This window comes from Malaclemys terrapin, chromosome 2, assembly GCF_027887155.1.
Source record: "Malaclemys terrapin pileata isolate rMalTer1 chromosome 2, rMalTer1.hap1, whole genome shotgun sequence".
Lineage (NCBI taxonomy): Eukaryota > Metazoa > Chordata > Testudines > Emydidae > Malaclemys > Malaclemys terrapin.
Window position 1 is genome coordinate 63,545,961 of NC_071506.1, and position 576,716 is coordinate 64,122,676.

At 42.1% G+C, this 576,716-nt stretch overlaps 3 protein-coding genes across 21 annotated transcripts; 2 read left to right on the forward strand and 1 right to left on the reverse strand.

Moving 5' to 3' along the window:
* Nucleotides 1–210: 210 nt before the first annotated feature.
* On the forward strand, nucleotides 211–201,583 carry ASPH (aspartate beta-hydroxylase). 8 transcript variants are annotated; one of them, XM_054017214.1, is made up of 29 exons: nucleotides 211–387; nucleotides 38,827–38,976; nucleotides 39,493–39,537; nucleotides 41,113–41,181; nucleotides 69,041–69,130; nucleotides 73,372–73,446; nucleotides 73,944–74,177; nucleotides 74,866–74,934; nucleotides 83,710–83,766; nucleotides 85,870–85,914; nucleotides 90,738–90,776; nucleotides 93,924–93,965; nucleotides 97,794–97,826; nucleotides 99,898–99,942; nucleotides 100,062–100,103; nucleotides 101,075–101,125; nucleotides 101,884–101,928; nucleotides 118,020–118,058; nucleotides 136,303–136,385; nucleotides 146,765–146,851; nucleotides 151,349–151,499; nucleotides 157,481–157,617; nucleotides 171,357–171,455; nucleotides 173,178–173,267; nucleotides 178,322–178,459; nucleotides 185,957–186,092; nucleotides 186,955–187,046; nucleotides 190,830–190,963; nucleotides 200,721–201,583. In XM_054017214.1, the coding sequence occupies exons 1-29, from the start codon at nucleotides 324–326 to the stop codon at nucleotides 200,869–200,871; spliced, it is 2,532 nt and encodes an 843-aa protein (XP_053873189.1). In that variant the 5' UTR covers nucleotides 211–323; the 3' UTR covers nucleotides 200,872–201,583. The 8 variants fall into 8 exon arrangements, with proteins under 8 accessions (XP_053873189.1, XP_053873190.1, XP_053873191.1 ...); XM_054017215.1 differs by having other exon boundaries at nucleotides 99,904–99,942; XM_054017218.1 differs by lacking the exon at nucleotides 211–387 and adding an exon at nucleotides 34,011–34,242.
* A 3,193-nt stretch (nucleotides 201,584–204,776) lies between these two features.
* On the reverse strand, nucleotides 204,777–321,387 carry CLVS1 (clavesin 1). Of its 2 annotated transcripts, XM_054017222.1 has the most exons (6): nucleotides 321,190–321,387; nucleotides 310,666–311,290; nucleotides 270,271–270,445; nucleotides 223,078–223,188; nucleotides 221,223–221,458; nucleotides 204,777–206,051 (listed from the first exon to the last, which is right to left on the reverse strand). In XM_054017222.1, exons 2-6 carry the CDS (start codon nucleotides 311,052–311,054, stop codon nucleotides 205,964–205,966), a joined length of 999 nt encoding a protein of 332 aa, XP_053873197.1. In that variant the 5' UTR covers nucleotides 311,055–311,290; nucleotides 321,190–321,387; the 3' UTR covers nucleotides 204,777–205,963. The 2 variants fall into 2 exon arrangements, with proteins under 2 accessions (XP_053873197.1, XP_053873198.1); XM_054017223.1 differs by lacking the exon at nucleotides 223,078–223,188.
* Nucleotides 212,825–361,391, forward strand: LOC128831105 (uncharacterized). 11 transcript variants are annotated; one of them, XR_008443748.1, is made up of 8 exons: nucleotides 212,825–213,034; nucleotides 246,658–246,737; nucleotides 247,664–247,811; nucleotides 262,930–263,004; nucleotides 283,456–283,584; nucleotides 284,017–284,174; nucleotides 329,414–329,495; nucleotides 361,013–361,391. XR_008443748.1 is itself a non-coding variant. In XM_054017224.1 (6 exons), the coding sequence occupies exons 1-6, from the start codon at nucleotides 212,883–212,885 to the stop codon at nucleotides 361,065–361,067; spliced, it is 639 nt and encodes a 212-aa protein (XP_053873199.1). In that variant the 5' UTR covers nucleotides 212,825–212,882; the 3' UTR covers nucleotides 361,068–361,391. The 11 variants fall into 11 exon arrangements, 2 of the variants coding, with proteins under 2 accessions (XP_053873199.1, XP_053873200.1); XR_008443747.1 differs by lacking the exon at nucleotides 329,414–329,495; XR_008443749.1 differs by lacking the exons at nucleotides 329,414–329,495; nucleotides 361,013–361,391 and adding an exon at nucleotides 292,636–292,658.
* Nucleotides 361,392–576,716: the final 215,325 nt, after the last annotated feature.

Below are 576,716 nucleotides of genomic sequence, written 5' to 3' on the forward strand. Positions count from 1 at the left end.
CCCACTGGGTCGGGAGCTGAATCCTCGCGAGAGCGCTCGCTCCATGTTGCCACGTTCCAAGCGGCCGGTTTTGGGGAGGGGAGGGGAGAAAAGCGCAACGTGTCCCGCCCAGTCCTCGTGTCTACACCAATAAGACACAAGTGATGCCCCACCCATGCCGAGGAGAGCACTAGGATTGGCGGAGGTGGCTGTCAGTCGGTATCCGGGGCGCGTCCTGTGGCTGCAGCTGCTACACACGCAGGGTCAGGCAGCAGCCAGTGCTGTATCCTCGCTCAGGCCCTGGGAGCCCGCTCCTCCCCCTCCATCCCCTGACAGACGGTGACATGGCTCCGCGCAGGAACCCCTCCAAAGGCGCCGGCAGCAGCCCCAGCCAGGGGGCCAGGAGAGGTCAGTGCTGCCCGCGAGCGGAGCTGGGGCAGGCCCGGCCCACCAGGTGCCCCACTCCTGCGCAGGGGCTGGGATCGTGCAACAAGCTGGGGCGGAGCCGGCGGGGCGCGCCGGGCAAGGGGGTGGCGGGGCCCGTCGAGCCAGTCGGCTGCCAGTTCCGCGCGGGGTGTCTGTAGGGGAGACGCTTTGCAGCAGTCTCGGCCCCTTGTTTCCGGGGGGACGGGTGTCCCGGGCCCGGGTGCCCCGCGGGAGGGGGCCGCCTGCTGCATTTCGAAGTTGCCGCGTTCTTGAGTTTGTGGCTCCCGTGGCTGGGCGCAGGGCGCGCCTCGCCGCACACCGGGCTCCTGCGGGGCTCCCTGCGGGGCAGGAGGTGAAGGCGGGGCAGTGGGTGCAGGGAAGCGCCCGGCAGCGGGTGTGTATCTGCCTCCCTCTAGCTGCCTGGTCACCTTCAGCCTCCTCCTTGTGTTTACGTGTCAGCTCAGCTCTTGGAGGGCGGGGAGGTAGGAACAGATGGTTTAAATCTGTTACTCAAATTTCATTTATTCCCCTTTTTTGCTAGAGTTGAAATGGAGGAGAAGCTTAGAGTCTGGCTGAGCAAACAGAGAGATTCTAAGTTACAGAGGATTAATAATGAGTAGAGCTAGATGTATCCCTAGGTGTGCTTAGGCCAGTAACTATAAACTTGGCTGCCAAAGAGAGGCTTGTAAATCCATGTGTGACTTAAATTCCCCTATAAAAAAAACAGTCTGATTTTTAAAAAGGTGCTGAGCATTGCAGTTACTGGAAAATATGTCAGTTTGGCACCTTTTTAAAATCAGACTGCTTTTAGTCAGCTGTCCAGATTTGGATTTGAGATTTGGATTTGAAGCAACCACCTTTGAAAACTCATTATTAATATGTAGGTTTCTTACTTAAATGTAAATGCAGTATGAAAAATGCAGATATAAAGGCAGACTTATTTTCAGAGAGTAAAACATATGAACAACTTGAAACTGGGTCAACGAACCTAATCATAGAAGTAAATTAATAAATGTTTACAGTAAACTGTAACACAAAGCTGATCTCAATGGATGGAAAGTACTTGTCAGGAGAAAGTACATGAACTCCTTTCTGGCAGTTGTATAACTGTACAGATTGTAAGGGTCTGATCTCTTTAGCTTTACAGTGAACAAGTTTTCTGCCTGTACATTGTTAGCTCTCTGGAATTTTAATTTCTCAGTTTCATTTAACATCACTGGCACAGATGTGATGTGGACCATGCATTTCATGTATGTGATATCACACATGTGCATAGTACTAGTAGAGCTCACAGTGCGCATCCCATATAGAATCTTGAATGCTACAGAGAACTCCAACATAGATAATACTTAATATTTCAAATTAAACAAAGCAAAACCTCTTGATCAGAGTTTGAAAAATCCATTTACCCATGATGAGTAAGAACCTTTCCCAGGAATGTACAGTGCCGATGAGAAGCAAAATCGGAAAGTAACTAAAATATTTCTCTGATGGATTATATCTACAAAGAGACAACCTATCCTAAATCCTCAATTACTGAGGGGCAATCTACACTCATTCCTATAGTTGCTTTCAACAACCAACTTTCTCTATAACTTTTAATGAGTGATGTACCTGAGTATTCAGATTCCAATATCTAAACTGTATCATCAAATTTACTTCAATTTGGGTTATTGCAGATTATGTACTATATGTATTTTAAGAGTTTTTTTCAACAAACTTTGTATTTGTGGATCATCTAAGCACTGTACCCAGATGTACAAACACTCTTTTCGCAACCTGTGTATTATATAATTTTAACATTAGCTTTAACAACATTTTTGACCTCTGCAAAATCTGTCCTTTTATTTTAAAAAGGTCTGGCCTCTTTGCTTGCACAGGGAACCTTCCAGTTGTGAACAGTGTAAACAGAAGCGGGACTGCCTAAATGAGCAGTACAATCCCAAGATGAAGCAGAGTAAATGATTGGGGAGGAAGGATAGCTCAGTGGTTGGTGCATTGGCCTGCTAAACGCAGTGTTGTGAGTTTAATCCTTGAGGAGGCCATTTAGGAATCTGGGGCAAAAATCTGTCTGGGGATTGGTCCTACTTTGAGCAGGGGGTTGGATTAAATGACCTCCTGAGGTCCCTTCCAGCCCTGATATTCTATATGACCAAAGTATTGTCATTTACAGCGTTCTGATTAGGAGTAGTCAAAAGTGACAAGTCTCAGGTCAGTTTCTTGCTGCTGCTTGAAAAAACCAAGAAGTAGCAGAGGCAGGCACTGGACAATAGCTGCTCAACAGGAATGAACGTGGAGACTCCTTACATTGCATTAGCAACTAGGTCTCTTTGGAGACAGAGTGAGAGAAAGCTCCTCACTCCAGCTCCCAGAAAAGAGAGGTGTGAAGTGGTGCGGAAATAAAGTTGTCATTTGCAACATGAGGGTATGAAAGATAGAGCCCTCTGGTTTGGGGCAACCCCTGGGAGAGATTCCAGCTATCCTTCCTTTTCTCAGCAGCTAATGGAGGAAGACTTGGCTTCCTACCTAGCATTGCCCATGGACAGTGGGGCCAATGAAGTCAGTAGGAACTGCAAGTACTGTTGAACATCAGGACATTTATTTAGGAACTTATGTTTAGGTACAAAGGTCTGACTGACCATTTGGCATTAGTCTCACAAGTAGATGAAATCTGAAACAGTCTGAGTTCCTGAAATTGTTAAACAGAAGTTGAAATTGGTATAGACTTTGAAATTTAAACCACAATTTAAAATTGACTTTAAATAGCATGTGCTTTTAAGACTACAAATAAAACTCTACCCATTTTATTCATTTTACCGTTCTGAAAATTCAGATGTTAAAGTATCTTTTAACGTAGTTGTAATGCGTTAGTTTTTTCTTTCATAAATATTTACAATTTGAGTTGCCTACAATTGTTGGTGGTGATCTTGCTGAAAAGTGACACTTAGGTTAGCATGGGTGCAAGTTTCTATGTAATTCAGTGCATTGGGGTGAAGTCAGGGCAGACCTTACCCCAAGCAGTTTTGGGGCTTAATCTCTCCTGGAACAGAATGGAGCAGCTTTTACTATCTTAAAACAAACAAAACAGTGTCTTATTTCCCACTACTAACTAATCGTCATTGCCAGGGGACCCATTGAGAAATGCATGCCTTTTGAAGAGGGACAAGGTGTATTTCCAAGTTTTACGTATAGGGTGTTGATTCATGATTTAAATCTAGCTATTTAACATTTGTATAAAGCATCATTGTGCATGATGCTTTAAGAAGAGAGACAGTGACTGCCCTGAGGAACTTAAATGAAGTTTGAGAAGCAATATAGCAGGGGTGGCCAGATTTACTGACCTTCTGAGCCGCATACAACAATCTTCAGAAGTTGGAGAGCAGGGGTGCACCTGCGGAAGTGTCTGGGCTTCAGCCCTGCTCCTGCTGAAGTCCTGAGCCCTGGCTGGAGCCCTGAGACCCCCCTTCTCCGCTGGGCAGAAGCCCCTACTCCACCACCCTGCTGCAAGGCAGATGTCCCAAGCTCCCCGCTGCCCCCAGTCTGGTGGATGGAGAATGGGGAGGGGCATGAGAGGCTCTGCAAGCTGCACTTCAATGGTAAAAGAGTCACGTGTGGCTTGTGAGCCACAGTTTGGCCATCCCTGCAATATAGTTACATGGTATGGGCAGAGGATAGGAAACAAGGAGGGGATGAAGAGGCTTATATAAATTAATCTGAGGTTGATTTGTTTTACGAGGGATTCATTAAGTGAGTTTCTTTGTCTGTACATTTTGGAATTGCCATAGGGGTCATTACTGACTGCTTCAGATCTTACTATGAAGTAACTGAATGCTATGTTTCTTACACTGAGAAATTACAGTGGCTTTCCCCCAAATTTTTGAAATTGAAAGTTGGTACAAACATATGCTGGTAGTATTCCATACAAACTTTCACTAGAGCAAGACTTAATTTTGCTCTTAATAGCTGATAGACTTTGTACTCTGTTATATATTTAAATACAGCCAGTAACTTAGTGAATAAAACAAAATGTTGTCTTAGATATGTAACTGATAACTTCAAATTGTTTTGGGCTCGCTAACTTCTACATTGTGAAACTGAATAGAAGTCTAACTCAACATTAATAGTAGTATGACACTATCCCTATAGATATTATCAAGTCACATTGTATATGTAAGTCAATTAGAAAGCTTTGACCTTGAAATGGAAAGGAAGACATACTGTAGTTATTCTTTTTTATTAAGAATGATGTTTGCCATGTCCAAAAGAAAATGCCACTTGTTATAAAAACTTTTGTATTAGCGATGCACTTCAGTAGTGAAATGCATTAGATATAGAAGATTTGCTGTAAAGGTTAGCATTTTCATTATGTCAGAATATACGTATTGAGGGTTTGTGGTACATATACTAGGCCTGCTGTATCTCAGAGCAGAAAAATTATAGTGTCTATTTTTGAGTAGCCTGTTAGATATTTTATTTAAAAAAAAAAAAATCTTTATCAAACATTTGCAGCTTTCCCTGAATTATAACTGTTGTCTTACTTATCAGAACAATATTCCATTTATTCCAGTATCCTGTGTGTGACAGTGGCTTTAGGAAAAAGGTTCAAGAACCTCCCTAATGGCCAGTTACATATAACCTGGGAAGTATCTTTCTAACCCATGTCAGTTGGTGGCTGGCTTAAACCCTTCACATTTCAGTGTATATATGCCTTATAAAACTTTGTTTAGTATGTGTCTACAGTAGAGCCCAGACTCCCCAATGAGAGATTGGTGCTCTATTTTTCTATGCACTGCGCGCACACACAACAAAAGACAGTGTCTGCACCAAGTTACTTACAATTTAAGTATATTAGATAAGATCAGGGATATCCTGTTGCAAAAGTTCTGGGGGTTGCTGTTTGTGAGGAGGTTAATGGGTGGTTCCATCTTGGAGGAGGGTGAGGGGGTAGCATTTCAGTCCTGTCCTGGAGAATGTGTAGGTGGGGGTGGGAGGAGGGTGGGAGGCAGTGGTGGACAGGAGAGTGTCTTTCAATGATGGCTGGCCCAGGGCAGGGATTTGGGCCCGGTTAACTCTGTACTCAGCTCTTTTCTAGGCTGTGGCTGCTTCCTGCCCATCTGGGGGCAGAGGGGATGACGTTGACAGTGTGGTGATTAGGATCCCCTTTCCCCTACAGGCCTGGAGGAGACACTTGAGCATCTGCTGGCAAGGAGTTATGAAAAGTTTTGGGGTGGCCAACTCTAGGGGTGGGGGAAGCTACTCCCCTTTCTCATTGCAAATGATGCTCTTGGACAAGAGAGACCTATTTATTTGTGTGTGGATGTTCAATCATCTGCCTTTCAATAGTCCTCTGAAGATCAGAGGAGGATTCTCCAGTTACTTTGGAGTAGTGGAGTGATTAGTTTTGTCCTCTCTCTCTTTCTCTAGGACCCTGCAAAGTTCTTTTAAAGGCAAAATTGGGTCCAGCAGGAGACCTTTATCTTCTCTTTAATTTTATCTCTTATTGCAGAACTACAACCTGTATGTAGTATGTAAACTGTTGCTGAAGCAAGGCTCTGTACCAAATGACTGGAAGGTAGCTAATGTAACTCTGACTTAAAAAGGGCTCCAGAGGTGATCCTGGCTATTAGAGGTTGGTGAGCCTAATTTCAGTACCAGGCAACCTGGTATAAACTGTAGTAAAGAACAGAATTATCAGACACGCAGAGAAACACAATATGTTGCGGAAGAGTGAACATGGCTTTGGTAAAGGAAAGTCATGCCTCCCCAATCAATTAGAATTCTTTGAGGGTGTCAACAAATGTGGACAAGGGTGATCCAGTTGATATAGTGTACTTGGACTTTTAGAAAGCCTCTACAAGATTCCTCACCAAACACTCTTAAGGAAACTAAGTAGTCAAGGGATAACAGGGGTCCTGTCGTGGATCAATAACTGGTTAAAAGGGAGGAAACAAAGGGTAGGAGGAATAAAAGTTCAATTTTCACAATGGATAGAGGTAAACAGCAGGGTCTCACAAGCATCTGTTCTGAGACCTGTGGGTTCAACATATTCATTAATGATCTGGAAAAGGGAGTGAACAGTGAAGTGGCAAAGTTTGCAGGTGATACAAAATTATTTAAGGTACAGTTACAGAGGGATCTCACAAAAGTGAGTGACTGGGCAACTAAATGAGAGGTGAAATTCAATGTTGATAAATGCAAAGTAATGTACATTGGGAAAATAATCCCAGCTACGCATACATAATGATGGGGTCTGAATTAGCTGTTACTACTCAAGAAAGAGATCTTGGAGTCACTGTGTATAATCTTTTGAAAACTTCATCTCAGTGTGCAGCAGTGGTCAAAAATGCTAGCAGACTCTTAAGAACTATTAAGAAAGGGATAGAAAATGAGACAGAAAATATCATCATCCCACTATGCAAATCTATGGTATGCCCACACCTCGAATAGTGTGTACGGGTCTGGTTGCCTCATCTCAGAAAGGACAAGGTTCAGAGAAAGGAAATGAAACAAAGATGACCAGTGGTATGGTATGGCTCCCATAGGAGGAGAGACTTAAAAAGATTAGGCCTGTTCGCCTTAGACAAGAGATGACTAAGGGATGATATAATAGAGGTCTATAAAATCATGAATGTTGCCAAAAAAGTGAATAGACACTTGTTTACCCTTTCCCACAATACAAATACCAGGGGTCACCAAGTGAAATTAAAAGAAGGGTTAATACAAACATGAGGAAGTACTTTTTCACACTATGCACAATTAACCTGTGGAACTTGTTGTCTTGGGATGTTGTCATAGATAAAACTATAACTGGGTTTTTAAAAAAACAAACTAGATAAATTCATGGATAATAGGTTCATCAATGGCTATTACTCAAGATTGTCAGGAACCATCCTAAACCTCTGACTGCTGAAAGCTGGGATGGGAAGAGGAGTAGATCACTCTAACTGCCCTGATCTGTGCACTTCCCTGAAGCTCATACAGGCCACTATCAAAGGCCGGATATTGGGTTTAGATGGGCCATTTGTCTTACCCAGTATGGCAGTTCTTATGTTCTCACTGTCCTCCTGTATTTTTCTGAGGTCTCCATGCTTCTCTCTATCTCAAATACTGTGATTTATCAACTCGGTTATTACTCTCATCCTCCTAATTTACCATAATCCCTCTTCATTTCCTCCTTATCAATTGCTCTCCTCTTCTCTTTCCTATCTGCATTCATGCTTATCTTGAAGAAATCCTGATCTATACATTTTTTTTGTGCTGTTTTAACTATTTTGGTTAGGGTATTATTGCATGTCTCTTTTAACCAAACAATATTAAATCAATACAACTTTTTGTGTGGCTGCAGTTATACCAGTATAAAGGTGCCTTGTACTGGTACAGCTTTCCCCCCTAAATTTTTGGGACTAAGCTATCCTAAGAGAAGCACCTTCATACTATACTCCTGGGGGAATTCTGCTCCACTGTGTGCATGCATAATTAACGAGCTGCACATTTTTAATTTTTTTTTGCGCAGAAAAAAGCTTCTGCTTGAAAGTTGCAGCAGTTCTGCCTTCTGCCCACCAGAGGGCACTGTGATGATAGAACAGAGTAGCAGCTTCCGGCCAGGTAGAGAAGAGAGAGAGCCTGCCTTGTTCACAGCGCCTGTTGGGCCAGGTCAGGAGACGGGGGCTATGGGGAGACAGACAGCATGGGGCTCCTGGGGGGTCAGCTAGGGGCTCATACAGGCTACTGGGGGAGGAAAGACTGAGGCAGGAGCTGAATGGGAGTGGAAGTGCAGCGCCACATATGCACAGGAGAGTGGCTGAGTGGGGGCACAGACACATGGGGACGGGGGGGGGGTGCAGGGCCACATGGGGTGGAGGAGAGTGGGTGTCTGTGTGAGCATCTGTGTGGGGGTGGAGGGACACATAGGGACCGGGGGTTCAAGGACACGTGAGGTTGCAGGGATACATGGGGACAGGGGCAGATGTGCCTGATTAATGGGAGAGGCTAGGGGTCAGCCAGGGTTTGCATGGGGGATTACATACTTTTCCCACCCATGTTCAACAACCCTCCAAGTTCTAGGCTCCTTCCCTTTTCCTCAGCTCCTCCGTTACCCCCATCTCTCTAAGCCTTTGCACTGCTTCTGAGGGGTGTGGGAAATACGGTTCTTTATTGTAGTTTAAATAAATTATTACTCAGAGTTCTGCATTATATGCCTAGTAAGGAATCTATTTGTCAAAAAACATCTCCTGAATCTTTTTGGTTGTCTGTATTGTTACAGACAGAATACTGACAGGTATTTTGAAATAAATTACCAAAAATAATTGAAACTGGTGTGATTATATTGTGTTTTGATAAATAAAATACGCAGATTTTTGCAGAATTTTTAATTTTTTGGCACAGAATTCCTCCAGGAGTAATACTAGTTTAGCTGCATCCATATTAGTATGATGTACTACCTTAATTATATCTATTTGAAACTGGCAATAAAGTGGTACAAAACTGTGCAAACAAGTCCGGTTTCTCTCTGCCTCAATTCCCTTCCCTGTTTTCTCCAAGGTCTTCAAAGAAGCTGAATTTTTCCAGTGCCTTTGACTTGCTCTTCCGTCAAACTTCTTGTCCTCTCCTCCAGTGCTTTGTGCGGGTCTGCCCCTGCCTACATCTTATCTGGCTTAGCCCCTTGATCTCAGTTGTGCTCTGCTCACCCTTTTCCTCTCATTTCCTCCTCCTAATCTCATCTAAATGCTCTTTCATTCTGCTCCCTGCTTCTGGAATGGCATCCTCCTTTTCTTTAAGCATCCTCATTCGTTCCTCCTTGAAATCCCTCCTGACGCCTGCTTTGTTGGCTTACTTTATATCACTGACTTAAACTCCTATACTGCATCGCCTCTTCTTTCCCTATTTTGATCCCTCTACACTTTCCTTTGTCGACTTTAAATTGTAAATTCTGGCAGGAAGGGATATTTTTTTTTAAGAACTCTGTAAAGTTAGTGCTATGTAAGTGTTTGGGACTTTAGATCAGTCCAAACACTTATTAGCAATGTGCCTCACCCTATTTCTAAATGTTGATGTGCCAGAATTAATTGTACTATTAAATTAAATCAGTTCTTTAATTTCACTTTTAGGTCAAGATGAAATCTCTGCTTCACAATTTCCAGTAGCAGTTATTCCAAAATATGCAGATCTTATTTTGCTTTCTTAGCACTTTTTAGATAGATGTTACATGACCATGACAGAATACTTACTATTTGTACTTCACTAGTTGAACTAATCAGGCCTTTCCATGATACCAAACTGCATTATGGGAGTTTTGAAACATCGATTTTAAATTCTGCAAATTCTTGAGAGTGAAGAGATGGATACTGGATTAACAAGCTACTAGCTGGGCCTCTGATCAAATTGCCACTTAATGTGGGCCTCTAGCTATATTTTTAACACTACTAATTGATCAAAATACTTGGGTTTGGTGCAGGTAACCTTAAACTACCAAATATGCTTTTCGATTTTCAACATTGCCTTTCTAAACCAATTCATCCAAAAAGATAGATTGTAATTCGTCTGGCTGATGCTGACATGTTCTGCCTGGTTCTGAAAGTCAGTGACTTAGACATTACTAGCCACTGGTAAAGCAATGTGATTTGTGGAGCAGCTTGTCGCAGTGATAAAGGTCTGATTGTTTCTGCTACCTATACTCCAGTGTATGCCTTTTAGCGTTTGAGGACTTCTGTACAAAAATTTTAAAGCAGAAAGCAAAATAATAAAACTCCTCACATAACAGGCCTCTCTATGGACTCACCATGGATGGCTGGGCTGGCTTCATGTCGTTCTTTGGGGTTAATTTTTAATCAAATTTACAGTTCAAGATCAAATTTACAGAGGACACCAGAAGTGGAGGGTGATCAAACTATACTGCAAAATAGCCAGAACAGTTTAGAGCAGAAACTGCTCCTCATCATCCTGCAGGTTAGTGACTGCAGTGTCACCACACATCCATGACCTGTAGGCTTTATTATTTAACGCATTCTACTTCAGAATAAACTTGATGTTTTTTCTTGCTTTCTTTTCCTTCCTTTTTTTTAAGCAGCTAGTCAGATTTGCAGATCCAGAGTACATTACCACCACAATGTTTGCTTCTCTTCTTTGGCTTCTTGTATATGGTATCAGATTCCATATTTCAGACCTCATCTTTGAATCCATGAGACTGTTCCAGGTTATTGAAGAGCCAGTCAGAGGCTCTCTCTCAAACTGCTGCCTGGGTCACCTGTGACCAATTGGAAAAAAATGAACTGTCAACCTAAAGTGTGGAATTTGTGTGTGTAAGAGATGGAGCTTTCTCAGCAACTAGCCCATGACTGGAACTCTCACCTGAAAGATATTGAAATAACCATGAACTTCTGTGCCTTCAGAACAAAGTGTAGTCTAACTTCCCCCAGTAACTGCACCAAAACCAGATATTAAAAAACAAAACTCCCTATGAAATGGAGAAGAGAGAGAGTGCAGTGATGGGTGTGGTGTAAGAATGTAGAACTAATAAATGTAGAGGATCCACAAACAGCTATGAAATTGGGAAGTAACCAAGCAGCTGTACCCATTGTATTAAAGTTTTTCTCCTTAATACTGTCCTTCCTGTACTCCTTTTCTACTCTTGCAGTTAATGGGCTAATTAGCTCCACCAGCCCAGGCTGATCTAGTAATTAGTCATTTCTTCCCTCAGGCCCTCTCTGAGGGAACTAATTGGATTTACAGTGATCAGAGTGCTGGTTCAGTTGCTTGTTCTCAGCACTCTGTCACAGTCGGACTGGATTTGCCCAAGCTCTAGATATTCCATAGACAGATCCTTTCAATTGAGGATTTATTTATGCTCAAGTAAATGTGTTAGTCTCTAAGGTGCCACAAGTACTCCTCGTTCTTTTTGCTGATACAGACTAACATGGCTACAACTCTGAAACCTATCAACTGAGAATGCTTTGTCCCCAACTCTCATACTTCATCATGGTCTTTGTCTGAATTGTTCCAGAGGAGCACAACTATTTTGGCAGGTCATAAATAGAAATTCTATCCTTCATATAGCTTCTGTTTGATCCATTATTATTTTATTATTTCAGTACTTAAACAACTCAGGCAGGAACGTTGCCAGCCACCTACAAAATAGTTCCTTTCATCCCTTAATCATTCTGATAAACATACTCTCAGCGCTTTCCAAAAACCACATCCAATAATTGCTTGGTAGATTAGGACCCAAGGCCTCTAATTACAATTTGAAACTGACTGAGAGCCAGCAGAGGGACTTGAGCATGATTCTTGAGTTCTCTTGGAAGCCTAGATCACTGGCTCTCAATTTTTCCAGACAACTCTACTCCTTTCAGAAGTCTGATTTGTCTTGGGTACCCCAAGTTACACCTCACTTAAAAACTACTTACAAAATGAGACCCACAAATACACAAGTGTCACAGCAAACGATTACTGAAAAATTGCTTACTTTCTCATTTATATCATATAATAAAATCAATTGGAATATAAATATTGTACTTAAATTTTAGTGTATATAGAACAGTGTAAACAAGTCAATATCTGTATGAAATTTTAGTTTGTACTGACTTCGCTAGAGCTTTTTATGTAGGCTGTTGTAAAACTAGGCAAATGCTAGATGAGTTGATGTACCCCTGGGGGTACACATGCCACTGGCCTAGATTATGGAGGAGTTGGGCAACCATATTTGGAACCTTTGCATTGTCTTCACATTTTAGCTTCAGACACAAGTGAATTACAGCGTGAAGAGGACATGTGCATGGATCAGTATGGTTTGCTTCTCATCTAGGGGGAAAGAGTGAAGTTTCCTAGTGACCTGGAGATAAAGTTCTTTTTAAACACTGATGATACCTGGTTATCTAAGCTTAGTGTGGAGTTTCAAAGGATCCTGAGTAGAGCTGTACAAATACATGATTTTTTGATTCACAGGCAATTCTGAACATTTTTAAAGAAGTTGTTTTGTGTTGACCTAAAATTATTTTTTTGATGTTTTTGTGAATCTAAGTAAGAAAAATATTGTTTCAAGCACTTTTTAACACTTTTTTTTTAATTGAAGGGCATTTCTAAATGAACCATTTTGATTCAGAATGGACACTTTTAAAATGAAGTATTTAAGTTTCTTTGGCATTTTTAGTGCTCCTGTCAAGGCTGCTTCCCCACTCTGAACTTTAGGGTACAAACGTGGGGGCCTGCATGAAAACTTCTAAGCTTAACTACCAGCTTAGATCTGGTCCGCTGCCACCACTCCCAAATGTGCTAATTCCCTTCCCTGGGTAGCCTTGAGAGACTCTTCACCAATTCCCTGGTGAATACAGATCCAACCCCCTTGGATCTAAAAACAAGGAGAAATCAATCAGGTTCTTAAAAAGAAGGCTTTTAATTAAAGAAAAAGGTAAAAATCATCTCTGTAAAATCAGGATGGAAACTAACTTTATAGGGTAATCAAACTTAAAGAGCCCAGAGGACCCCCCTTTAGCCTTAGGTTCAAAGTTACAGCAAACAGAGATAAACACTCTAGCAAAAAGGTACATTTACAAGGTGAGAAAACAAAGATAAAAACTAACACGCCTTGCCTGGCTGTTTACTTACAAGTTGGAAATACGAGAGACTTGTTCAGAAAGATTTGGAGAGCCTGGATTGAGCTCTGGTCCCTCTCAGTCCCAAGAGCAAACAACCCCCAAAACAAAGAGCACAAACAAAAGCCTTCCCCCCACCAAGATTTGACAGTATCTTGTCCCCTTATTGGTCCTTTGGGTCAGATGTCAGCCAGGTTACCTGAGCTTCTTAACCCTTTACAGGGAAAAGGATTTTGGAGTCTCTGTCCAGGAGGGATTTTGTAGTACTGTACACAGGACAGCTGTTACCCTTCCCTTTATAGTTATGACAGCTCCAAACACGACCCCCGCCATCTCCCCTAAAAAAGTGAAACTGACACATTTGCTCTGCCTTCTGTGATGTCTCAAAGTTCTTCAAAGCATTTTTATTGGCCAATAAGCATTACTTTGGTCTTTCCAGGGGTTCAACTTACCCCAGGTACTCTTCAGTCAGGTGTAATTTTTTTAGGCATTCTGACGTGTTGTTAGTGGTAACAGAATAACTTTCATAAATCTCCTGTTAAGTCTCTTACCCAGAATAGACTCTAGGGAGCATCAGGAAATGAAGCCCATTTCTCCGCCTGGTACTTTAACTGATGAGCAGGGAGTTGGTCTGAAGATTCTGCTGAAGGTGCTGCTGTCACAGACTAGCCGATCTCCTGCTGGGAAGCTCTTCTGCCCCGTTACTAGTAAAGCAACTCAAGTCACTTTCAGTCACGAAGTAGAGGGTTTGGTGGTAGTTATTTAATTATTTCAAAGTGCATAAGTTATACTGCCATACTAATATCTCTCTGAAAGACTAGTTTTCGATACGAGAATGATATGGGGGCAGGATGGGAGGAAATACAGAAAATATAGAGGTAAAACCTAAGGGGGAAAAGGGGTTAACTAGGCATATAACTTTCCATTATCTTTTTTTCCTAAAAATCCATTTGGTCCTATCTTAAGTAATATCACGCATGAAACTACTAATATCCAACTTTGTGGCACTGTACCAAATTCAGTTTGAGGCCAGACTTAATAAACTCTAGCTTGTGCACTTTAAAAATGAGCCAGTTTTTTTATTACTTGGCTTACTGTAATGAAAATGAAGGAAATTGTCCTGATTTTTCTAGAGCAGCAGTTCTCAAACTATGGGTCGTGACACTCAAATGGGTCACGACCCCATTTTAATGGGGTTGCTAGGGCTGTCTTAAACTTGTTGGGGTCTGGGGCTGAAGCCTGAGCCGCACCACACTCGAGGGCTTCAGCCCTGAGCGGCAGGGCTCAGGTTACAGGCCCCCTGCCTGGGGCTGAAGCCCTTGGTATTTGGTTTTGGCCTCCTGGCCCAGAGTAGTGGGGCTTGGGTTAAGTGGTGGGACTCGGGCAGGGTCAGGCTTCAGTCCCCCCTCCTGGGGTTGTGTAGGAATTTTTGTTGTCAGAAGGGGGTTGCCGTGAAATGAAGTTTGAGAACCCCTGTTCTAGAGCAAAATTTTTTATACTCCAAATGCTGCTGTTTCAAGTCCAAGTCCTTTTTACAAGGATGAGTTTTAATGGTGTGTGTGGAGAAGAATTAATGTAGATACTTTTAGATGATTGGTTTAAAAATTCTCAGGTTTGTTGAATGTAAGAGCTTGTCTACAAGGTGAAGTAGCTATTGCACAATAAGTACTTTGCATTAGCTCCATGTGTGGACACTTATTCAGTACTGGGATACTAGTGCAGAATAGAATAATAGAATATCAGGGTTGGAAGGGACCTCAGGAGGTCATCTAGCTCAAAGCAGGACCAATTCCCAACTAAATCATCCCAGACAGGGCTCTGTCAAGCCTGACCTTAACCTCTGAGGAAGGAGATTCCACCTCCCTAGGTAACCCATTGCAGTGCTTCACCACCCTCCTAGTGAAAAAGGTTTTTCTAATATTCAACCTAAACCTCCCCCACTGCAACTTAAGACCATTACTCCTTGTTCTGTCATCAGGTATCACTGAGAACAGTCTAGATCCATCCTCTTTGGAACCCCCTTTCAGGTAGTTGGAAGCAGCTATCAAATCCCCCCTCATTCTTCTCTTCTGCAGACTAAACAATCCCAGTTCCCTCAGCCTCTCCTCATAAGTCATGTGCTCCAGCCCCCTAATCATTTTTGTTGCCCTCCGCTGGATTTTTTCCAATTTTTCCACATCCTTCTTGTAGTGTGGGGCCCAAAACTGGACACAGTACTCCAGATGAGGCCTCACCAATGTCAAATAGAGGGGAATGATCACATCTCTCGATCTGCTGGCAATGCTCCTACTTATACAGCCCAAAATGCTGTTAGCCTTCTTGGCAGCAAGGGCATACTGACTCATATCCAGCTTCTCGTCCACTGTACCCCTTTTCTGCAGAACTGCTGCCTAGCCATTCGGTCCCTAGTCTGTAACAGTGAATTGGATTCTTCCGTCCTAGGTACAGTAGGGTTACCATTCGTCCGGATTTACCCGGACATGTCCTCCTTTTCGTGCTAAAAATAGCGTCCGGGGGGAATTTGTAAAGCACTCACAATGTCCGGGATTTCCCCCCTCCCCCGGCAGAGCGAGCGGCTGGGAGGGCTGCAGGGAAGTCCCGGGCTGGACTCGGGAGCAGCTGTAGAGGAGCCGGATCCGCCCTGCATTCTGAGCCAGGGGCAGCTCTCCCCTGCAACCCGGTCCGGCAGCACTGTGCAGGGCCAGGGACCGGGTTTTGTTGTGCAGGGCCAGGGACCGGGTTTTGGTGTCCGGCTCGGCTCGCACAGAGCCCAACACCCTGTTCTGAGCAGCAGGGTAAGGGGGGGCAGGCGAAGGGGCAGGGAGGTTCTGGAGGGGGCAGTCAAGAAACGGGGGGGGGCTTTTTGGGGGGGAGTGGAGAAAGTTTTGGGCAGTCAGGATACAGTCCTGGGGGGCAGTTGGGGGGGGTCTTAGGAGGGGGCAGTTAGGGGACAAGGAGTCTTAGGTAGGGGGTGGGGTTCTGGAGGGCAGTTAGGAGCAGGGGGTCCCAGGAGGGGGCAGTCAGGGGACAAGGAGCGGAATGGGGGGCTGGGAGTTCTGGGGGGGAGCTGTCGGGGCAGGAGTGGGGAGAGGGATCAGAGCAGTCAGGGGACAGGGAGCAGAGGGGTTTAGATGGGTTGGGAGTTCTGGGGGGGCTGTCAGGGGGCAGGAGTGGGGAGAGGGATCAGAGCAGTCAGGGGACAGGGAGCAGAGGGGTTTAGATGGGTTGGGAGTTCTGGGGGGGGCTGTCAGGGGGCAGGGGTGGGGAGAGGGATCGGAGCAGTCAGGGGACAGGGAGCAGAGGGGTTTAGATGGGTTGGGAGTTCTGGGGGGGGCTGTCAGGGGGTGGAGAGTGGTTGGATGGGGCTTGGGAGTCCCAGGGGTCTGTCTGGGGGTGGGGGTGTGGATAAGGGTTGGGGCAGTCAGGGGACAAGAGGCAGGGAGGCTTAGATAGGGAGTGGAGTCCTGGGGGGCAGTTAGGGACAGGGGTCCCAGGAGGGGGCAGTCAGGGGACAAGGAACGGGGGGAGGGTTGGGGGTTCTGGGGGGGCGGGAAGTGGGAGGGGCAGGGTGGGGGCGGGGCTAGGGCAGGACGGGGGCGGGGCCAGGACGGGGGCGGGGCTAGGGCGGGGCTCCTCCCGTCCTCTTTTTTGCTTGCTGAAATATGGTAACCCTAAGGTACAGGACTCTGCACTTGTCCTTGTTGAACCTCATCAGGTTTCTTTTGGCCCAATCCTCTAATTTGTCTAGGTCCCTCTGCATCCTATCCCTACCCTCCAGGGTATCTACCACTCCTCCCAGTTTAGTGTCATCTGCAAACTTGCTGAGAGTGCAGTGCACACTATCCTCCAGATCATTAATCATCTGCTTTCTTCTGAAGTAGACATGGAATGTCACATTCTTCAGAAGAGCTGCTTTGCGTTGCTCAAAAGTTTGTACTGTCCACCAACAGAAGTTGGTCCAATAAAACCTATCTAGTTTCTCTAGCAATAATTAGTCATACAGACAATTTGGTTAATGGAAGTGTGGGGCGGATGAAACTTTACTTGTCTTTTATCCTTACTTCCACACCATCTGGAACTGCTCCTTAAGGAAGATCCATTTTGCTATTTCAAGGACCCTCAATGTGGGATGTCACATTTGCTGTAGTCTCCATAATGAAGACAGAATCTTTGTTATAGAAAACCTGAGGCAATAACTTTTTCCACATTAGTCAGTCTAATTAATCTTAGATAAAATGAAAACAGCATTTATCAGCACTCTACATAACTGTTGAAAAGTTAGTTTGTTTCTAGAAGTATCTAGAATATCACATTTTGTCTTCTCAGTAAGGCAGAAGTTCTTCAGGTCCTCAGTGGAGAAGCATATTTGGTGATCGGGGACATTATGGATCTTCGATGCAGCTTTTCTTCCACATGTTTGTCATGTGTTTGAATCAAATAGGTATTAGAGTGTCAAATGCTCTGAGTGTGTGTATGTTGGGGCAGAGCGGGATTATTACTATTAATTAGTTAATATCCTGTTACACAATGACTGACTTATGCTGCTGCTAGGTGCAAAGGCACCAATGCCATTAACCAGTTAGTGGTAATGCAGAATGTCCAGCATCCTGCAGTGCCACGGGTTTTTAAGGCCCAGCTTGACAAGGCCCTGGCTGGGATGATTTAATTGGGGTTGGTCCTGCTTTGAGCAGGGGGTTGGAGTAGATGACCTCCTGAGATCTCTTCCAACCCTAATATTCTATGATTCTAAAATGAAGGGAAAATGGTAAATTTGATCCCTGATGCAGGGGATTATGGGTTTAAGTAATAAATCCATAATGGAGAAGTACCCATATTTCCTGGGTATCCTACTGCTGTGTGACTCCAGAATAACTACCTAAGTGTGTCAGAATGGACTCCTGAAAATAAGGTCAGGTAGGATGCTAGGTTTATATATAAAGTTATATTGGACAAAGACAGACAGAAAAGTTGCTGTATGTTGACCTGTGTAATTGATTAAACTTACTGTGTCATAACTATCTACTAAATTACAGGTCCAGCTATAATGTATACAGAGCCATAATCAGGTTTCACATGTTTGGTATCCGTTAGTTCTCCAGGTGTACACATCAGCGATTTAAAAAATGTAGGCAGCATCTGAATTTCTAAACTAAATTTCTAAAGTTAAAGCAGCTTTCTTAGCAAAACAAATTAGGGCACAGTCCTTTATTTTATTTCACCCTTTCTATGGGTCATCTTTGCTCTTCCCACATTCCCCAAAAATGAAACAAACAAACAAAAAAATCCTTGATTTTTACAAAGGAATTAAAAGGTATGAAAAGTAGGTCCTGGAGTGCACAACTGGAGGTCAAGTTGTATAGGGTTAACTGCATAAGTTGAAGCTAATGTGAGTCACCTTATTATACAGGCATAACTTTGAAAATCTGAAGATGTGAAGTACAGAATCTTTGAATATTCAATTACTGCAATAAAACTTTGAAGTAATGTACAGTAGTAGTGCTACAAGACAAACTTGTGTAAGCTTATATTATGAAGTGACAGTTTAAGTGATACCATTTGCCCTTGCTGTTTCTGTAAACTGAAAGTAAAGCTTCTGTACACAGACTGTCACTAAAAGAATAGTTCAGTCTTTTAAAAAAAGCTTCAGTTTTTAAAAATCTGCACGGAAACACGGTACCTCTGCTTAATGCCCTTGTTAAAACTGTTTTGAAGCTAATTCTTTTATTGGATTCTTCATTGTAGAGAACTTATGCAGTGAAGTTCTGATTCTATCCAGGTGGTTCTTTCTTGATGAAGATCATAAACTGGTAATTTGTGTGGAGAGCATGCAGTGGTTGACTCTTTCTACCCCCCTCCCCCTCCCCCTCCCCCAACTGCATCATATGGACTGACTTCCTGCATGGAGAGTTTTTTTTGTGTGACTTCATTTGAAATGAAAAGTAAATCTTACCTGTATGAACTGTCTTGAAAACATTGCAATATAAAGTGATTAGATACACATATGCTGAAATTTGAGAGACTGTAATATTTGTACTGTTAAAACTCTTTTGTTTTATAGTGTTCACAATTAAAGATCCTAACTTGTGCTTTTGTACATAGTATAACTTATTTACTACTGCATAGTGCTGTTGGCGCATGATACCTAGTTATGACAAGTGTTTAATACCAAACTCTAAGAATGTTATTGAGTAAAGTCTTGTTATAAACTACCATATATACTAGTTCATTAGCCTGTTCGTTTATAAGCCAACCCCCCAAAATGGATAGGTAAAAATAGCAAAAACTGTATGACCCTTTCATAAGCTGACCCTCTATTTCAGGGGTTGGAAAACTTTGGCTCCCAGCCTGTTAGGGTAAGCCGCTGGCGGGTCAGGACATTTTGTTTACTTGGACGTCTGTAGGCATGGGGAGCCCCTCAGCTCCCTGTGACAGCGTTTTGCCATTCCCAGCCAATGGGAGCTGCGGGTAGTGGCGCCACAGGGAGCTGAGGGGCTCCATGCCTGCAGACACTCCAGATAAACAAAATTATAATGTATTAAATATTCAATAATTCCATAGAGTTTAAAATCATCAAATTTTGGTGTAGACCTGTTTATAAGCCAACCCCTGCTCTTTGGTGCATCACTTTTTTACCAAAAATATTCAGCTTATGAACGAGTATATAGGGGAAGTGCTTTTTTTAAATATAGAATGGTGATTTGCTTTGACGGGAGAAGAAAGGAATTTGAGTTAACCAGAATTCGAGTTATTCAAAATTAGCATGATTACTGGTCCACAACTAGTTAGAAATCTACCATACCATCTCCCATGCTTAGTACTGTGAAAAGATGTGGACAGTAGTTGGAAAATCTGCTCATAGAAATTGTTTTCTACTAAATGAACTTTTAAGGATTAATGGAGAGAAGTGATACTTTCTATTATGGATCTGATAAATGCTTAAGGGTGTCATTTTAAAAGTTTGGATGCCTAAGTAGAGGCATTTGAAGCCAGATCTAGACTTCTAATTTGTGTAACTAGCTGAACTCAGTAAGAGCTTCAGGTGCTTAATGTTTTTGAGAATCGGATTGCTTTAATGAAGTGCCAAACTTGAAGTTCCTAACTTCAGAAATTTTGACACGAGCTTTTAGAACACTTTTTGAATGTCTCCATAATCTTAATAACCTTTTATGATTGCAAAATAGTACAGGGATAATTGAAGTGTAGCCATTAGAATGTCTTTTCATTTTAGGTAACTCTTTCAAACCATGGAAGAAATTCAGTCCAGCAAAAGAACATCTCAGCTAGCTGCTCTCCCATACTTTTAATTGGAACATATAGCTAAACATGATAATAAGAAGTACACTACAGAGTAAGTGAATATAGAACAAGGAGGGAAATATTTTCTGTCGAAGAATCATGGTGTTAATTAATCAGAAATTGAAAACTTAAAATACTTGGTGACTAGAAATTGCCATTTAAGGTGCCCAGCGCACCCTCTACATTCAGATGAGGAACACTTCTATGCTTACAGTATCTTTTTATATTTAGTCTATGTACTTATATCACATCCATTCCCATGGCATCTTAATTATTTCCCCAGCGTGGGACTGAAGCCACATCACTAGAGCGAGTAGAAAAACGTCTACGGGAATGTGTCAGTTTTGTCAGCTCTTCTGATAGAAACCAGGCAGGTTTCTTGGCAGCCCTCCCTGGAGGGCTGCCACAGAGCTGAAATCCTGGAGACCTGTTTGAGCCATAGCAGTCAGGGCTTCTAGGTTCTACTCTCCAAGTCGGGGAACCTGAAAGCAGGGCTTCAGAGTCTCCAGCCAGCTCAACGATCCTCTTCAACCTCATTTTGATATATGCATTTTTTTAAAATTCTTAATTCCTATTCCACTGGAAGATTTGAGATTTTGTTCTGATGCAGAAAGAATTAAAAAAAAAAATTATCAGTATTTCCTGCTGAAGGGGAATGCCAGGTTCCAACCAGCCCTACTCCTCACCCACATACAACCAGATACACATCATGACTACTACTTTGAGTAGATACAGCAGTGTATTCCACTTAGGAATGTGCATGACCAGCACACTAGAGCTGGAGAAATTTGCCTATAAGTAGAGGGGTGGCACTTGCACCTCATGGCCATATTCCCTTCCTGGCTCCATCAGGCAGCGCCACCCTCAGCTCCTTTTTACTGCTTGTGACTCGAGATGGAGTTCTGTGGTCTAAACCTCACAACTAGTTCAGTCGTCCCCCCCCCCGCAATTGTGTATAGTTAGTAGTACCCTCAGTGTTAGAGTAGTGTTAATTGTAGTCAGTTTTCCTTTGTGATGCCCTCACTGGGGTTTTGTTTGGGGGAGCAAACCCCACGTGCAATGCTTGCTCTGTTTTGGCGAGGCCCATGTGAAGGAGCTTAGCGTGATCTGAATATTGCTTAAGAAACAGACTCATGTGGCCTTGGGACCTTTATCTGAAGCAGCACCTGCTTGGATAGGCCATGCGGCTTGCTTCGGTACCAAAGCCCTCCTTGGTTTGGAGATTACCTTTGGGCTCTGAGAGTGCTGCTGCTTCACATTCTGGAGCAGGTGCCTCTCTGAATAAACAGGAGCTGTTTTCCTCAGCACAGTTGATGGAAAAAGTTGCATAAGACTCCTTTTGATCCTGGGGTGACTCTTCTGCTTCCCCAGAAAAGCATGGATGGGCATGGAGTTGGTGCTGCCGTGCAGGGTGTTGTGGGTATCTTTAACCCTTCACTGGTACCAAGTAGGGAGGTTAGAAACCCTGTACTACCGACTCTTGTTCCAGCTTCTGGACTCAATGGATGCCTGGTACTGATGAGGGACATGCCAGTACCAACTGTTTCCATATTTGGTGGTTTACCAGATAGCTACACACCTCTTCTGCCTTTTGGTTCTGATCGCTTTGGTTCAGGACTTTGCCTGGCTGCGTCAACTATAGCCCTGTGAATTGAACAAGCCACTGAACTATTGGGTATGTTCCCCTTCCTCAGGGGAACCCTGCAGCAGTCGGCACCACAAATGCTGCTGTGCTGACTTTCACCATCATCAATATTGGTACCACAGGCACTCCGGTACCACTGTTCGCTTCAAGACCAATGCTGCTTCTGACATCAGCATACTCGGTACTGATGGTACTACTTCCATCAGCAGCACTGCTTCCTGCCTCGTTTTGGATGACAGATAAGTCAGACCTGCTACACGCTCCCTCTGGTCTTTCTCCATCTTTCTCTCTGAGATACCAAGACTTCTGTGTCTGAATTGGGGTTGTCATCCTCCCGCTCTCTATCGCCTGACCAGCATTGAGGGTTATTGATGGACCGTTACAGGTACCAGGATTGGCATGCATCTTGTGGTCAGGATGGAGGTCCTTGTCTGGTGTGTAGTGGCCACCAATACCGTATCCACATCAGTGGCCTCCATAGAATCTGTGGGACGCTCCTCAGTCGCAGGTGTCCCACTCTTCATGTTTCTGGAAGGCGAGATTGTCAGCCAGTTTTGCAGAGATGACCGATCTGCCACAAGCCCAGGCATGGAAGTGCTGCTCCCTGCAGAGTCTCCAGAGTTGTCCCATCTGAATCCATGAGCTCTGGAACAGAATCCAGCTTTGGTGCGGTTAAGATGATGTTGTGCTGCCTCTCTTGTCCTTCCCTTCAGTACTAGAGGCATACCAAGACCTATTGCAGCATGTAGCTGTTTTCCTCTGTATCCAGGTAAGGTTCTTGCACGAGAACATTCACAAATTGGTAGAGTTGCCTTCCCTATCAATGATGCACGTTGGCTTCAGTACCCCTTGCGGCTAAGTGCATGGAAAAGCACTGTTTCATTCCCATGCAGAATTTTGAAGAGTTTTACTGCTGTCTGACCTTAAATTTCCTAGGTTTAACTGCAGTGAATGATGGAGCCCAGCAGGGCAGGTTCATATGCACCCCCAAGGATAGGAACTCTGAATGATTGGACCTAATGGGGAGAAAGTTTTACAGCTCTTCCTTATAGATATGAATTGATAACCATCAAGCCTTGCTGTCCAAGTATGACTTCAACCGGATAGCTGGTCAAAGTTTGCAGGTCAGCTGCCCAAGGCTTTACAAGAGAGATTTTGGGCATTTGTCACTCAGGATTGCTTGGTAGCTAAGACATCTTTGCAGTCCATGCTAGACATCATGGCCTCTGCAGTTGTCATGACCGGGCTTCCTGTCTATGGAATTCAGGTATTGCCCCCAATGTCCAGCAAGTAATTGAGGATTTGCCCTTTGACATCCAAAAACGGCTCTCAGGTGAAACTTATGAGACTCTGCTCTCCTTTAAGGGCTATCATGTGGTCCTTGGGAGTGTATGTGCTGGTGGTGCAGAGGCACCACTATGATGTTCAACAGTGGCGGCAGCAATATCATCCGTGCATGGTTGGACAGCCTTTCCCTCCTCTGAGGCAATGTGACTACCCCAGAAAGAGTGATAGATCCCACAGAAGAAAGTAGTTGGGCTTGAGGTTTAGACAGTCCAAGCATCCATTTTGACTCCTTGGTCCAGAGCACTGTTGTAGTTTGTTGCTCCTCTCACCTCATCTATGGTCTTTGGGGAAAGGCTGGCCTGCTTTCACAATGCTTTGGGCTCCGTCACCACCAATAGCTGGTTCCTAAGCACTGTCTTATCAGTTATGCCATCAATTTCCTCTTCACACCTCCTCCCCATCTTTCCTCCCGTCTCTTTAGGGACCCCTCTCATGAGATATTGCTCCTCAAGCAGGTCTGTTTTTTTTCTGGCTTTGGGAGCGGTGGGAAAGGTACTTCCCAGTATCCAAATGCAAGGGAGGCCTAAGACCCATCCTCAACCTTTGCAGCCTCAACAAATGTATGGGAGGTTCTGAATGGTCACTCTATTGACTATCTTCCCTGCATGGTCTCAAAACAATGGGTTTGCTGCTCTGAATCCATACTTTTCATGTGGTGATTTTGCCTAGCCAGAGAGAGTTCCTTGAGTTTGTTGTGGTGGAATACCCCCAGAGTTTTTACTAAATGTGTGGTGGTTGTTATGGTGTATCTCACAAAGAGGGAAATTCACATCTTCCCAGATCTAGACGTCTGGTTACCTAGAAGCAGATCCAGAAGGGAATTTTTTGCTCATGATGGTACCACATTGAACTTGTTCAACCCATCAGGGTCTCATCCTAAACACCGGAAAGTCAATGTTGGCTCCCACTCAAAAAATTGAATTCATTGAGGCACTGTTAGATTTTTAGGGATGTAAAATGTTAAGCAGTAAGCATTAGTTTTACCAGTTAACCTGCCTTAACCGTTCACCCCAGAACTGTCCAGAGCAGCCCCGCATTGGCCCCGTGCTGGCTAGCTGGCTGGCTGACCCTTTAATCAGTTAACTGTTTCAATGAAATATTTTTTAATAGTTTAAACAGTTAACTTTTAAAATGATATTATGGAATCTACTAGGGATATTATGGAATCTACTAGGGATGTAAATACCAAGAGCATTTCTGCTGACTGACCATTTTCAAACCATTCACCATCTTTGTCTCTGTTTGGAGCCTTCCACAACAGTTTAGACGTCTGAGGTTCTTGACAACATGTCGATTTGCACACAGGTGGTCCAGTTTACAAGGTTGTGCATTTGCTCCCTTCAAATATGGCTTAGGATAGTCTACTGTCCTACTGTTCATCCTCTAGACAGGCTGGTTCATCGCTGTTCGCAGGTCCTGGATGCCTTGCAATGGTGGATGCATCCAGAGAATGTTTACCAAGGTTCTGTTTGTCTGGCTCTTGCCAGCCAAGTTGATTATTACTGACTCTCCCTGATGGATTGGGGGGGGGGAGAGGGCACCTGGTGTCGCTGAAAGTACAAGGACAGGTTGCAGCAGGAGGCCTCACTACATATCAGCTTGCTGGAGCTTTGGATCATATACAGTACATGTCACGCTTTTTTCGGCACTGTGTCGGAGACTCAGTGGTTCACATACATCGCGGTGGTATTCTCAGTGAGTATTATGTGAACGGGGGAGCACACTCCAGGTTGCTCTGCCTAGAGGAGAATATTACTCTGATAGCCATTCACTTACTGGGTTTCAGAATAATGTCGTGGACCATCTCACCTGGTATTTTTCCTGAAGTTACGGAAGGTCCTTGAAGACAAGTATCCTCTGGGACAACAAGAAATGTCATCTGTTCTGCTCTTGAGAGGGCCTCAGTCCAGGCTCCCAGTCCAAGGTTTTTTATCTCAGTTGGTTCTCCTGTAAACCTTCCCCCAATCCAGGTCCTTCTTTGGGCCATACTTAAACGCAAGGCTGGCTCATTCTTATTGACCCAGCCTCGCTGAGATAGTGGTGGTTCTCCGATTTTTCTCTTGCTGTCTATTCAGCCTCCCATACTGCTGCCTCTCCATCTCAACCTACTAATTTGGAATCATGGCTTCACTTTGCATCCTGAGCTCAGATCCCTATATTTCATGTCGTAGCTGCTGCACGGTTGAGATCTACTAGTTTTAAAATCGTCATGGCTCTGGTGACCAGAAACTCAGTGCAGGGGAGAACATCTAAGGGGAAAAAGGAGCTGAGCACTGGCATCTTCTGAGATAATATTAAAGGCACAATTTCAAACTGTCTGAATTTGAAGGAAAGATGGGAAGAATAGTAAGGGGCCAATATGGCCTCATCAGGAACTCTTTAGGAACCTGAAAATCATATCGAATCTTACAAAAAGTGCAAACATGGACAGATTGCTGAGGAGGCTTACAAAGAAATAGCGCAAGCATGTAAGGAGAAAATCAGAAAGGCTAAGGCACAAAGTGAGTTGCACTTAGGAAGGGACAGTAAGAAGTTCTCTAAATAAATTAGAAGCAAGGGAAAAACACAGAAATTGTAGGTCCACTACTGAGCAAGGAAGGAGAGCTAATAATAATATCAAGAAGGCTGAGATGTTTAATTCCTGTTTTACTTCAGTCTTCACTGAAAAGATTAATGCTGATCAGGTGTTCAGCACAATATTAACAATGAGGTGGAAGGAACACAAGTTAGAATAAGGAATAGGTTTAAGAATATTTTGATAAGTTAGAGGTATTCATTTGAAATTTTAAATGTGCAACACAAGTTCTATCTTTTTGGAAAACCACCCCTCCTCCCCCGTTAACAAAGTTAATGCTGAAAGTCTAATGGTTAATACCCAAGAAAAAATACACCTCTACCTTGATATAACGCTGTCCTTGGGAGCCAAAAAATCTTACCGCATTATAGGTGAAACCGCGTTATATCAAACTTGCTTTGATCCGCCAGAGTGCACAGCCCCGGCGCCCCTCCCCCCCGGAACACTGCTTTACCGTGTTGTATCAGAATTAGTGTTGTATCGGGTCGCGTTATCGGGGTAGAGGTGTATTACACATTCTTGATGAAAATTCTACTTATTTTTTTTTTTTATAAACCTCTAACATTACAAAAATCTAGAAAGGAACAGCTTAAGGATGGAGCCTCCTCCATAGTGCCATATACTCTTGCACTGCTTACCCATGCATAACTTTCTGCTAGAGGAGAATGTTATCAACAGAGCCATGTTGGCACTCAACAAATCTCTAAAACTTCATTAGAAAAGTAAGAACTTAATACTGGTAGTTCAGTGACTGTATATGCAGGCAGTATCTGCTTTTGTGCTGTGTGTTTTTTTTTAAATGTAAAATAGATTCCCTTGGGTAAATCTTCTAGAACTGTCCAACATCATATGATGAAAATAAGATTTTTTTAAAACGGTTTGCTTCAGTGAAAAAGTATTACCTAATCCTCTTTTTATACTGACTTTCATCAATAGTCTTTTTTTTTTTTTTTTGTAACTGAATTGACATCATAGTTTCTGTAACAAGATATATACATTTTAGTGGGAAGAAAAAGAGAAACCTGTTTGTTCAACATTAACTAGTCTGGACTGATCACTGATTTATTTTTTAAAACCTAGAAAGATAATGGAAGTTGTAATAAATGATCTTCACTTATCCTAAACTTAAGTTAATGGTCTCATTCTATGTAATTATTGGAAACCAATCTCCCATTGGAAACAGGTAATCAGTACCAATCTTAAATCTGTCCACTCAGCTCAAACACTTGTCCAAGTCTTCATATCACTTTTGGATTACCATATCCTCCTTACTGATTTCTGTGATACCACATTCCCCCTTGCAAAATACAACATTAATGATTATCTTCCTTGTACATTCTGAATGTCATTTTCTCATTAGAATCTTTGCCATGGCTCCTTCTGCACCATTTAATCAAATTCAGACTTCCACTTTCACCTTCAGGGTCTTTTGCTGGCCTCCCTTAACTGCCCTTTGTGTGTGTTTATAGACTGGATGCAAAAGTGAGTGTAAATTAGACTTTAGGGTAGTGATTATTTTTCTGCTGTTTGTACAGCTTCTCATATGACATGGTCCCAATCTTAGTTTTGGGTAGAGCTGGTTGAAATCTGGAATTTCCATTCTGCAGGAAGTTCCAAAATTCTGAAAGGGGGTGGGCCAGAACTCTGCTCAGAACAAAAAGTATAAGTTCAGAAATTTTCTGCAGAAGGCAATTTTTTTTTTAAATAATTGAAATATTTCAGTTTGAAAACTTTAGAAATATAATTGAGCCTCGGAGAACCAAGGGCTTTCAGGCTCCGTGCTGCAAAGCAGAGAGCCTAGACTTTCTTGGCCCCTCTCCCATCACTGGATTCATCCTGCCAACCCCTAGCCCTGGCTTACCCCAATATCCGTTTCCTATACTCCTGTTCTCATGCTGCACAGCGTCTCTGACAAAAAAATCCCTTGAGCAGGTTGACTTCTTACAAATTACACATTTGTTCTTTTGATTCTACCATTTTTAAGCTAAACAACTCTACTTCTGTAACTTAATTGAATCTCATGCCTGCAATCCCAACTGCCTTTTTGCCACCTCTAATGGACTCCTCAAAATCTCCCCTCCTCTTGCCTCTACTTCTCTCCCTGCAGAGATTTTACCAGTTACTTTCAAGAGAAAACTGATCATATATGGTGTAACCTTTCCCTTTCCTCCTCCACCGTTTCCTTCTCTCTGGTCACAGATGCAGAATTTTTTTTTTCCTCGCCTTCACTAACTCCTCACGGTGACACCATCCCATCTTCTGACGTCCCTTGTGCCTGCTGTCATCCCCTACCTTATTCTTCTCCTTAACTTCTCGCTCACCTCTGGCTCCTTCCTCTCACAGTAAAAACCTGTTTACTCTCTCCCATCTTAAGAAAACCCACCCCGGAGAGCACTTGCTTCTCTAACTAAACCCCCATGTGCTTTTTTATACTTGTTATCTTGAGTTCCTCTCCTCCTTTTCCATCCTTGACCCTCTCTGGTCTGGCTTTCACCCTTATACTCAACTGAAACTGTTCTTGCCAAAGTCTGCCCTTAGCTCTTCTTAGCCACGTCTCAGAACCAGTACTCCATCCTCATCCTCCTTGACCTGTCAGCTGCCTTCAGTGGAGTTGACCATGCTGTTCTTGAAATCTTGTTCTTTCTTTGCTTCTGTGATTGTCCTCTCCTGATTCTCTTCCTACTTCTGATTGCTGCTTCAGAGGATCCTCCTCATTCCCCTTCAGCTTCCTGTGGGGGTTCCACAGGGTTTTGTCCTGCATCCCTTTCTTTGCTCTCTCTCTACCTTATCTCTGCGTAGTCTCATCCTCAGACACAAATTCAACTACCGTCTCTGGCTCAGTTTCTATGGCCATTTGGGCCTTGGCACCTCTGTTGAGACTGCCAACATAGAAAAGGACATAGGAGGGAAGAGTTGGCCTGTCTTTGGTAGAGCCCTCTTGTTGGAAGAGTGAGGAACTTCTGCCTTTATTTAGGGATCCTTACCAAAAGTGGGCTTATTAACAGTTTTCAGCAACATCAGAAGTCCTAGCATCAGTCAAATCTATTCTAAGATTGAGGTCAAGAAACCCCTGCCGTGCTTGCTGTTGAGCTAAACTGAGTACATTTCAAACAGCAGAATGCAAGGACTTGCAAGGCAATGAATTTCTCATGGGACTAACCACAATTATGTATCCCTGTTGAGGTGCAGTTGCATCAAGGTGGCTAGCTGAATATTTTGTTTGTTTTTCGCTCAAACTTTATCCCAGCCATCTACAGAAATGTCATAGAAATGCTCATTTAGTAAATCTTAATCTGGGAAAACATTTCCTTGGCACTTTGTTAGCTAACTACCCTCTCCAATCTCTGAGACGGCTTGGATAGCCATATGGGAAAATAAGATAGCAGTGTCTTACAAACATCCACTTGCTTTTCAGAACAATTCCTTTTTCTCTATGGTTGGGATCTTCATCAAAGGTCTATCGGCCAAAGGTTTGGTTGCCTGTGACAGTTGCTGAATGGGCTCAGAGCACAACTGAAGCCCTATGGCTGCTGCTGTTCAAGGTCTTGAAGACAATCTAGACCCACCAGACTAGTTGTGGGCTAGCTCCAAAAGTGCTTCTCAAAGATGTTTCATTTTGCAATATAGAATGCAGCCAGGGACTTTGCAGATGCCCATGGTGCTGGGGAATTGAGAGGAGTGGTCAAACTTGCCTTTTGTAATGCAGGATTTGTATAGTACTGAATGTAGTATTTCTGTCAAAACATTAAGAGATACCTGTTGCAGGTCAGCTTTCATCATTTCCTTTATGCATTTTTTCTCTCTCTCTCTTCCTTTCATTTCCACTTCACCTGGGTCCATCTAATCCTGGTTTATCCTCTGAATAAAGTACAGTAACTCCTCGCTTAATGTTGTAATTGTGTTCCTGAAAAATGCGACTCTAAGCAAAATGATGTTAAACGAATCCATTTTCCCCATAAGAATTAATGTAAATGGGGGGGGGGGGTAGGCTCCAGGAGAAAAATTTGCACCAGACAAAAGGGGTGTGTGTGTGTGTGTGTGTGTTATATATATACACACAAACACACTATAAGTTTTAAACAATTTAATACTGTACACAGCAATGATGATTGTGGAGCTTGGTTGAGGTGGTGAAGTCAGAGGATGGAAGAGGGAGGGATATTTCCCAGGGAATGCCTTACTGCTAAATGATGATCTAGCACTCGGCTGAGCCCTCAAGGGTTAACACGTTGTTAATGTAGCCTCATACTCTACAAGGCAGCACAAATGGAGGGAGGGGAGACAGCATGGCAGACAGAGACAGACACACACACCGTGTGTGTGTGTGTGTGTGTGTGTGTGAGAGAGAGAGAGATGCGCATTGCCCCTTTAAGTACTGACCCCACTCTAAGTACATTGCCTTTTTAAGTAGATCAGCAAGTTGAGACAGCAGCTGCTACCAGCAAGCTCCCTCTGTCCTGAGCCCTGTTCTGTGTCCTCCTTGCTCTCTGGAGATGGGGTAAGCAGGGGGGGGAAGAAGTGGGGAGGAGGGACACCCTGACATTAGCACCGCTCTTCACCCCACCTCTGCACAGCAAGCAGTAGGCTCCCAGGAGCAGCACATGGCAGTGGGGGGAGGGACAGCTGAACTGCCGGCAATTGATAGTCTGCTGGGTGGCTGCCGCACAGGGAACTTATGGGAGTGGGGAGCTGATAAGTGGGCTACCGGCCCACCCTGGTTCCAAGCCCCCACCAGCTAGCTCCAACGGGCTGCTCTTTCTGAAAGCAGTGGCCAAAGCAGGCGGCTGCCAAACAACGTTATAAGGGAGCATTGCGCAACTTTAAACAAGCATGTTCCCTAATTGGTCAGAAACGAAACAATGTTAACTGGGATGACTTTAAGTGAGGAGTTACTGTACTGTTTGTCAGACCCATACTAGCAGTACAGTGTATTTTGCTCATGAAAAATGTTTTTTTTTTTTTTTTCCTCTGGTGTGTTTTTCTTAACATACATGAATACCCCACTATGCATAGGAATTGATTGGTATTAGCATAGAACAGGCTAACCCTTTCTTTGAGTTTAGGAAATTCTCAGTTTATGTGTTTGTAGGGAGAAGACCCTGGCCTGTGACAAATAGCACACGTCCCATAGTCCTGTATTAATATTGCCACGTTATAGTAAGTGATTGATTAGTAAATTATTTATAGTAAGTATACGAGTAAGACTTAAATTTTTTTTAAATAACCTACCTAGTTATAATTAAAAGATATTGATAGTGATCTAGCACTCCCAAGATTATCACAGCTTTACAATGGCAAGGAAGCATTCTAGCTAAGAATGGCTAAAGTATGACTAAGGGACATCATTTTCTTGTGTATATACACAGAAAATAACTAAAATTAATATACTGGTGCAAAACAGTAATCCAGCAGAGCAGGATGAAAGATTCAGACATGGGACAAAAAAAGTTGGTAGAAAGAGTAGGATGCTGTTGGTCTACCAAAGTCTTCAATTATGAAGACTAGGTAGATGAAGTTTGTGTAAAAGTTGTCAGTTGCTTTGGTAACTGACTGAATATTGGAGACCATATATCTCTGAAATTGCTCTCCCATCTGCTAACTATCATTTTTCATAGGAACGTCTTTAATAGAAAATCTACTTGAAAGTCAAATAAGAGAGGAATGAGCTTTCTTTAGTTACCTTTTCTGCATACCACTGTTATCTAATCTAACTAGGTTCTATACGTCCACCTTCTCTGAGCCCCTGATTAACCTTGTATGATAGCAGACCGAAAGCTTTATACAAAACCACATAGTTCACAGGGGTTCTTGCAACAAAAAATTTGGTGGCTTCAGAGTGCAGCCACCAAGTTTTGCTGTGGACGCTCTGACAATTTTTCCTAAAATACTTAATTAACTTTAGGAAAAACAAATAAATATGTACATATACAGGTCCAAATCAGTGTAATTTATTTATGTAGGGTTTTTTGCCGACTCAATAATAAAAATAACATAGTTGTCTGCATTTTTTACTGGATCTAAACAGAATGGAAACACAAATGCAGTGCTTTGCATGTTCTCTGTTTTTTGCTTGCGTTTTTTTTTTTTTTTTTTTTTTTTTTTAATGACTTGCCAGCTAGTAAGTCTGTTTCTATTAAAGGTGATATTTGTATCTTAATATCACTTTTCATAGCAGCAATCTTGCTAGCTAGGAGGCAGTGAAAAGTGATATTAACAAACATGTGAAAAGTGATATTTGTAACAGACTTATTCAGCCCTGGTAAGCTGGAGGACAAATTAAGCCTTGGATTGGGAGGTGGGTAGGGAGGCAGAGTGGGCCAGGGGCAGCAGCAGGGGCTAGAGGCGATGGGGTGGTGACCCTAGACAAGGCCAGAGCCTGCAGCCATAGGATGGAGCCTGTTGCCGTGTGGCCGGAGAACAGAGCCCACCACCCCAGAGCTGAAGCCAGAAGCTTGAACCTCACCACTCCTGGGAAGGTGGGGAACTCTCACAGGCGTTTGTGGCTCTGCTGCTTCCCCCCCGCACCCCTCAATCACTACCCAGGAGGCTGTGGCCACAAGAAAAGCCCCTGGTGGCCGCATTTGAGAAACAAGTGTATGCTTATCGTTGTCAAAACAGCATTTTCAGATATCCGTGTGTGATAGACTATACATAGTAATTACCTTAACTGGCCCCCATTATATGGCTACTGTCTCCACTACCTATTCTGTGTCTTTTCCCTATTATTAGAATTCACTTCCTATTTTATTGTACTTGAATCACAAGTTATATTCGCTGAGCACTGCCAAGTCAGAGTAGATGCAAAGTTTTTAAAATTTGTGTTTGGTTATGCCTTCTTTTAAAAAAAAAAAAAGGGGGGGGGGCTTTGAGGAAATGTTTAGTTGGATGATCTGATTTTTAAAATTAGTTGATTATGGTTACTCAACGCGTGTTTAAAATTTTTTTGTGAATTACTGCTTATTAAATTGTCATAGTATCTCCCATTAACACCTTATTTTCCTCTCTAGTGTTGTGAATTATTTGCAGTTGTATTTTGGGGTTTATGGTTTCTAATCAACAAAAACAGAGCAAGTATGTTTATTTTCTGCAAGGCAGTAATACTGTATTTGCTGTTGCCATATTTGGTGATTTTTAAAAAATAAATAGCCATATCCCTGTCTATAGTATAGGCTCCACTATATGGCTACTGTTGTTGGTAAATTACTTGACTTGTTTTCTCAGCATAGGGAAAGCATTGTGACCTAAAGAGAGCTTTTGAGGATGAAGGGCATTGAGGATTAAATATGTGGAATGTAGCATTGTCACAGTTATCCAATTTTTCTATCAGAGCACCACTGTGGATGTTGGTCACCACTGAATCGGTTTAGTTTTAAATGGTAACAGTCATGTGCAGGTTTTCAGAACAGAAAAGGAGGTGAAGGATGTCCCTATATTTGATTGTGCTACATGATTTTAGAAGTGTTATGCTTCTAGAGAGATGATGTGATTGCTCTTGGTAAAATCAACATGGGCTTTGTAGGAAAATGCTTATTTAATAAGTAAAAAACTGTGTGTGTGTTTATGCTGCGGAGTTTGAGAAGTCATTTTGGGACTGAAACCGATTTTCATTCCTTCTTGCTAATGCAAAATGGCCAATAGCCCTGACCCAAATTAAGAATACTAGAGGTGAAGCTGAGGTGCAGTTGAAATATCTGGAAGTTACTCTGAGAATAAATATGAATTCCTGGAGGTTCTTAGTAGTCATGTTTAAGAGAATTTTCCATTTGTAGTTATTTAGCTGTGTTTTATCCTTAATGTGGACAGCAACAAGTTTCAAATAAACTATTTACTAAGGATGTTAGGAAAAAGTGCATGTGCCAACGCAAGTTTCTTGGGTGAAGGCTAGCTTGAAAAATGCTACATAGACAAACTCTGGGTCCAGACTTTTGTTTTAGTTTATGCTGCTGGATCTAATGCCCTTACAACTCAGGCATTGAGGCATGGCTTATTACAAAAACTACAGCAGCACAGTTTGTTCTGTTTCATTTGCCTGGTATGTTTGGTGTTCAGGGATTAAGGGAGGAGAAAGGACCAGCTATCCAGAATGCTTTGTTAAGAGGAGGGAGTAAATTTGATTGTCGTCAGCACTGGATTTCCATATGAGTGCTTAAAAGTCTGTAGCTTGTGAAGATGATTGCTCTAAAAATAGCTTCAGAGTGAGTTTGCAGTCAGGTCCAGTTTCAGGTCCTAGCTGAGTTAGCTTTATTAAACTTTCTTTTTTTAACCACTGTTGCAAGACTAGATTGAGGGTAACTCGTTCCTTGTTCCACTTGGATGTTGATTTTGGACTCCAATATACTTATTTTATCCATGGATAAGGGACAGTAATGCCATGGCTGAAGATTCAGGTATAATTCTAACCTTTGGCAGAAACTAACCAAACAAATGCATGATTTGTGATTTGGCTGTCTGTTTTTTGTGCTCAACAGAATAACCAGCTTATTGTAGTATGTGGGTGCTTTGGATTCAGTTTACTATTTTGCTCTGCATCACAAACTGTTTTATTTTTGCTATTTAAATGAATTCTGAAGTAGAGATCTTTTTTCCTAGGTTTTATGGCAGGTGGTCAGTCATACTCAACATAGTTTTTTAGCAATATATTCCTATTGAAATGGGAGGAATATTTTTTTACATGTGAAGGTTTCACTTGAACATGCTGTTGGTTTGTTTGTTTACTTTATTTATTTATTTATTTATTTAAGGTAGAGCAAATTTCCGAACATATTAAGAACCGTAGGTAAATGAACAAATTTGTTCCCATATAACCTCTTTATTCATAGAAACCGGTCCTAGCCAGTAGGTTAACATTTGTTATTGAAGAGTATTATGCAGTTCAAGACACTTATGACATCTGTATAAAGACATATGGCAGGATAAGCAAAGGCTCACCAGATATGGAAACTGACCTACTTTCTGCATAGCTGATATGTGCAGAGAAAGGACTTCAAAGTTGAATTAACTCCCTGGAATGAGTTCAAATCCAGAGTTAGTATTCCTTAATGGTTAGCTAGCTTTTAGGTCTGACTCTGTATATGTATGTTTGCCTCTGCAAATGATGAATGAATCTTATGATGACAAATTTAACATTTGCTTTTAAAAAAAATTGTTGCAAGTTAGAGCAGATCTGTTTTGTTTGAGTTCTGTATAGCAAAATTGTTCAAAGCACTTAGAGGTTGGGAGTCAAAGCTTGCAAATGGAAGCTACACTTGTAACAGATGTTTGTGTTTGTAGGATCTGATTCTGCGAGACTTGGATACAACTGTTTTTTAGAAGTGGAAGTGTGCAGCAGTAATATTTTTATTAATTAAAAAAACTATTATTTAGATGTCCTGTCTTGTTGTCTGTGGTACATAGTCCTTTTTCCAGAGACACATAGTGGTAAAGAAAGTGCCACGAGAGAAAAGAGTATAGAAAAATGGAAGTGTAAAATAGAATCCTGCTATATTTGCTTATGCAAATACAAATAGTTTTCTTTAATGATACGATATACGATCTTTGTCACAGACTTCTTTTAAAACGCCCATTTAATATAAACTGTTCTCATGAAACATAATTGTGATTATGTACTTGTAAGAGTTGGATGTGTGGTGGTTTAGCTTATAAAATGGCATATTTATCTATGCTCTCTGTAAACATTCAGTAACTTCTTAGCCAGGGAATTTTTTTTTTATTCCTAATTTTTTTTAATGTGATTTGTAATATTTGCTGAATATTACAACACATTGTTTACCTTTGCCTGCAACCTTCCCTTGTGAATTTAACCAGTAATCATTAGTGTATTGAACTATACTCACATGTCCAAGCATGAGGTTAAACCGTCCTAATCTTTTTCTAAAGATTATTGGAAACCCCATACTAGGGGAACGTTATGGTTAGAATGTCAAAGAAACAGAATTCTATACTTCTTTTCTGTTCTTATAATCTGTGCTTCTAGGACCAATATTAAATAGAATTTTTTTCCACTATAAATATTGCATCAGTAACAACTGAGCTAAGGCAGCTGTTTTTGTGACTCTTTACTCTGCATATGATGCAATGAATATGGTGAAAGGTTAGCTTAGTATGTCTGTGATCCTGACAACAAGGAGGAACTGGAAGCCCTTCTGCGCTGACTTCCCCTCCCTCCCCTGTCCCTCTCTCATGTAAGTCAGCTAAAGAGGCCACCACTGTCCCTGCTTCCTCTAGCCTTATCTAGGGCTAGTACCTTATAGTGTGCTTTTTTTTTTTTTTTACTTTTGATCATTTAGGTCTAGTTTTGCCTAATTAATCCTACTAGAGATGGCAAACAAATATTTGATTAGACTTAATATGATAATATTGACATTAAACACAAATCTTAATCACAGTACATTAATGATGCTTAAATAATCTTTGTATTTGAAAAACGTATAACATATCTTTTTAATTAGGTAAAGATTTGGCCTAAACTATTTGGGTTAACCCCATTGTCTGGCAACCTTTGAAAAGTTGAGCCATTACAGTAACTTAGCGGCTGTATTGTTTGATTATAATACCCTTTTGTAAAGTTTTTACTTTTCCCCGGTGGGTTTGAAGTGCATGCACGTTACACATCTAAATAATCACTAGTTCCTTTTCCTTCTCATTAATTGTATTGGCCGACTCCCTTCACCTGTGAGAAAATCCAGGAAAAAACTTGATTATTCTGTTCTTCATTTTATTTACGTTTATAACGTGGTGTGTGTTCTTTTAAAAAATGTGGCTAATGTTTTTTGGTATTTTTACTTTTATTTTTAAAATAATTCATGAGCTTTCTTATTTTTAGCTGTATTTTTTTCATTGTAACTTTAAATGTAAATTTAATATCTCCAAGTAACATCTTGAAGGTTTAAGAGATTCTCCAGATGCATCAAGAGCATTGATGAATTCTGTGCTTTCAGGACCATAGTTCAGATGAATGAGAGCTGTTAATGGATGTTGCTTCAAAAAGGGACTTAACTATTAGTTAATAAAGTTAACCAGTTAAACAATTAAAATTTAGTTCGTTTAACCAGTTAGCCGTTAACCAAGGTCCCTCCAGCCTGCCTGGCGCAGCGGGGATCGGGGGTCCCTCCGGCTGACCTGGTGCAGTGGAAGCAGAGGTTAACGGTTAAAGTCAGTTAATGGTAAGCTATTGCTTACCTGTTAACCGTTTAACCTTTTACATGTCTAGCTTCAGATTATCATTTTTCTGGAGTTGTTTTGAGGAGTCTGCTAGCTGTGCTTTCTGTTCCACAGAAAAATTGAACTTTGGTTAGTCAGTATTTGGAGTTCCTCCTCAGTACTTTTTCCAGGTTGATTTCCCCTCCCCCCCCGAATGCTTGACTTTTAACCATTTTCAGTAGACATTGAGTCCTTGAACGGGGTGATCTGTGCTTCAGGGAATGTAGATTGATTCAAAGTAGGATCTTGGGTTGCTGCGTGGCACTTTTTATGAAGCCTTCCAAAAGGGTTTAAGTCTGTGCTCTAAGGCATATTCAATTTTAGGAGGTTCTAGCTTCCTTTATGGAAGTGGCCTACTCCTTCCATTAATTTATGCCTAAATTATTTCTGCTTAGCATGTTAGCTGAAATACTGTCTTCAGTTTGTTTTCAGGGAACAGTTCCCAAAGATTTGTGCTCTGGATACATTAAGGTCTGTAATTACTCTTTAAACATTATGGGCTGTATTAACCAAGTCTTAACTCAGCAATGCAAGGAGTAGGTTGTTCTCCTGCTTAGATTATGACTGTCTGCAAGATTAAGACTGGAGAGCAGGGACTACCTGTCTAATTCTTCTGTGAGAAGTGGATGGGGAGTAGGAATAGCACTGGGTCTGCCATCACTTGCCAGCAAGAATTGTTGGCTAGGTACACAGCAGGGAGTAAACTGCTGTATGAAAATGTTTGAAGTAACCTTTTCCCTAGAGCAAGGGGGAAGCAGGGGAGAAATTTTGATGCTCTGAGTCACATTTCTTTCTCTGCCCTTAATAAAGGGAAGCTCGTACCAGATTGTAACTTTACAGTTTAGCTCTTTGAATTGGGTACATAATACACTAACTCTGTTTTTAACATGAAGGCTTTAGAAACTTTTGGCAAATGGATAAAATCCATCATTTGCCTCATCCTTTTTGAGTAGTAGAGAAGGGAACAACAAGGTGTCTGAGTTCCAGATCAAAACCTGTAATGTGTTCTAGCATTTGAGCTCTGTCTACATACGTGACAATGGTGTGGTTTTTTTAAAATGAGTTACCTCAGTCAATTTATCTTAACTAGATTGAAAATCCCCTTTAAACCAGTGTAGATCTGATTTAACACCTCTTAGATCCTTTGATCTGGTCATATTGTCACTTTGGTGGGAGCCTAGGAAACAATACAACCAATTTAAACCATCTAAAAGGAGTTAAACTGTGTATATACTGGCATTAAGGAGGTGGATGTTCAATCACATTAGCTTCACTCATTTAAAAAACACACTTTTTGCCGTGTACGCAAACCCTGGAAGTCTATTACAATTACTACTACTAATAAAGGAGATAATAGTAGTGAAAGTAACTTAAACCTGATCGAAAACTTACACTGATCTAAAACTTGTCAAACTATCTATGTCACTTGGGGTTAAGATGACTTAAGCCCTGGTACTGAGCCCAGAAAACTGCTAGGTCAACAGATGAATTTTTCCGTCAACCTAGCTACTGCCTTTCCAGGGGGTGGATTTACAACAGTGATTGGGGAAAACCCTTTCTATTGCTGTAGCAAATGTCTACACTTTAATGCTATAGGGGTATATCTGCAGTTGTGCCACTGTAGTGCTTGTAGTGTAAACAGCCTTACAAAGGTTATTGAGCACTTCGTATTACTGAAACATTATTTGTAAAAACATGCATACTTTTATAATAAAATATTATGCCTTCTAATAGTAATCCAGTTTCCATGTTTACACATCTTACTTTAACAGAGACAAAGCATGGAGGAAACAAGAATGGGAAGAAAGAAGGCCTCTCTGGAAGCTCATTTTTCACCTGGTTTATGGTAATAGCACTGCTGGGAGTTTGGACATCAGTAGCAGTTGTTTGGTTTGAACTTGTAGATTATGAAGAAGTTCTAGGTAAGAACTTTTATGTCTTAATATGTATAATTTAGTATGTCAGAAAATGTGCTACGTGTATCTTCGTTCATTGAATAGAAGCATTTTCCGATTTTCAGGAAGAAAGACTGAAGATTTAATCTTGCCTTCAGATAGATGGGAGCACATCACCAATTTGTAAATTAACTACTGCACATATATTTTCAAGTGTATTATTTTTACAAGATAAATATGTCAGTGGACTCCATCCTATGATAGGATGCATACTGTGCTTTGTGTATCATGCTTAAAATTCACAATTCCAATAGTGTTTAAAAAAAAAAAAAACTTCATATTTGTTAGGCGCTAAGAAATCTGTCCAGTGTTCACCTGACATTACACATGCAGATGCTTTGTTAGTTTGTCCTTGATCTTTGATGCAGGTGAAGCTAGGAGAATATTTTATACTTGAACTGTAAGGTTCAAGCATCTGATTTAAAATCTGATCAGGGTCTGATGATGCAAATAATGGTTTTTGTATTTTTACCATGCATGCAGCCAAAGCAAAGGACTTCCGTTATAACTTGTCAGAGGTACTTCAAGGTAGGCTATTGGGAAACAAACTTCCTTCACTCTCCCTGGGATTAAAATCTTATGCTAATCATATTCTGCTTTACTCTTTATTTTAACTTTTAAAAAATTGTTTCTTTCCTTCAGTCATCATTCAAATGAAAGACTCCGGCATTCTATTATTTCTGACTTTTCTTCCTATTCTTGGAGAAAATGCAATTCTTCTTTACTAGCTGAATGTTACAGAATTTCTAACTATGTACTTTAACCTGAAAATCAACAGCAATAATTTAGATTTCATTGTTGCAACAGAATAGTGATGGCTTACTTTGTCTACTCTGGACCTGTTCCTGGAATTCAGCTTCCACCAAACTGTGTCTTATTTTCTAAACTATATTTTAGTTTATTAAAATATTTTCTGTAGGATTATTTTTTGTGGACAAGAACAGGAAAATAGTGGTTACTTTTTGTGTTTTTGTTTTTTGTAGAAATTCTGCCACGGTTTTAGTGGTTGGTGACAGTTCTTTCCTAAAGGAAAAAAGCAATGGCATGCTCACGATAAACTGATAAGCTGTGATAACCTCTAAATTTTACAACTCCTCCCCATGATTTTACAGCATTGTGAGTCAGGCTTGAGTTTTGCCATGATATTGAGATTATCAAAAACTAATTAAGTATTAAATGACCTACTAATTCATTTGTTGATCCCAGGAAACATCTACTTTTAGATGACATAGTTTTAGGTAATACTTTATTTTCTAAAAGAGACTACGTTCCCCGGAGTGTTAACTCTATGGCTGCTAGAGCTACTGTGGCCGAAATAAAAGAAAAGCAAGACCTCTAATGTTCTGATCATGTATTAAAAATCTTTACTAGATTTTACTGATTAAGTCAGCTACCATTTATGACATGTTGCTTTTGCTTAGCCATATATACCAGGGCTCATGACTAGTGGTGGTGATATGCCCTGGATGATGATTAGTTTCTTAGCTATAGTAAACATATGTAGCCATTGGTGAAATATCTGTGAATTCTTTCCCACTTTTTGTGGGATATGGGCTGCTTCTGTTCCATTAACCCAATACGGAAACCAGTCACCATAATTTTAACTGTCCGATTAACATTTTTATATATGGGAAGTGTCTAGAATAGCAGTCAGTAATTAGAAAGAAAAAAGAGATGGTGATTATATGATTGCATAAATTTGGTTGATTTCACCCTTTCAGATTGCTCGTTTTTACACTGCTAGCTTTGAATTCAATACATTCAGATAAAGTGCACAATTTCTAATTGAATTATATACTTGCTATTGTGAGTGACAGACTAAAGAAATTATGCATTGAAATAGATATCGACCATACTCCAGTAAGAATCACATTTAGAGAATGTGTTGTACTCAGTATGGTTTTGCAGTTTTACGCATGACCTAAAATTGAGTTAAGCAGAGAGAGGCTAAATTGTTAATGTTAATAATAATATATTAAAATATAAAAAATATATACAACCAACTGTATATAATGAACACATAATGAACACATGTTGAACATATTACTTTAGAAGCATTTTACTCAAGTCCTTCATCCTTATCCCTTCTTTTTTGCATTTTAGGCAAGCTTGGGATATATGATGCTGATGGAGATGGAGATTTTGATGTGGAAGATGCCAAAGTTTTGCTAGGCAAGTACACATAGAACTTTTTGGATTACAATCTGAAGGCTATGTTACATAGACTTCAATATTTCATATGGCTTGATTTGTCTTAGTTTATGATATTAAGTGATTAAATCGGGAAATAGAGAAATACCTTAAGAATATAATTCTTTGCATGAAAATTGTAGGAACTCTTTTTTTTTTTCCTCCTAGTATCTTTACAAAATAAGTAGAATTATTTAGTACCTCACATTGCTTGACTTTAAGATCCTCAGGCCTCAAAGTATTCACTTATCACTATACCAAGATATTTTTAATTGATTATTTTATGTAAGATGGACCAGTACTTCAAATGCTCATAGTATTACAGCATTGTTCAAACAAACATATGTCAGATCTATTGTAAATCAGGTTGTAGCAGAAATAACTAAATATTATATAAATGCTTTCAGTACATTAAAAGTATGAGAATTTTGCATTTATTTTCTGTTGTCAGAGGGGGGTCATGAAAGCTCCAAAGATCACTGTTTGCTTCCTTTGCCCTTCAAAGGTCTTGCATAACATTGATTATCCCTTTGACATAGAAAAAGCCTAGTGTAGGCTTCCTCTGGAGCACACCAACATTAGTCCATTTGTGCCTAGAGAATATCTTTTTTTGTACTCACCTGGAATTTTAGGGGAGATATTTCTAAAACATAAACTTCAGATACTACTCATGTCAATGCACTACAGCAGATTCATTAAGACCTCTGGACCACCATGTCTCAAACTTGGATCAAGACTTGCACAGTTATTTCACATGTAGCTGAAAATAAGTTCCATGTTGGGTTTTGACTTCAGTTTTTTTTCTTTTGTTCTTTTGTTCAAATTAACCCATTCAGAGTTCTGGGGACATATATAAATGTTACCAATAAAAAAAAATACATATACTGTTTGGACTGATGTCCAAACTAAATCTTTCTGAATCTCTCCCACAATTCCCTTCCACTCTATTATAACAACATTGATCATTACAGTCTTTTAAAAAAAAAAAGTAAACAGGGATCCTGAATAGAGGGAAATAAGGAGCAATATATTGATATCAAAACTCACCTCACTGTTGAAACTAAAGAGAAAATAATTTGTGTTTTTGTTGATTAGAAAACTTTGAAAAATTGTTACTCCGTGTACAAAGCTGGTGAAATACTTTGTCATCAAATGGAATTAGAAAGAGTAACTATTTACCTTCACTGTTTGCATCTTGATGGTGCATCATTGCAAAATATTACATAAGAACAGCCATAGTGGATCAGCTCAAAGGTCCATCTAGCTCAGTATACTGACTTGCGACAATGGCTAACGCAACATGCTTCAGAGGGAATGAACAGAATAGGCAATCATCAAGTGATCCATCCCATGTTGCCCATTCCCAGCTTCTGGCAAACAGAGGCTACGGACACCATCCCTACCCACCCTGGCTAATAGCCATTGATGGACCTATTCTCCATGAATTTGTCTAATTCTTTTTTGAACCCAGTTATAGTCTTGGTTTTCACAACATCCTCTGGCAAAGAATTCCACAGGTTGACTATGTTGTGTGAAGAAATACTTCCTTTTGTTTGGTTTTTAAACCTGCTGCCTATTAATTTCATTTGGTGACCCCTACTTCTTGTGTTGGTGCCACACTTCAGTGCAAACTTCCAGTATAGAATCAGGACGTTGTGCATGCTCTCTGAATGGCCATTTAGTGCTACCCTCCCCGATTTTAGTCTGAAGAGAGAGGCAAGAATCTTTGTTCTTCAGTCCATTTGTTTAGCTCTTCTGTGTAGGGAGAGAACTCCTGAGATCAGAACTATATTCAGTCTACTGAAGATCAGGTAGAGCAAGAAGAATTCTAATCAAACCTATGACTATGGGTGCTCTGTGTGTCTGTAGAGCTACAGATTGGGAGCTGTCACTGAACATTACACATGCTTGTATTTTATCTTGTTTTCTGTCAACTTATGATGAACTCCTAACAGATTTTTTTTTTCCTGTAATCATTCTGCAAATCTGAATTTTCTCATGGTGTATATAAATAGGACAGTACTCTGACTATTGCTTTTCATGCCAGTCTCATTCTGGCTGCAAAGCTGGAAGCAAGATACTGTGTTGCTCTTCGATACATCTCCACTTTTACAGAACTTGATATGATTGGGGATTCTTCCAGTTATGTGACACTGTTTCTATAATAAACTCACCTTCCCATGTGCATAAAACATAAATACAGTCTCCTTTAAATATGTTAGAAAAGGTCACAGATTAGTTACTCCCCCCCTCCCCCCAAATACCAGTTTTGGAATATAATTTTATTGTTACATCAATATGTTCTGGAGGATGGGAAAAAATAATTTGGTGGTTTTAAGAAGTTCTGTTGCAGATTAATACACAAACTTTAGGAATTAAAAAGTAAAACTTGTCAAGTGATGAGTCCATAGTATGATTTAATTGCAGGTCACATTTTAGGAAAGAAAGAGATAGTAACCAAGGGGCTTGGTTCTGTTTATTATCTATTTATACAAGGTTACTGGCTGTATAGTACCATATATATTCATCGTACTCTAAAGGCCAGTAAAAGACATGACCCTGCCCTGAGAAACGTGCCGTCTAAAGTTAAATCTGCGAAGCTAATGAAGAAACACATATATTAATAAGGCTACTTCATCTGCTTGTGTGTAACTATCCAAGTACTTGCCTGTTGTGACTATTTTACTATGTATCTTGTGTGACTTTGATTAGAATTTTTTTTTTCTTTTTGTCAAAGGATATCTTTTGTGGTGCCTATATCTGTGGGAGTACAATATTAAGAGATTATTTCTGTGCTAATTTAATACAGTATTAATAATGAGAAGATCTTTACTGAATAATATTTAATGCTAATAAACAATTTTTTTTCCTGCTCTTTAACTGGCCTTTAAAGCAGGAGAGAAACCACTGATCTTTAAATTCCCAGACATCAACTTCCAATAATGCTGTAGCTGCTAGCAGGAGGTTTAAAATGTTGTGTTAGTTAACAACTTAATTACAAATGCAATTTACATTTTCTAAATAGTGAAAAGTGTTTCTCACCAAGGTGCTTTCAAGAGGAACAAAAGGAGTGTAGGTTTTTATTGCAGGGGTGTGATAAGTAGTTGATTTTAATATACCGTGTGCTACAATATTTATGTACCCTGGAACATGAGGAGATTGCAGTATCAACCTTAAATTTATTTTGTATTGATTTTGGACGCTATTGCTCTTCCTGTTGAAGTGATTGACTTCAGTGGGAGCAAGGTTGGGTGTTTGGGTAGTACTCTTCATACATTTGAAGCAGTAGTGTGTGGGTGGGCAGAGAACTTTTATCTTTCTGCCCAAACAGAACAGTTATTTGGGTTTTTAAGTTCAGTCCCTGAACTGTATATACTTCTCTGATGCCATCAGTTGTAGGCCCTTATTTTCAGGCTGAATTGATTTAAGTTTTGGGGGAACTTTGGAAGATGCATAAAAAGACATTGGGGATGGCCTACAACTACTGCATGAAGCATTGAAGTTGCACTGGTGTAAATGAGGGCAGAATTTTTGGTCCAACTTTAAGCAACTATAAGGTTCCTGCATTATTTTGGCTGGAGTAAATAAATGTGTGGCTAATTTAAATCTATATTGGATTTCTCCATATGTGTTATAATTTTGTTTTTAAAAATTAGCGCAAAGCATCATGTTTTAAGTTGCCAAACCATGCAGTAAACAAAGTAATCAAGAATAGATATTAGCTTTTTTAATCCTGCTGTTCTTTCTTTGCTGTGTTACGCACCCTTTTATAAAAATAAAATAAAAATCTATTCCCCTTTTTGGTCTAAGACAGACACTTTAGGATTTCTCTAGGATGGTTTTCATATAGGCAATGTATATTAGCTTGGGTTTTGGATTTTTTTTTTTTTTTTTTTGACTAAAAAAAGTGCTTTTGGCAGTCTTTTTCAAGTTCACCACTAACTGCCTGTTAATTGGCTGGTTATCTGTTGTGTTCTTCCTATATTGTTGGAACATATTGATTGCTGGCTACTTTCTAGTAGTACAGAGCCAGAGCAGTGGTTTCTATATACAAAAAAATATAAAATCATTGTTTGTATTATTGCTCCCAGAGACCCCACTTAAATCAAGCTCCTGTTGTGCATAATACTGTGCAAACATAATAAGTATTCACCTCAAAAGAGTTTATAGTCTGTACACTTGTAATTTTGATTTCTTTTAGTAGCTCTCCACTGCTCTGCCAGCCCCAGCTCATCCTGTTTTTGTTTTAAAATGAACAAATATACTTTTTTGACATAATTCAGCCTGCGGATCAGATCATGTCTTGTGTTGTATCCTCAGCATGCCAGCAGGGGGAATTGTCAAGCAAGTACAAAAAAAATTATACTATGGTGCTATAGAAAACTGAGGTAGAAAGGATAGAAAACTCTTGATACCCACCTCTATATATAAGCTGGAATGAGCAGAATAACTCCAGCAGCACTTGATCAGGCCAATGGATATTGACTACGAGCAAATTTTACCCTTTACTTGTGACAAACTTTTTTTTGTTTAAAATCAGTTGTTAAACTAAACATTGTTCTCGGATGTTGTCATAGAGATTTAATAATTGTGAGCTCTACAGTTTAATTACCTTAAATTGGATTTGACCATTCTAAGCAGAGATGCTTAGTTTCTTCTTTGAGCGCATACTCATGTCAATTCCATGTTAGGTGTGTGCATGCCCATGTGCACAGCTGCCAGAGAATTTTCCCCAATAGTATTCGTAGTGCTGGGCGTAGTGCCCCCTGGAATCCTGTGCTCCTGCATTGTTATAAGGGACAGTGCCATCCCCACACCCTCTCAGTTCCTTCTTACTGCCCATTGCTGGACAGTTCTTACTGCCAGTTGCTGGAATGTCCTTTTCTCTTGCACTTGCAAGTGTTCCTAGTGGTTTTTGGTCTCCGTTTCTTGTATATAGTTACCTATTAGTTCTTAGTTGTTAGATTAGTTAGTATAGATAGTGGTCCCATCATGGAACATGATCCCAGGGCGCTCCCCCATACTGAAGAAGGATAAGAAAGCAGTGGTGCGAGCCAAAGCCAGGACCCATGCTGCGCCACTTGTCCTCTCCTGAGCTGCACGCAGGAGTATCTCATGGCTCCGAGCCCAGTGCGGGAGCCACCACCAAAATCTGGGAGCATTCGGGACTTGCACCTGCGAGCCCCTTTGACACCGGCCACATTTCAGGCGGCAAGGGACCTGATGGCCCTCTCCATGCTGCTCAAATTGCAAGACTAACCTTTGAACTCGAAGTCAGTGAAGGTGGCTTCCTCCGGAGGAAAACCCCTCATGCGCCCGCCTGATGCCAGGACCCCACTCCCATCAGTCATCCACATCTGAGAAGTGAGCCCCAGCGCCGCCTGTGCAGTTGCGGTTGTCTGACTCGGACTCCAATGCCAGTACTGAGGCTCCAGCAACGATTCCAGAGGCAACTACCCCAGTTACAGAGGAGGTTCCAGCCCCTCCCATAGCATTAGCATTGTCCTCATCTCCCCAGATGAGGTGGAGGCTGATCCTGCCCACCTGCTCCCATTGGACGACTTTCAGGCTCACCAAGAGCTCCTTAAACTGGTCATCTCGAATTTGGAGCTAGAAGTGGAGCTGAAGGAGCCCACAGACAGCCTCTTGGGTATTCCGGCTGCAGCGCCCCCTCTAAGGTTTCGCTACCAGTCCATGAAGGAGTGCTGAAACTAGTCAAAGCACTCTGGCAGACCACGTCATCTCTGCTCCCAACGTCGAAAAGGGCAGAGAAAAAGTATCCTGTCCTGACCTAGAGTTATGAATACATGTACTTTCACCCACCGCCCGGGTCCCTGCTGGTGCCCGCTGTAAATAAGCGGGAGAGATGGGGTCAAGCAAGCACCACACATAAAAATATGGACACAAGAAGGCTGGACTTGTTTGGAAGAAAAACTTATTCAACCGCCAGCCTCCAACTTGGGATCTCCAACCAGCAGGCATTGCTGGGGAGATATAGATATAATATCTGGGACTCCGTGATGAAATTTAAAGACTCCTTACCTCGGGATTCGAGGCAAGAATTCCTGGCCATCGTAGTTGCCTTGGATGAGGCTGACTCGGTGGCCAGGTCAATGGCCTCGGCAGTGTCCATGTAGCACAGCTCATGGGTGCAGTGCTCTCTTTTCTCCAGAAGTGCAGCAGTCGGTCTAAGACCTCCCCGTCAAGGGCAATGCCCTGTTCTCCGAGCTGACATTGCCAATCTGTATGGGCTGAAAGACTCAAGGGCCTCGCTGTGATCTTTGGGCCTATACGTGCCCCTGGCCTCCAGAAAAGGCTTCCGGCCGCAACCACTCACAAGTTCTGAGGACCTCTTAGGCACGAGCCCTTCAAGAAGAAAGGAAAGGGCTATAAACAAAGACAGCCCGCACCTTCCACCTCGGCCTACCCAGCTGGCCCTAAATAGGTCTTTTTGAAGGCGTGCCTGAGGGCGGCGTACCAGACTTAGCCCAGGATCCAACCCTCTGACCTTTTTGTTTTTGACCGTTTATTTCCATTCCATAATTCATGGTCCCAAATAACTTTGGACCAATGAGTGCTCTCCACCTCGACACTTGGATGAAAATTGCAGAATGTATCCATCCCTCCCTCTCATCTCCCAGTCCTGTCCCTCTTCAGACACCCTTCTCACAAGCATCTCCTCGTCCAGGAGATTGGCCCTCACATGCAGGAGAGGCTTAGAGGTAGTTCCTCCATGCAGAACTTCTTGACATATTTGCTGAGGAGATGCAGGTCACTTTAGGATGGGCCTGAGGTCGCCTTTGGGATTAGGAAATGTTTGCTGAGGAGATGCATGTCACTTTAGGATGGGCCTGAAGTCTCCCAATATTTCCTAATCCCAAAGGCGACCTCAGGCCCATCCTAAAGTGACCTGCATCTCCTCAGCAAACATGTCAAGAAGTTCTGCATGGTCTCCCTGTCCTCCATCATTACCTCCCTGGATCCGGGAGATTGGTACTCCGCCCTCACTCCAAAAGACGCTTATTTCCAGATCTCCATCTTCTGTGGACACAGAAGGGTCCTTCGATTCATGGTGGGCCAGCGCCACTACCAATTCACCGCACCATCTTCGGACTTCCATCAGCCCCAAGGATTTTTACAAAGTGTATGGCGGTAGTTGCGGTTCACTTGAGACATCGAGGCATACAGCTCTATCCAGGCCTTGACAACTGGTTAGCCAAGGGCCATTTGCAAATTCAGGTTCAGCACAGGTCACTTGTCTAGGGCTGGGTCTGTTGATAAAGAAGCAGATAGCCACTCTGATCCCAGTACAGAGGATAGTGTGGTGTTTTTTTTTTTTTTTTTTTTTTTTTTTTAAATAGGAGCAATGCTCGACTCTGGTCAGGCCAGAGCCTACATGCCAGAAGTCCAGTTCCCTCATGTCAGATCTCACCCGCTCAGGACCCCTCGGGTATGTTTTGAGATTGCTGGGGCAAATGGCAGCATGCACAGTATGCGTGGCTACACTTCAGACCTCAACTCCTCCAGCAAACACAACCTGGAATTATTCCTCACAATCTCGTCTGCCGTTCTCACATCATTGACTTGGTGGGCAGATCCGTGATCAGTAATGACCAGGAGTCCCTTTGCCACTCTGTGCCCGTCAGTGACATTGGTATCAGATGCATCAGACCTGGAGTGGGGAGCCCACCTTGGCAATTGCAGTACCCAAAATCTCTGGTCACAGGAGGATCTCTCCCTCACCATGAATATCAGGGAACTGAGGTAGATTGGCTTGGCTTGCCAGGTGTTTCTTCCTTACCTCTTGGGCAAGATGGTGCAGATACTGACGGACAATATAGCCTTGATGTTCTATAATAAACAAGGAGGGGCTCGTTCCTCAGCCCTGTGTCAGGAGACGTTACGGTTGTCGGACTTCTTCGTCCAACATGTTCACCTCAAGACAGTGCACCTTTCAGGGGACTGGAATATGCTAGTGGATTGCCTTAGCAGGTCCTTTTCCTCTCGCCACGAATGGTCTCTCCACCCTGAGGTAGTCAGCGCCGTCTTCCAGAAGTGGTGGAATTTCCGAATGGACCCGTTCGTCACCAGGCAGAACAGGAAATGCTAGCAGTTCTGCTCAATGTGAGGGCTCAGCAAGTGCTCCCTGTCCAATGCCTTTCTGCTCCCATCGTCGGGGGGGGGGGGGTCTGCTGTACGCCTTTCCATCGATACTGTTGGTTCACAAGGGCCTCTTAAAGATCAAGAGAGACAAAGCAAAGATAATCCTAATCGCCCCCAGCATTGGTATAGCATACTTCTGGAACTTTTGGTAGCAGCTGGATTAGAGCTCATGATGCGCCTGGACTTGATCTCCCAGAACCAAGGCTGTTTACTCCATCTGAACCTCGCATCCTTGCACCTGGTGGCGTGACTGCTGTGTGGCTGAACTGGGAGGAACGAGCCTGATTGAAGCAGGTCCAGCAGGTTTTACTAGGTAGCAGAAAACCCTCCATCAGAAAGACCTACTTGGCCAAGTGAAAGCACTTCATCTATTTGGGCAGCTGATCAGAGTCTTGCCCCGACATAGTCATCTCTATAGACCATCTTGGACTACCTGCTCCACCTGAAGCACCATGGTCTGGCTCTATCCTTGGTCAGGGTCCATTTGGTGACCATTTTGACCTTCCATCCTCCAGTCCAGGGCAGGTCAGTATTCTCTATGAGATGACAGTCTGGTTCCTCAAGGGCTTAGAGAACCTATACCCAACAGGTCCACGTCCCGGTCCCTGTGGGACCCAAATCTGATTCTGTCCAGGCTTACGCAGCTCCATTTCAAGCCAATGGGTTCTTGTTCGCTGCTGCTCTCCTGGAACATTGCCTTCCTAGTGGCAATCATGTCGGTTAGAAGGGTCTCCAAAATCGGAGCCCTGACTTCAAACCCCCTTACATAGTGTTCTTTAAATAAAAGGTCCATCTGCACCCCCATTTGGCCTTCTTGCTAAAGGTGGCATCACAGTTCCACTACAGCCAGGTTTTTTTCTGCCTGTCTTATTCCCGAAGCCCCACGGTTTGGATGAGGAATATGGTCTGCATGCATTAGGCGTGCCCTGGCCTTCTACATTGAAAGGACTAGACTCTTTCGCAAGTCAACACAGCTCTTCGTGGCAGACAGGCGCTCTGCCCATGTCATCCCAGAGAATCTCGTCCTGGATAACCTCTTGCATCAGGTTTTGCTGTGAGCAGGCAAAGGTTCCGCTGCCAGCCATCTTGACAGCCTCTTCACTGAGAGTTCAAGATTAGTCAGTGGTCTTCCTCGCACAAGTTCTGATCCCAGACATCTGCAGAGCCGTGACATGGTCATCTATTCATACCTTTGCATCCCACTACACTATCACCCAGCAGGCCTGGGACGATGCACGCTTTGGGAGAACAGGGCTGCAATCAGCATGCCTGTGAACTCTGAGCCCACCTCCAGGGATACTACTTCTGAGTCACCGAACATGGAATCAACACGAGCAAGCACTCGAAGAAAAAATGGTTACCTACCTTTCGTATCTGTTGTTGGTTTTTTGAGATGCGTTGCTCATGTCCATTCCATGACCTCCCACCCCTCCTGTCAGAGTTGCCGCAAGAAGGAATTGAGAGGGCACGGGGCCATTGATGCCCCTGCCCTATCGATACCACGAGGGGAAAAATCTCCAGCAGCTGCGCACGTGGGTGCGCAAACACCTAACACGGAATGGAAATGAGCAACACATCTCGAACAGTTAGAAAAGTCAGAGGGAAAAAACAAACAAAAAAGAAGTTACCTAAGACAGCTCCTGCTTTTTAATATTAAGTGCCACAAGAGACAAGATGAATATGATCATTATTCAGTTTGTTTACAGGGAGGAAGGTGTGAAAGAGGAACCAGATTTGCCATGTTGCCTGAAACAATGACATGGTGCATGTATTGTCCAAATTTGAATCTCTACTTCTTTGCAGGGTGACACTTTTTGTAACCTCTCTTCTGTTTCTAATTAGCATTCCTGTAAAAACTGCTGTCTGGCATGAGATGTCTTTCATAGATCCTCCTTCTTCAGTTTCCTTTTTCCACCTAACTGCTGTCCTTTTTTTCTCTTTCTCTCTTTCCTCTATTCTTGTGTAGGCTTGACCAAAGATGGCAGTAATGAAAATATTGATTCCCTTGAGGAAGTCCTTAATATTTTAGCAGAGGAAAGTTCTGATTGGTTTTATGGCTTCCTCTCATTTCTCTATGATGTAATGACTCCTTTTGAAATACTAGAAGAAGAAGAGAGCGAAGCTGCAGATGATGTTGATGGTACGTCACAGAATGAAGGGGTTCAGGGAAAAAAGACTTGCGTTATTTTGGATTTACAGAACCAGTGACTGATTCAGGGGCTAATTTTATTGGCTTGTGAAAATGTCCATGCAATCAATCTTAATATGACAAGGCTTTATGGCAGTGGGTGGATTAAAAAACAAACCAAACCTTTAATGAACATTCTAAATATGAGCTAAAATCAGCCAGCCATGTGATATAGTTTCACTTCTTGAAAAGCCCTTCAGTGACTTTCTCCATTTTGTGACAGGGAGATTAACATTTACACAAATGTGTAATTATGCCTAGGATAAAATAACTAAATAAAAAGTGTCTGCAGTTATGTAGTTGGCTTCTGTATGGTTTTGCTTCAACAATTTGTGCATTTTGTGCACTAAAATTGGCAAACTAACTATAGTAAGCTGTACCGTTACCCCTTATAAACATTTGTCTTTCTAACAAGCATTAATTGAGGCATTTTGTAATGGGCTTGATTACAAGATATTCTGGCATGATTAATATGTTATGTAAATATATATTTATATGTTAATCCTTACTAATATAGCTATTATACAAATGAGTGCTCTTATGAAATACCATATGATAAATTATTCGTACCTTAAATTTAAAATTTTCTGATTCACTGATTTCTCAGATACATGCTTTTTACCCCTTTAATTAGAAGCACTGTATTAATAGTGCTTGTAAATGTATTAAAAATTGTTTTATTCTAGGTTAGTTAACATACTGTATTTAGGAAATAGCATGTCAATATGTTTGTCTAATTTGAAAGAGTTTTCAGTCTAATTTTTTGTATAATAATCACACCCTAAGGGCTGTTCTGATCTGTTTTCAAGGGATTTTTTTAGTGGGCATTTTATGAAAGTGGGGAATTGTGAATATGTATTTCTTATGTAATGATGAAATATATTAAAGATTACTCCACACAAAGTAGAATTTAATGTCTTCTGTTTTTTGCCAAATTCAACAAACCTGATTCCATTTTTTCAAGGGTTAATCTGTTAAATTGTTTAATGCATGTTTCCAAAGTCTATTTTGGCATATGTGGATTTGTTGATTATGGCAGTTACTTTCACTGAGAGGCAGGTATTCAGTGATGTTCAATCAGCTTCAGTTCTTATCTAGTTCAGAAACCCTGAACTGAGATCTCATTTTAATATACAAATATGGTATATTCATATAATTAATTCTTTGATATAATTTTAATGTTGACAATACCATAAGCATTTTGTTAATGATGCCGGTTAACTTTGCTATGCTTACGTTTTGTAAAAAATTTCGATTATGAAACTCCTATCTCAGGGTTTTAATTTGTGATATCCACGCTGAAACTTAATGTGCTTTATTTTAAATGAATTTTGAATTGACGTGGCAGTTTTCAAGATATATAAATAGTATTGTAGCTCGGACAGCATTGATACATAATTCAAAATGAAACTAAGTGTAGTTGGCTTCTTGAACTGCAAGTAAATTGGGGAGTGAGGTACAGAATTTGTCTAGAAATATTAGGGAACTGCAAACACCCAGAATGGGCAATAATTACTTAGAGTGGGGTATAACCCAAAGAAACAAGATAAAGTGAAGGGAGGGAAAGGTCTGGTTGAGTGTCATGAACATTCTCAACAATAAGACACATTAAGAATGTAAGGGTGTTCTCCAAGGAAAATGGTGGAAGCAACCTGAGACCATATCCAGAGTCACCAGTTGGCTTCTTATGGGACATAGCCACCGTATTTCCACTACTGTTCTTCACTAGCCTGATTACAGCTAGTGTGGGTATTCCTAACTGTGCTACAATTACAACTTAATTTGAGGTGTAGATGTACCCAAAATCCCATTGACCTCAGTGGGAGCAGTGTTAAGTCAATGCTGAGCAATTGTGAAATCCCACTGAAAATCTATGATAAAAACTTAGTTTCATTGCACTGAAATATGTTAATTGTTATCTAACGATGTGAGGGACTTCTGTCTTGGAGGTCCTAATACAAGTTTAGTGAGTTTTAATTTTACTTTAGTGTTTTTAAAAAATTAAAATAAGTTTATCGTTGGGATTCCCTCCAAGACCTTTTCCATTCAGCTTATCCAGAACACCTTCTCTGGTTCTGGGAGAACACTTCATCTGGTTCTCCGAGATCCAGAAACTCAGTTCAACTCCACTTTTAATCACTCAGGTTCCTTTATTTGGCATACAGGAAAGCTACGCTGAGTAGATCAGACTCAAGCGTAGGGGCTGGGTATAGGGCATACCACATATCCAAAGTTACATAGAAAACCTCTTCTTTTATATACATTTAAATATATGTTTGACATTGCATCACATGTTTTTGAATTGGCTTGATTACTTTTCAGGAATCTATCCCTGTACAGCCTGCTCTTCCCATGTGCTGCTCAGATAGAACTTGATCTTTACATTCCATATTTATCTTGTCCATTGTACCTAGCATTGGGGTATTCCGGCTTATCTTAACTAGCATAGACATCACGACTTCAATGTACTGCTTGTTCAGCCCCTATTTACAGTCTAACTTTCCATTCACTTTCCTAATCATGCTCATTAAGAAATGGTGCAAGTTACCTATGTCAAGTCAGGCCTACAGTTATATTCATGTAAGCAAGGGAATAGTTAGAACTGAAACTCAATTCCATCTTGTCTAAGTACAAACAATATGCTTGAGCCTTACATAGTTTGTTCTGAAATGCCCATGTAACAAAATCGTGGGCTAAAGCCTAAACTTAGGGTTACCATATTTCAGGTTCCTAAAAAGAGGACACTACCAATGGAAGGACCTGGGAGGAGGAGAGGAGATGCCTGCAGCAGGGGTACTCACTGGAGGTGGGGGCAGTATCGCTGTCTGTCACCATGGCAGAGCGTCTGGCCCAAGCTCAGGATGCAGCGATAGCCATTAGTCAGTGCCTCGCTGTGGAACCTCTTGCCCAGGGCTGAGAGCCAGGACCTGGGTGGGTGGGATCCAGCACCCATGGCTTGCTAGACCAGTTAGCTGCAGGTTAGGGATCAGTTGGGAAGCGGCTCAATTGGGGGGTCTTTCTGAGCTGTAGATTGTCTGCTCTGCAAAAATGTAGGACATTTCCTATTATATAATCCCCCTTGGATAGAGAAGAGAGAGACCCAAAAAGAGGCTTTGGCCGGGAAAATCTGAACATATGGTTGTTCTTTGTGACTTAATTCACTTTTTAAATACATTGGGTATATTAAAATATTCTACAAAAGCCAAAGAAATGTGTAAAATGTGCAAAATTTCATTTACTTCCGCATACATTGATATGATCTAAAATATGTTCAGAAAAGAGAGCCGGGTTACATATAACAGTTGAAGTTAAGTGATGATCCATATTTTAATGGAATGTGTATATACATCATAAATGATAAATTCGCAGTTTATTTTGTAGTCCTAAATGAAAATACTGTTCTGTGAGGTCTTGTTAATGTGACATGAACTAAACTTACATCCTATGCCATATTATTAATTTTGCTGTGAAGATTTATGACTAAATATTTGCTCTTGGGATACATTTATGATGGTCTTCATCTTTCTCAAAAGGTTATTTTTAATAAAGTGTATGGAGTTGCATCAAATAAGTGTCCTGTTGCTTTAAAAAAGCTGCAGTTAATGATTCTCTCCACCTCTCCAGAATTTTTATGAACAGTATTTCTGGATGCCTTTCTCTGTTCTGCTCCCTTATGCTTTCCAAGTCCTATAGATGGAAAATTTCAAAATGCAACCAGTTATCAAAATTAAAGTCCACAACCTACAAACAGGATATTATGACACATTGCATTTGTAAAATTGTTAGGTTTTCCAGAGAGCTCAGAAAAGCATTGGGCTAAATAACGTGACACTTCAAAAACTAGGTAGGCTGACCCTTAGCTGAATGGGTTAAAATAAAATAAAAAATATATGGAGATAGGTATATTTCATAGAACTGGAAGGGACCCCGAAAGGTCATTGAGTCCAGCCCCCTGCCTTCACTAGCAGGACCAAGTACTGAGTTTTGCCCCCGATCCCTAAGTGGCCCCCTCAAGGATTGAACTCACAACCCTTTACAATCTTAATTGTAAATATGAAATATGATTCTTCTAACTTGTGCAATCTACTATCATTTTATTCTAGAAGAGAAAATCAGGGTAATTCTGTGTTTCATTTTTATTTTCTACACAATGGTTAGGGGAAGTGCTGTTAAACTGATCAGGTGTTAAGTTTTTTATTAAAAATACTATTTAGTGAGCTGAGCTAATGGATGCTGGGAAGTCATTAATGTTTCTGCATAATCGCTTGCTTTGCTGTGATACTAATAAAAATGAGTTACATGAAAGTTATAGTTCCGTTCCACCCACAAAAATTGTAATGGCTGATAATATATTTAAAGGCTGAACCCCTGATTTCTGTGACATCTTCAACAGTATTTAATGTGAAAGTGTAAGCAATTCTTTTTAAGGGACAATGTTTAGAATGACTGGAATCAGTTATATTAAAGTTAATAAAATGAACCCAAGAAATGTTTAAATATCTTTTGAGATTACTATTGCATATATTTTGGAGCTTTTTTTTTTTTAAAAAAGTATCTTTAAAACTTTCACTCTTAAACTTTTTCAAGGGCAGTTGGTTATAAGACTGCTCATTCTTAGGTAACATTTCATAATTTTGTATCGTTAGTCTCCAGTGACTTACCTTAGAAGAAATTAAAATTTTATGAATTATTCATTTAGGTTATGTGGGGGTGGGGGAGGGGAGGAAAGGAAGGGAAGGCATTGAATGGTTAGGGAAGATTTTTATTGCAGCTTCTGTTAGTAAAAATAGTAGGATAGAACAAATCCATTTTTTAAAAACATTTTTTGTTTAATACTTTGAGGTCAAAGTCTCACTGTGGTTCGTTCAGTCAGTCTGCACTGATGTGTTTCCCAACTCCACAGCCATCCAGCAAGGTAGCTTTCTATAGTAATTAATGAATTTCATGCTGCTGCACCACTACCAAGGGGTTTTTCAATCAGTTTTCATAGTTGTGTTGCACCTACTGAGGCTAACAAAGACAAAAGATTTCTTGGACTTTTGTTTCTACTTTGCAAACAAGATGCAATACTCATACATCTGTGATTTTTATCGTCTCAAAAAAATCAACTTTTTTAAAGCCCAATTCTTTCTATTCAGAGAGAAAGATCGATAATCTGAGTTATGAATCTCCTCTAACAACATACATTCTGTCCCAGATATTCTTGGGATCCATACAATTGAGGGAAGTGTTTAACAGATTTTAGGTCAACATCCTTCAGCTCAAATGTACCATGGCTATGACTCAGTTCTTCCTTTCATAGTTAAATGAGCAGCGAAGCTTACTCTGAATGACTTGACAGCAGTTTCTGCAATCCTTTGTTATGCTAGCTGTGTAAACTGCAAAGCTCTCTTGTATTTGGGAGTGTGGGAAGAACATCTTTCCAAGCTCTGATTTGCCTGGTTACCTGAAGGACACATTAAACTTGGTAGCAAATAGAATCCAACTTAAGGTAAGTGATAGCCTTTTATAAGCAAACTATTTTGGTTGAGCAGAAGGCCATAAAATAGTATGTTGCAGAAGTAAAAAAATGACATGGACAAGACCAAAAAAAGCATAAATTAATTTTCTCTTGTGATTCTTCTATGGAGTATAGATAGATGTGTAAATCCACTGATCTTGAACACCTGATTTTATAATATAAAGATTAACTTCTTGTTTGGAAACTTACTTTTGTGTTCTTAGTTCCACAATTTAAATATCTTCCTTTGTTAATCTTCTGCTAGAGATAAACTTTTTGTATGCAAGCTAAAGATAGCTAGTTTGGGAAACTGCTTGGTGGTGGCCTGACATGAAACTCTTTTCTTTCTGCTCCTCTGTTGTACCTGATGAAACTTTCTGGGGTATGGCAACAAATCTGCTCAGACTGAATGTGAACTACAAAAGTTATTTCTAAGTATGAAAATGTAGCCTTTGATGTTTACTTACAGTTCTTGTAAATGTGCTTTACATTTATAGAACAAGTATAGTAACAAATAATGTCAATGTCAGTAATGGATTTGAGGTAATTTAACTCTTTAAAATTTTATTAAACAATTGTACTATAGCTTTAATATTATTAAGTTCAGCATTGAGACTCCTGGAAAAACAGGACCTTCTTTTGTTAAAAACTAGCTCAGAAATATTTACATTTTACCTTAAAAAAAAATCCACTTAAGAGTTGTAAACTGATGGGGGAATGTCCTCCGGATGTATAAAACCAAATTATGCTGTCAGTATTCAAACAATTCCCCATCAATTGGGAATACTGCTTAAAAATCGGTGACATTTTATGAGCATTTTCATGTGCATTTAAAAAAAAAAAAAAAAAAAAAGTTACCATTTTATTTATTTATTTTGAACAAACCAAACCAGCATAGCATCAGCAGTTCTCTCAATATACACATCTACCTCGGTATAACGCTGTCCTCGGGAGCCAAAAAATCTTATCGCATTATAGGTGAAACCCCATTATATCAAACTTGCTTTGATCCGCCGGAGTGCACAGCCCCGCCCCGCCGGAGCGCTGCTTTACCGTGCTATATCTGGGTAGAGGTGTATGTTGACCTCAGTTAATGAAACTGACACTCAAAGGCACTTCAAAAGTGTATTCAGTCATGTTAATTTAAATGTTTAGAAAAAAATGAACATTTTGTCAAATAAAATAGAAGAAGTAAATTGTTTTTTTAATTTATTTATTTTTAAAGAGTGAAACTTGGAAGTTTCCAAGAAGGTCTTGTACATCAAAAGTATAAAGTGCGAACAGCTTTAAAATGATAGATCCTTTAGAAGTTTCATTTTTGTATTAAATACTCTAACTCTTCTTTGTCTTTGAATGCTGTTCTTTTTGAATTAATGGTACTTGTGTATTGTTTCTCTAGGGATGAAATGCTTGAGGTGCTTTATTTGCGTGATTCATTCTACATTTTCTTTTGTATTAAAAAAATTTGTCGTACAAGTGTAAGAATATCTTGTGTAATGTTTTAAGAGTTAGTGTCCCTTAAGTAGAGTTGTGTAGTACCAACTTGATTAACATTGGGAATTATGAAAAGATACTATATTTATAGTAATATTTGTTTTTACATAATTTAGTAAGCAGCTTGTGAAAAGAATTGCAGAAGTCTCCAAATCTGTCATAAAATTTGGAAATAGTATGTGTGGCAAGCCACCCCTTGTGCCTCGCTGGACTTAGTGCTCTCTCCTCCGGCAGGGATAGGGTCTGGGGTAAATCAGCTCCACTATGGAGTGTGTCTGTCTTCCCTCTTTGGGGTTTGTTTCTCAGAGCCTTCCCGGTAAGCCTTGGGGAAGGCCTGAGGAGTGGTCCTCAGCCAAACAAAAGGAAACAAGTCTATAACGCACTGAAACTAAAGGGGAATACCTTTCCCTGGCCCCTCACTGGGGCAGGTGTTGTCCTGTCACTGGCCCCGGGGTCTCAGTCCTTCCCCTAAACAGGCACTGCATTTGGGTGTCTCCCTTATGGAGAAGCCTGTCTCCCTGCTGCCACCAGCCTTGCAGCAGTTTGTCTTCACCCGCACCAGAAGAGAGATTTTTAACAGGTTTCAGGCGGCCCTTAATTGGATTCAGGTGTCCTTAATTGACCTGAAGTAACCCCTTCCCAGCTTGTAGGAAAACGGGCCTTTAGCATTCTAGGGCTAACATACCTGTTTTCCCAGACCCCTTGCAGCTGTCCGGCCTGACTTTGTCACACATGTTTATCACATATGATTGAAATGGTACTAATACTGACATTTACAATATATGCCTTCGAATTTATGTAAACTATATTTTAGTATCTTCTAAAAAATGTGGTATGTACATCCAAAATAAATTTTTCAGGAAAAGTTACGGATTTGGTTGAAATCTTTCTTGTGGTTAGCTATGTATGTATATGTATGTATGTAGCAGTGTGGTATAGAATTGCTTTCAGCTATTATATCGTTCTCCTAGAAAAGTATAACTATAATATGTTAATATTCACCTTGTAAGGCATTAACCGCTTATATGCGGTAAGTGTTTTGTTTTGTTGAAATCATATTCGTTTACCAATAATTCTCTCTAACAAAACAAAACTAATATTGATGCCAAAAGTTTGTAAAGCATTCAAATTAGATCAAAATATAGTAGTAGTTTTAAAGTGTGTTCTTGTTTTAAGTGTAGAGATATTTTTACTGTAGAATTCTGTGACCAAGAATGATGATAGACATGGTTTGATTTAGAAATGATACTATCTATTAGTTGGCTTGCTAAACAGAAGGGCATGTAAAATTTGCACACCTGAGGGCTGTATTAATAACTTGCTCAGAACTTGAGGATTGTTCTTTGTCTACATAAGAAGAGTTAGACTGCAGCAAATTATGGGTATCTATAAACAAGTGAAACATCCATAAAACACAAACAGTATTTGCTGAGTTCTCTCCCTATGGAGTATGCACGTTTCAATTTAAAATAAAGTTTTAAATTACTGATCTTTTTGGGGAAAGGTAAAATTAAGTTCTGTATGTTTTTTTCCTAATTAAATCATGCTCTTATTTATGCAAAAGGCTTTTGAAATAACCAGATTTTTTTTACCATTTTAAATTATTAAACACCGTAACAGCTTAAGATGTGTTTTCATATTTACTTGCTTCATAAGTTTGCTAAATAAGTTTTATTAATTCTGCTATCTCCATTGGCTCAATAGTACTCCTTTTGCTTCAACTGAGTGATTGATTTATTTAGATCTTGTAAGTTTATTCACTGGAGGCAATAAAGTTACACAAGTGTAATTTTGCCAGCCAAGTTAGGCCTTAACTATTTTATCACTGATGTTAAAGCATGAGGAGAGAACGCAGTTTGGCTTTCAGATCTCAGGTCAAGTGTGTAGGGCTAGCAGTTCAAAAAGTCTTTTTCAGTGTAATAAAGCCATTTTTTGTCAGTTTTAAGTACAAATTACACAACTGTAGAGGCCAAAAGTATTAATATAATCAATTGGTGGATACATTTAGTAGTTTGAAAGTTGTTTCAATTAAAGTACCTATAGCTCCAGACACATACCGTACTTGGCCTTCATCTCACTGGCTGGCTATGCAGTAGCAGATTACACATCTACTGAAGTAAGTTTGCTCGTCGGTAGGGAAGACTGCCATCACAATGGTGGTAATGGTCTATTATCCTTTTGTTGCTGGCTGTGTGATGGGTGCAGGGGTCTGCTTATGGTTGGTATTTGTGGGAATCATTTAACTGTTCCATGAACATCTGACCCTAATTTGAGCCCAGTCCTGCAATCCATGATGTCTCCAACAAATGGAAGTATAGTAAAGAGCTCTTCTTTTAACAAATATATAATTCAAAATGTATTTAGAAGTGGTTCAGATTTGGAAGAAATCTGAACTCTAACTACCATAAAGAACCAATGAAATTTTGTTGCTCTAGATTGGTAAATTATGTATGTTATTTGCTTAATGTATTGAATATCCGAAAATATGTTTATAACTTGTTTCCGTCTTACAAACATCAGGAGAGGAGCCAGGAGGGGTAGACAAGAGAAAAGCTAAGGCCAAAGGTACTTTGATGCGTCTTTTGTCAGTGAGTTTTGTGCAAATAATTTCTAATGCCTGAAATGCATGAGATTTGCAAACCAGGTAATTGAACTCTGGCTACTAATGCTAGATGTGGTGATTTGTCTTTTTAGTTGGAGATGCAGCAAACAAATACTCTGCAAATTCTCAGTCAGAATTTCAAATTCCTGTTATCCATCTGCAACTAATTTGAGTGCTTTCCTAATACAGGATATAATTAAATGTAAATCTATTCAAAAACACTTTGTGCAAGTTTTTTGCATGATTTCGCTGATGATGTCTGGCAACTCTGTTATTTCATATGGTGTATGTAGAGAGACATTTTAAATATATGCCCCGATTTTGCTTTGTTCCTTAATCGTCTTCAGTGACATCTTTACTGCTTTCAGATATTTAAGGGATTTATTGATCTTCAGGCAGAAGAGGGACCATTAGGATCACATAGTCTGGTAATTTACTTAACATAAGCCATAGAATTTCATCCAGTAATTCTTAAGTGTGGTTTAGAAATTAGTTTAGTGGTTGTTCACATTCTAATTGGATGTTATTTCTAGGGTTGTTTGCAATTCTAGTTTTATTTGAAGAAACATTCGCCGGGAGTAATCTGTTGCATCTACTACTCTGTACTGGGCAGCCTGCTTGTTGAATGTAACAAACTTTACACCATCATTGGTTATCGTTTTTTCCCTCTAAGGCTAGAGTACCAAATTATTTTTTTGTTAATTTACAGTGAAAAGATGGTTAGAAAAAAATTGTCTACTAGGGAAAGTTCTCATGCACATATGAATACTATTTTTTCTTATCTTTGCATGCCAGCTGAAATTTATAGCTTTTGTTTTGCGTTGTGTTTGGAATAACTTGTTTTGAAAATGTATGTTTCCCAAAATATTAATAAATGAGCCATTTGGGTTCTTACTGAAGAATTGTATGGTATTGTAGTGAAGGAATGTTATGAAATGCCTTCAGTCCTTGCACGTCATGTAGAGAACTTGTTGGGAGGATATATGGTGGCTGAATTATAAATGTTATGAATGGAAAGAGTATATTCTTTTCATATGCAGAAAATGTAATGAGAAGGTACAGGTAATCAGTTAGTAATACACTACATTACAGCTTTCATTATTATTTACTCTGGAAAAACCTCCAGTAGGCTTCAAGGGAAGACTTTCCTGAGTAAAGATTGAAAATCTGCTTCTGTTAAATTACATAGGTAAAAAATTACTACTGCTTTTCATAGGAAGAGGACCAGGCTAATTTCTTTTATTTTTAAGTGTGAATAGGGCTGAAAGTAAATGAATCTTTTTTTCTATGCTAACCCCATCATAATAAGCAAAATATTGTTCTAGTTTTTAGGTTTATATATAAAGTGGAAAGTTATTTTGACATAGGTTCCCCCACAAACACACAAAGTATGAAAATAGCATCAAAGTAACTTTATTTTGCTGAATCACCTTTTCTGCATATTGTTAAGGAAATTAAATATTAAATCCTGATAACAAGTGAGGACAAACATTAGTGTAAACATTCCCTCCCCTTTTGAAAATTTCTACCAATTTCAAATACCTTATATTTAAAATGGGGAATACTACTGTAAATGATCCTTTTTTGTTTGTTTGTTTGTTTTTTAAGTGTACTTTCAGTAGTTGAGAAGGCTGTGTTGATCTGCTTTGTTTGCATGTTATCTGGATGTTGCATCATAGTCGTAAGCTACTGTAATTTAAATAAGAAAAAATTAAGTATGAAAGGGACAATGTCAAGATAAAAATCATAATAAAAATTTATGTATATTAATGTTATTGATTAAAATGCCAAGATTTTAAAATCAGATTTACCTCTGATGCTTTTAATTTGTATTTCATTGTACAATGAAACTAGACTGATCAGTTTGCTTTTAATATTTTTTACTATCAGTTTCTAGTACTCCCAATTCTGGTTTTAATTCACTAACAGCGCTGTTGGGTTCTCAACCTTTTTCCTAGTCATATTAATTTTTTTTTGTAATCTTTGGCCTAGCTAAGGTGACAGTGTCCCTAAAGTGTTATGCTATAGATATTAGTTACTGTAAATTCCCTTGCTGATCTATGAGGTTGAAAAATTCACAAGTAGATCTTGTTTTAAAGAAGGTAGTCTTACAGATACAATACTTGCTTTATCTTATAAGATTCAAAGTACCAGGATCAAAGAGGTGTTAGACAAAGTCATTGAAAAGCATGTGTTCTGTAAAAGTAAACTAACAGTATTAGTTATAGAAAAGTAGTTTTATTAGAGTATGAAATTGAAAATACAGCAGTTTAATATAAGATGCTTATTTTCTGCATCTGCTGCATGATTTAAGACTTCAGTACGAAACTCAGATCTAATTTGTGTAGTTTTATAAATGTATTAATAGCTTAAATTGCCATCCTAATTAACAAGTATTTAGGCATCAAGAGATCTTTCTGCATAAATATTTCATGAATTTTGTTATGGGTTATTTAGAATAAAAAATAGGCTGCTAGCTATGCCAACATTAGATTTTGGGGGGAGGGGTGTTGTTCAGGTTTGGAGCTGCAATTGGCATTAAATTATGCAGATACCTTGCACAAAATTGTATTCCTTGATCTAAAAATGGTGCTGTTAATTAACGTTTTCCATTTTTTAAATGAAAATATGAAAAGTAAAAGAAGCAATTAAAGAACCACTCAAGAAAATAAGAGAAAGAGAAGCATCCAGGAAGAAGGAAAACAAAGTTGAAGAGAAAAAAAAATCCATGGAAGGAAAAGTTGCTGACCGAAAGGTTAAGAAAGTTGTTGAGGTGGCTAAATTGAGGAAAGATTCTGACAAGGGTAAAAAAGACAAAGGCAAGGAAAATGAAAAATCAGGAATAGACAATGTGAAACACAAAGAGACTATGAAGAAATCAGCCACTGAAAAGGAGGTTACCCCTTCTCAAGCAGGGAAAGACACAGTAACTAAAAAGATAGCTAAAATCCCTTCCAGAGTTTCTGAACATTCAGCAAAGGAAGATGAGAAGAAGAAAAAGAAATAGAAATTTGATGGTGAGAAAAACTTAGTGTATTGGTAACATAATTTAGTGTATTAGTAACAATTTTTCTGAAAGTCATTAGTGTGAGTGATGATTATGCAGACTGCCTATGTGTGTACTTGCATTGTAAACACAGAACAAATATCTGCTGTGGAGCTCAAATGTGTACATAAAGTATTTGATCACAAGTCCTGTACATTTGAAAATTGTTGGTATAGCTTTGAAATCTTTTTTTTAACATACAATATCAAACCCTTAAATACATGTGTCTTGCTTTCTATTAAGGTGTTACATTTTTCTTGTAGATATGTGAAGAGTGTAAAAACATTGTGGATCATATGTAGAAGTTTATTAATGTATTATTGGAGGATAATCTGGACATTACCTAAGTGGTGAAAATTCCTATTGTAAGAAACTAATTCTCATTTCATTAGAAGGCATGCAAACTAGAAATAGTGTCAATGAAACACATTTGTTAGAGTCGGATACTTTTATTGAGTGCTGTAATGTTTTTCAGTGGTCCTGTGACAGTTTGTTTTGTTTTGCTATTACTATGCTAAATTACTGTTGTGTTGGCTTCATCTTTTGTCTGAAACCTTTGTTAATTCACTTTGGGTGAGATTTTCAAAAGTATTCAGCACCCAAAATTGGGGGCAAATTTTCAAAAGTGCTCAGAAGCCAGCAGTTCCCTTCTCAATGGAAGCTTTTGAAAATCTAGCCACTTACTGAAATGTCTAAATGGGAGTTGTTGCTTGCTGATCAAATTTCAGTAAGCTGACATTGTACCATTATTTGTATTTTGACTGGACTGGATTAGAGAACAGATTTGTGTATTGCAGCCACTCATAGAATAGCTTATTCCTACAATAGTTCTAAATGTTCTACTTCTACACATTAGCTCATGTTTTTGGATTGGTATTTCTTTGTTTTATTTTCAGCAATGAAGAATGAGAAGTATCCAAGAGTCTTATTAATTGGGGTAAATAGGATGTTACAAAATTTCTTCAGGAAGAGTGTATTTCAGTATGTTACAAAATCTGTACTTAATTTCTAGTTGGTATATAAGAAATACTTCATGTACAAATCCTGATTTTTATTGGACAAACAATAGAATTGATTATATGCTGAATCATTGAAATAAAATTACAGGAGACTAGAACAATATCTGAAAATGATACTTGAGGGTCACTGACTGTAGTGGCTGGTGGTCCTAGCAAGGTTCTGGAATTTGACTCCGCAGTTCTAGTTCTACCATAAACTGTTCTGTGACCTTCTATAAACTACTTCACTTCTGTCTCTCAGTTGATCCAGTACATATATGCATGCTTAGTTGTATTGAGGCTTAGTATTTGTAAGGTGCTTTAAGACCTATGGGTGATAGGTGCAGTAGTATACTTTTATATAATGCTGTGAAGGAAACAATGTTTTTGAAAACAAAAACAATGGCAAATACTACAGTACAATGTGACACAAGTTGTCCTAATTAGGAAGAATGACATACTGAATTAGTTTCTAAATACTGGGAAAATATAAAGTGTGTATATATACACACCTGCGTGCTAATGAGGGTACATTTTAGAGCTGATTAGCAAAAATGTAGGAGTGAATATAGAAATCTCTCAGAACAGCTCTAGAAAAATATTCTAAATCTCCTTTGGAAATGGGACTTGATATCTATTCTTGCATAACAAGCCCAGACTTCTCTTAAGTTTCAGTTTCAGTAACACTATTAATATTCTTATGTCTTATTCCATTGTAATCTGTTGGAAATGAAGATAAATATTTGATAGAGAAACACTTTTATTGTAATTAGGTACTGGAAGTACTTCTATTGGCAGATTACATCTAGGGTCCCTCCAGTGTCTGGATTGAGGGTGTGTACATCAACATTTTTCTTATATCTGGTAACAGAGAAAAGTACATGGGGGTGGGAGGGGGAGAGGAGGTGGAGATTTGAGTGTCATACTTTCTATAATGCCTCTATCTGTTCCAAGCTCTGAACTGCCATATTGCAGTTAACAATATAAATTATTTCAAATTGCATTTTTAAGTTGCATGCATCGAGTGGTTTTGAGGAAAAAAGGCAGAATTAACGCTCCCTCATACGTTCCTGTGGGGGCCCCCCCCAAAAAGCCACACAAAAAAACCAACAGTCCTCTTATGTCCCAATCTTACAAAGATTATACACATGTGAAGTCCCATTGATTTCATTGGGACTATTCCCATGCATAAAGTTAAGCGTGTGTGTAAGACTTTGCAGCATTGGAACCTTACTTAAAATGCTGTTGTTTTAAAGCAGCTTCATGAAAATTTCTAATGTAGTTCAGACCATCATGTTTCTTTGTAATTGTTAATTCACGTTTTCCTGTGAATTCCAATATGTATACAGTTTTAAATGGGATAAACATACACATGCTTGGTGTGTGAAAGGACAGTCACTCTGTAACCTAATACATGGAATTGTCTCTATAAACACCTTTCTTTAAAATCAAACATCTAAATCCAATAGAGTTGTTACTGTATAAAGGCACATTTAAGAGCCTGAAAATAAAATGTGTGTACTGTTTCAATCAAGGAAATTATACTTACAAGGAACATCGCAACAGAAGATTGTTCATCATAGTGTACCTTCTTTTTGAAAGATGTTGGTCCTCTGAGCATATTCTGAGGACATTTGTCGCTTTGTCTTGCATAAGTATGTTGCACTAGAGTGACCCAAACCATGTTATGTGTTTTTTTTTAATTTGCTTGGTTTCCATGAGTATAGTAAAAAAAAATCAAATATGCAATATTAATCTTTTAACTCTGGATTTGCTGGTCTGCTACAAGCTGCTCATGCTGTTCTTTGTAATTTAATTTAAAAACGCTTGAGCTTTATTAGTATAAAATATATGAGTTAAACAATCCTTGTATCACAGTAATTTCAAATATCCTATTAAGTAATATAAAAGTACTTGTTTACGTAAATAAAAATTACGTATACGTCAGAATAGCCCAGAAATGGTTGTGAAATTAAGGTATATAATGCAGATTTAGCTTTCAGAAAAAAATTCTCTAAACAGAATAATAGTAAAAAGCTGATGGAACTGAAGTGGTGGCTTAAAGTCAATTTTAAAGGGTTACAGTGTAGTTCACTTTGGAGGAACTTGTTTGCCTCCTGACTTGCCATCACATAATTACAGCACATCTGTTGCTCTGCCAGTTTATACTTAAAGACAAATGGAGAACTTGAAACAACAAAACCAAGACACGGATGCATATTTTAACATGCATTTTGTGCTCTGTTGATCTACCCAGTTTGTAAACTCAGTTGATATTGTGAGAGATCTGAAACTGAGAGTTTGTTTTGGCATGTGCAGCAAGAAGTCTAAATTGCTAGGTTTTTTTAAATAAGTGAGGAGGAGTTAGTATGCAAAGTGGTGAACTGCAGGTTTTTGTTTTTTCAATCATGCTTCAAATATTTTAAGTACTGACATGTTTCAGCTGTGTTTGTAACTATTAGAAGATCCTACAGAGCTGTCATTTAGGCTAAGTTCTGATGAGAATTAATAAAAAAAAAAAAAAAAACCTATATAACACAATCCTGGCTAAAAACACCTAAAATAGAGTTGAGGGAACTAAAGTTCTCACTGCCCCCTCCATTGTTCAGGCCTCAAAAAATAGACCAGTTTGAGCCCTAGTGAACACTATTCAGTGACTAATGTTGGATTTTGTTAATCATAAAACAAATCTGATGTATAATCAATTTTAAATGTTATGAGTTTGACATTTTAGGAATGAATGTTTCTATTAATGAGACAGACAGTACAATCTGATGTTTCAATGAGAACAACACTGGAAGCATGTAGACCTTGTAGTATGGTTATTGAGTAAGAACTCTGGCTTGTATTCGCTTATAGAAGAGGAAAATTCATCCTGATTATCAGGATATTCTTGAAAATGTTCTACAACCTAAGATTTCAATGTCTCAATATGAGTAGCTCAAAACTGTCACTTGTTACTTTCCAAAACTAGACTTCATAAGTAAGTGGAAAATGTGCGTTCGGTAACAATTCTGCACTGGACACATGAAAGGTGGGACTAGGTGATCTTCCCACCTAGAAATTCGGTGACCCTCTTACCCCGGCACTAATCACTGTATATGTGCAGCTCCCTTGTTTTCCATCATAGTTAGATCCAGAGGCACTTATTTAGTTGTAAATCAACTGTTACTATATTGGGGAAACCTGTGTACCAGAACTCCGTGAATCAGAGTTTTGCTACAGCATTCATGAACCTGATTTATGGACTGAAGAGAACTAAAGGGTAGATTACTGAATCTGAAGGCACAGTTAGGCTTGTAGCCTTCTTTACAATCTATTGAGCTATATTTTTGAGCCTAGTCAATAGTTTTATTGTGAGCTATGTGTTATAAAAACTTTTTAGAAGAACTCAAGATAAGACAACTTAAAAAAAATCACATAAGTACCATTTTTAAAATTTGGAAATAGTTGAAATGAAAAGAAATGTCTGTTTTTTATCAGCATACATTACTTTTTCATAACAAAACCTATGAACAGTATTGTGATGTGTTTAAATCAGTGTGGATTTTGTTCAATAAACTTATACCAAAGAAAGAAGTTTGGGCATCTTTACCCATTTTTCTAATTTCATGTTTATGTATTCTTCAAATAACCCTCCCAACATTCTTTAGTCATGCTTAACTCTTACATGTTAAGGACAACCTAGACCAGTACATTGCTTGCGTAAATCCTCAGGTGCTTATACTGTCCATTTGTTTTACTGATAATATAATTGAATCTCATGCTGATTATCAAGATTCTCATGCTGATATATAATTAGATCAAGACAAAAAAAGCCTAAAGTTAACTTTATAACTGAAAAATGCAGGACTTAAAGAAAGATCTGTCCCAGCACAGCCAACACCAGCAGAATCCGAAGAGTCCATTCAAGCTGCAGAGCAGTCATTCGTTACATCAGGTAAGGTCTCTCACAAACTGTACATGACAACAAAAGGCAAGAAACATTTCATTGATGGTACTTTTGTCTGCGTGGATGTGAAATTGCATGACCTCTCATCACAGGTAAAAAAAAATTCCTTCTTTCTATTGCCAACATTTGCCATTTAACTTCTTAATAGTTGTCAGTTTACTGTAGTAATTTATTCCACAATATTCAGGAATCACTATAAGTAACTGTTATAAAATTAATAAACGTTAAAATTCTTAACTGGTTCGCTCATACAGTAGAAAGATCTTGACTACAATTTGTATAGTATTGTTCCAGCATATTTTTCTGTCAGAATACAAATGCTGGTATGCATATAGATGTAGTAGAGTACTTAATCAAAAATGGGAGCAGATTTGCCAGTTTCAGTAGTCTGCGAAGTTTAATTAGGTTGCTCCACCAAGTGTTAAATGAAGGTAGTACAATACATAAAAATGTACATGAATGCTGTCTCATGATTTTATTGCTCTCCTGGTTAGAGGACAAAATATACAATTTAAGTTTGTGACTTGAAAGATACAGACATAAAACTTTTTTTTTTAATTAGATCAGCATTTTTTTTTAAATTATTACATATATAATAGTTTATACTGGGAGTTCATATTTGGCTCAACTGCTAGAACAAAAGTGTGGAAACAATTGTAAACCCATCATTAATGCTTATTTATATAGATATTAATAATGTTATTGCTGCTATTATTATTTGTGTTGTGGTAATACCAAGAGGCCACCAAACTAGGCTCAGGACCACACGATGTTTTACACTTTACACACACATAACAAAAAGATGGTATTTTCTTTTTGTAATTTAAATGCTTTTTGTATTTTTGGAATATTTTAAGCTCAATAATTAGGCAAAGTTTAATCTGTACTACATATTTTAAGTATTCAGTACTTATGTACTACAGTACTCAAGTACTTGTACTTATGTTCAGAATCTACCTTCAGGAACAGATTTCCTGCTTAAAACATCAAAAAGATTAAAACCCACCAGTCCTATGCAGAATTCAAGGAAATAAATTTAAATACCCGATTTTACATGTGCTTGCTAGTAAATATTACTTACTACCAGCCACAGTGCATGGATTGGACTCTTAAAAACCTATTTTCTGCATCTTTTTTTTCTCTTGAGAAAGCTCATCCTATTGAATATGTGCATAAGACTATACAGAATGAGATACGAATGTAGGGCATATTGTTAATAAACTGGAAATTAGAGTCTGTGCTAAAAAAGCACAAGAAAAATAATTCTATCAGTTGCACTTCATCTGAATATACAAACATTGGTGGTTTTCCAACAGCATTTAATTTTGCTATACAATTTATTTAAAAGCTGAGTTGTTTATTTTCAATTTCCCCACTGATTTTAAATGACTTGAATGCGTGAACTGCATAAGTGCCAAAAGTATTATTGCACAAGTTAACTACTTTGAATGATTCCTTCTGCATACATGAATGTACCTACTTGGTGTAATAATAAATATAAATATTACTATTAATTAATAGTATAACTTATTCATACAATTTTGTATTGAATAATTTCTATCCTATGTCTATAATCTTGTCAGAAGAAGCACCTGGTGCTTTTTCTAAATCCCTTTGTTGGAAACGTTAAAATTTCTCTTCAGTGTTTATAATTTACTTAATCTAAAAATCATATTAAAAATTATTTATCTAAATTGAATTGCGTACAGCTTGGTATATTCTTTTAAGCACTTATTCTCCCAGTGTCTGTAAATCCATTGTTGTCACTTACTTGAATTTAGAATTTCAAAAGAGTAATTATATAATCTTAAATTTGACAATTCCCTCCATATATGCACTTCATTTTTTGCTGCTTAATAATGGATTAGAAAAAGAATAGTCACTATTTGAACTGCATATATAATAGTCTTACTATTTTAAATTAATATTGAAAATAGAAGAGTTTTATGGAAACCGTTTTGAAAAGGAGTTCTGTCGTTTTAATAAGTTTAAAAAAAAAACACCTTTGTTATAGACATCAAAAAAAAAAATTAAATCTATTATTGGTAATACTTTTTTTAATAAAAAGTACTTTCCCTACTTTAAGCATTAAAGATTCCATTTTTCTTGGCTCAGACAAATTCTTCAGTTTGAGCCTCTGTGGACGAGGCTCTGGGCAAGGACTATAAAAGACTTCCTTTCTGAAAACTTAGTCCATTTTACAAGTAATATTTTAATTTGTTGAGACGCTCAAGTAGCTGACGCTGACATGAACTTATATAGTATATGTTCAGTGTGTGTAAAGCTGAAGAGCTAGAAGGCATTTAAGGGTCACTGATTTTTACAAAGAATTATTAGTTGCCATTTTGTTTACCTTTATCTTTAAATTTCAAATTCAGAAAAAAAAATCATAAGGATTAATAAACTGGTATTTCCTTCCATATCTCGTATATTGTGGGTGTGTACGTATACACACACATACACACACTTCATAATAGGAAATTAAATTTTTCTTCAATTGATAGAAAAATAAGTGTTCAAAAATTTCATATTGAAAACCCAGATCCCATCTTTGTGGAACTTACAATGATTACTCCGTAGGGCATTCTGCACCAAAATTTTAAAAATTATGCGCCAAAAAATTAAAAATTCCCCCCACACTATTTTAAAATTCTTCAAATTTTATTTGTCAAGTAAATGAAGGCTCCAGCAGTGGTGCACAATTCCCCCAGGAGTAAATTCGGTGACTGTCAAACACTCAACCTTCCTTCCAGCATGTGCATATTGTAAGAAGAAACTGTATCTTTAGTAACAGTGTGGGCCAAATATTCAAAGATGTTATTGTGTATATAAACCATTGCAGACTCAACATAGGTATTAAGAGCTTGATGTCTTCATTAACATTGGGTATTTTTGTATTCACTGCGTAGTTGAGCACCTAACTGGCCACATGCTTCTATGAATTTCTGGTTTAGCCTGTGCACATTAAGTATTTGTAATTGAGTTAAGTGTACACAAATGAGCAGTTGCACGTACCTAACTGTAGTAATCCATTTCTGTCTCTATCACATGAAAGAGATGATAAAGGAAGCAATAAATATAATAATATGGACATGGCATATTTTTTCTCATCAAGACACCTTTGAAAGCTCAGTCTGATAATACGGTATGAATTGCTGTTTATCACCTCTTCTTTTTTTGTGTGGGTAGTGTCTTAAATTAGAGCCCCATAAATCTGAGAGGTGAAATAAAGTGAAGACTTACAAAACAATGTCCTGAAGGCACATGCATGCATACATACATACACTTCCTTTCAGCAGGCTTGTCTTGTAACTCCTGTAGTATTGCGAACACAGAATATTTTCCAAAGCATCTTATTTATGGAGCTATTTAATTGCTGGAAAGAGAACCAATCACCTGAAGCAATTTTTTTAAAACAGGTGTGTGGGGGAGCAAGAGCCAAAGGTTTTACCATAAATAAATGGGTCAGAAGTGGGACAGTGTGTGTAATGTGGCATGAACTTCTTGGGAAGTCTTACCAGTGGAAAAATTGACACCATTTGCCCATTATTTTTACAAAACAAACACCCCACTGACTTGGATAGTATTTTGCTGTCCCTACAGTATGACACACACGTGACATTGCCTGTAAGGTCAGAGTGTTTTATTTAAGGGATTAAAATAACATGGCGGGTTTCAGAACCATAAAAAGTAATAGTGGATCAGGTAAGATACAGAGTTTTACTGCTACTTGAAGCAGTTCAATTTTTTTCATTGCCTGCCATTTTTATTTTTAAAAGTTGTGGGTTGTTTTAATTTGTTTTCTTGTGTGTGCTGCAGTAATTATTTTTGTATAGGTTAACATCCGAGAGGTCTTGGTGATTACTATATGGCAGCTGGAATGCAACTATCTGAAATCACTAGTGATCCTGTCACTTAAAAAAGTTGTACAGAAAAGTTGATGTTCTTGACATACTAAAAAGCATAAGGGGAATGCTTTCAATTCATCATCTTCAGTGAAATTGCTAGAAGTCTGGCAAAGGTGTTCATTTTTACTGTTTAAAAAATGCAACCTATTTTACCTGACCCCCTGCCTCCAATCCAATTAATTACAGAGGTGGTCTAATGAGGTCATGGAGTTGCTTTACTGAATATGTCCATCTTTTTCTACAAACTAATTGCAACAGTTGCAAAGTGTAAACTTTGTTATCCTTTGCACCTATCTTTGACATATTTTATAACCCATTTAGAGCACAAGAATGTTGAAGCAGAACTGGAAGAAGAAATCCAGGCCATTCTTCATGAAGCACTCCATTCACAAGCCGGTATGAATTCAGACTTTGCAGTCACTGGATAATTTATAAATAGCACAACAGACTAGACAAATTTGAGATTGATTCTTGATGATGGTGCACTGGATTTCCTTTCAGCTGTATGTGAGGAGATAGCCAACAAGTTGTTGACACCTAGGTGGTCTAGGGAGCAAACCCTGATAACTGGCTTGATTTTCAGAGGTTCTGAGTACCTGTAGCTCCCATTGACCAGTCTATAAATAATGTTTCAAAATGTTACATCTTGACATATCAAGAGAGGACAGGGATGGTATCATCTGTCACTGTGGTTCTCTCTCCTAGCCGTTTCTCCAGTGGATCGGTGTACAGGCATTTTAGAAGTTCATTCTGATAATGGTTAAGACCCTACTTATTTTGGGGAATGTCTAAAAACTACTAGAGATAAATTTGAATGTGGCTTATTTGTTGGAAATTTAATTCAGCGGGTGCTGGGTATGGTGTTTACATCTTCTGTACTTCTTATTAATCAGGAGAGAGGCATGAGGAAGGTGCAGATGAAGGACTAAATGATGAGCATGAGGAAGGTGCAGATGAAGGATTAAATGATGAGCATGAGGAAGGTGCAGATGAAGGATTAAATGATGAACGGCAGAAGGATGAAGTATATGAAGAAGATTTTGAAATTCCTACAACAGATGACCTTTATGAAGCATTAGAAGATGAAATACCTGAAGTACCTGAAATACCAAAACCAGTTCAGGAAGGTCTCTTATCTGAACCAATTAAATAATTTCCATTATATTAATTCTTACTATTTCTACAAGAATCAACTAGAAATATTTTTAAATGTAGCAAGACAGAAATTCTCATTGAAGTTTTTAGGGCCTTTCTTTTGTGACAAGCCAATTACTGCATTTATGTGTACAAACCATTAACTGAGAACATAACTGGCAAACATTCACAAACAAATACGCTTTTGTTCACCTACGGGCGTGTACATGGCAATTCATGAAGTGCATGTAATGCATGCCTTTTAAGAGTGTGACTCCATCTAAATTTCAGTTTGGTGAAGATGTGTGACAAATGTTAAACCTCAGCAAAAGTTATTCCCAAATATAAATATTTTATAAATCAAAACAAGATTTTTAATGCATTTTAATCCATAGCATATTAATTAATCCTATTGTTTTATTTATTTGTTTTTAACAGGATTATTTTTTGATTGCTTGAGATTTTCTTCATTCTACCTACACACTTTTATTATATTCTCCAAATGGTCTTACTGTGGAAATTTAGGAGCTGAGCTGAAACCTATTTGAAATTTGACTCAATTTTGTGTGTGTGTGTGTGTGTGTGCGCGCACACACACACACACACACACATGTATATATAAAAATCTCACATGGACACTAGCTAATAATTGAAAGCAATTCTTTAATTTTTCTCTCTCAGAAACTGACAGTCATGATCAGGTAGAAGAAGAGCATGGAGTAGGTGAGCCTGAAGCAGTTGAAATTCCTGGTAGGAATCTGTTTTTCCTTATACTGCATAATACTGGTGTTTTTTTGCCTTACTGCTAAAAATAAAAACAGAAAAGCTAAAATAGAAATCACCGAACTAATCTAGAGTTGTGATTTTTAAAAGACTTCGTACTTCTCCAAAATCTTTTTATAATTGTTGTCTAAGGTATTTGAATCCTTTGAATGGATTAAGGGGTTTGCAATTTAAAATTAATAATGTAAGGGAAGAATTTTTATAATCACAAAAAAGTGTCTTCAGTAGTGCAAAAGTTGCAGAAAGACTTGGTACATTCAACATATGCCCCAGCTGTCTAGAATATGTATTTGATAGTAAAATTCCCCACACAATGTGTTTTTTCACATACGGACAGACTAGGAAGGGATCTATGGTTCGATATTCTAAAAGTAAATGCATTTTTTTCGAGTTAGGCCTTTTGTATTATGAGTTTTAGTATCTTATTTAGTTTATTTTAAATCAGTAAACAAAGGGGTAGTAATAAAGCAAAAGAGAATTTAAAAAAAAAATTATTATCCAAGAAGTAGACTTTCATTATGTTAGTTCCATTAATGCTGTCATTCAACAGCAAGCTTTGCTCTCCTGCCTCCATGACTGTTGTTTGGTGAAAAACAGGCTTACCATTCAAGTGACAGTTTTGCATGGAGACCATTATCCGGTAACCCTTTAACCGGGTAGCTGATTCACTAAGGCCTGGTCTACACTAGGTGTTTATGTCGAAGTTAGCGCCGTTACATCGAATTAACCCTGCACCCGTCCACACCGCGAAGGTATTTAGTTCGACATAGAGGTCTCTTTAATTCGACTTCTGTACTCCTCCCCGACGAGGGGAGTAGCGCTAAATTCGACATGGCCATGTCGAATTACGCTAGGTGTGGATGGAAATCGACGCTAATAGCTCCGGGAGCTATCCCACAGTGCACCACTCTGTTGACGCTCTGGACAGCAGTATGAGCTCGGATGCTCTGAACTGCCACACAGGAAAAGCCCCGGGAAAATTTGAATTTGAATTCCTTTTCCTGTCTGGCCAGTTTGAATCTCATTTCCTGTCTGGACATCGTGGCGAGCTCAGCAGCACTGGCAACGATGCAGAGCTCTCCAGCAGTGATGGCCGTGCAATCTCAGAATAGAAAGAGGGCCCCAGCATGGACTGATCGGGAAGTCTTGGATCTCATCGCTGTGTGGGGCGATGAGTCCGTGCTTTCCGAGCTGCGATCCAAAAGACGGAATGCAAAGATCTACGAGAAGATCTCTAAAGACATGGCAGAGAGAGGATACAGCCGGGATGTAACGCAGTGCCGCGTGAAAATCAAGGAGCTGAGACAAGGCTACCAGAAGACCAAAGAGGCAAACGGACGCTCCGGATCCCATCCCCAGACATCCCGTTTCTACGAGGCACTGCATTCCATCCTCGGTGCGGCCGCCACCACTACCCCACCAGTGACCGTGGACTCTGAGGATGGGATAGTGTCCACGGCTGGATCCTCGGACATGTTAGCGGACGGGGAAGATGAGGAAGGAGATGAGGAGGACGAGGCAGTCGACAGCGCTCACAACGCTGATTTCCCCGACAGCCAGGATCTCTTCATCACCCTTACAGAGATCCCCTACCAACCCTCCCCAGCCGTTACCCCGGACACAGAATCTGGGGAAGGATCAGCCAGTAAGTGTTGTAAAAATCTAAACATTTATTTGTAACAGAACAGGAATATTAACAATTTAAAAAATGGGTTTCTCATGATTAGTTTGATTAGCTTAACGGTTCAGTCATGGGCAGTGCAACTATTGAAAAAAAAATCTAGCAATGTCCGGTTTTGCATGATTGTCCTGCCCAAGCCGCTCTACTGGTTAGTCACTGCTACAGCAGCTACAGTAAAATGCGGTCTATATGTCCGGGGATGGAGCAGAAATCCTCCTGTGACATCTCGAGGAAGCTCTCCTGGAGGTAATTGGAAATCCGCTGCATTAGGTTCTTGGAGAGAGCGGCCTTATTGGGTCCTCCGTAGTAGGACACGTTGCCACGCCACGAGACTATCAAGTACTCTGGAATCATTGCTCTGCACAGCATGGCGGCATACGGCCCTGGTCTTTGCAGGCTTTCCCGGAGCATTCTCTCTTTCTCGCTGTCAGAGATCCTCATGAGGGTGATGTCGCTCATGATGACCTGCTTTGAATGAGGTAGGGGAATGTTAGTGTTGGGACTGCTTTGCCGTTCCTTTACAGAACTGTAACCGCTGGTTTGCAGCCACGCGGTGGAGGCGGGAGAGGGGCAGCCGAAAGGGATCGTTCCCGGGGACAGCCGCGAGGGTGTGGGACAGGAGCAGACTTCCTGCTTGCCGAATTGCTGGCAGCAGGGACCGACATTGATTTCAATGTGAAATGAGGCCATTGCTAATATTAAAGTTTTAAGCTGCCACAAGTCTACGGCTTACCATGTCTGCCTGCAACAGAAATTCCGTTCTCCTGAGAGGCTTCTCAAATGTGCTGTAGAAGACCCCAGGCACTGAATGCGAAGGCCGAGAATTCGACCTTGTGCTGAGTGCGCATGTGATAGGTGCTGTGCATGGTCTTGTTAACAGAGAAAGACTATGTTCTTTGTTCACAACTACATTTATCTTTCTGAGGAATTCACTCCCTTTTTCCCATTCCCACAGCCCCATCTGCGACTGTCTCACAACCTAGCCTGTCATCACACTCCCAGAGGCTAGCGCGGATTAGGCATAAGAAGAAGAGGACACGGGAGGACATGTTCTCGGAGCTTATAGCCTGCTCCAGAGCCCAGGCAGCACAGCAGACCCAGTGGCGGGAGAACTTGACCCGAATGCACCAAGCCAACATGGATCGGGAGGAGAGGTGGCGTCAGGAAGACCAGCAGGCGACTCAAACCCTGCTTGGACTAATGAGGGAGCAAACGGACACGCTCCGGCGCCTTGTGGATGTTCTGCAGGAACGGAGGCAGGAGGACAGAGCCCCGCTGCAGTCCATCTCTAACCGCCCTCCCCCGCCACCAAGTCCCATACTCCCCTCACCCAAAGTGCACAGAAGGAGAGGCGGCAGAGTCCCTGCTAACTCTCACTCCACCCCTGCAGAGAGCTCGAGCAGCAGAAAGCTCTCATTCCCCAAAATTTGACAAGTTCTTTCCTTCCCGCCTGACACAAGCCCCCGTCCAAGTTTCACTTTCCCAGTTCCATGTTTGGTTGATAATAAAAAATACGTTTCTGTTAACTACTGTTTCCATCATGTTCTTTTGCAGGAGGGGGGGATAGGGGGTTGGTAATTCGACAGGACAGTCACCTTTGGCAGGGTATATAGTCGGGGGCAGGCACAGCAGCAGGGCACATACATAGTGCAGTGATGCAGTGACTAGTTACCCTGGTTAGTCTGGGAGGTTGTTTTCATGTTATGTGGTGGGGGGTGGGTTGCTCTGTGACTTTGTGGCAGGGGAGGGCAGTTACAGATCTTAAGCGGCGGTCCTTAGGCAGGATCACAGAGCCACACAGCAGGGGATCTGTAACCGTCCTCCCCCTGCCACAAAGTCACATAGACCCCCCCATACACACAGTCCCTATCAGGAGGGGTGACAGGCTCCGTTGAAACAACCATCCCACCGCAGCGGAGCCTGTCAATCCTTGAGTTTAGAAGCTGCATTCGCGCCACTACAGTACACCCGCTCCGCACCACAGTCTGCGTCCCAGTTTTAAAAAATTCCCGCGAATACAGTATTAAAGAAAACGGTGTGCTTTAACAAAGTAGAACTATTTTTATTTTGAAATGTGTGTTGGAAGTGGGGTGAAGGGGGTATGTAACTGGATAGGATAGTCAACATTAACTGGGCAAAGAAATGGGGGCAGGTTTAGCTTCTCAATACACAAACTTTAAAGTCACAGGTTACCCTGCTCACTCAGGAACTTTGCTTTCAAAGCCTCCCGGATGCACAGCGCTTCCCGCTGGTCTCTTCTAATCGCCCGGCTGTCTGGCTGTGAGTAATCAGCAGCCAGGCTATTTTCCTCAACCTCCCACCCCGCCATAAAGGTCTCCCCCTTGCTCTCACAGAGATTGTGGAGCACACAGCAAGCTGCAATAACAATGGGGATATTGGTTTCGCTGAGATCACAGCGAGTCAGTAAGCTTCTCCATCTCCCCTTGAGACGGCCAAAAGCACACTCCACCACCATTCTGCACTTGCTCAGCCGGTAGTTGAAGAGTTCTTTTTCAGTGTCCAGGGTGCCAGTATAGGGCTTCATGAGCCAGGGCATTAGCGGGTAGGCTGGGTCCCCGAGGATGACTATAGGCATCTCCACATCCCCAAGAGTTATTTTGTGGTCCGGGAAGTAAATACCTTGCTGCAGCCGTCTAAACAGACCAGAGTTCCTGAAAACACGAGCGTCATGAACCTTGCCCGGCCATCCCACGTAGATGTTGGTAAAACGTCCCCTGTGGTCCACCAGTGCTTGCAGCACCATGGAAAAGTAGCCCTTTCTGTTAATGTACTGGCTGGCCTGGTGTTCCGGTGCCAGGATAGGGATGTGAGTTCCATCTATGGCCCCACCGCAGTTTGGGAATCCCATCGCTGCGAAGCCATCTATGATCGCCTCCACGTTTCCCAGGGTGACTACCTTTGGCAGCAGTACATCAACGATTGCCTTGGCTACTTGCATCACAACAACCCCCACGGTAGATTTGCCCACCCCAAACTGGTTCGCGACTGACCGGTAGCTGTCTGGCGTTGCAAGCTTCCACAGGGCTATGGCCACTCGCTTCTGGACAGTCAGGGCTGCTCGCATCCGGGTGTCATTGCGCTTCAGGGCAGGGGACAGCAACTCACAAAGTTCCAGGAAAGTTCCCTTCCGCATGCGAAAGTTTCGCAGCCACTGGGATTCATCCCAGACCTGCAGCACTATGCGGTCCCACCACTCAGTGCTTGTTTCCCGTGCCCAGAATCTCCTTTCGACGGCATCAACATGACCCATTGCCACCGTGATGTTCTCGGCGCTGGGTCCCCTGCTTTCTGAGAGGTCTGTGCTACTCTCAGACTTCAGGCCATCACCGCGTTGACGTAGCCTCCTCGCCTGACTTTTCTGCATCTGCCTCAGGGAAAGGTGTATGATAAGTTGCGAGGCGTTGAGAGCGGCCACAACTGCAGTGATGGTTGCAGCAGGCTCCATGCTCGCAGTGCTGTGGCGTCCGCGCTGTCACTGACTAGAAAAGTGCGCGAACTGATTTCCCGCCGGCGCTTTCAGGGAGGGAGGGCGGGAGTGATGGACGGATGACGACAGTTACCCAAAAGCACCCTGGACACCTTTTTTTTACCCAGAAGGCATTTGCGGCTCCACCCAGAATTCCAATGGGCAGCGGGGACTCCGGGAACTGTGGGATAGCTGACCACAGTGCACCACTTCCAATGTCGACGCTTTCCCCGTTAGTGTGGACTCACAAAGTCGAATTACTGTCCTTAGTGTGGACACACACGTTCGACTTTGCAATATCGATTCCAAAAATTCGATTTAAGTAAAATCGAACTACTCTCGTAGTGTAGACAAGGCCTAAGCAATGCTGACCTTGACCTCAAAAAATACAGCCAAGAATTGTGGTGTCCTGCCATTTAATTGACTGTTCTTAATGGTATAATGAAAACACCCCTCCCCCGTTTCTGTGGTCTATCATAGATTAATGTATAATTTCCCAGAATCTTGTTTCCCTATTCTTGAACAAAGATGTACGAGACAACAGACCAATGCTGACTTGATTTTTTTCTATTGTTTAGGTGTAGTGGTTCTCTATGTACACCTTTACCCCGATGTAACGGTGTCCTCGGGAGCCAAAAAATCTTACTGCGTTATAGGTGAAACCACGTTATATTGAACTTGCTTTGATCCACCAGTGTGCGCAGCCCCGCCCCCTCGGAGCACTGCTTTACCGTTTTATATCCAAATTCGTATTACATTGGGTCACGTTATATCGGAGTAGAGACATATGTTGATAGACATGTGTTGATCGACAAGGGCGGTGATAGAATTTGTAAGTGAGCTGAAAATGGGAAGATTTTATTATGATATGGGCATCCTTATATGAAGATGAGCAGAAGTTTAGAATCTGCTGGTATATCAAACATTTTTTTTCTCTTCTTGTTCTTACCGTGAACCTGCACTTGAAATTTAGGCCCTATGCCTACATATGGAACTTTCTGTTGAATGACTGCATTAATGGAACTAACATAATGAAAGTCTACTTCTATGGATAATTTACATTATCTGATAAAAATATGACCATGTAGATCATTTTTGTAATTATGTAACAGTGATGGCAACAAATCTTGTACAATGTATGCCATCTAAGGTGTCAATGGAAAAGTTATGGTTTGCTGAGTGGGATCACCCTAGTTGCATGCATGCGTTATTTTTGTATCCGGAGTTATGAATATTGACTGTGTACCTGCATTTCCAATGTTTGCTTCTGGATAACACCCACAAGGTATTTAAATCCAGTCTAGCCAGCATATTGGGAAGGGAATATTTGAGTTGACATCAGTGAACACAGTAGGACATGGAAGAAACCTGTCTTCACTAGATGAACATTCTTGTGGACATTCTAGCTAGAATATGGGTAATGGCCCCTGCTATGACTCATAGAAGCATGCAAGGGCATGTGACTAGACCATGTGGTACTGAACTCCATTTTGTGCCTATATTTTCCCCCAAACTAAGACTGAGAGCTTTCCCTCCACATGCCAGAAGCTATAAAAGGCCCTGGAAGCATCTCAGTTTTGCCTCTTTCCTGCTCTGATCTCTGGATTATGAACTTACACTAATGGGAGCATTCTAACCAATGATTTGGAAGCACCCAGCGACTTAATAAGCCAGCAGTTTATTCCATCGCTGCTCCAAACCTGGTACAGTAACTTCTCGCTTAACATTGTAGTTATGTTCCTGAAAAATGCTACTTTAAGAGAAACGATGTTAAGTGAATCCAATTTCCTCATAAGAATTAATGTAAATGGCGGCGGAGGGGTTAGGTTCCAAGAAAAAATGTTTTTGCTAGACAAAAGACTATTTTATATGTGTATAAACAATTTAATACTTTACACAGCAATGATGATTGTGAAGCTCCGTTGAGATGGTGAAGTAAGGGTGGGATATTTCCCAGGGAATGCCTTACTGTTAAATGATGAACTAGCACTCGGCTGAGCCCTCAAGGGTTAACACATTGTTAATGTAGTCTCTCACTCTATAAGGCAGCACGAATGGAGGGAGGGGAGACAGCGTGGCAGAGAGAGACAGACACACACCATGTGTGAGAGAGAGAGACGTGCATTACCCCTTTAAGTACGCTGACCCCACTCTAAGTACATTGCCTTTTTAAGTAGATCAGCAAGTTGAGACAGCAGCTGCTGCCAGCAAGCTCCCTCCATCCTGAGCCCTGTCGTGTCCCCCTCCGCTCTGTGGAGATGAGGTACAGGGGGACGGGGAGACCCTGACAGTAGTACCCCTCTTCTCTCTTCCCCCTCCCCCCCCCCTTTGCACAGCAAGCAGGAGGCTTCCGGGAGCAGCTCCAAGGCAGAGGGCAGGAGCACATGGCAATGGGGGGAGAGACAGCTGAACTGATAGTTTGCTGGGTGGCTGCAGCACAGGGAGCTTAGGGGAGCTGATGGAGGGGCTGCTGGCCCACCCTGGTTCCAAGCCCCTAACAGGCTAGCTCCAACAGGCTGCTCTTTCTGCAAGTGGTAGACAAAGGCTGCTGCCAAACAACATTATAAGAGAGCATTGCGCAACTTTTAAGGAGCATGTTCTCTAATTGATCAGCAACATAACAACGAAGCAAGGTTAACCGGGCCGCCTTTAAGTGAGGAGTTACTCTACAAGAATTCAGCAATTATTGTATGTATTTTATTCCTTTAACCAGTTTTAACTCTCACCTTTTTCTTTCTCTTATAAATAAGCCTTTAGATATTAGATTGGCAACAGCATGATTATTGGGTAAGATCTGAGTTATATATTGATCTGGGTATGCGGCTGGTCCTTTGGGATCAGAAGAACCCTTTGAAATTGGTTTTAAATAACCACTCATCATTAAATCTACTGTCTGGGTGTTGAATCCAGATCTGGAATACCTAAGGAGGCTGCATTTCTGACTTCTTGTTAGCCAATGTGGTGAGACAGAAGTTTACTTTTGTTGCTAGTGTTGGTATATCTTATGGAAAAAAAACCATCAGTTTTGGGATGTCTGCCCTATTTCTCAGCAGTTTCTCCTGAATTTGGTATTCTCAGTTGTGATCCACTGAGGCACGGTGACGGCTTACATATGGAACTTGATATTGAGCGACAGTCATTAATGGAACTAACATCATGAAAGTCTACTTCTGTGGATAATTTTTTTTAATTCTCTTTTGCTTTATTACCCTTTTTTGTTTACCGATTTAAATCAACTAAATAAGGTAATAAAACTCATGATACATAAGACCTTAGTCGAAGAGCAATGCATTTACTTTTAGAATATCCAACCATAGGTCCCTTCCCTCCTCTTCTTAGTCTATCCGTGTGTGAAAAAAACATACGTTCTGTGTGGAATTTTACTATCAGACATGTATGAGTCCAACAACACTGATTCAGTTGCAGGGCCTTAGTTTGTTCATTCTCAGCCAGTTGTCCTTATGTACATGGAGAGGTTGGAGGTTATTTGCAGTGATTGAGAGCCAGAATATGGTCACCCATTAAAATATCAGAACATTAAATATGAAAAAACAGCAAATGTCTTACTTTACAGATCCATATGAATATTACATGGATTTAGAAGAGCCAGCATATGAGTCAAAAGTTCCAGGTTTGTAAACTATTAAAAAAACCCTCTTATTAAAAATTATTTGTATATGTTATATGGTATTCAGGTTTGTATTCTCAAGTAGTTTGGCATAATAAACCATTTTTGGTATACGTTAGTCTGTAATGAGGAATGGGCAAATCTGGGTGTGGTTTTGGTTTTGCAAAACAGCAGTTCTATTTAATTTTGGTAAGTGAAAAAAAAATTAGGCCACAATTGGTGAAATCTTTGCCTCATTGAAGTCTATGATAAAAGTTCCATTAACTTAAGTGAGGCCAGGATTTCACTCCATGTGTTTGAATTTTTTTAACCTGTAAGGAGTTTCCTGTGCTCACTTGTGACTCTTAAACTAAAGTAACTATAGATCCTTAGATTTTAAGGCCAGAGGGTACCATTATGATTATCTAGTTTGATCTGCATAATGCAAGCCATACAATTTCACCCGTAATTCCTGCAGCAAGCCAAATAACTTTGTTTAAACTAGCGCAGCCTTTTAAAATGACATCCAATCTTGATTTAAAGTCTCTAAGAAAATCCACCACATCCCTCGGTAAGTTGTTTCATTAGTTAATTACCATCACTGATTAAAATTTGAACCTTATTTCCTATTTGAATTCGTTTAGCTTCAGCTTGCAGCCATTGTTAAATTTAAGATCCCTCTGCTATAAGAAATCTTCTCCCCCCAGAGGTACCAACAGATTGTGATTGTTTCTCCTTAACCATCTCTTTGATAAGTTAAATAGACTGAGCTTCTTTAGTCTCCCACTATAAGGCGGGTTTTTCAGACCCCAAATCATTCTTGTAGCTCTTTTCTGAACCATTTCCAATTTGTCAGCATCCTTTTTAAAATGTGGAAACCAGGACATTGCATTACAATAATGGAACACAGGGACGTAGTATTCCAACTGATGCTGTATATGGAGGTAATATCACCTCTCTACTCCTAACCTATATTGCCCTCTTTATACATCCAAGGATTGTGCTAGCCCTCTTAGCCACAGCTTTGCATTGGGAGTTTGTGTTCAATTGGTTATACACCATGACCCCTAAATTCCTTTAGAGTTTCTGTTTTCCAGGATATACCCCCTCATTTTGTAAGTCTGACCCACGATTCATTGTTCCTCGGTGTATTCTCTTTTGCATTTGGCTATATTAAATGGTCAAGTGAGTCCAGTTTACTAGATAGTCCCAATCCCTTTATATTAATGACCTGTTCTTATTTACCACTTCAGCAATCTTTGTTTAATCTGCAAACTTTATTTGTAAAGGTTTTTTTTTTCTTCCAGGTCACTGATAGATAGCACTAGGACAAGAACAGATCCATGCCAGACTACACTAATAGTACCTGGAGTTGATGAATCCTATTTAGTTATTTTTCAAATGTCAGACAATTTTTAATCCATTCAGTATGTGCTACGTTGTTTTTGTTTAGTGCTATTTTTTAATCAGAATGCGATTTGACTTAGACTTCTGCAAGTCATGTAGTACTAAGTATATTGTGTCAACACAGTTATCTTTATCAACCAAACGTTATCTCATCTAAAAATATATATAGTTTACAAAACAATATCAAGTTCATAATTCTATCTTCCCTTTCATCTTGAAATAATTATTACCCTGTTTCTGAGACCCCAAGGAAAATGAAAAATAAGTTAGCACATGTTTTTTAAGATCATGTATGGTATACGTAGAAACATTATTTTGATTAAATGCAAAAATCTGTTTCCCTAATTTTTGGAATGCTATTTGCTTTATAGTTGTAAATACAACTCCCTAGGCCCCAATCCTGCAAATACACACGTGCTTCATTTGACTTATGGAAATAGTCCCACCAAAGTCAACAAGACTACTCACATGCTTAAAGTTAAGCACATGCACAAATGTTTCCAAGACTAGGGATTCCTATTGTAGCTTGTGGGATGTGTGGTTTTATAAAACAGTATTCAGTGCTCAAACATAAAGTTGCATGATTACAAATACTATTAGTATTTGGAATATAATTGGAGTGGAGCTAACTGTTTACTCACAGGGTATTTTGGTTACTGCTGTGTTGCTTGGCTATTTTATGACAGGTTAAACAAAGCAAGTAAATATCTTTCTTTTTAGATAACACTGAATTAGCACAGGAAGATGCTGTTGAACATCAGGGAGGTACTGTAAAAAAAATACTTTTTCCTTTTTATACCATGTGGTTAAAAAACTGCATTTCATTTGGGTATCGTGGGAGCGGTGTGCCTTTCTTCCTACAGTTTAAGGACTTCATCAACTTTTTGATGATGCCTTACATTTATATTATAGCTTCCATCCTGCAGGATTCCAAAGCGCTTTATAAACTTAACTTGTAAAACAATGCAGCTGCCCCAGTAATGGAGCCACATGAGTGGAACACTATCTTGCTCAGAACATGCATGTGTGAAAGACAGACACTAGAATGGATCTTAATACTGGGTAGGGGCAATAGCTACCCATTGCTAGGGCCCTACCAAATTCACAGCTGTGAAAAATGCACCATGGACTGTGAAATCTGCTCTCCCCTGTGAAATCTGGTCTTTTGTATACTATACAGATTTCACAGGGAGAGACCAGCGTTTCTCAAACTGGGGGTCCTGACCCAAAAGAGGGCTGCGAGGGGGGGTTGCAAGGTTATTGTAGCAGGGGCATGCTATTGCCACCCTTACTTCTTCACTCCCTTTAGAGCTGGGCGGCTGGAGAGTGATGGCTTCTGGACGAGAGCCCAGCTCTGAAGGCAGCAGCCCAGTAGTAAGGGTAGCAATATTATACTATGCCATCCTTATATCTGCGCTGCTGCTGGTGGCAGTGCTGCCTTCCGAGCTGGACTCCTGGCCAGCAGCTGCCACCGGCAGCAGCAGCGCAGAAGTAAGGGTGGCAATGCCCCAACCCACCTACAATAATTTTACAACCCCCACCCCCACCACTATCCTCTTTTGGGTCAGGACCCCTACAGTTACAATGTCGTGACATTTCAGTTTTAAATATCTGCAATCATGAAATGTATGATTTTTAAAATCCCATGACTGTGAAATTGACCAAAATGTAATGTGGATTTGGTAGGGCCCAACCCATTACTTACCAGGCATCCAACTAGATCCAGTGTGAGGTTTCCGGTCTCTCTCCAAATAGCCAGTAACTCAGAATTCAACTCATTTCTGAATTCTTTGATCCTTGGTACCCTCTACCCTTCGCAGGGCTCTTGGTCTGCCAAGATGTTAGGCCTCCCCTTATGGGCACAAGGCCCACCAGCTAAAATAAACATTCCTATATTTTTTTTCAGTATTAGGCTCCTGAATCTTAGGGTATGTCTATACTTACCTCTGGGTTCGGCGGTAAGCAATCGATCTTCTGGGATCGATTTATCACGTCTTGTCTAGACGCGATAAATCAATCCCGGAAGTGCTCGCTGTCGACACCGGTACTCCTGCTCCGTGAGAGGAGTACGTGGAGTCGACGGGAGAGCCTGCCTGCCGCGTGTGGACCCGCGGTAAGTACCTTGTAGTTCGAACTAAGATAAGCAACTTCAGCTCCGTGAATAACGTAGCTGAAGTCGAAGTATCTTAGTTTGAACTAGGGGGTCAGTGTGGATCAGCCCTTAGTTGTCTTCCGTGTTTTCTCAGGTCTCCAGCCTAGGATGTCTTTTACTCTGCTTTATCGGTGAACAGACTCCTGGTCAGTTATCACACAGCTTCCAGCATGTAACTTGATCCCAGCTACACTGTGTTGAGTGCCACTAGCTACCCACTTATGAATTACCCTGCAGAAGAACACCAGCAGATTCTCTAGTCCCAGACTTTCTCCCAGAAATGTGCATCTTGTATTGCCCTGCACTCTACTGGATAATGCAAACTCAGAGAAAGTGTGTCATTTCATCAGTGGAAAATGACATGCACCAGTTTTGTTATCCTATATGGAGTTTCCCACATACTTTATCTGACCAGTGTGTTTGGATTAAAACAGTGAAATAAGTTTATTAACTACAGAAAGAAAAGAGATTTTTAAGTGACTGCAAGTAATGAGGCATAAAAGTCAGGATTGGTTACATAAGAAATAAAAGATAAACTGCAACTGACATTTAATTTAACAAACTAAAATGAATCCAAAGCAAATATCTTTCTCACCAGATGCTTTGCAGTCCACTGGCTGAGATTTTTTTCAGCCAGGACTTCCCTCACCCTCCCAGCTCAGTTCTTTGAGTCATTGATGTTATAAGCAGAAATGAAGGAGGAGAAGTGAGGTCAAGTGTTCTTCTCCCCTCTTTATTATTCAATTTCTTGTGCTAGAAACATCATTGCTAAGCCATGGTGAGAAACAGTCCCTTGTGGGTGTGAGGTTTGAACCATCCTTGTGATGAAATGCAAATTTCTTGTCCATGCCTTCCTGCTGCCAGAGAATGACCAACTAACCAGGTGGTAGTCCGTTAACACCTGGCTGGGGTGCCAATGTATTTTAGTCTCTGAAAACTGGTTTGGGCTTGCTTTTCTAATTTGGAATATGTTACAGCAATGTTATACAGTAAAATATTATAACGTTACATACAATATTGATTCACACATTTTACCAGGACAGTAATGTTCAGTAGATTTGAGTTTTCAAATGATACCCCACAAGGCGTATTTTGTACAACATTTTATCATCTTAAAAAAATGGTCAACGTGGGATACAGGCTGTCACAGGATGTTTAAGTGCTATGGGATAATCAATGATCAAATCCAAAACAGCAGAATGTCCCATTACATCATGCTGTAAATAGAAATGACTGAGTGCTGCCATTGTAAATTGATGTCATTTTTTTGGAGTATAGTTGGTGAATTTCACAGGAAAATCTAGCTACTGACTCAACCTGAACCTTCCTATCTTGTGGGAACTTATTTTTAAATTTGTCTTTTGATGCAGGAAAGTTTTCAGAATCCTGTTGGGGGTGGGGGAAGCTCTACCTGAATTGAACTTTTTTGTCTTAATTTTAAATATATCACTAACTTATCATTCAAACAAATAACTTGGTATATTCGTTAGATAACTTTTAATATTTAACCTATTCATGTTATCTCTAAATTCTGTGACTTTAATACTTTAACAGAAGATACAGTGCACCAAGACTGATGAACATTTTTAACTATTGTCTTTAATGAATATATCGATCTTGATTACATTTTAATTGTCCTGATACTTTAATATTTCACTTTCTTTCTTTTTTTGTGAAACTAGACCCTATTTTCACCTCCCTTCCTTTTTTTTATCAATAGGAGAGCTAGGAAAACATAACATAAATAGATTAATCTAGATGCTCAGAAGTGAAGCACATATTTGTAACAATGAAATTACAAAAAAGAGGGATGCTAACTTTCAGATTTTGATTATGAATATTAATACAAAAAGTAAAGCAATACATTGGTAGTTTTCAATTGCTTTCAAGTAGTAACAGTGTATTAAAAAACAGAAACCAACTTTTTGAACAGTATTTGGTTATGAAATGATCAAAGACCCAAACCCCTGGGTCTTTGGACAATGGAAAAATCAGTCAGGTTCTTAAAAGAAGGATTTTATTATAAAGAAAAGGTAAAAATCATCTTTGTAAAATCAGGATGGAAAATAACTAACTTTACAGGGTAATCAGATTCAAAGAGCCCAGAGGAACCCTCTCTAGCTTTAGTTTCAAAGTTCCAAACAAAACAGGGATAAACCTCCCTCTAGCAAAGGGAACATTCACAAGTTGAGAAAACAAAGATAAACTAATACGCCTTGCCTGGCTGTTACTTACAAGTTTGAAATATGAGAGACTTGTTCAGAAAGATTTGGAGAACATGGATTGATGTCCGGTCCCTCTTAATCCCAAGAGCGAACACCACCAAAACAAAGAGCACAAACAAAAGCCTCCCTCCCCACCCCCACCCCATTTGAAAGTATCTTGTCCCCTTATTGGTCCTTTGGGTCAGGTGTCAGCCAGGTTACCTGAGCTTCTTAACTCTTTACAGGTAAAAGGATTTTGGTGCCTCTGGCCAGGAGGGATTTTATGGTGTTGTACACAGGAGGGTTGTTACCCTTGCCTTTATAGTTATGACACAAACATTTAAGTGCTAAGTGAGTTTAGGCTCCTGCAGGGTCCCAGGGATAGCTGAGCGGGGATTTTTGAATCCTATTGGTGCCTGATTCTGGGATTTAGGCACCTGAAGTGGCAGTTAGGCACAAGTCCTTTTGTGAATCTTATTTTAAAAATAGAATACCACAAACTATTTAGAACAACATGTTAATGTGTTTGCATTTAAATTGAGCTTTTCTTTTAGTACTTACTGACATTGCATACATTTGATATAAAACTCAGTGTCCATTTAATGTACTGCATACCTTTCCAAACTTTTAGAATTCACATCAGCAACACGTTAAACCTCCGTATAATAAATAGCTAATTCTTAAAGTTCTAATTGCCATTACCCAACAGCAAAATAATAATAAAGCCTTTTAGTCAATTAGCCTCTTTCCTGTCCAAAGACTTGAAAGGAAAAATAGCCATTGAGTTATGTATAAAGGTAGCAAATTTGACTTGACCAAATAATTGTATAAAACTATCCTGCATATCAATGATAATTGTCCTGAGGATTTATCTCTGCTTGGGTCAATGTGCTGAAATCTAACTTTTTGATCTCATCTGGTTGAATGGAAAAATACTTTTTGAACTTTCACTTGACTAAATTTTTTTAATGAGACATTTATGGATCCAGTTATATAGTTGTTCCAGGTGTGGAATTTCCATTGACTTCAATAAAGGCTCTGTGTGTATGTGGAGCTGCTGCACAGTCAGGCCCCAAAACTTTACTGGGAAAAGTCACTTGAATGCGCTGCATTGACTAGATGAGCTAATTTCCAACTCTAACACCTACACTTAGCAAATGTGTTACATTTTATGATGCTTTGTTAAATCAGACCCCAGAACTTTTGGTTAATATTCATTCTTTTTTTTTTAGAACCAAATTATGGAGAAGGGACTGACACTCAAGATACAGGTAGAGATCTAATACTGCTATGTTGGACGTAGAAAGATATTACGGTTCTTAAACAAATGTCATTAAGGTGGAGTTAAAGCTGCAAATCAATACCAATTAAATCAAACATTATAATATCTTAGTTTTTTAAAGCGTAATTGAGCATTAGATAATTGTTAGTTAATGCTCCCCAAACAACCTTAATTTCAGCCTACAATCCAGCTATATTACAGTGTGGAATCTGGGTCATGTCAGAGAGTTACAAATATCTTATGTGGCCTATTCAGTCAGAATGTATTTTGGGTGGTGGAAAAGATGGATTATGCTCTTCAGCTAATGGTGGTTATAATGAGATGTTAGTTTTGAACAATATTTTGAGGATTATCACCTCCACATATACGTTTTTTTTTTTTTTTTTTTAGAGAATATCCTCAAAGGATTCTCACCCTTGAGGTCTGACCCAGTAAGACACAGGTTGGGAACTTCTTTAGCTCAAAGCTTTTTGGGAGGGCTCCCTCAGACAGTTATGATGTGATAGTTTAGCATTGCTCCCCTCCACCTACTGGTTGTGTGCTGCCCATTGCCACTACCGTAGCCCTAAAACCTTCCAGGCCATTGCTTATTGACTGCAGGCAGGCAAGGAGCCTACAGGACTTGCAATCAAAACCATCTGGGGCTGCCACTAGTGGCTCTGCTTTGACCCATTGATCCTGCCTTCAGTGCTGGATGTCCTTTGTTAGTGTGTCTACCCTCTTGGCAACACCATTAAGTTAGGTTTGTTTATTTGGTTTGGATGCAGTGTGCTATATTTAGGAATATGAAGCTTCTTTGAGGGCTTTGCACATAAACAGAGATGATTGAAAAGACTCTGATTCTTTAGCTTTCGAAGGAGACAAATAAGAATAGCCACAATAAAAGTATATAAAAAAGCAAATGTATAGCGAAGGTAGATCTAGAGCTTCTGTTTTCTCCTTGTTCTTATATTGTCTCAGAAAATAAGAAAAAAGAGACAGTCAATTTGATTAAAAGGTGGCAAATTCACTTCAAAATTAATTAAATTAAAAGATGGCAAACGCATAAAAGGAATTTTTTCCCCCACACCATATATAATCAAGTTGTGGAACTCCATTGCCACAGGATGTTCTCAAAGCTAAACATTTAGCAAGTTTCAAAGAGACTGGTGTTTATATGGATAACAAAAATACTGATAGTTAAAGCAGTTAATTGAAACACATTTTGGAAGAGACCCTCCTGCCTCGAGGTTTAGGTCACATTAAGTTACGTCAGTGTATAGCCACCGCTGTAATTAAACCGTTGTTGCATGTCCATACTATGCTCCTTGTGTCATTGGAGCGCATCCACAATAGCAGCTCTTGCATTGACACAGAGAATAGTGCACCATGGGTAGCTATCCCAGTGTGCAACTGGCTGCAGCATGTTTTGGGAAGGATTTGCAGTGCCTCGTGCGGGCTGGTTCAGCACCACATGATGCAGGTTTCTCAATCCCATCGTTCCATGGGGATTCTACTCGATTGCCAGCTCGATTGCCAACTGCCCTGGTAACCTGCAGCCCAGCCATCTTTGTCAGAAAGCATGGATCCTGCACTGTTCTTTAGTATTGTGCCAGGCATTATGACCACAAGGCTATAAGCGGAGCTCAATAGTGGAGGAGCGCTATTTGGCTGAGGGAGGCCTTGAAGGAACATTTTAACACTGAGCCACAGTAATGGGTGCTGCTGTAGTGTGTTGAGCCTGGCATTATTTGTCACACTGTGCTATGAGCCTTGTAATGATTGCTGTGTGTGCCCAAAACGTAACACCCTTTAAATCACTTTTGAAAGTAGCACTTGGTAATGTGACCAAACTAACATTGCTGAACAGTAACACAAGAAGTCCACCGATTGGAGGGGGGGAGAGGGAAGGAGAATGGGAGGCGTGTGTGAGAGGAACTGTGTGTGTGTGACAGACAATGTGTGTTGGGGGTGTGTGAGAGACTCTCTGTGGAGGGGTTCACGCCTGAGTGAGCATGTATGCATGGTGTCTCTTAAGTGCAGCTGTAGGGGACTCAGCCATGCAACATGCCTGCCGCTGCGGCCCTAGTGTTGGGGAGAGCAGGATTCCTCCAACACTATTTGGCTGTCATTGTGTTTAATCTCCCATGGGTGGAGAGCCTTGGGTACTGCTGCAACCTTGGAAGATGCATGGATATTGGGGATCTAGGGAGTGCCTTATGATTCTCTTCCCCCTGCCTCCCTACAGTGATTTCTTCCCACAGACCCAGCCTCAGACCTACAGCCTCCTCTCCCCACAGCCTCAGTAGAAGCAGCACTTCCCCTGTAGTGCAGACAGGAGCGCTGGGCAGATGCTATGTGACCTCTCCAGCCGAGCAAACAGGAAGAGCAATTTCAAAACTTCCTGGGGCTTTAAAAAAGGAGTGGCGCATAGCTGTGTAGCTGGCTGGAGGATGGCAGAGTTCAAAACAGTGACCTGTCACGGTGGGCATTGTGGGATACCGGCTTGAGGCCAGTTATGGCAATGTAAGGAACTCAGTGTCTACACTGATGCTGCGTCGCTCTAACTACATCACAAAAAGTTCTGTCTCTTGTCAGGGTGGTTTTATTATGTCGACATAGCAGGCGAGTTAAATCGGCAGGAGGAGCATTGTAGTGTGTAGGCCTCCACTGTTTTGTTGACAAAAGCTGCCTTTTGTCAACAAAACTGCATTGTGGAGACAAGGCTTAACTATAAAGGGATTCAGAGGCAACCTGAAGTTAGGGACGGATGATCCCACAGCCGCCTAGTGCAAGGTACCTTACACCTTCTGAAGTCTTTGATGGCCACAGGAGACTGAATATGGGACTAGAATATGGACCACTGGTCTGATCCAGTATTACAATTCTTACCTACCTATAAAAGTAATGGGGGAAAAAACAATAGGCAAAATTGAGGGGGAAGAGAATTGGTTCAGGGGTAGAGCAAGACCGCTCCAGAGAAGAGAAAAAGACTAAGTAGTAGAAGAAAGTAAAGAACAAAGCTAACACATCATATAGGTTAGTAACCTTAATGTGTTTATGCTGGATTTTATTTTACAGAAAAATCTATTAGTCAATGTTTTTTGTATGACTGCACTTACGTAAATAACTGTAAAATAAAATTATGTCCCCGTAGCGTATGCAGAATTGGAGACTGGAAAAACAGAAGAAACTACAGGTAAACTACTTTAGGATAGTAAACTTTAGATATAAGCAACAGAGTCCTTTGTGGCACCTTATAGACTAACAGACATATTGGAGCATAAGCTTTCGTGGGTGAATACCCCTCTGATACTTTAGATATAAGTAAATCTCCCCAACGCCAAAATAAAGAGAAGACAACCCCAACTGCTACCCTATTCCTTCTAGAGCCAAAAGGAGATTTTTTTTTTTATTGGTGCACAGGTAACTTAAAATTCACTATCTGAAAACTATTATTTTTCATGTAACATCTAAGATTGCTATTGCTGAAAGATTAGAGAGAGCAGTTAATATTTCTGTTTGTATCAAAAAATTGTTTTTGGTGCATTTACAACACCTGTATATAGGTAGCTTCACTGTTCTACCTGCCTAGTCAATTGTTTCATAGATTCTAGGACTGGAAGGGACCTCGAGAGGTCATCGAGTCCAGTCCCCTGCCCGCATGGCAGGACCAAATACTGCCTAGACCATCCCTAATAGACATTTATCTAACCTACTCTTAAATATCTCCAGAGACGGAGATTCCACAACCTCCCTAGGCAATTTGTTCCAGTGTTTAACCACCCTGACAGTTAGGAACTTTTTCCTAATGTCCAATCTAGACCTCCCTTGCTGCAGTTTAAACCCATTGTTTCTGGTTCTATCCTTAGAGGCTAAGGTGAACAAGTTCTCTCCCTCCTCCTTATGACACCCTTTTATATACCTGAAAACTGCTATCATGTCCCCTCTCAGTCTTCTCTTTTCCAAACTAAACAAACCCAATTCTTTCAGCCTTCCTTCATAGGTCATGTTCTCAAGACCTTTAATCATTCTTGTTGCTCTTCTTTGGACCCTTTCCAGTTTCTCCACATCTTTTTTAAAATGCGGCGCCCAGAACTGGACACAATACTCCAGCTGAGGCCTAACCAGAGCAGAGTAGAGCGGAAGAATGACTTCTCGTGTCTTGCTCACAACACACCTGTTAATGCATCCCAGAATCATGTTTGCTTTTTTTGCAACAGCATCACACTGTTGACTCATATTTAGCTTGTGGTCCACTATAACCCCTAGATCCCTTTCTGCCGTACTCCTTCCTAGACAGTCTTTTCCCATTCTGTATGTGTGAAATTGATTTTTCCTTCCTAAGTGGAGCACTTTGCATTTGTCTTTGTTAAACTTCATCCTGTTTAACTCAGACCATTTCTCCAATTTGTCCAGATCATTTTGAATTATGACCCTGTCCTCCAAAGTAGTTGCAATCCCTCCCAGTTTGGTATCATCCGCAAACTTAATAAGCGTACTTTCTATGCCAATATCTAAGTCGTTGATGAAGATATTGAACAGAGCCGGTCCCAAAACAGACCCCTGCGGTACCCCACTCGTTACGCCTTTCCAGCAGGATTGGGAACCATTAATAACAACTCTCTGAGTACGATTATCCAGCCAGTTATGCACCCACCTTATAGTAGCCCCATCTAATTTGTATTTGCCTAGTTTATCGATAAGAATATCATGCGAGACCGTATCAAATGCCTTACTAAAGTCTAGGTATACCACATCCACCGCTTCACCCTTATCCACAAGGCTCGTTATCCTATCAAAGAAAGCTATCAGATTGGTTTGACATGATTTGTTCTTCACAAATCCATGCTGGCTATTCCCTATCACCTTACCACCTTCCAAGTGTTGGCAGACGATTTCCTTAATTACTTGCTCCATTATCTTCCCTGGCACAGAAGTTAAACTAACTGGTCTGTAGTTACCTGGGTTGTTTTTATTTCCCTTTTTATAGATGGGCACTATATTTGCCCTTTTCCAGTCTTCTGGAATCTCTCCCGTCTCCCATGACTTTCCAAAGATAATAGCTAGAGGCTCAGATACCTCCTCTATTAGCTCCTTGAGTATTCTAGGATGCATTTCATCAGGCCCGGGTGACTTGCAGGCATCTAACTTTTCTAAGTGATGTTTAACTTGTTCTTTTTTTATTTTATCCGCTAAACCTACCCCCTTCCCATTAGCATTCACTATGTTAGTCATTCCTTCAGACTTCTCGGTGAAGACCGAAACAAAGAAGTCATTAAGCATCTCTGCCATTTCCAAGTTTCCTGTTACTGTTTCTCCCTCTTCACTAAGCAGTGGGCCTACCCTGTCTTTGGTCTTCCTCTTGCTTCTAATGTATTGATAAAAAGTCTTCTTGTTTCCTTTTATTCCCGTAGCTAGTTTGAGCTCATTTTGTGCCTTTGCCTTTCTAATCTTGCCCCTGCATTCCTGTGTTGTTTGCCTATATTCATCCTTTGTAATCTGTCCTAGTTTCCATTTTTTATATGACTCCTTTTTATTTTTTAGATCGTGCAAGATCTCGTGGTTAAGCCAAGGTGGTCTTTTGCCACATTTTCTATCTTTCCTAACCAGCGGAATAGCTTGCTTTTGGGCCCTTAATAGTGTCCCTTTGAAAAACTGCCAACTCTCCTCAGTTGTTTTTCCCCTCAGTCTTGATTCCCATGGGACCTTACCTATCAGCTCTCTGAGCTTCCCAAAATCTGCCTTCCTGAAATCCATTGTCTCTATTTTGCTGTTCTCCCTTCTACCCTTCCTTAGAATTGCAAAGTCTATGATTTCATGATCACTTTCACCCAGGCTGCCTTCTACTTTCACATTCTCAACGAGTTCCTCCCTATTTGTTAAATTCAAGTCTAGAACAGCTTCCCCCCTAGTAGCTTTTTCAACCTTCTGAAATAAAAAGTTGTCTCCAATGCAGTCCAAGAATTTGTTGGATAGTCTGTTCCCCGCTGTGTTATTTTCCCAACATATATCCGGATAGTTGAAGTCCCCCATCACCACCAAATCTTGGGCTTTGGATGATTTTGTTAGTTGCTTGAAAAAAGCCTCATCCACCTCTTCCACCTGGTTAGGTGGCCTGTAGTAGACGCCTAGCATGACATCTCCCTTGTTTTTTGCCCCTTTAAGCCTAACCCAGAGACTCTCAACACTTCCGTCTCCTATGTCCATCTCTACCTCAGTCCAACCTATGTCCATCTCTATCTCCCCTATTTGTGTAGAGTGGGAGAAAGAGAACCATTTTAAAAAGTAGGGAAATGTAATTTTTTGAATCTATGAAATTTTTGGCAGGGAGATTCTGGGACATGTAATATCTGAAACTATTTTAACACAATGAAATTGACAGGATTTCAAACTAGCATCCCTTTGTAAATTAGATGGTAAATAACACCTTGCTTATGAATTCTGCATTCATTTAATAAAGGTAATTTTAAAGAATGTTCTTGTCAGGTATTATTTGAATGTATCACCATTTCAGGTAAAGAGCCTGTAAATGAATACTACTATGAAGAAAGTATACAAGGTGAAAATAAATACATTTGTTAGTTGTTTACATTAATTATGGAACAATGTTTGTGTATTACTTGTAGGGTTTTATACACAGAAGATTGTTAAATGTTACAAAAATTGGGGCCCATACCATATTGGCGTGGTCACTTTCTCAGTCCTTGTCAGGAATTTTAGCCTCCTTAAAATGAAGCATAATTTAAATTAAGCCCCACTGTGGTAGACTCAGTCTAGCGCTCTGGGTAATGCAAGCCTGTTCTAGATGATGATTTGTTTGTGGTTATCTTTCAACAAAATCAGGTACTTGCTTCTATTTTTATAGAGTAATTAGAAATTTCTTAATATTGTAAAACATTATTCCTTCCTTAAAAATAACCTTTTTTTTTAGGCATTTCACATTTTATAAATGTTCTCTCGATGCTTAGCAATGATGTTGGCCCAAAATAATAAATTTGAAGCTAAGAAATGTTGTTCCCAACAGAACCAGCTGATGATGCTGAAAAGGAAGATGAAAGTGAGTATAAGCAGCTGTTCTCTTCTCTTCTCTTCTCTCTGAAAGGAGGGCTTAAAGATTATTTTTTTAAAGTTACTCTATCTTAATACAAATTGAAGACACTCATTAAAAAATGTACTTGACTGAGATTTTTTCTGTTGCCTACAGTAGTTTTAAATAGCTAATTTCTTTTGGAGAGTTATATTAAAAAAAAATTATAAAAGCAGGTTTTCTTTCCCCCCAGGTTATAACAAAATGTTTATTAATACTTTTACTGCTTACTGCCTCTTGTGGATCTCAGATTCTGGATGTGGTATCTGAACTCCATGGTTGTCCAAACTTATTTGTGGTCTCATTGTTCCTTAACCATTTTATACTTCACTTTTTTCAGTAGCTTTGGACTTGACTAAATTAGGTTCTGCTTCTGCGTGTAGTTTCTTTAACTCCTGTGTAAGCAATGGAAACTGAAAGTACTCAGAGCCTTGCAGGGACAGACCAATTCACTCCAATGGGACTTACTCGCATGCTTAAAGTTGCTCATCGGAATATCTGTTTGCAGAATTGGAGCCTTAGGCTTTGTCTGTACTGAGGGTTTCCCCTGAATTCAGCTATTGATGGGCAGTGACAAGAGTAGCTGAACCAATCAAACCTCCAGGGGTAGAAAAGATAAAATGATGTACTGTAAGTCACAGTTTGCACTGGTGCCACATACCTGTTTCAAGTAAGACTAATCTCTACTGGTGCAAGTAGTCTCTGTGTGTCAAAGGGTGGCCACCACCTGGGCCCCCCCTCCTGGCTTCAGGGTGGCCCTGCGAGGTCTCCCTGCCTTGATTTCCCTCTTCCATGCACTGGTTGTTCCCCCTATTACAAGAGGCCCATCGCCCTCCCACATTCTCCACCATATTTGATAAGATGGCTCCTGCCTGGGATTGCAGGTCTAAGGCCTGGTCTACACTGCCGGGAGGGGGAGATCGACCTAAGTTACGCAATTTCAGCTACGTGAATAACATAGCTGAAGTCAGTGTACTTAGACCTACTCACTGCGGTGTCTTCACTGTGGTAAGTCGACTGCTGCCGCTCCCCCGTTGACCCCGCCTGTGCCTCTCGTGGAGTACAGGAGTCGACGGGAGAGCGCTTGGGGGTCGATTTATTGTGTCTAGACTAGACGCAATAAATCAACCCCCTCTGGATTGATCGCTGCCCGCCAATCCGGCAGGTAGTGTAGACATACCCACAGTATGACAGACTTACCTGCTTCAATTTCCCCTTTCTCCCAGATATTCTTTCCCCTAATAACTCCACACACATTGTCCACATGTAACTCGCCCTTTGCAGGGTTAATTTATTATAAAAGTTCCACAACAATAGACCAGTATTCCCCACCATAGTACATGAAATCTTTCAAGTCCCACTAATCCATGAACCCTGGCATCTTTCATGATTCTCCTGCTCTCTGGCACAGGCTGGTAAAGTATAAAATTGAGCATTAGTTTGTCTTAGTAAACATGTCCACTAACTTTAGTACAGCTTTGATTTTTTCAATTTAACACACAAGTCAGGAACTCGAAAAGCGTTGGCTCCTATAGCAATGTTAACTCTGCCATGTACACCTCCACCCCGATATAACGCGACCTGATATAACACAAATGCGGATATAACGCGGTAAAGCAGCGCTCTGGGGGGCGGGGCTGCGCACTCCGGTGGATCAAAGCAAGTTCGATATAACGCGGTTTCACTTATAACACGGTAAGATTTTTTTGGCTCCCGAGGACAGCGTTATATTGGGGTAGAGGTGTAGTACAGTTTCTATACAACACAGTTTTTACTAATGGTTTTGGGAAACTTCTAACCTTTTGACATTTTATTTGAAATGGACTTAAATTTTTTCATCTTGAACGCACGTGGTGAGGTGCTTGTTTGGGAATCAGACACAAACTTCATAGAACTTTCCTTATCTCCATTCTCTTTCTGCGAGGTTTTCCATGGGAGGGGTAATATGAGCCTTAGAAATTAGCTTTTGCTTTGTTTAGTTGCAGGTTTAACAAGTGTAAAACTTACTTTAGGTATTGCTACAAATATTCTGTCTTCTTAGCTGCAGGGGCACTTCCAGAACCAGTAAATGAAGATACAGAGCCAGGTATATGTTTTCTAATTATAGTTTTAAACATCTATGAAAGGCCTTTCTTTAAAGTATTTGACCCTCAAACAGCTAATTGGGGTTTTTTTTGTTTTGTTTTTGCAAACCTTGAACTCTAGATGAAATTCCTGAGGACGTGGAAATTAATAAAAAGCAATCAGGTATGCATATTTGCTTTGTAAAAGTATTTATTTTCATGTTCAAATTGCCATATCTGTCAGTTAACTGTAAAAGGAAGGGATGTAATTAATTAATGTTTCCTACAGTGCATTACAAGAAATATTTGAGGTTTCAGATCTCCCAATAGAAAGAGTTAATTTTGCCCACTGACACACCAACTGTTAAATAAATGTTTTAATTACTTGCAGAAATGTATTTGCATTTGATTTTAAAAATTGAATGTATGGACTCTTAATTCTGAATGCAGTGTTATTGTTGCCATGTCGGTTCCAGAATATTAGAGAGACAAGTTGGGTGAGGTAATATCTTTTATTGACCCAACTTCTGTTGGTGAGAGAGAGAGAGAGGTTTTAAGTTGGTCCAGTAAAAGATATTACCTCACCAACCTTGTGTCTCTTTATTTTGAAGACTATTTGAAAAGATTTAAGTTTGAAAACCTTTACGTTTATGGCTTTGGTGTTGCTGGCTACATTCTAGTTGCACCGAACTTAATACAAAGCTATTTAGTATGTCAGCTCACTGTGAGAAAAATCTTACAAGCCTTACTCTGTCCGTGCTCAGTCAGTGTTTCCAGTGAACTAAATGGGAGTTTTTCCTGAGTAATGCCTACAGGATTTGACCGTTATTAATGTAGTTTTTTTCTTATGAACATGTTTTAGTTTAATGAACTTAAAAAAAGTCTTGCTTTAATATAACTAACTGAAAGTGTATATTACTGTTGGTATTTCATATTACAATGATTTAAAGTTTTAATACATAGTTCTGTTTTACTGAAAACGAGATATTTATTATAGTGAAGGGGCATTAAAAACTATTGCACGTAACAGATTTTAATAAGTAATGTCTAGTGTCACATCTGTACCCATCTGTTGGGTTTGCAGTTAGTGTGATAAGCAAACTCATGCATACAATACTGTAAGTGTAATATACACCTTAATTTTCTTTGTAACAGAGGGAAAAGAACATACAGAAGACACTGTTGCTGCTGGACCTCAGGAAACAGGTTTGTGTAGTAACTCTTCTGCAATAAACCTCTGACCTAATTTTTTTTTAGCGAATATTTCTATTGTGAAACTCAAGAACTGTGACTGCTGTGAAATGGAATCCTGTTTTTTAATTAGGCAGATATGAACTAAATTCTTTTTTCTGTTTCCAGATTTGTTCTGCAAAGGTTAGCGATGTTACAGTGCATGCTATTTTTGAAGTTTTTAGTGTGGTCATTTTTGTAATAGCACCTTTGCTATAATAAATATTATCAAGCAGTGAGGCTGAGTGACAAGAGGTATATATTTTTTGACTTTAAATACAAAAGGACATAAGAATAGTCATACTTGGTCAGACCACTGGTCCATCTAGCCCAGTATCATGTCTTCCTACAGTGGCCTACGCCAGATGCTTCAGAGAGAATGGACAAAACAGGGCAATTATTGAGTGATCCACTCCCTATTGTACAGTCCCAGCTTCTGGCAATAAAATACAGTAATACCATTTTTTAAATTTAAATGTGTGTAAATAAGTGAAAAGCATCCATACTGAAAAAGTGGATGGGCAATGTGTACACACATTTCAAAAGGTGTGTGTAATGGGCCCAGTGTCCTCATTACGTACCCCTAGCAAAAGCCCCCTTCTGTTCAGAAAGATATTTTGAAAGAGAAGCTTGTGTTAATGAAATAGTTACTGCTGAAATGACCCATACAGGATTATTTAAGAGTTTTGAAAACAGGTACATTATATGTAATTGCTGCAAAATTTGATTTACAGAAGTTCCTGTTGCGGCAGAGAATTACTCAAATGATGATCTAGTGGGTAAGTTAATTTTTAGAGTGTTATCTTTTTTTAATAAGATTAAACCCTTCACAGTAGGAAGAAGTCTGTGTGTCTGTGTGAGAAAAAGGTATAGGTGTTCAAATATTATGACTTGAATTTGCTTTCTGTTTCTGAAGTAATAGTCTCATCTTGGTCTGAATAAATCCTAAGGCTATTTATTATTGAGTTAACAGGAAGTAACTTCAGAATACTATTCCAATTATTTTTAATTCAAATTTTAAATGAATAAGAAAAAAAATAAAATAAAAATGGACTGTTCAGCTGATGAAGAGGTAAAACTAAAAATATGTGTATTTAAAGAAAGTAATGTATTCTTTAGTGTAATTTTAGGTCCTGGTCTGAGAGGAAGACTTTTTATGACAGGGGTGGGCAAACTTTTTGGCCCAAGGGCCACATCTTGGTATAGAAATTGTATGGCGGGCCATGAATGCTCACAAAGTTGGGGTGTGGGAGTGGGCGAGGGCTCTGGCTGGAGGTGCAAGCTCTGGGGTAGCGCCAGAAATGAGTAGTTCAGGGTGTGAGGGGGATCAGGGATGGGACAGCGGGTAAGGGCGTGGGCGGGGGAGGCTCAGAGGTGCAGACTCCGGATAGCGCTTACCTTATGCAGTGACATGTCCCCCCTCCAGCTCCTACATGGAGGCATGGCCAGGAGGTTCTGCTGCGTGCTGCCCCGTCCTCAGGCACCGCCCCCGCAGCTCCCATTGGCCGGGAACTATGGTGTGCGGCGCAGAGCACCCCTGGCTGCCCCGTGCGCAGGAGCCGGAGTGGGGACATGCCTCTGCTTCCAGGAGCCACGCAGAGTGGCCCCTGACCCTGCTCCCCAGCTGGAGTGCCAGAGTGGGGCAAGCCCCAGACCCCGCTCCTCAGCAGGAGCTCGAGGACCAGATTAAAACGGCTGGATGTGGCCAGCTGGCCACATGCGGCCCGCGGGCTGTAGTTTGCCCATCCCTGTTTTATGACATGCTACTTTAAGTATTTTTGTCTTAGTCAGCAGTTAACTGCCACAGTACTTCCAATTCCTCCATTCATTATCTAAATGGACAGAGTGATGCATAGTGTTTGTCAGACCCATAAATATGCTCCAGATGTTCAGAACTTAGTACCTTTTGAGGTTTACTTCTACAGATAGGTACATGGTTTTGTTCCTTCGTTACCATCCAATAAATTGAGCCCCATGCACACACTTTCCTTGGGTCCTGCTTTCAGAGTTCAACATCAGACATTGCCAGCGTTTCTTTTAAAACGGAGCAGATAAGTTGTAAGAAGTACAGTGCAGAATCTCACATGAGCCGATGGATAGACCTTGTAGTCCAGAGGGAGATCAGATGTGCCCATCTGACTGGGCTGCTCTGAGGGTCCCCAACATAATTTTAGTCAGCCCTTTGGTTAGAGGGCCGTCTAATGGATGGCACCCTCCCTGGGCTACCCAGAATCTCTGAAGTATTGTGCTGTGGCCCCATCCCTAGCCATGTCCTGGAATACCCCCTTTACTAGAGCTTGCCAGGAATCCTTGAAAGGCAACCTTAAGGATGTCCTCCACTGTACCTGTGCTGTAGGAATCTGCCTTTGGCAGGGTTCAGGACTTTTAAGGTACATTTATGCCACTCTAGCCCTTTCATCTGGCTTAAAGGTGAACATCTGATCCTTTTTCTTTCTGTCTTTCTTGATCATGTTTCCTGTCTCTTCTGGGTGCAAGTCTGTTTCTTCAGTCTTTGGTCAATCTAATAGTTTTAGACACATACTCTTCAATTTGTACAATTTAGTATTTGTCAACTTTTTGTTTGTCTTCAAGTGCAAAATATTGTCTGGGTTTATTTCCTCGTACAAGAATGAGAGACACTCATCCTTCAGTTTTCAGAAAGTGCTATGGAGAGTTTTTGGACATGAGTTAGTCGATTGTTTAGTTTTGTTCCCATTTCTGATTCAATTAATTCTTCATCCCCAAACTTTCATAGAATCATAGAATAGCAGGGTTGGAAGGGACTTCAGGAGGTCATCTAGTCCAGCCTCCTGCTCAAAGGACCAATCCCAGGCAGATTTTTGCCCCAGATCCCCAAATGGGCCCCCTCAAGGATTGAACTCTCAACCCTAGGTTTAGTAAGTCAGTGCTCAAACTACTGTGTTGGGTATCTTACATAATACCTGGTATCTCAGATATTTCATGTGCAGGCTATATTTCTGGTTAAAGTTTTCACTATACTACTTTTGAATCCTCTGTATTTTTAAATGCAGTGAAATTCTATTCAGTTATCATCTGGTGAACAATCGGTTTAGTGGTAAAATTGTCACCTGTTCTACAAGGTACCTGCATTTGTTGGACTTTTGGTCAATGCAGGAGTGGCTGTGGTAGTGAAAGATCCAAGAATCCCATGTTGTGGCTTTTTACAAATCACAGTTGTGAAGTGGTTAGTGTGCTAACTTACATCATGAACCTTGACTGAGGGAATCTAAAATGTTTGTAGTAGTATATAATCCCATATTGGCTATGAGGTTTATCCAACAAATGTGTTAATCCTGGCACGATACAGTCCACTGCTTATGACATGGTATGAGCATTAATATGAGATTTATCTAAAAATGCAATTTAGTTAATTGTTTAACATTAGCTGTTTTCGAAAAAAGTTTTTATAAACTGAATAAGGTATGACTGACAGATATCTTTTACAGTAGTAAATTCAGTGAAGATAGTATCCAGATTTGGTATGTTTTTGTTTTGAGTCTGCAATCTTAGTCCAAGGAAAGATACTTGTTGTCAAGGCTGATTTGTTCCATGGAAATGTTACTACTTCCAACTTTAGTATCAATGCAATACTGTATGGTAGTACAGATAATAAAGAAGCTAAGATTTTATGGCTGTGGTGCAACTAGTCCATAATTTTCAAAGTAGAGAATTGTCCCACTTGCATAATATTCTTCAGACTGGTACAAAATGTAGGAACAACATCCTGTTGTGTGATTTGCATACTGCTTTGATGCTTAATTCAAATTCCAATCAACTCGAATTTTGTTGATTTTGGTTTTGGTAGATGACATTCCTGTAATTTAGGATTACTTCTGATGTGATTTCTACCTCATAATCATGTGTTAGTGAATGTTTCCAATATTTGCTCAAAGTAATTTGGCTTATGTTAAATACTAGCGGCTGATTCCCCTACCTTTCCACATGTGTAACTATGTAATCCCTACTACTGTTAATGCAAGCATGAATGGATCATGTGACAGAACTGGGCCCTAATTGTTTACTGTGTGTTCCTTACGTTCTGGTTTAGAGAGAGCCTTTAAGGCCATTACAGATTTTCATAAACCACGTAGAGACTGGCTGAGAGGTAGGCTATGACATGGTTTTCTGACAGCATGGTATTGTGTGTTGTGGGCTTTTTTTTTTTTTTTTTTTTAAATGGGAGGTCTGGTGAAACCCTATCTGGAGAAATTGTGCTTTGCTACTGTAACCCCCACACCTACTGAGTGTGGTGTTATATCCATTTAATGGAGGGGTGAGAGAGAGAGAGAGAGAGAGACTGCTTTACAGCCTTAGCTAACAGCCAGTTGGAGGCTCATACACTAAGTTTCAGAGGTCCCAGGTTCGATGCTGCCTGCCACCGACCGGGGTCTGTCGGTGTTACAAGTGGGGACTTATCTGGGATTTCAACTGGGAAGTGTCTGAAGCTCAGGGTGTGCTTCCTCAGCTAGGGGATGTATGTAACCTACACACTTACTGGGTGTGGTGCTCTGTCCTATCTAGTGGCACTGAGACCAGAGAGAGAGATTAACGAGTCTGCTCTACAGCCTTAGCTAACAGGCAGTTGGCTTTTAGTTCATGCAGTAGAGGCTCATGCACTAAGCTCCAGCGGTCCCAGGTTCGATCCTGCCTGCTGACGACCGGGGTCTGTCGCTGTTACACTACCAATACAGAAAATGCCAGTAGCTAACACAGTTTGACTCTCAGTGTTTGTTTATAGTAAGTACCCCCTTTTTTAAAGGTAACTTTCTCTGTCTGTCCCATAAAATATGAGATGTTACTTTCTTTTTCCAGTATTAACAAATTTAGTTTAGCATAGAAAACGTGTTTTAGTCCCTAAGGGAGACAGGACTTCATCTCTGTATTTGCCTCTTTTATATTTTTATTCATTACAGTAACTGAAGTATTAAGGGTAGTTTAGATGAAAGAGTAAAAGACATTTACCATTCTTTTAAGCAAGCCTAAATTGATTTGCATGCAGAGTTTTAGAACTCTCATATGGTACAAGTGAAAAGGTTCAATTGTTTAATTACTTCAGATTTCTCATGGTTCCCTTGCTGGTGATTTTAGGGTTATCCTTCTGTTGTATGTTTTACATTTAATGCAGCCCTTCTCAAACTGTGAGATTGGTCTTCTGGTGGATGTTGCTTCTCTTCAGGGAAACTCTGGGAAATGTAGGGGGAAGAGAATATATTTTTCTCTTTCTCCTTAGGACTTGGAATAAACTAGAGCTTGTTAAATTAACAAATTCGGTGCTAACTACTAAAGATAGTATCGGACTATTCAAAATGAAATGACGCACTCAACAAAAAGAAGCAGGCTACCCTGTCTATATGTACAGTATGTGAGAAAAGGATTAAGTATTTTTCCTTGCTCAGATGAGAAACTCTGGTAAGTGTTGATCTAATTGCATAATACTACTTGAGAAAATACATATTGTAAGTAAAACTTAGTTTTATGCCAATATGTCGGCTGCAAGTCTACAATTAATTTTAAAAAAGTAAAGGTGAAGATGTAAGGGGAAGTAAGTGTAAAATATGTGTCTTACCTAAATGTCTGCATACATGGGCAGAAATGCATTTAGCTATCGATGCAAGGAATGTGCATAGGGTGGGTGCATGAAAAATGACACATATTTGTGGAAGCTACACAACACCCATTCTGCCATTTCAGAATTGGTGAAGTAGAGTTGTTAAATGGAACATACTGGAAAATTACTGCTGGTCCTTGGTAGTGTAATTTGTGATATGCATGATGGGGAAGGAAAAACAGTTTCCCCCAGGTCCTGACTTGGGCTTATTCTCTTTCACTCCTCCTCCTAACACAGCTGGTTTTTCCCAGCTGTTACATCCACTTCATTATTCCCCAAACCAAGTTGTAGCTGGATGCAAGCCAGCTGTCTCTGCCATCCAGTCCTCCCATTAGGTAATGTCTTTTTCCCTTGTTTCAAGAACCCTAGCCTTCCATTTCCCCCATCCCTTGTTTTTGGTAGAGTTCTGTGAGCATTTTCTCTACTCAGTTGTCATTTTGGGGAGGGGAGGATAATCTTTATAAATTGCTAACTGGGTATGTAACTTTTGTTCAAATACAGATGGTTCTGATACTTTTAAGGTCTCAGACTTTACTAGCTGCTTTCACACAGGAGACATTCTTGTTATACCCCCTTCTTCTCCCCCCGGTCCTCCAGAATATAAAATTCATACTTATGATGACTGAAAAGACATTTTGGGTGATTGAGTGTTCCCTCTCTTTCAGATGGGTAAAAATCATTTTTTAAATGATAAATTTAAATATTTTAATTACATATATTTTTAAAAATTATTTTTAAATTTGAAATTGATATCTGGTGTTATGGCCTAAACTTACTATAATCTATTAAAATTACTTAAATAAATAATATTAATCAGTACATATTTGTTGCTGAAGTTTCAGTCAGACCACTGAATTGGTCGAAGTCACTGGCCATATACCTGGAACCAGAGTTTGTTGAAGTGCTAAGCCAGTTTTTGACAGTAGTAGCCTCTTCTGCAGGTGCACAGAAATTATTATTTTCATTTCATTTCATTCAGCTGTTCAGTACAGTTCAGTGCCTAGTTCATTGACAGTTAAGAAACTAATTGGGAGTTGTAAAAGCAGGAAAGTTTGTTTTCCTCTCCCAATTGATGAATAAAATCTAGGTGTAAAAGGAGAAGATCTACTGGTTCTAAAATTGGGAAGGACTTGGTGACCAGAAATAACCAGTTCACTTCACTAAATAGAGATACTTCCTTTGTTTAATAAATCAAGTAGTTTTAAATTCAAAATGTTTTGATAAAAGCTTTTACTTTTGTATCCAGCATATTTAAGGTAGTTTTATTTAACGAATAAAAAACTGCTTTAAATGCCAATTTCCATTCAAATAGAATTTGACACAAATCATGAGTAAACAGTCATCTAGGAAATAAAAAATTCACCATTTCTAACATCAAAAATGATGTTAGATGTATGTTAAGCTATATAATTAAATATAGTGTAACCTTCTGATTAGCAAGAAGTACCAAATTTAGTGCAAAGGCTATATTGAGTTTTGAATGAGCATGTTTTAATAGGTTGATTCCCACTGGTTGGTAACTTTCTTTAGGAAAATAAAAAGTAAAAATGCAAAACAAGATTAAAATCAGTGATTTTTCATAGATTTCATAGAAGAGTGTGATTATCTAGTCCAGTGGTGCCCAAACTTTTCCTCCCACTCCCCACCCCTTACTAGTAAGGGAATGTGTCTACTCTTTCTCCCTCCCCCCTCCCCCCCCCGGGCGCTGGGGGCAGGCAAACTTTTTAATCCAAGGGCCACATCTGGGTATGCAAATTGTACGATGGGCCACAAATGCTCACAAAATTGGGGGTGGGGATGAGGGTTCTGGCTGGGGGTGCAGGCTCTGGGGTGGGGCCAGAAATGAGGAGTTCAGGGTGCAGGAGGGGGCTCCTGGCTGGGGCAGGGGGTTGGTCTGTTCGGGGGGGAGGAGGGAGGGCTCCAGCTGGGGGTTTGGGCTCTGGGGTGGGGTTGGGGATGAGGGGTTCGGGGTGCAGGAGGTTGCTCCGGGCTGGGATGGAGGGATTCGGAGGGTGGCAGCGGGATCAGAGCTGGGGCTGGGGCAGGAGGTTGGGGCATGGGAGGGGGTCGGGTTCAGGCTTCGGGCAGCACTTACCTCAAGCAGCTCCCAGAAGCAGCGGCATTTCCCCACTCTGGCTCTGCATGCTGTCCTGTCCGCAGGTGCCGCCCCTGCAGCTCCCATTGGCCATGCTTCCCAGCCAATGGGAGCTTCAGGGGTAGCACTTGGGGCGGGGGCAGAATGCGGAACCCCCTAGCTGCCCCTGTGCATAGGAGCCGGAGGTGGGATATGCTGCTGCTTCTGGAAGCCGCACGGAGAGGAGCAAGTCCCAGACCCTGCTCCCCGGCGGGAGCTCGAGGGCTGGATTAAAACATCTGGAGAGCTGGATGTGGCTCCCGGGCCGTAGTTTGCCCACCCCTACCCTAGAGAGATGTCCCACAGTTTTGGGCCACTGATCTAGCCATAGAACTTTCCAAAATAGTTTAAATCAAGGTTTCCTATTTTCTGATTTAAATCAGTTCACCCTACTCTCTTTGGTGTTGTGTTATATCTTTTCTTTAAGTTCACCGAAGTTCAGTTTATCAGAGTTATTCCATGTGAGTTTCCTTCTGTTTATTTAAAACTGTATTAAGTTGATGCAACAGAAATATCCATTCTATTCAATATGCTCTATTCACTGGTGCCTTTAAGTGTCTTTGGGAAGTCTGGTTGCTTAATATTTAATATATTTGATGTGCTTTTGGGGAAACTGAGAGAGACATGCATTTTCACAGGCATATTATAATGTCAGTAGGGTTGGCTTGCAGATATAGGGCCAGATTCTCACCAGTGAACTTCAGTGGAGCTGCACAGATTTAAACTTGACTGACTTGCACCAGCTGAGGATCTGGCCCATTATGTGTGGGATTTCTGGAATATAGGGGTGTGTGTCCTTGTGTGTAGGAGTTTAGATGTGGGAAGCCTCTGAACAGTGGGAAAGGAGAGAAGGGGGTTGATGCAGGGTTTGGGTATATTGGAGTTCTGAGACAGGTATTTCTTATGGATTTTGGAGAATGGAAGCCCAGTGGAAAATCCATCAAGGCACTACAGCACAGTAATACTTCATAGAGATAGACTTGAATACATTGTGACATTCAAAGCCAATGATACATCAGGGTAAACAGAATAATTTCTAAATATATTTTTAAAACTGCATGAAACTTCAAGCATCAGTATTGGTAAAATGTGGGGCAGATTATAAACACATTTCATTTAGTTAAAGGGAATAAAATTAATGAAGTTCTTCTGCTTAAAAAAAAAAAAAAAAAAGTTTTGAAAGCATGGAAATTGTGAGTTAAGGAAATCTAAACAACCACAACTTTGTCCCTGTAATTCCATCTACCCTCCACACACAATCAGGATTCAGCAGATTTAGAATCTGCAAAAACACTGTTTTTAATATTGATAATAAAATATACACCTGCATTAGACTATACCAAATTTGACATTCTGATATAAGTAATATTCACCGGACATACGCGCGACCTACGTTACTATAGACTGTCCATCAAGAAATCCTCCATTATCAAGAATTTAAGCCCAAACGCCTATCAATTCCACCTTCCACAAAATAGCTTGAAATATTGCAGATTTTGGAATTTTTATAAACCGTTTAAAACCACTGATCAGGCCTTTGCAAGGATGGGCACTCTTATACTCTTGCTCAATTTCTCAAATTTATGGGGTTAAGCTATACTAATATAAGCTCCTGTATACTGGTATAATTGTGCCCACACTAGGGAATTGTATCACTTTAACTATATCTGTTTCTAGACCAATATAATTACAGCAGTACAAAAAATGTGGGTAAACCAGGCTAAGATGTTACCCAGTTCTCAGGGTCTCCAAACAGTCATGTTGTGCAGTGTGTCAGGAGTCAATCCTTATTGTAGTGTGATACTTGCCAGAGACATCTGTCTTACATGAAGGGTTCAATGTGACAGAGTTAAGGTTATTCTGTACTTACACATTTGCCAAACTTTCCCCCAGCTTTCTGAAAACTGCAGATATTCTTGAAATTTTTCCTCTTATCTTGTTGTCGTGTGTTTTACACCTTTAAATTCCGCTTAATATGTGGTTGAAATCCCTTTCTCCCCTGTTCCTTCTTCGCGTCAGCCTGTCATTGATTTTTAAAAATATAAAATGTTTATATTTGGACATGGCCCTAATTTCCTTTGCAAGTTAAATTCAAAGATCTATTCTTCAGATTAGTATTTAAAATTTGGTAGTCCCCATCTTCTATAGCAACTTTGTGATTATTCTTTAAATAGAATAGCTCCTGGGAATGATAGCTTTCTCCAAATAAATTACAATGCTACAAAGTTGCATTTTTTTTTAGCATGTAGACTTGATTTTTTTAAATTGTGTTTTGGTTGGTCCTTTAATTTAGATTTCCCCTTATTTTTTCAGATACTTAAAGCTTCAAAAAGACTGTTCCTACAGCAGAAGGACCAGCCCTAACCATATGCTACACAAGAGATGGTTGTAATAGATCTCATGATGTAATTACTGAACAGTTCAGGATCTTGGGAAATGAACACTAAAATATTATAAATGGGTTTTAGCCAACTGTCATTTTATTACACTTTTTTTTAACGTTTAGATGTTTAAATTTACATTCCTGTCTAACTTTTTTTGTCAAGTTTAGTGCATTCATTGGTTTTATTTCTCTTTCTTCCCTGTTTGTGACAGTTGTGTGTTTGACATTCATTTTAGATGTGCTATTCAAGCAATTTGTTAATATTCTATTTATGATGGAGCATCAATTGATTTTTCAGATTTTAATATATATATATTGTAGGTACATACATTTAAAAAATTGGGAACAGGTTGGGCAAACCATGTACAAATGTGATAAATTTAAAACATGTTACTACTAATGTAACATATGAGCTAACTGCATTTTTATTGGAAACACTAATGAGACATTGAGCTGTGAAGTTTTGATTTTTATCTGTCTGCACTGATATTATGTCAACAGTTACACTACATGAGCTTCAAATCATTTACAATAATTCTACGGTTTATAAAACATACATGTCTAATTCTGAGCAATATATAGACAGATTAAGACTTTTTCCATAATCCTTTATGTCAAAATTTGAACTCGTTATTTTATGCTCATTTGATTTTAAAACTAAGTAACCCGAAGACTTTAAAACCGCCTGGCAGGAAGTCGGGGTATATATTGACACAGGTATGTAATCAGTTTGGGCTTAGTAAGGCATACTTTATATTGCCCAGAGCACTGACTAATATCACAGCTGGGATTTATGTAGTGTGATACTCAATTAACATTCAGAGAGGGAAAAACAAAACAGATTTGCAAAAATACCCAGCTTTTAGATTTAAAAGCTGACCCTATCAAATAATGTTTACCTAAAAATAAGGTTTAAACATTTAAGAATACTGTAAATATATAAAAACAGTTTTAATGACTCAACTCCATTTAATTTAAATTTTGAATGACTGAGAATTTTAATAAAGCTGATGTGTTGTCTACCTGTTGCATGCTGCTGTTCCACAACTGTAGAGACATCATCTTTTCATTCTTGGGCTTTTTTGTGTTCCTTTTTGGATCAGGAATAGTTGCTGTGATTAAAATATTGCAAAGTCTGATATGGGAACTAGGAAAAATAAAATACGCTTTATTTTAAAATAGAGTATCAGTAAAATAACATTGGTTGTGTTTTAGTTGACAGGGAGATTTTTTTTTTTGTTAGTTTCTTTAACACTGTTTTGAGATTTTTACTGATACACCCATAGGAAAGGACATATATGCTTGTTTAATGTGTGGGACTCCAATTCACTTTGAGTTCCATGAGCAGAGCAAGTGTAAAATATGCCCCAAAGTGATTTCTTTAAACTTATCAGGTTAGCAATAATCTTCTTAAACTGTGATGTGCGTTGAGGCGGAGTATGGCATTCTTCTTGGTGTAAAATTCTCAGTGTTTGTGAATTGCAAAGCAATACATTTTACAAAGCCATATTTTGTAGGGAGCTTGGGAGTAAAATTTAAGACTTGTGGGGAAAAAAAGACCATAAATTTTACTGCATTTATGTGTAATATGACAGTCTGTTTATAGAATTATGGGACTATGAGGATGTGTTATGCTGTGATCAAATTTTAAACACTTTGTAATTAAGTATGTGATTTTTAGGAGCTTCTTGTTTACAAAAGTGTGCCAAGCTGGGAATGGTCAAGGGGATCTTTTTAAAAAAAAAAAAAGTGTATTTCTTCTGTTTTAATGTTATCTGCAATAAAACACAGAAGAGTATCTTTGCTTTGGTGTCTTTATTTTGTACTCTTAAGTGCAGAAATCTGGTATCTGTGTTAATAAAGGTGTTTCAGTACCTACTTATCTCATACTAATTAATATCACCTATCTGTCATAATATATCTCTTTGTCATTTAATACACAAAGAGGACAAAATTCGAGCAGAACATAATCTTTATTTTGGTTGTAGGGGAGGGGAGATGAGGCAATGGCGATGGGTTGAGGACATTGTCTATTAGAATGTTGCTGCATGTTTACTCTGCTTTTGAAGCTTGTCAGTCCAGTCCTAAAGCCAATTTATGTGGTTGGCCCAAATTTGGTCCGGGGTGTATATTTTCTTTGTGACTTGGAAGGAACGACATTTTACTCACTGAAATACACCAGTGTCTGGCAAAAAGGTCCCGCATTCAGTGTAAATTTTCTGGAGGAAAATTGTGCCAGTGGTCCATATTTTGAGTTAGAAGTGTAAAGTGGATGCTGTGCCTACATCATTTTGAGTAAAGCAGACATAAACAGGTCTGGTACACCTCCCTGATTCTCTGACAATCCTATGTCCTTATGTAGCCTAGAACGTAGCTGGGTAAAGGATTCTAAGCAAGGCAATTCCCCAACCCCCCTTGTACTTTTTCCTGCTGTCCCCTCAGAGACCATGGATTCTTGCACTTGGCTGTCTTTTCAGTGGTGTTAGGAAAATACACCAGTTCGGGAAAATAATACATAAATATCATGAAATGGGTCATAGATTTTCAACATTAATATATTAATTTTAGTTGTTAAACAATTACCACTTTAGTTGCCCCTGCACACTAGGGAAATACAAATTATATGGAGCTACTATAAGGTGGGTGCATAACTGGTTGGAAAACTGTTCCCAGAGAGTAAGTAATTAGCAGTGGTTCACACTCAAGCTGGAAGAGCATATCAAGTGGGGTCCCACAGGCGTCAATTCTGGGTCCAGTTCTGTTCAATATCTTCATCAGTGATTTAGATAATGGTGTAGAGAGCATACTTATAAAGTTTGCCAAGCTGGGAGGGGTTGCAAGTGCTTTGGAAGATTAAAATTCAAAATGATCTGGACAAACTGGAGAAATGGTCTGAAGTAAATAGGATGAAATTCAATAAGGACAAACGTACAGTACTCCGCTTAGGAAGGAACAATCAGTTGCACGCACAAAATGGGAAATGACTGCCTAGGAAGGAGTACTGCAGAAAGGGATCTGGGGGTCCTAGTGGATCACAAGCTAAATATGAGTCAACAATGTAACCCTGTTGCAAAAAAAGCAAACCTCGTTCTGAGATATATTAGCAGGAGTGTTGTAAGCAAGACACGAGAAGAATTCTTCTGCTCTACTCCATGCTGATAAGGTTTCAACTGGAATATTGGGTCCAGTTCTGGGCACCACATTTCAGGAAAGCTGTGGACAAATTGGAGCAAGTCCAGAAAAGAGCAACAAACATGATTAAAGATCTAGAAAACATGACCTATGAGGGGAAATTGGAAAAAATTGGGTTTGTTTAGTCTGGAAAAGAGAAGATAGAGAGGGGACATAACCTTTTTTGTACTTGAAAACAGTTAACAAGGAGGAGGGAGAAAAAATGTTCTTCTTAACCTCTAGGATAGGACAAGAAGCAATGGGCTTAAATTGCAGCAAGGGCGGTTTAGGTTGGACATTAGGAAAAACTTCCTAACTGTAGGGGTGGTTAAACCCTGGGATAAATTGCCTAGGGAGGTTGTGGAATCTCCATCATTGGAGAGTTTTAAGAACCGGTTATGCAAACATCTGGCAGGGAAGGTGTAGATAATACTTAATCCTGCCATGAGTGCAGGGGACTGGACTAGATGACCTCTCGAGGTCCCTTCCAGTCCTGTGATTCTATGATTCCCACTAATCGGAGATGAGCTAGTGGTTATGATAGAACTCTTGTAAATAGGAAATTCTGGAATATATTGCAGCTGTATATTTACAGCAATATATATTTTGTAAAATTTGACATAAAACTGATGTAATTTAGGTATTTGTAAAATACTACAAATATAAATTAAAACTACGTAACCACAAGCATATTAGAGTTGATGTATGCATAGGCATAATACGTATTAATTATATATGGTTGTATGTGTAATATGTATGCAGTATCTTGCAAAGACACTTTAAGCATGTAACGGGTCATTTTTCTAAAATGCAAAATATATTTTCAGTTTTGAAAATATTGTTTTTAATGCTACATGAAACGTAAATATGTATCTTCATGGCAACATGTGCTTTTTTTTTTTCCATGGGGAAGCACTTTGCTTTACATTTGCACAGTTACTTGCTGGCTGCTGAGAGCTGCTCTAGTTAGCACAATCAGCTTAAAGCAAGTTTACCCAGATGTTTCACATTAGAATCATAGCAGTGTAATTTTTCAATAACTACATCCTCCTATTGCTCCAGAAATGTTCACTTTTACACATTGGTCAATGATGACACTGGTTCTAAGCCAGAGTGACAGGGAAGACGGAGGTGCTTTGTATGAAGGTGAGAAATGGGGGAAAGGGTTGGTGGGCTTGAAAGGATCTTGGTCTGGGTCATGCTAAGTTTAAGACGCTGGCAAGACACTTGCACTGAGATGTCCAATCTCACAACACTACTGGAGGAAGACCATTGTTTACAGTGTTGTTGTAGGTGTTTTGGACCCAGGATATGAGAGACAAGATGTGTGAGATATATTTTATTGGACCAACTCCTGTTGATGAAAAAGAGAAGCTTTCTAGCACCACAGATCTCTTCTTCAGAAGGGAGAAAGGTCAGATTTGTAAATCTTTACCATGATGTTCATTAAAACCATGTGTGCAGATAAGATCACCCTAGACATAAGTAGTGAGGGCAGCAGTACTCACTGACCAAGATGCAGAGGGGAACGCTTAGCCAAGTAGGCAGAGAACCAGGTAAGATGGGGAACCAAAAGCTAAGGGAGGACAAAATTAAAGGAGGGTACAGTCAGTATCAAAAGTAGCTCAAAAGATCAAGGAGCATGAGGATGGAAGAGAGACCCTAAGGACTGCTCAAGAAAAGATAATTAGAGTCTTTGAGAGCAAATGCAGCTGAGAGGGCAAAAGCCAGATTGGAGAGATTTTAGGATGAAGCTAGAGAAGGGGAACTTGAGGCAGTAGTTATAGATGGCACATTAGTGAACTTAAAAATGAAGTGGAGGGGGAAAATTGGGTGACTACCTTACTTTTTACTGAGAGAGGAAAGAACCTGTAGAAATAAGTTGTGAATGGTAAGGGAAGGCAGGAGAGGGGAAGAGCTTACAGAGGTGAGTGGAGGGTGTTGTAGAAGGTGCTGGTGGGGGGGAAAGGATAGAGGGGAGTGGGAAGTTAGTAAATCATGAAGTAGTAAACTATACAGTCCTGCTGTATGCTCTGGATGGGGTTGAGTGATAGTGAATTCTACACTATCATTCATAGAAATTAAAAACTCAGATGTATCTGTCAGCTAGAGACTGGGTTGTAGGTCTCTCTAAAATCTTTCCATGGAAACACTGAATCGGACTTCGAAAAATGTTTTTATTACAATTACACATGCAAATAAGGTAATTATGCAAATAGGTGACAACTACGTGTGTGCATGTACAATCATAGTAAATGTATTCCCTATCCAAGCGGACCTGTAGCTTTTGAATATATCAACCTATGAATCTTTTCCCATTTCTAATTATGATAACCTGTAGTTTAAATATTTTTATAATTTAATTATGGAGGCAAATAATTCTCACACTTCACCAAGTTTATTTAATTCAGTATTTTGTAGCTTGGTTAATACATTACAGGGTGCAAGCCAATATTGCAGGAAATCCAGAGAATTTAGCAATCTAGGCATACTGAAGTAGCAGTAGTCACTCCATAGTTAATTGTCAAGATAGTTCCACATACTAAGCCTGCATTTAGCACATGCACAGATTCCAGTTTCCCCAGGGGAAAAAAAAAACAAAACTTTTTTTGAGATTTTACATGCTGCAGATCATTCCAGGATAGAATTTCTAGGAAGTCAGGTACAAATCAGGCAGTTTTAAAGAGTTAGTGTGTTGAAATGTAGCTGTAGTTTACTTATTTGTTTTTCTTTTTCATCAGATCTCCAAAATGTCTAGACCTAGGAATTTCTAATTTGTTTTGTTTTTGTAGTCCTTGCTGAGTAGAATTGTCTTTTAGTATTTTAGTTAGTGTGTAGGTTAATGAGAGAAATTCTATGAAAACTATAAACATAGAGATGTTAGGTAGATTGCATTGATGCATACTTTCAGGCTGCGCCGTTTTCTCAGGAAATGTTTGTCAATATAAAGCTATCTGAAGTACTAAATAGGTAAATTTATATATCACAGGTAAAATGTTCACAAACCTCTAAATGACTCAGAAGCCTAAGTTCCATTTTTCAAAACTGACTTTGGCACTGGATCCTAAATCTGACTGAAAGTTAATGAGACTTAAACACATTTGAAAATTTTACTCCTATTTTCAAGCACAAGTGAATAGGTAAAATTAAGAAAAATAAACGGAACCTATAGGTACAAAGTTAATCAAACATTTGGTGGCTGAAGAACCTAGAAGAATTATGTATAATATAGTATATGTGTGTGGATATCATTCACATACGTGTGTAGGGGTGGGGGGAAGGACTTTTATCTTATTTTGAAAAGATTGCTATTAGTTCTAAAACATTTCATGCAGCATTATCCCCATCTTATGTTAAATAATAAGCTATAATTTAACTATAAAGTACCCAAGCATTTTTGATTAAAATGACTTAAGTAACAATATGCTGCCATGAAGTCCTACAAAAAGTTTTTACTTTAACTGTCTCTTTTCCATAGGTATTGATTACCGGTAGTTTGTTTTGTACTGTTCTTCACTAAAATGCTTATGCTATTTTATTTTTAATCTTCCAGGAAAAAGTAAAGAAACTGAACGGGAACAAAAAGATAAAGGTAAATGTCTATTCTCTTAAGCAGTAACAAAATTGTATTACAATGAAGTCCAAAGTTATACCTTCTAGAAAGTGTGATTTTTTTTTTTCATTAAATAATTTGGAGTTAAACAAGCATAAAGTGTGTTTGCTTTTGCAAGTTAATGTACGGGTAATCTTAAAGGAGCTGAGAGCTGTGTTCTATGTGATGAAGTCTCATCAATTTGTTCTCATGCGCATGATACCGAGATGGAATTAGCTAATCACTTGACGCACACTAGCAGAGTAGCATGTGGGGAGCTTCTTCTGCTTTAGCCCATGCCACGTTTGTTCCATGGATAAGCAAACTATCAGGCACAATTAAAATTGCTGTGTTCTTATAACATGGTTGAGCAAGCCCCTTTGTCCTCCTGGGAGTACATTATGTATTCTGTATATGGCATGTATTTTCCAGAAGTAGTATTTTAGAAGAGTTTCAGAGAGTTTTGAAAATAAGGATTGGGGCAGGAGCAATCTTTGTTCTGTGTTTGTACAGTGCCTAGCACAACAGGGTCCTGGTCCATGATTGGGGTTCCTGGGTGCTACCATAATATGCATAATTTATTGTTGTTTTGACTACAGATTTTTGAGGAAAAATTAAAAAACTAAATTAAAACGTTACCTAAAATAGCATTTCCATATCTAAATATGTACGGCAGTAGAAGCAAATTCTTTGTGCCATAGAAAGCAAGGAATTTCCTCCTTCCATTTCCAAACTCCCATTTCTATCCCTTAAAGGTCATGACATTGTCCCTTAAATTTGTATCTGGTCTGGGATTGAATATCTCTCATCTTGAGCCTCAGACCAGTGAAACTGTGGGTAGCAAAAGTTCCACATTTAAGTTGTAAAGAAGGAAATATTTTGGTGATAGACTGACTTAGTTATTTGAAGATGTGCACAAATTTGGACTATTAGAATTGGTCCTAAGCAGATGAATTACTAGACAGAGTGGAAGTGAAGCTGGCAAAGGTATATGCTAATAAAAGCTTTTATCACATGGGTCACCACCACACATACAGTATATATACCTATCAATAAATCTAAAATCCTTGTACAGTAACTCTAGATATTTGTGCAGCAACATAAAACACAGTTAAAGCATGGCTGCATTGGTTAGTACAATAAACATCTAGTATGAACTAAATGATGTACTAAGTTCATGAACTTCATACTTAACATCATATACTTGCATTCAATCCAGAAAAGTGGAGTGTATTGTTTGGAAAAATTGGTGTGTGCATTAAATGGACACCAGATGGCACTAAAAACAGCTCTCATTCTACTTCAGTGTTTGCCTGAAAACAGTACGCACATGAGTCACATTATAATAAGAAGATATCTGCTACTTTACCACTAAGGTTCCTCCATATGTGGCTGCATCCCCTGTGGTCCGAGTGTGCACACTGAGTAGTACTGACTACTCTGGGGAGCTCCTTCACTAGGAGATATCGGGGACTTCAGGGCTTCCCCTCCCCTTTCTTTTCTTCCTCTGTGGAACTATACTTTTTATGTTTTCTAGCTTCTGAGTCCTTAGCCATGCAACTTAAATGTTCTTTTAGAATAGTGGGTGTTGGATGGAATTTCTAGGACTTTTCCCTCCTAACTTTTTTTAAAAAGCATTTAGTTATAAAATGTTAGCAAAATAAGCATAAAATATTTATTTTTAATAAATCACTTGGTTTACTTGAAAATTAAACTAGGAGATTGGAAAAATAAGTGCTAGGATGTAAACAGTTGCAGGGGCTAGGCTCAGCAGGAAGTATGTTACTCTAATAAGCTTAAATACATGACAATTATTAAAAATGTTCTAGGTAAATTTTAATTAAACCATTTCAACTGTAGAATGAAATAACAAGAAATAGCATCGGGTGCTAGACAAGTGGGTCCTAGAAATAATATAAGCGAGGTGTAACTTGCGGGTATGCAAGATAAATCAGGCTCCTGAAAGGGGAACAGTAGTCTGGAAAGGTTGAGAGCCACTGGGTTATAGTATATCTGCTCATACTGTTTCCAGATGGGTAAACTACGTATCATTGAATGTTACAAGTTAACAGCAGTTCCTGTGCCTACTGTTGTGAGGTCTCTTTCCAATAAGGCAGTGGCATCATCATCCTCATCATCGTTGTTTGCTTCTATTAAATGTGTTCCTGTCATGGAAATCTGTAAGGGCTGCTACTTGGAAGTCACTCTATAAATTGACCAAACATTATGCTTTGGATTTGGCTGCAAGAACAGATGCTGGATTTGGTAGAGCGGTGCTTCAATCGTTATTTGAGACTCTGTTCTCTCCTCCTGAGTTTTTTCTGCACTGCTTGCAAGCTACGCATAGGTGGGCATATGCAGAGCCTCTCAAAGAACGAAGGTTACTTACTTGTAACTGGAGTTCTTCAAGATGACTTTGCATATTCACACTTCCCTCCCACCTGTCCCTTTTTCTCAAAGTTCTATTTTGGTTTCTGCGGGTCAGAAGGAACTGAGGCTGTAGAAGGCGCAACACTCCTTTTATATAGCCTTGCCTTCAGAATGTTCGGCGACAATGAGGGGAGAGGTAGGAGGGGATGCACATTCACTCTGACAGGCACTGTTTGGAGCAGGTTCTACAGTTGGGTTGTACTAGCCAGTGCATTATCTGTAAGTATGAATATTCAGAGTCACCTTGAACTCTGGTTACAAGTAACTTATCTTCATTGGTGCAGCAGTGTCATTTAACAGAAAAAAATATTAGGTACCACTGGATGCTCTATCCATGTATTTTACAAGCACCAGAGGATGCAGCCCCTCTTAGGAGCTGTACAGCTTTTACCCCACAAAAGATGAAGCAAAGCTTTTCCCCACAGCTGAACTGACTTAAGGCTGCTGCTTAGGGACGAGCCTCCCTGGATGCAAACAGTAGCTCAGCCCTCGGAATTAAAAATGTCTCTAGACAAATCCCCCTTCCTTTTGGGGCATCCAGACACTAATGACTATGTTAGGGGGCTTTCCCTTCATCCTCTCCCCGGTTCTTGTCACGCAGACAGAAAGCAGAAGTCCGAAGTGCAGGCAATGTGATGTTTATTGGGGTTAGTTTCCAGCAAACGTGTCCCATTACTCTGATGCTGCGAGCCGTTTCCCAGTGTCCCGTCCCTGTCCCCCCACCACCTCAGCAGGCTTAATTATACCTGAAATTCACGCCCACAGTCCCACCCCTTACAACTTATGGTTATGTTCCATTTTGGGGGAGGAGAGGGACGTGGGTCTGAGGTCTTTGTCCCATCTCTTTTGTACCCCATGGGAGGGGTAAGGTGAGATTGTGCTACGATCAGGGACAGGCATTTCTTTGGTCTTTAGTGTTTTATACCTTCCTCCCTAACTCCCTTTGCCCCTCTCTACTGGTTGCTTGATCTTGCCTTGAGATAGGGGTTGAGACAATCTTAACATGTGTGCTCTAGTAACACTTTAACTGCTCTTATCTGTTCCCATTGTACTAACAAACCCATCTGGCTAGGGAAAAGCAACATGCACAGTGTCTTTGTCCTTTGTTTACACATATCAGTAAGAATGTATGTATATCAACAAATCAAACAGGCAAGCAAAACTCAAAATACTATCTCATGCAAAAACACAGGCCTGAATCCTACCCTGGCACTAGCACTCCTAACAGACTGCGCCCTTTTTCCTACAGCTGTTAACAGTTAACTCACGATCACCCATTTCTTCTCCTTCTGGACATACAGTACCCTTTGATGATCTGGACCATAGCACTATCTGGGTCTTCCCCTTCCCTTGCACAGACCCCTTATTTTTAACAGCTGTCCAGTTGCTGCTTTGTCTTGGAACTTCATCGTAGTCCCATGAGTCAGAGTGACACTGGCCCTTTAAGAAGGAGCAAGCCGGACCAGTGCACCTGTGCCTCGTCAGCTGATCCCAATTAGATTTAAAAGAGGCAAGTGAGCCTAGAAAGGGAGAGAGATGGGGTGAGTCAGACTAGGCAGCTGCAGGAAGCAGCAGCAGGACTGCCAGTGTGTTACGAACTGGGATGTAAGCAGTCAGACATAGTGGTTGGATCCAGAGCCAGGAGTCCAGGCAGGACTGGGGCAGGGCAGAAGAGGAAAGTTTGTAACTGAGGCAGAATCAGGACTGTGAACAAAATAGGCATAGGAGTGATTGCAGCTGAGGACATAAAGCTTTGAGCAGCCGGAGATTAGCTGTTGCTGTTGTACTTGAGAACAGACATGCTGACTTCCTTGGCCAATCAGGCAAAGTCAATCAGGCAGCCCTGCTGCGGCCCAGCTGTGCTCATAGGCTGCCTGGAGAGTGTGCAGGTGCAGATGCAAGTCCTCATTCATGACACAGATTCCCCTGGGAAAGAAGGCAGTGAGAGCCTGATAGGAATGTGGGGAAAACCCCTAGGATGAGCTGAAGAACTGTGGGGTGTGTGTGTTTACATTTGGGACAATAAAACTACCTAAAAGAGACTGAATGTGGCATTTGTTTTTGGGGGGGCATTTGCCTGGGGAGAAGGCCTGCCTCATTATACCATGGTTTTAGACCCATGGTTCCCAGTTCTGACCTGGCTCCTTTACCAAATTGTTCAGGTTCCCCAGCTCTCAGCCTGTGGGGCTGAGAAATGGCATCAGGACATCCCTTCTAACCAGGAAACCTGCGGCCATCCTCCCACCTTTAATTGCACACCCCTGGGCTTATTTCCTTGGCTACTCCGTATTTGCCTATTCTTGTAGGGTCTAACTTCTTATAATTAGAGACCATCCACCCAAAGCTAAAACTTTTAGCAGGGCCCATTCCCCCCAAAGCCAAAACAGCCTGCTCCTTGGGATATCACTTTGTCTCCCCAATCCTTTATTCAGACTTCACAATAGCGCAGGCCCCAGTAGTTTGTGGCATAGTGTCTTTGACAGCCCCTCTCTCCCTGGCCAGCCTTGCAATCTTGGTTCATATAGGGGCAAAGCCATCCTACGTGCCCCACTTCTCAAGAGTCAAAACATACCATTGGTCGAGCACTGTGATGCCTTCTCTTTCGGTGTCCACAATAACTGACTCTTTCGCATCATGGTGCCTCCTCAACAGGCCTTTCCTACTGATTGGACATTCCCAAAAACTGGAGCTGACATTCCCAAAGCTCTGGCTGCACCTCCATATGCTCTTCAGCATATTCATAAATGATCTCAAAAATGGGGTGAACAGTGAAGTGGCAAAATTTGCAGACAATATAAAATTACTCTAGACAGTTAACTACAAAACTTGACCACCAAGTTACAAAGAGATCTCACAAAACTGGGTGACTGAGACACAAAATTGCAGGTGACAATCAGTGTTAATAAGTGCAAAGTAATGCACATTGGAAAACATAATCCCAACTATCCAGACAAAATGATGGGGTTTAAATTAGCTGTTACCACTCAAGAAAGGGATATCTCCCTGAAAACATCTCTTCAGTGTGTATCAGCAGTCAAAAAAACTAAGAGAATGTGAGAAGCCATTAGGAAAGATATAGATAAGATATTTTTCTATTACAAGGCCTCTTTCAATCCACTGTACATCTACACCTTGAATACCGCATACAGTTCTGGTTGCCTCATCTCAAAAAGGATACATTAGAATTGGAAAAGGTGCAGAGAAGGACAACACAAATGATAGGGTATGCAAGAGCTTCCATATGAGGAGAGACTAAAAACATGGGGGGACTGTTCAGCTTAGAGAAGAGGAGACTAAAGGGGGATGTGATAGAGATCTATAAAATCATGAATGGTGTGGAGAAAGTAAATAATGAAGTGTATTTACCTCTTCACATAACACAAGAATCAGAGGTTGCCAATAAAATTAATAGGCGGCAGATATAAACCAAACAAAAGGAAGTATTTCTTCATATAACACACAGTGTGTGAAACTCATTGCTAGGAGATGTTGTGAAGGCCAAAAGGATAACTGGGTTCAAAAAATAATTAGATAAGTTAATGAAGAATAGCTCCATCAATGGCTGTTAGTCTGGATGGTTAGGGGTGCAGCCCCATGCTCCAGGTGTCCTTAAACCTCCAATTGCCAGAAGCTGGGAGTGGACAATGGGATGGAGCACTTGAAATTGCCCTGTTCTGTTCATTCCCTCTGAAATATCTGGCACCAGCCACTATTAGAGAAGGTACTGGGCTGGCTGGGCCATTAGTCTGACTCAGTATGGCCGTTCTTATGTTCTGATGGTTAACATATCCCAGCTGAGAAATATCTCTGCACTGTTGCTTGGTCATCCCTCCTTAATGGGAGGGTGTTTCAGAATCCCCCTTCTCATACCAGTTGTCTCAGCATGTGCCTGCCCTGTAGCAGTGTGTCCTGGCCTAGTGTGGCATTGCAGGCACTCCCTCCCTCCCGTCTTTCAGGGCACCTTAACCGGGGCTGGCTCCAGGCACCAGCTTCTCAAGCAGGTGCTTAGGGCGGCTGCTCTGGAGAGGGGCAGCAGGTCCAGGTATTCAGCGGCAATTCGGCAGACAGTCCCTCACTCTGCCTGGGAGCGAAGGACCTCCCGCCGAATTGCCGCCGCAGATCGCGATGGTGGCTTTTTTTAGATCGCGATCGCGGCTTTTTTGTGTGTGTGTGTTTGTTTTGGCTGCTTGGGGCGGCCAAAACCCTGGAGCCGGCCCTGCCCTTAATAACTCCATACCCAAAAAGGGTGTAAGACCAAATTTCCCTACTGAAGTTCTACTTTATTAAATACAAATAAACTTGAAATAAAGTCTTTCCCCTTGGGCTCAGGGGTTGCACAGCCCTCCTCCCTCAGGGTTGTGGTTCTCAGTCCTGGCCTCTCTGGCCTGCAATCTCCACCACTGGGCTCAGGGTTTGTACAGCTCTACTCCCTGGGGCCTGTGTTTCTCTGGGAGCTCCTTTCCCTTCAAAGAGCCTCTCTGAGCACCTCCCTGCACTGAGCCCTGATGGCCTTTTATGAGGCTCAGGTGCTCCTTATTCAATTAACCATTAATTAGCTTATCATGAGTTGCCTGGTCCAGTATTCCTCTTAAAGGGGCCAGCAACCCTGTGATGTGGTTTAATGGTTCTAATTTTTGTCCTCCACCTTTGTATTTTATTAACGTTTAAAGCATCTCCCTTCCTCTTACACTGGTCTTAGTGACCATTCTCTGGGATGTTTTGGCTTCACTTCAGGTGTCATTCTGAATCCCGCTTAGTTTGCTTTTAAAGATGCATAGTTCATATAATTCTAATTAACATTAATTTTATTCTATCAGTTACAAATAATGAACATATTAATATATTGCCCCTTGTAAAAATACTGCAATATCTTCCTTCAAGGCACCCAACACTGCAGTAACCCTATGCTAAGCCTTTGTGTTTATGACCATTACTAGAAGACTAGAGTGTATTATTATGGAAGTCAATACGGAAATCTATTTCTGGACTTAACGAAGGATGTATAATCATTTCCTGTGAGTGAAGCCAAAACTCATTAAGAGGCCTGGGATGATGAGCAAAGGGGATATACTGAAAAATACCATTATGGTCAGTAATTGTTCCCTATGTTGAGCATCGGCATATAAATGTACAAAAACCAGTTTCAGCAGAAACCCCGAAGAACACTTTATGCTGCAGAGAAAATCACACATGGAATCGCCGCTGCTAAAGATTTATTATAGTCATTAAATTCAACAGCTTTATTAGTTTCTAAAATACCTAAGCATTTATTGTCTGATTATATCTCTAGATAAGTTAATTATAGTACATTTCTGACTGTTACACTAGTATAATTAAGAAAGATCTTTAATTATTGCAGTTCAAGTGCTTTTAAATAGTCCTACCATAGTTGCTGTCAAATGCACATTTGTTTTGCAATCTTCTAATCTTTCCTTTATGGAAACCTACAGAATTAGCTGATCATTTAGGCCACCTGTAACTCACCAAGTGAATATTTAGCCCACCAAACCACAGGGCTATGACAGGAGTTTTCCATCATCATCAAATACCCATTCTTCTGCTACCCATTGGGAGGCAGAGCAATTTCAACAGCTAATTTGTAAAATGATGCAGACATAAGTTGAGGGAGAAGAAAAACAATATTTCCTGAGCAAGTTTTGAATTTCAAATAGAGAGTAGTTAGCTAGTTTAGATACAATACACAGTGGTTACTCTTGCTATTCTTTCAGTTTAGCCTTTGTATCTTTGAAAATAGGACTGTAGTGTTCAGTATTAGTACAATAGTAAAATTAGGCTTAGTACAATATTCAGTTACAAAACCAAATGGGAAGCTTTTAAGGATGACTGCTGTAAATATCTTTTTATAATTTCTTTCTCGCTTGAGAAAGTTAAAAGTGCCTATCCACAGATTAATAGCAGGAGGACATTCCAGAGACCCAGGTCCTTCCAGAAAATGTCTTGCCAGTCACAAACTGGATCTAGCATCAGTGCCTCCACTGATCACAACTGTGGCAGTGTATCACAGGAAGAGACTTATAAAACCACAAGGAGCAGCCTATATCTCATTGTAGACCGACCTGACGATTAAAAACACAATGAATACTTTCAAACACCAATAGAAAATCCAGCACTAGCAGCCCCACAAAATCTAACAAATAACTAAAGGAACTGTCCAAAGGTAAATAAATTAAGTGTCATGTGTACACCTTTCCTATACAATACCACACTAGCAGCATTTTCCTCCTCAATTACTCTCTTAAAATAATGAGCCAGTCAGTGTACCGTGAAGATAAATAGATCAGGAGAAACACCGCAAAGGCAAGAATCCCACATGGAGAATGCTTTTGTACATGGAAGGGCTGCTTTCTCTTTTATTCTCTGGCCCTGCCAACTGTAGCAACACAACTTCCCCTTTATCAGAATGGGATAGTCACACCAAATGTTTCTTATGCCTCTCTTCATGTGCCATGGAGGTCCCTCCAACTCCTCAAATAAGTGTGTTTAACTTATTGCACTCATCTGGCATCCTCATTCATGTTTCTCATTTAATGCAGGAAAAGCACCTTTCATGCGTTTTCAAGCATGTGGATCTGCTAAAAGTCCTTCAGGACACACAGACTAAGGCCTGGTCTACACTATGCGGGGAGAGGGAATTGATCTAAGTTACGACTTCAGCTACATGAATAACGTAGCTGAAGTCAATGTACTTAAATCGACTTACCTTGGTGTCTTCACCGTGGTGAGTTGACTGCTGCCGCTCCCCCATTGACTCCGCCTGTGCCTCTCGCCAAGCTGGAGTACAGGAGTCGATGGGAGAGCGCTCGGGGATCGATTTATCGTGTCTAGACTAGACGCGATAAATCGACCCCCACTGGATCAACCGATCCGGCGGGTAGTGTAGACATACCCTTAAGCTTTATTTGTTACTCAGTGACCTTAAAAAATCAAGACGACCACTAGGTTACTTGTGGTGGAGCTTCTGTTCAACGGACAGATAAGCCTCCCCCCATATAGGATCTGAGAACGTTTCGCTTGAGCAATATCAGCAACTTGGGTAGAGTGGTGTGAATACATGTTTAAACAGCAGTCAGTCAAAGCACAGTAGCAGGGTCCAAGTGGACAATTAGTGCATGGCGTGCTGTAGATCACTGTAAATGTAAATCATCGTAGATTTAGATTCCAGCTTGCTGTGCGTGGTTTATTTAGACATGCCCTAGGGACAGGGAATATTACCTCTATACAGCATTAGTCAGACTATTATTGTGTCCAGTTCTAGTATCCCCTCTTCAAAAAGGATGTGGACAAATTGGACAGAGTTCAGAAAAGCGCTTCAGTAATGACTCTAAGGTCTAGAAAACTTGGCATTCAGTGAGAGACGAAAGAAGCTCAATTTAGTTAATTTATCCAAGAGAGAGTTAAGATGGCTTGGTCACATGTGACAGGTAATTACAAAGGAAGAACTTACTGATGTCTCTTCAGTCTAGCAAAAAAAAGTATAATGAGGTACAATAGCTGGAAGCTGAAGCTAAACAAATTCAGATTAAAAATAAAGTGCACATTTTTAACAGTGAGGGTAAATAACCATTAGAACAACTTGCCTAGGGATGTGGTGGATTCTTCCTGGGTAATCAGAAGTTATGGGCCTGATGTAGAAATTAAGTATCAGAGGGGTAGCCGTGTTAGTCTGGATCTGTAAAAGCAGCAAAGAGTCCTGTGGTACCTTGTAGACTAACAGACGTATTGGAGCATGGGCTTTCGTGGGTGAATAGAAATTAGTGATTGAAACTCTTTGACCTGTGTTATGTAGAAGATCAGACTAGATCAGGAGTCGGCAACCTCTGGCACGCGGCTCGCCAGGGTAAGCACCCTGGCGGGCCAGGCCAGTTCGTTTACCTGCCGCGTCGGGGTTCGGCCGATCACGGCTCCCACTGGCCACGGTTCGCCATCCCAGGCCAATGGGGGCTGTGGGAAGCGGCGCAAGCAAGGGATGTGCTGGCCGCGGCTTCCCACTGCCCCCATTGGCCTGGGACGGTGAACCACGGCCAGTGGGAGCCACGATCGGCCGAACCTGCCAACGCGGCAGGTAAACAAACTGGCCCCGCCCGGCCCGCCAGAGTGCTTATCCTGGCAAGCCGCGTGCCAGAGGTTGCTGACCCCTGGACTAGATAATCATAATGACCTATTCTGTCCTTCAGATCTGTGAATCTATGAAAGCTTAACTTGTTTGGAACTGGTGAGGTATCTTTCAGTAGAACTGTGTTTCAGTATTTGGTTTAGGTGCACAGTTGCCATTTGTTCATAATGGAATAATGTTTTTGTTCAAGAATGAGGAAGAGGAAAGACCAGTAAATTGTTTTGCTATTATCTTTCTTTTCCTATTGCTTCTTCCTTTCCTTTTTTCCCTTCCCTATTTTAGAGGTATGGTATTGGCTTTGGTAGGTTAGTATGTTATGGTGCCTTTAGCTGATGTTCATTACTTAAAAGAGGTTCTTGCCTGCATATTTATACCTGCCCCTGGAAATTTCCACCACATGCGTCTGATGAAGTGGGTATTCCCCTATGAAAGCTTATGCTCCAATACGTCTGTTAGTCTATAAGGTGCCACAAGACTCTTTGCTGCTTTTACAGATCCAGACTAACACGGCTACCCCTCTGATACTTAAAAGAGATTGAGGTTTGTAAATAAGGTTGTCAGGTATTATCTTTGATTTCTACACTTCTCTTAAATTTGACTTGAAATCTAGAAAGGATCACTGACCTATTGTTCTTATAAAACTTGTTCATTTTATCTGTGTCCATGAACTTTGACTGTTATATTTTTATCATGGTCTTTTCAAGCAGTCTTTGGAATGAACTAAGGCATAAGCTACAGCAGGATATGTATTGTTTGCCATTAATTGCATTCCACAGGTTTGAGGAATGAAGCCAAAGGCAGATTGTCTTTTATCCCTGAGTAGTCTGACAAGAGCACAGCAATGCTCACCTTACAGTGTGATTATACCAGGGGTATAGGTTGCTTACCTATGGCGGCACACGAGCTGATTTTCAGTGGCACTCACACTGCCCAGGTTCTGGCCACCGGTCTGGGGGCCTCTGCATTTTAACTTAATTTTAAACGAAGCTTCTTAAACATTTTAAAAACCTTATTTACTTTACATACAACAATAGTTTAGTTATATATTATAGACTTATAGAAAGAGATCTTCTAAAAACATTCAAATGTATTACTGGCACGCGAAACCTTAAATTAGAGTGAATAAATGAAGACTTGGCACACCACTTCTGAAAGGTTGCCGACCCCTGGATTATACAATGGAACTGAACTGTTAAGGGGAAATAAAACATTTAAGATGATTGTCTAGTCTGTATTCTGACTAGATATATGATATAATTTCACAGGCCATTCATCAGAAATCTCCCTGCTACTAACTTACATTAGTCTGTCAAAATGTTCACATTTATAATAATAATAAAAAGCACAGTGTTGTGAACTGCATCTTCCAAGTTGATCTCATTGTTTATTGTGTAGGTAGTTAACAGTTTCAGTTTAACTTGAAAACTTTAATGAAACCAGCTACCAGGAATGGTCATTGTGGTTGTTTTCTCTGTTCTGTACAACCATTCATTTTTTTAGTTTTTTTTGTTTGTTTTGTTTTGTTTCCTTTTTGCTTCTGTGAATACACCCAAGCAAACAAAAACAACAACAACAACTAAACTTTTATAAGTAAAATCGTGATGCTCTGTCCAAAATCACATAATTGGGACAGTAAAAGCCTCTGGAAAGGACAACAGGTAAAGATCTCCTCTCTTTTGGGCACGAGGGAGGGGAAGGTAGACTGGACCAGATAAACAGTCCTTGGCTCTTGGCTGGGTGTGTGAGCATAGTCCCTGCCCTCACTGGTGCAATGAGGCAATCAGGGTGGATAGCTACCTCCTTGCTTAGTGGCCCATTGGCAGATCTGAAGTGTGTGGTAGAAACTGATTGGCTCTCCCTATCTTTCAGAGGTCATAAAGGGGTCCTCCTGGGCTTGATGCTTATTTGGTGTCCAGAAGCTCTCCCTCCCTCCTTTATCTGATTTATCTGATGCACGTTATCACTGGGTTTCCAGTTATGCTGTGAGCAGAGCTAGTCATCTCTTGGCTCAAGGAAAGGTTTTTTCCTTCATCGGAGAACCAGCAAAGTGGAGTACGGATTTTGTTTGCCTTCCTCACAGCAGTTGGGAGGCCTGATGTGGGGCTTAGGTCTTATTGTTTGCATATTACTCACAACTTTGGTTGTACCTGTTTTTTTTCCCCATGGCTAGTGGGGTCAGTTCATGTCATGTGGGATGGCAGGGGGGAGTTAATGAAGCAGTGAAGGGGAGGCCTCAAGGTGGTAGTTGTTGGGGGTTGCCCAGTCTGGACAGATCGGAACCTGCACTTGACTGCTAGTGCTAGGTAGTTTGAGGCTAGTTCTTTTATTTTGGATTTGGTTTATAAAGCTACAGCCTCCACTTCTGTCCATGTTGTTGTTCGCATGGAAGCAGTGAGACACAGACACCATAATATGGCTAAATAAAGAGGCCACAACATTATCCAAAACTTCCCTAACTGGGAAAACTACCCCAGACTGTCTGATAGGCTTGTTCCAGTGTGGTTCTCAATGGGCACAAATGGTCTGATTGTTTTATAATCCAGAGGGTGGGTATGAAGGTCATGCCACCTCTCCACCCTGAGGCCTGCCAGGAGTCAGACCCCCAACCAGTCCTCTCCTCCACACCAGATATAGGGGAGATGAGGGGACCTACAAGCTTTATGAGATATAGAGGCATAGCCCTTCCCTATACCTTGTGCTCAGGAGCAATGTCCAAACAGATTCCGGGTGTACAGAAAACTCATAAGACCATTTCTAATTCACCAACTGCTTTGGAACCCGCCAAAGTTGTGACCATCGTAATTTAACCCCCCAAGACCAGACTTCCAGGATGCCAGATGGAAGATGAAAAAACCCACACAGTTGTTTTCCAGTTTCCAATATGGGGAAAAAATCCTTTCCAGACCCCAAAACTGGAGCTTGGCCTACTCCCCAGCTTCACCAGGGATCTAGGAACTAGGCTAAGGGTGGGGCAGAAACAAGGAGCCCACAAACTCTACCAACCCCTCCAATACCCTACCACTAGCAAATAAGAACCAATTGCCCAGCCCCCAACACCACCCCAACCACCTAATGGCAGCAGCAGTAGGCAGGACAAGGCCCAGATTCTGGGCTCTAAATGCAGCATACGACATTCCCTTTCCCTCCCCTTCCAATCAATATATTATGAACATAAGGAAGGAAGGGGGAAGAAGCATCCCCCCTATATAAAAATCAGGGGGGAGGAGAAGGGAGAGGGGGCACATACTCCCAATTGAGATCTCTTCATCATGGCCGTAAAAGGTATCTGAACTACTCCTGGTCCATCAAAGCCACACCCTGGTCAGCCAAGTGAGCATTGTGCACATCTGTGTCAGAGTAAAACTACAGTATTGCAAAATTCTGTGCCCAAAATTTAAAGGGAAAAGAACAGTGGGGAAAATATTTCTATAACATATATGAACAAGTGCAAAATAAAATACTTTCAAGTCAGTTAATTTTAACTGTAACTATTCTCGGATAGTTGTTAATGATGTTCTTCTGATGTCCTCTCTTGGGAGCAAAAATTTATACGGGCACTTTTAAGTCAAGGGCTAAAATAATGTATGCCATAAGGACAAAATATACCTCTGACCCTGCCAGCAGTAGGCGCTCTTGGGGGACAACTACTGCACTGGTGGGGTGCAAAATAAACTTTATTAAGAAAATGCAAAAAACAGGGAAAATTCAATAGTGGGGGTTCGGGTTTTGTTAAGGTAGACAATTGGGGAGGGGTTTCTTTTAGTAAATAGGATAGGGGGGTTCAATAGTGGGGTATAATACAGTGCGGTCCAATACAGTTGGTAACCAATTAACACTGAAGTATAAATGTAACATGTAGCTAACAGTTCCTATGTAAAAGGTGTGTCACAGCAGCATATAACCAACTAACAGTTATGAGTAAAATGTGTTAAATAACCAACAACTCTAAGTAAAAATATGTCACAGTGGTGTAAATGTAAAATGTGAAGTGTATGTTAGAGAGAAAAAGGGTAACCAATGGGGGTTTATGCTAGACTTCAGTAATACAATTGAGGTTTGGCAGCAGCAGGGGTGGGGTGAGCATGTGGGGGAAGGGATTAAAAGAGAGAGAGAGAGAGAGGCAGTGGTAGAGGAGTGAGGTTGCGGGATGGAGGAAGAGGAGCACGTGGTGGAGCAGAGACCAAAGGCAGAGATGCTGCGGAGGGAGATTTAAACTCAGGGGGACACAGAGAGCAGACAGGCTGCAAGTTTAAACAGCAGAGAGACTGTAATGAGTGACTGGGGAGCTCAGGGGGAGACGCGGGCAAGCTCGAGGGGGGGAGGGTTAGGGCAGCGGGAAGACAGACTTAACCACAATTATACAGAACACAGTAAAATCTTATCTATGATCTAACTTAACCAAGACTACACAAATTAGCAAGTAACAGAGCACAATACAAACAATTCTTTAAACCTAACTTAACCACAGCTATGCAAAATGAAATTACAACTTATCTAGACTAAGAACCTGATTCTAATAGGTGCACCTTACACTATGCCACTTCTTTGATCGGGAGGGGGAGCAGTTCCGGAGAGCAGAGTGGTGTGAGCCCCGGGGTGGGGGTGTTAACTAGTAGTGGCTGCAGCAGTGGGGTGGCTGCAAGCCGGCAGCCCAGGATACAGTCCAGGAAGGCACAGCCTAGCAGCGGCACAGGCTTATTTCCAGCAGCAAAAGCGCGGCGGAGCAAGAAACAGATTACAGATACAGACCAAGGAACTAGCTTGGGTCTGTCTGCTGGGGAAACAAGGCCAGCAGCTAGGACAGGGGAAGTTTGCAAGAGGAAGTTCTTACCAATCCCCAGGACAGCAGCAAGCACAGAGACAGGAACGGCAGTAGCATCAGAGGATGGAGAGAGGACTCGATTCACTTACAATAGTCAGGAGATCTCCAGGCACAAATTTGTTGTTCGTGGGAGGGGAGTTTAAAAACGGGAGTACGCTCAAAAACAAACGAGAGCGGGGAGAGGGCACCCCAAAGACCGCTAGCTGATCAGACCAGGTAGCAAAGCAATGACCTTCTCCAAGGTCTGATCAGAAAATGTCCGGCTTTAAAGGCAAACTCAGGCAGTTTCCCACCAGTACTTTTGATTGGCTCCTCTTGATACAGGGGAGGAGAGAAGGCAGGGAAAGGCTGCAGGTAAGCGTAGGCATGCCTGGGCATGTTCTGAGTCACAGGTATGACTCATATGCTTAATTAGTTGGCCACTTCAGGTCTTGCATTTCTGGGCAGCGCCCCCCACACTGGGCCCGGGTCTGAACAAAGGAACCAAACAAAGAAGCAAGAAGCCCCCTCCCTAGGCAGAGCAATGGCTCCAGTTAGTCTGTACAAGCCATTCCTAGGAATAGGGCTGTGACTTTAGTTAGCACAATGGCCGGGAGGGGCGGACACACAGGACAAACAGAAAGGAGAGGGGAAAAAGGAATGCAGCAGGGGGACAGCTGGAACAGACAACCTCTTCTCCTGATCCTGCTATATTGTGATTCTGGTATCTCACCCTTTAATTTAACTTTTTTAAAAATGTGATCAGTAAAAAGTGCCTATATTATAAATAGTTGATGAATCTTGTGCATAAGAGGCCCATTAAAAGTAACTTGCAATCTATTAAAACCCAAACCATACAATGTTTCTTCACATAAAAATAAGATATGCATTATTCATCAACATTAATTACAACTTATTTTGTCTTATTTTGATCAATAAAAATAAAGCCTTCCTCTAGGTGATACGCTGCTCTATAATTAGAGCTCTACCAAATTCACGGCTGTGAAAAATGCATCATGGACTGTGAAATCTGATCTCCCCTGTGAAATCTGGCTATTGTGCGGGAGGGGCAGGCCTGGCGGCCCCCTAGCTGTGGGCTGGGCTCCAGCTACTAGTCCCGGCCTGGGCTGGGGAGGGATGGGACTTCCTTTTCCCCTGAAGGGGCTGTTCCCCGAGCACCGTCAGACCCACCTTCAGGAAGCTCCATGGCTGCTGGCTGGGATAGCCCCCGACCTGGGATTGAGATGTTGCAGCCCCAGATGTCAGTCCCTGATCCGGGCAGGAGGCTGTCAGGAAAACCTGGACGTATGGGAAGCCACCCACCCCATATCCTGCAACAGTCATTTCTGTGCTGCTGCTGGCAGGGGAGCTGGCTTTAGAGGTTGGCTCCCGGCCAGCAGTGGCTGCTCTCTGGCCGCCCAGCTCTGAAGGCAGCTCTGCCTCCAGCAGCAGTGCAGAAGTAAAGGTAGCAATACCACAACCCCCCTACAATAACCTTGCGACCTCCACCCACGACTTTCTTTTGGATCATGACCCCCACCGTTACAACACTGTGAAATTTCAGCTGTAAACATATGAAACCATGAGAATGGAAATTGTTTTGTGAGAGGTGTTTATATGTCACCAACTCATTTTCTAGTAGTTGTATGCCACTGAGTAACAAAGCAGTTCCTATATCCAGGATTGTAATTGAACACACCTCATACTGTTCTTGCAAGGCCAAAGCGTGATATATATAAATGCATAATTATTATTTTAGTACCTGGGCAGAGATGAAATGTAAATCTCCTAAGTGGTCATATCACTCTGCATTGGTTTAGGGCGTTTTTTTTTCTTCTTCTTCAAAAACCACCTTACAGAGAAGCTAACTAATGTCTAATTTAACAGATGTGACCTCATCTGTTAAAGGATTATTACACTAGAAGGAAGTTATGTATAATGTATTAAAATATCCCTGCAGGGAGACTACAGGCTACATTTAATATACTGGAATACGTGATGGTTGCATTGAAAGCTCCCAGATGAATCCTATAGCTTCTCAGTAAAACGGGCAGATGAAAATGATTGCCCTTTATGTAATGTTTACTGTGTTGTATTAGTTAGTGCCTCACAGCTGAATAATATTTATGTTAACAGTTCATTTTCAGCTTTGCATATTGGCCTCCTGCTGGTATAGAGTTGATTGTTTAATTTTAAGGGGGATCAAAATGATATTATTTTGTTGAAACAGAGGAAAGGTTCTTCCAACCCTCATCTAAACCAGATGCCAGGGAAAAGGAAGGCTTACTTCTCTGAGAAAGAGACTTAGTATATCATATCTATCCAATTTACAGGGCTGAGGTTTTTTCTCACTATCTCTTCTGTGGCATTGTTTGTTATATGCCTGATGTCTTCCTTCCTTCTCATATCTATGTGAACAGCACTGTCCTCAAATCAATGGGATATACTCCCTGCGTGGGGCAGTCTGGCCCCTTTCCCCCAAGGAAACTAACCATTCCCATCCTCAACAGATATGAGAAGGACGAGACACAAAATAGCTCCTGTATATGTTAACACTAAACCTTAGCCAGTGTGTCTTTCTTGTTGCACTATTTATTTAGACTGTTTCCAGTCATAAAAGACATTTGTACAGGCAAACTGGATAATTGTATTCCCAAAAGTACATTTAGTTGAACAGTTATTCAATTTAAGTGCATAAATGCTGACTTCCATATGTAAATATAGTTTTTTTGTAGGCATAATGAATGCTTGCCTATTTTTTTTCCGGTGTATTCTAAACCTACCTTATCGTGCTGTGGTTAAAGGAAACTTCCAAACATATACTTGTGAAGTTCAGGGAAATTCATAGTAGTTTTTTGTTTTTTCTTAAACTTTTCTAGCTAAGAAGAAACCAAAACTCTTAAACAAGTTTGATAAGACCATTAAAACCGAACTGAATGCTGCAGAAAAGCTACGTAAAAAGGTAGGTTTGAATTCTGTTTCTCCTAGTGCTGTAAACCATGGCTACAAACTAACAGGCATAAAAATAACAGGAATAATGAATTTTATATTTGTTTCTGTTTTTCTCTAACCAAGCATTCAGCACACATTTGTGATTGTACTTCAATGTTCATTTTAGCTTGGTAATTCACCTTTTGTCCTTTCAGATCATAATGTGTGTTCCTTCATGTCTGTCATGGGCACTCGCTGTGTGTTATAAAAATTTACATCTTAACCACTTACTGAATTTTGTATTTTTTTTAATGTTCCCATCTTTGTCTCTAGGTGCATATACAACATATTTATTTAAAAAAATTATCAGGCCCTGGTCAACAGATATACAGACATCCTATATCCACCTGTAAAAATAAATATACTCCTCTATCACTTCTTCAGGCAGAAACCTGAGTGAATAGATAGTTTTACAAATTGTCCTGAGCATCAATAAATTCTGGCTCTGTCTTGCTAATGAGTACACAAAGCTCCAACCCCTCTACTCACATGTTCAAATTGAATCACTGCTAGTAAAAGCACACTAGCTGACCTCGGATGTCTTTAAAGTGATTATGGAGACTGCAAATTCTTCAGATAAATAGGATGATATAAGGACTGATAATACTACAACTTGTTAATATGAATGCATAACAAAACAAAAGAGATAATAAATACATGCACAAGATGGAAATACCGTATGAATAACAAAATTCAGTGTTCATTATTTGTAAAACTTGGGGGAAAAACAAACCCAAACCAATCAACCAAACCAACCCCCCCCCCCCACAATCCCACAAAACAAACCCTGAACCCATAGAGGTCATGCAGTGCATCAATTGTTAAAGTGACTAAGTAAATATATACTGTAAGTGAGAACATAAGCTATGAGTATTGGGGTCTAATATATACTAACCTGCAAAAGTATGCAATAGTTTTCATGTGTGACCAGACAGCTTTATTCTCTCCCCCCCCCCCCCTTCTCAAGCATTGCTATTAGACAGTGTCATTTTTTCCATTAATGCAATAGTAAAGAGCTCACTAAGCCAGTCTGTGTAGGAAGGAGGAATTGCAGATTTCCATTTTCTGAGATAACTCTCTTGGCCACTACTGCAATCCATTCCTTAATGTTAACTGGTAATACCAATCCAGCACCCCTAAAATACACAAGCTTGGAGAATGAAAAATAGCAACACTTAAAAGTTTCTGAGAGAGCACTGAATATGGTGTTGCAGAACACATGCATTTTTGATAGGTATAGAGGATGTGTTAAAGGTTGGCATGGGGCTGTTTGCATCTCCAACATTCACTGTGTGGTGCCAATCTAGCCTTAAATAAACATTCTGGAGTCCCGTAATACCTGTTTGATATCTTGTTCCGGAAGAATCACAAGGATAAAGAACTTGAAATATCTTTCATGTTAAGCCAAATATCTTCCTGGGTTTCTGTTGTGATAGTAATGCTAAGATTTTTTTCCCCCCCGTTTTTCTCTGAGAGTAAGATTGAGAGGTAATAGCCACCTATAAGTAATTCCTACAAATTGGCTTTTGTTTCCAGATTTCTTAACATGTTCCTAGAGGTGAGAGTTGAAACAGACCAATTGTCTCCCATCCTTGCGTGAATCCTTGGCATAGCCTCTGAAAGAAGGAACTGTGAGGCTACGGTAGCTGACATTGCATATGTAATCGAAGGAGGCCAGTCTATTATCTTGTATTATATCTTTAATTATTGTTAATCTTTCTTCTATCCAAATTGTCTTAAGCGTAGAGCTGGCTTTGATCCTGAGACATAAGCTATTCTGTAGTGGTACAAGAAGAGAATTAGTAAGATCAGACACTGTAATCAACATGTTGCAGGAGGCCCCATGGAGATGCAAAGGTTGGATTTTTCCTTAAGTGTGTGGGTAGTCTCTTAAGGTATATAAAAGAAGAGAGGGAACCAAATGGCATAGCTATGCTTTTTTCAATCTCAAACCAGGCCAGTGTGTATACAGAGTTACTGGAGGACGCATTTGGAATGGTAGATAAAATAGATACAAATCTGTCCAGTTGCCCAGGATTTTTAAGCGAGTGGCAAGCAAGTTATCTTATATAAATTGCATGATAAGCCTATTTATTCAAGCAAAGGAGAGACCTTGAAAGGCAATAAGCAAATGATATAAGTCTTTCTTGTGCAGATATTCATTTTGGCTATTTCTATTCCTCCACAGCAAGGACAGAGGGAGGAGACACCACCTCTCTAGATCCTTGGAAATTTCTTTTAATACATAGTCCATATTTATAGAAACAACTTTGGAAAGATTAGGATAAATATTAACACCTAAATAAGTTACTTCCTTGCATTTTTCAAATGGAAAATGCTGAAACTGAGAAAGATCTGTTCTCTTGGCTAGATCCATTGCTTGCCATTTATTCAAGTTAATGCGAAAACCAGAGCTCTTTCCAAAAATATCAACTGCATTCAATAATGATGGAATTGATGGGGATGTCTGATTTAAACCTTGTTAGAATTGCTTAAATTGATTATTTATATCTATTGGTTCAAAGATGGCACTCCTCTCCTCTTGTAATAAGGAAGAAATATTGTTGGCTAGATCCATCTTAAGTCTTCTGGCAAATAGTTGACCTGCTTTTTTTTCCCTATTCATAATATCTTTATTTCACCCTGTTCAGTGAAAAGTCAATGAATGCTGGATAAGCATTCATTATATTTATATTTGGCATTGATTAGAGAACATAGGAGGTTTTCATTATTTGGGTCAATTTTATATTTTCTCTGCAACTCATCTATTTCCTTGTCCAGAAAGTCTAGTAACTTGAGTCTTTCTCTCTTCTTTCGGAGGCATACTTTATGCATTCACCCCTTACAGTAGCTTTCAGAGGTTCCCAAAACATGGTATCTGAGAGTGGTTCTTTCTTGTATGACATTAGAAATGACTGTATCAACTGTAGAACAAAACTTTGCATCTTTTAGTAGCAGAGTCCACCTAGGAGATTTTAATGATGCGCAACCTGTGTCTATGGTAAGTATAATTGGAGCGTGATCTGAAATTAATATATTACATCAATAGCTGCTTCTAGGCATGCTGGAATCAGTGCCTTAGATGTTTGAAAAAAGTCAATTCTGGAGTAAGATGAATGTACTGTAGAGAAATATGCATAGTCATGCTCCTAGGGGTCTCTTGGCCTCCATATATCTTTTAAATCAAGTTCATTCATTAATAATGAGGGTTGGCATATTGTGCTTTGGAAGAGGGGTCTTGTGTAATTGGATTTGTCCAGATGTCTGTCTAGCATAGTATTCCAATTGCCTCCCAGTATTACAAATCCATTTTATTAGAAAAAATGACTGCAATGTCTTTGAAAAATTCAGAATTACCTCCACTTGGATACTACCTTTTTTGAGTTGAAACAGCCTTCAAGAAGAACATAACTTCCTTCAGGATCAGACCAAGACTGTATACATTAAAAAGTTATATTTTTGTGAATTCAGATGGATGTGCATCTGCTCCTAGAATTCAGTGATGAATGATACTCAACACCTACCCACATCTTCTTGTTTCTATTGGTATTTGTTTCTGCAAGATGAGTTTCCTGCAATAAAGCTACTTGGCACTTTTTTTTTTTAATCTGACGTGTCCCAGAATTGTAATTTTTTTGGAAGGTTGATGAAGTCCCCTCATATTCCAGGAGTGCACTCTAAGAAATTTCATGGAAAGTTTTAAAAGATATATTAAGATATATTACCTTATTCTAAAGATAAGATGAAATTGTAAAACCCTCTCTCTAGGAGAGAGTCTGTATTTATACATATTAAATACTGGTTATTTTGAATTAATTTATGCCTTCAGTTGAGCCTCTGAGAGTGGCAGGTATACAAAAAGATCTATAGTTAAATATCATGTGTCTTTCAAAGTATATTTGCTACCGAAAACAACAAATATTAACAGACTTAAAACAAGCCAGTGTGGGCACATTCGGATCTCTGATGACTTCGGTTCCATCCACTCCTCTCTTCCCTGTATTATCTAATAGTATAAACATCTCTAAATACAAATATATTTAAAGTCAAATATTACCCTATAAATACCATTGGGGTTCTAAAATATGTATAATATGTACAAGATTTTCTGTATACGTGCACATATATTTATATACACAATCACATGTAAATTAATTTATATTGATTTACCAAATCAATTGTAAACACAAAATCGAAATATTAAGAATACAATATAAAAATCATATTCAGAGTATGTTCAATGCACTGCACATATTGAATAACTAGTGCTATTTAAGGTTTAGGTTATAGCCTACTTTACTTGTCAGGAGTGTGTTGACTGTTCCATAACACAATCCATGAGAGGCAGAGCTAATGGAGAGATCTTGTCTAGCAGTGCAAGTTGTGATGATTAATGCAAATAGTACCAACTACTGACTGAAGTATTATAAACTCCATCTCAGTGTTAAACAGTTACTCTATGCATTCCGGTTGTTATTACTGCTCAGTTCCCAAGGAGATCAGCAGAAGAGTTCAGTCTTGCTGGTTATCTGCTAGGAGCTGGAAGACGATATAAGGGAATATTATCACATCTACAAGGGCATATAAGAAAACCAACTGATTTTTAAACTACTTGAGATTGGTTTTTTCATCATGAAAAGCCTTTCTGTTATTTTTGGTCAAATCTGGTCTCAGTCTTTGAGGTGTTGGCCAAGATTCAGAGTGGGTTTTGCAAAATCTTGTGGAGCCTGCTAAATCCATAATGAAGGTGAATGAGTACTTGATGAAGATTTGCTTTATGCCATTGAACGCAGCCCTCTTTTTGTTAAACTCAGCTGAGAAGTCTGGAAAAAGGAGAAAATGTGTGGCCTTTGTACATAAGGGTTTCAGGTTTTCTAGCAGCTTTCATTAACGATACTTCATCATCAAGCTGCTGAAGTTCAATGATAATGGGTCTGGGTTTGCCAGACTCCTGGCTTCTAGTACGCATTTGAAGAGCCTTTTCAATATCTAATGGCGGTATCTAGGGATCCAATTTAAGTATGTCAGGGAGCAGATTCTGAAGAAAGCTGATAATATTCATCCTCTTTAGACCCTCAGCAATACCCAAGAGGCAAAGTTTGTTTCTTCAAGATCTGTTTTCTAAGTCATCCTGTTTTTCTTCCAGTTTGTCTAGTCTAAGCTTTAAGAGCCAGTTTCTTCTTTAATTTCCCAGGTTTCAATGCAGTCTTTTGTAGCTCATTTTCCAAGTGAGCCGTTCAGGATTTTATATCACATACTTCCTGAGAGAGTCCACAAATATCTTTTGAGATTGAATCCAGTCAGTCCGTAAGGAATTCCTTCAGTGCCGTGATATCCTGAGCTAGGTTCTGCTGTGACCTTACAGTCTATCTTTCAGCTTAGGTGATTCAGGCTTAGGTCTTTTGTTGCCTCTCATTTTTTTCCCACTGGAATCCATAGTCAACAATTTGAAGTTTATCCAGGGGATTAACTGAAACTTTGATGACACTTATTGCCAGTTTGCTTGGAAAATAATTATTAGAGACAAATTGATATGTGGACAGTGAGGAAGTCTGAAACTAGGCAACCATCTTCTTCATGGGTACCATCTGATCCCTCAAAAACTTTTTGAATGAACTTTAAAAAAAACACACTTAATTTTTCACACTTTTCATTATTTTCGTCTATCAATGACAATTTTGATATGAGATCTTTTAAAACAAAATTAAAAATTTCATTTTATTACCAAAAATAATTGCATTTTCATGTTTTGTTCTCCTTTCAGCTTTTACATTTTTTCCCCTTTTCTTTCCCCTGAAATTTGATTTTTGTTTTGTTTTTGTTTCAAATGGTGGGGAAGAATCCAACTTCCTCTCACTTTTTTTTATTTCTTCCTTTCCTTTCTTCCTTTTCCACTGAGAGAGGGGTGCAAGAGAAGAACAGAACTCCACTTTATCTCCCTTTTTAACTCTTCCCCCAACTCATTTCCAGTGGGGGAAAGGGAGAGGGAAAGGAAAAGTTAAAAAGAAAGGGAGAGTGGGATTTATTGATTTTTTTTTTTTCCCCCACCATTTTGAATGAAAAATATAGAAGTCAAAATGTTTCATTTGAAATTTAATCCAAAATATTTTTATATCAACAAAATATTTTTGCCTAAAATTTCCTTGTCACTGAAATCTCATTTTTTCAACAAAATGCTTTTTGTCTAAAAAATGTTGACAAGTTCTAATCAATACAAACATCTTGAATTGCACTCAGATAAGTAACTAGTGCAATGTTTGGAATATCAAGGCCAGGATAAGGGTGAGAAGGTCGTGAGAGAGAACTGATCAGTCATCACATCAAAAGCAGATGGCCACCTGGGATTCCAGGAGCATTTGGGGATCCATCAGTAGACCTAAATTGCAATCTTATTGACAAAAAGTAAGCAGTCTCACTCAGTCATAGAGGCAGAAGCCATCTTTATTCTATTCTCAACCAACCAGGATTACTTTTGATTTATGTGACTGGAGCTTCATCCACTTCACCCTCATCCAAGCTCCTAGCTCAGCCCGCATCTGGAAAAGCAAAAACACTATACCATGTGGGGCTGAAGAAAGAGAAAACGAGCTGTGTGCCATCCACATAATAATGATACTGTAGCTCAACTGCCTTGCTGTCTTCTCCAGCCGCTGTATGTAGTGTATACATTTACATTTAGCTATATTAAAACACACATTGTTTGCTTGGACCCATCTTACCAACACATTGAGATCATCTGTCCTTTTCATTATTTGGGTCATCTCTGAACTTTATAAGTGATGATTTTATGTTTTGTTCCAGGTCATTAATAAAAGTGACAAATAGCACAGGGCCATGAACCAATCCCTGTGGTACCCCACTAAAAACACACTTGTTGAATGATGATTCTCCATTTACAATTACATTTGAAACCTATCATTAGCCAACTCTTAATCCATTTAATGTATGCCATGTTACTTTTTATCTTTCTAGTTTTTTAAACAAAATGTCATGTGGTACCAACTCAAATGCCTTACACAAGTTTAAGTACATTATAACAACACGATTACCTTTATCAATCAAACTTGTAACCTCATCAAAAATGTTGATTGGCATTAATTATATTAAACTCCTTTAATTCTTTATTAATAGAGTTCCATATCCTCCATTATCTTGCCCAGGATGGATTTCAGATAGGATGACCCAGTAATTATAGACCTGTTTACCCTTTTTGAATATTGGCACAACATTAGCTTTCTTCCAGTCTTCTGGAACTTCCCTGGTATTCCAAGACTTGTTGAAAATCAACATTAATGGTTTAGTGAGCTCCTCAGGCAGTTCTTTAAAATTCTTGGATGCAAGTTATCTATACCTGCTGATTTAAAAATGGCTAACTTTAATAGCTGCTGTTTAACAACCTCTTGCAATACTAGTGGAATAGAAAGTATTATCATATGATATTGCTACATTACTACAGATCATGTGATAACTTCTGTTTTTTCCCCAATTACAGAACAGAAATATTTATTTAACACTTCTTTCTCTTCTGCATTATTATTGATTGTACTATTTCCATCTAGTAATGGGCCAATACCATTGTTAAGATTCTTTTTGTTACTAATATACTTTAAGAACTTCTCCTTATTGTCCTTAAATCTGCTGGCCATAGATTTTTTCCCTTAGTCCCTTCGCTTTCCTTATCACTTTTATACACTTCCTGGCTTCTGATTTATGTTCATTACTTTCAATTTCCCCTTTTTCCATTGGTTTACGCACACGCGCACACACACACACACTATATATTATAGCTGCCTTCACTTCCCCTCTAAACCATGCCATTTTTTTTTTTAACCAATATGATCTTTTTTCTCAAATGTGGGATTGTGGCTTTTGGGGTATCTAGTAAATGTTCTTAAACAATTCCCAGTTATTCAATTTTTTCTGATTAAATTCTTCCTCACAGCTGATTTGGCTCATAATGGTTTTCAGCTTTATGAAATTGACCCTTTTAAAGCACCAATATATATCACTGGTCTGGACTTTATTCTGTTTGCACATTATAAACATGGTTAAGTCATGATCACTTGTACCCAAGTTACCATTAATTTTTAGTTCTGTGATTGGTTCCTCTTACAGGGTCTAATACAGAATTTCCCTGTGTTGGCTGCAACACTTTTTGAGTTAGGAAACTATAATATTTAGAAATTCCAGGAATATTTTAGTACTGTCAGCCTGAGACTTCCAGCATATGTCACTCAAATCGAAGTGCCCCATGATCACTCAGCTTCTCTCCCCCTCCCCTCAGCCCCCAAGAAGGAGAGAAATTGGAATACTCAAGTACAATCCTGTCCATCTGTGCCAGGGCCAAAGTTGAGTCAACCACATCAAAGGCTGCTGATATAAAAGAATTGGCCTAGACATCTGATTGCTGTCCATTTTTGGGAAGAAGTTTCCAACCAGCAAAACTTCTGTGGACTCCGTCCCATACTCAGATTCAATGTAGAGAAAATAATTGAATCTGAAGACTCCAAATGATCCCAAAGTTCCATTGTCATTGTCTTCTCAATTAACTTATGTAAAAATGCAGGTTAGGGACAGGGCAACAGTTAGCAAGATCCTCAGCATCAGAAGATGGATTCATGAGTACCAGCCTAATAACTGCTCTTTTGGGTGAAGCTGCCACCTTGCCTTCTGTGAAGAGTTAAGGGTTAGTATATCAAACTAAATCAGAGGTGGGAAAACTACGGCTGGGCCACATCTGGCCCGCGGGACCCTCCTCCTAGCCCCTGAGTACCTGGCCGGGGAGGCTAGCCCCCGGCCTCTCCCCTGCTGTTCCCCCTCCCCTGCAGCCTCAGCTCACTGTGTCACCGGCGCAATGCTCTGGGTGGCAGGGCTCTGAGCTCTTGCCGGGCAGCACAGCAGCAAATCCGCGGCCTGACCCGGTGCTCTGTGCTGCGCGGTGGCGTGGCTGGCTCCAGTCGAGTGGCGCGGCTGCCTGTCCTGGTGCTCTGCGTGGCATGGCTGTAGCACCGCCAACCACCAGTGCTCCAGGCAGCACAGTAAGGAGGTAGGGAGAAGGGGGGCTGGATAGGGGGCAGGGGAGTTCGGCGTGGTGGTTAGGGGGAGGGGCGGTCAGAGGGTGGGGAACAGGGGGGTTGAATTGGGGCAGGGGTCCTGGGGGGGCAGGAAGGAGATGGGGAGGGGGTTGGATGGGGTGGCGGGGAGCAGTCAGGGGTGGGGTTCTGGGGGCGGTCAGGGAGAAGGGGTGGTTGGATGGGGCAGGGGTCCCGGGGGGGCAGTCAGGAATGAGAGGAGGGGTTGGATGGGGTGGTGGGGGGCAGTCAGGGGTGGAGGGTCAAGGGACAGGGAATGGGGGGGTTGGATGTGGCAGGAGTCTCGGGGGGGTGCCATCAGGGGGCGAGAAGCAGGGGGGTCAGATAGAGAGTGGGGGCCAGGCCACACCTAGCTGTTTGGGGAGGCACAGCCTCCCCTAACCGGCCCTCCATACAATTTCAGAAACCCGTTATGGCCCTCATGCCAAAAAGTTTGCCCAACCCTGCACTAAATAATCAACAGACTTGTTTACTGGACGTATGGTATATACATTCCTTATTTATGTCTGAAACCACTTTAGTTGGATCCATCATCTCTCTGGGTATACCAATGAAATATGTTCATTCCCTAATAGGAGCAGAAGTGAGCCATCACTTCAAATGAGAGACGGTGATGTTCAGCTCATAATACAGCAGTAATCCTCACTCCTGTAATTGCAATCCTTAAAACTAGACTGGATCATAGCTGTCATGTCAGCCATTATAGATAGTCAACCCAGAGGGGCTATTGTCCATGTGGTCATTGAAGTCATCCATTGCAAAAAAGCCTAGGTTACTATAACATCTGGGCAAGGCAAAACTTCAGTCAACTCAGCTCTGCTGAGGTGAAAATTCTAGCTACAGTCAGCTATTTCTTGTACTGCATTTTAAATTCCTTAATTAACTGCTTCTGACCAAATTTACTTTTTAAGGTCTAATGTGATTCACCTTAGTGTCTAGTGGTTTACAGTACAATTTTAATCCATCTAAGGTTTTTTTAGCCATTGTAAGACAAAACAAAACAATTGGTTTTAACCAAGAGCAGCTAATTATATTGACCTATATGAATTCATAAAAATGCATTTCTTTGGAATAAGCAGGCAATCTGGTCAGATATTGTTAATTAATAGGTTTTTCTCTTTCACACTATGAAATATTTTTCTGCTTTGTTTTATAGAATCGGGGGTACTAATCAGATTACACCATTTATCCCTCAGGGTTCTGTAAGTGTTTTGCTACAAGATACAGAAAATATTTAGTATAAATATCTTCTTTTCAGGGAAAAGTTGAAGAAGCTGTGAAGGCCTTTGAAGAATTAGTGAGCAAATATCCACAGAGTCCACGAGCAAGATATGGGAAAGCACAGGTACCAGTGAAACTGTTGTAAATGTAAAAATAATATTCAGAGGTTATCTAATAATAGTCTTGTGTACAAAATAGACTGTTTCTGTATTCTATACAGTGATGCCAGTTTTTAAGTTAAAACCCACTGCTTGTCTATTTCAAGCATCCTCCTGAAAATAAAGACACTGGAAAACAAGCTCTGACTTCATAATAATTTAGTTCCTTGATACAATAACTCCAAACCAGAAATAATCATTTTATTTTCATAAAACATGGGGGAATCACAGGAATAGGTGATCAAATAAAAATCTATTTGAACTCATATTAATCAAGATGAGCCAAGTGAAACCATCACAGTAAAAGAAAATTGTGGTGTGCTACAATTTATGAGGCATTTGAACTGGAATCACTATCCGTTTTCACTTGGTACGTAACAGTTATGCTAAAACCAAAGCCCCAACTACCAAAAAACCTAGTGCATAGACACGTGTACAAAGGACCAAATTCTCTGATCATGTAAATGGATGAAATTCCATTGAAGTCAATGGATCTACACCCTTTTATACCAGCAGAACATTTGGCCCCATTTGTGCGATGGTGCTTCAGTTAAGAACAGATTTCTTTATTAAACATTGCTTTTCATATTTCCCTTCTTTATGAATTAACCCCTTCCACAGAGCTGTAAATTAATGCTTGCAAATGTTTTAAACAGTAACTCCTCATAGTATAATAGAATGCCGTAAATGTGTGTGGCACTATTCTTAGGCGGCCTCACGGAGCTTAACAGTCAGAACAGAACAAGACTCCATAACACTAAATAAAGCATTAACAAAATGCCACACTGAAATAGTAGTTCTCTTGCTGCTAAAGCAGTCTGCTGGCCAGCAGGAGGGTTTAACTGGTATCAAATGTCTATGGAAGCATTACAGAAGAATTAAAATTGAAACCAACAGCAGCCTGCATTTTAGTGGGGATTTTGGATGAAACTGGTACAAGTGTGAGGGAATGGTGATTTTAATACTTACCTCCATTGCACTTAGATTGAAGCTTCAGTTATAAAAAAGAGAGAGAGAGGTTTTTTTTAGAAAGCAGCTTTGGCACATCTTCAATCAAAGTGGTGTGGGGGTGTGTGTGTGTGTGTGTGTGTGTGTGAAGTACCGGGCCAAATTTTGTCTGCAGCTAAAGCCATTTTGTTACCCCACTGAGTTATCCAGGTGTAAAGGGGACAGAAGTCTAGTGGCTCAGGAGGCAAAGTGTAGGGTTAATGTTAAATCCCATTTCTGCTATTTACTATTCTGGGGCTAGCCAGAGGCTGCTCCAGTGTAGACCAACTCCCTATAAGCTGTTCCACTGGCAAAGGATTGGCCAGAGTGCTTTCTCCTGTTCCTGGCATGGACCTCTCCTCACCCCCGAAGCACCCCTTAAACCAGGAGCAGGTGGTATGAAGCCAGCTATGCGGACTTTTTGACATCCAAGATTTCCTTCAAAATGTTGGGAACTTCAGTTGCACTTTTAAGGCAGTTTTAATATCACTTTGGACCACTTTGGTGTAGCAGTAAGATTCTGAAAGGGGCTGACGATCAGGACCTAATGTCATAATTAGCACTCTTTTCTCAGACATGCATAAGTAACTTATTATAGGTGCATTTCTGGTTTTGGCAGCCTGTATTCTACGTATGGAATTTGTAATCGGGGGCTCGGTGGCATTAACTTTCTACTTCTGCATGCTCACCTTTAAGTAATTGATGGAACTCCTATTGATTTCAGTGGAGAATGGGGGCCTTGGAAAAAAGCAGTTGGACAATCATGGTGTGCGCTGAAGTACTATGGATCATTCCCAAGACTGTGATTACATAATTTTATTTGTAAGACACTTACTTTTCAAGGAGGCCAGGATTTCACCCTAAGAGTGTCCTCTCTCCTGCATTATGAAGGCACCATTGACTTCATACAATACATACAAACTGGCCAGATTCTGCCTCTAATAGATAGGTGGGGCTTGTTTTTTTTCTTCTTATTCTGAAAACTGTAAAGGAGTGGATGTTCCTTTCCCCAAATTTCTGCAGTTATAATTATGGTATTATCCCCAAAGTAATTTTAGGTTGATTTCTTGGCGTGGCTGAGACCATATCAGAATTGCTATATTGTAGTGGTAATATCTTACATAGATATAGTGCCTTTCATCCTCAGAGATCTCGGAGCTCTTTCCAAATGACATGTGATGTGATATGTATCAATGAGATTTGATAGATGATGGCATACGATGGCAGCTGTTCCTTCCTGCTATATATTTTTTCCTTAAACATCCTTCCCCGTCCTGCATCCCAGAAAATAAGCCAGTTTCTTAGAGGATATTCCATCAAGAAAAAAGGAATTATTCCTAACTATTGATTTCTGAGTTTGTCTCTGGGACAAACTGATCAAATGTTTGGCTGATGTGACCATATTGCATGGTATTTTCCCCTTTCAGTTTCAGAATAGTGAGCCTGAGCCAATCAGTCATGATGTGCTGAATTAATTGTATAAACAAAGAAGTTCATTGAACATTGCAAACTTAAAAAAAAAAACCTGTATGTAAAGAGTTGCTAGGTATTAACCACTGACAGCAACAATATGCAGCTAATGTGATTGAAACATTTTTAATTAATGCCAGCGTAGTCGATAAAACATTGAATCCAGATTGATTGACCTATATATGTTTCCATTACTGAAGTGCTTGTAATGCACAAAAACACCTACCCCGTCGAGCTAATTAGTTAAACATGAATGGAACACAGGCCAATAAAAATAGGAGATATTAGGAAGGACTCATAGAACACTACTAATTTGACTCAGCATAGAAAGCATATAAATTAATATCCACACTTTTAAAATTAAGTATATGAGATCAGTCTAGCTCTGTTTCACTACTGAAAACTGGGGAGCAAAATATATGCAGACAATGGAGAGAAGTTCCATGCTAGGGGTGAAAACTTGGTTCTCTTGAAATCAATGGGAGTTTTGCCATTGTCTACGATGGAGCGAGGATTTCACCCTACATGTCAATATGCATCTAAGTCTGCTTTCAGACTTGAAAAACAAAATGAGGTTCATGGAACATACCTAGTAGAATTCTATCAACTACTGTAGGTTGAAGTAGAGGACAGGAAAGAATTGTTGGGAGTAAGAGAAAAAACTAGGTAAAGGGAAGAGTGAGACTGCACGAGCGCAAGGTATAAATGGAAGACGTAAGGGTGAAAAGCACGATGAACAGGGAGAAGCAGGTTGAGGACCAGAAGGGTTCCAGTGGTGGAAGAAGAACTGAATGGAGGCTGGGAGGGCAGCAGCCAACAGCAGCACAGCAAATGAGGGGGACAATATCCAGGGTTCTCATGCTGTCAGAAGGCTGAGAAGGTTGCTCTCCTGGCAGCTTCCCCCTCATTGGGAGAGAAGAAAGGGACAGGAAGGGGAGCTAGAAGGCCTTACCTTGGAACCTTGGCTGTTGGCTGGTGCTGGCTGCTTTGAGGGAGGAGTCCTGAGAGTCTGGGAATTGTCACGGTCTCCCCCCCACCCGCCGCAAGCTCCTCCTGACTGCAGCTGCTATTCCCCATGTGGCGTTGTGGTGGAGGAGAGAAAGTGGTGGGGTCCAATGCTCTGAGCATTTTTCTAAGCCTTATAGAACCAACCTTCTCGTTCCCATACTGATAAGGTGTAACAATTTGTCTTTAAATAACACAAGATTTATTGTTATAGCAAGGTAGATGCCACAAGCTACCAGAAAATTATTGAGCACCTGGCAAATCATTTTAACAATAGCTCAGGTATTTTTCAGCTCCTGGGGCTGCCCTCTCACTTTCTCATCAGGCAACATCTGGAGAGTTTAGAAAATTAGGCGTTATCCACTGACAGCTCTGATCTCTATAAAACATATTCCTTCCATATCATTAATATTGTCTTTTTAAAGCAGAAATTCTGATTTCAACTAGTATCACCCACAAAGATTTTAGAATTTGGTATGGTGCATTGCATTAGCATGTTACCTTTGAAAAATACAAAATGACAAATTTTCAGTTGGAATAACTCAATGACTTCAATGGAGTTCCATCAACAGAAAATGTGGCCCAAAATCTATATATATTAGAAAATGGTCTCTGATGACAAACCTTCTGATATAAGAATGCTGTTTCATCTCTTTTACACGGATGCCTGTCAAGAAGAAAATGCAGAAGTGTAAGAATCTTCTATAGGTGGTTGTGAACAAAATGCCTTGTGCTTTTATGCATGTATAATTTCTCATACATATGATGACAAACATTTCCCAGGGATATATGAATGCTGGATATAAATCCACCCACCAGAGTGCACAAGCAACTAGAGTTCTGCTCCAAGCTCACCCAAAATTGCCTACACTCGAAGATACTTGTTAAATTTGACACATTAACGAGCAATAATACAATTTTGCCTTTACTCAAAAAGAATTTTTTTAAACTCCAAACTATATGATAATTTGTTATTTATAACAATTTTGTGATTCACCTAGTGTGAGGATGACTTAGCTGAGAAGATGAGAAGCAATGAAATACTGCAAAAAGCCATCAATACTTTTGAGGAGGTGGCTAGCCTGCCAGACGTCCCTGCTGATCTGGTAAAATTGAGCCTGAAACGACAAGCAGACAGGCAGCAATTTCTTGGTAAGATTTAATTATGGCTTATGTGTATGATTTAAATGTGCAGAATTTATGGGGGAGATTTTCAAATGTGCTTAAGTGAAGTAGGAACACCAATCGGTTCCACTGATTTTTCAATGGGACTTGTATAACCAAGTCCCTTACATACAGTACTTTTGAAAAATCTCCCCCAAAATGCTGTTAGTTATTATTAGTTATTTGGATTATAAGAATGCCAAGAATTGGGCCACATTGTGCTAGGTATTGTGCCTATAGTGAATGGCAGTCCCTGACTCATAAAGTTTACAATGTATACAGACAGAGGTAGGAGAAAGAAGTTTTGCTAGGCCTATCTTCAGAGGTGTAACTGAGGAAAGGAGAGATTAAGTGCTTACATATGATCATGCAGGGAACCTGCAACAGAATAACCTTGGGTATCTCACTTCACCTCTCTGTCTCAGTTTTGCTATCTGTAAAATTGGTATAATGATGCTTAGCTTCACTTTGTAAAGTGCTTTGAGATCTACTCATGAAAAGCACTATACAATAGTTAGGTGGTGGTGCTGCTGTTGTTCTCCTGAGTCCCAGTTCAGTGTCATTAGCCACTGTCCTTCCTCCCTGCATGTTTGGGAAAGTGCTGTTTCTCACAATCAGACCATCATTTTTAATGCATATTTTAAGGTTTTAAAAATCTATTTTGAAGCTGTTAATGGACTGTTAATGGACTGATAAGGGACTGTAATTAGTGAGTATAACTCTGTTGCTATTGAAACTCTTTCTAAGAAGCAGAAACTCTTTCTAAGAAGCAGAAAGTTCAGAAAAGTATTACGCCATCAGTTAGGTATTCTGTAACTCAGCTGTGTGGCTTGCTAGATCTCATGGGTTAAAGCACTACATGAAAACTGTCTTAAACAACCAATCAGTTTGCTGACAAAAAAATCACTTGTCTTCAGTGGTGTTGAAGCCATGTTGGTTCCAGGATTTTAGAGAGACAAGGTGGGTAAGTTAATATATTTTATTGGACCAACTTCTGTTGGTGAGAGAGGCCAGCTTTGGCACTCTTATACCTGAAGAAGAATGCTGTGTAAGCAACAAAGCTGTCTTTCACCAACAGAAGTTGATATAATAAAAGATAGTACCTCACCCACTTGTCACTCAAAAATCACTTGTTTGTTTAATGGATAGGGTCTTGCACTGGAGGTAGAGTACAACTGTACTCAGTACATTCATCGATAATTTAGGGCTACCTCTAGATTGTCTAATACAGATGGTATCTTTACAGTTTTCCTTGTATATTTGTGCATCAAGGTTTTTACGAAGTAGCCCATCACTATGGTATCTGAATTCTTATAGGCTTTTTAGTAAGTTGATCATACTTTTCAGCTGATAACTTTAACTTATAATTCTATCTTCATACAGAACAGTGGAAGCTTAATCATTATAGTCATGAAAAGCATCTGCCCCAAACTCTGAGCTGCGTAAAAGAAACTTTAAAATTAGGGCTGTCGATTAATCATAGTTAACACATGTGATTAACTAAAAAAAAATTAATCGTGATTAATTGTAGTTTAAATGGCACTGTTAAACAAGAGAATACCAATTGAAATTTACTAAATATTTGGATGTTTTCTACATTTTCAAATATATTGATTACAATTACAACACAGAATATAACATGTACAGTGCTCACTTTATATTATTATTTTTATTACAAATATTTGCACTGCAAAAATGTTGAAAGAAATAGTATTTTGCAATTCACCTCATAGAAGTACCGTAGTGCAATCTTTTTATTGTGAGAGTTGAACTTACAAATGTATAATTGTGCACAAAAAATAACTGCCCTCAAAAACAAAACATTATAACACTTTAGCGCTTACAAGTCCATTCAGTCCTACTTCTTGTTCAGCCAATCGCTCAGACAAACAAGCTTGTTTACATTTATGGGAGATAATGCTGCCCTCTTCTTATTTACAATGTCACCTGACAGTGAGAACAGACATTCCCTTGGCACTTTTGTAGCCGGCATTGCAAGGTATTTACGTTCCACGTATACTGAACATTCGTATGCCCCTTCATGCTTCAGTCACTATTCCAGAGGACATACGTCCATGATGATGACACTTGTTAAAAAATAATATGTTAATTAAATTTGTGACTAAACTCCTTGGGGCGATTTGACAAAAGCAAAGAAGTTATCAATGTGAGATTTCTGAAGATAGGTACAGCACTCGACCCAAGGTTTAAGAATCTGAAGTGCCTTCCAAAATCTGAGAACGATGAGGGGCGGAGCATGCTTTCAGAAGTCTTAAAAGAGCAACACTCAGATGCAGAAACTACAGAAACCGAACCACCAAAAAAGAAAATCAACCTTCTGCTGGTGACATCTGACTCAGATGATGAAAATGAACATGCGTTGGTCTGCACTGCTTTGGATCATTATCGAGCAGACCCTGTTATCAGCATGGACGCATGTCCTCTGGAATGGTGGTTGAAGCACAAAGGGACAGGGCCATCCTTAGGCATACTCAGCATACACGGCTGGGGGCTGCGTAGGGCACTGGAAAATTTGGGGCACATACCTAGGTCTTAGTGTCCTGCCTCTTCCTATCCCTGTTCTGACCCTTCCTGCAGGCTCCCACAGCTAGCTGCTGCAGCCTGGTGAGTCTTCCTCTGGAGGGGATCTAGTAACTTAAAAGTGAAAGGTTTCAGAGTAGCAGCCGTGTTAGTCTGTATCCTCAAAAAGAACAGGAGTACTTGTGGCACCTTAGAGACTAACAAATTTATTAGAGCATAAGCTTTCGTGGACTACAGCCCACTTCTTCGGATGCATCCGAAGGTGCCACAAGTACTCCTGTTCTTTTTAAAAGTGAAAAAGCCCTCTGGCCTGCCAGACCTATTAGCACAACACTGAAACTGTTAAAGAGCCATTCAAGGGGTAATGAAGACATTTAACAGTCATTTGCCAACCCCCAGGTATATACTGTCAGTTTCTGAATGTACTGACAAAAACAGTTGTGTATTACTGTAATATTTACTCAGAACATGTTAGTCTACAGGACCTTAGTTTAAAATTTATTTTAAAAATATTTCATTAGTGTGTTGCTGAAGATGATAAAATCACATCTCTAAAAAATTCTTGCATAGACTTTTAGATGCACTATCTGAGTATTCATCTTTAGCTTAAATGCTTGGATCTTCAGACATACAGTTTTTTTAAATAAATTCTTCAAAAGATCACCCTTATCTAAAATACATACTTCAATTTTAATTACTATAGTACAAAAAACTTGCTTCCAAAGTCTTCCTGTCCTTTCTCTCCATCCCTTTCATTGGACAAACGCGTTTCCTTTTCTTTACTTCTGACTATTTGATGCCCTAGTTTTAAGAGAACCCTCTAAGAAAATCAGTACCTTAGTAAGATATAAAATCCTTTGTTATGCCTAAAATCTTTGGAAACATATTTTTTAAAGTTGATGAAATTTCATAAACATGTTTATTGTTATGGAGATCACACACAGTAAATTAGTGTTCCCTTTTTCTAAAAGCAATGAACATTGTTATGAACACACCTATCCTCTGTGACTGATTAATTTAAAATAATGTCTTTGTTTCAGTGAGTTAAGTATGTAGTAATCTGGAATGATTACTTTATGAAGGCTTAAGAGTACATTTAAAATATAAAATCAACTTAGAAATACTGATTAAGAAAATATAAAACAGAGAAGAGCTGCATCATGTATTCCATAATATTTAATGTTGTATTCAGCAGGACAGCTGACTTGCCCTTACTACAAAGTTTTTGCAAATAAATCTCTGACAGACTTCAGGGTATATCAAAAAACCCGTGACTGACCTTTTTTATTTCCAGGTTTAGTGTTTTTAATTAGGTACCTTATGCATGTCCAATCTTCACTTTCTGGCATGCAGTGGAAAACATGCTCAATTTTCTTTAGAAAGAAATTGCAGAAGAGTGTTTTTTTTCAAATGTCATTTGTTTCATTTGGGTTCAGGGATTTGGCTGGAAGGGGTTCAGCAGGGTGGGGGAGGTAGACAGTGGGGAGAGGACAGGGCCTGGGGCAGAGCAGGGGTGGAGTACGGGCGGGGGCCACTGGCAGAAGAGGTGGGCTGAGGCAGCTTCACCCACCGCCCATGACAGCAGGTAAGAGCAGGTCAACTCCCACACACTCAGTGCGCACTGCAGTCTCCTTAGGCAGGGGCCCTATTCACAGAGCCGAATGCATCGGTTCAGCGCATTCTGCATGAAGGAGAGGGTATGGGGGTCTCTGCGGGGAACTGAGACTCTCCACCGCCGTGAGGCTCGGTATCCTTTGCTGCCTCATCCCTCCCCCCCGCGGTCGGGCATAGGGGCACCAGTTTGATAATACTGCTTAGGGCCCCATAAATCCTAAGGACGGCCCTGTGAAAGAACATATGAATCTTTAGCGCATCTGGCATGTAAATATCTTGCAACGCCGGCTACAACAATGCCTTGCGAACACCTGTTCTCACTTTCAGGTGACATTGTAAATAAGAAGCAGGCAGCATTATCTCCTGCACATGTAACCAAACTTGTTTCCTTTAGCAATTGGCTGAACAAGAAGTAAGACTGAGGAGACTTGTAGGGTCTAAAGTTTGACATTGTTTTATTTTTGAACGCAGGTTTTTTTGTGCATAACTCTACATTTGTAAGTTCAACTTTTATGATAAAGAGATTGCACCACAACACTTGTATTAGGTGAATTGAAAAATACTATTTTATTTTTACAGTGCAAATATTTATAATAAACATAAATATAAAGTGAGCGCTGTGCACTTTGTATTCTGTGTTGAAATTGGAATCAATATATTTGAAAATGTGGAAAACATCCAAAAATATTTAAATAAATGGTATTCTATTATTGTTTAACAGTACAATAAATATTTGTAATCATTTGACAGCCCTATGTAAAATCCCTTCCATAAAAAAATCTGGAGAGTTTTGGAATTTTGTCTTAAAAAAATTCTGAGCTCAGGTGCTCTCCCTTCTCCCTCCCCCACAAAGTATTATATTGGAGAGAAGATGTGGTCTAGTGGAATGAGTGGAGACCCGGGAGTCAGGAGATCTAGGCTTATTCATACTGGCACTGACACAACATGATTTGAAAGGAATCCCTTATGCACACATTTTGAAAAATAAATGTTGAGTGCCTCAATTTTTAAGTTGCCTAACTTTAGACTCAAATGCCCTGACATTCAGTGATGGCAGCACCAATATCTCCCACTGATTTCAGCTGGACTTGTGGGTTCTGATAAACACACCGTAGGAACTAAAGCTGGGACCCCAAAACTGAAGCTGCCAAACTAGAGGGCACTTTTGCAAATTTAGGTCCTAGTCCTGTGATGATCCAAGCTGACCCTTGAACTCAGACAAAGCCTGACTGACTTCAGTAGGCATAAGAGTCCATCCAGATGGATCAGTTTTCCGGATTGGCTTGCTCTTAACTTCTCTGTTCTTCAGGAAGATCCCAGTGCAGGAAAACAGTGAAGCACATACTTAATTTTAAGCCTGTGAAACAATTGATTTCAACGGAACTATTCACATGCTTAGTTAAGAACATGCTTAAATGATTTGATTTATCAGGGCCAAAATTTGAGTTAAAGTGCTTCCCTGACTTCGTGGAGCACTTTGAGATCTGCAGAAGAATAATAGCTACAAAAATGTAAGGTATTATTACTATTATTGCCATACATAGCATTGTAATGTAAAGTATTATTACTATTACTGCCATACATAGAATTGTCCACTAGAGGCTCCCATAATCCTGGAAGATATGTACAATACCATCGGAGATTTCTTAGGTATTGCTTGTAAGGTGAGAATGAACTAGTTAAATGTATTCATATGTAATGAAATCCTCTTTTATGTTCTGCATCATCAGTGATCATTAATGAAAGTTGGGGTACACAATTCTTTGATCAGCATTTATTTCTTGTTATAATTCACTTTTATTCAATCAAATTAGGTCACATGAGAGGTTCTCTGGTTACTCTTCAGAAACTAGTTCATCTGTTTTCCAATGATATCTCATTGAAGAATGACCTTGGAGTGGGTTACCTCTTAATAGGAGATAACAGTAATGCCAAGAAAGTTTATGAGGAGGTGAGCTACCATTTCATATCAACTGAGAAAAAAATACATTGTTAAAGTATTTATTCAAAAGTTTGCTTATTGCTTATTTAACTCTCTTAATGCTTTGTAAAGCAAATCACCGATATGTATGACTCTTAAGGGTTAACATAAATAACTCTTTGCTCATGAATAGTTGATCTTAAATTGGTTACTCAAATATTCCTGTTATCAAGATATTAAACACTCTTCTTTATAGACTAGTAAAATTCAGGTGAAACTCTTTTTCACATGATTAACATAAATTGGCTCCTTATACCTTAGGGTAACCAGCTGTGTGTGTATTTATATTCTAATGTACATAGGAATCTAATGCTCATGATGAGAGTTGAAGACTTCTAATTATCTATAGGACAGAATACAGCACAGACCCCTTACTTTTCTCTGCCAGTGTGCCTCAGCCCTGTTCTGGAGAGATGGATGTGTAGGCCCTACCAAATTCGTGGCCTTGAGAAAAATGTCATGGACAGTGAAATCTTCCCCCGTGAAATCTAGCTGAAGAAGGGAGGGAGGATGGGCAGGGCAGGGCTGGGAGCCACAGCTGCAGGCATCTACTGTTCATCAGGCTCCAGCTGCTAATCAGCTGGGTTCTGGAAGGATGGGACTTCCTCTTTTCTTGCACGGTCATTCTTGGGAGGAAATCAGACCCACCTACACCTCTGGGTACCTCCTCCGGCTGCAGGAAGCCCCCGGAGGTGGGTCTGATCCCCCCTGCCCACAAGGGCCATGTAGGGGAAGAGGAAGTCCTGTTCCTCCCCAACCTGGCCGGGGCTAGGAACCCCTGGCTGGGGCACTCCCAGTAGCACAGGGGAGATCAGACCGACCTCTGGGAACCTCCCCTGGCTGCAGGAAGCTCCACGGGTATTGCCTTCAGAGCCCAGCTATGAAGGCAGTGCAGAAGTGATGATGGCAATGCTGCAAACCCCCCACCAACAGCTTTGCACCCCCTCCCTCCTCCCCACCCCCCGCCCAATAACCTCCTTTTGCGTTGGGACCCCTGCAGTTACAGCATTATGAAATTTCAGATTTAAACATCTGAAAATGTGAAATTGACCATGAAATTGATCAAAATGGACCATGAATTTGATAGGGCTCTAGGGATGTGTTAGGGTGGTTCAATCTCTGACCTTTCAAACCTTGTCTTCTTTGCTCAGACTGCCAACACAAGTGCCAATTAAATCACATTTTTTATGTGGTGTCTTGTTCACTAGGATTGATGCTGCTTACCTGTAGCCTGGCGGAAACTCCACCCATCTGGGAGGGATTCCCTTCCCACCTGACAGAAAGCAGGAAACCCCTCTCACCATGTGTGGACTTTCATCTGGGCTGGCAAGTCAGAAGCTTCCAGAGCTCAGGCTGCATGAGGGGCTGTTCCCTGCTGAGTGAGGGAAGGGCCTGTTCTTCCACTGAAGATGCTGGTGCTCTTGTTGGACCACCTGAGCTACAGGATTAACTAGATTGGCCAGCACAGGAGAAGGCCGTTATCCAAAAAGAGGAATGGGCTAAGCTGGTTGGTGCCATGTGCTGGGTCTGTAGGGTAGCCAGTTGCTACTGTAGCAAATAAAATTGTTGCTATACCTTGCAAAGCTCTGTGTCTCCCACTCACCTCTGGGAGGTAGAGGGAGCCCATGCCCCATGTGGTGCCTCCAGAGGATCGATGAGCTGCTGGAGCCAGATGTCATGTTTAGGGGAGGGTGTGGTTGGAGCAAGGAGACCAGTCCCAGTACCTACCTTCCATGTGTTCTCAGCACAGTGTTTGCTGTGGCTGCTGCTTTGGCATCTTGTATAACCCCAGCCTTAAAACGTTAATGTTCGGTTATTATTTTGGCATGCTGCCAACATTTTCCTACAGAACATAAGTGGGACAAAAGAAATGGCAATTTTTAATAGTTGGTTTCTCAGCCAAATCTGCACAGAATTTCATGGAGCAAAGAAAAGACATGTCTCTAGCCCAAGATCTGTCTTCCTTCTGAATTTCAATGGCATGTTGCAAACAGTGTAGGTGTTGGAGCTTGTTAAAAAAAAGTCACAACAATCCTTTATAATGGGGGGAGGGGAGAGCATAAGGCAACCTAAATATAGATAGGGGTTGCTATCAGCTGTCCCTGTAATTATTTTGATATGACTACATTGTACAAATTTTGCTGTACCACACACAAAAGAAATGGTTCTAAGACAAAATATGATAAGTTATTATTGGTCTGTTTTTAATATCTTTTTTGCCATGGTGCTGTAGGCTTCTCAAATACAATTATTTCCTTTCGCAGATCACTAGCCAGTTAAATGAAGTAGACCACAATAATGCTTTGTCCTTGTAAAAGAGCAGCTACTGCCTGATTGGATAGTTTGGCAGATATTCTATTTGAAATAATACAGCTTTTTTCTCATATTCTGACTCTCCTGTGAGCGAAACCCTGATATCCTAACTCACAAAAAACTTCCATGAACTTCAATGAGAGGATGGTTGGTTATTATGGCACAGGCTGAGCCTCTGAATTCTGTTGCTGATTTCACCACAGAATTCTTGTGTAAACTTTGGCAAGTCACTTAATCTCTCTGTGCCTCAGTTTCCCTTCGTTAAAATGATGGTAACACTTCTTTTTTTCTGTCTGTTTTGTCAGTTTAGAACATTAGCTCTTTGAGTAGTCAGGAACTGTTTGTCAATGAACAATGTCTAGCACAAAGGAACCCAATATTTTTCTGGGGCCTCTAAATGCTACCATAATACAAATAATAATAATAAAAAATAACAATAACCACTACTTTCTTTAGGAAGAAATAAATATGGATCTCAGTATTTGGCTTAGTGTACAGAATCAAGATTTTTGTTTGTTTTCTTCCCACAAGTAACTTCAAAAGTTTTGGGTGGTTTCCTACCTGTTTTAGGGGCCCAATCCTGTGCGGTTCGAAGGGTTCTCAGTTTCCACTGATTTAACTTGGAGTCACAAAGAGGGACTCATCATTACAGAGGATCAAGTCCTAAAATCCTAAATCAGTAATGGAATATATTTTGATTTAATTCTAAATAGCTACATTTTAAAAGAATATTGCTGAAAATCATTTCTTACTTCAAGCAGTGACCTGGTTTTAGGGCTGTAAGTGTTTTCTTGCAACAATGGGTATGTCTAAATTATGGGATTAATCCAAATTTACAGAATTCGAATTTTGGAAACAGATTGTATAAAGTCGAATGTATGCGGCCACACTAAGCACATTAATTTGGCGGTGTGCGTCCATGTACCAGGGCTAGCGTCGGTTTCCAGAGCGTTGCACTGTGGGTAGCTATCCCATAGTTCCCGCAGTCTCCTCCGCCCATTGGAATTCTGGGTTGAGATCCGAATGCCTGATGGGGCCAAAAACATTGTCGCGGGTGGTTCTGGGTACATCCTCCCCCTCTCTCCAGGGAAGCAACGGCAGACAACCGTTTTGCGCCTTTTTCCTCAGTGAACAGTGCAGATGCCATACCACGGCAAGCATGGAGCCCGCTCAGCTCAAGACAGCAGTCATGAACATTGTAAACAGCTCGCACGTTATTGTGCAGTTTATCCTGAACCAGAACCTGCAAAACCAGGCGGCGAGGAGTAGGCTACGGCAGCACGGCGGCGAGAGTGATGAGGACATGGACATGGAATTCTATCAAACCGCGGGCCCCGGCGCTTTGGAGATCATGCTGTTAATGGGGCAGGTTACAGCCATGGAACGCCGATTCTGGGCCCGGGAAACAAGCACAGACTGGTGGGACCGCATAGTGTTGCAGGTGTGGGACGATTCCCAGTGGCTGCGAAACTTTCACATGCGTAAGGGCACCTTCATGGAACTTTGTGACTTGCTTTCCCCTGCCCTGAACCGCCAAAATACAAAGATGAGAGCAGCCCTCACAGTTGAGAAGCAAGTGGTGATAGCCCTGTGGAAGCTTGCAACGCCAGACAGCTACTGGTCAGTCGGGAATCAATGTGGAGTGGGCAAATCTACTGTGGGGACTGCTGTGATGCAAGTAGCCAAAGCAATCGCTGAGCTGCTGCTGCTACGAAAGGTAGTGACTCTGGGAAATGTGCAGGTCATAGTGGATGGCTTTGCTGCAATGGGATTCCCTAACTGTGGTGGGGCGATAGATGGAACCCATATCCCTATCTTGGCACCGGAGCACCAGGGTACCCAGTACATAAACAGCAAGGGGTACTTTTCAATGGTGCTGCAAGCACTTGTGGATCACAAAGGACATTTCACCAACATCAACGTGGGCTGGCCGGGAAGGGTTCATGACGCTTGCGTCTTCAGGAACACTACTCTGTTTAAATGGCTGCAGCAAGGGACTTACTTCCCGGACCAGAAAATAACCATTGGGGATGTTGAAATGCCTATAGTTATCCTTGGGGACCCAGCCTATCCCTTAATGCCATGGCTCATGAAGCCATACACAGGCAGCCTGGACAGGAGTCAGGAGCTGTTCAACTACAGGCTGAGCAAGTGCAGAATGGTGGTAGAATGTGCATTTGGACGTTTAAAAGGTCGCTGGCGCTCGTTACTGACTTGGTCAGACCTCAGCCAAACCAATATCCCCATTGTTATTGCTGCTTGCTGTGTGCGCCACCATCTCTGTGAGAGTAAGGGGGAGACCTTTATGGCCGGGTGGGAGGCTGAGGCAAATCGCCTGGTTGCTGATTATGCGCAGCCAGACACCAGGGCGATTAGAAGATCACACCAGGAAGCGCTGCGCATCAGAGAAGCTTTGAAAACTAGTTTCATGACTACAGGAGAGAAGTTTTTAAAAAGATACATTTTACAGAACAATGCTTATACTCTTTCACAGTGAACAACACTATTCACATTACATAGCACATGTGATTTCAGTACAAGGTCGCATTTTGCATCTTAATATTGAGTGCCTGTGGCTTTGGCGTTAGAGATCACAGACGCAGGTCCGGGCAACAGAATTCGGCTTGCATGCAGCCATGTTAAGCCATTGTCTTTCGGCTTCTGCGCCCTCCTTTCCCACATATCAAGCAAAGCCCATTGAGTGCTGTGCTTTTCCTGTTAACCTTCAGCAGCAGAAAACAAACTAAACTCCCCCTCCCCCTTCCAATTCTCTGGGATGATCGCTTTATCCCTCCCTCCACCACGTGGCTGGTATCAGGGAAGATCCCTGCTAGCCAAACGTGAAAAGCTCAGCGCCAATTCTCTTCCTCTCCCCTTCCCCCCCGTGCTTGGCTAACTGCAGGGAAGGATTTCTTTTCAGCCACAGGCAAACAGCCCAGTAGGAACAGCCATCTCTGTTCCCTTAATTAAATTCCTGTATTTCAACCAGGTTACTATGAGCGATATCATTCTACTGAGGATTACACAGCAAGATAAAGAACAGATGTTGCTTGAATGCCAGCAAACACCGGAACCATACGCTGCCAGGCTTTGTCAGGCAATGATACCAGATTACTTACTACTAGCATGGCGTGGTCAAGTGTCCTACCATGGAGGACGGAATAAGACTGCACTGCCCAGAAACCTTCTGCAAAGGCTTTTGGAGTACCTCCAGGAGAGCTTCATGGAGATGTCCCTGGAGGATTTCTGCTCCATCCCCAGATACGTTAACAGACTTTTCCAGTAGCTGTACTGGCCACGAATGCATCCCAAGTCCTCAGGGCAAATTAATCATTAAAAAATGCTTGCTTTTAAACCATGTTTTATATTTTAAAAGGTAAACTCACCTGAGGTCCCTTCCATGGGGTCATGGTCTTGGGTACTGGCTTGGGAGGGTACTTCAGTCAGGCTGAAAAAAAAATCTTAGCTGTTGGGGAGAACGGAGTGCTGTGTGCTCTCCACAAGCTCGTCCTCCTCCTCCTCCTCTTCCCTGTCCACAGAATCCTCAGATGTGGCTGATGAGATTACCCCGGCCTCGGAATCCACGGTTAGGGGTGTGGTAGTGGTGGCGGCCCCCCCTAGAATTGCATGCAGCTCAGCGTAGAAGCGGCATGTCTGTGGCTCTGACCTGGAGCGACCGTTTGCCTCCTTTGTTTTCTGATAGGCTTGTCTGAGCTCCTTGACTTTCACACGGCACTGCTGTGAGTCCCTATTGTGGCAGCACTGCTCTGAGTCCCTATTGTGGCCTCTCTCCATCATGCCCTTGGAGATTTTTTCAAAAGTTTTGGCATTTCGTCTTTTCGAACGAAGTTCTGCTAGCACTGAATCCTCTCCCCATACAGCGATCAGATCCAGTACCTCCCGTACAGTCCATGCTGGTGCTCTTTTTCGATTATCGGCCTGCATGGTTACCTTGTGCTGATGAGCTCTCGGTGGTCACCTGTGCTCTCCTGTCCTGGGCAAACAGGAAATAAAATTCAAATGTTCGCGGGGCTTTTCCTGTCTACCTGGCCAGTGCATCAGAGTTCAGATTGCTGTCCAGAGCGGTCACAATGGTGCACTGTGGGATAGCTCCCAGAGATCAATACCATCGAATTGCGGCCACACTAACCCTAATTTGAAATGACAATATCGATTTCGGCGCTACTCCGCTCGTCGGGGAGGAGTACAGAAATAGATTTTAAGAGCCCTTTATTTCTAAATAAATGCTTCGTTGTGTGGACGGGTGCAGGGTTAATTCGATTTAACGCTGCTAAATTCGAATTAAACTCACAGTGTAGACCAGGCCAATGAATTACATCCCCCCTAAGAAAATGAATGCCATTCTTTGCAAATATTAGGTGGTAGTCATGTCATTAGCTGTTGCAAAGAAAATAAAGTAATCTGAATTTGAGTCTTTCCAGATGAGGGCTTTTCAATTTCCTCTCTCATATGCTTATTTGTCATTGAAGTTTTAATCATCTTTGTAACACCAGAGTTGGATTCAGAAAATGAGATACAAGCAGAACTGTTTTACAATCAGTTTTTCAAAGTTTTCCATAAGGAGTCAATGGCTGCAGAAGTACTGTAGTATGAATGGTCAAGTTTTGATTTCAGAGGAGATCGGCTTACGTGCAACATGTCCTTTCTTTTCACTTCAAAGATCATGAACCTAAACATCATACCTTGAATTAAGAGTTTTATGTCTATAGCTAGTGTTTAACCTGATGGGAAATATGTCCTATTTTATCAGGCTGTCCACTATACCGCTGCTGGAAGGGAATGTTAAGAAATAGGATTTTAATTTCTTCCCCCAGTTAAATGTCTTTCCCTTTAATGTTATATTTAGGAATTCAGGAACAGTACATTAAAAGCAATCTTTGGAGGAGTCACAGATTTGGTTGTTTTCAAAGGTCTACAGAACATGATTTAACACTTTTCAAGGAATTCCTCACTTGCAGTGATCTGAAGGCAAATTCTCTGTCTGCCCCTTTGTGCCACTGATTGGTTATTATTCTGAATAGCCCCTGAGGTTTATTTCTATATCCATGATTAATGTTTAATGAACTAAGGGGCAATTTAGCATAACTTATTTCTAAACATAATTAATATTGTATGCAACAATAGCAGCAGGTTAATATAATCTACATTAAATGCTTCAAGTGTACTTTCTGCTGATTTTTATTGAATCACTCTCCTAGAGTGGTAATGAATGTAGATTTTCATCTTAATGAAGCTAGATATTATTTAAAATTAACTATCATGCCAAGTGGCTTATAAAACTAAGTCAGATGTTGTATGTTTGGACTTTCTACCTTAGTTAATCAGATGTAACAAAATTATATAGCACATAAATACTATTGAAACTCAATTTGTTTGGCCTGCTGGGGCAGCTTCTTGGAACAGAATTATTATCTGTAGAATATTGTAGCCAAAAGATGTCAAATCAATGGCAATACCATTTTTTTCTGAATGGATGGTCAAACAGATTTTAACTGTGGATTGCCAACTCCATATTTTTACTAGTAATCTTTCTTTCTTGCTTACTTTCTTGCTTTCTAGAATTTTATAGACTCCCAAACAGATTATCTATTGGATTGAACCTTTGTAGTAATTTATTCCTGAGAAAAGTGGATGTAAAATGCAACCATTCTTAGGTAGCAGCATTTTACACACTTTGTACTCAGTTTGCACAGATACAAATGATTATATAAGGTGTAAGAGAGCACAGAGTTTAGTCCAAAGGAAATAAGAGAAGGCACTTGACCAAAGAACTTTTTTAAGAGGTAGGATTGTGTGTTGTTAGACAATTACTGGAAAAGATCAGGGAATATATGGGTAAAACATGCATGTGCATTGCTAAGGACTGGCATATAACACTGCTCTACAGCCAAAATGCTTCTGAAATAAATGTAGTCAAACTTTACTAATTCTGGGTCACTGAGAACGAAAATGATGCTTAAAATTGTTGATTGGCTCTAGTTTTCAAGATATACTATTGGGTCAGTATATACGACCCTTGACTTGGGAATGGTGGAGGATAAGTGAGTTATAAAGGGAAGGGATCTCAATTTAAACCAGAAATGACTAAAATACATCTTTGACTGGATCTATGAATAAATCTCTGACTGAGTTTGGACAGTACTTGCTTTTTAGGCAAAACAATGAATGATGCAATCTGAAGCTGGTATTGCGTCATACATGATATGAATTGCATCATGTTATTCCAAGAAGTCATGGATGATGCAATCATAATGAAGCTTACATCACTCTGCTGAACAAATTGCCCTATATCAGCTCTAGAAATCATACAGTGTCGTGCTCTCTTATTTGTCAGTGTTTGATTTTGCAAAGGGACACATTTCTGTTTAGCCAAAGTGAGCAGAGATGCCTCGTACTTGTGTGAACAGTGCAGATAACTTCTGCTATGTTTGTGGTAAAGTGACTTTTGCATCACAAAAGCACAGTATAACCACTATGGTTAAGAAAGCCTATCACCTTTATTTTGGCTGCAAAATTGGAGATCAGGACAAGAGGTGGGCCCCACACATATGCTGCAACACTTGTGCAACAAATCTTTGCCAGTGGTTGAACAGGAAATCTATGCCTTTTGCAGTGCCAATGATTTGGAGAGAGCCAACAGATCATACCAGCAATTGTTACTTCTGCATGGTGCCTCCAGTTGGGAAAGGTGTGTCAAAGAAGAAAAAGTGGACTGTGCATTATCCAAACATTTCATCAGCTATACGCCCAGTACCCCATGGAGAAGGACTGCCGGTTCCTGATGCACCAGAATCATTCTCACTTGAGTCAGAAGAGGAAGAGGATGAAACTTCTGGTCCTGAACCATCAGTGTCACAGGACCCACATTTTCTCCCATCCTCCTCCTCTGAACCACACCTCATAACCCAAGGTGAACTGAATGACCTTGTCGGGATTTGGAACTACCCAAGAGTAAGGCAGAGCTCCAGACTACAGCAGTGGAATCTCCTGGCAGGTGATGTTAGGGTTTCCATGTTCCATGACCGTTAAAAGGATCTTGTCCCATTCTTCTTCATGGAAAGTGATCTTGTAGCCTGCAACAACATCGATGGTGTGATGGCAGCCCTCAACATCATTCACGATCCAGATGAGTGGAGACTGTTCGCTGATTCATCGAAGACAAGTCTTAAAGCTGTTTTGCCATCAATTCCACTTGGTCATGCAGTCCATATGAAGGAAACCTATGACAACATGAAACAACTTTTGAGGTGCATAAACTATGACCAACATCAGTGGCAGCTTTGTGGCGATTTGAAGGTTGTTGCTCTCTTGCTTGGTCTGCAGACTGGATACACAAAGTACTGCTGTTTTCTCTGCAAATGGGATAGTCGTGCAAGAGATTCCCACTACATCAAGAAAGATTGGCCACTCTGACAGTCATTGGAGCCTGGGAGGAAAAGTGTTCAGCATCCACCACTTGTTGAATCAAGGAAGATTTTGTTACCACCCTTAAACATCAAGCTGGGTCTGATGAAGAACTTTGTCAAGGCCATTGACAAAACACAAGCAGCTTTCAAGTACCTCTGTGGAAAATTTCCAAGGTTAAGTGAAGCTAAGATAAAGGAAGGTGTCTTTGTTGGTCCTCAGATTCGTGAACTTCTTCGAGATGATGCATTTGACCATGCACTGCGTGGCAAGGAAAAGACGGCATGGAAAGCCTTCCAGTTAGTGGCAATAAATTTTCTCGGAAACAACAAGGCAGACAACTACAGGTTGTAGATGGAAAACCTCCTCAAGGCATACAAAAGCCTTGGTTGCAACATGTCACTAAAGATACATTTTTTGCACTCTCATCTAGATTTTTTTTCCACCGAACTGCGGAGCAGTGAGCGACGAGCATGGCGAGCGATTTCACCAGGACATTGCAACAATGGAGAAACGCTATCAGGGCAAATGGAGCCCATCAATGCTTGCAGACTATTGCTGGACAGTGACAAGAGATGCTCCATTTAACGAATACAAGATACAAGCCAAGAAGCGCTGAGTAGACATTGAATAGGACTAAACCATGTACATAATAGTTTTTTGCCTTTTGTTTCATAATCAATTTTATTTATATAACCCTTTTGCTGATTTTTAAAGTGTTACATAAACAGGACAGGTTAAATATTATCATGTAAAGCAACCATAAACACATGAAAAGACCTAGGTTTACAATTTATGATTAAAACTCTACTATCTACACAATATATATAGACATAAAATGTAAAAACTTAAATATCTTAGAAACAGTAGCCAATCAGTTGTTTTAATTGTCATATTTGAATTCAGCACATCAAAATACATAATAAATAGCACATTTTATCTCTGAAGCAGACGACTTCTCAAAAATTGTAGACCAGTGTAACTAGTAGTTTCAGGATTGTTTTGGGTTTTTTAAAATATTGCAGGCTTCGCTATTGGCTTAGCCCTGGTCTACACTTAAAATGTAGATCAACCTAGCCACATTGCTCAGGGTATGAAAGATTTACTTCCCCGAGGACAGACACTGACTTTCATTTTTCTGGGTGGGTGCTCTGACCCGAAGCCCTGCCCCCACTCCGCCCCCTCCCCGAGCACATCCTGCCCTCGCTCCGCCTCTTTCTCCCCCCCCCCCTCCTCCGGCACCTCCTGCCCGTCGTAGAACAGCTGATTGGCAGGTGGGTGCTAAGCACCCACTATTTTTTTTTCTCTGGGTGCTCCAGCTCCAGAGCACCCATGGAGACTGTGCCTATGTCCTTGAGTGCCATAGTTAAACCAGCCTAACTCCCAGTGTGACATGGCTAGGTCGCCAGAAGAATTCTTCCATCTACATAGCTACTGCCACATGAGGAGGTGGATTACCTACATCAGTGGAAAATCCCCTTCCCTCGATGTAGGGAAAGCCTAGGCTATGGTGCGAGAGCAGCAACTGTGCTGCTGTAGCCCCCGGTGCATATACAGGTCACTCTACTAGATCCTCAGCTGGTGTAAATTGGCATAGCTCCATGGAGCTCTGCTGATTAAGCTGAGGATCTGTCCTGGTGTCTGTGCCCATTCTTCCATTATTTTAAGGAGTGAGAAGTTGTAACAAAAGACACACTTAAGAATGTAATTGATACCATATAATACCACACCTGACACTGAAGTAAACACATAATTAGTCTCAAAAAAAGAGAGGAGGGTGAAAGTGGTGAGTGTAATTTGAGGGTATTGGAGCTTAGACCCACCTTCTTCATACTTCACCCTTTGCTTGAAACACTCCCACTTGACAGTGAGGAGAAGATGCATACAATACTGTGATGCTCCCTGGGGGCACTCCGCTACCACCTGCCCTTAGCCAGAGGAAGCCTTGTTAGGGTGACCAGATGTGCCGATTTTATAGGGAAAATCCCGATATTCAGGGCTTTTTCTTATATGGGCCCCTATTACACCACACACTCTGTCCCACTTTTTCATACTTGCTGTCTGGTCACCCTAAGCTTTGTCTGTGAGTCGGCTCCCAAACACCACCAGCCTCTGGTAACATTTACAATGCTCTCCAGACCTCCACAGGCCCTGCTTTCTCGTTACAGGTTAATGATAGGCACTTTCCAACTCCCGAGTCCTCTGAGCATCTCCCTGGAGTGCCTAGCCCCTGATCCCCTGGACACTCACAGAATTCCCAGAGGCCCTGTTCCCAAAGGAATGGTACCCACAGTTTGCTAGTTACACCATAGAACTCAGCTCTGCCTAACATACAGCACTTAGATTTGTTTTTAGAGAAAGCAAGTATAAGTTTATTTAACAAAGGCCAGAGAGTCAAATGATAGCAAGCAGAAGTACTGGAAACAAAGGGCTACATCTGAAATCAAATCATAACACACATACTAGAGCCTAAACTTAACTAATAAAATATTGCCATGTCAAGAGCAAAATCTCAAATCCTTCCAGCATACTACAATAAGGCTTGGCTGTGATCCTCTGTTCATGAAAAAAAACATGCTGTCCTCTTGCCTCCTCAGTGGACAGATTTATAGTTTCTTTGTCTCTACAGTTATAGTCCAAAAATCCATTGTCTGCACTTGTGACCAGGATAACCCCTACTGCTTGTGTTTTCCTGTCTAGGGCCTCCCCTGGAGACTTTACAATCACTTGATTAGCATTTTGCTCAGACGGTAATGGGTGTCGATTGTGAACCATACAATACTCAATTTGCATATAGACAGACAGATAAATGTCTCTTGCCTGAAAGAAACTTGTTTCTCAACTTTTTTGCCCCAAGCCACAGACCTGAAGAACATAAATTTCAGTATATAAACATAACTCCTTACATATTCTGTGTACACACATTTTGCAATGATTATGAGGACCAGTATGACAGACTTTCATTAGAGACCTATATGACACTCTTTGGTGAACTACTATGTGGATACCAGACCTCAGAAGTTCCCTGTAACCTCTATGCACCCGTGTCCTCTGTTAGCTGGTGCCAAGAGGTCCCTAGGTCACAAATATCCTCTCTAAGCTTGTTCTCCAAGCCACTTCAATCTATCCCTATTAACATCTCACTTCTCTATTGCCTATGGGCTTGTCTTCACTGCAGACTTGAGCAATGTCCCCAACTTGAGTTCATCCACACACAAAAACCCTTTAACTTGAATGTGGTGGTTCTTTTAACTCAAGCTGGCTATCCTGTCAGGTGTTATAGGCTATAGCCTGAGTTTGCACAGCTTGTCAGTCAGATGGTAACACAGTTATGCTATAGTGTGGACAGAGGCTAGCTCCACTTGAGTGACGCAATTCCCTCTGTGTGCCAAGAAAGGACAAATAAGTTCTCCCACAACTCACTGGGAAAAAGTTCATAGAGCAGCTCAGTTTGCTGCAGTGCAGAGAACCATGGGAAGTCTTTGCACCACACACGAGTGAGCGCAGTCATAGTGTTTATTTTACAATGTGGCCACTTGCACTTGAACGAAGCTAACTCAAGAGAATTAACTTGAGTGAGGATTACTCGAGCTAACTCTGCAGTGAAGACACACTCTACAAGACGTGAGGGGGAGGAAAGGAAAATAAAGAAATGTAGCTGAACAGCTAAGATAAGTGCAGATTATGTTAATTTGTGCAGCTGGTGATTTCTAACCATAAAGATGTGCTTGACACTGTTTTACTGTACATATAAATTATTGTAGCGAGATATCAAAGTGTAATGAATGAGCCTGGAAAAACCTGACCAAGTCAAGTGATTCTTAGAGAGTTGTTAGCAGATGATAGCGTTTGTTTTAAACCACAAAATCCTAACACGATTTTTGGTCTGCCACATACTGAGCAATATAAGTTAATTTTGAAAAGAAATCCATAAATGAATATATAATAATTATTAATTTGCTTTAAAACAGGTCCTGAGTCTGGCTCCAAACGATGGCTTTGCTAAAGTACATTATGGCTTCATCCTCAAGGCAGAAAACAAGATAGCAGAGAGCATTCCATATTTGAAGGTAAAATTCCCATATTAGTTCTTTCTTTTTTTCTTTTCTTTTCTTTAAAAATACATTTTACTGGTAGAAAAATGGTAGAAAAAAGGTGGTGGTGGTGAAATTGTGATAACACAGGTTTAGCTATAAGCACAATAGTTATAAATAACAATGTATACTACCCCAAAATATATTCATAACTGCACAGATCAGTAAACCGAGACACATTTGTATATCCAAGATTCATCAAGATTCAAGCATAAAGTATTATTTCCTTGGTCACTAATGAATGATTTTACGTGATGGACAGGTTTGAGTTTCTGGTTGTTTTGAGATTGGCATATGGGGCCAACCTTAAGGTTCCTGAGTAATCCAAATGATCCATTTGCATACTTTTGAATGTTTGGGAGGGAAGTTTGTAAAGTGAAACCCTGCCTTGGAATGTCCAGGCTTTCAAAAAAACAGAAAACCTTTTTTGGGGGAGGATTGGAAAGGAGGAGGCAGTTGAAAAAACCATGGTGTTTTTAAGAATTTTTTGGTTGAAGTAAGTGTTATTCATTCAACCTCAATGGGTAGTGATCAATGGCTCAATGTCTAGTTGGCAGCCAGGATCAAGCGGAGTGCCCCAGGAGTCAGTCCTGGGGATGGTTTTGTTCAACATCTTCATTAATGATCTGGATGATGGGATGGAGTGCACCCTCAGCAAGTTCACAGATGACACTAAGCTGCGGGAAGAGGTAGATATGCTGGAGGGTAGGGATAGGGTCCAGAATGACCTAAACAAATTGGAGGATTGGGCCAAAAGAAATCTGATGAGGTTCAGCAAGGACAAGTGCAAAGTCCTGCAATTAGGACTGAAGAATCCTATGCACAGCTACAGCTTGGGGACCAACTGGTTAAGCAGCAGTTCTGCAGAAAAGGACCTGGGGATTACAGTGGACGAGAAGCTGGATATGAGTCAACAGTGTGCCCTTGTTGCAAAGAAGGCTAACAGCATATTGGGCTGCATTACTAGAAGCATTGCCAGCAGATCGAGGGAAGTGATTATTCCCCTCTATTCCGCACTGGTGAGGCCACACCTGGAACATTGCGTCCAGTTTTGGGGCTCCCACTACAGAAAGGATGTGTGCAAATTGGACAGAGTCCAGCAGAGGGCAACAAAAATGATTAGGGTGCTGGGGCACATGGCTTATGAGGAGAGTATGACAGGACAGGGCTTGTTTAATCTGCAGAAGAGAAGAGTGAGGGGGGATTTGATAACAGCCTTCAACTAGCTGCAGGGAGTTCCAAAGAAGATGCATCTAGACTGTTCTCAGCGGTGGCAGATGACAGAACAGGGAGTAATGGTCTCAAGTTGCAGTTGGGGAGGTCTAGGTTGGATATTAGGAAAAACTATTTCACTAGGAGGGTGGTGAAGCACTGCAATGGGTTACCTAGGGAGGTGGTGGAATCTCCATCCTTAGAGGTTTTTAAGGTCCGGCTTGACAAACCCTGGCTGGGATGATTTAGTTGGGGTTGGTCCTGGTTTGAGCAGGGGGTTTGACTAGATGACCTCTTGAGATCTCTTCCAACCTTAATCTTCTATGATTCTAGGAACCTAAATTTCAGGATAACAAATAATTATACATGTATATAGTTATATACTGATATATTTTACACGCCTATTTCTTGGATTGAATGGACAGCATACTGTGACAGCTAAATTAACTCAGTTTTACTAGTGTTTCTTTTTCTTTCTTTCTCTAGGAAGGCCTAGAGTCTGGTGACCCTGGCACTGATGATGGACGCTTTTATTTTCATTTAGGTGATGCCCTGCAGAGAGTTGGAAACAAAGAGGTATGAGTCTTACATATCCTTTATTCTAAAAAATGCAGTCCTGCAAGGTGCTAGGCACTCTTTTTCCAGTTCAGGAAAGCATCTAATCATGGTCTTAACATTGGGAATGTGAATAATCCCATTGGTTTAACAGTCCAGAATCTGGTGGAGCTCAGACTGTAGGACATCAGCAGCAGAAAGTCTGCCTGGAGTGTGGGTGCACAGCAACCCGTTAACAAATCCTGGTCCACCAGAGCGGGGCAGGGCAAAAGGGAAGGGCACAGAAAGATAACCAATGCAAACCAAGAAATGGGCAGGGCAGCCAGGGAGGGCTAGTCAGGGGACCAGGGGAATTCACAGATTCAGTGAGTAAAATTTTTGACTAGAAAGTATCTGTGTTTGATTAAAAGGTACGTTGCTACCACTGCAGGTGGAACCAATCCTGAACCACAGGAACCTTTCCCCCACGGACAAAAATAGATGAATACAGTGTATGTTTGCTCACAGGTTCAATGTAACAAACTGCCTTAGACCTCAACTATGGGAGTAGGGCTCTCACTGCAACAGACATATAAGTAGTGCAGGACTTTGAACCAGTGCATTGGTTTCCAGTATTCATTCATGTGTTAGATTAGCAGGCAGATCAGAAAAATAGAATCCTTGCATAAATATTGAGGATTTTTCTTCAGGGCATAATGAGCACAAAATATAATGGAAATCAAGAGAGCTTCTGATTTATTGAATTCAGTTAATTCAAGGTTACACATGTGCATTAGCCCTGCTTCTTTTGAGGGGAAATCAGAAAATGTGGGTGTTTTTTAAACTATGAATCCTAATATTGACATGAAAATAAAAAAGATTCTTTGATAAGGAATATGGACAGCTGAAAACAAGAAAGCACTGTCTTGAGAGAATCATCTATTTGTATGTTGTTTATCAGTGACACACAAAATATTTCAGACATCGACATTCAAGCCGTTTCAGAAATGCAGTCCTCTTGTGTATCTTATATGCAATCAGTGGAACAAAAAAATCTGCTCATGGCATTTCTGTAGTCAACATAAACCACTGGCTATAATCAGGCTTTGGCTGTGATCTTAACTGGAACCAGGTAACCAAATATGACTGGCCTTCAATTATTCTATGAAAATCTTATAGAACTGTAATTATAACAATTAGACTGAAGCTAAATCTCCAGATCCAGGTGACAACATTTTAGCACCTGAATTTTTAAAGTTAGACTATCTCCTGTGGAAGTATAATAAAATATCCCTCTTCTGAATTCTTGTGGATTTAAAAGTTCATTTGGAAGTAAGAATTAGTTGGCCTCCCATATATATATATAAAAAACAAAATTGAAATCCTTTTATGCTCAAAGAGGAGAAGATTAAGGAAAAGAAGAATAATCCTGCTTGTAAGGATCATACTAGAGGACTAAATTATTGATTATGTGTGGCTAATGATACCACACAGACACAATTAATTTGTACCATCCTAATTCCCAAGTAGAGATTTGTACTAATGTTTATGGAGTTGAAGGCCAAAGTTATGTAGAAAATGATCTAATCAATGATGAATGAACTTCTGCTTTAACAGAGCAGACTTAAATTTATCACAGTGGAAAGTCCACGGTTAATCTAAATTTTTCTCACTGGCCTTGAGATCACTACATAAGGAACATGTGGAATTGTCATCACAGAAGGTAGACATTCATCTATTAGGGCTAAATTAGCAATTCAGCTTTGGTAAATTGCAGAGGATAGAGTAGAAGAGGCTCTTTCCAACTCAAATAAAATGGTACACTGAATAATAAAAATATCAAATGAATGGAAAGTGTTATGTAAAGAATAAGTGGAGATTTTTCATGGGGATTATATGGACTAAGTACTTATCAGACTATTAATCAATTGGAAAACATTGTTTATTGCTGCAGCTATCTTAAATTGTACAGTGAGCTCCTCCTAATCTTTCCCTACCTTAACAGATGTATTTGAAATAAAAATGTTTTTAATAGGGGCTAACAATAATATACAACCCTACACATAACTGAACAGCACTAGTGATCTCTTTCCACAGTCAGTAGTTGAAACAGGTAATTCGTACTCTTGTCACCTGGGCTAGCTTTAGGTATATTGCAAATGAGCACAGGCAGTGAGCGGGTAAAGTCTACTAGTACTAGTCTACTACTACAACCTACAGGCTGAGGAACATATGTTAAAAATCATCCTGTTTCCATTTCAGAGGCTTAACCCAGATAAGCTTAAACTATAAAGATATACTGGAAATTACCCAAGGTAATACATAACATTTTTATGATCCATATCTAAAGAGACAACTTTAAAAATCTCCTCTCAGAAACTTGTTATATTTTATAGCCGTCAAAAGGAAAAGCTCCAAGGCTGTCCACTGTTATTCTATTTGTCAACATGGCTTTTCAGTGCTTCATACATCTACCGTAAGAGCACATTTTGCAGCAATTCTCTCCTTCATAGATCATCAGAGTTTTATACACCAGAGAGTATCATCCAATATTTTAAGAGTGACGAAAACTTAAACATAGACCTCCAAAGAAATAGACTCATAGACTTTAAGGTCAGAAGGGACCATTATGATCATCTAGTCTGACCTCCTGCACAACGCAGGCCACCGAATCTCACCCACCCACTCCTGTAACAAACCCCTAACCTATGTCTGAGTTATTGAAGTCCTCAAATCATGGTTTAAAGACCTCAAGGTGCAGAGAATCCTCCAGCAAGTGACCCGTGCCCCACGCTGCGAGGAAGGTGAAAAACCTCCAGGGCCTCTGCCAATCTGCCCTGGAGGAAAATTCCTTCCTGACCCCAAATATAGCGATCACCTAAACCCTGAGCATGTGGGCAAGACTCACCAGCCAGCACCCAAGAAAGAATTCTCTGTAGTAACTCAGATCCCACCCCATCTAACATCCCATCACAGACCATTGGGCATATTTATCGCTAATAATCACAGATCAATTAATTGCCAAAATTAGGCTATCCCATCATACCATCCCTTCCATAAACTTATCAAGCTTTGTCTTGAAGCCAGATATGTTTTTTGCCCCCACTGCTCCCCTTGGAAGGCTGTTCCAGAACTTCACTCCTCTAATGGTTAGAAACCTTCGTCTAATTTCAAGTCTAAACTTCCTAATGTCCAGTTTATATCCATTTGTTCTTGTAATTCTCTCTGGTTTCATAGTCCTTGATGGTTATTTAATAACTTGTCTTTGAAATCCAACTCATCCACTAAAGTGTAAAGTACTTTTTTTATTTGGACAAAAGTGTATTAAGTAATTGGTTAACACATCAGGTTTTTTAGGAAGGAATTCTATTATGTAAAGAAATCCAATAGCTTCTTTAATCGGTGATGGCTAAGATTAATTCAAAGCATACAGTACTGTAGTATCTGATTCCTGTACAAGAAACACTTCTATTTTTGTCTCTACTTCTGTAGGCTTTGGGGGGCAGTTTAATATGCTGGCACTACTGCCCTCTACTGGCTGGAATGTCAAATGTGCTCAGTTGGTTGTGTTCATTTCTGTCCAGAGGCTTACCTACAGAGAGAACCAAACGTGATTTGTCCTTTTGCTTAAATGTTAAACATCTGTGTTTCTACTGCAAACAGTTTTGGGCTTTTGTCCTTTGTGCCACCTGTGTGCAGTTTACTGGATGACTGCAGTTACTACATATAGCCAGGGATTCGCTGTAACAGAAGGGATAAGGGGACTGTTTTCTATTCTATATTTGTACAGTGTTTGGCACAAAGTGCCTAATCAGGGCCTTTACGTGTTACTGGAATACAAATAACAATAATAATAATAATTAATACAACATCAAAAACACAAGCAGTGTTCCATCCTCTGGTGAGTTCTCTTTGGAGTGGATCATCTTTTTTTCTCCTTCGATATGTACTCTAGTGGCAGAAAAAGGCAAAATTAACCTTGCCTGCTGATAAAGGGTGTGAGCCTACGATTCCTTGCTAAAGTGAGTAGTCCCACTGTGGTCAAGCTTGCAGGATCAGACCAAAGCAAGAGCACGAGAGTTAGACAGGATTTATTGTGGAGCAGTGGTTAACAAAGTATGGCACACCAGCTGCAATCAAATGGTCTTTATAATTGATTCAATAAATCAAAATGTGCACAGTCACATGGAGCTGGGCGGGGAGAAGGCAGCTGCCAGTCAGCCCCTGACTCTAGGGGTTACTGTTCCCATGCTGGGCAATCAGGATGCTGGAGCTGGGTGTCCTCTCTGGAGCCAGCTGATCTTCCTCCCCTGCCTTCTCCCCAACTGGTTTGGAGTGGCTGAGGCCTGGTGGGAGAGGGGTGGGCAAGCAGGGAGGGTCCAACCACCAGCCTCCTGCCTGGCCTCCAGCAGCAGCTACTTCTCTGTTTCAGGAGGTCTGGGAGAGGGGCTCTCAGCAGCACTGCGTTGAGCGGGGGAGCCTTGGAGAGGGGACAGGGGAGCAGGGAGAATTTGGGGAGGTCACCTCCTGGTCTGGTGAGTGTGGTGTGTCGGCTAGTAAGGAATCAGGATTCCTCTCTCAGGTGCTCACAAAGTCCCTGGTTCAGTGGTGTCTGAGTGCCTCACAGTCTTTACGGTATTCGTCTGCACAGCATCCCTGTGTGCTAGGGAAGTGCTGTCACCCCTGTTCTTTGGATAGGGACCTGAGGCATAGAGGGGGGGGAGCGATTTGCTCATGCTCACCTGGAAAGAGCAAGAGATTGAACCTCAGGTCTCCCAAGTCCCAGTTTAGTCCTGAACTATTGGAACAGCCCTCCTCTTGGTGAATTACCAGGGGTTGGTTTTCACCTGTCTTGGTGAATACAGACCGGAAGGTCTCACAATTTTGGTTGACTCTAGCAATCTATTCTATTATTTTTTTTCTTAAGTGCTTATTACCAGGCTATCTTAAAGGATAAAATGATGCTCATATAGGAAGCCTGTTGCTTTGCCAAGAGGGAGTGTCATTCAGAGGTGTTGAAGTGCCTTTTTAAGATTATTCTTTTCTGCTGAAGTTGGGCTGATGTAAATTGGTTGTTAACAACTGCAATCTTCTAGGCATACAAGTGGTATGAGCTTGGGCACCAGAGAGGTCACTTTGCATCAGTTTGGCAGCGCTCTCTCTACAATGTTAATGGACTAAAAGCTCAGCCTTGGTGGACAGCAAAGGAAACTGGTTATACTGAATTGGTGAAGGTAAGTAATGAGTTTCTCCCTCTCTCTTTTAACTAACAGACTATAAAGTTAACTCCAGATGCTTTACACTGAGTGGCTGAGATAGATGTAATCAGTAAATACAAAATGTATATGATAGGCCATTGAAGTTTATCAAGTGCAAAATGACAGCAGAACCTCAGTGATTTGCACCAATGACGGGCACCCTCTATGAATTTTAAGTTTTGTAATTAGTAAGGGCCATATCCTTCATCGCTTGTACTACAAAAGTCAGTGGCTTCATTGGGAGTTTTAATTGCATCAGGAATATGAGCTGAGGCCCCAAGTGACAGATACAATAAAGAACACCGGGATAATACTATTTAGTTCTTTTAATGCTCTTTGCTCATTTAATTTGACAAGTGTAGTTCAGTTTTAATATTTATTGTAATACTTCATCATGTGCAAAAATTTATTCTAGTATATCTTGCAAAGAATATAGCCTTAAACAAAAGGAGACCTCACTACAACAGACCTCTATTAAATCCTTGATGAGAAATGGGAATAAGTAACATTTTTGTGCATACTTGTGTGTTGCAAAGTGTGAATCAGCAACATTCTACTATGCGGGCATTTTAAAAACATGACTACTCGTTTCCATGAAAAAACAGACTGATTCCTCCAAGACAGCCATTTTAATATTTATATATAAAACGTGTTATGGTTTTGGTGCAGATCTAAAGCAAAAAATTGATTGTCCATTGTAATTTCCCAGTTACTGAGAAAAACAACACATTTTCCCAAATAACATTGTATTGAATATAAAATCGGTGTGTATCTATGCACGCACACACACACACACACACACACACACGCACACGCACACGCACACGCACGCACACACACACTGTATATGAAGAAAAACATGTAGGACCATATATTGCCTGGCACAAGGGAGAGATTAGAACACAGGGTGCCTCTTGCCTTGTCATGGAGCTGTGCACTGTGGAAGTCCTCAGGGCAGTGCCCTTTCAGAGCTAGCGTCAGGAAAGATGGAGTCATGGCCCTGTCCCATCCACATCCACCAGCAGAGGCACGGAGAGGAAGTGAATAGTGCACCCTCACCAAGGGTGATGCAGTGGTCATGCTACCCCAGCACTTAGGGATTTCCAGGAGCTGAGCCTGCCTTTCTGAAGTACAGTGCCTCCCTGAATTCCTTCGGGGGGTGGGGTGGCACCTTAAAAGCACTTTTAAGCCCATAGATTATAATAATGTAAATCATACAAGCAATGGAATCCCTGAAAGCACCGAGGTACAATCACAATGAATGACAGAAGAGAGTAGGAACAATAAGAGGAAGATCAATAATATAAGGAAGTGAAACAACAATTGGGATAGATGGATGGTCAAAGAAAATGTAGAATTTTTGAAGCTTGAAGTGAATTACCATCTGCAATTTCCAAGCTTTTGTCTATTTGGATCTGAAAGCTGACACTGGAAAATATTTGTATACTCACATTATGTCTCACATATTTATTAGTTTTGATATTTATTTTATTTTGTGTCTTTCATTTATATATTAAAAATATCGCCCCGATGGAATTTAATATGTTTTTGTTTGTTGTTGTAGACAGTTACAGCTGTACACAAAGTTGTGCAGTCTGTTTTTCCCATGTAGAATCACTACTAAGGTAGCTAGGTCAATCATTTGTCCAAATAACAGTGAAACCTGTTCCTCTAACATTTGTTAATCACTGTAAGCTAAATCATGATTAAAATAAAAAGCTTAATCAGGTCGGATGCACAGTACTATGAGGTGTTGAATAATAAAGTACTCAGAGGTAATGCAATATTTAGTTCCTTGGCTATGTTTTTGGTAACCGATTGTGTCATTGCATTTGGACTGAATTGCTGGTCTTGATTTATAGGTACATTTTACTTTAACTGGGAAGAGAGATGTTTCACATTCTTTAAGTTTAAGGTAACCTTCACAGTTGCTAGTGTGATTCCAAAATATAAGTTGAAGGCATCTCCAAAAAAGATTTGTAGTGTTGTATCCTCTCCCACCCTCTACCATTCCCACCCGCCAATGACTCAGTACAATTATTTGAATATTTTAAAAAAGGTTAAATGAATTCTAAAAATGTACTGTGCTGCAAGCAAAATGTACAGTAGCATTCCCAAGACAGTGGTAACAAACTTCATAAAAACGGCTGTTTTATTAACTTCAAAGGCATTCTGACTTCCGTTTACATTTTTGTTAAAAAGACGAAATCTGTGCAAGTTGTTTTCCCATCCCACACAATGAAAACCAATCTGTAATCATTCTTCCCTGCTTTGCATCTTGTACAGTCATTTAACATCTGTGCGAGATGGATGTAAATTGCAACCAAACGGGAATGAAAGAGTTTTACACTTTCTTTGCACAGGGGTACATGGCTGCACAAGGTGCCAGGCAGTGGGTAATCAGGCCTATTCTCCCTCAGACCTGTTCTACATATTGTTGAATGCAAGTTAGCAGTCAGTGAGGGCAAGAACAAACCATATTTAGCACTATGGCAGCTTTACATGATTAAATTCTACACACTGAGGGTTTATTCATCGTTAGTGATACAATGCTGAACACAGTTTGTCCTGATCTACACTGTCTGCTATAATGTGTTCATTGTATTAATTAACACAGCAGAGGATAGCCATGTTCAAAACAGTACCATTTTGTCACTAGCGTATTTAATGTTATGGTTTCTTTGGAATGGGGATGAGAATTGAACTATGTCTTGTCTTGCTCAGTGTACAAATAACTTGGGGAAAATGCCTTGTTCTAGTATTCCTTTCCTTTCCTTTCCAATTACACCGCTAATTCCAGGATCCAGGGACTATTCAAAAATGATTATAAGCATATTTTAAAATAATATCATTTCAAGGGATGCTTATGCCTGGTAAAGCAAGGGGTTAATGCCCCTGCAACTACTGCATACAGTCTAATAATTAAGCTTTGGAGGGTTCTTGAAAAAAAAATAGGGACAAGCCTAATTGGTGACAAGCCTCCAATTCCTTAGAGGGCAGAGAACCTCACCGTACAGCGTGGAAAGAGCCTGTTGAGTGACTGGTAAGTAGGCGTGCTGGTAATATTGCTCTCTGTATGTCCGTCTAGGTCATCATCATAGTATTTGAGGGATTCTGAGGGCTTGTCTACACTGGCAATGTTAAAGCGCTTTAAAGTGGCTTATGTAGTCGTGGCACAGCACTGGGGGAGAGCTCTCCCAGCACTCTAAAAAACCCAGCTCCATGAGGTGTTTTTTCACACCCCTGAGCGACACAGTTGCAGCGCTGTAACGTGCCAGTGTAGACAAGCCCTAATAAGATGCAGGAAATGCCTCCTTTCTTCTTCAGTCTCGACTAAAGGAATATATACATCTCTGAACGTAAAGCAAACTAAGGCCTTGGCTACACTTACCAGTCTAGTCTGGACGCGATAAGTCGAACCCGGAAGTGCTTGCCGTCGACTGCGGTACTCCAGCTCGGCGAGAGGAGTACCGCGGAGTCGACGGGGGAGCCTGCCTGCCGCGTGTGGACCAAGGTAAGTTCGAACTAAGGTACTTCGACTTCAGCTACGTTATTCACGTAGCTGAAGTTGCTTATCTTAGTTCGAATTAGGGGGGGTAGTGTAGACCAAGCCTAAGTTGCTTCTGCAGCTGACACCTTTCTTTGGTGCAATTAGTTGCCCCTCTGCTAGCCTGTAGCAGGATATTTTTGACGCATTGCACCATTCTGTGGTATTTTTGTTTAACTCCGGTATATGTTTACTTCCTGGTTAGTTAGTTCTCATTCAAAATGTACAAGAGGTAAGACATTTTTTGTATCCTGAAATAATCTTTGCTAGTCCTAAATAAGTACATACACAGATAACTTTGTCCTTTCCTTATATTGTAGCTTTGACACTTGGAAAGGATCCCAGTAATACTTTGCCAGCAATGTACTATAGTGAGTGGAAATGATTGATTAAAGTAGATCATGTGCTCTCTGTTTTCTCTGACAATGTGGATTTTACTAATTAAGAAATTTAAGCCATCCTCAGCTGGAAGAAAATGAGAGGTAGCTACCCTACCACATGTCCACAATCCATAATTGGCCTTGAAAGGAGCGCTGGGTGGTTAAATAGCACCTTTTGCAGATCATGCTGACACCCTAGGTTTGAAATGGTGTAGAAAACAAAGGCTAAAGATTAAAACTTAATGGTGAAATTAAGTTTTAAATTAAGAGGAGTAACTGTTTAATATAAAAAAAGTGTGGGGAGACTTTAAGGAAAGCCCTGTCTTGCAAAGAGCAAAGGCATTAAATATTTATTGTTGTGACACTGGTGATGGTTATAGATTAAATAGGCTTTGGAAACTTAGAGTGAAGATTTCTTGGTGTGTTCAGTAATATTTTTTTTTTCTAAAAATCAAGATTAAATTAAGAAAACCTATACTAGTACAGTATTTGCAATTAAAATCTATAGTGTAATCAGATATAAAGCAACAATAAGATGCAATTAGTGTTTAAGAAAAAGACATTGAGGAAAAAACATGTAGGGGTTTATAGAAATCAGCTCTTATTGAACAAGTGCTTGTACTCAAGGTACTATTCACATTTGAATTCTTGATTCGAACCAAGATTGGATCACAACTCAAAAGAGTTGGCTGGTCTTAACCAGTTGTTTGAAACTATGCATATATTACAGTATAATATTTAATATTTTCCTGGGAAATGCCCAGGACTTGGAATATCAGCAAGACAGTTGGTCCCAGTCCTGCAAACACTCATTCAACAGGACTACTCGTAGTTAAGGCTACGTTTTAGTCATTTTTAGTAAAAGTCATGGTCAGGTTACGGGCAGTAAACAAAAATGTATGGCCCATGACCTCTCCATGACTTGTACTGTATACCCCTGACTAAATCTTGGGGAGGGGGGTGGCCCAAGGGGCACCATGGATGCTCAGGGGAGGGGGCAGCCTTAGGTCGCGCCTCCCCGGAAGCAGTGACATCCCTCAGCTCCTAGGCGGAGGTGCAGTCACACATCTCTGCATGCTGCCTCCTCCCCAAGTGTCGGCTCCACAGTTGGCTGGGAACTGCGGCCATTGGGAGCGGTGGGGGTGGTGCCTGCAGGCGGAGGCAGCGCACAGAGCCCCCTTGCTGTGGAGCCAAAGGAAGTTGCCGCTTCAAGGGAGCTCCTCCCCCCGTGAGGTAAACGCCACCCAGAGCTCTCACCCCCTCCTGTGTCCCAACTCCCAGCCCTGAGCTCCCTGCCCAAACTGCTGCTGTTGCGGGGGAGGTGGCAGTGGCCTGAGACTGCCCCAGCAGCAGCCGGTGCAACTGGCCACTACAGAGGTCATGGAAAGTCACAGAATCCGTGACCTCGGTGACAAACTTGCAGCCTTACTCATAGCTAAAGTTCAGCATGTGTGTAAGTGTTTTCAAAACCAGGGTCTTGGAGATAAACAAGTGTGTTTGAACTTTTCCACGTAGTGCTCAGGTTGCTGAATCCACTTTCCATCTGATAAGAGGCAGATTTTAGTATTACTTGCAGTGAAGAATTATCAAGTTGCTTTGCAGACATATTCAGTTATATTCAAAACAGTTTGTCCATGGATCTGTGGAGACAAGAGTCTTAAAAGGAAAGTACAAGCACCTTCCAGTTGAATTTTGGCCTGTTTTGCTTGCAGACCTCTAGAAGTGGTAGGGAAGATGCTATGTACAAGCTGTGATATAGACCCATTCTCTTCATGATGGCAAGAAGTGGGTGCTGGGCCAGTTATTGTCAGGGATTAACAATATCTCCTTTTGGGAGGGCAGGATACAGACCTTTTGCATTAGATCCTTGCTCAAATAGAAGAAATGCTTGACGCTGATATTCTAGCTAATTACTGCCCAGTCTCAACCTGTCCTCTTTGGGCCAGGGGATTGAGGAGTTTGTGGCAAAGCACCTCTGGCACCATTTAGAGTTTTCTGATTTTCTTGACCTGTATTACTTTAGATTACGGCCTGTATAAAGTCAAGCTGCATTGGTTTCCTTCCTCTGTTCCTGCCAATAGGTGGTCAGTTATTCATGATAGAATTTTCATTTGGAACAACAGCCTTTTATAGCGTTGAACATGAAGTGGTGTTAACTCACCTACCAATTCTGGCTTGGGTTAACAATGCTGTCTTCAGTAGCTCCATTCTAGCCTTTCCAAAAAGTCTCAGAGGCTGATGTTAGGAAACTGCATATCCATAAAGTACTCTGCTTTGGGGTTTGCATGGGAGGCAACATACCTACCCATGCTACAATCACATCTTCACTTTGCGGGTATCAAGGGATCAGTTTTCTGGGATCCGCTTGCTGCCTGTCATTTAACTGACGAAAGTCAATGCACCATTGAACTGAAATGGAAATTTCATGGATTCACACATTTTAAGGCTAGAAGCGACCATTATGGTTATCTACTCTGACCTCCCACATTAACACAGGTCTTAGAATTTCACACAGCAATCCTTGCATCTAGCCCATCATATTCAAACAGATGATATGGAGATGACCCAGTAAGAGCCCACTTTGCATGAATTAAAATATTCCTACACAAGTGCTTTTGTTTTAAAAAATTGGAGGGGGAAATGCAAAATTGCTCATGCAAAATGTGGTTCAGTGAACAAAGTAAAAGGCTGGGAAATAGAAATCAATTTTGTATCATTAGGTCCAATTGTTACTGTGTTCACTTATATGACTATAACGTTAAAATTACTGGCTACAATTAGAATATTAATTCTGTAATTTATAAGATTCTATGCAAACATAATGTTCTAAGGAAGCAGAGAGGAGCAGAGCTTTAAATTTCTCATACTAACTTTTGAAGGGTGATTCAGTTTTGAATGCATACTGGACAAACAGAAGATAGATGTTTATGATTTAAACTTGTCCACCATTTTCAGAGACTGTGTGTGAATATAATCCTTCTGCTGGAATTTCAAGTCAAATATTATCTTCCTTTTCAATAGTATGAGAGTGTGCGAATGAAGCTTAGTAGACCTCATTGAAGTTTTAACTTATAATTGCAGAGTTAAGTAGAGTGCTTACATTGTTCCACTTTGAACTGTAAAATTCAGTTGATGCTTTGAGTTTCAGATTATGGTAGTGGGCTTGTTGTCTCAAGAGTATGCCAAGTACTAGTGTACTGAGATTGAATAGATCAGCACTCTTGTTAGCTTGCAACATAAAATGACCTGTTACACAGCCCTTAGGCTAATCAAAAAGCAAATTAAAGTAGGGGCCAGTCTGTGAGCTGGCTGGGGATTATTGAAATTTTTATGATACAAAAGTAATTGAATCTGAAGAATGACATGATGGTTGTTTTTACAGCCTTAATATGCCTTCTCAGAAATTGAAAGTAAGGAAACTTGACAATGGTGAACGCTGTTACTGCTGTTAAATTAAAAAGAGAGAGAGAAAAAAAACAGAAAAACTAAAGAGGTGCTAAAACTGAACACAAATTCTCAGAATAATAATGGTGATTCTCACTACAGTCCCTAGAAAAAAACTGGAAGCTTATTCGAGATGAAGGGCTTGCTGTGATGGATAAAGGAAAAGGCCTCTTCTTACCTGAAGATGAGAACCTGCGAGAAAAGGGAGATTGGAGCCAGTTCACATTGTGGCAGCAAGGTAAGTAACCTATTTATTAATCTTCCTTCCCATTGCCCCCTCCCCTTTGTTCACTCAATATTCTGTAATAAGAAATAGTAACATAGCTTTACAAAACCAATGCTATTTTGTTAAATTTCTGGAACTGTCATTTGAGCCTGTGGAAGAAGGCAGCTAATAAAATGGTATTTGCACCTTGAGCATAGTGAGCAAGAATTCTTTATGCTAAATCACATTGCACAGGAGCACCTGCAGAATCCAACACCACAATATCCATCTCTTGGCACGGTTGCCAAGATTTTGTTCTAGCAAAGTCAATAGTGCACAAGTACAAATCAGCCCAGAGGAAGGAGAGCAGGTGGGAAGGAAAAAATGTATCTCCAGTCTTTTGTCACCAACCAGATGCAATTCTGTCATTCAGAAACTATATGAGCTACAGTATATGTTTTAATAAGCCGGCTGCTCTTTCTCTGAGCTATGATGTGGGAGGCCTGAATGTTGGAATGACCTTAAGTAGTGTAGGGATTTACACATTAGAAAGAACTTTAAAATATATCATTTCAACACTGAGGTATAGTTTGTCTTGATGGGAGTCACTTTCATCTCTTTTTCCCCAGAGCCTCATTCATTGTCTTATGACTCATACCCTAAATGAATGATTTAAAAGCAGGATGCCATAATTTAAACTGATAATATTACAAGTCATCTCCCTTTGCTTCAGTTTCAGTGTCTATCCTCTTTTTGCTTCTGTGAAATGGGAACTGTAACACTTACCTGGCTTTTGTAGGAAGCTCTTTGAAATCTTTGGATGAAACATGCTTATGTGAGTGGGAAGTGTAGAGATTATTTATATAGTGTTTCACTTGCCAATTTGTTTTGTTAGGAAGAAAAAATGAAAATGCCTGTAAAGGCGTCCATAAAACATGTGCTTTATTGGAAAGATTCCCTGAGGCTACAGGGTGCCGAAGAGGACAGGTACTTATTGATATGCTTCATTATTGCAATCCAAGAGGGTGGGTAAGGTGATGCTGACTAATACTGTACACATAGGGGACACTGACTTGAGCAGAGTTCATTCAGTGGGCCAGATCCACTGAAGCTGGTTCAGGGAGTTATAAACTAAACCCACTTGCACCAATCTGGCTTGTGGGTCAGCATGAAGATTCACCTCAAGGCAGGCAGGTGGTAGTGCCACTTCCATTTGCCCTTCCTCAGGTTTCTGCCTCTGGAAGGCAACTTTAAGACTCGCCACAGGATGCTGGCAAAGTGTGTATCTCATCCCTGCCCAGTGCCTGGTCCACATAAAGAGTAACAGCCTACTCCTGCTACCAGTTACTCAGTTAGTTGCGGATCTAAATGTCCAGACCCAGCTGATGACCCGAGCTGGGTCAGGATGAAATGTCTGTTTTTTCAGTGTTTTAATTAGGAAATAGCAACAGAGAGTCCTGTGGCATCTTTAAGACTAACAGAAGTATTGGAGCATAAGCTTTCGTGGGTGAAAGCCACTTGCGTCTGATGAAGTGGGCATTCACCCACGAAAGCTTATGCTCCAATACATCTGTTAGTCTTAAAGGTGCCACAGGACTCTCTGTTGCTTTTTACAGATTCAGACTAACATGGCTACCCCTCTGATACTTAATTAGGAAATTACATCCAAAAACTGCATTAAAAGGATGTTAGGGTTGCAAAGTCAAGCATTCCAAATGTAAAGAATTATAGAAATGTAGGGCTGGAAAGGACCTCAGAAGGGGACCCTGCTGAGGCAGGACCAAGTATATCTAGACCATCCCTGATAAGTGATTGTTTAACTTATTCTTAAAAACCTCCAATGACAGGGATTCCACAACCTGTCTTGGAAGCCTGTTCTAGTGCGTATAGTTAGAAAGTTTTTCCTAATGTCTAGTCTAAATCTCCCTTGCTGCAGATTAAGACCATTACTTCTTGTCCTACCTTCAGCGGCCATGGAGAATAATTGATCACTTCTTTATAACAGCCCTTATGCTATTTGAAAACTGATATTAGGTCCCCCTTCAGTCTTCTTTTCTCAAGACGAACATACCCATTTTTTTTAGACTTTCCTCATAGGTCAGGGTTTTTAAACCTTCTCTCAGTTTTGTTGCTCTCCTCTGACCTCTCTCCAGTTTGTCCACATCTTTCTGAAAGAGTGGCACCCAAAACTGAACACAGTAACCTGCATGAGGCCTCACTAGCACCAAGTAGAACAGGACTATTACCTCCTGTTAATACACCCCAGAATAGTAGTCTCTTTCACAGCTGCAACATGTTGTTGGCTCATATTCAATTTCTTAGCCACTATAACCCCTCAATCCTTTTCAGGAGTACTGCTGCCTAGTCAATTATTCCCCATTTTGTATTGTGCATTTGTAATTTCATTCCGCAGTGTAGTACTTTGCACTTGCCTTTATTTAATTCCATCTTGTTGATTTCTGACCAATTCTCAATTTGTCAAGGTTGTTTTGAATTCCAATCCTATCTTCCAATGTTCTTGCAACCTCTTCCAGCTTGGTGTCATTTGCAAATCTTATAAGTATGCTCTCTATTCCATTATCCAAGTAATTAATGAAAGCATTGAACGGTACCAGATCCCAGACAGACCTGCAGGACCCCACCAGATACTTCCTCCCAGTTTGACAGTGAACCACTGGTAACTACTCTTTGAGTACAATCTTTCAACCAGTAATGCACCCACCTTATAGTAATTTAGTCTAGACCACATTTTCCTAGTTTGCTTATGAGAATGTCATATGGGACTGTGTCAAAAGCCTTATTAAAAGCAAGATATATTACATCTACTGCTTCCTCCCATTTAGTACCCTGTTAAGAATTCTCTCTGTTTCTCAGTTCCCTTTCCATAAAATAGAGTTATACACTCACAGGGTATTGTAAAAATAAATTCATTCATGTTTTTGAAGCACTCAGATACTATAAGGAGAGCATTGTAGAAACACCTGTATGGAAATTCATAATTTTGTATTCAGCACAGGGTTTGGATGGTGTGCATTAAATAAAGTCTGGGGACACACATTGAATGAGGATAAAAAAAGAAATATTGAATAATTAACTACCCATTCACTGAACGAGGCAGAGATCCTGTGGAAAAAATAGTATGTGGTACCATATAATGATTATATCATATTGCATATCATAACGGAGTCGAATAAAGTAGCATGGACAAATTTAATTCTGGCATTTCCTAAATTTTGAATGCTTGATTCTACAGCCATAACGTTATTTTAATGCAGTTTTATGGATGTTATATATTAATAATGTATGTGTGGTACAGTACTTATGAATTATATGTATGGCATGAGTTGTTTGATGATACCCCATATGCGTTCCAGTGTGGGACGGTAGGTGTGCAGTTGGTGGGGGTTTTATCTCTGTGTTGAAGAAGGTTCTCTTGGGATATTTTGGTGGCCTGTTCCATGATACCCCAAGGGGACCTACTTCAATACTGAAATAAAACCCCCTCTGACAGCACACCCCTAATTTTCATGTACCGCCCCACATTGGAACCCACACAGGTATCATCAAACAACTACAACCCATACTCAATGGGGACCCATCCTGACAGAAATATTTCCTGAACCTTGACAAACCCCCAACCTCTCCAAGCTCATCATCAGAAGCAAGCTGCCCACAGACCGGGACACACCAACTCAAAGCAGCACCCTGCTAAAACAATAGATGTAAAACCTGCAGACAGAGCTCCATGGCTACAATGATCAACACCCCACACAACACAGCTTTCAAAATCCATGGGTCCTACACATACCTGTCACAACAGGTGGTGGACTCATCCAGTGCACTAAATGCCCCAATAACAGCTATGTGGATGAAACCAGACAATCGCTATGTTCTCAGATGAACTCACACAAGAAAATAGAAGACAACACCACTATATTATCTGTGGGTAAACACTTTTCACAAAGTCAAAAGATAAGCCTCAGAGCTTAAATTCATAACTTTGCTAGAGACTAAAAATCATGGTGTTAAAAAAGAGGCTGGATTTATGGCTCATTACAACAATCTGTAACCCAGTGACCCTCCCCACAGCTGCTTCTCCCGCCCTCCTTACCTCCCTATGACTGGAGTGGTGTTAATGGGCCACTTCCCCTTGAATGACCCCTTAGAATATGTACTATCTGTTCGATCTCATATTTAGCTGTGACGCTCTTAGGCCATGTGTACACTAGAAAGCTTACAGTGGCACAGCTGTACCGATGCAGCTGAGCTGCTGTAAGATCTCTCGGATAACTGCTCTAAGCCAACTGGAGAGAACTCTCCTGTTGACGCAATGAAGCCACCCCAACAAGCCGTGGTAGCTATGCTGGTGGTAGAAGCTCTCCCACCAAGTAGCGTTGTCCACGCCGGTGCTTATGTTGATGTAACTTATGTCGCTCAGTGGGCTGGTTTGTTCCCACCCCTGAACAACATAAGTTATACTGACATAAGTGGCAGTGTAGACATAGCCTTAGTACCTTTCCCAGACCTGAAGCAGAGCTCTGTGTATTTCAAAAACTTGTCTCTCTCACCAACTGAAGTTGGTCCAATAAAAGATATTCGCTCACCACCTAGTCTGTCTAGTATCCGGGGACAGACACAGCTACAGCAACACTGCATATTGCAATGTTGGGCTGTCGTGACTCATCTTGAATCAGCTGTCATAAAGTTCTGTTCTTCTAGTAGAAGGTTAGTGAAAATGACCTGATTAAAGAATTGTATCTCTGTTTGCAGATCAAGTATTCCGTCATGCACCCAGGGACTCATGTCTGGCCTCACACAGGGCCTACTAACTGTAGGCTGAGGATGCATTTGGGCTTGGTTATACCAAAAGAAGGCTGCAGAATTCGATGTGCCGAGGAGAACAGGTATGTTTGTTTCCTTCTCTTCCCTAAGGTTTAAAGAATTGGATTGCAACTGCTTACAGATGTGACCCACAAAACAAAAAAGACAGTTCTGATGTGTGTCAGTTGCTGGCAAATGGGTCTTCAATTAAAATATATAACAAGCAGTTTGGTCCCTAGAACTTGTTGCAAATAAATGAATTTATTGTCATGCAGTGACCCAACACTGTTTTGAGATGAAACCTGCTCTTTCATGTCACGGCCATTTTTCTCTTAGGAACTGTGACCATAGGCCAAAGGCTTTGAATCACAGGCAGTTAATCCAATGACATTTACCAGTTGAATGCAAGAGTTATGCCATTTTTCCCTTTCCTCTGCTTGGAGATCAATCATCTTGATCAGCAAAATCTAGACTCTTCACCGCAGCTCTGTTTACTTCTTTACTGCTGTGGATAAAGAGCGCTCTAGTCTGCCCAGATAGGCCAGGTCCTCAGCTGGTATGTATTGGCATAGCTCCATTGACTTCAATTGAATTGAAATTGAAGTTAGTGAAGCTATGCTGATTTTACAGTAGTGGAGGATTTGGCCCAATATGTGGATTTGATAAAAAGTTTTCTTAATTTTAAAATGCATTAAGAAGGAAAACTGTTCTTACGTTGCATTGCAGACCTGTTCAATCTCTGTTTGCTCACCTTAAAAAACAACAACTGGATATTTGAGCTCAGGCAACATAATCCCCGGAGAAACATATGAAAGACCAAACTGTAGCATCTGATGCCTGCATATGGCATTATAAATAAAACCACAAAAATGTTAAAGTTAAGCAATTGAATTACCTTAACTTGCAAAAATTTGCCTTTCACTTATAGATCTTTATTTTCTTAGTCAGCACCCCCCGCTACCCCAACCCCCCGGAGTTCTATTGTTTACACTGGGAATTTTCAGAGAGCTAGCGTATTTCTTACAGCATATGCACGCCTATGACAGCATCTGAGTGCATGCTGCTACTGTGGAGACGCATTTAGTGATGAAAAACACATCAAGCATCATGACAACATGTAGTTGAGTGAAGTCTACTGTAAACCAACCAGAGCAGATGATTTATAGAATTCCGAGAGTAGGAGTTTTCAACTATTAATAATCTAGCTGTTTGCAGAAGTGTTGGGACTCCTGCCAGCATGTACTTCATTTAAATATTCCATCACAGTGTCAGCATTGCAGCTGATGCAGTATGTTTTGTCTAATCACTGACAAATATGTTTGTTCTCAGCTTTCCAGCTCAGTATTTGAAATAGGTTGAAGGTACAGTACACATTTGGGCAGGAGGGAGTGGTGGCTAGATGGCTTAGAGGTTTGTTAATGAGTGTGGCGCCTTCCACCTGTTCACTGTTGTGAATTCAGGTCAGTAGTCACTGAAAGTCATCAAATGGCTGTTCATTGACCTGTGTGAAACAAAGTGGTGGATTTCACTCCAGATCCAAGTGAACTGGTGTCCACAACTTTCAATCCGTGATCACAACTGACATTCTTATTTGTCATAATCTGAGCAGACAGCTTAGTGGCATGGAGACTGAACTACCCTCTCATCTGTTGCATTGGTCCCTTCACATCTGGTACTTGTCAAGGAAGCATAGGGAAGCTGGTGGTGTTACTGCTCTGTACAGAGAAGGTTTCAATCCCCAGTGCTCTGAGTCTGGCACATTCTGTACACACTAAATTCACTTATTAAAAATGTAAAACTAATATATAAGGGCCAAGTTCTGCTACACTGACATGTACAGCTGCAGTTTACGTCAGCAGGACCTGAATATTCATTACCAAAGACACAATTCCCCCCACCGCACCCCAAATGACGATATTTGCAATAATAAAAATTAAGCGTTGGGTTTTACTTTTCCTCCTCCCCTGTACATGGGGTGGCACATTGGTGAGGCAAGGTGGGAGCAGTGCAGGAAAGGAATTGTGTCTCAGACAGGTCTGCTTCTTCCCTGCTGATTAAGTCGTCCATGACAATGACGACATCATCATCATCATCCTCAAACATGCATAGTCTATTAAGACCATTGTGCCAGGCAGAGTGACAGTTCATGGCGTTACATCAGGCATCGTGTGATGAAGTTTCTTGGCTGGTTAAGACCAGTAGCAAATTACTACCGCACCCACTTGAGCTGGCTCAGCTGTGCAGGCTGGCAGGGTAGGGGGTCAGGGCTTTGACTCCACACCTCCCCATTCCCTGCCCCCCTTGTGTAGTGCAGAGTAATGGAAATGCAGTGCTCATTTGCTCCTAGGCACCCAGAGGCAAGGTGAGCAAGTGGGCATGTAAGCCACCCCCCCAGCGACATAACTTATGTGAGTGAGGTACTGTGACCTGCAATGCCAAGGAGGTCAAACTAGATGATCATGATGGTCCCTTCTGACCTTAAAGTCTTTGAGTTCATGAGGCAGGTTTACTTCACACGATGCCCTTTCATAGGCACCAACTTTTCCCGGTACCAGTTGGTGCTCAACCCCCCGCGCCTCCGGCCCCACCACGACTCCACCCCGCCCTGCCCCCATTCCAACCCCTTCCCCAAAGTCCCTGCCCCAACTCCACCCCCTCCCCATGTCTATTGGACCCCTTCCCCAAATCCCTGCCCTGGCCCCACCTCTTCCCCGACCGTGCCGCATTCCCCCTCCTCCCCTCTCCCTCCCAGTGCTTGCTGCCGCGAAACAGCTGTTTCAGGGCAACAAGCGCTGGGAGCTAGGGGGAAAAGCGGAGCCGTTGTGCGCTCAGGGGAGGAGGCAGAGGTGAGCTGGGACGGAGCAGGGAGCTGCCAGTGGGTGAAGAGCACCCACCAATTTTTCTCCAGCCCCGCAGCACCCACGGAAGCAGCACCACCCTTTCAAGGGCATGCAGCCAAGCGCACAGTTTAGCCTTATATTTTACTCATTCACCCCCTTCAAAGTCTTTGTGTGTTTGTTTTGAATGCTACCATGTTGTGATCAGATCTTAGGGTGTGGGGAACAATCCAGGCTTTTTTTTTTTTTTTTGGTGTTCTAAAAGCAGTAGCGTACAAGATGCTGAATAGTGGTGGTAAATGATGTTTCAGTATCAAAATAAAATGACCTTATATCAAGGATTGTAATAGTGATTTGTAATGGGAGTGAAATATGTCCCTTCCACAAGGCCAGGGTAAAACCTTCTCATCTAAAACAGGTTATAGTAGAGCTCTCTTCTGAGCAAATGATATAGAAATCCTTCCTGGCGTTGCCAAATCTGACAAGATAACAAAGCTGCACACTGCCTTTCGTAGCAAGCCCAGAACAAGCCAAATTCATTTCAGAGGCATCACCCCCTGCCAACAACCAAGCCTAAACACAAGCCAACCCATTTTGGAGGCACCGCCCCCCTACCAACAACCCTCCCCCTCTCTGTCCCACAGCCCCATCACCACCGGAGGCATACTTTTTGATTTCTCTATTTTGGGCGGGAGGAGCAGCTCCCATCAAGCCAATGGGGCTGCGCATGGTGTGGGGGGGAGGCGGAGGGAGGCAAATTCTGTGCTGGCCTACAGGGGCACCATTTCAGATTTTGGGGGTTGGTGGGGGGCAACTTTAACCATGATTCCAGCAACTACTTAGGCAATTGAAAACACTAAAAAAATTTTTTGCAGATAATAACGTAGAAATTATCTGACAGGAGCATTGTATCTAATTTCTATATCAAGAAAGATAATTAAATAAATATTAGACCCACTCAGCTGTAATATAACATGTTCTGACATCTTGTGGCAAGTCACTTAAGGGAAACAGGTTAGGTTTAAAATTGTAATGTATATTCTTACTCACGTACTCTTACTAAAGTCAGAACACATGGGCGCTGATTTTTGCTTTTGCTGGTGGGTGCTTTTGAAGAGGTGTGTGTGTTTGGGGGGGGCATTCTGCCAGTTTTGGGGGGGAAAGCTATTTTCATCATATTTATACATTTCTTTCATGTTCTATTTATTGAATGTGACTATCATTGGTATATTTACTATTTTAATAATGATTCAGTTGTTATGAACTACATAATTACATTATCATGAATTACAGTATATTAAAATCATTGCAATCACAAGCTGTCTTCACTAACGTCCCAGTTTAAAGACATTGTTTCACTGTAGCTTTCTGGATGAAACTGTCAGCAATCTTATTTACATCTCGGTTCCTGGGTATTGTTTTGATGCATGTTAAGGACAGTTACATTATTCAGTTGCGTCTGTCTCATTGATGACTGGAGATAATTTTTAAGTCTTCTGAAGCTGGAGAATGAGTTCAGGATGATACAGGCACAGTGAGAAGCAGGGGCGGCTCCAGGCACCAGCCCAGCAAGTGCGTGCCTGGGGCGGCAAGCTGCGGGGGGCGGCGTGCCGGTTGCTGTTAGGACGGCAGTCAGGCAGCCTTCAGCAGCATGCCTGCAGGAGGTCTACCAGTCCTGCGGTTTTGGCGGCAATTCGGCGGCGGGTACGCCGAATCCGCGGGACCGGTGGATCTCCCACAGGCATGTCGCCGAAAGCCGCCTGACTGCCGTGCTTGGGGCAGCAAAATACATAGAGCCGCCCCTGGTGAGAAGGATTCTTATACTGCAAATGACTCCAAGATCTCTTTCTTGAAGTGTAACAGCTAATTTAGGCATCATCATTTTGTATGTATAGTTAGGATTATATTTTGCCATGTGCATTATTTTGCATTTAACATTGAATTTCATCTGCTGTTTTGTTGCCAAGTCATCCAGTTTTGTGAGATCCCTTTGTAACTCTTTGCAGTCTGGTTTGGACTTAACTATCTTGAGTAATTTTGTATCATCTGCAAACTTTCCCACCTCACTATATACCCTTTTTGAAGATCATTTATGAATATGTTGCACTGGTCCCAGACCAGTATAAGCCCCTCGGTGGACACCACTATTTACTTCTCTCTGTTCTGAAAATGAACCATTTATTCCTACCCTTTGTTTCCTATCTTTTAACTGGAGTGCTTGGCAATGCTTTCGGGATCATCTAACGATCCTTAATTTAATTTAATGACAAGCCTTTTGTTATCTTATTCACCCTGCCTCTGTTTATAAACAAACTCCCTGACCTAAGGGCAGAAGTTGTTAGCAGCACAGAAGTCAGCACATTCCATACTCAAGCTCTGGCTCCTGGGTGTTGAGCACCCATTATTTTTTTTCCGTGGGTGCTTGAGCCCCAGAGCACCCACGCTCAGAATCTGCGCCTATTCATGGGAGGCCAGAACTGCACACAGTACTCCAGATGAGGTCTCACCAGTGCATTGTATAATGGTACTAACACTTCCCTGTCTCTACTGGAATTACCTTGCCTGAGACACCCAAGTGTTGGTGTTAGCCTGTTTCAGGGTCACATCACACTGATGGCTCATAGTCATCCTCCTGTGATCAACAAATACACCCAGGTCTTTCTCCTTCTCTCTGTCCCTTTCAACTGATAAGTCACCAGCTTAGATCAAGAATTCTTGTTTAGTCCCTAAACTCATGACCTTTCACTTTGCACTATTAAATATCATCCCATGTCTATCACTCCAGTTTACAAGGTCATCCTGAAATTCTTGTACGATATTCTGGTCTTCCTCCATATTGGCAATACCTCCCAACTTTGTGTCATTTGCAAATTTTATTAGTGCACACCCATTTTTTGTGCCAAAGTCAGTAATAAAAATGTTAAATAAGATTGGACCCAAGACTGATTGCTAAGGAACTCCACTAGTAGTAATGTCCCTCTAGCCTAACAGTCCACCTTTCAATATGACCCATTTTAGTCTCCCCTTCAACCAGTTTCTTATCTACCTTTCAGTTCTCATATTAATCCCCAGCTTCTCCAATTTAACTAATAATTTCTCATGTGGAACTGTATCAAACGCCTTACTGACATCCAGTAGATTAGCTCTACTGCATTTCCTTTGTCTACAAAATCAGTTATCTTCTCAAAGAAAGATATTAGTAACTTTATTACCACTTCTTGAATCCAACAATTGTAGAAAAATCTTCAATTACTTTCTGTCATTTAGGCTACTCAGTTTTTTACAGATCACAAGTTTGGAATAGATCATTTAACTTTAGGAAACATCCTAACAGCCCTGTCTTATTTTAATCACCTGTTAATCACTCTGTTCATAAACACAATTTCTCAGGGGCCAACCAAGGAGGGTTTTTTAAAGTCTTTTTAAGCTCCTTCCCAGAACTGTGTGCATGTGCACACTGCAGAGACCAAGTGAGGATGAAAAGCAAAAAATGGAAGAACCCTGCCCCAAAACTGCTATTTAGAACTAGGACCCTGCCAAATTCATGGTCCATTTTGGTCAATTTCACGGTCATAAGATTTTAAAAATAATAAATGTCATGATTTAAGATATTTAAATCTGAAATTTCACGGTGTTGTAATTGTAGTGGTCCTGACCCAAAAAGGAGTTGTGCGGGGGCGGGGTTGCAAGGTTATTGTAGGGTACTGCTACCCTTACTTCTGCGTTGCTGCTGGTGGCGGCACTGCCTTCAGAGCTGGGCAGCTGGAGATCGTCAGCTGCTGGCTGGGAGCCCAACTCTGAAGGCAGAGCTGCTGCCAGGAGCAGTGCAAAAGTAAGGATGGCCTGGTATGGTATTGTCACCCTTACTTCTGTGCTGCTGCCCACAGAGCTTTGCCTTTGTTCAGCGCCGCCACTCTCCAGCCACCCACTTCTGAAGGCAGCAGTGCAGAAGAAAGGGTGGCATGGTTATGGTATTGCCACCCTTACTTCTGCGCTGCTGCTGGCGGGGCGCTGCCTTCAGAGCTGGGCACCCTGCCAACAGCTGCCTCTCTCCGGCCACCCAGCTCTGAAAGCAGCACAGAAGTAAGGGTGGCAATACTGTGACTCCCCTAAAATAACCTAGCAACCCCCAGTTTGAGAAACACTGGTCTCCCCGGTGAAATCTGGGGGGAGACCAGATTTCAGGGTCCATGTCACGTTTTTCATGGCTGTGAATTTGGTCAGGCCCTACTTATAACACATCAGGAGCAATTAGAAAAAACCCAAACAAACCAAAATCCACTTATTGTAGGTGGACATGGCAAGGTGCAAATAGTGGGTCTTGTAGTGGAGCCAAATGGAAGATAATGGCTCTGACAACTTTGAGTAGTCTTTCTCTTTGTTGTGTGTGACAGTCCATCTCACTATGATGCAAATGATTGATCCTTATTTCTTTGGTGGCATTTCATTTGGATGTTTTGATGGTTTTTTCCTCCTGATCAGAGCTCAGATTAACGAGTGAAGTGCTTTTCAGGCCAAAGTTAAAAAACAAACAATAACAGAACCAAAAAACAAAAACAAAAAAAACCCACCATAGGTCCTATTTTTCACTCTTATATCAGTGTGTAACTCCTTTGACTTCATTGGAGTAATATTGATGTAAAACTGGTATAAGAATATAGGAGTGTATTGCTTAAAACAGGTGTAAATTTAGAATAGCTCAGCCTTATTGAAAAGAAGCATTTACATGCAATGTTGTTTTAAATCTGTGTCTATCTGAGTGGGGAATCAGCCTTGACACATGTCCTTACTTAACAAAGACTGATAGGCCAAGATCTTCTAAAGTGACTTGTGATTTTGGGTGCCCAACTTGAAACACCTTAAAAGGGGCCTGATTTTCAGAAAATGCTGAGCACCCTCAGAAGATCAAGTCTCTTTAAAGTAACCCAGGTTGGTCACTCAGAATTAAAGCATCCAAAATCACCGCTTACTTTTGAAACTCTTGGCCACAGTTTTTTCCCTCTCTCCTACTATGTCAATCCCTATGGCTTAGTCAGTTTTGTTATTCTACTCAGAATTTTGTCTAGTTTTCTAAGTCTTTCTGGCAATGAGGTGCCCACAGCTCCGTGCAGTATCCAAAGTACAGTCTCATCAGAGATGCATGGAGAAGAGACTATCACCTCCTGCCTCCAGGAAGTGATGCCTTTGCATATGCAGCTGAAAATCGCATTAGCCTTCTTAAATCCTGTATGACATTGCAAAGTCGTACCAAGTTTGCTATGTGCTCTCATCATAAGTCTCCCTCAGCATGACTGCTGTCCAGCTTTCTCCTTCCCATTGTCTAGCTATTCCTCAGTGTATTTTTACCCAAATGTATTTAGGCTGCATTTTTTAAAGCTGAACCTCATTTTATTTCCTGTCCATGTTTTAATCTCTTTATCTCCCTTGTATTATTTCTCTGTCCTCACTTGCAATACTTAATTCAGCACCTCGGAATTCAGGCTTTCCTCTTGCAAAGTGATACACACTCATGGACCATTATACTCACTCAGGTGTCCCGTTGTCTTTGCAATATCGAGACCTTAATTAAAATGCTGTTAAACCCCTTTTCAAGGTCATTAATGAAGATGTGAAAACTGAACCTAACTGTTCCTTCCAACCAATTAGATACCTCTGCTTCTGATACATTGCTTCTCACCATCGTCTTTTAAGTTTTGTTCTTCAGATTGTTGTTAAAGAATGTGACTGCTCATACACAGACCTGTTTGAATGAATTGTACGTATTATGGTTTGTGAGAGACTATCAATTTTTTGCACTAAAATAAAAAATATGGAATATTTACTGTGTTCCCTGCCTAAGGCCATGTCTACAAGGGAAAATTGCACTGGAATAACTTTACTTTTCCTGTCTAGCAGTGCTTTGCACCCTGGAATACCCACTCAGAGTGCTATCTGTTTGTGTCCATATGGTGTCACGCTCCATGGAAGCAGCGCTTAGCAAGCAAAGTACAGTAGAACCATGGTTTTGTGAACTTCAGTCTTAAAAATGACCAGTTATATGAACCATTGTTCCCGATTGGGGTGGGGGGGGAAATCACATAATAAAAGTGATGCCAGTGAAGAACAAGCTGTCATCCCTTCACGTTCCAATGCTTTCAGGGCATTGGAAATCACTTTACAGTGGCTGGAAGGACAAGAAGAAAGTGCTGCAGTGTGTACAGTGCTGCAATGTATGCACCAGACCTACCATCATTTTGAAATGTTCCATTTTATGCTTTTTTGATGTTATGAACTCCTCGATTCCCAATTTGTAAAACAGAGGTTCTACTGTAGCATGGACTCACTTTTGATTTAGTTATACCAAAATAATTAGACCAAAATAAACTACACTAGTGCAGCTTTCCCCTGTAGACACGCTCTTAGTCTCCTATTCTGCAAAGATTTATGCAGTGAGTCTACTCACATTCTTGACATTAAGTATGAACCAGGATTTAATTTTGTAATTCTGTTATTTTTAATCCAGTTTTTTTTTACATGATTTCTTTATTTAAAACCATGTTGCTGGCTATTGCTCATCTTTCCATTATTCTCTAATAGTACATGTCTAAAAAGGGCGGGGGGAGCTTGATTTAAAGTATCCAGATAATTGAGAATGGTGGATAGTCAATGCCTCCTAGACTCAGATCCCTAATATATAATATATATATATATATATATATATATATATATATATATATATATATAGTGTATATTCCTGCATGCATACAGAGAGAGAGAGAACATAATAGTATAACTCAGTGAATGGAACTACATCAAACTGAACTTTCTATAGTTTATTTCATTCAGAGCTCTGATACAGACATCTCATTTCTCTTTATTAAGTACTAGATTACTTATGGCAAAACATGCTGATTATACCTTCTCTATATATAGAAGAGCATCTCCAGAACAAATACCTGCCCAGATAAGTACCCATATTGGGTGCCCAAAAAGCAATAATAAAGGATGTTCTTTTCTATTACAGAACCTGGGAAGAAGGGAAGGTTCTTATTTTCGATGACTCTTTCGAGCATGAAGTGTGGCAGGATGCTGACAGTTATCGGCTGATATTCATTGTGGATGTGTGGCACCCTGAGTTAACACCCCAACAGAGACGCACCCTTCCTGCCATTTAAGATGTCATTTCTGATGTAAGAAACAGATGAGGTTTAATCTGTTGGAGTCTGCTAATATAAATAGGCAACATTAATTTTGCTGGCCGTGTGGAAAGTGTCAGCCTTCTAGGGGCTAGAAGATGTGAAGAAATTGTTCCACAATTACTATTGGACTTACCTACAAATGTTCCATTCTGTTTCATACTGAAATGGCACTGATCTGATAGATTTGCTTGTAGGCTGCAAGTACAATAATACTCTTGTCAGCCAAGGAGCTATAAGGCCAAATTTTCAAAATGAGGAATGTGCAAATGTTTGTGACATGTCTATATTATGTGTACCAGTACCACAGACGTACATATGCACAGGGTCAGTTAGTCACTTTATTGGCCTGGTTAATGCACAAATATCTGATCTGTACGTGCACTGCTACCTGGTAATGACATGTATACATTAGATATGCATAAACATTAGCACACAACTAGCTTTGAAATTCTGTCATGCAATTTCTAATCATAAATGTTTTAGGTATGAAACAATATGCATATAGTATCAACTGTAGATAATATGAACGAATGGTTTTATTTTGTATTTTTCTACATGGGTAATTGTATTTTTCTATCATAGCTATACATTGATCATTTCCTTTTGTGAACCACTAATTTTTTAAAAATTATGTATAATAAGTGCACCTCCAGCTTTTAGCAGAGGGAGGAACTTTACATGAACAGATCTTACTTTTGCTAAGCGTGGTCTTTTCTTGCCATCTGGAAATGCAAATAGTAACTTGTATTATTTAACTGCCAGTTAATAGAGTTTAAAAACTGATACTCAATCAGTTTTGTTTTCCTAGAATGAAAGAATCCTTTAAGTCTCCTTCAGCTATAAGGATCTCTTCAATTTTAGGACCTCATCTTGGGAAGTACTGGGACATCCATTGACTTAAGTGGGAGTTGCAGGTGCTCAATAACTTTAGGATTATGTAGTTAACTGCTTTGTTCCCTGTCATTTCAAGGCCCTTTGTGTCATGCCATCTTCTGTCCAAGAAGAGTTGGACACAGCTCCTTCTAGAGGCTGCTTCTAGATTGACCTGAGTGGTCATTCCTCAGAATAAGAACCTAAATAGAAGAGAGACAGAATTCTCTGAGCTGGGAGCAGAGGACTAGATTCTGATTTGGAATTCTGATCCTTGCCTGGAAGCACTGACTTCCTGCTAGAATGTGGAGCCAGATAAGAACAGCTTTGAATCTAGTTTTCAATGTATTAATTTCCATGTCAGAAATTAGAGTGCTTAGATTTTGTTAGTTATATCTCCAGAGAAGGGAGATGGGCCTCTTCCCATCTTAAGCTTGGGAAAAAATCATATTGCAGTAAACTGTCAAATGTATTGTGTTACTAAGGTGCCTTATATCGTGGTATCTAAGCACCATGTGCACATACTCCATATGCCATAATCAGACTGTCTGAGATTGTTTACTTCATTAAAGTGGCAATGTTGAAAAAACGGCCTTAACTTTGTATTCCTATAAACTAAGAGCCACTCAGATTTTGAATTTATTAAATAGTTAGGTCATAAAGTGCCATATAACATATTGCATGATGGTTTGTGCCGTGAGATGCTGTAACTATTTTTTGGAGTTGTGCAACTTTATTTCCTTTTGGATTAGCAAAATTTGATGACCATGCACTGAACAAGACTTCAGTCTCAGCCAGTCATGATCCAGAAAAGCTTGGATGTGCTTTCTAAACCAGAGACAACTATATACCCACCACAATAAGAAATTCACAACTCTCAAGTTAATTATCAGGAGATCCTAAAATAATTGTATTCATTTCACAATTTGATTAAGAAAGATAAATGATAAAATAATTTTTAAAGAATGAATCAAGAAGTGTTTGGCTTTGAACCAAAATTGTTTCCTCTTAGAGTTCACCTTAAACTACACTGCAATTTCCATTGCTTGGATTTAACACCCATCCTCTAGAGGTATAACAGATGTTGTTTAGTTTTTAATTTGTGAAAAATTGTGTTGTGCTTTTCTTATAGCTCTGATTGTTCCAGTACTGTTTAGTAGCATTTCTTTTCTCTTCCTCTGAAGGTAGATGCTTTATCATTTGGGATTTTGATCAGCAAATACATTAAAGCACTCAACACTAAACATGCACCTATAAACATATTAATGCTCATTAAATAGTGTGGGATGCTATATTGTGCATTAAAAACTGAAGTGCCTTGAATGTGGCAATGTGGGTGATGTGGCTTCATTATTAGTAGCTTCTCCACCACTGATATTGCTTCTGTTGTGCTTTGGTGGCAAGGAGTCAAGAACGTTATTTTTTGTTGGATGTGGTTATTGGAATAGCTGTGCACCCAGTAAGCATATGGAGGAACCTATAAAATTGTACAGTGTATACGTGACACATCATGTTAAGCTTTTTAGGTTGCAAACTGATGTTTTTCCCCAAGAAAGAACCTTTCTACATTGGAAATGCTAATCAAAGAAACAAATGAAAATGCTTTTTAAAATGACAAATATCTTCACTAAAACATTTTGTCCTTCATATTCATTCAACAAAGGGAGGCAATTTGACAGAGAAGGATCGTACAATCTAATGTTTGTATCATACCAGTAAGGTCAGTGAAAAATTAAATGTCTTTTTCCTGTTCATAGTTATCATGTACCTATGTGCAGAATTTAATGAGAACCAGCATCTTATATTCATGCCCTGATATTTTGGGATATATATTACAGGCCAACACAGATGTTTATTCATGTCATCATTGTATGTTTTAGTCATAACAGCTTAATGGGCTTTCTAATCTTTTATAGAGACTGATGCTCATGGACTAGGAATTCAATGGCTTTCAAAACACTTCAGCTGCACAACTCTGACTTAAATAAACTCAGGCTACTAAAATGTATTGCAGAATTCCCCAGCTAAGATTTTCTTAGTCTTCTTTCTCTCTACCTCATGACATACAAAATGTTAGATCACTGTTCTCGTGAGAGTATCATTTCAGTGGCAACACAGGTAAGTGTGTTAACTAGAAAGGCTGTAAAACAAGGCATCTCTCTCTTAGTGACACTATAGTACAGTCTCCATTGAAGCCAGTGGAGCAATGCTATGTTACACTACCTGCCAATGTGTCTAGTGTATTCTACCATGGATTTTAACGTGGGGGGAGGGATCCCTAAGATGTATGGCTTCAATCTTGAAACATGCTGAGTGCTCATCTGTGGTTCAGGGCATTCCTGCGAAGTGCTTAGGGCTCTCAACACTAGGGTGACCAGACAGCAAGTGTGAAAAATCGGGACAGAGGTGGGGGGTAATAGTCTATATAAGAAAAAGACCCAAAAATCGGGACTGTCCCTATAAAATCGGGACATCTGGTCACCCTACTCAATACTTGTTGACGTCAGCATCACCTTGCAGACCTCTTAGCACCTTGCAGATCAAGCCCTATATCTACCCCATCCTGCTGAGAAATACAAACCAATCATAAATTATACACTTTCTGCAATTATTCTGCATGTAACATTAGCAGCTATATTAATCCCTACTTTTGTATGATAGTATTTGACAGACCTCTTCTGGTCACGTATAAGTGTGATATTCTCTGTCGGTTAGAGGTTACACATTTTATTTTCATTCATTAGGGATGACTATGCCCAGTTGAACTATGTCATCGCTTCAGTGTACCACTCACAAGTTATGTGGCCCTACCTGAGGCATATTTAAAAGAGTATTATGCTGTCCACTGTCAACTCATGTTGTGTATCTGGTTTACAATTACCTTATTTGACATATGGGCACCGACCACTTGTTCTAATGAATGCCATGTAGCACAACTGAATGGAAGGTAAAAAGTGCATGCAAAAGAATTATACAACGGTTTGAAGAAATAAAGTCACAGCAGATGCAATTTCTTAACAGTGGATATTTTTTATTATTTTTATCTATTTCCATTTCAATGTAGGGATGGGATTCATTTTGCAAAGAGAGAGATAACAAACTGATCTTTGGCATTTCAGTTCTACATTTCTGTTCTTCCACATTTCCTTCCAGTCGTATATACTATGTTATATAATTCATTCTAAGTCTTCCCTTTCCGATTTAACCACAGCCACCATCTGCAATCAGCAGATCCTTCTGGCGACTCCTTTAGCTGATTGCAGGAGGGAAGAGGGTTAAATGGCTCTGCAGAGCTTTCATTTGCTATAGTGACCTAAATGAAACAATCTGGATTGAACCATTAATCACCAGTGAATTTTTTCCAATGACTTCCCCCCGACACACACACACACCCCCATCCCTCTACCCACCCTGTAGAGTTGCCTGTGGAAAAACACATTGGTAAAATTAAATAATTGCATTTCAAATTGTGTCTGTCTGCTGCCCACATAGCTCATTACATTTAGCTGACAGTTTTATAAAGGCTTCATAAATAAAGAATAATCTTTGCAGGGTACAGAAATAAGTGAACCCTGCAAGCAGCCAGTATATCACATCACATACTGTAATGTTGAATGACATTATGCTGGTGATGTTTTGGGTTTTATTTTGTTTTTTAAAAAACCTTGGGAGGGATTGAAGGGTATTGGAGATGCTGTTATCTCAGGTCTGCAAGCTACATTAAACCTAATAATTAGACTGCACAGGTTAACTTCAAGATACTGTACTTTAAAATGCACTTAATCTAAACTTTGTTTTAGGAAATTAAAGCGCATCCCTGCATAATGACTCAGAAAAACTTCCATCTGTGCATCGTTTGTATGTGTACAAAGGAGTTCATCCTTCGCGTTTCAGTCATTTTAATGTTGCAAATCTAAAAAGGAAAAAAGAAAAGAATAATTTTTTTTTTAACAGCTAGACTCCTAACTTTATCTTAGTTAGCATCCTGCACCAAAAGAAATCTGTCTTTGTTTAGCTTTGGCTGCACGACAGGTGGCTGGTGACAATCATTAGTTGGTCTGGAAAAATGGAGGACCTGTTTTCAAGCACACACACACACACAGAGAGAGAGAGAGAGAGAGAGCGTGTTGTGTGCTTCGCAGCTTTCTGGTGCTGTTGAAATTTGGCAATGCGTTTGTGTGTGTTGGTGATGCAGAACTCAGTCTAGAGCCAGTAGAAGTTGGGTGTTCTCACTCTCACCCAGTTCCTCATGTTTCAGCGTGCCAGGTTCCACTACAGACTGAGACCTGAAAGCAAAACAAAACACATGCTAAGAAAGAGTAAGGTAGAAATACTAATATCTTCAACCTGCCTTAGCTTCTTCAGGATCTCGTGACCTTTGCTTTTTCTACGGTGCTCAATTGAAATGCATAGAAGTATTGGTTTTACTATATATATTTTATATAAAATCATTGGAAAACATATACTTAACAGGAATACCACTTGTTTATTATATGTCCAATTTAACTATCTAACACTTACTCATCATCATTCGTGTTCTTTACTGTAAAGTAAAGGCCTGACCCTGAGAGGTTGAAAACAAATAAAAGGAAGTATTTCTTCACACAACGCACAGTAAACCTGTGGAACTCCTTGCCAGAGGATGTTGTGAAGGCCAAGACTGTATCAGGGTTCAAAAAAGAACTAGATAAATTCATGGAGGAGAGGTCCATCAATGGCTATTAGCCAGGATGGATAGGGATGGTGTCCCTAGCCTCTTTTTGCCAGAAGCTGGGAATGGGCCACAGGGAAAGGATCACTTGATGATTACCTGTTCTGTTCATTCCCTCTAGGGCACCTGGCATTGGCCAGTGTCGGAAGATAGGATACTGAGTTAGATGGACCATTAGTCTGACCCAGTATGGCGGTTCTTGTGAGGTGCTGAAATGAAGACAATGGGATTTGTAGGGGCTCGCTTTCTGGACAAGGCCATAAGGCCCTGATCCTGCAAACACTTTAATGGGACTACTCAGATATGTAAAATTACTCATGTGTGCCCTGTTCTTGCAGGACTGATGCCTAATTTATTCTTGCTACATACCTTGAGGTTGGCAAGAAAGAATTAACCCTGATTTACAAATAAGGGAAATTGAGGTACAGAGCTTTTGTGACGAGCCCAAGGCCACAGATAGGGTCAGACCCAGGATGAGAAGAGAGGAGTCCCTGGCTCCCCATCCTGTGCTCAGATCTCTAGATCACAACCCTCTCTACCTGAAACAACTTGGCTTGCATAAACTCACTTTAAACAGCAGACCATTTTAAAGCCATCTCTCTATCCTCAAGCTGATAGTTTGTCATTCAGTGCTAAGCTTTGTGGTGTGCCTATGAGCAGTTAGAGAGGAGTGAATGAGTCAGTATTAAGGGGAGTTTAATCTGATAGTGGCAAGATTACATGCAAAAACTAAAACTGAATGCATTAAATTAACAGGAAAAAATAAAACACATTCATTTTACTGGAGCTACTTGCCCTCTACCTTTGCCAGTCCTCACAATTTAAGAAGGGAAGGGCCAGTGTATTTTGTAGAATAGATATGCTGCGTAGCGCCAATAATGTTTCTTGTTATAGTGGGGGATAAGGGATTTGTCTACATGCCTCAATCATCTGTGTTTTGGGGCAGGAATTTACTTGTTGTTTGTTGGGGCAAAAACACTTGGTTTTAATATTTAAGAATAAACCAAAGGGGAAATCATTTCAAATTTTAAAATTAAAAAAAGAAATAAAATCATAAACCACATGATAATCAGTATGGTTTTAAAGAACAGTCTTTCCTTGATACGGTTATCCAGGATTACTGCCAGTTCATTATCTACAGTACATGTCTCTATTTCTTAGTCCTTAATATTATGATAACATCTGTTTGACCACTAGCTGACTCACTGCTCACCAGTTAGGTACTGCTGGAGAATTGATCAGAATCATTACTTGAATACATCCTGCAGTATGGAGAACAGAGAACAAATCCTGGTGACGACTGATTGGTAAATTAGTAGTCTTCAAGTTTCTAAACCTTTTTCTTAAACCCTAAACTTTTAAATAGCACTTTTTTTTACTAGCTATTTTTTCAACTTAAAAAATCTCCAAGCAGCGTCATTCTAGATTTTCTAGATCATAAGAACTAGATACTTAATATGAAGTCTTTGTATCAAATGTTTCAATGAAAATACATTTCCCCAAATATATCCACTGCATGGAGAATTCATGCATTTTAATACACAGAGATTACTGAATCCATTATGTTTGAGTTCACACAAAAATAGAGATTGGACCCTGCTCCAGTACATAAAAACACATTACACAAATGTGAAAATGATGTAACCTGAGTTCAAATAAGAACATAGTCTCTTTTGCTCTTTCTTTCTCTGTATTTATGCATTTACATGCATGTACACTACTGTAATATATCAAGAAACTGAAACCAAGAGGAAAAACAGCATTCATAGTCTATCATTCCTTTCCTCTGCAAAGCTTGGTTTATGTCCCTGGTGGTTGCAATTAAAAAAAAATCAACATTTGCAAACATACCACAGATAGTTCCTCTTCTACATATAATGGGAAAAATATCATGATTGCCAAATGCTGCCTTTCAGTGGCCGCCTCTGGACATCTCTGTTCAAGCTTTATCATCACTCCTCACATCACTCACACTTGCTCTGAAAGGCTGCAGGTCTCACCACCTCTGTTGTATCCTTCCCAGGCTACTCCTCCTCACCTTTTTTTCATGTGGGCCCATAAACCTGGAACTCCCTTCTGGACCGGGTATGCTGTGTTTCATCTCCTGCCTTCCAATCTCCCTCTGTTAAACATGCTTCTCCCATGAAGCCTTTCAACTTGTTTAATTCACCCTTCAAGCACCTGAGCATCCAGGAGACATGGGTTTTGTTTCTCTGCTTAGATTGCAGGGTCCATATTGCCTGTTTCTTCTATGTGTCACCCACCACTGTTAATATTCGACACATAATTAACCTCCTGTGGCCCAGTGATGTGGAGAGGAAGAGACATAAAAGCAAGGTCCTATGCAAAGTAACAAACCATTCAAATCATATTCCTCACCCCTTTCTGCTCTGTGCAGCTAATCCTAGTGCTCTCAGTGCAGCAGGTAATCATTTCTTTGTTTTATGAGCGCAGACCCTTCCCTATGACTATAGCATAAGTGAGAAGCCCCCTCCTGTGATTAACTTGATGTCGCAGAGAATGTGCACTCTCCCTCACAGAAGCAAAGGCGCTTGGAATGTACAGTGCTCGTTCTAGCCTCACATGCACACAAAGCCTAGGTAAATGATCTACATGAGGGAGAGCTACAATGGGGTGGGAGGGAGCAAATCCCCCAATCCACTGACAGGGCACTGAGCAGCCCTGCCACCGCTACTACTAGTACAGCTCAGGGGCTGGAATAGGAGCCACAACTCAGACATGTGCAAATGTAATCCTGCACCCACTGGCTAGTCCTTCACTCCTTCCCCAAGCCACCTTCAGTCTGAGTTAAAATAGCCTGAATGTATATTGAAAGATCCCTCAACATAATATACTTGTCCACTAGATGCATCACAGTGCACTTGTTCACCACATTCAAGGCCACTGCATAAACCATGGCCAATGCCCAGCGCATTAAAATAATACAAACAGGGACCCAACCTCAACATTATCTGTGGCCCACTCTGTGACAGCAATAATCTGTTTTTTCTCCCCTTTGTCTTCATTAGAAGCTGCTTAGCCCCCCTCCACTAAAATAAATAATTCAGCCCTTTCTCCTGATCTGTCTTTCTAATACTTAAATCCAGCTTAACCCAAGGGCTGAGTACTGATTTAAACAGTCAGCACAGCTTGCCTGATCTCAATTGCACCTCTAAGCAATCACAACAAAGAACCAGCCGTGCTGTTCAGATTTTCACTTTCTAAACGCGGATATTTTTTTTTTTTTTTTTTTTTTTTTTGCTGGGAAGTGAAAGTTTAGGTGTTTTGGGTGGATTTTGTTGTTGGGTTTTGCTTTTGTTTGTTTTGGTTGGTTGGTTTATGGAAGGAGTTAGGAAGAAAACAATGAAACAGCTTTTGAGTATGTTAATTCTCAGTGGGATTCAAAAGGAATTTTTCATGTACATGGGCTCCAGTAGTTACTAAAATATAGCTCCTCAGAAATGAATGTTGTCCATTTACCCCAGTGAGGATGTGGCTCGTAATGTCCTAGCCGTCTCAATGGGCAGCAATAGGGTGACCATATTTCCCAACGGGAAAACAGGACACCATGTGGGGCTAGCCCGAGCGCTCTCCCCCTCCCCACGTCCCCACTGCAGGGCTGGCCCTAGCCGTTTGCCCGAATCCCCATACACACAAATGGGTCTGGCCCAAGCCACTCGCCCGACCTCTGCCTGCGCCCCCCCCCCCCAGGCCAGGCTGTTCACCTGAGCCCTGCCTGCCCCCCTCAAGGGGGCTCGCATCGTCGCTCACTCCCCACACATCCCACATGCCACAGCACACACACACCCTTTTTTTTTTTTTTTTTTTTTTTTACAAAAGTGGTCATTTGTCCCCTTAGCTCTTGCCAATTGATCAAGTTGGCAAAAGGCAAGGGGACAAATGCCCTCTTTTGCCAAAAAAGTCAGGATGGCTGAGACAGGGCTTAAAAAAGGGACTGTACTGGCCAAAACAGGACCTATGGTCACTGTAGGCAGGGTGCTCCTATTGATGTGATGATGTGAATTGGTGGAAGGTTTGCAACATGAATGTATTAGTGTTTTAAAATACATCTTGAAATATTATAGTCTGTAATTACTTTACCTAAATTTAGAAAGAGGCTGTGGTCTATTACAGACTGCCTGTTTACAAGGCACTTCTGCCTGTCATAGATTATAATATTGTCTAGCTGCAAAAAACAGTTAAATAAGCAAAATACCAATTTTATAACAGTGAAACTCACATTCTTGGCTCCTGTTTCTGGGCCTACTTCATGTCACTAACAAATGCCTTCAATTCATAGAAAGCAATAATGTTCTAGATGTGCACAAATAGATTCAACTCCGCATTTAAGGATGTATGCTCAATCTAATATTAAAACTAGGATTCACAATAAGTTTTTTTTCTTTCTTTCTTTTTCTTTTTCTCAGAAATACCAAAATAGAGGAAGGTGTATTAACACTTTCTTCACAGAAATTCGGTCAATCACTCATCAAAATTGATCAATGAAATCTGACCATGTAGGCTGCCTGATCGTGTATATAACTTGTAGACCCACCATTTAAATACCAGTTTAAGCCATTTTGATTTTAACTGTTAAGTGGGCAGTACAAAATTTTGCACTTATGATAGATGAGTTTACCTTGATTTATACCATCATTCCTGATAAAACTCAGGGACTGTTTTCCTATCGGTGTCGTGCATAAACATGATGCAACACTTTAGTAAATGAAAGGCACAAATACATGGAAGTTCATAATTCCAAAATGTCTTCATTTTGTTGCCTTTAAGTGATTACCAAGTGCCAAATTCAGAAGTGATGGGTAAGGTGGTATCAGTTAATTTAGAGTCCCCTAGACCTGCTTACACCTGTTCTGTGTCCATGTCTAACTTACATGCCAAGAAGCCAGAAGATGTAAGTTAAAGTAGAATGGGGAATACTTTAGCTTGCACCTTCTAGACTCTCAGGGTACATCTACACTACAGCGGGGAGTCGATTTAAGATACGCAAATTCAGCTACGTGAATAGCGTAGCTGAATTCGACATATTGCAGCCGACTTACCCCGTTGTGAGGACGGCGGCAAAATCGACTTCTGCCGCTTTTTGTCAACGGCGCTTACTACCACCTCTGCTGGTGGAGTTAGAGCGCCGATTCGGGGATCGATTGTCGCGTCCCGTCGGGATGCAATAAATCGATCCCCGAGAGGTCAATTTCTACCCGCCGATTCAGGCGGGTAGTATAGACCAGACCTCAGTGTGTAAGGCAGACCTGAGTAGACTCCTTTATGCATGAGTAAAGCAGGCATAAGTAGGTCTAAGGGGGTATAATTAAATGTACATTTCTGAAGGTATCCTATGTCCCAGTTCATCCATGATGTAACTCCAATGCATGTGCATTTACTTGGCTCTGAAGGCCATTTTCACCATGCATGAATGGGATATTCTATTCCAACAGTAGTGTATCACAGGGATAGTTCATCCTCCCTGCCAATTAATTCCTAGGCCTCGCCAGTAAGATTATCATCAAGGGTGCCAACGGTGAGGTGGGTTTGGTGGTGTGGGTCTCTGCTCAGTGGGGGCAAAGGTAAACAGCCACTTTCAAGTCACTACGTCCTGGGCCACATGTGAACCAATAATCTAAATAAGAAAGATGAATTATCCCTTTATCAGTCTTCTGGTCCATCCAGTCATCGTCCCCACCTCACTATATTTTTGTGATTTGGTTGCTGGTTTTCTTTTAAAGCGTTTGCTGCCACAATTTACAATACCTATCACTCCAGCCTTGCAAAGCACATCTTTTGTCTCAGTGTTTTTTACACTGCAAACCACAATTGACTGACTAAGCTGAAAAATCTCTGCTGAATGCCAGCATCCCAACTCAAATGAAGGTTGTGGATGCAATACCTACCTCCCAGCTCTAGTGTCACAAGAGAGTTGGAGGATGAAAACTTTGGGCCCTTTCCATGTTCCCAGTGAAGCAAATGAAAGTTTTGCTGCCTTAACTGGATGAAGTATTCAGTCCTTCCTGTGCATTTCAGGGAAACATGAGTCACGATGGAGGAAAGGAATCCTGAATGGTTGTTAGCCTGAGCACTTTAGTCATGTATTCGTTCCCTGCCTCCTTTGATAATCTCATTGGGATTCATGCTGCTTCTGTGGTAATTGAACATTTTGTTCTAAACCCACAGGTGGTAGTGCCAAGTGATCCTCCACACACATTTTACTTTGTGCTGGTGACTCATTCCAATTTAATGCCATCCAAACATTATTTGGATTTAGAAAGTATGACTCATCTTCCTGATAATATTATCTGAAGTTATTGCTAGACGTGCCAAGCTAAAATGCTAGGGCTAGTCAGAGCACTAACAAGTGACTGTTTTCTCCCTAAAACCCACTGATCTAAAATGGATGCTGGTTTACTTTGTATTTAGAAGTGAGGTCTGCTTGGGGGTAGGAGCTGGACATGCAAACTCCGGCTTTGTTCTCCAAGGATCACAGCTGCTTCCACTGAAGGAAAGTAGAAGACATCCTCCACCCCTGGAAGTTTTTCTTGTCTCAAGGTAAGCCTGTGTTGTTCACTGATTATTCACACAACAATAAAAGCCCCAGGGCCTTTGCTCCTGCCTCTAGGGTAAAACTTCACCTTCTGCAGTATATACAAAAGAAATTTCCATGGAACTTCTTTACATGATGTGATAGGAAAGAATAGTAATGCTGCTAATGCCTCATTGTCTAGGATTTTGGAGCTGTCGATGCTAAATCTCATTTAAGTATTCTTTTCTAGAAAAGCATTAAAAGTATTTATTCTTGTGGCACAGACTCACAGCATTTAGTATTCCATAAATAATATTCTACTTAAGATGTCTTGAAGCTTTTTCTTCATGGAGTCTATTTTCCTCACCTAAACCAATGAAAGATCTAAGACGCTAGTGAGACTGCTTTGCAGGAGTCTAACCTGTAATCTTGTGCATGGTCTTTCAGGACCTGTCTGTCATCAGCAGATTGGTGGAGAGTACACAATTTATATGATGAAAGAAGCAGAGTAGCGATGGTTTACAGAGCAGGATTCATGTGTTTGAGCCAGGTGGTTCTGTCTCTATCTACAGTAGAACCTCAGAGTTACAAACACCTCGGGAATGGAGGTTATTCATAACTCTGAGATGTACGTAACTCTGAACAAAACGTTAGGGTTGTTCTTTCAAAGGTTTACCACTGAACATTGACTTAATGCAGCTTTGAAGCTTTACTATGCAGAAGAAAAATGCTGCTCTCCATCCCAATTGGCAGCACAAATGTTTGTTCTCACAGACTGGTTAATTACACATTTAATGGGGATGGCAAGCCCATTTTAAAGGTAATTAAAAAAAAATCAGGTCCTAAATCTTTCCTCATAAATCAGTGTCTCGTATATATTGGAGATAGAGGGGGATTTGTATTGTATCAGTCGAGAGTACTATTATTCATCAATCAATCCTTTTTCAGAGGACCACATAGCAACTCAGTTTTGGCTCTGGCATTTAGTAGAAATCAAGTGACTCCTCTCTTCAGCAGTCTGCAAAGTCCTTCAGTCCCTATGACCCCTGCACAGAATATGGCCCTGATTCAGCAGAACACTTAAGTCTCGTTGGAATAAAAAGAGCCTTGTTGAATGGGGATTTTAAATTGAGAGGCAATATTTTTCACCTGTTGAAGTTACTAAACCTAGCTCCCTTCTCAAACCTTCTAAGCCTAGCTTCCTCCATGCTACTCAACCTCATAGAGTTAGGGGTGGGCACAACTGAATCCAAGATTCTGAGGTTTTTGTTCAATAAAACTGTTCAGTAAATCTGAAAATGGAAGTGCTCAGGTTTATGAGGGGCTGTGTGTGTGTGTGTGTGTTGAGGGGGGAGGGGGCAGGTGAGCTGGAGTTTAACCCCTTAGTAGAGGGTAGCATTCACTACATGTAAAATGTTCCTGTGTAAGGCCCTGAGCTTGCAAACAATTATGCATGAGTTAAATTTTATGCATGCGAGTAGTTCAATTGATTTCACTAAGTCTGTTCTCCTGTGTTCAGTTAAGCATGAGTGTCTTTGCAGGGTTGGAACCCAGGAGTATGTCTCATTCAGAGCTATATCTGAACGTACTTAAAAGCAATTCAATGACCTTAGACTTCTCTACCAAACTAACCTTGCTTAGTAGAACAAATCCAAAGTGGAAAGAAGAGTGAATCCTCATGCTCACTTCTGAAGCTTTGAGTAATGCTCAGATATGTTCTTACTATTGAAAGAGTAAATGAAAACAAGTGGGGCAATTCACTCCTCGGTGGGGATATTCTGAAGTTGGGAAAGCCAAGAAAACCCTGCTGTTTCTCCAGCAGTTTAGCCTTAATTTTCAAATGACATCATTATGTAGGGGTATATACATAACTATGTGAGAGAACGCAGATGACTTTACATATGTGTAACATAGGGTCCTGTGGCATTGCGTCTGATGAAGTGGGCATTCACCCACGAAAGCTTATGCTCCAATACTTCTGTTAGTCTTAAAGGTGCCACAGGACCCTCTGTTGCTTTTTACAGATTCAGACTAACACGGCTACCCCTCTGTTACTTTACATATGTGTGTGATCATTTGAATGTGATTGTTACATTCAGTCACAAACTATACAACAAGGACCAGATTACTACTCTTTTAATCCAATTTTATACTGCTCTAACTCCATTGATTTCAGAGACAAGGTAGGGTACAAGTGAAGAAGTGGTGATTCAGCTGCCAGGAATTTAAGGTGGCTGGATCGCACTTCCAAAAGGCTTTATAAACCAACGAAAACCCACTTCTGTACCAATAACATGCTCATGACATGCTCACCTTGAAAACCACCTTTTCCAGTCCTATGCCTCCCTTATTTAATCTTTCCTTCCTGCTACTAACAAGCCGATGTGCTGTGGCAAACATGACAGTCATACCAAGGTTGTCCCCCCGCCCCCTCCCCCCCCGCAGGAGTGAGAGGCTTCAAGCCTTTCAGACAGACACACTGTAACCAATCAATTAGACCACATTGTGAAACTCTATTCATTTACCTCTCACCTCCCATCTGCTCAGTTCCCTCTAATTCTCTTCCCATTTCATGAACACCTCAGGGCTGTTCATCTTCCTGTTTTTTATTCCATTTGTAGAAAATAATAAGCAGGGGAAATGTTTCTGTTAAACACTCAGCCATTAATTTTCTTATCGGCAAAGCGTGAGGGACATTTTTTCCCCCAACATGCTATGTAACCTGTCAGGGGTGGGAGAGAAAATGGTGGTTGTACTATATAGCATGTCTCCAAAACTAAACCATAATACACTTTGATTACGACAGAGAAAACAATATATAAGAAAATGTAGAAAAACATCCAAAACATTTAATAAATTTCAATGGATATTCTATTGTTTAACTGTGCAATTAAAACTGCGATTAATCGTGATTAATTTTTTTGAGTTAATCGCGTGAGTTAACTGTGATTAATTGACAGCCCTAATTTTTATGCTATGGTATTTGTTATGTTATGGTATTAGCGCTTCGGTAGTAACTAGGTGCTGACTGTGAGCCAGCATCAGATTTGCCCCATAAAAACAGAAGCATCTGCTGAAGGGGGATAGTAAGGTCACACTGGAGTTAATAACTAATAAAACAGTGAAAGACCTGGCTTCCACAACCTAGCCATCAGGAGCCAGTCTGAATAAATAGGAACCCTGCACATTTCTGCCCAGAATGACCCCCTAGTTTAGGCTCAAAAATATTCTAAAACCTATTTCTGTGTTTATTATACTGGCACCAGTCATAGCTTCATAGTTATGGTATTTTTTTCTCTTAAAGCAGGCATTCGTTGTCTTTGTTAGATATGGGAAATAGAATCTATCCTCCCCAAACATACAGCTCCTTCTCTTTGAGCACTGGAGGACTTTTCCGAGACCGTAGAAGTAAATTTGATAATTAGATTGGGTTATATTTGTCTTGAAAATGATCCTTTAAGAAACCGAATCATGAGCAGAAAATATGGAAAAAAAAATCTAATGTATATTTAAAAATCAATTTGATCTAATCTGGGGTCACAAATCCTAAAAATGCCTTACTTATAACCATGCAGGGACAGATGATCAAAGGAATTTAGGCACCTAAAGATGAAGATGTGGCCTACTGCAATTTTCAAAGTATTTAACTAGGTTAGGCACCTAACAACTATTGATGTCAATGGTTAACCTATTGAAGTGCTTTTAAAAATCCCAATAAGCATCTAACTACATCTTTAGGCATATAAATCGTTTGAAAATGTGGTCCTTGGTCACTATAGAACAGAGTTAAGGATGTTTTGTGCCTACACCATGCATTTCCACATGTTAGTATGTCTGGATTTCTTTTAAGTGCAACTGTAATTCTGAATTTTCTGGGTTTATAATGTTTGATTTTGGGGATAATTGCAACATCCTTGCAGTGTATTTTGCAATGGCACTGGAACACTTATAAGAGTGGAGGTGCTGAAAGCCAGCCCCTTTACCCCTGTTCACCCCACTCCCTAGAGCTGTGGCCAGGAGCAGGGCCATGTCTCCAGGAGAGGGGGACTTGGACAAGCATAAGGGGGCCAAGGTTGGAGCCACAGCTGGGGGCGGGCGCGGGGCCAGCATCTGGGACCCCGCATAAAATGAAGAACCACTAGTTCCTGCGCCTATGGTTTTTTTGCCCTTAAATCACTGATACATGTTCTCAACCTAAACTCTGTCATAACACAGGTTTTTTTGGCTGGGTAGTTTTGATAAATTTCATTTCTCAACAAAAAGCAACAAAGAGTCCTGTGGGACCTTATAGACTAACAGATGTGTTGGAGCATAAGCTTTCATGGGTGAATACCCACTTCGTCAGATGCACGCATTTCTCAAAGTTTATTTCTAAGTGGCATTGGCTTTTCAGATCTGTCTTGATTGAAGGCAAGTTCCAAGGGGTGCACTTGGGCAACAGAGAGAGTGGAGGAGGAGCAGTTAGCTGACAAATTGTGCCCCAGCCTACCTCAAGTCAGGGATTCCCCTTCCATCACCTTTGCCAAGGATCTAGCTCACAGAGGAAGAAGTGACCCAAGACCCAGCTGTTGATAGGTGACAGCGATATAAAAGAGGGGCAGGTATTGGAAACGAAAGAGATTCACATGATAGTAAGGGCAGAATACATACTGCTGCTGAACACAAACAAGACTAAGGTGGCACTCTTGAGAAAAGGGAAGATCTTCAAAGAATTACCATCTTCGGTAACATCCCCCCGATTGCTAACTCAGTCTGCAGCTTGGAGATCCTTTTGCACTCACTGCTAAGAGAAGTCCAAATAGCTATGGGTAGTCATTGCCATCTGTAACTGGTGTGGTGAGCATTCATGACCCCTGGGCTTAATTAGTTCAACCCGTTATATCTAAGCGTGAAGCTACATGCCCAGAAAAAAACTCCAACTGATACAAAATGCAGCAGCTCTTTGATTAAGCAACAAAGATCTCCATGAGAACTTCAGTCTGGTGCTCTGCTCTCTGTACTGGCTACCTATTGAATAGGGAGTCCAACTCTTACCCATTTCTTGATATTCAAAACTTATTGGCATTGGCCCTCATTAGGCGAGAGAGAACTTCTCCCTCCATAATCACGATCTCCCACAAAAGCTACATTGCTCAACCAAACAGGCTTACCATCACTGGAGGCAGAACTTTCACGGGAGCTGGACCTAGACCGGAACACCCTCCCAAAGAGAGATGACTGACCGCTGTTCTCACCCATATAAACAATCTAAAACCAACCTAACCACTCTTTAAGAATGAGTTGACTTTGCCATTACTATATTAATGCTAGTTTTCATGTTTTATTACCTTGTCTATTTCAAACTTCATTGAGCTGAATCTTAGTAAACAAATCAAATCTGAATGGATTTTGTTGCTGCTGCTGTTCTGGCTATTGCACTCATCTGCAGTCATCAGTAGTTTTGCTGTGTTTTCCATCTGTTATTCAGTATTAGGGCTCTGGTATTTTTCCATAGTATGAGATAATTTCAGAGGATGGGGCTATCATTTCCCTTTGTTATGATTTTTTCTCAATGTGAGTGGTTGATTTCCGCTTAGTTGGACCAAAAGGAAACAGCAGATGTTTGTGTAAGACCCTGTTCACACTATAATATTTGCCAGGTCGTGAAACTGCTTTCAAAATCATTTTAATGCCTATGCTCAAGAACTATTTTCTATGCTGTTTTTTAGAATGTTTTCCTCATTTACACAGACTGGCATTTGCTAAAATAAACATGAAATTGTTTACAAGAACAGTTTGTGCAGTTTCATGGTACTGGGGGAAAAAAAACTGCTGAGGATGGGGACGGGAGGTACTGTTGTGGTCTGATTGCTAATTAGTATTCCAAAACTCAGCTCAGTTCTGCGTACCTGAAGCAGCTCATGTACCTGTTTCTTCTTCATTGTATCTGTACCATTTGCCATCATCAGAGACTTCCTGGGGTATTTTCTTGTCTCTGGTGTTATGTAGTTTGATATGCACAGTATGTTTTTCAGGTAAGAATGCAAGGTCTATTTTACTAATCTCTCAAAGGTTCTGTTTTTCTGTCAGCTTTGTATTAACTTCATGAAATGAAGTAAGACCATATTTCGGTTAGTTGCTCTCTGATTCCATCTCTTGGTGGTTTCTTTCTGATCTGTAGTTCTTGCCTTGTTTTCTCAATGTAAATGGTATTAAAGTCCTCAGAGGGAATGGAGTAGACATAATGTTTCACATACAGAACTTGTAGTGGGAGGTGTGTGCTCAGGTTGGCTCAAAATAAATCCTCCCTCCCCCCCAGCTGTAGACTGTATTCTCTATTCTCTTACAAAAGCGTTCACTCACTAGTAGCCTTTACATATTGCTCAAGTGCTGTGGTTATCACATCTGTTTCAAAGTTGCTGCAGTTTGAACTACAGTTCATTACTGCCTTTATCTATGATCAAAACATGAGGCACTACAACTACATATTTTTTTTTTTAAAAAAAGGGTGAAGGGGCTCTGATGATTAAAATACCCTCACTATTGTGTACTTGGAAGCGCATGCATTTACATGCCCCCCCCCATATTAAGTGAATATTTTGAATAGCAGAAGGGTCCTGTAATAATAATAGTTAGCATATGTTTATATCACTTTTTGTTTTCATTGGCCATATAATCAACTAATGTCTTTATAAATAAATAAATAGATAAATAAATTAATGGAGATATCCCATCTCCTAGAACTGGAAGGGACCTTGAAAGGTCATCGAGTCCAGCCCCCTGCCTTCACTAGCAGGACCAAGTACTGATTTTGCCCCAGATCCCCAAGTGGCCCCCTCAAGGATTGAACTCACAACCCTGGGTTTAGCAGGCCAATGCTCAAACCACTGAGCTATCCCTCCCCCTGGGATAGCAAATAATATGCTATTTATATAAGCATATATAAATAATATACTTTAGTTCAACCGCATTCCTGGGTGAAATCTCATAGCATGTTTTATGCAGGAGACTGGACTAAAAGAAATCATAATTGTTCCTTTCAGCCTTCAAATCTATGATTCTGTTAGGATCATCCTTTCTTTTGTTCCTTTGAAAATAGTATAATGACTGAAAGTGTCAGATATTTTTTTAAGTCACTCTCTAAGCATACAACAGGTGTTGGTCATCTGATAAACTCTAAACAAAATCATGCCTTGAGTTAAGATACAAGATTTTATGATGCCTGTGGAGAAGGAGCGCTTTTCTGAGTGGAGAAAAAGAGAGCGATTAAATTATTTTAATAGGGGGAAAAACTCATTTGTATTGCATGAAAAAGGGAGATTTAAGATCAAAAATCACTTACTCCTAAAAAAAAAACAACAACAAAAAAAAAAACACTGACGACAACCATAACGTTTTGTTCAGAGTTAGGAACATTTCAGAGTTACAAACAAGCTCTATTCCTGAGCTGTTCGTAACTCTGAGATTCTATTGAAGCTACACCAGTATAGGTCTGTGTAGTGTAGACCAGACCTCAGAGTGTGGTGTCATCCAGCACAGGCCCTACAATGACACTCAGAAATCCACAAACCTCACTATTCTGTACTGGGTCCCCCTCCAGTCAATTAGTGCAAATTAGTGAGCTTTGTGTATTTAAAAACTATCATTTTAAATTTTGGAAGCACTAAATACAGATCTAAAAGTAAAGATCTTCCTGTAGGCTTCAGAGACCAGCTTTACTAGCTGAACAGATAATGGGTAGTGATTGCATAGACACCTAAAGGAGACTCTTCATTTTTTAGAGGGCTACGGTGCTTGTTATATACCAACTACCAGTAGTACATTACAGGGAGCTAAAATCTATCATTGACAAGTGTGGTCAGCATGTACCAAAGCAACAGCTGTGAATGTAAAACAGCACAGAAATAATCCTGTATATTATGCAATGGAAATGGCATTCCATTGTGATTTTTTTCATTGAATACAATGTAAGGGGTCTCATTAATTTCAACTTGTTTTTGTTCACAATCATTCATAATCAGAGAAGTAATTATAGTACTGCCGAGACACTTGCCTTTTACTGCCACATAGTAATCACACTTCAGGCTAAAGTGCCCCGTACTTTCAGCTTCAGCAAAATGAGCTCCTGCCTCTTATTAAATTGGGTTAGTCCAACCATTAGACTGGTGCTGACTAAATACATAACCTATAATGTGAAACAACAGGACAGAATTTGCACTTGTGGCCAGTTCTCACCTTGTCATGTGTTTTGGTGAGCACCCCCTCTCTAGGTTGGAAGATGAGTGCTTCACGTGCATCGCGTTGTAGGAAGTGTGAGTGTATTCGTTTTCATCACTGTAGTCAGGACCAAGTAATGTCCGAGCCCAAGTTCCCATGTCATAAGGAGGAAGTGTACCTCCAAATTCAGAGGGCAGGCATTCCGGGTGTATTAGCTGGTGAAGGCTGTTCAGATTGTTACCATGGAGAAAGATCTGAAACAAAACAAAAGTACAGTCAGTTCCTTATTTCACAAAGCATTATAATTTAGAGCAGTGAATTTGCTCTACAATTTATGGGTGGGTCTTTTCAAAAGCACTCAGCATTAGATTAACTCTGCTCCCATTGAAGTCAACACTGAAAATATGGTACTAGAGATGTTCCCTGCCATTACCATAAGGTATATATCATATAAAACCAGGGAAAGGGTGGGTTGTGGAATTATTTTTGAGGGAAGGGAGGAAAGATTCCTGGAAGAAGTGTGTTCTAAAGAAGGCTCTGAAGAAGAGGGATATGGTTCTGTTATTGGATGCCACAAGAGAGAGAGCATGAAGAAGAGAGTGAGAGAAGATAATAAAGGGATCGGAAAGGTGAGAGGTCTGTAAGAGAGCTAGAGGGAGCAAGAGGAGACAAGATCAGAGATGTAAACTAGAACAAGATCATGAAGACCTTTAACATAAAGGCAATGAGCTGGAACTGGTACAGTAGCAGTTAAACCTGGAGCCCAGCTCAGTGACAGAATCACTGTCTATTTCAGATAGGCACCAAAATCTAGACCTATTTATTTTCAGAGCTCAGAAAATACTCAGTACTTTTGGTGTGCAAGGGATCATGTGCGAACATTTTCCTCAGTTTGGATCCACATTTGGATTCACATTCTCTCCTGTCAAGTGAGTTGTTTTGGGTTCAAACAAAACATGGCATTTTAACTGACTTGTCATCAAAATTGCACAATTTGCTAATTTTGTGCTGTTTCAACACATTTATAAACTGACCCAAGTCTATGTACCTGAACAATTTTCTTTCAACTTATCCTCAGTTTCTGACTTTGTAACAAAACACTGAACCACACAAAGCTTCTAGTAATTTAGGGTTTTATTTGAACACTCTGCTGAGCTCCAGTTATCCTTCTGCTCTTTAATGCAGACATGTTTTCACACTGAAGGACTCCTCAGCCTGTTCAATGCTCCTCAGATGGAGCCCAGGCCAGATTTTGGTGCCTTTCTGAGATCCATTTTAGTGACTATGGACTTCAGGATAAAAATGGGCAAAGACAGTGAGGTCTAATAATCCAGGTACATCTCTGCAGCAAAGATCTGCTTCTCCTCCTGCTGTGTGAGCTGATATAGAGAAGTGGAAGTTTTGTGGACACCAGTGGGAATTAAGAAAGGCAACCTGCTGAAGAAGCAAAACTGGCAAGTTCCTTAGAGTTGATAGTACCTCACTGGGCAGAGATCTAGCTCTATGGGAGCTTCTTCATATGGGTGGCTTCAATGGGAGACTGTGCCTGTCCCTCCACTATCACAGCTCAGGAAATACTTCCCCTGTCCATAGGCATGCCTTGTCCATTGTATGACAGGATAGTGCCTGTTCTTTGTAAGTAATCAAAGGTTCTGTGGTCCCTGACTTGGATTCTGAAAATAACCTATTTCTGCTGAATTATTGATTAAATCTAGGCTAATTGCGTACTCCAGCTGAGGCTTCAGTCATAGCTGCAGTTCTCAGAGGCCCATTCAAAAAAACACAGAGAAAAAAGAATAAAGCAAAGAAAGTAGGGAACTATTCAAGCTAATTCGGGTCTGAAGCTTCACAGGTTTCCTCTCCCTCTAATTACCCTTTTCCTTGTCTTGTCTTTGAGAAATGGTTTGATTAGTGTGTACAGGGCATGGATGTACCAGGGCTGGTTGACAAAATGGACTCCTCCAAAGCGAGCAGGAAAGCTGTCCTGTAGAGAAGAAAGAAATGGAAGGCAATTAACAGATGCACCAAATTAGTCAGGCTGCCAGCAGGACTAAAGTCAAAGGAACAAAGTAGTCGGCTTGTGGTGGGGAGATGGGTAGTGCAGGAGGACTAAGAAACACATGCACTGTTTTAAGGAGCCACTATCCCATTTCCCTCTGTGCAGTTACACCTTGGTTTCTAGTGCTTAAAAAAAGCGGATATCAAGATCTCTGCCCAAATTTCTTCTGATTCCACTCCAGCGTACCGTACTGTGCTGAGAAGGGAAATGCAGTCTGGGTGATGAACACAGCTTGTTTCCTGAACATCCCTTGAGGGGACTAATTTTAATTCCTTATTGTGTTACATAACTGAACAGCAAATTCCCACTCCTGTTCCAACACACAGCTCACTTTTTCACCCTTTCTGCTGCCCTTGCCCCTTCCCCTTTTCTCATTTCCCCCTTAAATCATCATTACAATAGCTGAACTTTCTGGGTGAGTGAGCAGCACATTATGGGGAGCAAGGTGGGTGGGAAATGCTGATATGTGAAGGTGTTGACAGAGAGAGCATGTGACAGCACCATGGAAACTAACACCACTAAGTGCTTGCTGCTGAGGTTTAGTACAAATATCCAAGCATTAGCATTCAGGTAGAGTAGTCTCACAGAGGTGTTTGCTTAGGTGCAATAGGATGCTACTGCAATGTGGTACACATAATAAATAGGAGGCTACTGGAGTTTCTTTAAAGGTACATTGTAAATGATATATTGTATCTACATTCACATCATACAAATGTCAGGGTCTATCAGGGAATAGGCTAGGCTCCTTTCACTTTTGGAAACAGTGCAACTGCTGCTGTATATATGTGCTGATGACACCCACAGAGAGAGGCAAGTTGGCTGCTTTCTGACAGGAACTGAAACCTCTTTATAAAGAACTGAGAAGATACATTCACTACTGATACATTTTGCTAGTCACCAGCTCCAAAGGAAGGCAATTATGGCTATAGCATTCTGTAAGAATTTTAGGACCAGCTCCTCAGCTAGTATAAATTAGTGTGGTTGCATTGACCTCAACAGAGCTATGATGATTAACACCAGCGAGGATACGGCCTTTACAGTAGATGCACCTGGGGAAAAATTGAAATGTATGAACTTTCAGCAAAGCCAAAAGTGGATTTCTGCTCTGTATAAGGATGATGTAAAAAGAGCACCTGGAGTTGATTGGAAAATGGCATTTCCATCCCATGGGAAATTCCCATATTTTGATATTTGCTTTTGTCCCAGTTTGGGATGAGAAGTCAAAATATCTGAAACATTTCCATTGAGAATGACATTATTCTCTGTGTCCGCCTGAGCCACCACAGTTCCTCATGGGAGCTGTAGTTCTGGGTCCCTCTTGGTCTCTGTAGCAGAGCTGCAGACCGTCTCTCCCAGTAGCTCAGCCACATGGAGAGTCTGGAGTGCAACATAAGAGATGTAGTATGGCCAGGAAACAAGGGAGCGTAGAGGAATTAGGGGCCTGGAGCTACAACTCCCATAAATCACCATGGTAGCTCAGGCAGACATTGAGATTAATGTTGACCCAAAACAAAATGTTTTGGTTCAATTTTCCTGCTATTGCTCTTTTCCCATGGCAAATTTAAATTTCAACTAAACTCCATTTTCCAATGAGAAAACATTTTGCTCAGAGTATTGTGACCAGCCCTAATGGCACCTTCTCCCAAAGTAAATCTACTTTCTACGTGAATTCAGAATTATATGGGCCATGTGGTCAGTGGTGTATATTGGCATACCTCCCCTTGGCCCACATACATATAATTTAGTGGGGAAAGTAAGTTTTACTACTGTCAGCCCAACACAGCTCTGAAGGTCGGTGATTCTGGCTTGTGTACAATGGGATATACTAAGTACAATAGTGAAGCCACCCATACAACCGCATTGTTTAAATGCATTCACATTTAAACAGTGTATGCCTTAATTATCTGTGGAAACCCCAAAAGGCAATAGGATTCCCCAAGGGGTACAGAGGGTAGCTTGCTGCAGCATCCTGCGGAGTCTTTATTAATGGGCCTTATGAACAGGACAGAGCCTAGCTTGACTTTCATATCCCAGCTTGGGTTTGTAGGGCTATCAGTTAGAAACACCCATCATTTTTCTTTTCAACTTTGTACATTCAATATGGATATTGCTGAGCGACAGCTCTGGAGCCCCAGTGTGCCATTTTCACAAAGTCACCAATCAGAGCAGAAATATATTTGGAAGAAAAGCTCATGTCTCGTATATTGTGTCTTGTATTGTTTTTAGCTAGTTGTACTAAGCTGTGTGAGATCTCTTCCTGATCACACTTGATTTCTCTGAGGCAAGATGAAAGTAACTAAAGTTGATTTTCTGTTGCAGAACTCGTGCTTTTAGGAATTCTTTGTCTTTCTTGTGCCTTTGTGATTCCGTGGAAAGGTGCATTTTATAATGAGAATTTTTGTGTGTGTGTCTTGAGTACATATTTTTTATCTCTAGCTGAGTCTTTCTTAAAAAAAAAAAAATTGGGCCTAAACCTTCCCATTGATATCAATGATAATTTTGTCATTGAGTTTTCTGGGAGCAGGGACTGCATCTTGCAAATAAGTCTGGAAATGCATTAATGACCTGATCCAAAGCTGTTTGCAATCAGTAGTAGTCTTTCAGTTTCTGCACTGGTGATGAAACTGTGACATCTGGGGATTTCTCAGACTAGCTATCTATGTACTTATCTGGCTCCATGGGGCTAGAATATGACAGCATCATAATCAGATTGTAGGAAACTTTTTGTTTCTAGTTATTGACTTAACTGGTGCTGTAGAAAAGACTTTCTGTTGCAGAATTCCTCTTTTTTGGTTTGACTTTCTCTCTCTCTTTCCAGTGCTTTTTTTTTCTCCAAAGCAGTCAGTAACAGAAATAAACACTAAAGTGCCAGAGTGGAACTCTCAAGAAAATGCTGAAGTCCACATCCACCTCAATATACTTTTTTTCTTTCAGACTGTAAAGACTCTCCTAGTTCAGAGATCAGAAGGGAGGATAACTCAGTTCTTTCCCTCTCTCAAGTTTTATGTACCACCTCTGCACTGCAATGCACAGCAGTCTGGGACTGAAAACTGTCAAGCACATAATGTTATGTTAAATAACTTGGGAGGAATATCTATGAGTTGAGTGAGAGACAATTTTTCACCACTTCCTCCCACTCCCTCCATCACCGTGTTCTTTTATTTATTTATTTTGCCATGTGAACACGCAGCAGAAACCTTCTACTGTTCTTTCTTCATTCTTTTGTGCTGAAGGCTGAAAATCAAGATGATCTTCGAACAGTAAATACAAATCTTCTGACACCAAAGGATATTAGAGAGGGAAGTTAAACTTCTGAACATAAAAGTTAGAAATGGGTCTGAGGTGGAACACTGGATCCAAACCTTCCGAACTGTTTGACATGGACTTCAACCACCAATGAGCTGAACCAACACACAAAATCCAAACAAACTTTCAAATTTGGGAAAGTTCAGATTGAAATCACATTCCAGTTCTGCAATGTGACTCAAACACATCGCTAATGACAATGTGTGTGTACAATCATTTGCAATCAAAAAGCAAAATCATCTCTCCTTCAAAAGTCCAGTGCAATCTGTGTAAAAATCCCTTCACCAATGCAAATAAATGCACAGCCTCTTCCATTTGAACACAGTTTCGCCTACATTTGGGGAGGGTTTTAATCACAAGCAAAAGTGTTTAAATCAGGTCATTTTCCTCTATATTGAGCACAAAAACTAAAGCTTCTTGCTTCTCAGTACATTTGATCAGTCCCTAATGGTTTAGAGCTTCCACAGATGGTATAGTAATAGTTCAGTAACAGTTTCTCCACAGCGAAGTACTGTGACTGATGCCACAGTGGTGTAAGGAGCCTTTCAGCTCTAGTTCCCAGGACCAAAACTAGCTTAGTTTGGTGGTGATAGGAACTGATACTCATTGCCGTCTGATGCCTCTTCAGTGGCCTATGGCTTTATGTAGGCTAGGATAAAAGGTGTATTTTTAAAACATGTTAGCTAACATGCTTTAACACATTTTGAAGCCCTCATGTAAACGGGGCAGGTTGTGTTAGCCAGCTGAGGTGAATTTTATGCTTGTCTACCCATTGAATGAACATGGGGGCTGACTATTTTCCCACCCCCACCAGCACAGTTCCTTAGGCTCAGGGTGCTGGGGAGGCTTGTACTGATACTGCCCAGGCTTTTGCTGTTTGGTGTAGTTAGAAGGTTTCCTGTTCAATCTCACAGCTTCTCCCTGCACTAAATTCAATTTTAAAAAGACACTGTAAGAACTCATTAATTTTCCCGTTGCTAATCTATGAGCCTAACGATTCTCACCAAAAGTCCTCTCTTCTAAGAAGGATTTACTAACAGAGGGCTGTAGCTAAATCTTAGTCAAATAAGATTTTGCTTTTTTTGGGGGGGGGGGTATAAAGCGTACCCAAGTACATACACTAGTATATGCTGAAATATTATCATATTGAAAACTGAAGTATAAAGTGAACGTTGGGATGCACTATCCCAGGGTTTTGTGTGTGTGTGTGTTTGTTCTCCTGCCATACTGACTAATTCACAAAATTCAATAATTCACAATAGGTCTCCCAGTCATTAGTGCAAATTAATGAGGACCCACAAACCATCCGTTCATGTATCTTGGCAGATGGTACCAATAAATTAGGTATAGAGCACAGATTTATTTAGTAAACTTGAATTTGTGATAGAATCACACTGCCATATCACGTGGTCTAACCAAATTGCTTGTAAGGTAACCTTGGGGCTGAGAAGGGAATTCTTTCACTTTTTCCTCCTACTACTACTTTGCTGAAGCAGCTCAGAACCATTTAAGAATTTAAAAAATATCCAAAACTCCAAAAAGCATGCTAAAAATTGTTATTCTGGGGTTCCCCCCACCACAGACTAACATTCAAACCAAATCAGTCTCTGGTATGACTTCTAGCTTGAGTAACTATCATGTCACCACTTTGGAATCCTGGCAGAGGTGTTACATGCAAACATGTCCTCTCTCCAAAACAGCATGCAGTCTAATTAAATATGAAAAAACCCTCAGTTCACTCTCAACATATACATACCACAGCCATCAGAAGGGACTGACCCAGTATAAGCCTCTCTCACTTGAGCTAAGGGAGTAACTGCTTTAATTGTGAATAAATAGGAGACTCTTTTTCATCTCTGGGGACAGATTTGATGGTTTGCATTTAGCCATTATATTACCCTGGTTTACTGGTGATCAATGCAAGATGCTGATTTGGACAGATGTTTCTTTATTTAGATGGATTTAAAATGTGGCTATCACTGGACTATAGACACATTTGAAAAAATGTAATGCAAAATACATACAATATCAATTGGACCTATACACAACATTTATAACTTTCCCCAACCTATCCAGACTAAAAATCTCCCTTCCTAGCTATTTCCTACCCTATAGAAAGCCTGTGAAAACAGAAGAGCTTTGCCTGGCCTGAGGGTAATAGATCAGTTATGAAATCAAATCAATAGGTGAACGGGGGCACTGTGTTTCTGGGGGGGCAGAGAAGAAAACACTGAGTCACTTTGACCAGATTTAAAAGGGCAATAAAGGGAGACACATGAATGCGTGCAAACAGCCAGGGGTAAAGTAGATAAAGTACACCAACAAATTTCTCATACATCAGGAACTGTACAAGCAAAAGCTGCTTTAAAAGGGAAACACCTCTGTAGAGTCAGTCTCCTTAAACATGCATTGTTCCCCTGAGCCATATTATTGAAGAAATCTACACCACTAGCATAGCACTTTTATTCTGTATTTCCTTCACATTGGCCTTGCAGTATCTGCTCATCTATTCTCGGCTGAAAGAATTTCAGACATGACGAAAGTAGACACTGAATGACTTCTATTAAAATGTCACAGAGAGGACAAATGCCCATAGCATTGGTTAAAGTGGATAAAGACAACCAAACAAAAGGCTATTAGGGAAGGTCTGCTGGCACTTGCCTTTCATCTCAGGAGATCTACTGACTTTAAACCAAAACACCTCATCCTACTTATAGGTTTGTCATCTCATTATGGGAAGAGAATGGGAGAAAAGGGCGTGGGAGCAGTGAGCCAAACAGTGAGGGAGTACGGAGCCAGTGACCCATAAGTAGTGGAGTGGGCACATGGACAACACATATAGTAGGCTAGGGAAGGCTGTGCCTCCCCAATCAGTCCCGCATGGCCCCACCCACACTCTGCCCCGAGGCCCCCTCCTGCTTGTCACTAGTTGGCCTCAGCCCAGGCAGACTGCTTCTCTTCCGGGACGCTGGCTGGGACTTGGCGTGGCTGGGGACATCCAGCGCTGGGGGAGCCCTGGCGCTGGAGCTGTGCCACCCGATGCTCCAGGGATGGGTGGGATGTCGTACACTGCCTGCCCAGTGCTCTGGGGCCATGCACCACCTGCCTGGTGCTCTGGGGGGCTGTGCGCCACCCACCTGGAGCTCCAGGGCTGGGAGGTGCTTAGCCACCCCAAGGCTGGAGGTGGAGGGCTGGTGGCTGCAGGGGGGGCTCCTGGTTTCGGTGGGGGGAAGGGGACTAAAGGGGCAGGACCTCAGGGGGTGGGGTGGGCCGGGCCGGGGGCTAGCCTCCTCAAGGTTCACCTGTCCATGAGTAGGCAGCTGAGAGTCTTCAAGATCCAGGAGGGTAATGAGGCAACAGTGGCAGCAGCAATGCAGTCCTGCAGGTGGGGGCAGTGGGTAGTGTTAAGTGAATTTGGATTTGCCTGGGCAAGGATCACACTTTCCCCTTTTGTCCCTGGGCAAAGAATCTCCCCTTTAAACTCCTCTCTTCCTGGAACCCCATGATCTGCCTGGACAGAGACCACTTCTTCAAACCCTCCAGCTCTTTGGCAGCCTTGCAAACACCTAGAATATAATAAGGTGATAAGTAACAGTCAGCATGGATTTGTCAAGAACAAAGCATGTCAAACCAACCTGATAGATTTCTTTGACAGGATAACAACTGTTGATAGGGGGGAAGCAGTAGATGTGGTATATCTTGACTTTAGTAAGGCTTTTGATACTCTCTCACATGACTTTCTCATAAACAAACTAGGGAAATACAAGCTAGATGAAGCTATTATAAGGTGAGTGCATAACTGATTGGAAAATCATTCCTAGAGAGTAATCATCAGTGGTTCACAATCAAGCTGGAAGGGCATATCAAGAAGGGTCCCACAGGGATCAGTTCTGGGTCCCATTCTGTCCAATGTCTTCATCAATGATTTAGATAATGGCATAGAAAGTAAGCTTATAAAGTTTATGGATGATACCATGTTACCAAGCTGGGAGGGGTTACAAGTGCTTTGGAAGATTAAAATTCAAAATGATCTGGACACACTGGAGAAATGGTCTGAAATAAATAGGATAAAATTCAATAAGGACAAACTCAAATTATTCCACTTAGGAAGGAACAATCAGTTGCAAATATACAAAATGGAAAATGACTGCCTAGGAAGGACTACTGCGGAAAGCGAGCTGGAGGTCATAGTGGATCATAAGCTAAATATGAGTCAACAGTGTAACACTATTTCAAGAGAAGTACATCCAATCATCTTCATTATCTCTTCCATTCCTTGGGTCACTACCACTGCTGTCTCTGTAGCTGTCATAGCCTTCACAGCTAAGCTCCTCTTAAGAAGGAACCACCTCCTGCCCCCTCCTCCCCCCACAAACCCTCCAAACCTACAAAAATACCACCAGGGCCGGCTCCAGGCACCAGCTTCTCAAGCAAGTGCTTGGAGTGGCGGCTCCGGAGAGGGGCAGCACGTCCAGGTATTCGGCGGCAATTCGGCAGACGGTCCCTCACTCTGCCTGGGAGCGAAGGACCTCCCGCCGAATTGCCGCCGCAGATCGCGATCGCAGCTTTTTTTGTTTTTTTGTTTTGTTTTTGTTTTGGCTGCTTGGGGAGGCCAAAACCCTGCAGCCGGCCCTGAATACCACACACACCTTCCCTCAAACTCCCCCAAACAAACTCCCCCAACACTCTCCATCAAACTCCCCTAAGAAACTCCCCCTCAAATTTCCCCCAAACTCTCCTAACAAACTCCACCCCCAAATTCCCCCCAAACTCCCCTGTTTTCAGCTCTGTTTGCTGACTTCTGTGCCGCTGATCCTGTCAACCAGCTCCAATTTCAACTCTTGAAAAAATGTAATATGACAATACTCTCTGTTCCTATCACATGCTTTAGACCCAAGTGGCACACAACAAAGACATGACCAGTCTTTGAACGCCGAGAACACTTTACTCTAGAGCTAGTTAGAACAGTTCTGACAAAACAGTCTAAGCTAGTATGGTCCCTCTCATAAAGATTTGCATGTCCTTGATAAATACACAGGGGGAGGCATAGCCATGATCTTGTTGAATGCTCTTTTGTGATTATTTTTCCTTTGGAGGAAGAGTTGTGTGGGGTTTAAATTCTGTAACTCCCATTGGTTTTAATGGGAGTGTGACAGAGTACTGGGAAATAGCAACTGATCCAGCACCCTGATCACTGTTTAACCAACGATGCTCCCAGGAAGGGCTTTACTAAGGGCATGGCTACACTTGCAGATGTAGAGCGCTTTGAGTTAAAGCAGCTCTACATCATAGCGCACAGTAGGGAAAGTGCTGCAGTCTGTCCACACTGACAGCTGCAAGCGCACTGGTGTGGCCACATTTGCGGCACTTGCAGCGGAATTGGGAGCGGTGCATTGTGGGCAGCTATCCCACAGAGCACCTCTTTCCATTCTGCCGCTGTGGTTTGTGGGAAGGGGGCGGGGGGTGCAGGGCATTCTGGGTCCTGTCCCAACACGCTGTGATGCATTGGTTCGCATCCCAGCAATCCCTCTGCTTCTGTCCACAATTGGCCCCATCTTTCAACCTTTTTTGTACTGCATGCTCTGTCTTCCCTTTCAGTCTGTGGGAATGGAGCCCGAACTGCTGAGGAATATGCTGATGAGTCTCACCAGCACATCGCATTTGGCAGTCGAGTTATTCCTTAAGATCCAAAGTGACAGTGAGGACTTTGACGATGATATTGCCTCGAGTAACACATACGACACGAGATTGCTTGTGGCATTCATGGTCATGCTCACCACTGTGGAACGCGGCTTTTGGGCTCAGGGAACAAGCACTGAGTGGTGGGATCACATCGTCATGCAAGACTGGGATGACGAGCAGTGGCTGCAGAACTTTCGGATGAGAAAAGCCACTTTCATGGTACTGTGTGATGAGCTCGCCCCCACCCTGCGGCGCAAGGACACGAGATTGAGAGCTGCCTTGACAATGGGTGGCTATTGCAATCTGGAAGCTGGCAACTCCAGACAGCTACTGATCAGTCGCTAACCAGTTTGGAGTGGGGAAGTCGACTGTTGGAATCATGTTGATGCAAGTTTGCAGGGCCATTAATCACATCCTGCTCAGACAAACTGTGACTCTGGGTAATGTGCATGACATTGTGGCTGGCTTTGCACAAATGGGTTTCCCTAACTGCGGAGGGGCAATAGATGGGACGCGTATTCCAATTCTGGCACCAGCCAACCTAGCCTCCAAGTACGATAATCAGAAGGGCTATTTCTCTATGGTTCTCCAGGCACTTGTGGATCACCGTGGGCGTTTCATTGACATTAACGCAGGCTGGCCCAGAAAGGTGCATGACACATGCATCTTTCGGAACACTGGCCTGTTCAGGAAGCTGCAAGCTGGGACTTTTTCCCCAGACCAGAGGATCACCGTAGGAGAAGTCGAAATGCCCATTGTGATCCTTGGAGACCCTGCTTACCCTTTAATGCTGTGGCTCATGAAACCTTACACAGGGAGTCTTGACAGCAGCAAGGAACGGTTCAACAACAGGCTGAGCTAGTGCAGAATGACTGTGGAATGTGCTTTTGTCCATTTAAAGGGCCGCTGGCGCTCTCTGTATGGGAAGCTGGACCTGGCCAATAACAGCATCCCTGCGGTTATATCTGCGGGCTGTACCCTCCATAACATTTGTGAAAGGAAGGGTGAAAGATTCACTCAGGCATGGAACTTGGAGGTTCAACACCTGGAAGCTGAATTTGGACAGCCAGAGAGCGGGGCTATTAGAGGGGCCAAGTGCGGTGCTGCAAGGATTAGGGATGCCTTGAGGGAGCAATTTGAGGCTGAAAGCTACCAGTAATATCTGGTGCCCTGCACCAGAGTGAAGTGCAGTGGTTCCAATGCTAGTAGGAATCTGTGTGTTGCTACGTATGATTCACTGACTTGCAGTGCCTGTTGCTTTCCTGGGTTAAGGTATCTTTTACTTTAGGCAATAATAAAGAATGTTTTTGAAGAAAAAAAAATCCATTTATTGAAAAGAAAATGCATTTATTGAAAAGAAACACAACTGCTTGGGAAACGGAAAGGGCAAGGCGGTGGGGTGGGGAACGGTACAATCACAGCTTTGCGTATGTCCTGTTATCATACTCAGTCTTCCTATTTGGAGTGCTGTGCAATGAGTGCTGCACTTCAGGATGGCTATACTGCATGGTGATGGGGGTTGAATGCAGTGGGTAAGGGTTGTACTTTTCAGGGCTGGGCGGTGAAGCTACAGGTGTTGGAGGCAGCTGGTGGCGATAAGAACCCAGATGTTGGGATAAGTAGGCTGGAGGTGACATGGGGGCACAAGGGAAAGAATTTTGGGACAAGGGCTGCACGGGGGGCAGGGCGGAAGCCTGCATGGCTACGATCACCTGGATCGAGTCCGCTTGGTGCTCCATAATGCTTATCAGCTGCTCTGTGCTTTGGTGCCGGTGATCCACATTCAGCTGGTGAACCCTCCTTTCACTCTCCCGCCACTCCTGCACTTTTTGATTTTCGTTAAGGGACTGCTGCATTACTTCATGCAGCATGTCCTCTTTGCTTCTATGTGGCCTCGTCCTGATTCTTTGCAGCCTCTTGGCCAGTGATAACACAGACGGCTGAGATCTCAAGGTTGCATCTATAAAGGCAAAATGCAACACTTAACAGAGGCAGCATTGTTCACACCAGACAGAGCAATGATTCAGCCGTACTTAAAGACAAGCACAGTCTACACAATAGCAGAAATTGCCTGTCCCAAAGCGAGTGCACATAACCCATGGGAGCCTCAAAATGGTATGTAAGCACAGGGTCAAGGGGGACTGATTCTTTCATGGCTGTACTGTCCTCTGGGTTTCTTAGGGAGAGGCAACAGCTGCAGGGGGCCCCTATACTGAACACTGTCCCCCCATTTTCCACAGGCGTTCATCCTGGAAGATATCTCGCTGCTGAGGGTGACCTGGGAAGCAAGGGAGGGTCTGCTACTACAATGCAGTTTCCACCCTGGCCCATATGCAGCTTGCCTGTGTGCAGCAACGGTCCCCGCGCCCCTCACGGCACAGTGGCACAGACATGTTAGCCTGACTGGGACAAGGACCACAGTGGCTCTCCCACAAAACCTGCGTAAGCACATTGCTCAAGTTCCGGCTGAGACCTTTGAAGAGATCACTGAGGCCAATTACTGTGATGTGAGAGAGCACATCAATGCCCTATTCCGCATCTAGGCATGCATGCAGCCCTAACCCTCCTCACCCCAAAAGCCCACACCGAATAACTTCCTTCCCAAAATAAAAGCCGCTTACTGGGAACCTCCTCTGGTGTTTGTCCTTCCCCAAGCACCGGCCGCCGCAACTGACTATCTTCCTCCTGGCTTGAGAACAGCTCCTGGCTGCATGCATCTAGGGATGCTGGGGTGTCTTCCTCCTCCTCAGCACCCTCGCTCCTGCTTTGCTCCTCCTCCTCCTGCCTTGTTGGACTGGACTCTGAAGTGTCGATGGTGGTACTCGGAGTGGAGGTGGGCTCCAGTTCTTTGTAAAAATGGCAGGTTGCGGGGGCAGCACCGGAGTGGCTGTCTGCCTCGTGCTTTGCAGTAGGCATTCCGCAGCTCCTTCACTTTAACCCTGCACTGAAGAGCGTCCCGGTCATGGCCTCTTTCCATCATGTCCCTTGATATCTGCCTGAAGGTATCATAATTCCTACGGCTGTAGCGTAGCTGGGACTGGACAGCTTCCTCCCCACAACACTGATGAGGCCCAGCACCTGGCCATTGCTCTATACTGGGGATCGCCTGGCGCGTGGAGGCATGGTCACCTGCAAAGATTCGCTGAGAGCACTCCACGCCTGGCTGAGCAAACAGGAAGGGGATTTTCAAAATTCCCAGAGAATTTAAAGGGTGGGTCTGATGGTTGGTCACCTGAGGGCAGGGCAGTAGAGTTCCAACTGATGACCAGAGTGGCTAGAACAGGCATTGTGAGACACTTTTGGAGGCTGATCAGAGTGCATTAACAGACCAGGGCGTCCACACTGGCGTCGCGTCGCTCCAGCAGGGGCGCATCAAACGTTATTCCATTCGCCAAGATGGAGAACCAGGAGCGCTCTAGGTGCCTTGCCAGTGTGGACGGGTCATGAGTTAGAGCACACTGGGCTGCGCTCTAACTCGCAAGTGTAGCCATGCCCTAAGGAGAGGAGTTTCTGTTTACCAGATCAGATTGGGGCAGGGAAGCTAATGAGCTAATTAGCCCATTAACAGGGACACTGGATAACAAAGAACAGGAAGGAAATGCAAGGGGCTGCAGACCAGACGAGAGAGAGACACAAGGCAAGCTGGACCTATAAGAGAGCTCTTTGTATGGAGAGACCTTTCCCACCCATCCCCACCCCTTGGTAGAAGGGATAGCTAAGCTGAATGACTCTGTAAATAGTAAGGTGGTGAGGTGAAGCACTGTATATAAACTACAGGGTGATATCTCCAAAAGGAAGGTCTCTGAGCAATCTGTATGAGAGCAAAGAAAACAAGAGGAGCAGCAGGTGCCCCACCACAGGGAGTCATAAATCTAAATCCTGGTTCATTGCTGAAAATGTGCCCCTAGGGACATTTAATACAAGGCAGCTCTTAATATAGTGATAAACACATTCCTGCATCACTGCCTTTGATTCTGCATCACACACACACAACAATGGAAATGTATGGAAGATATCTGATCATTTGGCATTATTTGTGTCGTTCGGTCTCCACCTCATTTCTAATATGCCACTAGGTTTACTTTTTTGCCACCTCTCCATGAAGAAGTGAAACTTGTTTCATGTATTTGTGTTTCACAAAGACGAAAATAGGCCCAGAGCTAAATTGACAGGAGTGGAACAAAGTGCTTGTTCTTCAATAAAATATAATCTCTTTGTATAGCACCCTGCCCCTATACAATCCTTTTTTCCTAATAATGCAGCAGTGCCCAGCTAATAAGAAACCCAATTGTAATTGACTGTCCCTGAAATATATTTTGAGGCCAAACACAATATGATTAATACCAGAGATTCATGGCTTCACACTGAGCAAAACGTCTTATTTAGAAACGTTGTCTGTACAGTGACAGATAGCTTTTTGAGTTTTATTCGTGATATTTTCTGTGCAATGCATTTAAAGATCAGCTATGAAGGACACTTTGGACTAAAAAGCCTACTGATATGCACAGAGAGAACAATGATTTTCATCATGATTGATTATTTTATCTTTTTTTAATAGTATAGGCATTGCTGGTAGTGCCACCTATAATGAAGGTTACCCAACACTTTTCATTATGACACCCTGTGTCAGTTGCTTATAACTTTACCAGACTGTAACTGTTTGGGCTGCAATGGTCAAAGCCAGGTCTCTGCCTCAGGCTGATATATTTTTTTTTTTAACAGTTTCAGCTAAAACAATTCAGCCATTCCTGAGAATGAGGTTAGGGGAAAACACTTTGTTTTGCCCATGTTAATAAAATTCTTATGACCACTTTGTTGAAAAACTTTATTGCCCAAATGCTTTGGAGTAAGAACTTGAAATTTGGTCGGGGGGAGGGATCACACGCGTATTAGGAATGTGCATTTGATGTTTCTGTGAAAAGTTGCCCAAATTTGGCCAAGCTATGAGCCTCCAAAAATGGAAAAATCTCAGTTTTCACATGCTATAATGCACCTGTATTGTGCAGGTGATCAGATTGGATGATCACAATGGTCCAATTTCAGTTTGCACATGCTATAATTAATTCAGGGGAGTCCTGTGGCTTGTATTGTGCAGGAGATCAGACTGGATGATCACAATGGAGCCTTCTGGCCTTGGAATCTATGGATCTATACTCAGCAGAGACTTAAGAGTTTGGCAACTAAATTTTCTGATGATTCCTTCTGCACCGAGCATGCTACGGCTTAGGGCAGATGGGGCTGAGTAGTAGCTTTCCTGCAATTGCTGCCCCCAGCTGTATCATAATGCATACACACAAGGATCCGTATTAAGGTTGACTGGACAACCTTAATTCTGGTATTTCTTAAGTTTTTAGTGCTTGAGTTTGCAACCTTAACCTTTTTTTATATTTTTATATATATAATATGATCACACATATGCCATACTAAACTCTATTAACTTACAGTGAAAGTTGCTCCAGGGAATTTCCTATCAATTCAATCACTAAAAATCATGGGAATTGCCAGTTAGGGCAGCATTAACATCCACATCAATCTCAGACCACATGCCTTACCATACACCAACCATATTCACCGACTCTTGACATCTACAACAAACACTTTTACTTCCAGCGTACAACTAGCTTCAGTGCACACAACCAATTTCTCATTCTTTCACTCCAATGCACAATCATAACTCTGATCTCAAAAAGAGCATTATAGTTTACCAATAAGAAAAAGTTGCTGAAAGAACCCTCAATTTCCACAATCCAAGCAATCCCAAGGGAAGCAGTGATTGTAGCTCACCAGCCATTTCATTGCCTACAGCCAAGAATGAAAATCATGAGTAGAGGAAACGTTGACTAACTCCAGTGAAATTTTGCAGCTTGAGCAGGAAAGTCTCATGCCTGTCTTGTGCAGGAGGTCAGACTTGAGGATCACAATGTTCCCTTCTGGCTTTTGAATCTATTAATCTATGTTCAGTAGAGACTTGTTAGAGTTTGGCAGCTAAATTTTCTGAAGAGTCTGCCTGTAGTTCCACATTCCTCCACCTCAATACCAATGCAGGACAAGCCTGCAGAATACAAGTAGATCTATCACTTTCCCCTTCTGAATCTCAGTAGTGACTTCCTCACCCCAGGTCAATTCCAGGGTGCAGGCTATATGGTTCTGTGGTATTTTTTTAATTAGTTCTGATTATTTTTAGGAACTATTTTTCTTGGAGCATGAGTAGGGAACTGTGGCCATTCTTCAGATTTGCTGAACTTTTGTGGCTAGCAGCAGACCTTGACTTCAGATGTTGGCATCACCCACCTCAGCTTCAAGAACACACAAAATTTCCCCTCTTCAAACTGCTTCTTGAGTCTAGCATAAAGTCACACATCGAAGTGGGCTGTAGTCCACGAAAGCTTATGCTCTAATAAATTTGTTAGTCTCTAAGGTGCCACAAGTACTCCTGTTCTTCTTCAAGCGTTTATTAACACTTAAAGTCTCAGATAAAATACATCTTCTTTAGCTGTTTGACTGCCTGCTGTACTTATAGTTCAGGTTCCCAAGGTTGCAGCTGCTGCCTGGCCTGAGAGATTGGGGAAACGGGGAGTTCTCTCTGAAGGGCCCCCAGCTAGGAAATTCTCTCCCCTGGATGTATGCAAAGCTCAAGACCTTTTGCTGTTGTTTCTGCTTCATTTTGGGGGTTTGCATGTATTTTGTGTGTGCATGTGTGTGTAATTGTTTGATGAGGTTTGTCAGACCTGTTGGGGAATTTACCCAGTCACGTTGCATACTTATGGAGTGGTCACTCATCACTTCTTAGGTATGATTGCAGCTGAGTTTCTATTTAAAGTTGAATTTTGCATCCCTTCTAAAATCCATCATAAAAATCTTGGTACATTAATGGCATGGAGGGCTAGGTTTGTTTTTAAGATACGGGTCTCGACAAAGTAAAGTTCATGCTTGTGAACATGACTTACAGCGGTAAGCAAGGGAAACCACCCAACTCAGACCCAGCAAAATCTTTATCACAAACTAACTGCATTGCAGCCACGCTCCATAAATGCAGGATTTCTTTTATATCAATAATGTGCTGGAATCTAACATGAGTCATCAGAAAAGCTGCATTACCTACTGATTGCTAAAGTATTTCACACATACACAGGATGGATATGCACAGGGGTATGTCCATCAGCTTAACTGACCAATTACCCATTATTGAAACTGATAGCTGGCACAGTAATGTATCTAATCTTTTATGTTGTTTCTTGGCCAGCTTTCCAGTGGATCAAGGTTATTTCTACTAGGAGCATTTCCAGCAGTTTGGTAAGAGTTTAGATATAACACTTCAGAACCAAAGCTGGTACTTGTCCACAAAACATTAGTGTAGTGTGAGTACTATTGGAAAAAAAAAAAAAAGGTTTAACATTGGGGGAATACCTGACCAGGAATGTTTTTTGATGACAATGCACATTTGCCATGTATGGGTAGTAGTTTCTCAGTGTAGTGAGTCTTTAAACAGAAATTCAAGAGAGGGGCCACTGACACACTTATGGTCCAGAAGAAGGAAGGAGTCATTCTGTATAATTACATCACTACCATTCTTCTCTATCTCTACAGTCATTTGGTGGGAAAATTCAGGTCTCCGCATATGTTGGCACCTCCCCCAAAAGTGGTTTCAAGGCCAATCAGAAAGCACCAGTTTCATAATTATCTGATTTATTCCATTGATTGCCTTAATCCAGCCCTGAAAACCATCTGAAGCACACTGTGACACAAGGTATTCCATGGCTTTGACCATATGGCCACACACCTACCGGAGAAACAGTGATGGTAGCGTCTCCCTCCCTGCTTAGAGAGGGCAGGCAGGTGGGTAGCAGCAGAGGCGGAGAATAGAGAGAAGGAGGCAGGAACAGTGGGCAAGACTGGACTGGGACATATGCCTAGTTTCAGTTGAACTGGCCATGAGAGCAAGACATCTGCTCATCATGTGCATGCCACTTAACAATGGCTTTTTCATCCAGTCACACCACAGTTCTCTATAATTCGTGTTACTTCCATGGCGAATCATTTTTATAACTCCATAAGTCCCCTTTCCCAATTCTTAAAACAAGACACAGTGTAGTTTCCAGTATTGTTAATGCCATCCATTCCAGAGTACTCTCCTAAATAGATAGTATATACCATAGAAATAATCAAGACTCCCACAAAAACATAAAGCAGCTAGCACCAGCGACTGTACAACCGCTATTAGAATGTTCAAGAGTCAGATACTGTTACCACAAGGCCATTTCTGAAGGACTTTAAAATGTGTTGTTCTTACAGAATAACCTCTCTCTTTTTTTTGCTGTGAACAGTTAAACCAAGTTCAACATGAATCACACCAAGGATAATTCATAATCTTGTACACTGTTCATGTTATGCTACCAAGCTCTGTTTTTGTAATGTTCTGTCTCAGGCAACATTGTTGATCAGGATCAGGTTGCATTCTCTGACCTACTGTTAAGGTCTCTTAAATTTCTCCATTACACATATTGATTAATGTTGCTCCCCCACAGCTTTCCAAATTCCAATAGTGAAGCTGCTCCTTTAGCTTGCTGACTAGAAGTCTGCGGATGAAATCCTGGCCACACTGAAGTCATTGAGAGTTCTGCCATTCAATTCAATGGAGCAGGATTTCAGCCAGTATTTTCTGGGCAAGAGTACAAGAGCTATATTCCTCATTGCTGCATAAACAGTATATGGCTAGCTAAAGAGCACATGTCTGTATCTTGCTAGAGATAGTTACAAGAGTAATATGTACTTGTCAGGAAATGTAAACAAGATGGCAAACTCTCTCTCCAAGTCACAGGGATATACAAAACTCTAGTTATGAAATTTTGAAGGTCACCTGATTTGGGAGATTCATGCTAAACTGAGTGGCTCATGAATTTGTACTACCTTATGGTTTCTGCACAAAGGCAAGTGAAACTCAATCATTCTGAATGAGTTCTATTTCAAGCTTTGGGTTCAGGTTCATGTATATTCATGAACAATGTAACTGAAGAAAAAGTTGAAACCAAAAACTTACAAATTTCACACACAGAGTAAGTTATGGGCAATATCTTCTCTACCACCAAGAGAATCTGTATAAAACACTTCTCTGGGACTGAAGAATGAGAGCTGCAGTCAAATTTGCAGAATTCCCCTAGCTATAGAGCAATCCTGCTGTGAATATAAACTGAACCTCAACTGTGGACCCAACTCCACATGAGGTTAGGGTTAGGAAAATGTCTATATAAATGACAATTTGGTTCTGCACATGCCTGCCTCTCTAGGGGTTCATCTCCCATTACAGTGAATTGGGAGCTTTTCCATCAACTTCACTGAGCTTTGGATCAATTCTTATAAATTAAATTCCTTCCTGGTGTGTTTCCAGTGAGGTTATTGGAATTACACCAGGGATGAATTTAGCCCTATACATGTCATGTCATAAATCTGTCATGTTAAACTTACCAATGTATCTTATTTCTGACTCCAGACGCACTGTTGTTGACGATGTATAAAGTAGAAAATGTTTGCATCTGTAGTGTTTGCAGTTAGGCAGCTATTGCTTTATCTTTTAAATTGAGCAAAATTTGATGTGAAAGTCATATGGGGAGGATAAATATGGAACATCAAGATGCCATTTTTTCCAGTCACTTTTCAGAGCATAATCACATTTCAGAGCCATCTATTGAAAGCCTTTCCTCCTTCTAAAGAGAGAATCGTATAGTTTGGTAGGTATAGTGTAGCAATGTCAGGCTTTTCTAAAGAACCCATCAGCATGGTATCTACATAATAGCTTAAGGCGTAAAGAACAGTACATACTGCTGAAGAATTTCAAGTTCTTTGTTCCATTTTTTTAATCTCAGGCTCTGGGGAAACAACTGCAATATCAAGCAAGTATATTTTAAATGCTGCCTACGCTTTGTCTCAGGCTTGGGAAGATGAAATGATCTTGCATTTAAATGGAAATAATATGGAACGCTGATCTGATGTCAGTTTGAAAGACTGATATTATCAGTGGAAGTCTATAAGAAAGAGTTTGCAGTTTGCAGTGATGTCTGACTACCATGGGGAATATTCAGCAGCCAGTATTAAAGAGCACCATACAGTTGAGTCACAGGATGGCTTGGATGCTTGCAAGAGACTAGGCTCACCTCTTTTGTTCTTGTACATAGAATTCTTCTGCTTTGCACTGAATAACACTGTCCACATCCTTCTGTATTACCACCCACCTTATTCATCCCTGTGCACACACCCCTCATATTTGGACTTCTCCCAGCTATCTTTCTCTCTGTGACAGCCCACCACCAGCTTCTCTTTCATTCTCTTTCTTGGAGCTCCCCAAATTTCTCTTTCTCCCATAGGGACTTCAGATTCCCTCCTTCCCATCCAATGATCCCACACTTTAAAATCCATCTAACCCTTGAGACTCATATATTGGGTGTCAGGGATGTCTTATCTCCAGCAGCTTTGATGGGTGGGCCTCTGTGTTTGTTCTTAGACCCTGGTGCCTTCAAATCTGGTGCCTAATGCACTCTGGTGTGCTCATTACAAGGGAAGCCCAAGAATGGGGTAGACTAGAAAATAATCCAAGTCCCCAAGGGCCAGACCTGAACACAGTCTCCCCTATATAAATAAATAATAATGGAGATATCCCATCTCCTAGAACTGGAAGGGACCTTGAAAGGTCATCGAGTCCAGCCCCCTGCCTTCACTAGCAGGACCAAGTACTGATTTTGCCCCAGATTCCCAAGTGGCCCCCTCAAGGATTGAACTCACAACCCTGGGTTTAGCAGGCCAATGCTCAAACCACTGAGCTATCCCCTCCCCCCAGGAGGGATTCCCAGCTATTCCCAGTCTTTGGCCCTGGTTGCTTCTGCCACTGTTATTTCTGGGGCACCCGTTTTTGACTCACCCTAAACATCTTTGGTGTTTTTGAAAAACCATACAGTTTGATTCAAGCTCTTAGTGAAAGTAATTCACTACAGATCACAGGATTCCCAGAGAGATGCAATTCTTGCATGAGTCCCCCAGAAGAACAAAAACTGTTATTAGCAACAAACAAAGAGGTATAGTCCCTGGTTGTGCAGGGAATTGGGAGCTACCCACAGTAGTCCCTAAGCATGAGGATGTGAATATCCTTCACATACTTCAAATACTTGTCTGCCACTGGATTGTTGCCTACTATAATTCTTCTCTTGACAGTAGACTGTACTTATCCTCTTACTTCCCATGGTCCTTAAAACTGTCTCTTTTCCTTCAGGGGCCTGGATGAGCAATGGAAACTAAAGAAAACCTTGTCTAACAATATGATAGTTGCTGGGTACTATCTCAATTGTTTGTGTCAAGTAAGAAAGAAAATGATCTACAGAATATGGCAAAGGAAAAACATGTTTTCAGTAAAGGTCTTTGTACATGATCAATTACTAAAGTTATAGCATGCTTCTAAACAAGGCTATTATTCACTGGATCAACTGTAAAAAAAAAAAAGCTACCCATTTAGAATAAACAAACATGCTGAACCATTCTGTTTCCATCCAATAGCCAGTATAAGGGAAGCACAATCCCCTTCTCTATGCATTATCGCATAGCTAGGCAAATAAAAATCAACAATTTTTCAAAAATGAAAAAAATGGATTTTTAAACGTAAATCAGATTTTTTAACTTAAATATTTTTTTAAAATAAACCTATTTAAAATTAATTTGAAATTATGATAACCTATGTTAAAGGCCTAAACTTACTACAATCTATTGAAATAATTTAAATTAAATTTTAAAAAATAATATTAATCAGTTCATGATTGCTGATGAAATTTCAAAGTCAGACCACTGAATTGGTGGAAGTCACTGGCCAAGCAAGTGGAACCAGAGTTTGCAGAAGTGTCAAATCAGCTTTTGACTGCCTTTTGTAGGTGCAGAGAGAATATTTTCTTCATTTCAGTTTATTCAGCTAGTTCAGTTCAATTACTATTTTAAGAAACCAATTGGGAGTTGAAAAAGCAGAAAGTCTTGTTTTCCTCTTCCACTCTAAGATCTACTAGTTCTAAAGTCTTGAAGGATGTGGTAACTAGAAACAGTTCAGTTCACTAACCACAGGAAACACTTGCTTTGTTTAATAAATCAGCAGATTTTAAATGCAAAACACATTTTTATAAGCTTAGGGCTTGATGACATAAACATTTAGTTCATGGCAAGCTGGGATGTGAATCTACCTCTCACTAGCCTGCTGTGGACTAACTGTCTGGGTGGATGCTACTGACGTATGTGAACTATTAAATGAATGCACGTCAGCAGGATCCACGCAGACTGTGTCTACACTACCACTTATGTCGGGATATTTCATGTCACTCGGGTGTGAATAAAACACAACCCTGAGCGACATAAGTTACACTGACATAAGCACCAGTGTGGACAGTGTTAAGAGAGCTTCTCCTGCCGACGCAGCTACCACCACTCATTGGGGGTGGATTCATTATGTCAACGGGAAAGCTTTCTCCCATCAGCATAGAGCGGCTTCACGAGGTCTTACAGTGGCACAGCTACATCGGTACAGCTACACTGCTGTAAGCTCTCTAGTGTAGACATAGCCTCAGACAGCTAATCCACAGTCCTTCAGACCCCAGTTTGCCATGAAATAATTGATCATGTAGACAGGCCCTTATTTTTATTTGGTCTTGTGTATCTAGAACATTTCAGGTGGTTTTATTTCACTAATAAAATAAATTTTAAAGGGCTTTTTGTGCATTTTGAATTCCAATTCCCATCCAAATATTATTATTGTATTGTGTAGCCCCTAGGATCCCTAATCATTGGCCAGAACCTCAAGACAAATCATGAGTAAACAAATGAATAAAAAGATCTACTAAATAATGAATACATCATTCACTATTTCCTAACATTAAAAAAAAAGTAAAAACTGGGCTGAGTCTCTGAACAAAATATGTTAAACTATATCAAGGCTTAAATAAATGTGCATAGATTCACTGTATCATCCTGGTTAGCATACAGAAGTATCAAATTTAGTGTAAAGGTTATATTTATTGACAATCATCATGTTTTAATGGTTGTCAACTAATGAGAATCAACCTTTCTTTAGGAAAATAATTAAAAATTGCATATGCAAACCAATCCTGAAAAAAGTCATAATTCAATAAAATCTTCTTCTGCTATCTAGAATCACAAGTATTTATTGATAGAAAAATAACATCAAAATAATCTTAAATAGGTGGTTTGTTTGGGCTGTGTGTGTCAATTGCACATTTATAAAATGGTGCTGATTGCATTTGGTTAAGGTAGGGAGGCAGGTCTGCGAGGCATGAGTGCTTGGGTGACATTATCAAATGTAAGATTTTGCTGCATTATGTATATGTCTCTCATATTAAAATATCAAATGAATGCTTTTATATACCCCAAGATATTGCAGCTATCTTATTGCCACCTCTAGGTTGAATTTTAATTAGAACCCACTATAGAGTAGTGTGTTAATAATTGAACTGGTGTGCATATTCTTTTTTTAAAAATGAAGTGCTATGTATAGCATCATAATTATGATATTTCCTGAGGTTACTTTGTGATAATTCAAAGGAACATGCCAGATGAGACCTGCGGTCTATCTAATCTAGTATCTTGTGACAAGTTTCACACATCACTGAACAAAACCACTAACCCAGGAACCTATCCTTGTAACAAACCCCGATGCCAACTCTGTCCACATATCTATTCAAGTGACATCATCATAGGACCTAATCACATCAGCCATACCATCAGGGGCTCGTTCACCTGCACATCTACCAATGTGATCTATGCCATCATGTGCCAGCAATGCCCCTCTGCCATGTACATTGGCCAAACCGGACAGTCTCTACGCAAAAGAATTAATGGACACAAATCTGACATCAGGAATCAAAATACTCAAAAACCAGTGGGAGAACACTTTAACCTGTCTGGTCATTCAGTGACAGACCTGCGGGTGGCTATATTACAACAGAAAAACTTCAAAAACAGACTCCAAAGAGAGACTGCAGAGCTAGAATTGATATGCAAACTAGACACAATCAACTTCGGTTTGAATAAGGACTGGGAATGGCTGAGCCATTACAAACGTTGACTATCTCCCCTTGTAAGTACTCTCACACTTCTTATCACACTGTCTGTACTCGGCTAGCTTGATTATCACTTCAAAAGTTTTTTTTTTTTTTTTTTTCTCTTAATTAATTGGCCTCTCAGAGTTAGTAAGACAACTCCCACCTGTTTATGCTCTCTGTATGTGTGTATATATATCTCCTCATTATATGTTCCATTCTATATGCATCCGAAGAAGTGGGCTGTAGTCCACGAAAGCTTATGCTCTAATAAATTTGTTAGTCTCTAAGGTGCCACAAGTACTCCTGTTCTTCTTTTATCTTGTGACAGTGACCAGTATCAGAGGTTTCAGAGGAAAGATGCAAGAAATGCCAAAGAAACTCTGGCCAACAAGAACTCTCCCTGTCTAGGTAACTTGTAAAGTCTTGTTGCTGAAAAGTTCTCTTTAAACTCTGTCTTTTAGGTTCTATCTAGGGAGACTGCTACAAAATCCAGAAAGAAAATAGGAATACAGCCATCATACTAGATAGAGCTGGGGAACTTTTTTGAACAAAACTATTTTTTGCTGAAAAAATGCAGTTTTAGTTTGACTGAAACATTTAGCAAATCCATGTAGAATTTTGAAAGATGATTTCAATTGAATCCCCCCTTTCCCTCCCAAAAAATCCCCCCCAAAATCAAAATATTTTGTCAACATTTTTTAAACCAAATATGTGGAAACTAACTCAGCAACTTGTTGATTCCCTCTTGAATTCTAACCCAATCACAGATGCTGATAGCTGCAAACTTTTCTTAAAGCAGGAAGTCCAGATAGGTAGTCACACTGTGGGCATATTTTCCAGGGCCACCTCAATAGCTGACCAGCCCACTCCAGAGGTGTGCTGTTCGGTCACTAGATGTTTGAATACGGATGTTGCATAAACTGCAGGTTTCCTACCAGCAGCTTGGAATAACATCTCCCTTTGCCAATCAGGCATCACAAGAACTATGTCCTCCAAAATGTGGAAGGCCTGAAATGATTAAAAAAAAGCTTTTGTGGCACAGTCACTGATGGGCCCCACCACCACTATGCAACCCCAAGTAGTTTTGCAGTTTTCTAAAATCAAAAAAGCAGCTTTGTATTTTTAATTTACCATTGTGCCTGCAATTCTTTTACTGCAATTAACCAGGCTGTGTCCAGGGAGCTTCTATGGTCTGAAGCATCCATCTCACAGTATACTGAAGTTCAGTTTGTAAAAGCATCATTTTAAGTCCTTGAAATTCCACAAGGCTTTTTTTCCTCTGTTTCTGCGCTGAGCTATTTGAGACAATAACTGTGTGTCTTGTCCTTTTCCAGGCCCATTGACCTCTACAGTCTGCTGTACCCTCAACAGTGTGCACACACTGCAGCAGAAGGCTGGGCCAACGAATCTTATGGGCTGTCCCAAGAGGAAGCATTTCTGTGATGAATTTATGGTTGAAGTTCTGGAGAAGGCCAAACGCAGGTCCAGTACCAAAGACAGAATAACTTGTGACTAAAGGAAAGGCATGGTGAGATGCAAGAGGAAAGATCAAGGGTACCAATTGGGGAGGCAGGGGAGGGCGGGATGTGCCCCCCACTCCCTCCGAGTTTCAAATGCACTTAGAAGGTTTGGTGCTTTGTAAACCCCATTAGATGCCTAGCTGCATGTTTGGGTGCCTAAAAACATTTCAAATTCTGCCCTCAAAGCACTGGCCTGGGGTCAGAGAGGAAGTCCATGTGGAGAGTAGAACCCAGGTCTTTCAGGGCTAGCTCCCTATCCAGCAGACCAGCCTCTCTCTCTGCTGTATGCTGCAAAAAAATGAGGACTCTGATAGATAGGAGCAAAAACAAAGCAGCCAGTTCTTTGAGACTCCAGCAAACAGTCCCAGGATGGATGCCATGGTTGACAGCATGAAAAGCAGAACTGAGGTTAGGAAGGATGGAGAATGAGTCAGATGAGAGGAGATCACTTAACTCCCAAGGGGTGATGAGCTCCATAGGCACCGACTCCGTGGGTGCTCAGGGGCTGGAGCATCCACAGGAAAAAATTAGTGGGTGCTCTGCACCCATCGGCAGCGAGCCTCAAGCCTCAGAGCAGTCCTAGGAGCCTTGGGGACCTACTGCTCCCCGGAGCAGAATGAAACTGTGGAGCAACACAGGTTTTTCACTAGAGACCACACCAAAGGGAAGGGGATATATCCCTAGTTTACTGCCTTACACACACTGGCTGCTACATGCAATCTGGGGGATTTGACAGACCCCCCCCCCCCCGATTTGGGACAGCACAGTCTGCAGCACATGAGATCACCATCTGCAGGAGCAACCCCTCCAGGAAGGTGAGCTCACATTAGATAGATGCTTAGCCATGGGGCATGTGGTAGAAGCCTCAACAGAGAGGATGAAACTTCTAAGAAGCATTGCACCTCCCAAGAACATGCAGTGAGACAACACAAAAAGGGAGCAAGTAGCCATGGATTATGCCCATAGTGAGATGTAATTACTGTAGGAGACAGCATGAGCAGGTAAAGGAGAAGTGCCTTGCACCAGGACAGCATTGCAAGGAGTGTGCCAAGGTGAACCATTTTAGCAGTGTGGGCAAGAGCAGAGGAACGTCCCAGAAAGATTCAGTCAGACTTGTACAAGTGTACAACATCAATTATATGTCCTCATTGTTTATATGAAAATTTTAATAAAATAGGGAAGTGTCACATGATCAGTTGAACTGGAATCAAAGGGCTGGTGTTCCCTGTGGAATAGGAAATGCGGGGAGTTAGGCGGAAAGCAACTCAGGCACATGAACAGAGCAGTGCACCGGGTTTAATAAAGTTCCACTTGTTCAACTTAAACTGCATTCAGCTACACACACTGTGAATGAAACAATTACTCCTCCTCTCCATAATAATTTATCCTTATTTGAAAAGAGAAAGGAAAATCACTTTTTACTTTGTGTTATGAAGTACACATAAAATGCAATCAAAACAGTGGGGAAACAGAATAAATTGCACATGGCTTGAAGAAAGATGTGTGTGTGATCCTTAGTTTTAACAACCATAAAACTGTAAAGAAGTTCTGATTCAATGAAAATAATGGTGTGACAGCTGGAAATTGATTAGCGGCAGCGTTGGGAAATTCTTTGAAAGCCTGCCACAAAAATCCCATTATGAGTTAGTCTCTTTGGGGCAAATGCTGCAGTCTGGACTCAGGCAGGACCTCCCTCAATGGATGTCTGCAGGATTTGGCCCAACATTAAGGCCCCATCCAGCTAAAAAGGGGCCTATGTGATAAATGACCAATAGAAGCTCTACAGACCCATAGAGCCACATAGCCACTAAAACTGCTCCTGATTCCTTCTGCTCCTCATTACTGACACTGCATTAGGCATCAGAAAACCAGCTACGGCCATCCACTTGGTACAGACTCTGACCAGAACAGGCTCTGGGGAATGACACTGGAGGGCCTGACACCAACCGATGCTACACTACTTATATAACTGTTATTATTTCTCTTTGGATATAATATTAAGTACTTTATAAAGCTGAAATGTTTTTAACTCTAAAGGACATAACGTCAGGTTAAATATCTACTTAAACCCAGTTTCCTTGTCTATAGCGAACATCAATGTATCCCTTACATAACAGTTTACATTAGTATAACTGAAATAGTAGTTTAATTACAATTGCAGGAACATTGAACATCCGATTTCCTTTGTACCCTGCTGTTAGTGATGACTCAGACCTGAGCCATTCCTGGTTTGGGTTTTGAAAAACAAAACCTGAGACATGGCAAATCACAACTCCCCCAATTATTTCATTAAACACGATATTAACCTTTTGTCTTATTTGAAGCAGACATTGTGTTCTCCTATATTTACAGTACACTAGTTCCTATTGGGAACTCTAAAAAAGACAGACCTGGGTCAACAAGCTCTTCATGATGTAGTTCTTCCACTTGTAAATATCTGGGCGAGAAGGCCCAAGATTGACCTGACTAATAAAATCCTGTAGGTGCTGATCATCTCATTCTGAGACTGCATCCTCGTCAAAGATTGATTGGTCCGGTGCATAAAAATATTTGTTTCCCTTTAGATTTTAGATGCTGCCTTGTCTCACAGGAATACAAAGAAACAAGCAACATTAAAGTGTGTTTCTACACTGAAAAGTGACAGTGCAAAAACAGCAGAATCCGTTTTCCTATTTTTCATAGATTCCTAGATTTGAAGGCCAGGAGCGACCATTATAATTATCTAGTCTGACCTCCTTCATAAACAGGTCATCAAATTTCCCCCAACGAGTCCTGTGTCAAGTCCTGTAAGACCTGACTGAGCTAAAGCATATCTTTTAGGAAAACATCCAATCCTGATTTAATGATTTCAAGTGATGGAGTCATCAAACCTCTAAGTAAATTATTTGAAAGGTTAATTACCCTCGCTGTTAAAAATGTGCACTGTATTTCTAATCTGAATTTGTCTAGCTTCAGCATCCAGCCATGGGATCTTGTAATGCCTTTGTTTGCTAGAACGAAAAGCCCTCTTCTAGCACTATAACAAGTCAGTGCTAGTTGTCTATCTCTCAATGATTTCCATATCAAATATATTCATTTTGCAAGTAAAAAAAAAATGTGTTCTTCCTAACAACAAACCACATAAACTCTACCTAGGATTTGAAAGTACTGTTGTGTTCTCTCTCTTTCTTATTCATTCTCACCAATAGTAAAGGGTTTGTAGATCAAATTCTGACTTTACTAACACTTATACAGCCCAGTGAGTTTGCACAGGTATAAATGATTAGAACTAAGTGAAGAATTCAATGGATGTACAAGCGTTTCCAGCATGCTGTCTCTTTGCTGATTTGTCTCTGCAGGGCTAACAGAAGCAAAAAGCAGTATAAATGTATTCCTTCATCACTGGAGTACCTCCTAATTTAAAGGAAAACACACATTTTTTTTTTAAGACACTGCCCCTCCACTCTGATGGCAAATATCTGAACTGCAGTCAGTAATGTAATGACAGCTAGCAGATGGCTACTGACAATGTTCAAAGTAAGGGGGTAATTCAGCCCCATGTTTTCTCTAATGGTACCATTTCAGATAAAGATGAATAAATAGATCTGAAAACAGCACCGCAAAGGAACACAATTAGCACTTCCACAGGGCTAGTAAAGGCCAGGTTGTGAGGAGCCCTTGCCTAAGCTCCCAGGGGCTATGGGGTAGGCAAGCAGCCTTGCACCCCATACTCCTATTGAAATCCCACCTGCATCTGAAGGCCCCTCCCCCAGCCTAAAGGGAGAAGCCACTGAACTCAGGATTCAAGTAGAGTTGGGGGGCAACAAATGATAAAGCAGTGATGGGATGCAGCTGCACAATCACAGTGTTGCCATCTCTCATGCTTCTATCATAAGTCTTGTGATTTTTGGCACATTCCTTTCCAGCAGCTGGAATCATGATCTTGCATGAGGATCTCAGCTTTCATTTAAAAAAATTAGCATCTAGCCCTCATGGTGGCAGAGAATAGCTTGAAAACATGAATCACGTGCACATTAAAGGCTCAAAAACCTAGAAGGCAAATACAATTAACCCCATGTTTATTTTTTTATAAACCATGATTTTAAGCCAATCTCATGCTTTTGTGGGGCTTCATTCATGATGATTGAATGTTTTGGGTTGACAATACTGTACAAGGGCCTCCCACAGTATCAGTCTCTGCCCTCCCTGAGCTCTGGGAATTACAAGGACAACCCACACCTGGCTCCACTGGTGAGCAAGATGCCAAAAAAAGTGGAAATGGACAGGGAGTAGGTGAGGTCATAGTCCAACTCCTTCCCCCTACTGCCCCAATGGTTGGTGCAAAGTGCGAGTTGAGAAGCACTGGGAAAGATGGGGCCTGTGAGAGCAACAATCCTTTCAGTGCTCATCCTGGGGTAGTACAGCCCCTCCACCCCATCCCATTTGCAAAATAAGGAGGGTAAATACCACAGTTCAGCGCTATGTGGAGATCCAACTGAAATGTCTGAATTATTTAAGCAAACTATACTTTAAGTGCACTGAACTCTGACATGTACATGGCTAGATGTGCAAAGTGAGAAATGCAAGCAGCTTTCCATTGAACGCCGGCATTTAGTATGCTGTTCAACATTTTGGTTTCTTGCATGATTATTTTTATCCTTCAGACAAATGTAATACATATGCATTAAAGTACAGATTTGTTTAAAAAATGAAGCCTGTACCTCAGAGGCTGGACTGCATACATTTAGCGATTCCCTGTTCATTGACACTGCATATGATGTACTGATATATTTAAACAATATAATTCTGATGGTAATACTAATTTGTTCTCATTTACAACAGTGTAAATCAGAAATAGCTGTTGAAGTCGTAAAAGGAGAATCAGGTCTACAGTGTTGCTGTGTAGAGTTGGGCAAATATGGATTTTTCAGTTTGTTGGCAATTTCAGAAAGTTGGAAAAAGTTTGTTTCAGTTCAGACTGAAATGAACATTTTCAAAATTTTCAGCAAATTGAAAAATCAAAAATTAATTTGGGGTCAAATGAAAAGTTTTGTAAGTTTTAGTAAAGAATAAAATTGTCAGACACATAGATGAACATAACTTGTTGGGGAAGAGTCAATATGGTTTTGTAAAGGGAAATCATGCCTCACCTATCTACTAGAATTCTTTGAGGGAGTCAATAAGCACATGGACAAGTGGATCTATATGGCGGTATACCTATCTTATAGAACTGGAAGGGACCCTGAAAGGTCATTGAGTCCAGCCCCCTGCCTTCACTAGTAGGACCAAGTACTGATTTTTGCCCCAGATCCCTAAGTGGCCCCCTGAAGGTTTAAACTCACAATCCTGGATTTAGCAGGCCAATGCTCAAACCACTGAGCTATTTCCCCCTAAACATAGTGTATTTAGATTTTCAGAAAGCCTTTGACAAGGTCCCTCACCAAAGGTTCTTAAGCAAAGTACACTGTCATGGGATAACAAGTAAGGTCCTCTTATGGACTGGTATCTGGTTAAAAGATAGGAAACAAAGGGTAAGAATAAATGGTCAGTTTTCAGACTGGAGAGATATAAATAGTGGTGTCCCCCAGGGGTCTGTTCTGGGTCCAGTCCTATTTAACATATTCATAAATAATCTGGAAAAAGAGCTAAACAGTGAGGTGGCAAAATTTGCAGATTATACAAAATTACTCAAGATAGTTAAGTCCCAGGCAGACTGCAAAGAGCTACAAAGGACTCTCTCAAAACTGGGTGACTGGGCAACAACATGGCCGATGAAATTCAATGTTGATAAATGCAAATTAATGCACCTTAGAAAACATAATCCCAACTATACATATAAAAGGGATAGATAATAAGATAGAAATTATCATATATTGCCTCTATATAAATCCATGGTACGCCCACATCTTGAATACTGCATGCAGATGTGCTTACTCCATCTCAAAAGAGATATATTGGAATTGGACAAGGTTCAGAAAAGGGCAACAAAAAATGATTAAGGGAACGGCTTTCGTCTGAGGAGAGATTAATAAAACTGTGACTTTTCAGCTTGGAATAGAGATGACTAAAGGAGGAATATGATAGAGGTCTATAAAATCATGACTGGTGTGGAGAAAGTAAATAGGGAAGTGTTATTTGCTCCTTCTTATAACACACAAACTAGGATCACCAAATGAAATTAATAAGGCAGCAGGTTTAAAACAAATAAAAGGAAGTATTTCTTCATACAATGCACAGTCAACCTGTGCAACTCTTTGCCAGAGGATGTTGTGAAGGGCAAGACTATAACAGGGTTAAAAAAAAACTAGATAAATTCATGGAGGGTAGGTCCATCAATGGCTATTAGCCAGGATGGGCAGGGATGGTATCTCTAGCCTCTTTTTGCCAGAAGCTGGGAATGGGCGATAGGCAGGGCTGTCCCTAATTATTCTGGGGCCCCTACAAAGCCCCCCTCCCTGTGGGGGGGCAGGCCTCTGCAGGGGGAGAGGGGGCTGGCCCCAGGCCTCCATGGGGGAGGAGGGGCTGGCTTGGGGGGGCACCACCCCCCAGCACTCACCGGTAAGGCGGCTGGGCCGGGTCACTGCACTTCCCGCCGCCAGTGAGTGCAGGCCTGGCCCTGCTGCAGTCCTCAGGGGAGTGGGGAAAGGGCTGGGGCAGAGCAGGACAGGGGCTTTGGGGAAGGGGTGGGGCTGGGGTGGAGCAGGGTTGGGAAGAGGCGGGACTGGGGTGGAACAGAGACGGGAGCCATGTGGAAGGGGGCGGGCAGGGGCTGGAGCAGAACGCAGCTGTGCAGGGCACCAGGAAATTTGGTGCTCCAAATTTCCTGGTACCCTACGCAGCTGCATACTTTGCGTATGGGTAGGGATGGCCCTGGTGACAGGGAATGGATCACTTGATTACCTGTTCTGTTCATTCTCTCTGGGGCACCTGGCCTTGGCCAATGTCGGAAAACAGGATACTGGGCTAGATGGATCTTTGGTGTGACCCAGTATGGTTGTTTTTATGATTGTTTTGACAAAATCAAAATGACAACTCAAAAACATTTTTGAATTTTTAAAAATAAAATTAAAGGAACTTTTGAATTGAAAGTCATTACCACAATATGTTTTGGGTTTTTTTTTAAATGTTGGTGGATTTTTTTTCAAAACAAACCATTTGACGAAACATTTTGGTGTCATTAACTCAGCGGTTTTCTCTGGAAAAAAGGTGCAGATGAAGAATTTTGCCACAGTCCACCCCAGAGATGGCTATGTTTCAGCAATAGATGGATCCTTAGAAATAAAAAGTTTTATACAATTATGATAATGATAGGGGTTGTTTATTTATTTAGTTTTGTTACAGGAGTATATAAGGAGAGAGACAGATTGTCTAAAGAGGGACACTAACTGGTCTTTCTCACATGCTGATTGCAACTTCTTTCATTTTACAGGGCTCGTCAGAGAGTTCTCTCTTTTATCAAAACAGCGTTAATCTACAAGTTTTATATTAATCAGAGGTAGATAAGCACGAATTAATGAAAAAATCACCTTTAGCAAATCTAGTTTAACAGGGTTGTTGTTTTTGCTTTTTATACACTTTGAATGTAATGGGTCAGCTGGTATAAATTGGGGTAGCAATACTTATTTTAATGGAACCATCTGGTTTACACTCCTGAAGATCTGGATCAGTGTCTTTAATGATGGGACGAATTCCAGCTCAAACTACTAATTCTTGGTAGTACTTTAAGCATAGTACTTGCATGCTGATACCGATCCTACTGAGGGAGACAATGTGCTTCATATGTTATGACTGAGATGGACAGGAAGAGAGTGAGATCCTTAGGAGTGGGTGTGCTGAACAGCTGGTGCCTGAATAAAGGGGAAAAGGCTTGGACGTGCTGAACAACTGGTCTTTGGACACTACTGATGCCTGGAGGCTGTTGTAACTCCCAGAGCTCATGAGCCCCCATGAGAAATGAGGGGGGAAATGGCTGCTGGATCCCAGCAATAGGGGAACCTAGCCAGTCCTCCCTCTGCCCCCCAGACTCCCTTGTGGGACAGTGCAGTGAACCCTTTATATGGGGGTGAAATGTCATAACACTTGTCCTGTCTCAGAACATAAAACCAGTTCTTCTGTGTCTTGGGACCTCTAAAGATTGGGGCAGGATTTCCTCATAAATCTATATGTATACTGTCCCCTGCTTGATGGAGTGTCTGACCTGCAATCCTCTCTCCTCTAGTGGGTGCCACCAGAAGAGGATAGAAACCCTTATATTCAGGGGCTGCTCTAGTTGTAGGCAAACTAGGCAGCTGCCTATAGCAGCATATTCTGCTTAGGGCATCAGGGTGACTAGGCCAAACCTGAGTGGGATTGCAAACCTGGGCACTGGATCACGCCACTCATTCAAATTTGGCTCATCTAACCCCATCATGAAGGAGGGGTGGCTGGGCCAAATCTGAGTCAGTGGTGCTGAGACCTGCTGCTTGCCCCCTGACCTGCCTTCTGCTATAACTACCAAACCATCTAAAGGTTCTCTGCCCCCTTCCCCATGAAAGTCCAATGAACCTGGTTGAGAAGCTCTGTTCTCGGGCTAGGAGGGGGCAGCACATTGAATTTTGCCTAAGGAGGCAGAGTGTCTTGAGCAGCTTCTGCTCAAGGCATATCTACCTCTCATTTTATTTAATTTCTTTTGCCACAAGATGAAAACTAATGTATCTAATGTATGTTGCATTCACAGAGATTCTCAAGGCATAGCCAAAAATAGGTTTATAATTTGAAAAATGTGCTGTTTCCCCCCAAATATATTACAAATTTTTAAAAGCCTTCATTCATCCCCAAATGACTTTGAACCTTTCAGGATCTTCCCAGCCACCTAAACTACATCTCTTTGAAGGAGAGACAACATCTCAGAAATCAAGCTTTAGAGGTAAAAATTATTGGAGGAGGGACATAACATGGGAATGTGACAGGTATGGCAATAAAATATGTGAAACAGCATCAGTTATCTTGTATATTTAGCAAAGCAAACTACTGTAAATTTCCTTCCATTACCATCACCTGACAGAAAGCTTATTAATATTTGATGCATTGTCACAAAGCACATTTGCATAATTCTGACACTGAACACAAATAAATGGCACTGACGGCTCTGCTTCATAAAGTTTCCTTTATGGCAATATTTCACTACTTAGTGCATGTGGATGCATGCAATAGCACGCCAGAAGCTAAGTAAGGTCATGACTGAAGATGCAAAAATTGAGATAAAAAGGAATAGATAAAACATTCATAAATTGCTGCTATGTTGCATTTTGCATGTACAGGCACCATTTAGAGATCTTTAAAGAGCTGTGGTACGTACTTTACATGACAAAACAGTTACGCTGCAATGAAATTTGAGTTAAGTCAAGGAGTTCAAAGTGTTCAACTGTGTCACTTTTTTCAAGGATGTCTCTACAGAAGCGGACAGGTTTCGAAAAGAAATGCTGCCTACACACACATCAACAGATGTTTCATCTCCAGTGAAATCATTTGCAAAGTGTTTTTCCACTCTATCAGTGTGCCAGGCTGCCTGATTTCAAAGAGCTTGGACTTGAAAGTGTGGCCTACAGGCCCCATGCAGAAGTGATGTGTGGTTGTTCTCTGGGTTTGGAATTTACACACCCAACCCGAGAATGAGCACATCAAGAGAAAGTCACAGATTTTTGCTTTTTGGTTGCCACAGCGGCAGGAATAATAGCAACAGGTGACACAATATACTTGTGAAATTGTGCCCCCTACACAACATAAACAGTGGGGAGGACACTGTCTATGACCCACTGTCTGAGACAGTGATTTTGAGGGGAAATAGAAAGTGCAATCAACCAAAACTATTGTACCAGCAGTGCCATTAAAAATGGATTGTTACAGTTTTCAGCAAAATGTTCATGTCCTTGCAAATCATTCTATTAATGGGAGCAACCTTCTAAGACTCATTATACTGAGCCCATGAAGTAGCCATTCAGTCAGTATTTGTACTGTATAATATAACCAAACAAAAAATGTTGTTAAAAGAGGATTAACTGCTTTCAGGCAAAGATGATCACTTTCCAAATTCTTTCTGGCTACTTAAGCTTCTGAACTTCCAGATGTAGTTTCCTCCCTGGGATAGGGACATAAAATAACGCTGTATGGCTTCTCCCCCTCTCCTATCCATGCACACAACTAGAGCTGGGGAAAATATATGTATTGAACAATTTATTCATTTAACATAGCTCTTGGTTTCTGATGGCAAATTGTCTACCAACGGGTCACACTTTCCCCGGATTTGTTCCTATTCATAGTTATTTGCTGTATATGTTATGTGAGTATATTTCAGTGTATCGATTACTCACCCACTACTTGTACAAGTACTGCTTTTAGTACTCCCTTTTTGCAATTCTGGCTGTTTTGGATGGATACATAGTTAGCATGGTCTGTTTCTGTTCCCTGATCAGAGTGGTTAATTCTCAGAATGATGGACTCCAAATTCACTTTCTGTGAATATTCTGCAACGTTCACTTCCTGTGCCAGTTTAACAAAGACTCCTGAGAGTTTAGCTCATTTGCTAGAATAGTTGTGGAACATGAATCCAAAAAGAGGGAGTGAAAACAGTCAGAGCAACATATTTCAAACACTTCAATTAATGTTCTCTTTTTTCCCCAAAAGTACTTCATGCCTGCGCACACACTTTACACCTTCACTGATTCTGGTAGCAAAGTTTCTTATTAGAGCTCCAGGCATATTGTGCAGGCAGCAACACTGTCTGCAACAGAGATGTATCTAAATTATTTTGCTTTGCCTTATAAGATAGTACAAGTGGGATTTATTTGCCTTGCTTGCTCAGCAACTTGTTGATAAGCCTATCTCTTTAGGAGCAGTTGCTCTACTTTTAGAGTAGAAAGTCTGTAAAACGGGGTGCTTCATTAAAAATACCATAGCTGGCACCTTCCAGAGGCACAGAAAAAGAATATTCACTGGGTAAGTAACACATTATAAATTATAATTGAGATTCAACTCTCCAAGGGAGAAAGGAAGGTAACTTGTCATCTGAAGCATTTTGCATTTCTGAAAATGGAGTAGGAGTTTAGACAGTATAATGATATCATTAAGAAATGCCCTTGGAAAGAAAGCAAAATTATACTATGCTGTTTCTTGCAAACCACAGGAGCTCTTTATTGTTCTGTCAGTGGCAGTTCAAAGAGCTCAGTGACCCTATTAGCATTCACTCAGGCGTTTATAGTAAATTGGAGGGGTGCAATTTATTGAATAATTATATTTGTGTGTTTGAATAACTATCACAGTTATTGATGTGGACTGCATTCAAGAGTATCCACCTCGCACACACTCTTCCCCCACAGTTTTTTTTTTTAAAAAACACTACTCCAGGTAGAAGCTGATATGTAACAGCGGTGAAAATCGAGAGCATGGGACAGTCTCTGGAGGCAGGAAAAGGGAAAGAGATGTGTGAGAACATTTGGATAGATATAGTATAAAACTAGAGCTGGGCAAAAAATTCAGCAAACTGTTTTTTGGCAAAAAAAATGGGTTTTCAACAGGAGAATAATAAAAAAGGATCTGCTTTCCATGGAAAATGTTGACTTTTCATCAACGAGCTGAGCACCCAGAACATTTTTTTTTTGAAATAGTGTTGCAGTGTTAATGAGAGTTGTAGTTTGGCTGTCTCCTGCCTCCTTACTCCTCTAGCCACCAGGTTCACAAATTGGACAATAGCTCTCTTGATGCAAACTGGCCAGGGACTCCCATGATGCATCTCGGTTGCTCAGTCAGAGGACGGACTGTATTGCATCATGGGACATGTAGTCCAATCAAGTAGTCTGTGTCATAGAAGAGAATGGTAATTTGATAAACCCCACGAGGCACTGCACTGGCATTTATGAATCAAAGTTTTTGGTTTTCTGCTGAACGTTTTCAGTGACAAATTTTTAAAATTGGGTTTAGATTTTTGGCTGAAAAATTAAATGTTTCCTTGGGGAAAAGGACTATTTTCTGGCTATCAGTTCACTACTGACATAAACTCTTGCTAGTGTTTTAATAGCTACTTGCAAGAAATGTTTGCTTCCTGGTTTTAGGAAATTATCAGTGTTAACTTTTATGGCTCCTTAGCAATGTTAACATAATATTCTCTTACTGTCTAATTTGTATAACCAAACTCCATGAAACCTATACTAAAATGTAATAACCGTGACAGTAAAAAAAATGGTGCTAAGCTTGACATCTCCAATTTCTCTGTCTTAAGGAACACTAATGCATACAGCAGTCTACTCTTGCCAAGAGCCAAATACCGTGAAAAGCCTCTGCCAAGCAAATATATTGTTGTGTTGATAGATTCTACTAAACAGTTAAATCTAATTTCCAAGTAATAAATGTGAGTCTATAGCCTGCTGTGCTTTTCTTTTTATTTGTTCCATTCAGTTACTGGAGATGTTAGGCAAACAACCAGCATGGACCTTCTCTTACTGAGAGAAAAGTCTGTTTATCTGCATTTATTTTATATATGAGTCAATCTCTATTTTCCTTCCCTAAAATTTCAAAAGTGTCCCTGATTGATACTTCAGAAAACACTTTACTCTTCATCATATTACAACAGCTGCGTCAGGCAGCTAGCACAAGCATTTTTTGGAACATTTCAAGTTAACCTGTTCCAATGGGTTTTAAATGCTCATCATTGCAGTTTTAACTAGTTGTGACTGCACATTCAGCTATTCAACAAAGGAGGCTAATGTTATAAAACATATTCTATGATGGGAAAGGGGGTTCCTCTCAATGCGCAAATGTTTCAAAACTCTTTAGGGCCAATTTTTCAAAATTTGGTGTATAAATTAAGTCTACAAAATATATTTGTGTGTGTATCCATTGCCAATGGGTACTTGTTTATCCAAATATATTTGTGTATACAAATGCATGTTTTGCTTGCATACTTTCAAATAAACACATTTTAAAATTCAAAGTTCTGAAATCTTTTGTTAAAGCTGTATGGGAGGCAAAGAAAGGTATCTTCACCTCCATTACAGCATCTAATAAATTGTAATCTGTAGACATGTGAAGTGTGGTGAATAGCCTTGGGAAACTTGGGGTTTTCTTTGTTCAGAAACAGTTGAATGTTTCTTGTTGTGAGGAGCGTCTATTTTCTTTATTGAAAAGAGTAATTGGAATCTGACCAGACTTATGATCTCTGTGGAGGCAAAGTCATGTCTGGTACAGACGAATGTGAATCTTGCCTGTTTGCCCATAAGCCTCTGTTATTCATGGAGGAGCTAGAGGTGCTTGGGGAGCTCTTTGCAGACTTGACCCAGATCCTGCCAGGCTGGTAAGATCAAGTAGGGAAGTACTGAGTCTGTTTTTTGAGGAGATTGTCAATCCCTTCCTTTGGTTGGCCCTTGCTGAAGAAAACTTGAGTCTCAGAATTCAGCCCCTTATCTTCTGTCTCTAATCTCCCTTTTCATAGAATCATAGAATCATAGAATATCAGAGTTGGAAGGGACCTCAAGAGGTCATCTAGTCCAACCCCCTGCTCAAAGCAGGACCAATTCCCAGCTAAATCATCCCAGCCAGGGCTTTGTCAAGCCGGGCCTTAAAAACCTCCAAGGAAGGAGACTCCACCACCTCCCTAGGTAACGCATTCCAGTGTTTCACCACCCTCCTAGTGAAATAGTTTTTCCTGATATCCAACCTGGACCTCCCCCACTCCCAACTTTTCTTGGGAATATAGCTGGAAAGGTTATGCGGAAAGGACAACTCTGACAAATTCAGAATCCAAAGATTTCCTTGGTCACTGTCAATCTGTTTTTAGGCTTGGATGTGACACACAGGCTACATTGGTGTGAATGTTTGATGTCCTTCTAAGAATGGCTTAAAATAATGGGCCAAATACTCAGCTGGTGTAAATCAGTGTAGTTTCACTGAAGTCAATAGAGTGACACCAATTCACATCATCTGAGGATCTGGCCTCAGATGCCCATTCTAATTCTTTTATATGTTACCAGCTTTAGATACCATTTGCTGACAGGTTGAGGACCGGAGCAGGGACATAAGGAATGTCTCTTGAGGAACTCCATTCTAGCCTGTCAAAGAGATAGCTTTAGGGCAAATGTTCATCTACACTGAGGGAATTCTCATGCTGGGTATGAGGTGGTTCTATTCTCTCACCCCTCTAGTTCAGTGTATATATCACCATTAGTGAGGTGTTGGGCTATTGAGCCTTCAGTATGCAGATGGCACACAGTTCTGCATCTCCATTTTATGTGACTTATACACTACATGAGGTGAGCCTTCTCAGTCTCTAACGTAGATGGGTACTTCGATGTGAATTAGCTGTTTTATTCTTAATTTGAATAAGAAATAATAGTGGTAGGCTGGGAGAATCAGCTGGAAGAAGTGGCAAGATTCTTTTACCACTGAAGGACTATGCCTACCTTTTGTTACTCATGTTTACAACCTGGGGATCTTGATCTGGATATTTAGATAGCAGCAGTGGCCAAGAATAACGTTAATCTCTGTTTAGGAAGAAGGTTGTTAACTTTTTTGCCAGTTATATATCTTGCCATGGTCCATGCCTGATGAGAGTCTTACGATGCACTGTGGTGGTTCAGCCACAGGGAGAGACTGTGATGCATCATGGTAGATATAGTGTAGCTGGGGAGTAAGGCACGTAAAGGAGAAAGGCAGCATGAGGGAACTGGAATTATAACTTCCTTGAGGCGCGATGGCTGCTCAGTTGGACACAAAGATTAATGTTGACTGAAAATGAAATATTTCATTTTGACTACACAAACGAAAATTAAATGTTTCTATTCAATGAAAAGAGGCCGAAGCAAAATATTGGGATGTTTCTGAATAAATTTTTTTTTTTGGGGGGGAATTTATTTTTCTGTGAAGAATTTCACCTGGAGCTGGTGAAAACTCAGAATTTCCAGCAATTCTGACATTTTGAATTTTGTTTTCTTTCCGAAATAAATAAATAAATAAATAAACATAAATATAGGAAACAAAAATTCTTTATGAAACAAAAATTGAAATATTTCATCCTGATAATGTCAAAATGGAATAATCAAAATGCTTTGTTTCATTTTTTTTTCAAAATGAAGTTTTGTAGAGATCAGAAACAACGAGGAGTCCGGCGGCACCTTAAAGACTAACAGATTAATTTGGGCATCTTTAAGGTTAGTCTTAAAGACTAATCCTTGTTGTTTTTGTGCATACAGACTAACACGGCTACCCCTCTAATACCTGTGGAGATCAGCATATTCTTGAAAAATATGTCAGTTTTGACAAAAAAAGCATTTGCTGACAGAAAAAAACATTTCATCAGAAATTTTTCAACCAGCTCTAGTTTTGATATTTATATTCTTCATCCTATTTGGAACAAAACCAAATGCAGAAATATCAGAATTTCCCCTGGGACAGAAATTCCATTTTTCAGTCAGCTCCACTCTCAAATCTGTACTTCTAGGGCATATTTTTAAATTAAATTTTTTGCACATTTTTATATCACATTGTTTGCATGTGATCCTAAAGCATGCTATAGGTGCATGTGATTTTATATGAGAAATGTCTGTGGTTTTAGCCCCATGGGACTTTGGCACAGGTGGTGTAAATTAAAGCAGCCTGAGGGCAGACAAGCCTTATATATGGCAGTGCCAAAATGATCTTTAAGCCACCTTTGCATGCCCATCCCCCAACTGCTGACTTGTGCTGTGTGCTGCTCAGCTGGACTTCCAGATCCTTTGATCTTCTAGATTTCTTTACTAAACTAATCAAATTGGGATCAGTTTTTGTGAACCACTAGTCCTGATTTTTCTCAAGTGTTTTGTAGTGTTTCTGCATGGTGTTAAAGAAGCTGTCACATGTGAACTCATAGGTGGCTGCTCTTCAGTGCTGGCTGAGTGATCTATCTTTGTGCATGCGTATGTGTGTATAAACACACTAGAACAGAGCACCTGTTGCTGGAGACATTATATTTGTGTAAGCAGAGTCTGAATGAGCTCTCCCCTGACATCTAATGGTGAGCTGTGGAAAAAGACTTCAGAAGCTGATCTTGTTTGCATGGACAAACCCACCCTGCCTAGGTGCTCATCATGATGGGATTGCTTGCCCAAATGATCACTTGTGGCTGGTGATGGATCCCCAGTCTCTTTGTTATTGGGACAGGAATAATAAAGGGTTGTTATCCTTGTTGTGTGAACTGAGGACAGCAGAACTATACCTGGCATACCCCAATGGAGGGACTTACCTTCAACTGAATGATACCTGCTAGGCAGGGGACTTCCAAAGCCCAATGAATTGAAAAAGGGTGGGGACAGGTACTTGTACTTGGTGGTGTGGGTCCTGTTTAATGGTCCTATATACCATTTGACCCTTCCTCGCCCCATGGTATAATAAAAGAACTAATTTAGATTCAATTGAGAGTCTTGTTACATGCTTCAGACTTGAAATCACTGATACCTAGGTCTAAGTATTAAACCTACTTTGGGACAGTGTCTCTATTGCAAGAGACTGCCCAGTGTGCAACAGCAGTGAGGCTCCCCCACTAACAGCTGAAATCACTGAGAGCTGTGTTGTGTGTGTGGGGGAAGCCCTGAAGACATCTTGGCGAGTGACTAGCTGGGAAGCTGGCAGAGAGGCGCGGCAAATGGCCAGCAGGGCAGCTGGTAGAGAGGGTCAGAGCAGAGCCCCGCAGAGGCGTGACAATCAGCCGTTGGAGCAATGAGCGAGTGCAGTGTGTAAGATTCGTCCTTACCACCCCCTGCCTTCCACACAGGGTGGGAGGTGAACTCTGTAGATGAACCTCTGAACTTTGGTAGTGCACTGGCCAAGGACAGCAACTGTGAGTGGGGTACAGAGAAGGGACGGGCACGTTAAAGGGACTTTAGGGTTGTAAGACCCTGAGGGGAAAAGGACATTGCCCAACTTACTTGGGGGAGGGTCTTTTGCTCATGGTTTGTGTTTATGAACCCTAGTGGTGGTGTTTTCCCAAATTAATGCTGAGTTAATTCCCTCCTTTTATTAAAAGTTTTTGCTACACTCAGACTCTGTGCTTGCGAGAGGGGAAGAATTGCCTCTTAGAGGCGCCCAGGGTTGGTGTGTAATTGTCCCAGGTCACTGGGAGGGGGCTCGAGCCGGTTTTGTGTTGTATTGTTGAAAAGGAACCCCTAGATACTGAACCCAGCCCTTGTTGCTGCTGGCTCCACCTGGCAGAAGGGTTACATCTGCATATGGCAGAAGAAAGCTCAGTGTCTCCAGGATGACCATTATCAGAGCCGTCCCTTGGGTAGGGTGAATCAGGGCAACTGCCTCAGGCCCCGCACTGTAGGAGGGACTGTCTTGATATTTAGCCCTTTGTCCGCATTCCTGACCGATGTGCAATCGGGACGCCATTTGTCCTGATATTCAGGTGAGGAGGTGAATGGGGAGGCGAACAGCAGGTGGGCAGGCGGGTGGGGTTGAGGAGGCAGGCGAGCAGGCAGACAGTGAGGAGGATAGCAGCGGTCGGGCGGGTGGGCGAGGGGGGGCGCGCCAGGTGGAGGGCGAGGAAAGTAGCAAGGAGGCTGATTTGTCCTGGGTCCCGCAGCTTCCTAGGGACAGCCCTGACCATATTCACTGGCAGCCCTTCTTGCACCTTCAGAAAAGAAGTAGCCCACACAGACATATTTATTTTGGCATTTGCCTTTGCGCAGGGAATGGGTGATGGCCCCAGTCCATCCACCCATACCCCTTCTGGGATGGTCAATGCGCCTAGGAATGCTCTTCCCCTCACACTCAGAAAGCACTGGCTGCAGTACAATAGCTGCAGCCTATGCAGAAATGCTGGGCAGGGAAAAGGAAATCTCTGTACTTCTCCTTGCAACCAGTACAGCTGCACTGCAGCAGCTATTCCTCTGACCTAATTTTCTTAAGCATCTCAATGGAACACTCCAAAATGTGTCACCCTACAAAAAGGATTGTGGTGACTATTTTCCGCAGTTCATTATATTTCTTGGAATTATTTTAGTTATCCAAGAATATATTGTTTAAATAAATGTTGTTATAGGTAAACCCTGATGAACTAATCTCTGATTAACTGACACTACAGTCAATGTTGCCCACAACCTTAGGGATAATTAATAGACCAACATCGCAGACATAGAAATATGACTTCACAGCAGGAGCAAGCAGAAAGAGAAAGGCTGTGAAGGGGAAAAAGCTGTTCACACAGAAATGCTAAAAACAAATAGAAATCAAAATCCAGCAAGTTATTGGCATAGTATATTGTTTTTGTATAAATATCATCTTTTCCCCCTTTGCCTCTGTATGACCATTTTTCCGTAAGATCTACCCTTCCCCCAGACATCAGTGAAAGAAACAGAAATAGAAAATAGAAAAACTCTAGAAAGAAATAGAGCATCTACTAAGACATATAGCAACTATTTCCTCATGATGAAAGAATGGACCTCATTAATGAGAGCCTTGCTTAGAACACATTTGTCCTTGCACATTTGAGATATAATTAAAAGTGCCACCCTGTACACATAGTTATTTAGCATTAGAACGACCCTGGTTTAAGATGGTGATACTAGCTCTATTTTAGGTCATTAAATAGGGTAATTGAGAAACAGGAGAGCTACCCTGTTGAGCTATAATGAACTCACCGGTGTGATCTTACATACAGAGAAATCCAATAAATAACGGGAATATGAGCAAAATGTGATTTCAGACCAACTTGAGTTTTAACTAGAATTTGTACATCTGCAAATCTTCATAAATAAGAAATCTGCATAACATCTATATATGAATAATTGTATTACTATCAAGCATATTAGGTATAACTAGTGGAGGTTCTACAGAATTAATTAACGTGTATTGAATAACATCCATTCTCATTACTTAGTGTTATTGCATTGCAGGAGCAGATTGAGAAAAACTAAAAGGGCTGAGTTGCAAAGACAAGCAGCTCTCTTTCACCAGGATGGAAAACATGCTGCATCTTAAAGGTGACAAGAAACATTATTGCATAGATAAACATTAATGGTTTGATTGAATAATATTAATTTTTCAATAATCCTAGATTTCAAACAAAGATGGGCCCAAAGCACTGAGTTTGTATCCAGATCAGTTTCCCTAAGACTTGAGAGAGAGGGTTCAGATTTGGAGTTTAGGTTCAGCCAATTAGGAAGAGAATCTGGAAAATTCATATCTGAAGCTTCGTAGAGATCAGGATTTGGGTTCAACCCCATATGTAATCATAAAATAATGAACTAATTTCATCCCTGTTGTATCTCCATCCACTTCACTGGTCTGATGCAGGGATAAGTTTGGCCCAATATTGTTCCTTAAAAAAGGGAACGGGTATATTCCCTTAATCTGCCTGCTTGAATATCTGCATGTGGAGATTAGTGGCTGCAGATATTTACAAAGCACTAGAACCATTTAGATATTTTGCGGACATGATAAACCTTGAGACCTCCTAAGTGTTTCCATTCAGACTGGGAAAAAGGCATACATTTTTAAAGGTGAGAGTAATTAACTATTGGAACAATTTACCAAGATTCGTGGTGGATTCTCCATCACTAACAATTTTAAAATCAAGATTGGATGTTTTTCTAAAAGATCTGCTCTAGGAATTATTTTGGGGAAGTTCTATGATCTGTATTATACAGGTCAGACTGGATGATCACAATGGCCCATGTGGCCTGGGAATCCAGGCACCTCCAAAGTAGAAGCAACACACTCATACAGTGGTTCTCTTTCCCCCCCTCCAATATAGGTCTTGTTTATATTTCAAAAGCATCTGAAACAACTAAAAATTTTATTAGGATAGTGACAGGTATGTTAAAATGAAAAAGTTACTGAAACGCTTTAAACAGGGAAATCAGTCACTTGAAAAGTCTGTGTTTTATATAAGAGTATTTGACTTACAATCTCCACAATGATTTTGTAATTAATATGTCTGAATGCTCTAAAGAAGTTTCTGATTCCTTTATTCTGATGCCAGATGAATGGCCCAGTACTGGTTGGTGTCAGATTGGTAGATTATGTTGAACAAAAAAGAGAACAATTGGAAGTCATGAGGTGTAGTAATCTTCAAGAAGCGTCAAGGCATTGTTTTCCAATTTTTGCAATCCAAATTGCAGCGTTTACAATTCCCATTGCAAATGGAATCCTCCAGTGGTCTGCACAGTCCATGAAACATTCCCCTTGTTTTAATTTGTATTACAAACAGTTATTTTTATTTCCACATATATTTATTGCAATCATCTGTGTGTTCTTTTTAAATAAAAAATTTAAGAAATCAAGTGCCACTAAGACTGGCATCCTATAGATAAACAAATGAAATCTTTGCACATTACACAGGGATTTATCAGAAAATAAGCAACAGAGGGTCCTGTGGCACCTTTGAGACTAACGGAAGTACTGGGAATATAAGCTTTCGTGGGTAAGAACCTCACTTCTTCAGACTTGCATCTGAAGAAGTGAGGTTCTTACCCACGAAAGCTTATGCTCCCAATTAGTCTCAAAGGTGCCACAGGACCCTCTGTTGCTTTTTACAGATTCAGACTAACACGGCTACCCCTCTGATCAGAAAATAAGGCAGCCTCAGAACCTGTAATAAAAAGCTGTGGGTTAAAGCACTAGACTAGGACTTGGGCAATCTGGGTTCAATCCTATGTAATTTTGGGCAAATCTCTTAATCTCTCTTTGCTTTAGTTTGCCATCTGTAAAATTGTGGATATACTAATTCCCCATAGCACAGAAGGTGTTGTGAGGATAGCTACATAAATACTTGGGAGGGAGATGCTAAGTGGGAGCCATGTAAGTACCTAAACTGTTCACAGAAACACCTAATTTCTTGCTAATATTGTAAAATATTCGCAGAAATCTTATTTTAAATGCCTTTTCTATTAACATTCTCACCAGAAACCTGATTCTAAGAGTTATGTTCATTCTATCCAGGAACAGAAACAAACAAGGTGACCTAGGGGACTGTAATGGGGCATGATGGCCCTTTAAGACAGGTTCTGGATCCAGCACTGGCCTGTTCCTAGTTTCTACCCAGAACAAAGGCAATCTGGAGGGAAGAGAAGAGGTTGCAATTTCCAAGGCACATGAAAATTGTAGACCTCTCAGTGAAGCATGCTGGGAAAGCGGACAAGGACAGCTCTCCTTACTGAATTTAAGGGAGATTGGCGGGGAGTTAGACTTGTACTGAGTCTCCATAATGAGGCAGGCTGGGAAAGAGAAGGGTGTGGCTCACTTTTTTGAGGGAGAGATTGGTAAAAGGGTTGGAACTTTGGGTCTCTCCAGTCAAAGGTCCTGGGAGGAGCTTTAGGAAGAAGCCTGTGAAAGGTCCTGAGAGGATACCTAAGCTGCCGGCAGTCTGAATGTAATATATCCCCAGTGAGGGAAGTTCATATGGACTTTATTACAGAGACATCAAGTAGACAGAACCCTGGAGTGGTTTCTTGAAGTATCCAAGTAAGGGTGTTAGGCCAATGAGCCAGATAGAGGACCTCATGAAGTCATCAAATCCAGCCCCTTGCACTGAGGTAGGACCGTCCTAGACCATCCCTGACAGATGTTTATCCAACCTCTTCTTAAAAACCTCCAATGGCAGGGATTCCACCATTTCCCTATTCCACAGCTTAACTACCATTATAGTTAAAAAATAAATTCCTAATATTTAACCTTGCTGCAGATTGCTGATTACTTCTTGTCCTACCTTCAGTGAGCTTGGAGAACAGTTGATCACAATCCTCTTTATAACAGCTCTTTTAAAGCATGCTGTGGACCCATTGTATACAGATCTGGTTTTCATGTAGTTTTACCTTGTTCCTACTTGCTTACATGTGTCAGATGCACGTACCTCCTTTGAACTGGACCGTAACATAATTTAATGTCTGGTGTATTATCATGCTTGGAGAGCTTCTGCAGGAAATTAGGGAAATCTGAATGGCAGTACATTGATTCCCTCAGGGAGTCTTTCCTCCCTCTTTCCCATTACACCCCAAACCCAAATATATTTGAAAGTATGATTCGGTAGTATATTTCCATCTCCTGATAATCACAACTACTCCCTTCCCTTCACCACCCTGCACATACATATGCACCCGCACATGTACGACATGCTTCATAAGGCAGATGTTGCTGGATTTTAATCCCCAGGAACTCTCCGATGGATTAAATCTCAAATCTCTAAACATTATTCTAATTGCTACAGTAAGTAATACTTGCCTGAGGCAATGACGATTTAGGGTTTAAATTAAAGCAATAGATAATCAAAAATGAACATCTGAAACTAGGGCTAGGCTACAACTGGATGATACTCAAATCATTGTTCTTATTGAAATTTTTTATTGATTTTTCTCCCCTTTGCTTTCTGAGAAATATTATCCTGACTACAATGACAAAACCTAGCTAACTGAATACATGCATGCATCTCACATTCCACATACCTGTAACCCTTCAATGGCCAGTTTGAGGATGGAAGGTGTTAGCTTGGAGGCTTGCTTGAAGGAGAAATTGCTCCAGTCTATAATTAAAATGAAGCCATTTATCTGAAGCTCTTGATCTTCAATGAGAACTTCCAAGGACAACAGAATAGCCCGTAGAATATCTGTGAAGGAGTTCCTAAGGCCAAAGCAAACATAAAGGGTTGTAATTATCTTCAGACCACAGGAAATGCAGATATGCCAGGGATTTTTCATGTACAAGGAAACAAATATTTATTTGGGTGAAGTTCTTTAGAAAAGACAGATATTTAAAAAGCATCACCAAGGTATTCCTTGATTTGATAACATCTGTTCACTGATGGATAAAATAGATCCTGAGTTAAATCTCTTGGCATTTTGTGGCATCCCTTATAATAGGTTTTAGCTCAGCTGCATTGGAAAAATATTTGTCTATGGTAAATGAAAGCGCTTTAGGCTATCAGTTTAAAACGCTCTGCATTAACTATGACAACTAGCAAGCCCACAGAGCTAATGAGACAGACATGCATCAGGCAGATTTTCCTGTGCTTCACAAAATTCAAGTGTTCTCTTTCATTAATTGTTTGCTGTTCTGTTCCTTTTTTACAATAATGAATCCGGTAACAACTAGAAACTAAATGTGATAAATTCACACTCACAGACCCTGATCAATCAAAGACCTATGGACAGATCTTCACCTGATGCAAATCAGCATTCTCACTGGAAGAAAATATTCTATGAGCTATAATCATTCACTTCGGAAACAGAAACATAGCCTATAATTTAGGGAGTACCAGGTGTACACTAGCTGAGGATTTGGCCCCTAGTATATATTCTTTCCTAGCCAGCACTGTCCTGGCCATACATTGGGATGCTCCAAGGTATAGAAACAACACAGTAACTCAAAAGTATAGATATCAGTGCTAAAATCTTTGAGTAAGGAAAGCCCATTAGAATGTGAACATTTCTGGAGTAAGAAGCAATAAACTGGTGTCAAACCACAGGTTTAAAAAAAACCCACATCTGATGAAGTGGGTCATAGCCCACAAAAGTTTATGCCCAGATAAATTTGTTAGTCTCTAAGGTGCCGCTAGGATTCCACATAGTTTTTGCTGATACAGACTAACATGGCTACCCCTGTGAAACCTGAAACCACAGATTATATTTATTTAAAAAAGAGAGAGAAAACCCTGTTATAAACCTGAGACAATAGCAGTCAGGTGGGTGAAATAAGTAGTGCATAGAACAAGGTTTAGCTTTATTAAGAAAATTTGCTTGAGCTAGCCATCCTATTGAATTCCTGTACCTTCGATTCATTCCACCAACAATTTGTCTGCATTATAAGGAGGAAAACTAGAAACAGACATGCATAAATTACATAGCGATAAATAAGAGGCTATTTGAAAAGGAGGGAAGGGTTCATTTTTTTGTATAATACATTTTAGCCATTGCCCAGCTTATATGGTTCAAGCATAAAATGGAAAATAACGACCACAGATCAAAATAGGAACTCTGTATTAATTAGCAGTAGGCTGATTGCAGGGGCTCTGTCATCTCACAGATAATAATTACTAACATCTGTAGTTATGAAGAAGGGAGAGATAAACAGAGAGAGAGAAGGAAACACTGTACATTTTTCTTAACGTGTAATTCTGGACTGGGAAAGTTTCTTTGGTAAACAATGAGCATGAGTCTCTCCAAAAAAAATATAGTTTAGTTTTTATGGAAATGATTATGTAATGCAGAGGCACTGGCTTCCTCCGGGCCTGGGGGGTGCTCAACCCTGCCGTTCTGCCCTAGGCCCCACCCCATCCCTTCTCCCAAGTCCCCACCTCTTCCCACCCAACCTCTTCCCACCCAGTTCCACCCCCTCCCCGAGTGTGACCCATCCCCGCTCCTCCCCATTCCTTCCAGAGCCTCCTGCACACCATGAAACAGCTGATTGGGAGGGAGGGGCAGAGTTGATCGGCGGGGCCGCCAGTGTGCTGGAAGTGCTAGGAGCAATCTGGAGGAGTTGATCGGAGGGGCTGCTGGGGGACGAGGGGCACTGGGAGGGGCGTGGGGGAGCTGGCTGCTAGAGGGTGCTAAGCACCCGCTAATTTTTTTCTGTGGGTGCTCCAGCCCTTGAGCACCCACAGAATCGGCGCCTGTGATGTAATGTACTGGTACAATAGCCTTTGTTATCTTTGCACTGTATTTTTTAATTTCGAAGAGCTCTGACCATGTGGAAAGATGGCTGCCATTTTGTTTTCAAAGTTAATATTGCCTGTGATGGGGGGAGAGACACTGTGCTCTCTCATGGAAAATCTAGTTCTGTTCTGTTTTGCTGTTTTCTTTAATCTTTAATGAGTCATTTTACATTGAAGGTATATTGTTTCTATTTTATTAAACAAAACAAAAAATGGAAAGCATAGTCTTAAAGCGGGTTTTGCCTTTCCTACATAAAACGAAGGGTAACTCCACTGATTTGTCAGGACTGAATTCAGCCCTCAGTTTTGCTCGCGCCTCTTGACAAATTTTGATCTAAAAGTTTATAATTTATGCTTTGAAGAAACTATATCCTGAAGACTGTTGTATTGTGTGGTGTTGTAGCCCTAAACTGAATAAAGCTCTGAGTAAGCTCGTAAGCTTCTATTTCTCACCAACAGAATTTGGTAAATAAATATATTACCTCACCCACCTTGTCTCTCTAATATCCTGAAGAATCAGTTTATTTTGTGTGCGTCTTTGTTCCCACTTCATAACATAGTAAAAATACCTTTCAAAGTATAATCACCAAAGCAACATATGATAATCACAGAGCTTGCAGATGTCACTGAGATCAGTGATAACTTCGGTTTGGGATGAAAGAGCGTTTAGCTTTCTTGGCATTGGGTATTATCAGCACCCTAGCAACAACAAGGGGACTACTGGGAACCTAACCAAATAGTACCAAAAAATCTGAGTTGGAAAGTCAAACTAAAGACAGTGCTTTCCTCAGGAGTGGAAGGCTGCAGCACAACAGTAAATTAATCTGTGTCTCAGCTGAATATTTATTCTATTAATTTTAAGGATTCCATTGTCAAAGAAGCACTAAAATGTACATATAGCATTTCCTCCCTTACCATTCTTTGGAGCCACATCCAAAATCGGTGGCCAGGTCCACTCGTCAGACTCTGTTGTGAGCCTCAGATTTACCCTAATTGTGAGCTCAACTGTAAAAAGTGAGTGACAGGTTATAAAAGATGACAATAACCTATAATAACACATGTTGATGGGAAAAGGTATGAAAGGGAAACAGACTGAATTAGTCCAAATAAAAAAGCCTATTGATATAACTCAAGGACTGTGTTAAGATCATGCTGGTAAGAAAAGTGTGGAACCAGAAATCAGTAAACAAAAATTGGAGTGTCAGCAACTAGGCCTAATTGGTGCACAAAATAATGAGAGGACAGGCTATTCCACTCATCACTTCCTTTGGAGGTCCTTGAAGAAAGAGACTTTAGAAAAAAACCTGACTGCTGGAGTGAGCTTCATCATCATGGTTGCCACCATCACCCCAGCCTTCATCATCCTAATCCTGAAAAATGTCCTGACCAGACTGGGCCAGATGATGCCACCATCTCTATTGGCATTGGCTGAATCCTGAACACCACGTAGAATGTGGGACTCCATTTCTCCCCCCTGCCACTCCTGTATCCTTTTCCTTCTTCACCTCATTTATCCTATCCTACTCTTCTCCCTTTCCCTTCTGTCTGATAAGAGTCTGGCCTAGTTGGCCAAGACTGCATATTTTGCAACACTACTGCAGGCCTGTGACCAAAAAGAGGCAGCTAAAATAAATGCCCTAAACAGCCCAATGCTGGTACAAGTTTGCCAGATCAAGTGGCTGATAAGACTGTGCTGTGCCTGTGTTTTTCCAGCAGCGAGGTAGCAGGTGAGAGTCAGCACCAGATACAGAAACTGCATTTTTTCTCTTTGATGTTATTTTCTTTCCCCTTTGTGTCTGTGTTTGCCTTGTTTTGTCTTCTTGGGAATGGGATTGGACTTTAACAACAACAGCAACAATGAGAGCTCCAGCCCATCTCAGCTAATTTCTTCTCTTTTCCCCACAAAGGACAGCTATTACCATTTTAATACCATCTAAGAGACTGTCAAACAAGAAGGTTTTTCCTTCTAAAAACTCTCTCCAGCTAAAGGGAAAGGGAACAAGGGAAGCTGTTAAAATGAAAGCTGTACTTAATACTTTACATTTCAAATGAACCTCATTTGAAACTGTTTAATGGCCAGACCAAGTGACTCAGTTTTGTGAATACTTTTGGCCCATATATTCCATCTAAATTAATACAACACCTCTAGTAGGATTTAACCAATAAACACTTCAGACAACCATGAACTTCCAATAAAGGAAAAGTAATTTCTCCTTCAGACTCTGTGCCCTCAATTCACACCCCACTGGCATTCTTGTCACATATGGGAGGGTTGCTTTAGCTTGTGGTCAGGCCTCCATGAATACTAGTAGCAGCTTTCTAGTAGAGGGCACTGAATTGGAAAATATAATCATGATATACTGGCCATGCCTCCTCACACTGTGCTGTCTCTTTTTGGGGCTGTCCTGGGTTGTTGTAGGTATCAAAACAGAAAGGGGATTGCAGGCCCCTTGCACAATCATTTCAGGTGGATTCTCTGCCAATGGCAACTCTGTACCCTGGATTATGTCCGACGGCGGGGGGGGGGGGGGGGGAATGGAATAATCCCGGGCTGAATTTAATCTAACATATGCCATTTTAAAAACAGATCACTGTAGGAAGCAACAAATAGGGCTACACCGGGTGCAGAAATGGATTGGTCTCCTAGTTCTGGCCAGGAAAGCTTCCTTTACAGCAGGGCTGGCTCCAGGCACCAGCGCAGGAAGCTGGTGCTTGGGGCAGCCCATGGAAGAGGGCAGCACGGCTGAGTCTTCGGCGGCAATTCGGCGGCGAGTCCCTCAGACCGGCTGCTGAATTGCCACCGAAGAATGAAGCAGCGCAGTAGAGCAGCTGTCGATCGCGGCTTTTTTCCCCCCCCCCGTCTTCGCCACTTGGGGTGGCAAAAAGCTGGAGCCGGCCCTGTTTTACAGAACATTCATAGGGATGTTCCTGGTGCGGCCACCTTTGACACCTTAAAAGAAGACAGGGTGGAGTCATTTTAGGGATGGATGAGAACTGCTTGCACAAAGCATGAATATGTTTTATTTAAATTCTAAATCATACGGAAATGTTTGTTATGATTGGGCCCAAATCTACATCATGGGTACCAAAATCAGTATTTAGGCACATAACTAAATGACCAGATTAACAGAGCTACTGATCACCTGCATTTCCGATTGATTTTAATAAAGGTTACTTGTGGGAGAGTTGAACACCTGATTTTGTGAGTGTGGGAGGATTAACTAATCTCATATTTTCCTGCATACTGTCACACACTGTCTACAAATGTGCATATTCTAGGACATGACACATAAAATTGAATGCTAATGCTGTTTCTTTTATTGGGTGAGGTACAACTAGGCATGAATGCAGCACACTGATCCTCTAGGTGGATTCTTTGCTAGCATGCCAGTCAATGTATGCAGAATCTCTATGGAAATCATGCTGAATCCCATTTGAGGTTGAAGCCCTCAGCTTCCTAATCTTGTGGCTTTCATGCGAAGCACTCAGCTATTTCACTGATTTGCATCCAAATTATTTTCCATACATTAACTCTCAAGAATTTTCTGGGACTCCACCACTTTTGTTACTTGGCTCAATTTTCCATCCCCGCCCCCCCCCCCTCCTCCCCACACACACACACACCAGCTTGACACACTTACAAAAAGTGATATAAATTGCTGTGTCAAGAAAGGGAACTACAATACCACTGTGTGACCTCAGCATGGAGCCTACTTCAGCCTGCCACTAATGAGTTACCAGAGATATGCACATGCTACTCAACAACAAAAGCCAGGAAGGAAGGAAACAACAAACAGTTTGATTGAATAGCAAGGTACCATAAAAGAAGTCTTCAAGCCAAACAAGTATCCTTAAGAAAATGGGGAGTTAGTCAAATGGAAGATAGTAGTAAGGAACAAGGGGTTGCGAAGACAGATTAGTCAAAATTAGTCAAATTTATAAAAAGTAAATAAGAAATTACTTAATTATAGCAGGAGTAAGCCACTTGTGAGAGAATTAATTGGCTGAGTGGAGTATCAGGTACAAAGGGAACAATTAAAAGGCATAAAGACATTGTAGAAAAGCTAAATGATTTATTTGCTTCAGTCATCACCACCAAGGATGTTGAGGAGATACCTACAATTTTCAACTGATAAAGATGAGGTACTGTTGGAGATTAAGGTGCTGAAAGAAACATATATTTCTGAGAAATGGTATCACCCAATCTGCAAAGTACTTAAGCATACTTAGATTTAACCATGTGAATAGTCTTGGTGACTTCAATGGGACGTAACCTGATTTCAGTGGGACTACTCACATGTATAAAGTTGAGCATGTGCTTAAGTGTTTTGCTTCATCACTGCCATTAAGGATGAAGTGATACAACTCCTAACAGAAATATGCAAATTCTCATTCAAATCTGCTGCTATACCACAGGACTGAAGGATAGCAAATGCTGTAGCATATACCCACATGGCCCCACAATGTGCCAACATTTTTATGGCTGACTTAGAACAAGGCTTCCTCAGCTCTTGTCCCCTAACGCCCCTACTCTACTTGCACTACACTGATGACATCTTCATCATCTGGATCCATGGAAAAGAAGCCCTTGAGGAATTCCACCATGATTTAAATTTCCATTCCACCATCGACCTCAGCCTGGACCAGTCCACACAAGAGATCCAATTCCTGGACACTACAGTGCTAATAAGCAATGGTCATATAAACACCACCCTATACTGGAAGCCTAATGACCCCTATACTTACCTACCTGCCTCCAGCTGTCATCCAGACCATACCACACGATCCATTGTCTACAGCCAAGCTCTAAGATACACCGCATTTGCTCCAACCCCTCAGACAGAGACAAACACCTACAAGATCTCTATCAAGCATTCTTACAACTACAATACCCATCTGCTGAAGTGAAGAAACAGATTGACAGAGCCAGAAGAGTATCCAGAAGTCACCTACTACAGGACAGGCCCAACAAAGAAAGTAACAGAATGCCACTAGCCGTCACCTTCAGCCCCTAACTAAAACCTCTCCAGAGCATCATCAAGGATCTACAACCTATCCTGCTCCAGAGCACCATCAAGGATCTACAACCTATCCTGAAGGACGATCCCTCACTCTCTCAGAACTTGGGAGACAGGCCAGTCCTCACTTACAGACAGCCCCCCAACCTGAAGCAAATACTCACCAGTAACCACACACCACACAACAAAAACACTAACCCAGGAACTTATCCTGGCAACAAAGCCCGTTGCCAACTCTGTCCACATATCTATTCAGGGGACACCATAATAGGGCCTAATCACATCAGCCACACTATCATAGGTTCATTCACCTGCACATCTACCAATGTGATATGTGTCATCATGTGCCAGCAATGCCCCTCTGCCATGTACATTGGCCAAACCAGATAGTGTCTACGCAAAAGAATAAATGGACACAAATCAGATGTCAAGAATTATAACATTCAAAAACCAGTTGGAGAACACTTCAACCTCCCTGGTCACTCAATTACAGACCTCAAAGTCACAATACTCCAACAAAAAAACTTCAAAAACAGACTCCAACGAGAAACTGCAGAGTTGGAAAAAGTTTTTTTTCTCCTGCTGATAATAGCCCACCTTAAATATTACTCTCGTTATAGTTAGTATGGCAATACCCATTTTTTTCATGTCCTCTGTGTGTGTATATATATCTTCCTACTGTATTTTTCATGGCATGCATCCGACGAAGTGGGTTTTAGCCCACGAAAGCTTATGCTCAAATAAATTTGTTAGTCTCTAAGGTGCCATAAGTACTCCTCGTTCTTTTTGCTGATACAGACTAACACGGCTACCACTCTGAAACCTGTAGATATCATAGACTCATAGATCACTGAGCTTCAGTTGAGCACCATATAGACTTATTTAAATAATAATTAGAGGATTATAAAATTGCTAGGTAAACATGATATAATGGGGACAACAGCTTCTGTAAAGGAAAAGTTTATTTCCCCAAGGTACTAGAATACGTAACTCATCTCAACAAAATAGTGGTTAAGCTAGAATCAAATATGTATTTGAACTTCTGATAAGTTTATTACAGAGTTTCTCACAATAAGTTATTAAAGAGTCAAAGTAGCATGGAATAAGAAATAAAGTTTTGTCATGGATTAGAAACAAGCTAAGAGACAAAACAACAACTAAAACCACCGAGTATAAATGACCAATTTTCAGTTTAGGAAAGGTTGACAGTACAATACTAAAAGGATTCCTACTAGGACTGTGGATGTATAATATATTTCCTTTAAAAAGAGAAAAAGGAGGTGAAGAGCAATGTGGCAAATTTTAACAGTTCCCCAAAGTGATGTAGGTTAATCAGACCTAAAGAAACTATGAAGGGAACTCCAGAGGGACCCAAGAAAGTGATGTGAATGAGCCGCAGAATGGTACATGAAACTTAATACTGATTTATGCAAGCTAATGCAGGCAGCTCTATTTTGATCTGCTCAGCCACAGGAATGGGTTGTACCACTCAGGAAAGAGTCTTGGTCATCATTGTGCACCTTGTTTATAAAGCTCTCGTGATCAACTGATGAAAAGTGCAGTAGAAGAGCCAGGCATTATTATTTATTATTGTTTTATTTGTAGTTCCCTTTGCTGTTCATGGAGTGTCAATGAGAGGGGCCCAATTTACTTGATTTATTTATTATTAGAAAGGGCTTGGTCGTTTGTGCAAATTGTTAAACTTCATGTGACTTTCAGTGATCTCTGCTGAACAGATGACCAGTGGGGATTACTATTCTCATCACTCTATTTTCTTTGTTAGGCTCTTTGACTCAAAACCTGCAAATTGTGGACTGATGCACTCATGCAATGCCTCATTGACATAAATTGAGCTCTGCGTGGATACAGCAGTCAGTTCACACATTGTGCCTGCAGGATCAGAGCCTTCAAATTTAAGCTCTTTGGGGCAGAGACTGTCTGTTCCTATGTTTGAACCACATTCAGCCCAAACTGATTGGAGCCACTGGGAACTATGGTAATAACAATCATTATCATTTATTATTATTTATAACAGTTCTCTAGAAATATGTTTCAGTATTTGATCTTCAAAATGTGATGGTTGGTTGTGATTGGTCATCATTTTCCTGTTTAAAAGGTTTCAATCAGGAAGCAGAAAAAAAGCACATTGTGATTTGGATGATGAAGCACTCTCCAAAAGTAGTGAATACTCAAATAGGAAACTTCACAGCCAACTCATACACTGAAAATTTTTTGTCCAAACTATCCAGCAAAATTATGAATGACATATATACTCACAGAAATTGTCACATTTGTCTGTGATTCACAAACAGAGGAAAGGGGATAAATTAATGACTAAGATTATTCCCACAAATATATTAATCAGCCCTAGTTATTTTCTTGAAAGAATCCAATAAGTTAAGTTAAAGTCATTTTTTCTCATCTCCTGAAAAATGTGAGCAATTTAGTAGCACACTCAAAACAGAGAATTAGCTTACTGCAATACAAGATTTTGATGAGGATCAGACTCATTTTGCCCATCACAGTAAATCAGAATTTGCTCATATCTCTACAGAACCAGAACCAGCATTAAATTAGTGTTAACTCCAATTTACTCTTTCTTAACATCAACTTTAGTTAGATAAGGCCATTATTGTACATCATTTCCAGGCAGACATTTCTAATTGTTTTGTTACTGGAACTCAATTAATTTTTCTATACAGCATTGTTATCTATCAGCTCTGTGTTCTTGGGGAACCAGGGTGCAGTACCCAGCCTGTCTGACTCATGAAAGACCTTACCTCCCCGCCCCAGCCTCTGCTTGAACCAAAACCAATCAGAAAAAAGACTTACAAAAAGCAATGAAAAGGCCATGGGAGACACGCCTAAACCCATGGGACAAGGGTGACAGGATTAAGGCAACTCCCCAAGACTCATTTGCATCGAAGATGGGACATGGAGGCATCTCCATTACCATACAGAATGGAGAACAGAGATTCCAAGGCAAGAACTGCACTGAACTCTGGGACCAGAAAAGCAGAAGCACTGCATGATGGGGGATCTCTGCTCCAGATGATGAACCCACACCAGCTCAGTAGTTATCAGACGAATTCTAGTAATAAATCGTTTATTGGTATCCAAAATAGTGACGCTCCCTAATTGCATTGTGAGCTCCCTCCAAGGAACACCACCCATAGTCAGGAATGACCAGTTCCTATTGTCGGGCCTGAACAAAACAACTTTGGTATACTCCCTTGAGCCATCAGTTTACCTATAAACAAATATAGTGTTCTCCCTTGAACCATTGTTCTTTCCCTACAAAAACCCCTACCCATGCTCAAGTAATTGTTCTGATGCCTGGATCCAAAATCTGCATCAGTTCCATTGAGATTTCATCTTCTCCTGACTGATCGTGCTGGGGGCTTTGCCTGTCTCCAGCACTCTGGACCCTCAGCTACTACCACCACTTGGGACCCCCGCTCAATTCAAGCTTCACAGAGTGATGAGAACCTAGCTCTCACTCTCTCTTTCTAGATATAGACTTCTGACCCTGACTTGTGTGATCAGTTATAGTTTTCTAAACCTGACTTTTATAATCAAATTTAAGTTAGATTTAATACTGTAACTGTTTTGTTTGTTTGGCTCCCCTATGGTTATTACCTGGCAATAAATAACTTTCATGGTTAAGCTGGTTGCTTTCCTCCCTCTCTCCCCCCCCCCCCGCCCCCCTCTCCTCCTGGGTGTTTTTTGGCTTCCCCATTCGCTCTGCAGCAACACTCCTCATACCTAAGCTAAAGTGCCACAAAATCCTGTGGGGTGTGTTCATCAAGTGGCTACTACCAGAACAATTGTAATGTGAAAGTGGGGATAGGGATGTGCTGAACGTGGGGCATAGGAGGGTGGCAGCTTGGAAGTGCTGCTTGACCCAGCCTGCTCAGGTGTACTCTATTCCGGTGCGGTGCCCGTGGCATATGAGGGTGACAGCTTGGAGGTGCTGTTCGACGCAGCCTGCTGAATCCAGGGACATATAAGGGGTCAGTTTGGGAGTGCTGATTGACCCGGTCTGCTCAGACGTGCTCTGTTAATGTGTGTGTATGTTCGTCTGATTCTGGGGCTGGAAGAACCCAGCCCTGGGGAACCTAGGTCGTGCGGGATAGCTCCATTGGGAGGGAACTTGCAGCAGGGAGAAGTAGAGCTCCATCTGAAAACACAAGTGACCCAAGCAGTACATTGATAGAATTACAGGACACCCCCCCCCCAGAAGAGTAACCCTAATAAAGGAGCATACCCTAAAGTAGCAGGCAAATCTGGTAACAGCATGTGTGTGAGAATATAAATATTGTTTCCAGGTAACCAGAGATCCAGGATAAAGGGATGAAATAGGTCAGTGCAGTAGCTTTGTGAAATCCTTGGTTCAAATCTGTATGTGGTAACAGTAAGAAGAGTCTGGTGAGCTAAGATTAGGCTCTAAAGGATATTTGTCCATGTCAAAAAACTACCATGTAGTTTAACATGATTAAAAGGGGGACTGCTTCCCCCCACATTTCCTGATTGGATTTGAATTCCTCTGGATATATTTCTTTCCTCCCAGCAAGCTGAGGATCTTTGAGGTTTCCCAGTGGAGTGGAAATATTCCAACTCCCAGAAGAATTGCATAGTCATTTTTTTCTTTTCTTTTCTCAGAATTCGCAACTGTCAGTGAGTGCTTCTTAGATGTACAGAAATATTCACCATATTAGGTTTCTGTTTGAAGTCCTTTTATATACCTGTATTATCCCTTTATGAGGCTTTTTGATACCACTTACTGCTTCAATAGGACTCCATAGCAACCAGTAAAAAGCAAAGGGGAAAAAAAGCATCACATGATCTATGTTCAACCCTATGTTTCAAATCTCTTCCTACATATGCTCATTCATATGTGGACACACATCAAATGATCGTTTTTTCCTTGATCGTAGAATGAGTATGCGGGGGGTGGGGGGGGTATCCTTCTCCTTCTACACAAGGGCCAAGGATGTTTAGAGTCTCTGCACTTGGGGGAGTGGGGGGAGCACAGGAACTGTGCCTACAGTGAAACTCAGGAAGTTGGAATTGCCTCAAAAGATTATGGGGAGGGACATGCAGGAGGTGGGGCGATGGCAAAGTGGTTTCCCTCTGCACAAGTCGATGAAGAGAAGAATATGCTGTACCATCCCACGGTGCTTCATTCCAAGGGATGGTGAAAAGTGGGTACTCCCCCTATGCTCTCTGAAGCTCCAAAAATCCTTCCCTGAGCTCTCCTGGGGTTTGATCTGAAAAGACGCTGAGCACTCTGTCTCGATCCAGCAAAGCCCCAAAGCACATGCTTAACTTTAAGCATATGAGTAATGCCCTTGATTTCAACAGGACAACTCAAATACTTAAAGTTGTGTGTGTCTAAGTACTTTGCTGGGGGTGGGGGTAGAACAGTGTCCTCAGCACCTTGCAAAATCAAGACCCTGGCAGATGACAAAGAGGTGTGTGGCTGCACACTGCTCCTTACTGCTCAGGGTAAATGCTACAATCTAGCTCCAGTGCAATATGTTCTCTGGTTTCTTTTTTTTAAACAGGAAAATGCCTCTAAAATATTCTCTATTTTCTTGGCTATTTAGTATCCAAACCTATGTTGGATATACACACAATTCTTACATTCAAAAGGAGTGGGGAACAGGGTGTCTGTCTTTCACTGTTGGTGCCAGTCCTGGGCAGTATGTTGTTTTTACTTATGTAAATGCACCCTGAGGCTGTGGCAGCCCTTACAAATTCTACAGGTACAGCCACAAATACAATCTGGTTACAACAGACCTACTGCAGTGTTCCTATTTATTACTATAGAATCCTGTAGCTTTTTTGTACAAGGGACTGGACAAAGAATACCTGTCTATATAAAAACAAAAAGTTGACTTAAAATATCATGGATGGTTATTTTGGAAGGGTATTTATGATTTATTTAACTTCTTCTTTAGGAATCTAGGAAATGATGTGCTGAAACAGACAAATGGTCCATCCAATCCCATATTCTTTCTCCATCAGTGGTCAGTGCTGGGTACTTCAATAGGCAGACTTAAATCTCCCTTCACCCACCTTGCAATGTTGTAAGTACACCATAGCCTCTGGGCACTATAGTAATACTACTACTAATAATGATAATAAAGATATTTTTTCTAATGCCACTTGGTGAAACAGTTTATGCTTGGAAGCATGAAAATTGATGGGTTTTGTAGTTTTTTCCTAGCCTGTGTAATTGCATAGTCTTTTCTTATTCAAACACTGTGTTATAATTTGTTCTTGCATCATATTAAGCTATTTGTTTCAATTTCTTGCATCAGTGAGTTCCACAAGTTATTTTTTCATTACAGAAAAAAACAATTTCCTTCTGTACATTTTAAATGTACTGTCTAATTATAACATGGTTCTGCCTTTGTTCTATTATTATGGGAAGGCATGAGCAGGAGCAATCAGGCTTCGCTGTACCATACGTTGTTCTATATAACCTCTTTTAAATCTCCTGTCTTTTTCCATTCCAGTTTACAGAGTTCTGGGCTTTTTAATCTCTTCTGATGTGGACGCCTCCTTCACTTCTGCCTTCCACAAATTATATCCGTTGCCCTTCTTTGAACATTTATCTTTATGCCATACCCATGTTTTTTAGACTACATGACGAAAAATGAATTCAATATTCAAGGTGAGGATAGACTGTCAACATACATAACGACATTTTCCATTTATTCTCCAGTTAAGTTAATATAACTTAACCTTATATTTTCTGACCATCACTGTGCTTTGAGAATGCTTCTTAATTGTCCTGTCAAGAATGACTAGACGTTTTCCAGAGAGGGTAAAAGTAATTCAGAATCCAACAGTGTGTACAAGTATAAGGGACAAAGGACCTGAGTACCAGATACACCCATATGATAAAACTTGGCACTTACTTACAATGAACATCATCTACTAGTTCATTGTACGATTAGCTAAATCTAGAATTCTTTTCACTCCTTCCTAATCTTCACTAACCTATAACATTCTGTTAAGTGCCCATTTTGCCATTTCATTATTAACCTCACCTTCATGAACAACAAAAATCTTACTACTGGGCAGTTTACTATTAACCTCTGCTGATAATTGGCCATTTTTGACTCCTACACTTTGCCTCAAGTCTTTTAAGGACTTTTAAAGCTTTTAATTCTCACCATATCATCGCTAACTTTCCCGAAAAGCTTCTTGTGAGAAACTTCATCAAAGACTTTGAATAGCCAAGTAAATTATACCCTCTGGTTGTCTTGTATCCACTGTTTTGTTAATGCTAACAAAGATCTCTAACAATTGCCTAATAACCTATTTGTGCACAAATTGATTATTCTTACAATAGATACATACATGATGGTAGAATTGGTCAAATAGTAAAACAAAGAGAGCAAAAAACAAACAAAAACCTTTTAAATTCGCAAATATTCTCAAATAAGTGCTGACTTCAGTTCTCTGTGGTTCTTTCTCCCCTGCTGCCACTACAGTCAGAGGCGTAGCTGGGGGGGAGCAGGGTGCTCCCCCACTGAACACAAGTGGCTCCTTTTTAATTTTTACTCTGAATATGGGGGGCAGACATAAAAAAAGGCGCCACCCACTGCGCCGCTTGTACTCACCGGGCGGCGCTCTGGGTCTTCGGCGACACGACCTTCACTTGCTCCGGGTTTTCAGCGGCATTTCGGTGGTGGGTCCTTCAGTGCCACCGAAGATCCGGAATGAGTGAAGGACCCGCCACCGAAGTGCCTGCCGAAGATCCTGAGCACCGCCCGTGAGTACAATCTCCGCAGCGGGTGGCGCCTTTTTTAATGTCCATCCCCCCTGTTCACTCCACCTGGCTACGCCACTGACTACAGTTGCTCTGGCAGCTCCCAGACATTTCCAGTACAAATATGCTAGTGCTGCAGCTCCTGTGGTGGTGGTATGGGCCTACCCTTAGAATGTTAATATGTTCAGTTATTATTTTGACGGACTTCCAAAAGTTTCCTGAGGATTGCAAAGGAGAGAAGGGAAATAATGTTTTTTTAACAGTTTGTAACAGCTAAACTGGAATGATATTTCTTGGGAAATGCACTTCAAAGGCCTGCTGCAACCAATGCAGCTGTTTGAACATCTCAGATAATACTAATTACAAAAGTATTATACAACCTAAAATTTAAGGCAACCTAAATATAGGAGTCACTACCAGTTCCCTTATAATATAGTGCACTGATATTTACAGATATTTGATCCCGATCATGGGCCAGGTGCTTGTGTTATGTTATACATACTTTTATCTCATCTAAACAATTGGAAACTTCCTGTTGAGGATTTGGGGTGGTTTATGAACTTCTATTTGTGGCATCTATTTGTATTGTTTGGTTTTGTGAAACCAATGTAATGAAAGCTAAATGATTTTTTTCACAGTAGCAATAAGACACTCCCACATCATGCATTTACAGAGAATTATTAGAGAGGTTAGGTAACTGAAGTCACCGTTGTGCCCACTTGTTTAATTATAAATAGCTACTTATGTGCTAATGCATAAAGCAAATAGATGTGATAAAGAGCTTATACCAAAAGCTTTTATGGACAAAAAGCCAGAATTAGTCCTGCTTGTGATCTGACAGATATGATGCCAGTAAATGACTGTCTTTATCTTGGACTTGATGTCACCATGTTCATACCTTGATTTATTGAGGCTGTTGTTTTGTAAAAGTACCTGTGGGGAAAGACACAGATGTACAGGACATGGAAGGAGAAACCTGCATTATAAAAAATGGAGTCAACCCTTTGGAAGATTTAATTTACAGAGACTGTAATTTGATATGATGGGAGTCCTTGATGAAATTGCAGGGTTTGGTAATATCAGTTGGCTGGCCCCTTTTTTCTATTGCTGTCTCACAGTAACATTACATAAAAAATGGAAAATCAGGAATGGGGGTTTTACTCCTATTGATTTAAACACATTCTTATGACATGTTTGGGCTACTTGAAAATCTGAGGAGTATCTTTTAAAGCAACTAAAATGTATACTTTTCTTTATTCTAGCTAGCACTGTGACTTCTCAAAAATATTATTAAAGGGCCTTTTGTGTAATACCAAACTTCAGAGACAAAATACAGCAAGCTAAGCTTTTGCAGGATAAATCCCAATATATTGTTTGTTAGTTTCCTTCTGTAGTAAGACAAAGAATGAAAACTTTCCCAGCCTCCCTGCTTTTGAATTTGTTTATATTTAAACTGAATAAATCAGAGGTCTCACAGAATTCTCTGCCACTTCATTAACTTGCATTCAGCATTAACTAACATTTTGTAATTTTAGTACTGTATAAATGAAACAGGGCTCTATATTTAAGGAAGTGTGCTGGTTTCATTTCTGTATAAGACATACATGTCGTTGACTTAGGTCCCACTTCAGCAAGGTACTTAAGCACATACCTAACTTCAAGCATATGAGCAGTTCCATTGGTGTACTTTGTCTCTGTTGTTAATTTCTATGGGACTATTCATAGGCTTAAAATTAGGCATGTGCTTAATTATCTTGCTGAATGGAGGCAGTAGGGAAAATCTCCAGTTTTCATTACTGTGCTATGGAAAATTATTGTTGGATTAATGTTTATGAAATAGTGAACTTTTGAAATAGTGAGCTAGACAGACTGCCTAGCTGTAGCCAATCCTCAGAGTGAACAGCCATTGTACAAACTCCAACCTTCCTCCCCATAGTTCTGCCAATGCACTTTGTTTTTGAGCTGTGTAGTTCCTGTTACTCCATTCCAGAGCCTCTCCTGAGCAGAGACTGCCAGCTGTGCTATATAATGATACAAACATGTTTTAGGTTGAGATCTCTCACATTTATTCAATCTCTTGTGACTTCAGTGAAATGTATTTTAGCCCAGATCTCCAAAGCAGAAAGGCTAAATCAGTGGCTCTCAACTTTTCCAGACTACTGTACCCCTTTCAGGAATCTGATTTGTCTTCCGTAACCCCCAAGTTTCACCTCACTTAAAAACTACTTGCTTACAAAATCAGACTTAAACATACAAAAGTGTCACTGCACACTATTACTGAAAAATTGCTTACTTTCTCATGTAATTATAAAATAAATCAATTGGAATGTAAATATTTTACTCACAGTTCAGTGTATAGTATACAGAGCAGTATAAACAAGTCTGTATGAAATTTTAGTTTGTACTGACTTCGCTAGTGCTTATTATGTAGGCTGTTGTAAAACTAGGCAAATACCTAAATGAGTTGATGTACCCCCTGGAAGACCTCTGCGTACCCCCAGGGGTACATGTACTCCTGGTTGAGAGCCACTGGGCTAATTAATATATATGCTTTGGATTCTGTCACCTTTACTCACTTTGGACAGTATCTTAAATGGTCCCATACATTTTAATGGCCATACACTAGGAGCCTGGTACTACTCACCATTAATAAAGATGGCACAATCTAGCACTTTGTTATTTGTGGACCTGATCTTTTACCCATAGGTGTAGCCCCGCAGATGTCAATGGGGCTACTGATGTAAGAGCTACTGTATCTGCCCTGGGATAACACAAGCTCGTCCAACAAAAGGTATTTGACACTAACCTTATCTATTCATAAGCCTCCCTTTAAGTTCACAAGAGGCTGATATCAAGAATATTTTGCCACATGATTTGGTTTCTGTACCAACATCAATGTTCACTGACTCTGGTGACATGAGGATAGCTAATGCTAAATCTAACCTAAAGAAGCAGCAGCAGACAGAGGTGTCAGCTAGACGTATTTCACAAGAAGTCAGCTGCACAGTCATTGACAATGTATCAGTGTCTGTATTAGCAGTATACCTTGCTATTATGTCTTCTCTTTCTCCCCAAACTATGACAGAAGGCATATTCTTCTTGTATTCCCAGAGCATGCTCACGTAACAAATTCTTACCTATTCACTCATAAGAATTAATTTTCAAGTATTGGACAATTATAGAAATTCATAGATTATAAACCAAACACACATTATACGCCATTTCTTCTTTGTGGATCTCTTCTGTTGCATTTGAAGTCAAGAATTGCTGTAGATGCAATGGACAGAGAAGCTGCTATTAAGAAACTAGAGCTGTGAATACATCCCTTTGACCCAAGTAAGCACCTTGAGACAATAGTAACCATTGTCAGTGGTAGAGGGGCACCACCATCAGTCAGGGTAGATGACAACTTCCAACTGGAATTCACCAAATGCAAAAATGTATACGTAGCTGGCCCACAGGGATTTATGGGGGCTTTTTCAGACACCAAAATCTAAATGATTCACTTTAAAATACAACAAGCCATGTATATTTTATTGATTTTAAAGTTTAACTATTTCCATAGGTCTCATCCCTTCTGTTTTCCATTACTATACCTTTTCTCACCCTGATTGAAATTCCCCCTGTGCAAAAGTGTCTGAACAAGACCTGTGCACTATTTAAATTCCATTCAAGCCCCTGTAACTCTTAAGCTTAAGCATGACATAAATGAAGAACAGGCCTCATGTGATCCCTCTGCACAGGGGCGAATTTAATCTCCACTGAATAGAGAACACCAAGAAGCAAGTTAGGGCTGCTTCTCAGCATATGATGCATGCTGGATTCAAGTCTTAAACCAAACTGCTCTGGACTGGATGTAGGAAGGCTGAAAGCACCAAAATTGAACATCTCATCTGAAGGTTTGCACCTACATCATTTCTGCAACCTTCTCCAGAATGGGATGTGAGCCCACTCAGAGCCATTTATGCAACTGGAACTTACTGACCCCATGGGGACATAATATGGCACTTTTTTAAAGAAGAAGTTTAGTGTAATAAGCACAAAAACAACACTGTGCTTGCTCCTTCATTGTGCCTGCACAAGAAATGTCCATTTACATACATAAATGCCACAGCTTGCAGCCACTCCCATTGCACTCAGCTTTTAAGGTTTGGGTATAAACCCATCCAGACTGAGGTCAGATGTAAGACTTTCACTGACTGCAATAGGGACAGGATTGAGCATTTGGGCCTACCTGTATTTCTAAATTTAGCCAATTTATCTCTAATTGGGGGGAAGGATAGCTCAGTGGTTTGCACATTGGCCTGCTAAACCCAGGATTGTGAGTTTAATCCTTGAGGGGGCCATTTAGGGATCTGGGGCAAAAATCTGTCTGGGGATTGGTCCTGCTTTGAGCAGCAGGTTAGACTAGATGACCTCCTGAGGTCCCTTCCAACCCTGATATTCTATCATTAGGGATTAAGATAAGACCTCCATGGGGGGCAGGGAGCTGATCAGCCCATATTTGCATATGGCAGGTTTCTTACCCATTTCTCTGAAACATCCGGTGTTGGCCAATGTTAGAGACAGGCTACACCACCAGGTGGACTATAGGTGTGATTCAGTATGGCAATTTCTATCTTTCCCATATTTGGGACCTTTCACTGTTTCCTGCAAGCCATAAATTCAAAATACAAATTATGAGTCATTTAGGGCTTGCAAAACCAAAACTAGAATGAATGTGATTTTGACAAAATCAATATCACAACTAGACTGCTTCAGCCCATTTCAAATTTCCACAACCACAAGTAGAAACTTCAATAATATTTTAAATTAAACATAACTAACAAGGATTTGTGTATACTAAATGACTGATTATTTTTTAAAAATTAATCTTTTACAAGCATTGCATAGATAAATCCCTTACTGTGGCTGTAAAACTGTAGTTAATCAGTTCTCTCCGGGTGTGAGTGCGTGTGTGTGCATGTGTGAGTGTGTGTGTACAGAGAGAGAGAGAGAGTTTAGTCAAAGGAAAGGCCAGTGTTACTGACTAAGAACAGACTGGCTGGAATATGTGTGTTCCATTTGTGCTAAACTATGCAGTAGATTTGTGGTGTGCCCAACATCCACTAGGAGTAGGTTGACCTCAACAAACTAATGTTAACTTGTGATCTACAGTACTTAGGCTTTGATCCATGGTCTCCACAAATGAAGAATTTGTGAGGCATCCCATAGCACTACTTGCCCACCATACATTTTTTTTGGCCATTAGCCTAGGAACTAATTTAATCTCTCTAGGTATTTCATCATAATAAAATTAAATAAAATAGCCATTTATTATAACAGGCATATTTATATTAGTAGTTTATGATGAGCAAAATCCCAGGCCCGGTTTATGAGATGGCAAAAGGAACCATTTCAGATTGTCCCTTCAGGAAATGTTGTTATTTCATGAAAGCAGGTGACTGGAGTAAGGAATTCATACTGCCCATCAGCTTCATAAGGATCTGAGCAGCTGGATCATATTCAGAGATCCAAAGAAGGAGAAAGACAGAGAGATGCTAGGATGATGTCCTGTGGGCTATCTATAAATTCTATAAGGTGTTGGGGGTAGGTGAGTCCTTAACTTTGCACTTCAGTTTTACAGAGATTTACAATTGCTTCAGGGTTACAAACTGTTACAAGTGCAGCAGGGGTATAGGAGGCGTGATGTTACACTCCATATTCTTCATAGAAATATTGTTATGGTGTGAATATGGCATAACTAAGATATGTTTTATGCAAGATAGGTCATGTGAGATATCATTGGAAAGGTTATGAGTTACTGAAGGTGATTATCCAATTTGTGTGCATGTATCATTTCTATATCTAAAGTTAGTAATATTGACTATGTAACAATTACAACTATGTGTGTACTTGGGAAACACCCACCAGACAGCAGGCCATTAGCCTTGATGGGCCATTAGGAAGAAACAATAAGACTTTGAAGATACTAATCTCTCTCCTTCCTGAGAAGCTGAGACGTTGCTTTGACACTAAAAGGTTAGGTGGTCATGTCACCTGGTACTAAACACCATCTTGGACGTCTAGTGATTTTCCACTAAAAGGAGAGGGTAATCAAGACTGGAAAACAAAAGATTCCCACCTTATGTAAATTCTATTTAAGGCTGGGGAGTAAGTTGATCTGGGTTCACTCTTCACTGAATCCCCACCCAGGATGACAGCTGGAAAGATCTAAGAAACAAAGACACGGTGTGTGGGTGTGTCTTTTTGGCGGGGGGGGGGGGGAGAAGGAGGGAGAGTTGAGCCCAGGCTGGAAAAAGGATCTGGTCTGTGAATATGGTGTCTGAAGATTTAAGCTGCAAGCAGGGTAGCTAACCTTCAAGAATTTCTGCATCCTACCCAAAAGCAACATTTAGGGTGAGAAATTACTTCTTGAAACCAGTCTCTTTAAGATCTTAAGCTTAGTATGCATGTTTTGTTTTATTTGCTTAGTAATCTGCTTTGTTCTGTTTGCTCTCCCTTATAATCATTTAAAATCTGCCTTTTGTAGTTAATAAACTTGGTTTTGTTTATTATAACTGGGGGAGGGGGCAAGAAGTTGTGCATATCTTCCTCCACATTGAGGGAGGGGGTGAATTTATAAGCTTACATTGTACAGATTTTTCTACAGCACAAGACAATATAATTTTGGGTGTACTTTCCGGAGGGGAGCTGCACTTGAGTGCTGGGCAAGTTCCTAGCTGAGTCTTCCCATAAAGAGCTGCTTGCAGACTCTGTGTGATTCTACAGCAGGTGCGTCCCTAACTCTGAGTGTGCGCTGCCAGAGGCCAGAGAGTCTGATTCAGCAAAACAGGGAGAGGGAGCCCAGGCTAGTGGAGCAGGCAGGCTCAGTGAAATCCCAGTACACCAGGCGGCACCCTGGAAGGGGGGTCCAACCCATCACAGAGGGTCTTGAAAATCATGTACCAATGTGTTACACAGTTTATGGGCAGTCCTCTACCCATGGGACATTCCCTAATTCTGATGACTGCGAGGAGGTGACTAGCATGTTTCCTCATTGGCTATTTTGTGGGGGCTTTGACCTCAAGGGACTCATTTGGTCCCTGGCTGACTGCTCTGTATCAAAGGCTTCATCCAGTGTTGCTCTCTGTGAGCAACACAGCTCATACAGTCTCTCCAGCTATGAAGAACATTCCTCCTACACTGCTCCCTTTAGTGTAACCCCACGCCCCAAATCCATACATGACCACAAGGGATAGGGGGAATTAAAACTTAGAATCCTTTTCAAAAAATGTGCAGAAACTGATATAAATGATTCTGAGACCCAAAGGCAACATTGCACACAAATGAGAAGATTCATGTCCATTTCTTTTAGACATGGGAAGAGAGGGAATGTTGCCCAGAAACTCCACAGCTGGAGAAGAAATATTTCCTGTGGTTAAAACATGCGATTCAAGAGACTTGAGTTCATTTTCTGATTTTGCCACAGATTCACTCTGTGACCTGGAGTAAATCACTTCATCTCCTTGTGCCTCAGCTCCCCATCTGTAAAATGGAGTTGTTAATGTTTCCTTTCTCCCACTTGCCATCTAGCTTCTCTATGTAGACTGTAGGGTCTCTTAGGCAGGGACAGTCTCTTACTGTGGGTTGCACAGTGCCTAGCACAATGGGACTGTGATCTCGATTGGATCACCTAAATGCTACTGTGGTATAATTAAATAAAGTTAATAATAAATGTTTGAAACTGGCTTGTTGGTCAATGACCACAGCATTGCCAGCATTACTCTACTGCCCCTTTATAAGTATAACACAATAGGCAACCACCTATTTGTGTCTGGCTGTCACTATCAGAGTTTTGGTATAACTATATTTATATTCCATGTTTATATCTGTTTATATTTTACTTTACTCTTGGCTGTTGTCTATATATCACCTCCCTGCTTACACATTCTGCACTTTACTAAAGCATGGTAAATAAAAGCTTCAGAATTTACAGCCTTACTTGATTCTTGTATCATTGAATGGGAAGGCGCAGTAAACAATTTATATTTCAGACCTACCCCCATGGCATTGTGAGACAGGCAATATTTCCAGATTAACAGCTCTGAGAGTATTCCAAGAAGTATATTTAAAAATCTTGGGGCTAGATCCTCAGCTGCACCAAAGCAGTGCTCCAGTGTAGCTGGGGGGAGGAGGAGAAATAAGGGGGAAAGTGGGTTTATACCAGCGAACTACTCCTGGATGTAAAGGTCCCAAAGGGACCATCAACAGTCAGGGATAGCCACAGCACAGTGGTGCTTTGGCCATGCTTCCTGCCCCCAGTCACACTTCACCATGCCCCCTATGCTGTGTCTGGGAGGCTTGGAGCAAGTGGCACAGGGCTGGTCACACCATCCCTGGGATTCCCCTACATGAAGATGTAGCCAGATTTCAGACAACGGACAGGATCTGGATTTTAAAGGCCACCGATACTGAGATCACTTCCCTCACCATGGAAATACAAATACCTCCGAAGATAAAAAGTGCACACATAATTTCCCTTCTCCCTCACCTCTCCTGCATGTCATTCCTCTCAACATACTTGTGCACGAATGCTTTAATTTAATTCCTGGAATTTCCTCCTTTTGGGAAATGCCAGCAAACCAGTGTTGATTACCTTGGAGGACTATTTCTTGAAACATTGTCTGACTATAGATTCTGTACTGCAAAATGACTAAGCACACAGTAGGATGCACAGACACACAGTGCATCCTATCGTCCTCTCACAACAATTTGAACACCTGGATTATTAGAGAGCTGCATATAGGTCTGTAACAGTGTGTCACCCACCTCTTGTGAGCGTCCCACTCTGGTTGGGCATGTCTGAGGTCTTTAAACCAGTCCTGGCCCTGGTATCAGGCCGTACTTCCAAGGCTTCCTCCCTGGAGGCAATGGTTTCACCATTTCCATCATTTTGTTCTGGCCCCAACTCTCCAGCTGGGCCTGCTGACAGTTCATTCTCATTCTCTGGGTATGTTGCTGTACAATTGTAGGCCCTTCATCAGTGGCCTGGGGGAAAGAGGGAAGACATGGGCCCACCCACTCCTCCTGGTCTGAGCCCAGGGACCCTAAGAATAGCAGCCACATGCTACCCTGTCCCTTTAGCAAAACTGCTTTCAGCTCCCTGGGCCACTTCCCCACAACCCCCGCCTTCACTGACACCTTAGCCTGAATTTAGGGGCCCTGAGTACAGAAGGATAGGGTGGGAACCCAGACAGAATCCCGGGAGCAGCGGGACATAGTTGGGACCCAGACAGATTTTCAAGGTCAGCCAGTTATGGTGGGAACCCAGGCTGTACCTCACAGTAAACAGGTTAGTGAAAGGGAAAAGGGAAAAAGGTAGATCAGGCCAGTTCCCGCCTAAGTGCTGATGAGCTAACTGAATGGCTGGAGTCAACGGAGAGTGAAGTGGAGGATCTCAAGTGACAGAGAGAACCGCTGGCCATGGAGTTCCAGTTTGCTAAGGAGGAGAAATAATGCCTGCTCCATCTGGTATATTACCTCAAGAGAGAAGTGGAGGCTCTGTCATTCAGGGATGGATGAACTGTGGCGTGCAGCAACCCCGAAGTCCCAGAGGCAAAGGTGAACTGAAAGGACTCTTAAATGCTCTCTAGGTGAGAGAGACCTGAGAGAATAGACCCTGACTAAAGGGGGCAAAAGGACAGAGAAAAACACTCTCCGGACAGAAGTCTGGGAAGGAGAAGACCCTGCTAAAGCAGGGCAGAAGACAGCAATAGCACCCCACCCCAATCCTGTCTGAGGGGAGAGGTGTGTGATAGGGTGGACTAGGCCCAGAAGCCCCCTGCTGGAGGCCTTAGTGTCCTCCTACACCCCATTCCAGGAAGTAGCAGAAGAGAAGTCCTCCAAGCAGCCTAGAGTGATTGTGGAGAAGCAGCCAATTAGAGAGGCTGCAGAGAGCAGCCAATCAGGGCACAACCAGGCTGTATAAAAGAAGCTGCAGAACAGAGCAGCAGTCAGTTGCTGGCTGGAGCTACAGAAGAGAGGACTGTGTTCCTGGATGGTTGAAAGAGCCACAGGACCACAGACAGCTCAGTGCCAGCAGCGACTGGGGGTGCAACAAAGGAGCTCCTGGCTGGCTGTTGAGACTAAGTGAGCCTGGGGAGGGCTGAAGGAAGGTAGTGTCTCCAGAGAGGGAGCCCTGCGGGTATGGCTCCATACCAGGGCCAGGACTACTTAAAGATTGAGCCCATGGAGGGCTAGTGAGACACCAACCAAGGGGTACTGAGCCCCCGGTGGACTATATACCCTGGAAGGGGTCTGTTCTGATTCATATATAGACAGTGTGTGTGTGTGACTCAGCCGGAGCCGGAGGGCTGAGTCACTGAAAAAACACCTGAGAAACCACTGACGGGTCACCAGAACCGAAAGACAGCAAACACACCCAAACAGAAGGGGGCACACATGAGAGGTGGGTGCTTCCCTGTTACAAGGCCCTAAACCAGTGTGATGCACTTACTAGGTACCGAGAGCAAGAGGGGTCTTGTAGTCATCATCTTTGGAGGTGTGCAGCAGGCTGTGAGCACTAAAGTTCAGATCCTCAAAGGTATTTATGGACCTTAGAGGATATGGGCCTAAGTGTGGGAAATGATGACTGTAGCGAATAACTTAACATCCAAGCTATCCTCAGGGGTTGCATTTTTCAAGCATGAGAGATGCATAAAGCACATAGAAAATATTAAAGAACTGGGAACTAGATATTAGAAGAGAATTTGGTTTCATAAAGCATCTTTAGATACAAGGTATCCTACAGCACTTTTAGATATACAGTCTACTGACATAATCCTCATGTTCTTTACTCAAAGCACTTTATTGGTTTATCCTTTTCAAATGCTTTTGTCTGAACTAAAATAATCCAACCCAAATGCTTTTATCTAAAAACCTGGGGGCAAGGCCCCCTCTTCAACCTAAAGCATCTGCTAGAAATAAACCTGCAATGACAGGCACATCATGTACTGTGTGTCTATCTAATAAAGGACATACTGGTTTTTGATGTGGAGTTTACATCTTTTATCACTGTTTTCAGAGTAAATCACCAAATAGTTTGGATGTTGCTGCACCGATGAATTATGTTTTAAATGAGCTGTATAAAGCGTTCACTGAAGGAAAATAAGTGTGTGTGTGTGTGTGTGTGTGAATAAGTGTGTGTGTGTGTGATGTGTATCAATAGAGAATAATAGGAAGATGCTAGGCATTCATTTCTTGTTTTTTCACTCATTCATCCTATCTAGGGCATCCTCAAATTTCCACCCAGTATTTCCTGCCTAGAATTGCAAGCATGCTTCCATCCAAAGAAAATGAAGGGCTTTAACAAAGTGAAACTGAATTTAAATTGCAGTGGGTGGCTAGAATGAGAAACTGAAACATGGAGCAATTTTCTATAGTTTTTCTGTTGGATCAGAGCTTACTCCTTTTTATTACAGTTTTGAAATGAGTTTTGAGGAATATTTTGAAGAAAATTTTAGAGAAGCTTATTTTCTTGATGAGCTTAAACTGTTTTGCTCCTGTTTGCACTTACACAACAGAGTATTAAGATTTGGCCCAGGAAACAATATTCACAAATCTTTCATATTCAAAAATCTTAAGAAGCTGTTTCTAGGAAGATAGGTTAAAAGTTTTAAAGACCTTGAAAATGATATAAAACATTTTTGTTTTGGATTCAATGAACTATTTTGTTGGACTTGAAATGAAATTTTTCCAAGTTTTTGGTTTGACCAGCACACTGAAAAATCAGTTATTCACACATTTCTAGTTGGAAGTGGATGGAGAAGAAGAATTAAGTTAAGACAACATCTTCTAGGTTAGTGGATTTTATTCTTTTCCATGTAGTATTTCCCTGGCAGTCATCCAGGAGCAAGGGTTTAATTTTGTCTTCTGCCTGCTTATTTTTTGAACTCATGCAGTGAACTGTGTAATGTATTTGCACTACTGCTATTCAGTATTTATTGAATTCTGCTCTTTGGTAAGATATTGGGATGCACATCAGAAGTCAGGGCTGGCCTTACCATGAGACGAGCTGAGGCGACCACCTCAGGTGCCAGACTGTGGGGAGTGGGGAGGGGGCACCACTAGGACCCAGAGTGTAGAAAATTGTGTCTGCTGCTGGTGCATATGTATTCTCTCTGCTCTAGATGCACAGAGATGGTGGAGTGCTGTGCTGGAGGAAGGAGGGGACAAGAGACACACAGGCAGCCAGGAGAAAAGGTGAGAGGGGATAACAGAAAGCAGCAGGAGCTGCAGGGAGAGAGAGGAGAAGGAAGAGCCTCTTATGTCCCTCTCTAGCACCCCCAGGAGCCTGGACTGATTAACACCAGCTTCTCAGGGAGATTCCTGTTTCCTGCTGCTTCCCTGAACTCACTTGAGGAGAACAGGCAGTCAACTGAAGTAGTAGGAGCTGGTTAGGCCCTTAAGACGCTGATATTTTCCCTCACTCAGGCCCTGCTACCAGTCTGCTTATTTGTCCCCTTCAACTGAGTGTTGAGAGCCATTATAGCTGGCACAGAACAGCAGTCATGAGTGAAAGAAGAAAACGCCCCTCTGGGGCAGCATTCAGAAAAAGAAAGAAAGCAAAAGAAGCTTTTCTATCTAAGCAGGAAGGAGCTCTCCTGAGATACATAAACACAAATGTTCACGGTGAGCCTTCCGACCCTAGTGAGGATGTGAGTGGTGAGGAGATGCCTGATCTTCCAGTTAGTCAGAGTGCAGGTGACCTGGCAGCTACTGCAGCACCCATATCTCCATCTCAAATGGATGTAACCATGCGCATTCCTGAAGAAAAGTGTAGATCAGAGAAGAGGGTGGTGGAGGTGCAAGAAACAGCTGCTGCTGAGTTTAGTTCCTTAAGTCTGGATGATCCAGGACTGTGGACCCACTTGAGCAGTAGTCTGAGGGACTTCCTTGCACTGCATGGGCCACAGCAAGTGAAAAATGTCATGTTCCCCAACACATTACTGGCATGAAATCCCCAATGGTGACAAAGTGGAGAGGCCATGGCTTATGTACTCAAAAACCCAGAATGCTGCATGCTGTTTTTGTTGTAAACTCTTCCAGTCTAATGTTCCAGCTACATTGGGATCTATAAGAACAAAGGACTGGAAAAATCTGGCTAGAAATCTGGCATGCCATGAGAAGGCAGCAAATCACCAGAGAGCATTCCATAGTGGAAAAAGCTTGAGATGAGACTAAGGTTAAAGGTCACCATAGATGGTCAACGTCAAGAGAAGATTGCATCAGAGTCTCTTTACTGGCAAAATGTTCTGAAAAGGCTCATTGCCATTGTGAGAACGCTTGCAACCCAAAACCTAGCACAGCATGGCATTTCAGATCAGCTGTATGTGCCAAACAATGGAAACTTCCTTAAAATTGTGGAGCTGATGGCTGAGTTTGATGCTGTACTCCAGAAGCATCTAAGAAGAGTCACCACCTAAGAAATGTACACACACCATTACCTTGGAAAAACAATTCTAAATGAGATCATACAGTTACTGGCAACAAAAGTCAAACAGAAGATTGTGGCAGATCTGAAGTCAGCAAGATATTACTGTTATTCTGGACTGCACACCTGACATCAGTCATACAGTGCATTTTGTAACAACAGAACTTAGTGAAAAATGTCCCTGCAATGGTGACTGTCAGAGAGCATTTTCTAGAATTTATTGACATTGATGATACTACAGGAGCTGGTATGACAAATGTGCTTCTTAAAAAGCTGGAAGATACGGGAATTGCGATAGCTGACATGAGAGGTCAGGGCTACGATAATGGTGCCAACATGAGAGGAAAGAACAGAGGCGTGCAGACACAGATCCGAAAGTTAAACCCTCAAGGTTTTTTTTGTCCCATGCAGTTCTCATTCATTGAACTGATGCAGCATCAGCTTCTAGTGCGGCTGCTGAATTTTTTAATGTAATTCAAAGCATCTATGTATTTTTCTCTGCATCAACTCATCAATGGCAAATTTTGAAGCAACATCTGGGAACATCCTCTCTGACACTGAAACTACTGAGTGCCACATGATGGGAAAGTCGAGTGGAGGCGATAAAGCCTATCAAACACCAAATTGGGAAGATAGATGATGTCATAGTTGCCATTATGGAAGATAAGCTATGACAGGAACTGTTCATGGGAGAACAGTGGCAGAAGGAAATGGAATCACCAGAAACATACATAACTTCAAATTTCTGTGTGGCTTAGTGCTGTGGCATGACATACTGTTTGAAATAAATGTTGTAACCAAGAGACTCCAAGGTGTGGACCTTGATACATCTGGAGCTATGGAACAACTGGACAAAGCAAAGTCATACCTACAGTCTTACCAGTCAGATGAGGGATTTCAAAATGTTCTGAAGAGTGCACAGAAGTTGGCAGAGGAACTTCACATTGAAGCTATTTTCCCACCCATTCAAGAATACAAGAGAAGAAGACATTTTGATTACGAGGCACCGGATAATCCCCATAAGAGACCCCAAACAACAATTCAAAGTTGAATTCTTTACCCAGGTACTAGACTGTGCAATACAGTCAGTTGAAGAACATTTCATGCAGCTCAAGGAACACAGTATATTTGGGATGTTGTATGATATTTCAAAATGCCTCACTATATCTGAAGAAGACCTACACCAGCAATGCAGGGCACTAGAGATAGTGTTGACACATGATGACATGTGCGATATTGATGCGAGTGATTTAGGTGATGAACTGAAAGCCATTTCAAGATACATTTCAGCAGGATCAACTCCAAAGGCTGTTCTTGAATATATGTGCACGAATAAGATGACCACCCTCTCTCCAAATGCTTTTGTTGCTCTGCGCATACGTCTAACACTTCCTGTAACAGTTGCCAGTGGAGAATGTAGCTTCTCCAAGCTGAAGTTAATAAAAACACATCTACACTCCACAATGACACAGAAGAGCCTGGTCAGCCTTGCAACCATCTCAACAGAGCATGAGCTGGCCCAGATTGTGGACCTTCAGGAAGCAGTTCAAATCTTTGCAACCAAGAAGGCATGGAAAGCACCACTTTGATTATTCAAACAGAGAAAAATGCCAGTGTTTACTATGCAGACAAGAAAAGTTACATTTGCTGTTCAGGCGTTTGAAAGTTAAGTGTTACTTAAAATTTTTGAACAAGGCATTTTAAGTTGTTAGTTCTCCTTTATTGGGGTAGGTAGCAGAGCAGTACAATGAGAGGAGTAGAACAGGAAGAAGGCAGAATTGAGACCTTTCAAAGTTTTGGCCCAATCGAGGGAGCATGGGGGCGTCATTTGAGGTCCCCGTCTCAGGTGCCAAAATGTTGTGGGCTGGCCCTGTCGGAAATGGTATTGGGGATGTAACTAATTTTCATGGAACAAGCTGCATGGTAATCAACATTTACATTGCACTAAGATGATCATTCAAAGCTATCAGTGTTGTTCTGAACTCAGACAAAGCACCTAAGTTGTGCACATGAAGGACCTGATTCTCCTCTCACATTAGTGTAAATCAGGAGTAGCTCAGTGGAGTTACATGAATTTGACCTTGTGGTGGGGGAAAGGGACATTGACATGGACATAAAAGGAGCAGGCACCATTTGTATCTCTTCATTGGAAGAATTTGGAACTCAATAAATGAAACCGTATTGGATAAAAGAAGAAGCAAGAGCATGAGGTTCCAAGTTATTTTATAGGCTATGTACTTGGTAACTTGCAAGTTATTATTTTGGGAGATGGGCATGGGTGAAGTGGGAAAGATATTGATTCACACTCCTGTTCTTTTTTCTGAAGAGTAGTTATGATTTCTCATGTACACTAAATCCATATTTTATGCTTTTTAAAAGTATGCCACTGTAATGCTATTGACATCAATGGAGCTATTTCTGATTTACACCAGTGTAAATGAATATACAGATCCTTAATTTGGACCTGGTATATCATTATGGCTATAAAGATGTATTGTGGGCTGTTCTGTAAATGCTTGGTTTTTTAAACCAATTTGTTACTGATCTTATATACAATGGCTACTTTGGATATGTGATTTATACTGCTGTATGAATGATCGTCAGATCTCTGTGTAAACACATGCACATACATACTCCAGTCATATCTCAACGTCAATGGAATAATGGTGTTGTGTTTCAAGAAGGAGAAACCACTAACAAAGATTCTTACACTTTGCTCTACCTGTTCCTTTGAAAATCAACCTCTGCTGAGGCAACTTTACTCAGCATGATCAGAAAATAGATAGTTAAATGGTCTATTCCAGCTGGCAGGTATCTGGCTGTGTTGCATTATGACCCCGGCTACAAATGTGCCCTATATGATTTTTCTGGAGCTGAAATTCATCTTGGGATGATGGAAAAGGCAATTCTCTCTTATTGTCACTATGCTCTCTGCGCTTATTAAAAATATCGACCTTGTGAGCACAGATAGAATTTAGTTGTAGACAGAGTTTCCAGTCCTCAACTTGCATTTTCCATTTTCTACTCTTTAGTGCTTTGGAAACTCTTATTCTGATTAATTTAGTTACTGCTCAGCCTCCTTTTTACAGTACCCACCCATATACACAGGTATGTTAATCCCTATATACTTATTAATCTTAAAAAACAAGATGTCATATATCAATGCAATCACCTATCAGCATTCATGATCGGTTTTTGATAACATTGACTTATTGGAATTACTTTTTTCTCATTCTTTCCCCTCTTGCCCCTCCTCTGTCTCTCTCACTTATTGGATTTTTAGAGGCCATTTGGTAAATTACAAGTCACCTCACTCTCCTCCAAACTACTCACACCCTGTATATCCAGTAATATTTTCAGAATCATCCTGTTCATCCCAGAAAGACCCTTTGCAAAATACTGTCATGTTACAACAGAGGTGAAAGAGCCAGTATGCCGTGCCAGACTGGACTGGCTTCCGCGGCGGTGATTTAAAGGGCCCGGTGCTCCGCGGCGGCCGGAGCCTTGGGCCCTTTAATTCGTCCCGGGGCTCCCAGCCACCTCTGCAGCTGGTAGCTCCGGGGTGATTTAAAGGCCCTGGGGCTCCCAGCCACAGCCGGAGCCCAAGGGCCTTTAAATCTTTAGGCCACGTCCCCGCTCAGGACTCTGGCATACCGGTAAGTCCTTGAAGTTACTTTCACCCCTGTGTTACAACTTTCTAACATCAGCAGTTTTTAAATATTATTTAGTCAGTCTTGCAAGTTACTGGAAGTTGAGGAAATTCAGTACTTCAATCACAGGATTGTTGTAGAAGAGGTGACTCTTATTTTGTAAAATATAATTGATATTGAGGCTCCAAGTTCAAAGGAAAGCATTATAAATAAGTGATGGCCTCAGGATAAATTTTGCCTATATTAAGAAATAGATTAAAATTTTACAATTTCAATCATTTCTCTCGCTCTCTCTCTCCACTCATTTATAAAGCGTCTAATGTGTAAATTTTATTAGCTATCCAACTGGAGAACTCTCTCCCTCCCCTCCCCCCCGTGCAGTCTACTCCTCCAATAACAAGTGAAGATGTTTTAACTATTTTAATTAGGTTGATAAATTAGAAGATGATCCGAATATCTAGTATTTGCAAAACTTGATATGCACAAAGTTCTAACAAAAAAAAAGGAATATTCTGACTGAACACATCTTAAACTGGTTCCTGGTATTATAGCAGCTGAAGGAGCTACCATATACAATAAAATACACAGCTTCTGATTATTCCCAAGATTATTTCCAAATGTCCAAAGAGACAAAGAATCCAGATAAAATGAATACTGGTGTGATCTCAGTTATATTCTATTGATATAGAGGGCTTTGGCAACACACCTCTGTGAGAATCTGGCCTTAAAACTGGTTTATCCAGACCTGGTAGGATTATGGTAATTTTCCAATAGTGTAAAGCCAGCATTCTCCCCACCCTCCTGTTTAAAATCACCCTTATTCATTCTCTCTCTCTCACACACACACACACACACACACACACACACACACACACACACACACACAGTTTTGGTCTATAGGGGTCATTTGCAGTCGGTGTAAATGAAAACACTTGTGCTAAACCTGTGGAATGCAGCAAATCCCAGCATGGGTGTGTACATGTCCATTAAATCTCTCTTCTTCTTGCGTAACTCCTGGGTTTTGTTTGGTTTCTTTTTTTACAAAGGGGTACATGACACAGAAGTCACCTTTCCTCTAATTTCCATATCCCTCTTTTCAGTTCTCATGTAGTTAGCTTCTTTTGCTCCTCTTACCCCACCAGGACAGTCCTATCACCCACGTGCCTCATCACTCTGGGCCTTCCCTCACAACTCTCCAGTCAGTCCCAGTCCCAGAATCACCCTTTCCTGCCAGTACCTTTCCTCTGACTCTTCACATGTTTGACTTCCCAACCCATCTGGTGCTTTCCCCCTTACTCAATCTTATCTCACTCTTCAACATTTGCCTCTTTGTCCTTTTTCCCATCAGTTCCCTTTTCCCCTCTTTCCTGGATTTCTGAGTCCAGGACTCACAGGTCATCTCACCTTTCTCATTCCCTTGATAGCCCTGCCCCAAACTGGTACTCTCCTTGCATGATCTTCTAGGGACCTGGCTTTCTTATCTGATAGGAAGTGAGTTCACTTGTCTCCTATGGTTGAATTAAACAATTTTGGGACTGAACTATCTCACCTCCTCTGTGTCTGATCCATCATTCTTTCTCCACAAGTCACTGCCTGAAATTATTATTCTGCTTAAATCTCTCTCTCCTTTTCCACCCCATGAATTTTATTAACGTTTTAAACCCTTCCTCAAAACTGTCATCATTTTAAACTAATTAATTCATTTGATTATCTATAACCAGGTTCTTGGTCACTGTACCATCTAAACAGTTTTTGCTATGTTGTATGTCACTTCCTAACCAAACACAAAGACTCTCTTTGTAAAAATCATTTTGATACTATGGTTGGTTGTATCTTAGCAATATTTTTTCATATTAAACAACTATGAGTTTGAGTTATTGCTGTAGTTTGGCTGCATCTATAAGTCAATCCCAGCAACCATTTATTCCTTGGTATTCTATTAAACAACTGAGACTATCCTCCAAATATATTACAGTAATCAGCATCTAAAATATATTCAGTCATACCAACAGGATCTAGTGATGATAATATCCTCATAATTACATCATCATGAATATTCTCAGCATATACATAACTTACTTTATCATAATCCTTTAAAATATTTATAGCTGCTGCTCCAGTGCTATGTTGGAGTAATTTTTGTCCTTTTGAAACTCTCTATACACTTTCACACAGAATGGTAAATGTCTGGCACTTAAGACTTTTGGGTTAATAGAAGAGAATTGATGAGCAGCAGCTGGTACGGAAATATATATTGTAAACAAAGAAGCATTTCCCCCCCGACTCTTCAACAATATCTGTTGAAGCCACATGACATCTTCTGTGGTACAACAGTCCAACTATAAAGAAGGAAAAAACAAAACAAAAACAACACAATCCTATTTCCATAACATTATAAAGGATGGCTGAAGATCCTCAGATCTGTGAAAATTCCATTCTCTGCAGAGGACATATGCACCACTAATATTCCACTTATGCCCTAAAGGCTTTACATGAGACTTAAATGGTGCATAGTTCTTGTCCTGGCTCTCTACACTGGATGGGATTTAACCCTGGATGCACGTTTTTGAAAGAAACATCTTGAATCAGAGGAGCAGTTGGGAGACTTATAAAGTCTGATCCTGCATTATTCGTGCACCCAAAACTCCCAGTGAAACCCATATAGCAGTCCTGAGTGCAAGTTAAATATATTAGCAGTAGCAGTACCAAAGCCAGGGATGGCTGAATCAACTAGTAAAGGTCTTCTGAAATCTAATTGCAAGTAAGGGAAGACATTTTAAAAGGAAACTAGTTATTGTATTTGAATCTTTTAAAAGTTTCTATTTCGTTTTGGATTAATTGGTGAAGCAGTAGGTTGGGCTACCTTGATTTTGATTAAATTACTAGTTTGGTTGATGAAGGAACTGTAATGATATACATTCTTCTGTAAGAGAATTATAGAGCATTAGTGAGAACATTGCTGGAATATTGTGTCTAGTTCTGGTGTCCACACTTTAAAAAAGATGTTGACAAATTGGAAAGGGTTGTGAAAAAGCTATACAATTATTAGAGATCTGGAAAACCTGCTTTAGAGTGATAGACTAAAGAAGGTCAATCTATTTAGTTTATCAAACAGTAGGTTAAGAGATGACTTGATCATCGTATAAAAGTATCTATATGTGGAGAAAAAGAAACTCTTTAATCTAGCAGACAAACCCATAAAAAGATCCAATGTCTGGAAACCTTAGCTAGATAAATTCAGACTAGAAATGCAATGCACATTTTTAACAGTGAGAGTAATTAACCACTAAAGCAACTTACCTAGGGACATGGTGGATTTTCCATCACTTGAAGTCTTTAAATCAAGATTGGATGTCTTTCTAAAAGATACATTCTGGCACAACCAGAAGTTATGGGCTTGATGCAGGAATCACTTGATAAAAATCTATGACCTGTTTAACGTAAGAGGTCAGGCTAGATGATTACAATGGTCTCTTCTAACCCTAAAATCTATGAATCTAGAAGGTTTCCAAACTATTCCACTCACCCATACATGTGATCCACACACCCACTTCATTATAAGGAACATTAAAAAAGTAAATGCCACTTCAGAGAATGTCTCCTCTGGAAATGAGTTTATAAATTATAGCAAATTTTAGGTGGGGTTATACTGTCTAAATTATGATTTAGGGCTTTTCTACCTGGAGGGTTACCCTGGAACAGCTATTCCTTATTAACAATCCCTAATTAACTCCATTCCAAATAAAAGCATCCACATGCTGAGTTGATCAGGAATAGTTAATCTGATTTAAATTCACACTCTGCCTTATTCTGGATTCACTCACAAGTGTAGTGTTAAAGGGAATGAAGATTTAGCCCTCTGTGAATGGGAATGAAGTAAGAAAGGAGAGTCAGGAGGCCAAATCCTTCCATTTGTGTCAGTACTGAACCATTGTCCCATTATAATGGTAGTAGGCACTGTGCAGGTATCGATGTTATCTTTCAGATGAGATGGAAAACCAAGTTGCTGACATCTTGTGGTCATATATGATTCTCCTATGGCAGTTTTCTCAAGTATGTATTGTCTGACTCACTATTCTAGCCAAAATCTAATCTGGGTAATAACATTCTTCTTCCTTGTTGTTTTAATTAGACATTGTGTTCACCACTTCCTGTCCCTAAATGTAATATACAGTCCACTGAATTCCGTTCCCAAAATGGTGGTATATAAAGTGAAGTGACCCCTGTATTTATTTTGGGAATGAATCCTGACCCTATTTTAGAGCCCAGGTGCACTTGCAAGCTCTGCTGAGGCCATGAAAGGAAAAGAATCCTCCTCCAGGCCATATAGTAGCACTCAGCATCCACTATGCCCTGACCCCTTTGTAGGGTCGATACAGGGATAGGACTCACCATGGAAGATACTGTATGTAGAAGTTGTCCCATGCTTTGTAATTCCAAATATTCCTTGTTCTTTGGAAAAGATGACGTATTTCCCCTATTATCAGAGCAACCTGTAGGTAGCCACAGAATCCCCTCCACAAAAGGTAAGGCTTCTCTTTTCAGAATTAAACTATTTTTGAGTGTAGGATTGCTTTGGTTATTTTTAAACATATGATATATAGAGAAACAGGAAGTGCACCACTCTCCGAATTTCAGCAAAGTCTAACTGAGATCTGGCGAGAATCATTTTTCTTTCAAGATATCAGGGACTGAGCTTGGCCGATGGTATCTCCAGCTTTCCCAGAGCAAGTGCTGATGGAGCAGGTGACTCTTATGAATCCTTTCTACTAAGGGCTCTCAGAAACCTAAGGCTAGTGCTGCATAATACTTAAATCCCTTAATTCAACCAATGCAGCCCAAATGTTCCTGGCCTCAAAAGCTGATGTCTTGTATTCAGTCAAGATATATGTTCATTCATCTGTCTTTTCAGCTTTGCTCTGATGAGTCCCAGGGTAGCTGGTCTCAGGCCCAGTCTTCTCACAATCTCCCCTGTATCAAAGCACGTGAGCCCAATCCAGTCAGCTAAAGGGGAATGGGCTACACCTGGGCCTGTTAAGGGCTGCTAGAGGCCAGCCAGAGAAGGGGAGAGAGGTACTGGAATATGGTGTGCCTAGGGGAAGGAAAGCCATGCTGGAGCAGAACTAACTCCTGTAGTGAGTGCCTAGAGCAAGGGGCTAGGGGCTGAGGGAGGCAGACCTGGGTCTACCGCTCCAGGAAGGGAGCTGAACTGACTAGAACTAGGAAGCTGCCAGGAGCAGGGTGCTGGAGACCGGTGGGCCCCTGAAGTCTGAGACAAAAGAGTTAGTTAAAAACTATTTACTGTTTGTTTATTTGTTTGTGTTACGAGAATAAACCTGCTTGAAAGAGACTGAGCATGGCAGCACATATTTGGCCAATAGCTGTTTTGGAGGGTGGGTAAACGGGTGTACGTTTTATGGCAAAAACTCAGCTTTACAAATATTGGCCAAAAATGTACACGTTCCATGGAGGGTGAAATCCTGGCTCCATTTAAGTCAATGGGAGTTTTGACATTGACTTCACTTGGGCCAAGATGTCACCCAAAGTGAACAAAGTACTTTTGCATGTGCAGAATAAGATAGCTGAATGTATTTATCCTGAGTTTGCACATGCAAAGGCAAATGACACATACATGAGTTTTCCATACATGATAACATATGGGTTAAAAAACATGTCCAAAAAACCTTCAAAAATGCAAAACATAGGGACATCTCTAGACTTGCCTACTAATTCCTGAGTTTGAAAGACATACTTTTACTCTTGAGATAATTCTGCACCCAGAAACCAAAAAATTCTGCACACAATAGTTTAAAATTCTGCAAATTGTATGGTCAGTAAATAAATGTGGAGGCTCCAGCCTGGCAGTGGGAAGCATAGGCTGAACAGAGGTAGGAAATCACCCTGCAGCCTCCCTCCCCTCCCTCCATCTTGGTGACACGTATTTGGCTGAACCCAACCCTGACACAGTGCAAGGGTCAGGCTTGCCCCAGAGTGCCCCCCCTGCAGTGATTTCACTCTCTACCAGCTGCTCCGGGCACCCATGCTGCTGGGGAGAGGCACATGACCGTTCTTGTGACTTGCCTTTGCTTCCCCATTAGAAAGTCATTTTTCCGCAGGGAAGCAAGGAAATCTGTGCGGGCCATGAATTCTGCATGGCACAGTGGCACAGAATTCCCCCAGGAGTAACAAATCCCCAGTCTGATCAGCACTGAGTTTTGGGGTTAAAATCTTAATCCTGATATAGATTACCCTGCTTATGGGCCTTATCTTTATAATGAGCCATCCCAAATCCCTGGAATAGAACAGTGCAAACTTTGGGAAGTTCAAAATTTGAATCTGGCCTTTTGCAGCTTGAGCTACCCTGTACTGAAAATCTACAGTTGGCATTAAAATCCTGTCTTTTATTAAGTTTCTCAACCTCATCATGCAGGCAGAAGAACTGCAGGGGAGTGACTTGAGAAGAGAAAGATACTGTGAGAAGAACATTCCAGATCTGCCCCTTTCATATATGTCTATACCACCTCAAAAAGGTAGAGAGAGCTGACTAAATAGTCACATTACATTTTAATATCATTTTATTTTAGGGGGTGGAAGAAATCTTTGGTTGTAACACATTATAGCAGAAATAGGCTAAACTGAAAATACCCTTTGCCTGATTGTATCTCCCAAATATCTGACCTACCCACAGGCACCAAAGTGTGTAGAAATTAAGATGCCATTCTTGTGAATATTTCATTCAGAGGCTGTACCTCCTGGAATGATTAAAGCCAAGTCTGTATCCCCTAGAGGTGTGGAGCCAGAACAGGTAAGGTAAATGCCCTGTTGTGATGAGGAGTACTCCACACACTGGTCCTGAGAGGGTTGAATTAGGCCACGCAAGCCCAATCAACCAATCAAGCAGCATTGGGGAGAGATTTAGGCTAGGAGGAAGCTGCTAATTGGAAGCAGGCTCACCTCTGAGTGAACAGGTGGGGCTTACACAAAGCCAAGAGACTGGCAAGAGAGCCCCCGCTGAGGCTGCAGGGTGAAGAGTAGCAGTCACTCTCCCTAAGGGAAGGATGGATAGGAATCCCTGAGACTTTGAAGACCCTAGGAGAGAGGGGTCTGACTAGAATGGGTGGAAGCAAGCTAGGAAATAGTCTGGGGCAAGAGCAGTACGGCTAGAGAAGCTGCAGACTTTGACTGTTTGATAAAGGGCCCTGGACTGGAACCCAGATTAGAGGGTGGGCCTGATTTCCCCTGCCAACCAATACAGAGTGGTACTGCTAGGGGTAGTGAACTAGAATACTGCCTGAGTCACTGCAGGAGGGACAGGGTCAGGACAGCAGGCATGAGGACTGCCTGATGCCACCTGAACAGAAAGATTTTGAAGTACTCCACCCTGGAAGAGAAAACTACTTAGGGTACGTTTTCACTACCCGCTGGATTGGCGGGTAGTAATCGATCTATCGGGGATCAATTTATCGCGTCTCGTCTAGACGCGATAAATCGATCCCTGAACACGCTCCCCATCGACTCTGGAACTCCACCAGAGCGAGAGGTGGAGGCAGAGTCTACGGGGGAGCCGCGGCCGTCGATCCCGCGCCGTGAGGACGCAACGTAAGTTGATCTAAGATATGTCAACTTCAGCTACACTATTCTCGTAGCTGAAGTTGCGTTTCTTAGATCAACGCCTAGTGTAGACCAGCCCTTAATGACCTGGCCAGAGGTCTGAGTCATGAAGAGGAAGCTGCAGCTCCTGGAGTGAGAGAAGGGCCCCAGAGTGAAAGAGAGACACAGTGACGGAATGCAACTGCAGGAAGGGGCATCTGCCTGGAAGAGCTAATGCCCAGAATAGCCAGAAGGAAGCAGGGTTGAGTGGTGAATAGAGTGCCCCATCACACCTATGTCTCACAGTTAATATGAGAATTGTCATGTGGTGAGAGGTTTTTGCTCTCAACCTGTTTGGCTCATGTCTGACATTACTAAAGTTATTGTGTATAGGCATTAAAATACTTATTGCAAGAGGCAATTGTCTGGCTTAAACCTGCAAACATTATGGAAAAATATGAGCTACCTGTTTGAAGTGATGTATAGTAAATCCTCTGTGGCATAGGAATGAGAAATGATAGACAATCACATTAGATGAAGGCTTTAGTGAAATGGACTCATGTTTAGAATACATGTTTATCAAAATGATCTCACTGCCTAAAATATGGTCATTAATCAACAGTGAACAGGTTTTGTGTGTGTATAAATATATAAGTACACTATCTACATTTACCTACTCTGATCCCAGTTAGCTGCAAAAAGCAGAAGAATCTTCCTGCCGTAGTGATCACGTTTTTCCAGCACTCCAGGAAATCCATCAATCAGAGCCCGTTTGATCCCAGGATCATCAGCCTTGAAGTTCTTGAACATATCCAGGTTTAACTGGCGGTACTGGAAGTACTGGGCCAGCAGTCTGAAGGCATCTGTTTGGTGAAACTTTCTGGCTCTGAGAAATCTCAAGATGAAGGCATCATCTGTACGTAAAAACCCAATGTCAGGCCTGGTGATAATCATGTCCCTGACTTGTTGGATATCCTGATGCAAAACGTCTGGGTTTTCATTCAGTTCCAGACGGGCTTTCTCTATAGTCTCTGGACTAAGTCCAGTTTGTAAATGGGTCATCTCTGCAAAAATCTCTTTTCCAGATCCTTAACTTCAGATTATTTAGCAGGAGAAATGCTGATCCCATTCAACTAATGATCTGCTGTAAGCGTGATCCATTCAAAAGCTTTTTGCTGCCCAGCTGTTTGAAAAAGATTGTTCGAGGGCCTTTTTCATATCCTTGCAAGGAGGTATAACTTTCAGTTCGTATGTAGTGTAATCCATCCAAAAGCAAGGGTAGCTTATTCCATCTCTCACTAAAAAACAAATATATATAAAAAACATGGATTATATATGTACTGAAGGCTTAAATGAATGCACTTCTGAGCTCGTATACAATAATCACTGCACTGCTTCTGTATTTTAAGTATTCAGAGGATAGCAACCAAATAGTCTTTGAGTGGTGCAGTTAGCATAATGCTATCATTGACATCTTGAATGCATAATATATAAGTATCCCAGAAAGACAGTCTGATGAATTTATCATTATATTGAGCATATAGCAATGGCAATGTTATATTGGTTTAGTACTAGGTTATTCTTTCTCAATTAGCTTAAAAATAATAACGTAGAAAGGGCAGCACTTCATGACCATGCTCTATTACTGTTATGCTTTTCCTGTGACACAAGTCCCTTCCAGGGCCAGCCTGGAGTGACAGCTGTAAAAATAATGGCAGCTCATAGTTTACTAGTCTGGTTTTTCACCCATGATGTGACAAAGTGTTCTCTTCTGATGAGCCGTGCTAAAACAATAGAGCAACATTTTCAGCCTTTTAAATAAGCAAATTTCCACTTTTCATGATGAATCTAGTATTTTTTAAAGGTTGGTTTATTGTGAATAGTATCATTTCATAAATTTCCCTTTGCTTCCCTTTATCCATTTATTCCCTGTGTTTATAACTTTTCCCTAGACTGGTGCAGAGAACCATAATAACATTGTGAACACCGTGGCAGTCAGGGTAATTGGATACATGGAGACCACTCTCAGAAAACATTTTCCATTGAGGGTTTTCATTTTTTAAAAAGTTCTTCCTTGTTTTTTCCAGTGGTACCATTGTGTCTGAGCCAATGACCTAGAGGCTTTGTCTTCACTGCCATAAAATGTGTGTTTTCAAAAGGTGTGACAACTAAGGTGTGTTCGCTCTTGCTGTAAAATCCTACTGGAGACAAGGCACTGTAGTTTTACAGAGGTAAACTAGGTGAGGTCAACCACAGGTGGGGAGAATATAGTGTTGATCTCCCCTGGCTTCCTCACAGTAAAAATTACAGGAGCCTTGTCTCCACTAGGATTTTATAGCCAAATAGCTCAGGTGTGTAAATTATGCCACTAAAAATATCCATCTTTTCTTGCAGTGAAGACATAGCCAGCATCTCTTTAATTGCCAGCTGCAGAATAACATCTCTAGCAAAGTTTAATGCTCAATACAGACTCCCAACCCACTGATATTCCTCCATCAATATTCTTCCTGGTGAGCACATCACACACACACGCACACGCGCGCGCACACACACACACGCACACACACATTCTCTTCTCACCTCACAATCCCTTGTCACCTTATCTCTTTCCTTTTAATGGTCTTTTAAGTAATGGTGCTTATCTTCTTAAAAGAAAACAATATCTAGTTTGCTTAGCCCAATAGTCTAGAAGTTCAAAACACAAAGTCTCTCAATGAATAAACTGTGAAATGTGTTTGATAATTCTAGCATTGCAATCTTGATGTTAAGATGATAATTTTATTGTAAGCTCTTACTTTCAGTATCTTGTATTTTTTCTGGAAAAAACTTTACATTTTGTGTTTAAATTTTTCATACTTGTTCTTAGCTATGCTTATAAAAAAAGTCCTGGGCTGCTATAAGCATAAAAAAAATTGCCCATGATGTGTTAAACACATCCAAAGGGAGACACCGTTCCCACTTCACGAAGATGGTGGTTGCCAGTATGTGATTTAGAAATACCCACTGTGATTAAGACCATTTATTTTCAAATACATTTTACAGTTTGTTCCTATGGAGACAAGCTTCTTACCCTACAGAACACTCTGATCAATGGGCTAAACAAAGTTTTCTCTGAAATACGGTACTGGTACTGCAAAATAATCCACAGCACATATAAACAATACAGTAACGGTCAGTATTCCATTAGAAATCACGGGACTTGTTCCTCAGATGTTGTAATTCGCTGTGGCTCCATTGAGTTCAACAGAGCTATGCTGATTTACACCATCTGATGATTTGGCCCCCATGGTATTTAGTAACAAACATTAATGCCAGAGAGCTACCCAATTTAATCGTCACTGTGATTTCTCACATGGTACTGATCTCTTGAATTCCTAAATATGTAATAGATGCACATTCCCTGTCTTCAGACCCACACATTGCCATTTTCCCTTTCTCCTCTTGGGTTGTCTACAATTCTTACTTGTGTAAAATGCTCCAGCTTTAAAACTAACTTTGCATCTTTTATTCTTTGCATCTTTTATTCTTATTCTATAATTTGGTGCTGACGTTTTCCCCATCTCTGGAATGGTGTTGCTGTGCAATGGCAAAACAGAGCCTTTGTTAGACAAGAGCATTGCTGAGACCAGATTATGACTTCTTCCTCTGCCAGGTCCTTTCACAGCTTTTTAAAAAATCGTCCCTCCAAAGGAACAAAGCCCAAACATATACCAGGAAAAATAACAATCATTATTCAAAACAAGAAATATTGAACCAGAAGTAATTATTCATCACATACACCATTTTTTATTTTCAGTGTATTAAGTTCAGTTCCCAACAAGATTCAGAGAAGGGGCCGGATGCTTGTGATACTGAAAATATGCTGGTTTCTCCAGTCAATGGCCTGTGGTTTTGCCTGGCATGAGGGACCTGTGTTTATTTTATATTAGTAATAATAATAATATTGGTTCACAGCACCTTATTCTGTAATATTCAGTGTGACCTTTCTGGATTTCCCCAAAGACAGGCTACCCTCATCCAATACCCAGGAGACCTACCTCTATGCTGTTGCCCAGCATGAAGTATCTAGCAGAAAGAACTGTCTCTAGGAGAAGGAAAACTCTGATTTCAAATGAGGACAGACAGTGATCGCTTAGCCTCTTCAGGCAAGTGTATCAAGGAGAAGGAAACTCTGCTTTCAAATCTGAGCAGTCCAAACTCATTAGCCTTGGAAGGTGAGCGGACAAGGGTGGAACCATTGATACCTGTTCCCAGCAGGCTATGACATGGTGTTCCCATGAGTGGGATAGGGTGGGTTAGCCTAATAAGCCACTGTATTATAAAATTACTTATTATAGAAACAGTTCAGCAAGCCAGACTGACTTACGTGGATTTTGATCAATGGTCATCAAGCCTAGCAAATGGAAATAGTGATGGATTTTTGGATAACAGCTGGAATGTTAGAACTCTATTTCCCTGGCCTAAATGAACTAGAAGCAGAGGAGTTACGGAAGTTACAAGTTTACCTTCCTGCCATACAAGAGACAGATTGCCTGGGTACAGGAGAGTTGACAGTTAAGAATTATACTTTCCTTTATTCCAAACATTTAAGTGCACAAGTGAAGCATAGGCATGGGCTTGCCATAACAGTGGACAAGAGAACAATTACTTCAATGAACAGCTGGAAACTCTCTGAGCAGATTGTCACTATTGCCTACAATGAACTATGCATAACTGTGATCTGTTGTTATGCGCCAACAGAAGCATCAAAAGAGGAAGAGAAGCATGGATTGTATCAACAGTGGATGCCACTGTAGATGAGATTCTTGATCGTTATAAGATCCTGATAATGGGAGATACGAATGCAAAAGTTAGTAATGGATATGGTTAGCAAAAGAACAGTGTTGGACCGCATGGCATTGGGATGACAAACCATATGAAGAAAGGTTAATGCTATGAGATGCACAATCTGGTTATTGGTGGTACTTGGTTACAAATGACATGCACAAGGTTACATGGAATTCATCAGATGGTCAAACCAAAAACCAGACTGACCACATGATTATCAGTAAAAGGGATAGATGGTCACGATAGGATGTTAGGCTATAGAAGCACCAAGTGTAGCTGTGATTAACTTAATCCTTCCAAATAGTAGTTCAAGTCCAAGAAAAAGATGGGTGCAACTGGAGCCAAATTTGACCTTGATAAATTAAAGGATAGCAGGGAGGTGACACTTGGACCTTTCTGGTCATTAATTTGCTGTGAGGAAGAAATCTCACTACAGAATGGATAGAAAATAATCAAGGGAGTGATACAAAACACTGCAAAGGAAGTTATTGGAAAGCATAAGCAAACAAAGAAAAGCTGGACAAGCAAGAAAACAAGAATATTACAGGAAAAGTGTAAATAAGCCAAGACTGCTGGGAAAGTAGAAGAAGTAAAAGTGTTGGGGAAAGTGATGAAGAAATCACAAAAACTGGACAAGGAAAAGTTCTGGAAAAGAGGCTCAAAAACTACAAGAGGCATCAAGAAAACAAGACATGAAAACGGCATACACAAAGGTTACGTTGTATGGAAACACAATCAGGTCAATGATGTGAGCAGTAAGAAAGGCAACCGGTGAACTGACAATAAATGCCAAAGATGGTTGCTGAAGATGCTGCTGAAGATAAACAGCTGACAGGATGCCAAAGAAAATATTACAAATACAACCAAGGTTAGTCCAACCTAGAGGCCAGTCAGCCTTTAGATGGTGGGACATCATACACAGGAACATGATCAGGTTGTACTTAGTGGAGGAACAAGCCATGGGCAGGAATGCATTATACTGTACTGCTCTCTGTCTATAAAGAGGCTTTGAGATGAGAAGAAGCAGCAGCACTTCTATAGGTCTTTCCATCAGAAGATCTCAAAGTGCTTTACAAAGATGGGTAAGCACTGTTATGTCATCTGATATGTGGGGAAACTGAAGCACAACATTTAAGTGACTTTCCCAAGGCCACACAGCAAGTCAATGGCAGAGCCAGAAGTTAGCACTTAGTTGTTTGCATTATTTTCTTTGGCATCTTATCAGCTGTTTGTCTCTACCATTGAAATCTTTTTGACTGCAGCCAATCCTGTACCCAGATTTCTTTGTGTGCTTTAAAATCATTTCACTTCCATCTTCCAGACATTTCTCTCTACTGCCCTTCACACTGCTATATCTGGCATTATAGCTTGTGAATCATCATTGATAAACTAATGCTATATATCACCAAAAAGCTGATGATTCCAGCTTTCCAATGATGTATAACATTTCTCTGGTCCTGTGGGTTCCCACCAAATTAGATATTAACATCACATCATGTGTATCTTTAAGCACTGCTCTGATTACCATCTTGCCTTTTACCACTAACTTCAGTTCCAGTCAGATTTGTTACCCCTATCTACAGACCTTTGAGAGCTAGATCCAGTGCTGTAAGCCATCTGAAAGCTTGCTGTCATGGCTTTTAGATGGTCTCAAGTATTAGGGAAAGCTCCTCAGCTGGCGTTAATAGGCATAACTCCATTAGGATCTGGTCCTTAATTTCTAACTCCTGGCATCCATGAGGATATTGGCTGCTCAAAGCATTCTGGAAGGGAAGTGAGTGGGTAGAAATGGAAATAAGATGGTAGTCGAGAGTGACTCGACTTTCACCATGTGGGTGTCATCTCATTAAATTGCTTTTTAAAATATGTTGATATTAACTCTGTAAAACAACTTGGGGTTAGATTCTACTCCCTAATGGCATAGATACTGGAATAGGGGTGCAGGATGCTGCAGCACCCCTGGTTTGAACTAGTTTCCATTATATACAAGGTTTTCAGTCTGGTTCAATGACTGTCAGCACCCCCACTATAAAAATTGTTCCAGCACCCCTGTCAAACGGGGAATGAGAGATGAAGTTATAACTGAATCTGTATATAGTGCATATATGGCCTCTGTTACACTAAATACCATGAGGTACTATGGTATTTATCCTCATATCACCCCTGTCATGCAGTGAAGTACTATCATCCATATTTTATAGAGGGGAAACTGAGGCACAGTGGGACAATGTGATCTGCTCAAAGTCATACAGGAAGTGTTTGATGCAGCAGGGAGCTGAACACCAGTTTCCTGAGTTAGCACCCTCACCATGCGATTATCTTTCCACCCCTTACATACTGACCAGGGTTATGCTGTACCTCGTGGGCTGAAATGTAGCTATGTGCATGTTCTTCCTAGAGAGCTTCATGAGACAGTATGTCCAGGGCTCTGCAGCTCCCCATTGGCTGGGCCTAAATGGCACAATCTAGGCCTCAGCAGTTTAATGTTTCTTTTTGTTTCATTAATATTTGCACATCTTCTTTGATTCTCTCTCCCATCAAAATCCGAGAAGTTGTTAGAGTCCCATCTTACTAGTGCCATCACAATCATTTCCTATTTCTCTATATGAAGAGCTAGAATGGCTCAGTGCGGTTAAATGGGGGGAAATACCTTATTTCATTATCTTTCTAAGTCTGGTATTTACTTCACGGGGGCATTGTAGCTTCTCTTGACTGTGGGAATAGAAAATGGTTGTGATTATAACATCAGCATCAGACTCAACAGTGTTCTAAGAATTTCCTGGAACTAGGAATCCTAGCTAAGGTACAAATATAAACACTTCCTTAAGTTTAGTGACACTAATACATGATAGATCCCTAATGCTCTCAAATTAGTCTTTTTTTTTCAACTTTTGGCCAGGTCTTAATTGTGGAGTAGTGCACATTATGGGGGTATGATTTCCAAAGCACAGTAAGGTGTCATGCAGTCGGTGCAGACCCTGCTGGTTCCCTACTGTGCAATAGTTGTTAAAAAGTAATAGGGAACTTTTTAGTGTGAACCAAAAGGGTCTATATGAACCAATCACTGTGCAACATATTAGTGGTTTTAGAAATCATACCCCTTTAGTATGTATTGCTGCACCAGGTAGACAAGCCCTAAGTCAGTTACAGGTTACCTGAGCGCAACACTTATCTATCCAGCACTGGTAGTTCAGGACAAAACACAGCAGCAACTAAATTGATATTTGTGGCACCTTTTCACAGCAAGTAGAGCAGCAAAGACTGCACTACCGACTTCCATTTGCTCCTGTTGTGCCTATGGATTGATAGGTATTAAGAGATCCAAGTAATAAGATGGCAGGGTGTAAAAGAGATTGAGAATTTGGCCAATTATCTTTGAGTCTTGAATTTGCATCATATGTTATACGTAAGTTTTGTAGAAAGGGTGTCATAGTGTGGTGGGACTCAAATATCTTTTAAATAAATATTTTGTACAAAATATCTTATAAGCTAATAAAATTATAGCAATCTTTCCTCAAATAATTTGATATCAATAGGGAACCAAACCTTGATAAAATGCATATCATATGCAATGTCATCAATGAACTTGGGCATGCAAAGTATGGAAAATTCAGAAGGAATAAAACAGGCAGTAGGACACGTCATTCATGAAATATGTGTCAAATAGTCCAAATGTCAGTATGCAGTCCTTCACAAAGCATTATACTCATAGGCGTTTGTCAGACTCAATCCAATGGACTACACTATGCATGCAGTTTAATATTCTTCTTTTAGAATACATTATCAGTAACAGGTAGTGCCATGAATTCTCACATACAAATCTGATATCTGTGAAACATGCTGAAATCTGAGTGATGAGTGACTGAAATGTTGAGGGACGGGAGTTACTATGTGGGTAGAGACGATTGTGTTACAATATCTGCACAAGCATATGTAAAAGTTGTACTTGACATAACCAATGGATTTATTCCTATGCCTTTAAAAAAACATGACTTATCTAATTTTCCTGTTCTTTTGATCCACATTATAAATGTTGGATCCTTTAAAAACAACAGCAGTTCACTGCATGCTAATGTTAATTGTACATGACTGGCACAATCCTGCAGCTTTTAGTTCTAATTGTGCCATAATTCCCAGTGAAGACAGTGAACATTTTTCCTGAGGAGAGCCTCCAGGATCAGTCCCTTTACTAATGCTGTACTGCATTTATTTTGAAAGAAAGAGATTGGATTTCTACAGCACTGAAATGAGGAAATGCTGGAATTTTCAAGTGGTTTTACTTCTGACCCCTTGCACACACCTTCAGTTCCAAATTTACATAAAAGGAGAAGTTTAATTTCATTTTAGAATGGATAAAGGTTTGTAGTCTGTTAGAGAAAGTGCTAGGCATTAGGATTTTGATTTGGGAAAAATACTGTTTGGGGAGTTCTCAGATTAAATCTCTTGAGATTGTATTGAATTCAAGAGGGATGGGGCTCTGTTTATTCACCAAACAAAATCAGCATTGGCCACTACTCATTGAACTTCCCAACACTTCCCCTCCCCAATAAAATAAGCCTGATATTGCTTCTATTTCTTTACTACATGCCATGTGTATGTCATAGTGGTGTCCAGATGCTTCAGAGATGGTAATACTAGAAATAACTATAGTGAGAGAATAAAATGCTCTTGCCAAATGGTGATGTAAATGCTTCATCAATTGCACATGTAAATGGAAAGCTGCAGGGACTTACAGATCCCAAGTTTAAGGAACATATCTGATTTTTACTATAAAACTGGTCAAGACATTTTCATTTTATCCGATATTGTCCTCTTTTGGAACACCAGCAGCCCGTCCTGGTGTTTGAATAAGGTATCCTCTATGTACAAAGCAAACAGACTTTAATGAATTATATATGTGAACCAATGCTGTCAAATTCATTCGTGCAACCCTTACATTGCAGAAGTCAAGAGGACTCCTCACGGGAGTAAGTGCTATGCAATATAAGTAAGAGTTGCAGAATCAGGTCTGCACAAATTTAAAAAGTCAGGAGTGATCAAATAATGAGCCAGGAACTTAAAAGGTTCTTAAAATGGATTATTACAGTTTCCATTATTTTGTATTACTTTGCAAAAGGCCGATTCCTCCAAAGTACTCCATGATTTTCAAAGATGAGATGAATCAACAAAATCCTTAAAATCATCAGCAATATTTTCTATTTGTTAGAACTGATTATGCTGACAAAAACAAATGGACATTGTTAACTTCAAGTTGGATACTTAACTACAAATCTGTAAAAGATATATAAGGTTTTCCAATTTACTAATAGCTGAAAAATAAAATCTTTACCTTTGCTATGCCATGCATGGCATAATGTTGTTGCATAGTGTCTCATTTACATGCTGGCACCATGTTAACTTTTCATATACTAGAAAATCAGTTTTATCATCTGATTCCATGAAATCTGTCTTTCTATAATTTGATCATTCCTTCCAAAATAGGATCCAGTCACTGACTAGTGAAAGAAAGACCAGCCATCTGTTCCTTAACTTCATTTTTATTTAGGCTTATTTGGAGCAAATATTTAGGAATCAACATTTTGAGAAAGGGAAAAGGACCCTCAAAAACAATGTCCTCCCCCAAGCTTTGAACAGCTGAAAATCAATTACATTCGTTCCTATAAAATACATGGTATTTCTTGCCTTTATTTGCCTTTTTAAATCGATTAAGATAACGCTTAAAAAAAAAACCCTTACATTGCATGAGAGCAACTTACTCCTTGAGTTTCTGCAGTGGAGGAGCTAAGGGTAGCCTGGTGGAAGTGACTCACCCCACAACCCTCCCCCGCGCGCGCGCCACCATTAATGATGATTTCCCTTCGGGGAACCAGAACATTGGCTTGACCCTGATTGTTTTCCCCAGCCCGTCCTCGCGCTTCGGGTTTAACATGCCGGATGAAAACAGACAGCAATTTGCTGAGAAGCAGCAACTCCCTGCTGGTCTTGGGTACGCGCCCCATCTGCCAGCGCCTGGCTAGGGGTCCTTCAATCCATCCTCCCCTCATTTTCCCCTCACCCCCCTTTGCTTTTAGATTGCATCATTCAGCTGAACTTTCCCCTCCAACTTGTGCCCCTGTCCCTGCCCTGCCGGGTGCTGGGGTTTTGGCTGGAGAATTTCTATATTATTGCTCCTGGAGAAGTGCAAGACGAGGCGCTGAGCGGGAATGTGCAGGCAGAGCAGAGGAGGAGAGGACAAGGAGGAATGCGGTGCAGGATTGCGGCTGAGAGCTGTCCAGGCAGGGTAGTGCTGAAACGCCGCAGCCCTGGAGGGGTGGGGGACGAAGAGGAGGCAGGAGCCTCTGAAAAGCGAGAAGGAAACAAACCCAAATACCTTCACAGTGCCACGCAGCCTTGCCTGGGGGTATTTTTCCTGCAGGTGTCTTTGCTGCTGAGATGGGTGGGGGAGAAGGCTTCCTCTCTGCCAGCTCCTGGCTCAGATCTCTCGCGAAAACTGTGAATGAGAGCGCCCCGGCTCCACCGGGCTGTGGATTTTTGGTAGGAGGCGTGGGCACCAAAGCCTCGCACGGTGGCTGGCATTCCCCTGGGTCCTAAACGCCTCCCGGATCACCTACTCCTCCTGCAGGAGGTCACACTAGGAGCCCACGTGATGTGAGAGCGGGTCCGGACCGTGACGGATGCTCCCAGAAGGATTGCGAGGTTCACCCTGGAAGCAGGATAGGAACACATGACAGTAGAACGCACTTCCCATGTGAGCTCCTCCGTGCTACCAAATTCACCGCGGAGATCCCGTGAGCTTGATGATTTTGCAGACATTTCTTACAGCTCTAGCAGCCTGAGCTGCACTGGGCAGACGGGGGGGCGGGGGGAGGGAATATCCACCCCAGGCTGTTCTCCATATCACACTTTCCCTGTTAAATCTCAGCGCTAATGGAACCCCTCCTCCCTGACTGTCTAGGAGACTACGGCTGTGATTCCAGCCAGGAAATCTGGGGCTGTCGCAGGGAAAGCAATCTTTAATGACAGCCTTAATCTGTGGGCCTTTGGAGTCTGCGAGTGGGGGGCGGACTTTTGATAATATTGCTGACAAACCCAAGCCTCCTCCTTCAATATTCCCTGAATACGTTTACTTCTCTTCATTTCCTCTGTGGTCCCATCTCTTCATAAGTCCTTGTGTGGACACTAGACGGTTGTTTCAGTAACAGTTCTGTTTGGCATTGTGACACCAACAAAACCATTTTGGCAGCTTGTTCATACTTGGCTGCTTGCGCCAGTGGATTGTGTCCACACAGTTATATCAGCAACAAAAAAAGCATGTTGCTTTGTGATTGAGGATCTCTGTGTCCTCTGTCTCACTGCCAGTAGCACTACCTTGTGGGAAATTGCCACTGTGCATTGTAGAACAGCTGATGTGTATTGTGGGATAATCACAAGACTCTCCGAAAATTGTGTGGGATTGGAGTCAGATGCCTACAATTCCTGCTGTTCTATCCTATTATCAACAGCTCTCCCATGTCAGCCAACCACTCATGAACTCACCTCTGGAAACTCATGAACTCCCTCCTGAAAACACTGATGCAGCACAGAGGAATACATCTCTCTTCTACATTGTAAGAACAGGGCATATGATCCTGTTGTTTTTGCAAGGATGTAGCACTGGACAAACTAAACAGGATGGCTGGACAATGACTACAGAATGACTGCAACTGGGAGAGTGGCAGTTTTGGTCCCATCTGATGAGCACTGAGTGGTGGGGCCAAATTGAGACGCAAACCTGAGATGACAAGCAGTGGCTCCAGAACTGTCAAATGCAGAAAAGCAAATTCCTGGAGTTGTGTGCTCAGCTCAACTCCATCTTGCAGAGAATGAACATCAAGATGAGAGCTGTCCTTACGCTAGAGAAATGAATGGTGATCACCATGTGGAAGCTTGCAAACCCAGATTACTTCCAATGGATGAGGTCATCAATTTGGCATTGGAAAAATCAATAGTGGAGGTACTTGTCATTGCGATATGCAAGCTGCTAAAGTGTTCCTTGCTGTAGACAGTAGTGAGGCTGGGCAATGTGCAGGAAATAATAGATGGACATCCTAAACTATAATGGACAGTAGATGGGACACAGATCACCATTGTCTCTTTGGCCCTCCCGATGTAGTATCTTCTTCTTCCGTTTTCCAAGCTAGCTGGGGTTGGGACACTGAATTAGTCTTTTTTCAGGCTTGCTGGTCCAATGCTCACTCCTGTTGCATGTTTGAATTTATTAACAATTTGAAATTGTCAAATAGGCTCAAATGGAATTATTTAATCAAAGATGATCAGTCTGAGATTTGTACAGCACTATACAGAATACAGAAAGAATAGATACATTACTACCCTTGGTGTAAAGTAAAGAGCTGGCTTTTGCATCTCTCTCCTCTGTAACTGGTGGGATGCCGGCAGTTTGCACTCCCTAGCTGATTTTCAAAACCTCTGTCCTTTTATAGGGTATGAGACAAACCCCTTTTTGGAGGGAAAAATACTTTCCCATGATTAATTTCACCATGTCATGTTTTAACATCTTTTACTTCATTACTTATGGAATATCCTTTATGGTAGTTTTATCTTATCAATCATGTAACCTCAAGGGAATTCTAATCCAGTCATTATTACTGACAGCTGGAACAACCAGCAGTTCTCACTGAGTTAACATCTTTTAATGGATCCCCATTTCATCATTACAGAAAACATCTGCAATAACAATTGTTCCTTATCAATCTCCCAGTCCTAATTATATTTCTGCAGACACTTTTACTATTCTGAGGGGGTCTCTTTCCTGAACATCTGTTTTCCCAGACTTGGAGGCACCAGCCATAATGAAGTATGGTCCAATACTCAATTATAAGAAATTATTTAATATAGGTCACTCACAGGTTATAAACCAGCACTCTGGCCTTACTATTCAAACACGCTTTTTGCTAATACCTTAAAGATTTTGGGACAATAGTTCATATGTAAATAAATTTAATATATAAGAAAAATAAAAGGGTTAATATTTACTAACAGGTGCTAACACTTTACATCCACCCTGTCCTCCCATACCCAGTGTATCCATTGTTTTCTTGGCAGTGCTCTTCTTCTCCTCCCATGAATCCTAGTCTCAAATGCCTCCCCAAAAGAAATCCCTTTATCCATGCATGGCCATACCATCTCAGACTCGTCTCTTACAGCATCTCTTTGATATTGTAGATCTTGGTCTCACTCCTGATGACATCATTCAGCATTTTGTCCAGCAATATCACCCCACTCGCTCCCCTCAAACATTTCATTTCAATGGCTCCAAGTCCTCTCAAGTGCCTCTCTTTGGTCACCCATGTCTCTGATCCATACAGAAGAGCTGGTCTTCCCATGGTTTTGTATAGTTGACTCTGAAGTAATCTGGACATTGGTTTATCAAGAAAAAATACACTTATCTTTTCCCACACTGAGCAGGCTTGTTGCAATTCTCTGTCAATTTCTACATTTGCTGGTAACTGGCCCTCAAGGTATTTAAAAGCAGAAACCTGATTTAGGCGTTGTCCCTTGTTGTTGATATTCATCTCTCGTGGTTGAATGTGAGTCAGCCATATGTCTTCACTCTTTTCTTTACTCATTTAGAGGCAATAGGTGGCGGGGCGACTGCCCCACCCCCATGCGAGAGGGGGCTAGAGTAGGTCAGAGCAGCTGCGCAGGCTGGCAGCCAATTAGAGAAGGGCCTACTGAGAGCCAATCAGGGCTGAGATTAGAGCCAGCCAATCAGGGCTAGGCTAGGCCTTATATAAAGGCTGCCTAGGAGCTGAGCAGGCAGTCTCTCCCAGGCTTTCAAAGGGTGAAGGTCTGTCTCCTGTGCGAGGAGACTAGCACCTGGGACAGTGTAGCACCTGGGACAGCGTAGTGCTGGGCGGGCTTGGGGGAGCGGAAGGGAACTCCAGCCCACGACCTGCCAGGCTGCAGGCCTGGAGGGAAGGGCCTAGCCAGTGCAAAGGGGCAGAAGGGGAAGCAGCCCAGGGATAGAGACGCACAAGGGGAGAGAAGGAGGGCAGGAAGGTGCCGCCAAAGGGTCCCTGGGTCGGGACCTAGTGTAGAGGGCAGGCCTGGGTCCCCCCTTTCCCCCTTGCATGGACACCCAGCCATAGAACTTGGAAGTAGCGGACTCCACTAGACCTCTGACACAAGAAGTTAGACTTTGGGATGTGGTTGACCACTGTGGCTGGGGTGCAGAGAAAGATTGCTGTTAACCCCCCCACCTCGGAAGGGGGTGAGGATGGACTGGGGGCAATGTTAGAGGGCAGTGTCCTGAAGAGGATGCCGCCGAGCGGGAGCTATGCAGGTCCAGACACCAGTGAGGAACAGATGATGGACGGGACACCACCAGCAGAGGGCACTCCCCATGAGCTAATTCCCAGAGCAACCAGCAGGAGGCACTGCGGTGGTGAGTCCCAACCCCGTCGCACCATAGTTTGTTAGTTTTCTGTTCCAGGCATCAATCATCTGGACCAAAACTTCCTCACTATGGGCTATTAATGCAGTATCATCTTCCATTTGGATTTGCTTTCTTATGAAGGCCATCAGAATTATGAATAGTAGTGGACTAAGGGCTGATCCTTTATGGAGCTCAACCTTCACCTCAAAAGCTTCCATTACACTGAAGGGCAGTCTCACCTTTTTCATGGAACTGCCATACAAACATTGTCTCACCTAGTCATAGCAGTAGTTGCCAAAGTACTTTGTTAAATGCTTTCTCCAAATCAAGGAAAGTGCTCAACAGAAGCTCCAGCTTCTTTTCTACCAACTGTCTAGCGATGAACATACTATCTGTTGTCCACTTTCCTTTTCTAAAAACAAACTGCTTCTTTCTGAAAATGGGCTCCACTATTTGATGAATGCAACTATCTGATTCTCTGTAATAGTTTCATGAAGTGGGACAGCAGCTTAATTTCTCAGTACTTTAAACAGTTGTGTACTGTTTGTATAATGATACCAATAGATATTCTCCAGTCTTTTGGGATTTTTCTTTTCTTTTCAAATAGCAAGCAGGACTTACATGAGCCAGTGTATACCAACCAGTCTCAAGACTTCGATAATTTCCTACATGACTTTGTTTGGACCTGCTGCTTTTCCAGGTGCTATCTTCAGCAGGGCAGCCTTAACGGTCATCAACACCTGTGATTCAGTTCACATGATGGTAGTATGGCATATAAAGGGTTCTCTTCATTAAGCAGACCACTGTAGTATTCTCACCATTGGTTACATTCCTGTAACAAGCAGTCTGCCCCTTGCAACACTTACGAATGGCATGGTTGCTTCATGTTCCCTCCTTTTGTTTCTTGTCCATTTGATCACATATATTTCTTGTTAAGTTGACAGTTGTTCAACTTATTATACAGCTCTTCTTAAATTAGGTTTCTTGCCTTTCTGACTGCTTGATTTGCTTTTTGCTTGGAGGCTCTGCAGGCAGCAACTACTTCTTCTGAAAGGTTATTTTCCATCACCTTTCTGGCTTCTCTTATTTCTTACTACTTTCTGCATCTCCTCATTCCACCACAGTTTTACATGAGATTGTGGTCTACCCAACTTAGTACATCAACATAGCATATCAGCTTCTTGGATCAATATGTTCCTGAAGATACACCACTCCTCTTCTTCTGTTCCAATTTATATATCTCATCTCAAATCTTTTAATTGTCTCCCTAGACTTGACTGCAGTTAGGGTGACCAGATAGCAAGGGTGAAAAATTGGGACAGGGAGTGTGTGGGGGGTAATAGGCACCTATATAAGACAAAGCCCCAAATATCGGGACTGTCCCTATAAAATCGGGACACTTGGTCACCTTAACTGCAGTCATGTCACATACTTCCCACTTTTGCATGTCTCATTGGAGCAAAGTTCAGGCCGTGTCTATTTACCAGTCACAACCGTTGCCATCAATGGGCTGTGTTGGAATGAGACTGTTTTTGCTCAAGATGACCTTGAAATCTTTAACGATCTTACGCTGGTTCATTTGAGTAAGCAAGTATCAGAGGGGTAGCCGTGTTAGTCTGAATCTGTAAAAAGCAACAGAGGGTCCTGTGGCACCTTTGAGACTAACAGAAGTATTGGGAGCATAAGCTTTCATGGGTAAGAACCTCACTTCTTCAGATGCAAGTAATGGAAATCTCCAGAGGCAGGTATAAATCAGTATGGAGATAATGAGGTTAGTTCAATCAGGGAGGGTGAGGTGCTCTGCTAGCAGTTGAGGTGTGAACACCAAGGGAGGAGAAACTGCTTCTGTAGTTGGATAGCCATTCACAGTCTTTGTTTAATCTTGATCTGATGGTGTCAAATTTGCAAATGAACTGGAGCTCAGCAGTTTCTCTTTGGAGTCTGGTCCTGAAGTTTTTTTGCTGTAAGATGGCTACCTTTACATCTGCTATTGTGTGGCCAGGGAGGTTGAAGTGTTCTCCTACAGGTTTTTGTATATTGCCATTCCTGATATCTGACTTGTGTCCATTTATCCTCTTGCGTAGTGACTGTCCAGTTTGGCCAATGTACATAGCAGAGGGGCATTGCTGACATATGATGGCATATATAACATTGGTGGACGTGCAGATGAATGAGCCGGTGATGTTTTGGCTGATCTGTTTAGGTCCTGTGATGGTGTTGCTGGTGTAGATATGTGGGCAGAGTTGGCATCGAGGTTTGTTGCATGGGTTGGTTCCTGAGTTAGAGTTGTTACGGTGCAGTGCGTGGTTGCTGGTGATAACCATAACAACTCTAACTCAGGAACCAACCTGAGCAAAAAAAACTTCAGTCCCAGTCTCTGATCATGGTCTGATTGACTTGAGTCTGTATGGGCATCGAAAGCTCTGAGAATGAGCAGTAATTCTTCAGGTCTGGCCGTATTCACTAGGTTCTGCAGGCTCCAAATTTATCAACGGAATATATATAAACTGCAAGGAATACTATTCCATTGATCTGAAGGCCTTGGTGAATCACTCTGGGTACATTAGTGACAGAAACATTGGCTGGTCTGGAAAAATCCATGACACCTGGGGATTTTTAGAACCACTGAACTTTTTGACAAAATGAAAGCAGGGATTTTTTCTCAGACTGTTCAATTGACATTAATGGAGCTTTTGTGACAAATATATGTGGTGATTCAGACTTTTATTTCCCTGGCTTATGGAAGACCTATAACAGCAACCTGGACAGTAGCAAGAAACGGTTTAACTATTGCCAGAGTAGTTGTAGAATGAATAGGGAGTGTAGTAGGTTATCATCTTTTGTCCCCACTGCATCTGAGTCAGGCAGTTTCCTCCTCTTCCACACTGCCTCTTTTCCAGGAAAGTTGTGGGTGGGCAGGAATTGAAAGCACGGGGTAAACAGCGTCCCTGATGTCAACTCCTGTGCCAATTGTCACAGCATCCCCTGGCATTCAGGAGGAGCAATTGCGGGTAAAATCTTGCAGGCCCAGGCTGGAGCATGCTCAGTCTGTCTGTGGGAATGGTAGATGTGCAGTTTGGTGGCAGGTAGGAGCTCTGAAGGTATGGTGCATGCTTAGTACCAACAGACTCTTGAGAGAATTTAGCTGCCAATCTCTAACAAGACTCTATTGAGCATCTGTGAACTGTTTTTTTTTCTTTCCCCCCAAGGCTAATAATGCCCAAATTTGGGCAGTTTTTCATGAGCATGACAAAAAGCACATCCTTGATACCAGGGCAACCTCCCTGACAAGCTTCAACCTCCTGCTCCAAAGTAGGGAGGCTTTAGAGCTTTTCAGTGAAACAGCTACAGGAATTTTTCCTAATCTTGTTCTAAGGAATGGCTGAATCATTTTTGCTGAAACTTTAACTATGGGCATCGCTGTCAGCACTGCCTACAATTCAGAGGTTACATTCAATTCAAATAAAAGGGGGAGCTTTCACTGCACCAGCCAAGGGGAAAGGGAGATCTGTGAAGCAGATCCTCTGCGTTTAGCAGAGAATGGTGAGCTGTGTCCATTTATTCACCCCCTTCCTCCAACCCTATATATTTAAAACCAGGACTCCAAGCCTCTTGCAGTCTCTGACCCAACCACATGGGCTGGGAGAGGTAAAGCAATAGTTTCCAGTGGTAGAGACAAGGAGCTCAGAGTTCAGAAAGAGTCAAGCGGCACTCCTGGAGGGCATCTTTATAGCTCTCTGGACACCAGGGGTGTCATCAGACATTTATGTCCAGACTGAGAATTTTTGAATGATAATATACATTCTATTTTTAGAATCCTACTGCAAGTATCCAGTTACTGTACATATGGTAAAAATAATGTACTCTCTGCTGTACAGTACTTCAATGGGGATTGCTAATACTATTACGTACAGTGAACATAATTCTATAGACCACCTTGACTAGGCAGTCCACTTTCTGAAGTGACCACTTCAAAGGTTTAGTAAGAAGGTGCAGGTTTTACACAGTCATTTTTAAGAGTGATCCAAAATGATCTTTTGATATGAAGTTCACTGTAATTTGGCTATTGCTATTTCCATAGGCATGTAAGCTTTTTTTCAAAAGAAAGCCAGTGAGGTAACAAACATTTGAATGTAAAATATATTTGCATCAATAACAGAAATCCTACCACTGGACACGTATGTGTGGCCTACATTGACAGCAAGTCACAGGAAGGCAGAATTCAGCTCTTCATGTCAAAGGTAAGATGATAAATGGATCCAGCTGGTTACCATTTGGGCTAAAGCAAAAATGTTTATCTTCATACAATATCAGTGGCTGTTAGTAAAAAGTATAACTGGAATTTATATAGTAACCATTATATTAAAATTCAATTGAAATTTTATATGAAGCTTTTAATTAGAGCCTGCTTTCACCGACATTAATTGCAAAACTCTCAGGCCCAGCTCCACAAAACGACTCAGGCACTGCACTGAGAGTTGCCACCCCTAACTTTTAGACACCTTTGTTGGGATTTGTTAGGGTTAACTAATGGACGCTGCTAATGTGCTGATGTGGCATTAGGGAACAAAGGCAAAAGAAGGCAGTATTTCTTTGTTTAATACATAAGTTGCTGTATTTTTCCCTTCCCTGTTGCTTGTAAGAATTAATAAGAATTCAGGTGCATGAGAAATGTAGCTGTCGACTAATGCCCTTTGTGTGAAAGAAGGTAAAAGAAATGTTCTCCCCCACCCTTCCTTTCCCAGCTACATAAACAAGCCCTGGCTTATGGCCCCTTCCTCCCTCCCGTGAGAACTGCTCAGGGCCCCTTCCTCCCTCCCCAGGGAGAACTGTGGCAACAGATTGTTGCAAAGAAATGTATTTTCAAGGTAAAAATGCCTGTGATATACATAATGCTGTGCACAATAGATAGGGTGGCTTTACTAACAGAATGGGTGTTTTTATTACTTAATAAGGGTTTTGGGGGTGTTGTAACGGATGTAGGCGTGCACGTACTAACTTAGACAAAAAGAGGGTTCTGTAACTAATTCGTTTACAGACAATTGGGAAACAAGTATCACAATAAAGAAGCCTGTACTCATATCCGCCTCTGTCGACCTGCTCCTTTTTCTTCTAACAACCTTGAATATCACTGGAATTCACAAATCCTGGGTTAAGCGCCTGGGCTCCTATACACTGCAGAGGGAAGGATAGGCACCTAAGAAGGGATCCACAGAAGCCAGCATGGTAAGCAGGGGACCCACCTAAGCTAGCCAATGGGAGATGCCAAGGACAGGGGTATGTTGTAAGCCCCTTCCTTTTCAAGGAGTTAGGTGCTGAAGTCCGAACTGCAGGGAAGTACCTAGTCTGCTTATGATCCACAGCTGGGAACTGTCTCCTGGAGTCAGACACCTAAGCCAGCATTTCTCAAACTGGGGTCCACGGACCGCTGGGGATCCGTGAGGGTACTCCAGGGGGTCCGCGGGTCCCACTGATCAACTCCTCCCTCCCAGCACCTCCTGCATCCTGGGGAACAGCTGTTCAGTGGTGTGCAGGAGGTGCCAGGAGAGGGGGGAGGAGCGGGGATGGGGCACTCTCAGGGGAGGGGCAGAAAGAGATGGGGAAGAAGAGGGGCAGGGGTGGAGCGGTAAGAGGTAGAGAGGGGGCGGGACCTGGGGCTGAGCAGGGGACTTGGGTGTCCACGAAATTTTTTCAATCAATAACACTGGGGGTCCTTGGGTTGCTAAAGTTTGAGAACTGCTGACCTAAGCTATTCTTGCAAGAATGACTTAGATGCCTGCCTAACTCCATACAGAACAGCTCAGGAAGGAGGAAGCAACTAGCTCCCTTATAACCTTTAGCCCAGCGGTTAGGCTATTCTTCCAGGATGTGGGAGATGCAGGTTCAATTTTCTCCTCTGCCTAATAAGAAGAACCATGTGGGGGTTGGTTTAGACTGAATTTGTGGAGCTGGGCCTGAGGTTTGCAACTAATGTCAGTGAAAGCAGGATCTAATTAGCCACTGGGCTAAAGGTTATAAGGGAGGCCTTTCACCCCTGGCTGTTTTGTGTGAAGTTGGGCATGCTCTGAGCACACTTACCAGGTCAGGCTCTGCAGGTAAGACAGGTGGATCAACATCTATCTTCACCTGATTGAGGATCATGTTGGGACTTCGATGCGACATATATGCCCATACACCTGTCTGCGACTTCAGTGTGTATGTCCAGAGGCAGAAACATAAGTGCCTAGGGAACTTTTACAGCAAAAATGTAGGGATTGAGTGAGTTTAGACACCTACAGGGTTAGGCAGCAGATGCACAGGGGTTTTGTGAATTGCAATAGCATTTAAATCTGGAATTTAGGTACCTAAGTCTCTTGTGGAGCTGGGCCTCCCTGACTTCAAGCAGGATTGGGCCCTTTAAGTGTTAACCAAAACTTGTGTAGCCAGTCTCTGGTTTTTATGCTGTTCATGTGAAATTTATCCCTGTGAAGAGGACCAGCATAAGACCTATGCACCACTTAAACTGCCAAAATAGGGCTCAGTTGGGTCTTAAGTGGTGCAATGACCTCATGCTTTGCTCTTAGAACAGATCTGAATTTCACCCTTCAGGATTAGAAGTGTTTAAAATAATTAGCAAAGAATCCAAGAGTGGAAGGAGTTTCAGAACACAAATAGCGCTAAACTATGTCACTGAAGGCGTTTAGTACTTTAAAGGGTCAGAAGCAATGTTAGTGGAAGTTGCATGTATATTAAGAGGACAATAGATCTTTAAAAATATTCAGCTTGCCCTCTAGTTTCATTTTGGTTTTTTTCAGTACTAGGTCTCTAGTCTTCAATTGGTAGCAATCAACATGTGGATAGGAATTTTTTAAAAATAACAATGAAAAATCTGGCATACTCTTGAATCTTGTCTTGTCTTTTTTTCATGAACCAGTTGCTGTAACTAAAACTAATAGTCCAATTGGGAACTCATTCTTTCCCCCTCATCTACAATTATCTGTGTTTATTTCCTTGCAAAGTTAATGTGCTGACACCTCCAGCAGATTACAAAAAGATGCTTAAACTGTTTGAACCCAATAACTTCCTATTCTTAAAGGAAAAGTAACTGCTATATCAAATTTCAGAGGATTTCATATATATGTTAGAAGCCCTTGAATATTTTAAAATATGTAAACAATGTGCTGTTTTCACTGAATAAAAAAATGTTCACTAGTGAATTGTTGATGTGATGAATTTAATCACAGAGAGCCTGAGTCTGTCGTGCTTACTCATGATGGGTAAAAGTCACCCCTGTGCTGAGTGCTCTCTCAATTCCTGTCCACCACATAAGTCCTATGTAATGCCATCCAAATAGGTCATAGGCGGGGCCTAAATAGAAATGAGGCCTTGGGGTGAGCCATCTTCACAGGGCAAATTTCACCTGTTAAGCAGTACAACACTCCAAGCAATCTCAATGGGCCAGACCCTCAACTGATGTAAATTAGCATAGCTCCATTAAATTCAGTAGTGAAACACTATTTCAAACCAGCTAAGAATCTGGCCCTAACTGAATTCAATAGAATTATTTATAGGGTAAGATTTTACTCAGCATGAATGAGGGTGGCAGTATCATGCTAAAGGTCAGGAAATGAAATGTTTTTTCACTGGAATGTTATCTCCTTGAACATATGCAATATTTTGAATGGCTAGTTAGGATGCTGTCTTCGTTTTTAATATAGGCAGTTTGTGCAACGTGGGTCAGTTGACATTACAGTAAGAAATTAACTCTTGGCCTGCCGAATGATCTTGTATGTATTTGGTAACTTTGCTGTGCCCAAGTGCTGTCAACCAAGAGGACCAAAAAAAAAAAAAAAAAAAACGATTTATTTATTTTTAGAATGAAGAATGTATGGTTATATTTTGGCTGGCCCCATACACAGGTTTCCATAGCAGAGGGGGTGTACAGAACAGTCCCCCCACCTTGTGCAGGTCATGTAAAGCCCCTGTGCTCTGGAGCCCTCTGAGATTGCATCCTCCTTACTCTTCCGGGGAGCCCTATGGTCTAAATATAACTATTGCTGCCTCTCCTTCACACACTGGCAAGTCGTGTGGGGGGAAGTAAATTATGTCGCACAAAGGAGTATAGTAACAGGCATGCTGCCTCTATGTACCCATTTTGTATCCCTGAAGAAGAAAGTCCCCATGTGCTACTCATGAGGTGTTGTTCAGCACTGCATGAGGTGTTATTCAGCACTGCTCCTTACTGTGGGCTGTGTTTAAATACCACAATCTAACCCTTAATTAATTACAATGCCACCTTATAAAATCTACCATTAGTATTCTGAGATCAGACCTAATGTTTTTCTCCATGATTCTGAGATAAAGATCCCTAGTGGAAACCAAGTCTGCTGAGAAGATTTATGGTGAGGAAAATTATCCAGGTGGTAGACAAGCCTAGGGAGAAGGCTTAGATGGGGTTTCATGTAGAATTATTCTAGAAATACCTTTTTATTTAAAAATCTGCACTCCAGGAAGGAAGACAGTTTCTTGGTCCTATGAGTGTGTAGTTTTTGTTTGGAGCAGTGTGGTTATATACACCACACAATTATGCATTCTGCATACACTGCATTTTCCAGAAAATATTCTGGAAATGTTTGAGAGAGGCTTTTAAACGTTTTTATTGGCAGTATATTTTTGTATTCTTCCATCTGCCAATCTCAGCTTCCTTAGTGCAATGGGTCCAGTTTCTCACTGTATATTTTCCTGAGGTGTCCTGGCCAGGCCTCTAGAATTCACATCCCCTTCCCCGCTCTTCTATCCCAAATAATCTCAATTGTTGACTTCAAAGCACAGTGCAAAGGTATCTGCTTTCTGATTGGAGAGAACTGAAAGGTGAGTTTGTTTGAGATTGCTGGAGATGAGGCAAATATCAGTGCACTGTCAGTTGGTTGTTTAATTTGTTGTATAACTGGGGCGTTGGTTTAGACTGAATTTGTTACTTTAAAATATTTTCTATGGTGTTTTAAAATTAATGAAGCACATAAACGCATGACACTTTGGCTAGCAACTCTGTAAGCCTATAATAATCTTGATACTAAGGTCTTACGTGTGTGCAAGCAAGTATGCATGCAGTATAACCTCAATTATCTGAATGTCACTGGGGACATTGAATCATTTCACATATTTGTGGTTTTGGATAACTGGGAGAGTTTCAGTGAAAAAAACAGATGGGGGACATGACCCCATTTTGGATAGCTGAAGTCTGTGTAATTGGGGTTGAAGTGCATATATATACATACACAGTGAGTGAGAGAGATTATGACCCCAATCTCAGCTGGTGTAAATAAACATAGCTCCACTGAATTCAACAGAGCAGTGCTGATTTACACTAGCCAAGGCTGTGGTCTGTGTGTGTATTTATATGTACATAACTGTACAGGAGTTATTTCACTCACCTCTGGGGAGAAACACAGTCAGCAGTTTAACAGCTTACGTTAACACTATGTAACAGGAAATGAAAGCCACAGTAACCCACTGAAACGGCTTCCTAATGCAAATTCATCTCCTAGGGATGCAGCATTAGAATTGGGGCCTAAACATTGACAATATTATCTTGCTAATGCAGGGTGCATTTACATATCTTTGGCGAGCCCCTGTACAAGCCACAAAGAAAATATAGCAGATCTAGGGTCCTGCAGCAGCGTGACAGGTTGGAAGCTTTTGTGTTTTTTGGCTTGTCAAACCTGGCAGGTCCCTTGGGAGGAGAGGCTGTTGCCGTCCCCATTCCAAATACGTGCTGATTTAATCATTAAAATGTGTGTTCATCATACTTTCCCAAGGCCCAACAGTGCACAGCAGGTTTAACTAAATTGCCAGTAAGAAACCGCCTTAAATCATCTGCTGCCCTGACTGGCAGCACCAGAAGCAGATGCAGCAGCAGATCCCAGGACAAAGGGGGGCTGTTTAGCAGCAGCTTTGCATTTTTGTACCAGCCAGGTATTATCATCGCTAATAAACAAACAAGAAAGAGGTGGGAGAAGCAGGAGAGAAAAGGAAATGCAAGAGCAATGGCACCTTCTCATTGCCTTATTTGTGTCATTATCCACTCTTTTGTCAGCTGTTCAGCAGGAGTGGAGAAGGAGCCCCTACCCCAGGCACCCGAGATTTTATGTTCAGAAAGGAATTAATAGGCTTGTTTTCAGGGAGCATGGACCTGGAGGAGGGCTGACTGGAGAAATGCCAATGAGCTGTCACTTCATAGATCACAGAGCAGTGGATCTAGTCCTTTCCTTCCTCTTTTGGCTGGGACTTTAATTGCTCTGAGGGACATGGCTCTCTTGTTCTGTCAGTGTGTGTGTGTGTGTGTGTGTGTGTGTGTGTGTGGACAGATAGTGAGAGGCAAAGAATACTGGGTATGTGAGTATGGTGTGTGTGTGTGTGTTCCACTATCTATACATGCTCAGATCATATATAGCTATTTAAAGAAACCCTTAGAATGGAGAATTAATTCCAGCAGAAGTAACCCCTTTTGCCAGGTGTTACTGAAGTCTGTTCCATGGCTGCCAGGACATCTCTGGAAAGCCAACAAAATCCAGAGATTGTTTAACCCTGTGTTTTAGCTGAATTGTCATCTATAAATTGGGTCTGGCTATTCAACCCTTAAAACAAGAGCAGGGGTTAGCTTTGGGCCATTTCCGTGATGATAATTTGGTAGAAAGCTAGATCACACATGGCAGACGCTCCCCAGTATAACAGCTACACTTATTACCATTACGAATAAGCAAAATTATGCTGCATGTAGGATGTGAGTCGGTGAGGCTGCCACTCAAGGTCTGATGTGATGGGAATTTTATAATGTGTATGTATTAGTGGGGGACCAAATAAATGTTTAGTTTTGTTGATTATCAAATTAGCTTTTTCTATCTTTTAGGTAAAGGAAAAATTGTTTCAGTGCTGTAAAACATAACGTATTGCAAATTATTGTCAAATTTCCAAGTGATCACTTCGGCCTGAGTTTTGTTTTGGTTTGGTTTGGTTAGTAGTGCAGGTATATCTTTTGTAAGGCTCACTAAATACATTGGGCCCAATCTTCAGCTGGTGTAAATCAGCATAGTTCCAGCGATTTCAATGCTGCTCTGCTGATTTTACACCAGCTGAAGATCTGGCCCAATTTTTGTCTTTAAATATACTGAATTCCTACAGAATATACCATTTTCTCATAAAGGTTTTGATGGGTTGTCTGATTAAAAATACTACCTCCCCTACTGAAAAAATAGATTTAGGCCAAGCAGATTAGGTTTTGGTGTTGCAAAACAAACTTAGGGGTCGCTGGGATCCAGAGTTTATTTCAGCTGAAGCACTACAGCTCAGCAAGTTCAGATAAAGGGTTCCTTTGGTTCCTTTCTACTGACTGTGGCACACTGAGGATTGAAAACTCTCACAGTCTAAGACCCCCATCACTGCCTCACAATCTTTAGTGCATTTATCCTCACGACACCTTTGTGAGGTAGGGAAGTGCCATTCCTATTTTATAGATGGGGACTGAGCTGAAACAGAACTATGTGCCTTGCCCAGGGCCATACAAGAAGTCTCCTGAATCCCAGGACAGTACCCTAAACACTGGACCATCCTTCTTTGAGTAGATGATGACTTGGTGGCCTGCAGAAGCACTGCAGAGGGGACAATTCATTCCATTCTGCACTATGGCTTGAAATGTCCTAGTCATACCCACAATCAGAGATTGTCAGTTCTTCTACAACTCTGTGTTAAGTGTTTCCCTTCACTGTTGCTTCTAGGGCAGTTTCCTCATTAAATATATTAACAGCTCTGTTAGCACCGTAGGCACAGCTATAAGAAATCCAGGTATGTTAGGCTGTACCAGTGTTTTAAAATGGTTTCATGCACATTAACAAGACATCGAGTATGCACAGTATTTCCTAACCCCTTCGTCGTTCGTTGTGTGGTTTCTAGTTTCAGAGGTGATGCAAGATAAGTGTTGCTGAGAAAGCAGGAATAGGATTACACGAGGGGTTGTGACTAAAATCATGCAGTGGCATTTTAAAATGTGCACAGAATATTTAATATCTGAGGATCCTAATGCCATTGCCCAGGCCTCTGCTGTACTTTGTATTTAGATTCCTATTCCATGGTCAGCACTAAGGTATCTGAGGAGCTGTTATGTGCAGTGACTATTAAATAAATGTTCTGGAAATGCGAGGGGGATGCATTGGTGAGCTAGCTTTGAAAAGGTGGTTTACCCTTAGACCGGTTAATATAAATTAAATCCCTGGCTTCTGGAAGAAAGGCTCTTATAACAAATGTGTAACTGAAGATGCATTCTCCAATGGTTACATTACAATACTGAGGATCAGGAGCTCTGGATTTTATTCCTGTCTCTCTTACAGATATGCTGCATGACAGTGGACAAGGACAAGTCTCTTACCCTATTGTACCTCAGTTTCCCTCTCTGTAAATTGGGGTAATACTTGCCTATTTGACAGGGGCATTGTAGGCACTAATTTAGTAGGATTTGTAAAGCCCTGGAGACATTCCAGAGGGGAAGCACTAAAGAAATGCAGAGTATTAGTCATACAAACAGGATCAAATCTTAGGGAATTCAGTTGTATTTAATTTTATTGGTACGTAAGTTTATTTGCTAACAGGCCATTTCTGTGGACCAAATGCCATTGTGACTTGTAACATCCACTGCTGATACCACACAACAAGAGATTACAAGGGAACCAAGATCATCTGTACTAGGCAGGTGCCCTTATTTCTGATTACTGAATCAAAATTCTCTTAGCACATCAATCCATTCAAGTCACATTGACTTCCATTGTTTACTTGCTTCAGTCTGGTGTGCATGGGTTTATTGTTCTGGACTTTAAAGCTGAATCATGCTTGGACTCCAGGTTTTGATAACCCTCCCATTACTTATATGGAGCAAGGCATCATATCTCCCAACCTGGCAGCACATGGAAGGTGTCCCACATTAATGCCATTATGGTGACTTAACAGTCATGTATGCTCACATAGGGCTGTTGAGGTCAATGGGGGTGCAGGCTTTGGGGTGGGGCTGAGGATGAGGGGTTTGGGGTGCATGAGGGTGTTCCCGGCTGGGACTGAGGGGTTCGGAGGGCAGGGGGGGATCAGGGCAGGCTTCAGGTGGCGCATACCTCAAGCAGCTCCCGGAAGCAGTGCCATATCTCCCCATCAGCTCCTACACAGAGGCATGGCCAGGCGGCTCTGCTGCGCACTGCCCCGTCCGCAGGCGCCGCCCCTGCAGCTCCCACTGGCCACAGTTCCAGTGCTTGGGGCAGGAGCAGTGTGAGGAGCAGAGCCCCTTGGCTGCCCCTACGCATAGGAGCTGGAGAGAAGACATGCAGCTGCTTCTGGGAGCCGTGCAGAGCAGCCCCTGACCCTGATCCCCAGCTAGAGCGCCGGAGTGGGGCAAGCCCCAGACCCCGCTCCTCAGCAGGAGCTTGAGGGCCGGATTAAAACAGCTGGTGGGCCGCATGCGGCCCGTAGTTTGCCCACCCTTGCTTTAACTAAATAGTTTTTTGTAAACAATTTTTAACTAATCGATAACAGGGTGAATATATCATGTTGTGAGAATACAAAGTAATACTAAAATACCTGTGCTGCATAGTTCACGTGTATGATGTCCTATTTCACTACCTCTGAGACACCTTTCTAGATGGACCGCACCCCACCACGACCCTGCCCTGGGCAATTTGAGAAAAGCTGGAGTTTAAGATTGTTTAAATGATTTTTGTTGTTTTTCAATAATATACTGCACAAGAAATAAGATGAAAATAAGAAAAGTTAGTGAAAAAATATGCAGTATAGTATTACAGAAAAAATATGCCATGCAGTAGACGACTCAGCACATAGCAAAAATCTGTTGCCATTTGCTCATGTGCATATATAACACTAATGTATACGTATCTGTCAAATAACCCAGTTGTTTACATGTTGATGTGGAGTGGAATCATCCCTCAGGGTTATTTTATCAGCCCACCTGCCTGGCCAGCAGCTGGTATCAAATATCTGTGTGTGGGTGTGAATCAGCTCCACTCATGTGAGGGTTTGTTCATTTGTCATCCCTAATGTATGCTGGGATGCACAGATTTGTTATTGGAGGGAAGCAGAATACAGAGTTAGGAAAAAACAAACAGAACTGGCCTTATTCTTAACATTTTCTAGTTTTACTGGGTATTCAAAAGTTTATGGGGGCAATGATTTAATGTTAACACATTTAGAATTGGCTGAGAAGGGTCATCCTAAACATGTGCTGAAAAATTCTAAAGTTATAAATCTTCAAACAATGGTGCTCATTTGGGAAAATTACTTTGAAAACTTAGTCCAGAAAACATTTTAAGGATTTGTAAGATGAGATCACCAAGATTTTCAAAAAGGGGTAGTGATTTATAGTTTCTCAGTTTATTTTGAGTGTCCAAGTTGAGGCACCCCCAGGGGGCTTGAATTTCTGAGGGTGAATGCTCAGCATTTCTGAAAATCAGACCCCTCTAAGGTGCGTGAAGACGGGCACCAAGAACTGGAGGTATTCAAAATCACTACTTAGTGTTGAAAATCTAGGGACTCAGTCTTCAAATGAGCTCGGGGCCCAATGGAACCTTGATTGAAAGAGACCCCCTTTAAAAGCCCCTATGGGATGAAGAACTTGGAATCATCCAACACAGAGGCACCAGTAGGAATTTCTGACATTGCCCGTAAACCTGTCCTCTAGAAGAAAAGCAAACAATGGATTGTTCCTTAAAAGCATGACAATGTGTGTGGAAAGCATAATTCCTATGAACAATATAGAAAGAATGTAAGGAGAAACTGACAGCATATTTAGAATGGAAACAGAAGGTTTCTGACAAGAAATTAAGGAAACTTTCAGTTTAGAAAATCAGAAGTCTCTTATGGAGTGTTGTTCTATACTTGCATGGTGCCAGATTGCTCTGAGGATCATCTGATGAGATGAACCGTACAAAACCCCAGTAGCAAAAATTGGGTCAGATAACTAGCCTGGTTCAGGACTGCTTCCCTCTGTTACAAAAAGTGTGCTTCATTCCACTGCTACTCAGACACTGTCATGGTGCAAAGCATGAATGGATTAGACATAGAAGAAATATTTTGTTCTGTTCAGGTCTGCCACAAAAATAGTCTGTTTTGTAGAAGAAAGAAAGCACATTAAGTTAGTGTGTCATATCCTATTCGACGCCTGTCCAATTTTCTCATTCACAGCAGATGAAAAACTGTCTGTATTATCAGTGTCATGTTTTACTCTCTCTGTGGAATTAATTTTGGATGGTGATGATTCCAAATACTGTTTTGACTGAATCTAATTATCAGTGAGAGCTAATCACTGAAGCAATAATGAATATCCTTATTGAAAATTATCATGGCATAAAAACATGAAGGGAAGTACAATAATCAAAATTCATTAGATACAGACAGGATCAGTTAGCAGGATTACAAAAATATAATTACATAAATTCAGATGCCATTCTTCCTACCTCAAAGACATGGAAATCTAACTTAAATAATGATGATTTGTACTATGGACGGTAAGGAGAAAAAACAGAACTTCCCTCTCCTATTAAATCTATAAGCATGATAATTTATTCCTAACAGTAACATGGAAAAATGCTGAGGAGAGTTGGCCTGAACACGTGTAGTAAATTCTAATAAATGAACAATGAACAGTTTTCAGCAGTGCTGAATTAACAGTGTAGCTGTAAGCATGGCATATGGGAGGGAGGGATAGCTCAGTGGTTTGGTCTCCTAAACCCAGGGTTGTGAGTTCAATCCTTGAGGAAGTCACTTAGGGATCTGGGGCAAAATTGGTCCTGCTAGTGAAGGCAGGGGGCTGGACTCCATGACCTTTCAGGGTCCCTTCCAGTTCTATGAGATAGGTATATCTCCATTTAAAAAAAAAAAAATGTTATTCAGAGATGTATCTGGTTTAATCCAATGTAGGGCTGTTCACTCAAAGGGAGCCTCATTTACTTGCAGGGATCATCAATTTGAGGTGGCAATGCACACAAAACCTTCCTTCAATTAAGTCATTTGAAAAGTTTTATCGATGGCCTATAAGCATTCAACTTGACAGTCCCAGAACTGCATGCTGTTTATCGTAATTCTCTGTGTCCATGGATGATTGTTGAGAGAAGGTTCCATAATTCTTACAATAGCTGTCATAAGGAACGTGTTGATATCACCCTAAAATGCCAGCATACTGGCATGTTATGATATTTTGAACATGGGGATGGGGCAGAGGATTGGGATGTAGGGGTATGAGGGCTCTGGATGGGGGTGTGGGCTCTGGGGTGGGGCCAGGGATGAGGGTTAGGGGTCCAGGAGGGGCTCCGGGGCTAGGGCGGGAAGAGAGGACTCCCCCCAGCTCTCTCTCCACCGCAGCAGCTCTGGGGCTGGGGCCGCAGGATAGGTGCCCCTTGCCTGGCCCCCACAGGTATGGGCCAGGGTTGGGTTCGGGAAGGGGTGCCCCAGCCATGACAGGTCCGGGCGAAGGCTGGGTTCTGGGAGGAGCGCGGTGGCCGGGCCACCCTGGCCGGGTTTGGACTGGGGTAGAGGCGCTCTGGCCTCAACGGGTCCAGGCCACGGCACAGTTGGGACTGGGCGGCCACACTGGCTGTGGCAGGCTGGGGGAGGGGCACCCCTCCCCCGGCTGCAGCAGGTCCCCAGGCGGGTTCCCTGAGCGCCTGCATGGCTGCACAGCTTACAGAGAACTTAGGTCCTGGTCTACACTAGAAAGTTTGGTGGCATAACTACGTCACTCAGGAGTGTAAAAAATCCACAACCCTGAGCAGCGTAGGAAAGCCAACCTAATTCCCTAAGTAGACAGCACTAGGTTGACGGAAGAATTCTTCCATCGACATTGCTGCCACCTCTCAGGGAGGTGGATCACCTACACTGACGGGAGGGATTCTCCTGTGGCTGTAGGTAGTGTCTACACTGAAACACTATAGTGGTGCAGTTAGCTGCACAGCTGTGCTGCTGTAGCATTTTAAGTGTGCACAAGCCCTGAATACCTGCCCAATGTAATGGCAGATACCATTTAATTTAGATAAATAAAAGGCCTTCATAAATCTACTGTGGGCCTGATCCAAAGCCTAATGACATCAATGGGAGTCTTGAGAACAGCATCATATGAATTGATTCTTGTGCTGAATATCATGATCATTTTTGGTCATTTGAGCTCAGAACGGACTTCGCAGATACTGAAAAGGCCCATCAAAGGGCATTGAAAACAGATTAGAAGCATGAAGAATAAGACAATAAGACTCTTAGTTTAGGCAAGACTAGGAATACTAGAGGTATTTAAAATGGAAAGGTGATGACTATATTAAAAGTTTATAAACTAATTAATGGCATAATGAAGACCAGATGTTTGGTCCCATTATCCCTTTATTATACTACAAAAACAAGGCATCACTCATCAAATCTGAAAGGTAACAAATTTTATAAAATGATAGAAGACATACTGTGTTTTGGACCACATATAATTAACCTGCGGAGACCATTGCCACATAATATTATTGAAGGAAATATTCAGAAAGGAATATCATCTGTGGTTAAACAAGATATGACAAAAATGTCAAGGTATATCTACCTTCATGCTTCAGGGTATAAACTGATTGTCAGCTGGGTTCGGGAAACATTCTTCCCTTCCATGGCTTATTATATGAGGTTCCATATTCATCCAGTATAGGTGTGACCCTCTGTACCTTGTGGCGGGGAGACATCCTACACCCCCATGTTCATCTTTATAAAATGATTGTGTGGTACCCAATGCAAAGTTTGTCACGTTGGGTGTCTTTGGAAGGCTCATGATGCACTGAGCGTGGTTTCAAGTATCAGAGGGGTAGCTGTATTAGTCTGGATCTGTAAGGAGCAACAGAGGGTCCTGTGGTACCTTTAAAACTAACAGATGTATTGGAGCATAAGCTTTTTTGGGTGAATGCCCACTTCGTCAGACACAGCGTGGTTGTTATAGTGATGTTATAGTAATTGTTACAGTAATGTTATAATAAGGTTATAGATTATAATTTCATGTGTATATAGTTATGAGGCTGAAAATGTACCCTCATGGCTTAAAGCAAGCCCATGCAAAAACTTTCCAAGAACAGAGAGGCAGTTCACACCTCATCAGGGCATGGATGGGACAAACCCAGCCCAGCCTCACAGGAACAATGGACACTGGCTCATGCAGCAACAAAAGAGTCTGTTAGACCCTCGAGACAGTCACCCCCTTCCTTTGGTCAGTTTGAAACTGTGATGAGGTAATGCTCACCTGACTCTGAAGGTCTGGGCAGGCAAAGCCAAGAGGAAGGAAAGAACATGATAAAAGGGAGAGACATTTTGCCATGCTCTCTCTCTTCTGCCTACATCTACAGACACCACCACCACCAAGCGACTGAACCACTGATCAAAGGGGAGAGCCTGGCTGAAGAGCCAGCCTGTGGTGAGAAGCATCTAACTTTGTAAGGACATTGAAAGTGTTAAGATCAGCTTAGAATGTGTTTTGCTTCTATTTCATTTGACCAAATCAGACTTGTTATGCTTTGACTTATAATCACTTAAATCTACCTTTATAATTAATAAATCTGTTTGTTTGTTCTACCGGAAGCAATGCGTTTGGTTTGCAGTGTGTCAGAGACTCCCCTTGGGAGAACAAGCCTGGTACTTATCTATTTCTTTATTAAATTGACAAACTTATATAAGCTTGCAGTGTCCAGCGGGCATAACTGGACACTGCAAGACGGAGGTTCCTAGGGTTGTTTCTGGGACCGGAGATATTGGCTACTGTCATTCGCTTGCAAGTAGCTGGGAGCAGCTTACATGCCAGAGGCTGTGCATGAACAGCCCAGGAGTGGGGGTTCTCACAGCAGAGCAGGATAAGGCTGGCTCCCAGAGTCAAGGATTGGGGTGGCCTAGGAGATCATTGGTCCAGACAACACTAGAGAGGAACGGCAAAATAGACCACTGCTGAAGGCAGGAGGCTAGATTAGATGGACCATTACTTTGTACTAGTATTGCAATCACTGTCGCTTTGCATATTTCCCCTTCACATAATACAAGAATCAGGGGTCACCAAATGAAATTAATAGGCAGAAGGTTTAAAACAAACAAAAGGAAGTATTTTTTCCCATAATGCACAACATGTGGAACTCATTGCCAGGGGATGATGTGGAGGCCGAAACTATAATTGGTTTAAAAAAACAATTAGATAAATTCATGGAGGATAGGTCCATCAATGGTTATTAGCCAAGATGGTGAGGGATGCAACCCCATGCTCTGAGTGTCCCTAAGACTCTGACTGCCAGATACTAGAATTGGACGAAAGTGGTGGATCACTTGATAATTGCCCTATTCTGTTCATTCCCTTTGAAGCATTTGGCATTAGCCACTGTAGTGGAAAACAGAATACTGAACTAGATGGACCATTGTTCTGATCCAATATGGCCATTCATACGTTCTTTTTACATAATTGGAGGGGATTACCTAATTTTATCAAGAAAACCATTTTATTAAAAGCACATCAAATGTCCTTATTTATGTTTACTCCTTGTAAGATTCATTCTCTTAGCAAAATTCAAGAAAAGTGAGATTTGTTTTTAAATTATTTTTTAAATATGGTTTGAATATTAGAATGGTGGCAAGACTGACATCAAAAGCAGAGAATGTAGTCATCAGAAAATGAACTGAGTTTGTATCTTGTAATCCAAATGGCAAAAAATATCTAAAAGTAAGGAAGTATGGCTATTAGTTAGAGCACAGTATTAAGAGTTAGAAGCTTTGGGTTCTGTTCCCAGCTCTGACCCAGAATTTATGTATGACCCTGGACAAGTCACTAAATACTTATGAAACTCAGTTTCCTCATCTGTAAAATAGGGCTAATAATACTTCCATACTTGGAGCAATATCTATGAACTTATATTGTCTGACTCAGTGGATCATGACTTCTTTCTTTTAAAGATACTCAGTTTCCATTGGTGTTATCTCTGTTGAAACCTCTGATGGAGAGGATAACAAGTATTAAGAACTCTCTCTTTGTATTTAAAATCCTGTTGGGTGGCTTATGGTAGGATTGGTCTAACTGACAAGCTAGATGACACGTTCTTTTCTCTCCACCCTCTCCCCCAACAGCTAAGTCTTGATCTGGAGAAGGAAAAACCTAAAGTCATAGATAATTTTGACTCAGACTCAAGATAGAAATATAAGTTTTATTAATGCCACTAAGGCTAAATCAATTGAAATTGACTCCTCTTCTTGGTTTGTCATAGACAGGATTTCTGAGGTTTCAGAGGACTATTACAAGGAATACTTCCTTTCTTAGAAATCTTTCAAACATCTTAGACACTTGGAAAATTCCATACGTTTGGCCCTCTGATAATTGACATAAATTGTCTCCTGCATTGATTTTTAGGTTTTTTTAGGGGATTATATCAGATAGGCAGCCCCTTTCAGCTATCAATTTAAATCAGTTACTGGCTAATAGGGTTCGTTTTTATTTACCATCTAATTCTGTTAAGTTTATAAGGCACTGTAACAGGGTGGGACTTCGCACCCTGGCACCTCCAGCTGGTCACTCTGGAAATTAGCTCAGTCTTTTTGCAGGGCACCCTCCTCCGGTGGTGTCTCGCCTGCCATCACTTCTGCTCCAGATGAGCGTTGCCTCAAGGATCCCAGCATTCTCTTCAGGACACAGCCCTTCAGCCATGCCCCATGCTGATCTCCCCCCTTCTGAGGGAACAGCAGTCCTCTGTCCAGTCACTCACCTCCATGGCTGGCTGCAGCCCAAAGTTCTAGCCACTTGCCTCAGTGGCAAACTGCAGCCCTTCACTGGCCACTCCCTCATAACAAGTGGGAGGGGAGACCTGAGCCCACCCACTACTCCAGATCCCAACCCAGGGACCCTCTAGGTGGCAGCCATGCACTGCATCTTCGTCAACCCCCCCACCGTCCGTTTCCCTGGGCCACTTCCCCGTAGCCCTAGCACCTTCTCTGCCCCGTATCCTTTCAGATAGGCTGGAGCTCCCTCTCGCTCCCCTGACCCTGTCCAAGATGCTGGTGATTCCCTCAGCCCTGCAGGGACCAAGTCTTTTCTCCCTGGGCTCCCAAGAGAGAACTGACTCCTCTGCCCTGCAGCTCTCTTTATATAGGGGCCTGCTCTGCCCTGATTGGGTACTCATTGCAGACCCTCTCTGATTGGCTGTCTGTTGTGCAGCCACTCCAGGGCTACTTTTAACCCTTTCTCCACCAGTGTGGGGCAGATGCGCCATCACAGCACTTTTATTCTTGCAATATGCATGAGAGGTGGGAGGTAGAATTGTTAATGGCATGTAGTTTACAGAATTCAGAAAATGAGGAAACAGCTATGGCTTCAAGGTGTCTTCATCTCTAGAGTAGAAAACTCTCTTGTGAGATCTTTACTTTCGAGGGATTTCCCAAATAATATAAGGTATAATGCTTAGGCTCTACAGGAAGAGGCTGGTTGTTATTTTCTTGAGAATATATCTCAGGATTTAACTCTTCCTCGGGTACATATAGAACTTTTTGTACTGTTGATTTAACTGGGTCATCTAAGCCTGACCCTTGGTCTCTTCCTCTAATCCCACTAGTTTTACCATTTCCCCTCCATGAAACGGGGCTTTTTTTTTTTTTTTTTTGAAGGCTTAAGATAGAATTCCAAGAGGATTCCCCCCTTATGTTTACAATCTCTTATGCAGATTGCTTGTCAGAATATTGTGATATTTGAAGATGAATACAATTTTTACAATCGGGCTGTTGACTAGATTCTCTGATCTCATTCCCTCCACCTCGGGAGAGCTTTTGCCAGAATAGTTTACATATCTTATCCTGCAATTCATCTTGATATAAAAATAAGATGAATAATATGGAATGTTTTTTAATTTTTGGAAACTTTAGATTTGTTTCTTTACAAGAAGCATGTTTATCTGAGTGTGAAATCATAGTCTTTCCTGGTTTTGAATCCTTTCTCCAAGAAGAAAGCCAAATGTCTAAAAGCGGCCCTCTATCAGGAGGACTTGTCACCTGGTTTCCTTTGCCCGAAAGCCCAGATTTTCTCTCTTAAATCAAAGTGTCAGGGCAGTCTGGCTGTATTTTTTTAAAATGTCCCTGATCTCCAAATTTTAGTATTCAATGTTTATTTTTCCTCCATTTTCTTCCTTTTATTCTGAGTAACTGTGGGAGTGGCTGATGAGCAAACTGATATAGTAGGTCTTCAATTCCCAGTGGCTCATCCAATTATTTTGGAAGATTGTAATGCTTCAGTATTACTCCAATTACCCTAATCTCCCTCAAATCTCTAGAGATCAGGTGGTTAATGTCTCTAGACAAAAATTAAAGGCATTATTAGATAAGTTTAATTTGATACTGGTAAATGGAAGAAGTGTAGGGACAGAAAAGAATATTTTACTTATATTTCAATGATTGGTGGTAATATTATTGATTATATTATCACCCCTATAATTAATTTGTCCTTTTATAGGGATTTTTCTACACTTTCTTGCCCAGATAGCGACCACTAACCTCTCACCATAATTATGACTGATGTGCCTTTTCTAGATACCGTTTTATTTCTGATGGGTGAGAATACCTTAATTACCCCCTTGGAACTATGTGGTTGTAAAAGACTAACATGAACCTCAGCCACTCAAGACAAATTATCTAGGCAACTGGAGGACTCTGATGTTAGATTTCTCAGAGACATAATTATATTAAGTCTGAGAATTCCTCTCAAATGTGTGAATTATATGAGCTGCTGGTAAAGTCCTTACAACCATTTGTTTCTAAACAAAGTGATTCTGGCTTACCTATTCCAAAAGTGCGTTCAAAAATAAGTGCATTTAGTTTGATGCATAAAGGAAAAGTCAGCGCTAGCGTATGTAGCTAATAGGGTGAGACACAGTCCCTCTCCTAATTTACTTCAGAATTTAGTACCTTCCAGAAGAAAATATAAAGGTTTATTATATCATAAAAAACAAGAATATCTTAGATACTTGTGGAAGGACTTAGAAGCAGCAGCTAAAGCTAAAAATTCTTCCATGTTTTGGAAGATGGTGGCCTCAGGATCTGGTAGATATACTCCAGTTGAGGAACACCATATTAATGATGAAGCCTGGATAGTACATATGGGCCAGGTCTTTAATGATTTCCTCTACCAGTTTTTTTAATCTAATTCTACCTTAATTGATGCAATGCGGAATCCTCTCTTTGATTTATCTCTGTGACATTCAGTAATGGACAGTAAAGTACAGTCATTTATTTTAGCCCAACAATGGAAAAATGCTCCAGAAGAAGATTTTCTCCATGTCAAAGATTTTCAGGAGAGCCTTAATTAGAGGTCCTCAGTCTTGGCTAAATTATTTACTATTATTAATCATACTGGATGTATTCTGGCTGGCTGGAAGCCCAGTATCATACTTCCTATTTTTAAAAAGGGGATAGAAAGTATCCTTCTTCATATAGTCTGTTAGATGTGGCATGTGGTCTTTAGAGGCAACATGGTCTTTAGAGGCTAATTTTACTATATGAAGAGCAGTCTGGCTTTAGGGCTAGTAAATCCACAATTCATCGTATTATTTTATTCTATATGATAAATAAAACAGTACTAGATTGTCTGCTGCTTTCATAGCTTTAAAGATGGCAATTGATTCTATTAACCAAGACAAACTTTGATGAAATTAAGAAGGATGTGTATCCATCTAAGACTTTTGCATATGTTGGAGACTTTACTTCAGGGCAATATGGCTAGGGTAAGAACTAAGGCCAATAGAGAATGTACCAATATTTTCCCTGTTTCTAAGGGAGTACTCCAGGGATGCCTTCTAGCACCTCTTCTTTTAAATTGTATGTTAATGATGTGGTGGCTCTTTTAAAGGAAAATAATTTTTTCCATTGCAAATTCAGAGTACATCTATTTTGTTGGTGTTATATGCTGATGATATGGTTGTAGGCTGCCACTGGTTATTATCTTGTTTTTCCTCTTATGGTAACTGTCAAGATCTGGTTCTCAATTATAAGAAGACCCAGGTCATGATTTGGGGGAAGAACCAATTGAGAAGATAGAAGGCCACCCTGTAGAACAAATCTCTGCTTTTACTTATTTATGGATAAAGTTTCATCACTAAGGCCACTGGTCTGCTTATTATAAAGACTTAAAACAAAAGCCCTTGGCACTACTCAGGGGATGCTCTGTTTTACCCACTCATATGGTGAGGACAGAGTTGACTCAGAGCTAAGAATTTTTAATGCTAAAATAATAACATAGATGCTCTGTGGGGCTGAAGTTTGGTTTAGGGGCCAAATTATGGCCTTAGAGATTGTTCAAAACAATTTTTGATGTGACATTTAATTCTCCCAAATTCTACCTCTGCCTCATTTTTACATGCCAAGGTGGGTGTTCCATCTATAAGTAGTAGAAGTTGTATTGCTTTCCTTAGATTTTGGTCTAAGATCCGTATTCTTCTAGATTATTGATTGTCCCATCTTTGCCTTCTGGAGATCGAGGAACAACCTGTGTACACCTTATTTCCCAATTTAGTATAGCTAGGTTGGGGTTTTTAATCAACATAATCAACTACTCAATCAGAATGTGACGTATAGTACCCAGCAAGAACTGGCTATGATTCTAAGTTTGCCTTTTGGTTTTCTACTTAGAAGATGGCTCATTTTTTTTAATGGTATTTAAATGAGTTATTAAATCCTTATTTATGAGGCATATACTCAGTTAAGATTCCAAACCAAGGAAACTCTGTCCTTAATGGAAGATATGGAAAAGTTCCTTCACGTCTTCGTTTTTGCCATGTAAATCTGGAGCACTGGAAGATCTACCTCGTTATCTTTTCAAATTGTAGAATTTTTCAGCTTCTGAAAGCATGATGCATTTTACCTCTTTTGTATAAAAAAGAATTTTTATCACCATCCCAAAAGATAATGTTTTAAATCTTTTTCTCAGTCCCCAGTAGTAATCAAATAGGAGGCAGTTTTTTCCTTTTCAGCATTGTGCTGAAAAAGAGAATTTTTGTTAGGTTCTGACTGACATTTTAATGTATTACAAGGTGCTGTTTTAGACTGTGTATGTTTTTCTTTTAGCATTTGCAAGAGACATATATCATATGTGATTTAATAAAATGTAATTGAAATTGAATACTTCCCTACTTAACAAGAATGTTGGGACATGCAATTCACTAATGTTTGTACTGTGCTTTGAGATACTAGGATGGAACATGCTATAGAAGTGCAATGTGTTTTTGTTGTTGTTGTTGATTGAAAGTTCTGATATTCTTACAAATTAAGAGTCATATTTCACAGTTATCAACTCTCAGCTAAAACATAGCTCTCTTATTATACCACAGCTGTGAAATAGGACTGTATGATAACTGGCTTTAAGGTTATTGTTATACCCATTAAAGAAAGATGGATAAAATTCATACCTCAAGGCTCCTATTTGAACTTCTGTGATAACAGGCAGAAGAGCACTCTTGGTGGAATCCATCTAATTGCAGAGGGACAAGGTCTATGCGCTGCTTACACCCTATGTAAGACCTATTTTAAGGATTGTGTGAGTCTTGACCTTGTCCTGGTCCTGGTCCTCTTCAGTTGGATGGATTTCATTCTCTTGAGGGAATGGAACTTACTAAAGAGTATTTTAGGTTTCACAAGGATATTTGGAACCAGAAATACAGCACTTTAAGTACCTTTATGTGGGCAAAAAGTTGTACAGGGTGATTTCAGTGCAGTTTGTTGACATCAGTGGGAGTTGTAGGAGCTCAGCAGCTCTAAAAATCAGACTATTTAAATCTCCCAGTATGATTTAGGTGCCTAGCTGTGGACACCATGTTTGAAAACTTGAGCCCTGGAGCTTATAACAAGTGCTGGTTTGACAGCCATAGAGTCCCAAGTCCTCTCTCTAGCCATCAGAACATATATAGAAGGGCAATACAAGCTTCCTTATTTAATGTGTCTCAACCCTTACCTGGATGGAGCACTTCTAGCAGCAAGGAAGTAGTTCAGGCTCCCATTAATCATTTGCCTTCCTGCTGAGGAAAGCACCAAAAATATTGTTGGTTTCATGATGTGGACTAAGAACTGCATTCAAGTTAATTCAGATAGATCACTTTGCTGTCAAACAGCAATGCCTTTCATTCTCTACCGCACTGGACTGGATTCAGATGGAGCACACAGTAAAGAAAGCCACTGTATCCTATTATCAGTTCCATAAGCCATCCAGTCTTAGTTCTGTAAATGTCCAGTGCTTTTATTTTATCTAGCAACAAAAAACTACACAACAGTAATTTTAACACCAATTTTGACATCATCATAATTCAAGGACAAGAATCTTGAGGATTCTTATGTACAGGGCAGGTGTCCTTCTATTTTTTTATTTCAGGTCTCGGTCATCTTAAAATGAGTGTCAGTGATCACATTGTTGGGTATAACAAAACCAGTTCTTTGCCTCCTGCTTAATCCCAGCAAGCATTACTGTCCTCTGCCTTTGTCCACATGCATTATCATTTGTGTCTGTTATCCATGTCCTCAGAGACCTAATACTCTTTTCTTTGGTGCAGCTTGATGTGGAGCAGCAGTAAGAATTGCTGCAGGCAGTGTCTGACAAACACCTGCCATTTGGTCAGTGTCAATTCCTCAAGGGAGGGGCAGGCATTTGTTTCATGATTGGAGGGAAAAATCCTATATTCATCAAGACCCAAAGAAAATACGTAACATTTGGAACAAAAGGTCCATGTTCCAGTCCAGCTGTCAATATTAATAGCTACATAGCCAGTCTTCTGATGAACACATTCATTAAGGTCATATTAATACTACGTAAAAATAGTAGAATGTGCAGGAAATGTCTCTTTCCTCTTTCAGTTTGAATTTCTACCTCTCATTGATCCTGGCATTCTAAGAATCTGTGTGAAACAGCACCTTGTGTAAAAACAGACTGTTCAATTACGGTGCTTGGGAGAAGGAAGGAATAACAGTGAGTGAGCCTGAAGCTTTAAAAAAATAGATCTGAAGCTTATTCTGTCATTTATCATCATGTTTTTATATCGATGCAGGGTGGATGTGAATTTCCATAATTGATTTCCCTCCCCATTTATTGAGGTTAAAATGATGTGGATAAAAACTTTGTTGGTTCACTATGGGGCACCTGTTGTGCCCGTCTCTTTAAGAAATTCTCCTGAACGCCTGTTTCTCTCAGATTTTCTCTCCATGGGACTTTGTACTTAGTTCTCTGCAGGGCCGGCTCCAGCTTTTTTGCTGCCCCAAGCGGCGAAGAAAAAAAAAAGAAAAAAAGATAAAGCCGTGATTGGCGGCACTTCGGCGGCAGCTCTACCACGCCGCTTCATTCTTTGGCGGCAATTCAGCGGCCGGTCCTTCCCTCTGAGAGGGACTGAGGGACCCGCTGCTGAAGACCCAGACGTGACACCGCTCTCCGTTGGCCGCCCCAAGCACCTGCTTCCTGCGCTGGTGCCTGGAGCCGGCCCTGGTTCTCTGAGTTTGTTAATCTCCCCTCTTTTAAATCCATTGCCCTTATTCTGCTGCTCTCACTCCTTTCTTTCCTTAGCTTCATGATTCTATCATTTCATGATCACTTTCATCCAAGTTGCCTTCCACCTTCAGATTTACAATCAGTTAAAATAACAAATGGAGATATCCTCTCTCCTAGAACTGGAAGAGACCCTGAAAGGTCATCGAGTCCAGCCCCCTGCCTTCACTAGCAGGACCAAGTACTGATTTTGCCCCAGATCCCTAAGTGGCCCCCTCAAGGGCTGAACTCATAATCCTGGGTTTAGCAGGCTAATGCTCAAACCACTGAGCTATCCCTCCCCTCCCTGTTAGTCAGGATCAAGTCTAAAATGGCTGATCCCATCCCCCAAACCCTCCCCACCCCTACACACTTACTTCCTCAAACAAGAAGTTGTCCCCAGTACGTTCCAAGAAGTTACTGGATATTTTGTTCTTTTGCTGTATTACCCACCCTATCCTGCTGCCCCAAAATGACATCAACTGTCTTTAAAATATCAGCTAGCAAAACATGAGCAACACAAAGTTGCTTGTTAGTCAGCCTGTCACAGGGTAATACTGGCCCTGTAAGAGGTCAGTTGACCTCCAATGAGATTTAAGAGAGGGCACTTGGGTCCTACGGGGAGAAGACTGGGTGAGTCAGAGATCTTCTGGGTCAGAACCTGAGAGAATCAGGAAGGTGGAGGTGAGAACCATCTGAGAACTCAGAACTGAGTCCAGAAAGGGAGCAAACTCAGAGGATGCCCCTGAAGGAAGGAGTGGTGAGAGTTCTTTAGTGAGCAATGGAGCCAGATCAGGCTGGTGAAAGCAAAATGCAGGAAGGCAGGCAGGGGGTGGGGGAATTACAGCCAAGCTTCTCCAGGCAGGAGAGCCGTGGTCAGAAAGGGCTGAAGGCTGAGTTCAGCATCTTCCTTCTGGCTCTCTGAGCTGGAAAGCTGAGGACGGAGAGCTGTTGAGGACTGGGAAATGGTGGAGGGGTGAGCCTGCTGATGTCTCTGGGCAACAGCTGGAATCATACCTGAGAGGAAACACAGGGCAGAGTAGTACCCCTAGCTAGAGGAGCTGGGGTGAGGCACTGTGAGGAATGCTGGAGCCATATCAGCGTGCTAGGCATGGTGAGGGGCACCAGAACTATACTTGAAAGTTGGCATGTGGGGAGAGATGCTGGAGTTGTACTTGGTGTGTTGATGGACTGTAGAGATCTGAAAGAGTAACTGTATTGTGTGAACTGTGGTGGGGAATTATGGTTGTGGAACCTTTTGTAATAAATTATCCCTGCAAAGGGCTATTTATACTCTGAAAACAAGCACAGAGTTACTGGGGACTCCATAAGAAAAGGGAAACTGAAGAGGATGAACTGGTTGTGCCGCAGCCTACTACAGGAGGGTGCCCATGGCAGGACTCGCCTTATCACGTGGCCATCTTAAGTTAAATACTTTATAAACATTCCCACCCACAGGGGCACTATAACATAGCATAATCATGGCTGAAGTCTTCATTGCTACATGATTGTTTATCACAATACTTACTATAAACAAATGTACCATCACTGAATGGACAGCGTTAACAATAGTTCTAAAAATAAACCCTGGAGCTGCTCAAAAATGTTCTAACAATGTTTTGTCCTTGGAAAAAGCCATTTCATTTATATTGAAACTGTCTGTGGGAAAGTTTTTTGACACAATTTTGTTTAGAAAAACCATCACAATGTGGCGTTTTGATAAGGTTGATTTTATTAGAATGGAATGTTTTGATTTTTTTGGTTTTGAAATTTATATTATACTAGTACAGGGGTTCTCAAACTGGGGGTCGGGACCCATCAGGGGGTTGCCAGGTTATTACCTGGGGGAGTCGCGAGCTGTCAGCCTCCACCCCAAACCCCGCTTTGCCTCCAGCATTTATAATTGTGTTAAATATATAAAAAAGTATTTTAAATTTATTAGGGGGCTTGGTATGTGAAAGGGGTCACTAGTACAAAAGTTTGAGAACACTGTACTAGAATATAATGTCATGATATTAAAAAAACAAAATGAAACTTGCTTATCTAAATGCACTTTTTCAAAATATTTTGTGTTGTGGAAAATTTCAAAATTTGATGTTTTGTTTTGATTTGGAATGAAAACAGATGTCAAAACCATGGACTTACCCACAAAACTGAAATTCCAGTTCCCACTCAGCTCTTAAAAAAAATGCATATAGCATATTTTATAATCAGACTTTATCACAATTTCACTGAAGATAAAGATGAAAACACTCGTTGCATGTTAGCTAAGCAATCCCATCCCTCCAAAACCAGCTTAAAGCTTCCTTCCTACACATCTTTTTTTTCTTCAGAGAGAGGCAACTGCCTGATGCAGGCAGCAATATATGGCAACAAATCAGTGTGTTTACAATTTTGACATCCATGTTCCATCCCGGGATCTGCTTCAAGAAACCCTGTGGTGAAAGCAGCAAAACTGTGCTGTGCAATGCCATTATTCTATTAGCAAAAGAGCTTGACCTTTATAAAAATGTAATAAACCCACATGAATACGCAAGGCAGATGATGACCTTATGGAAAATATTATATTCTCTGTAAGACATTACATATTTATTATGTGTTATATTCTATCAACTTTGCCTGTGTATATTAAAATATAATGTGTTTTATATAATATGAGTAACCTTCAAGTGCACTATGGCAGGATTCTGATGTCACAGCATTTTTATACTGATGAAAATCCATTGACTTGAATGAAGTTATTCCTAGTATAAATAGGGGAAGTGAAGAGAAAATTGAGCCCACCATATAATCACAACGATGAGCAGAATTATCCAAAATGTATTTATTTTTAAATTTGGCTAGAGTGAAACACCAAATATGAGGCACTAGGTATATGTCCATGAAGGGTTCAGTATTCTTCCATACCTATCACTAATTGCTCTGTACTGAATACTCTTCATTTTGCATTCTTCCCTCAAATTAAGAGGAATTTAAATTAAATGAGCAGACCTATGTGAATAAAAGATAAAAAATAGTTGTACAAAGACAGAACTTGTAATGGATGGATATTAGAGATATGTGCGATCTCTTTCTGCTGAATCACATTTAAAGGTCACTAACACATATTAAATTAGAGGTCCACGTTCCAACATACACAAATCTATTTCTGGATGGACTTTTTGCAGAGGTTGTGTTGATCATATCCAAGATTAGATTGATTGATCCTTCACTCCAGCTCAATGAGGTTTGATTATGGGCACCCAGATGACTAGAGAGTTAGGAGAGAGCTCGTTCAAAATGGCTAATTGGATGGTTCAGGTTCCTTCCACCACTGACAAATTTTTAAGCAGCAAAGAATATATAATATGCCTTAAAAGGACTCATTAGGGCTCAGGTTTCAGAGTGGTAGCTGTGTTAGTCTGTATCAGCAAAAAGAACAGGAGTCCTCGTGGTACCTTAGAGACTAACAAATTTATTTGAGCATAAGCTTTCATGGGCTAAAACCCACTTCAACAGATGCATGGAGTGGAAAATACAGTAGGAAAATATATATACACAGAGAGCATGAAAATATGGGTGTTGGCATACTGTATTTTCCACTGCGTGCATCCGATGAAGTGGGTTTTAGCCCACGAAAGCTTATGCTCAAATAAATTTGTTAGTCTCTAGGGTGCCACAAGTACTCCTCGTTCATTAGGGCTCAGTAACACAGATCTTTGAAGCAAATGAGGAAAAGTCCTGGTCAGCATGCTGGTCCCCCCACTGTCCATTTTGCAGCTTGATTTGTATTCCAACCTACCCATCTAGCAGAAATCTCCTCATTACCTTCCTGTCCACCCACCTTCTGTCCTCCATCTGCCTGCTTAACATTCCACCCCGCAAAACATAAAACCAACCACCAGCTAGATATGCCAAGATTACACCCCCATCCCCCCGCCCCCGGGAAGCTGTTGCTGCAATGCTACAAACACCAAAGCAGAATTAAAACAGTGCACAGCTGCTGCCCTCAAAAGACCCTGCCTGAACTCCAGTTTGAAAAATTGCTTTAGCCATAAGCTGCAGAGTAAAGCATTAGCAACAAAAGTGAATCACTTGAGGGAAAGCAAAAGTTTGAGCATGCAGTAAATGAAGGATGACAAGAGATCCACTGAATCAAACAAATTATTTGCCACCACAAGAAGGGTCATTAAAAAAAAGACAAAAGGTTACAGTGCTGTGGGTGAGGGAAGCAGAGATAAATGGTAGGAAAATAATTTCCTTGAAAAACTACCTCTAAATTCTTGAGTAACAACTGAGTAACAAAACTGAGTAACAACAAATAATTAAAATGCAGACTAACAGGTTTGTGTACCTACCCCCATGCCAACCCACACAATGACAAGGTTAAACATTGGCCTCATCACATTTGAGGAATGAATCTCAGATAATTTGGGAGAGGGCTTCTTTAAATCATGTAAATTACAAAGTAACCAAAGATACTTCACCAATTATTTAGATAATGGCATAGAGATTACCCTTATAAAGGTTGCAGGTGATACCAACCTGGGAAAGGTTGCAAGTGCTTTGGGGGATGGGATTAAAATTCAAAATGATCTAGATAAATTGGAGAAATGGTCTGAAGTAAATAGGATGAAATTAAATAAGGACAAATGCAAAGTACTCCACTTAGGAAGGTGCAATCAGTTGCACACATACAAAATGGGAAATGACTGCCTAGGAAGGAGTATAGCAGAAAGGGATCTGGGGGTCATAGTGGATCACAAGCTAAATATGAGTCAATAGTGTAACACTGTTGCAAAAAAAGCAACCAGCATTCTGAGATGTATTAGCAGGGTTGTTGTAAGAAAGACATGAGAAGTAATTCTTCCACTCTCCTCCATGCTGATTAGGCCTCAACTGGAGTATTGTGTCCAGTTCTGGGTGCCACATTTCAGGAAAGATGTGGACAAATTAAGAGAATCCAGAGAAGAGCAACAAAAATGATTAAAGTTCTAGAAAACATGACCTATGAAGGAAGACTGAAAAAATTGGGTTTGTTTAGTCTGGAGAAGAGAAGAGACATGATAACAGTTTTCAAGTACATAAAAGGTTGTTACAAGGAGGAGGGAGAAAAATTATTCTCTTTAACCTCTAAGGATAGAACAAAAAGCAATGGGCTTAAATTGCAGCAAGGGCAGTTAAGGTTGGACATTAGGAAAAAACTTCCTAACTGTCACGGTAGTTAAGTACTGGAATAAATTGCCTAGGGAGGTTGTGGAATCTCCATCATTGGAGATTTTTAAGAGCAGGTTAGATAAACACCTGTCAGGAATGGGCTAGATAATACTTAGTCCTGCCAGGGGACTGGACTTGATGACCTCTCAAGGTCCTTTCTAGTCCTATGATTCTCTTAATCAGATCCCATAAGCACAGCCATGTTTTTGTAACCAGTTCCTGACACTTTGATCTGATTCAGACATAACAAACATGGCTGAGTTCTCAAAGAAGCTTTTTTCCCAACACAATACAACCTCTGGGTCAGCTGTATTTGTGCATGATACTTACCACTTTCTTGAACAGGGTTTTAATCTGTGCATTCTGGGAAAATCTGGGCAGCTATCCCATTGTACGGTGGCACAGGATATAGTGCCAGAAAAAATGAACACTGAGCAGCATCAGCAGTGTGCACAGCAATGCACTTTGAAATGTCTTATTGCTGAGAGAGCTGGGAAGAAGGTGAGCTATCTTAGATGCACAAGCAGCAGCGCTGCTAACCTGAATCATTCAAAAACCATAAATCAGGACTAAAATTATCATGAGATTGGCTTGGCAATCATGAGATTTAAAATACGTACACATTTGGAGTTCTTTTTCTTTGTCTTCTAGGTTTTGAGCCTTTAGGATGCTCTCGGTCACATTTGCAAACTTTTCTCTACAACAGGGGTCGGCAACGTTCGGCACGCGGCTCGCCAGGGTAAGCACCCTGGCGGGCCGGGCCAGTTTTATTTACCGCTGACGTGGCAGTTTCGGCCGATCGCGGCCCCCATTGGCTGCGGTTCGCCGTCCCGGGCCAATGAGAATGGCGAGAAGCCACGGCCAGCACATCACTCGCCCGCGCCGCTTCCTGCCACCCCCATTGGCCCGGGATGGTGAACCGCGGCCAGTGGGGCCATGATCGGCCGAACCTGCCGCGTCAGCAGGTAAATAAAACTGGCCCTGCCCGCCAGGGTGCTTACCCTGGTGAGCCGCGTGCCGAACGTTGCCGACCCCTGCTCTACAACCTTGTGGGTTAGAAATGTACTATTTCTAAATGAAAGCTGAGATTCTCACATAATCACAGGTGTTCAGGAACTGAGGCTTTTAAAAAAAGTCAAATATTATGAGACTTGAGATCAAATTGCTAGACTTGGCAACAAATGCTGCTCTACTCTGGACCTTTCTGATACTAAAGACCAACAACTATTTTAACAGATTTGCTGCTAGCAGTGTTTACGCTTTCATCTGTTTCTACATTAGAGAATTGTATCATTGCCACTGGTGCTGGTACAAATTACAATCTGCATTGTATCCATTCATGATATTGACACAAAGCACACTTTCTGCTGCAATTGCAGATTGTTGCACTTATCCCAGAATTCTGGCCACAGATCACTGGAGCTTTCCTGGAACAGATAAGAATATCAAAATTGCCACCTTGGTTCATCTAGTTCATTATACTGTCTCTAACGGGGGCCAGCAGCAGATGCTTTGTTGAAAGGTGAAACGAATCCAGTAGACAGATGGGGGCTAATTTGTCCCACATCCAGATCTCAACCTAATTCCCAATAGTTAGAAATTAAACCCTGATAGTGGAGGTTTCGTATCCCTTCAAATATGTTAGCATGAAATATTATGCATTTGGATATTCTTGTCCATCTAAATGTCCATTCTGTCTTTGAATCTTGATAAATTATTGTCCTCAATAACTTCCTGTAGCAATGAATTCCACAGATTAATTATATGTGGTGTGAAAAAGCATTTCCTTTTATCAGTTTTGAATTTGCTACCTTTAATTTCATTGAATGTCACCTTCTTCTTTTGTTATGACACAAGGAGAACAGAGACACCCAACCTACTGTCTCTCTGCTGTTCTTCCTAGGCCCTCACATTGTTTGGCCAACACATCTTTGTTGTCTAACATGATTGCTTTTGAATGCCACATCAGATCAATTCCAAAATTTCAGGGAATGATCTAGGCATCAATGGGTAGAACCCTATTGGTTTGGGGAAACATTCGGAAAAAACAGGAGTACTTGTGGCACCTTACAGACTAAAAAATTTATTTGAGAAAGTAGGGGGGAATGGCAGATACATGGAGACTCATGCATCTGGTTAGCAGACTCAGAGCTTCAACCACCTCTGCAGTTGCCCATACATAAAAAAAAAATTGATGGCAGCAATTAACATCGTCAGCATAAGAACACACCCCATTTCAGCTCCGCCCATCCTCCTAATACAGTTTAGAAATGTTGACACTCTAAATGAATTATATCCCAGACAGAAAGAAAATCCATAAGATTGGTGGGGGATGGGTAGAAGGAGCTGGCCTGGCATGGGGCTGGGGGTAGGTGTTGCAGGGACTTGGAGATGGGAGGGTGGCACACAGGGAGCCTGTGGGATGCAAGAAGCCTCTGGCATGTACAATAAATTTGGCCAGCTGAAGTAATAAAGTTTGTGCCCCCATAGTTTTATATACTTTTATCATGTCCTCACTTATTTATTGCCTTTCTAAGATAAGCGATCCCAGTCTTCAATGTGTCATCATTTCCTAATCATTCTTGCCAGCCTTCTCACATTCTTCTTGAATTCTTCATAATGGTGTACAGTCTATGATATGTAATGTCTATCTTCACCTGTTTACATTTCTGTTTGTTTCCAGTGGACTGCTTTGGTTCTGTCCTACATGAGGATTTGTGCCTGTGGCATGAGGGGCAGAGGATGAATGTCCTACCACGCTCTTACATTCCCAGAGTAGTTGCCTTGGTCAAGGTCACCCTGAATCATTGCCAAGTTGATTCTGGGCTTGGTGGTCCGGAGCTATTGCACTGAGTACTGCCCGCTTCATGTGGAACTGCTTGTGGAGGGAATGAGCTTTTTTTAGCATTGTCAGGTGTCCAATAACATTTAAAATGGGGATTTTGTTGCATTACTGTTCTTTTCTTGGTTTGCTTTGCAGCTGAACTTATGGTTTTATTCTCTCATGTTTCTCTCTAGGATCCAGAGACTGCAGTGGTGTGTGCCTGAGTCTGTAGAGAGGACACCCCTCTAATCCCTCCATATGGCCCAAGGAGTTCTCCTCATCCCTCGATCCGGTCTAATGCAGTGGGGCCCCTGGGAAATATACTGCCTTGAGGAGGTAGGAGGTACTAAATCTGGCCCTGCAGGACTTCTTTCTCCAATACCCTTCTGAATATGCCACTCTCACAGCCCTAGAAGATTCTCCTCAAGATGAATGCTATGGAATGATATCATTCCCTGCCTTGGCCCAGCCCCACCACAGCCAAGGGCCCTCTGGCAGAGACAGACACATCAAACAAAGGCATCTCCACACACTGAAACATACCACTGCCATTTAAAAAAACATACTGGGGAAACCCAGCCTACACTCTCCCTGCAGCAGGAAATGTGTTGTCCCCTCCTGATAATTAGTGCCAGTTGCTATCATTAACCAAATGCTTCTGGTGTCAGATGTTATCAGTGACCTAAAGCAAATGCTCATGTCCTTAAATTTTCAACTTTTATCTCATCACATGAGTGCAAATACTTCTGTCAAACAGTTATACTTTCAATCACTGTTACATCTGGGTTTGAAACTCTTCAGGACAGGGACTCACTCTTTGTTGTACATCTGTACAGTACTTCACACGGAAGGGCTAGGGCCCATTGGTGCTTCCACAACACAAATAATAAATATATAACCTCATCCTAAGTTTGAAATTTACTGCAAAATACATTCAGATGCAGAAACCCATTTAAGTACAGCATTAGATATGGAAATAGTGTTTTTGTTAATTTTTCTGCTAAAAAGATATGTCAACATATTTCTTATTTTTAATATAAAAATCAATTAACTTGGCTAAAGTACAGTATGTCTTTTTTTAATCTATTGATTTCTCTTAAAATGCGACCCAATGGTCTATTTAGCAACAAGATTAAATATTTATTGACCTGGCTGAAGCTTCTCTTACATTCTGTCATATATCCTGAGTAATCATTGCATAAATATTTCCATTAGGAATATCATCATGGTTTCTAAAGCTAAGGACTTGTCTATGTGGACACTTAGTACATGGCAAGCTGGGGCTAAATCTATAGCATACTAGCCTGCTGTGTACTAGCTGGCCATGTGGATCCTGCTACTAAAAGTATCTCATTGCATTCACAAAAAGCAAGCTAGATGCTCTGAACAAGTGGTGTTCACTTGTCATTGTGACATGCCCCAGAATTACTGAAAAAAGGGACTCTAAAGCCTTCTCCATAACCAGTAGCTTTAATCAGTTAAAAGTAAGAAAAATGGAGAATGAGTCCTTGCACTGTCATTAGAATAAAAAATTAAATACCTCTGTAGGTAAGGAAATGCCAATGAAGGCATAAAAATGAAGTCGGCTCAAAATAGTCTGAATTTATGGCAGGGAAAAAACCGATATGGTCTGATGTTTCATTCCCCCAGGGTTTTGTCAAGGATACAAATGTGAAGAAAGACAAATGTGAGAAAGACTCTAGAGGGTTGAAACATAGGCCATTCTGTATTCACTTTCAATAAATTAACCATGTGCAAGTTTGACTTGCTTTTAGTGACAGTATTTGCTGTACTCAGAGAAGTGTTTAATTTTTGATAAATATCTGAGCCTGATAAACGTTTGAGTGCCTCCCCATTTGCGGGACTGGTTGGCTCTGGACATTAGCAATAGAATATTGATCTTTTTCTTCTATGTCACTAGTTTAAATCTAACTCATGTAGACAGTAGCCAAGATTTGATATGAGCCGCACAAGTGGTGATCTGATCTGGGTTAGGTTTAAAGTTGAATCAGCACTAGAATTAGGGTTCAGATTTGGCAGCACCAAAATATCATGCCCTTGAGCCAAAATCTCACAAGAACCACCGCTCTTGAAAGATTTCAAGTGAATCAGAGCTGGGAAATGGGTGCATTCTGGCTTTGGATTTGAGCCTAAACTGAAGATGAAGAGTCAGAGCTGAGGATTCTAGTTCAAACTCTACCTTCCTCCCCTCCTGAAATTCGCAGGATTTCGGATTAGAGCCTTTAGTTTTAGATTATCTGTATGTGAAAGTCATTTTGCTTTTCAGATGTCTGTGTCTTTAATAATTCAGTCACATAGCCAGATCACTAAACCTGGTCATGTCTTAGTCTCTTGTTAGCAGTCTCAGCAGAAAGGTCAAGGTTTTTGAATAAGCACATGACTAGAAACTCCAGTAGATTCTTAGCATCCTTCAACTGGCCCCCGTCTTTGTTTCTGTTGGTCTCTGTTAGTTTCTAATGGATGATACTAATAGCTACAGGAAACTGTAACACAAGGAATCAGTAGGCCCATAGACCCGTTGCTCTGTTCTAAAAAATAGTTGCTAACTGGAACCAGTAGGAACCAGTTGACATTTTTTAACTGGAATTTTCATTAGGACATAGAGATAAAATAACTAGACAATGATGACCCATGTGGGCAAAACTGTTGAGGTGCCGTAGAATCAGGTTAACTTCAAATATTATATTTATTTTTTGTGCTTTTCTGCACTTCCTATTTCTGGACAGAGGCAAAATACTGTGAGAGAGACTATTCTTATCATCTTACCAGTATTTCCTATCTAAGAGGCTGGAATAGTTAAGATAAGGCTGGGATAAGTATCCAGATATTTGGGTGCTCATAAAGGGCCATGGAAGAATGGGGGACATAATTTATTTTTATTTATGTGGATTATAGTCTTATTTGCAACCTAGAAATGTGTTTAAAACAATGTTAAATGGTGTAACTCAGAGGTTCTCAAACTGTGGTCCACGGACCACCGGTGATCCGCGAGCTCCATTCAGGTGGTCCGCGGATAGTTTCCTCTAAGGTGCGTGACTGAGCAGGCGCACATGAGAGAATGAAGGGCTAACCACCTAATTAGTGGAGCCGTGCAGGCGTGGCTCCACTAATTAGGTGCTGGGACCCTGGAGAAGATGCACATGTAAGGTTAGGTGATGGCCTTGAGAGACCCCCTCCTTCCCAGCCTCAGCTCTGTGGCTGCTGTAGGCGGGGGAGAGACCACCTCCCCCCGCCTTCCCAGCCCCAGCTTGGGGCCTTCCATGGCGGGGGAGAGAGGGAAGCACCTCCCTCCTTCCCAGGCCCAGCTCGGGGGCTGCCACGGCAGGGGAGAGAGGACACATGCATTGCATTAGAAAGGTAAGACTACTGTTATTAAAATATGAGTTGTGTGCTTTTATTTGTAGAACAAAAAATGTTAATTATTAAGGTGTTTTTTTTATATAGTGCTTTTATCCAAAGCACTTTACAATAGTTAGCTAACAGTACAAACAACATTTGGAAAGATCATTAAGTGGTCTGCCGAGACCCTCAGCAATGTTCAGTGGTCCATGAAAAAGAAAGTTTGGAACCACTGGTGTATCTTGTTCAAGGTACAGAAAAACATAAGAATGGCCATACTGTGTCAGACCAATGTCCTAGCTTCTAACAGTGGCCCATGCCAGCTGCTTCAGAGGGAATGAACAGACTAGGGCAACTTCATGTGATCCATCCCTAGTCATTCAGTCCCAGTTTCTGGCAGTCAGAGGTTTAGGGACACGAGCATGGGGATGTGTCCCTGACCATCTTGGTTAATAGCCATTGACGGACTTATCCTCCATTAACTTATTTAGTTCTTTAAAATAAAATTGATGGCAGGGGGTGGTGTGGGGGGGAGGAGGACAATAGTTCCAAACTGGACCATTACAAGGAGCTGTCCATTATGACTCGTTTCTAACAGAGCAGTAGCACCACTCTGGGAAGCAATAGAGTTGGTCTGGACAGGAAAGCTGACTCAGTAAGGCAAAAGAGGAACTGAGACTCAGGGGCTAGTGTGGGTTTGGGCCCTTCAGAATGAGTGGGGGACTTTTCACCTTTACTGGGTAAACTGTTGGACAGTCTAAGAAGCCCAGTCTAGGGGTTGTCAGAGTGTGGGAGAGCTCTGTGCACATAGAAGACCCCCAAACAGGGAAGTTAAGGAGTCACCAGAAGTAACTGAAAGTGACTGTACTTCTAGTCATATTGAAATACAGTTCTCTACAGCTTTCTGTGCCTGCATAGTCCTCCAAACCCTTCATGTTGTTTAGAGTGCTACAGGTAGCTAAATAGAACTGAACTGGTGAGCCTTTGGGGGTTCACCCATCAATCACTACTATCAATGGATAGCCTATTACCCTTAGCGATGATGAGCTCTGCAGATGAAAATCGAATTTGTGCTCCTTTGCTTTGTCTCTTTTGGAGAGCTAGAGGACTTGAAACACTTGGGGTGTCATCCAAAAGCCCTAAATTCATTTACCTTTATGTTTGAACTACTGTTCCTCAGGTTACTTTAAATTCTCACATTCTGTGGTGCCAAGAACACATTGTCAACTTTTCACTGATCTCAGTTGCTCAGGTGCCTATCTGTTGTAAATGTGTTGTAAAATCAACAGCTGTGTGTACATGTACCCAAGAATAGCAGCTGATTTTACAGGATAAATCAGATAACGCCCCAAATCCATCAAACGTTTGGTTCAAAAAAATCTGGCTACTGTGAAGTTTACAGCAAACATGTCTCTTTATTAACTGCCTCACAGAAAGCTTCCTAGATTTAGCTGTTTCTGTTGCAACTCCCTGTTAAAGAAACATTGGCTCATTTTGTATTATGTTTGCTGTAACCACAGAGTGCAGGAGATCTTGTGACTTTCTATTGTCCCTTAAAAAGCCCCAAAAGAAAACATTTCTGCTTGTCCATTCAGACATTGGGAAACATGGGTCTAGAAGAATGTCTTCTTAGGTCATTCCGCCCAATATCCATGGAGTCCTGTGTCAGGGTTGTGATTTTCCATGATAGTCTCTGAAAATATTTCAGCCTTGGTCATATGTAAAAACACCCAGTCAAATGCTGGAGTCTGTCTTCAGGCAAAGGTCCTGCTAAAATCCTACAGGATTATTATTGTTTATGGTTTGTATTTTGGTAGTGTGTACAGGCCCCAATCAAGGATCAAGGTCCTGTTGTGGTAGGTAATGTGCATACACAGAATAAAAAGATATTTAATGCCCAAAGAATTTACAATCTATGTATAAGACAACAGGAAACTGGTGGATACTACACAGATGCGGTTAGTGAAAAGTAAAAGTGAGGTGATTATAACTGGAGTAGTAAACAACGGTTACAGGTCACCCGCTGTCAGACCACTGTAGAGTGTTTATTTTCACATCTTTATTGCTGAAACGAAGCTCCTCCTGCAAGGTGCTGAATGTTCAGCCTCTTGCAGAAAGTGCTCAGTACCTCACAGTATAAGGCCCTAAATAAGGACTACAGGATTCAGCCCAAAATATTTTATGCCTCCCAGTTGGATCTACCAGATCTATAACCAGGCTTCTCAGAGCTTCCACCAGTTCTGTTAGGAATGATTCCCAAACACAGATGTTTTGTCAAGTTGAGATATTATGTAGGCCAGTGTTGTTTTTATCTGTTAAAAACTCCAGGTAAATTTCAAACCATTTGAAAAGCGAGAAAATCAATGTTTGTAAACAGAAAAAGCCAAAAGCACCAGGGAGAAAAATGAAGCCAGTAAGTGGATATTGCTAACAATGAAAAGCAAAACTAAAATATAAAGTGCAAAAGAATTACTAGACAGAGCTTTCAGAATTGCTCCTTTGGGTTTCTCCTTAGCCTTCCTCTCTCGGGGACTTAAACAGATTTCTGAAAAAGGAAAAGTATCTAAAAAGTGAGTACTTACAGTTTAATAGTCCTGTTTAGGTGATTAGCTTTCCAATCCTCTCAATTTCCCCTAATTAGCACATTTGTTGGATGTTTTAGTTCCTGTCTACACCACAGGTTTTGTTTTCAACGAGGCTCAGTATAGACTTAACTCTGTTCCTATGAAAGTCAGTCCAACACAACACTCATGAAAAGCGAATTTTTTTGCAACCAGCTTGTGACTCTCACCTGATCTGGCTACAACAAACAAGACTGAATTGTATCCACATCAATTCTGTGTACACAACACAATCATAATCAATGCTAATAAACATTTTGGAAGGGTTATTAAACGTCATGCTTCAGGGCTTAGACAAACTCTATTAGATGGGACCTAATGGGGGTGGGGTAAGAAGATTATCTCATATCTGCCTGCTACAGGTTCATATATTTTTTTCTAGGGCATTTGGTCACTTCTGGTGGCAGGATACTGGACTAGATGGACCTCAGGTCTGATGCAATAGGGCAGTTCCTATGTTCCTACCATGCATCAACCATGTTGCTGCTCACAAACAGGGAAGAATTGGTAGGGGACATAGAAGTGGGTGGCAACCTCAGCAGCAGTGACTATGAAATGGTTGAGTTCAGGATCCCGACAAAAGGAAGAAAGAAGAGCAGCAGAATACAGACCCTGGACTTTAGAAAAGCAGACTTTGACTCCCTCAGGGAACTGATGGGCAGGATCCCCTGGGAGGCTAATATGAGGGGGGAAAGGAGCCCAGGAGAGCTGGCATTATTTTAAAGAAGCCTTATTGAGGGCGCAGGAATAAATCATCCCGATGTGCAGAAAGAATAGCAAATATGGCAGGCAACCAGTTTGGCTTAACAGAGAAAACTTCATTGAGCTTAAACACAAAGGAAGCTTACAAGAAGTGCAAACTTGGACAGATGACTAGAGACGAGAATAAAAATATTGTTCAAGCATGCAGGGGTGTAATCAGGAAGGCCAAAGCACAATTGGAGTTGCAGTTAGCAAGGGATGTGAAGGGTAACAAGAAAGGCTCTACAGGTATGTTAGCAACAAGAAGAAAGTCAGGGAAAGTGTGGGACCCTTACTGAATGGGGGAGGCAACCTAGTGATAGATGATGTGGAAAAAGCTGAAGTACTCAATGCTTTTTTTTTTTTTTGCCTCGGTATTCACAGACAAGGTCAGCTCCCAGACTGCTGCACTAGGCAACACAGTATGGGGAGGTGGTGAGCAGCCCTCAGTAGTGAAAGAACAGGTTAAGGCGTATTTAGAAAAGCTGGACATGCACAAGTCCCTGGGGCCAGATGCAATGCATCTGAGGGTGCTGAGGGAGTTGCCTGATATGATTGCAGACCCATTGGCCCTTATCTTTGAAAACTCATGGCGATAGGGGGAGGTCCCGGAGGACTGGAAAAAGGCAAATATAGTGCCCATCTTTAAAAAAGGGAAGAAGGAGAATCTGGGGAACTACAGACCGGTCAGCCTCACCTCAGTCCCTGGAAAAATCATGAAGCAGGTCCTTAAGGAATCCATTTTGATGCACTTGGAGGAGAGGAAGGTGATCAGGAACAGTCAACATGGATTCACCAAAGGTAAGTCATGCCTGACCAGCCTGATTGCCTTCTATGATGAGATAACTGGTTCCATGGATATGGGGAAAGCAGTGGACGTGATATATCTTGACTTTAGCAAAGCTTTTGATATGGTCTCCCACAGTATTCTTGCCAGCAAGTTAAAGAAGTATGGATTGGATTAATGGAATATAAGGTAGATAGAAAGTTGGCTAGATCTTCGGGCTCAACGGCTAGTGATCAACAGCTCAATGTCTAATTGACAGCCGATATCAAGCGGAGTGCCCCAGGGGTCGGTCCTGCGGCTGGTTTTGTTCAAAATCTTCATTAATGAAATGGATGATGGGAGGGATTGCACACTCAGCAAGTTTGCAGATGACACTAAGCTGGGGGGAGAGGTAGATATGCTGGAGGGTAGGGATAGGGTCCCGAGTGACCTAGACAAATTGGAGGATTGGGCCAAAAGAAATCTGATGAGGTGCAACAAGGACACATGCAGAGTCCTGCACTTAGGACAGAAGAATCCCATGCACCGCTACAGGCTGGGAACTGACTGGCTAAGTGGCAGTTCTACAGAAAAGGACCTGAGGATTATAATGGATGAGAAGCTGGATATGAGTCAACAGTGTGCCCTTGTTGCCAAGAAGACTAATGACATATTGGGCTGCATTAGTAGGCGCATTGTCTGCAGATCGAGGGAAGTGATTATCCCCCTCTATTTGGCACTGGTGAAGCCACATCCGGACTACTGCGTCCAGTTTTGGGCCCCCCACTATAGAAAGGATGTGGAAAAATTGGAGAAAGTCCAGCAGAGGGCAACGAAAATGATTAGGGGGCTGGGGCACATGACTTATGAGGGGAGACTGAGGGAACTGGGCTTATTTAGTCTGCAGAAGAGAAGAGTGAGGAGAGATTTGATAGCAGCCTTCAACTACCTGAAGGGTTCCAAAGATCATGGAGCTAGGATGTTGTCAGTGGTGGTAGTGGTCTCAAGTTGCAGTGTGGGAGGTCTACACTGGATATTAGGAAAAACTATTTCACTAGGAGGGTGGTGAAGCACTGGAATGGGTTGCCTAGCGAGGTGGTGGAATCTCCATCCTTAGCAGTTTTTAAGGCCCGGCTTGACAAAGCCCTTGCTGGGATGATTTAGTTGGGGTTGGACCTGCTTTGAGCAGGAGGTTAGACTAGATGACCTCCTGAGATCTCTTCCAACCCATATCTTCTATGATTCTATGTTTGTACATTTATGTCCACTAAACTCCCTTATCATGTTTCTATCAGCGCATTTCAGGGCAATCAGCTTAGATATCGCAAGTGCTTCAGCATGAGACAGAAAGCCCAGAGGATATGCACATAGTGTGGCAGCAGCAGTATATGGCAATGCACTCTGGAATGGGTTACAGAGGCACAGTTAGGGGGTCCCATCGACACTGAAAAACACTCTAGTGTTACTACCTGTTTATAGGAAGAGAACCATGAGCCAGCCTAGGTTGCTGGCAAGGATGACACAGTTAGCCACTATGATTATTAAGTACTGCATGAACCATGTTGTGTGTGACCTAGCATATGTTTAGAGACAGCCTATCACAAATAGTGCAGTCGGCGTTGTAGTAGTGAATGGCCAGTGAAATGTCAGGGAGGTTGTTCTCTTATTTCACTGAAAGAGGGTGGTTCTCTCCAGGAAAGGGTTGAGGGTGGGTCAGATAGTGAAGAAAATTATTTGTTGGCATTTCATATCCCATTTCGGTTACTTTCTTCTTCATTCATTCACTTTCCTGTAAGCAATTTTTGTTTGCATGAAGTTTTGGGCTGGTGCTCGTATTCAGAGAATGCAGTTAGCCATTGCATGCAGTTCTCTTTTTCAAGGTTCTTGTACATGCGCTGTGAGAATCAACATCTCAGTGCACGCTTGTTTATTATTCATAAAGGGTTAGTCATCCAATTAACTGTATTAGGTGGAGCCCATTTTAAAAAACCCACACAGATTAGTTTTAAGGAGATTGATTTTTTTCTGCTTCCAAATGAGACATATGACAGTGGCAGTAACAAGCAGATGAAGTGAATTGACAGGATTTCCATTCTTTTTTTTAAAAGTCTTAATCTTTTTATATTTTATACATCTGTTACTTGATGATCGTTGTTTGGATACCCAGCACAGCATTGTTGTCACAGATTCCCTTAAACACTGCTGAAGAGTGTTTATCCCATTTCTTTCAACCTGCTGAAGTAAAATCAAGTTCATTAAAAAAATCTAGTTGCTCAATATTAGCAGTGCGGTGACTCCAACCAGGCACCCTCCCTCTTCTCTTTTCCTTGCTTAGTGGTGACTCACTGATGCTAACTGAGAGCCCGCAGAGCAGATGACCTTGAATACGCTGATATCAGCAGAACTAATAATAATAACTGTATCTCAAAAGCACTCCCCACACAAGGCTTGAACACACCAGTTGGACAGACTTTGCAAAATGCATTTTTAAGGGTACATTTAAGAACTTTCCCATCTTTCCCATCCAAAACTTTTGACCAGTTTTATTCCATAGTGCTTGATTTGTTGCATTCTTTGACACCGTCTGCATAATGTTTGCTTTTGCTCACATAGCTGATTCATTCTTATATTTTCACACTGGGAGATTTTAATATAGTTGTGACACACTGAACTGACTTTCCTCCTCCTAGCAATGGAGAAAAATGATGTGTTGGTTTTATTTATACACTGTAAAGGCAGAAATTTCACCAGATTTGAAGTAGGTCAATAACCAAGAAAATAATTTCATGAAAATTTCAATGTTTCCTCTTTTACTTCAAATTTCAAAATCTGAAATTTCATCAACATTTGAAAAAAGCTGACCATCTCCACTCCAGACAAAGATCTGCACAAAATTATGCTTTTCACAGAGCCAGACTGTGATATTTACTCACACTGAGTAGTCCCTTTGTCACTATGAGCTGCCTTGAAGTCTATGGGACTATCTGAGAATTAAGGCACTACCAAATGTCAGTAAGAGTGGCCCAGTCTAGCCCATAAGTTTCTATAACACAAGACTGATGGAAGATATCCCCTGGCTGCAGGGTTGGATTAACTCAGGGGCTTTAGGGGCTGCAGCCCAGGGCCCCAGGCTAAGGGGGGCCCCAGCGCAGCAGGGCTCAGGCAGGCTGTCTGCATGCTGTGGCCCCATGCCGCTCCAGGAAGCGGCCAGCTGCTGGCACATTTCGGCGGCCCCTGGCAGGGGAGGGAGGAGGAGAAGCAGCTCTACACGCTTCCCCTGCTCCCAGCACCATTCCTGCAGCTCCCATTGGTCGGTTGCCAGCCAATGGGAGCTGCAGGAGGCGGCACTTGCAGGCACGGGCTGCGCATGGAGACACACTGTCCCCCTTTCCCCAGGGGCACGCAGAGATGTGCCAGAAGCTGGCCGTTTCTGGGAGTGACGTGGGGCTACAGCATGCAGGCAGCCTGCCTGAGCCCTGCTGCACCACCAGCCGGGAACTGTCTCTGGTAAGCGCCTCCCGGCCAGAGCCTGCACCTCGCACCCCTTCCTGCACCCCAACTCCCTCCCAGAACCCAAACTCCCTCCCCCTCTCCTGCATCCCAACACTCTGCCCCAGCCTTTAGCCCCCTCCTGCACCCAAACTCCCTCCCAGAAAGAAACTAATATAACAGCTGTTCTAAGGTAAGAAGTAGGCTATTTTGAATTAACTTAACTATATTCTACATGTTTTAAGACTGAAATGTAACCACAGAATGGCTTTATGTTAATTATACGGTAAGTTTAGTATAGTGTTAATAGCCTCAATGCCGTAATTGTGATCATTTTGTTTTAAATTAGGAAAAAGACTTGTATATAGGGACCCCACAAAATCTAATAGCCCGGGGCCCACAGGAGAGTTAATCCGGCCCTGCCTGGCTGGCCATCATGGGCTGCTTTCTGCAAAGCCCCAGCGAAGATTTCATGAGGAGGCTAATCAGTTTCCAAAACGCTTGTGTGATGCATAAGCCCTGCCTACCACCATCCAGTGTTTCGCTGGTATTTACAAAAATAACCATGTTAACAATTACAGTAATTTAGCAAAGTCCATTCCATCTTTGTAGTGCTCAGGAACAACCTTCATAATCAATACCAAGTCCCTAAAGAGAAGACATACAAAAGCGTAGTAAATTTTTGTAAAGTAACACATCAGGCAGTTTAGTGTAATCCCTAAGCAATGTACAGCACTACAAAAGACATTACAAAAAATGTACTTATGAGCTGCAAATTCTTTGGATGATCTAAAGCAACAACATGGATAGGGAGATCTCTTCATATTAGAGCAGCCAAAAAATGCAAATAGGGGTAATTCATATTTTTTTATTTTGAAATTTGTTGAGATTCTGAAATTTTAAAACAGATTGCTCAGCGAATTGATCAGACAAAAATGAAGAAAATCATTTCATTACAATTTCATCAAAATTTCCCCTTTTTTCCAAATTTCAAAATTTGAAACATTTTGACCATTTCCATTCCAGATATTATCCAAAACACTAAGAATAAAACGCTAGCTGCATTAAGTCAAAGGCAAAAGGTGCCCATTGACTTCAGTAGAGCAAAGATTTCACCCCAGATCCCTGCAATGTAATTTAGGGAAATATAATTCCAGTTCCCATGGGCTGGCCAATACATAGTAGGGAATTAAAATAGTATTGAACTAATTGAACTTAAAAGCTTGGGGCACTGATCAGAATAGGACATTTCATCACTATATGTAGACAGCAAGGGTCAACCATTGTTGTATTGTTTGCTCTAGAGGCAGAAAAGTATAATTCATAATTCTATAGGCTCTTTGTGAATATACCATTTTATAAGGTGGCTCCAAAAGCCTAAATATGAAAAGATGAACAAACATGGCTACTCCCTGCCATATGGAGTACTTACCAAGTCATAGTTCAGTTACATTTACCAATTTGTAATCCGTTTCAATGATTAATTGCTCTCACTGTTAAAATCGGCATCTTATCTTTTATGGGTTTCCTGTCACAAGCAGAGGGAACATGAGCACCCCGTGTTGGTCCTGAAAAAAACTGCAGAAAAAAGGCTTGTACTGATAGACCAGAGGTGTCAAACGTACAGCCTCTGGGCTAGATCTGGCCCACGGAACAATTTCATCTGACCTGCAGACTCCTCATTAATCTTCAGGCTTGGCTACACAACCCTGGAGTCCATACTATGAGTGTGTGATTTGTAGAGCACACCAGTGTATTGTACTGTAGCTACATCAGTGTGCACTAAGGAATGTTTGATGCATGCCAGCAGGGTCCACACACAGGAGAGTTAGAGAGCAACCCACCAGTGCACTCTACAAATCACACCCCTGTAGTCCAGACTCCGGTGCAGCAATCCAGGAAAACCTCACATGCAGATGTCAAACCAGGTGGTCGCATTTAAGAGGTGCTGGAGAAGCCTAAGTCTGGCAGGAGCTGATACATGTCTAGGTGAGGCGAAATGACACTGAAGAGCACTTACCCACTTGCTGAAGAGTAGATAACCCAACTTTGCAAGTCAAAGAAAAGGAAACTTCAAGTAAGTCAAGAGATTAATACCTATTGCAGCTGGTAGACTGGCAGGCTCACCTTTAAAAAAGAAAAAAAAGAAAAGAAAAAGAAAAGGGAAAGGGGAAAAAAACGTTTGAAAGAAAATAACGTTCATGCCTCTGAAATTAATTCACACCTCTGAAAGACAATAAAAGGGCTTACACTTTCTTTATTTCTTTATTCAGCTTGTGACAAGTGGCCATCATGTCTTTATCCAAGATAAGAAAGGTAAATCAAAACTGTTGTGCTTTTCAAGAGGAATGGAGAATATCATTTTCTTTGTGGACATGAACGGAAAGCCCATCTGCTTGATTTGTAAGCAGCAGGGAGCTGTGGTGAGAGAATACAACATTCAAAGACACTATGAATGAAACCATGATGAGAAATATGATAATTACACAGGAAAGTTACACAAAGATAAATACTCTGAATTTGCTCTGTAGTTGAAAAAGCAGCAATCAGTGTTTACTAATGCTCATCACGTAAGTGATGCTGCTGTTAAGGCGAGCTATGTGATTGCCCATGAAATAGAGTTGTCACTGAAACCATTTTCTGAGGGAGAAATTTTTCAGAGCTGCATACTAAAAGCTGCAGAAATAGTGTGTCCAGATAAGTGGTAAGTTTTTGCAAATATCAGCCTCTCAAGGATCACAATCGCTGAGAGAATCAATGATTTAGCTGAGAATTTGAACAGTCGGCAATTGTAATTGATGAAAGCACAGAAGTGGTGTGTCTTTGCTAGCAGTATTCATTTGTGGAGTTGATGAGAACATGTGCATAGCAGAGGAGCCTGTAGAATTGGTGCCAATGAGAACCACAACAACAACAAATGACCTCTTCAGCAGCTTAGTAGAAACTCTGAACAAATTAGATGTGGACTCAACAAGAGCTGTGAGTTTGGCCACAGATGGCTGGGGCACCTTCAATGGTGGGCAAGAAAGCTAGAGATGTGACAAAATTGTAGGCCAAATTGCAAACTATCAACCTTACCAGCAGTTTGGCAGTTTTCACTGCACTTTACATCAAGAAGCTCTCCGTAGTAAAAGTTTGAATATGAATAATGTGAAGGACGTGGTTGTTAAAGCTGTATATTTTATTTGAGCCACTGGCAGTTCAGCTGGCTGTTGGAAGAATGTGACATTCGTCATGGACTGCTGTATCACATTGAAGTTTAGTGGCTAAGTTGGTGAGCTCTGTTGGAGCACTTTTTTGAATTGCATGGTGAGATTCAACTCTTCATGGATCAGACAGGGAAAGATGTCACTGAACTACAGGACAATGAATGGCTTCAAGACTGCTTTCTGGAAGTATGGAAACAAAACCATGTTCTGATTTGCCAGAAGCTGGGAATGGGCAAAACAGGATGGATCACTTGGTGATTACCTGGTGTGTTCATTCCCTCTAAAGCCCCTGGCATTGACCACTGTCAGAAGACAGGATACTGGGCTAGATGGACCATTGGTCTGACCCAGTTTGTCCATACTTATGTATTATGGAACACCTGAACGAGTAGTGACAGAATACTATAAGAATATTCACACCTCTGAAATTAAGCTTCAGCTGTGGGAGAGCTTTCCCAGAGTAACGTGGCACATTTCCCCACCTTGAAATTACTACATGATACTGTTGGGTCTCAGTGTGATGATGCCACATAAAAGTATGTGAACAAAACTGCTGAACTGAAAAAGGAATTTCAAGAATGATTTTCTGACTTCAGGAATCAAGAAGGAAAGTTTGCAATTTTTAGCACTCTCTTTTCTGTCAGTGTGTACCAGAGGAGCTCCAAATGGAACTTACTGAACTGCAGTGCAAGACTAGGAAAGGCAAGTTTTCCAGTATTGGTATTCTCAAGTTTTATCACTATCTGGGATCTAATTATTCCAAACTGAAGTCCTTTGCATCAAGAATTCTTTAAATGTTTGGGAGCACATGTGTGAATAGGTATGCCACATCGTCAATATCGACAAACCTAAACTATGTTCTCAGCTAAGTAACACACACCTGAACTTGATACTCAACATAGCTTTAGCCCAGTCACTTGCTCCAAATGTTGATGTGCTGGTTGAAGCTAAGCGACCCACGTATTGGGGAGCAGCAGTATCAGTCACTAAAATCTAAAATAAAGGTAAGTAATCACCAACATGATTTATCTTTATCTACTTCTATTTTAATAACTTTTGCATAATGTATCCCTTGCCAAGTGTCAGGGTATCAGATCAGGCCAGCCATATGAAATGAATTTTACATCCCTGGATTAGACTGAAGGCAGCATCACAGAAAGAGCAATAGGCGAGATTCCCACAAGTACTGATTTGCAAATGAATGAAAATAACATTTTAAAGTGCTCCCACTGTACTCTATAATTGTACCTTCATCAAGCTTGAGCCAACTCCCCTTAACTTCAGCACAAGCAACATCGGACCTTTAAATATACTGTTTCTGGAGCTGCAGTGTGCTGTGGGTAATTTTTTTCTATAGCATTTTATGAAATAAAATATTATGTACAGCAGTTGGCATTTTTCCCACTAACCCTTGAAACTCACCAAAGATTTTAGACCCCCCTTTTTCATTTTGAAACTTAGAATCTGTCCTTAACAGCTATTATCTCATAGATATTTGGGAACTGCTCCCAGTGATTTCAGAGGGAGATACTCTGTCTTTGATATCAGAAATCAGAATTTGCCCTTGAGTATTTCTTTGTAAGAATCTGTCTCTTCTGTACATTTGATTAACCTGACAGACCTCAATGTCTCTCAGGTTTTCCTCCTGATACCATGACCTGAAACCTTATGGGACATCTCCCTTTTTTCTTTCTTTTTTAGTTCTTAGTTCCTAGCAACCTGAAATGTTTGTTCTTGACCCTTACATTCATTTTCTGTCACCAAGGGCAGGTAAAATAGACTTTATTTCAGCGTCTCATTTCTTCCTCCCCCTTGGATTTTGTATTTTAGGAATTGGTCTTGCAAAAGCTGTTCAGGAGCTAAGTACTAATTCCAGCAACTGTGTGTCTCCTGGACTATAAAATGATCTTCTCCTGCAGTGAAGAATGCTGGCTCTCTTTAAAATAAAATATCAGCAGTCTAGGCTTGTTTCACAAACTCTCTCCTTATGTCTTCTAAGCCCTTATTAACAAGTCATACTTGCGGATTGTTAATGTTCTGGGTTTCTTTTCTCTCCTTTGTCATATTTCTGTATTGACAGCAATATCAGCTAAAACCTTGAATCCTATTTTTCTCTGCCCAGCCAGTCCTCTCGGTATACTGTACCTAATGATGGGTGACACATAAGTATAGCTCTTCTTATCACTGTATGCATTCCAACCTCCTACCAAACCCAGACTCCCAGGATCAAGAGATTAATGGAATAATTGATATATCAGTAACTATACAGTGCCCACTGATAACAAGCACTTCCCGCACCTATTCAATTAGCCAAACTTTACTCCGAGCCTTTCTGTGGCATTGGACTGTATGTTCTCCCTCATGTTTCTCAGACTGTTTCCTTTTCCTTCTTTCAGTCATTTTGGCCCCAACACACTTTACAAATCAGGTAAGTATCACCTTTTATATCTTTTTTTTCCCCATCCAAAATGGTAAGAGAACATCTATGGCCACAAGTGAGCTGAGCTAAACTCATATAGAGACTTCCAAGAAAATAAAGGAATAACTCACCTGCCTCACTTCTCCGTTCACAAAACCAAATGCTCAGGAGCTAAAAAACAAAGGTTGCCATGTTATGATTTTCTCTCAAGGTTGTCTCTTGGTTTTACCTTATTGTGGAGATAGTGCTGTCTGCTTTTTCTCCTCGCCCTTTGGCTACTGGCTGTGGCAGCTCTCCGCTTCCAAAACCTTTCACTGAGCCTTTCCTCATCGCCTCCCCACAGCAGAGACTTTCCCTGCTGCCAGAGGCTTTCAATGCAATGGGCAGGACCGGTGCTACCATTAGGGCAAACTAGGTGGTTGCCTAGGGTGCCAAGATTTGGGGGCACCAAAAAACGGTACCCCCAGTTTTTTTTTACAGTGTTCCTGGGCTGCCAGCGGCGTGCTGACACATGCGGCTCAGACTCCCTCTCCCAGCGCAGTGGCCTCTCCACTTCTCCCGCCTCCCAGGCTTGCAGCGCCAATCAGCTGTTTGGTGCCGCAAGCCTGGGAGGGGAAGAGAATTAGAGCGGGTGCGGTGTGCTTGGGGAGGAGGTGGAGCAGAGGTGAGCTGGGGTCAAAGCTGCCGCATGGCTCCCAGGGGGAAGCTGCCGCGGGGGAGGGGGGGCGCCTCAGGGCGGGGACGGGGAGCTGCCACAGGGCTGGGGGGGGGCGCAAGGTGGAAATTTCGTCTAGGGCGCAAAACTTCCTTACACCGGCCCTGGCAATGGGGATATGCTCCAGAAGCAGGGAGTCAAGCACTACATGCTAAACATTACAATGTAGACGGGGAGACACTGTTTGGGCAAGTAGAAAGCTGTGTAGGGTATATACTTTCAGGAATGTTTTTACTCTACTCACCTAAGCCATGCCTCAGAGAGTACACAGCTATTTATACTCATGCAAGGGACACTATGCGTGTATGTACATTACATGCCACAGAAAGAAATAGTGTAGACATACCCTTTAAAAGAAAACTGTGCAGCTTCACCAGAGGCTTCAGCTTTGTTTCAAATGATCCTAAAGGGCTAGTGTAGAGGGGTTTGACCTCAAGCCAACTAGTGTCTCAACAACAGTGACTTTTATTGCTGAGTATGAAGGTCCTTGAGGCTTTCTGGACCTACTGACAGCTGCTCTTTGCTGGTAGGAAGAAGGTAGCAGAAGCACCCTCACACCTTACAAGGAATTATGCCCCAATATTATTTTTTTGTTGGTAGGAAACAAGCAGTTTCAAGGGCTCCCTGTCCTGCCAAAGAATTATATCCCAATGCCTCAATATCCCCACTTCAGTGAGTTCTCAAATCTTCTCAAATAAACATCAGAAATAAAGGTAAGATGTGACAAACCAAACTAAAAATCATTAAGCCACTAAACCCACAAATGGATATTCACCCCTCCTCTGCCAAACTGCACAAACTGGGGAGAACTGGAAGGTACCATACAGAAAGGAACATTTTCTACACAGTATTTTCCTCCATATTACACAGCAACCTCTCTGTGCCCAAGGCCAGGCCATAGTGATGCACCAAAGGGGTGGGGGTGTTTGAAGAGGTGAAATTAGGACACAGGTCTGTATGTGGCATGTTCCCTTCGGGGAAAGGCATAAGCCAAAATAACTGTCCCTACTGCTCTAAAATGCAGTAACTATTATTACATATTCTGTGATGCCTTCCCCTGTGCACCTCTATCAGAGAATACAGTTACCTTGACTATGTACTGTCATGAGTGCTTGTGAAAGTATTCAGTTGGCAGGCAAGCAGCATGGAGTTAAAGGCAACCTACACAGATCTTAACACTTGTGAGATTTTCACTGTTATTTCTCAGATACTCCCAGCCAACGTGTGTAATATAGGGTGATGCATCCACACCTCTTCCAGTGGTCCAGAAAGGGATCATATGGCATAATGGTAGATCCCCAAACGTCTTTGGAGGTAAGTGTTTCTTTTTGTAGACTTTTACCTGAGAGGAGAAGCATAGGCGTCCCAGGCTTACCTTTCAAATGCCCCTCATTGTAAAAGACAGCTCTCACTTTGGTCCCAAATTACCACTACACTAACACAAATTAGGTGTCTCCTCCTTATATTGCTGAAATCATTTGCATCTGAAATAAAAAAATTATAAAACTAAGATTCTGCAAAATTATTTATGTAAAGAAATTAATTTGACATCGTTTAAGGCTTCTGGCTGAATAATATTTTGAGATCCCTTATTTTTGTTCTTTGTGTCCCTTAGACATTGTGTCCCACAGGAAAAAAAGTCTCGTTATTTTAATGCTTGTATTGGATAATAATAAATGTTTATAGCTTTTCATAAATAATGAGACTTTTTTCTCACTTTAGATTAGTTTTATATAACCATTATCAGGTTTAATAACATGACGTTTCCTGATGTAAAAGTGATATCTGATGACAGGTATACCTGAACTGAACTCATATTAGCACATAATGTTAGATTTCAACCAGTATCTCATTTCAGTAATACCAGTGTAATCTAGAGTGATCCAGTGACTTCTGTGGCAGTGAAACATCAGTAGCTTTTGGGTCCTCTGTGGCTTCCCACCTGACCCTCATGCAGCTCACAATCCTCAAGTCCCAAGGACTAGAAATACAGTGGCCTCAGTTAAGACACTTTGGATTTACACTTGTGTAACTGAACTAGGTGACAACGTGACACCTTCGTTTAGTAGCTAGGACAGGGGTAGGCAAACTTTTTGGCCTGAGGGCCACATCTGGGTATGCAAATTGTATGGCTGGCCATGAATGCTCACAGAATTGGGGCTGGGGTGCAGGAGGGGGTGAGGCCTCTGGCTAGGGCCAGAAATGAGCAGTTTGGGGTGCAGGAGGGGGCTCCAGGCTGGGGCGGGGGGTTGGGATGCGGGTGGGGGGGTGAGGACTCCAGCTGGAGGTGCGGGCTCTGGGGTCAGGACCAGCTCTGGCTTTTTTGCTGACCCAAGCGGAAAAAAAAACCTGCAGGGCGGCTGGAGCCAGGGTGCAGGGGGACTCCCTGCGCTGCAGACGTGCCCCAGCGGAGTGTGCGCCCCGGCTATCAGGGGGGAGGGGGAGGGAGCAGAGGGGGAGAGAGAGAAGGGGGGGCGACCAGGGCTTCCTTCAGCGGGGTGCTCGCCCCGCGGTCCCTCCCACCACGCCGCCTGCCGGGACGGCGCTGTGCCGCTCTGGTCAGTGGGGAGGGAAGGATGCGGGCTGCCCTGCAGGTCTTGCTCCAGACCTGGCACTAGCTGGGGCAGACGGAGCGCGTAGCCCACTCCCAGCAGGGTGCGCCCCTCCTCTGCGCCGCCACCCCCTACAGGGCGACCGGAGCGGCAAAGCAAAAAAAAAAAAGGATTGGAGGGAAGCCGCCCCTTAGAATCTGCCGCCCCAAGGATAAGCTTGCTTGGCTGGTGCCTGGAGCCAGCCCTGTCTGGAGTGGGACTGGGGATGAGAGGTTTGGGGTATAGGAGGGTGCTCCAGGCTGAGACCGAGGGGTTCAGAGGGCGGGAGCGGGATCAGGGCTGGAGCAGGGGGTTGGGACACAGGAGGTGCTCAGGGGTGCAGGCTCTTACCTCAAGCAGCTACCGGAAGCAGCGGCATATCTCCCATCTAGCTCCTACACAAAGCCGCAGCCAGGCGGCTCTGCGTGCTACCCTGTCAGCAGCGCCATCCTTACAGCTCCCATTGGCTACAGTTCCCAGCCAATGGGAGCTGCGGGGGTGGCGACAGCGTGCGGAGCCCCCTGGCTGCCCCTACGCATAGGAGCTGGATGGGGGACATGCCCTTGCTTCCGGGAGCCGCACAGAGCCACTGCACATGCGCATGGAGTGGCCCCCCAACCCGGCTCCCCAGCTGGAGCATGAGGAGTGGGGCAAGCTCCAGACCCTGCTCCCCAGCAGGAGCTCGAGGGACAGATTAAATCGGCTGGCAGGCCGAATGCGGCCCGGAGACTGTAGTTTGCCCATCCCCAAGGTAGGAGAATGTGATGAGAAGGAAAGGGATTGCTAATGGGTAAACAGCTTCATATTTCACTTCATAAAGGAAAATCTGCTCGATGCATAACATTTTAGCAAGAAAGGGGAAACCCAATCCTATTTATCACTTTACATCATTGGCTATGTCTACATTTATGACAACATGTAGCGTACAGTCACTACATATGTAGCTACATGCCACAGTGAAAAGCAGGCTGTGTTCACATTTGTCACTGCCTCTCCCTTCCAGAGCCCTTCCCTGCTACCAGAATCTTTCACTGTAATGGGGAAAGACTCTGACAGCAGCAGAGGTGAAAGTAAGCTGGTATGGCATACCGGCAAGAGCAGCTGCTGGGGAAGTGGCGGCGGGACTCAGGTTGCAATTTAAAGGGCCCAGGGTGCCTGTCGCAGCTACCGCCCCGGGCCCTTTAAATCATCACTGGAGCCCTGGGGTATCAGCAGCAGGGCTCCGGCGGCTATTTAAAGGATCTGGGGCTGCAGCAGCCACTACCGCCTCGGCCCTTAAAATAGCCGCCGGAGCCCCACTGCCGCCTCCCCAGGGCTCCAGCAGCAGGGCTCCAGGGATGCTTTAAAGGGTCCAGGACTCTGGTAGCCCCTCCCACCCCGGGCCCTTTAAATCATCCCCGGAGCTTGCCAGAGCCCTGGGGTAGTGGCAGCTAGGGCCGGTGCAACCCATTAGGCGACCTAGGCGGTTGCCTAGGGCACTAGCATTTGGGGGCAGCATTTCGGGTCCTTCGGCGGTGACCGCGGCGGCTGGATCTTCGGCCGCCCCAGTCGTCGTTGGCATTTAGATGGAGGGAGCTGGGGCATGGGGGCGCAGGAAGGGCCGCCTGCAGTAAGTAAGGTGGGGGGCGACACTCAGGAGAACTCCCCACCCCAGCTCACCTCTGCTCTGCCTCCTCCCCGAGCACGCTGTCGCTGCTCCACTCCTCCTGCCTCCCAGGCTTGCGGTGCCAATCAGCTGTTGGAATGCGGGGGCGGGGGAGGAGTGAGGACTCCAGCTGGAGGTGCGGGCTCTGGGGTCAGGGCCAACTCTGGCTTTTTGCCGACCCAAGCAAAAAAAAAAAAAACCTGCGGGGATTAGCAGGGGGCCAGGAGCAGCCCGCTCCTCTTCCCTTACCCTGGCCCCAGCCATGTCGCTCGGGGTTGGGGCTTGGGGGAAGGGATCCCCCCCACCCCACTCACTGGCAGCGGCGGGAAGCAGAGCAGCCCGGTCCCAGCCCACTCTACTCTGCCAGCTCCCAGCTGCGGTGCTCTGCTTCCTGCCGCCGGTGAGAGCCGGGGGCGGTCCTTTCCCCAACCGGAGAGACATGGCTGGGGCCAGGGCAAGGGAAGCGGAGCAGTCTGTGGCCACGGCTCTCCACTTACTGCTGCCTGTGAGTGCGGGGTGTGATCCTTTCTCCGCACTCACCGGCGACGGGAAGCGGAGCGCCATGGCTGGGAGCTGGCGGAGTAGGGTGGGCTGGGGCTAGGTTGCTTTGCTTCCCGCCGCTGCTGGTGAGTGTGGGGTCGCTGGGAGAGGAGGTGGAATGGGGGCAGGCCAGGGGCAGAGCAGGGGAGAAGGGTAAGAGGCAGAGCAGAGGGAGTTGTCCAGGGCCCCACACCCCCTTAGGGACAGCCCTGCCCCTTGCAGGGGAAGCTGGCCAAGGGATAGGGCTGGTTGCCGGGGCTGGTGCTGCCGCATATGCAGCACACAGCTGCCTAGGGCACCATGAAATTTGGGGCAATTTGGTGCCCCAAATTTCATGGTGCCCTACGCAGCTCCATATGCCTAAGGACGGCCCTGACCATCTACTTTTTTAGTGAAGACTGAAACAAAATCGGCATTAAACACCTCAGCTTTCTTGATGCCATCAGTTATTGGCTCTCCTTCCTTACCAAGTAGAGAAATTACGCTTTCCTTCATCTTTCTCTTGCTCTAATGTATTTAAAGAACCTCTTATTATTGCCTTTTATGTCTCTTGCTAGGTGTAACTCATTTTGTCTCTTTGCCTTTCTGATGGTGTCCCTACATGCTTGTGCTGTTCTTTTGTACTCCTCCTTAGCAACTTATCCATGTTTTCACTTTTTGTAAGATTCCCTTTTTTTCCAGGTCATTAAAGAGCTCCTGATGAAGTCATATTGGCCCGTACCTATTCTTCCTATCTTTCCTTTGCACCAAAATAGTTTGCAGTTGTGCCTTTAATATTGTCTCTGTCCAACTGTCCTGAACAACTTTTTCCCTTAGATTTTCACACACCAGCCTCAACAACATGTGCCTGAGCAGTAATTGAAACTGTTGTGAGAGACCAATATTGTTATCAATACAGAGAGTAAACTTGACCTGAGACAAATGTGGTCTAACTGGAGGCATAGCAGTAATATATAATGTAATGAAAGGTGTAATGTATCTATATACATGTGTGTGTTGACCCACAGACAAGATAAAGGACCTATTATTACTGGAGATCTTCTTTAAGTCAAGATGTACAGGCCTGTAATTTTGGAGCTGAGAACCCTAGGATTGTGTGTGTGATTTGCATAGAAATCAGCTGAGGGTGTGTGTGGAGAAAATGTTTAAAATGTTTGCAGAAATTCCCCTTCCTCCTGCCGATTTCTTTCAACCTTTGAAAAAGTTCTAATCCAGTAGTTACATCTGGTGTGAGCAGCACATAGATTAATTACAATGGTGAGACATCAGGATCTAGTGTGTTCCCAGTACCAGAGAAGAGACTGGGACTAGAAACAGCAACAAGAAGAGGTATCATTACCAAAAACATCAAAGAAGCCTTGGTGCTGTTGTTACTGTGCAAAGCATTGTCGCCAAGAAAAGTGGGAACAGAGAAGAGTCAGTGAGATCATGGATTTGCAATGAAAGAGTATAATTGAGTGGGTATAACTTCTTATCCACAGATCTTGGAAGTCCCTTGGAGGATAAGCAGCATTGTAAAGGACTAGTGAAGAATAAATTGAATCCTGGAGGAGGAGAGGTAGAAGAGGATGAAAGGTATCAAGTTTTCTCTTGGTATAGACATTAATACTGATGCCTTATTTCCTTAAAAAATATTTTTTTATTATGTAAAATAATAGGTGAGGATGGTCTTCTCTGATAGCAATTTTATTGTATGAAGCCTGGGAGGGGTTAGGGCTGGTCAAAATAATAAAATAAATAAATAATAATAATGTCGTTTTATTATTCCATACAATATTTTCACCAAATAGTGTCAATTTTTCCCCAATCAACTCTATTGATTTGACTGAAAGTATACCCAGCGCTGATTTTTTTTGCTGAGGTGAAGTGATGAATGAATCTCACAATATTCTGTTTATTCCTAGTTCTACTGGAATTGTAAGAACTGCAAGAACAGCTACTCGTGCTATTTTGCCTTCACTCTTATGGAACCAGAAATCACAATGGGAATGAAAATTAAATAATAATGATTTGCTGAGGATTGGGCAATCAGGCCACTACACTGAATCTGTTGGGCTTGGTAGCCACCTTCCATTTAGGCTACATGAGGGAACAGTTAAATGCACCTTTGTTTAGTGATACCTGAAACAATGGAAAACCACCACCCAAGGACTAAACTGTATGCAAGCCTGGGCTGTGGCTGGGCCAAGTGGTCCAAGGGGTTTCCCAGGAATCTGATAACAAATGCAGGGGTGGGGGACTGATTTGATTGCATGTGTATGTCTGTGCATGTGTGTGAGAGAGGGAAGCAGGAGAAACATCATAGAAAGAAAAGGCAGAAAGGAAACCATAGAGACAGCCAAAGAAGTATTTTGTAGTGTGACCCTGACAAAAAGGTAAGACAGAGAGCTTTTGGGCAGAGTGCTGACTGGAAAGGGTCTTGGAACTGTGAGGAAAGAAACTGCCTCCTGATGTTTGATTCCTACAATGTTCATGAAAACAAGACCTTATGTAAATCCTCTGTAACTAAACAGGACTGCACCTATGAAATACCTGACTCCGCCATCAATTTCTCCTCCTAAAGGAAACAACCCGAAAGAGCCAGAAACTATACTAATCACTCAGGCCAAAAAGGGTTACAATAATAATCATCACCTAATTTTTCAATCCTTAAAAATGGTTTGGTGTGGTTTGGATTCCATTCCAGTTCTAGATGAAGATTTTTGGACCAATTTTATTTTATTCAAGCCAACTAGCTGATCCTTAGGCTGTGTGCTCTTGGTGTAAAATGAGCAGGAGATTTACAAACAAAATCTTGAGGCAGCATTCTTTAGGGTAAATTGTGGCTGCATTTCCCTAAAGTAAAATGATCATTTATAGCTGGTATACACTCCGCACAATGATGCATGTGGCCAAGTTTCTTTAATGATATATGATGCCTGAAGCAATATTTCCCTGGTGTAGAGAACATAAGAAGCTACTGCTGGTCTTTCCCTATCTATGGTGATGCATGAAACAGTTTCTCTGATATCCAGTGATGCATGAAGTTGTGTTTCCCTTATGTAAATTGATATAAGATGTAGTGTTTTTCTGATGCCCACTGATGTGTGATTCAATTTTTCCCATGTGAAAAGAGAAACATGAGGAAAGAATTCCTTGATGTAAAGTGATATGTGATGCCAGGGTTCACTGACATAAACTGATGCACGAGATGCTGAGATAGCATTTCCATGATGTAAACTGTTGTATGAAGCTGGGGTATTTTTGATATTCATTGTAAGTGGTGGCTGCATTTCCCCTATGTAAACATATACAAGACAACATTTTTCAGATGTCCTTTAATATTAGAGGCCCACAAGGGATGCATTCATCCATGTCTCTATGATTTAAAAAATGAGACAACCTTCCTAACGTATACTGTATCTACCATTTAATAAGGCATGATACCAATCTGTCTTAATGTAAATTGACGTACCTAATACCTGCTCCTATGCACCCCAACTGGGCTGTACATTCCAAGTTTCCATTCCAATATTTCTGCAGATGCTAGGAGGTGAACGTAACATCCTTCAAATCACCTAATATCATAGTGTCTAACAAAGTTAGGACACTCCAGGAACCAGCATCAAAACTCAAATACAGTGATAACGCCTAAAAAGTTCATTCCATTTTCTGCAGCGGTGCTTCCCATTTTAAAAGTATAGCAGTCTGGTTGCCAAATGCAATATTTTGGCAATGTCTTACAATGTGTTTTCTTTTTAATTCTGAATTTCAAGACCCCAAATTCAAAGAAACTGCTTGATGACACCTTGTCACTATTGAGCATTTTGAAATATAAGCAGTTATTTCCACCTCATCCTGATTCACAAGCCAGGTGACGGTGAAACCACTTTCACTGAATCTCAATTATTTTCAATATAAACTTCACACTAATATTTTATTATGGAACTAATTAGCTAGGAGATGCATCTGTTATGTCTGTATCAGTGTGTGTATTAGCAGTATATCTTGCTATTATGTCCTCTCTTTCTCCCTAAACCATGACAGAAGGCATATTCTTCTTGTATTCTCAGAGCATGCTCACTTAACAAATTCTTACCTATTCACTCATAAGAATTAATTTTCAAGTATCGGACAACTATAGAAATTCATAGATTATAAAACAAACACACATTACACGCCAGTTCTTCTTTGTGGATCTCTTCTGTTGCATTTGAAGTCAAGAATCGCTGCAGATGCAATGGACAGAGAATCTGCTATTAAGAAACTGGAGCCATGGATACATCCCTTTGTAAGCACCCAGAGACATAGTAACCATTCAGTGGTATAGGGGCGCCATCATCAGTCAAGGTAGGTGTCACACTTCCAACTGGAATTCACCAAATACAAAAATTTATATGTAGCTGGCCCACAGGGTTTTGTGGCCCAACATCAAGGATAGTAGAAACACTGACAGTGACAAAAAAGCATGTACAAGCTGGTCCAGCAAAAGGTATTTGACACTAACCTTATCTATTCAAGAGTGATAGGCCTCCCTTTAAGTTCACAAGAGGCTATCAAGAATATTTTGCCACATGATTTGGCTCCTGTACTAACATCAATGTTCACTGACTCTGGTGACATGAGGATAGCCAAGGCTAAGTCTAACCTAAAGAAGAAGCAGCAGACAAAGGTGTCAACTAGATGTACTTCACAAGAAGTCAGCTGCACAGTCATTGACAATTCTGCAGTTCTTAGGGTAGTACATAGGCCAGCAAGAGGTATCAAGGCCTTTGTGACCAATTTCAGCATCTACACCGAACACAAGTTGGCAGCAGATGATGTACACCTTGTCTTTGACAGGTACAAAGACTTCAGCACAAAGCATGTCACAAGATCTAGCAGAGCTATAGAAGCAAGCAGAATGAATCAGTTGAGTACAAATACACAGTTACTTCCACAGAAAGTTGTCTTGACAATTACTGAAAATAAGAAACAGTTGAATGAAATCATCATTTGTGCAGAACACATTCAAGACAAGTTTCACCTTTGACCCACACTAAAGCATAAGGTAGTCCTCACAGGCTGAGACTATACCCCACCTGAAATATACCAGGGAGGTGTGGTGATCAACAGAAAAGATATGGCAACCTCACATGAGGAAGCTGACAACATCCTTGTACAGACTGATGTATTTGTCTTACTCTTACACTATAACCTTATAAAGGGCCTAACGTCTTTAGTGATTATGGTAGCCTCAGTCCAAGACAGACCTGTAATAGACATCCACGCTACTGCCGAGCAACACCAGAAAGTTGTACAAGAACCGTTAGCTGCCAATGGTCTCTCAGGCTAATACAATAGCTTTCTACTTTCGCCTTGACAAAGGCACTGTATTGAAGGCACTGTATTGATACTCCCTCTCCATCCTGGGTGACATCAGTGCAGTAGTACTCTGCATTGATGTCAGTGAAATACCCGCAAACACATATGTGTGCCATCTATCACCCTGCCGCAGTTAGGGAATCTCATTGCCGTAAAGCCATCCACAATTTCATGCACATTGCCAAGAGTGGTAGCAGGATCTGATTAATGGCGCTTGCACACTTGCATTACCGCAGCCCCAACGGTCAACTTCCCAACTCCAAACTGATTCATGACTGACTGGTAGCAGGCTGGAGCCACCTACTTCCACACAGCGATTGCCATGGACTTCTCCACTGAGAGGGCAGCTCTCATTTTGGTGTCCTTGCACCACAGTGCTGGGGCGAGCTCCACACACAGTTCCAGGAATGTGGCTCTCCTCATCCGAAAATTCTGCAGCCACTGCTCCTCATCCCAGACCTCCATAATGATGCGATCCCACCACTCAGTGCTTGTTTCCAGAGCCCAAAAGTGACAATCCTCCATGTTCAGCTGTTCCTTGAATGCCAAAAGTAATCTGCTGTTGTTTCTTTCCATGGCATACAGCAGGTCAGTAAACTCTGATTCCTGTTCATATTGGGTGCTCATGATATACTGCATGACCATCCCCAATGTGTTCATAACAGTGACTACAACAGTAGAGAGCAGTGCAAAATCCATCCTTTCAAACAGAGATGGTGGGTGCAGAGTGAACAGGGGCCGTTGAAAAATGCTGCAAAATGAAGTCAGAAGCCCATGGAATGCTGGGACAGAAAAAACTGCCTCATGGGACATTGAGCCCACACCAATGATGCAGGGCGATCCACTCCAACTTTCCTCAACTCCTAGCTGCAGAAGGTGGTGAGTAGCACAGTGGGATATCTACCCACAGTGCACTGCTCTCTCTGTCAATGGTAGCGTACCAATTGTGAGGCGCTCTGCCAACAGAGGGAGCATTGTTTTGAATGTTGGCTTACCTTGCGTCGAGAAAACTCTGTAATGTGACAAGGCCTGCGTTGTAAAACCCTACCCATTCAGACAATGTGAGGATCTCTTGCAATGACTGTAATGTTTAGCACTTCTGCAGGAATCTCATTTGAGAGATTTGTTTCAATAAAGTTATTGAATACATTTTTTTAAAAATTTTACTGTGGAATTTAAGGAGCCAGGTTTTCCTGGTCCAAAATGATGCATGATTCCAGAATTCACTAACTTAAAGTGGTGTGAAGTTGGTTTACGCTAATTATAGAGTGAGGATGCACAAGGATGGTTTCTATTATGTGAAGTGATGCAGAAGGCTGCTTTCTTATGTGAAAAGTAAAGCATAAGGATGGAATTTATGGATGCAATATGATATATGAAGGTGTTTATTTCCTCAAGGACACTGTTAGGGGGCTATGTTTTTCTGATGTCAGTTCATAAGTGTGAAGGTGATGTTTTCAGTTAGAAAATTAAGCACGCGGATTACTCTGGTGCAAAGTGATGAATTATAATGTTGCTGATGTCAATAGATGCGTTAGATTTGGCTTCTCTTATTGAAAATGCTAGGTGAAGAAGGGATTCATTTCATGACCATTTGGAACCTGGATTTCCCTTCTTTAATATATAATTATACAAGATTATAATGTTCCTGCTTGGGTAGACATATGCATGCTAGCTCTGATGGCACTACCGTGCTAGTGTACAGCTAGCAATGTGAGTGGCAGGATGGGCTAGTTACTTGACGACGTAGCTAGTGTCTTGGATGGGCTCATGTTTGAGGTGGCTAACCCATTCTGTCGCTTGTGCTGCCATGCCTACTCTACTATTTTTAGCACATTGCTGACTGAAGCTGGGTTACTTTAGTATAAGACAGTGGCATGAGGCCAAGTTTCTGAAATGAAACTATAAATGTTGGTGAAAGTGAAAAGCAAGAGGTAGGATGCTGAGCTCCAGCAATAGCAATGATGTAAGAAGCTAGATTTGATTATATTGTTACGGCACGCTGTGGCCCTAAGAGCCCCTTTATGCCAGCTGACAAAGAAAACACTCAACACTCTTGTCAGAATATTTAGCCAAACAATGGCTTGTACGGTATCACATGAGAGCTGGTGACACGCTGGTTATGAATATTATTGTGTTATGTATGCAGGATTCTGTATAAAGACAATGAAAATACATTTACCTATTACGTAAACAAAGCAGTCAAACTAACACGCATTAGAAGAAACAGCTTGGAGAGCAACCAGGGGACACATTGGAGTCTTCCTGGCTCTTGAGATAAAGACAATGGACTTTGGGAAATATAAGTCCAGCAAAAAGACATTCTAGTTTATCCATCGCCTCGGGGACAAAGGGGACAGCACCCCCTGATTCTGTGAAAGCTGAATCCTCTTGCCTGGAGGGCTGGAGATACTGATAGCTTGATGTAAGTGAGAAACTGTGTGAGACAGACACAGATAGCTAGAATTAAGTCTTAGGCACTAGAAAGCATGTTTTATTTTGCTTTGTTCATTACCTTTTTCTACCTCTTTTATTCTTGCTTCACACATTTATATCTGTGTTCTTTATTAATACACTTTTTTTCTTGTTGTATTACAAAACCACCTCCGCGCTGTTATATTAAAGTATGGGATGTCAGCTAACCTCACAGACTGGTGTGTGCACTATCCCTTTGGAGGCAATGAACTTAATAATTTCTGTGAATGCCCAGTCAGAGGCTGGAGGCTACAGAGTGATGGCACTGGGGAATTCGAGTACTGGGTTTTAATGATTGTTTCCTGCAAGGCAAGGTTAACACTGGCAGAATCTCTAGGAGTTGGCTGGTGAAGGGGACAGAATATTGTGGCAGGGAGCTGTCTCACAGTCTAAGCTGTGGCAAAGCTCTTGTTTGCTAAGGCAGAGAGGTACCACAGTGGCTTACAGTTCTGGGTTCCCAGTAGATAGCATCACACAGGCATCAGGCACGGTGATGCTACACTTGGTCTTTCAAGTGTTTTTTTTTTAGCATCTGAGCAAATGTTCAGTTCACAGATGAAATACTGTCTGGTCAGTTTTTGAGCTATGCAAGGTTCTGTGCAGAGACAGTAGTTGCTGGAGAGGGAGCTGTGTGAGCAGCTGGAGAGTTTCCGCTCTGCCTTGTTCTTGGATTTGAGTCAATTCTTGAGGCAGAGTTGCTTCCTGGAAACCAAGCATTGGTGTTAGGCTGGGATTCTTGGAAGAAGGGATTTCCCTGCATACTGTTTGACCACCTCTGTTCTAGGACTGGTATACAAGTGTATCTAGAATATGTTACACTTAGAGTATACCCAGACATTGCATCACTGATTGCCTCTCCACTGGAAAGCTGCCCTGAAAGGCCTAGATGTCTGCTACTGTTCAGCAGATGGGTGTCATAGGTGTCAGATTTTTCTGATGTCCACTAAGGCATAAAAGCATAGTTTCCTTCATGACATTGATTTTTTCAAATGGCCAGTGATGCAATCACTGCCATAAGGCTGAGGTCCTCTGACATACTCTTATGTATGGTCTTGTTTCCATCATCCGTAATACTCTATATGCCTGATGATAATGATATGTGAGGCTGGGTTTCTCTGATGTAAACTGATTGACAAGCTTGTTTTCTTCCCTACTGTCGAACACCTTCTGTGGTTGGATTTCCTTCATGCTAAGAGATATACTATTTTTGCAGAGGTCAATTATGGTAATTTATCAGACTGTGTTTCACTCTAACAGAAGGTAACGTGCAGCTAGGCTTTTCTGATATGAATTGATGTTTGAGCCTGGATTTCCAAGATACTAATGGATATGGCTACATTTCCCTGATGCCCAATGATGAATGCGTCTGGCTTTCTTTGATATTCTCTGATGCATGATGCTAAATTTCACTGGTATAAACCAGTGCATGGTACTGAGTATCCTTGGCTTAATATGATACATGAGGCTGGGTTTCCTTTTCTGGACATAAAGAGGTGTACAAGGATAAATTTCTCTGACATTCAGTGATGTATAATGCTACATTTCTCTGATGTTCAAAGAAACTCATTCCCATGCATTAAGCAGTTGCAGTCTTTTCACACTTCAGTAAAACGCAGCCCCATGCATTACTGGTTATCAGCAAAACTGAGCTTCTTCCATCATTTACATCACTGAGAACAGATCTCAGGCATCATTTTTTATCATACGGCCCCAGTCTCATGGATGCCTAGACAGAAAGATGGCTACATTATGAATCACTTTACATGAAATAAACATAATTTATCATGGCTGGGTTTGTTTGTTTTTTATTTTTGGATACATCATTTTACATCTGGAAATCTCAGCCTCACTCAGGATTTTATATTCTGAAAACCCCGTCTCACACATCACATAGAAACCAAGTGTTGTGCAATACTGTACTTCAGGAACAAACAAACAAACAAAAAGAGTCCGATGTATCGCTTTATGTCTGAGAAAGAGTAACCCAGCCTCATACATTTACTGCTTGGAACCACAATCTCTTCATTTACTTTCCAACAGGGAATCTAGGCCTCAACTTTTATGGGGCATCAGAGAAATCCAGTTTCATGCATTTCTTTGTACATCAAGGGAAAGTACTTGATCCTGAAGTACTAATTATTATCAGGGAATTGCAGCTCAATTATCAACTCTTGTGACCTTCAATCTAGAGGTCTGTCACATTTAGCTTAAATAAAGAAACCTTTATAAGAAGACTGAGAGAAAATCAAAGTGAATCAAAATTAAACCATATAAAACCATTTATAATTTAAGGTGTGGGTAACAGCCTAGCTAGATAGTCTAACTTTTTGTATTTATGGATTTAATCTAGAGTAAAAGTCTTAGGACCAATTATTGTGTCCGTGCACAACTCTGGTTGACTTCTCTTTCTTTTTCAGTATCTCAGAGTCTGTGTCGTGGAATCTTAGGCCTGGTCTACACTAGTTGGGGGGGGGAATCGATCTAAGTTACGCAACTTCAGCTACGTGAATAACGTAGCTGAAGTCGACGTACTTAGCTCTTCACTGCAGTAAGTCAACTGGTGACGCTCCCCCTTTGACTCCGTCTGCACCTCTCGCTCCGGTGGAGTACCGGAGTCGATGGGAGAGCGCTTGGCGGTCGATTTATCACGTCTTCAGTAGACGCGATAAATTGACCCCTGCTGGATCGATCACTCCGGAGGTAAGTGTAGACATGCCCTTAGAAATGCAGGCATAGAATTAACCTCAAGAGGACATCTAGTCCAGCGCCCGCTGCTGAGGCAGGACCAAGTATACCTAGACTACCCCTGACAGAAGTTTGTCTAATCTGTTCTTAAAAAGCTCCAATGATGGGATTCCACAACCTCCTAGTGCTTAACTATACTTATAGTTAGAAAGTTTTTCCTAATATCTAGTCTAAATCTCCCTTGTTGCAGATTAAGCCCATTATTTCTTATCCTGCCTTCACTGTCTTCTTTATAACAGCTCTTAACATATTTGAAGACTGCTAACAGGTCCACCTTCAGTCTTCTTTTCTCAAGACTAAGCATATCCAGGTTTTTAAGCCTTTCCTGATAGTTCAAGTGTTCTAAACCGTTTATCATTTTTGATGCTCTCCTCTGGACTCTCTCCAATTTGTCCATCTCTTTCCTGAAGTGTGGTACCCAAAACTGGACACAATACTCCAGTTTATGCCTCACCTGTGCCAAAGGGAGTGGGACAATTACCTCCTGGGTCTTATATATGACATTTCTGTTAATACACCACTCAATGACATTAGCCTTTTTTGCAACCACATCACATTGTTGGCTCATATTGAATTTGCGATTCGCTATAACCCCCAGATTCTTTTCAGCAGTACTATCACCTAGCCATTTATTCCCCATTTTATATTTGTACGTTTGATTTTTCATTCCTCAGTATAGTATTTTGCACTTGTCTTTATTGAATTTAATCTTATTGATTTCAGACCAATTTTCCAATTTGTCAAGGTCATATTGAATTCTGATCCTGTGCTCCCAAGTGCTTTCAGCCACTCCCAGCTTGGTGTCACCCACAATTTTATAAACATACTCTCCACTCCATCAGCCAAGTCATTAATGAAAATATTGACTAGTACCAAACCCAGGACAGTCCCCTGCGGGACTCCACTAGATATGTCCTCCCAGTTTGACGGTGAACCATTGATAACTATTCTTTGAGTACTGTCTTCCAAGCACTTTTGCACCAACCTTTTAGTGAGAGTCACACCATTTTCTGACAGGGAAGCTCTTGCTGGCCTGTTTATATTATGTCTCAAGTCTTTTATTACTGAGCTCTTGATCCCTCTCAATCATTTGACTTCCACACAAACCTCTTTGTAAAATGAACACTGGGATTAGACTTCATCCATATAATTACATTTCCGCCACTATACAGTTCTCCACTGTGTTTTTCAGTTTGCCCAATATTTAAAGGAACCAAATTAAACAGACACTTTTATTCTTTTTCCTTATGTATTACTTCAAAGGAATCTTTTGAATTCAGGTATGTGTGTAGGGTAGTTACTCATGTCCTACTTGCACGCAGCTCAACTTCACACCTGTTACAGTTTGTCCTGTTTAGACCAAAGTCTAGCTGCATGTTGATAGCCCTTCCTCCTCATAGGGTGACTTGCTTTCTTTGGCTGAATAACGAGGAAGGATTCTTTTATTCATATGTGTAAAGTTACTATATTTCTTTAATGTGTGTAATTTATATAAAATATGATCTCACCTGGATGGTCCTCTGTCTGTTACACCTGTTCATCAGGCCATTTATATTATGGAAAAACAGGTACACATTTCACATTACGTTGGAGAAGCATAGCACCATGGATCATGGAGCATCAAAAATCCCCCAGTTTACACATCAGTTTATATCTGCCTTTTATCTGACCTCAAGGAAACCCGACCTCATATTACTCTTTGTATCTGGAAAAGGAATTTGAGGCCTACACATCCTGGTTAATCAAGATACTAACCCCCAGACATCACTTTATATCAATGAAATCCCTGCTCACTCATCACTGAACATCAGGGAATCCCAACATTATTCATCATCTTGAATTGTGAGTAATTAGTGTCAGCCATGCCTTTACAGTAGGAAAACCTCAACCTCATTCATCACTTCACCACACAAGGGCTCTTTCTCCTACACCAGAAACAGAGCAGACTAGGCATGTGTTATTTTACATCACTGGCTTACCTATGACTTTACATATGATGTTTCAGCATCAAACATCATTTTATATAAAGGAGCTGTCTTTGTCCACCACTGCATACCAAAGAAACCCAACATTCAGCATCACTTTGTTTGAGAAAAGAGAAGCATCATGCATGACTTTACATTAGGGGAATAAACAGCCTCATGTAGCACTTTAAATCAGGGATTCCAGATCCAAAATGATTAATGAAACAGGGTTTCCCTGGTATAAATAGATTAAGGAGGGAATATTTTACTGATTAAATCTGATAAATGATATTGTGCTTCCTATATCTAATATGATGTGCAAGGCTAGGTAGAAAGAATGGGAAAATATACATAAGACTAGGCTTCCTTCAGAGTGTGATAAATGAGATTTAGTTTCTCTTTTATCATACAATTCATAGGGTCAGTTTTCCTGTGGCAAAGGAATACAACAGTCTGTGTCTTTCTCATAGAAAGTGGTGTTTTATGTTGAATTTTCTGTATTTAAAGACAATGTATTAGGCTGGAAGTATGAATCTGAAGAGATACCAAATATATTTTGGACAGGCATATCTCTTAATATGAGATAATTCATGGTTTTTATAATTTATTAGTAAATTTACCTGTCTCTTGTGATGAAATTGACTTAGCAATATTTATTTAAAAAAAAAATCCCACACCCTTAGAGCTAATAGTGGGTTGTAGTTATCTGTGCAAAGGAGCTGTCCAATTCATTTTACTGGATATGCTGACCTCTGGTGGTTCATAACTGAGTATGAATTTCTTAATTCTTAAAATTTCTTAACTCTGAGCCACAATAACACCAAAACATTTTTTCTTTACAATAACTAATCTAATTATTCTTCTATTTGCATATTCATTTGCATTTAATTAGAAAAGGTAAATTTCCAAACCTTGTATTTGATACACACTTTGCTCAATGTGAAAGTTTGAAGGGCCACATTCTGCCTTTTTGTTTTCCCTGTCCAACACCAGTGAGTTTTTCTTTTATTATTTGTGAGAATTATTATTAGTTTATAAAGGTTGGTTTTAATATGGCAACTGATATTGTTCATATCTGTGCACTATTATCTCAGTACATTGACTCTACTAGTTATTCTAGTTTCACTCTGTTGATAATATGAGAACTATACAGGACTCTGAGCCCTGCTTCCCTTCTAAAGTCAGGGTTCCCTGGCCTTGCGTATTAGCCACTGCCACAACTGGTCCCTCCCAGCTACGTGCCATCTGGCCTTTGATATCTTGTTCATGTGTACACTCCTCCAGTGTGGGGACTACTTTAGACATCGCCTAATGGAGCTGCACCCTCAACTGCTGAGATTCTTGGCTGTTAACCCAAGTTTTCTCTTGTAGAAGGCCACATTCCCTATACAATGCCTTAATCAGCCCCTGTATCTTGGACTCAACTAGGTAACTTATCTCCTACTAATCCAATCTACCTGTCTGGTAGTCACTGGGTTTGCTTCCCTTTTTTGAATAATTTTACTAGGAAAGCCCACATTTGCATCTACAAACTGAATAAATGCTCCACCATCTCATTAGTAAACTTGCCCCACCTGTTCCCTGAGACGCTGAGGACTTTAGGACCTACGCTGACCTCCCCCATCTTCTAACTGATTTTTTTCCAGCTCCTGTATTATGCCCTTCAAACTTCCCAAACTCTTGTGCCCTGAGGCTGAAGAAAGCATCACCACATCCACAATAAACGGGGAGAAGCGTTTGTTCTGCATTGTTGAGTTCTTGCCCTGGTCTCTATACCTGGGTCTGCACAGACATACAGGCTCTGATACCACTGTAGTGATGTCCCATCTGTGGTTTAGAGCTCTTTCTAGACAATGTCTCTTTACATGCCCCAGCTCCCCACACTTGACACACATTATCCCTGGGACTTCATTCTTCTCAGTACCAAACTGTGATTCATCAGACATTTTGTTCAGCTTTATTATCCATCGGAGTCTCTGGCATCTGAGATGCAGTGTTCTGCATAACCTGGACCTCCCCAGGTGTGTCAGTGCTCTGCATCATCCAGCGACCTCTTTGTCTCTGCCATTCTAGGGACAAGCCCAACTTTCATGCTCCTCTTGCCCACAGTACATGCACCAACATATAAAGACTGTCTGACTCCTTTCCCTCCAGTGTCTGCAATGGCTGGACCTATTTGGATGCTGTGGTGGCTACTGGGCTCCCTGCCATTCCCAGGGCAGGTGCTCCTGGAGTCATTGCTGCTGCTCCATCTGAAGATCTGGGATATCCAATATTTAGTGCTCAAGATGGATGTAAGCATTGCTCTGTATCATCATCCTTTATGGGAGAGGCTCTCTCATCCCACTTTTTGTACCATGTGTAATATGGGTCCTTTATCTGTTAGTGCTCCCTTGTGGTGGGATGGGGAGCTACACCACCTGACTCCATCCCACCTTCTGTCACCACACACAATTCTGTGTTCATCAAGTCCTCGTTATGACCCAGTCCTTTGGCCAATAGTCTCTGTCCCCTTCAGGATAATGGGGAGTCAGAAGTTCCATCGCTCTAGTGGGGCCAGACAGCATTAGGTCTCCTGGGTTTAGAGCTGTCTCCAAAGTCTTTGGATGGAGTAGGCAGGAGAACCCAGGCCCGCCCACGCTGGTCAGGTCCAGCTCAGTGCCCATGTTTGGAATAGCCAGAACCAATCCTTCTCAGTCCCTTGCTGCTCCCTGAGCTACCTCTCCTCTTCTGTAAGCTTCCCCAGCCGCCTCCTCTGCTACTTCTCCTTCCTTGGAGGGTTGGCTTCTCAGGCAGCTTCTCACCAGTTTGCTGGAGGGATCCTCTCTCTGAAGTCAATGGCAAATTCCCGTTGATTTCAACAGGACCAGGGTTTCACCCTTTGATTTTTATATTGATCATATCTCCCATTTACAGTAAATTTTTAGGGCCAGCCACTTGCCCACCCATAGCCCCACAACAGTGCCTCACCTGGAGTCTCCTCACTGCCCCTATTGCCACTCAGTTTCTTGATTTCCCCTACTTTGTGCCCTAGCTTTCCTTTGTCCTATTCATCTTTTAAACATTTAAAATTTAAATGTTTAAATCTAAAAGTGTTGATTAAAAAACATATTTAAAGCCTGTTCAGGGCAGGGGACAGAATGGAAGCAAGAAAGACTCATCCAGTAGTTTGGACAGCCACGTGGGATTTCAGAGACCTCAATTCAGGTCCCTGCTCCATCGCAGACTTCCTGTGTGACTTTGACCACTTAATCTCTCTCTGCCTCAGTTCTGTAAAATGGGGATAATAGCACTTCCCTACCTCACAAGGGTGCAGTGATGACCCAGTTTTCCTCCCTTCCCCATACCACGTAGTTTGCAGTGTTGTTATAAAAACTTTTGATTAACTGATGTCTGAATGTCATGGGTATAAATGTCAGCAATGAACACATCAGTACCTCAAATGCTGTGAGGCTTTGTCACCAATGTTGAGCTCTGTAGTCATCAAAGAGTCCCATACAATTACATCACATGAAGGCAGACAACTAAATATTGACAAATTTGATAAGAGCTTGTATATAAATGTTAGATGTCTAAATGTAAGCAGGGTCTGAATGAATTCATCCCTGACAACTAGCTCGGAGGGCTAGAAACTTTAGGTGTGTTCATGTAAATACAATTTGATCCTGCTCTGCCTAGATATCCAGCAGCTAGAGTGGTGTTTTGCTCAAAGTAATCAATTTTGACTGGGGTTGAATTACAAATCATTTTAGTACTGAATGCAGGGGTAGTGAAATGCTGTTACCAATGCTGTAATTTTTGTATAAAGAAAGGGGAGCAGAACTGTGCTTAACTTGTCCCAAATGAGAGGGGTCATCCACAGCTGAAAGGACCTCATAAAGCCAGGGGTTTGAATGCCAGAGCCCTGTGAAAGTAAGAGGTGTGGGGACAGGTGTCCAAGCCAGGAGGTGTAGACCCTTCTCCAAGGGTCCTCCCTGGATTGTTTTAACCTGTTTCCCCTACCCACCCACTGTTCAAAGAAAGAGCTAAATAGTCTTCATTAGGAGCCTCTTTGTTATTTTAAATGCTCAATCACAGCTGAAATCAGTTGTGGTGGGACTGCCTCTCTGCCCTGCCTAAGAGCTAAAAATCACTAGGAGACTGATGTGCAGAGGTCACGGCAGAGAGGCAGGTGACAGCAGAAGGAGACTGGCTGGTGGTGAGCGGCTGGCAGGAGGAGAGGGGCAGCGAGAGTGGTGAGTAGGCAGCCAGTGGGAGCGGCCGGTGATCAGCCAGCAGGGCAGCCGGTGGAGAGAGGTAGCAAGCGAGTGCCCGAGCAGCGGAGCGAGTAAGGTGCCTATTTACACCCCCTCCGCCCAGGGTGGGAGGTGAACTCTGCAGATGCACCTCTGAACTCTGAGTCTGCACAGACCAAGAACAGCAACTGTGAGAGGGGAACAAAGAAGGGTCAGGCATGTGAAAGGGACTTTTGGGTTGCTGGACTTCAGAACCTGAGGGGGAAAGGACACTGCCCAACTTACTTGGGGGTGGGTCTTTTGCTCAAGTCGTATGTTTATGAACCCTGTTTGTGGTGTTTTCCCAACTTAACACTGAGTTACGTCCCTCCTTTTATTAAAAGTTTCTTTTCTGCACTCAGACGGTATGCTTGCAGGGAGGAAATATTGCCTCTCAGAGGCACCCAGAAGTGGTAGGTAATTTTCCCAGGTTACTGAGTGGAGGCTTGAGCCAGTTCTGTGTTGTATTGATGAAAAGGAACCCCTAGATATTGAACCTCACCCTGGTTGCTGCTGGCTCCACCTGGCAGAAGAGTTATACTAAGATGAGCGAACTTGAGTGCTTGGTATTATGAGGCTATTGATATAACAGGCATTGCAGAAACTTGGTGGAATGATGATAAGCAATGGGAAATGCAGGGTACAAAATATATAGGAATGACAGAGTAAGTTATGCTGGTGGGTATGGCACTATATGTGAAAGAAAGCATAGAGCCAAATATAGTAAAAAAAACAAATGAATCAGTCTATACCACAGAATCTTAATAGATAGAATTTTCATGCTTGAATAATAAGATTGTAACACTAGAAATGTGCTACCAGCCACCTGACCAGGATAGTGATGGTGGTAGTGAAATGCTAAGGGAGATGAGAGAGACTACAAAACCAGAAAACCAAGCAATAATGGGGGATTTTCAACTATCCCCATACTGATTGGGAACATGGCAGGATGCAGAGATATAATTTTTAGGTATCATGAATGACTGCTTCTTGGAGCAGCTAGTCCTGGAACCCACAAGGGGAGAAGCAATTCTTGATTTAGCCCTAAGTGAAGCACAGGATCTGGTCCAAGAGGTGAACTGCTCAGAATTAGCAAACATAATGTAATTTAATTTAACATCCTTGTAGGGGGAAAATACCAAAGAAACCTACCATTTAACTTCTAAAAGAGGAACTACACAAAGTGAGGAAGCTAATTAGACAGAAATTAAAAGGAACTGTCACAAGAGTGAAATACCTGTGAGCTGCATGAAAACTATTTTAAAACACCTTAATAGAGGCTCAAATTAAGTGTATACCCCAAATAAAAAAAAAACGGCAAGAGGACCAAAAAAAAAAAAAAAAACCACCAGCTAACCAACAGAGTAAAAGAGGTGATTACAGGCAAAAAGGCATCCTTCAAAAATGAGAAATCAAATCCTACTGAGGAGAATATAGTAGTGTGTAAAAGTATAATTAGGCAGGCCATAAAAAAAAATTGAAAGGTAAGTAGCAACAGACAAAAACTAACAGCAAATTTTTTTTAAGTTCATCAGAAGCAGGAAGTCTGAAAAACAATCAATGTGGCCATTAGATGATCGAGGTACTAAAGGAGCACTCCAAGAAGACAAGACTGTTGGAGAGAAGCTAAATTATTTTTTGCATCGGTCTTCACAGCAGAGGATGTGAGGGACAGTCCCGCAGCAGAGCCATTCTTTTTATATGACAAATCTGAGAAACTGTCCCAGGTAGAGGTGTCAATACAGGAGGTTTTTGAACAAATTGGTCAGTTAAAAATAGTAAGTCCACCAGCACCAGATGATATTCACCCAAGAGTTCTGAAGGAACTCAAACATGAAATTGCAAAACTACTAACTGCGGCATGTAAGCTATTGCTTAAATCATCTCTATACCAGATAACTGGGGTATAGCTAATATAACGCTGATTTCTATAAAAGGCCCTAGAGGTAATCCGGCTATTACAGGCCGGTAAGCATAACTTCAGTACCAGGCAAATTGGTTGAAACTATAGTAAAGAACAGAATAATCAGACACGTAGATGAACGTAATATGTTGGGGAAGAGTCAACATGTTTTTTGTAAACAGAAATCATGCATCACCAATCTACTTGAATTATTTGAGGGTATCAACAAGCACATAGACAAGGGTGATCCAGTTGGATTTTCAGAAAGTCTTTGACAAGATCCCACCTCAAAGGCTCATAAGCAAAGTAAGCAATCATGAGATAAGAGTCATGGTCCTCTCATGGATCAGTAACTTAAAAATAGTAAACAAAGGATAAGAATAAGTGTTCAATTTTCACAATGGAGAGAGATAAACAAATGGCCACTCAAGGATCTGTACTGTGCTGTTCAACATATTCATAAATGATCTGGAAAAAGGGTAAACAGAGGTAGCAAAATGTGTAGACAATAGAAAAGTAGTCAAGATAGTTAAGACCAAGACTAATTGCAAAGAGTTACAAAGGGATCTCACAAAACTAAGTGACTGGGCAACAAAAAGGCAGATGAAATTCAATGTTGATAAGTGCAAAATAATGCCCATTGGAAAACATAATCCCAAGTATACATATACAATAATGGGGTCTAAATTAACTGTTACCACTCAAGAGTCATTGTGGATAGTTCTCTGAAAACAGCCATTCACTGTGCAGCAGCAGTAAAAAAAAAAAAAAAGCAACAGAATTTTAGGAATCATTAGAAAATGGATATATAAAACAGAAAATATCATAATGCCACTATATAAATCCATGGTACTCCCACGCCATGAATACTGTTGCCTCCATCTCAAAAAAGATATATTAGACTTGGAAAAGGTACACAGAAGGACAACAAAAATGATTAGGCGTATGGAACAGCTTCCATCTGAGGAGAGATTACCTTTTCATCTTAGAATAGAGAAGACTAAGGAAGGTATGATAAAGGTCTATAAAATCATGAGTGATGTTGAGAAAATGAATAAGGGTTTTTTATGTAATCATGTAACACAAGAACCGGGAGTCAGCCAATGAAATCAAAAGGGAGCAGGTTTAAAACTAACATAAGAAGGTACTTCTTCATACAACACACATGCAACCCGCGGAACTCGTTGTCAGGGGATGTTGTGAAGGACAAAAAAGTATAACTGGGCTCAAAAAAGAATTAGATAAATTCATGGAGGATAGGTCCATCAATTGCTATTTGCCAAGGTGGTCAGGGATGCAACCTTATGCTCTGGGAGTTCCTAAACCTCTGACTGCCAGAAGCTGGGACTGGATGGCAGGGGATGGCTCACTTGATAATTGCCCTGTTCTGTTCATACCATCTGAAGCATCTGACACTGGCCAATATTGAAAGACAGGATACTGGGCTAGATGGACTATTGCTCTGACCCAGTATGGCCATTCTTTTGTTCTTAGATTGTGTTCTAAAGGTGGGATTTTCAAAAGTGTTCAAGATTGGCCCAAATCTGCCCCCACTGAAACTTGACTTCAATGGGAGCAGAGTCAGACCAGCATTAAATGCTTCTGAAAGTCCCTCTACCAATTCAGAGTTCATCGCCCAACTGGAAGTAATGAACTGGCAGTGAAACGCAAAGTGCTGATGTACCAAATTAACACAGCACCCAGGTGCTGATGTGTTATTTCCAGCTGTTGATCAGTCTCCACCATTCACGTGCATAGACTTCAACGACAAGCACATTAGGATCTTGACGTGTTGGTGCTTTTGTGTCAATGTGTTTATTGTTGCATTATATTATTGCTAAAGCTGGTAAAGTAATGTGGAAACTTGAAATACTTTTCCAAAACAAAAGGCAAGTGTTTTCCAAAAAATGTCCCCTTTTTCTTTTGCCCAACTCTAAAAATCAGTTTCAATAAAACTTTAAAAATTGTGCTGTCACTTTCCTTGATTCTCTTTTTTCCTTTGCTTCTATATTTTTTTGTGCATTTTTTGATTGCTATATATTTCTCTCGGTCTCCCCCACTCATCTATTTCCTATTACATATTTTTTTTCTCCTCTGATTATCACTTCACCTGAACTTATTCCTTTTCCATCCCAATATATTCTCCTTCAGCATATAGCTCTGTGCCTTATATTTTATTCTATTTTCATACCTGTATGTTTCTTCTCTTGCTTCATCTGTCTCCACCTCTCACTTTCCATCACCACATCTAGATTACCCTGTCTAGGTCACCCTCTACAGTTCATCCCCACATTACTCTTTGTCAAACTTTACATTCCCTACTTCCACCCCATTTTCTTCACTAGTTCACAGCTTCTGTCCTTTCCCCTGGCTCCCCTCTCCGCCCGATACCTTCTCCAGACTCTCCCCAATCACCATGGCTTGCAAGTTCCAATCTCTATCCCATCCTCCAGGGGTTTCACTCAACAGTTCACACTTTCCATCCCTCCCTCTCCCCCATTAAAGGTAGATAAAGAGAGTGGAGGGGTGGCCCCTTCCTTTCTCCATTTCAGTATTAATATCCATATGGGTGTTACAAGTGAGTACGGCCTATGCTCCCCAAAAAGATACTGGCCACCTCCTATGCAAGGTCATAACCGGGGGAAACTACTTGCATAGTCTTGTCTTTGTCCACCCAGAAGGGTCAGCTAGGAAAGAACCCTAGTGGCTTAAGAACATAAGCTTTTGTGTGGAGATAAAAGGAAGAGGTTCTTGCTTTTAGGAGTAGTTTATTAAGAAGGGGACAAACGTTTTTGTTGCAAATTTTCCCTTCTGTTGAAATTTGTCTGAAGATGAAAGAAGATTAATGCTCAATTGTTGGATTAACAAAGTATGCAAAGTGAATAATAACTATTTAAAATCTGCTGTCAGGCACACAGGTCTGATTCCTATTGACTTTATTGGGAGTTACACCCCTATAACTGACAGAAGACTTTGGCACCAAAACTATAGGATTGGATTATGTGCTTTTGTTGTTTATTGTACCAGGAGTGCTGTTAGCAAAAAGATGTTGTGGGTGAGAGGAGAGGGAGGGAATAGAAGGGGAAGCTATCGAATGAGGGGGGTATTGTTGGCTCATAAATCCCAGCACATCGAAATAGATAATATACCCCTAACATATGCATTCTTTTAAGCCAGCCCCTGCCTAAAGTTCATTCCCATCCTGAAATTTGCTGAACTATTCAGCATATCTACCCTGAAGTAATGAATTGGCAAGCCTATTTCTTATGATGATTAATGAAGCCTTTCAGATGCAACCCATTATTTGATCCAAAGTTAAAACAGTGGTTCACCATTAATCACCATAAGGAATAGGCTTGCGGATTCATAATTTTTAGCAAGCCCATTTCATTAAGGATCCCGGTCTTTCTTTTGTTAACCCAGAAGCTCCACATATTTCACAGCCCTTTGCTAATCACCTTCCTGACATTCTATTTCCCGATTAGTTTAAATAAAAAGTCACATTCCCTGGCGATATTTTTCTGAGCCCCGAAAGCCTTTGAAAATTGAAACATCATCTTTTACATTTAAAAAATTCTGCTCCCATAGAAAGATGCCTCATTTTATTACAGATGAGCCAACATTGGCACCCAGTGGCTGAACAAATTAATCACAGACTTAGATTCTCTTGAGGCTACTTTTACTGTTCTTCAAGACCACATTTCCATTAAGGTACATGTGCTATTTAAGATATATGTGTTATTCTCAAATAGCGCACCAGCCCAGTCCCACCTATCCAGAATTTTGAACCAGTGATTTTAAAGAAAGGTAGAAAGAAAACACAGGTGTTTTGAACCTGATTCTCCTCTCCCACTGGGGCAAATCAGGAATAACTGCATAAAAGTCAAAGGCATGCCAGTGGCATAAGTGAGAGGAGTATCAGGCCCTTCATCTATACATTACCTTGTCAAATTTGTTGCAGGCCAGAATTGATTGAAAGTTGTTATTTGAGGGCAGTTATTTGGTGGCCCGAGTAAATGCAATAGCAGTCACAGGCTATTACCACCACAGACGGTACCAACAGACACCCTTTATGCCAATCTTCACGGAGAGGTCAAGAATTAAACAGATAAAAAGCCAGACTGGCTTTAGGCCCCTATTTGCATTATAGGCAGGTGAGGAAGGGCCACAGATCAGCCAGAATCCCTCAAATTATTTTCTTCAGCTCCTCTGGAGGAGTTCACACTGGCAACTCCATTACCTTTTAATGTACTCCTCCCACAAGACCAGATCTCCTGACTGGCACAAAGGGAAAGGTGAAGACTTTCTTCTTGTCCGCTTCTTCACGTGAACTCCTTTTGTGGTGTCTGGCTCTGACATTAGCACTATAACACGGTGCCTGTGTTCCCTGCCCTTATTGCCCTTGCTGCACCTGTGATGTGGACAAAGAGGCTTCAGTTATCTGGAGTATCCATTTGGCTCCTTTCACAATCACTAAATTCACTGTGAAATTTTAAAGGAAATCTAAAGAGCTAAGTGGAGGAATAGGATTATAATACTCAAATTGGACTGTAAATAATAATAATTAATCAATTAATTAATAACACTTAGTATTTATGTAGCAGTGCAGATTTTCAAAGCACTTTAGAAACGTTCAGGCCCCGACATAAGATGAGAGGGTCCCTACAAGCCTGCCTAGGGTTGGAGGAGAGCCTGGAGACTTGTATTGGACTCAGCCACAATCAAACCTCCAATGAGCTTGGATTACCAAAACTTGGATTAGCATTCAGGAGTTCTGGACACTCAACCTAACGCTCATTCATCTACTCTACGTTCTGTGGGAAAGTCTAAAGTTCTAAATTTGTTATTGTTCCAAATTGAAACAAAAATCCAAAATTTACTGCAGAATGGAAATTCCCCCCCAAACCCTCAATTTGAACAAAATATTTCCCTTAAATAATGTTGTTATTTTGTTTTGATAATGATGAAATTTTCATTTTGATGGGACAAAAACAGTTAGTTTCAAAAATGTGGAAACATTATCATATAATGTAAAATGTTAAATATTCATATAATATTCAATGTATTCTACATAAATATACTGCAATGTTTAAATTACAATTGTAATATAATGTAAAGTCCAAACAAAATTAAATGAAATGGTAAAGCCAAAACACAATGTTTTCATCTTGTCAAAACAAAATCTTTCAACATTATCAAGATGGAATGAGAAAGTCAAAATGATTTGGTTAGATTTTTCTCTCATTAGAAATATTGTTTAAATTGACACATTCCCACGAAACGTTTCAATGTTGATGAAACTCCATTTTCTGATGGAAAACTCTTCCGTTTGAAATATCATGACCAGCTCTAATCATTAAGCCCATTTTCAGATGTGTAAATGTAGGCAAAATGAAGTGACTGTCTCAAGGCTGCACAAGTAGTTAGTGGCAGAGTCAGGGATAAAATGCAGGGCTCCTAAGTCCCAATCCATTGCTCTCTCCACTGTGCAATGCTTTCCCCACTAGGTTATTGGGACTATGTCCATATAACTATTGTTTTAATTAGCAGTGAGTAAAACTCAGGCTTTATTTTGGGCCAGCCCAGTCCCCAAATAGTAGCTGAAGGGACACTAATAAATTTGCTAATCCATTTTTTTTGTTTGGTTGTTTTTTCTATGGCGCCCTATTTATCTCCTGCCTATAATACAATTTTAAATACTTATAAGTGTGAAATACAGATGCAGCATGGAATTGGACTGGATACCTAAATGTAGGTGTTCGTTCATTTATAGACTGAACCAGATCCAGACATGAAAAGGCAAAAATGTCTTTAACATATAACATTCAAAGCAAGATTATCCAAAAAGAACACAGCACTTAAACACAATGAAGGTAAAATAAATACTAAATCAAAATGAAAGTCTTATATGGAGAAACCTGATAAGAATTAATTAACTTTCTTACCATTTCAATGTACATGTCTCAGCAAGCATATTTAATAGTGCATCCAAGACTATCAAGATGTACTGTAGCATGTACAGTGAAACACATTCAAGGAGCATGTTTCATGGACATACCAGGTAAAGCTACTCAGCTTATGAACTGAGTTTTTAGATAAGCAAAAACTGGAATAAGAGCTAAATAAATCCATTCTGGATGCCGATCACCTTGCATCTTCATTGGAGCCTTGTACTGGTAATAATCTCAGAGCAGAGTGGAACATTTGTTCTCGTGCCTTGTCAAATAAAAAAATGTTTTCCCTCACTCATGAATTTTGACTACAAGCTCTGCACTGGTTAGGTATACTCAGCAGAGATGTGCTTTCTGTAAATATTTTCCTTTTCTGTCCGTCATGTGTATCATACTATGGCAGAAATGGTAGCAGCGAAAGTTTGAGTGCATATGCATGAGAAGATCATTAGTAGTAGGACAGGTGACAGACTGCAAAGGTAGTACCTCTACAGTAGATGCCATATTAGTATAAGTCTGCATGTAAGTATGCGCATGAGAAGTTTTTAGTGCTTCTGAAAAGTGCCCTGGAAAATGAAGTTTTCTATTTACCAACAGAAAAAGTGCCACAACTGTCGTGCGAGCACAAGCTTTCTCACACTGCCTCACCAAGGCACCTCAACCCTGACCCAGATGGACTGTCTTTCAGAGTAAGAGCCTAGTTCAGTGTCTAGGCCTATTCAGAGTCCTTGCTCTCTTGGCTGGATTCTCTCAGTAAACATGCCAATTACTGACATTTGCAGTGTTAGCTTTGCAATATTGACACCTGTCCACTGGGCATTCAACTGACACTACCAAATGCTTAATGTTCTCAGAATTGCCCTTTTTATTGTTTGTGATTTGGCAAAGGATCTATTTGGACACCGCTTGACTACACTCATTATCCACAGCTAGAGAACATACAATTGCTCATCTCAACATTGCATACTTGTGTCTCCAAAAGAGGGTGTTTTAAAAAAAAATTATGATCTGACCCAAAGCCTGTTGAAGTCAGTGGAAACTCTCTCTTTGATTTCCACAGGCTTTGGATCAGGCCCAAAGCCTCTCACACGGCATAGCTAGTTTTGATAAATAAAATGTAGGGTGCTAATTTGAGTTTTCCTGCTTTTTGAGTGAGAGAGGCAGAGGGCTCATAGAAAAGGCTATAAATAGTAATTAAAAATCAATTTTAAAATGGATAACGAGCTGGACAGAGGGAAGGAGTATTTTGCAAATTCATTTTTGTGAAAATTCCTCTTCTTTCCTTAAGGTGGCAGCATGTATTTACAGCTCTTAAATCACAGGCAGAGATTTCACACCTGCAGAGGAGCAGACATTGTGTGTGTTCAAATATTGCTGGTTTAATTTTCCAGAAAATCTGGCACAAGCAATTAAAATGTTAATATTGTGTTGAAGTTCAAGAGTCAGTTGTGCTTGGTGGAAGGAGGAACAGTCTATTGATTTTGAACAAGGTCATATCAGACTTGCCACCTGGATTATTTTTGTTTGCCTTGATCAACTACTGAGTCCTTGATTTCACAGTTAGTTTGAAACCACCTTAATGGAGAAAAAAAAATCCCACCAAGAGTTTTTTCATTACAGAAATGTACTCCTTCACCTGTTTATCTCTGACCACCTGTGTACCTCTGTGCTTGTTAACGGTAGCTCATTAAAGAGCCAGTGCTTTAAATTGGCAAGACCAAATTCTGACACCATTATTCACACTGAGAAGTACTTTCTGAATTGTGCCACTGAAAGCAGCAAGACTACTGATGAGTTACTTTCTTTTGGAAATGTGTGTCATGTAACACTACCCACCTGGGATTGTGCAAAGACCCCACAAATCAACCCCTTTATTTATTATGACATCAAAAGCCACAAATGTAGAATTTATATTATATTTTATTCTGCAATGTAGCAAGAATATGTTAAAAGTAAGGTTCTGCTTTCTTTATGACAATTTACATTGATCAGCATGTAGACTGCATAGCATTGAGGATGGCCTAAGGACACTAACAATATATATGCACAATCAAAGGGCCAGTACATGTTTCATTATGTCATTAAGAGCAAGAGAGAGATAAGGGGTAGATGCTGCCATCTCATTTTTAGTCTTTTTGAGGCCACCCCCTTGCAACCCAAGCATATATTCCCTCATTTACAAGCCAGAGAGCTCATATTGCTCCCCCTTCGTGCCCATGGCTACACAAGAGATGAGAAAACAGGTAAATACGGATGTTTTTTGCTTAAAGTAAAATAGATTATATTATTTCTGGTGATATTTCTGGCCATGATTCTCCAAACCATCTACATGGATAAATGCATTATTGTGTCTATGCAGTGTTGTAGCCATGTCAGTCCCAGGATATTACAAAGACAAGGCGGGGGAGGTAATATCTTTTATTGGATCAACTTCTGTTGGTGAGAGAGACAAGTGTTTGAGCTTACACAAGGCTCAGACCCGAGGACAAGCTGTCTCTTAGTTTGCCTATTTCGTATGTCTAATTACCACAATTGCATGTGCTCACTGGTTCATTTTGTATGCAAATGTCACGTTAGGTATGTAACTGACCGTAGCGTGTGCAATGTGTCTGAGTTGTGTTAGCACTCATGGCAACTTTATGAACAACTGCACATGCGCTTTACACACTAAGGTTCGGATCCTGTCATAAGAACCACACGAATAGAATCTTGTGCCTGAGTGGCATCCAATTTAAACAAATGGGCAGAGATTTCTTCTCCTGTGCATCTAATTGCAGGCTCAGGTCCTTAGTTTGGAAAATCAGGTTGAAGGTATCTGTCATGTTTAATCAGAGTTTCATGATTACCTTGCCAATTGAGTTTGGGTATTGTAAAGCAGAATATATTTAATATTTATATGAAAACTAATAATCATGAAAGTGCAACTTTATAGCCTGATTGCCTTGGATTGAGTTAATACAGACTTTCCCTGTCAGATGGGAGACAAAGCCCAGCCTGTCTCTTCCTATATTCCCACAGAAAGCACAACTGTGAATAACCTAAATAGCTCAGTGTTAGCAATAAAGGATACTAGCACTGCTTTGGACCAGAGCAGCTGGACAGTCTTACTATAGTAGCAGAAATATAAGAAAACCCAAACTGTATGGACAAAAGTTTGTGCTTTCCCCCTTTCACCAAAGATATATGATTTTAAAATAAAAATACCAAAGAAAGGACCAAAATATGTATGAACTCAAGGCACAGAAAGAGACAGACTGAGTTATGATTTGTTTAATCCTTCACTTTTTCCTTCTCCAGCAAGTCTCTTGCTTTGAATTTATGACATGTAGTACAAAAGGAACTGTCTATAGATTTAACATTGACATTTCCTTCATGCATTAATCCTTTGAATCCCATTTACTGTACATTTCCGCTGAATGACAGAAAAATGATGATTTTTTATTAGTGAGCAGCTTATAATGAGGAACATTTTCACCACAGCTCAAGAAAACAATGAATGGGATTCAGAGCCATTTGAGCTCCAGAATGTGCCTTTACTATGAAAATATAGACTCTTTCATGAAATAATGCTATTTATTTGACAATGCCTGCAAACATTTTATACCAGAATCAACAGAACTACTCAAAGTAGTAAGCACTATGCCCAGGATTACATAGTTCCTGTATAGGGCTTTTAGTAATGATTGTTTGGGAATGGGATATACGGATGCTGTGGGTAGGTGTTAAAGTCACTTTTAAAAAAATCCAAATGTGCAAACAATATAAGAGTAATAATATTGCATACGAACTGAAGTCAATACTCATTTTGATTATGAGTTATGCTCTGAACATATCTGTCATATGCCTGCCGATGTTCTCTGTACCCACGGCCAAATCATTCTCTCCTGTGTCTGGGGTCTTTTACAGGAGCTCAGCTGCTACAGTGGTGAGTACAACTGACCACAAATTTTCAAAGATTTGAAATTTTGAGGGAAAAATTTTCAAAATATTTTCAACATTCTTTGACCAACCCAGTGCTAAAGGATGACTAGCTAGATAGAAAGAGAGAGAGACTTGTCTATAAAATACCATATTCTCTCTGGAGTTGTAAAAATATTGACAATATAATTCCATAGTTTATGTAGGTTCTCTTTTACTCCAAGAAAAAAGGCTTTTAATTTTAAAAAGCAAAACAGAGAGAAGTTGATACAAGGTAATAAATGTACTATGATCAGGATAAAATAATCACAAGAAAGAAAACTCAAGGGATAACTGTTCCCACACTGCTTTAGCATACCCAGCAGAGTAAGACTTAGAAATACTTTCCAGGCCATAAACTTTCACAAAGGGCTGGAGTACTGCATTTTTCTTATTCATTCTGAGTAACTTTGAGCCATCAAAGAAGGAAGAAATGACTTCTTCAGATCTACTCAGAGAGGTTTCTGGTCAATCAAACCTTCAGGTCATTCCTGGAAAAATAACCACAATGTTAAAGATTTCTGCGCTCTCCCCTGAAGTGTACATCGTCTCTTTTCCACTATGCCACTCCATGCCAAACCTGTCTAAAGACTTTGTTGATGGCAAGAGGTTAGGAGTCTTCCAAATGCAGAGGATGGCTTATTTCCTGCAAGGATTTAGATTCAGATTTTTAAGAACCTATGTTAATGAATGATGGTTAAGGTCATATCATCATCATTACTTATTTTCAAAGGTTTATGCTCAGTGCTTACTTTGACCTACAAAGTCTCAGATGAGAATCCATTTTTTAAAAACACATTTTTTAAAAACTAAAATCAATTATTTTTATCCACTTACACTTTGCACGGGGCTAGATCCTGCTATGTAATGTGCAGGCAGATTAGAAAGCCTCTTCCCATCTAATGCATTGATGCAACAGTTGTGAAGGATTCCATCCTAGTTACCCACCTGTACTCAAGGGCAGTATAGTCTATCCATTTGAAGGCATGTTTTCTTGTCCCCCTGAAATAAGCAGTTGACACTAGGAGTGAGAAGGACACACAGTGCTTTTTTTTAGGCGCATTTGAAAGGTGCACTACAGAATACACTGCCTTCAAGACACAGCAATATCTGGCAAAGGCAGGATTGAGTCCTAAATGTCCAGAAGGCATCTCCCAATGACAGGTATCAATTGTAATGTAAATCATTTCATTTTTCAACCCAGGGAACATTCTTTTCAGTAAAAAGAAAATTCTCTCTCTCTCTCTCTCTCTCTCTCTCTCTCTCTCTTTTTTCTTTTTCCCTGGAAAGAAAAGATTCCCTTGTGACAATGGAATGTTCCAAGAGGAGGAAAACTCCTTCCCAATCAGTCAGGTTTTCACAGTATTCTAAGGGCTGCACTTAGCCAACACTCTCAGAGAAACAAGTGTGCTTCAGAACCTAGGCTGCTGTTTGGCTGGCATGGAGGTAATTATATAGGATGAAATATACAAGGGGAGACAATACAGGGCCTGATCTTGAGAAGTGCTGAGCATTTCTGAGGCACTGAACTCCATCAGCTCTCATTGACAGTTGTTAAGGGCATGCAGCACTTTGCAGGAGTTGCTAAGCACCTTAAAGATTCAAACCATAGCTCAGATTTCAGAATATTGCACTGATAAGAAGTGGATTTTTTTTAAGTTTGTTTTTATTTCTGTCCTGATTCTCATTTACCCAAAGGCCCCTTTACACCAAATTAAGAAACATTAATATTACCCACTCTTAAACTGATTGAAGAGTTACCCACTCTCATATAAGTTTAAGAATATCCTCACAAAGGAGTTGCAACTGATATAGCTACATCAATTTAGTTACATTTGTGCAATTTCTATATAGATCAGCTCTTAACTTAAATGAGAATCAAAACCACTGGGGCCCAATTGATTCTATTACACAGAGAAACATCTTTTTTTCATTACAACAAAAGCCTAAATTTAATGCAGGATTAGATATGAATGTCAAAATGTGATGGGGGTATTTTATCTAGATCAAGTCTGTTTCCAGGCATCCCTGGGGACTGCATTTCCACTTAGGCCATGTCTACACCACCACATAGTTTGGTGTAGCTTCTGTCGCTCAGGGGTCTGAATAAACCACTCCCCGAGCGACACAAGTTACACCGACAGAAGCTCCAGTATGCACAGTGCTATGTTGGTGGGACAGCTTCTCCCGCCAACATAGCTACCGCCGCTCATTGAGAGTGGGCTAATTATGTCGACTGAAGAGCTTTCTCCCATTGGCATAGAGCGGCTACACGAGAGATCTTACAGCGGCACAGGGGTTTGTGCTGATGCAGGGAGCAATAAATGATCCCTCTCTGTGCCAGCTTGAGTGAATCCTAATGGAATGATGTAGAAGATTAGTAAAATGGTCTTTATTGCCGGGACTCTGTCATGTGCCAGCTCAGGGTCAGTAACAGAGTTACAAATGGTAGCATCCCTGTCTCATGGCAGAGTCAGTACCATTGACTCCATTGGTTACTGTTGCACAGTGACTCTAGCACTATGAGACAAGCCCACAAAAGCAAGGAATGTCAAAGCTGACCCTGTGCCTTTCATTCACCTCCTTCTGCCTAGGGTCTGTGGAGGCCATTGGTTTAGAAAAATGGCATGTTCCAATATACCCAAGATGATCTATGGGTTCTGATGGCTTAATGTTTACTGTTGTTCTTCCCTCAGAGCATCAGTGGTCATTGCTAACCTTACCCTGCTTAACTACCTACTGCCCCTCAAAGCAGTCCTAAATACAGTGTTACAAAGATATACATTACAGGACTCTAGGCACTTCAAGCTGTAAATATGACACTGCCCATTAGATACTGACACATGCGTCATATAATTTAAACCATACTCTTCATCAAGAAGTCCTGAAATAAACAAGGTAGACAGCAACAAACATTAACATCATGCAGTCCCCTGAAGAGTTTCCCAGAGTATTTGGTCTGGATGGATAGGACCTGAGTTGGATTCCATTTACAGTGGTATAAATCAGGAGTAACTGCACTTCAGTCAATGAAGGCCCATTGTAAATGCAGTGTAAGTGAAGTAAAAAAAATGGTTCACAGGCTAGTAGAGCAATGGAGGTTCAGCATAGGAAAGTCTCCTGGTTTGGGTCCTGTAAGTAAAAGACATCTCTTTAATGTAGGGATTGTGTGTTAACCAGTCTTTCACTGACAGTTGTAATCTATTTGTCATGGCAACTGAGCTTTGATTCTCTGTTTTTGTCCTCTCAGACCTGCAAAACTCCCTTTTTTTGCCATTTATCTTCAGCTGTCGAGACACTGCTCTTCAGGTTTCCTTAGCCTGCCTTTTAGTTTTGACCTTAATTACTCAAAAAAAAACAATGAGTCCTTGTGGTACCTTAGAGACTAACAAATTTATTTGGGCATAAGCTTTCTTGGGCTAAAACCCACTTCATCAGATGCATGGCGTGGAAAATACAGTAGCAGGTATATATACACAGTACATGAAAAGATTCTGCTGTTGAGAATAGACTACTTCCACTTCAATTGAATTGTCTCGTTAGCACGGACCCCCCACTTGGTAAGGCAGCTCCCATATTTTCATGTACTGTGTATATATACCTGATACTGTATTTTTCACTCTATGCATCTGATGAAGTGGATTTTAGCCCACGAAAGCTTATGCTCAAATAAATTTGTTAGTCTCTAAGGGGCCACAAGGGCTCCTCATTGTTTTTGCTGATACAGACTAACAGGGCTATCACTCTGAAACCTTAATTATTCAGTTTCCCACCTGTAAAATGAGAATAATAATACCCCCTCGGCTCAGGGGTGTGTGGGGAAAATAAATTAATCAAAGTTTGTGAAGCAATCCGATGCTATAGTGATTATGATATTATATTGTCTACCTTGTACATGCTTTCTCTAATCCATGACTATAACCATTTACTTTTTCCCCTCTATAGATCCCAGTTCAGCAGCCATCCCTATTACTTATGCATGGGCTTTACCTTAGGCATGTGTGTAAGTCCCATGGACTTGAACTTAAGCACATACCTAAAGTAAAGCATGTCCTTAAATCCTTTGCTGAACAGGGATGGACTTAAACGCTTTTCTGAATGGGGCCCTAGTCAGGAGCGCCGCCAGCTTTTTTGCCACCCTAGGCAGCGGAAAGTCCCACCCCCGAAATACCGCCCCCAACAGAGGTGGCAGAAGGTCCTGCCCCTGAAATACCACTGATGACTGGGGCAGCCGAAGTTCCGGCCGCCGCGGTCACTGCCCCCCTAAATGTTAGTGCCCTAGGCGACCGCCTAAGTCACCTAATGGGTTGCGTCGGCGCTAACCCTAGTTCACATAAGTTGTTTTGGATATACAATTATATATATATATCAGTAGTATACCGAGATTTTTGAGGATCTCTGTAATATATCAGAATAAATAAACAGACCTGCTTGTCTCTTCCTAGCTCTTCCTCAGAGGAATCCAGCATGTTCACAATTCACCTGAAGAGGGGCTGAAGCACTAGAAGCTTTACTGTTTGTGTTTACTTTAAAACATGAAGGAATGAATTTGGTGCTTGTGAAAGGCAGCAGCTTCACAGTCCCAGAGCATAAAGTCCTGTCTTTTCCACCGACAGCACAGGCCCTGGGAACAGTCTTCTCCTGACCACCTTGCCGGTGTGCCTCAATGCTGTATTAGAGGGACCACATTAGGGCTGAGAGGATAATTCATTCTCCATGCCCATTCAGCCTTTGGGTTCTCTTCTGGGTCTGCCAATTTTGTGCCAATTTGGTGGAATGGGACTGATATCACCAAACTCAATTACCATAGGTGGCCAAATAGCCTTCAGTTAGATGGTAGCAGAGGGGGATTGGTGAGACTGATGAAGCCTGGGGTGTTACAAACCTCAAACTAGTTTTGGCTTCACAAGACCAGCTGAAGTGTAGAGAAAGGTTTTTCTTGACATTGAAATCCATGGATATCTTTTTCACCACTGGGGCGATTCACTTTTTAAAAACAAATTCCCCCCCTCACCCCTTGCTAAAAGGAAGCCTGTGCTGCATATTGGGAAAAGAACATCTAGTTCTGGCATACCTAGTTTGTGTGTATACAGATAACATGGCAGGAGAATATACAGTAGACCGCTTCAGACAACTCGATACCGTATTTGTTTTCCATTAGGATTTATCTCTTTGTCCCTCCCCCCACCTTCCCAGTCTTTCCTCAGCTAAGCACAAACTCAACAATCAAGTTCAAATGATTATAAAACTAGGCAAAATGAATTCATCTATCAATAGTAATAATTTTCCAACACTACTGACCTATCTGAGGTCCTGATGTGGCCCCATTACAATAATATCCGAGCACCTCACAATTGTTTTCATGTATTTATTCCCACAACATCCCTGGGAGGTAGGGAAGTACTGTTATCTCCATTTGTAAGAGTGAGACAGAGAGAAACTCAGGGTATGTCTACACTGCAATTAAAAACCTGAGGCTGGCCCATGCCAGCTGACTCGGGCTCTCAAAGGTTATTTAATTGCAGTGTGCATGTTTGGGCTCAGGCTGCAACCTGAGCTCAGGGCCCCTCCCACCTTGCAGGGTCCTAGAGCCGGAGCCTGGAAGTCTGCACTGCAGTTAAACAGCCCTGCAACCTGATCACCATGAGCCCAGGTCAACTGGCACAGGCCAGCTGCAGATATCTAATTGCAGTGTAGACATACTGCAAGTGACTTGCCCCAGGTCGCACAGGAAGACTATGGCAGAGCAGGGAACTTAAACCAGATCTCCAGCTAACACCCTAACCACTGGACAAGCCTTTCTCTCAACTTGTACTGAATTCAGCCTATTGGCTTTAGAGGTAAATATCTCCATATCCCAATTCCAGTCTGCTAAGCTGGGCCTGCCGTCTATTTCTACTTCGGTTGTGAATAAAACAAAACTATGGTTTTCAACCTCTTGCTTGTAACATTTTCTTTAAGCCTCAAAAGCAACTCAAACACTTATTTTTCAGATTGCTTTTACATTCACTAAGAACATATTTTAAAATTCCCCACTTCACTCTTGCCAGTGACCAGGTCAGAAGTGTTGTAATAAGGAATGCAATAAATGTCAGTTCGTCTTAGAAGACACTCAGCAGTGGTTTAGGTTCACCATCCCCAAACAGTATTATCGTCAGTCCTCTCATAAACCTGGAGGAGGAATGGGTTACCCCAGACCTTTGGCATTTCATGTGAAGTAAAGTTATACAATTAAATGTGTTAGGAAATATCCATAACTTATCAAAAGCGGAGCACAGTTAAGAGCTTTACCAGCTGTCAGCACCTGAGGAACTACATTGACTGCCAGAGTATTGAGATATGAAAACTAAAGAGAAAAATTGCATGTGCCTACTTACTTTACTGCTACAGTGTCATAGGTCATATGTCCTGCTAACCCATAAGAAATAATAGGAACTCGAAGATAAAATATAGCTCCAAGTGTCAAATGGGGCATGGCACAGGAGAAGTTAAGCAAGGACAAACAAATTATTTGAACTCAGAAGTGTAAAAATAAATGTTTCAGAGACCTCTCATTTTACTACTGCAGCTTTATTAGCTAAACCAGCTGTTACAAGTAACACTATTTGCAGGTTTTTTAAAAAGAGACAGTTGTCCCAATGTGTCTCTCTTATTTATTTTCTCTGGTCATTTCCCTGTAAATGAGAATTAAAGTTCCTGTATGCTTTTCTAATATATAAATGTTCTTTCCCACAAATTTTTACTTTAAAGAAATGCAATTTTTGCTAAACTTAATTACATCAATTTTAAGAGCCATCTTGTAATCTCAAATGTGTGGTGCCCATGACAGCGATTCTAGAAAACTCTGCTAATGCATTTGTGCATGCAGTATTGTTTTGGGGGGGGGACATAGTAATAACTAATACTAATAACTTGATAGGATTTTCTGACCCTTTAAACTTTGAGGAGACATCCTGACTAGGAGATCTCTTATCCCAAATCACTGTGAGTGAAGAGGAACAGTAGCTCTGGGTGTCTTCCACCGCTTAGGGATGATGGTGAAGAAGGAGAGGCACCCCCAGCAGGAGAAAGGATGAAGAAGAGTAGGAATCTCCTACCCCTGGGAAGGTGAAAAGGGACTACCTGCACCTCCCCTCATAGTAAAGTGGGTGCAGAATCCTTTATCTGAATGCATGGTATGTGTGGGAGACAGGTTGCATCTTAGCATGTGTCAATAATAAAGAAGTAAAGGAGGGTAATGTAATTAAATGAAGTCAACATGGGTTTAAGGAAAATAGATCCTGTCAAACTAACTGGATACTTTTTTTTTTTTTTTTTGCTTCAATTACAATTGATCATGGATTATGGTGGATTCTCCATCACTGACCATTTTTAAATCCAGTTTTCCTCTTTTTCTAAAAGCTCTGCTCTAGGAATTATTTTGAAGCAGTTCTCTGGCCTGTGTTATACAGAAGGTCAGACTAGATGATCATACTGGTCCTTTCTGGCCTTGGAATCTATAAATCATAGGTATATTTTCCAAAAGATTGGTGTGGGGCAAGGGTTGGCAGGATAGAGGGGATTTGGGGCCATGCAATAGGATGGAGGTGGGGCAGCACCGTGGCCCCATCCCTGCCCCTGCCCCTACTCTTTTCCCCAAGGCTTCACCACTGGCCATGCCAGAAGCTGGAGCGTGCTGGGAGCTGTGGACCTTCCACCTGCCTGGGGTGAGAAGGCCGGGAGCAGCCCCCAGCCCGTATCCCCACCCTGCAGGCCCCCCCGCCCAAAGTAGGAGGGTCCAGAGCTTCCCACAGTTGCTCGCACAGCTCTTACCCTGACCCAGCTCCAACGTGGGGTGGAGGGGGGGCTTCAGAGCTGCAGCCGGGCCATGTTATGAGCCACACAGGAGTCATGGACCCTCCATCTGCCCAGGACGGGGGGACACAGGCTGGGGTCTGTTCTTGGGCCCCCCACCCTGGAAAGGTGGAGGGTCCGTGGCACAGCACCCCACAGCTGCCCAGGCTTCTCAGCCGGGCTCCAGCTGCCAGCCTGTTGGGGAGGGGGTCTCACAGGGAAGAGGAGGGGTGGGGGCTGCAGCCGGGCCATGGCGGAAAAGTGGGCTGGCCAGGCCTATCCACTTTCAAGAAGTGGGAGGGCCATGACCCCCTGACCTCCCCTATTCCGGCACCCCTGGCAGCAATCCAGCTAGTGCCTTGGGGTTTTTGAAAGGCAGGAAGTACAGGGTGACTGAGTGATGTGGTATGAATTAAGAGAATGAGTAGGAATGAGTAAGAATTAAGAGAGTGAATAAAAACAGGAAACTTTCACACTTTTCAAAAAGCTTTCTGAGCAGTGATAATGAAACAGCAGCCCAAAGGCACTTACTCCTATTTGCTTCTTTAATGCATCAACTGAACCCCTGCTATCATCACACACTGTTCCCACAGAGCAAATGGAAGGGAGTGGGGGCTGGCTGAATGCAGGGCACAGTGACATCCTTACCCTAAGGTACATGAACAGCACGTACCAGAGCATATAGTAAGACTCAATCCAGCCCATTCCTGTCCTGTTCTTTGCAAGACAGAGCACAGCTTGTGGCACTAAAACAGAGCAGAAGGTGTGTGTGGTGGGGGAGGAGGAATAGCCAATATGCTCAATGCATGACAAAGAGCTACACACCTTAGTAACATCACTTCACTGTTTGGGTCAGAACACGGCTTCAGCCAGGCAGTGAGGCAGCAGGAACACCTCCAGGGAAATTGACTGACTCACACTCATAAATTAAGGTTGTGAAAATGCAGTAATAGAAGAACATGTTTGTTTTTGTGTGTTGATCAATCATTTACTGCCATCATGGAAATACAGACGATAAGCGCAAATACTGAATCTATCCATAATAGTGAGAGTGAATGGATACAATTTAGAAATTCTGACATCTGAAATATGGCATGTACAAAACTCTTGCGTTTTGTATTAAATTGCAAGTGCAAGTCAGTAAACAAACCTAACGGGCTGTAGAACTCTGCGTGATGCTAAGTATTGCTTTGTCAAAACTACATAATGGCACTGTCTGTAGAGGGTAGGGGAGGAAAGGGAGGGTAGCACAGGAAATACACTATAGCCATAAAATGAAGGGACAGGAGTAGAAGCTTGGACCAAAGTCCTTATGTTGGGTTTTTGGCCTCCTTCCAGTGAAAGATATTAGAAACTAATATCAAGGGTGGAGCAGCAGTAACTCCTACAGTGATTCATTCCCCTGTGATGGTAGCTACCCAGCTGGCTGGCATGAGGCTTTGCTGTATATATGGTCTTTGTGATCGCGTCACGTAAGCAGTTGGCACATTTGTATCCTTTAGATCATAAAGAAATAACTAAAATGCAGATAATGTAACATGGATACATGAGCTTTATCATACAGATAAGACAATTATTTTATAATAGAAATGGAATCGGAATTGTCTTTGCATGACTTCTGATCCTGCCAGCACTGCAGAAAAACACACAGCATTATGTTAGGTAACCAGGAAATGAAAGTCCAGATGGAAAGAGATTAGGGACTGAACTTTGTGTTTGTTAAATTCAGGGCCAACCTTCGTGTTCCATGTTCGAGCATAAAATGTGTGAGAGCCATGATGGTGCAACATTCAGGCTTTTATTCCTTCCTCCACATGTGCTGTTCTCTCTCATCAATCACCACCTAAAAGTAGCGTTCTCTAAGTTCTTAGACATAATCAGACCTTTAGCTCCCACTATTGGGATCTACTCATCATAACATTCCTTTTGTCGTCTTTATTTGAGATAGCAAAATGATATATGACTACTATTAGCTGCGTACATAACATTTTGTTATCCCCACATAAAGTCTATATCATCATATATTAACTTAACACCAACTCTTTTTGTTTTAATTAACAAACTTTTAACTTACTTAGTAACTAAGGTATTTTCCTCTGAGTTTGGGAGGGACCTTCTTTCATTCCTTAGTGTTGTATAAAGTCTTGTGTATACTTTGCAGGTGGTTTGATGTTGGAGTGCAAGTCTTTTTTGTGATGACAGGGGACTGCCTTGCACTTGAATCCTTCTGATAATGTGGTGTTTTGAGAGCCTGTTCTGACATCCATCATTGCTCATGGCCTTCTGCATCCTGCTGATCAAGTCTCAGAGGAGCGCAGCTTTCCATCCTTCACGTCTGTGTTTTTGTCTTGGATTCATAGTGGGCAAATGTATTGTGGTTTAAGTGAAATACATGCTTACCCACTACTATATTATATCATTGAGGATTTATTCGTTCAATACATATAGCTTGCTTCCAAGTGCATGATTTGTCCTGAAGAAATAGTTTGATCCTGAAAAGGTCCCCCTGTTGTAGTTCTGAATGGTCTTTAGTTTGTCAATGTAGTCGTCTTTGGCCTTTGAATGCCTCCCTTTCTTTTGTCAGTTTCTCCGTACATCACTGATGGCTGTAGTAATTCTGGGTCCAAAAGCCCAGGCATGGCTGGTGCTTCCATTTAGGTGACCTAGGTGGTCGCCTAGGGCACCAGGATTTGGGGGGTGTGGCAATTCGGTGGCGGGGGGGGTCCTTCCGCGCTCCAGGTCTTCGGCGGCAATTCTGCAGCGGGACCTTCACTCGCTCCAGGTCCCACTGCCGAAATGCCCCGAAGACCGGGAGCACGGAAGGACCCCCCCCACCCCCCACCCCCCCGCCGCAGAATTGCTGACGACGACCGGGAGCGCGGAAGGATCCTCACCTAGGGCGCCAAAAACCCTGGCGCCACTCCTGAGCCCAGGCCATTCATGTGACTTGTCATCAAGTGTTGAATCAGGCTGCTACCAAGGCCTTCAGAGGAAGTGTTTCTCCATTCAAGGATGGCTTGCCATATATTTTCTTTGCTTTCTGCAACTTTCTTTAATAGAGTCTTAGCAATTGTAACTGCTGATTCAGCTTTGCCATTTGGTATAATGACGATGTGATATAAATGAATTCCCATTCCTTGGTAAATTACATAAAATCACTGCAAGCAAAGTGGGGTTTGTTGTCTGAAACTACACAGTTTGAGATGCAATCTTTGCTGAAATCTCCATTGCTTTGTCTATGGTGGTCATTGAGGTACATCTGGCAGTTCATCCAGTTCCCAGAAGTTTGAATAGTAGTCTACAATAATGAGGTCGTTTGTGGTGTTTGTTTGGGGGAGGGATAGCTCAGTGGTTTTAGCATTGGCCTACTAAACCCAGGGTTGTGAGTTTAGTCCTTGAGGGGGCCACTTAGGGATCTGGGGCAAAAATCAGTACTTAGTCCTGCTACTGAAGGCAGGGGGCTGGACTCAATGACCTTTCAGGGACCCTTCCAGTTCTATGAGATAGGTATATCTCCATATATATAAAAGGTTCATTCATATTTTGCTCCAAGTATGCTGGGGATGCTGTGTGTTTTCATTGTCTCTTTTTGCTGCTTGTTCTACATTTCTCCACATGCATCACACCTGCTCACCAGCTCCCTGATTCCTTGGTCATCTGCATCTCTGGCTTTCCAAAGTCATGCTTCTATTTCAGAATGGTTCTGATGTATTACTGAGAGAATTTCTGTTCTCAGTGACCTGGGTATTATGATTTGACTGCCTTTATATAGTATGCCAACTTGGCAATCAGCTTGTCTTGGTAGTTCCAATATTCTTGCGAGGCAGGTGGGGCTTCTCCTCTGGTGTCTGCCCATTCTGCCAGAATGATGGAGGTAAGCACTGGTAAATTTTTGGCTTGTATAGTCTGTTCTCCGATTCTTTCTAGCCTCTGCCTTGAAACTGACACATAGCTGGCTTGGTTGATGATTTATATGTATTTCTGTGTTTTCTGTATTTCTGAGACTCTCATATGCTTGTTCAATAGCCATATTTTTGTGCTGAAAGGCTGCTCCAGATAAAACGTCAACTATGTACATCTTAGGCCCTTTCTTGTGGTGTACATCTGAGTTAGAGAGTTGCTGCTTCAGTGGTATACACTAAAGGCATTTGGGGGTTGCCAACACGAGCTTTTTTAAACTGCTGTCTTGTGGTGTATGGTTATGTTCTATGGCAGGGGTCGGCAACGTTCGGCACGCGGCTCGCCAGGGTAAGCACCCTGGCGGGCCGGGCCAGTTTTATTTACCTGCTGACGCAGCAGGTTCGGCCGATCGTGGCCCCCACTGGCCGTGGTTCGCTCGCCCGCGCCACTTCCCGCCACCTCCATTGGCCCAGGACGGCGAACCGCGGCCAGTGGGGGCCGCGATTGGCCGAACCTGCCGCATCAGCAGGTAAATAAAACTGGCCCGGCCCGCCAGGGTGCTTACCCTGGCGAGCCGCGTGCCAAACATTGCTGACCCCTGTTCTATGTGAATGGTTGCCCTTCCTTGAACTTTTCATGTGCAAACACTGTTGCAAGACACCCCCTTTCAGTTTGGGTGTCTCTTTTTTTTCCCATTTGTGACAATGACCTTGATGTGAAAGCTACCAGCTGTCCCTTTGTAGACATGATGCCCCAAGCCCTGGTTTACTGACATCACATTGTTCATTGCTTCTTCATTCACATCACAGTATTTCAGGATCGGATAGTTGGTCACCAGCTCTTTGACATGTGTATGGCTGCATCATATTGAGGTAAGCATGTCCATGCTGCATCTCTGTCCCATAGTCACCTCCGGGCTTCACATGTGGCTTGGAAGAAATTTTGTCACCTAGTTTGCAAATTCTAATGGTCTCTGACATAATTTAATATATTTAGGTGTGGGCATCTGCTGTATTGCTTTTACTTTTTCAGGATCAGGTTGTAAGCCTTGGGAAGTCAGAAAGCATCCCATGTGCAGTACTGCAGCAATTACAATTCTGTCTTGTGTTTCTTTAATTTTCTATTTACTTCCCTCGCTCTTTCTAGGAGACAGATGAGGATGTAGTTGAAATCTGCCACAGCTTTCACCATGTCCGTGGCCATACACCAGAATGTCATTAGCTAGGACACTGATCCCTGTGAGTCCGGTTAGTATATCTTTTGAGTGATGTTGATATTCTTCCACTGCAGGTTTGATCCCAAATGGCATTTTCAACCATTTGTATCTATCTGATGGTGTCCAAAAGGTGGTGAGGTAGTTGCTTTCCTTATACGGTGGCACTTGCAATATCTATGTTTGGCATCAAATATTGAGAATATTTTTGCTTTTGTCAAGTCAGATAGGATTTCTTCAATTGTAGGTAATTGGTAGTAATAACTTTTTAGCACTTTGTTTAAGTTGCTTGGGTCTATGCAAATGCACAGCCTGCCTGGCTTCTCAGTGGTTATATCATACTGGAGCTCTGAGCAATCATACCTCTCTCTTAGGCCTGATCTACACTGGGGGGGGGGGTCGATCTGAGTTATGCAACTTCAGCTATGTTATTCACGTAGCTGAAGTCAATGTTCTTAGATCTACTTACCGTGGTGTCTTCACCAAGGTGAGTCGACTGCTGCTGCTCCCCCATCAACTCTGCCTGCGATTCTCGCCAAGCTGGAGTACAGAAGTCAACGGGAGAGCGCTCGGGGATTGATTTTATCGTGTCTAGACTAGACATGATAAATCGAACCCCACTGGATTGATCTCTGCCCCACCGATCCGGCTGGTAGTGAAGACATACCCTTACATACAGTGCAACTCCTCCACCTTCTATGATGAGATAACTGGCTCTGTGGATATGGGGAAAGCAGTGGACATGATATATGTTGACTTTAGCAAAGCTTTTGATACGGTCTCCCACAATATTCTTGCCGGCTGAATGGACTATAAAGTGGATAGAAAGTTGTATAGATTGTTGGGCTCAATGGGTAGTGATCAACAGCTCGATGTCTAGTTGGCAGCTGGTATCAAGCGGAGTGCCCCAGGGGTCAGTCCTGGAGCCGGTTTTGTTCAACATCTTTATTAATGATCTGGATGATGGGATGGATTGCACCCTCAGCAAGTTGGGAGATGATACTAAGGTGGGGGAAGAGGTAAATGCACTGGAGGGTAGGGATAGGGTCCAGAGTGACCTAGACAAATTGGAGGATTGGGCCAAAAGAAATCTGATGAGGTTCAACTAGGACAAGTGCAGAGTCCTGCACTTAGGATGGAAGAATCCCATGCACCGCTACAGGCTGGGGACTGACTGGCTAAGCAGTAGTTCTGCAGAAAAGGACCTGGGGATTACAGTGGATGAAAAGTTGGATATGAGTCAGCAGTGTGCCCTTGTTACCAAGAAGGCTAACGGCATATTGGGCTGCATTAGTAGTAGCATTGACAGCAGATTGACGGAAGTGATTATTCCCCTCTATTCGGTACTGGTGAGGCCACATCTGGAGTATTGCATCCAGTTTTGAGCCCCCCATTACAGAAGGGATGTAGACAAATTGGAGAGAGTCCAGCAGAGGGCAACGAAAATTATCAGGGGGCTGGGGCACATGACTTACAAGGAGCGGCTGAGGGAACTGGGCTTATTTAGTCTGCAAAAAAAGGAGTGGGGGGGATTTGATAGCAGCCATCAACTACCTGAACGGGGGTTCCAAAGAGGATGGAGCTTGGCTGTTCTCAGTGGTGGCAGATGACAGAACAAGGAGCAATGGTCTCAAGTTGCAGTGGGGAGGTCTAGGTTGGATATTAGGAAACACTGTTTCACTAGGAGGGTGGTGAAGCACTGGAATGGGTTGCCTAGGGAGGTGGTGGAATCTCCATCCTTAGAGGTTTTTAAGGTCAGGCTTGAAAAGCCCTGGCTGGGATGATTTAGTTGGTGTTGGTCCTGCTTTGAGTAGGGGATTGGACTAGATGACCTCCTGAGGTCTCTTCCAACCCTAATCTTCTATGATTCTATGCTGCTTAACCAGCTTGTGGGCTCTGTGATGTTAGCAATGAAGCCTTCTTTTTCCATTCACTTTATTGGTCCCATTATTTTTTTCCTCTTAATGCACTGGGTACTCTGAGAGACAGGTGTTGTATTAGCTAAATCATTGTATCTATTTCCAGGTGTCACTTGGCTGGAAGACATCCCAGCCTTTCAAATTCATCATGGTGATCTTTTAGCAGCTTTGATGCAGGAATGCCATAGTGTATTGTCTGCTCTGGATATGTTTTTTGTTTTGCTTGTTTGTCTACTATGAATTGTTTGTCCCAGGTTTAGTATCACTAAGTTAATTAATTCACTTGTTTTAGTTAAAAGCAGTGGTTTCTGTGTTGTCTGTATTACCTGAAATTTCAGCCTGTGTTCTTTCCCTTGGCATTCTGCTTGTAAAGTACACTAGCCTAGTGATATTATGAACATGCCATTACAATTTTAGCTTGGCTTTGCTAGATGGCATCTTTCTTTCTTCTCTTACATAATGCTGAGGAAGTCTTTGTAGCCTAGCACATTCACTGATTCCCTACTGTCCATTTGGCATTCAATTTTCTATTTGTTTGTGCACTGTCGTCCTGTCTTTATATCTGAAGCTAATCAGAGTTTAACAAACCATTTATCATTGCAGTTTTGTACTGCACTAATGTGCCAAATCTCACGCTCTGAGTCACTGTTTGCTTCCTTGATGCAGTGCATTTTTTTGTTTGTTTTTCTTGTCTGCAAGCTTTGGCATAGTTATTTCTCTTGTCACAAGTATTGAATGTGACACCATATGCTGTGCTGTCTCAACAAGCAATTCCGGAAAGTAGAGTTCTCTGCATTGTTATACATAATCATACAGTAGTGTCCCCTGTTGGGAAGCTACGTATTGTAACACTTAGGACTCTGGTGAAGGCTGGTGAAATGGTCCTTTTCCTCCTGCAAACTCAAATGTAACTAATTTTTTAAAAATAAAATGATAGGATGGTTGGTTGGGGCCACCAGCAGTGCTAAGGTTTATGCACAGGGGTGAACATTGGGGAAATCTACCAGGAGTCAAGGTCTGCTAAACCTGGCACCTGATCCAACAATCACCGAAATCAATGTGAGGCAGTGCGACTTAGAGGACAGGATACCTGGCCTGGGACTCAGGAGATGTGGGTTCTATTTTCAGCTCTGCTGCTGGGTGATCTTGGTCAAATCGATTTCCCACTCTGTGTCTCAGCTTTCCCAACTGTAAAATGAGGTTAATGATGCTGACCAATTTTGTTAAAGTGCTTTGAGATCTACAGATGAGAGGGGCTATATACATTAGGGAAGAAGGAGTAATGGAATTGGAATGCATGTTGGATCAGGCCCTTGAGGCTTAATGAGCTGAATTGCAGTTGCCCCTCTAGCAAGTATATTGTGTGCAGAGTCAGGGGGCTGGAGGCTGAAAGTAGAGGAGCCATCCCTTCCCCACAGATAATACATCTGAAAGATTCAAATCACGTCCATTGTGTGATTATAACGTACTATTAAATGTCAGGGGGAAGAGGCCTAGTTACTGTACCACAAGTCTCTTCTTCTCCCCTTTCTTAATAAGCTACTAAGAATCCATTTAGTTCCTTTTCCCACAGCCTGGTTGTTATTTAAAACTTGTTTGTGTCATGTGACGGCTGTCCCCTTGACTGACACACTGAAGATTGAACTAGAGACTTCCAGAGCTAAAAACACAAGTTGCTGCAACTGAGCTGAAGAGCAAAGGCTCTGTAGCGGAGGTCTTCAACAACTCATATCTTCTGTGTAGCAGCACAGCTGACTTATAAAACACACTCAGCAATAGGCTACATTTACACAATGTTTTAGCAGCTGCTTGCAGCAAAATGCTTTGAGATCTGCGGCTGATGTGTGTCCTGACTTCCATTGAAAAATGGGATTTGGTGAATTTTCTTTTACATAGTTTAATATAAACTAGAGTTGTCACCACTAAATTATCCTTATTTTTGTTGTATACATCTTGTAGTTAAGGTTTCCCTAAACTTAGAATTTCCTCTAAGATTTTTTCAAGGCAATCATATTAGGTCACTGGGTTTAGATCACCCTCTACCTCCGCATCTCCAGGGTCCAAGTTGTCAGTTGTCTCTTAATTGCTTTGCTAAATCAGGAGGCTTTGCTGACTTGTAGATTAAACACTGTATCCATGAAATAAAGAAACAAAAATCCAACAATATTTACAAATCTGACAAAATTTTGCCAGAAGGGCTGAATCCTTCACTTTCCTGAAATGCAGGGAAGTGGCTCTAAGCCCAGGGCCGGCGCAACCCATTAGGCGACCTAGGCGGTTGCCTAGGGCACTACAATTTGGGGGGCAGTGACCACGGCGGTATTTCGGCGGCAGGACCTTCTGCTGCTTCTGGGGGGGCAGCATTTTGGGGTGGGACCTTCCACTGCCTAGGGTGGCAGAAAAGCTGGCAGCGCTCCTGTCTAAGCCACCCTTTTATCTCCCAATTCTAGAGCTGATCTAAATGTTGGTATCTGCAATGGTTCCTGTAGACTCCACTCCACCCACTGTGGATTGATCAGCATGCTGTGTGGTCTAGCTGTGCTCCCAGCGCACCCCAATATTCCTCTCCCTAACCCCGGCATCCCCCCAGGAAGAGGTGGTTTCATGGGTACTATGCCAACTTTGCACCACATAGATGATTCACTTATGCTAGGGGAACGTTGGTGGTTCCCAAAGGGATGTTTTAAATCACTTTGTGCTGCTTGAGCAGTGCAAAGCAGCCAGAACAGGGGATGAAGATCTGCCCTAGCTATTTACACTGATAAATATGTACAGATGAACCAAGCTTTCAAGAGAAGTTATCATAATATAGTATATTAAGAATATTTAAATAGTCTTATTAATAGTAAAAAACCCACTAATTTCTAATACTAAAGTCAAGAGAGATTCATACCACAGCCTCTTTCTTTAGGAGCATGTATTTAGTTGTATTCTAACAGCACAAAGCCATGCAACCTTAGGCCCCAATTCTGCAAGCACTTATGTGTGTGAGTAGTAATGTGGAGCTCATTGGGACCACTCTTCTTTGAGAAATTACACAAATGCTTAAGTTTTTCAGTTTTGCAGCATCAGGGCCTTAGGCATGGTTCACCCCTGAAACTTAAGTTGATCTAGGTACATTCCCCAGGGCTATGAAAAATTTCATGTCCTGTGCAACATATTTATCATAGAAGTTTAGAATTGGAAGAGACCTCAGGAGTCCAATCCCCTGCTCAAAGCAGGACCAACCCCAACTAAATCATCCCAGCCAGGGCTTTGTCAAGCCGGGCCTTAAAAACCTTTAAGGTTGGGGATTCCACCACCTTCCTAGGTAACCCATTCCAGTGCTTCACCACCCTCCTAATGAAATAGTGTTTCCTAATATCCAACTTAGACCTCCGCCACTCAGGGCTGGCTTTAGGCTGATTTCCCCCATTCTCCCAAAACGGGCCCTGCACCTAAGAGGGCCCCGTGCCCTAAAGAAGAGTGGCTAACTTAGGCGCCTTTTTAATTTTTACTCACCCGGCGGCGCTCCGGGTCTTCGGCGGCATGTCCTTCAGTGCCGCCGAAGACTTGGAGCGAGTGAAGGACCGACCGCCGAAGACTCGGAGCAAGTGAAGGACCCGCCGCCGAAGTGCTGCCGAAGACCCGGAGCGCCGCCGGGGCCCCGTCAAAACTATTCCAATAGGGCCACACACTTCCTAAAGCCAACCCTGCCCCCACTGCAACTTGAGACCATTGCTCCTTGTTCGGTCATCTGCCACCACTGAGAACAGCCTAGCTCCATCCTCTTTGGAACCCCCCTTCAGGTAGTTAAAGGCTGCTATCAAATCCCCCCTCACTCCTCTTTTCTGCAGACTAAATAAGCCCAGTTCCCTCAGCCGCTCCCCATAAATCATATGCCCCAGTCCCCTAATCTCCCTTATAGATGCAAATAGGTCAATGGAAGAATTCTACCTTCAACCTATGTACCGCATATCAAGGGGGTGGATCTACTACAGTGACAGAAAAGCTCCTTCCATCACTGTAGCGTCTGCACTACAACAATGTATTTGCAGCACATAGTGCCTGTAGTGTAGACATACCTCTCAGTCTCTTATGTCCCTGGGTTACTTAGGACAACTGGATTTCCAGCTTTAAGATTTATCATCCCTTAACCTGTGAGGCTGTACAGTAGCCACCCACATCTTCTCCAAGCAGTGTCTAACACCAGACTCCCTGTCTCCCATCTCGACTGAACAGCAGCACTTGAGAGCTTGTGTCACTTAACAAATCTACTTTTACACTTAATAGAGTTAATTTCATGTACAATATCAGCTGAAGAAGTCCTTGGTGTCCCAACTCAATGAAATGTGGGCTGGTTTGATACAAATTACAACAATATTCAAGCACTCCTTGTGGCCCATTGAGCCATGCACCAAGTTAAACCGAACAACCCCTCCTCCCTCACGGCTGCAGAAGCCTTCCAGAAATCAAAATCTGAAGTGCAGAAAAAGTTGCAGGAGATGGAGGACACTTGGTGGAGAAATAAAGCAACAGAACTACAAGCTCTTGCTGATACTAATAACACTCAGGGTTTTTTCCAGAAGCTAAAGTCTATTTACGGACCACAAAGAGCCAATAACTGTCCAATCCTGCCCATGAATGGCACCACCATCCCGGCTGAGCACAGTACAATAGTAGAAAGATGGAAAGAACATTTTGTGACTCTCCTCAATCATGAGTCAAGCACAAATGATCAAATTGTAGACTCAATTGAGCAAAGTCCGATTTGAACTCGAAGATCCACCAACTTTAGAGGAGACTAAGAACACACTTATGGAAATGGCAAACAGAAATGTAACTGGAGCCGATGAAATCCCAGCTGAAGTGCTGAAACATGGTGGTCCTACACTTCACAAAACTTTACTAGACTTATTTACTTTCTCCTGGAAAAATGAGGTTTTACCCCAAAGATGCCAAAATAGTAACAATCTACAAGCATAAAGGGGACATAACAGTGGCAATTATCATAGTATTTCACTCCTTTCCATTGCTGGTAAGACCCTTGGTAATCTGCTGCTGAAAAGGTTTCGGGTTATTGCAGATGACGTACTCCCTGAATCCCAGTGTGGTTTTCGTTCATCATGCTGCAGTGCTAACATGATATTTACCTTACGCCAGTTACAGGAGAAATCTGCTAAACAACATATGACCCTATATGTTGCCTTTGTCGACCTTAGTAAGGCATTCAGCTCCGTTGGACGCTCTGCTCTCTGTTGCCTTCTTGCAAAGTTTGGCTGCCCAAACTAATCAATCTTACACACTGCTTCCTGTAGCCCATGGGGTTAAACAGGGCTGTGTGCTTGCCCCTACATTATTTACTTTGTTCTTGGCAGGAGTGCTAGAAGTTGTTGCACATACCACCACTACAGGTGTCACTTTAACAACACAATTTGATGGCTGACTTGTAAACCTCTGCTGATTCAAGGCCAAAAGCAAATCCCAGCAAAGTAAAGGATCTACTGTATGCCAATGACAGGACCGCCTGGGGAGGGGGGGAGCAAGTGGGGCAATTTGCCCCAGGCTCCAGGCCCCACAGGGGCCCCCATGAGAATATAGTATTCTATAGTATTGCAACTTTCTTTTATGGAAGGGCCCCCCGAAATTGCTTTGCCCCGGGCCCCCTGAATCCTCTGGGCAACCCTGGCCAATGACTCCACATTTGTCGCCCTTTCTGAGAATGACCTGCAACATTTGTTGAATTCCTCTGCCCATGCTATATCCATTTTTGGCCATTGTATGAATGTAAAGAAAACAGAAATCCTGTACCAACCATCTCCGGGCAGAAACCCATCACTTTCATCACCATAAAATAATAAAATAAAAATTGAATGGCTGCCAATTAAACAATGTCAAGTCCTTCTGCTACCTAGGTAGCACAGTTACCGACGACACCAGTATTGATAAAGACCTTTCAGCACACTTAAAGTCATCTGCCTCAGCTTTCAGTTGTCTACAAAAAAAGACTTTGGACAAGATTGTGGGGTCAAAGTGTCCACAAATGCCAGGTTTAGAGAGCTGTGCTCCCTTATCTTCTCTACTCGTTAGAGACCTGCCCCCTTTATCATTGCCATATCCAAAAACTTAACTGCCTGCAACAACGCCATGTGCGCAACATAAAGGGAATCATATGGTCTGACAAAATCACCAACAACGAAGTACTACAGCTGGCAGCCATGCTAAGTGTGGAAAACATGCTAGCATGGAGGCAAATGTCTTGGCCACATCATATGTATGGATAACAATCAACTGCCTAAGAGAGTTCTGTATACTGAATTTGAAAAAGACCATAGGTATGCTGGCCATCCCAAACCCTGCTACAAGGATTGCATCACACGGCACATACAGTCTGCCAGGCTGGGCTTAATGATCTGAGAGGATACAGCCCATGACGGGTGAACTTGGCACGCCACTACAAAGGAAGCAGAATATGCAATAGAATATCATCACGCCACCCTGGCCGACAGTAGGCGGGAACGCTGACACCAACTTGCCTCGACACATTTTGTGAACCCTACATGTGAAAACTGATTTCCAATCATAGTCATACTCGAATACAAGTGACAGTCATTATCTTGTGCTCTGATAGAAGGAACGCAGCATGCATAAGGAGAGAATGATGTGTGTGTGTGTGCATGTGTGTAGGAAAAGGAAGTATTACTATAGTGTTGTCCGTTGGAATCTTTGCCTTCACCCTTGTCCACTTCAGTTTTTATTTATAATTCCTTTAATATGCTTTCCCAAGTCCTGAGTAATTTAAATTATTATTAAATGTTTTCTTTGCCAGCATAGTTTTTATTCAGTGTATGTGTGTGTGCATTATTACATTCCGTAACCACATATATGTAATATTGAATAATTTAAAAGTATAATCCCCCCAAAAGATATTTATAACAATTTAAACTACCCTGAACAAGGAATTTAGAGGATTAGAAATGAGATTTAAGCAGTTGCCAAGGGGATAAATGTACACTTACTTTACATTCCAGCACTCATTGACTTTAAGGCCAAAGGGATGGAGAGATTCGCAGTGACTGACATGAAGAAGCGAATTAAAAGTTGTCAGGGTTAAAACCGAGACCCTGTTCATTATTATGGCCTTTTATCTTGTATGTTTGGAGGGCAGAACACAACTGGGCAAGTTCTGTTCTGCAATCTCTATCCCTTTTTCCCTTCCAGACAGCCTCTTCCTCTCAATCCAGCACCAGTTGCCAGGACCCTGCCTGGGCTTAAAGGGAGAGAGTAGGCTGAAATGTACTCTTGCTAATATCAGTGGAAAATCTCCAGATGCACTGTGACACAGGGCATGTTATGTACTGTATCTGAGGACACAAGTGGACATTAAAGGTTTAAACAATACTAACTCCAAGTTTCTCAGGGAAGAAGAGAAGAGCAAGAGTCCTAGAGATAACAACATACATACTTTGAAGAAGCAAAGTAATGTTACTTTACTTTTCTGGTGTTTCTGGTTGCTTCACTTTTAATACATAACTGTCATATGTTTATATGGATACATTTATGCTTTTTTTCCATTCACAGACTATTTATATTAGATAATCATTGTTAGTCTGACAGTTTCCTTTGAAGTAAAAATCACCCAACCTAGTTATCTCTTTCACAATCCCAGCAGCCCTTTCCTGTATTTCTGCCTTGCTGATGAAGCAGAAGGTGAATTCTGTAACCATCTCTCCTTACATGTTAGCACTGAAGGTAACTCCCATTTCTTGGTGCCTCGATGTTAAAATCCAAGAGGCTTAACACAAAAAAGTAAATGCCTCATATGTGCAATGTTTCTACATTCTGGGCCAAATTCATCTCCAGTGAAACGCCACAAGAGGGATATCCAAGGCAAGTTTAGCCCAGTATTCTCAGAAAGAATTTTTTTTAAAAGAACATCTTGTTTCTGAGTAATTGCTGATCTACATAATCTTCCCCTCACACCTAAGGTACAAGCTTACAATTACTCAGCCTAGGAGTGAGCAGCCACAAAGGGTGCAGTTAAATCGGGGCATCCAGCTAGAGCGGACTGCCCAAGCCACAATTCTTACGGGTTCGACTCTGCCATTCAGCTCAAAAGGAGTAATACTGTTGAACCCAGACCCCTTAAATACAGGTATTTCTTGCAAGACCCTTCCAAGCTTCTTCACAGGGAAAATCATGCTCCAGTTCACATGGGGAAATATGGCTTTGCTACAGTTGTCAGGGTGTGGAGTGAGTATAGGAGAGCTGTTTATTAAATGTTCATTTATTTCTCTAGGTTTCAAAGCCTTTTCTACAGTAGCTATTTTTGTAGTTTACTTGGAAGGAAAGAGAAATAGTGGCATTTGGGTACTAAATGCACAGTAGAACTGCAGTGTATTGTCACCTCCTCTAGATGCTTGGGGTTTTCATGGTTTACAAAAGCTAAGAGAAAACCTAGACGTTTGTTACCATTCGTCTTCTGATTATTGCTACTCTGCTGAATAAAGAGGCCTGTTAAGGTAGCTGAACCCCAAACCTGGTTCTATTTTGCAAAGCCTGTAAAAGCCTGTATTTATGGGGGGGGGAGGGGAAGGGGGGTTAAAAAGAGAGAGATTTCAAACCATCTTTCAGTGCCCAATGCACTGCCTTCTCACAGCAAATCACAGTGTGCAGACAATACAGGGGGAAATCATGTTTTAGATAAGGAAACAGCTTTCATATTAAGATCCTCAAGAGGTTATTGCATATAATGGGGGGAGGGGAAAGAAATTACCAAAATGATGATAAATAGCGTGTCATAGCCCATCTATAAATTCCACCTGCTGACATGGTTTAGTGGGCAGACATGAACCCCACCCAAGGGAGGAAAAGGGAAGCCAGCAGCAGGACAGGAAGAGGTTAGGCAAGATATGAGTGTACAGGAAGCAATAAAGGTTGTGGAGGTTTAGCAGGAGTCTGGTGTGTGTTTGACTGAATCCTTGGTTAGGGAGCAAACTTAACAACAATATCTGGTTTTGCATAGGAACAATTGCTCACTTGTCTAAATCTTGCCCTCAGTGCTGATCTCTATCAGCCTTCAATTTACTATTGCTTCCATTTGAGTCACAGTATGAATCAAGCACAATTCCTCCCCCCCATGCAGATGGTGTGCGGAAAACACAATGCACAGTTTGTTTTAAGTGTGTGGCTTTCTTTTTAATTGAATTAGGCCTAATTTGTTCTTCCATTTCCTGCCTAAAGCTAGTTTTGCACTGTGCAGACAGGTGGTGGTTTCAAGGGTTGGGCAGACAATTTGGATGAAAACTGAAAGGTGTCTGAACATGCAGCATTCACGTCTGCCAAACTGAACCCAAATTTTGCAAGTTCAAGTTTGGCAGGCAGCAGTGGCATGAAGGCAAGCCACAGCGAAACAAAGAGAACACTCTTGGAGCCCAGCCCCAGGAAAAGGCAAAAAAATGAGGCCAGCTACTTCTGAGCAGCTAGGCAAACAGAGTCCATGTCTGAAAGCCAGTTCCCTGAGCACAGCCTGAAAGAATGTATGAAATGCCACACTAGATCAAATCAGTGGCCTCATCAAGTCAGGAATCCTGTCTCCTAGTCTGGCCAGTAACAAATGCTTCAGAAGCAGGAGTAGCACTGCTCCACCACAGACAATGATCATTCAATAACATGCCCATGAGTGAGCTTTCATTGTAAACTAAGCCAAGAGTTAGTGATTGTCTCATGCCCTGAAGCATGAGGTTTGATTTTCTATGCATTTTTTTTTATCATCCCCGGTAGTTTAACTGTGATTATACTTAATATCCATAGTCATGTCTAATATTTATTAATCCAGCTAAGCTTTTTTCTCAGTAATCTCTTATGGCAGTGATGTGTTAAGTATTTAGTGTTTCAGATTTAAACTTGTTGCTTTCATGTCATTGAGTGCCCCTTTATTCTTTTATTAGGAGAGAGGTTAACAGCAGCATTCAAATGATCTCTCTGTACCTTCCACTATTTTATGTGCCTCTCTTACTTGCCATTTTTCTAAACTCAACCAACCTCATCTTCATCTCAAAGTCTTTCCACACCTCTGATCATACCTTTTGCTGCTCTTCTCTACACTTAAAAATAATCTCTGCCAGGTAACCTTTTTGAGGTGAAACTGACTAAACCTGAATGGAGTATTCCAGTTGAGGACATACCATTGATCCAGTCACAGAATGACATTATAAAGCTTTCAGTGTTAGCCTTTAATCCTTTTCTTAATACAGATTAATGAGGAAGCCAGGAACCTATCATCAGAATGTTCCTTAAATGGAAGGAGGAGTTCAGGTTCTCTGAATTCTGAGCCTTTGTAAAACTTTGTGTTTAACAGCAGAAACCAAATCTTATCCTGTTATCAGGGTCAGTTTTATCTTATGCATAGACAACTCAATGGGCATTTAAGGGGGTAATGCTATTTACATTCTGGTCCATCAGAATTTTCAATGTTCAAATTATCCTTTGCCTGCCATCTTTAAATAAACTGCTGAGCAGCATGTTGGCACAAGGTGAATGCTAGCTTTCACTCCCCAGAGGTGGCTGCATTTCAGTGGCAAGTGAAGGTGTTACCACTTTGTATGTGTGAAAGTATTTTGGTATCCCTCTCTCTGTGTATGGACAACATTATTATATACAGACCTTCCCAACTCCTGCCACCTTGCACAAATTCTTGGTGTATAGGGACAGCCCTATTCTAGGAATCGTATAGGTTGGGGAGGCCACTTCAATCAGTTTCCTTTGCGGCTCTTCAGTATTGCCATAGAAACAGACTAGGTGTTTACTGTTTTATCCCAGAATGCTGTCCCCTTTTGATACCCTGCCCTGCAGTATTGAAAACGCAGTGGTTTTATGCTGAGTGACTTAAAATGGGATGCCAGAACTAAATATGAAAAAAGCAGATTTAGGAAGGAGGGGCTTTAAGGATTTAGAGATAATTGAATTTAGTAGACTCAGTTGAGCAGATCCTGTTGGAGTGATTTTTCACTCCCTTTAAAATGCATGCATACTTGGTCAGAGTACCAGTGGTATATCATATTCCTGCTTTCTTATTTTCTTCTGTTTGTACCTGAATCCTAAAGCTTAGAAAATGTGTATCCAAGTGTGTCTAGCTTTGTGGTAGGCACTTGAACTTTAAAAAGTACGGGAAAAAAGGAGAAGAGAAAGGAAAGAGGAAGAGGAATTTCAGAAGATCTGAAAAGCATGTTAGAAGGAATCTGACATGTAAAGACTAACAGGAACATCAGGAAGAAAGTTGTTTGTTCTGTCTGAGTATATCATTACTCAGCTATTACTGCAAGATGTTATTGCTTTGCCTTGATTATTGTGATTGACTTTGGTTCCTCTGCAAAATATAAGAAACAAATATTGAAAATATAAGAAGAGAGAATGGTGAAAGGAAAGAAGAAAGAAGAACAGAGGGGTAGGTATATTTAAGAGGCATAAGAAGAGACCTGAGGTAGCAATTTGTAATGGATTTCCATCATTGATCAGATTATTCAATAAGTAAATATAGTATATTGTGGATAATCTAGAAACAATCCCTCTCTATTTAAGGTTACTGGATGGTCTTGTAGTTAAGGTAGTGGAGAGGGATTCAGGAGTTCTGTTCCTGGCTCTGACACAAACTTTCTGTGACTTTGGGCAAGTCCCTTAATTCATCTGTGCCTCTCTTTCCTAGCTGTATAATGGAGATAACACTTCCTTTCTTTCACTCTCCGTCTGTCTTGTCTATTTAGATTTTAAGCTTTTGGGGGCATGGAAAACTTAATACATTATTTTTTTTCATAGATTCATAGACTTTATGCCCAAGAAGGCACCAGTGTGATCATCCAGTCTGACCTCCTGCATAACACAAGCCATAGATCTTCCCTGAATTAACTCCTACTTCAAGTCCAGTAGCTGTGGTTGAAATAGGGCATATCTTAGAAAAATATTCAATCTTGATTTCAAAATTTCCAGTGATGGAGAATTCACCACAACACTAGATAAGTAGTTCCAGTGGTTAATTACACTCACTGTTAAAAATTTGCAACTTATTTCTAGTCTGAATTTGTCTAGCTTCGAATTCCAGCTATTAGTTCTTCTTATGCCTTTGTCTGCAAGACTGAAGAGCCCTCTGTTATCAAAGTTCTGTTCCCCGGGTAGGTATTTCTAGACTGTGTTCAAATCACCTCTTAACCTTTACTCTGTTAAGCTAAACAGATTGAGCTCTTTAATCGCTCTTCTCTGAACCTCTCCAATTTTTCAACATCCTTCTTGAGGTGTAGACACCAGAACTGGACAGAGTTCTAGCAGTGGTTGCAGTGTCAAATACAAAGCGAATATAACCTCTCTACTCCTATCTGATATTCCTTTGCAAGGATTTATTGCATTAATCTTTTTGGCCATAACACTGGGAGCTCATGTTCAGCTGATTATCCACTAAAAGTCTTTTTCGGAGTCACTACTTCACCACACCTCACCATCACCAGTACGGATAGAGGATTATGTTCTCACCAATGTAGAAACATTCACATACTTGGGAAGCACCACCAGCCAGGACAGTGGAACAAGCCAGGACATCCAAAACAAAATCAATAAAGCCAGGAACACCTTCAGGAGCTTAAATAGAGTCTGGAAATAATCAAAATAAAACACCAAACCAAAATCAAGATCTATCAGAGCTGCGTACTTTCAACATTAATTTATAGTGCAGAATCCTGGGGAATGAGAATATATGACAAGTCCAAACTGTCTTCATTCCATAGAACCTGCCTCAGAAAAATCCTCCGTATCTTTTGGCCCAGAACAATCTCAAACCAAGATCTATTGACAGTGCAGCCAAGAGGATATGAGCACCATCATTACTAGGTGGCATTGGAGATGGATTGACTGATTCCATCACCAGAGTAGCGCTAAGATGGACACCTGAAGGCAAGCGAAAACAAGGCCACCCAAAAACAACATGGCGAAGAGCTGTGGAAGCTGAGCTGAAAAACCTGGGGCACAGCTGGGGAAATATAGAAAGACTTGCCAGAAACAGATATGAGTGGATGAGCTTCATCACTGCCCTTAACGCCAGAGGTGTAATGGGAAATGATGATGATGATGATGATGACTTTACCATGATAGAGTCCCCTATCATGTCAGTATAGCCTGCATTCTTTATTCCATGAAGTATGACCTTACATTTGACCATATTGAAATACATAGCATTTGCTTGAACACAGTTTATTGAGTGATCCAGATTGCTGTGTATTAGTGTCCTGTCTACTTCATTATTTATCACTCCCCCAATCTATGTGTCATCTGCAAATTTTATAAGTAATGACTTTATGTTTTCTTCCAGGTCATTGATAAAAGTATTAATTAGCGTATGGTCAAGACCCAATAGCTGGGTGCCCCAACTAAAAACATATGCGTTTGGTGATGATTCCTCATTGACAATTATATTTTGTGACTAACCAGATTTTAATCCATTTAATATGTGCCATGCTGATTTTGTATCGTTCTAGTTTCTTAATCAGAATCCCATGTGGTACTAAATCAAATGCCTTTCAGAAGTCTGAGTATATTACATCAACACTAGTACCTTTTATCGGGGGTAGCCGTGTTGGTCTGTATCTACAAAAACAACAAGGAGTCCGGTGGCACTTTAAAGACTAACAGATTTATTTCGGCATAAGCTTTCGTGGGTAAAAAACCCACTTCTTCAGATGCCCTTTATCAACCAAATTTATAATTTCATAAAAAATTATATGAAGTTAGTTTGGTGAGATCTATTTTCCATACTAGATTGTCATTAATTATTTTAATTCTTTGTTAATCAAATTCCATATTGGCCGTTCCATTATTTTGTCAAGGATCCATGTCAGGTTGGCAAGGCTATATTTACTTTGGTCATGCCATTTACCCTTTCTAAATATTGCACTAGCTTTCTTCCAGTCCTCTGTATCTTTCCCAGTGTTACTAGATTTATTAAAAACCTGTGTTAACAATCCAGAGCGCCTCTTTATCCAGCTCTTTAAAAACTCTTTGATGCAAGTTATACGGACCTAGCAATTTAAAAAATGTCTGCCTTTAGTAACTGCTATTTAACATCCTCCTTAGTTACTATTGGAATGGAAAGTATTTCATCATTGTATGATATGAATACATTGGTTTTTTTCCAAAATACAGAATAGAAATATTTTTGGATACTTCTGCTTTTTTTGCATTATTATTGACAAGTCTACCATTTCCATTTAGTAATGGACAAATACCATTGTTAGCATTCTTTTTGCTCCTGATATTCTTTAAAAATATCATATTATTTTCTTTAACTTTGTTGGTCATAGATTTCTCCTTGTGTTGTTTTGCTTCCCATATCAATTTTCTACAATTTCTAGCCTCTAATTTATACTCATTGCTAACAACTTCCCCTTTTGTCCATTCGTTAGAGTTTTAAAAAAAATATATTGCTGTTTTCTCATCCCCTTTAAGCCAGACTGTTTTTTTAAACAGTGTAGCCTTCTTTCTTGAGTGTAGAAGGGGGTTTTGGGGCATCAGGCAAAATATTCTTAAACAGTTCCAAATTATCATTCACATTTTTCTATTTAAATTCTTTCTCCCAGCTGAACTGGCTCAGAATTGTTTTCAGCTTTGTAAAATTGGCCATTTTAAAGCAGAGAGAGAGAGAGAGAGAAATTATACAACTTTAAAATCTAGCCTCTAGTACCTGGTTCTTGTTCGAAGCTCATTGGGGCATGACAGCCTGTGTGTGTGTACAGTGCTTGGTACAATGGGGTTTCCATCCCTGACTAGGGGCCTAGTTACTATTGCCACACAAATAAAAACATCCACCTAGAACTTTACAATTGAGTTGTGATGTACATTATGGCCTCATGGAACTTCAAGTTTGCAATAGCACAAATCAGAATCATATCCTCCTACTACAAAACTGCAGGTTTCCACCATTATTTGAGCTAGAGGATCTCTATTAGCTGTTATTGCAATAGGCTCTGTGGCACACAGATGAGCAGCTTGGATCTCATGCAACAGAGAGCACTGATGCTCAAGTAAGCAGAATCTGAATGAATTCTCCCAACAGCTAGCTGTGGGGTGGCGGAGACATCAGGAGCAAACTGTATTTACATGAACACACCTCTGCTAAGATATCCAGCAGCGTTGATGTTGGGTTATAAATCACTTTAGTACTGAATGCAGGGGTAGTGAAATACTGTTACCAATATTGTTGTCATTATTGTATGAATAAAGGGGAGAGAAACTCTGCTTAACCTGCCGCGAATGAGGGGGTCACCCTCAGCTGAAAGGACTTCGTTAAGCCAGGGGCTCGAATGTCAAAGCCTTGTGAAAGTAAGAGGAGTGGGGACAGGTGTCCCAGCCAGGCCTCTCCCCCAGGGGCCCAGGTCTGCTTTAACCTATTCCTCCCCACTGTTCAAAGAAAGAGCTAAATAGGCTTCATTAGGCACCTCTTTTTTATTTTAAATCAGGGGTGGCCAACCCAAGCCTGAGAAGGAGCCAGAATTTACCAATGTACATTGCCAAAGAGCCACAGTAATATGTCAGCAGCCCCCCAGGCTCACAGCGCCTCCCGCCCACTGGCAGCACCACTGATCAGCACCTCCCGCTCCCTCCCCACACCTCCCAATACCTGTTTTGAGGCATGCAGGAGGTTCTGTGAAGGAGGAGGGAGGAGCAACGGCATGGCAGGCTCAGGGGCGGGAAGGGGTGCAGTGGGGACAGGGCCTGTGGCATAGCCAGGGGGTGAGCAGTGAGCACCCCCTGGCACATTGGAAAGTTGGTGCCTGTAGCTCCAGCCCTGGAGTCGGTGCCTATACAAGGAGCCGCATATTAACTTCTAAAGAGCCACATGTGGCTCCGGAGCCACAGGCACCCCTGTTTTAAATGCTCAATCAGAGCTAAAATCAGTTGTGGTAGGACTGTGTTTCTGTCCAGCCTGCAAAGAGCTGAAAATTACTGAGAGACTGCTCTGCAGAGGTCATAGCAGAGAGGCAGTGGCAACAGAAGGTGACTATCAGTCAGCTGGCAAATGAGTGGCTGGTGAGGCAGCGAGGAACCGTGGCTGTGGCACAGCCAGTGGAGAGGAACCGCAGCGGTGGGATGGCTAGCCAAAGCATATGCTCAGATGGTGGAGCAAGCAAGGTGCCTTTTTCCCTTGGTGGGAGGTGAACTCACACAGATGCACCTCTGAACCCTGAATCCTCACTGACCAAGGACAACCACTGTGAGTGGGGTATGGTGTGGGAGCCAAGAGGGGCCCAGAAAAGGAACTTTTGGTTGTAGAATTCAAGAACATGAGGCAGAAGGCACTGCCCCACGCACTCTGGGGTCAGTGTCCTGCTCACAGTTTTATTATTACGAATCCTGATTGTGGCATTTTCCCTAATTAACGTTGGATGACTTCCCTCCTTTCATTAGAAATTTCTTTCCTACACTTACACTCTCAGAGGCACCCAGGGGTGGTGTGTAATTTTCCCAGGTTACTGGGTGGGGGCTCGAGTGGGTTCTGTGTTGTATTATTGAAAAGGAACCACTGGACATTGAACCTGGCCCTGGTTGCTGCCGGCTTCACTTGGCAGAAGGGTTACACTCACATATACTAACCAGCTCTTTAAAATGCTTTACAAGAAGGCATTGAAAAGGGTAAGGTACAGTGACATTTTCTGATATCTTAATCCTGTATTTGAGACTGAGGGATAATTGAAAAAGGGTGTAAGAGTGGAAGAAAAAAGATCATAGAGAAAGAGAAAATTCTTCAGAGGGATTCAACAGATCTTATATTGATCTTTGTGGAAACCTCTACCCACATTCCTAGGTTTAACTTTAATCTCTGTTTAAATGTACATAATAAGGGCCAGATCAGCTGGTATCAATTGGCATAGCTCCACTAAAGTCAGATTTGCTACACTAATTTACATCAGCTGGGGATGTGGCTCTACGTCTTTTCAAGATGGGAGATTGATTCTCTGCACAACCTCTTCTGTAAAGGAGTGCGATTGCAACATACTTCCAAAAAAAAAGAAACTCACACTTTCTCCTTCTAGTGATACTGTGGGTGGAGGGTGTCATCTCTTTCTCAGCATTATTAGTACAATGCCAAAGCTTAAATGGAGTAGATGGGAACACATCCCATTAGCCGTGAGGGTGAGATTTTAAAAATTACTAGACTAGAAAACTGCAAAATGATCAAGAAGTGAAAACAAAGTAATATTAAAGTGAGAAAAGCTAGGAAATTCAGAATAAGGGCATAAACACACCCTTTCCCTTCCCAATCGTGTCTGGAGATTGCAGGGCTTTCCAAACAATGGATGATTTCTCATTTCATATGTGTTGCAAAGCCTATTCACGAGCTGATTGTGTAGATGAAAATGACTTCTGTTTAAATAGTAGCAACAAACAAATATAAGTCAGGCAACGGCCCTTTATAAGTCAGTAAAATATTAATAAATTGCACTTCTAACATGGATTTCAGTCTCAAAGCATATTGCAAATATTAACTACACTTCAGAATCTCCTTTGAGGTCAATTAGTATTATGGGGGAAATTCTGGCCTCATTGAAGTCAATGGGTATTTTGCCTTTATAAGCTATGTTCCAATTCAGAATGAGAAAAACAAACTTCGGCCTAAAATGTCTTATTTTAAATGAAGGCAAACAAAATAAGAAAGAACAAAAGTCTCCAAGAGAGAGCACTGTGAATATGTCTCCTCAGTAAGAGGGAGTCTTCAGAAATTCTGTACAAACTCTGATCAAAATGGCTGCTGGTTCTACCTACAGGCACACCCAGCACCACGTGTCTTTTTTGGTGGAATCTGCTGGATGCTAAGCTCTTTGGAAAATCTAGCCCTAAATGTGAAGTACAAGGAAAACAAAGTAAACTCTTTTTAGGGTAACCATACATCCTGTTTTGGCTGGGACAGTCCCTTTTTTAGGTCCTGTCCTAGCCATCCCAACTTTTTTGGCAAAACTGGACATTTGTCCTGTTTGCTCTAACCAATTGATCAGTTGGCAAAAGCAAGCAGGACAAATGCCCACTTTTGCCAAAAAAGTGGGGTGGGACCCCTAGCGGGGCACAGAGGAATGTGTCAGGGGAGGGGCAAGCAGCAACGCCAGCCCCACACTGGAGGGAGGCCTAGGGAGAGCAACTTGGGCCAGCCGGCCCTACATTCGGGCAGGCTGCAGGGGGGTGCTGCACGGGGCGGGGGGGAGGGGGGGTTGCTCAGGCTGGGCGGTGGGATGTCCTGTTTTCCCTTTGGGAAAATATGGTCATCCTAGCTCATTTAGGCCCAGATCCTGAAATCTGATACACGTGGGTCTTTATGGAATAGCATTGGCTTCAGTGGGACGCTGTAGAGGCCTAAGACCCTGCCCAATCACAGGAGCCTTAGATTGTAAACTCTTCAGGTCAGGAACAGTACCTTCATTAATGTTTGTAAACTGGCTAGCACCTGGTGGGCACTACTGCAAACTAAAGAATAATAAATTAAAGTGTCTATTAAAAATAAATACTAATAATTGCAATTTCATCGCTACACACACCACAATGCCTGTTTAACAAATGGAAAACCTAAGGAAAGGGTAAGTGACTAGGTCACAGAGACAAAGTAGGTGAGGTAAATATCTTGTGTGGCTCAAAAGCTTGTCTTTCTCACCAACAGATGTTGGTCCAATGGAAGAGATAACCTCACTCACCTTGTCTCGCTAATATCCTGGGACCGACACAGCTACAGCTATACTGTATAAAATCACTGAGTCTGTCAAAAGCAGAGCTAGGATTAGAACCTTGTATTTTTTACTCTCAGTCCTATAGTCTAACCACTAGCCACACTACTTCCCAAAAAGGACTATACCAAGGTAAAGCACTTAAACAATATTTATTCTTAGAATGGAGGAAAGGAGACAAGACAACACAAAAAAATCTTCAAAACAATCTTCTAAGTGTTTAAGTGAACACAGACTTTGCCAGGGAGTTACAAGTTCCAGTCCTTTTCTTCAAGTTCAAATGGCCGCCTTCTGGTTTGGCTTCCAGCATCAAAGTCCAGTCACAGAGTCTTCATTCCGGCAATCCTATCACTTCTCTAGGTCCAAATGTCAACATGCTACAGTGAATTGGCACGGTAATATAAACTCATTCCTGGTAAGACTATGACTCATTTCTATCATGCATCACAAAAAATTAAAGACAAGACAAATTGAAACACTTATGTAGAGAAAGAGTTATAAAAAAAATCGCTCCTAAAGCAATCAGTCTTTACAAATGGAGGCTGAAACTGGACTTCTTTTGCTCCTGATATTATAATTGTTACAACACAGAGCACCAAACTCATTAACAATAGTATGATATCACTCACAGAGTAAATATTATACACTGTATTCACACCAGTGTTTTGCTTAAAAGATATCATTGTTAATAGTACAGTGTCTAATATTATACAACACAGTTCAACAGTAACATACTAATATTACAAATCATAGCTGAAACCCTTTTCAGAAATTATAGTGGCAAGGCTGGATTTTTTTTTTTAAACTACTAGGTTGCTCAATCACTAGAATCATGAAAAAGAAAATCAATTATTTAAAATTCTCATGGATGCCTAACGTAGGAGATGGAATACTCAAAGCCTCCAGGAGAATCCAATGTTAATATGTGCAAATTGGATGGATAATAAAGAGACAAGGTTCCCAAAGGGAAAAGAATATATCCGTAAAGCAGAATAGAAAAAAATAAATAAAAGAATAGGAACAATAAAAGCTAATCTTATAGCACTCATATAATAAGAAATCAAAGACAGATAGATGAAACTGAATACATACCTCACTCAGCCACCAAACTTTTTGGAAGCCTCTTCCATGAATCAGACCTCTGTCCTCTCCTCATAAGATGCCTTCTCCAGGCACCCCACTCTGGCAATATAAGGAACAGCCATCCAAACACAAAGCAAAAGAACTGTCCTTACTAACAGAAAGTAGGACTTATTTATGTCCTTATTTCAAAATCTACAAAGTGCAGATCCAGAAAGTCTCACAGTGTTTTAAATATTTTATCATCTCACCAATTCCTCTTCAATCTTGGAACATACTCATACCCTAGGAATCAGAATGGTGAAAGTGAACAAGAGTTATCGAAATACTATTCAACGGGAAAATTCAACAGTTTCTCTCATAAGAGCTGATTTGTGGTTGATCATCTTTGTTTTAATGCTCTGAAGGTCTTCCCTGTATAACACAGGCCACAAGGCTATAGTAAATTACAAAACAGGAAACACGCGTAATTCTAATGCTCTTCCCTCAACAGGATGTTTATTCCCTGTTGCAAGACGATAACATTGATTTCCAATTATCTTATTATGGCAATTTATAAAAGTGCCCATAGGCAGGATGTTCATGAAGAGAGAAACTGGCTCATATCTAGGTTAGCACATGTGAATGGCCTCTGAATTTAAATTCTTCTTATAACAGAACAGAAAGGTATAATATAAATACACCCAGCTATAAAAGGGACCAAACATCTTTGGGGCAAGGATGCTGTATACATATGTGTTTGTATAGCTCCTGCAATAATGGGGCCCTGATCCAGACTAGAGCCTCTGCACACTCCTGTGATACAAATAATAATAACCCAAGGTTTTAAATAAATAAATCTTCATGTCCTGAGCACTGAGACAAAAGGTCTAATCTTGCAGTCACTCAATACTCAACAGTTCCCAGCAAAACTCTGCACTCACTCAAAACTCCCACTGAAGTCTATGGGATTGCATGAGTATGACTGAAAACAGAATTTGGCCCCTTGACTTCAATGCGCCTTATGAAATTTTGGGTGAAGTTTAGTCCTGTGCAGAGGTCCAATACACATCCTATGCAAATCGTAAGCCCTAGGAAGAGTTAAGTGGTCCATAAGCCTTGTGCTGTGTTATGCACAAATCCCTTATGCAATGGGATTTGAAGAATCAGCCTCTGAAGGTGGAATTGTTGATAACACTGGTCTACAATTTTTGAGAAGTCGTCTGCTTCAGAGATAAAATGTGCTATTTATTATGTATTTTGATGTGCTGAATTCAAATATGACAATTAAAACAACTAATTGGCTACTGTTTCTAAGATATTTAAGTTTTTACATTTTATGTCTATGTATATTGTGTAGATAGAGTTTTAATCATAAATTGTAAACCTAGGTCTTTTCATGTGTTTATGGTTGCTTTACACGATATTTCACCTGTCCTGTTTATGTAACACTTTAAAAATCAGCAAAAGGGTTATATAAATAAAATTGATTATGAAACAAAAGGCAAAAAACTATTCTGTACATAGTTTAGCCCTATTTGGTGTCTACTCGGCGCTTCTTGGCTTGTCTCTTGTATTCATTAAATGGAGCATCTCTTGTCACTGTCCAGCAATAGGCTGCAAGCATTGATGGGCTCCATTTGCCCTGATAGCGTTTCTCCATTGTTGCAATGTCCTGGTGAAATCGCTTGCCGTGCTCATCGCTCACTGCTCCGCAGTTCAGTGGAAAAAAATCTAGATGAGAGTGCAAAAAATGTATCTTTAGTGACATGTTGCAACCAAGGCTTTTGTATGCCTTGAGGAGGTTTTCCACCAACAACCTGTAGTTGTCTGCCTTGTTGTTTCCGAGAAAATTTATTGCCACTAACTGGAAGGCTTTCCATGCCATCTTTTCCTTGCCACGCAGTGCATGGTCAAATGAATCATCTCGAAGAAGTTCATGAATCTGAGGACCAACAAAGACACCTTCCTTTATCTTAGCTTCACTTAACCTTGGAAATTTTCCACGGAGGTACTTGAAAGCTGCTTGTGTTTTGTCAATGGCCTTGACAAAGTTCTTCATCACACCCAGCTTGATGTGTAAGGGTGGTAACAAAATCTTCCTTGATTCAACAAGTGGTGGATGCTGAACACCTTTCCTCCCAGGCTCCAATGACTGTTGGAGTGGCCAATCTTTCTTGATGTAGTGGGAATCTCTTGCACGACTATCCATTCGCAGAGAAAACAGCAGTACTTTGGGTATCCAGTCTGCAGACCAAACAAGAGAGCAACAACCTTCAAATCGCCACAAAGCTGTCACTGAAGTTGGTCATAGTTTATGCACCTCAAAAGTTGTTTCGTGTTGTCATAGGTTTCCTTCATATGGACTGCATGACCAACTGGAATTGATGGCAAAACATTGCCATTATGCAAAACAGCTTTAAGACTCGTCTTCGATGAATCAATGAACAGTCTCCACTCATCTGGATCGTGAACGATGTTGAGGGCTGCCATCACACCATCGATGTTGTTGCAGGCTACAAGATCACCTTCCATGAAGAAGAATGGGACAAGATCCTTTTGACGGTCACGGAACATGGAAACCCTAACATCACCTGCCAGGAGATTCCACTGTTGTAGTCTGGAGCCCAACAGCTCTGCCTTACTCTTGGGTAGTTCCAAATCCCTGACAAGGTCATTCAGTTCACCTTGTGTTATGAGGTGTGGTTCAGAGGAGGAGGATAGGAGAAAATGTGGGTCCTGTGACATTGATGGTTCAGGACCAGAAGTTTCATCCTCTTCCTCTTCCTCATCTGACTCAAGTGAGAATGATTCTGGTGCATCAGAAACTGGCAGTCCTTCTCCGTGGGGTACTGGCGTATAGCTGATGGAATGTTTGGATAATGCACAGTCCACTTTTTCTTCTTTGACACATCTTTCCCAACTGGAGGCACCATGCAGAAGTAACAATTGCTGGTATGATCTGTTGGCTCTCTCCAAATCATTGGCATTGCAAAAGGCATAGATTTCCTTTTCCTGTTCAAACACTGGCCAAGATTTGTTGCACAAGTGTTGCAGCATATGTGTGGGGCCCACCTCTTGTTCTGATCTCCATTTTGCAGCCAAAATAAAGGTGATAGGCTTTCTTAACCATAGTGGTTATATTGAGCTTTTGTGATGCAAAAGTCACTTCACCACAAACATAGCAGAAGTTATCTGCACTGTTCACACAAGTACGAGGCATCTCTGCTCACTTTGGATAAACAGAAATGTGTCCCTTTGCAAAATCAAACACTGACAAATAAGAGAGCACGACACTGTATGATTTCTAGAGCTGATATAGGGCAATTTGCTCAGCAGAGTGACGTAAGCTTCGTTATGATTGCATCATCCATTACTTCTAGGAATAACATGATGCAATTCATATCATGTATGACGCAATACCAGCTTCAGATTGCATCATTCATTGTTTTGCCTAAAAATCAAGTACTGTCCAAACCCAGAGATTTATTCATAGATCCAGTCAAAGATGTATTTTAGTCATTTCTGGTTTAAATTGAGATCCCTTCCCTTTATAACTCACTTATCCTCCGCCATTCCCAAGTCAAGGGTCGTATATACTGACCCAATAGCATATCTTGAAAACTAGAGCCAATCAACAATTTTAAGCATCATTTTCGTTCTCAGTGACCCAGAATTAGTAAAGTTTGACTACATTTATTTCAGAAGCATTTTGGCTGTAGAGCAGTGTAACAGAAAAAGTCTTTGTGGTCAAATATTCAGTTCCCTTTAAAAGACTCCATCTATTTAGAACCATTGTAGGGAGTTCATGGGCGTGTGGTGACCATTTTACACAGAGGAAACTGGCATAAGTAACTATCAGTCCTCCCCACCCCATATTCCCAGTATGGGAGGCCACTTCAGGAGACACAGACCCAACCTAACTGGCTTCCTGCCCACCTCCATTCTAGAGGTGTCCTTAGCACAGGAACTCTGTTGTAGCTGGGTGCAAGTTAGGACATCTTTCAGAGCTGCCTTAACCTGCACTGATGATCAAACCAGCCCCTGGTGACCCAAGATAGGGGAAGCATAAGCTGCCCGCATTCAGTCCCTGCACCAGAGTCAGCACTGCCACAGGGATGAATTTCTCCCATAGACAGCAAGGATTTTTCTGAGCTGAAGGAAGCATTTACTGGAAAATGAAATCCTTCAACCTTCAAACTAACAGATACAGAAGAATTACTCCTTAGCCAAGTGAATCCAAGATGGCTACTATGATTTTGTGTGTGTGTGCGTGCGCGCACGCACTTGCAGAGTGATGGCATAACAGGTATATTTTGGACACTGCAGTAAACTAGTTTGAAAGGGACACACTGAACTCTCTTTTTTTCATTCTTCATGAAATTCTCTTGGTGTTTGTCACTCCTCTCTAGCCATGTTTGTTCAGGGATTACACTAATGCCTCTGCATTTCCATTCATATATTCTGGGAACATGTGCATGGAAAATTACAGTGAAGTATTTAGTGGTGAGGGAAAGAGAGTGACAGAGGCAGTTCAGCAGGACAGTGAAAGCCTCCTTCTTTGAACAGGCTGAAAACAAATACAGCACTTTGAAAAGTAAGGGATTCATGAAAAAGATAAACAGAGAATCTTCTGTTTTCAGCTGTTACCAAATAAATAGCATTGCTAATGAGTGTTTACATCAAACTCCTATACATATGGAGATGAATCACAATTCAGTACTTCTGAAAGACCAGTATTCTACCAAAAAATTCAAACTCCCCATTAGAAGCATTTAATACATTGCAGAAGGACATACTCAGCTGATGTAAATAAACATATCTCCACTGATGTCAAAGGGGATGTGCCAGTTTACACTGAGAAACTGGCTCTAGGAGTATTATGTAGTTGGTGTCAAGTATCAGAGGGGTAGCCGTATTAGTCTGGATCTGTAAAAAGCAACAGAAAGTCCTGTGGCACCTTTAAGACTAACGGATGCATTGGAGCATAAGCTTTCGTGGCCGACAAAGTGGGCATTCACCCACGAAAGCTTATGCTCCAATACATCTGTTAGTCTTAAAGGTGCCACAGGACTTTCTGTTGCTTTATGTAGTTGGTGAAATTCAAAGAATTTGGGCTAAGTTCTCCTCCTCTGGTGTAAATCTGGAGAAACTGCAGTGAAGTCAACTGAGTTACTCCAGATTTACACAGCATTTGGCAATCTGCTTTTTATTCCTTTCATGAATCCACCTCATAAAACTATCAAGTGAAGTCAAATCTTTTGTTTTCGGTGTGCTGCTACAGCTAATCTTCTTCTCCCAGCCTCCCTGTTGGCACTTCCCAATGCACACATTCTCTCTCTCTCTCTCTCTCTCTCTCCCCTCTTCCCCTGGCTGCTCAGGATATCTCTTCACTGCACAGTTAGACCGGGCTCTTACCCAGGTTGTAGTACCCACACATAAAAACCTTTCGCCCAGGTTTAGATGTGCTTTGAACCAAGACGCCTTACCCAGCTTGAGGTACAGGTCAAAGCTTTTCACTTTAATGTGGGCTCTAACTGCCCACTTTTTGGTGTGGAAGCAGGCTGAAACCCAGGTTAAAGAACTTGGGTTCTGATAGGTCTCCAATGCCTTCCCACAATTCCATGAGGAATGTATTTTCCTGTCCTTCTATCTACTCACTTTCTCTGCACCCGAAGCCATCCACCAGCTTATATAGCGATATATCCGATCAGCATTTGAAACCCATTTTTGCACAGCACCTGAACAGAGCTGCCATCCAGGACATCCTCATCCTAGTGTGCTGCTAGCTGGCTGAGCATCCACACCAAGGGTCTGGTGTGAGGTTCTGGTGTAAGGTTCATGATTTGGGGAGATGTACCCAAAATCAGCACCTCTATGACAACATCCCCAAGAGGTTGGCAGAGAAGAAACTTAAACAGATGGCAATTCAGTGCAGAGAGGGAATTAAAAACCTGAAGAAGGCATCCCACAAGGCAAAAGATACCAACAGCAAGTCTGGAAACTAACTGTCATCGTGCCCCTACTCTGAGGAGTTTGACTGGGCACTTAGCACTGCCCTGAGCAGAGTCTAATGTCATGCTGGCCAGGCTTTTGAGACCAAAAGGGCTTATTTTTGGCTCAGCAGAGCCAGAGGAGACCTCCGAGGCAGACGGCCTGGAGGAGCAGGAGCAGATCCTGGAACTGGAGCAGAAAGGAAGCAGCAGGAACCATAGCCAAAGTAAGGTAATAGGCTGATGCTATCATTGTTATTGTTAGGGAAGAAATTACAGAAGAAGGGGAGGGTGTTACTGGTTTATGACCAATTCAGTTATTGTTATGGAGGATATTCCATACTGTGGGGCAGCTTTTGTTTCAGCCGAGGGCCATTTCTCTGCCTCCCTTTTTCCTCTGACAACGTCCAATGCAAGAACAAGTGGGAAAAAATGTAAACATGCAACTAATGATTTATCCTAGCTGGGATTTAACTGATTTATTCAGAGCTGGAATTACAAACTGAGCAATGCCTGCAGACACAGGGGTACGTATGGCACAAGCACACATGCATATCCGTATTGATACTACACTATGTTTTCTCACACTGACACTAACATTAAAGCACTGTCCAAGAACCTGGATTATAAATCCGCTGTATGACCTAGGGCTGTATTAAGTGGAAAAGTCTCTTGTTATTGCTAGTCCGCTGGGTTTGCTAATCAGTCATTAGGAGACAAAATGTCTCCTTCACATAAATGGTCTTCTACCAGAGACCTGGAGAAGTTGTTCTCTTTTCCAACCTGGAATCTCCAACAAATTAACATCTTCCAGTGCCACCACTGCCTGAAATAGTGTTCACATCACTGGTAAAAAGTCCCTGGTCTATGGAACCAAAGACCCTCACCCAAGCCCAAAACATTTACTGAACTGTTTTAATAAAATATTTCCCATTGGCTGGGCGAGGGGAGCTGATGATTTGAGATGAGCTGCTTCTGAACTGGCAAAAAATGGAGAGGGTCACATATCACCTTGAGGTCTTGCTGTTACACAGAATGTTAAAGGGGGGAAACTTTTCTCTCTTTCCTTGAACAAAAGCATTGCCTTTGCAGCGCTTTCCACCTTTGCTGGGCCCAGGCAGCCACTCAGGCCTCTCGGGCAAGGACCCTGAATCAGCACAGGAAAAGGAAAAGGATCAGGGATGACCTACTGCAGGACATATAGAAAGACTTTGGCTGCAGGTCGGACTAGCAACTAGAATTTTAGAGCCAGCTGCTGGAACAGGAATGGGAGAGGGAGATGGACAGGGAGGTGAAGGACAGGGAGAGGGAGGACAGACTGGTGGTGGAATACTGGGACTATGACAGGGCAATGAGGGAGCAGGACCAACAGCAGCAGATGAAACTGTTTGAGCAGCTGCTTAGCCTGGTAGCCAGCAAGCAGCGGACCCTAGAACCCACACCATCACCATCACTCTCGTCCACACTACCCCATCCTGCAGCCAATGCAGCCACTGGACAATTGTGGGGTGAGGTGGTCAATGAGTCGGTCAATGAACTCCAGGAATGGAAGTGTGCATGGGCAGGTGTAACCTGTTCACTGTACCTCCATGCAGCCATGGGGGAAGAAGAATAGGTAAAGTGATGATGTGCAATTTCACTGACATTGCACTGATTAGCATTAATGATTATTTTCATTGCACACTGCACTTTTTACTTTTGTTATCATTTGCATTCTCTACATAGTGGCAGCTGGGCTACCTGTATTTGTTTTTAATAAGGCAGTGGTGGGCAACCTGTGGCCCATCAGGGTAATCCGCTGGCAGGATGCCAGACCATTTGTTTACATTTGCTCAGCCGCCCGCAGCTCCCATTGGCTGGAAACAGCAAATCGCGGCCACTGGGAGCTGTGGGCGACCATGCAAGTGTAAACAAACGGTCTGACAGCCTGCCAGCGGATTACCCTGACGGGCCGTGTGCAGCCCAAGGGCTGCAGGTTGCCCACCACTGCAATAAGGTATTCAATTATACAATCCATCAGTGTGTGAGTGCTCAGGAAACAAAAAAGAAGCAGGAAGTTTAAACCAAAGCTTTTAACAATAGCAAATAGAGATTGATATGCATTGATCACAATACCCTATAGAATCACATTTCCCCATGCAAAGCAAGAATGTGGGCTCACAGAGCATCCCTTACTTCCCTTGCTCTCCTGGACCTGGAGAATAACATGAGGGGGAAAGGAGTCCAGGAGAGCTGGCTGTATTTTAAAGAATCCTTATTGAGGTTGCAGGAACAAACCATCCTGATGTATAGAAAGAATAGTAAATAGGGGAGGCGACCAGCTTGGCTTAACAGTGAAATCCTTGCTGATCTTCAACACAAAAAAGAAGCTTCCAAGAAGTGGAAGATTGGACAAATGACCAGGGGGGAATATAAAAATATTGCTCAGGCATGCAGGAGTGAAATCAGGAAGGCCAAATCACACTTGGAGTTGCAGCTAGCAAGAGATGTTAAGAGTAACAAGAAGGGTTTCTTCAGGTATATTAACAACAAGAAGAAAGTCAAGGAAAGTGTGGGCCCCTTACTGAATGAGGGAGGCAACCTAGTGACAGAGGATGTGGAAAAAGCTAATGTCCTCAATGCTTATTTTGCTTCTGTCTTCACGAACAAGGTCAGCTCCCAGACTACTGCACTGGGCAGCACAGTATGGGGAGGAGGTGACCAGCCCTCTGTGGAGAAAGAAGTGGTTCAGGACTATTTAGAAAAGCTGGACGAGCACAAGTCCATGGGGCCAGATGCACTGCATCCAAGGGTGCTAAAGGAGTTAGCGGATGTGATTGCAGAGCCATTGGCCATTATCTTTGAAAACTCATAGGGAGGTCCTGGATGACTGAAAAAAGGCTAATGTAGTGCCCATCTTTTAAAAAGGGAAGGAGGAGGATCCGGGGAACTACACACCAGTCAGATTCACCTCAGTCCCTGGAAAAATCATGGAGCAGGTCCTCAAGGAATCAATTCTGATGCACTTAGAGGAGAGGAAAGTGATCAGGAACAGTCAGCATGGATTCACCAAGGGCAAATCATGCCTGACTAACCTAATTGTCTTCTATGATGAGATAACTGGCTCTGTGGATGAAGGGAAAACAGTGGTCGTGTTATTCCTTGACTTTAGCAAAGCTTTTGATACTGTCTCCCACAGTATTCTTGCCAGTAAGTTAAAGAAGTATGGGCTGGATGAATGGACTATAAGGTGGATAGAAAGCTGGCTAGATCGTTGGGCTCAACGAATAGCGATCAATGGCTCCATGTCTGGCTGGCAGCCAGTATCAAGCGGAGTGCCCCAAGGGTCGGTCCTGAGGCCGGTTTTGTTCAATATCTTCATTAATGATCTGGAGGATGGCATGGACTGCATCCTCAGCAAGTTCGCAGATGACACTAAACTGGGAGGAGTGGTAGATACGCTGGAAGGTAGGGATAGGATACAAAGGGACCTAGACAAATTAGAGGATTGGGCCAAAAGAAATCTGATGAGGTTCAGCAAGGACAAGTGCAGAGTCCTGCACTTAGGAAGGAAGAATCCCAGGCACTGGTACAGACTAGGGACCGAGTGGCTAGGCAGCGGTTCTGCAGAAAAGGACCTAGGGGTTACAGTGGACGAGAAGTGGAGTCTCTTTTTCCCAAACTTCATTGAATAGCCCTGTCAATTTCTTTAGGAAGGAGGCATCAGGTACTTTTAGCATTTCTTCTGTAATGTGATCATCTCCCAACGCTTTGTTATTTTTCAGCTTTTTTGATTGCAGCCTGTACTTCTGACATCTTTGCTTGGCCCATGTTAATGTCAAGTTGATCAGGTTCCTGGGTTTCATTAAAATCTGGTAGGCTGGGTCTGTTGGGGACTTGTTTGAAATGTTCTGTCCACGTTCTACTTCAGTTGTAAGGATTGCTTTTTATTGGCCCCTGTCCTGTTTTGAAATTTGGAGTCACTTAGTAAATAGCTCTGTGGTTTTCTGTCATAGCAACAACAATGTCCACATTGCAATTTTTAGTGCACCAGCCCAAGCAGAGCTAATGCAAGTCTGTCCACCTGCATTGGGAATCACACCTCCTAACTGCAATGCAGACATACCCTATGTTTGGAAAAACAAGAGAGACCCTACTGTATAGAACATGCATGATGACATCACTGTAAATAAGCAGCTAATCAGTTATTCTCAGTATAGGTATGCAAGGAATTGTAAATGCCTTGTCATTAATAATTCGTTAGATATTTATGGTAATTACTCTGCTTGTAATGATTTCATTTGGTATTAATTTAGATGTCATATGGACAATATTTCCATAAGAATTGCTGTATGATTCAGCATTAATTCATCTATCTTTAAAGTGAAATGTTAAAAATCAGTTCACATTATTAGGATACTTAAATTGTTGGCAGCACTTTTTTTATGATTATTATTATTTACAGACTGGAGGAAGTAGACTATTACCATATATGCAATTATCTATGCTTTCCATACAGCACAGTACTTTAGACCTAGACATCCATATATCCCCAGGGTCTTGCCAAACTGATCTGTCTAATCAATACACCAATGTCCTTATCTCTAAAGATGTCATCTTGTAGTTACGGTCATTGGTAAGTCACTATACATAAAGATATCTCAACTGGTTCTTCGCTTTATTGACAAAACCTACCGTATATTATTTTTACACCAAATTTGCCTCCAAGACTTTCCACTCTTCTTTCTTCATTGCAGAGTCAGAGGAAATGAAAAGCAGGTGGTCAAGGTTTAAAAAACAATCCTCAAAGGAAACTGCATCCAAGAATGGGGATTTATACAAATAATAAAATGACACTTGATTTACAAAAGGCTTTATTGGTAAAAAGAAGTCCTACTTTAATCAGATCTTGATTTAGTTGTACTACAATTTAGTTTTCTCAGTACTGTAATAAGAATGCAGTCATTTATTGCAGTAAGATATACATGAGCATCAAATAAGAACAGGCGTTATTGCTTTTTAACTGCACCCTATTCTTCACCTTATGAAAACTCCCAGGCAATAAAAATGGAGCCACTTTTAGAGCTGGTAAGAACTATGAACTCTATTTAAATTAAATGTAAATAAGAGAAACCAAAGTTAAGCTTCAGTAAAGCTGAATTTACTGTGGAGTTGGGGAACAATGAGAGATAGCCCTTCATATTATTCTTACAGTGATTTTGGATACATGCTTACCCTTTGTAGCTCTCTTGATACTTGATTTCCAAATCCGGGGAACAGACGTCTGATGCCTGCTGAGATCTTTTTATTCAAAGTTTCCCCACCGCACCCCACCGATGCAACGTAACATTTTGTACTGGGCCAGTGAATAGCTTATTGTAAAATACAGGATTAATATTAATGCACATTCTTAGTGGCTTTTATCAGGAAAACAGTGTGAGCCTCCTTGAAAGATTTTTTTTGTCCTCTTCTTGGGGTATGACAGTATGATGTATATGATCTATCATGCTCATTTCCTTCACACATTCTTAGCGCTACTAGAGCAGCCTCAGAGTGATGGTAATCTTATGAAAACTCAAAATGATTTGTTTATTACCGAAGGTTTATTTAAGGCTGTCACCATGACCTATATCCATTAGTAACCTCAAGAATTCTTAAAGGGACACTGGTCCCATTACCTGCTATTTTCAGCAGTACTCCCTGATAGCAGAGAGCTAGGGCTGTTGCTTCTAAGAGCCTTTTATAAATTATATCTCTATCTCACTCTCCCCATCAACCTTCCTTGTTCTACAGTGATTAGGGTTGCCAACCCTCCAGGATTGGCCTGGAGTGCCTGGGAATTAAAGATTATGGCATGTGATGAAATCTCCAGGAATACATCCGACCAAAATTGGCAATCCTAAGAGTGATCTTGCCTGAAAAAAAGTTTAAACCCTCCCGTATCATCACACTTGTAAGGTGGATCAAAAGGGAAAGCAGATAGATAACATCATGCTTTTCAAAGTATTTGGTCTTAGTGATTTAATGTAGCTAGCAAATCATTTTGAATACAAAGCAACATACAGTTTTAAGATTATAAATACAAAATATATTAGTTAGCTGCATATGCTTCTCCTTTGTGGCGGCTAAATCACCCTCATTTCCTCATTAGCCCCCATCCTCCAGCCAACCTTCTCCCAGCCAAAATATCTGAATCTTTTTGGGCTTGATCCTCTGGTCTGGCTGATCTGAGCTCTGCACAGGACCCAGTGAGGAATGAAAGAGGTAGCATGACACCACCTTTAAGAGTCCAGTCCAGAGGGCCACAGCCATGCCCCTTTCCTTGCTCCCTATCCCAATGGAGAATCTTCAGATGGCTGTTTAAGGGGCTAAATCAAAAGGCCAGAACCTGGCCCATTGTCTGTGATCTCAAAACCAGGCTGAATTTTAACTACATCATCACAGAAATGAGAGATGGGTGGCAGGACTAGACTTATTGGGTCATATAACACTAATTTCTTCTTTTCCCACAGCATATATTCACAGTTATTTTATCCTATCCAGCTTTAAATGGCTCAAGCATTGCGGGTCTCATCACTTCTATTCTACAGCCTAGGAAGTCTACTAGGAATTCTTCCTGATATTCATCCTACCCTCTCTATTTATTTCAGTTTCTCCTACTAACATGACCCAGGGGAAAATTCAATAGTTCTCTCTCCTGCCTTTTCTTTGCACCATTCCAGTGCTTGTATACCGCCCTCAGCTATGCCCTCTAGTCTCGCGTCCATCCCACTGAATGATCCTTGTTTAGCCAAGCTTCTACATGCATATGAGGAATGAAGACTGAAATAAAAACTTCATCTGCAGATGATGGGCCTTATCCTACAGTCCTTACACAGTCAATACTCACACTGAAGGAGCTAAGGTCTTGTGGTTAAAACACAGACCTGAGACTCTGTTCCTGTGTGGCCCTGTCACCACTCTGTGCCTCAGTTTCTCCATCTATAGAATGGAGATAATGATGCATACCACATACAGGGTTGTGAGGCTAAATTAATTGATGATTATAAAGTACTTTGAAGTTGCTCAGAAATTCTATTAACTCTCTTTATTATAGTGGTATTAAGGACTGTATGATTAGGCCTTCTCAGGACCAATTTCTCTCTTCAGGCATGCACACATAATTTCCACTGAGACACCTAGGCAGATATTGGCCTAAATCATTTCAGATTACAAGACATCCTCAGCATGGACACGTTTGTGCTACCATGTTCCTTGTCCTTCCTGGAATGAAATGAGACAAAACTCTGTTTAATATCAAAAACTGGCTTAAAATGGAATGATAACAAATATTTCTGAACAGAAGGTGCCAAACCTGCCTATCTATCTCTCTAAAACATTTCTACAGTGCCCATCACTAGCATACCAAAGCACTATCAAAACCAAAGCGAGGCAGAGTTCAATTTAAACATTTGTTTCTATTGTATTTATAAAAACAAGCACCTTTTGCTGGGCTTCTGGGCATGAATACATTAGTAAAGACATCATTAGTATCAAAATTAACTACATGTAAACCAATGTCATCTGCAAATACATTTTTAATTGCCACAATAAAGAGCACTAGCTCTCCAACAATATCTCCACCACTTGCCCAATGATTCAGCAAAGCACCCTTCATGTCCCTAATGGGCTATACATACTGAGCACTGAATGTCAACAAGAGATGGCTCTGGCAAACTGACCAAGGATGTGAGTTCTAGAGACAGGGACCATCCATGAAATCCCTTTTAACCCCAGAATTTGAATTCTAGAGACTGTAAATAGAAGCATTGTGTCCGATCTCACTAGTCAAGAGTATTCACTGGGAGAACGTCACTTGCTCGGGCACCCAGGACCCAGACTATATAGGCCTTTGTAACACACCTATTTTAGACTTGCCCATAGATTTTTAACAACCAGTTCTTCATTTTGTCTAATTCAATTCGAACTAGTAGTGTAATGTAATGTAGTGGTGCACTAGAAAACACCATCCAAGCTTGCAAAAGCAGGTACCATTTTTAACCTCTAAAACAGCTTGTCTCCAGCCTAGAACCTACTTTTCCTACTGTTCTGGGAAAGACTGGGTGAAACCAATAAGGCCTACAGAAATACAACAATGTTCCATAGAAATTTCTCTATAAAAACTATAGAATCGGATCCTCAGTGTAAATTGGCACAGCTCCACTGAAATCAAGAGAGCTGTGGTGAGTTACACAAGCTGAGGATCTGGTCCAGAGAACTGAATACAAAACTAAAAGCTTTCTCTAGGATTTTTAGAACCATGCTATAGAATTCGATCAGAGGGAAGGAACTGTCTGTCAAATTCCATAGGATAGTTAAAGCAAAACCCCATAGAGAAAACTTCTGTTCTGTTCTACAGGACTTTTCCATAACATATACCCTTTTATTTTTATGGTTCCTGAGCAACTTAGATGCCTCAGTAAATTATAAAGTTGAAACCAAATGAATAAAATGTTAAAATGTGCCAATGGTTTTAGTAAATAATAGGAACTTGAGACCCTTTGAAAAGGAGTTAATTTGATGGCCATTCCAAGGTCAGGAAGAGGGGTATTCTTAAGACCCAACGAAAGAGAGGAAATAATATAGGAGTGTCTATCCTGCCTCTGCAAAAGCCACATTCCCTCTGATTTAATAGGACGTGATACCCCATATGGCAATAAATGATTTTTAAAGTATGCATCAAACAGGTGGGTTTTTTGCCTTGGAGATATGTTTTCCTTTTTAGCCAGCAGTGTTGCTGCAGCGTTTGGAAATCTTACTTGCGGAGGGAAAGTTACACTCATTTTCAGTAATAAGAAAGAAGCCCTTCTCTGTAGCACTACAATTCCAATCACAGCAAATGGCCCGAAATGACCATCTGTTGCTCTGTTGAAATGTTTGAATGAGAGAGTGAAAGAGGAGGAGATGGCTGATAAATTAGAGCTCTCCTGAAACATTTATATGCATAAATATTACGGCTGAAATTGTTCAATGTGACACCGGGGGAACATGAAACTCTTCTGATATTCTTGGAGGGTGGAAAGTTTTAGTCAGATGCAGCCTTTCATGAGGAAACCCAGCCACCAGAATGACAGAGTTACGTGGGCCCCATATATATCTTGGCTATCTTTCCAGAGGATACAGTCTAGCTCAGCCCTGAATTGTTGGACTATATGTAGAAATCACTGTGTGAAACTCTATGGTCTACATTATGCAGGAGGTCAGAATAGATGATCGTAATTGTCCTTTCTGGCCTTAAAATCTATGGACTCTATTAAATCTTACATAAAACAGAGCTTATTCAGACAAGGAATGTGAAAATTACGTGTAAAATTATAATGCTAGTGTATTTTAAATAGGGATTTTTAACCTAACCCAGTGTAAATCTAATTCTTCAAAAACTGATTTTTAATTTATTAAAACATAAATAAAATGAATATAAATTAAACTGCTCTGTACTTTCAATCTCTCACTGAAACAGAGTTTGAATCCATGTTGATATTTAAAATATTAAGACATTTCATTTGAAATGAAAAAAACCCTAATATTTTAGAACAAAACCCCAAGTAAATAGTAACATTAATCTGGTCCTTATCATAGAGGGACCTTTTCAAACCACCAGCATCTGCCTCTAAACATAAACTGGCTTCCTCAAAACTGAAATGCACATGAGAAAGATTGGCATCTGGTAATGAAAGTATTGCTTCCTGGATATGTTGGGTAAACATCATTTTGATTAAATCATTTGGGGTTTAATAAAGAAGAATGGATGGAGCAAATACACAACAAAATTGGTTGGATCTGTGTCAGGAGCAAAGTATATATATCCTATTTTGTGATTTTTTTTCCTGGCTGTCTCAATGTTTTTGAGCACACCAAGGATGTAAAAAGAAGCTTCACAGAATATTTAGAACTTGATTTAAAGACAACTACAACTTCACATAAATGTGAAAGATTTTGCATGGTTGTACAGCTCGGTTCATTTAGATCCTATATAGCAGTAGCTGATACATCCTGGGTCAGGGGACTATACTATACTGAAGCATCAGGATGGACTCATTGATATCATGGGACTTTTCCATCTCTAACTACCATGATCCAAAACCATTTGGCCCAGAAAAATAATGAAAGTGCTACTGTGTTAGGTCCTTACTGAGATAGTGGGTGTTCCAAACTCAGCCAGTAGGTGGGGCACAAAGCTACAAACTCAGCTAGGTGGAACCACAATCATTGTGCTGCATAATAGTAGAGTATTTTGATTCATAAAAAGCATAAATCCTACAAGATGAATAATAATAGGAAAATGAAATGACTGCTTTTGCCCCATAGGAATAAATTTCGTAAAGGCCTAGAATCCAAGATGTTCAGGCAAATATTTATTTAGTGTGATTTATTTATTCACATTTGCATGACTGTTCTATATGATCATGGAGATGGCTTATTTAGATTGTAAAGCTTCTAAATGTTTCTGCTGAGTGTGAATTTTGGTCAGCTGCCTGGGCCTCACAGAAGTCCGTTCCCATCCCCATCCTCCGTGTAAACAAATATACAGTAAAAGAATGTAGACATTGTAAGAGCTATCCTACATATTGAATATGAGAAGGAGGAATCGCTAAGGAACCGCTAGTTTACTGATGCACTAAGGCCCATTCAGAAGAATCATAGAAAAATAACTTTTTAAGGAAACAAATCACCATTAAAGACATTAACAGTATAAAGCATTGCCTTTATGGGTTGAATGACTCCTGAAGAATCATCATAATACTTTTGCTACAGTTTATGCATACAATTGATTTTTTCATTAATATCAAAACTACATAGAACTTAATGTATGAATGTGTATATTTATTTTTCTCCCAGTTTTATTTCTAATGTGCCTCAGACTATGAGCAAATGTGAATTTGTGTCTGTTAGTTCAGTAGATATTTATTGCCCTTAAAGGAGGGGGACAAAAATCACATTTCTAAGTGCTCCCTCCACACACAGACACACACACACACACACACACACACACACACACACACGCACGCATGCACGCACACACACACTAGATCTGCTGTCTGTGTACCACTCCCCTATTGTTTTCACTGTAACTGATTTTGGCACCAGCTCTTTAGCACTTTGGAAGGGCCTTCATTAGCACTGGGATACTGTCCAAAAGGAATCCAGAAAAATCAACACATGGCTGCTCTTGTTCTCATGATAAATGACAGCTTTGGCTGAAAAACAACAACAGTAAGGAAGCAAAACAAAAACCAAAAAGCAACAAGGGTAGCCATAACGTGAATAGAGGAAGTCAGACATGACTAACTCAGCGTAGATGGGGGAAATGGGCTTGGCTGGGGGGAAGGGGAGGGGAGAGGCGATCTTGGATTGGCACTGCATTAAAAAAGGTAGTTTGTCCTCTTTGCTGAGATGGGTGGGGCATTCTCTACGGTGAGAAGGAAAGAGCGTGAGCTAAAGAAAATGGGGACAGCGTCGAGCCAGAGCCCACTGCTTTGGTGATATGAACAAACAGGCAGCAGCAGACAGTAGGCTACAGAAAATAAAATACCTGCTGCCTTCACCCACTACGAAGGGGAATCTATACCCTTTAAATAAGATGAAGATTACAAATGAAGAGAATATATTAGTGCTGTATGAACACTGTTTTCCAATGAAGGTTTTACAGTTTAATCCCGCAGTCCTTACTCAGGCAAAACTCCCCCTGACTCCCGTCCCGAAGGCTTTCATCAGTCAGTTTGCCCACTGACTTCAACAGGAGCTTTGCCTCAACAGCAGTTCAGGATTATATCCTAAGTGTCTAAACTAGAGCTAGTTGGGATTTTTTGCACAACATGATTTTTCCTTGAAAAACTTTTTTTTTTCAAAAGCAAAACTTCATAAAAATTTGTCAGTGGTTTTGCCCCCTCCCCGCCTGCCCCCCGAAATTTTCTGTGATGATTTTTACCAAAATGTTTACAGAAATTTTAATTGAAAAGTCTCCAGAACAGTTATTTGTAAACCAACATTTTTAATAAAAGTCATTTTCAATAAACAAAATGTTTTGGAATCTATGTTAGTAAAAATTATGGTAACAAATATCATGAAAAATGGGTAAAACTGGAAAGTAACTTTTTCAGAAAACAATTTCCTTGTTTTTAGCCATGTCCAGTATAAATTATTAAATACTATTTGGGAATGTACCAGAATTGGTAGGAAATTGCCTTAAGTCTCTAAAACCTAATTTCGGACCTCATTATGTAAACTGAAAACTCTTACATTTCGGCCCTGATGCCACAAATACCAGCATGTGCTTAACTCTATATACAGCGAGGAACCCCACTGACTTCAGTGGGACTTCTCACAGTGCACAGAGTTAAGCAAATGTCATTTTAGGAACAGGGTCATACTCAGTACAGTAAGTAACCCCTTAACTAGATTTTTTATGTGTAAGGCCACAGACACATGTAGATGTGTATAAAATAGCCACAATAAAAGGAGAAACTCCTGGAACTATTTGAAAATTGGGTTTTGTGCATTTCATTACAAATCTGAAAATATACTACTTTTCCAGGGAAAATAAATGCATTTCTGAGTGCAAATGAACCCAATCTGAGCAAGATGTGGCTTTGAAATTTCAAATTCAGTTTTCCCATTGTTTAAAATGAGAAAATAGTGAGTTTATTGTATTCCATGGAAATGCAAAATTTGAGAAGCACAATAGTGCTCCAAATGAAAAAGCAATATTTTCTGGAAAACATTCACTAGCTTTGTACCATGCCCGTCTCATACAATCTTGGAAAATATCAGACAACTGGTTAACTTGAGAATACACTCAAAACCCTCACACATTATCTCCATTGCAACTTGTTCATTATCACACACAGCATCACCCATTGATTGTGAATATATATCTCATTAGAAAACAGACTGCGTGCTTACAAGAAAGAGTTTTGAAATGCTTCCTCTTGAAGTTCACCTCTTTATGGGGGAAACAAATAACAATTATAGATTCCCAGACTGTCTAGGACAGTGATTAGATGAAGCTATTTTATTAGATCCCAGACCCAAGTCTAGATCTATGCAAAACATTCATAAAAAAAACCACACACAAATTCATCATTTGGTGTTTTGTTCCAGATTTGAAGCTCAGATGGGGTTTGCTATAGCTTCTGAATCTGGATCAGGTTTAGAGCAAATTTGGATCAATTTCTGGTTTTGTAGCAACATAAAACTAGGAGCTTTCAGTGGTTTCAGATGAGTTTCATTTAAAGATTTGGGGTTTATTCAGACCCACACATCAAAAACAAATTCAGGGGCACACATGGATCAAAGCTGAACATTACCCACAACTCCCTCTGCAAAGCTAAATCACTCAGAACAATCAGTTAAGAGATTTCTAAATTCCCCTTCAGACCCACCCAATAAAACTTTCATCAAATTGGTAGATCCGGTTGATATAAAACACAAGTCTGTCTTAATGCAATTTGAAGTTGTGGGCTGCCTTCTGGGAGAAGGGCAGATGCCTGATGTACCTTAAGCTGATTCAGTTTTTTTCTGCTTTATGCCATTAAAGCACTTGTTCACCATATCCCCTACCATGCTGCCATCAGGGAAATCTAAGTTTGGCAGCAAGCTGGGATCCCTGCCTCTAAGCTGAAAGAGGTTGAGCTATTTGCAGAAATAATGCTTTCCAGACGTACTAAACAGCACTCAGCTTTCCAGATGGAGTGGCATTAGTGTTGCTTCCAGCCATTTCTTCACCTTCTGGTGTACTTGTCACTCCTCCCTTATGTACCCTGAGTCTTGCGTTTTGGAGACTTTCTGTATTTTGGGAATCTCTGATATCTGCCTGCATCTCACACCCTCAGGAAGATGCTACAGATTGTTGGAATGCTGTTCCCCCCAACCCCCACCAGCCCCCTGGAATGCAACAGATTGTTCACTGAGGAAAGCAGAGGCCTTGAAAATCGCCAAACATTAGGGAACCCCCAGCTCCTCCTGGATTTGATATTTTTACTTAAAGTCCTTACAAATGAGAGGGTTTGGCATGTACACTGCCGGCTAAATAGACGTTCTGATGGCAGCCAACTTCAAGGGACTGAAAGAGACAGAGAAATTCAGTGATAAAGAGGTAACCGCCCTATTGCAAAGCCAAAGCTTTTAACTGTCCCATGAGGCCTGCAGACTGCCTGGTCCAATGACTAAGAGCCAAGCCTTGAACTTGCAGTTCTTGGATCTGCAACACAAAAGGCTAGCCCAGCCTAGGTCAGCTGGATCCTATGCAAGTTGAAAGTCAAACAACTGGAAATTGTGAATCCCCCATGGAAGAAATCCACCGAACAAGCATGTTGATTTTGGCAACAGCACAGAGTCACTCTGTTCTAAAGATGAGCTGACATGTTCAGATTCACAGATTAGCCATTTCTAAAAGGTCAATTAAATATTACCATTGTTTTCCAAGCTATTAATGTATGTTATTCTATTTCTCTGTATTAAAAAAAAATTGGGGTTTCTGAGTTAAACACATCACATGGCCCCCTTCCCCATGAAGCATTTTTTAACACAACCTCCCCTTTAAAAATATCAAATGAGCTGTCATCTCACAAAAGCCTGAAGCTGAGATGAGATTTTTGGAAGCAAATCCTAGAAAAAAAATTCTCCTTCTGTAAAGCAAAGCATTTGACATGTAGTCTTAGCTTGTGACTGAGTTTCAGAATGACCACACACTATAAAAGGACTATATCAAGGCTGAAAGAAAAGCCCGGTATCTATCAGCCCTTCTTTACCTTGTAAAATTACCAGAGGTTGTAGCCCTCAAAGATGTTACTAACTGAAAGCATTAGAGCCAGGATGAGAGACAGCCAGGTCTCTGTGGAATGCTGGGACAGAAAACTTCCAGACATTACTGCATTCATGAACCCAACCTGCATAAACTTCTTACCATTTTTGTCCTGGGTCTTTCCTAAACATATCGGACTGTTGTGTGTAGGTTTGGAGGGAGGAGGGGAGATAAAGGGGAGGAGGTCACAGAATTAAGAACATGGAGCCTGACTCACCATTACCCTGTAATCTTGTATGAAAAGCTACCAAGCTGCTTTGGTAGAAGTTTCCACCGTCTTGAACTGACTTCAAAAGGTACAGGGCTTTGGTGTGTCTCTGCCCAATAGTGTTATGATTAGGACTGAGGAGTGGGAATCAAAAGAACTGACTTCTGCTCCCAGCTGTGACCTTGAACAAACCAGATTCTTTGCTGCCCTGCAGCTGACACTCACTTATGCCAATGCACGCCGGTATTGAATGCTACTAAATCCAAATGGTACCATTTTGCACAAATGTAAATGATTTGCACAAAGTGCAAGGTAGGGGAGAATCAAGCCTCACCTTGGCTGTGTCTCATTGTGCCGCTGTTTACCCTTCTGTAAAATGGTGATAATAATACACCGTTGACTCTCAGGAGTGTCAAGAAGCTTAATTCATTGATTTTGGCAAAGACCCAGATACTAGTTAGGCACCTAAATAACTGAGGATCTGAGCCAAGTGCTTTGAGATCCTCAGGTAAAAGGTTCTATGCAGCTGCAAAGTATTATTGTGTCACAATGGAAGGTGATTTTGTATATTAGACAGCTATTCCTCTGCAGCCTGACTGCGACCATCAAATCCACATTATTTGTATAAACTGAAATCACACTTCAACTCAGTTTCCAAAAAGAGTGTGCATGGGTCTCAGTTCTGATTCAGGATCCATGCCCAATCAGGCCTGATCACGAGCTAGTGTAAATTGCTGCAGTTCCATTGACTTCAATGGGACTGGTGTGATCTACACTGATAAATTAATGGAGATATCCCATCTCCTAGAACTGGAAGGGACCTTGAAAGGTCATCGAGTCCAGCCCCCTGCCTTCACTAGCAGGACCAAGTACTGATTTTGCCCCAGATCCCCAAGTGGCCCCCTCAAGGATTGAACTCACAACCCTGGGTTTAGCAGGCCAATGCTCAAACCACTGAGCTATCCCTCCCCCCTGATTGGTGATCTGGTTCACAAGCTATTTAGATTCAGTATTACACCGTCTGGCCTTATGACTCCAAAAAACAATTCCCCTCCCCGCCTTTACATGCATTCAGGGACTGATGTGGGAGTATCACTTCTCTCTCATGCCACCCTGTGGCAAGCAGGTTTCTGTTTCACTCCCCCACCTAGTGAAGGAAAGGGCAGTGTCACATTCTCTCCTGCGAAGGCGCTATAGAGCTGATGGTGTGTCAGGAGAGAATGCCGGGGGGCCACCTCTTCTATTCCCTCACAATAGAGTGAAAAGGACAGAGCATCAAGACCAGATGTCTCCTTCACCCTCACCAAAGGGATGCAGAAGGTTCTTCTTTCCTCACTAGGCCTGGCTTCAAGGATATATTTAACTTAACGAAAGCTGCTTATGTGCTTTTGAAGATCAGGGCCACAGTCAAGAGGGAGGGAGAGTTAGGCTATGGCTACACTGGGTATATATATGTGCTCTGACCCATACTTCCATAGAAGCACACCAGGTCAGGCTCAACACCCACCTAGGTACATGTCTAAGGGCTTTGACTATGGATGATGGGACCCTGGACAACAACCCGCAGCTCCACAAGCAGAAAGCCGGCTATGCACGAGCTTGGCGTAACGGCAGGGGCAGAGGCAGATCAGTGTTCCATTTGGTTCATCTAAGAATAGGCAGAGCTGGCTGAGAACTGAGTGGGATTAGAGAATACTTTCTCCAAACCTGAATGTCAGTGACGCTAGTCCAGATAGTCAAGATATTTAGGGAAAATATGGTATATTTGGCTCGAGGTGAAAGTCTAATGTGTTAACTCTCCTAGTCTCCCTTACCTAGTCCAGCATTTCATTACACTGAGCCATTTGCTAGCCTGTTAAAACAGGAGCAGTCAGATCTGAAATGAAAAGGAGCCTTTTATTTATTTCTGTCGAGTTCTGCTTGGAAGGTTTGAAGATTCCTCTTAACAGGCATTTTACTAATAAACAAAAAGTTATCCATAGTGTGACGCCTGCAAGTTGGTGAACAATAAATCTTAATTACAGCTAAACGCCAGAATTTGCAAAGAATGAAGTAACATTAGTCAACTGTGAATTGGTCCTGACTCCTGCTTCTGCTTTGGCTAGAGATGCAGCTGCAGGAATACATAAATTAGTTTTTGATTTGTTTGTGCCAGTACAATCAGTTGTAGCTGTTTCTTAAGAGCGTTTCCAGAACTAGTGGGCTTATTGGCATTTATCCTATTCGCATCTCTGATGCAGGTGACATCTGCAAAGTTTTATTTTAAACGACTTTTAGTATTGTACTTAGGTTAATAAGAAAGCACTATTTTTAAGTATCTCGGCAGTTTTCCAAAGTGTAGCTCAGTCTCATGACATCTGCTCAGTTGATGCTTGTTACCTTTGGATTTATTCAAGAAACCTTCTGAGTAACCCTTTTTGTTAGCAATCTGCTTTATAGGCTCTGCAGCAGACTAGCACTGTAGTGCAAATATAGTCACTAGTGGAGGGGGGAGGATTTTCTGTGCTGTAACAAGCTCTTTGGTATTCTAGCACTTACATGTCATGATGTGAAATAAAATCACCCAGTCCTCCTCCTCCTCATTTTCCCCCCTTTGTGAGATTCCACCATCTTTATACAAGTGCTGGAATTTAGTCATCAGCAGTATAACTAAGTTTGATCAATTCAGGGTGGTTTCCATCCTAGAACAGGAATCTTGGCACTGAGAGGGACTTGCTAGGGGAGGATTCAGGTTCTGCACCCCAATTATCAAGTTGCACATCCTCTAGTTCAGGGATCGGCAACCTTTCAGAAGTGCTGTGCCAAGTCTTCATTTATTCACTCTGATTTAAGGTTTCCCATGCCAGTCATACATTTTAACATTTTTAGAAGGTCTCTTTCTATAAGTCTATAATATATAATTAAACTATTGTTGTATGTAAAGTAAATAAGGTTTTTAAAATGTTCAAGAAGCTTCATTTAAAATTAAATTAAAATGCAGAGTACCCCGGACCGGTGGCCAGGACCCGGGCAGTGTGAGTGCCACTGAAAATCAGCTCGCATGCCATCTTTGGGAACACGTGCCATAGGTTGCCTACCCTGGTCTAGTTTTAAACCTAGCAATGGGACAAATCAATATGGAAAAATATATGTACCTCCAAACATCTGAGATATCTGCCTGTCTATAAAGATAAAGGGACAGATGTTTAAAGCTATTTAGACACCTCATTCCCATTGATTTCAGTTGGAGTGAGGCACCTAAACACTTAAAAATCTGGGCCAAAGTGACTATTTTAATAGCTAATAGTGGTGTTGGTGGGGCAGAGAGTGCTGATAAATTACATTGGCTGAGTAAAGCCTCATTCATCACAAAGCAACAAAGGAGTCACAGACTAAATTGCAACCAGTATTCATGATAAAAAAAAGAAAACAATTTTATGGGAATTCTACTTGTAAGCAATAGGATTTGGTTTATATGCAAGAATGCAAGTTTCCTTGTTGAAATGTAAAACCTATACTCTTTACGAGATTCACCTTTATGACAACTAAAAGTAACCTTGTAACAAAGTGTCGCTGATAAACCAAACCAGTTATTGTGGGAGTGTCCATATATTAAACCAAAGCATAAAGTGTCTTTGCTAGAGCAGCGTTTCCCAAACTGTGTTCCGCGGAACACTGGTGTTCCACACGATGTGAATAGGTGTCCCGTGAAAGAATCGTAATTTTAAAAAGGGTCTTTAAATTTTTTTTAATTTTAAATTTGGCAGAACGCAGAAACACCAATCCCATTAAATCCAAATTTGTATTTCTGTTTATAAAAATAGATTTTCCTAGTAAAAATCTAATTTGTTTGGTGTTTGTGTATATATAAAAACTGGTTTTTTTTAAAGTAGAACACTGTTTTTAATTTTGACTCTTGCACTTGATTTTTGTACTACTTTATACCCACTTTCCAGTTAGAAATTGTTAGTTCAAGTTCTTTTAAATTTGTATTTTTGCTTTGTTTTATAAAATAAAATATATTTGAGCATAAATAACGCAATTTTTTATTTGAAAACCAAATGACTACAAAATAATATTATAAGTGTTCCGTAATAGGCTAAGAAGTGTCCCATGGTCAAAAAAGTTTGGGAAACGCAGTGCTAGAGGATCAAACAGAGACTGGATTATTCTTTGGGGACATCCTTCTCTATACACTAAATCAAACTCTACAGATTAAACTGCTACAGAACCACAAACTTAAACCAAAATAACACAGCTGAAATGGTGCTTTCCTTTCCATCATGCTAAGAACGTTAGTTCCACCCTAAACATGTAAGTGTGATCCAAGATCTCCTGCTGGTATAATACGATGTAGCTGAAGTCAAAGCAATAAGGCTGTAAATGGAACTATGTTGATTTGCATCACTTGAGGATCTGGCCCAGTTTTTATAATCAAGTACTAGTGTCAGTTCAGTATAATGCTTGGAGTTTGGGTATGGAAAATCTGGATCACTCTCTACATACACTTCAGACCTTCCATTTGATCTTGCGTTGTGATTTTTCTGGATCCTGATACCATCACCTCCAGGGTGACATTTGAATCTTTAGATACGTGTAAAAAGTCTGAATGGACTTACACTCCTTCTCTTACAAAAAGTGCCCAAGGATCTTTAATTAACCTAATTGCTTGGGACACCAGTTTAATATATTATCCAAAAGATGACATCTCCAGTAGTACCATGCACCTTAACACAACTTTGGGGCACCGGTGCAGAGCATTGACTCAGAGCAAATGGAACCATGAACAGAATTTCTTGTAGCCCCTAGATATTCTTTGTAGATCTTTCATTTAAGTATTGACCAAGTATGGCCTTCCTTTGCTCATGAGATCACAGCTCAAAGTAGGAGATTTCTGATTAGTGAGACTGTTCCTAGTTGAAGTAACAGTATTTACCGCAAAGACCAGGAGAAGATCAGAAGTGGATGGAGGTATGCCACATCCCCTAAACCACCAGGATAGTGCAGGAGTCATCAGGATAGAGGGCCAAACGAGGTGGAATAACCAAATCCTAGTTCCATTGGTATCAATTGACTTTAATGGGAAATTAATAGACTCTGACTTCAGAGCCCAATGTTGGTAAGTAGTTCTCAGTTTGGGACTAGCATTAGTAAAAAGTGACAGTAGCAGACAACATGGTTTTATGAGGTGGAAAGATGAGTGTTGATTTAAAAAACTGATTGTTCCGCTTGAAGCAAATTTCATGACACATCACTGTTGGAAAGATCAGATTTTGTCCTTTTTTACCAGCAAAACTGTGCTAGTTTGAGTTGAGTGAGTACACTGGAGAAGGAGAGAAAGCTCAGGGCATTGTTAAGAAGTAGGACTGGTTGAAGAGCCGTTCCCTCCCCCCAAATTGTTGATATTGTCAAAAGTTATATCTGCCTGTTTGGAGAGATGGGGTTTTTTTTTTGTTTTGTTTGATTGGTTGGTTGGTTTGTCAAAAATCCATTTTTGATGCAATTTTTTGTCAGGGTGGCCCTCAACTCTTAAGGTGTGGAGCACTTCATCCATTCTTTTACTGAGCAGCTCCATCACCTCGAACAGGAGGTCCTGAATTGTGTCTATACCAAACTTTTTTGGTATTCCAGATGGGAACAACCCAGAGACCTGCTTCATAGTTATACACATGGCCATCAACCTCATGGCTGTGTCAGAGACATCCAGGACTAGGACTGATAATATCCCTGAATTACTCCTAATGTCCTGTGGCATTTTCAACAAGAAAAGAGTCACACTTTCCTGGGGAAGGAAATTATATTTGGCAAACAATGCCTGGTAGTTGGCCACATGGTGTTGCAGTGAGGCAGAAGTGGAGCTTTGTGCCTGAAAGCTCCAGCTTTTTGCAGTTCGACTTTTCCTGCACTGCTGCAACTATTAACAATCCTGAGTTTGGGAGGGAGTAGAAGCCCTCAAAGCTTTTGGTGGGCACTGATAACACTTTTGCACCTGTTTAGAAGTGAGCTGACTGGCGGCCAAGGTTTGCCAGAACCACTTGGCTAGCTCTAGTAAAGTCCTTGCTGGTGGAGAGTGATCCTGGTCAGGGTTGATGTGGCCAAAATGTCAAAGAGTTTATGGGATTTCTCCTGTATGACTGTTATTTCCATACCTAGTGTCTCCGTGATGTGAGCGAGGAGATCCTGAAAAAGCTTAATCATCTGCAGGACAGTCCACCACAGGTCAGTAGGGCCTAGTGATGGCAATGATGACAATTCTTTCAGTAGACTAGGCATGCTATTGTTCTTCTGTTGCTCTCCGCTGCTGACAACGGGCTCTGGCATCGATGCCACTACGGAGCCTGATCTCCTCTCTTCCAGGAGCTACAAGAGGAAGATCTGCTGTGAGACACTTGAGATGATGGTTCCCAGCAGGGCCAATAGGTCATGTTATATGCATGGTCAGCCCATTGCCACTCGCACCTCTTTTGTGCTGGTGCCCAGTGACAGGAATTTCTGGTACCAGCTCTACCCTTGGGGCAGGGACCATCTTCTTGTTGTGTTTATATAGTGCCTAGCACAAAGGAGTTCTGATCTATGACTAGGGCCCCTAGTGCTATGGTAATACAAACAAACAACAATAATAAAAGGTCACTCTCAAAGGAAGAGTAGAGGCACCCTTACTCAATGCCAGGGAGAAGGCGTAGTGAAGAAGAGTAATACTCTTCAAATAGTAGAGCCGTGTGGTAATGTCTTAGGCCTGGTTCCTGCACTGGGTACTGTCCAGTTACCAATGATGTCCCTGTTTGGTTCCATGAAGGCACATCTCAGGCCCGTAATTCACATGATGGTCAGCACTGGCGATGGTGTTGATGCCAGATTGCAGAACATTACTCCTGTCTTCATGGAGGATTTAGCTCTCTGTCTCTGAAGGGTTGATGCTGCTTCTCCTCCCTATGTTTGGAGCTGTGTTTGGGCCCTTCTGGGCTCTTCCTTTCAGAATCATCCTTGTGTTGGGATGGTGGTGTCGGCTCTGATGATGTTGTGGTTCCAATACCAAGTCTGTTGGTGCCGATGAGGTTGTTAGTGCCACCGCTGGTGTAGCAGCAGCCAGTGCCAAAGGCCCCGGTTTCTAGGTAGTTAGTAGGTCTCAACGTGGTCAGTGCCAGTTTTAATGGTCTCTTCTTTCCTACAATCCTTTCATTGCTAGAGACCAGAGTTTGGGTCTACCCAAGGGACTGCTTGTTTTTTCTTCTTTACCTGTGAATCAGCTACAGTTTTTAGGAGGACCATGCCACTTTTTACAGCTCCTTCCCTCACCCACTTTTCCTATTCATTCCCTGAGCTGGATGGATCTGGCACAGGAAGAAAGGTAGCCTCAGAGAAGAGGAACAACATTGTGCCTTCCCCTTATGCAGAGCCCAGCTTGGGTTCCTCTGCAGGGTTATCCCCATCCATACTGCACAGCTGGCTGCAGCCAAAAGCTGTATTTGTTGTGTAGATTAATAGAGTTTCCTGTGCTGTTAATCAGGTGCCTTTAATATCACTTAATTCACTTTTTTAAAAGTTACCATCTTTTTATTCTCGTTTTTAGTTCTTCTCCTGCTTCCTAGGAAAGGACAATCCCCTGAATGGTATGTCAGTGGCTCAGAGTTCTGATTAAACTGAACTCGGTGCAATGAAAACAGCATTTTTTCATGCACCAGACGAAAGGACTGACCTGCTCTCTCTGAGTTTCTTCTGGGTCAGGATACCCAATTAACCTGCAGGCCCTGGTATTGACAGGTACCTGCTCTTCAGTTTGAAATCAAGTCACTCTCCTGTTTGGGAGCTTCACCATTCACAATGCATTCCTGTTCTTCAGTCTGATAGAACAAAGCAGCTGCAGCCACTATTAAAAATGAAAACACAGCTTCATTCAATATGTAGCTTATCCTCTCCCATGGAAAATAAGGTCCACTTTGAACTGCCTCCGCACCTCACATGGCAGATGCGCCTACCTCCTCCATAAATGGGGACTGAGACACAAGCCTATTTGCGACTTCAGAAACAGAATTCAAACTATGGCCGCATCCGGCCCTCCAGACATTTTAATCTGGCCCCCGAGCTCCCGCCAGAGAGCGGGGTCCAGTGCTTGCAATGCTCCGGCACTCCAGCCAGGGAGCGGGGTCAGGGGCTTGCCCCACTCCACGTGGCTCCCAGAAGCAGTGGCATGTCCCCCTTTCAGCTCCTATGCATAGGGGTAGTCAGGGGGCTCTGTACACTGGCTCTACCCCAAGCACTGCTCCCACAGCTCCCATTGGCCAGGAACTGCAGCTAATGGGAGCTGTGGGGGCGGCGCCTGCGGACAGGACAGGGCACAGAGCAGGGCAGGGCACTATTTTTAGCACACTAGCTCAATGAGAATCACTCCCCCAGCTTCAAGTGTAGACATAGCTTAAGTGCAGTTATCCTCCAGACCTGAATCTCCATTGCCCTGCACCACATGTAATCATTTAAATCAGTGCAAAGAGAAGATAAAACACTACCAGATTAGAATGAACACAGGAGCTGCAGTACAATAGAGAATCAGGCCCTCTGTTTCTATCAGCAAGCCAAACAGCATTTTCTCTTGTATGGTATTCATCCATCTAGCTCACGCTCTTTAAATACAGACAGAGAGCTAACTCATTCGTGATTTTACATAGGACAGTTTGGAACAGATGGAGCCCAGGAAACAGTGGTCTATACCCTCCTTTGATCTGATTTTAATCAGCATAGATTTAACAAAAGTACAATGATTTGGGATGGACATTTTTGTTATAGTTTGATTTCATGCACATGCTCTAGACTTTTTGACTCTACCATACTGTAGAATGAAGAATTATATGCAAGAATATCCTACAATTGCCTCATAGATGCTAATTGCTAAACTTCCCAGGAGTCCTAGCTTGTCTGCATCCCAAGACACTTTAAGGGCTTCTAGTCATTAGAATTCCCTGGGTTTCTAACTCCCTTCCTTGCAAGCCATCTGGTCTCTCTGTACTCCAGCTGTAGTCCATCTTCCACTCACCACTCACATCTGATCTTTTTACTCTGTGCACCTGAAACAACCCTAGCCCAATCTATCAAAGAACATAAAATTAGATAATTAACCGGGCTTTTCCAAAAGCTTCAAATGATCAATCCATCTTAAAAAACCAAACACTTTCTTTCTACCGTAGCCAATACAATATTAAAATGGGGTGACAGGGTTTTTTTGGTGGAAAGTCTGAACCCACTCAAACTTTCTAAGATTAAAATTTCCTAATGGGACAAAAAAAGTTATTTTCTTTTGTGTATTTCTTTAAGGGGTTGTTCCCTTAACGCTTGCTGGTGGGATATTTTGACTGACAGCTCACTCATACCCTCCCACTGACTAGCCAATCAAAATGTGGCATGTAAATGAAGGTACTATCTAAAGGAAGCAGCAGGCAGGGAAGGTAGAATAAGTGGTGTTCAAGTGGCAGCAGCTGGTAGTGTTCTGAGGGAGTATGATTGAATGGTGGCAGGAGGTAGAACTGATGTGAAAGGATTGTTATTCCTATATTCCACCTTGTCCCACAGCTTAGAATCTATCATCTTTACAACAGAGCTGGGGTTTTCCTCATTTTGTTTCTTTCCTACTTTCCACATTATGAGGCAATACTGAAAATGGATTATTTGAATATTTTACAGTCAGTAAGAAGGAAACAAAACTCCTTACAATAAGTCTCTTTCTGCAAGGCAGTCTTTTGTTATGGTACAATGAGCTGTACTGTACCAGCAAAGTACCTGTGATTCATAGATTCATAGATTCTAGGACTGGAAGGGACCTTGAGTGGTCATCGAGTCCGGTCCCCTGCCCTCATGGCAGGACCAAATACTCTCTAGACCATCCCTGATAGACATTTATCTAACCTACTCTTAAATATCTCCAGAGATGGAGATTCCACAACCTCCCTAGGCAATTTATTCCAGTGTTTAACCACCCTGACAGTTAGGAACTTTTTCCTAATGTCCAACCTAAACCTCCCTTGCTGCAGTTTAAGTTCATTGCTTCTTGTTCTATCCTTAGAGGCAAAGGTGAACAAGTTTTCTCCCTCCTCCTTATGACACCCTTTTAAATACCTGAAAACTGCTATCATGTCCCCTCTCAGTCGTCTCTTTTCCAAACTAAACAAACCCAATTCTTTCAGCCTTCCTTCATAGGTCATGTTCTCAAGACCTTTAATCATTCTTGTTGCTCTTCTCTGGACCCTTTCCAATTTCTCCACATCTTTCTTGAAATGCGGTGCCCAGAACTGGACACAATACTCCAGTTGAGGCCTAACCAGCGCAGAGTAGAGCGGAAGAATGACTTCTCGTGTCTTGCTCACAACACACCTGTTAATACATCCCAGAATCATGTTTGCTTTTTTTGCAACAGCATCACATTGTTGACTCATATTTAGCTTGTGGTCAACTATAACCCCTAGATCCCTTTCTGCCGTACTCCTTCCTAGACAGTCTCTTCCCATTCTGTATGTGTGAAACTGATTGTTCCTTTCTAAGTGGAGCACTTTGCATTTGTCTTTGTTAAACTTCATCCTGTTTACCTCAGACCATTTCTCCAATTTGTCCAGATCATTTTGAATTATGACCCTGTCCTCCAAAGCAGTTGCAATCCCTCCCAGTTTGGTATCATCTGCAACTTAATAAGCATACTTTCTATGCCAATATCTAAGTCGTTAATGAAGATATTGAACAGAGCCGGTCCCAAAACAGACCCCTGCGGAACCCCTCTTGTTATGCCTTTCCAGCAGGATTGGAAACCATTAATAACAACTCTCTGAGTATGGTTATCCAGCCAGTTATCCACCCACCTTATAGTAGCCCCATCTAAATTGTATTTGCCTAGTTTATCGATAAGAATATCATGCGAGACCGTATCAAATGCCTTACTAGAGTCTAGGTATACCACATCTACAGCTTCTCCCTTATCCACAAGGCTCGTTATCCTATCAAAGAAAGATATCAGATTGATTTGACATGATTTGTTCTTTACAAATCCATGCTGGCTATTCCCGATCACCTTACCACCTTCCAAGTTTTTGCAGATGATTTCCTTAATTACTTGCTCCATTATCTTCCCTGGCACAGAAGTTAAACTAACTGGTCTGTAGTTTCCTGGGTTGTTTTTATTTCCCTTTTTATAGATGGGCACTATATTTGCCCTTTTCCAGTCTTCTGGAATCTCTCCCATCTCCCATGATTTTCCAAAGATAATAGCTAGAGGCTGAGATACCTCCTCTATTAGCTCCTTGTGTATTCTAGGATGCATTTCATCAGGCCCTGGTGACTTGCAGGCATCTAACTTTTCTAAGTGATTTTTAACTTGTTCTTTTTTTATTTTATCTGCTAAACTTACCCTCTTCCCATTAGCATTCACTAGGTCAGGCATTCCTTCAGGCTTCTCGGTGAAGACCGAAACAAAGAAGTCATTAAGTATCTCTGCCATTTCCAAGTTTCCTGTTACTGTTTCTCCCTCTTCACTGAGCAGTGGGCCTACCCTGTCTTTGGTCTTCCTCTTGCTTCTAATGTATTGATAAAAAGTCTTCTTGTTTCCCTTTATTCCCGAAGCTAGTTTGAGCTCATTTTGTGCCTTTGCCTTTCTAATCTTGCCCCTGCATTCCTGTGTTGTTTGCCTATATTCATCCTTTGTAATCTGTCCTAGTTTCCATTTTTTATATGACTCCTTTTTATTTTTTAGATCATGCAAGATCTCGTGGTTAAGCCAAGGTGGTCTTTTGCCACATTTTCCATCTTTCCTAACCAGTGGAATAGCTTGCTTTTGGGCCCTTAATAGTGTCCCTTTGAAAAACTGCCAACTCTCCTCAGTTGTTTTTCCCCTCAGTCCTGATTCCCATGGGACCATACCTATTAGCTCTCTGAGCTTACCAAAATCCACCTTCCTGAAATCCATTGTCTCTATTTTGCTGTACTCCCTTCTACCCTTCCTTAGAATTTCAAACTCTATGATTTCATGATCACTTTCACCCAAGCTGCCTTCTACTTGAGGTCTCAATGAGTTCCTCCCTATTTGTTAAAATCAAGTCTAGAACAGCTTCCCCCCAGTAGCTTTTTCAACCTTCTGAAATAAAAAGTTGTCTGCAATGCAGTCCAAGAATTTGTTGGATAGTCTGTGCCCTGCAGTGTTATTTTCCCAACATATATTTGGATAGTTGAAGTCCCCCATCACTACCAAATCTTGGGCTTCGGATGATTTTGTTAGTTGTTTAAAAAAAGCCTCATCCACCTCTTCCACCTGGTTAGGTGGCCTGTAGTAGACTCCTAGCATGACATCACCCTTGTTTTTTATCCCTTTTAGCCTAACCCAGAGACTCTCAACACTTTCGTCTTCTATGTCCATCTCCACCTCAGTCCAAGTGTGTACATTTTTAATATATAAGGCAACACCTCCTCCCTTTTTCCCCATCTATCCTTCCTGAGCAAGCTGTACCCATCCACACCAACATTCCAATCATGTGTATTATCCCACCAAGTTTCAGTGATGCCAACAATGTCATAGTTGTATTTATTTATTAGCACTTCCAGTTCTTCCTGCTTATTCCCCATACTTCTCACATTTGTGTATAGGCATCTAAGATACTAGTTCAATCTTGCCTCCCAGTTTTGCCCTGACACTCCTTTCTCTCTGCCATTATAGCCCACACTCCCTCTTGTTTCCGACCCATCTCCCAGGTCTCCATGTTCCCCACTTACCTGTGGGCTTTGCTCACCTGTCCCCGTCGAAGCTAGTTTAAAGCCCTCCTCATTAGGTTAGCCAGTCTGTGTCCAAATAGGGTCTTTCCCCTTCTCGAAAGGTGAACGCCATCTCTGCCTAGCAGTCCTTCCTCGAATAGCATCCCGTGGTCAAGGAAGCCAAAGCCCTCCTGGCAACACTATCTTCGCATCAGTGATACAAGATGGAAGCCAGTAAGCAGTGAAAGCATATAAGTAATAGGTGAACCTCAATAGGCCTGGATATTTGGTTCAGAGGCTTAGTAAAGCATAACTTCTGGGAATTAGTACTTTCTAGTTTTCTCCAAATCTAACAAACCAATTTTGAAATCTGGAAAAAGATTTAGACCTAAGTTCTGGGCAGAATCCACAGAGGTTTTATGTTATCATTTGAAACCATTGGCCCATCCCTACAGTAAGAGACAAACAGCTGTTGCCTTCCAGGCTCATCACAGCTTTTTATATACTGAAAATTAGGCCATTAATTGATACCATTTTTGCCACTATCTGGCAGCTATTGCCTCCCCAGCTACTGAAATACACCCAAAGTGTTGCAACCACTCACACTGGGACAAGATTCTGCTTTGTTATCCCCTACTAACTCCATTGACTTCCATTGAGTCACCTTTATCCTGACTTGGGACAGGCAGATGGCCCCAAAGGACCTCTCTGGTGGACTCTGGATTTACACTGATGTAATCAAGAGCAGGTTTATCCCTAAATTCATAGCATTAAGTTTAATAATTCAATTAAAATATGTGCTGAATTTGTCTCCTCAGAACTGAAGCAGTCTTTATGCCATTAATAAGTCATATAACTGCTTTGAGGCCTTTGTTTTTAGTACAGCTCCTAAATTTTCAGGTTAGGTGAACCAAACATGTATCACAGGATTCTCTTACTGCTAGTTCCTGAGCCTTTGAGCATTGCATCTCATATTTTCCTTCCCTACTATTTTATAGTAAGAAAGTCAGTAGAAAATAATAGAGTTCAGCACTGCAGAAGTGGAAGCCAAAAGCAGCCATGCGCAGCTGAAACTAACAGGGGCTCTGATCCAGCTTCCTGTGTTTGGTTCCTGCTTCCGTTTCTGTTTCCATGGAAATCAACATCAGATCATTGAAAATAAAGTAAGGATTTTAAATTGCCTACTTTAAAAACTTCCTCTGACCTTGATACTTGGGGGATGGGCATATATAATTCAAATACATTTGAATTGTTTAATTAAATACACACTTCTAAAACATTTGATTTCTTTATTTTAAACAATCACAAAAGCATTATTTCCCTTCAAGTAGTGCACTTATATTGGCTACCTTCCCTCCTCTTTGGGGAATACTAGTTTTTTTTCTCTTTTGCTCTGCAATGTACCAAAGGCACATAGACATCACATGTAAAGTGCACACCTTGCTCTGTTCTGTTACTTATCCATTAATATTGTTATGTTGAAAGTTGCTAATGGTTTGCCCGTTGGGTGACTGTGGTGACTGTGTCAGTTAAAGCACTCTCCTTTGTCTGGCTGGTAATGCTCTGAGGTTTGTTTGCAGCTGCACAGAAGGGTCCAAGCCCATCTTTGTAGACCATATGGTTCCAGAGGAGGCGCTTTGAGCTAGGGGGTTTCCCAGGTGAAAAGTTCAGGGACTGGGGCAAGACGAGAAAGCTGTTTTGTTAAGCTTTGAAACTTGTGAGAGACTGAGAGAGACAGGAAGCAGGATCTGGGTGCATTTGAAAACAAAGAAAATATTTGATTCTACATCACCAATTTCTGTTCCAAATGGGAGACCAACCTGCAAGATCCCCAGATGTGGTACCACTTGACAAAGGGGCAATGATACATTCTGGTTCTAGTCTGTGATAGGTTAGGCCACAAAGATGAAATCTAAAGGGCCAATTTTAACAGAAACATCCCGTGTCTACAGTTCAATATTCTTTCCACCTGCTCCAGTGATTGCCCTTATTGTACAGTGACTAAAGGCAAAACTAGTCGCTAACTGGTAGTCTGACAATGCTGTTCTACCACCAGATAATTGTTCATGCCTTTTTCTCACAGCAGTCCTCTAATTCTATGAAACCCAATGGATTAACCTGAACTTGCTAGCAGAATAGCACAAAATGGTATCTCTGCATGAGCTAGTATTATTCTTTGCAACCTGCAATTACATAGATCCAGTTTAAAAGCCTAAGAACATTATTTCATTAATTAAATTAGTTTCAATGCCAATAAATGTTATATCTTCTGATTGTTTTTAAGTGATCCGCTACCCAACAGGTAGCTGGGGAAACACAATAACACAATACTGTTTGGCAAAGCATCTAGTGAAGTGTCAATGTCTTTAACACACACACACACACACACCGAGAAAAGGAAGAGAAAGCAATCAAGGTAAATCTACATGGGATGGTAGTTTTAAACTATCTAATTACTGTAGCTGCGGCCAGTTATCTCTAAAGCACGGATCACAAAAGCTTTGCTCCTGTGGAAATCAGCCATGCGTGGGAGATCAGGAATTACAGCTACTTTACCAATGTTAGGGATTTGCTCTAGTCTCTGAATCAAACCTTTAAAGAGATTTCCTCCAGTGACAAAAGCCCGTTGCCTGATGCTAATGCACAGCAAGTAACTAATTTACTTTACAGAAAAGTAGCCTATAACGCAATCACAGCCAGTCCTAACCCTAACTTGTTTAAATGACTTTTATGAGACTTTTATTACAACACAGGCCTCTCATTTTACTCAAAGCCATCACTGTTGAGCAGTCTAGTGTCTCGCTACGGAGAAGAGATAGCCAGATCATAAGTAACCCCCTGGTGTCAATGGCAGAGGGTTTGACTTTTTTTCTCGAGGGCTGGGTCAGAAATCTTAACTTTGGCCTGGTCTACACTATGAGGTTAGTTCGAATTTAGCAGCATTAAATTGAATTAACCCTGCACCCGTCCACACAATGAAGGCATTTACTTCAACATAAAGGGCTCTTAAAATCGATTTCTGTACTCCTCCCTGACGAGGGGAGTAGCGCCGAAATCGACATTGCCATTTCGAATTAGAGTTAGTGTGGCCACAATTGGACAGTTTTGGCCTCCAGGAGCTATCCCACAGTGCACCATTGTGATCGCTCTGGACAGCAATCTGAACTTGGATGCACTGGCCAGGTAGACAGGAAAAGCCCCGCAAACTCTTGAATTTCATTTCCTGTTTGCCCAGCCTGGAGCGCTGATCAGCACAGGTGACCATGCAGAGCTCATCAGCACAGCCAGAATCAAAAAAGAGCTCCAGCATGGACCATACGGGAGATACTGAATCTGATCTCTGTATGGGGAGATGAATCTGTTCTATCAGAACTCCATTCCAAAAGACGAAATGCCAAAACATTTGAAAAAAATCTCCAAGGCCATGATGAACAGAGGCCACAACAGGGACTCAACACAGCGCTCTGTGAAACTTAAGGAGCTGAGACAAGCGTACCAGAAAGCCAAAGAATCAAATGGACGCTCACGGAGGGAGGGAGGGAGGGGCGACTGACGACTGTAGCTATCCCACAGTTCCCGCACTCTCCGAAAACCATTTGAATTCTGGGTTGAGCTCCCAATGCCTGAAGGGTCAAAAACATTGTCATGGGTGGTTCAGGGTATATGTCATCAGGCCCCCCCCTCCCTCCCTCTGTGAAAGCAAAGGGGAAAAAATCGTTTCTCGCCTTTTTTTCACTATCACCGTATGTCTACTGAATGCTGCTGGCAGACGCGGTGCTGCAGCACTACACAGCAGCATCCCCCTTGCCTTGCGGACGGCAGACGGTGCAGTATGACTGGTAACCGTCATCGTCGTCCCGTGGGTACTCCTGGCTGGCCTCGGTGAGGTTGGTTGGGGGCACCAGGGCAGACATGGGTGCTCCTGGCTGGCCTTGGTGAGCTCGGTTGGGGGCGCCTGGACAAAAAGGGGAATGACTCCAGGTCATTCTCTTCTTTAAGTTTTGTGTAATAGAGATTCAGTCCTGCCTGGAATATCATGCCAGTTGAAGGCTTCTGCCTCAGGCTGCTCTCCCAGTCAGCAGCACCGCGCTGTCGCACTTACTCCAGCCTACCCCTTGCTCCCAGGGCTCACAATCAGATACTTAGACCTCTATATTTTACTGCAAATAAAAAAATAACTCTGCCATTTAGAACTGTCCCCCAACATACATATCCTGGGACATTTTGAATTTTACCAGTGTCAACCAAAGGCCCACACACAAATGGAGATTCAGTCCTGCCTGTGCTTCTATCCTAGTGCTTATCACAGATTCCCATTTTCAGCTATAGGCTGAGCAAGTGCAGAATGGTGGTTTACTCGACTTCGCTGTAAGCCAACCACCCTCCCCCCCCTTTATTGCAGAGGCAATAAAGTCAGTGTTGTTTCAAATTCATGCATTCTTTATTACTTCATCACAGAAATGGGGGGATAACTGCCAAGGTAGCCCGGGAGGAGTTGGGGGGGAGGGAAGCAACGGGTGGGGTTGTTGTAGGGACACCCCCTAGAATGGCATGCAGCTCATGATTTCTGCGAGATGTCTGGGGCTCTGACCCGGAGTGGCCGTTTGCTTCTTTGGTTCTTTAGTAGGCTTGCCTGATATTCTAGGCAGGACTAACTCTCCATTAGACAAAACTTAAAGAAGAGAAAGACCTGGGAAGTCATTCCCAGTTTTGTCCAGGCGCCCTCGACCGACCTCACCGCGGCTGGCCAGGAGCACCACGATAGCAGCAGATGGTACAGTATGACTGGTAACCGTCTTTGCTAACTTGCAAAGCAGCAGACGGTACAGTATGGCTGGTAACTGTCTTTGCTAACTTGCAAAGGCAAGGGGATGCTGCTGTGTAGCACTGCAGTACCGCGTCTGTCAGCAGCATCCAGTAGACATATGGTGACAATGAAAAAAGGCTGAACAGGCTCCATGGTTGCCATGCTATGGCATCTGCCCGGGCAATCCAGGGAAAAGGGCGCGAAATGATTGTCTGCCGTAGCTGTCACGGAGGGAGGATTGACTGACGACATTTACCCATAATCACCCATGACAAATTTTTGGCCCCATCAGGCATTGGGATCTCGACCCAGAATTCCAATGGGCGAAGGAGACTGCAGGAACTATGGGATAGCTACTCACAGTGCAACGCTCCGGAAGTCGACGCTAGCCTTGGTACATGGACGTACACCACCGAATTAATGTGCTTAGTGTGGCCGCATGCACTCGACTTTATACAATCAGTTGCCAAAAATCGAATTCTGTAAATTCGGAGTAATCCTGTAGTGTAGACATACCCTTTGAGTAATCTCTTTCTGCTTCCTTTCTATGAGAGGTGGTTACTCTCATGGGGACTTACAGTTCCAAGGCAGATTTGTTTTTTAAGGCCTCCACCCTGCAAACACTTATACACCAGCTTAACTTTAAGCACATGACTGGTCCTACTCAAATCAATGGGACTACTCACATCCTTAAAGCATATGTGTGAGCATTTGCATGATTGGACCTAAGTTGGCAGCACTGGAGTAGTTCACCAAGTCACTGGTAATGAGAGAATTGCAGAATGGATGAAAGAAAAACTTACCGAGTTTTATTTGGATACTTGCACTGAAAAGCATATAAGAGGCAGGTTGCAGAGTGCAAAGCACTTAAGGGACACGGCAGGGAGAATAAAAGAGCTGGAATCATAGTTTAAGGCCTAGCTTACACTAGAAAGGGTTTGCTGATATAGCTATACCAGAAAACCTTCCTGGTGGAGACACAGCCCGTACCAGTTCCCCCAAACAAAATAAGCTATACTGGCAAAAACCACTTTTTTGTCAGTATATAAATATCATTAAAAAATGACATTATTATACCAGCAAAAGTTTCTAGCATGGACCTGGCCTAGTTGTAAGTCTGGAGAAAAGATCCTCCAAGATTCTTCTCCTTTGTGTTTGCATCCCCCAGATGTTGTGGGGCTTTTCAAGTAGTAGGAAAGAAGAATTACTAGTGTTTCCTAAAGTACAAGAACAGCTGGAGAAAAGTGAGTATTGTGTGGCCTAGTGGGTTGGAGCCTAGATTAGGGATCAGGAGACCTAGATTCTATTCCTGGCTCTGGGTACCTTGTGCCAGTCACTTTGCCTCAGTTTCCTCATTTGTAATATGGGGATAGTGGTACCTACCTCCTTTGTAAAGAGCTACTATTAGAAATTCTAAGTGTTAGGTATTATTATATGTTGCATCCAATTCACCACAGTGTTACTCCAGTTTTCCCATTTTATGCTGGTATGACTCCACGGAAACCAATGCAGTTATAGTAGCTTAAAGCAATTCCATGGTGCTGCCACAATAGGACTCTCCAACTGTTTACAAAATTCAGTTCACCAACCCAGGCAACATCCTTTCAAGTTACTACGTGCTGAGTGTATTATGATTTTAAATTCATTCAACACAAAGAAACATGAAACATTTTAATTCCCTCAAAAGGCTGAGAAATCTGGCATGACAGATTTGCAAGATGGATGTAAAATGCCATTATTTATTATTTTAAGACTAACTCCATCAAAAAGCAGTGACCCCAAACTTGCTGTCCATGCTAACCCAACTGGATTACTGTTCAGAAAGCTTCATCATTACCATATAAGGCTCAATCAGTGCATTAAAAATTAAATTAAAATAATTGTTAATTGTAATTTAATTAGCTTGGCTTAATTACTTTGCTCAATGGCTGAGCATTTTATTGTTATTGTGAGAGCTTCTCTCGTTTGGGGACTGACATTAAGTGGAAGAGCTTTCATGATCTCCTCTCCCTTTTCCACCTTAATTTTCAGCTTCAGGAATGTGCTGGTGAAAGTTTTACCCAAATTTTGCAATTTATCACTATCAATATCATCACAAATTGTAGAAAACATCCAGCAGTATAACTTCTAAATGAAGTGTAACCAGGGCACTAGCAGCCTCAGCTGTTAATTCGTCATATTTCATATCTGGCCTGACAAACAGTCCAATTTGCTTGCAGACTTTATCCCAAAGACAGCTATGTGAGCTGCCTGTGGCTATGGGTGGAATGGGGAAGATGGAAGGACACCCTGCTAAGCCTGCGTGGCTTTCTGAGCTCCCACACTTTGTATACAGCTGATCTGCAAACTAAAGGCAACTTCTTAATGACATGAAGTCTTTGTAGTTTAGTTGTTTTCTTAATTAACAAAAGCTCCCGGTCCCTAAGCAACAAAACAATTACACTATTGATTTGTAATGTGCCTTAAAATCTATTGTATCGGATCCATTCCTGACCATGATCTGATTATATAGTTCACACAGGATGTTTAAAAGAGATGAGATCAAGTGAGCAAGGTAATATTTCTAACTGTGCTTCCATGTCCCATGCATTTTACAAATTTAGGGGCAAATCCTATGAAATTACCTATGGGAAGAGTGCAGGGCAACCTTACAAATTCACCCACAAACCTTCCTTTCTGGGCAGAGGTTCCAAAGAGCTGTAAAGATGGATATTAATATCCTTTTACAGGGTTGGTTGCTCTGTACTACTTATCTGATGCCCCTCCCCTCCTGCTCTAGCCTCCCTGAACCTGTGAAACCTTCCCCTCTCTGAACCACAATTTATGCTGATTCAAGCAGCATTGTCTCAGTCACAGATGTCTTCCATATAATCATAGATGAAGACCATAGAGAGCTGCTCCTCCTCCCATTCCTGACATCCCAGAGCAGAGCTCAGCTCTCATGGTTTAACATAAAATGGCTTCCAGGAGATCTCAAGGGCGTGGAGGGGAAGAATCAATAATGCTGATGTACTCCAAAGCTCTGAGAGAAAGAGTGAAGTGACTCTATTTAGAAATGTAACTGACTATTGTGGCTTAAAAAGTAATTTGTAACAAACAAACAAAGATGGATTGTGTGGGACATGCAAGTTCCAGGAAACAATTGATCCTTTCATGTGAAAGTGCAAAGAATGTACCATTGAAAGGGGATATTAATATGAAAAACTTAGAGGCCTTCAAGTATCAAAATTTTCATTGCAACACCTAGTAAGAGCATCAGGAAATGGGACCCTATAAAGAAGCCATATTGCAATTCTTTAAGAATATTGGGAAAGGTGAAAGACTTCAAATTTGAGTTATCTATGGTGTCCAGTGCTTGGCAGTCATAGACTCAGTACGTGAGTCTGCTTCACCATGAAGAAGAAAAAGAAAAAGATGATGGACATAGTGATCTGATTTTGTGTTTCATTGCCTGGTGAGGGTCATACAAAAAAAGGCAATTCTGCTGGCAAAAGCAGAGAGGGTGATGATCTCAGCAATAATGAGGCGGACAGTATTTTCATCTCAGGGGACAGAGGTAAGAATGGGAAAATCTAATGAATCTGGATGTTTCAAAACCATTAGAAAATTTTTAAAATGACAGTACATTTTAAATTTAATTCCTGTCTTCTCTTTTTCATCCTTAAATGAATCACAAACCTTGTAGTGAACTTCTGAAGTGTTCCAAAACTTAGGAATCATGAGCTTGTAAACTGTAGCCTGTGTCTGTGTCTGATGCTAAAAAGTCTGGGGAATCTTATTGAGAAGATATAAATGATTGGGAAAGCTTTTAGGTCTGAATGTTAGAAATGTTAGCTGGGAAAAACTAAAACTGAATCAATACTTCTGTAAATTCAAAAGAGTTTTAAAAAGTATCCCTGTGTAACAGAATGGACTCCTTTGTATACCCAACACACTACTGTCATAATTTTTGTACAATGCATGTCTTGTAGGGTTCTCATTTGACAACTCATAATTTGCTGATCATTATTGTCCTGATCAAATGTTTCTGACAATATGGTATGTGAAATTATAAGATTTCCCTATATGATGTTATTAACATGTTCCAAACAGAGTTGGCAAACAGGTCTGGCTCAAACAAAGGAACATGTGGTCTGCATAATTTGTATTTAAGCGGTAAACAAAGTCATCAAGAAGGAAAGGAAACAAAGGAAGTTCAAACAGGTGAGGAAAAAAACAGCAGGGAACATCCTTCCACACAGACTTTTTGTCTCCTGGTGACCCAGCTGGAAATGTTTTTCAAGAGGGGGATGAAACTATGAAGAGGAAAGACGAACACCCCAAGGCATCCCCTCTCTCTCCCTTTCTCCATTGCATTACTGCATCTGAAGGAATAAAGGAAGCAGCCATTGGACTGGAGAAGGGGTCCTGACCTAAAAACTTTGGTCAGTAAGACTATTGAAAGCTTGTGGTGAGAAAGCTTTGCTTTGAATTTAACATAGTTTTTTAAGTTAGGTACCACTTGTGTCTTATCTTTATTTTTCTTGTAACCATTTCTGACTTTATGCCTCATTACTTGTACTCACTTAAAATCTCTCTCTTTATAGTTAATAAACTTGTTTCATTGTTTTATCTAATCCAGTGTGTTTAAATATAAGTGTTTGGGAAACTCCATTTGGGGTGGCAAATTGTGTGCGTATTATTTCTATTAAAGAAATAACACACTTTATATAAACTTGTATTGTCCAGGAGAGGGCTGGGCAGTACAGGACATACATTTCTGATGGACAATCTAAGACAGGTGTGTTGGAAGTCACCCCGCAGTATAACCAAGGCTGGAATGTAACCCAGGTGTGGCTGGCAGGGTACAGTTGCACACAAACACACAGGGTGTGGCTTGCATGCTGGAAGGCTCCTTGTGAGCTGCCCAGATGGGAGTTCCTTCAGCAAGGCATTGTAAAGCATACATATTTGCAGAACAGGGGTGACACAGCTGCTCGTTAGTCTACATAGTACCTGGGTATGTCACACCCTCCCTCTTCCTGATCAAAAGGCTGTAATCCTTTGTGAGACCTCACTAAATCCATCACTTTCTGCTAGGAGGTTTTGGCAGTTACTGTGCCTGTTGCCGTTAAGGGAGAGGGAGGTGAGGAAAAGGAAAGGAGAGCTGAGGGCTAGGTGGTCTGGAAAAGTGAATGGAGGGAAAGAGAAGGATGGATTAGGGCAAAGAAGAAGAATCTGATGGGAAGAAGGTAGGGAGAAGCTTGAATGCTTAGAAACAGAAGGAAGGAGAAGGATTAGGCAGAGTTCAGATAACCTTCCAAATTTGGGGATGCTTATATGAACCAAATAACCATGTATTAATCTCCTGAGGCTCTGCCCACAACTGCTAAACAGGAGATCTACTTGTTTTGCAGGATGGGCTCATTAGAAAATGGCCCCCATTGTTGACAGTTTTGTCAGTCATTTGGTGCAGTTCCTGTAACAAGCATCCTTCTTAACAAATGTGTCAGGAGTCAGGCAGAGACTGAAATGCAAGGAGAGTGAACATCTGCTGGCATATTTGGCAGTGTAACTCTGAGCCGAGATTATTTCTAACTAGAGCTGTGTTTCAGTTCACAGCATGCTTATGCCACCTTACTATTGTTTGGGGTGGTTGTGAGTTCACGTCACTGAACTTTGCTTTGAGCTTTAGGTTCAATCAATTCAGAGCAAAATGCAGCTGCAAGTGTTGATTTCTGCATGCCTTGGATGCAAAACCATAACTCAGCTCAGGTTTGCTTGCTGTTCCTGAGCTTCGGTTTGCACTGAAAGGTTTGCACAGCGCTGCTTATAAATTGTTTGCTTCTTATCAGCCACAGGGGCATATTTTCCAGCTGGGTGACACCTAGCCGACAAGCACAAATTGCACCCAGAGAATGGACTGCAGTTGTACTCTCATCTCGCCAATTTCATCTGCACGTCTGGTGCAATTGGCAAACCAGCATTGCAGGTTTGCCAATTGCACCAGCAAAAGGAAGTCCACCCCTCATAAAATTTACCCACTATCCCGCTCGTATTGATGACAGCGACAAAATTCCTAAGCCCAGATTCTCACAGGTAGTTAGGCTCCTAACGTCCATTGAGGATCTGGACTCCACTGACTTAGACAGAGCAAGATAGATCCTTGTCATATAGGTTTGATTAAAATAGGTGAATTCCAGCCTATTTTGAGCTAAGTGTCTGCCTGCCCTTTGGACTTGATCCTGGGCAGTGCCAACCACCTCTTAGGAGTTAGTGCTCAGCAACTTGAAGGAACAAACCTGTTTTCAGCCTGTCAGAGGGCTTGCAATGGAGAAGGGTTAATACAATCATTCACCAGTACTCTTTCCAGACCATGCTACGAAACACTGAACAGAAGGAGGATTTCCCTTCCCACTCCATAAATCCATTTAAGCTAAGATTATGAACCATATTCACCCAATTTTTGCTGTGAGCTTAGTGCACAACAGTCCTCCTGTCAGGGTTACAGCAGGCTGTAAAGTTCAGGCAGCATCCAAGAGACTCTGATTCAAACTTCCATACATGAAATGGCAGTTTCTTTCATTCCACAGGACTTGAACAGAGTAGGTCTGTGTTCCAGCCACACTTCGAGGTGGCTGCATAAGATATTATGGAAATACATCATGTGTGCACAGAGCTTAGCAGGAAAGGGCTTGTTTTAATAACAAAATGCATGTTAGTAGCGTACAGAGAATGTCCTTTTCAGCAGCTCTTGCCACACTGAGATGATACAGAAATAACAGGGAGCACTTCCTTTCTGGAGAGATCTTGATCTGAATATGGATCTCTTTTCAAGTTAGTAAACAACTAGCCCTGAGGGTCTCAAACCCAGGCTTCAAGTATTATTTCCCAGCCTGCATCTTCTACCTTTATGTTTCTTCCCCTCAATGCCAGTGCCCACAGAAAGAAGAAAAACAAAACAAAAACAACACTGCTGCTGGCAGGCTGTGTGAAGCCTCTGCACATGTCACCTGCTTCCAGTGCTGTCCTTCCAATACCTATCCCTGATGAGCTGGCTCAGTTGTGCAAGGTAGCTCCTAATTACCTCTCTCCTGGTTTCTCGTTTTCCCCCCTGAGGACAGCCTTTCCAAGAAATAACATACATGCACACACCTGGCACTGAGAGATAGGGAAACTCACCATGGATACCAGGCTACCATTCCCAGCCTGACTGGTGCTTCTGGGATTTGAGTAACTATCTCCAGAATGTTGCAAACTCCAGATGTGCATTGCCTAGTGCCTTGAGACATTGCACACAAATAGCTAAAATGGAGAAGGGGAGAAAAAAGCAAAATGGTAATCTTAATCTTCCTTTTAATATGCTACCCCATGCCAGATAAGAGCAGCTGTGCTTGCACAATGTGTCCAACTGGGCATGATAAATAGACATATATATACATATATAAACACACACACACACTTCCTCTCTCTTAAGGTTTTAAAACATGTTTATTTACAAGGGGTGGAGGCTAGCTCACAATGTCTTATCCATATAAAAGCTGAATAGAAATAAGTATGGCCTGCCAGAGCTGGGACTGCAAATAAAATTGTACAGTAAATATCTACCAAGGTAACCCAAAGGGTTAAACTGATAAATGAACAAATACTGGAGCTCCTCTTGTTACAGTTTAAATGCTGATTGGAAGGAAGAGATCACTGTAGGTCAGCATGTCCTTTACATTGTGAATAGCTTGACAGAAGCTAATAAACCCAGCCGCCTATGGCAAAGATAATTTATTTTATATTCTTAGACATCACATGCAATGTATTTTTTTTTAAAGGAGGGGATAGCAATCTGGTTCAAGGAAAATGTTAAAACAGAAGGATGTGAAAATTTGGCACCGAAGTTCGATAGCTCAGATCTCGCCACCCTTTTGTGATACAGTATAATCCTATTTATACCGTTACATTTTTCTCTTCTCTTAAGTGTGGTACATGAATGTCATAGCCATGTGACTTTGAGCCAGTGCAGCGTGGTTCAGTGGACTTCCTGTGGGTTGGGGATAAAGGTAAATCCACACACACCACTGCCTCACAGGCAAGCACATATAGATACACACCCCTCTCCTGTCATAAAATAAACCCGGTTGATTTATGAAGAGCCTCTTGAATCAAGATAATTATAAACTAACAGATTTCAAGTTTATTTCCTGAGTAGTCCGGTTGAGGACAGCTCCTCCACAGTCTTCTAATGAGGAAGCCAGACCCTAGAGAGTAGTCTGCTTTGCTCCTGTCTTGCACTTGCTACATTTCACATGGATGAGGTAATTTGACTGCAGATGAGGTAACCGTGCAACTTGCCTATGAGCTGGAAGAGGTTACCATATGATCATTCATGTAAACATAGGGACAGTTCCCCTAGGACGCTGACTGACAGCTGCGTTCTGCTGTTGTGCTGTGCTCCGAGACTGGTAGAGGAGAGGAACCGGTGGGAGTAACACAGCACTCACGGAGCCTGTCTGCTCTCTTAAAGGAGACAGATCACAGACTGAATAGTTGTCACGTACTATAGACACCAGTACACCCAGCAACAACAGCACAGCACTGAGCAAAAGAGGTCTCGGGCCTGTGGTGCCTTAAGCCAGCACATGGCTTACAAGAGAAGCAATCAGATCCACTAGGTGGGTCACTACCACCGGCTATGGACTGTTTGGGTAAAATGAATCTGAAGGCATGTTACTGTGCTAACGCCCTGGGAGCTGGTGGGTTGAGTCCACAGAAACAGAACAGGTGGAGTCAAGAATTGTTTTTTCCATCAAGGGATACAACAGAAATCCAAATGAGTTACTATAAGTCTAGAAGAGTAACCGAACTACCCCATCCTGCAGTTTAACCCAGCCCTGTGCCCTTGGGATAGAGCATGCATTTCCATAGGAACTGTACCCCAGGCCTCCCAAGCTGCCAGTTTATAGTTCTTTCCATGAGGATGGGAAAGGGGAAGCTAAGTGAAGGTTAACCCCCCATTCATGAACCCTGCCGTCATCACAAGTCCTCTCTAGAAGCAGTGACCATATTGCACTGCATCAGTGATACAGGAACATTTGCTTTTCATTGTTCATGGAACATTCTTAATATTTCATTTCTTTTTATCTGGGGTAGGATTCAGATTTTGCATCCTTCTTTTTCTTCTCTCTCTCCATTGCCATTTCTAAATAGGTGCGCAGCTTCTCTTCTCCTTCTCTCAGTCCAGGTGATTATGTTATTTTCCAAGTGTCTGGTTATTACTCAGGGGCACTTCTTCCTGTGCTGAAAAGTGCTTTACTCCCGAGGTTTCAAGGTGCCATTGTTTGTTGCTTTGCCCTCAGAGCGAACAGTGAGGAGGGCGAGGTACCTACCAGAAAATCATGCGTTTTGCTTGTGGAGGCTGAGTTTTTTGTACATGATGGTAAAGATTTCATCAGTTCAATTCAGAAATGGGGTGAAAGTCCCTGAATCTGCAAGAAGCTGAGTGTAATAATTTTCTGCTAATGGGCACAATATTTTCCCAGTGACATGATATTCACATCTTCCTCTCTCCACTGGATGCAGGTACAGAATGCCTAGGCCCCACAGGATTTGCTGGCCACATTGGCCTGACATGCAAGAAAACACCAAAAACACCCACCCTATGTCAGGGGCCTAATGACATTATGATGATTTACATTATGGCAGAGCTTAGAAACTCCACACAAGGATGAGAGCCCCATTGTGCTAGGTGCTGTACTGACAAGCAGGGGCGGCTCCAGGCACCAACACAGCAAGCGCGTGTCTGGGGTGGCAAGCTGCAGGGGGCGGCCTGCCGGTTGCTGTGAGGGCAGCAGTCAGGTGGCATTTGGCGGCATGCCTGAGGTAGTCTGCCGGTCCTGCGGCTTCGGCGGCAATTCGGTGGCGGGTATGCCGAAGCCACGGGACCGGCAGATCACCCGCAGAAACGCCGCCGAATCCACGTGGCCGCGGACCGCCCACAGACATGGTGCCAAAGGCCTCCTGACTGCCGTGCTTGTGGCGGCAAAAAACATAGAGCCGCCCCGCTGACAAGTAAAGACGGCAGTCCCTGCCCCAGCAAATTTACCTGTCAGACTGAACAAAACAGACTGGGGGTGGACTAGGAGGATGAAGTAACAATAAAAGGAACAGAAGGCAGCAGAGGAGAGGAAGTTCTCAGAGTCCTGTGTTGTCATTCTGGAGCCTGCTAAATGCCTGGTAGGTTATGGGAGTTTCTCAAGAGCATCCTTTTGGCTGAAGATCTGCCCAGATCAAATTGTAACACAGTTCCCAACAGCGACTTCTGCCTCAGTGGACTCTATTTAACCTCCGAATGTTTGTGTAAACTAGTAGTTTAAATAAACTTCATTTCAGCACACTGACTGCTGTGGGTGGAACTCTGTTCTAGAGAGACCACAAACCAAGATAACTCTAGGAACAAGCCACGAACAATCTAGGGCCCCCAAGGCTAACGTTGATGGTGCAAGGCCCCTTGATGTAGGAAGGCACATGTTCTATTCAGCCCCAGGCCCACCAGATTTACAAGGCTGCACTTACCCTGCCCAGTCCTTAAATAGCTGAACTCCTTAGAAAGGCCGTTTGAGGCTGGTCCAACCAATCAGTGACAGTGCAAAGCATTGCCATGTGTAAGATCCAAGTGCAGGACCCCAGCTCAGTCCCTGACTCCCAAGCCAGCAGGTGCTAAAAGCACTGTGGCGTCAGCACATTCGGCCCCTAGAGGGGAGGGAGCACTTTCAATCACTCTTTAGTGAGCCTGCCTGGCCAAAATAAGGAATAGCACTAATGGGCCCTGGAGGGAGCCACACTTTTATCCCTCTCCTCCTCTCAGAGAAGCGGTCCCAAGGAACAGGCTTCATGAAATGAACATGAATAGTAGTTATAATTAGAACATATACAGAACAAAAACTTCAGTATACAGGGCGAGACAGTGCCTGACCATTACGGCGGTGCAAAGAATGGACACAAGGAACCTTTTATCTCCCTTGATCTTCCACCCTTGTTTAACGACCAGGCAAGTCCCCTGCAAGCCATCGTGAAGGGCAGATAAAAGGAGGGAGGCATAACATGCTCTCCCTCTCTCTGCATCAGCCAGCAGAGCTGGCCCACCCTACGATAGAGAGCACTCTGCACCAGCTAGAGGAATGATACAGGGTGCATGCTTCCCTGCATAGCAGCAAGAGTTGCACCTTCTGAGACACCTCCTCCCTGGGGCAATGCAGCTCTCCTCTGTGATTTGCTCAGACTGCAACTCCACAGCTCGATTGAGCCCACAGCATGTGGTCAGCCTGTAAATTCGCTAGTGCAGGATGTTGGACTCAGATACCATAGCTAGATTTCAAAAAAGAACTTGCTAATTTTATAACCTATAACATTTGCTGTCGTTAATAGTAAGATACAGTTAATCATACCCATGCCTCCTGCTGTAATCAGATTGTCTGCACAGTCTCTCCTCTTCGCGTAACATGGCTAGATGAAGTAGGTTTCTCACCTTACTCAGAAGCATGAAGCATTGGTCATTGCTGGAGGCATGATACCTGGCTTGACAGAACAATGGTCTGATCACATATGGCAAGTCCTAAAGTGTGTTGCCATTTCACAGTGTCTGTGAATACAAGGAAGTCACATCCCAAAAAGCTAGGGTTGCTCTGGAACCTTGCCCTCACCTGTAACTCTGAAATCTTTAGAGTTGGGGGCCCTCACACTGAACACGATCTATTTTAGGTATTTATACGGTCCCCACTATTGTAAGTATCTGAGCACCTCACAGTCTTTAATGTATTTGTCCTTACCTTCCCAGAGTGCTTGAGGAAGCACTATTATCCCATTTTACAGATGGGGAACTGAGGCAAAGAGACAGAGTACATCTACACTTCAATAAAAGACTCGCAACATGGCCGCAGCTGGCCTGGGTCCGCTGACTTGGGCTCACGGAGCTAAAAATTGCCTGTGTAGACATTTGGCTCAGGCTGGAGCCCAGGCTTTGGGACCCTCCCCCTCTCAAAGAGCCCCACAGCTCAGGCTCCAGCCCTGCCCCCAAATAGCTACAGACCAATTTTACAGCCCCACTGCCTGAGGCCCATGAGCCAGAGAAAGCTGACCTAGGCCAGCTGTGGATGTTTAATTGCAGTGTAGACATACCCTAAATGACTTGCCCCAGGTCACACAGGAAGCCCATGGCAGACTAGAGACTTGAACCCTAACCACTGCGTCATCTTTCCTTCAAAGCCTAGCATCAGCTCTGACAGTTTACAGTGCAAGCATAGAATTTGCTAAGAGTGCTCTGTGCCATACCAGCATACCCAATGCCAGCAGAGGATGGGAAGCATGCTCAATGGATAAATATATATTAAACATATAGATATTATACAGATTATGTCAAACGGGGTAGTGAAAAAACAGCAGCAAAAGAGTTAACAGGTGTCAGCAGCTTGTTGTTAATCAAGAAACTTGGATGCTATCTCACCTTAGAGGGTAACATGCAGCTAGTCCTTTCTCTGGCATTTTTTGGCATGTAGCATTGTCAGAAAACCACCTGTTACTTGGGAGAGATTCAAAAGAATTTTAAGTCATAATTAAACAATAATGATTTAAAAAAACATATTGTATGTTACTATCTAACCTCTAGACAGATGTGTTATTTAAGTGTGGTTATGATCTATGCTGTTAATTTTAAACAACATATGATCAAAGATCATGTCTGGCTTTGTGCTTTGTTTCCCTTCAGCTTCTGGCTTATGCGCTCATGCCAGACAGTTGTGGTTTGTGTCATATGGCAGGAAAAGCTTATTTTACATGCTGTCTAAATTTGTACTATACAGCACATTAAAACATCTCAGTCAGTCCATCAGAATTAAGTTATCGCATCATTTAGTATGGCAAGTGAATTGCAGCTATAGGAAAGAGGGCACAGTGTGAGATAATAGGGATTTTTAGGCACACGTACTACCAATGCTGAAGGCTATCAGACTGCTGCCTTTAAAATGACTGAAGCACAGACTAGCTATATTCCCTCGGCACATGCATTTGAATAAGCCTATGTAGCCAGTGGCTACTAGTGTAGCTTGGCTGAAGAACACTAGAAAATGGCAGTACTGCCAATCCCATACATCCTAAAAATCATGAGGCAGGTCCAAAAAAGGAACGTGATTGACTTTAAAATCATGAGATTTAAAAACGAATACACCCTGGGTTCTTTGTATTTGCCTTCTGGTTTGAGCCTAGAAAACTACCTTTAAAAAAAAAAAAAAGGGTAGATGAGTCTCATTCTAATTCTCATTTTCCAGTCTGTATAGTACAGGGTAACAGCACACAAAAGACCAGATTTCACAGTTTGTGACGCATTTTTCATGGCCATGAATTTGGTAGGGCCCCAGTCATGTGACAGGGCTACAGTATATAGTAATACAATTCTGTGACTCAGAGACTCAAAGGAATAGGATGGCCATGAGAGTTGCTGTCTAGAGCAGGGGTGGGCAAACGTTTTGGCCCGAGGGCCACATCTGGGTATGGAAATTGTATGCTGGGCCATGAATGATCATAAAATTGGGGGCTGGGGTGCAGGGGGGATGAGGGCTCGGGCTGTAGTCTCTGGGGTGGGTCTGGGATGAGGGGCTGGGGGTGCAGGAGGGTGCTCCAGGCTGGAACTGAGGAGTTTGGAGGGGGATCACGGCTGGGGCAGGGGCACGGGAGGGGGTCAGGGGTGTAGGCTCTGGGGGATGTTTACCTCAAGCAGCTCCAGAAGCAGCGGCATGTCCTCCCTCCGGCTCCTACATGGAGGCGCGGACAGGCCACTCTGTGTGCTGCCCCATCTGCAGGCGCCACCCCTGTGGTTCCCAGCCAATGGGAGCTGCGAGGGTGGCGCTTGGGGTGGGGGCAGCGTGCGGAGCCCCCTGGCTGCCCGTATGCATAGGAGCCGGAGGCGGGACATGTCACTGCTTCTGGGAGCCGTGCAGAGCGGGGCAAGCTCTCGATCCCGCTCCCCGGCAAGAGCTCGAGGGCTGAATTAAAATGTCTGGAAGGTCGGATGCGGCCCTTGGGTCGTAGTTTGCCCACCCCTGGTCTAGAGAGACCAGGGAGGGATAGAGCTAGAGAAACAGCCATAAGGGGCCTGCGGTGAAGGGTCCTGGAGAGGGCCTGGGAGAGGCAGACTACAGAAGGAGGAGTTTGTGTGAAGGGGAAGCCAGAGAAGAAGACACAACCACAAGTGATTCTGGGAAAAGAGAAACAGATCAGTTTGAGTGTGGACAGGTCATGGTATGGAGTCCCAGGACTAGTGGCCTGTAGCAGAGGGAGGGGAGAGGTCTACCCCTGTTTTTCCACCCAGAGGAATGGTACAGAAATCTCTGCAACAATGGGACCAGGAGCATAAGAAGGCTGGAATGACACCTGGGCCAAGAAACTGATCACTTCTCTGGACAGGGTGTGAGGAAGCCGCCCTTTGTCCTGTGTCAACAAGAGAGATCAACATTCACTCTGGTAGGGAAGAGACAAGTAGTGCCTGAAAGGGGATTTCATGGCGGAGACCAGTGTTTAAAAAACTGGGGTTCCTAACCCAAAAGGGATCACTGGGGGGTTGCAAGGTTATTGCAACCCTTACTTCTGTGCTGCCTTCAGAGCTGGGTAGCCAGAGTGCGGCGACTGATAGCAGGGCACCCAGCTCTGAAGGCAGCGTCCCACCAGCAGCAGTGCAGAAGTAACAGTGGCAATACCATACCATGCCACCCTGACTTCTGTGCTGCTGCCTTCAGAGCTGAGTGGCTGGAGAGTGGTGGCTTCTGGCCAAAGGCCCAGTTCTGAAGGCAGCAGCACAGAACTCAGGGTGGCAATACTTTGCCATGCCAACCTTTCCTCTGCGCTGCTGCTGTCAGAGCTGGGATCCCAGCCAGCAGCTACCACTCTCCAGCTGCCCAGCTCTGAAGGCAGTGCTGCCACCAGGAGCAGTGCAGAAGTAAGGGTGGCAATTCTGCGACTCCCCCACACGCAATAACCTTGCGAGCCCCCCATAACCATCTTTTGGGACAGGACCCCTACAGTTACAACACCGTGAAATTTCAGATTTAAATAGCTAAAATCATTAAATTTATTATTTTTAAAATCCTATGGCCATGAAATTGACCAAAATGGACCATGAACTTGGTAGGGTCCTGCACATGACAGTCACCTACCTCCCATTTCCCAGCAGGACTTACTCCCAGCTTGGTCAGGTGACCCATCTGGAGAACCACAAGTCCCAGAATGTCTATTCTTAGAGGGATGAGCCTTGAACCTAGACTCCAGACTGCCATTTTACACACCTCTTATAATCATCACAGGCTGCATACAATTTAGTCTTTCAAAGGCTGCTGTTCAGTGTCAAGCAAGCCTTTAGCCACTATGCAACTTCATATTTTGTGACTATCATGTACCAGGCTTCACAGAATCCACAAACAGATACACAGAGAGAGTCTTTAAAAAAAATCATGGCAACTTTGCAACTGACACGGTAAATGATGATCCCGAACAGAAGCAGAGGAGGTAGATTTAAGTGGCATTGAGTCAAGCTTAGCCATTGGTGCACATCCATTGGCTTTAGTGAGCTGACACCAGAGTCTGTCTGGACACACCTCTCCCCGCCAGAGGCTTGCGTTCAAATGTGGTGTAGCTCAGAGGTGAAATGACTGGATTTCAGCTTCCAACTCTCACAAATTATGCAAGTAACATAACTTTGGTCCCTGCAGGAGCCAGCCTCACCACAACACCAGAAGCTCCAGCCTTCACCTGATTTTCATCTCTGTCCAGGGGAAAACCTTTTCTGACTGGTTCAGGCTGTCTTCCCCTCTTTCCTGCCTCCTGGTGAAGAGCAGTAGGTGAACACTTCAATCTCTCTGGTCATTCTATAACAGATTTAAAAGTCACTATTCTTGAACAAAAAAACTTCAGAAACAGACTTCAAAGAGAAATAGCAGAACTAAAATTCATTTGCAAATTTAACACCATTAATTTGGGCTTCAGTAGGGTTACCATTCGTCCGGATTTACCCGGACATGTCCTCCTTTTGTGTGCTAAAAATAGCGTCCGGGGGGAATTTGTAAAACACTCACAATGTCCGGGATTTCCCTCTCCCCTGGCAGAGCAGAGCGAGCGGCTGGGAGGGCTGCAGGAAAGTCCCGGGCTGGACTCCGGAGCAGCTTCCTCCTCCCACCCCCCCCTCCCTGCATTCTGAGCCGGCTGGCAGCTCCTCCTCCTGCAGCCCGCTCCGGCAGCCCTGTGCAGGACCAGGGACCGGGTTTTGTGTTGTGCTGGGGAGCTCAGCCATGTGTCCGGCTGGCACAGAGCCCAACACCCTGTTCTGAGCAGCAGGGTAAGGGGGGGCAGGAGAAGGGACAGGGAGGTTCTGGATGGGGCAGTCAAGAAACGGGTGGGGGCTTTTGGAGGGGATTGGAGAAAGTTTTGGGCAGTCAGGGTACAGGTAGGGGGTAGGGTCCTGGGGGGCAGTTGGGGGGGGTCTTAGGAGGGGGCAGTTAGGGGACAAGGAACAGGGAGTCTTAGGTAGGGGGTGGGGTTCTGGAGGGCAGTTAGGAGCAGGGGTCCCAGGAGGGGGCAGTCAGGGGACAAGGAGCGGGGGGTAGGGGGCTGGGAGTTCTGGGGGGGAGCTGTCAGGGGGCAGGAGTGGGGAGAGGGATCGGAGCAGTCAGGGGACAGGGAGCAGAGGGGTTTAGATGGGTTGGGAGTTCTGGGGGGGCTGTCAGGGGGCAGGAGTGTGGAGAGGGATCGGAGCAGTCAGGGGACAGGGAGCAGAGGGGTTTAGATGGGTTGGGCGTTCTGGGGGGGGCTGTCAGGGGGCAGGGGTGGGGAGAGGGATCGGAGCAGTCAGGGGGCAGGGAGCAGAGGGGTTTAGATGGGTTGGGAGTTCTGGGGGGGGGCTGTCAGGGGGTGGGGAGTGGTTGGATGGGGCGTGGGAGTCCCAGGGGTCTGTCTGGGGGTGGGGGTGTGGATAAGGGTTGGGGCAGTCAGGGGACAAGAGGCAAGGAGGCTTAGATAGGGAGTGGAGTCCCGGGGGGCAGTTAGGGGCAGGGGTCCCAGGAGGGGGCAGTCAGGGGACAAGGAACGGGGGGGAGGGTTGGGGGTTCTGGGGGGGCGGGAAGTGGGAGGGGCAGGGGCGGGGCTAGGGCGGGGCTCCTCCCGTCCTCTTTTTTGCTTGTTGAAATATGGTAACCCTAGCTTCAGTAGGGACTGGGAGTGGCTGGCTCATTACAGAAGCAGCTTTGCCTCTCCTGGAATTGACACCTCCTCATCTATTATTGGGAGTGGACTACACCCACCCTGATTGAATTGGCCCTGTCAACTAGGGTTACCATATTTTGTGCCTCCAAATGGAGGACACTCCACGGCCCCCGCCCACGCCCCCAGCCCCGCCCACGCCCCACCTCAACTCCGCCCCCTCCCCAAAATCTCCGCCCCCTCCCCTGCTTCCCGCGAACATTTAATTCGCGGGAAGCCTGAAGCAGGTAAGGGGGAGTGTGGGGGGAGGAGGTGCGGCCCAGGCTGGCCCCCGGCGGCTCCAGCCTGGGTCGGCTCGGGCCCTGGGGTGCCGGCCCCGGCCGACCACCCCCGGCCCGCCCAGCACTACCGGCCCTCGGCAGCCCAGCGCACCCCCCAGCTATCCCGGACCAGCTCCCAGCTCCGCAACCCCGCGCACCCCCCCCCGCTACCCCGGACCGGCCCGCGGCCCAGCGCACCCCCCCCCCCGCTACCCCGGACCGGCCCGCGGCCCCGCACCCCCCCCCCGCTACCCCGGACCGGCTCCCGGCCCGGCGCACCCCCCCCGCTACCCCGGACCGGCCCGTGGCCCCGCGCACCCCCCCCCCCCGCTACCCCGGCCCAGCCCGCGGCCCCGCGCACCCCCCGCTACCCCGGACCGGCTCCCGGCCCGGCACCGCGCCCCCGGCTCCCCGCCCGGCCCGGCACCATGCCCCCGGCCCCGCGACCCCGGCCCTGGCCAAAGAGGCCCCGGCCGAGCCAGCCCTCCCTCCCGATTTTCCCGGACATGCCCGGCTTTTGGGGATTTCCCCCCGGACGGGGATTTGAACCCCCAAAAGCCGGACATGTCCGGGAAAATCCGGACGTATGGTAACCCTACTGTCAACACTGGTTCTCCACTTGTGAGGTACTCCCTTCTCTTCGTGTGTCATTATATAATGCCTGTATCTGTAACTTTCACTCCATGCATCTGAAGAAATGAGGTTTTTTACCCATGAAAGCTTATGCCCAAATAAATCTGTTAGTCTTTAAGGTGCCACTGGACTCCTTGTTGTTTTTGTTGTTCTGGTGAAGAGCAGCCATTCAGAGCTGCTACAGGAAGCAGGTACAACTCGCCTTCTGCCTCAGGAGCCAAGAGGAGTTTTCAGGTGAGGTTGGGGGAGGAGGGAAAAGAGCTGGCACCATTGTCACAGGAGGGGAGGAGCAGAGAGATCCCAACAGCTTGGAGCAGTCTGTTCCCACTTCCCCCTCCCTTGCTGTGAACATTGGGTCAGCTCTTTGCTCTCCTTCCCCTCTCCAACTCTGCAACATCAGACCCAGAGAGGGAGTGAAGAATCTCCCCAGATGCAAGAGGAGCAGATGTGAGGCTGAAGGGCAAATGGGGATGCAGAATTGATGTGTAGCTGGTGGATAGGGTTGATGTGGGCGCTAGGGAACAAAAGTAACTAACGTAAGGGTGCAGCAGCAAAATCATACCAAAGAATCTCACCACAGTAGCATTTAACTTCAAAAAAGGGGAACTACACAAAAATGAAGAGGCTAGTTAAACGGAAATTAAAAGGAAGAGTCACAAGAGTGAAATGCCTGCAAGCTGCATTGAAACTTTTTTAAAACACCATAATAGAGGCTCAAACTATAGGTATACTCCACATTTTTTTTAAAGTAATAGGATCAAAAAATGCCACTACAGCTAAACAGAGTAAAAGAGGCAGTTAGAGACAAAAAGACATCTTTTAAAAATTGAAAGTCCAATACTACTGAGGAAAATAGAAAGGAACAAACTCTGGCAAATCAAGTGTAAAAGTATAATTAGGCAGGCCAAAAAAGCATTTGAAGTCAACTAACAAAAGACACAAAAACTAACAGCAAATTTATTTTAAGTACATCAGAAGCAGAGAGCCTGACAATCACTGGGGCCACTGTACAATCGAGGTGCTAAAGGAGCACTCAAGGAAGACAAGGCCATTGCAGAGAAGCTACATGAATTCTTTGCATCAGTCTTCATTGCAGAGGATATGAGGGAGATTTCTACACCTGAGCTATTCTTTTTAGGTGACAAATTTGAGGGATTTTCCCAGATTGAGGTGTTAATACAAGAGGCTTTGGAACAAATTGATAAATTAAACAGTAATACATCACCAGGACCAGATGGTATCCACCCAACAATTCTGAAAGAGCTCAGATATGAAATTTCAGAATTACTAACTGTGGTATGCAATGTATCACTTAAATCAACCTCTGTCCCAGTTGACTGGCAGATAGCTAATGTAAAGCTAACTTTTTAAAAAGGCTCCAGAGGCAATTCAGACAATTACAAGCCAGTAAGGCTAACTTTAGTACCAGGCAAATGGGTTGAAACTATCATAAAGAACAGAATTATCAGACACAGATGAACATGATATGTTGGAGAAGAGTCAACATGGCTTTTGTAAAGGGAAATCATGCCCTGCCAATCCTAATTCTTTGAGGGTGCCAAACAAACATATGGACAAAGTTGATCCAGTGGATGTAGTGTATTTGGACTTTCAAAAAGCCTTTGACAAGGTCCCTCACCAAAGGCTCTTAAGCAAAGTAGGCAGTCATGGGACAAGAGGGAAGATCCTCTCATGGATCAGTAACTGGTTAAACGATAGGAAACAAAGGATAGGCATAAATGGTCTGTTTTCACAGTGGAAAGAGGTAAATAGCAGTGTCTCCTAAGGATCTTTACTGGGACCAGTGCTGTGCAATATGCTCATAAATGATCTAGAGAAAGGGGTAAACGGACAGGTAGCAAAGTTTTCAGATGACACGAAATTGCTCCAGATAGTTAAGACCAAAGCTGCCTGCCAAGAGTTACAAAGGGATCTCACTAAACTGGTTGAAAGGTGGATGAAATTCAATGTTGATAAATGCAAAATAATGCACGCTGGAAAATATAATCCCAATTATACATACAAAATGATAGAGTCTAAATTAACTATTACCACTCAAGAAAGAGATCTTGAAGTCATTGTGAATATTTCTCTGAAAACATCTGCTCAATGTGCAAGCAGCAGTCAAAAAAGCAACAACGTTAGGAACCATTAGGAAAGGGATAGATAACAAGACAGAAAATATCATAATGCCACAACTACATTAATCTATGTATGCAGTTCTGGTTGCCCCATCTCAAAAAAGATACAATCATAGAAGTGTAGGACTGGAAGGGACCTCGAGGCAAGACTAAGTATTATCTAGACTATCCCTGACAGGTATTTGTCTAACCTGCTCTTAAAAAGCTCCAATAATGGAGATTCTACAGCCTCCCTAGGCAATTTATTCCAGTGCTTAACCACTCTGACAGTTAGGAAGTTTTTTCTAATGTCCAACCTAAACCTCCCTTACTGCCATTTAACCCCACTGTTTCTTGTCCTACCCTCAGAGGTTAATGAGAACAATTTTTTTCTCTCCTCCTTATAACAACCTATTATGTATTTGAAAACTGTTATGTCCCCTCTCAGTCATCTCTTTTCCAGACTAAACAAACCCAGTTTTTCCAATCTTCCCTCATAGGTCATGTTTTCTAGACATTTAATCATTTTTGTTGCTCTTCTCTGGACTTTCTCCAACTTGTCCACATCTTTCCTGAAATGTGGTCCCCAGAACTGGAAACAATACTCCAGTTGAGGCCTAATCAGCATGGAGTAGAGTGGAAGAATTACTTCTCATGTCTTACTTACAACTCACCTGCTAATACATCCCAGATTGATGTTTGATTTTTTTGCAACAGTGTTACACTGTTGACTCATATTTAGCTTATGGTCCACTATGACCCCAGACCCTTTTCCACAGTACTCCTTCCTCGGCAGTCATTTCCCATTTTGTATGTGTGCAACTGATTGTTCCTTCCTAAGTGGAGTACTTTGCGTTTGTCCTTATGAATTTCATCCTATTTACTTCAGACCATTTCTCCAGTTTGTCCAGATCATTTTGAATTTTAATTCAATTTGTCCCCCAAAGCACTTGCAACCCCTCCCAGGCTGTTATCATATGCAAACTTTATAAGTGTAGTCTCTATGCCATTATCTAAATCATTGATGAAGATATTGAACAGAACCACCCCTAGGACCAATCCCTGCAGGACCCCACTCTCTCTGCCCTTCCAGCTTGACTGTGAACCACTGATAACTACTCTAGGGGAACGGTTTTCCAACCAGTTATGCACCCACCTTATAGTAGCTCCATCTAGGTTGTATTTCTCTAGTTTGTTTATAAGAAGGTCATGCAAGACAGTATCAAAAGCCTTACTTAAATCAAGATATCACATCTACAAGATATACCACATCTCCCTTCCTCCCTCCCCCACCCCCGCGAGGCTTGTTACCCTTTCAAAGAAAGCTATTAGGTTGGTTCTACTATGTTAGATATATTAGAATTGGAAAAAGTACAGAGAAGGGCAACAAAAATGACAAGGGGTATGGAACAGATTTCATATGAGGAAAGATTACAAAGACTGGGACTGTTCAGCTTAGAAAAGAGATCACTGGGGTGGGGAGGGAGAATATGATAGAGGTCTATAAAATCATGGAGAAAGTGAATAGAGAAGTGTTATTTACTCCTTCACATAAAACACAAACCAGGGGTCACCCTATGAAATTAATAAGCAGCAGGTTTAAAACAAGCATATAAGGAAAGACTTCTCCACACAATGCAGAGTTAACCTATGGAACACGTTGCCAGGGGATGTTGTGAAGGCCAAAAGTATAACTTGATTCAAAAAACAATTAGATACGTTCATGGAGAATAGGTCCATCAATTGCTATAGCCAGGATGGTCAGGACACAACCCCATGCGCTGGGTGTCCCTAAATCTCTTATGCCAGAAGCTAGGACTGGACAGGGCTCACTCAATAATTACCCTGTTCTGTTCATTCCTACTGAAGCATCTGACCCTGGTCACTGTGGGAAAACAGGATACTGGGCTAGATGGCCCATTGGTTTGACCCCATATGGCCACTCCTATGTTCTTATGTTCATATTTCTCACTATATAGTGGCTACATTAATTATCAAACATATTGGTAGGGTGACCAGACAGCAAATGTGAAAAATCGGGATGGGGGTGGGGGTAATAGGAGCCTATGTAAGAAAAAGACCCAAAAATCGGGACTGTCCCTATAAAATCGGGACATCTGGTCACCCTACATATTGGGGACAGAAAGAGTTCAAAAATCAGAAAACGGCTCACAAAACATTATTTAATCTTTTTTGTTTGTTTGTTTAAAAAAAATCTCATGCTTTTAGGAACCAACTGATGATTTTCAAACTTTTGCAGTTGGCAATACTGGGATTATAGTCAATCACAGCCAAATCAGAGGCCAGATATCAGAGTGATAGGTACAGTATAAGAGCCCAAATTAGCCAGAAGAAGAGAAACTGTTTTCAATGACCACATCACCAAACCTGACACAAGTTTATCAGAATGACCATGAAATCACTGCAGGTCACAAGTAAGAAGCAAAGACGAAGACCCAATGGTGCTGGGAAGCTTACATACCACTGATGAGAGAGGCGCCCTCAATATTTAAGAAATTCACCAAATGAAGAAACAGTGATGTGAAGAATGAAAAGGAATTAGTGGAAATAAGGTGTTTCCTCCACTGGCAAGCCAGTGAGGGGGAAATCACGGCCCCATCTGCTTTCCTCCCTAACCCCTTTCAGATAAGTCATTTCTAGAGGGTAGCAACATAGAAGCAGTCCTGATGCACCTCAAGCGCTGGGGTGCAATTCTGACTGGATTTATTGAGGGGACTGGGGTTCATCCTTCCCTCCCTGCTCACTGCACAGTAACTAAGGGAGCCACAAACTGGCCTGCTGCAAGGGCAGTTTTGAAAGTGTCTCTCTATTCCCTGCTGTGACTATGTTGTCCAATGGCATCCTGTTGCTGCTACTTTGTGGCCTCCTAATGGAACGTGGATATGGGGTCTATGTAGACACGAGCACAAGTATGAATAACTATAGGGAAATGTATCAAATTCTAATTTCCCTCCTCACTTTTCTGAGTGACGCAGTGTCCCAATTGCAGCTGGGTGAATAATAGATTTTTTGATTCAGCAACTGAACCGACAGAATTGGGGGGGGAGGGGAATGGTTTCAGGTCAGCCTTCAATGACAGTTTTTCAGTTTTTCTTGCTGAAATGAAAAACCAAAGAACATTTAGCGTCTGGATAAACTAAATAATCAGTTTGATACCAAACTAAAGTTTAGTTTAATTTTGGGGTGTCGTTTTTAATCCTTTTTTGTGGCATTTTTGTTCTGTTTTGTTAAATACAGCTAAATTTTTAAACTAAACCTTTGGAAATGAAAAGTTAAAACAGTTTGTTTAAAAAATTGTAACCCCTTTGGGGTTTAGAGAGCATGGCCCTTTAAATCTTTTTCCTAACGGGGAGGGAGAGAGTAAGAAAAAAGGAGGGAAACTCCAGGGGGCAGCGCTGGAGCTCCAAGGAGAGGGAGAGGCAGCCTGCAGGCCCTGGAAAAGTGAAGCAGAGAACCTGCCCGAGGCCTGGGAAGGACAGGGCCGACTGGGGACAGGACAGGAGCCAGGAGGAGCACTGTGCCAGGGAGGAATTGCCGAGAAGGACAGGCCGGAGCTGGACCCAGTATCACTGCTGCCCAGAGCTGCATGGGGCTGTGAGTACTGGGGCTTGTGACTCTGCATTGGGGACAAGGAGGGAGGTTGCTAGATAGTTAGGTGGGGAGGTGGTCACTCTGTGTGGCTTTGCAGAGAGCGGCAGAAGAGGGCACCGGAGGGGTTTGTTGGGGGAAAGTTCACTGCCGCCGAAAACGACCAGGAGCACCCAAGACTCACCACTGGACTGGAACTTTGCTCAGGACTCCTGAACTCTGCGTGCAGACACATTGCTCAGTGTCTGCCCTTCCAGACTGTGCTACCACTGGGCCCATGGGGCCTTGGCTTGGATGCAGCCCTGTCTTACTGCTCCCCCTATATTTCCCCTTATTGTTTTTCTCCTCTCATCCCTGTGTAAATAAATATTTCCCTCGTTATATCCACTGTACTTTTCCTGTGGGTGGGTGTGTTCACTCTGGGTGGTTTGGAACCTGGGGTGGAAGGGATTTCTCCTGCTGCATTCCTGCGCGCGCCCTCTCTTGGCCAGAGCTGCCTGCAGAGCAGACTCCATCTTGGCCACGGGGGCGCTAAAGTTACAAAATGTTGACCCAAAATTTTTCAAATTGTTGGGAATTTTTTCTCTATTCTTTTTTCGGCTGTAACTATTCAGACATCAACCTGAATTCACTAACAGTTTAAGATGACCCAAAACTTATTTTCTGGCAAATAAACTATTCACCAAAAACATTTTGCCTATCTATAATCCCAATGCCAGAAAATCACTAAGAATAATCTTCCGGGGAAGCAGCTGTCCTAAAGCTTCACATCTATATCCTGAAAATAGCAAGCAGAAAATTTTGCATGAGACATAACTGCCCCAAAACCAAAACATTTGGTAAAGGCTTCTAGAGAGAAAATGATTATATTTAGGAGGAAGGCTATCCCCAGGTTCTGCCAACTCCTGGAAGCCAGATATAAGTGCAGTTTGAGTACTAGCAGGTGCAGCATAAGCCTGGGTTAAAGTGATCTCACTGTGCTGATTTAGTGTGCAGTACGTACTGTACTTGGATGGCTATTTTTAGAAAGACTGAAAACACACACACACACACACACACACACACACACACACACGCACATGCCTTTACCAGGCAAGTGTGTGGGGGGGGCAAGAAGGGGATGTCTGAGGCAGAAGATTGCAGCTGAGGTGAATGTACAGGCCTTGGCTACACTGGCAATTCACAGCGCTGCACTTGCTGCGGTCAGGGGTGTGAAAAAACACCCCCCCCTGAGCGCAGCGAGTGCAGCGCTGTCAAGCGCCAGTGTAATCAGCGCCTGCAGCGCTGCATGCTTGCTCGCAGCGCTGCAAGCTATTCCCCTCGGAGAGGTGGAGTACTTGCAGCGCTGGCGGCGCGACTACACTCACACTTCACAGCGCTGCCTCGGCAGCGCTGTGAATCCACAAGTGTAGCCAAGGCCTGTATCACAGAATAAGAGTGAAGGTTTTAAAGAAAGAATAGTCATACATGACTCAATGCAGGAATCACTGGGTGAAATTCTATGACCTATAGTATGCCGGAGGTCAGTTTAAATGATCATAATGGTCCCTTCTGGCCTTAAAAAAAAAAATCTATGAATCCATATAGGAACTTTGAAATGACCAGATTCCTCAGAAATTGGATTTCTGTTGCTTCTTTATTTATTTTTTAATATACTGTCAGACACAGCACCGTCCTGGACAAAGAGGGAGATGGTAGCCATGGTCGTAAGTATTCTTTTTTCTTATTGGTAATAATCTGTTGAGGGGGCGGTTCTTGGTGCTGAGCAGATTTTATATTTCATTCAAAGGAGAAAAGGTTAAAGAAGAGGGAAATATTTCAAATTAAAAATCAGAAATGTGGAGCTGTTCTAGAAACGAGGCACTGGGACGAACATGTGGGGAGCCCAAGCAATTTAGTGCTAGTGTTTTCCTAATAGGCTTTTTAAACTGCACTTTCCCAACCTCAGATTAAGTAGCTCTACACTCTCCTTGGCAAGGTGCACAGAGCTAATGATAGCTGCACTAATTGCGGTTTCCTTTTGCCCATTAGACATAGGGGCTCCCCTATTGTCTATTATTACTTCATAATTTTAATTGTATGAAAAGCTTGTGCACATCACAAGGAAGAAAGGACAGCAGAAAAATACGGACCCTGGACTTCAGAAAAGCAGACTTTGACTCCCTCAGGGAACTGATGGGCAGGATCCCCTGGAAGAATAACATGAGGGGGAAAGGAGTCCAGGAGAGCTGGCTGTAGTTTAAAGAATCCTTATTGAGGTTGCAGGAACAAAACCATCCCAATGTGTAGAAAGAATAGTAAATATGGCAGGCGACCAGCTTGGCTTAACAGTGAAATCCAGAGGCTGATAAAGGAGGTGCTGTTGTCATCATGAACAGGTTTGACTACCAGAAGGAGGCTGCCAGACAACTCTCCAGTATCAAATTCTACAGGCCACTTTCCTCAGATCCCACTGAGGAATACACTAAGAAACTGCACCATCTACTCAGGACACTCCCTACACTAACACAGGAACAAATCAACATACACTTAGAGCCCCGACCGGGGTTATTCTATCTACTACCCAAGATCCACAAACCTGGAAATCCTGGACGCCCCATCATCTCCGGCATTGGCATTCTCACTGAAGGACTGTCTGGATATGTGGACTCCCTACTCAGGCCCTACGCCACCAGCACTCCCAGCTATTTCCGTGACACCACAGATTTCCTGAGAAAACTACAATGCATTGTGACCTCCCAGAAAACACCATCCTAGCCACCATGGATGTGGAGGCTCTCGACACAAACATCCCACACACAGATGGAATACAAGCTGTCAGGAACAGTATCCCTGATAATGACACAGCACAACTTGTTGCTGACCTCTGTGACTTTTCCTCACGCACAATATTTCAAATTTGGTGACAATATATACCTCCAGACCAGTGGCACCGCCATGGGCACCCGCATAGCCCCACAGTATGCCAACACTTTTATGGCTGACCTGGAACAACGCTTCCTCAGCTCTCGTCCACTCACGCCCCTTTTCTACCTAGGCTACATTGATGACATCTTCATCATCTGGACCCATGGGAAGGAGACCCTGGAAGAATTCCACCACGATTTCAACAGCTTCCTCCTCACCAACAACCTCAGCCTGGACCAATCTACACGGGAGGTCCACTTCCTAGACACCACAGTACAAATAAGCGATGGCCACGTTAACACCACCCTATACCGAAAACCCACCGACCGCTATGCCTACCTTCATGCCTCCAGCTTCCACCCCGGACACACCACATGATCCATCGTTTACAGCCAAGCACTGAGGTACAACCGCATCTGCTCCAACCCTTCAGACAGAGACCAACACCTACAAGATCTTCATCAAGCATTCTCAAAACTACGATACCCACACAAGGAAATAAAGAAACAAATCAACAGAGCCAGACGTGTACCCAGAACCCACCTGCTACAAGACAGGCCCAAAAAAGAAACCAACAGAACTCCACTGGCCATCACCTACAGTCCTCAGCTTAAACCTCTCCAACGCATCATCGGTGATCTACAACCCATCCTGGACAATGATCCCTCACTTTCCCGGACCTTGGGAGGCAGGCCAGTCCTCGCCCACAGACAACCCACCAACCTTAAGCATATTCTCACCAGCAACCACGCACCGCACCATAACAACTCTAACTCAGGAACCAATCCATGCAGCAAACCTCGATGCCAACTCTGCCCACATATCTACACCAGCAACACCATCACAGGACCTAACCAGATCAGCTACAACATCACCGGCTCATTCACCTGCACGTCCACCAATGTTATATATGCCATCATGTGCCAGCAATGCCCCTCTGCTATGTACATTGGCCAAACTGGACAGTCACTACGCAAGAGGATAAATGGACACAAGTCAGATATCAGGAATGGCAATACACAAAAACCTGTAGGAGAACACTTCAACCTCCCTGGCCACACAATAGCAGATGTAAAGGTAGCCATCTTACAGCAAAAAAAACTTCAGGACCAGACTCCAAAGAGAAACTGCTGAGCTCCAGTTCATTTGCAAATTTGACACCATCAGATCAGGATTAAACAAAGACTGTGAATGGCTATCCAGCTACAGAAGCAGTTTCTCCTCCTTTGGTGTTCACACCTCAGCTGCTAGCAGAGCACCTCACCCTCCCTGATTGAACTAACCTCGTTATCTCCATACTGATTTATACCTGCCTCTGGAAATTTCCATTACTTGCGTCTGATGAAGTGGGCATTCACCCATGAAAGCTTATGCTGCAATACTTCTGTTAGTCTTAAAGGTGCCACAGGACCCGCTGTTGCTTTTTAGTGAAATCCTTGCTGATCTTAAACACAAAAAAGAAGCTTACAAGAAGTGGAAGACTGGACAAATGACCGAGGGGGGGGGGGGTTAAAAATATTGCTCAGGCATGCAGGAGTGAAATCAGGAAGGCCAAATGAGACTTGGAGTTGCAGCTAGCAAGGGATGTTAAGAGTAACACGAAGGGTTTCTTCAGGTATGTTAGCAACAAAAAGAAAATCAAGGAAAGTGTGGGCCCCTTACTGAATAAGGGAGGCCACCTAGTGACAGAAGATGTGGAAAAAGCTAATGTCCTCAATGCTTTTTTTGCCTCTGTCTTCACGAACAAGGTCAGCTCCCAGACAACTGCACTGGGCAGCACAGTATGGTGAGGAGGTGACCAGCCCTCTGTGGAGAAAGAAGTGGTTCAGGACTATTTAGAAAAGCTGGACAAGCACAAGTCCATGGGGCTGGATGCGCTGCATCTGAGGGTGCTAAAGGAGTTAGCGGATGTGATTGCAGAGCCATTGGCCATTATCTTTGAAAACTCATGGTGATCAGGGAAGGTCCTGGATGACTGGAAAAAGGCTAATGTAGTACCCATCTTTACAAAAGGGAAGGAGGAGGATCTGGGGAACTACACGCCAGTCAGCATTACCTCAGTCCCTGGAAAAATCATGGAGCTGGTCCTCAAGGAATCAATTCTGATGCACTTAGAGGAGAGGAAAGTGATTAGGAACAGTCAGCATGGATTCACTAAAGGCAAGTCATGCCTGACTAACCTAATTGCCTTCTATGATGAGATAACTGGCTCTGTGGATGAGGGGAAAGCAGTGGACGTGTTATTCCTTGACTTTAGCAAAGCTTTTGTTAGGGTCTCCCACAGTATTCTTGCCGGCAAGTTAAAGAAGTATGGGCTGGATGAATGGACTAAAGGTGGATAGAAAGCTGGCTAGATCGTCAGGCTCAACGGGCAGTGATCAATGGCTCCATGTCTAGTTGGCAGCTGGTATCAAGCGGAGTGCCCCAAGGGTCGATCCTGCAGCTGCTTTTGTTCAATATCTTCATTAATGATCTGGAGGATGGCGTGGATTCAGGGCCGGCTCCAGGGTTTTTGTCGCCCCAAGCGGTGTGAGGCGGGGGGGGGAGCCGCGATCGCAATCGGCGGCACTTCGGCAGCAGCTCCACCATGTCGCTTTCTACTTCGGCGGCAGGTCCTTCCCTCCGAGAGGGACCGAGGGACCTGCCGCCGAATTGCCACCGAAGAGCCGGACGTGCCGCCCCTTCCCCTTGGCCGTCCCAAGTACCTGCTTCCTGCACTGGTACCTGGAGCCGGCCCTGCTTGGATTGCACCCTCAGCAAGTTTGGGTGGGGAGGAGTGATAGATACGCTGGAGGGTAGGGATAGGATACAGAGGGACCTAGACAAATTAGAGGATTGGGCCAAAAGAAATCTGATGAGGTTCAACAAGGACAAGTGCAGAGTCCTGCACTTAGGACGGAAAAATCCCATGCACTGCTACAGACTAGGGGCCGAGTGGTTAGGCAGCAGTTCTGCAGAAAAGGACCTAGGGGTTACAGTGGATGAAAAGCTGGATATGAGTCAACAGTGTGCTCTTGTTGCCAAGAAGGCTAACAACATTTTGGGTTTTATAAGTAGGGGCATTGCCAGCAGGTTGAGGGATGTGATCATTCCCCTCTATTCAACATTGGTGAGGCCTCATCTGGAGTACTGTGTCCAATTTTGGGCCCCACACTACAAGGATGTGGAAAAATTGGAAAGAGTCCAGCAGAGGCCAACAAAAATTATTAGAGGGCTGGAGCACATGACTTATGAAGAGAGGCTGAGGGAACTGGGATTGTTTAGTCTGCAGAAGAGAAGAATGAGGGGGGATTTGATAGCTGCTTTCAACTACCTGGAAGGGGGTTCCAAAGAGGATGGATCTAGACTGTTCTCAGTGATACCAGATGACAGAACAAGAGTAATGGTCTCAAGTTGCAGTGGGGGAGGTTTAGGTTGGATATTAGGAAAATCTTTTTCACTAGGAAGGTGGTGAAGCACTGGAATGGGTTACCTAGGGAGGTGGTGGAATCTCCTTCCTCAGAGGTTTTTAAGGTCAGGCTTGACGAAGCCCTGGCTGAGATGATTTAGTTGGGGATTGGTCCTGCTTTGAGCAGGGGGTTGGACTAGATGACTTCCTGAGGTACCTTCCAACCCTGATATTCTATGATTCTATATTCTATTCTATATTCTTATTGGTTATTATAATAAAAATACAGAAATAAAACCAACTATACATTATTAGTATTTATTTAGCATCCTTGTTATGCATGCCAATTTGTAATGGAAAATTAGACAAGCTGTCTGTCCCAAGATGCTTTTCAATATAAGGCTCTAGTCCACAAGCACAGGACCTGATCCTATCTCCCAGTCACACACTGAGTAGTACCACATTCAGCAAGTAGTCCTATTCCTACTTGCTGAGGCATGTACAATTGGGTCCAGCCGCCACTGCAGCTCCTGCAGCAGCCCAGAGTTAGTACAGCTCAAAGGTGACTTAAAGCCTCCATCCCTCGAGGCTGTGCCCCTGGGAGGTGTGGCACACATGCTGACCCATGAATTATATCTGCATAATTATGGGACACATGGGGGAACAAGTTTCAAACACCCTCTGTGTCAAAGCATGCAAGTTTGGGACAGACCAAATTCCCAGTGCCAGACTCATTCACTTGCACCTTTCAACTCAATGATACTTTTGAGGGAAGAAAAAAAATCAAATGAAAAAGGGATACTACACCTCTACCCTGATATAACATGACCCGATATAACATGAATTTGGATATAACACGGTAAATCAGCACTCTGGGGGGGCGGGGCTGCGCACTCTGGTGGATCAAAGCAAGTTCGATATAACGCAGTTTCACCTATAACGCGGTAAGATTTTTTGGCTCCCGAGGACAGCGTTATATCGAGGTAGAGGTGTATTAGTATTGAAAATTGTAAGCAAACAAGGTTAGGTCCAGTAGAAGACCAGTAATCTCGGAATGCTTCTAACGTACACCTTTTAAATCACTAATACCTTGTTCAAATTCAAGCATAAATAGGATTTTTATGAGGACGTTACTGCTCTTGCTGCATTGAAAGCCATATCATGTTTTACGACTACTAAGGCTGAGAATACAATCAGTCTGCAAATGGAAGACCTTCTCACCAGATGTTCTTAGCACCAACCACACAACAATATTGGGCTGAAACTTACTTCTGTAGAAAGTCAGATACTAAGACAGACAAGTACATTTCTGTCCCAGAGCCCTTCAGTAGTGTTCCAAGGACTAGCGGGGCAGATAAGTTGCATTTTACAACTTTCATTTTTTACATCTGATATGGGCATGCTATCTTGCAGACTAACCACATCCTCTCTCTTAAGCTGCTTCTCCCTTCCTGCCAGCTAATCACAACTCATACAGCTGTGCTGAGAGGCAGCTTAGGACAAGCAGTGAAAGGCAACTGCTTCCAATCACCGAACCCCATTTTCTTTCTTTCTTTCTTCCAATGGGATTATCTCTTTTTATCTCCATCCACCCATTTTGCTGAAGAGAGAAAAAAAAATACAGTTCCCCCAAATTTCTTCAGCAGGAAACATTCTCCAGGGATCAAACCTTTGGTAGATCATTTTCTACCACTTTGACATGTCAAATACTCCAGTGATTCACCAGTCATCTAGCTAGTGCAGTATGATTCACCTGCAGCAAATGGGAATGACTGCTTCCCAGAAGTGTTATTGTTTACACTATAGTTTAAAGCACACACTTCCTCTTTTAGGATTGGCGCATACCCAGCAGCAGCTGTGTGCTTCTCAGCTCCTAACAATGAACAGTCTCAATTGAGCTAGTACAAGGAACAAATAAACAAACAACAAAAAAGCTAAGACATTCAGGATTTGATCTTTAGCTATATGCAAATCAAGATCAGGGAATTTGAGGGTCAGTATAACCTCATATTCTCTATTTGGAGAGTGAAAGTTGAAAAGAAAGGAGCATCTTATACCCAACCTCCATTCCCATATAAGGGTGGGAAAAAAGCAGGGCATAGGAAATGCAATGTGAGTTAGTTGGAATATATTATAGTGCTCACTGAGTTCATCTCCTTGCCAGTGTAGGATACAGTTCCTTGGAGAGGGAATATCAGCAACAGAACTGATGTGACACTAAATGAGAGTTCTGGTGGCAAATACATTAAGCTTGTAGAAAAGGGTAGAGAGACACAGCAACCAAGTGATGGTTAGTCTTGGAAAGCCTCCAACTGCACCCCTTTGACTCAAAAGGGAAGTAAAATTAGCCATGCCTCAGGGCAATAATATAGGGTTACCATACGTCCGTTTTTTCCCGGACATGTCCGGCTTTGCGGCAATCAAACCCCCATCTGGGGGGAATTGCCAAAAAGCCGAACATGTCCGGGAAAAATACCGGCCGGGCACTTCCACTCCCGCGGCTGCTCTGCTCCTCCCCGGACTCAGACTTCGGCTCTGTTTAAGAGCCAAGCTGCCCGAGCCAGCGCTACCGGCTTCGGGCAGCCCCCATGTCTCCGGACCCTGCGCCGCCGGAGCAAAGCAGCTGGAGCCAGGGAGGAGAAGTGCCCAGCCGGAGGCTGGGGTCCGGAGTCAAGGGGGCTGCCCGAAGCCGGTAGCGCTGGCTCGGGCAGCTTGGCTCTTAAACAGAGCCGAAGTCTGAGTCCGGGGAGGAGCAGAGCAGCTGGAGCCGGGGAGGAGAAGTGCCTGGCTGGCAGCTGGGGTCCGGAGGCATAGGGGCTGCCCGAAGCCCGAGTGCTACCGGCTTCATGGTTTGCCGGGCAGCCTCCAGACCCTGCGCCCCCGGCTGGGCGCTTCCCCTCCTGGGCTCCAGCTGCGCTGGGGAAGCACCGGCCGGGGGCGCAGGGTCTGGAGGCTGCCCGGCAAACCGTAAAGCCGGTAGCGCTCGGGCAGCCCTTTTTGCGTGGCTGGGAGGGAGGAGGGGGAGTTAGGGCAGGGACTTTGGGGAAGGGGCGGGGAAAGGGCAGAGCTGGGGTGGGAAAGGGGTGGGAAAGGGGCGGTACTAGGGCCCGTGGAGTGTCCTCTTTTTTTATTTTTTAAATATGGTAACCCTAAATAATATAAAGACATGGAAATAGGAAGGGGCCAATTCATTAAGCTGTTCCCAATGCAGAGGAACCCCTTAAATTCCTTCCTAGTACTGGTTATATTGAGACTGCTGAGTTCCAGGATATCCAAGGGGTTATTCTGCCCCTGAGGCCCTACCACCAGGTCTGGTTCAGACTCAGTCACCAAACCTGGAGCTGCAAAGGGTGACAGGTCATGGGGACCATACCCAACCAGGAACTACTGAAGTGTGAGGGTGATGTTTGCTGTTTGTACTCTAGTGCACATGGTGTGGAGCATGAGCTGCTTTGTGATGATAAGAACTCAGAAACCAAGTCCTCTAATGAAACATGTTGTTTCTCCACATATTCCTCCTAGAAACCTCCATCCCTTACTGAAGATTCCTTCCATAACCAGACATCTCCCCCCTATGGAATTGATGCCCTCTTCCCAGAAGGTGATAGCAGAGCAGCTTCAGGAGGTGTGGTGGGAAAAGAAAGTCGCACATTAAACCTGGGGCCTTGCAACTGCAGAGGGGAGGGCGCGCTGAACTGAGGGGCTTCACAGTGGGGACTCAGATTTCCTTGAAACAGCCATGCCAGTTCCAGTCGAGCTATGGAGAGACAAGCGGTGAAGACAGTGGAGTAACAGCCTGCAGGACCCCAAGGGAGGAGAAAGAGATACAGGCTGCTAAACTGACACCAGCCAAAAGTTGGCCGCATTTTCTTTGAACCATGAAGGAATAGCACAGGCAAGTCAGACATGACCATGTTAAAGGAGCCATGAGAAAATAAAAACAAGTGACAGCTGACTCTTGAAGTGCTTGTGGGGGTGGGGCGAGAAAGAGAGGAGAGAGAGAGAGATCAAAATATTGGGGGAAGGGCAGTCTGCAACCCAGGAGCCTTCTGCAGCAGCAGATGGAAAGGAAAGTTACTGCTGATTCCTGCAGAGTCCGGGAAGTAAAGAGACAACATGTAATAATGAGGTGATCTCAGAAATAGACAACCAGGGGCAAGAACAAAAAGAGGACGCAGAAGAGAGAAACCCAGAACTGTGCACCAGGGGCTCTTCTCTCAGGCGTTGCTGCTGTGAGTATTGCTTGCTGGCTAGATGGAAGTTTCAGGCAGAAGGCCTGCCAAGGAGACTAGAAGAATGGGTCAGAGTGAGGCTTTGGTGGGAGTAGATGAGAGATAGGGGAGACCATGATATGGGAAAGTTTGGGGAGGATGGAAGAGAATACTGTTTCTTGATGCCACAGAATAAGGGATTTCTCCTTCCTCAGCCCCAGTAATTAGGGACAAAGTGGGAGGGCCAGGTACCATGGAGAGCCTAATTCCCCTCACCCTGGTGTTTGGATTGAGTTTCCTTTAACTGACCATGGGACACAGCAGCAGAGATTGAAATTGCGTTGTCTGCCTTTATGGCAGCAGCGATTGCACACTACGGTGCAGACGATTCCTGTTACCACAGACACTCTTGTTATGATTGACACCTCAGGGTTAGTTCAAGGTCGCTGTTAGAACATCGCCGTTTATTTGAATGACAGAGTCAGTCCATGACCATAGGCCAGGGCTAATTAATTAAGAGCCCAATTCCATCATTTAGGTAGAGGCTATAATAAGGGATGATGCAGAGCCACTGCACCCCACGAGGAGCTTGAGTAGAAATTCTCACTCAGGGAGATTCTTCCCTGAGCTCTCCTGCACTCACGCAGCGCACATCCACTCATACACCCCTTCACGGATTCAAGGCAGATTATTTTCCTTGACCCTTTTTGGGCACAATGGTATTCCAGGGAACTAGGGCCTGCCGGTGTGCCTAGCTATTATATGGGCCATAAAAGGGGGAAGAGGAGGTGATGATAGGCTCCTTGAGACCCATCAGGCCATAATTTAGAGAATAATAGATGGCAAACAGACTTTTGATTGGAAGAATATCATTTTAAAATACGGTGGGAAAAAGGTTAGGCCACAAGCCTCTATAATAACTAACTTCTTTTGCAATATAAAATAACATATCTAACTGAAAAAATTCTTTAAAATGGGGAACATTGATACAGATCTAGGCTGGCTTTGTAACTTAGTAGTTTGCACTTTTAAACAGGTGTGGTGGGACTGTACCAAGTCCAGATTTTGGGGAACAAATATTCAGAGAAAGCAACCTGATCCTAGAGCCTCTACACACATTACAATGTCTCCTGCTTTGCCTGACTTGGATAACATCCCATTGTCGTGTGTCAATAGTAAAGAACCACAGCAAAAGTCACTTTCTTCTAACACTGAACAAGGAACTGTATTAAAAAAGTATAATCCCTAAAGCTCTCTCTTACTTTTTCACTATAGAGCTATTGCCTGGAATCTTTTCAGGTTGCCAGAATACGTAAGTCTACCAACCCGGGTAGACAGACTTGTGCTAGTTTGGTTCGGACTAACATGATAAAAATATCAGTGTGAATGTTGCCGCACTAGTGGAGGCTCAGGCTAGTCACCCAACCTTGGACGCACTTGATCCCCCTGGGGCTGAGCTTAGGTAGCTAGCCTCAGCCTCCGGCAGTGCTGTAATGTCCACGGTGCTATTTTTAACATGGTAGCTCGAGCTGAACTAGACCGCATCTGACTACCTGGGCTGGGAGCCATGCTCCCAGTGCAGTCTAGACATACCCTTAGGTGACCAAACTGCCCAACTAAATATTCTTTATACCTTATTGACCCATTGGGTTATACTGAAGTGTATTCTGTTTTGCGTAACTATATGACCTCCCCCCATAATATTTTTTTCTATTGTTATGTGATTGTAAACTCCTTGTGTACAATTTTCACGTATCCAAGTGACTTAGGAGCCTAAGCCCCAATAAAAGCTTTTATGTTGTCAATGTTCACCATATCATTCATGTATCTGCACAAGCACACAGCCTATTTCTTTGACTCTTCCCTCTACAGTAAACATTAAAGATTTGCAGGTTGCCCACTTGAGAAATGGGAAGTTGGATCTTGTGGCATAGATGTTGGAGTGGGCCATTTTAAATAAATCAAAAGGCAAGTCAGGAGTAGCCTGCGTGTGTCATATCTGAGAAGGCTAGGTTTTGCATCTAGAGATAAGATACAACATGATACTGATATTTACAAGGACACACACACACACACACACACACACACACACACACACACACACACACACACACACACACACACACCCTGTTCCAATGGTGCCTCTGGCAAAGAAGCTGGAATTCCTGGAAGGATTCCCGATACACTAAGAATATCCAACGATTTTGAAGCCTAATGCAGAAGCAAGTTAGATGCCTCACACAATGTACATTTCTTTTTTAGGTAAATAAATATGATTAAAACACTGTTCTACATTTTCCATTAGTTTCTCTCAATAACTGTGGTTCATAACTTACTTAGGCCCAGAGTCTACAAATACTCCTGTGGTGTGTCCAACACAATGGGGCCCTGATCTTAATTGAGTAATGTAAATATTAAATAACAGTAATACCTTGTGCTTTTGTCTGGGATCATGAACAAACAGAAAAAGATGCAACTGACATTAATTCACTCTCCTATACCTTGAACAACTTACAGTTGTAAACTTTTAAGAATATATATTTTACAGACTACCAAATGCCTCTTGTGCAAGTGGCCATAACTAAGTAAAATATATATAATGAATTCATCATTCCATTCCATTCTATGACTGTCTAATCCAGGCCAGGATTTAGAAAGACCCATTGTGGTGACACTAGGCACCACACTGTGAGAGTCAATGTGGGAGCTAGACAGCTAGAAAAAAACTACAGCTTTGGTCTGTGTCCAGTAGCCTAAATAAAAAGTTTCCTTTACATTCATTACAGCAGAGTCCTATGTCTTCTCTACCACAAATATGCACTACAGTATAAATGCATACACTTTGCTGATGCAACATTAAAGTTGCACTGTGAAAAGCTCAAAGACAGGAAATACAAAAATTAAGCTTCCAACAATAATGTTACATCAGCCAAATTGCTCTTGTGTGTGTCTCATGGCCTATATTCACTATTGCCAGCCCCAAACATTCAAAAATCATGAGTTGGGACCCCCAAAACTCATAAAATTGGCTTAAAAATTGTGAGGGTTTTTTTTTTTAAGAAAAAGAAAAAATAAATTTGAGGGTCTTTTAATTTGGTTCCTTGTTTCTGAGCCTTTACTTTACACTTCAGTCATGTTTTCAAACTTTTCTCTACAACCATGATGGTTAGAAACTTATTTTATTTTAGAAAAAAGAAAGCTGAAATTCTTACATATTCACATGATTCCAGGGGCTGGGACTTTACGTAATAACCAAATAGCATAAGATTCATGATGAAATTGCAAGAGTGGACAACGCTGTACATTTTACAAGATAAACAATAATATTAATCTACACATTAAGCCAGAAAAAGAGGCATTGAAAATATACCTTATGTGCAATGCCTCTGACTTAACATTGCTGATGGAAACTTAACATTTGCATTTCCTAACTTTCTGTGATATTAACTGTTTGCCATTACCACACCATTATTAATATAGTTTTATGAACTTAATTTCCTTGGCTTAAAAAAGAGAGAGAAAAAATGTTAGCTTAACTTTAGCATTTCAGTGGTTCCAAAAAAGCATGGAAGTTCATGCCTCTCAGAGATGAATGAAGTGGGGAATGATGAATTCCCACTATGGTTAATACCCACACTGCTAATTGGACAGAGGCCACTTCCTGCAAGACTGGATTAAACATGACATCAGCACACTGGCTTTCACTGAAATAGCTGGGCCTTTGCAAGGGCGGGGGGGACCTTTAAAAACAAGAAAAACAAACAACAATAATTTAGGATCTGCAGAATATTGTAGATGAAAGTGAACATCACAGACCAAATCTAAAATCGACTTACATGCATGCTACTACTAGTGTGTCCATGAGTGTTGCACCTATCTGAATGCAGAATTGTTCTCAGGAGGGATCCATCATTTGTAGGCACCTATGAGTGTCCTCACTGCTGATGTTAGGAGAGTTTTTTTGAGCATCCTGATCATTTTTTTAAATCTTTGTGCCCTGGTGTGTAGAGCCCTGAGCAGATAGAAATTTATATCCACAGATGCAGATATCCACGGATATAAATCAGTATCTGCGGAACTGCAGGGCTCTCCCGGGAACCATAGTGGTGAAAGGAGCACAGTTTGCCTATGGAGATCATCTGTATGTCATTGAAGCACAGACAAATAGAGCCTTGCGCGGATACACATTTATATCCATAGTTGCGGATATCCGTGGATATAAATCGGTATCCACAGAACTGCAGGACAGTGGTGAAAGGAGCAGAACATGGGGCTGCCACTCCCAGGAGCCAGCGCCCTGCGCCAGCAGCTCCTCGGGCACAGTGGTACCGCCCCAGCCCCGCCCACTGGGGCAGGCACCAGGCTCACTGGCAGCTGCCCCTGGTCGTGCTCTTGTGTTCGGGCAGCGCGCATGCCCACAGACAGGAGACGCAGACAGCTGCATGGAAAGGACGGGGGCAGGGCTGGAGGCGGAGGTGGGGGCGGTACAGCCACAGCGGAGGAGCTGCCAGCACGGTGCACTGGCTCCTGTGAGTGGCAGCCCCATGTTCTGCTCCTTTCACCACTGCCCTGCAGTTCTGTGGATACCGATTTATATCCACGAATATCCGCAACCATGGATATAAATGTGTATCCGCGCAAGGCTCTATTTGTCTGTGCTTCAATGACATACAGATGATCTCCATAGGCAAACTGTCTCCAGAACAGCCCCCGGAGCTGCCAGAACTGGGTGGGAATTATGACCTCTGTAAAACCATCAAGGAGGTTGGCCTTCAGTAGAGTCGTTAAAATCTTAGCAGATGAGACCAAGCATAGTTGGAGTCATTTTTCAGTCACAGCATCTTTCATTTGTTTGTCCTCTTCAAACCAAGCAAAGCACCAATCCTTAGTGAGGACTACGTCCATGGTGACTTCACTCATTTTTGCTGTAGCATTTTGACTAAGCCCTGAAGCATGAGGATTTAAATCTCTTTCAAACAGAGTTTGGGAAGGGCTACAAAACCTCATGCTTCCTAATTTAAACCAATCTCTACTTTAGGAGTTAGGAGGAAATTTTTCTGGGGGCTGATTATCCCACAGCTCCCTATTGTGGATTATTTTTTACACCTTCTTCTGAAGAAACTGATGCCAGCCACTGGCAAAGACAGGCTATTGGACTCGATATGGGTCTAATACAGTATGGCAATTCCTATGGTGCTGTTCAAAAGATTGGAATTTTCTTTTCTTTGTTTTTTTTTGTTTGTTTGTTTGTTTTCACAGTATTCTCCCCTATTCATTTTTCACGGTGCTCTTTCAGTGGTCAAATATTAGTTGTAGGGAATGTGCGTGGGCAGAGACCAAACGTAGGAAAATTCAGCCCAAAAAGTGAATGTTTCAGAAAGTTACAAACACAAAATCAGAGGGCTACAATGGAAACTGTTTTACAGTCTTAACTATAATGAGCAGGACACGAGCCGTATCCTCTTCGAACAAACACAGGTGCTGGCCAACATGTCTGATTCTAGTCTCCAGTTTCTGCCTCGCTGTCTCATTCTGCTCCCACTTATTCTGCTCTTCTGTCACACCTTCTATACCCACCCTCTCGAAAGCTGACAGTGGAGACAGCAGACAAAGGATGAGCAGCACGGATGTAGCCATTCGAAGCAGCATGCCACACAGTATTCTTTCACTTGCATTCCCACAGCTGCCAAACAGTTCCTCTTTCAGAGGAAGGTCTTTTCCGCTGTCACCCTTTTCGTTAGCCCATCTCTTTAAACGCCATCGTGTTTATTGCTCATCTACTTCCAGTGCTATATTCTAAAGGTGTTTGTGTGGCTTCATTTTTAAGCTGCCACAAACCTCCCCTCTTCGTTGCTGGTTACACCCATGCAACACACAGCACTAATGGCAAACATACAGGGCCTGCCTTGGTGCCCCATTCATTTGAACAGGCATGCTGTAGTAAAGCCCTGCTGAAACACATGGCCATCAGAACAGCAGAAAAGGGGTTAAAGGGTCTAATAGCAGAGGCCACACAGCAAAGCAGAAGTTAGACACAGCTGTGCCCCTCCCCCACCCTTCCCTTTGCTGCTGCAGTCCTCCCCCTTTCCACTGAACAGCTCCAGCAGTACTACCTTACTCAAGTGCCTCTTTCACCCACTGTGCTCCTGCCCCACTTGTGTGATGTAAAACAATCCTTTTGTTTCCTTTTTAAGACATTAGCCTCAGGGGCCATTATAGGAAAGAAAGGTAGTTGGGGCTCTTTTATCTGAAAGAATCCATTAAGAGTTTTTTCCCTGCCTGGCGATCAGCTCACCCCTACACACTATTCCATGGTTATCTACTTACCACACTTCAGAAATCTGCCAGAGCGAGTCCACTGAATGCAAATTCAGTACAGCCAGCCCAAAGTGTTCAAAAATCATGAGTTTGGGCCCCACAAAATCAAGTGATGAGATTTAATAAAAAAAAAATACATTTTGGATTCCCTTTCTTTGCCTTCTGGTTTTTAAGCCCTGACGGTTCACATTTTCAAGCATTACTCTGCAACCAGGAGGGCTAGAAACTTACTCTTAATTTTTAATGAAAGCTGAGATTCCCATATAATCATATGACTCCCAGAGCTGGGGCTTAAAGAAAAATGCCAAATATCATGAGGCTGATGATACAATTGTGAGACTTGACACACTGAAACAACAACAAATTAATAGCAAAATATAAGAATGGAACAAGACAGCTAACTCTGTGTGCTTTTACCATCCACACCAGCCCTTCGCACTCTGACACACCAGGAATCACTGAGCATCTCATAAATTACCACTCTGATTTCATGATGTGCATTCCATTGTATGAAGTGGATTTGAACTTTCGTCCATAGGCCCTATCGTGCATTGTTGCTGTGCCATAAGGAGCATATAAGAGAATCTCAAAATGATTCATTTACAAAGTCAGCTTGTGTTATTAACGAAGAGATTAACCTCACCTGCTCTGTACAATACATTCCATAAAGAATCTTGGGATCAGATCCTCAGCTGGTATAAGTTGTCATAACTCCAATGAGGATTTGCTGCTAGAAGAATAAGTACTTTTAGGACCAGATTTCTCAAAGGTAAGTAGGTGTCTAAAGATGCAAATAGGTGATTAGCGGGACTTTCAAAAAATGAAATCAATGGGAGTTAGGCACCTAGGTGCTTTAAATCCAACTAGGCGCCTATCTGCATCTTTAGGCATCTTTGAGAACCAGGGCCTTGGATACTGTGTTGATGGGTACCATAGAATACCTTTAAAAAGAGGGAGCCATTTGATTAGAGTGAATAAATGTGAACAGCTGCTGAACTTGTGTCTGAGAGTGAAAGAGAAATGATGTGTGTGAAGATTTTCTAGAAGGGGAAAATTTGTGTGTGTGTGTGTAGATTAAGGACAGCATGAGTAGGAATGTGTGCGCGCCTTTCTTTTTCCCCTAATTGAAAACAAAAGATCTTTTAAAACTTTTTTCAGAAACAGCTCTGCATAGTACATTTGAGGAGACAGTTGATGGAAACAACTAGAGGTTTCATGTGAATCATCAGAAAGTAATCTAACACAGATTAATTATTTATATCTTCCTTAGAACTTGTGGCCCAAAATGCACACTCTGCATGTGTGCAATGCATTACCTTGTCTCCTTGTCAAAACAATAAGGGAAAGAAATGCCAACAGGCTGAGAGCAGAGGATTGCCTACTACAGCTTTCAATTGTGGATCTGAAGGGAAAGGGAAGAGGGGGAGGGGAAAAACAGTTTTGAGCCATCACAGCTCACATTAGTCTCAGGAGACGCATATTGCGTGGTGTAGGATCTATGTACTAGCTTTTGATGTGGTTGCTTTAAGAAATGCACCTCAAAGAAAAGGATGCTGGGGGATGCATGCTCTTCTTTTCAAAATTCTGCTCTAGTACTCCTCAAAGTGATGAACTCTACTGCTGAAATATTAGAAGTTTGTGAAATCTGTCATAAAAATGCAAGGATAATGTCCCTTTAATGGAATATACAATGCAATGGTAACTTAATATATCTGCCCAGAATCCTTTCTGTGGTGAACTCTTTAGGATCATCTTTTGCTCTTTTACAGTGAATATAAATGTTTTCCCGATTTACCATATGTTACACATGTACTCCACTGAATCCACTGACACAATTATGTTAGGCCGCAGGCAAAGGGATAGGAATGGCCTCCTCTAACACTGGAGTGGGGGGTGGAAGCAGTGTGTGTGTTTAAGGGACAATGTCACTTTCCTCTTAGTCAAGATTCTTTGTCAATTGCTAGGGAAATAATTGACCTCAAGCTACTTCAATCACAACCAATAGAAAAATGGAACAGTGATGAGTCCAGCTGTTCAAGAAAAGGCAGACAAGAGCGGGGGGAAACAAAGGTAGCAGGAACAGAGCTGACATGAAAAATATTTAAAGCTTCATGTTGGAATTCTTGTGCAGTTTAGGAAATTTTGCTCTTAAAGACATATAGCTCTCTGAAGCTCCAAATCTGCACATTTTGGTCCCCAAAATAAGTTTTTTTGACTATGCACTTTAAAAGACAAAAAAGAGATGCTACATGACTTTTCATAAAGCTGCAGTTGGTGGTGTGACCTTTCCACAGCATTTACTGTCTCTAACTTTTTAAAAATATTGTTTCCACATTCCCAAATGAAATTTGTTGTCATACCCTGCTGCTTCACACTCTGTCTGCTTTGGTTCTGTATTCTACTGGCTCATAAGGCATTCTAAAACCAGAGATAAAAGGCCATAATCTGATCTTCATTGCCCAGTTGTAAATCTGGAGCAACTGGCAGATCGACAGAAGCTGGCCCTTAAGAAGGCCCTTAATAAGAAAAAAAAATGTCCAAAATAATGCTCTCTCTTAGATCCCCTGCTGGGCTTACAGTCAAGAGTGGCTTGTTAAAACATATATCATATTCCAAACCAAAAGCCATCCCATGTACTAAGATGTTCCTGCTTCAGTATATTATAGTCTAATCAACAAAAAAACAAAAAACAAAAAACCAGTGAACAGGTTTCATGCCACCAATGTGGTAACACTCAAGTACCAAATCAAACAGGAACTGAGCTGGGGCTTGATCATGCAAATCTACTGCCCTCACATTCAGGTCTGATCCTGCATGTGGCAGAACTTCTACCCCCATCTCTACTAATTCACGCTGCCAGAGGAGCTGGTCCTCATTGTCTAAGTGCTGCTCTGGAGTTTAGTACTGTGTGAGAGGCAGAAAGGAAGGCAGGAGAGAAATTGCTCAGAAGGCTCCAAACCGGCAGAAGAAGGAGCAATGGGATAAAATAAAGCAAAGTAACACTTACGCTGCACATAGCAGTTCCTTCCATGATTATGTAGGCCAGGCCAGGGTTTACAGAATCCCTGGGTATGGCCAGATGTGTCTATGCACACATTTTAAACACAACTTAATTTGCCTAGTCTAGACAGAGCCTCTGTGTGGTGACATTAGGCCCCATTGGCTGTGCTAGTCAGTCTGGGAACTAGAAATCCAGGGAGAACTATAAGGTCTATATTTTTTATCTAGCAGCCCCAATAAAAATCACCTTTGCATTAGTTGCAATGGTGCCCAGTTTCCTCTACTGTGAGAGCTCATGACAAACATGAGATCCCAAAGGAATGTGATGGGGAGTGGTAGAAGCACCACAACTTGTTTGATTGAGCAAAGCATTGAAAATATGATGTAGGGATCTCTCCTGCACTGCCAGGAGCAACTAGAGTTGGGGTCTTCTAAGACAAGAGTATTACGTATTGATGGAATGATTATGATTTACATATAAAACCCTCCGGTTCCAGTCAGACTGCTAACACCTGCATAATTATTTGAGAACATATCCCCATGCATCCATTGAAGAAAATAATTTCATTTTTACTTCACCCCCTTTACCCATAAAGAAATTGGTCCAAATTCCACTGAGGTCAGCGGGAGTCTTTCCATTGAATTCAATAGGTCTTGGATCAGTGAAATTTGAACGTGGGGCTCCTGCAGTTGGTTCAACTATTCCATCCTACAAATCTCATTCCCCCCCACCCCCCTTTAGGATTGAGCCCTTAGATTTTATGGGAGTTTTATCAGCCTTGACTAGATAAAATTAAGGTACATGTGAGAGGGGGCCGTGAAACCAATTTTTGCAATCAAAGTGAGTCAGTGTTCTAGAAAATAGAGGCTCAGGCTATAACAGCTTGCCATACAAGTGCTGGAACAAACACATTGAAGGATTTGTCAGGTTCTCCATTAGAAAGTTTTCCCAGGATTTACAACTTGGCCATAAAACTGTGCACTGGGGTGAAACTTGGCCTAGCACAGCATGGGAGCAAAGTTGTGGCTTTATTGTTTTGAAGCAAATTTGATTTAGCCATTTCTTAACCCTCACAACTGCTACTTGTCCTCGGCATTAATTACCTCAGTGCATAAGTTTACCCACTGACTAGCAAAACTCCCATTGAATGCAACGGGAACAGGAGCAGGACCTTAAATACAATTAATATTATTGTGTCTTGTACAGCCCCAAGCATATCTTCAGTGCTTAAAAAAGAAACAATAATAACATTGTAAGCTTCCATAGTGCTTGATCAAAGCATCTCTACATGATTTAAAAATATTAAAGGCTAGGTTGTGTGGCAAGGTTACGGTATGGGGGAGCACATTGCTGCACTACCCAGGAGTAACCCAAGGAAGAAATAATGAATCCCTGATCCCCCTTTGCTCCAGGTTGGGTAATAAGATGCCACTGGCCTATAGAAGCAGTAAATTACTATCCCCTGCTTCTCACACACTCACTCAGCACTGCTGGTTCTCAGACTGAGTCAGGGGAGAGAGCCAACTTTCCACCATCTCCCCACTCACCTGCTCCGGGGGGAGAGGAGGAGGTGCACAGCACCTGTTTGCCTCTGCATGCCCACACAGGGATGTAACAGGGGGCTTACTCCCATCCACTTGTGCCCCTGCATGTGCATCTGGGCAGAGGATCACAGTCTTGCCACAATTCCTTAAAGAAACACAGTCAATTAAAAACACAAAATCCCACTCTGCCTGAAAATATTCTAGGAGTAGCCCCTAAGGGTACTCAAACTGAAAGAGATCAGAGAAAAAGGATCTTCTCTCTCGCCCAGTTTATTTCCTTGGTGCATTTGGCACCACTCATTGTTTCTCGTCTATAATGAATTAGTCACTGTTTCCCCTCATGGTTGTGGGGATCTTTCATTAAAAAATTTTAAATAGGAAAATGTGTTTATGAAGGCACAATAATTGGAAAAGGGCCTCAGGTGCAGTCTCAAATTATTTTTAACTCTTCTTTTAACAGAACTATACTTTAAGTTGAGGGAATTCCTTTAAGCAATCAAATTGCATACTACCCTTTGGCAGGAAGTAGTAGTATACCAATTCTAAGGGTTAACTGAGGCACAAAGATTAGCTTGTCAAGGCCACACATGGAATAGAGCTATGCCAGTTTACACTAGCTAGGCTCTAGTCCATTAGGATGCACAGGTGCTCAGCATAAATCAGACCATTTATTTAGATTCCACACTTTAGTTACTCAGCCTGATAACATCGTATCTTCCCTTGCATCATCCTCCACCTTGACAAGAGTTTTGTGTTACAATCTGCCATAAACACAGACGCAAAGCTAATGATTCCAAGAGAAATTCCAGTTCCTCCAGAACTTGTGCCATTTTCACCCTGTCCATGCACTTTGTTAGCAAAGGAATCACACAGTGCACTGTCAGACTTGTTTTCAGCTTCTTTTTATGCTCAGCACCTGAGCTTCAAACACTTCCCATTTCAGTGACTCTAGAACTGCGTAACACCAGCCCTCAGAGATACACTCCATTTCCAAAAGCAGAAAACATAACATTAAGCTGATGCAGCTTTGGAAAATGAAACCTTGTCAAAACAGCTCTTTTTTTCCCTGCAAACTTCAGGCATGGCTGTCTTTACCACACAAAATCTTCCTGAAATCAAGTTAATGGAAGCCTGGGCTTCCCTTTTAAACAGATGAAATGGGGTAGGGGGTTGCCATTATTGGATCACTTACTGTGTGACTAATCACAGTTGTCTGTAACCACAGTGACTGTGGTTTTAACCTTACTTGGTCATTTGTAAACCACATTGATAAACCAACCATCTGCATGAGGCAGTGTCTGTCTGTGAGCTCACGCCCCATCCCTTGAGTATCTGAGGAAGCTTGGCCTGTCTCTTCATTACCTACCACTGGAACTGAAACCAGCTCACTCACAGTGCCCCCTCCAGCAAGGGCCAGTGATGTGATTGGAACTGATCGGAATTTTACAAACCCATTCCAGGCAGGTCTTTCCTCCACTGCCTTCCAGGCACCTTTGTGGCAGTGACTTCTGTGCACTAGAATAGGAACAGAGTTTAGCACAGCAATACCTGAAACATGCAGCACATGATCTTCATTTGAAGAAAAAAAAAAAAAGTGTAAGAAACAGAACCACTGGGTTTATCTTAGTGACTGGCCTAAGCTGTGAAATACTGATCTAGATCTGAACTTCCTCAAAGTCTAGGATTCATTGCAGAAATAGACCAAGCTGTGAAGTTTGGATCTGGATCTAACTAATGTAACCCACAGTTATGGGGTATATCTATAGATGGCAGGAGTGTCTGATTGCTTGATTACAAATGATGGAGAAGATTAAGTTTTGATTCTTTTTATTTGAGCAAGAACAACCCTTAAAAGCTATTATTAACCTCTTTACCTTTAATCAGCCAATTGCTGACATCCTAGTAGCCCTGCTTTTCCCAGATGACCTGATGAACCTGAATGCAGTTCAGGGCAGTGGCAGGAGGCTACTGCTGCTGCTTCTCAGGAAGCTCACTCACTAAAGAGTGGAGAATCATTTGCGTTTCTTTGCAATAAACATACAGACCTAGGGTTAGGTTTGGGAATCTGCCTCTGGCCCTATACAAATATAGTGCATGGTGATTTTGGCAGTTGTTTCTGTTCTTGCTCATTTTGGGTTTGGAGTTTACTTTCTTGAAATAGGGGCGGAAGGAAGCAACAAATGGGAAGGAAACCGGCCTGCTTGTGAAATCCAAAACCAGATTGGTAAGAAAAACATCATAAATTATGGATCCCCTGGAGCCGCCGGCAGCCTGTCATTGTGCATGATCTGTCTCCATTGTACTTTTCTGTGTGGGTGAAACTGTTGTAAACTAACACAGGGCATGCTTTTTCTGCCTAGGATCACTGCCTGCTGCTCAAATAGACCTGTGCCTTCCAGCACAAACACGCCATTGGAAACCAAATGTTTCATGTAACTGATAGTGGCCCCAGTGGATAGGCAAGCCCTTGACGGGGGATGAAGGAGAATGAGGGTTTCAGCTGATCTTGTTCACTGGAGCTTAGTACTGGTAGAAGCACCAGCTGCAAGGACAGGGACGCACAGTCTCGAAGAGCACAAGGCTGGCTATTGTTCCATAATACACTGGTTTAAAAGACAAACAGATTAGGGTTGTTTAGTTTAGTAGCAGCAGCATTGTGCAACCGTAGCATAGGAGACCCAGGTTCAGGAGCAGCCATGACTGTCTCTTGTTCTGGGCTGGTGGAGCTCAGGCACATTGAAGTGCCTCCTGGGGAAGGGGGAAGATAACGACCTCTCACTACATGGGGATGGGGGAGGGGAGAAGATTCCCTGCCAGCTAATCCAGGGAATGGCATTCACAGTGCACTCAGGGGAGGCCACCTGTCTGCCCTCCTTGCCAGAGAATGCACGGTCACTGCCTTCTGGAATGGCGAGGGTTAAAGGGATCAAGGTGGGAAGCTGTGGTCCACAGAATGGAGAATGTGTGTAGAGAGGGGATTTTTAGGACCCCTGGCTGTACTAGTCTTCATTTGTTGCCCGATGCAGAAAGGGTGGGGAGGGAGGAGAGAATGAACTCAAGGTCAAATGCTGAGGGGAGGAGGTGGAAGAGGAGATGGTGCTCGGTGGAGGAAGGGCATCCCCCACACAGAGATTCACTCTCTCTTTATTCACCACACACACACACACACACAGTCTCTCATGAGGACATTTATGAACACACACAAATGGGATGCAAAAGAAAAACCTACTTTTCTCACTCTCTTTCTTCAAAGAGCAGATGTGCTATGGCCCCTGCAAATTTAGATGGACACTCCCTCGCTGTTAGCTAACTGAGGCTCACAACTTGGGTTTTGCGTTTAGAATAAAAATTTAATAGTAAACCCCGCTAAAATTAACAGACATTTTTGTGCTTTTTTGAAATTTCAAAGAAAATGTTTTTTTTGTTTTGTTTTTTGTTTTATTTTAAAACTCTCTTTCTGCTGTAGCATTTGTAACCCAAATGTTGCAGCATCCGGCTAGCGCATGAGAGCCACATAAGTGAATGTGACTGGAAACAAAATCAAAGCTGACTAATAAGCTATTTCCATGACAGGGACAAAAGTAAACAAACTGCAAAAATAATTAACAGGACATGTGCTAAGGTTTGTTAATAACACAAGTAAAAGAGTGTGAGTGAGAGAGAGAGAGAGAGAGAAAGTGTGTGTGTAGAGAGAGATAAAGAGAGAAAAACAGATATTTTTATCAGGATCATATTTTAAGAGGTTGCCAATTTTTTAAAACCATGTTCCTCCTTATTTTCCAGGGTTTTTGGCAACCTTTCAGCTGGTCATCAGAAGGTGGGCAAGTCCCTCATTTCAGATTCAAAAGCAACTCTGTGCCAAATTGACCTGCTGTTATTCCCCCTTTCAGCTACTGTAACCAACACCACACAAACAATGAATTATGAGATTAGAGGTCCTGAAAAATGGACTCGTTCTGCAGATGTTGTGTCTGGAACAAGCTGCTCTGTCTAATGTTTGTTGTGTCATCTCCCCCCTCTCTGCCAAAGCCCCACATTTGCTGGGTGGTAATTTGTGCCATAAGCCTTGTTTTGTGAAGGGTTAATTATCAGCTTCAACAAAAAAGCAAAAAAAAAAAGAGGGGGGGAGGAGGAGGGAGAAACCTTATTTGATAAGAGAATAGCTATTGTAGTGAATGGAAGAAAGTGAATTTTGACCCAGAGAGAAAAACAAAACACAAATTGGGGTTATTTTAAAGCAGAAAATATATATCAGAGTTGCACAGGCAAACTATGAGGGATGAAAAGTAGGAGACAGCATGTTGTTTTTCAGACCCAGGAAGCCAGCAATGAAATCCCATTTGCAGGGATGGGAGGAGAGGACGCCCTCAGAGAGGGCTGTGAGATTTCTTTGTTTTGTTTGTGCTCTCAGGAAGAGGCGGGGGATGTGAGGGCTGGAGGGCGGGGGAGGGAGAGTGTGTGTGAGAGTGTTTGAATCAGTATACTACTGTCAGCTGTTCAGCACTGTAACAGCTGGTACCTGTAGACTATGATACAGTGCACATTAGCAGCATCATGATCTAGCATCACAGCATTAAAAAATTAATTGCTTATTAGGATGATTGGGGTGTTTCACCATAATGGAACCAACATGTCATCCTTTAATAGTGTAGTGATTTGGGGACAGGCAGAGATATGGGGTGAAATCCTGGAGCCACTGATGTCAATGGGAGTTTTGCCATTGCTTTCAATGGGCCCAGGATTTTGCCTATGATGTTTGCTAGTGATGCTGAGCGAGCTGCGTGGGTACATTCTCTTTCACCTTGTATTACATTTGTACCCAAGATTCAAAAAAAAAAAAAAAAAATCAATAATTTGGTCCCAGTTACAAAAGCAGAGAAAGATGGAAGTAAAGGCCTTCTCCATTCTGAGAGGCAGATTGTGCTCTTGAAATCTATGTACAGATCGTCCCCTTTGCACTGGGCTCTTCCCCTGCAAGTAGAAAGAAAGGGTGAGAGAGGAAACGGGCTGCCTGCGGGGCAATGTCCCCTATTTTCCCCAGACCTTGAAGGGGTTCTCTGCAGAGATGTAAGAAGGGAGTGATGGGTTTGGGTGCATTTGGTTTCAGGGTCTGGGGAGTACATCCCTATCCCCCTTGCACCCAGTAGAAATGTCATAGGAAAGTTATATACAGTGTTGTTGTAGCCACGTCGGTCCCAGGATATTAGAGAGACAAGGTGGGTGAGGTGATATCTTTTACTAGACCAACTTCTGTTGGCGTGAGAGACAAGCTTTCAAGCTACACTGAGCTCTTCTTCAGATGTGGGAAAGGTACTCAGTGTCACAGCTATAAATACAAGGTGCAGCAGACTGGAAAGTTAGTCGAGCCAGAGGTTGTATCAGCTTCCCTATAGAGCCTCACTCCTGTGGCTCGCTAGTCAAAAATTGCCCTTCCTCACTTTCCTCCTCTGCTGAGTGTCACTGAGCAAGGATCTCCACTTCCTGCCAGGCCTGCTGCCACTATTCCCATTACGCAGCTTCCCTCAGCCACCACAGTGCTGCCTGTTACCGGAGCAACAGCAGACATTGTGTAGTCCCAACCTGGGAGATAGACTGACAGGGCACACAGCAGGAGAGGGAACCCCCATAGCCCACAGTGACAGCACAGAGCTCTTCTTCCCATGGGAAACAGAATTTCAGATTTAAAGGAACAAGCATCGTACCCCAAAATGAGGCACTCTGACTTCCTCTAGAGAACACATGAGAACCCTGAGTGGCTGTTTGTTGCATGTGCTGCTCAGTCTCCCCTCCTCCAGGGGGCACTACATAGTTGCCTCTATGGTAACAGGGAGCATGGTGTAACTCTGCAGGATCAGGACACCGGGGGCAGAAGCTTCAGCAGTTGACTCAGGTGCCCTGGGGCCATTGAGGGGTACCACTGAGGGGTAACTCCAGGGAGATATCATATCTGCTCCCTGATGCTTTTTTTTTTTTTTAATCATCTCCCAGACAAAACGTGTGTGTGAACAACTTCCCTGGAAGACCCACACACACCGTCTGGGGATGCTGCAACCTTGGCTCTGCAATGCCTATGTTTTCCTTTATGTCTCTATTCTTCCTTCTCTTAGGCAATCTCACACTGGAGTTCAACTCTCTGGGAAAAAATCAAGCTATACATCTGCTTGAGAGACCTACATTCTAATCCTGGTCCCAACACTGGCTATGTCAAGTCACTAAGTATCAGTTACCCTAGCTGAAAATTGGACTAATGATATTTACCTCTGTCATATGAATATTAGGAAGTACAACTAAACGATACCTGCTAAGACCAGTATGTAGCAGAAATGAGAACAGAACTCTGGCAGCCTATACTCTGTCTTATTCACAATCTTGGAAGCCATGTTTTCAGATGGTGCTACCTCCTTCTCCTTAGATTGTATAAGGTTCTGCATTTCCAGAGTCGAGTATACATATAGCCCTATGCTAGCTGATTTAAAAAAAACAGACTAATATAAAAATCCTACTGTACATGCATAAAAAGAAACTTCCACTACACACGACTACTGTTCCAATTTTTTTTTAAATTGGATTGTTCTTCAGATAGCAATGAGATCTACAAAACATGCCATGTTTTAACAAAATCTAATTTAGCCATTGTTAAATTATCCAGGCACAAAATTTGTGATTGGAACAGATGGTCAAAGTATTTTTGTTTTATAATGTACCTGCAAAATACAAAAATAGATCAACAGATTTTCTGAAACTTTATCCCCGCTACAAAAAAATATCACCTATGAGTAGAGTCCAAGCAAGGAAAATTTACGCTCTGAAGGAATTTGAGAGAGTAGGTTGAAAAAAGGACTTATAATGGAAGTGGCATTCCAACCTTAATTCTAGTGGTCACTATCACACCAATTACAATGCATGTGCTAGTAGGCAACTGTATTGCTTAAGCCTTGCTCCCAAGTCTATCTTTTGATGGATCTGTCTAGATCACTACTGGCACTGAAGACATAGGGCAGATGTATTGCTGAGTATTTTCTTTGGACATCCATTTGCTTTACCTTGCTGTAGCCCCATAACCACATAAGCTTTTTACACAGAAGCTTTCTCAAGGGTTCAATGGTTATCAGCCTTTACTGGAATATATTAGTGTATATCTAGCCATATCCATTACTTTGTGTAAACTTTTTTTTAATCTACAGGCACTGGCATTTGAGTTATGACTCTAACCTTTGCTTCATTAGTTTTAACTCTTTACAGAATCACTTCCTGACCCACATATATCATCTCAGCAACTTTGTACTCTGTCTTATCTTTGCTAAATGTAATGTTTTAATCTCTTGCTACCTTCATTATCTTTAAATGGATGGTATCATACTCATCCTCATCAGTTGCAGTTGTATACACTTGCTCACCCAACTTTAACTTTATGCACCTAAATGCTCTTGGAATATCACTTCTAGAATATTACACTGACATGTTTAATCCTAAAAGATAACCAGCAAAATTTGTAACGTACCTTTACAGCATTGAGTGGATATAACAGGCGATTCCTCGCCCAATTTCACTTACCAATATCTCTCTTTCTTGTCTAGTTCTGTAGAAATCTGCTCGTCTGTTTTGTTCATCTTCTGGAGTTCATATAGGATAGTACTGCCTGTGAAGGCCTTTATTAATAATCTGAGGAATAAAAAAAAAAACCACACACACACACACATTATGTCCCAGGCTTTTTTTATAGGTACAACCAAACTGGTGGCAAATCAATTGTCTTAAGTGCTATATTTTCTAAATGAACAATACTTACTGTAAGTTTACCCATTCACAATGAGAGGTATTTTTCTACAACTCTGTACGACTGGAGCGTTGTCATCAACACAAATATTGTGTTCAATTTGGAATTATCTAATTTCATCACATCTTCTTTGGTACATTTGTGGTCTCTAACATTTACTCTGTGTACAATGTCCAGTACAGCATATCCTGTTTATCAGTGACAGTACTATATCAGCTCTGAAGAGTGAAGCATATGAAACTTTTGCATCATATGCTGTCACATTCCACATTGTGCCACCCCCGTTTTTGTCTTGATGCGCTTTCTTCAAAAGCAGCTAGAGTCACACTGGGGCTCACAGAGTTGTAAGAAACCAAAATGTATCGAACAGATTTGATGGATTACTCCTACTTGTACTCCAGTGTCCAGTATGAATGGAAGTGGGACACAGGACCATTCCTGCTCCAGCTAATGCTTCAATCCTGTTGATTTTCACTTTTCTCACAACACTAATAAATACTCCCTCACACTCATAGACTTACCCTCGGTTGGGACACCTAGTCTCACCTTGATATAGTCCATCTCATTGTGGTTACATTAGGATACATGTTATCATTCCTTCTGGGAAAATCTCCTGTGATAGGGTGAACTTAAAATATTTTTATACATTTTTCTCACTTCCTGAAAGGAAGGAATTATCTCAGGGCTAGGGTTGGGTTCTCTTTGGAGAATCTTTATTGGATTTTCCCTTATAATGTAGCCAGTAAATCAACAAGGAGTCCGGTGGCACCTTAAAGATTAACAGATTTATTTGGGCATAAGCTTTCGTGGGTAAAAAACCCACTTCTTCAGATGCATGAAGTGAAAATTACAGATGCAGGCATTATTATACTGATACATGAAGAGAAGGGAGTTACCTCACAAATGGAGAAAGGACAGTTGCCTGTTCCGTAACTGGAATTCTTCGAGATGTGTTGCTCCTGTCTATTCCACAGTAAGTGTGCGTGCTCGCCACATGCACCGGTACCAGAAGTTTTTCCTTTAGCAGTACCCGTAGTGGGGGAGCACCGCTGCGACCCCTGGAGTAGCGCCTCTATATCGCACTATAAGGGGAGCTGTGCACTCCCCCGACCCTCAGGTCCTTCCTTGCCAGACAACTCCAACAGAGGGGAAGGAGGGCGGGTGTGGAATAGACAGGAGCAACACATCTCGAAGAACGCCAGTTATGGAACAGGTAACTGTCCTTTCTTCTTCGAGTGATTGCTCCTGTGCATTCCACAGTAGGTGACTCCAAGCTAAATCTGATGGAGGTGGGTAGAAGTTTAAATGTTATCAGGATGGAGTACCGCCCTACCAAATCCGGCATCATCCCATGCTTGGGAGACGATCGCATAGTGCGAGGAAAAGGTGTGGACAGAGGACCACGTGGCAGCCCTACATATGTCCTGGACAGTGACGTGGGCTACATAGGTGGCTGATGAGGCCTGAGCTCTCGTAGAATGCGCCTTTATGATAGGTGGCGGGGGAACCCCTGCCAAGTCGTAACACATGCATATGCATGAGGTGATCCAGCAGGAAAGGCGCTGGGTGGAGACTGGTTGCCCTCTCATAAGCTCGGCCAATGCAACGAACAGCTGCGAGGATTTCCTGAACGGCTTGGTACGGTCCAGGTAAAAGGCAAGCGCCCTACGCAAGTCTAGCGTGCGTAGGCGGCGCTCCTCGTTAGAGGAATGGGGCTTAGGACAGAGTACCAGTAAGAAAATGTCCTGTTCCATATGGAAGGCGGAGACCACCTTGGGTAGAAACGCATGTGTGGACAAAGCTGGACCTTATCCCTATGGAAGACCGTATATGGGGGTTCTGAGGTCAAGGCCCTAAGCTCCGAGATCCGACGGGCTGAGGCGATAGCTACCAAGAATGCTACTTTCCAGGACAGGTGGGACCAGGAACACGTGGCCAAGGGTTCAAAGGGAAGGCCCGTGAGGCAGGATAGCACTAGGTTCAGATCCCATTGCAGGACCGGGGCCTGCTGTACGGAAATGTACGATCTAGTCCCTTTAAAAAGCGGGAGCTCATCTCATGGGAAAATACCAAGTGACCCTGCACCAGAGGGTGAAAGGCTGAAATGGCCGCTAAATGTACCCTGATGGAGGCCGGAGCTAGACCTTGGGTCCTAAGGGACAGGAGGTAATCTAGAATAAGTTGGAGGGATGTGGATGACAGGGAGGCGCCTCACTCCCTTGCCCACCTAGAAAACCTAAACCATTTGGCAAGGTAGGTCCGTCGTGTAGATGGCTTTCTGCTCTCCAGCAGAATTCATCTGACATCCTCCGAACACCTTCCCTCCTCCTCGTTTAACCATGGAGCAACCATGCTGTCAAGTGAAGGGCAGCTAGGTTGGGATGGAGAAGGCATCTCTTCTCCTAGGAGAGGAGATCCGGGCAGAGCGGCAGCCTCCACGCAGGGGCCGCTAACAGTTGCAGGAGGATCCCGTACCAATGCTGGCAGGCCCAATCCGGAGCTATGAGGATGACCCTCGACCTGTCCGCCTTTACTTTCTGCAGGACTTTGCCTATCAGTGGAAACTGTGGAAAGGCATAGAACAGTTGGTCTGACCACCATAGGAGGAATGCGTCAGAGATCGCCCCCCTTTCTGCCCCTGCCCTGGAGCAGAACTGGGGGCAGAGACAATTCTGGGTGGTAGCAAAGAGATCTACCTGGGGGGCTCCACACTCTCGGAAGAGTTGCTGGGCGACCTCCCAGTGGAGTGACCTCTCGTATTGGTGGGAGAAAACCCTGCTGAGGTGATCGGCTCGCGTATTGCATATGTCAGGTAGGTGAAAAGCCTTCAGAGAGATGTCGTGGGCTATACAAAATTCCAGGTCCAGGGCTTCCTGGCACAAGGCCGAGGAGCACGTGGTCCCTTGCCTGTTGATGTAATACATCGCGGTCGTATTGTCCGTGAGGACTCTGACCATCTTTCCCCAAAGGTGCAGGCTGAACGCTATGCACGACCTGAGTTCCCTGACCATCTGCCCTGGTCCGAGGCGTCCGAAACTAGAGTTAGTGAGGGAGGGGTCTCTCGGAAGGGGATCCCTTATAACATGTTGCCTGGGAGGGACCACCATTGCAGGTTGGCCACTACATTGGGAGGTACCGTGACGACCTTGTCCAGGCTGTCCCTGGACTGGGAATATTGGGAGGCCAGCCAGAGTTGGAGGGACCTCATTCTGAGCCTGGCATGTCGCACCACAGAGGTGCAAGCTGCCATGTGGCCCAGGAGTTGAAGGCACACCCTTCCGTTGTCACGGGGAAGGACGTGACCGAGGCTATGAGACTTTTGAGCATCTCGAACCTGTCCCTGGGAAGAGAGGCTGTGGCCACCACCGAGTCCAGCTGCGCTCCTATGAAGTGTATGCGCTGAACCGGCACTAACGTGGACTTGTCCTCGTTTACCACTAGGCCTAGACTCTCGCAAGTGGCCAGCAGGAATTTCGTCTGGGCCTGCACCTGGGACCGAGACTTGCCTTTGAGCAGCCAGTCGTCCAGGTAGGGGGAAATTTGCAGCCCGTTCCTCCTGAGGTAGGCTGCCACTACCGCCATGCATTTGGTAAAAACCCTGGGGGCCTTGGAGAGGCCAAAGGGAAGGACCATAAACTGGTAGTGGTCCCACCCTACCAGGAAGCAGAGGAAGCGCCTGTGACCCTCGAAAATATGGATGTGGAAATAGGCATCCTGGAGGTCCAGAGCTGCGAACCAATCCCCTGGGTCTAGGGATGGAATAATAGAAGCCAGGAAAACCATGCAGAACTTGTAACGAACCATAAACTGGTTGAGGCTCCGCAGGTCGAGGATGGGCCTGAGCCCACCTTTTGCCTTTGGAATCAGGAAATACCAGGAGTAGAAACCCCTGCCCTGGAATTCCCGAGGCACCTTCTCCACCAGGCCCAGGATGAGGAGGCGAGTCACCTCCTGGTCCCCGGGGATTTCCGGGGGCGTGGGGTGGTGGCAAAGTGAACTGCAACATGTAGCCCCTGGAAATGGTGCGGAGGACCCACTGGTCCGACGTTATACGGGACCATTGCATTCAGAATGCAGATGCACAAACTTCATTAACTGGGGGGCTCCCCTGGTAACAGGCCTGGTGGCCCCCCGCAAAGAGTCAAAAGCGCCACTTCCCCTGCCTTTTGCCCTTGGAGGGCCCAGGTCGCGGGGCCAAGCAGGACTGGCACTGGGACCTATATCTCTGCTCCCTCGCCCTCTTAGGTGGAGGCCCATATCTACCCCTACTTGGAGGAGCCGAGATCTGTGGCTTGGGTTTGTCCTTAGCCGGTGGGACATATAGGCCCAGAGTTTGCAGGGTGATGCAGGAGTCCTTCATCCCGTGTAGACGGGTGTCTGTCTGATCTGCAAACAGGGCCTTCCACTCGAAATGCAAGTCCTGCATGAGGGACTGGGACTCCGCGGACAGCCCTGACAGCGAGAGCCACAACGCCCTGCGCATGGCAACAGCAGAAGCCATCGAACAGGCTGCTGTATCTGCCGCGTCCGAAGCCGCTTGGATAGGGTTACCATACGTGCGGTTTTTCCCGGACATGTCCGGCTTTTTGGCAATCAAACCCCCATCTGGGGGGAGTTGCCAAAAAGCCGAACATGTCCGGGAAAATGCCGGCCGGGCACTTCCTCTCCCGCGGCTGCTCTGCTCCTCCCCTGACTCTTCGGCTCTGTTTAAGAGCCGAGCTGTCCGAGCGCTATGGGCTTCAGGCAGCCCCCTTGCCTCCGGACCCTAGCCGCTGGCCGGGCACTTCCCCTCCCGGGCTCCGGCGGCTCAGGGTCCAGAGGCGTGGGGGCTGCCCGAAGCCAGTAGCGCTCGGGCAGCTCAGCTCTTAAACAGAGCCGAAGAGTCAGGGGAGGAGCAGAGCCTCCGGCCGCGGTGGCTCTGCTCCTCCCCTGACTCTTCGGCTCTGTTTAAGAGCCGAGCGCTACCGGCTTTGGGCAGCCCTCATGCCTCCGGACCCTGCGCCGCCGGAGCCCGGGAGGGGAAGTGCCCGGCCGGGGGCGCAGGGTCCGGAGGCATAGGGGCTGCCCGAAGCCCAAGCGCTACCAGCTTCACGGTTTGCCGGGCAGCCTCCAGATCCTGCGCCCCCGGCTGGGCGCTTCCCCTCCCGGACTCCAGCTGCGCTGGGGAAGCGCCGGCCGGGGGCGCAGGGTCTGGAGGCTGCCCGGCAAACTGTGAAGCCGGTAGCACTCGGGCAGCCCTTTTCGCATGGCTGGGAGGAGGGTGCGGAGTCAGGGTGGGGTTGGGGTGGGGAAGGGGCAGAGTTGGGGCGGGGCCGGGGGTGGAAAACGGGTGGGGCCAGGGCCCCGTGGAGGGTCTTTTTATTTGTTAAATATGGTAACTCTACACTTGGAGGGCCGCTTTCGCCGCCGCCATGCCTTCGTCGACCAAAGCTCTGAACTCCTTCTTATTCTTTTCCTGAAGAAGTAGTTTGAATTTTGGCAGGGACCCCCACATGTTAAAATCATAGCGGCTCAGGAGGGCTTGATGATTAACCACCCTGAGCTGGAAACTCGCCAATGAATATTGCAGTTTTCTTCTTTTTCGGCAGCTGTGCCTATTGGAAGGCTGGATGAACCTCATCAAGAAAAGAGGCATCCGTCCGTCTGTCCATCCCTTTAGCAGAGAAGCACTCTGGGAAAATCGCTCTAGGGTATAAAGATCAATCATGTGAAAGGATTTCAGTCTGGTGGAGGAAGTAGGAACCTCATTGAGCTAGGTGACTCGCTGGGGTACCAGCGCTGGTCATAGTTTTGTCTGATGTTTTTCATTGGGGTTTTGTTAGTACTAATATATTAGAATGGTGTTGAAAATTGCATGTCATCTTGACTAAACTACAAATGGAATTTTCTAAAGCACTCAGTGTTGGCCTAATTCTGCTCCCATTGACTTGAGTGGTAAAACTCACTTTGGTTTTAGCGGGAGCAGAGTTAGGCCAACTCTGAGAGCTTTTGACAATCCCACCCAAACCTTTCTAGAACAGTTTCTAAATCTGGTTTTCCTTGTTCCCCAGTGATCAATGGGTTACCAACTCTTTAAAAAAAATATGCTTAGATGTTTGTTTTGTAGGAATATTTAGAATTATGTACACAGGTAGGCATGGCTTAGATGGGGAAAAACAGAAGTACGTGGTGGAATATTGTTCTGCGTGAGATTATGCAAAATGTTAAACCAAGTATTTTGCATAAATATGTACTTGGTGCAATATTATTATTATATGCTGATGGGTCCATAGGTAGCTGTTATAGGGTTTTCTAGACTGATAAGTTTGCGTGTAAGCAAATTGTTATAGCTCACGTGCGTTGTACAATTTACTGGTTGAAAAGCTGTGAACCTGCATAAAAAAATTGCAAAATGTTTTCAAAATTTTTGATGAAAAATTGTCATTGTTTCTTCCAAGCAGCTTAGAGAGGCGCCTATATTTATTGTGGCGATTTTGCCAAGCAGCTCTTTTATTCAGCATGGAAATGAGAGAGTGATATTTGTCTCGTTAGCCTTTGTCTCCTGCACATTATAAAGGTTCCTCCCCCATCGTGTGCAATAAAGTGGCTACTCAGATGTCCTTGGTCTTTAGGGAGTTTCCAGAACAGCCTCTGTGCTGAGGTTGAAATAATCTGCAGCCTGAATCAAGTATGCAAGTTGTTGCTGAGGCTGCCTGTCAGCAGGAGCCTGCTCTGTGAACAGTCCTGCTCCGTTACTTAAATCCTTTCTCCTGCCGCTCTCTGTTTAAGATCGGAGTTTACTATATGATGACTATCTGATAATGGGTTGACACACATACAAGGGCTGGTTCGAGACTGTGGCCTAATTTTCAAAGGAGCCAGAAGTGCTGAAAACGAGGTTGCTAAGCTTTATTTTCTGGCGTCAATCACATAACAGTTAGAAGAGTTCCCATCATCAATTCCCACTGTGCCCAGGGGGCTGTTGTTATAACCATTCTATGCCATATTCTTGTAATTAACGAGCCGGGACTGGTCAAGGTCGAGGCACCCCCAGTTGATATGCAAGACACAAAACTATCTAGAATTTTACTGAGAGGGACAGAGGAGCCCTAAGTCATAGACCTGCCTTCATCTCAAAACCACACACACAAGCAAGAGGAAGCTGTTTGTTCCCACAGACCATAATGAGGTTCTGCACATGTCACACCTACCAGTGCCTGTATCTTATAGCTAGGCCTCAGAAAGGGAATGAACAGGAAAAAAGCAAACCAGAGTCTATGCCACAGCAGGAAATTGCACAAAAGGACACAAGGCCAGAGCAATGGTAGCCAGGCTGCAGTTTAATGTGATGGGCAGTAGCTAAGAGTGGGAACTAATGCTCTAGAGGCCCTAGTCCTTGAGTTGAGATAGCCCCTGGCAAGGCAATATATAGCCCTTAGCAAGACGCTATATTTTTCAGGACAGCAAAGCATAATAGTTTCTATACCAAGGTGTTCGCACATCAGAGAAGGAATAGAAAGGCCAGATGAGCAGCACACTCCTTCCTGGCAGAGGCACACTGTCATGCTTCATCAGGCATGACATGACAAACGTATCATGTAAGTATCACATAAATTGTTAAGAAATTATACTTCATCTCCTCTAAACAATTCTGGGCATTCCCATAGTTAGCCAGCACAAAAACCAAGTTCCAGGGATTGAGCATGGAGAGCAGTGATTACACAGACACAGTACTGCCCACCCTAAGAGTTCAAAACTCAAGGTGTAGGCCTGCCCCAAATCATGACATTTTAAAACAATTTATATGTTTTGGGTTCTTGTGTTTGTTTCTGAGTTTTGAGCCTTTGGGGTTCATTCAGGTCATGTTTTCAAGCTTTTTTTCCAGCAACCCTGAGGGCTAGAAACTCTGCCTTTTAAATGAAAGCTAGGAGTCTCACATAATCTTTGCTTACAGGAGCTGGGGCTTTGAACAAAGCACCTAATATCGCAAGACTCCTAATAAAATCATGAGAGTTAACTGCACTGCAGACACTTCCAATCTAGAATTGCCACACAAATCAGGTGAGTGGTCCATCTAGTTCAGTACTCGGCCAGGGGCTAGTTACAAATATTTCAGAGAAGGTGCCAAAAAATGTCATAATAGGCATTTCTGGCCTATAGAGGACATTTCCCTCTATCCTCCACCAGTTAGGTTGGCTTATGTTTTTTCTCAGGATTCATATGCAATTTCCCAATTCCTTTCTGAATCCTGCTAAATGCATGCTCGGTGATATATTGTGGCATTGAGTTCCATTGGCTAATTATAGAATATCAGGGTTGGAAGGGACCTCAGGAGGTCATCTAGTCCAACCCCCTGCTCAAAGCAGGACCAATCCCCAGACAGACTTTTACCCCAGTTCCCTAAATGGCCCCCTCAAGGATTGAACTCACAACCCTAGGTTTAGCAGGCCAATGCTATTATGCATCACGTAAAAAAATATTTCCTTTTATTAGTTTTTAATTTGATATCTTCATTTCATTGAACACCCTCTTATTCTTGTATTTTGAGAAGGGTAAGCAGGTGCACCTATTCACATTCTCTGCTCCATTCATTATTTTACAGGCCAGGTCTCCTCTGCATTTTTCTTAACTATGAACTAACAGATTTTACTCTTTTCACACTGTCCTTGTGTGGAAGCTTTCTGTACTTCTAATCATTTTCATCAGCTGCCCCAGAACCCTTTTCTTTTCTAGTATATCTTCCAGAGTGCCCAGAAATGAATAGTCACCCAAGTGAGGGGGTATCAAGAAGGTTCAATTCATGAGCCTACTAATTCTCACTATTCTAGAATGGTTGTGGTGCATGCATCATACCTTTAAAAGGAGCGATCTCATTTTAAATATTTGCCATTGCACATGGCTACAGCTAAATGGAATAATAATTTAATACCCTCTACAGAAGGACTTTATCCTGCTTATCTGGAGGGGGAAGAGCTGCACTTGATGATGCAACAGGTCTTTTCCCTCTGCAGCGCTGATCCTGTCTCTCACTGAAATGGACAGCTACCAGAGCAGGTTTCAATGCAGGAGTAAATAATGGGTGGGACAGGAGCTGCTGTTTAAATCTTTTCCATACAATAAATGTTTGTATTATTTCCCAGCCTGACTGGTCGTATTCATGAGTCACAAATATTCCCTCAACTGCCATTGCTTCATTCAGCCACTCTGCCTGGTTAAAGGAAGCAATATGCTTCCCTGATAACTATGGCCTTTAAAGAGCTGCCATCTTTGGGTTTCTCTACATGGCAACATAAGCCCAGCGGTTGTGGGACTCAAATCAACTGACCAATGTTAGAAAACTTGGGGCATGAGCATCTATATAGATTCTTAACCCTAAAGAATTTTCTAACCCAGGCTCAAACCTGGGTCTCTGGCATCCACACTGCAGCACGCTGACCTGAGTCAAACCATAGCTCAGACTCCCTAATGTCCTCCCAAAATGTGGCCTCCCGAGCCTTTTACCCATGGTGCACTGTGGGAAACTTTACTGCCCACCCTTCACATTACAGGAAGTTTGAACAGTCCCCCAACGCCACCCATTGCACTACGTAGAAGAGACCCTTTCCAAGAAGTTCTCTTGCTTGCACTTTCCCTCCTGCATCAGGAAACAGGCAGAGCTTTCCTGAGCAGCTGTGGACATTTCAGCAGCATTTTCTGACCCACCAAAGGCATCTGACAAAGCTGAAGATGGAGCAGTAAGAGGAGAACACAGGCATGACAGACCCGCATTCCCTGAGGCTACTCAGTACACTCGGCATAGCCGCTGATGCCCCTATGTAGACTGATGCTTCTGGCACAGGGCCCCAAGCACAGACTGGTGGGATCACATCATGGAGACCTGGGACAACCAGCAGTGGGTCCAGAACTTTCGCATGAAGAAAACTACATTTCTGGAACTTTGTGAGCCACTTGCCCTTACCCTCCAGCATAAAGACACATGCATAACGTCACCCTTGCTAGTCCAGAAGCAGATTGCCATCTGGAAGTACCCCAGACTGCTACAGGCCCATTACAAACCAGTTTGGTGTTGGAAAGTCGACTGTGGGTAAAGTGGTGGCACAGGTTTCTGAGGAGTCAAGCACATGATTTTCCCCACGGTGCCAGCCATTTAAGTTATTCCCTGAAGTAAGTGTTGGCTTTGAGAGATTGGAGGTTCCAAACTGCCCCAGGGTCATTGATGGGACTCATGTGCCCATAGTTTGTCCTCCTCATTAGCACACAAGTACATAAGCTGCAGTGAGTACTACTCATTGTTATGCAGGCCCTCGTGGACTCTTATGAGGTCAACTTATGATTACGAATGTCAGCGTGACTACACTGGGAAAATTCATGATGCCAAGGGTTTTCACCCATCAGAAGCCTACATTCATGAACAAGCTGGGACACTATTCCCACCAAATGACTGTCATAAATGAAGTTACTGTACCCATCATTATTCTGGGAGACCCCCTGTACCCCCTTATGCCTTGGCTTATGAAACTGTACCTTAATTTCAAAGGTGTAATTACACTCTCAGCAGGTGCAGAATGGTTGTTGAATGTACTTTTGGCAGATTGAAGTCCTGTTGGAGATGTTTACAGACTCGTTTGGATTCCAGTGTCATCAATTCTGTCTGTCTCACTGTGGTTTGCTGGGCATGTCACAATTGCTGTGAAGCCAGAGTTGAGCCATTTATCCCTGAATGGACCTGTGACAGCAAGGGGCTGCTGATCCGGTACCAGTAGCCAGAAAGTGCACCTACCACAGCTGGAGCTGGATGCACCTGGGCAACAGAAGTCAGGGATGCTTTGTGCTTCCACGTTATGGACTTGCATGACCCAGTGGAAGAGGGAAAATAGTACCTTTATGAATGGGCTTCTGATGGGGGAAATACAGTACTTGGGACAGGGTGGAGGGCTTGAATGCCATGCAGTGTATTTATGAAGTACATGACAACTTGTGAAATGGGCCTTGGGGTGATTCACATTATGTATTCACACAAGGAAGTGACTGAAGTGTGGATTACTGTACCTAACTATATAGAGGAATAATGTCTATTTACTAATTTCTATTTGTTCCTGATCATGAATTTAAGATTATTTCACATACTGATTGTATGATAAGATGCAAAGATAGCAATAAACTTTCTTGATGACATAAAAGCTTTATTTATAAACATGAGTTAAAGCAGTACAACATTCACCCATTGTCAGGCAGGTCAGCTGCTATTACAACACTAAAACGCCACTAGTACAGTACCTTTCCCAAAGCAAAACAAAAGTGCATGAACAAGAGCAAACAGAACCCAATGCTGCATGTCCCCTAGCCCCCCATTCTCCTTCCCCCCCCCACATTTTCTATCCACTTGGTGCCAGGGAAAGGGGGGTGGAGGCATCCACAGGAGAGGATGTCAAGATAGAGGACTGCATGGGGCTCAGTTGCCCTGCCCAGCTACTCTCATGGCCCAACTGCGTGGGCCACCCAGCCATGGAATTTTCCAAGTTATTTCTGGACTGAGGATACGTTGCAGGGAAATCAGACCATGGTATGGAGATGCAGTAGGAGCCAGTAATCTTGCAGCCATGTTTGAGAAGAGCCACTCAAACTGTTCTCTCTGCAGAGCTCTGTACTTCTCCCTTAGCCGCCGTTCTTGTTCCAGGAACTGTGTAGCAAGAGCCTGCTCCCACGCTGTCCTGAAGCTTGCAGCCGGCCTGAGCCTTTCCTCTAGCCGCAAGTCCCTATGTTTCTGATCCTGGACCTGCTTGTGGGCCCTCTCCAGAACTTCAACTATAACTTCTTCATAGAAATGCTTCCTCTTGGAACAGTCCATGAAGGTACATTAGGCCAGACTTGTGCTGCACTGTGGGTGAGCTGTGGAGAAACAGCAGAGAGTAGAGGTAGAGGGGCCTACAATAGGGCAAGACACACAGGGTGATTGACTCAAATAGATCAGTGGAGGAACAGAAATAATTTTTGTGGAATTTCAAGGACAAAACGTTACATTTCAAAAGTTAACTTCAGTGTATTGTGAAAGGGATGCTTCACTTCACAGACTCCCTGGACACAGGCTGGTTAATAACAGTTAAAGTTGTGCAGAGACAATGGTGAGTTAAAAATCCAAAGCGGTTTTAGTTTTATAAAAATTGCACAACTATTTGAGGGGAGGGCGTCAGTGGCCTTGCTACCAAAGCTTTTTCTATAAATTTCAGGCCTTTCACATTTTGGAGGACATAATTGTTCTTGTAATGCCCTACTGACAGAGGGAGATGTTATTCCAAGCCGCTAGTGGGTCGCCCAAGGTGCAGTTCCAATCCCTGGTTTGCAGATACTCTCTCTCTCTCAACCCGCTTAATCTGCTCCCTGCACTGGCCACAGTGTGGTAAATTTGCAAAGCTGCCAGCTTATTCGTAATTTTCTGGTGTGTGGGGTTATTCCTGGTACGCTTACTAAAATCCACAGTTTTGGTGGCCTCGCACCTGAGATTCACCAAGATCTGGCTGATGTTCTTGTGACCATGAAGCCATGTGCTTTGCAAAAGTCTCCATTGCAAACACAGAAAGCTCGCTGGTGTGTTTGCAGCTCGGTGATCAGAAGACAATGGAAGGGTTAATGCTGACTAGGTGAACTGCTGCTGTACGCCAAGGGGGGTTGCTTCCGTTTTCACTGGAGTCAGTTGGAGATTCTTGGGATAGAGAGGACAAAGGAAGTTGACCCATGGGATTGTGGGATACTTTTGGTGGACTCCCAGGACCTGAGTCAAGTAGGGCTGCGTCTACATTGACAAACAATAGGGCTCAAACCCTGGGTCCTGGCTTGACTCTGACATGGACCCTCCACACCCACAGAGCCCTAGCACTCTAGGTCTGAGCCTGACTCTGGTAAATGTGGGTGTAGCCGGAAGGGGGTTTGGGCTCAAGCCTGAGGCTGGCCTGGGGCTTACTTTGCAGTGTAGAAACACCCTCATACAGAGAGAGGCACACTGACTCAGCTAATGGAAAAATCAAGCAAAACGTGGAGCGGCGCTGGAGTTTGTTCAGCAGTCTGCCCCTGCCTAGACAGGATAAAACAAGGGAGAATAGGAAGATATTCAATTAAGTAAGCATCCATTGTACAGCTACGGTATGGAAAGCTGTAGATTTGAACTATAAAAAACAAAAGGCAAGAAATGCAAACATTCAGGTTCACACAGCAGTATTAATTCAGCCACACTGCACAAAGTTTACAGGTATATGAAGTTACACAACTATACCCACACGAACCTTGCTATTCGAACTTTAGTTTTGCAGTTCCTGCCTTTACCTTCCAATTGCAAACTTAATCATGTCTTAGATCACAGCTTCTGCTTTGAATTTTTTTCAAGGACCTCCTGGGGGGCATGGATCATAGAATCATAGAATCATAGAATATCAGAGTTGGAAGGGACCTCAAGAGGTCATCTAGTCCAACCCCCTGCTCAAAGCAGGACCAATTCCCAGCTAAATCATCCCAGCCAGGGCTTTGTCAAGCCGGGCCTTAAAAACCTCCAAGGAAGGAGACTCCACCACCTCCCTAGGTAACGCATTCCAGTGTTTCACCACCCTCCTAGTGAAATAGTTTTTCCTGATATCCAACCTGGACCTCCCCCACTGCAACTTGAGACCATTGCTCCTTGTTCTGTCATCTGCCACCACTGAGAACAGCCGAGCTCCATCCTCTTTGGAACCCCCCTTCAGGTAGTTGAAGGCTGCTATCAAATCCCCCCTCATTCTTCTCTTCTGGAGACTAAACAATCCCAGTTCTCTCAGCCTCTCCTCATAAGTCATGTGCTCCAGACCCCTAATCATTTTTGTTGCCCTCCGCTGGACTCTTTCCAATTTTTCCACATCCTTCTTGTAGTGTGGGGACCAAAACTGGACACAGTATTCCAGATGAGGCCTCACCAATGTCGAATAAAGGGGAACGATCACGTTCCTCGATCTGCTGGCAATGCCCCTACTTATACAGCCCAAAATGCCGTTAGCCTTCTTGGCAACAAGAGCACACTGTTGACTCATATCCAGCTTCTCGTCCACTGTGACCCCTAGGTCCTTTTCAGCAGAACTGCTACCTAGCCATTCGGTCCCTAGTCTGTAGCAGTGCATGGGATTCTTCCGTCCTAAGTGCAGGACTCTGCACTTGTCCTTGTTGAACCTCATCAGGTTTTTTTCTGCCCAATCCTCTAATTTGTCTAGGTCCCTCTGTATCCGATCCCTACCCTCTAGTGTATCTACCACGCCTCCTAGTTTAGTGTCATCTGCAAACTTGCTGAGAGTGCAGTCCACACCATCCTCCAGATCATTAATAAAGACATTAAACAAAACCGGCCCCAGGACCGACCCTTGGGGCACTCCACTTGAAACCGGCTGCCAACTAGACATGGAGCCATTGATCACTACCCGTTGAGCCCGATGATCTAGCCAGCTTTCTATCCACCTTACAGTCCATTCATCCAGCCCATACTTCTTTAACTTGGTGGCAAGAATACTGTGGGAGACAGTATCAAAAGCTTTGCTAAAGTCAAGAAATAACACATCCACTGCTTTCCCCTCATCCACAGAGCCAGTTATCTCATCATAGAAGGCAATTAGGTTAGTCAGGCACGACTTCCCCTTCGTGAATCCATGCTGACTGTTCCTGATCACTTTCCTCTCCTCTAAATGTTTCATAATTGATTCCTTGAGGACCTGCTCCATGATTTTTCCAGGGACTGAGGTGAGGCTGACTGGCCTGTAGTTCCCCGGATCCTCCTTCTTCCCTTTTTTAAAGATGGGCACTACATTAGCCTTTTTCCAGTCATCTGGGACCTCCCCCGATCGCCATGAGTTTTCAAAAATAATGGCTAATGGCTCTGCAATCTCACCCGCCAACTCCTTTAGCACCCTCGGATGCAGCGCATCCGGCCCCATGGACTTGTGCACGTCCAGTTTTTCTAAATAGTCCCGAACCACTTCTTTCTCCACAGAGGGTTGGTCACCTTCTCCCCATGCTGTACTGCCCAGTGCAGCAATCTGGGAGCTGACCTTGTGCGTGAAGACAGAGGCAAAAAAATCATTGAGTACATTAGCTTTTTCCACATCCTCGGTCACTAGGTTGCCTCCTTCATTCAGTAAGGGGCCCACACTTTCCTTGATTTTCTTCTTGTTGCTAACATACCTGAAGAAACCCTTCTTGTTACTCTTAACATCTCTTGCTAACTGCAACTCCAAGTGTGATTTGGCCTTCCTGATTTCACTCCTGCACGCCTGAGCAATATTTTTATACTCCTCCCTGGTCATTTGTCCAATCTTCCACTCCTTATAAGCCTCTTTTTTGCGTTTAAGATCAGCAAGGATTTCACTGTTTAGCCAAGCTGGTCGCCTGCCATATTTACTATTCTTTCTACACATCGGGATGGTTTGTTCCTGCAACCTCAATAAGGATTCTTTAAAATACAGCCAGCTCTCCTGGACCCCTTTGCCCTTCATGTTATTCTCCCAGGGGATCCTGCCCATCTGTTCCCTGAGGGAGTCAAAGTCTGCTTTTCTGAAGTCCAGGGTCCGTATTCTGCTGCTCTCCTTTCTTCCTTGTGTCAGGATCCTGAACTCGACCATCTCATGGTCACTGCCTCCCAGGTTCCCATCCACTTTTGCTTCCCCTACTAGTTCTTCCCTGTTTGTGAGCAGCAGGTCAAGAAAAGCTTTGCCCCTAGTTGGTTCCTCCAGCACTTGCACCAGGAAATTGTCCCCTACACTTTCCAAAAATTTCCTGGATTGCCTGTGCACCGCTGTATTGCTCTCCCAGCAGATATCAGGGTGATTAAAGTCTCCCATGAGAACCAGGGCCTGTGATCTAGCAACTTCTGCTAGTTGCCAGAAGAAAGCCTCGTCCACCTCATCCCCCTGGTCTGGTGGTCTATAGCAGACTCCAACCACGACATCACCCTTGTTGCTCACACTTCTCAACTTTATCCAGAGACTCTCAGGTTTTTCTGCAGTATCATACCGGAGCTCTGAGCAGTCATACTCCTCTCTTACATACAACGCAACTCCCCCACCTTTTCTGCCCTGCCTGTCCTTCCTGAACAGTTTATATCCATCCATGACAGTACTCCAGTCATGTGAGTTATCCCACCAAGTCTCTGTTATTCCAATCACATCATAGTTCCCTGACTGTGCCAGGACTTCCAGTTCTCCCTGCTTGTTTCCCAGGCTTCTTGCATTTGTGTATAGGCACTTAAGATAACTCAACGATCGTCCCTCTTTCTCAGCATGAGACAGGAGTCCTCCCCTGTTGCGCTCTCCTGCTTGTGCTTCCTCCCAGGATCCCATTTCCCCACTTACCTCAGGGCTTTGGTCTCCTTCCCCCGGTGAACCTAGTTTAAAGCCCTCCTCACTAGGTTAGCCAGCCTGCTGGCGAAGATGCTCTTCCCTCTCTTCGTTAGGTGGAGCCCGTCTCTGCCTAGCACTCCTTCTTCTTGGAACACCATCCCATGGTCGAAGAATCCAAAGCCTTCTCTCCGACACCACCTGCGTAGCCATTCGTTGACTTCCACGATTCGACGGTCTCTACCCCGGCCTTTTCCTTGCACAGGGAGGATGGACGAGAACACCACTTGCGCCTCAAACTCCTTTATCCTTCTTCCCAGAGCCACGTAGTCTGCAGTGATCCGCTCAAGGTCATTCTTGGCAGTATCATTGGTGCCCACGTGGAGAAGCAGGAAGGGGTAGCGATCCGAGGGCTTGATGAGTCTCGGCAGTCTCTCCGTCACATCGTGTATCCTAGCTCCTGGCAAGCAGCAGACCTCTCGGTTTTCCCGGTCAGGGCGGCAGATAGATGACTCAGTCCCCCTGAGGAGGGAGTCCCCGACCACCACCACCCTCCTCCTCCTCTTGGGAGTGGTGGTCGTGGAACCCCCATCCCTAGGACAGTGCATCTTTTGCCTTCCAATCGGTGGAGTCTCCTTCTGCTCCCTTCCCTCAGATGGGCCATCTAGTCCACTCTCCGCATTAGCACCTGTAGAGAGAACATGGAAACGATTCCTCACCTGTATCTCCATTGCTGGTGCATGGACGCTCCTCTTTCTTCTTCTGGAGGTCACATGCTGCCAAACCTCCTCACAATCCTTCTGTCCCTGCTGCGCCTGCTCTGAATCTTCAGAACATTGTGGCCGTAGAAGCATCTCCTGACGTCTGTCCAGGAAATCTTCATTTTCCCTTATGCAACGCAGAGGATCAGTGTTCATGTCGCACTCCCCATCAGTATCCAGCCTGAGCTGGGTAACCTAATGATCCAGCCAACGGACCAAATTTGGTGATGAATCCTCGCCACATGTCACTTGAGGCACATTGCACATTTGCTAAAGACCTCCTTCCCAACCCAAAATCCTATAGCTGTTTAAAAAAAACCAAAACAGATAGATAAAAGAAACTGTGGTTACCGGCAATGGCACTGAAGCTCTGCAAGTACTGAGAACGTCACAGCACATAGTAACTAAACAGCTACGACGTTTTTATTGCACATTGCGGCGATCAGGTCTTTTTTAAAAAAAGAAAGCTAAAAGTGATTGAAAACCAATGTATTAGACATTCCTCGTGGCTCATACTAGCTGAAGATCTGTTGACTTACCAGACAAGTTTTCCAGTTTTGCTACTTTAGCTATGACTAGAAAACCACACATTTGTAAAATATATATTTTCCTTCCTCCCCGGGTGAGATGCCTTCAGATGCATTTAGGTGCCCTGCTTTAAACACCTAAATAAGAGGGAAGGATCCTCTCATGGATCAGTAACTGGTTAAAAAATAGAAAACAAAGGATAACATAATCCTTTTCCATAATTGGAAAACATAATCCTAACTATACATATACAATGATGGGGTCTAAATTAGCTGTTACCACTCAAGAAAGAGATCTTGGAGTAATTGTGGATAGTTCTCTGAAATAATCCATTCAATGTGCAGTGGCAGTCAAAAAAGCAAACGATGTTGGGAATCATCAAGAAAGGGATAGATAAGACAGAAAATATCATATTGCCTCTACATAAATCCATGGTACGCCCACATCTTGAATACGGCGTGCAGATGTGGTCGCCCCCATCTCAAAAAAGATATACACCTCTATCCCGATATAACGCTGTCCTCGAGAGCCAAAAAATCTTACCGCGTTATAGGTGAAACCGCATTATATCGAACTTGCTTTGATCCACCAGATTGCGCAGCCCCGCCCCCCGGAGCACTGCTTTACTGCGTTATATCCGAATTCGTGTTATATTGGGGTAGAGGTGTATTGGAATTGGAAAAGGTTCAGAAAAAGGCAACAAAAATGATTAGGGGTATAGAACAGCTTCTGTATGAGGAGAGATTAATAAGACTGGGACTTGTCAGCTTGGAAAAGAGGCAACTAAGGGGGGATATGATAGAGGTCTATAAAATCATGAATGGTATAGAGAAAGTAAATAACGAAGTGTTATTTACTCCTTCTCATAATACAAGAACAAGGGGACACCAAATAAAATTAATAGGTAGCAGGTTTAAAACAAACACAAGAAAGTATTTTTTCATGCAATACACTGTCAACCCCTGGAACGCTTTGGTGTTGTGAAGGCCAATACTATAACGGGATTCCAAAGGGAGCTAGATAGATTCATGGAAGATAGGTCCTGGCTATTAGCCAGGATGGGCAGGAATGGTGTCCTTAGCCTCTGTTTGCCAGAAGCTGGGATTGGGTGACAGGGCATGGATCACTTGATGATAACCTGTCTGTTCATTCCCTTTGGGGCACCTGCCGTTGGCCACTGTCAGAGGACAGGATACTGGGCTTGATGGACCTTTGGTCTGACCCACTATGGCCATTCTTATGATAAGAATAAAAGGTCAGTTTTCACAATGGAGAGTGGTAAATAGCAGGGTCCCCCAAGGATCAGTACTGGGACCAGTGCTGTTCAATACATTCATAAATGATCTGGAAAAAAGAGTAAACAATGAGGTGGCAAAGTTTCCTGACGATACAAAACTACTCAAGATAGTTAAGTCAAAAGTTGGGTGTCCCCCTAAACTGCTGTATGCTAGAAGCTGGGATTGTATGACAGGGCATGGATCACTTAATACATTGCCAGTTCTGTTCACTCCCTCTGAAGCATCTGGAACTGGCCACTGCTGGAAGACAGGATACTGGGCTAGATGGACCATTGGTCTGACTCAGTATGGCTGTTCTTATGAAAACGTTAGCAATTCTTTTTCACTCACTATCAAATGTGTCTTTTTTACTATTTTTTTCAGCACAACAAAATATATCTACGTACAACCTCCAATGCAGCTCCAATAAAGAAAATAGAGTGATTATACACATTAGTTTCCATTACCCAACAGAATGTCATAAAAGACATGCATTGAGACATAATTAAAAAGGCCAGAATAGTACATCACCAAATGTACTTGGTCATTCAACATGGCTATTGTAGTTCATGATGGCTCTCGCCTCATTAAGCCCTATCAGAGTTGGGACCTCCCATGTGGGCAATACTGCTGCAACTGCAATCAGCAGTGGCCACTGGGCTTAGGAAAGCAGGAGCTAGTGTTCATGGCTGAGCTCATTTGCAGCTGAAGGAGTGTCAACATGCAGTGCTTTGATCTATTTTACGTGTAAGTGATGAGATCACGAATTCATGCATAAGCAATGCAAACCCCTGACCTCAGATCCTGGCAGAGAACTGGAGGATGAAATAATTTTTCCAGTACAGTAGAAATCTTCTCACCTGCACTATTTGTCCAAGAATATCAGTTACTTTTCCATGAGATGGGAAAACAAGCCTGGAGGGAAGTCTCACACTTCAGTTTGATGTTTAAAATGTAGTTTTTTATAATTAAGGCTATGCACATATTCTATTAAAGGGTTAAAGGCCTTGAGCAGGACTTTCTAAGCATTTTCCCTTCAGTCGAATGGGAGCAAGATTGTGCCCCAGGTGGAAGAAGCGATGGAGCAGAGATGTGTTGAGAGAGGTGGAGAGACTCAAAGGCTATTCCAGATGGCAGCAGCTGTGGAGGAGAATGCTGTCACGAGTGGAAAGATAACGGAAAGGAGCAGTGTGCACGTTTTTCTGGACAGGGTCTTATCTATGTTCTGTAAGCTATTATGTAAATTTATGGCACTATATAAAAGTTTAATAACCACGGGGGAGAGGCCTATGCTCTCTGAAGAAAGGAAGTGGTGGTGAAGATAATAGAGACAGACTTCATGTGTGCAGTAGGCCGGAAAAACTCCATGGAGAGTTTTAAAAGCAGTCATGATTTGGATCCTGAAATGAATGGGCAGCCAGTAGATATCTGAATAAGGGTGATGTGGCCCGACTTCATTGTACAAGTGAGAAGGCAGCAGCAGTCTATACAAGGTGGGAGCCTGAAGAGCTGGTACCTTGGGAATAGCGTGGAAGAACATGGTATTCAAGGTAAAAGGAGATGAATGTGTGGATGAAGAAAAGACACAGTATACTCAGAATAGTGATATACAGAGGCATATCTGCAGAGGTGGTGAGAGAAAGATTTACAGACATGTGGTAGGGAGAGAGATCAGGTCAAGGACAGTGCTAGTATTGTGGGCAGTAGGCAGTGACGTAGCCAGCTTCTAAGAGGGGGGGGGAGCAAACATAAAAAAGGTGCCCCCCCTTGGCTCCTCCTCTGGCCACGCCCCCCCTTGGTTCCTCCTCCGACTGCACTGCCCCTCCCCCCCCATGGCTCCTCCGGCCCTGCCATGGACCCCCCCCTCGCTCCTCCAGCCCCGGCCGCCATGCTGCGCCCCCCCGCTCCTCCGGCTGCAACCACCCCCGCCCCCCATGGCTGCCAGCCACACTGGAGGCCGCCAGCCTGCGCCTCCCCTCGCTCCTCCAGCCACTTTTGGAAAGGCGCCGCTTATGGAACATGTGCTGAGGGGAAGCGGCTGCTTCCCCTGCACCCCGCTAGCTACACTACTGGCAGTAGGGGCCAATGGCAGGGCTGAATCAAGGTGTCAGAGAAAAGATGGAGTTGTGCCTTCAACTGTCAGAATCTCAGATTATTCCAATACGAATATATAATCTGTAATGAATCACCAGCCACCTCCACCCATGATGTGTATGAGAACTACACCTCCAAAATATATGTGTGCTCTTTAGAGTTATTCAGAACATGCCCATTTTCATCCAGGATTACTCTATGAAAAGTGGCAAGCTGTACTGCATTGTTCTCTGTGTATGCTTAACTTTGTATTCACAAAGAAACAGTTGTCATGTGCTCGATGACACTCCATGTTAGAGAGGACACCAGTGGCATTTAAGTAGAAAAGACAGTTACCTTTCCCGTAACTGGTGTTCTTCAAGATGTGTTGCTCATGTCTATTCCACAGTAGGTGTGCATGCTCGCCACGTGCACCAGTGCCGGAAGTTTTTCCCCTAGCAGTACCCATAGGGGAGCGCCCCAGCAACCCAGGAGTGGCACCTCCATGGCGCAGTATAAGAGGTGCTGCGCATTCCCCCCACCCTCAGATCCTTCTTGCCAAACAACTCCGACAGAGGGGAAGGAGGGTGGGAATAGACATGAGCAAAACATCTCAAAGAACACTAGTTACAGAAAAGGTAACTGTCTTTTCTTCTTCAAGTGATTGCTCGTGTGTATTCCACAGTAGGTGATTCCAAACTATGTCTGTTGGAGGTGGGTAGGAGTTCACAAATTCTCGGGACGAAGCACAGCCCTGCCAAACCCGGTGTCCTCCCTGGTTTGGGAGATGATCACATAATGCGAGGTGAAAGTGTGAACTGAAGACCACGTAGCAGCCCTACAAATGTCCTGGATGGGGACATGGGCCAAAAAGGCAGCCAACAAGGCCTGCGCCCTAGTTGAGTGCACCTTCACAATTGGTAGTGGTGGGATTCCCGCCAGGCCATAACAGGTACAGATGCACGAGGTGATCCAGTTGGAGAGCCGCTGAGTGGAGATTGGGCAACCTTTCATGCACTCGGCCGAGGCGATGAACAGTTGTGAGGATTTTCTGAACGGCTTAGTCCGCTCCAGGTAGAAAGCCAGAGCCCATCTCACATCCAGCGTGTGGAGGCGGCGCTCTTCACTGGACTCATGGGGCTTGGGGCAGAGGACCGGCAGAAAAATGTCCTGATCCATGTGACAGGTGGAGACCACCTTCGGGAGGAACAAAGAGTGTGGGCGGAGCTGGACCTTATCTTTATGAAACACTGTGTATGGTGGCTTGGAGGTCAGGGCCCTGAGTTCTGAGATCCATCTAGCCGACGTGATTGCAACCAGGAAGGCCACCTTCCACAAGAGCACGTGGCTAGCTGCTCAAACGGGGGCCCCATGAGACAGGCCAACACCAGGTTTAGGTCCCACTGCAGGACAGGGGGCCTAACATATGGGAAGAGACAATCCAACCCCTTAAGGAATCGGCCAGTCATAGCATGGGAGAATACCGTGTGGCCCTGCACCGGCGGATGGAAGGCCAATATGGCCGACAGGTGCACCTTGACTGATGAGGACACCAGGCTTTGGCCTCTAAGGTGAAGAAGATAGTCCAGAATAAGCTGGATCAGGGCAGCCACTAGGGAAACGCCCTGCTCATCCACCCATCTGGAGAACTGACACCACTTTGCCAAGTAGGCTCAGCGTGTGGAGGGCCACCTGCTTTCTAGGATGACGCGCTGAACCCCTTCCAAGCACGTCCTTTCCTCCCTACTTACCCACCCATTAAGTAGCCATGCCATGAGGTGGAGTGCCTCCAGGTTGGAGTGGAGGAGGCGGCCCTGGTCCTGGGAGAGCAGATCTGGGCGGGACGGCAACGGCCATGGCGGGGTGACTGCCAGGCCCGTGAGGGTGCCGTACCAATGCTGCCTAGGCCCTGCCGGGGCAATCAGAAGGACCCGGGCCTTGTCCGACTTTATCTTTTCCAGGACCTTGCTGATCAGCAAGAATGGGGGAAAGACATAGAGAAACTGGCTTGACCAGGACAAGAGAAAGGCATCAGATATAGTGCCGTCCCAGCCCCTGCTTCCCGGAGCAGAACCAGGGACAGCGACAATTCTGCCAAGTCGCGAACAGGTCCACCTGGGGAGTTCCCCACGCTTGGAAAAGTCTGTGTACCACCCCTGGGTGGAGAGACCACTCGTGCTGAGAGGAGAAGTTCCTGTTCAAGAGATCCACCCACGTGTTCCGGGTGCCTGGCAGATGGAAGGCCTGTAGGCAGATGTCGTGGGCTATACAAAAGTCCCACAGCCTGAGGGCTTCCTGGCAGAGGACAGAGGATCGGGCCCCGACTTGCCTGTTGATATAGAACATCGAGGCGCTGTCATCTGTAAGGACCCTGACAACCCGGCCCTCCAGGTGTGCGTGGAAGGCCATGAACGCCAGCCGTACCACCCTGAGCTCCTTGACATTTATGTGGAGGGTCAGATCCTGAGCTGACCACAGACCTTGGGTCTGTATGTTCCCCACGTGGGCCCCCCATCCCGACATGTCTGACACTAGTTCTAAAGACTGGGCCCTGCCCCTGAACGGGACCCTTTGGTGCATGTTTCTCAGGGAGGACCACCACCGTAGGGAGGTGATCACTGGCTCGGGCACCATGAGGACTTTGTTCATCCTGTCCCTGGCCTGGGAGAACTCAAAGACCAACCACAGCTGGTGGGGCCTCATCCTGAGTCTGGCATGACAGACCACATACATGCACACCAACTTGTGATCCAAGAGCTGGAGGCATGCTCTGGCTGTTGTCACTGGAAACCTTGTGACTGTGTCGATAAGCCCCTTTAGGGTCTCGAACCTGTCAGGTGGGAGGGAGGCTTTGGCCAATGAGGCATCCAGGACCGCCCTGATAAACTCTATGCATTATACCAGGACTAATGTGGACTTGGTGTTGTTTACCAACAGGGTCAAAGTGGTGCACATGGACAGGAGTGCCACGTGATCCCACACCTGCAACCGGGAGCTGCCCTTGACCAACCAGTCATCCAGATAGGGGAAGATCTTGACCCCCTTGGTGCCTGAGGTAGGCCACCACCACCGACATACATTTCATGAATACCCTGGGGGCAGTGGACAGGCCAAATGGGAGGACCATACACTGAACAAACAAGCAGCTTTGGGGATGAGCTACAGCAAAGCTGGAGCAGAGCAGTTCCAAAGCACCTTCACTGCAAGGAGGAACTGAGGGTGGGGGGAGTGCACAGTGCCCCTTATACCACGCCATGGAGGCGCCATTCCAGGGGTCGCTGGGGGAAAACCTTCCGGCACCGGTGCATGTGGCGAGCACGCACACCTACTGTGGAATACACATGAGCAATCACTTGAAGAAAATACAGATTTTATTAAAATGAATCTATTTTAGTCTTTGCAGATGTGGACTCATACACAAGTGAAACAGGGCACTAACACCAGCCTTTCTGATAAGCAAGAGCTATAATCCAGTATTATGAAAAGGGAAATGAAGGTAAAACCTCCCTTCTTCTTAGGACTCAGATTCCACAACACAGATTGCAAAAACAGAATCCTGACCCCATTGTAGTCTAGGTGAGTTTTGCCTTTGTCTTCAACGGAGCCAGGATTTCACACTCCAGTCTGGCTGAGGTTACTCAACTTTTTTCCAGCATTTTTCCACCATCTGCCCCATTGTCTAAATGGTGCCTCCCACATTTCTGGGACTCAAAGAACCCAACACAAACCACACAACACAGTTTAAACAGGTTTGCAATAACGCTCCTTACATCTACAGGCAACCAGTACATACACCGAGTCAAATGTGTTGTGGTGTTGTCTTCTTTTGCTTTGCCAACATTTATGAATATCTCTAGTCTGCGAGAAAGCAGGATATGATGATGTTCATTACTGATGTAACTTCCCTTTTCATCCATCTTAGCCATATTTAATTTTGTTGTATTGGTACAGGCTGCAATTTAAAGCCACGCTGATTAAATGAATTAGCCCCTTTCCTCATCTTATTTGGAGTGCCCCATTTTGACTATATCCAAAGTGTATTAGAAGCATTTTATGAGAAAAACACTCTCTTCCAAGTCCTATACTCTGCCCTCTCTCTGGTGATTTTATTAATCCAGGCCTCCCCTTCCCATTTGTTTCAAGTGCGGACTGCATTCATTATTTTATGTTAGGTTGTTTAGCGTGTATCATTACAGAGTGGGAAGTGGATTTAAGCTTGGTGAACATTGGACTTGAGTGCATGTGTATGGCCTAAGAAAGCATACACCATTATTAACTGGACAATTAACCCAGTGGGTAAAAATAAAATGACCAGGGAGTAAAATTTGTTCCTGGGCAGAGGGCTAGCACCAAGCCTGAGCAGCCCGTAAGGCTTCAAAATAGGGTCTAAGTAGGATTGAAGTCCTGTGCTGGCCCTCTACACTGGAATGAATTTCACCAGTGATTTGTGCATGACATTTGACACGTAGTTGGGAGTAAAGGTCATGCCAGACTTGCAGTCAATTTCAGTCTGGTGCCTGATATGGTAGAAAACATGGGGAAGAGTCAGTGGGATCAACTATTTTATCCTAACAGACTCTGGTAGATAAGGTGGCTTAGAAGAGACTATCAGAATCAAGGAAGCAGGGCCGGCTGTACGGGTGGGTGCTGTGGTCAGGGGGGCAATGTGGTCAAGAGGCAAGGAGCAGGGTGGCCCTGGGGTGCAAGGTCATGGAAGGGAGCTCAGTGAAATGGGGGTGGAGGGAGGCAGTGGGGCAAGAGGGATGGGTGGGGAGGCAGCAGGGGCCAGGGTCACCAAAATGCAAGTTTTCTTAAGGCTGACCCTGCAAGGAACGTACGTTCTACTTGGAGGGAGCACTGGTAAGCTGAATGGGAGGATGCAAAAGTTTTCACAAAGCTTCTGACAGTATAAGGAGGCCCTGGATGGGGGCTTCAAACTGTTTACAAGTAGCAAAAGTTTCACAGGACTATCAATCCACCAGGAAAAGTTTCTGTATTTCTATTGTGGCAGCAAACCCCAGCTACAAAACTTCCTGCCCATTAGGGCTCATTATTTAAGCTTTTGCTTTTCATGCACAAGCACAGATCCTGGCAATCAAATGGCTAGGATCATTCTTCTCATGGGAACCTGAGCGTCTGTGTTTTTCTATTTGAAGTTTGTCAGCCTTTCTGTACCTGACAGAGAGAAGTCCCTCACTGTAAATTTGATGGGTAACTAAATTCAAAGTTGAAAACACCCTTCTTTTTCTATTCTTGTAGAATCTCCATTTACTTTACCATTGAACTGTTACGGGACATGACATAATTTCCTGCGAGCCATGTGAACAAAGTGTGCCATTGTGAACCAGTGTTTTACTTTCAGCAAAGTTTAATATAAATGTAATGTTGTTAATGTTGCTAAACTTCACCTTTGTAAGTCAGTTGGTGCATTTGATCAGCTGGAAAGCTAAGGTACAGCTAATTAAAACAGTGTACATCTTCCTAACATCATATCCTCACTACTGAGCTTCTAACCTGACATAAATACATTGCATACTGTAACCTGTTTCTCCTGATTATTAACCTTGAGCATGGCAACCTATAAATCATCGGTGAACCAGCTGGTGCTCAGCATTGCCCCAAAGGTGTATGATTATGATCATTTTATATATATCTTGGTATGCAGACATGAAAAATTCATTGAAGAGCTTGGTATCCTAAGCCTTATTGTAATGAATTTTCTTAAAAACATAGATCATGCTTAAAATAGGTGTCTGCTCATTATAATGCAGCCATTTAGATCTTCTTGAATTACCTAGTCCAGGCTCTGCCATTTTCTTAGAGTCAAACATGATGGTTCCTAAACAGATTTACTGTGGTCAGCTTCTCTGCACTCTAGGGTAGGATTTTGCATTTTATCCTTATGCCCTTTATTCCCATAGAGCCTAGGACATGACTATACAAGAACATTAAGGGAACACAGTAAGAATTTTCCTAGGTTTCAGAATCCATTAAGCAGGGCCGGCTCCAGGCACCAGCTTAACAAGCAGGTGCTTGGGGCAGCCAAGGGAAAGGGGTGGCACGTGTGGCAGGTCCCTCACTCCCTCTAGGAGCGAAGGACCTGCCGCTGAACTGCTGCCGCCACTCGCGGCTTTTTTTTTTTTTCCCCCAATTGTTTTTTTTTTATTTTCCCCCAATTGCCCCCGCCGGTCGCGATTGCAATCGCAGCTTTTTTTTTTTTGCTTGGGGGGGGCAGAAATGCTGGAGCCGGCCCTGCCACTAAGACGTCTTCTGTGTGGATTTAAACTACTATGTTTGGTGCTTTAAATACAGTGAAGCCCTATAGATATATGCAAGATAGAACCCAAATGACTTAGATTCATCTAATAGGCAATGAGTGAAATTACAGTAAAACAACGTCATGCGTCTGACGAAGTGGGTATTCACCCATGAAAGCTTATGCTCCAATACATCTGTTAGTGTATAAGGTGCCACAGGACTCTGTTGCTTTTTACAGTAAAACAAGTCTGTGCTAAGCTGTTTATCAAAGGGAAAAAGGGTTGTAAAGCAACCCTCTTAGTAATAAAGCAGGTGGCTGGTCCTCCATGATGAGAAATTGTGAGAATATGTTTGTGAAAAGTGTAAGCAGAGTAAAACCTAATGGGCAGGGTTTCAAATCAAGTGGTAAAGGGCATGCATGCAAGATCTTGCCCTAAGGCAGATCAGCTATTTGGCTTACCCTGGAGCAAGTATGAGTTGTTACAGTGACTCGGGCAAATAACTGTTTGAAGCTGTCATTGCCCACATACCTCTGGCCACAGGAACATATTTCCCTCCCTGCTAGCCACATCTACGTTGTGTATGGGCTCCAAACCCGCTCCAAGTTAATGGGAGGGGGCAAAGTGTCTCTCTGAAGCAAGTCGGTGGCTAAAATGATAGCCAGCCCCTACGTCCCAATATTTTCTGTTGCCTTTCACAGGAGTGCTCTTGCTGGCTGTGCCCAAGGTTGCATTCCTGATGGTAGGTGGTAAGGATGGATGGCTCACACTGGTCATTTACCACACTGCAAATCTTAACTATTTTTTGATGCAGTGCAAGAGGCTTGTGTCACCTACTATTTTTATTCCCCAGTGTCTCCTCCAGACAGGTCTCTCAAGTACTTCATTGGTAGGAGAGAGTGTAATGGAGAGGTAGCTTTATTATGCTAACTGCTGGCCACAGTTGATTTTGCTCGTTTATAATATGCACCCAGATATCACATGATGGGCACAATGAATGAGGAAAATTATCTCCCTATCATAACCTAGAGCAGCTACCATTGTCTCCATGAACTACACCAAAATGGTGGGGCTACATCAAAACTTTGTCACTCAGGGCACACCATGTTATTTTAAAGGAACATCTAACCCCACTCTGTTCCCCAAAGATATCACTGACTAGCCAGAGAAACAGCTACTGCCAGTCTTTCAAATCCTCAAGAGGGAGGCAAATAAAGCCATTATGAAAAAAATTCACCCACACTCCCTTTAAACCGCTATATAAAACAAATCTTAAATTGCGTTTCTATTCTGCTTGCTGCCAATCGGAGAGGGCTAGTACAAAGCCTAAAAGCATGATGCTAAAGGGGATCAATGCCACCCCATTGCATGTTCACTGGCTTCATGGTCAGTCTAAAAACCAATGCAGTTTTAGTTTGCTTTACCACACCTATCCGATGGGATGAGGACAAACACAAAGCATTTAGCTTTCTGACTATTCCTCTAGTCTGAATAGACAATATGCTTATTCCAAAAAGCAAACAGTAAAAATACAGCAAAAAAACCTTTTATTAATGTATTAGCTATCGCTCGAGTCACAGCTGGCATAATCTGCTGAGTGGAGATCTAAAGTGCTATCTCCACATCACAAGCCACACATGCATTACAAAGCATAATCTGCTCCAATTTACTTATGATTCTGTTAGCACTTCTACTGTAAACTGCTTTTTGGAGGTGTTCATTAAACTATGGGCAAGAAAATCCTACTCAGCCTAACATACAATGAAACCTCCTTGCACAAGGACTGCTTTACAGGGGCCATACTAAATCCATGTGAAAAGCACTCACCTGTGACATGTTTCTAGCCAAATGCTAAACACACCCAGATGCTGCAGTTGTATGATGATGATCCCTGCTATCTACCAACAGCAGAGAAACTGATACAGCAGCATTGAAGGCCAGTCACAGTGAAACTGAAAAGGCACCAGTGTTGGCAAATGAATAAGGAGGACTGAGCTACAAGTGCTGAAGACATAACAACAGATATCCATTAACATTTGCCTGCCAAGAGTTGCAGGAAGATAGCTTTCCTGTAGTCACACATGAATCTAGGATATGTGAGAAACAGAAGCTGTCCAGTGCATGGGGAGAGAAACAGTTTGAATGAAACAGTAGTTTAAAGCTACTAGATGAAAAAAAACACCACATTCCTGTAAGTGTGCTGTTATTGCAGAGACAAAAACCCATTGATGACAAAGTTGGGTGAAGGAGCATTGGTTTCAAGTTAGGAATTGGTAGTTTGACAGCTAGAACATTAACTGTAGGAGTTTTTAAAACTCTGCAAAGCTACCAATTTCAGCAAGGAGACTAGCGGGCATTGGAAACAAACTGCTAGACTGCTTCCAACTATCTCATCTGTTATCATTCAGATAGCAATAAAGAACAGGAATGATTTGTCCAGCCCCCTAGCCCCCTGATGTATTCCACCAACCCCCCCATGGAAACAGTTGCAGACAACACCAAAGGGGGGGGGGGCTTTAAAAATAAGCTCTGTTCTATGGTAGCGTGACTAGTGAGAGGAAAAAAGTGTTGTTAATTGGAAAAATCACAGAACTGTCAAGCATTCCACAACCTTTTAATGTCAAAGCTGCCCAATATGTAGAGAGAAGCCTACACTGCACAACATAAGGGATGATTTTTTTTTTAAGACTATGAAGCTGTAACAGTGTCATATACCTTACTCTTTAGAAACAGTGCCTCAATTGTTAGCTCTATCTAGGTACTTATTCTAGTCTATTTCTTACACTGTAACCACTGCTGGGATATCCCAAGTACCTTCCAAACGGTGTAGTAAGTTACATGGATCATATCCATTCCTCTTCTCCATGGGAAAATTACACACAAATTTTTGTTTGCCCTTCGTTTTACGATGCATTACGTGTAGTTTTATCAGGGAAATGCACTGCACACATGGAATGGAAAGTAGCAAAGGTGGTTCTTAGACGAAGTAGGAGCTAGTTCCAGAGTCTTCAACTGGCCTTTAAGAAAGCTGTCTCCTGCACAGTTGACCTTTACCTTTTCAGTAAGCAGTTTCATTGTGCCAAATAGAATTAATGACTTGAGTCCTGGTTCCAGTCTTGAAGCAATCTTTCTGATATCCTGGGATCCTATCATTAAACTAGAACATACAAATTGAGATCCTAATTTTTTTGACAACTTTCTAGGGCAAGCGAGTGTAGCAAGTGGAAGATGGATCTGATGTGCCTATGGAAGCCCATGTTGCTATGACCATTGGAGTGACCAAGAAGTTTGGTGTTCTATTTTGTACTAGTTGTAGCTCTCTCAGGACTGAAATTTTCTTGCCCCAGTAGACTGAGTTACTACAGTCCCGCCAGGATATAATGAAGCTATGTACTATCCCGCCAGGATATAATGAAGGTATGTACTACTGACCCCAGATGTAGCTTCTTCCCAATGTTCCCTGTAATGGGCATGGAGATTGTCAACGAGGTCTGCTTTCTGAGTTAACTAGATTCTTCACACCACTTCAGATGTTCTGCACATTCTTCATCTAAGCAGGGTATTTAAGACTTTTGGTAGCCATGGGGGATGGATTTACTGGCTGTTTTGAACATTATTTTTGACAGGTGAGTGTAATACTCTTTCAAATTATTGTGTAGTATACACATTATACACTCAGGTCAACTCCAAGTATTTTTCCAGTCTGCTTTTCTATAGTTCCACCACAATCTAGGGATAGTGGTTATTATAGGGATCATCACTCCCATCCAAGTAAGAATGCCAAGAATTTCACAAGAGGCTAGTAATGGATGGCCCCCTACTGAGGTGACCTGACTGGACACGACAAGGTCTAGCAGGAAAGCATGGTCACTCAAGCAAGTTTGGAGAAGCACAGAAGTCACCATCCATACATTGGTATAAAGTGTTCCCAAACAGCATTGCCATACGACTAACATGGCAAAAGCCAGAAGGAACAAGACCTTTGAGGAATCAGTAAAGAGGGAATGGTGCAGATACAGACCGGCTCCACCTCTAAGTGAGGAAAACATTTTTCAGCCTTTCTGCACTGGGAAATTGGGGAGAGCACTTAGCCTCATGAATGCCAGAAAAGCACGTGGCTTTGACAAGTTTTCACCTTGGTAAGAAAATGGCGGTCAATTTTCGTATCCTGTGTCATCCAAGAAAACAAGATGCCAAAGATATGGAAGAAAACTAGGGTGGTAGCTATACCAAAATCAGGAAAGGACCATTCCCTTCCAGCTATTTACCATCCAACATAACTTCTTAGCTGTGCTTGCCAACTTCTGGAGCAACTAATTCTGGAAAGAATCATGCCCATGGTAAAGCAGGGTCTGGGTGATGACCAGGCAGATTTGAGACTTAATAGGAGCTCTGGTGACCAAGTCTTTGCTCTTACCACCTATATAAAAAATGGTTTTCAGCAGAAGGAAAAAGTCAGGGGCTGTTTCTTGACTTGACAGCAGCATATGATACTGTCTGACACATTGGTCTGCTGGTTGTTACTACAATGGGTTGTTATAGATGCAGAAATGATGCTTTGAAACAGACAATTCCAAGCAATGCTAGAACATGGACTGAGTATATGGAGGATCCAGAAGAACAGACTACCTCAAGCATCTGTTCTTGCCCAACTTAGACAAGGGTGTGTGTGAAAGGTAATATCGTTTATTGGACCACCATTCTGGGACTGACCCAGCTACAACTACACACATCTCATGATGGTCTTGCAGGAGGACTTTTCAGACTCCACACTGCTGATCCCAAGGCTATTGAATGGCTAAAACTTGTGATATCTACCTAAGCCTTTTTGACATTTTATTTCTACATCTCCCTACTTTGTGTTTTATTTTGAACCTTTCCCCATCTTCAATGCACTAGTTGTTGCATTCACAGATATTGAGCCCAGAACATCATGGGTGACGTCTCATTGCAGCCAGCCCATATCACTGTAGTATCTGAGCACCTAACAGTCATTGCTTAATCTATCCTCCAACACCCCCTGTGAAATAGGGAAGTATCATTATTCCCTGTTGCACAGATGGAAAATGCCAAAGTGACACTGTCATAACGATAAAGGGAAGGGTAACAGCCCTCCTGTGTACAATACTATAAAATCCCTCCTGGCCGTACTCCCTTTCGGGCTGCGAAATGCACCCGCAACCTTCCAAAGACTTGTAGATGGTCTCCTAGCGGGATTGGGAGAATCTGCAGTTACCTACCTCGATGATGTGGCCATTTTTTCCGATTCATGGACAGAACACCTGGAAAAAAAATCTTCAAGCGCATCATGCAGGCAGGACTAACTGTTAAGGCTAAAAAGTGTCAAATAGGCCAAAACAGAGCGACTTACCTGGGGCACCAGGTGGGTCAAGGAACTATAAATCCCCTACAGGCCAAAGTGGATGCTATCCAAAAGTGGCCGGTTCCAAAGTCAAAGAAACAGGTCCAATCCTTCTTAGGCTTGGCCGGATATTATAGGCGATTTGTACCACACTATAGCCAAATCGCCACCCCGCTGACAGACCTAACAAGAAAAACAGCCAAATGCAGTTCAGTGGACTGATGAGTGTCAAAAGGCCTTTAACCAGCTTAAGGCGACATTCATGTCTGACCCTGTGCTAAGGGCCCCAGACTTTGACAAACCGTTCCTAGTAACCACAGATGCGTCCGAGCGGGGTGTGGGAGCAGTTTTAATGCAGGAAAGACCGGATCAAGAATTCCATCCTGTCGTGTTTCTCAGCAAAAAACTGAGAGGGAAAGCCACTGGTCAATCAGCGAAAAGGAATGCTACGCCATTGTGTATACGCTGGAAAAGCTACGCCCATACGTTTGGGGATGGCGTTTCCAACTACAAACAGACCATGCTCTGCTACAGTGGCTTCATACCGCCAAGGGGAAAAACAAAAAACTTCTTTGGTGTTTAGCTCTCCAAGATTTTGATTTTGAAATGCAACACATTTCAGGAGCTTCTAACAAAGTGGCTGATGCACTCTCCCGGGAAAGTTCCCCAGAATCAACTGGTTAAAAATTGTTCTTGGAACGTGGGACATATTGTTAGTTTTTACATAATCAGTAGTATGTCTAAAGGTGCATGTGTCTTCTTAACTCTGTTTTCTCCTAGAGCTCCAGGAAGAAATCACAGCCAGTGTGGAACCGGCTGTCCAACACTATCTGTGATTTGGGGGGCATATTATAACTATAAAGGGAAGGGTAACAGCCCTCCTGTGTACAATACTATAAAATCTCTCCTGGCCAGAGACTCCAAAAATCCTTTTACCTGTAAAGGATTAAGAAGCTCAGGTAACCTGGCTGACACCTGACCCAAAGGACCAATAAGGGGACAAGATACTTTCAAATCTTGGGGGGGAGGGGGAGGCTTTTGTTTGTGCTCTTTGTTTTGGTGGTTGTTCAATCTTGGGACTGAGAGGGACCAGACATCAATCCAGGCTCTCCAAGTCTTTCTGAACAAGTCTCTCCTATTTCAAACTTGTAAGTAAACAGCCAGGCAAGGCGTGTTAGTTTTATCTTTGTTTTCTCACCTTGTAAATGTACCTTTTTGCTAGAGTGTTTATCTCTGTTTGCTGTAACTTTGAACCTAAGGCTAGAGGGGGGTCCTCTGGGCTCTAAGTTTGATTACCCTGTAAAGTTTTTTCCATCCTGATTTTACAGAGATGATGTTTACCTTTTTCTTTAATTAAAAGCCTTCTTTTTAAGAACCTGATTGATTTTCCTTGTTTTTAGATCCAAGGGGGTTGGATCTTGATCCACCAGGAGTTGGTGGGAGAGAGGAGACGGGATGGTTAATTTCTCCCTGTTTTAAGATCCAAAGGGGTTTGGATCTGTATTCACCAGGGAATTGGTGAAGAGTCTCTCAAGGCTACCCAGGGAAGGGAATTAGCACATTGGGAGTGGTGGCAGCAGATCAGATCTAAGCTGGTAGTTAAGCTTAGAAGTTTTCATGCAGGACCCCACATCTGTACCTTAAAGTTCAGAGTGGGGAAGGAGCCTTGACAGACACAAAGAATCTGGCAGAACTAGAAACTGAAGCCAGAGTCCTACTTCAGTGGTTTAACCACCAGACCATCCTCCTCTCTAAACTTGTGGATATACAGCTTTTAGAAATTAAACTGCTAACTCTTTTCTATAATCAATGGATGCTGGAATTACACAGACTTACCTTCTACTGTCAGTCTTGGATGACATGTCTAATTACTAAAATGGACAATTAAAAGAGCAACATTGCTTGCAAAACAAAACCATACCTGCTAGATGCTAGCCGGCTAACAAGTTGGAATTGGTGTGGGACTCATGACAATTGGGAAAGAATGCAATTATGTTTTCTGACAACTTACAGGAAACACTATTAGGTGATGGGGAGTCTGCACTGCACAGCAGCACCTTGGTGAACTGATTGCCCATCTACCAGATAGCAAGCCTGCTGCAGATTATATGAGAGCTGGAAATGGCATATCTGCTTTTGAGGAACTTGAAGACCAGGAAGGAAAGGCAGTGCTTCACAGCTACAATCGAAAATGGAAATTCAGCAGAGATGGCTCAAGCTAGGCAAGGTATAGGACTTGTATCAAGATTTCCTTGAGCCGTGTCTGCCTATTGATGAACTAGTGTGCAGACTGGATACTAACATTATAGAGCAGTTTTTATTTGCAGTCTTGAACCATGAATGAAAACCATTCATTTCATCCTTCTTCTTTACACAAATCCATACAAGGGGAAAATAACAAAGCTATTGCTTTTTAAAAATTCTTCTAAACAAATGTACATATTTTGATCTATAAAATTTCCAGGAACTAAGAACAAAGTAATATGCTGTCTCAAATATCTTATACATGTCTTCTGCAAACACTTATTTGTGCAAAGTTAATTCAGGAAAACACATTGAGAACAGATCTTTAAAGAGCAAAGATCTTGCTTTCACCCCTTTGGCTCCATTTGCTATATATTTTAGAAGTGGGGGGTTTGGCATGTGTTTAGGGAAAATTCATGTTTTTAATGGTTTTAGGAAATGCTTCAGGCTATTCAGAGTCTGCACAGATGCTCATCAGCAGCCAACCATGGCTGAAGGAGCAGAAACTATGGATCGTAGAAATATGCCATCTTTGTCTGGGGAAGAACAATGCTTCTGCAGTGAAATACAATGGCCGTCTCTTATTTTCTACTCACCCTTAGAAAAAAAAAATGGAAGGGATCATGCAGTTGCCTTGCAGGGCCTCTGAGCTGAGTGAGAACACATTAGCTCTGCAGCCACAGATATGCAAATCCTTTTTGAGTCCAACAATAGCAGAAAAACCCTGTGGGAGGAGACTGATAGCACAAACACCAGAGCTGGAGTGGACTCCTACACGTACAAAAATGACAGGTTTCAGAGTTACGTAAATCTGCATCTGAAAGGTTAAAGCATCATCCAAGAGGAACAGAGCTATAAAAGCCACCAGATCCCGAATGGCTGACAACATCCACCTTAAATCAGCATTTGATACACACTTGTAATTACTACTGGACATTTTACAGCTTGCACTTAATTTGTCATCTATACTGGTTAATAGATGTACTTCAGGGCCATCACACACATTTTACTATTAATAAATCCAAAGTTCAAGGACTGCACATTGCTGTCAGGATTCAGTGTTAAAATGCTGCACTATACATTAATAAGGCATTTATGTAAAAACGTCTTTTTAGTTCCAACATACTATTCTGGGTGACAATTCCCATTCATAATTGTGGGAGCTCCTCCAATTTAATGATACTTTCAATAAATCAGCCTGTTTGTGACTACGTCATTTGAGCAAAATCTGACACTCATGTGCTGGCTTTTTAAAAGCCAGAACATATGTTACTAAGATTTTAATATGATCACTGAACACTCATTTGTGACTCTGAGATTTGTACCCAGATCTCTAGAGAAGTACAGCTAATTCATTAAACCACTGCAATATCTAGAACCAGGGCTGGCTCCAGCTTTTTTGCTGCCCCAAGCGGCAAAGCTGAAAAAAAAGATGAAGCCATGATTGGCGGCACTTCGGCAGCAGCTCTACCGCGCCGCTTCATTCTTCAGCGGCAATTCAGCAGCGGGTCCTTCCCTCCAAGAGGGAGTGAGGAACCCGCCGCCGAAGACTCGGACGTGCTGCCCCTTTCCATTGGCCGCCCCAAGCACCTGCTTCCTTTGCTGGTGCCTGGAGCCGGCCCGGTCTACAGGCCTGGCAATGTTAAAGTTCAGGCTTGTCCTGTTACTAGTGCTAAAGTGAAGCCATGAAGGGTACAACAAAAACAAATCCACATACTATATCTCAGCCCATTTTGAACATCTGAGTTATTTTTAGTTTAGAATTAGGTCACATTGTTTACCAGAAATGGGTACTATTTTATATTCACACAGTTATGACCTAAAGTTAAACGCAGGGAAGGTTTTATCATTTACTTGTATACCTTAATTTTGGAGTGAAGATTTTAGATTTAGCAAGACCACTCAGTGCATTCATGCAGACAGATGAAAAAAGACTGGTGCAGTTTTGGTGGAAGGGAACTCTTACCTGAGACTTGTACAATGGCAACTATCATTCTTGGATTTGAATTTCTCTTGACTTGTTTTGGGCCAAGTCAATCTTAGGCATCTGCATGTAAAATCTTTAATGTTTAAAAGGACAAACCAGTGGTTCCTCCCAAGGCATCGTCTCAGCCAGAGAGAGGAAAAAAAATACAAACTACTCATAGCACCTTCCACATAATCAAGCCCAAGGAAATTTACAACACGAAGTCCAAGCAGCACCCTTGCCTATTGAATTGGATGACTCAGAAAGCATCCTTTAGCCTATGTCTTTCAGGCCCCACAAGGAAGAGCTACAAGTCAGAGGGGCCAGAGTCATAAGATGTCCTATGTCACTAGACCCCAGACCCATACAATAAGTTCTCAAGGTCACTGAAATGCATGGTGCCAGATTAATAGAACTCTAAATGTCAAAGCGATTTTGTATGCCATACAAAATGTAATGGGAAACCTAATAATGGAAAATAGGTTGAAAAGCCTGCTATCCTCTAATTCCCAAAAAGGCCCTTTCTTTGAGACGCTTAGCCCACTGCAGTCAATGATAAGGTTATTCATGGAGAAGTCCTGTATTTGAACATTATTTCAGTAAGTAAAACACAAAACCTATAGTAATTTCTGCAAGTACACAGGCTTAGTATTGGACATTGTCATGAAACCGTAGAGACCAAAGCTACTGCGAGACCCTGGGAACCAGTTTAGAAAGTTACCTAATTTCATCGGTGAGCGTTTTCCACCACTTATACTTTGTAACAGTTTTATAATACAGCCTCAGTTCATAGAACAAGAATATAAACTTTTTTAAAATGTTTTTTAAATATGTATCATCTTTAATCTGATAGTTTGACCAGTTTTGTACTCTAGGTGAACAGGCATAAATAGTAAACACACAGAAAAAGGCCTAGTTGAACACTAAATTACAAGGCACACCATTTCTGTACTATGATACAGAGTTTCCATTTGCAATCATTTTCTCACTTTTGTTCCTTGATATTGCCAGTAGGTTTCAAGTAACCACTCCAGAGACCAACAGAAAATGACTTTAACAGAGATGGACTTCTCGTAAAGGAGCAGGAGACGACCTGTACTCCATATTTACTTGCAAGTCCGGAGCGGTATCTTACCTGATATGGTGCAAGCTCCTGTGCAGGATTTTCCCCACAAATAAAATTTAAAAACTTTTCAGTGGCTAACGAATAAAAACATTTCTCCCACGAAAGTAAACACTTAATATTTTCATGTAATACAGATCTTGGACATTAGATGGCAATCCCCCTCGCTTCATTTTTTTTTTTTTTTTAAATATGAAGGCTGTTATCCATTCCAAAAATCAAGCGTCACCTTCTTTTAGAAACGATAGTAGTTGCCTTACATTCTAAATGTAAAAAGTTAAGGTGTTGAAAATGCAGGTTGTTTTGCTTCCTTAACTTATTTAGTATTAATTTGTCACATATCAGGAAGTTACACACCATTTCAATTTTTCTTTGAGTATGAAATGCAGGTGCTACATAATGCTACTATTGCTATAGAAAAAAAATCAGAGGAACATTTTATAGGGCAGAAATAGTGTTGTGGTCTAATGGACATTCCATTCTAGGTTTTAGATTTTCCTGTGCTGATGTCCATTTGTCATCAGTGGGTATATCAAAACCATGATTTTAAAACTCATTCCTACTCTTCTCAATTAATAAAGGCTTCCCCAAAGATAGCATTAACTGGTGTAAATTCCTTGCTGGGAATTGTGAACTTGAATAAAAACTGGATACTGTATATTGGTAAAAATAATATAGTTACAAATAATCATTCACAGCAGACACTTCTGAGAATTGCATAATTGGTTCCAAAAATCAGTTCAACAAAAAGAATTCAAGTAACTTCAAAAACTGATAAAATGACTACATCAGACAAAAATTTTCCAGATCAGACTCGTGGCCTTTCAAGTTTGTTATCTAGCTTTTTATGGTAGCCTATGTGTGATGTTTTAGAGAAAGGCAAGAATAATGCACCTAGTCAACTGTGCAGTGAAGCATACAGGGAAAAAAAATCCTCCCTGACCTTCATTAACTCTGAATGATCTATTAAAGGGGAAGTATGAGCCATTTTGATTTCTCCTCATTTAGAGTGTATGCATGTGATCCATTCATACAATATTCACTTTCTAGCTTTTCATTTCTAATCTTGT

Coding starts and splice junctions, on each gene's coding strand:
- ASPH (XM_054017214.1), top strand. CDS start 324: ATGGCTCCGCGCAGGAACCCCTCCAAAGGCGCCGGCAGCAGCCCCAGC. Junction 74,178..74,865: donor ACCAAAACCAGTTCAGGAAG/GTCTCTTATCTG, acceptor TTTCTCTCTCAG/AAACTGACAGTCATGATCAG. Junction 171,456..173,177: donor AGAGCATTCCATATTTGAAG/GTAAAATTCCCA, acceptor TTCTTTCTCTAG/GAAGGCCTAGAGTCTGGTGA.
- LOC128831105 (XM_054017224.1), top strand. CDS start 212,883: ATGCTGGTTTACTTTGTATTTAGAAGTGAGGTCTGCTTGGGGGTAGGA. Junction 213,035..246,657: donor GAAGTTTTTCTTGTCTCAAG/GTAAGCCTGTGT, acceptor ATCTTGTGACAG/TGACCAGTATCAGAGGTTTC. Junction 247,812..262,929: donor CTGGAGAAGGCCAAACGCAG/GTCCAGTACCAA, acceptor TTCAAAATGAAG/TTTTGTAGAGATCAGAAACA.
- CLVS1 (XM_054017222.1), bottom strand. CDS start 311,054: ATGACCCATTTACAAACTGGACTTAGTCCAGAGACTATAGAGAAAGCC. Junction 221,459..223,077: donor AAGACAAGACAAGGAAAAGG/GTAATTAGAGGG, acceptor GTTTTGTTTCAG/ATCTTTCTCCATGGTAACAA. Junction 206,052..221,222: donor TCACCAAAACACATGACAAG/GTGAGAACTGGC, acceptor TTTTGCTTTCAG/GTCTCAGTCTGTAGTGGAAC.